Source organism: Dermochelys coriacea, chromosome 10 (assembly GCF_009764565.3).
Source record: "Dermochelys coriacea isolate rDerCor1 chromosome 10, rDerCor1.pri.v4, whole genome shotgun sequence".
NCBI classification, from domain to species: Eukaryota; Metazoa; Chordata; order Testudines; family Dermochelyidae; genus Dermochelys; species Dermochelys coriacea.
The window spans coordinates 48708411-49285126 of record NC_050077.1 but is presented as its reverse complement, the minus strand read 5'-3'; the positions used below and the strand labels follow the sequence as shown (position 1 = coordinate 49285126).

At 47.6% G+C, this 576716-nt stretch overlaps 1 protein-coding gene across 3 annotated transcripts; it reads right to left on the bottom strand.

Moving 5' to 3' along the window:
• Positions 1–103326: 103326 nt before the first annotated feature.
• On the bottom strand, positions 103327–573662 carry LINGO1 (leucine rich repeat and Ig domain containing 1). 3 transcript variants are annotated; one of them, XM_043493665.1, is made up of 6 exons: positions 573192–573662; positions 517367–517566; positions 390268–390310; positions 284353–284546; positions 261468–261553; positions 103327–105540 (listed from the first exon to the last, which is right to left on the bottom strand). In XM_043493665.1, exon 6 carries the CDS (start codon positions 105526–105528, stop codon positions 103687–103689), a length of 1842 nt encoding a protein of 613 aa, XP_043349600.1. In that variant the 5' UTR covers positions 105529–105540; positions 261468–261553; positions 284353–284546; positions 390268–390310; positions 517367–517566; positions 573192–573662; the 3' UTR covers positions 103327–103686. The 3 variants fall into 3 exon arrangements, with proteins under 3 accessions (XP_043349600.1, XP_038276438.1, XP_038276442.1); XM_038420510.2 differs by lacking the exons at positions 261468–261553; positions 284353–284546; positions 390268–390310; positions 517367–517566; positions 573192–573662 and adding an exon at positions 153163–153827; XM_038420514.2 differs by lacking the exons at positions 261468–261553; positions 284353–284546; positions 390268–390310; positions 517367–517566; positions 573192–573662 and adding an exon at positions 122844–122866.
• Positions 573663–576716: the final 3054 nt, after the last annotated feature.

Sequence of the window (576716 nt, the reverse complement as noted above, 5' to 3'; positions counted from 1 at the left end):
TTCATTGGATGACACCTGGTTCTTGTGTGATGTGTTGGAGGGAAATAACACTTCCCTATTTACTTTCGCTCATCAGTCATGATTCTATCCCCCACTCCCCTTGTTGTCTCTTTTTCTAGGCTGAAGAGTCCCAGTTTTTTTAATCTCTCCTCACATTGAAGTTGTTCCATACCCCTCATCATTTTGGTTGCCCTTCTGTGTACCTCTTCCAATACTAAGATATCTTTTCTGCGATGGGTTGACCAGAACTGTGCACGGTATTCAAGGCATCCATAGCATGGATTTATATAGTGACATTATAATATTTTGTGTCTTATCATCTATCCCTTTCTTAATGGGTCCTAACAGTCTGTTAGCTTTTTATCTGAGGATCTCAAAGAACGTTTGGTTGCTACTGCACATTGAGTGGATGTTTTCAGAGAACTATCCATAGTGACTCCAAGATCTCTTTCTGGAGTGGTAACAGCTAATTTTGACCCCATCATTTTGGATGTATAATTGGGATTATGTTTTCCAGTGTGCATCACTTTGCATTTACCAATATTGAATTTAATCTGTCATTTTGTCACCCTGTCACCCACTTTAGTGAGATCCCTTTGTAACTCTTCACAGTCAGCTTTGGACTTAACTATCTTGAGTAATTTCGTATCCGCTGCAAATTGCCACCTCACTGTTTACCCCTTTTTCCAGTTCATTTATGAATATGTTGAACAGCATTGGTCCCATTACAGGGGCCCCACTATTTCCCACTTTCCATTGTGAACACTGACCATTTATTCCTGTCCTTTGTTTCCTATCCTTTAACCAGTTACTGAGCCATAAGAAGGCTTTCCCTCTTATCCCATAACTGCTTACTTTGCTTAAAAGTCTTTGGTGAGGAACCTTGTTAAAGACTTTCAGAAAGTTCAAGTACACAGTATCATCTGGATGAGCCTTGTCCACATGTTTGTTGACACCTTCAAACAACTCAAATAGATTGGTAAGGCATGATTTCCCATGACAAAAGCTGCATTGACTCTTCCCCAACAAATTGTGTTCCTCTATGTGTCTGATAATTCTGTTTTTTATTATAGTTTCAACCAGTTTTCCTGGTGCTGAAGTTGGGCATTGACCTGTAATTGCTGGGATTGCTTCTGGAGCCTTTTAAAAAATGGGCATTATATTAGTTAGCCACCAGTCATCTGACACAGAGGCTGATTTCAGCGATAGGTTCCATACCACAGTTAGTAGTTCTGGAATTTCATATTTGAGTTCCTTCAGAATTCTTGGTGGTACCATTTGGTTCTGGTGACTTATTACTGTTTAATTATCAATTTGTTCCAAAACCTCCTCTACTGACACCTCAATCTGAGACAGTTCCTCAGATATGTCACCTTAAAGGAATGTCTCAGGTGTGGGTAGTCACCTAGTCATCCTCCTCCTCCTTGTTGCTTGTCAGGCAAGCAATGGAACAAGAATTTCTGCTGATTTTGGGTTTCAACATGAGTTTTGGGAGCCTGTTTCAGCACCACTTCTACCTCCAAAATAAGGAGCTACAAGATACACCACTATCAGATCATATCTCCTTGTAAAGCCAAGGTTGTCTCTACCCCAGAAAGGATTAGTCACTGAAACACCCCTAGTGGCAATTCAGCCTGTGCCAAGTTCATGCAGGTTGGCTGAAGATTCCCAGCATATGAACAGTGTTGGGTGACGGTGTGTGTAAGTGGTGTCTTCCTTTGCTTTTAGTCAGCATGGGAAGCACATAACTCTTGCAGCAAGTGGATGACCACAATGGGGTCACCTTAAAGAAGAGGCAGTGCTGGTTATGCATCTCCAGAAGCTGCAGTTGGAAGCTTCTTGGAAGTAGACCGGAGCCCCTTGAGAACTTCCTTTGCTGTGGTTTTCCTGCAATAGTCCAGTTTCTGGACAGCATCAAGTCTCCTTTCCAGTACATTTGGTTTATCAATATAACGGGTGTTGCGTCCATCTGTTTCTGTCCCTCTGTCTCTCTTTTTCCTAAATTTAAGTATTAATGTTTGCTTTTGGGCCTTTCATGTGAACATGTTATGTTCCCGCAATGGACCAATTCCTCAATTAAACAACACATGCATTCTATTATTTATACCATTATTTTCTCTGGAGGTTTTCCAAAGGAGGCGCAGTCCGTCTGCTGATGTACATCTTGGCCATAGCTTGTAGCTTTGGGCTGGAGAAGGCAGACTCTCCCAATGGCCATTTTCAATCCGTCCACTGTAAACAGTGATTACTTCTTATTTATTACAGTTAAATGTTCCTGCTCACAGCCGCCACGGTATTAAAATAAAATGTTCTATGCTTAACATGCTGAATGCAGAGACATGAGGCTAAATGCAACACATAAAATCTTTATGGGGCCATAAACAGCCTCTCAGAATATTTTCAGCAGTTTTTTGTGCCGTCAATCCTAGGTCCCTCCTACTCCCCCTTGGAGCCCTTGAGAATCAGTCAAGACTGTGATGACACTGCCAAGGGGTTGGTTAGTGAAGGGAAAGGAGAACTAAACTGAAACAGGACCTAGTTACCCACAGCCATTACTTATAGGCCTTGCTTACTCCAGGATTTGCCCCAGTACAGCTATTGGCAGCCAGTGACTGGTGTAGCTGTGCCAATGCCATCCCCTAGTGTAGACAGGCAGAGTCTCTGTAAGCTGCAATTTGCTTTAGTGCACTTACCCCAGTTTCACTCATGGCTAGGCTGCATTGGAACAAATTGCAGTTTATAGTAAGTTTTTGCCTGTCTGCAAAAGGGAGTTGCACCCGTGCAGCTATGCCAGTCCCTGAAATCCCCAGCCCAGAAAAGACCTCAAGGAGTGAAAAAGACACTGTTCCTGTAACTCAGTATTTAAAGTGAAAATCTACTCTGGATAGTCCCACTTTCTTACTCCAAAGACCTGCTCCTTGTGTCTGTGCTGAGTTCTCTGCTCCCGGTGTATATCCATATCTGCTTAATCTACTGACCAAAAAATAAGCTTGACTCCTTTTCCCTCCTGTTTGCACTGCAGTCAATGCAGCTATGGGAGAGTGAGCTGGGTTCTTATTATAGCTTGCTGATTATGCACAGACTTGTTAACCAAGTTCCAACTAAAGGGCCAAATTTTGGCCTCAGTTAGACCAGTGAATCCACTCCAGAAACAATGGGGTTGCACTGGTGAAACTGAAGAAAGAGCTTGTCCTGCAGAATCTCTATTACTGATGATGATGTGGAAGCAGGACAGGACCTGTTTGACTCTCAGATCCCAGGTTGAGTTTATAGGGCTGGCTGTTCAAACAAACATTTCTTTATTTTTAAACCAAGCATGTTTGACCTAGCATCACTGAGACATTATAAACATGACATCCTATGATGCCATTTTTACAATAATTGTATATTGGGTGATGACACTTCAGCACTGCCTTGCTCTATGTGTGAGACATTTTGGCATATGGAAAAAAAGTGAAGCTGTTATGTCCCCAGTGACTGGTGTGTTGATATGTTTACATTCAGCCACTAGATGTTGTGTAACGTTCCAAGTGGGGTGTGGCCATTGGTAAAGAATGGAGACAAAGTTGGGACTCAAGTTATGTGTGTTTCTGGTTTGTAGTTTTCTTTAATAAAAGCCTTCTCTTTAAGACCATGATTCCAGCCATGATCCACAAAATACTCACTAACTTTCCAAAGTCTTCCTCTGGAAAGTACTAGGCTCAATGTCAAACCTAGGATGGTTTCTCAGGGGCTGGTCTGATTTGTGGTTGTTACTGGTCTGTAATCTGCAGGGGGTTAGCATTTACAAATCTTTTCATATACCACATAACGTTCCCATGCATATTGGGAATGCCCCCTCCTGCCTGCAGAATGATGATGGCGACAGCTTTAAATTCCTGCACACCCTTGATTACTCGGGATGTTTCAATGCCACAGAAGTTTCCGTACCCCTGCATCTCCTCCTCCTCCATTCACTAATTGTCTCTTGCTTCTAACATATGGCCAGAGCATCTTCTATCTAATGCAGACACTTCTGCTTCCTCACTTCAGCAACCATAATAACTGTGGAGTGGGAAATCTGTCGTTTCACTCAGCCGTTTGCAACCACCAAAATGAGGTAATTACAATGGCCCTAATTGGCCGACTGCAGTACCACTGCCCATATAATAATAAATAGTGCACACTTAGGAGTTAGATTAGATGTAACAGTGTTGGGTTCATCCTCCTCCGCCTAGGCATGGATCCAGCCTATTGAGGAGACTAGCAATGGTGTCCTGCTGGAGCACTGAGCAATCCTGCCTCTAGGAAAAAGGACCCTGTTCAGATATTACACCCTTCTCCCGCTGCAGCTATAGACAGACTTCGTAACCCAGCCTGAAACCCTGCCAAGAGGAACCCTGCTAGAGCAAGCTGCTGGCAGCTTCACCTATGGTGCCCACTTGCCCTTTTTGCCTGAGTTCTCACCCCTCATCACTGCCCTTTCAGGCTGTTGGGCTTTTTTTTTTTGTCATTAGCAATTACACAGGCTATGCCGTCCCAATTACTCACTGCTTTATGCTTGCTGTTGGAAACCCACCCAGGATTGGTAATCGCTATTAAGTGAGGGTGCAACCTTAACTACGTGCCATTACCTTATGTTTCAAGTTGATATATGGCTGGAGCAAATTGAATTCTTGCTGCTATCCTGTCTGACATTTGTTACATTACAACACGTGCTCTTTTGTTTTGAGTCAATAGCTGCTGCTTTTGAGAAATATGGATTATTAGAATTTATAGTTCGTCCTACGCGTCTTTTCAAACACTCATATCCTTTTATCATTTCTTTTTGTTGTTGTTCTGCCCAGCGTGGTTTGTATTTCTCCAGGTTTTAGCACCTGGGACTCTTGCTACTTGTGCTAAATCAATACTCCTTGTCTTCATTGCTTTAATATACACAACCATTTGCGTGATGCATGAATTGCAGTGGGTTTTCTGCTGTGATTGCCATTTACTCCTCCTGTTAGAGCATTGTGTCCCCACTCTGCCTGTGCATCACTCTTTGAAGTAAATACAAAACATATGCATTTAAATGCAGATTTCCATCTGAAATTCTGTACCTTGGGTGGTGGGTTTGACGGCTCCTATGTAGGAATGTATTGCAACTGACATTATTTAAATACTTCCCAAAAAGCTATGCAACATAGGCTTTATATGATCCTGTAGCAGGGTAGATACCCGCTTCTGCCCTGAGGGGCTTAGAACAGCCCCGGAGAGGGCTGTGGCAGGGGACAAGAAGCCTGTGCTGATTGGGGAAGGCAGCAACAGCGGGGGAATCAGTTCCCCAATCAAGCTCCCCAATCAAGCCCAGCTGGCCCCTATAAGAGGCTGCAAGCCAGGAGTCTCAACAGACTCTCTCTCTGCTTGTAGAGAGAGAAGGGCCTGGCTGTTGGGGAGCCTATCCAAGTGTTTGGAATGGAGCTGGGGGAAGGCCAAGGCAGCTGGGGAGCTTTGGCCTGGAAACCCCCCAGGCTGAGGCCTAGTTGAAGGCCAGTTAGGTACTGGGGTTCCAGGGGGCAGCCTGTGGGTAGGCAGAGGCAGCAGGTCCAAACCCTCCTTGCCTGTGATGAGTGGCTTATATACTGCAGTCAGCCCCAGTGAATGGGGGCTAGATAGTGACTGGGTAGTAGCCAAAGACTGAGATGGGGTGGGGTCTCCCTGGGTGGGGACACCCTGCAAGTGAGGAGTTACTGCCAGGGGGCAGTGCCCCAGTGTACAAGGAGCACTGGGTCTGGGAGGGACATGAGGCCTGGTGTAAGTGGGACACCAGCCTGCAGAGGGTGCTCCAAGGCTGGAAGTAGAGCTAATTCCCAGGACACCAGCAGGAGGTGCTGTGGGATGAGTCCCATATGCTTACAGATCTGTTTTTTGCACTTCTGGCAACACAGGTGAGTTCCTGTGTGCAACTCTGACAAAGGATCTGGACAGCAGTCAGTTCAGAATAAGGGTGGGAATGGCCCAGGCAAGTGGTAATGGGATAAAACATTGTTTGCTTCTAGCTCAATGTATCCCAGGCTAGCAGCAATTGAGAGTTGTCAGTATCTAGTGGTAACTTTGGAAGCCTGTGGGAAATTGAACCTCCTAATGACATGGTGTCCACCTCACAAACCCGCTGTTGCAGACAACATGAGCAGAGAGGCTGAGGGCTGGATGGGTCATGGGTGCTGAACTATCTTCTCAGGTGATCTTTCCAGACCCAAGCTGATGTACAGTGATAGCACAGTATGGGGAAGTTTGTACTATTGCTACATATGTTATGTGGGTGTATAGAGGTCTCCAAGGATGTTAATTTAGCACCTGTTGACAGGTTGAGGCAGCAATATGCAAAGCATGCTACACTGTACAAGTTTACAAGTGTAGGGATGTGTAATCTTCCTGAGGCATTTCATTCACATACTTGCATTCTTGGGCCTTTTCCAGTGGTGTAACGGGGACATAAACCAGCTGGGAATACTGCTAGTGTAAGGGGTCTCCCCAGGCATCATAGGGCTGCCAAAATGGTGCTTCACCATCTGCACTGCAGCCCCCATGTAGGGAATATGCAGGGGGCATGACTGGAATGGTTCTGTGCTCTGGCTATTCTCGGTTGCAAGAATTGTCCCCAGGGGCATGTTGCACCCATGTGCAAGCTAGAGCAGCCCTGAGATTGCTCTAACATATTCCAGGGACTGGCCCCAGAATATGAGGGAAATCTTTGCCCTTCTTCCTCCATTCCTGCTGGGTGTAGAAGCACAGCAATGGCGGCTCAGACCCATATCTCTAACTGCACACAGTAGGTAGGAAGAGAAACACATACATGGGGAATTCCATAGCCCTTTGCAAGGTCAAGGAATGCATGGATCATGAGCAGCAAGTAAGGGTCAAGAGGTGACCCTTGGCCAGGACACGTGATCAGGAAAGGGAGGGCTTAACATGACCAATTCAAGGGCTTGTTTACCCAAGTCCTTAGTTCATGGCAAGCTGGGGTGTAAATCTACCCTGTGGTAGCCTGCCATGTGCATGTGTGTGGACTCTGCTGTCACAAACTAAGTGTTCCCTTTTGCGCTTTGATCTGCTTTGAAATGGATGTAGCTCAAAATGCTTTAGGGAACTTTGAGTGCATGGCAGCAGGGACCACACAGACACTTAGTCATGGCAAGCTACTGCGGGATAGTCACACCCCAGCTCACCATAAGCTAAGCAAAGAGATTCAAAGGGCTTGGCTTGTTTAGCCAAACCAAAAGGAGGCCGAGGGGAGATATGATTGCTCTCTATAAATATCTGAGATAAATACCAGGGAGTTATTTAAGTTAAGTGACAATGTGGACATAAGAACAAATGGATTTAAACTGGCCATCAACAAGTTTAGGTTTGAAAGTAGACAAAGTGGGTTTCTAACCATTAGAGGAGTGAAGTTCTGGAACTGCCTCCCAAGGGGAACAGTGGGGACAAAAAAACCTACTTGGCTTCAAGACTGAGCTTGATACCTTCCCCTCTGTAAATGTATAATGAGACTGGCTGTATGCCCTTGTAGGCAATCTGTGCCTGCTAGCTGCAGTTCTTTCCAATGGCCACTGATGGGATGCTAGATGGGGAGGGCTCTGAGTTACTCCAGAGAATTCTTTCTCAAGTGTCTGGATGAAAGGTCTTGCCCACATGATCAGAGTCTAACTGATTGCCATATTTGGGGTTGGGAAGGAAGAAAGTTGCATGTTACTTCTGTATGTTGCGCATACATTCTACATGCAATGCTTCTGCACATGCATGCTACTGTCAGCCCATGCTACACATAAGTTATACATATAATTCTATACATGCATGTTAAAGCCAAATCATGCTGCACATATGTTTTATATACAATATTTCTACATATACAGTATGTACTACTGTCAGACCATGCTTCATATACATTCTACATTTACGTGTACATCCTATTGTCACTCCAGATCTGTATAACCTATACATATAAACCATATTTCCGATTGTGTGCATGTTACATATACATGTCTCTACTGCTCTGTGTATACATCCATCCTTGGTACTGTCATTGTATTTACCTGCTTCTGCCCCACATCTCCAGAGCCTAGTCCCCACCATGTCAAGTCAGACTTTTTTCCCTGCAGTGATGGATACTCTCACCTGTGAGGTACTGCTCTGTATTGAGAGAACACTGATTGTTTGCTGTTTGCTTTGTTTTAATTCTCCCCTTCTTTGTACCAGCCCTACTGCTCTGAGTTGTTCCCCCTCTAGGTATCTCCTCTCTGCTGCCACCACCACAAAAGGGGAATGGGGGGGGTGAGGATGTCACAGTGGCTGCAGCCTCCAGCAGAGGTACTGGCCTTCTCATGCTGACTCCATTACCCGCCATTGAAGGGGTGAAAGAGGGAGGTCCTCCCCTTCACAGGGTGGGGTGGGGGGGAACTGTTTGCTGTTGGGGCTGTCAGCAGAAGTACTTGTCCTATGGCAATGTCCGCTGAACTAGTGGAGGGGCCCTCCTTAATCCAGGGCCGTGTGTGTGTAAGCCTGTCTCGCTCACCTGTTCCCCTGTCCATTAGTGGCAGGTGTCCAAGTAAGTGGTGTGGCCTCAGGTGCCATAGACTTCAACCTGTCCCCACCTCCTCCTTTTTTGCTAGCCTGGCCTGGTGTTCAAGGGGAAACCCCGGGGCCCCATGGGGTTGTACCCTGGGGACAGACTTGGTGCGGGTGAGGGAGGGTAGGGAGAAGTGGGAAGAAAAAGGCTCCCTCTCCTTGACAGCAAAGGGCAGGGTGAGAAAAGAACATTTGTTCCCTGTCACTGCTTCACTCTTTCCTTCAGTCATGGACTCCTCTCTCTCTCTCTCTCCCCCATTCCAGTCTCCCCACACCCAGATCTCCAGTCACATGTACCACCAGTTCATTCCCACCCTTCCCCCCATCTCCAGCCCCCTTTTGCCCACGCTCACTCTACCTTTCCTCTCCCCAATCAGAGAAAGGCTTCAGTCTCCAAATCTCCCACTTCCAAACCCCACCTGGCATAACCCCCCCCATCAGACAGAGAACCCCTTCTTCCTACCCAAACTCCCCCAGCTCAGAACTGCTCCATCCCTCCCTGAAACCCCTCCCGCTCCTAGCCCGCACCCCCAGGGCCTAGCTGAGTCACTGGGCTCCAACGAGGCAAGTAGCTCCCGTTCTGTTCTTGGCACTGGAGCGGTGGCAATTAAACTAAGTGAGATTTCCAAGAACGATGAGTGTGACTTTGCGTGTCTCATTGAAAGCCAGGGCGAAATCCCTCCTCTCAAGAGAGGCTTTAAAAACTGCCTCAGAAATTAATGCAAGAAGAGCCAATGCCCTGCTCCTCACCAGTGAGGGGCATTGACCTTCCTCTTTCCTCTTCACCTCTGCCTTCACAGACATCTTGCTTTTTTTTCCTCTATGCTACTGCTGCCAGTCTCGTCTCCTTAGCCTTCCTCCACCTTTGAAAAGTAAGGTGGCAGCTCTCTTGAAAGTGGGCTGTTTCAGGTACTCCAAGTAAAACATATTCCACAAACAGATGGGGGAGAGACACAGTTTTACTGACCAGCTGGATTAACTAAAGCAGAGATGGGCAGCAGAAAGAAAAGAGTTGGCCAGATCCTTAGTTGCTGTAAATCACTGTAGCAGCAGTGGTCACTTTACACCAACTGAGGATGCAGCCCATTGAGCTAAATTCTGTATGTACTCTGTGTAATCTCATTGGACCAAATTCTGCTCTCTCAGACAGCAGGGTAAATAGTGACTTGGCTGGACTTCAGTGGAGTTATTCCCAGTTTGCTCCAGTGTAACAGAGCAGAATTTGGCTCACTGACTTCAGTGGGGTGTAAATCAGCCAGAATCTGGCCTCTATTGCAGGGTTTCTCATTAGTATCAAATTTGCCACCCACGCTTTTTCAACTCCTGGTGAGGCCTGTCCAGTCTAACACAGTTTGAAGCCCATGTCCCAGACCCCGATGGCAGAACCCTGCAGCGATTTCAGAAGGGCCTTCAAAAATCTGTCATTGTGGGCGGCATGCATTCCTGCTCACTCCATGAAACACAAATGCTCTGGAATATAAAGATTATTTACATTCCTGAGCAAAGCTGCCAACCACTTTTAAAACGCGAGTTAACAGCTCCTCTCTCTTTCTGTCCCCTTCGCTTGCTGATAAAGAGCCATAAACAAGCTTGACACATTCATAATAACCTTCCCCCCACTTTTATTTTTTTCTTCCTCTCCTGTCTCACTCATATGCTGTGTCGGGTAATTTTTTATTATTCTGCCATTATTCGGGAATCTATTGTTTGATGGGGGAATAAAATGTTGAATCTCTTTTTTTTTATTTTATTTTATTTTCCTGTTGCAGCGGATGGCAGCTGTTTCAAATGCCCCCAGCAGATTTTTGGTTTGAAAACTTTTTTGTTTCTTTTTCCTTCTTCCCCTTTTTCCATTTCTTCCTTCCAAAAGGTCATCTTAAATGATGCAAGGATAAATTTTTTTGCAGGTTGTTTTTATTGCTTCTCAGCTGATCCCCAAAGGTCATTCAGCCTGCTCAGCAAAGGTTGTGGGTTTGCAGTCCCTCCTCCTTTCCTTTTTAGAGGAAAATTGATAGTGTAAACAAAACAGAACAACCCCACAAAAAATCCAACCCACGTAAAATAAGATCCAAGTAACTTTTTTTGCTCAAAGCCAGCATCTCTCAGATCCACCTTTTCAATGTTGCCTGATCCTCTTTAGAGATATTGGCACAAGTACCATGTCTGATAATTCCTTCTCGGTTCTGTATTGATGGAGGCTTGGAGGAAGGGGAAAGAGAGATCCCACCCCAACCCTGCTGCAGATGAATGGGGCAGTGACTCCAGTAACCAGTGGTTCCTTTGGAGCAGCTCTTGTGGATTGCTTTGGTCCGTGAGTTGTGGGAGTGATAGTGAGGGTTTGGGGATGGGGGGGGGGAAGAAAGAAATATGTCTATGGCCAACTAGCTCCCAAGGGAGCACCAATCCCATATCCTCAGCCAGCTCCTGGAACTAGTTGTCCCTAGATGTATTTCCTTTGTTAGCAGCCTCCCTAATTGCATTTGGAGGGGCTTTTTGAAACATGTTTGTGCGTGGCTGGGGGCCATGCCACTCCCTCCTCCTCATATTTCCATGGTGATTCACGGAGGAGAAATCTGCATTGTTTCCTTCCCACCCAACAGGTGTGTCTCTGCTGCAAAAAAACCCAAACCAATGCCAGTGAGTCTCAGAGCCTGGGTCTACAGCCTACAGTGCTAAAAAGCTATGTAGATGCTCTAAATCGGGCTGGAGTTCAGACTCCGAGACCCCTCCAGCCTTCTCAGGTTTCAGAGCCTGAGAAGGAACATTTACGCTGCTATTTTTAGTGTCATAGCATGAGCCCAAGTCTGTTGACCTGAGCTCTGAGACTCGTTGCTGCCACGGGGTGTTCCAGCATAGATTGTACCCAACTATGGTCACCAAGGTTGCAGTGCTTGCGGTAAGACACAATTGGGCAAGACTGAACTGGTTGGGGTGAGCTAACCCTTTCCCCACCCCTACACACAGCACAACATAAAAATCAAGAGAAATTGTGGATTCGTTTTGCCTTCCTGTAAAGCATCAGCCACAGGCCACTGCAGGAGGGAAGGGAATGGATTTGGTGGACCTTTGTTCTGATTTGGAATTGCTCATTCTCTGGGGCCAAAGGAAGCCCTGGTGTCATGCTCTAGGGTGGAACTTTATGTTGCTAATCACCTCCTCTCAAGAAGGGCAAAGTGATCCTGGGGACAGGGCACTGAACTAGGAGACTTGGGTGCTATTCCTCACTCTGCCATTGATCAGCTGTGTGACCACTTCCCCTCCCCACTTTGTCTTGTCTCCTCAGCCTGTAAGCTCTTCAGGACAAGGACGGTCTCTTATGATGTATTTGTACAATGGGGTGCTAGCATAATAATTATGCTATAGGATTCTTAGATGATATAAATTGTAACCTCTGTGTAGAACCTTTGGTGATGGAAAGGGATTTTTAAAGTAGATAAAATTAGATCCACTAGTTTTTCTGCACATGATATAGGTCAGGGTGTATGCCCTATAAATTTACAGAGATGAAGTTTTGGTTATGGGGCTCATACAGTTCTTTAATTAAATGGCTTAATTATAAAGTATATTATATCGTACATAATGATCAGCAGCTATTCTTTTGTACCACACGTAAAGCGCTGTAATTAAGAAGAGCTGACAGAAACCTTTGCCCAACACTTGAACCCAACCAAATCCAAATTTGATTAGCTGTTTCTATAATTAATTAAATTCTCACGGTGGCCTCTGCTTTCATCAAGAACTGAAGACAGAAGTGGAGGGAATAACACACGAAAGGCCAATCTCATGGTGTTTCCAGCACAGATGAAACCACTGAGTCTGGGAAATCTGGCAAACAGCTCTGATTTTGCAAGAAGGCCAGGCTGATTTGTAGAATTTAGGGGGACAGATCTCCAGTTGATATAAATTGGCATAGTCAATGGAGCTACACTGATTACACCAATGGAGGATCTGCCCCTAGAAGTTCAAATTAAGCAAAGAAAGCTTCAGCATTTGTATTTGATTCACATACTGTCCTGGCCCTTTAAAATACCTTCCACTGAATGACATGGAGATCCTGTGAAAGAAGCTAATGCTTTTTTTAAAAGAGGTTGAACTTTGAATGGACAGCTGGCCTGTAAGCATCTAAAAATGTGAAGCTTCAATTTGATGAACAAATTAGTCATGCTAAAGTCCTCACCTTGTGTGGACCTCTTGGCTCTGCAAAGAACCAGGCTGGAGAATATGTTCTCCCATAAAATGTTGCTGGTACTAGAATCTTCTTAAGACCAGAAATGAACATTTCAGAATCTTGGCCACCAAGTTTGATTCTAACGCTGGGTAAAGGTTGAGGTTGAAGTGGGAATGGGGATGGGAAGGGCAGAGCTGGGAAGGGACCAGGGGTTCTCATCCAGTTCTTCTATCTGGACAATCACCTAAAATTTGAAATGATAACGCAACCAAACCAGGCCCTCATCAAATGCTGAAGAATTTACGGTGCTTCTTCCTAAGATTAATGCCCAACCCATATTTGTTTCCAGAATGTGTTTACATTCCAACAACATTTACAGCAGTTGGCCCTGATCCTGAATCAGGATCTACTAAGACAGATCCTTTGCCCTGGTGCAGAGCCCTGTTCAAATGGGTTTGTGTTAGTGGTCCTGAACCAGAATTGGGGCCCTGATCTGTTCTAAGAATGAAGTGTCCTCTCTAATACAATGTGAAACCCTCATCGTATGAGCTATATTCCAGTGTATTAATATTCATTTTGCACTAATACTGGATGAATACATTTAAATGTTTGGCCAGAGCACATTAGTTATTTTTATATCATACTCACAGAATGTATCAATGTGATATATTGTGTATTTTAACATAATATTAGACAATACTGTCCAGTATTTCATGTGGACACACACCAAGCTGTGAGACAAGGAGACAGTTATGGCTGGACAAGGGGTGAGCTCAGGAAAACAGAAATAAATTAAAATAGATTATTCTGCAGTGAATATCATTTCTCAAATAAATTATAGGCCTCAGCTTTAACCTCTTGCTGGGTTTGTCTTTCCCTGTGTTAATCTAATTTTTGGGAAGCCTGGTTTAAAGACCATCTTGAACATAGTCACAAGTGTGATGAGTTTGGGAATCTCAGTTTTGCATGTAGCAAATCCATTGCAAAATTTAACACCATTGTCTGACTGTGCTCAGGAGAGATGCAGGGCTGGGACAGCAGAGAAGCTGCAGGGCAGACTTAACACACACTGACAAATGCGTGGGAGGGGAACTTGCATGGTGCCTATTTACGGGCTGTGTCTAGCTCTGGCCAGTGTTGTTAGCACTGGCTCAAGAAAGGACCAGGATTGGAATTGCCTGCGGCATTGTCGGTCTGCAATGAGGTGTATTAGTAAAGCTGTACGGACTCCTATAAACAAATAAGTAGAGAGTGTTTCAAGTCTAGACAGAGGAGGCCTAGCAAAGCTCTATGGCATGCCGGAACTGGAGTAGCAGGGGATGCTACCTTGGGGGAGCATTGACAAAGAGGGTAATAGCTAGGAGCAGAATGGTGGGAGTGCTGTAGGTCAGGATTGAAGTGCATTGGGAGAGAGCAAAGGGATCCCAACAGCTCAGGAGGACGAAGGTGCACTGGCAGAGCTGGTGGTATCCCAGAGATGCTGCAGGTCAGGATTACGGTGCATTGGTGAAGGTGGGGGAATTGCAAATGCCTTGCATGTGGGGAAGGGGAGAAGCAGGTAACCTATAAGAAAGGAAGCTGTAAGAGGCTAGTAGAAGAGAGACTGGTAGGTGCTGGTACCTGTGTGCATGTTGAAGCGGGAGGGGGGGGGAAGGTGGGAGGACCAAAAGAGGCTGGGAAGTTGCACAGTTACTTAACAGGCTTTTCTGTTTTGCTTTATTTATTCCAGTATTTTGTTCGGGAGGCTGGTGTTTAGTAATTTAGACCAAATGGATCCGAAGAGTGGCTGTAAAGGGTAGTTCAAAAATCAATGGATGTTAGAAAGGACCAAGCAATGCCATAAAGAGTTTAACAGCAGCAAGGAGAGATAATAGTCCCCTGATTGTGGATGTGGCCAGGGAGCTTTATGAGAGGGAAAGAGAAGAGATGAGCAGCAGCCTGAGTAACATCCCCTTCCCCACTGGCCCTTCCCTGGTAAGGCTTAGGGCCGGTGGAAACAGGAGGGGAGCTAATAAAGGTTGGAGTGTATTTGAGAGGAGGCAGCAGCCTGGGGCCGATGAAGTCTTAGTATAACCTAGGCTGAGTGCTGCTTCGTCGGCACAGGCCCTGCTAAATCACTGGGGAGGAAATTACTTACTCAGCAGCCAGCCACAGGTTTACAGCGTGGAAGTCAGACTTTATGAGGGTCCCCTGCAAGCATGCGGCATGGCACCGCAGTGATGCGTGCCACCCTTTAGGTAGCAGCTCAGCCACAGGGAAGGCAGGGAAGCAGCCTGGCATGTGACAGATAACTGCAGACAGGGGAGGAGCCCCCCCTCCCTTCCTCCTGCCTCTTGCCCCTTTGCATGGGGACTAGCATAAGGGACTAATGGGGCCAAATCACTCACTGGTATTTATAATTTATCCAGCACCATCAGTACACTGGGGCATGTACAGAATGCACAGAGGGAGGCACAGGCCTGACCCCAGCCTTGCATCCTTTGGCTCTAAGGCTGGCCTTTTCAAATGAAAAATGAGGGGCCCAAATCCCTCACTAGGCACTAGGTTGGAAAATCCCAGCCTGAGCCTCCATGAGGCTCACCAGCAGGAGTTAGCTGAAGTGACTGGTTGGGGGGCTTCCATGCGTGGCTGCTGGATTGGGCCCCAAGAGGGCCAGGCACACTGCTGAGGAGGACATAGAGGTCTTTCTCTCTAGTGGTTGGTTTCTGGGTCGGTGCTGCTGCTGTTCTGAATGCTGCTGGAGTGATAATTTAAATGACATAGATTTGAAAAAGGTTTTTTTTAAAAAAAAAAAAAAAAGAGAGAGAGATTTGGAATGTCTCTGAGAATCCCACTACCCATCTTCACACCCTGGGAGGCTACAAAGCCCCTTCAAATGAATTGGTAATGAGTGAGGCATGGCAGGCTAGCAGAGAGTCTCCTACAGCTCCAGTGCATCAGTGTCTGCCTTCGGAAAGGGGGAACTTCTTGGTGAAGTCTCTGGAGCAATGCAATTCTTTGCATGAATGGCGGCTAGTAGCACTGGTTGTGGCTGACCGAACACAATGGGTAGCAGCGTTTCAGGTGCCCTGAGTAGCCATAGTTTCAACATAGATTGCACTGTACTGCCTCTGAGGGTGCTGCTCCTGGTTTGCATGTGCACACCCTGCCTTGGGCCGGCACATCCCTCAGCTGTTTCAAGGCTTGGACTAGTGAGCCAGGTGACCATCACATGACAGGAGCTGGAGGCAGTACTTCATATAAGGGGGGCCTGCTCGCTTCAGGGTGGAGAGGTCTGTAATGGGCAAGAGAGTTGGAGTCAGAGAAGACCTGGGAAGGGGAGATCCACACCAGTCAGATGGAAAGGCCTTACTGGAGCTACCAGCTGAGAGAGGAAGGGGCTTCAGGAAGCAGCAAGACTTGGGATTTGGAAAGGAAATCTGGAGTCCAGCAAGCAGGTGGAGTCTGGGAAAGGTGGGGTTGTCTTTGACATTGAATAGTGGTTCTCAGGCATCAGAACCCGCAGAAGGGGATGTGTTGTGCTGCTGTTCGGGAGCCCAAGAAGGGGAAAGTGAGGCAGTGGCCCTTTATGAGGCTGAACTGGGACAGCAGAGACATTAAAATTCAGAAAAGGAGTAAATGCATCCGATGAAGTGAGCTGTAGCTCACGAAAGCTTATGCACTAATAAATTTGTTAGTCTCTAAGGTGCCACAAGTACTCCTTTTCTTTTTGCGAATACAGACTAACACGGCTGCTACTCTGAAACTTGTCATTAAAATTCAGAAGTGTCATGTAAAAGGCATCTGCCTCTCTGAAGATGCAGCTGCCATTTTGCAAAGGAGTGCTGATGCAGAATGTTACAGAGGAGTTTCACACACTGCTCTTTCATGGATCCTGTACTTTAGTCCTTTCATGTCTGATTGTTTCCCTCAATCTAAAGTAAAAGCCATTCAGACGGGAAGTATACAGCTGGCTCTCCGTGTGTGTGTGTGTGTGTGTGTGTGTGTGTGTGTGTGGGAAGGATGTACCATGAAATGGTTACTTGGGCCCAAAGGAGCAGCCTTTTTCCTGTCTCCACCCATCATGCTCTCTGCCATCTCTCAGAGCTGCTAGTCACACACAGGAGTGGCTATACATGTGTCACTGGACTTGAGTCACTGTATCCTGTGGGACAAAGGGAATTGTTAACTCCAGCACCTACACTGATATCTTTGTAGGTTGGCTGTGCTACCAGCAGGCCTGGCTTGGAGAAGTGGCCAGTTGCCGGTGGGATGGGGTTCTATAGGCCAGCGATGAATCTTCACCTTAGGAAATACAGTTCTCCATTCATCTTACCCTTTTTTGCCAAGGAATTGACATTTGATTAAGTGACCTTAAATCTTTGTTCCTGTGAGTGCCTGTTTTTGCCATGTCTCTTTCCCTTGATCTGTCCATCTCTCACTTTCATGCCTTCTTTTATCTCTGTGACATTTTATTTTTCTGCCTTTACCTTATTTCTCTCTATCTTCTCCTGACTTTCCCACTCCCCCCATCTCTCCTCTCCCCTCCAGCCTCCCTTGCTGGCTGTGGCACTGAGACCAGAACTGACCCACCTCAGTGCAAGGGCTAGCTGTATGGCTTGACCCACTTTAAGCCTTTCTGTCCCACCCAAGTGATCACTGAACTTGGACTGGAGGCAACCCTAGACTCTGCCCAGTTTCCTTTCTAACTGCGATCAGTTGCTCCTGCAGAGCCCAGCTGATCAGTATCCCTGTGTAGGGCTGGAGGACATGAAGTGATAAAAGGATTAATCCAGACATATTTTATTTTATTTATTGCTGTTCTCTTCCCCCCCCCCCCAATGCTGAAACAAGTTGCAGAGCATACTGATGCTGCAGCTGCCACTGCTGTTCCAGGGGAAGTGTGATGACACTGGGTGGGTAGAGAGTTGCAGAGGAGGATCGGAGCAGGCAGCAAGTGCAAGGCTGTGCCTGGTGGCCCTGTGGATGAGGAGCTCTTGGAGGAGCAGGAGCTGTGGCATGGAGAGCAGGGGGCGACTTGCAATCCGGTGGGAATCCTGACACCTCAGCATAAGGGCCTCTGCTGCAGCCAGCTCTGCTTCCTCCTTTCCCCTCTCTGGCGGTGTCTCCATGAGAATCCGTCTGTTCTGCCGTGGGGTTGACAGACCAGTCAGATAGGGTCTGGCCAACTCAGGACCTGCTCAGCCCTCAGACTGGTGGGGACCTGACCCCACTAACATTTCAGAGGGCTCCAAGGCAGAGGGAAAGGAGCAGTCAGCTCCTTGGAGGCTGAAGAGGAGTTCAGGGAGGAAAGAATGACTGCAAAGCAAACTCCTGTGCTTTTCCTCATTGGCTGGGTCACAGGCTGGGACACTGCTACAAGCACAGGCTGCAGGGGGATGTGGTTATTCCCTAATCCAGACCCCTGCAGCGCCCCAGTCAACCACTTCCCAGTGCTGGTTCCCTACTGGCCTCTTCACTTATCTACCAAATATTCCCAAACAAGCAGAACAGACCATTTCCTAGGGTCTGTCTACACCTGACTGAAGCTCCCGACAGTCCTGCACAGCCAGTTACCGTAACAAATGGTTACACCGGGAAAAGATTCCCAACCCTGCAGTTTCACAGCAGGGAAACATCTAAGCTTGGGCAGGAAGAATGTCTGGTGCCAAGGCTCTGAGGAGTAGTATGAGCTAGCTGAGTTCAAACCAAACCACGAGTTTGTAATGGAAAAGGTGATCCAAAGGCTCAATCGTTCCTGAGCATAAATGCTGAGCATCTTCAATCCCTCCTGAAGTCAATGGGAATTGAGGGCACTCATCACCTTGCAGCATCGAGCCCTGGAAGAGCAAGGCTATAGACTACATAGGCCCAGTGCTGTGATTTGCATTTCAAAAAAGAGCCGCAGGAAGTTATAGACTCACCCGTGGCAGGGATGGGACAATATGTCTTAGTTCTCCAACTTTGTGCCAAAGGCTGTGACGGTTTCTTAGAATGCTTGCAGTGCTGGTAATGCTGCCTAGCTCTGCCCATGATGCTGAACAGGGAAGGAGATTTTTGGGTGTTTTTTTTTTCTCTGAGTGCAACGTGGCAACAAAATGTTGTTTGACTAAAGAGGCCTGGTATTGCTAATGGAGGGGGGTGACACAAAATAAAGGGCCGGTCTCTAGCAGATGCATCCACCAGCTCTAGGAATAGCGGAGACCTTGGAGCTATGGCATGTAAATGAGCTGCATTGTTTTCCATTGAAACTTTATAACCTTGACAAAATTCCCAACAGCTTCAATGGGACCAGGCTTTGGCCCTAAGGAATAAGAAATAGACAATTATATTAAGTTAGGAAATGCCATCCTTGGGATCTTATACCCTGAGCTTTGCCTAGTTAGGTGTACAATCTCAGTGGAACCATTCAGTGTTCTCCAGGGGCCAGTCCTGCTACAATAATAATACCAAATCTAACATAGCACTTTTCACCAGTACATCTCAAAGCATTTTAGGTTGCTGAGCTAGTTGAGCTGGCGTTTCTGTCCTCTTCTGTCCACCTCTCTTAGAGCCTGCCCTTGTGCCCTTTATAGCGGACCCTTTGTGGCCAAGCTGTGTACTGCACAGTTGGCGGGCTGCCCCTGGAATCCTGCCCCACACCAGACCCACCTGATACCAGGGGAGCCACCTCAGCTTGCAGAGACAGGCTGTGTTCTCTAGAGAGAGGATAGGGATGGAAAATGGGACCAAGCAAGAAGGATTCAGTCATAGGCAAAGTGAGAGGGGGGAGAAAGTGGGACCTCTTTAGAGAGAACATATACATTTCCTCTTGGCACTGTTCAGCTACATCTAGCATCAGAGAGGAGCTGCTATCCAGGTAACCAGGCTGGCTGCTTTTCCCCACAGGCACCCTGTGCAGTACATCTCCACGGGTGTTTGCTTTTCCCCAGCCTTCTCTTTACTTCTGCTTTTGAGCTTTCATTCTGCCTGTGTCCACAATGGACAGAAGAATCTGCCATGGCTCAGTTTATCAGCCTGGGAGGACTTGTGGAATATTAATGAAAATGAAAGAGAGGGGGAAGGAGGGGAGATGTATAAAACCTCGAGACCGCTTTCAGAGCAGCAGCGATAACAATAAGCGAGAATAATAGTCTAACAAGTCGGAAATGTCACATGCGATCTGGCGCTATTAACCCAACATGGATCTGAAATATCACGTAATTAGTTTTGTGCCTGTTGTTCTGATTTGGAGAGAAAAAAATATGAAAGGAAAGAGAGGTGGTAGTGGGGGGGCATGGATGAAGCAAGTCATAAAAGGGTGAAGCTTACAACCTCTAATGTTTTTGGGATAATATAATAAAGCTCTGTCTCCTTACCTGTGTCTGAGGCAGAGATTTTTATCTGGCGGTATGGGATAAAAAGAAATGAGACCTTGAAAAGGCTAGATAAAATTGTGATTGATCTCTTTAAGACCTCCTTGCCTACTCTCAGAGATGGCTTGTGGGCTTCATAGATTGCTCCACTGCTGCAAACCATGACACCCTCCCCCACACCCGCCACTCCATCCCTAAAAGAAGAAAAATCAGTGCTTACAAGACTTCTTTTAGCCTTGGGCACAAAACATCTGTTTAATGGCTGCAGGAGGCCATGTGAGCTGTTAATTCTGGGAGAGCACCCCTGACATGTCTGTGTTTGAGAAATAAAAACAGCCAATTGCCCCCTCCCCAATAAAAGTCCATGTAAATGCAAATACAGTGTGCTGCTCCATGTTCAGTTCTTCTAGGCTTATATGTACCAGTGATTGCTGAGTGCACAAAGGCTGCTGCGTTTGCCTACACAGTCAATGTGCTGCTGGTGTTATTTTGTGACTCACTCTGGGATATGTGGCCTATAGGCAGCTGTAAATAAACCCAAATTCCTATTCCACCCCTGCATGGTAAATTTTCCATGATGACAGTGATTTATTAATGACATGGATTGTTCCTGCCTGCATTAACAGAAGGGAATGTTGCAAGTATAATTGTGATCGACACTTGCAAAACTGGAGCTCTTGAGGCGTGATCCCAAACCTCTTACCTGCATACTTCTATGACCTCCATGGGACTCCATGTATGGGCAAGGTTTCCTCGCTGGAGTGAGGATTGTAGGATCCTGTTCTTCGCTGATCTCTTTGACATGATATCAGGTCCATGTTTTGCTCAAGAGAACCTATAATTACTTGGGACCAAATTTTCAAGAAACTCTGGTGTTTAAAGCCAGATTCTGCAATCTGTGCTTATGGATTTAGGGCTAGAGCCTGGAACCTGCTCCAGCCACTTTGCATTACTTGAGTAACACAAAGCAGCTATAAAGCTTCCAGATTCCCTCTCCATGCGTCTCCTATGTCCCCCTGCCCTGCCTGGCCTCTGGATGCCTGGGAGACAGGAAGCACAGTTCAGGTGTACTTGATCTTCTGAGATGTCTGGTTTCTAAAACAACCACTGGGGGCTGCCCAGTCTTTGCTGGAGCACCACCTGTAAGCAGGAATCAGGGCTGAGATGCTAACGATGTCAGTATTCGTCGGGAATATACATGCAGGACTGACCCTGCCAGACACAGGTAGGAAACATCAGCTGGCTAGGGTAGCCTGCCCACCTTTCAGAGTCCAACCAGCTAGTCTCCTCTCCTGGCAGGAGCAGCCTCTTGTGGTCAAACATATCCTCTATACCACATGGAAAATGTCTGGTAGCAGCTTTGAATGAACTGAAGTTCATTTCAGTAGATAGCTATTTCCCTGTGACTTTATGTGCTAAGAATCATGGCCTTTCTCTCTCTTTCCCAAGGCAGTTCCTGGTTAGCTAGGCTGGCCTTTGCTCTATCATTTGGGAGGCCAATTTCCATGAATGCTTCATTTTCACTCGTTCCTCTGACCTGACTTCTGAGTAGAAACCTTGGCGATCAGTGGGATTCTGGAGTTGGGGGCTCTTCACCCCAATATCTGGCAATTCTAGATGAAACTACTTTGTAAATAGTCATGTATGGATTTTGCTGTCTGTTATTGCATCAAAGAAATCCCCTTCTCCATCTCCATCCATGCCTGTCTGCTGGTCTATGTGAAATCGGTTGAGGGTCTCAGCCCAGCTTCCATGCCTACATCACAGAAAACACCACTATCATTGTCACTAATAATTCACTGACACCCTTCCTGGCAGTGTCAGTAGAGAGGCCAAAGCACTGAGTGATCCACAGAGAGTAGGCTATTCACTGGCCAGGTCCTTCCAGATCAGGATTAAGACATATTGGTGGGATAGATCAGCGAAGTTCGCCCTACTGCCCCTGTGCTGTACCTGCTCTGTGACTGTAGACAGGACTTTGCTCTTGCACTCTGTCAATCTGGCATCTTTCCTTGGCACTGACCTCTTACAGCAAATGAAACGGCTTCCTGTGCCAGGCATACTCACAGGGTGGGGGAACCAAGAAACGAAGTGGATCAGATCAGCTGCTCTTGGGACCTAAAAGGTTTCATTCTTGATTTAGAAGAAGCGCATCCATTAATATATTATCAGCCTTTCTGCAGGGGCGTAGAGAGTTATACATCAGCATATTTCAAACATTTATCTTAATTTTAATTAATTTTGTCTACTTCTAATTATTTTCAAATGTTTTCTGGGCAAGAGATACTCTTAACCAAAAGCTGCATACCTGTCCCAAACACTGATTACTCTGTCCAGGGGTGATGGATGACTGATGTCACTATATATAATATTCTTCATCCAACAATCCTAAAACTGGAATTTTGTTTGTTCTTTTACTAAGTACTGTAATAGGGGATGGCTGAAATGCAGCCATCTCTGGGCTGGAACGCAGCAGCTGTTAACAGCAAAACTGCACAACAGATTAGCCCAGGAAATGAAAGAAGACTACTGGACTAGTTAAAACTGCAGGTAGGATATATGTTGCACAGCTGGTTAGAACTGGATTTTCCATTTCATGGGAAATTCTGCAGTAGCATTTTTCTTTCCATTCTGAAATGGAATGAAAACCAACTCACTGAAAATTTCCTGAGAAATAATATTCTGAAAGTCCTCCCGCATTTTGGGTTGATTTAAACTTTGTTTCGATGAAAAAGAAACCCTTTATTCTGATGTTGACCTCGTTAAACTCCTAAAATGTTTTCTTTATACCAAACATGTTTTGTTTCAAAAAGTTGTTTGGAAATGAAAAATTGAAACAGTCCATTAAAAAAATGTCAAAATGGGACATTTCAATAATGCTTGGTTTCGTTTGTTTTCTAAACCAAACTTTGTCCAAATCCACATTTTTTGAAATGTTTACAGTTAACAAAAATGGCATTTTTCATTGGAAAAAACACCTTGATGAAAAAATTCCAACTAGCTGTATTTGGTACGTAGGATGTCGTTACACTGGCCTTTGGGCAGCACAATGGGATAGCACTATGCTGCTGTGAGAAGTGGTGCATGGGATCTTTAATGAGCACGCACCGTTAAAAGAACCTTAGCTCTATGGCTCATCTGTGTCATGTGACAATGGTAAAGAATCACTTTCTTCCAACAGTCAACAAAGAACTTTAAGGAAAACAGGAGCCAGTTTCCTCCAACTACGTATAAAAGGGAAAAGTACACACATGGTGAGAATTGAATTTATACCAAAGAAAATGCAACTTGTGGGTCCTGCATCTATTCTGGAGGGTTCTGGGTCTCCAGCAGTGGCTGAAATGGGCTGTAAGACGAGCCCTTGGCAGCTTCAGTTTTGATTTTGGCATCACCTGAGCTTTGCTTTGAATTTAAGCTTCATTTGAACCCTCAAACTCACTGCAAATTTCTGCCAAAACCACGCTGACTCTGAAAACTAGGCAAATACGAGTTCTGCAGGGTTTTGTTGCAGAAGTGTAAACCAAACCCAGCTTTGGTTTCAGCCAATTCCAGTGTCGCTCTAAAGACTTGTGAGTCACAGCAACCCAATTAGATCAGATTTTCCCTTGCTCTGTGCTTTCTGTCATCAGTTACACCAGTGCAAAATGGGCATAAGATGCAACCAAATCAGATGGAGAATGATTTAGATCCAGTTCTCACTGGTGTAAATGATGGTACAACAACATGCTAGGCAGTGGAAAATCCGGCCCCCAGCATTTGGAAATGAAAGACAATGCCAGGTGAGATTTTCAGGGTTTGGGATTTGGTCATGAAAGTTATTTCTAACCTCCGGCAGAGTGGGAGATGACTGTGGGGAACATGCCTTAAGCCAATGTACAAAACTTCTTTGCCCCACAGCTACTACAGCATTGCCAATCCCAAGTATTCAAAAATCATGAGTCAGCCCAACCCCACCCTCCCCAATCATGAGATTGGCTTAACAATAATGGTACAATACATTTTAGATTCTTTCCAATTTCCTTCTGGTTTGTGAGCCTCTAGGCTTCCCATCTGCTAGCTATTCACTACAATCACAAGGACTTGACTTTAAAAAAAAGCGAAAACCAAGATTCCTGTGATTTCAGGAGCTGGGAATTTAAAAAAACAAACCACCAACTCACTTGATATTCATGATAAAATCATGAGAGCTGGTGGCACTGCAGTTGCTGCAGATAAACTTGCCCACTGCTGGACTGTGAAGAGTTAACCAATTTCTCACTGGTTTTTTTAAAAAAAACCCTGAATTTACTGTTAAATTAATTAGGCTGAGTTTCTAGTGAGGGCAGTAATAGCTGGGCACCCACTTGTGAACCAGTAATATGGGTGGCTGAAATAGAGGAGAGGGCCTCTAATGAGGGAACAGCAGCTTACTAGTGGTGCATAGCTAATGACCCCTGTCTCCAGCGGCCCACAGCCAGGCGGAACAAAAAATCTATTTCTACCAAGTGCTTCATTATAACACAGCTATACTTGGCTGAACTGCTCCATTCAGCAGAGAGAGAAGAGGAGAGGAGAATGTAGCAGAGCAGCAGTGGTGTGGAGCCAGGGCATGGGGTGACCTCTGGGAAATGACAGCTGTCCCAACAACCTGCACACCAATCACTTCCCCATCCTGCCGGAGGAGTGTTCTGTGCCCCTCTTTGGTCCTGCGATGCTGTACTATGGATGTGAGTCAATGGGCCATGGGGAGGAGACACCAGGTGTGAAGTGAACCAAATGTCTTCAATGTCATTAAGATAAAAGTTGGGATCCCAAATCATTAACAGAGTACCTGATGTAGAAAGTTACAGTGTGAGGGCCTGGCCCTGCTCCCTTGGAAGTCAATGGGAGTTTTGCAATTGATATCTATGGAAGCAGGACGAGGATTTGGAATCAGGAGCTCCAGGTTCAATTCCTGGCTCTTACATCACATGCATGTTTAAATTGGGGTTGCACGTGTACACAGGTGTGTGTGTGCACATGCACAAATGGCTGACCTTTGTACACATCTAGGGCCAGATCTTTAGCCAGGGTAACTTGGTAAACCTCCATCCACATCATCAAAATTCCTGGGCAGCTTTGCATACCCCCTTTGTCTCAAATGGGGCTGCTGCTGCTTAGCTGTGTCTGACTGTTTGCTGAAATATGGAGATCACAACAGTTTAAACAAGGATTAACCCAATGCATGCAATATTTTACCCACCACATAGTGGTGTTGTGAAGCTAAATTAACTGAGACCTGTGAAGTGAATGGAGCTACTCAGATAGGAGATGCCGGAGAAGAACAAATAATTGCTATTATTATGACCATTATTTATTAAGATCACATTTGCAGTTGAATAGGACAATGGCAAATTAAAAATCGTAAGCAAATTTGCTTGCCTATTATTTAGTAACATCTGAGGCCTAGATCCTGCCAACACTTGAGTACATGCATAACTTTATTCATGCAAGCAGCGTGATTGAAGTCTTAAGTCTCTGTAGGAATGGAAACAGGCCAGGTCTACACTGAAAAGTTAGGCCAACCCAGTTACATTGCTGAAGTGTGTGAAAAATCCACAGCCTTGAGTGACATAGATAAGCCAACCTAACCCCCAGTACAAACAGTGCCAGGTCGACAAAACAATTCTTCCGTTGACCTAGCTACCACTTCTTGGCGAGGTGGATTAACTGAAACAAAGTGACAACCGTTTCCGTGGCTGCAGTGAGTGTCTGCACTAAAGCACTGCAGCTGTGCTGCTGTTGTAAATTAAGTGGAGCCATAACCTTAGATATTAAAAATGAAAAAAAATTTAAAATCAAAGGTATATTTTGCTATTTCCACAATAGGCTTCCTTTTCTCTTTTTTCTATCTATTTATCTATCGGAAATATATTTGAGTCTAAATTTTTTCTTGTGTGGTTTACAAAATCCAACTTTCAGTCAAATTTGAGTTGTGTCCCTTTCAAACAAACTATTTGCAAGCCTTTTTCTCCTCTACTTACCTTCCCGGAGCTGGGGGTTTTGATTCTTTGTCTGATCTACAGTAGCTGACAATATCACACAGAAATCTATGCTAGCATGTGATGCACTGATTCTCTGTGTTCCTGAATCCAATATGCTGGACTTTGTCTCCTAAACCCATGTGATCTAACTGTGTGATGTAGTATGGTGCACCTTACAGTTTATGCTGTTTGAACTTTAAGGGGCAAAGATTCCTAAACATAAGCAAGAGATCCCCAGAACTAACCGGGTTAGCCCTAATGGACATATAGAGCTGGCATATTTCAGCTGTTCTGTCACCATCTGAAACCTAAGACTGCAAATCTTTTTTGTTTTAACCTTGTAAATAAGTCTCTCTTCTTTTTCCTAGTTAATAAACCTTTAGTTAGTTTATTACTGGATTGGATACAAGTGTTGTCTTTGGTGTGAGAACTAAGGTGCAAATTGTTCTGGGATAAGTGGCTGGTCCTTTGGGACTGGGAGTAACCTGAATATTTTGTGATTGTTCGTGTAAAGTGACCATCTAGAACAGTCTCAAGATTGCCTGGTTGTCAAGAGAGACTGGAGCGCCCACAGGAACTGTCTGGCACTCCATGTTAAGGTTGTGTAGTGCCTGAGGAGTTTATACTTGTTACTTGGTTGGTATAATCTAGTTATAGAGCTCAGTTTGGGGTTCGTGCCCTGTTTCCTAACGTCTATCCTGAGGTTGGTATTCTTGCTCATGAGCCACTCCAGAGAGCAGGGCAATTTTTTTTTTCAGAGTACTGACCTCAGTCATTAAAATCTAACCCAAATGGAGCACTACTGCTAAGAAGTTATTTATCCAGTGACAGCCCAAAGCAAGATTTCCTGCCAATAGGTTGATCTCTAGATTTGCTTTTTTGTTGTTGCTACTGAGTGCTCTAGTTGGATGGAGACCATTACCCTTCTTTGGGGAGTGTGTCTTATCCTGCTCTTCATATCTACACAACAGCTCCAGCTTCATCTCTCTTCCGCTCCACACAGCACCTACCTTCCAGGGGCTGCACCTGAGTTAATTTCCAACATCCAGTTCAGGTTCCTTGCCCCTTGTACTTAGCTTCCATAGTAAATCAAGGCACTGATTCTGGAAAGATGTATCCAGTCTTTGCAGGATCAGGGTCTAGCATACTGCTCGTGTCTAGGATGTACCTGTAGCTGAGCCTGGGGAAAAGATCTAGCTTATAGAAGGCAGTGGTCTCCCTCTATTACCATTGTTTTATTTGTAGCACCTTGACTTGTGCCTGGCACTGGACAAACATAACAAAAAGATGGCCCTGGCTCCAACGAATGTATAATAATCCAGGCAGTGTCCTGCAATGGGGCCAAGCACCAGAAATGGAGTTCTGTGCCTGCCTGGAAGGACCAGTCTGTTTTGCAAATAATGCCTGTATACAGAGAGCAGGTCAAGTCCTCATTAAAGCCCCAATTCAGCAAAGCACATGAACATGTGCTTAGGTCACACTGGAGTCAATGGAACTTCAGTACATGGTTTAAGTAAAGCACAGGCTTAAGTGTTTTGAATAGGGATGGAATGCTAAAAGTTAGGCATGTGCTTAAGTGTCTTGCTGAGTTGGGGCCATATTGCAAGTCGGGTTCGAGTTAAAATTCCATAGTCCGCAGTACTTAAAAAGATCTAAAGAGCTGTGGCAACTCCCCCCCAGTCTGTGTTGGTTCTTAACTGCTCCTCCCTTGAGTATTTAATATGCTGCCCTCAATTCCCCCATTGCAAACCTAGCAGCTGCCCTTGTTATTTGCATCCCTTGGAGAGCAGAGGGGCAGTGGCCCTACTGAAATTGTTAGACAAATAAACTTTTGCCCAAGCAAAGCAATGTGTTTAACAGAGAGCAGGTTCTAATCACGCCCCTCCCCCATTTCAGTTTCCTCCAGACAAGCCTCACAGTTTGCAAGCCTCTGAGCCCTTTGGAGGCAGCTTGCCTGAGTCCCTGCTCCCTCCACCACCCCTTCCTACCCATCACTTTAGTTTAACTACAGTAAAAATTTTGGCTGCCCTCTCAGCAGGAGGGGGACTCTCCCTTAAGACTGGTCATTACCAGCTTTTCGTTAGTGGTGGGCTTGTCGTGAATGGCCTGAAGGGAAGCCAGAGGCGATGCTTGCTCAAGCCACCCAGCCGGCAGTGACCATATTTTAAATTTGAGGCCTCAGTAAATTTTTGAGCATGTTAAAGAAAAACAGACCAATATAACACCCAGCGCTGACTGGATGCGACAGTTAGATGTGTGAATATTTTCCCCAGTAAAAACAATAAGTGGAATGCTTATTTGTCTGAAAAGTCACCCCACAACTTCCTCATTTGTTATTCCTCCGCCTTAAAATGTTTTAGTTATCCAATTGGGTAGCAGAAGTAAGATCGCATGACCAATGACGGAGTACAGATGAGGACGAGTGAAAGAGAACAGTTTGCAAACAGCCCCGCAGGCTGCAGATGATTCACTGTGTCTGGGTAATGAACGCACCTGAAGGAAATGCAGATCAGCTTATGGTAGCTAAGGACGGCTTTGTAATGAATCATAAAAAAATAATGTAACCAGCTCTATTAACTTCCTTTGTCAGTGTTTTGTCTGTCTCCTATCCCTTTTCTGTGTTGTGTCCTTCTAGCATGGTATCCCCATCTTTTGTGTCCACCAGAGAATGAGATATAGAAATTTTGGTGCGTTTGAAAATGAGTATTGTAAGCTACTGGGAGCCCCTTCCTTCTGGGAACAGGACCTGCTTTCTTGCTTTGCATTTTCTATGAAATCATAGAATATCAGGGTTGGAAGGGACCTAAGGAGGTCATCTAGTCCAACCCCCTGCTCAAAAGCAGGACCAATCTCCAATTTTTGCTCCAAATCCCTAAATGGCCCCCTCAAGGATTGAACTCACAACTCTGGATTTAGCAGGCTAATGCTCAAACCACTGAGCTACCCCTCCCCATCATTGTGACATTTCTAGGTTCTAAGAGAATCCATTTCCTATGGTGGACAGGCCTAGCTACCAGGGATCACAAAGGCACTTGGCACTACGGAGATGGGTGGCCATATGAAAAATAACTAGGGCTAGTTGAAAAGTTTCCTTTGACACTCTTTTTTGAAGAAAAACTGGGTTTTTGACTAAACAACTTGTTTCACAAAGAGCATCTGCTTTCTGTAGAAAATTTGAGTTTTCATCAACAAATGGAATGCCCACAAACCAAACATTTTTCAGCGGAAAAATGAAAATTGGATTTGGATATGACATCACAATGCCTACGGGAGCTGGAGTGTGGTTGTCTCATAGCTCTATTCTCCTGCGTGGGCCAGATGCCCTAGCTGGATTATGTCGTCCATGAAAACAGCACCTCCCTTTAAGAAGGGAAACTGTGGTACGTCAGGGGTGATGTAGCCAAAGAGGAGAACGAAGTATAAAGCACAAGGAGCGCTATTTCCACAAGGCATTGTGGTGGCATTTCCCAATCAAAATATTTCACACTTTGATGTTTGGCCAAAACATCAAATTTTCCATGGAAACAAACCCCCAGGTTTCCTGGCAGCTCCACAAATAACCAAACCTAGATGAACTGGAAATACAACAATTGGGAGGGTTTGAATCTGGAGCTTTGTTTCAAACCCATCTCTAGTTTCTACTGTATGTCGAACCTGCTCAGCTCTGTTCATTTGGTTAACTCATTCATCCCTATGCTATTTATTTTTGGTCTTCCTGTTGAGTCTTTTTCTGGTGTCTCGCTTGTGAGCTCTCGGGGCCAAGGCCTGGCTTCATTGGTACATGTTTGTACAGCACCCTCTACAATGGGATCTTGAGCCCTGATTGGGATTCCCAGGAGCAGTCTTAATATGTATACTAAGAGACCATCCCACCAATATGACAATAGAGTAGCATGGTGCTCAAGTCCCTGATCCCTTTGTTTTTTTACATCCATTTTACCTGGCTGGTGCCACCACTATAGAGAGAAGCAGGGAACTGGGCACATGAGAATATTTCATTAAGGATTGACTTATACTAAGGAAGGGAAAGAAGAAAAGCCTAAAGCTTAACAAGTAGTATTGTTGAAGTTAGCTTAGTTTTACAGGAAAGACCATTACCCTGTTTGCCCAATAACACTGCACGTAACAAGGCTACTCGATGAAATCTGAAAATGGCTTTGGGTATGTCTATATCGGGATAAAATCAGCAGTTAACCCATGTCAGCTGCCCCAGCCTAGCTACGGCTGTGCTGCTGGTCTTTTATCCTGTGTAGATGTACCTTTTGTGGTTAAAGAACCAAACTGGGATTCCAGCCACTTGGATTCTAATCCCAGCTGTGAAACACTCTGACCAGGGGAATTTGGGCAAGTCACTTACCCTTTTCTGCACTGTGTTCTTCCCATTTGTGCCTACCTCACCAGGAGGCTGTGGAGCTTCACGACATTTGGAAAATGCTTGGAGACCCCTGGATGGAAGATGTTGTAGATACGCAAGGATTGTTATTGATAAAAGATCAGTGGGTTGCAATATGCAGTTCAGACAGCAGTTAGCAACTCAGCATCACTTCCTTGCTTGCCTGGCCAGGCCTTTTAAAGTTGAAAAGACAAGACATTCCCATTCGCCCATCAAGATGTTGGTTGCAGCCTCAAACGACCGCTTCCATTTCAAGGACATGAAGAATGACCCCCCGGACAACATGATTTGTAAAACACACCATTGCTACAATATTTTATTCCTGCTATGTTTACATTGCAGTGTCAATTACACCCATTCTCAGTTACACCCATTCAAGACTGCTGGAATCAAGGTCTTGCACTGGTGTCATTTATGGGAGAATTTGGCCCATGCATTTGTGAAGCACATTGGGATCCACCTGCATAAAAGCACTAAATGGATGTGAGTCATAAGTCGCCCTTCCCATCCTCTCTTGTTTTCGATGCTTTGTTTTCTCATCTTACTGAGCACAGGATGTGGCTGGTTTTACTTAGAACATTACAAGCAATCCTATCTGAGTTAATTGACCAAGACAAATTTTGTTAAAAAACCCCCTGACATTAGTAATGAGAAACAAGAGCTGGGAGACAAAACACACGCTCTGTATACAGAAGTTACTGGGCACCCCTCCTTTCCCGGCTCCTCTTTAAGCAGCTTGACAGAGTGTTAAGGTCAATTAGTTTAAAATTAACTTCTGGCTTCTAAGTCAGCCTCCAACCAGGGTATCTGAGTGTGGCCTATAACTAGTTTATTTAGCCTCTCTGATTCAAGGATGGACAGAATGGTTTAGTGATATGGGATACCCTACCAAATCCATCACAGCAAACAGACATCATTATAATGTGAACTACCTCCCTTGGGGAGCTGGGGCTAGAAAGTTGTCCCTTCAGCTCCAAAACTGCATGCCTTGATGACTTGAGCTGGAGGAGAGTGTCCCTAGCTAGCCGCAGTAGCAGGGCTCTTGTCCTTTCTGAGGGTCAGCTACAAAGTACCTCAGAGACAATATAGGCTGTTAGGCTCCATCTTTGCAGTGATAATCCCATCCCTTTACCTGCTTTTCTGGAAGCTTTTTGAATTCTACAGAGCCTTGAGAGTTTCCCTGATGAGCTGGAAGCAGAAATCATTAATGTTCCTTCCCCTTGCCCATGGGTAACCAAGATAACCGATCTTTACATGTGCAAGGCTCAATTTTGGGGTTGGGGAGAGGCAGCAGTACTAGTTGTATTCTCTCACTCTGCCCAAACTCAATGACCTTAGAGTTATCATCCCTGGGCATCTAAATTAACATCTCACTGAACGAGGCACTTCCCATCGCTGAGAGCAACTGTTGCAGACAGACAGATATCATGGCATTGGGTACACTCAGTTCATGTTTCCTTGCGGCCATGAGGGCTAGAGACTTACTTAAAAAAAAAAAAGGCTGAGATTTTGGAGAGAAAGATGGCAGTCTCCCCAAAAGGCTAACATGGTGTCACCTGACCCAGTCTGAGCCCTGTTTATGTGTGACATAAAACCTTCGCCCTCATGATGCTGAGGCACGATCTTGCCAGTTTTCTTCCTTTCTACATCATGGTTAGTGACAGGTGACCCTCAAAACCATACAAGTTGCTGGTGTTCAGCTCAGATGTTCCCACAGAGGATTCTGGGAAGCTGGTGAAACAGCCTCTGCCATAGCATTTCGATCCCTCAGATGACAGTTCCAGATAGACTGGAAATGAAAAGATGTTCCTGAAATACCTCAGAACCTCCAGAAAGGTTGGATCCAAATTTGCTTCTAGTAGTGGGTGGAAGCTTGGGTCCTGGGGCTGGTTCTCATCCCGCTTTGTCACCCTGCAGAATTGTGCTGCTTTGGCCTGTCTCGGGAGACTCTGCTGCCATGGCTTTCTAAGGTGATGTGTTCCTCACTGGCAGTCAGTCAGTTCGGTGTGGTCCTTTTCCAGTGGCAGAACTGCACCCATACATAACTGATGAATACTGCCCAACCGTGACGTGGAATCAGTCACTCGGAGCTTGCTCGTAATGCTGGCTAACTGTTTGCCTGCCTCATCCCCCATTAATATCCTTTCCTCACTGCTGCAGAGTCAGAATGGGATTCTGTAATAGTCTTATTTACATACATAAAGCATTTCTTCAGTCTCTTCTTCCCCTCAGTCAGTTTCCCATCTGTATCATACCTCTGTCCTCTAACATCCCCAAGGATGGAGGTATTGGGAGCTCGGGATAGTAGCTTCAGGTCTCTATCGCTGCCTCTGTGGCTATGGAATACCCTTCCCGTGGCTAATTATGAGGACCATGGAACTGGCACCCTGTAAATGCAGTGTTTAAAAATCTCTGAATTTCAGGAGCCCTTTGGCATGGTGCCTTGCTTTTATTATGCTTTTATGCTGATTTTTAATTGCAGTCATTTTAATCCTCTATGTATTTTAGTCTTCTAATCTGTTTGTATTTACATTCTTTTAAAAATGCTTAGGATGCTCTTCCCAGAGATCTGCTCTAGGAAGACAATGTATTATTTATCACATATATAATCTGGGCATTTTGAATGTATTAACACAGGCAAGAGAGTTCCTCCTAGTTGGTTAGGAGCTGCAGGTTGAGCCCCATATCCCTGCAAAGGCAATTCCCCTAGATTGACAATAAAGTCTCGGATTTGACTTATGACCTCTATGTCATGAGCTACTAATGATCTCCAGACAGATCACTGACAAATGTGCATTGGGGGATGGTTTTGTAATCTGTTAGCACTTCATTGGTTGACATGAACAGTCTCAAAATGTAGAACTCATTTCATTGTTAAAGCTGGCCTCATTGACACAGAGGCCTGGCTGGTGATTTTGTGGGATGAACCGATTGCACGCGTGGGAATGGGTGTGCAGATATCTGGTGCCTGCCAGGAGTTATTTTGACAGCGTGGTGCGCTCTCACCTATCCAAATGGGGAGCACAGCCAAGGAAATAAAAGTGGGCCCCATAGAAAATGCCTGACTGAAAACAAGAGTGGGGCCAATACAACCCCCTAAAATACTCCCATCCACAATTTTTGTAAGTTTAAAAATGCATATTAAAACCAGGCAGCCTTGGGGAGGAAAATGCACCTGGGCCAAACCAGTGCTTCAGAGCTTCCTCTCCTGAATCCTGCCCTACTTCCAGCTTGTCACAGTGCAGTGGAGTGCATGGAGGCCTTCCAAATTGGAGAGACAGCCATGCACAGACTCAGTGGGAGAGTCCCCACTTCCAAGTGTGGCACTGGGGGATGTATGTAGCCCTGCATCTTGTTCCCCTTCTACCCATGGGTGCGCAGGGGAGAACAGCCTCAGAGGGGAGACATTGCCAGCCCATGGAGGACCAAGCAGCAGCAAGAGAGGAAGATTGGCCTCGGCAGGGTGAGGTGCTGGGCCTTGCTGCTTTAGCTGGCAGCGGCATGGCTCAGATGAGAGCAGTGGTTTGTCACTGGGTGGCTACTCTGGTTGCGGAGGGCTGGGAGCAGGTCCCGGAAGGAGCCCAGTTTCATGGGTATTGGCAGAGGATCAGCAAGTCCTGCGAGAATAAACTGGCTGAGCAGCCAGATGGCTTTCACCATGACCTTCTGGTTGGAGAATACCAAGGGCTGGTCCTGACGTTGCTGCGGAGGCAACTCCCCGCCCCACCTTATGTAGATCCTATTGAGAGAGCACCACTGGCCTGCATGCTACACTGTCATTTGGACCATAGAGCTTACTGAAAAGCCAGGCAGAGCTAAAGCGCAGGGCCCCGGTAGGGGGCTGATTAGTTTTTGTGTGCTTATTATAATTATTATTTGTATTTTGGCAGCACCTAAGGGTCCCAGTCACAGAACCCATTATGCCAGGCACTGTACAAACACAGAACAAAAAGACTGTCCATATCCAAAGAGCTTAAAGGGTGTGTATGTGTGTGTGTAAAGTTAATATAATAATGTAAAATAATTTTTTAAGTTAAAAAAGTTATTTTTTTTAAAAAGAAGACCAAACATTGTCAGATTGTTATTGTGGAGTTAAAATAGTTCATTAAAATACCCCAAATGAGCATAATTAATGTTTCTCCTTGGGGTCAGGGAAATTTTTATAATTTAGCCAAATACGTAAAGAGCCAAAGTTTATTCAGCACAATACTGGTGTAAATCTGGAGCAATGCCACTTAGGGTGATGGTTTTATGCTATAAATGCCCCAGTGTAAATGACAGCAGGATTTGGTCCAATGAATTTATGGACAAGGAATGTTTTTCTCTCTTTAAATCTAGGATCGTTTTGCTGGTGAGGGCCCCTGGTTTATTTTCAGTGGTTAGAAGGGAGCCACTTATATGAATTCCCTCCTTATTTCACAGTGCAGGCAGCACTTGGAGCATTAGCATAAGCACTGCAGTTTGCTGTGTGTCATATTCACATCTGTGTGGGGGGTCTTTTCCTCTCAGGTCAGCTTTGCAGGATATTGTATTAAAAAGTCAGGGAAGGCTGAGTGCTGGAGTTGTTCTGCTTGTTAGGTGGGTCTCTGAGAGAATGTGCAGGCTTGGCCTCAGAGTTCTCTAATGCAGAACGTCCAAGGAGATGGGTGGGAGGAAGTTCCATTGCTGTGCCCAAAAGACCTTTTCCATTTCACTCTTTTAATGGTGAGGACTGGTTCCCCTATTAGGGTGCCTGCTCTATGTTGGCACGTGGACACACGTGCACCAAACCAAAGTGGAGTTGATTGTTGCTGCACACAGGTGTGAAAAGGTTGCATATAACCAATATTTTATGTGCAGTAAAGCAGCCCTGCATGACTGCAGAAGGTGGGACTCTAAGGGCATATCTGCACCACAAACTACCCATACTAAATTACACCTTAGACATACTTGCACTAGCTTCAAGCTAGCTAGCCTGGGTAACAATAGTAGTGAAGACATGGTGGCATGGACTAGCCACCCGAGTACACACGCATCTTCACCTGGCTTGTACTGGGGTGGCTAGCCCATGCTGAAGCCTGGGTCACCACATCATCATTACTATTGTTACCATGTTACCTAGATTAACACTAGTCCAGGAGTACCTACTTGAGCTACAGTTACACATTAATTTTCAGTGTAGACAAACCCTTACTTTTCAGTGACCAACTACATTAACAGCATAGTAGATGCAATGTGTTGCCAACTTCTGCAATGTTATTGCGAGGCTTGAGATATTTGGTGTTTTTTCTAAAGCCCTAGCTCCTAGAGTCATGGGAACATGTGAGAAGCTTGTCGCATGTGCTCTCTCTCTCTCTCTCTCTCCTTATATTTTTTTTTAAAGTACAATTTTAGCTATTATAGTTGAGGAGAAATTCCCATGGAAATAGAGGTTTGTTCCTCCTAATGGAAGTCAGTCCCTCCGCATTCCACATTGGAGAAGTGTAATGGGAGTATACTGGCCCTTTAAGAATAGAGTCGTCTTCTCTCCTCATATTGGTGGCCACTGCAACACTTTCCCTCTAAGTGTAGACACAGCCTGGGAGGATGCTGCCAATAGTACTACAAAAGCAGCAGCAAATCCTTTTCCAAAAGACCAGGAAACAAACCCTTTCCAGCCTCCATGCAACATGTTCACTTTTACTGAGCCAGCAAGCAAGAGTCCTGAGGTGCTTTTGTCAAACTTAGGCAGACATGAGAGAGACCCATAACCCATCAGTCCATCTTTCCTCATTATTACAGCTTCAGGGAAACAAGCAGTCCCTGCTATGGTTAAGTGCTGAAGGCTGGAATGTTGTTGCCTCAGTAATGCTGTTCAAGGCTGCTCAGGGGCGTCTGTCCTTGGAGCTCCAATGTTACCAGTACTAACAGCAGAGAATGTAGCCTGCTCATTCAGTAGGCTTTAATGTTACTCATAAAGAAAGACCACAGGCATGGTTTGATAACAAAGGCACTTGGCCAGGTTTATTGCCCTCAAAGCACAGTCCTACTGCCCTGACTCTGTGGTTACAGGTACACTAACACATGAGTGCCCAGTGGCAAGGAACAGCTCAGTCAGCAGTAGGAGTTTCTGCTGTCTCCTAGGCCACAAAAAAAGATCAAGGGGAGGTACCCCCACATTTATAGACTGAGACAAACAACTGGGATACACAACTTACACACAATCTTATGTGTTTCATGACATCTGTTTATTACCTCCCCTTGTTCCTGATATCTTGGACACAACATCCCTATTCATTGTTCTGTTAAACCATCTTATCTTGTACTAGATTGGGATGTATCTGTACTAGACTTGAAATATATTTACATATATAGCTAATGCCTAATATGCAAGCAACAACTCTGCCAAGTTCATGTACTGGCAGTGAACTTGTAAGCATCTGCTTTAATACCTGGCCTAACTTTAGTTCACAGCCTCTGCTTCATGCCTCAGATCTTGCACCAGACCCAGTGCTCCAAGCTTGCTATCTCTCTCTCTACTACATTCCCCTGCTTTTTGTCTTTTTATGTGGAGGATGTTTACCCATCATCCTGGAGAAGCAAAATGCATGACCTGAAAATGACCAAGGAGCTAAACGCTGTTTTATGGCCCAGAGCTCCAGGCTTTCTCTCTTTACTATACTTGCACCATAGGTGACTGGAAGGGAATTTGGGCTGGAGCAATCCAGTCTGAATTGGAGCTCAAGAAGATTGTAGATAGAAGCTCTGAAGCCAAAATCCAGGTCAAATGCACACAAATTCCAGTCCAGGTACTCTCTGTGAGATAAATGTTATAAGTGGAAACTTACCTAGCAAAATCCTGACTGGTGGCAGACTGGGAGGAATTTCCCTCTTGTAATGGAAAGAGCCTAAACATATCTGTGGCCTTGTCCAGATAGCGAGATGATGTGCGGCAAATTGAGTTCCCTAGTTCCCTAGTGCACTTTGCTCTATTCCTGTTTCAAAGTGGAGTAGATCAAAGCGCACTAGGCAACTTTTAGTGCGCTCCACATGGCCAGGTAGTGCGCAGCAGACTAGTGCTCTGTAGATTTAGATCCTGACTTGTCAAGCTTTAGCTCTCCATCTAGACAAGCCCCATGTGTGGCTGGAGGCTCTGGGTACAGCTTCTGAGTGGAGGAAAACTTGAACTGGGCCACAGTGCCCTCCAGAATGGAATCAATAGCCTGTAGTTTTAAACCTAGCTCGCCTTGACTTTTCCCCAAGTCCAGTGGAGTCCATCTTAGTTGGGTCTCTGCTGAAGCTTATGTTCTGTAGAACGCAGAAATGCCTGAGCTTCCCATTGTCCTGGTGGGTCTCTGTGGTCATGTCAGTTGCAGAGAGAGAGAGACTCTTGTTTCCCTGCCTTATCTCTTGGCCCTAATTTTTTCCCCTCTTGATTTCAAGAGATGAGTTTATAGTTTCACAACCCTGCTGGGATTTGTTCTCAAGCGGTCAATGTGGAGAACCTGACAGTCTTGGGCTTAAAATAACCAGGACTAGAAGCGGCAGTAATAGCAAGTGAACTGAAGTTAGCAGAAGTAGAGCCTGCACTTGGATCATCTCTTCCCACCTGTCCAGGTGGAGCTTCAGAGAACAGAAGGGGAAGGGCAGAGTGGAACTCTGGCCAGGATAACATTGCCTTCTCATGAATACCCTTCCGATCAGACTTAATGAACTAGCTCATACTAAATGATGACTATCCAGAATTGAACCTGAGCTTAGAGCTGGACAGACAATGGATTTTCCTTCTTGTGAAAAATGTTGAGTCTGAAAATTATTAATTTTTTTGCCCCAAATCAGGATGAAAAGTAAAAAATGTAACATTTTCTGTGGTAGGGAGAATTGGAATAGAAGTTTTTGGCTTGCTGGCTGCCTGGCTAGCTTGCTGGGGAGCCCAGGAGCCAGCTGTTCAGGGAACCCGCCAGCTGGCTTAGATTCATAGATTCATAGATACTAAGGTCAGAAGGGACCATTCTGATCATCTAGTCCGACCTCCTGCACAGCGCAGGCCACAGAATCTCACCCACCCACTCCTATGAAAAACCTCACCCATGTCTGAGCTATTGAAGTCCTTAAATCATGGTTCAAAGACTTCAAGGAGCAGAGAAGCCTCCCTCAAGTCAACTATGCCCCATGCTACAGAGGAAGGCGAAAAACCTCCAGGGCCTCTCCAATCTGCCCTGGAGGAAAATTCCTTCCCGACCCCAAATATGGCAATCAGCTAAACCCTGAGCATATGGGCAAGATTCACCAGCCAGATACCCAGGAAAGAATTTTCTATAGTAACTCAGATCCCATCCATCTAATATCCCATCTCAGGAGATTTGGCCTATTTACCCTGAATATTTAAAGATCAATTACTTACCAAAATCCCATTATCCCATCATACCATCTCCTCCATAAACTTATCGAGTAGAATCTTAAAGCCAGATAGATCTTTTGCCCCCACTGCTTCCCTTGGAAGGCTATTCCAAAACTTCACTCCTCTGATGGTTAAAAACCTTCGTCTGATTTCAAGTCTAAACTTCCTGGTGGCCAGTTTATACCCATTTGTTCTTGTGTCCACATTGGTGCTGAGCTTAAATAATTCCTCTCCCTCTCCTGTATTTATCCCTCTGATATATTTATAGAGAGCAATCATATCTCCCCTCAACCTTCTTTTAGTTAGGCTAAACAAGCCAAGCTCCTTAAGTCTCCTTTCATAAGACAAGTTTTCCATTCCTCGGATCATCCTAGTAGCCCTTCTCTGTACCTGCTCCAGTTTGAATTCATCCTTTTTAAACATGGGAGACCAGAACTGCACACAGTATTCTAGGTGAGGTCTCACCAGTGCCTTGTATAACGGTACTAAAACCTCCTTATGCCTACTGGAAATGCCTCTCCTGATGCATCCCAAAACCGCATTAGCTTTTTTCACAGCCATATCACATTGGCAGCTCATAGTCATCCTATGATCAACCAATACTCCAAGGTCCTTCTCCTCTTCCGTTACTTCTAATTGATGCGTCCCCAACTTATAGCTAAAATTCTTGTTATTAATCCCTAAATGCATAACCTTACACTTCTCACTATTAAATTTCATCCTATTACTATTACTCCAGTTTACAAGGTAATCCAGATCCTCCTGTATAATATCCCGATCCTTCTCCGAATTGGCAATACCTCCCAGCTTTGTATCATCTGCAAACTTTATTAGCACACTCCCACTTTTTGTGCCAAGGTCAGTAATAAAAAGATTAAATAAGATTGGTCCCAAAACCGATCCCTGAGGAACTCCACTGGTAACCTCCCTCCAACCTGACAGTTCGCCTTTCAGTAGGACCCGTTGCAGTCTCCCCTTTAACCAATTCCTTATCCACTTTTTGATGTTCATATTGATCCCCATCTTCTCCAATTTAACTAATAATTCCCCATGTGGCACGGTATCAAATGCCTTACTGAAATCTAGGTAAATTAGATCCACTGCATTTCCTTTATCTAAAAAATCTGTTACTTTTTCAAAAAAGGAGATTAGGTTGGTTTGGCACGATCTACCTTTTGTAAAACCATGTTGTATTTTGTCCCATTCACCATTGACTTCAATGTCCTTAACTAATTTCTCCTTCAAAATTTTTTCCAGGACCTTGCATACTACAGATGTCAAACTAACTGGCCTGTAGTTACCCGGATCACTTTTTTTTCCTTTCTTAAAAATAGGAACTATATTAGCAATTCTCCAATTATTCGGTACTATTCCTGAGTTTACAGATTCATTAAAAATTCTTGCTAATGGGCTTGCAATTTCAGGTGCCAATTCCTTTAATATTCTTGGATGAAGATTATCTGGGCCCCCTGATTTAGTCCCATTAAGCTGTTTCAGTTTCGCTTCTACGTCTGATATGGTAATATCTATCTTAATATCCTCCTTCCCATTTGTCATGCTACCATTATCCCCAAGATCCTCTTTAGCCTTATTAAAGACTGAGGAAAAGTATTTGTTTAGATATTGGGCCATGCGTAGATTATCTTTAACCTCCACTCCATCCTCAGTGTTAAGCGGCCCCACTTCTTCCTTTTTAGTTTTCTTCTTATTTATATGGCTATAGAACCTTTTACTATTGGTTTTAATTCCCTTTGCAAGGTCCAACTCTACTCGACTTTTAGCCTGTCTCACTTGATCCCTATATGTTCTGACCTCAATTAGGTAGCTTTCCTTGCTGATCCCTCCCATCTTCCACTCCCTGTATGCTTTCTGCTTCTTCTTAATCACCTCTCTAAGATGCTTGCTCATCCAGCTTGGTCTACAACTCCTTCCTATGAATTTTTTCCCCTTTCTTGGGATACAGGCTTCCGATAGCTTCTGCAGTTTTGATTTAAAGTAATCCCAGGCCTCCTCTACCTTTAGATCCATAAGTTCTTCAGTCCAATCCACTTCCCTAACTAATTTCCTTAATTTTTGAAAGTCAGCCCTTTTGAAATCAAAAACCCTAGTTGCAGATTTATTTTTGTTAATCCTTCCATTTAGTTTGAACTGAATTAGCTCATGATCACTTGAGCCAAGATTGTCCCCTACAACCATTTCTTCTATGAGGTCCTTGACTATGACCAGGCAAAAAGGATCATTTGGCAACAGGGGCTCCCAGCCTGGCCATGCACAACCACAACTAGAGCCAGTTGAGAATCTTACAGGGGAGCTATTTTCTGTTAGAAAATGCTGAATCATTCAAATAAAAATGTTCTGCTGGAATGTGTCAATTTCAGTGAAGTTTAGTTTAACCCCACCCAGCCCTGCCTTCCTTCCGATTTATTGTTTCAAAATGACTGTTTGTTTCAAACTTCATTTTATTTTGCATTATAACAGAAGGAAGGGACGAAAACAAACCCAAGCAGCTTGTGACGTTGCACTCCATATGTTTTATGGAAATATGTTTGTAAGTGTGAACATGATGTAACTGGAATATGCTTCATGCAAAAGGTCTCTTGTAAGGTCTCTTTCATTACGAAGCCTATAATCTACTGAGTGTGTTCATCTTATTTGTATGAATGTATCATTCTTGTATCTAAAACTAGAAATATGAAGTATAACTCTGAGGTCCTACTGTAATTATGCAAAGTGTGGGCCATTAATGGTAGCTTAGGATCTTGATGTCTCCCTTAACTAGAACAATTGGTTGTAAAGGGCTCTGTTTACCTGTAAGCCTTTCTGTGTTCATGTGAGTCAGGCCAGGAAGCATGGAGGCTGGGGTCTCACAGGACATATGAACATGTTTCCTGGTACTGGAATCCATCTTAAACCTGGTGCTTTTCCATTTAGAAGGAGGGGTGGGGACCCAGAGAGACAAAAGATTCCCTCCTTGTGCCAAAACCATAAAAACAGAACACAGGTGGCTGCAGTCATGAGAAAACCCCTAGTTATCACCTGAGCTGAAACTAACAAGAACTATACGAGGGAAAGGATTGGGTCCAGACTAAGAAGGAGTCTAGTCTGTGAAAGAAGCTTTTTGGAACATCTCTGAGAGTGAGATTTATCTGTATTCAGTTTCTTAATGTATTAGGCTTAGACTTGCCTGTTTTGTTTTATTTTGCTTGGTAACTTACTTTGTTCTGTCTGTTATTTCTTGAAACCACTTAAATCCTACTTTTTATACTTAATAAAATCACTTTTGTTTATTAGTAAACCCAGAGTGAGTGATTAATACCTGGGGGAGCAAACAGCTGTGCATATCTCTCTATCAGTGTTACAGAGGGCGGACAATTTATGAGTTTACCCTGTATATGCTTTATACAGAGTAAAATGGATTTATTTGGGGTTTGGATCCCATTGGGAACTGGGTGCTGGAGATAGGTGACTTGCTGAACAGTTTTTGGTTAAAGCCTGCAGCTTTGGGGGCATGGACCAAACCTGGGTCTGTGTTGCAGCAGACTAGCGTGTCTGGCTCAACAAGGCAGGGTTTTGGAGTCCCAAGCCATCAGGGAAAATTGGCTCAGAGGTAATTTCAGCACATCAGGTGATAGCCCCAAGGGGATTTCTGTGACCGAACCCATCACACAGCTGACTTCAGTTAACCAATCCTCTCTGAGACTGCTAGGAGTGGGAGGGGCCTGAGGTCTATATAAGCCAGACCCAGCTCATTCCGGAGGGAGGAGAGGCAATACCAAGAAGATTGGGAAGCTGAAGGAGTGCCGGGGGAAAAACAGCTCCAGAAAGGGGGAGGAGGAAAGGCAATCACCTGGGGGAAGACGATCCTAAGTTTGGGAAGAGTTGGTCACAGGCTGGGTCCTAGGACATTTTGGACTTGCCCTAGAGGTAAAAGGATTTATGGAGAAATGGGACTAAAGACTTTGGGTAGATGATGATAAATTAAATACTGATGCCCCCTTTGATAAGCACTACAGCATTCTTTCTGGGTCCTTGCTCGCCTCAGCCTTTCTGGGGCAGTCAGCTCATCCTGACCCATCAGGTAATGGCTTGGTGACATTTACGGCTGTGGGATTTGGGGCCAGTGGTGAGAATCCATTGTGTCACAAATACAATGTAAAATAACATTTAAAAATAATATCAAATAAAAACGCTCAAACAAAATGTTAGATGTTATCAAAGCAAAACACTTCAATTGCCCTAAAACAACTTTTAAAAATTCACTTTATGGGAAATCTTGAAATTTCAGCTTTTAGTTCTAATTCAGAACTAATTTTTTTTTAAGTCACAATGTTCCATGGAATGGAAATTCTGCTTCCTGACCAGCTCTGACCACAACTAAACCCACATGTTATCAGACATCAGTGCTGTCATTTTATAGCTCTAGGCAAAGGTTTTACTATTCAGGCAGAATCATGCAAGGATGGTCCTGGAGCTTGCTTAATTCAAGGAGGAGAGCCTTACCATGTGCAATTGGAGTAGCATGCTGAGACCGTCTCTTTTATTACATTCAGCATGGAAGTCTAGCAGAGTGACTGAAGCTCATGCCAAGCTAGGACAAAAACTGTACAGTTGCCAAAAGTGCCAACCCATTATTTGTATGTTATCAAGGAGATCTAGTGCTAGCAATATGGCAGAGTCGCAGTCACGTGCCCATATCTTGGCACGCTATTACTTCATGCAGTGTAGTGGTAGCTGTGCCAGTCCCAGGATATTAGACAAGGTGGGTGCAGTAGTATATTTTATTGCACCAAGTTCTGTTGGTGAGAGAGACACACTATTGAGTCACATAGAGCTGACCTGAAGAAGAGCTCCATGTGACTCAAAAGCTTGGTCTCTCTCCAACAGAAGTTGGTCCAATAAAAGATATTACCTCTCCCACCTTGTCACGCTACTGCTGTTATTTATTATTTGCTTCTGGTGGCACCTGTAATATGCTAGGTGCTGTACAAATACAACGACATGATCTCTGCCTAGAGGAACTTACCCCTTAAAACGGCAAAAGAAACAAGCAGAGAGTAGGAGGAAAGGGGACAACATACAAGTAAAGAGATCAGGCAGAAATCAGTAGTGCTGGGGGCATCAGAAAAAACTTAGGACTTAACCTTACCATGCCTGTGAGGGATACACAGCAGCCAAATCTACCCGAGGCAACTGCTTGACAAGTAGGCAGTACTATTACTAGGACATATTGCTAGCTGAATATGAATCTCTGGCCTTCCACATCCAGCCCCCATTAGGCCCGTGACATGTATCACTCTCCAGCAGGAGACAGTGTGACCAGGGGATAGTGCACTTGACTGGGACTGAGTGACGTGGGTTGTATTTCTGCCACTGACTCCCCATGTGACCTTAGGCAAGTCACTTTACCATGTCTATTTAGTTTACAAATTCTTTAGGGCAGGAACTGTCTCTCTCTATGTGAATGTGCAGCATCTAACCCAACCAATCTTGATTAGGGCCTCTAGTTAGTTAGTTCTTATGCTGTTGCTTGGCCAGAGTAGAGGCCACTGAATTGAAAGCCTCCCATTGCTTTCAATGAACTCTGGATCAGGCCCTCAGGCACTGGACAGAACCTGATGCTTAGATAAAAAGAACACCCCATCCCCAATGTGCAATGCTGAATTGGAGGGGGAAATACTTGTTACTGCCCTATCCAGGTGATCAGCTAATGGTCTCAGATTGGGTTCCCCCAAGCTTAGCCTGTACAGCTACAAGTATTATCATTAAATATCTGCCCCTTTGAAAAATCCAGTTGCTGTATATGTGTGGATGACCTCCTGATGCCCTGCTTTCCACAGGCTGACTCCATGCTTCAGAAAGACATGCTTCCTTTTATCTTCTTAGTTTTCTAAGTGTGCTGGCCGATACTTTCATGTCTGATTTATGTACAGAGCACAGTGTGCCCCTGCCTTCCTCATTTTCTCCAGATAAGCAGGAGGAATGAGAATGGAAGAGATGAAGGCAGGGAGAGAAATGGGAGTGTTCTGTCATCCTCAGTGGAGGCTTTCCCCCTGTTGTCCATGCAGAGTGTGGCCCTGTTGTTCTATGGCTTAATGATGCCAGAATTGCTGAACAATTAATCCATGTGCACTCAGATGGCATCTGACACTGCCAAGGCATTCCAACTCCAGAACTTTAGAGTCTCACACAGGGCGTGCTGTGAATGCTTGGTGGGTTCAGACTCAACCTCAAAGGCTCACTCCATTGAGAATCTCCGCAGCTCCCATGAAAGCAAATTCACTAAACTCCCTCCACCTCAGTTTCCATGTAGGGCCCTATGAGCTCTAAATGCCTGTACCTGCTCGGCTGACACATTCATGGTTTTCTCTCTCTCTTTAGCCACCTGAGGGCAGGCAGGAGTGCCATAATTACCAACCACCCGGGAAGAAAAACTTTAGAATAATTAAAAAGCAATTAGTATTTGCACTGCTAGCTGTGCCATAGCATTGCTGTTTCCAGTCACATCCTCTGCCTCCTGGTCTCCCCACCACTTACCTCGCTTTGTAGATTTTCTTTATCAGTTGCTTTTCATTTTTATTCAAGCTGGCTGTGAAAGCTGCACTTGGAGCTCAGATTAAATTGCATTGGAAATCTGCTTTGCTGGGGGGATTATAGAGTTTGCTGTGATGTGTTAGCTATCAGGTGGGGAGAGCAAGCCACGGCTTTTAGCAGACTGAGATCAGAGGGAAGCCTTTACTTTACAGGACTGCAAATGCAGGTGTTGGCCAGAGTGGCTAGTCAAAGTCTGGGGCCCTGTGTGTGTGTTCCTCCAATTTCTACTTCCAACTGGTAGTCGGGTGTTTCTCTGGTGTGGTTTTGTTTATTTACCAAGAGTGTACAAAGTCCTGTGTCTCTGAATGCAGAAGAGTAGCAGCTGTGTTAGTCTGTATTCGCAAAGAGAAAAGGAGTACTTGTGGCACCTTAGAGACTAACAAATTTATTAGAGCATAAGCTTTCGTGAGCTACAGCTCACTTCATCGGATGCATTTGGTGGAAAAAAAAACCGCATCCGATGAAGTGAGCTGTAGCTCACGAAAGCTTATGCTCTAATAAATTTGTTAGTCTCTAAGGTGCCACAAGTACTCCTTTTCTTTTTGTGAATGCAGAAGGACTCAAAGAGCAGGAAACAGTTTCTTTTGCTCATAGCACCAACAGCAGTCTTTTCAGCCTGATGCCCTGACCCAAAAATCTCTCCCCAGGTTTCTTCCAGGGTCAGCAACCATGCTTTCAGCTGCTCCTTCTCTCTCTCTCTCTCTGTCTTTCTTGTCTCTACCCAGTTTCTTTTTTTTCTACCCCTGCACCCAGTGATGAGCTGCCAGAAGCTGAAGAATCAGTTCCTTCAGTCTCTCCGGTTCTTCGGCGGCACTTTGGTGGCATGTCCCTCAGTCGCTCCCGGTCTTCGGCGGCACTGAAGGACCTGCCGCCAAAGTGCTGCCAAAGGCCCGGAGCAAGTGAAGGACCACTACCGCTGAAGGCCCGGAGTGACACCGGGTGAGTAAAAATTGTCAGGGGAGCTTCCCCAGCCAAGAGCTCAGGCGGGATGGATAGGACGGACATGTGGCCTGCGGGCCAGAGTTTGCCCACCCCTTTAACAACCGGTTCTAAACCAGCTTCAAAATTTAACAACCGGTTCGCGCAAACCGGTGCAAACCGGCTCCAACTCACCACTGCCTGCACCCCTACTGAAAACAATTCTCAGCAAAAGCTGAGCTCACACATTCCTTTTGTTTTAAGTGGGGCTTCTGCTTACAGTTATGTTAATTGAAGGATGAGTTCATGCCCATCCATCTCAATCCCATAACAAGATTTCACCCAACTCATAACACAGGTATGGAGTCAAATGTTCCTTTAATTGGAATTGCACTGGTGTAACCAACACCCCTTGTATTATACAGCAGCTTAGACCTGAAACAGGAGACAAAGCTCTCATGTATGCAGCAGAGCTACACTGGATTCTGTTGCAAACTGGGAATTTTGCAATAGCCTATTCTTAAGTAGCCTACATTTATATAATCACTTTCATCACCCCACCGTACTTTACAAACTATACATGTCAAGGGATCACCTCAGCTGCAACTGAAATGCTGCCATCTCTGAGATGAGTGGGAGGGGCTGGCTCACTGGTCAAAGTATGCATAGGAAAAATTTATAACAAAATGAGGAATTTCCAAAATCGGAGCATTTTTGAGCTTGGCAACTGTGACGCATGACCAGAAAGGGTTAAGTATCCTGTAGGATAAATGACTCAAATTCAACCCTTAAAGACATAAAGATAGTGTTTGTGTTTTTGTGTGTTTACATATATATTGGTAGAGATCAACAATGTTATCAAACAGTCCCTGTCTATGCTGTATTCTGTTAATTCAGAGATCAAAAGGACATAACATTTAAATGAACTGTAAACATAGGATATTGCTATATTCATCTCTCTTTGAAATGTATAGCAAATCATCTGAAAATGGTGGAAAAACAGGCAATTGCCTTATGTTAATCTGTGTAGATAATTACCTGTGATGCTTAGGAAATGGGTCCACTTCTAAGTCCCCATGAATGCCTATTGTTCGCCTAAGGACTCCGAGCTGTCACAAGAGGGCCTGAAACTTTGTCAGAGATCCTTGGATCCTGATCCTGTCATCTCAAATCTGCTTGAGGCTTCATGCAGGGGAAGTTTAAGCCATAAGGACTGAGATCCCAGCCCTGATTGGACCACCCTGAATATAAACATTGGACTATAACCTATGAACAAGTTCTGAAAAAACTCTTTGCAACCACAAAGCTCACCAGCTCTGCTATGAATCTGATCTCAAGAATTGTACTCATGTCTGTATGTATACTGATTTTTTAACCAATACTCTCTATTTCCTTTTTAATAAATTTTAGTTTAGTTAATAAGAATTGGCGGTAAGCGTGTATTTGGGTAAGATCTGAAATAGTCATTGACCTGGGAGGTAATGTGTCCGATCCTTAGGGAGCGGTAGAACTTCTTTATATGACAAATAAGATTTTCAGTAATCCTCGTCATATTTGACTTGGGTGTCTGGGTGGAGGCCTAAGGCTGGGTTGCTTTAGGGGAACTGTGTTGTTGGCTTCTGGGTAAACAGTGAGGTATTATAGAAGCTGTTTTGTGCTGGCTTGGTAAATCTAAGTATTGGAATATCCACTGGCTTTGGGGATTGCTTGCCCCATTCTTTGCAGTTCACCCTAACTGAGTGACCTCAGTTGGCTCCCCTGGGACTCTGGTCACAGCAACATTTTCACACTGAAAACAGGACCATTCCGAATGAAATTATTTTATGCTCCAGAAAACCTGCCCAGTTTCACAATTGCACATGTTCTTGCAACTGAGTGGCTACTTTCTCAAAATGTTCCAGTATCCAAAATTTCAAGTGAAAATGGGCAAAAGAAAATTGCAAAAATTCCTTATGGCCCTATGCAGGAGAATGGAGGGAGAGGGCGGAAGGGTAACTCTCCCAGCCAACTCTTTTGAGGAGCCCCCTGGAATCTAACACCCACACTACACCAGCCAGGGCAGGGCTAAGGACACTCACACTGTAAACTGCCTTGAGCTCAATTTATCTACCTCAGATGGGGCAATGGCTGAGCTGCCCTTGCTGCGATTTAAACTGGTAGCTCTGGGGAGTCTAAAGGCCTGAGTCTATAAGTGTCTCAGTGAGCAGACCCCTGTGCCTGTGAGGAACTCTACTGGGCCCAAAGTTCTGTCCTGCAGTTATCTTTCCCTGACACAGCCTCCCTTGTCTCGGCAAAGCAATATTTGATGAGATGGTAGCCCAGCTCAGAGGAATTCATCACCCAGTGCTTTTGTCCTTCCCAGAGCAAGGAGGGTTGGGATTTTCTGTCTCAACTTGTTGGGAGTTAGCGCCGCTGTGCTTTGAGCAGACTGAGCTCAGCAGTGGAGGGCCAGAGGCATACATCCTCTCTGCCCAGAGGCAGACCGTGCCAGAGGGATCTAGCGAACAGAGCAGGTACAGATGGGGCCAGGAGAGGGGGATGCATGTGGCAATGCAATTCCACAGGAAGAGAGGCACATGGACAGTGCTAGACTGCCAGAGCATGAACAGGATCCTGGCTCCAAGGACATGTACTCTCCGACTGCTAGCACCAAATATTCCTAACAGCCAGTGATAGGACAGTAGATGGGGAGGGCTCTGAGTTACTACGGAGAATTCTTTCCCAGGTGTATGGCTGCTGGGTCTTGCCCACATGGTCAGGGTCCAATGGATCACCATATTTGGGGTCGGGAAGGAATTTTCCCCCTGTTCAGATTGGCAGAGTTTTTCAGCTTTCCCTGTAGCGTGGGGCACGGGTCACTTGCAGCTTTAAACTAGTGTAAATAGTGGAGTCTCTGTAACCTGAAGTCTTTAAATGACGATTTGAGGATTTCAGTAACTCCGCCAGAAGTTAGGGGCTTATTACAGGAGTGGGTGGGTGAGGTTCTGTGGCCTGTGATGTGGAGGGGGTCAGACTATGTTAGCAAGCAGCCTTAAAACTGCAGTGTCTGAGCACAGGAAATAGGGAGTGGGTCAGATTGTCTCCTGAATACCCACAGAGGCTACATCCTCTGGCATCTGCTTCACCAGCCAGGGCACAGACTATCCAGAGCGCCAGTCTGAATTTGCCTCCCAGAGCTGGGAGCTCCTTTCTCTGTGTTCCTTCCCTCTTCTTCCTCCTAAGGTGCCCAGATCTTCCACCCCATCCCACCTAGCCCTTACCCATCTTTCCCGGATCTGACAATAATCATCCCTTTATCTATTTCATTTCTAAAGCATCCCTCCCTGCCACTGCCACCAAGGTGCTGAGATGGCTCCTGGTCATGTGACAAAAATGCAGTAAGGTGATGATTAGCAATGATGCTAATAATAATGATACTAATTTAACGTGCTCTCCCCTTCTTTGTGACTACACTCAGTTCCTGGCTGTCCATCTCCCCTACTGCTCCTGGAGTCAGGGATTCCTGTTTCCCTTCCGCATCCGCATGCTTCTCTTTCCTCCCCTGCCCTCCTTTTGCTAAGCATTGCTGGAGAATCTCAGCAGGTCTGACAGCCTTTGCTGGAACGGCTGCCGTTTGCATGGCTGGAATTGTCCCATCTCACCCACTCAGAGTTCCCCTTGTCACAGGTGCCCTGCCTTGCCCTCTGCGCCTCTGATTCCAGGAAGCCCAAGAGCGTATGAGGTGTGGAGATCTAGCTTAGCGGGGATGGTGACTCACAACATGGCTTTTGTAAGGCACAAGCTAAGACAGCGGAGGCCTATTGTATTTGCCTGTGGAAGTACGAGTGAGACGTATTAATCAGTTTGGGTTTAGTGTCTGGTCTCCTGGAAATGGCACTTATTGAACTGGTTAGTTTACTCCCCGTTTGAATAGGGACCAGGACTTGGGATAGATTCCTGGGACATCCACAGAGAATCCACACTGAGGAGCAACCTAAGCAGTGCCTGAAAGTAACTCCTTTCAGGCGGCAGGCAGGATAGCAGGGCTCCCACTGCACACAGGGATCTGCTGATGAGCTCTGAGACTAACTAACGATACCTGCGTTAATACTGGTAGGGGAGATGGCTCTGGTACTCTATTGTTCCACACATGCTATCTGTCTATCCCATGCATGGAGCATGACCCTGCTTTGAGAGAAGAGCAGTATTTCCCCTAGCCCATCACTTGCAGCCAGATGGAACTGAACAAGTGCTCATTCCCCATTACACATGTTCATTTGTGGGTCCCTCTCTCCCTTCCTCTGTTTTTGGGAAACTTTTTCTCAGGGTTGCATTCACTATTTAGTGTCTGCTGGGACTGTCTGGAATTTCTGGAAGCAAGGCTGAAGCATGGCTATTTATAACTTGCCTTGCCTGAGAGTGAAGTCATGTTTGTCCTTGCTACTCTCAGCAAGAAGCTCACAGCATGGCTAACTGTGATTGGCACATCCAGCAGTGAGATCATAGCATCTGCTGATTCTGGATGGTTGGCCTGCTATTGAGGTCATGGTGAGGAATGGGTGATTCTGCTCAGGTTAAATGAGAACCAAAGCTCAGCATGAACCTGAGCAGAACCCTTGCGTGGTAGCTCTGCCCTTGCTGGTTCTGCCTGGGCTCAGAAGACATGTCAAACCCACCATAGCAGCTGTTTCCTTGAAATTCCCAACCTCAGTTTTAGAGACATAGGAAGGTCAGTCAGGATTGACTAAGCAGCCCAACTCTAAAGTAAACCTCCAAACAGTAAGGGATTCACCCACCATTGCATGGTCTAGTGAGTTGCTAGAGAAAGTGAATGGGACTCAGGAATCATGGGTTCAAATTCCCAGCACTGACTCTCTGTGTCATGCCAGGGAAGATTTTCAGAAGTGCCTGACTTCAGTGGGACTTGTGCTCCTAAATCCCCTTGAGGCTTTTGAAAATCTCAACTTTCACCTCTCTATGCCTTAGCAATATAGGGCTAATAAAGCTAAAGCTTAACCCTCCCCCCCGCCCCCCGTTTCCTGGTGGCCTGAGCTGTGCAGAGGAAAGGTGCGGGAGTGGTAAGTGCTGAGCACCCTTCAACTCTCATGAGAGTCGGTGGATGTTTTGAGGTCACTCATCCCCTTCTGGAAGCAAGCCCAATGTCAGTCAGTCCTGACCAGTCCCTCTGTCGGTGACCCAAAGTCATTGTAAACCTCATCCCCCATACTCACTATTCTTGTGGATTCACTGTTCCTCTCTTCATCCCTATAGACTCTACATATCTCTAAGGCAATCAGTTCCTTCGTTATAAGGAACTGGAAAGCTGTAAAGGCAAATGTTTCGTGTAAGCACTCATGTCAACAGTGTGTTTATTGCATGCTGGAAATTGTACAATCCCCTTTCCTCCTCGGCTTGTCTCCTGCTGGGTCTGGGGACAAGGGGTCAGGGATGCCATGAAAGAATAACAATCCTGGTACTTCATGTCCAGGCTTAAATTCCTAAAACAACAGACAGTGTGTTTAAAATTCCCTTACACTTCTAATCTCCATTGATGCGGGCTAGATAACAACATTTTTGCAGGGTTACTCAGCAACGCAACAATATTTGGGTCAAGTTGAGCTGTTTACATTCAGTGTGGTTTATCCATCTCACTGGAAATTAGGCAACTTTCCTATTGAGGTTTTTTTTTTCATTTATTTTTGTCTCTGCACTTTGTTTAAAAAAAAAAATTCCAAGCGAATCATGGACATTATAATCATAATCATGATGAGTATCTCCATGGGGGCTCTTCACTGTGATGGTTTATATGGCGGGGCAAACTGGGCATAAATAAGAGCTGACGTGCATTCCATCCCAGACTTTAACTGAATACATGGGCCTTTTGGTTTAGAACGTAATGTCCCGTTCTCATGAGTCATTGGCAGGACATAAAGCTGGGACCTTCAGCACTGTCCACTTAAGACAAAGGAGCACTCCCATTTCTGGAAGTAGTAGTAAGCTGTTATCTCCTAATGGACCACCCGCTAGATTAGGATTCGGCAGAGATTTTCCCAGCATGCTCATGGAAAAGAGAAAATGTAGCTATTTAAAAAAAATCAGTTTACATTTTCACTTCCTGGTTCCAAGTGGAAGTGCAAATACCAAAATGTCATTAAAAAGGCTGTTTTTGTTGGCATTTTGGGCCAGACCAAGTGTCATGAGAGAGAAAGTTCTTGACAGATTTTCAGCCCAGTTTTACAGACATAGGTTTTGCAGATAACTTGGATGGGCATCTAAGCTCTTGGGGTTTATCACCCAAACTGAACCTCAGAACTTTTTGACGTTTTCCCATTACTAATCTGAATGTGATGACAATAACTAGGAATTAAAGGAGTGAAAATGAAAACAGATTTTAGGTTGAATAGCAAAGGAAGCTATTAGAGGGTAGAACAGTCTCTTGTATGGGTAGTGCTAGAAGTCCTGTTACAATAGGAAATGGTCCTGCATTGGCTCCCAGGAAGTGGGAGGTGGTGTCTAGATGACCTGCTAGGTAACTTCCATCTCTAACATTTACAATCCTGTGAATGGTATTGATAGACATTCCACTGATGACCAAGGTCACGGGTCACGTACTGAGCATTGGGCACTGCTGAAGACCCCCTTTGAGACCAGGATTCATGTTTCTGATATCTGGGCACTGTCATGGGAGATTGAAAATGTGCCATGGGCACAATGAATGAAAACGAGGTCAGTAGTGGGGTCTGTGTCTCTGTGGGTGTTAACGGATTTGTGTGCACTGGGAAATGTGAGGCGGTGTCTCTCCTCTCCCTCATAACATGCCCCATGGAGGCGAGAGCAGATCATCAAGGATAGTGTGTTAGCAAATTGCTGTAGTTCCTTTAATTTAATTAGCACATCACCGATTTACATCAGTCAAGGATGAGGCCCCTAGTGTTTGGTAAATTTGTAAATAATTGAAGCCATGCGAGAAAGAGGATGGTGTAAGGAAAGAAGGGGATAAAGCAGAGATTCTGAAATGTTTTGGGTTCTTATAGGAAGGATGTTATGTGGAAACATGTCGGCACTGAGGTTGTAAGGGAGCTATGGTAGGAGGGTGGACAGGGCAAAGGAACTACTGAGCAGCTCAAGGTTATGAGAGTGTGTTCATGAGGGGGGATGGGCAGAACTAGAGATGAATAGCTAATGAAATAGCTGAAAATGGTTGGCATGGTACCCAGTCCATGTCAGAATGGAAGACAGCCAATCAGAGTTGGTTGTGCTAGCCTCTTCTGGCCTCTTGGGAATTTTTGATAAATTTATTTGTACATACTCTAAGTGAGAAATAGCCAATGCTCTGCACCCTCAGTCAGCTGCACAATCTGGCATCCCTAGCAGTTTTCATTCAGGGAAGACCCAAAACTGGGGCGGCTCTAGGTTTTTTGCCACCCCAAGCAAAAAATTTGCCACCCCCAGGTTCAAGAGCACAACTGCCCAAGCCAAAAAAAAAAAAAAAAAAAAAAAGGATGGCCAGAATGCCGCTCTTGGAATTGTGGTTGCCTGCTGGTGCCTGGAGCCAGTCCTGGACCCAGAATTCTTTTTCAACCATTGTTGACAGTTAATGATTCAGTGTGTGTGTGTGTGTGCTGGAGGGACTTTGCACAGCACCTGTATGAACTATGTTTAGCTCTTCACTGCTCTGACTTTCTGCTCAGGACTAGAACAACAGCTGAGACTGAAGCTCACAATTAAGCTGCATTGGTAGAAGTATATGAAAGACCTGGGTGAGAATTGCAAGGACATCATGGTGGTTAGGACTGAGATGGATTGACAGATCTGTAGGAGGTCCAGGAATGGAATGATAGGGGGACTGGAGATCAGACTCAAGATGCATTCATTCATATTCGAAGTTACAGGAATGGAATTGCAGGTCAGGACTGAAATGCACTGGTACAACCCTGGGAGGCTCAGGGCTGAAATATGAGGAGTTGCTGCATGTCAGGACTGAGGTGCATTAGCAAAGCTGTGTGTGGGAAGCTTGCACAGCTGCTCTTTTCCATCCTGAAACCCAGACATCAGGCACAGCCTTGCAACTGTTACAGGGGAATAAAAAAGAGATAAAGGAAAATACCAAGCATAAAACCAATCTATTTCCAGCCTGGGGAATGTGGCAGGAACTTGTAACTTGGGAAGCTGATGGCCTGGCCATGACAACCTTCTAGATTAAATGATAGCAGAGGTAAAGATTTGGTTAACTTGGAGTTAGGTTAAAAGATCTGAACACTCATTTCAGGGGAATATCAAACATGGAAATTCTAAAATAAGGGTCTGCTTCAACTCAATGACGACAAAACCATTCTGACATGGACATCCAAATAATCTTACCTCTGCCCTACCCACCTCCAGCAACACCCCCTTGAAAATGGCCTCAGACACCACGAAACTCAAGAGAAAGATGAGGTGCAGACAATGCACCGATATGTGTTGTTAGACACCTAACATTCAGAACATACTAATCTCAGTTTGAATGTGCATTATCTTCCGGAAATGTGCACATTTTCATCACAAGCTTGGATGACAGCTGGGGTTTCTAGGGCCATATAGAGCCCACAGAAATATTTGTTTCTAAAGCATCTATCAGGGAATCCACAGCTGGGTGGGGAGATGGGAGTCAAAAATCAGGTTGTGCCCCTATCATTCCTTTTCCTCCTCCCTCTGTCTCTCTCCTCTCCTTTTGTTTGTTACAGCTGCTTGTGGTGTCTTGTCTTAAATTAGAATGCAAGCTCTTCGAGAATGGGGCCACCCTTGTACCATGCCTAGCACAATGGGGCGCTAATCCTGCGTGAGGCTTTCTGGTGTTACCACAATAGACATAAAAAGAAAAGGAGTACTTGTGGCACCTTAGAGACTAACAAATTTATTAGAGCATAAGCTTTCGTGAGCTACAGCTCACTGATGAAGTGAGCTGTAGCTCACGAAAGCTTATGCTCTAATAAATTTGTTAGTCTCTAAGGTGCCACATGTACTCCTTTTCTTTTTGCGAATACAGACTAACACGGCTGCTACTCTGAAACATGTCACAATAGACATGTAACCCCCAAGGAGATTACCTAGTTCCTCGGGCTGTGTCTGCTGGCAGCCCAGGGAGAGAGGCACACTGTCCCTGGTAGGGAGGGGGAGCCAAGGCAGACTCAGAATTTGCCTGGCAACCAATAGGGAGTGACATGCCCTTCCCAGGGAGCTAAGGAAAGGGGAGAAGCCATTTTTGAGTCAGTCTGGAGCCAGCCAGGGTAAGGGCAGGACTGGCTGGGTGCAAAGATAGTAAGTCCCAGGCCTGCATGCTGGGTTCCCCCTGAGAACTGGCCTCTAGGGACCTGAAAGCAAGATCCCTCAGCTGGGCTTTTCCCTCTCCACTGATGATTCCCAGTTTGTAGAGTTTTGCTGGGAAACTTCCCCAGCCGGGCTGAGTTAGCCCTCCAGCTCCCTAGGTGAGACCAATCACCACATGGTCAGCTCTGCTCTGGCTGCTAGTTCAGGGCTGCTGCCTGCTGGGAGTGTATCTGGATGCTGGGCTAGGAGACTAGTTTGGATTTTAGTACAGTTGTAAAAAGAAAAGGAGTACTTGTGGCACCTTAGAGACTAACAAATTTATTAGAGCATAAGCTTTCGTGAGCTACAGCTCACTTCATCGGATGCATTTGGTGGAAAAAACAGAGGAGAGATTTATATACACACACACACAGAGAACATGAAACAATGGGTTTATCATACACACTGTAAGGAGAGTGATCACTTAAGATAAGCCATCACCAGCAGCAGGGGGGGGAAAGGAGGAAAAGCTTTCATGGTGACAAGCAGGTAGGCTAATTCCAGCAGTTAACAAGAATATCAGAGGAACAGTGGGGGGTGGGAGGGAGAAATACCATGGGGAAATAGTTTTACTTTGTGTAATGACTCATCCATTCCCAGTCTCTATTCAAGCCTAAGTTAATTGTATCCAGTTTGCAAATTAATTCCAATTCAGCAGTCTCTCATTGGAGTCTGTTTTTGAAGCTTTTTTGTTGAAGTATAGCCACTCTTAGGTCTGTGATCGAGTGACCAGAGAGATTGAAGTGTTCTCCAACTGGTTTTTGAATGTTATAATTCTTGACGTCTGATTTGTGTCCATTCATTCTTTTGCGTAGAGACTGTCCAGTTTGGCCAATGTACATGGCAGAGGGGCATTGCTGGCACATGATGGCATATATCACATTGGTAGATGCGCAGGTGAACGAGCCTCTGATTGTGTGGCTGATGTGATTAGGCCCTATGATGGTATCCCCTGAATAGATATGTGGACAGAGTTGGCAGTGGGCTTTGTTGCAAGGATAGGTTCCTGGGTTAGTGGTTCTGTTGTGTGGTGTGTGGTTGCTGGTGAGTATTTGCTTCAGATTGGGGGGCTGTCTGTAAGCAAGGACTGGTCTGTCTCCCAAGATCTGTGAGAGTGATGGCTCTTCCTTCAGGATAGGTTGTAGATCCTTGATGATGCGTTGGAGAGGTTTTAGTTGGGGGCTGAAGGTGATGGCTAGTGGCGTTCTCTTGTTGTCTTTGTTGGGCCTGTCCTGTAGTAGGTGACTTCTGGGTACTCTTCTGGCTCTGTCAATCTGTTTCTTCACTTCAGCAGGTGGGTATTGTAGTTGTAGGAATGCATGATAGAGATCTTGTAGGTGTTTGTCTCTGTCTGAGGGGTTGGAGCAAATCTACACCTTGAGCCCTGAACCCCTTTGTGATGAGGGGAAATCCTGGGATTGAAGCAGCCTGACTCCTGCCTGAAGAGGATCCCTGCCAGCAGAGATCAGCCCCTCTGCAGTGACTGAGAGTCCAGAGTCATCTCTGAACCTGAGGATCATTCATAGAGTTTGTGAGTGCACTATCTTTTAGTTAGTCAGGAAATTTGTTTTAGGGACCCCCTACTCCCTGAACTGTGTCCTCAAGCCAGGGAGTAAGAGTTTGGGGATTTGATAACCTGCTGCATATTAAACCTGTGGAGGGACTTACCACCTTCTCCCACTTGTGAGTCCTTTGGGCTGTCCTGGATCCAGTCAGCTACACTGTTAAATCACTGCAGAGAAGATATCATGGTCATAGGCAATGTTTGACAGGCCGTGTGTGCAAAAAAATTCTTCTGTGCAAATAGTTGTGCATCTGTGCAAATTTTTGTGCGTGCGGTGTTTTGCTGTGTGCACTGGGTTTAGGATCTGTGTGCGCACGCACACGCGCACAACTTAGAGGGAACAGTGGTCATAGGTCATCAAGTATGTGTACCAATGGGACACTAATCTTGCATTTGCTACATCAGGTCACGTGACTGGGGAAAGTCACCGATATTACCAGTGTGGGCACTGGTGACCCTAAAAATAGTGTTTTACCCTGTTATGTTATATTTGTCTCCTGTGTAATATAATTATTGTGTTGAATATATTGTATATGTTTGTGTTATTTCTTGGAAGTCTCCAACTATCTGGTAAGTAAGTGGGGATTACCCTGTGGTTAGAATTTTCCTCCCACTTTGCCCTGGTGGTCCTGCCAGGAAAAGCGAGGGGGGGGCAGAGGCACTGCCAAATAAATTCATAGGAAAAAATAAAGAAGATACACCCTGCTGAGTGGGTGGCGGGATCCAGAAGAACCCAGACATGTCCATCAAAACCTGTAAGCAGATTGGCATTAAAAAAGGTAACCTGGTGGAGAGGGGGTGCTACAGACATAATAAATAAATGTCTCTTGACTATGTTATTGGAAGATGCTAGCTGTTCTTCTGAGTCCAAAGAGAGCTGGAGGCTGGGCCTCCTTTCCTGTTTGACATTGTGTGTCAAATTCATCATGGCTCTGCACCTCTTCAACTTTCGTTGGTGTGGATGAGACCAACAACTGCTTCGCTCTGCACGTATAGGGAACCAAACCACATTGAACAATCATTTATATGTATGAGTGAAGGGTGGGAGATGTGGAGCTGTATTTGATACCTCGTGTCGAATACTATGGGATTTTTAGCATCAGCAGGGCCTCTGATTGCAGTTTTGTGATGATGTGAGGTACCATGGACTCTATTGATCTTTGAAGTTAACAGCTCATGGGGATGGTGGTTTAAGACGAGACTTTCACGGAGGACAGATTACCGAACCTCCACCTATTGTGGGTTTCTTGTCCATTCCTCTAAAGCATCTTGTGCTGGCCGTTGTCAGAGAGACAGGATGACGGGCTAGCTGGATGACGGGTCTGATCCAGTCTGACAATTCCTATGTTCCAAGATGTGGCGAATGAGGGAGATATCTGTATTATTTTTATGACCATCATATGCATCTCATTTTATCTGCATGCAATTATATTGCTTGCAAAGAGTGAAAGCAAAGGTGGACGTTGGAGGGTGGTGGTGGGGAACAAATAACAAATGAAGCAATGATAGCCAGAGAGAATACCAAGGGTCCTTCGGGAAACAATGGGGAAGCTATTAATTGGGGAATGCCCCTGCCTGGCTCCAGCTAGGCTAGCAAGGTTTATTCTTCCCAGGCCGGAACCCAAGATCTAAGGGGATCCTGGTCTAGGGAAGTAGAATGGGCAGTAGCAGCTGGAAAGAAATCTCTGACAGAGAGACACTGACGATGCTGCAGGGGTCTGTTGCTCCCTGCCCAGGAGTAGGGAGGTCTGGCATGACTGGAACTTACCCAGCACTGGCAAGGAAAGAATCAAGTGTAGGTAAGATGCAGGCAGATGGGCCTTTTGTTGTTTTATCCCTTCTCTCTGTATGCTGTGCACCTTTGGTGAATAAATAATGCCTCGTTTTGCAGAAGCTGTATTTGAACCACTTTAACCAGCTTGCTGATCACAGGGCCCTAGAGGAAAAGGGGTGACAGGTGCCAAACACAGTGTGGCCTGTCATGTTAGCATGGTTGGGGAGCAGGGGTGCTGCCACCCAGAGATCTAGTCAAAGAGTGGCTGGCTTAAGGGATGCCATCCTTTGAGAAGTGCGGGAAGAGAAGCCTATGCCTGGAGGGATACGCTTGAGCGGGATTTAAAAATTTCTAAAGCACAGCTTGCCCTGTGACTATGGCACCATAGCTAAACCCTGAGATGCTGCGTTTGTTTGACTGAGGACTCTGGCCAGTGTTGCTGCTTAGCTGCCTGTCCATGTCATGCCACAGCAAGGTACCATGGTAATGGCATCTGCCCAGTTCCTGGCTTACTGTACATAGGGAAGACATCTAGATAGTTCAGCAAAGAAAAGGCTCAGAAACTATTGCAGAAAAAGAAAAGCTATTTCTGAAATAGTCCCAAATACTCAAGTGATGCCTTTTTTCATGCTTGCACTGTTTCAAGAGCCCTTGTAAGAGAGCTATTTTAAAAAAAGCAAGAGTTCTAATATATTATTCATCCAGCAAAATCATTTCAGAGTAAAATAAAATATTTTCCTTCTCCACCTTATTCTTAATATACTCTCCTCTCCCGCCTTCCACCTCCTCCCTGCAGGCCTCCAGGGAATGGTATATATGAAATTATTTTGTAAAATCCAATAAAAATTTTAATCAGGTCAACATCATTACAGGGAAGGAAAATGATGGATCTTCCTTGATGCAGAAAAATGTAAAGGAGGAGAGCAACACAAACACATAGCCACAGCCCCACACATACATGCTAAACTGTACACACGCACCGTTCACGCCCCATCACCACTGGGCTAGAAACACTGAGACTCCCCTCCTGCCAGCCTCAATAGAAACATTCACAGCCTCATACCAAACACACGGTCATGCCCTTGCACAACACACCGCATACCCACATTCACCCACCAAATACATAGCCATGCACAACATATGCCACCAGGCACACATTCTCAGCCTCAGCAGTATGCAGCTGGACTCCCATAAACACACTACCATACATTCACGCAGCCGTGCATCTACTTGGGGGGGGGCTCCCAAAATTGCTACACATACATTCATACCATCAGCCATACACCCATTTACACACACTTTTGATGCACATTTCAGCCATACACAATGACGCAGTAAAATCTCCAGAAATCTGTAATGGGGAGAAAGAATTGGGGGGGCAGGGGGTAGAGGCAGGGAATAACATTCCCATCAGATGTAACCAACAAAACGTAAAGCTTTGGGCATACCCATTAATAAAAATTACAGGTAATGTGAAATTGATCCTGTTGATTTATAGTTCCTAGGGCAACTGATATTAGTCTGTATGATTGTTGCCACTCACAGGAGAATTAAGAGAATAAACTACAGGCTGGATGTGTGGGGATCTCTCAGCTACTTCCAGCACTGTGAAACAGAGTGATACAAGAAGGCTGGCTGTAGAGCGTACTCTATAGCTGGCTTCTGCCATGAGGAGGCGCTGAAGGGGTATCTGTGCTGGGAGAACTCACAGCTACTTCAGGGCAGCATCTGGTGGAGAATTGTGTAGGAAGGTTGGCCCCACAGTGTTAATTTTCCCCAGCAGGAGGCAGTGTAACAAAGAATGGGTGTAGGAAGACTGGTGCTGGGGTGATCACAGCTACTCCACTACTGCCGTCTCCCAGTGGGAGGTGATGTGACGTAGAATGGGGTATTGGAAATTTGGTGCCATGGGGCTAACTTGTCCCAGCAGGATGCCCTGTATCAAAACAGGTGTTGGAAGGCTGGCTGTAGAAGAGTTTTCAGGAACATAGGAATTGCCAGAGTAGATTAGATTAGTGGTCCATCTAGTTCAGTATGCTGCCTCTGACAGTGGCCAGTATCTGATGCTTCAGAGTAAGGTGTAGGAACCCTGCAGTAGACAGTGCTGGGATAATCTGTGCCCCATTAATCTCTCTTCCTGATGGCTACTAGAGATTGCCATAAATCCTGAAGCATGAGGGTTTAATCCCTTCCACAACTCTGTTTGCTCAGCCTTTCCAGTAACATGGTTTCTAAACATGGAAGACAGCAAAGCAGAAGAGAAGGGAGACTCTGAGTCCTTTGATGGCAGCCCCAGTTTTAATCCTGGTCTCCGTGATTACCATGGCGGAATAAAAGCCCTGGAACCACATGGTGCTGCTCTGTGGATTTGCATAGTTAAATAGAACTCACTAAGATTTCATTCCCATCTTGACATTTACAAAACACGTGGCGGTGAGCTCCTTTCCAGCTCTCCTCTTCCAGATTAAATGCGAACATCTAAATTTGCCAAGACGAGCCAGGGGAGGGATGGGAAATGTATCCGTCTCACAGATCTCATCCTGTTACCATCATCAGAAAGGAGAAGCTGGGCCAAACGCTAGGAGTAATGGATCTGTCCATGGAGGTCAAAACCTCCGTGGGAAAGGAGCAGCCATGTCAAGCCCTAAATGTAATCTATGGCCAGCCCCAAGGAGCTCACAGATGCTATAGGAGTGAGGCAACCAAATGCTAGGACTAACATATTGTAGTGAATCAGACAATGCGGGAGAGTTCAGGTGAGGTCATACACCCCCTCACATACCTGTCCAGGTAGGTCATGGCCATGACTATATCTCCAGAGCGTGGCACAGCTTCCTAATGTATGTAGTGTCTGGAGGGGTCCATCGCACCTCTGAGGAAAAGAGCATCCATGGCTAACTCGGGGAGCAATATACCTACAGCTGGAATTCCTAATCTCTATAGAGATGTGACTACATCAGGGCAGGGGAGTATGTACCTCATCCATAGAACTCAGAGTCCCGCAAGGAAAGTGGGGGCTTGGCTCAGTGCTGGATATTATGTCCCTGCCCCCAAGGAATTCAGTGTGATCCCATCAAAGGCTAGGAGCAACTACAATACAATCACCGTTCTCTAAATGGAAGAATCAAGAGAGGTTTCATTGCAATTAAGAGACAGCAGGGGTCACAACCTCATATTGGAGAGCAAGGTGTCTCAGATCATTGAGGTCTGGATAATTGAGGTTGAACTGTGTCTGATTCACAAGGTTGGTGACCTCTGCAGGGATGGAGCAGAGACTGCAAGTGCTGGGAGCAGTGAATCTGACCCTCAGAGGATGAAGGGACTGTGCCACAGGCCAGGAAGCAATCTGTATGAGTGGGAGTAGTGTAAATTGTTGTAGCTGAGTTGATTTCAGTGGAGCTGCAGAGATTTACCCCAGCTGAAGATCTGAGATCATGCAGGTCAGGTGCAGCTGTTCAGAGTGGAAAGAGTCATTTTTCACTGCAGGTCAGAATCAGTAGACATGCCTAAAATGGATTTCCACCCCTACCTTGCTCTGTTTTTATTGTTGCTAAATATCCCTGGGCTAGCTGGGAATGAAACATGCGGGACGTTTCGATTAATAACAAAGGGAACTTTTGAGTTCTCTCAGCTTTGGTTTCATTCCATGCAGCAGCTCCCCACGCAGCCCACTGTAACCGTATTAACGCAGCGTGAAGCACGCCTTCAAAGATGGAGAGAGAAGAGACGTGGTGTCTGGGAGCTGCGGATGCTCGTTTCTCCTGGGAAGGATGGGCTAAGTTAAGAATTGCAACATTCCAGGCTTCAGCAAAAAGTCATGCAAAACCAAACTCCACATCACCAGCTCAATCCAGCAATAACATGTGGGTGAGAGTAGCTTTACGTGTGTGAGTAACTCCTACTGAGGTGAATGGGGACAGCCCGGGGACCTGGTCTGCTCACGCATGGAAGTGTTTGGAGGACCAATATCTGCAGCTCCAGCCTTTCCCAATCTGCCCCATGCACAAAGATGCACAAGTACTCCCCCATCCATGCACACCACATGAATACACCAAATGCGTGCACTCATTCCCATGCACACTACACACCCACAGAGCACACATGCGCATACAAACTCACACCTATCCATGTACATGCCCACCATGCGCACCCCCCCACTACACACCCATTGGCTTAACATTACTTTCCTTAGGCCCTGGAGCTTCTGCGAAGGATTCAGAAATATCCATTTTAGGATTTTTATTTTTTGGAAGCTGAATTGAAAAATCTCCTCCTGGCCAGTGACAAGGCAGCTCAGAGGAAACAGATGAACAATGTGCCCAGGAATTTTGCTCTTTGCTGCCTGTGTTTAAAGTCTAAAGTTGGAAAGAGAGGAGGGAAAAAAATAAATTCCAAGGGGGGTTGTTGGGATATGCTTTCCACAGCTCTCTGCCTAGCCTCTCTGGAGTGGATTATAGCCAGCATCCTTCTCCCCGTTCAGCCCCAGGAGGCCTCTCACTTAAACATGAGGCAGTCATGCCTGGGGTTGGGAGGGAAAAAGCAGGTGCACCGAAATGGTCCTTAATTCCTGCTGCATGAACCTGCCAGGGCATGTTCTAGCCTCCCCACTTAGTGGGAGAGGTGCTGAACTACTGCAGCCCCAGAAGAGACCATGTTCTTGGAGCCCAATCCATGCTATGCTTCCCACACAGCTGGCTCAGCAGAGCCCCTGCTCCTGGTAGCTGCCCTTCCTCACCAGTGAGTGAAGGGGGGCAGAGAACTTCTCCACAGCTGAGCCTTCTTTTATGGGTGTCATTCCACACTGGCTGGGAAGGAAAGGACTGGTCGTTGCTCCACAGCTGCCCAGAGGACCCTGTGCTCTCTTCCGGGGACAGGGGGAGAAGAAGAAAGCTGGCTGGAGACACAGCCTTCCAAGGAGAGCCCTGGATGCTGAGAACCCCTCCCAGGAGGATGGGGCAAAGGAGAGGAATGGGTAATCCTCCCAGCAGAGCCTAGGATGCAGGTGAAGGAGAACTGTGGCTCTTCCTCTACTGTTACCTGTGCTCTAACCACACAGCCAGGGCTTGACCAGATGCGCTTACAACTTTGTGATCTTGCATGGTGCTATGAGAGCTGGTGCCTTGGTCTCACGGTCCTATCTGGTTGGAACCTGAGCCCCAGTCTTTGAGTCCCATCCCTGTTTCTTTTTAAGTCCCCTCTTATCCTGTCTGCCTGCCTGGCTTTGTCCGGTCGGGAAATGCACAAGCTGCCTATGCTGCAGCTCCTCATAATGGATGCCAAGTGGGACTGATTGCCCAAGCGGTAAATAAATCTTGTGGGCTGGGTGATATAATGAAGCACTTGACCTTTGCCCGGCTGGTTTATTTTGTAATCAGTGTCCCACGACTGATTTATGGGATAGTCAATCTCACTGTCTCTCCTTCCCCCTGGGCTTGGCGCTCTCTGCACCACGATCTTGAGTGATGACTCTGGGCTGGCATACAGCACCCAGGGACTGGGCTGGCTCCCCCTGGAGCGGGGTGAGGACAGGAAGTGCTATTTACAGCCCTGTCTGCCCAATAAATGTTTAATAGCTAGCCCGCATTTCTCTCACCTGGCTGTCCTTCCCGCATTGCCAATCCACAGTGCGTTGGGCCAGACAGTGGGTTTTCCGGAACCTCTCTTGATGAGTTACACAGCAAATTGTCCCGAGTGAAAGGTTTTGATGTGGCATGATAGATTTCCCTCAAATAAATACAGCCCGCAAACGGCCTTGCTTTTCACGGAGACATCCTGCAAAGGCAGCCTGCTGTCTGGGAAATGAAGTTTAGCTACCAATGTAAACTAGTGGCCATGCAATGTGGTTCTCTAATACACACACGCGGCTCGGATGTGTAAGCTTTTCCAAACCCCACAGTTTGAGGCTACGGGAACTTTACGCAACAATGTAAATCACTGTTTCCTCAGAGAGTTGGGTCAGCTCTTCATCTTCATCTCTGTGCTTTTCTTCCTGGTGGGTTTGTGGGTGTGTCTCTCAGAGAAGCCATGTAAACTGGTAGGAACAGCGAGTTGATGTGAATGATATTTTTCATGGTTGCAATTTTTAGCTACAAGGTCATGCATTAGCCTCCTGTGCCATTGGGACATATCACGATTGGGGTAGTAAGGTGTAGAGAGGGGAAGTAACTTGGCCAAGGGCACCCAATGTCAGAGGCAGGAAAGGAGTCCAGACGCCTAGTCCCCTGCACTAACCACTAGACCATGCTCTCTCCTTTGAAAAATCATCACTGCTGAGCTTGTTGCTGTGTTACCAAGTCTGCCTGAACAATCAATAGAGACCTGGGCAGGATCTCAGAACTACGTTACTGTAAGAAATAAAAAGGGAACAAACGAGGGCGTTTAACATTTAGTGGCGCTCTAAGGGAGAGCAGGTCCTGCCAGTCAATGACAGCCCCAGGGGGACAGCCCCAGCCGCATTACAGCACTAATTACTGACTGCTGATTGTTGGAGGTCAGCGTGGCCGGGAAGGAGGCGGAGAGCTTGGAATCCAGCCAGCATTCCGAATGGGCTTTAGTGGAGAGAGGCAGACACCAGGGGCTTGAGGATGAGGGACTGCTGTCTCAGGGTCTGATCCAATGCCCACTGAAGGCAATGGAAAGAACCCACCTGACTTCAGTGGGCTTAGGATCAGGCTGTCCATCCCTACCTTAGCCCGCCCAGGGCACTAATACCTACCCCTCCCTCGTCAGCTCTTGGGTGTGACGCCATGTAGCATGGCCCGGGTGGAACTATGGCTCCAAAACAGGTGCCTTCTATGGACACAGGACCAAGGGACTGGCAACGATCTGGTTTAACATGATCAGAAAGGAAATAATTTGTACCAAGTGGGGCAAATAGCTTTTCCTCCCTGCTTCCCCCTACGCTGGGAGAATGACCCATCCACATCATGGGCAGGGGGGCATCTGGCTGGAGGAATTTTACTTTCCAGGCATATTCTGAGTATCCGGTGAGATGGTCTGAACCGAAACCCAAGATGTGAACACCTCAAAAGTTTGGGTGTGGATCTGTATTTGGCAGCTCAGGCCCCTCTTGGTTCTGCTTCCATTGAAGGCCTGCAGCTCCCTCCCTCCAGGAGCTATTTTAGCATCTCCTGTTCTTACCTGCCATAAGGGTTTCCTTGTATCTAGTCTAAACTCGCCCTTCTCTTGTTTAAGGCCATTTCTCCTTGTAATACATCATCCTTGGTCAGCCTTAAAGGTTGGCAAGCCCTGAGGGAAGAAAGGAAAGAGCTATAATGTCTCTGGGAATAAAGGTTTGATTTGGACGTAGCTACATTTGTTCAGTGGCAAATTGCTTCTTTAATCAAATCAGTGCAGTTCTCGTCCCTATCATAGCCCCCTTTGCTTGGTGCTGGTGAGCACAGCGGGGCTCAGAACTGCTCCTCTTTCCCTAGTGCATGTGGGCACACACACCCAGACTCCAGTCATGGGCAGCAGCAACGAAAGCTGAGCGGGAAATGGTTTTCCCAGTCCGTGAACATTTTCAGGGTTTCAAAAATGTTCCCATTGTGCATCTGGTTGAAATTGAGACCTTTTGAAATGTTCATGAAAATCAAGCTAGAATAGGTGGCGGGCTGGTGGTTTGAGACCTCACCTAGGTTATAGAAGACCTATATTCAAGTCCCTCCCCTGCCTCCTACATCCCAGGTGAATGCTTCGACCACCTGGCCGTTCTAGGGGCAATGTCTCCTTCTTTCCTGTTTTTTTGTTAAATCTGGTAAGTTCCTGCGAAAAGTTTTGGTTTCCACAAACTGACATTTTTTCAGTGGAAAAATTCTCGGCCAGCTTTTACAGCCATTATCTCCCCAGGTATTATGCTGTTGGGATTGAAGATGGGGCTTTAGTGTATATGATCCATGGGTTCAATTCTAAATTTACGCCTGATATCTCCCTTGGGAAGTCGCCAGGAAATAAACATTATTTACCCCAACTGATAGTATGCAAAGCAGTAAACTCCACTCTGAGGCACAGTCTGCTTCTGCAACACCATAACTACATGTGGCCCCTTTCTTGGGGCAAGCCCTTAGACTGTAAATCATTCCTCTGCACCTTATGTTATAATGAGAGGAAAGATAGTATAGCCGATTGGTCCCTGATGCAACTGCATCAAAGAGTCACAGCTGGAGTGAATGGGGCCCAGTGCTTTATCTCATACCTGCTGTGGGCGCCAGACCAAGGTCCATTTCACCCAGTCTCTCCACCTCACTCCCCTAGAACTGGTGCTCTATGGAAGCATAGTCTGCTCTCCACAGATACTGCCTCTATCCAGGTGAGGACTAGCGGGACAGGAATTTGTGGAGTTCTGTTGCTATCTGAGCCCATCTAGCTGCCCCTCATTAGAACGGGCTGGGCAAGTATGTATCCTGTGTATCCTTGCGTATCCTGGCTGTGCTCCCAGCTTGGGAGGGGAGGGTATTGTGTGTCCCAGAGGGAGAACACTGATGCCCAGAGACTGGTGTCTAGTTGACACTTTACAGATATGTATTGAATCTACTTGGAAATTCCATTTTTTGAATGCAAGGTGCCAGTGTGTTTAGAAATGTGACCAAACATGAAGGCAGCTGTCTGATATTCCCCCAGGAGAGGGAGGGTCCTTCCCTTGGAATCACACTGCGTGATGTTTTGTTTTTGGAATAGCCATGATAGCGTTTGCCGAAAAATGAGCTTGGGTGTTTTTTTGTTTGATCTGCTTGACAGTGGTTAAACAGCTGCTCTGCTGTGACCTCTGATTATTACACTAATTGCCATTATCTTTCAGTTGCCCTGTGCTTCCCCATATCTGTTGACTCTGTCCACCCTGTTGTTTCTCACCATATAGTGAGGCCTCGATCCTGCAGAGATTTATAGATGTACTTAAATTCATGCCCTGTGAGGAGTTCCACTTAAGTCAATTTCAATAAGACAACACAGCACACAAAGCTACGGATCTCTCTGTAGGATCAAGGCCTTAGGTTTTAATCTCTTTGGGGGCAAAGGCTGTTTTTTTATTGCATGTGTCTACAGCCCATGCAAGGGACTGGAGATTGGTAGGTTCATACACAGAGCTGTGAAGGCTTCCCCTGTTGTCACAGCGACAGCTGCTGGTGTAGTCAGAGCTGCAGCTTGCCCTACTGCTATTTCGATTCTTGATCTTGAATCCAGAGCTGACCAGTTGCTGGCTTCTCCATCATCACAGTGTCATCTGCTGGCAAAAGCAGCACTGACTTTCTGTGGTCTCCTTGCTCACAGCTGAGGCAGAGCCTGGTGTTAAAGTCAAAGCTCATCTGCTCCCAGACTGGCCTGCGTCTGCTGCAAAGAGAAGAGCGGGTGGGTTACCAGTTTGTTCCAGTGCTGTCATAACAGCACCTGCCAGTCAGATGCAAGCCTCCCCCATTGCCACAACAGTAGCTGCTATTGTGGGCGAAGCCCAGACCTCTGGACCATATCTTGGTACATGGGACTGCCCTCATTTTAGGCCAGAATTTATTTCTGTCCCAGGCAGCCCTGAAATTATTTCACTTTTATTATTGTAAATTATCTGCCCCATAAATATTGACTCATAAAGCTGAGGTTATAGACAATGTTATTTATGCAAAGCAAATTGATTCCACATTGTTTAAAGCTCCTCGCCTTGTTATTGCCCTTGTTATTTTCTGAAGGCCTGTCCCATTGCTACAGGGCTGTGGTTTCTGAGCCGGCTCGTTTAGGACTTTGCCTGAGATTACTTCCCACTCTTGGACCTCAGCAGGGTGGCGGATGGGTAGAGCTTGCCAGCTGCAGGCTTCCCCATGGTGCCAGTGGCAACTATGGGTCATGGCAGACTGAATCAGCTGGAGTCAATGAATGCTCAGATACCATGATGACGGGCACAGCGCAAAAACCTGAGTAGAAGAGATTAGAACAGCTGCAGGTTCCTTCCAATCAAGTGACAACCGACTCACCCAGGAACCCTACGCTGAATGAAACACATCCCAGCAGTGGCTTGCCCCTCATTTCTACCCCTGTGTCTAAAGGCAATCTCTGGGCTCTGCGGGCTGGCCCATGCCCCAATGAGCACAGTCACAAGGGTCTAGCACAGGTGCCATCCTTAACGTCCCAGGCGGCCCCCTTGAACAGACTGTTCGTTTTGACACTGGAAGTTCTTAAGCAGGGATTTAAATTTAATTACATATTGATTAACTAGAACAAAGGTGCAAAGGAGCTGGGTCTGTTAGAGCCTGATGGAATTTCAATTCTCCGCTCCCCCCTTCCAGCCCCTGACGTTGTTCTACATTATAGATAAAGTTCTGTGTCTAAATAAGCACAGCCTTAGTGCAGCTTATTTAACAGCACAAGGGAAGCTGACGTGCAATAGGCATCCCTTGTGCCATTGCTGGGGAGGGCAGAATGTCTGGGTTCTCCACACCTACTGGTGAGAACAGGCCCGATTATTTGTGAGCTTCCCTTGCACGCAGAGTGACACATGCTCACCCCATGCCACCTGCTGGTGAGGGCAAAACTGACCAGCAGCAGTCTCCTCGCCACTCTCACAGTGACAGCTGCTGCTCAGAACATGGCTGATAGTTTCCCCTTTGTTCCCCAGGAGGCTTACTGAGGGTCTGATCCACAGATTCTCTGTGCCCTGGTTCCAAATGTGGCTGTGCTGATTGTCCTTAACCCTGCATCTTGCTGGCGACTGAGGAATTTGTGAGGATCCCAGGCCATTGCTGATGGCAAGCCGCAGCGAATGCCAGTGCAAGGTGGGGGTTGTGGTGTTCTCAGGACACGGAGCATCTGTCTGTAATGTAAGCATAGGGAGAGATTAAAATACATCGGTGCCTTCACCTGCCATTATGGATTTGTCCCCCATGTTCATTTTTATTTATGAGGCTAAAGTCAGTCCAATTTGGAAATCAACTTGTCTAAGGAGCTCCCCTCAGATCCCATTAGCCTCATGTAGCTTTTCTATTCATTTTTGCTAATACTATTCATAAAGCAGACTACAATAGCGTCTCTCCAAGCGGTTAACCCATTCTTCGCTGAGTGCTGGCATTGGACGCTGATGGTTGCTTGTAGCTAAGTGATGCAAGTCAGAGCCCAGGTGAGGGAGAGGGGGATTCACAGCCATTTAACCCTTCCCAGCCAATCCACAAATGGTGTTGGAAGTCCTTGCATCCTGGCCTTCTCAGCTGGGAACAATGGGGGTGCACAGCATCGAAGGGGCTGCATGTGGGGTGGGGAGCTGCTGCATGTCCTAGGTCTGGTCAGCTATGGGAGCGCTAAAGCAGTGTGAGCGAGGCTGTCAAGGGAAAGCGCCTCCATCCGCAGCACGTAGGCCTGTTTCCATCACATTGTGGGGTTGGATAAAGGTGGCATAGACACAGGGAAGCTGGGGGTGAGGAGGGACTAAATTAGAAGGGAATGTTGGAGGAGGATGGGGAATTGTGGGAAGAACAGGAAGTAAAGTTGAGCAGACTGAAGTTAGATTTATTGGAAGTAACCAAAGGAGGACTCCCTAATCCCCACGCTTTTACTAATGCAGAGCCCTCTCTGGCTGCTTCAGGGACTGTGCCTAGTTAAGACCCAATGGCACAACCCTTATTTGAATAAGCACTTACTCATGCACGTAGTCCCACTGACTTCCCATGGCCTCTCACATGAATGAGTTCTTACCAACAGGATTGAGAATATCACAAATGGAGGAAAGTGAGTTTCCAAATGGGGGGCTCTAGGCGCACACCCTGTCATGGCCTGCGTCTGTGCCCAGCGGCACTGCCACCCCCGACAGGATCTCTGGGCAGTCAGGGTGTCTCTCCAATGCCAGGTGGCTTTAATCTCATCATGGGAGAAAACCTTCCAGCTTTGAAAATCGGCCGCTGAGCTGGACAAGGAGCAACGAGGAGCTGACTTCTGTTTGCGAGACATTATTTAAATAACATCCCCGCTGACCCAGTCCAAGCCCTGAAAGGTCCAATTAAAGTGGGAAAAAAAGATAAGGCACAGTGCAGAAATAATCACGGCGCAGAAGCGAGAGCAATTGCTAACAATAAAAACATGCTTCTCCTTGCCATTGTATTGGAACAAAATGCTTCCCCTAAATACGCGAGGAACAGATTTGCAGCTGCCACATCTCCTTTATTTTTATTATTTATTCAAATTGGCTGATACTGGGTGACTGTAATTAAAAGAAGAAAAATACACACAATAAAAAGATGTTTTAAATGGCAAGGCGCTGGATGCAATGAAGCAAGAACATGTTAAATATTTATTATTGCCAGTCTGCAGGGGGAAAAAATTAAAATTATTTAGCCTGGGGAAAACACTTTAATTATTTAATCCAAGGGGAAAAATAAGCAAAAAAACTAAAGCAAGATCCGCACCCCTCGCCCACAAACAAACGATACAATAATGTAATGTTTGGTTAATATTTGAATGGGATAGAAGCCTGGAAATTCAGAATTAAGGGCACGGTCAGTTTTCCACTGAAATCAGTAGGAATCTTTTCATTGATTTCAGTGGAATGTGGCTCAGGCCACATGATATCGACAGCAGTCTTAACTTTGCCCCTTTGTATTACAATAGTCTTTTATTATATGAGCTCACAGCGTATAGGGTTAGATTCTCCTCCCTTGTGCACTCATTTTACATAGTGTAATTCCGGTCCGTGCAGGTAATCCTGATTTACAATGATGGAAGTGAAAGGATATTCAGGCTCACAGTGCAAGTGAGAATCCTGTGTTATTCCATGAGGTTTGTGCCTCTTGTTGAAACAGCCGTAGGATCTGCAGAAGACCTGGGCAATCAAAGCTTATAGAAGGTAAGGTAAAGAGATGACTTGATTGTGCTCTGTAAGTACCTATACAGGGAGAAGATTTGGGGCGGGGGGGGGGAAGGGGAGGGCTCTTTGATCTAGCAGACAAGGGCATAACAAGATTCAATGGCTGGAGGTTGAAGCTAGACAGATTCGGAGTGGAAATAAGGTGCAAAATGTTAACAGTGAGAGTAGTTACCCATTGTAACAAGTTACCAGGGAACTTGCTGCATTCTCCCTCACTTGAAATATTTAAGGCGTGGCTGGGTGTCTTTCTAAAACATACACTGTAGCTCAATCACAAGTTATTGGGCTAGGTGGAATTCCGTGGCCTGTGCTATGCAGCAAGTCAGACTAGATGATCACAATGGCCCTTCTCATCTTAAAATCTGTGAACCACACCGAAGCTTTTTGCCTTTGGAGCATCTTTGGCGACAGTACTACAACTATAGTCCCTGCCCCCAGCAGGACAGTTCCATTGTACCTACTCTGTTAGAGACCTTTCCTTCAACCAGGGATTTATTCATTGTTATTTGTATTATAGTAGTGCCTAGGGACCCCAACCAAGTTTGGGACCCCATTGTGCTAGGTACTGTACACAGAATAAGAGACAGCTCCGGCTTCATGTACTGCATGCTAGGGGATAACAGGAGAGGACTCCAGGTTTCTAAAACTAAACTGACTCTTTATTTTGAGACCTACTTAGGGAGATGCAGCAACTGCACCTAGCATTCCATCCATGTGCACACAGACTGGCTTCCTAGTGCCTCCTGCAAACTTTTGCCTCCTGCAACCTGTGTTCCTCCCTCCAAGTTCCATGCTGATCGCTACGTCTTTCCTTTTAACAATTTTTGTTGTGGTTGTGTCTTTTGTGCAAGCATTTGCTGACTTGCTGGGGCCCAGGGTTACAAGTACCTGGTCCACTGTAGGGACATGCCCTTTGCCGCCAGCCCATTGTGGCCTGTTAGGACTCAGAGTCCTTCAAGTATGCTGATCTTCAAACCAGTCTCCCACTTCTTGTGTGTGTTGTCACTGTTTCTTCCACCCTGTTTCTGCCTTCATTCTGTTAGATTGCAGCCTGTTGGTCCTCCATATTGCTTGTTTCTTCTGAATCTCCCATATCAAACCCGCTTATGGCTGAAGCTATGTCCTCCTGACTCTGTCCAGGTGTACCACCAGCTGTGACCATGTAGCTGCTGTTATTAAAAGTGAGTAGGTCTGTTCTGACCTTTTCCCGGGGTCAAGATTTCATGAGTCTGTATAGTCTCCTCCTTTGTCTGTGATTGCACTCTCAGCACATGTTCCATGTATGTTCTCAGTTGGCATTCTTGCCTGGCTAGATATGCTCCCTGGCTCATCTCAGGCATGCCTGTAACCCCAGGTGCGAAGCATATATTGTCTCATGGTGTCAGCTCCGAAATCTGCTGGGATTACTGCTCCATGGCTTTTCAACAAATCCTGTCTTGTGCACACAGCTTATCCCTGACCCTGGCGTATGAATCAGTTCACTTCCTGTAGCCCCACATCCTGTTTGGTGCTTTGTTGGCGCATCCATCAGAGATGCAAAAGTATAGTAACATGTTGCTGGGCTCTCTCATGTTCCACAGAGCTGTCTGTGTTGGAATCTGCATGGCACGCTTGGCTCAGTATAGCTGCCACCAGTGGTGACTGTCCTGGACAACCTTGCATCATACTGCTGGAATCTCAATAACAGTTGTTGTTACTTGGCTGCATTCAGCAGTGGCTTCTTCAGGATGCTTCCTAAAGGCTTGTGATGTGACTGCACGTCCACCTTGTGCCCAAAGGTGAACTGATGGAACCATTCCATTCCAAAGAGCACATCCAAGGGCTCCTTCTATCCGGGTGTATCCCTTTTCTGTGCCTGTCGGGGCTCTCTTCTGCAGTGCCTGTACATTGAGAGCCTTCGGATCAGTTAGTCATGCTGCAGATACTTGCCTCTTCACTAGCAGTCTCTGCACCCTCAAGCCCTGCAGGGAGTGCTGCTTTTTTTCTTTTCTTCCTGGGGTAGCTGTGACAGAGAGGCACAAAGAGTGGTTTCTCTTTCCCACATCCCTTGCGCTATTGTTTGGGTGTTATTCTTTCTGCTTTTCTTGCTGCTTTCCACAGTACATATGCTGGAACATAAATTCCTGACCGGTCTGTGTCCTGCTTCCTGGGTTTCTTTAGCTTGAGTCTGTGTACTCGTTCCGCCATAGTGGCTGTCGTTATTTTGACCCTGTCCCTGGAAGTTCAGTTGTCCTGGCTATTGGAGGCATTTCCTAGGTGCAGATCTGGTTCTCTAAGCCATCTCTGCTGTAGGCTGGAATCACGTGTCCCACAAACGACCCTGTCTCTAATTAAGGAATCTTTTATGTCTCCAGAGTTAATATGTGGATTCCAGTGTTCTCAGCTCTGTAATGCAAATATCTATACCCTTTTCTGCTTCTTGCTTTTGGGTAAAAAGACAGTGCCCCTCTACAGTCTCAATCTATCTGGGGTCACAGTAGACATCAAACTCCTTCATCAGCTATTTCAGGCATTATTTCTGGCAACAGTATCTCACTCACTTCTCCTCATTTTCCCCCAATGAGTTAGTAAAAAAGTTTTACCTTCGTTTTCTCATCTTTATCCTCCATAATCAGCTCTGTATATAGACTCAGTTCTTGCTTCCAGTGCTTTTGTGCTTGTGCAAGGTTTTCCATCTGGAAATCCAGCATTCCTTTTGGTCTAAGTCCCTCCATGCTGCCTGTTTGCTCTGTTTCAAGGTTCTGTTTTTCTTGCCTGTTAATCATACTCTTCCTTGCTGTGGGTCTGGTAGATTGGCCGCTGCCATCATGGTTCATGCACCATAAACCGGGTAATAACAAGAAACAGTTCCATGTTTCTAGAACGAAACTCTTTTTTTTATGAAGAGAACTGTGTAGAGGTGTTCCAGCTACAGGTGACATTCCAGTCATGTGTACACAGATTCGTTCCTGGTGCCTTCTCCAAACTCTTCCCTCCTGCAACCTGTGGTACTACCTTCAAGTTTTCATGCAGGTCCCTACTCCAAAGAGTTTTTCCCTGAGAACCTCTGAGGGTGCTATGCAGATAAAGGGCTGGATAGATGCTATTTTTGCACTTCTAGTTCAAACTGGAGATGGGAAATAAGTAACTTCCAGCTGATACAAACCTGTTAGAACCTCTAAAGTAGGTTGGGATCTAGAAAAAGCATTCATTTTCTGGGGGGAGGAGGGGCTGTTATTTTCTTCTGTATCCCACTTTAACAATCCCTCCTTAGCTACTGAAAACTGGAGCTTACACTGAAAATGCCATCCCAGCCCTAACTATAACCATCAAAGCGGCTGAGGAATAAGTGTGTCTTGGCAAGACAAATTGCAAGGCTCAATGTCAATGGCGGTATCCCAGGGAGTAAGCGTTAAATGAAGGATTATTCTTATTTGTGAGGAGCCTATTCTAGCAAGAAATTGAATGAGGGCCATCTGCAAACAAAAGCAGGATGGCTACCTATGGAGTAATGCTTGAGAACCTGCCTTTGCCATCATTATTTATTCTATTTGGAACTTGAATTCAGCAGTCTGGCACACACAGTGCTACAGGATCTCTGGCTATTTTATCCTCCTAGGGGTCTTGCATGTCAAGCCAAGCCCTGCTTGATGCTGAAGTTAGATGACATCAGGCATTTTCAGATTGGCGCAGCCCTGCTTTATCAGGCGGCCGTATACTGGGCTGGATCCTGAGCTGTGGCTGAGGAATGGCTGACATTGCTCAGGAAGGGTGTACAAAACTGACTCTATATCATCTTTGTGCTTCCATGAATTTCTAGCTGCCCAGGAATTGGTTGAGGCTTTGGAGTAAATTAGAGCAACCTCAGGGCTGCTCCAATTTATGACTGCTATTAGGGGGCTGTTTCAGCAGCCAGGGATCATGTGGGCATAAAGGGCCCCTGGCCATGTTCCTTGCTGTGGCCACGCTCCCTATACCAGAGGAATAAGAGCTCCTGGAGAGGCTCTATGCTACCCAAGGAGCCTTCAGCACTTGTTGGATCTTCTGGTGGCTAGGTAAGATGGCTTGAGGGCAGCGCTGGGCTGCTGAAGGGGGAGAATCAGGGCAAGTGCCTTGTCAGTTGTGACTAGTTATGATTCTCTTAAAGTATTCATCACCTAGAGGCATTATCCAGGAGCAATTTCCATGAGCATTCTTTCCATTTGGTATATCATTAGCTTTACAGTTTGGGAACCTTCGATGCAGGTGACAAGTTGAGAAGTTAAGGAAATTTGCCCTAGCAGTGCAAGGATGTTGAGCTTTGCTCCCACGGGGTAAAACCCTGGATCCTTTGAAATCAATGTGAAATTTTTTGCCATTGACTTTAATGAGGCCAGGAGCTCACTCCCAAAGTCTAAGGTCTAAGCAGTCCATATCAATCCGAATGTTAACAAGAGAGATGTTCCACTCTGAAATATGGCCAAGGCCAGTCAAGCCTCAGCCCGCAGCTCTCTGATCTGAAAGTTGACTCGAATATCTGGTGGTATGAGGAGGTCTCCTCTTCCAGCCTCCAATCCCTGTCTGCTTACTCCACCTGCCACCTCTTGTCATGACCATGAGGTGTGTAACTGGGAGTCTCTGTGGAAGGGAATTTCTCATGCATTTGTCTGTGCAGCACACAGCACAATGGGGCCCAGATTGTTGGTCATGGTCTCTGGACACCACTGTAGCACAAATAAAACCCAAGAACAAGAACAGGTGAATATCTTCATGCTTAGGTGCTTAATTCAATCACCGAGGAAAGTTCAGTACTGAACAAGCTGAGTGCATGGTTTTTAAACGTTCACATAACAAACATTCACAGCCAGTTTTCTCCATATGAAGTCCAGGCTGCATGTCCATCATTGCAGATTGCCTCCAAGTTGAGTTTGACCTTTGCTGTTGGGTTAAATCCAGACCAGGTTGGTAGTGAGTGACCAAAATTCATTACTAGGTGGCAGCTGCTTTGATGATCAATGTGAAGGGAGTTGGTGGTCTTAGGCCAGTTCTTAGTGGACAGTTGTCTAAATCACCACAACCACTGCACAACTGGTGTGAATTGGTACCCTACTCAGCAGCCTCAGAAGACAAGCGAAAGACTGTAGGAAAGCCACAGTCCATGACTGTTATCCTGCTCTGGGAATAAATAGAGGGTCTTGATTCAAGACAGCACCTTTCCACAATAACTAGTCTCTCTCTGCACAGTCAGTCGATCACATCAGTCCCTAGCCTTTTTTCTGAATGACCTTCAGCTGGCAGACAAAGGGGGACAGTCAGTGGAAAGAATTCCTGTGGCTGACAGACAAGAGATGAGTGCAGGAAGATCCCAGTGACAGAGGGATGGAGTTCTTGTGGGCTGATGTTGGACAGGGACTGGGGACAGGTCCTACTGGGAGAATGGAATTCCTGGGTGGTCTGGTTGAAGATCACTTGGGATCACTTGGGCAACTATTAACAAAATCAGCTCCTTGTACCCATGCCCAAACAAGCTCTGCCCAAACTAACTCAGCTCCACCCCCCCCCCCCCCGAATCCTCACCAACCAAGAAAACCCTTACGACATAAATCAAATTTGGAGGCACGGAGGTTCCATAAACAAGCTTATTTTCTGAAGCCAGGGCCCATTATGTTATCTGTCACTTTATTGGGGTTTCTGAGCCATTTATTTTTATGTATATACATCGGAGCTGGTGAGCTGGTGTTGGCCTGAGAGTATAAAACTGACAAGACATGGTAGCGGAGTGTGAAAACTGTCAGCAAAGCGGCAGCCTGTGAAATTAACATGATATGGAAAGCGTCAATGTTTATTTACTGGAAATATCTGGCTGGAATGCACAGGCAGCAGAGGGCAGCCGTTTCGTCGTGTCACGGCATGGGGAGGGGCCTGCTGGAGAATGACAACAATTACATCAAAACATAGGAATTGCCAGCCTGGATCAGACCCCCTCACCCAGTGTTCTGTCTCTCTGGCAGTGGCTTTGGGGACAGGGGAAAGAACCCAATGGTAGATAGGTAATGCATGGGAACGCTGAATAGTTTGGCGGGGTAGTGGAACCCACAAGACATGCAATACCAAGGGGGCCTCCTACAGCTCTCTATGTTGTTATCATTGTGATATTATGAGGCACAGGGCCTGATTCTCCCCTTTAAACCAATGGATGTTTGGTGCCCAGGTATTTGTGAATTCCACCCTTAAATGGCTGCTGTGTTCCACCTGCATGGAGGCTGCATTTCAGCAGTGGGAGATCAGCTATGCAGCTTGTACTCAGTTGGATGGTTTGTGATCTCAGCTGAAAGGCCCTGCACAAATGCCAGTTCAACTCCACTACCAACAAACACAACTGGCTATTGCCATGGTGTCACTGGTGCTGGCCTGGCCATGCAGACCCATATAGCATGTATGATTGGAACAATTTTTACATACCAGCTGGCCTGGCCTGACAGTCTCACTTTGAAACTGGAGGTTGCCTTTTCCTAGGTGGTCTGCCTGCCAAGATGGGCAAGCCCCACCTTCCCAACCAAGAGGACAAGGGACTTGCCTAGGGTCATCCACCAGGCTGGTGGCAGAGCTAGGAATAGTAACCAAGTCTCCTGAGTTCCAGGCCAGTGCACTATCTGCTGTTTCAAACCACCTCCCTAACCTGCCATCTTTGATACAAGTATAATTTCTGCCTTATGAGATGGAAACAGATACTAGGCCTGTGTCCCCACTTCCTTGCCCCTCTTTGCCAAGATGCCATTGGCAGTTGGGCAATGTGCAGAACGCTGTTGTTCTCATTCAGAAGGGTTTTGTGCTCACTTTGTCCTCGGGCTACTCTGAGGCACACCAAGGGCTCTTTCACACCCAGGCTGGCCCAGGATTGCAGGTGCAAAAAGGTGGCGTCAAGTCACCATTCCCTCCCCACCCCATGCACCGGCCCAGCTGAGGAGTGAGCCCTTGGCATGCAAGTGGAGTGTTTGTGTGCATGAAGAGAAAGGCGTGTTGGTCTGAGGGGAAAGGGTTGGGTGAGTAGGGTGTGTATGAATCCGGGTGTGCGGAGGGTGGGTGTGCCCGGGCATCCAAAGGCCATGTTTGTATTGGTACATCAGCAGCCCTGGGTAGCCCCACCAGCCAGCAACATCTGTAACATCAACAGCTACCCCCTGTGCTGAGGGTAGGGAGGGAGAGCAGATGTGGAGCAGTAGCAGTGAATAGTCCCCTTTGTCCAGCGACTGCTGGAGATAAATAGCACATCCATGATCAACATTAGAGGCCGGTGAGTCTCAAGTGGGATGAACATGCAGTTCAGTTCCACTAAGACCTGGCAAAGCCCAGATGCTTATCCAAAAATCCCAGCCCCCTTCGCCTCAGAAATTGGCCGGAGCTCTGGAGAGAACTGCCTCTCGGCTGGGATTCCCAGGACAGACCGGGTCTGGTTTGGTCCCAAATAATCTGGCACTGTTCTACTTTACTTCCACATCTACCCCAGCTGGAATCAGGAAGTGCAGTGGATCATGGGAAGGGAGCAGGGAGGGAGGAATCAAGCAAATGAAAACTATCCAAACCTCATGAAAAAAAAAGAAAAAAAGCTTTGGGCTTGGCTCACATTGTGCCTTCACCAACAGCAGTGGCGGGCCACTCCCCACCCAGCCAGCCAGTGGCCCAGAAGAGCCTGTTTCGTGGCAGTCGCTGCAGCACACCAGCTGAGGGCTGTGAGACGATGGCTGAAAGGACAATATTTTTACTGCCAGTCCTGACCCGTCAGCAGGAAATTTCCTAGAGATGCTTTGCTGTCTGCTTGAAAGTGAAATGCATGGCTTTAATCCTCTCGCTCATAGAGGAACAAATTCCCTTCCTGTGTTTGAGTCACAGTCTCTCTTCTCAGCAGGCTGAGAACTCATGTGTGGCAGCATCCCTGGTGCAGGAGGGCCTTTGGCCCTTCTCCTTTTCAGGAAGTAAAAATAGGCGACTCCTGCCTGATTGATCTGCTGCCTTCCAGCTTTTCAAGGAGCGGATCTTCTTCTGTGACAGTCTCCCACCTGGTTGGGTGCCTGGTGAATCTGCTGTTAAAGGGCAAGGAGTGGTTGTTAATCACTTAAAAATAGGCTATCCTGATTCTTAGTTTCACCAAGGGCTCTTTGCATTGCTCTGGCTGGCCCCTTACCACCTACCTGGCAGCCGGTGTGATGTACCCGAGAATTAGGCTCATGAATCTTTCCTGGAAGGGTTGCAGCTCAGTCTCATCCCACTGCCTTCCGAAAGACCCCATGGTGAGCAGTCCCACGTTTCCACTCTACCCCGGCCTGGAAATGAGCCAGCACTGACAGGATTTAAACACCTCACAATTGACCCACTGTGGGCTATGGCTCTGGTCCAGGCACTGCATCCACATGCTCTGCTGTTTCTCTGCACTGAGCTGCTTACTGATGAGAAATCTAATCTCACTGCATTATATGTAATTGGTTTGCCCCGTCTCTCTATCTGTCTTCCCTCCCTGCGTGCTGCCCCTCCCGTTTTCATGCCATAAACACATTTAGCTAGAAGCCTTGATAACGGCACAGGGCTATGAGCATGATTGCTGTAGAAAAGCACCCAACTGTCCTCTTTCGTCTCCTAAATCCAAATGACAAGAAACAGAGGAAAACAATTTTCCAAGCCCATGGCTGAGTGCCAGCTCTGATAAAAGGCCATAATTAATCTCCCCAGCTTTATTAGAATATCATTACAACTAACTTAGTAATCTTCTGTTGATCAAAGCCATTGTTCCCCACAGAGGAGAGGAGACTGGTGCTGCTGGAATTTGCATGTGCTGCATTGAGCATGGATTGTGCACTTGTTAATATCATCTATGATTTATGATCTAGATCCAGGTTAGTGCAGCATGTCTACCAGTGACCCTTCCAAGAGTCACAATGCGAGTTTTAGGGAGTGGAGCTGGGTGACATATTTTGGATGAAACTTTTTTTCACCAGAAAATACATGTGTGGGTCAACTGAACCATAGCATGAATTCATGGGCAATTCACCAAATTGTTTCGGCTACAAAGAAAATACCCCAAATGCCAAAAATATTTTGTTTTTTGTTCAAAATTACTTTTCGTTTTGAATTTGACTTCCAGTTTATTTTCTTCAGAAAAAGAAGTTTAAAAAGCCTCCAAAACCATGAAAGCAAAATGTTTCATTTCATTTCCAGTCAACATTTAATTTGATGCCAAATAATTTTGGGGGTTGTTTTTTCATTTCTCTGAAATTTTTTTAATTTTGGGTCATTGTGAAACAATTTTTTTCATTCAGCCACTGAGCTGAAAAAAATGGTTATTCTTGCACAACTCTGCATGGGCAAGTGTATTGAGAGGCCGTGTGGCCTAGTGGATAAGGCCCGGAGACCCTAGCTTCACAGCGTTTAAGGACAGAAGGGACCATTGCCCCAGAAGCATCTCAGGAATGGACTTGTGAATTGAGGAGGCACAGACCCTCACTCCAGGAGGATGGTAATTTGAGGCTGGACTCTATCAACTGTAATCCCATTCTCTGGACAATCCTAAACCTCTGACTTCCAGAAACCAGGAGGGGAAGACAGGGTGGATTGCTCCAAAATTACCTTAATTGTACATTCCTCCTGCAGCTCTGGTACTGGCCTCCATCAGAGACAGGATACTGGGCTAGATGGACCATTAGTCTGACTCAGTGTGGCTGTTCTTAACAGCAAATCACTACCCTGCCTCCTGCTAGTTGGAAGGTTGGTTGGGGATGAGCCAAGACTCCACCATCCTCCAACCAGCCCTTCCCATCTGCTCTAGGAGGCAGTAAATGGTGGTGTCACACCGTTTATTCTGCAGGCCAGGACTCAAGGTTTGGGGAGCATAGAATGATAGAAATGGAGGACTGGACGGGATCTCGATAGGTCATCTAGTCCAGTCCCCTGCACTGAGGCTGGACTAAGTATTATTTAGACCATCCCTGACCAGTGTTTGTCTAACCTGCTTTTAAAAATCTCCAATGATGGAGATTCCACAACCTCCCCATGCAATTTGTTCCAGTGCTTAACCACCCTGACAGTTAGGAAGTTTTTCCTAATGTCCAACCTAAGCTCCCTTGCTGCAATTTAAGCCAGTTACTTCTTATCCTGTCCTCAGTGGATAAGGAGAACAATTTATCACCAACACCTTTTTTTAAACAATATTTACATACTTGAAGCCTGTTACCACGTCCCCTCTCCTCAGTCTTCTCTTCTCCAGACTAAACAAACCCATTTTTTTTAACCTTTCCACATAGGTCAGGTTTCTAGACTTTTAATCTTTTTTGTTGCTTTCCTCTGGACTTTCTCCACCTTGTCCACATCTTTCCTGAAGTGTGGTGCCCAAAACTGGACACAGGACTCCTGGTGGCCTTATCAGTGCTGAAATTACATCTTGTGTTTTGCTTACAACACTCCAGCTAAAACATCTCAGAATGATGTTCAGTTTTTTTGCAACAGTATCGCATTGTTGACTCATATTTAGTTTGTGATCCACTATAACCCCCAGATCCTTTTCTGTAGTCCTAGACAGTCCTTTTGTATGTGTGAAACTGATTGTCCCTGCCTTCCTAAGTGGAGTACTTTGCATTTGTCCTTATTGAATTTCAGCCTCTTTATTTCAGATCATTTTGCCAGTTTATCAAGATCATTTTGAATTCTAATCCTGCCTTCCAAAGCATTTGGAACCCGCTCATCTTGATATTGTCCGCAAACATTATAAGTCTACTCTCTTGCATGTTCAAGAGCACAATGGTGTGTGCGGGGGAGCGCGGTGGGCATTATTTCCCGTTATGTCCCTGAATAGACATATAGTCCAAGCTACAATCTAGCCCTCAATGACCTAAATTGTATCTGCAGATATTGTGGGTGCAAAATTGTGCCACCAAGTTGCACAAAAAGGGCGGCTGAGGGTTAAAAGTCTGGGCGCTTATCCTCAGCTCTTTCTTTCCTCTTGGTGTTATCTGGGGCTGTTTCTAGCAAGCAGACATCTACGCTGTATTCAAAAATGTGATGCTAAGCAGCAGAGAACACACCTGGGAGGCTGCATTGCATAAGTCCCCGTCACATACACGTCTTCAGCGGCTGCTTCTGCGAGCCAGCGAAATTGATTTTTTTTTCCTCTTTAAGCGAAAAGAGCATCAAAGCATTTGTTTTGAAAGCAAAACACCCCAATTTCCTGTAGTTGGCAAGAAGGTAGAAACCAGACCTAATGGGGCTCACTCCTGTGGAGTGCAAGGACCTGATTGGGCTCTCATTTGCATCTGTGTAGATCAGGAGCAACACATCAAGGTTAATAGAGCTACCCCTGTGTAAAAGTGATGTGTGAGCAGAACCAGTTCTCAAGCATCAATTGCTTAGCAATCACTTTAAGCCATTTTTAAAGCCACTCTCTCTTGCAATGAAGGGTGAGGCATTTGAACATCTCACTCTTTTTTTTTTTTATTAAATCTCATTCATTTAGATTGTCACCACTTTAGAGCCCTGGAATAAAAAAAAGGAAGGTCCAATTTTGGGGCTAATCAACCTTGCCAGTGTCCCTTTACCTGCCACCAAGGAAAAAGGAACAGCTGTTCCAATCCATTAGCTCAGTCCAGATATCACTGATAACCACACAGCTAGTCTGCAACCCTTATTCTGCTACCTTTACCACAAATTGTTAACCCTTGAGAGGTGGGAAAATGCAAATGGCTTATTTTTGAGCTGTGAATTGGATACACACAGTGATGGGTGCCATAGTGTAGCAGAGTGTTGGTGTAGAAGCACCTAATTAGCCCCTGGCCCGTCAGCTCCAATCAAGGAAAGCAGATTGGGGCTGATGGTAAAGGCCTGATGCCTGCCTGAGGATTGGCAATACCTGCTGACCTGACAAGCCAAGGGCTATAAAGGCTGGGAGGGGGTGGGGTGGGTTGTGTTGTGTTGTAAGGGAGAAACCAGCTAGTGGGTGACCGACCCAGTAGAAAGCTGACTCGGCCTGTAAAGGAGGTAACCAAACTTGTAAAGCTTGTATATAAGGGGACACAGGTGGTGGGACAACATTAAGTAAATAAAGACATGGGTGTTGCACAACCCTGAGGCCTCTCTGAGCCTTATTGGGGAGGGCAAGTGGGCCCTAGGAAGAGGGGTGGTTTGTGAACCCTGTTACACATAGGTATTTGTAGATGTTAAAATAAGCAAGCCACCATTGATAGAGAAGGGCTGGGAGTTGTAGTATAGGTAACGTGGTGAAGCTATACTAATACTGTGCCTTTAAGACCTAGCTTTTTAGTTGAATTGCTAATCACAAGTGTAAGTGGATTGTCCATCATGTGCTATCTTTTAGTCAGGGCTGGATGGCTTTCTAAGAGAGAGGTTCTCACTCAGCCAGAAGTTATAGTCTTGATGCAGGAATTACTAGATCAGGTTCTCTAGCTTGTGCTAGGCAAGAGGTCAGCCAATGGGCCCTTCTGGCCTTATGAATCTATGAATGTTCTGTTGACCAGAAAATTCTGTTGTTGCTCATTGGTTGATATGTTGAACTGGAAAAGAAGGGTGTTGTGTTTTTTTTTTTATTTGTTTGTTTTTTATGGCTGTGGTGCAGTTCTCTGTGTGTTTGTCTAGGCTGGGTTGCTTGCTATGAAGTTGGATCAAAAGGGGCTGTTAAAAGAATCCAGCAGGAAAGGTAAGATAATGACACGGACAAGTCATGGAGGAAGCAATGGAGAAGCTGCTTGTCTGGCTTCACCCAGGCTAGAATAGTTTACTTTCCCCTGGCCAGATCAGAGGGGAGAGGTAACAGCTTCTAGATGCTAGCTTTCAAAAAGGGAGGGGGTGAGTGCATTGTCAGAGGATTGGCGCTGATGCCCAGACACACACTGTCAGAGGGAGCTTGCTGCAAGCATGCAGTCTGCCTTCCAGGCCAGAGCCAAGAGGGATCCGCCTAGCTGAGCAAGGACAAGCTGGCAGGTTAGGGGAGAATTAAATGTCTAAGCTTTGCTTTGCCTTTTGAACCTAATGTACCCAAGTACTGTCTGCCAGTTGGCTAATAAATAACATCATGTTTGGGGAAGGGTGTCCTCTGTCACTGCAGACAGTTGCTGGTTACACAGCTCCCAAGATTCTCCAGCAGTGGTCCAAGTTCTTTCGGCCAGGGTGAGAAACGGAGGTGCAGAAGTCAGGGACCCAGTGTGGGAGTCATGGGGCTCTCCTTTGAGAAAAGGAGGCCTAGGATCTAGTGCTAAGAGGGATACGCTCCTAGAAAGGCTCCCCAAAAGCTGTGGAGGCAGAGCCTGCCCTGTGACATGACAGCCACTGAACAGAGCAGACTTGTTTGCATTGTAACAAGTATTATATATTGTCTTTCATAATAGACAGTAAGAAATTGTGGTCAAGTCTCATTAGTGCCATGTTAAAGCACAACCTTACAATGAGAACCCCTCTAAAACCCCCTTCAAAACCAAAGGGAGAATTACATTTCAGGTGGATCCATTGAAATGAATCAAAATAATACTTAAGAGTACTGCGCATTCCCCACGCTCCAAACAAAAAATCATACATAAAACCAACTGCAACACCCTTTGAAACGAATCCCTGAGGAAGGCATATCTTTGTTAAAAGGATGCCTGTTGGGAGAACAAGAAGGTATAAATGCAACCAAAATCTGACGTGATAGTCTTACAAGCTGGTATACAAACCAAGGGGAGTTACACCAGTATAGCTGAGGGTGGAAATGCTCCACATTTTTCAAAAGTACACACTAATTCTGGGTGCGTCTATTGTTGGAGAGCCAGTGTAGACACCCCAGGTCCGATTTTCATTCCTAGCCACTGCAACTGCAGTTATGGTTGATGGGGAGCTGCTCAGACCTACATGGTGCCTCAAAATCATTAATGAATTTATCCTCCCAACACCCATGAAATGGGGAAGTTCCATTACCTCCTTTTTGCCAGTGAGGAAACGGGCACAGAGAGATTACGTGACTTGTCCAAGGTCACACAAGTACCTTCTTTTGTGGAGACACTGAAATCTTGAGTCTCAGAGGCTGCCCAGCTGGCACCATTTGCCAGCATTGAAGTTTGCTTCAAAACCCAATGATAGGCATTTGCAGAGGGTGGTGAGAGAAGCTACAGGTTTATGGCCTCCCAGAGAAGCTCCTTGTCCTTAGGGGAGGACAAGGAAAGATGGAGTCAGGGAAATGAATGATCTTGTTTCCATGGAATGCGGGAGTGGCTCCCTATTGGACAGCCAGCACTCTCTGTACTCCTCTCTGCAGGAAACATTCTCAATGGGCCAGGCTGGTGGCATACAGAGGTTCCCTGTGGGGAACCTAAGTTTTGGGTCTGAGCTACCATGGTTGTCGGTGGCTTAGAGTACGCGTTTCAGCCCCTTGCAGGAGAGAGCGCCTCGTGTGACTCTCAAATCCCCTTCCTGAAACACAAAATGCCACTGATACTCTATGGAGGGTGGTTTGTCCACTCCTCTGCCAGGCAGGGTGCCACAGCTAAAGGATTTAATGCCAGGCCTTCCTATGCTCCCAATGAAGGCAATGGACAAACTCCCATTTGGCTTCAACAGGCATAGGAGACCCCAGATCCTGCATGCTTGGATGGGGGATATTGATCAGAGTTCCAGGCAAGCTCTTGCTAAGCAGTCTCTGAATGAGACTCCGAGGCTGAATTTCAGACTGTTAGGTATCAGTAATTCATTAAGTATCACCCACGGTGTGCAGAGCTCTTTAACACAGACAGCAGCTGGAGAAAGGCTCATTCACAGGGAAAGCAGGAGTTGAATGAGTGGTGACAGTCAGTGGCTTGTTGTTATCTTCATGATTTTTCTCTTCCCTCCCTTCAGCATCACTTCAGGGAGGGAGGGAACTGGGATTAACAGACCTGGCAGAAGACATGAGTTTTAAGGAGATAATTTCCCCCCTCTTCCAGAAAAAGTCTTCAGGTTTTCAACAGCCCAAAGCAATGGAGGCAGGTGACCCACTCACCTGTGATAAACATGTCTTTAAATGGAGAGGCTAGGGGAGGAGAGATTCATGTAATCATCTGTGAGGGCCAATAGAAGGTCATTGGCAGTGTGTAGAGTTCTTCTTTGCCTTTATTTAAGGCGAGCTGCCCTAGTTTCCTGCTTTCAATGGACTCCCTAATTATCCTGCAGTCTTTGTACTGAGCTAATTAGTTTAGCAGCAGTCAAGCCTGGGGAACATTATAGGCTTGGGAACTAAGGCTAGGTGATAAAGCTGGGGGGGGGGGGAGTGTGTGGAAGATGGTGAACTGATGGATGGTAATTGGCTTGTAATGGGGAGGGTTATGGACTAGGGCAGATGTTGGAACATTGATGGATGATGGCACTGGGGGAAAGGTGACTGACTAGGGACAGGTGATATTTCAGGGTAAGAGTGATCCTCTGGCTGAGTGTAATGACATGGGGAAGGGGGATGAAGTGGCAGGAGGTAATGTGGTGGGGAATGGAGATGACCTGGGGAATGGAGGTAAGTTGGTTAAGGGTGATGGGCCTGCTTGAGAGAAGTGACACAACACAGCACCGGGAATCAGGCCTGGCTGCTATGTTGCAGAGGTCATGGGCAGATGGGACTCCCCTTCCAACATGTTTACAGAGTTAACTGGCTCTCCCAGCGAGAACCAGAACACCTTGAAAGGGAAGGGCAGAGAATCAGTAATCCAGCACCCTGGAGAGAAAGCCAGCAGCATGTGGAGCTTCTGGAGAAGACTCCCCAGGCTCCAGTCAAACTGCATTTGAAAGGGACCTTCCTTTGTATCCACCAGAGACCACTCAGCCCTGAACAGCTGGCTCTCTGGACTGGTGGAAACGCAATGCCAGCCAACTTCCGAATCGTTCTCGTAGGGTGATGTACCCTTTGGGAGGTTACTGAGCAATGCTGAAGGAAGTCATTCTGAGCACAGGCATGCAGAAAGGCTGGTATACTGAGCTTGGGGCTGGTCAGTACATTGCTGTAAATCAACATTTAATATTGGAACCAATCTTGTACCTGTGAGTAAAATAACCTGTACTGAACTAATAACAGTATTCCACCATGTTCCTGTGTATGCAACATATTGTAACGAACTGGCTGGGGTGTGTGCGCATACATGTATGCCGCTACTCCCTATTAGATGCATCAGAACTGCTTACGTGTGTATCATAAGCCCTATACCTCACAGGTACGGGTCTGAGCTCTGAAAGCAGGAGCACATCCCATTTCTATTAGCTGTCCCTGCGACATTCCCAGTGGTCATGGAATGTGGTGTATTAACAACCGTGAAGTGCCTGGATGGCTACAGATTTATTACAGTATTACCCTACTGGTATCTCAAATGGTGCCATCTGTCTTCTAAACTTTGCACTTTATTTCTAGCAGAGAATTTAGTATATGTAGGTGATGGGCTGTAGTTTTAGCATATGATAAAGCCCTGATGGGAAGTGTAGTTTTATTGATTTAGTTATTAAAGTGCTGCTGGAATAAATCTGGTAACTTGAGTGAAATGTCTTATTACTTGGCTCATATCTGGCAAAATCACAGAAGACTGTGGATTTGCCCGAGCCGGGGTTAAAGGAGGAGGTGTTGTGGCAACAGCTGCTGTGACACACAGCTTTCACAGACCATTTCAAAACCCAGCACCTGCTCCTTCCCATTTAGTTCCACAGGATTCAATTCAGGGTTGAAGTCCAACCCCCCATTGACTTCATTGACTTTACACTGCTGTTGCTGAAATTTACCCCAAGTGTTTCTGTAAAGCACAAGACTTTAAGGGAGCTAGAGGTCCATATTTTAATCATGGTTTTATTGCTTTGTGCTCAGATAATGCTGGTTTTAAAAGGAATGCAGGACAAATATCTTTGCTGCATATCTACCCCTTTCCAGTCAAAACTGGGCTGCCTTGAATCCTGAGGATTATGGAAAATAAGAAAAAGGCAGAGTAAAATGCATTGGGTTTAATCATAGAATTTCAGTAAATCTATAGTTTTATCATGCTCACTAGCTACAGCCATACAACAATAGACTCCCCCTTTTTTCTGTTAACAATGTTTATAATAAATGACTAGAGGATGTTGAGGCTGGGCATAAAGAACATCACAAAGTTCATGACCTGGAAAAGATTCTAGTCCCAAGCGGGTCCCTGGTCACCTCTTTCAGTCATCCACCTGCCCACACTCACGCTTGATGGCACAGTTGTGTTTGCAGGGCTCTTTCTCTCTCGCACTAGCCCAGGTTGTCTCCTAAGCTCAGCAGGCTAAATCATCTCCCTTGTGCAACTCCTCTGAAGACAATGGACTGATCTTGGCCCATTTAAACATGGCACCCATGGCCAAAATGGCCCTTCCCACCATTTTTGTGCAGCATGATGGAAGCTGGTTGGATTGTCAGGCTTCCAAAGTGGGTAGGTGGGAAGAGCAAGAGCAAGGCTCCAAGCTGTTGGAAGGAGTCAGGCTATGTTTTTCCTCCCGTTGGCAGGGCTGAGTGGGGTGGGTTTTGAGCAAGGAGGCATTCCATGCCCCTCTGCTCTTGCTGAGGGAGTCGGGTGCAGGGTTGACTGGTGAATTGCAGAGTTGGCATGAGATGCAAAGTCCCTGCAATAGAGTCCTGATTGGTCACTGGCTTTGCCTGTGCTTAAGAGCAGCTCTTGCGCTCCAGACCCAAGCAATGTTAGTGCTGTGTATTTTGCACAACTTGCATAGGGCCAAATTCCGGTCCTATTGTAGTCAGTGCCCACACTCTTGAGTGATTGCTGCAGGTCGGGATTTGTAGCGGAGAAGATGGTGATTCCCTGGCTACCTCCATTCCGGAGTGAAGCAGGGACCTGGATGGAAATTAGCTGGGTCAGGCTCAGTACAGTTTGATGGCATGATGGTGCCTGGCAGGGCAAAGCATGTGAAGATATGACAGGTGCTGTGATGTCATCACTACTCTCTCACTTCACTCCTGGCCTGTGGCTGGGAAGGTGCTGCATTAGCTGGAGGACTGGCTGAGCTTGTCCTTGTCTGTGGATTTGCTCTCCATTGAAGGTGGCTCTGGACAAAATGGGTGGCAGTGCAGGTTCATGCTCTGATCCACAGCCCCACCGGGCTCCACCTAGACTTAAGCACAGTATTGCTCTGGGGTCAGGCTCCTTTCTCTGTCACTTCCCAGTGGGCTGGTAGCACAGATTGGCTTTCAAAGAACACAAATGTTGGCAGCCCAAAAGCTCTCATGATACAGGACCAAGTGCCAAGACTCATTGGTACCAGCGGGCAAAATGTGAGTTGGGAGAGGCCTCTGGGTGAGAAGGGAAAACAGCTCTGGGCGTGGTGGAGGGGGGAGGAAAGAAAAATAATAAAACTGAGAAAGAAAGCAAATGCCGTGGGCCCAATCCTGCTTCCATCCAAGAAGCTCAGTGGGAAATTTTTGCCATTAACTTTGAGAACAGGCTCCGGCCCCAAAGACAGCCATGCCCCTGCCTCATCTCCTAAGAACTAGAGGTGTGGGGAGGGAGCTCAAGGGACCAGGGGGAGAGAGACATAGATGGAAAATGAAATCTGACAGAGAGAAATGGCAGAAGAGAAAAACATAGAGGGGAGGAAAAACAGGGAAGAGGAAAAAATTGACCTCGAAGCAGAGATAAGAGCAGGAGGCTAGTTAGAGAGAGAAGTGCTGATAGAAAAGGAAAACAAGGAACAAACCAGAATGAATGCAGCCAGAGAAGTGAAAAGCAGGAGGGGCAAAGCTGGGGCCTGGTTCCAGCAGAGCCATGGGTTTGTGGGCATTTCCTGTAGCCCCACTGGTGCTGTGCCGGGAATGCTCTGCACCTGACTCCGTTACACTAACGCTCTATCCATGCCATGCCCCAGCTCCTGTCATGGGGGGCAGATGGAAGGTCTGAACTGCATTATGGGTATTTTCTGCTGGACAAACTGAGGAAGCTGTGAGCTGCGCAGGGGCCAGGCAGCCCCTGGAATGGGGACACAATATGGGGCCTGCAAAGGGGGACTAGAGCTGCCTTCCCTCCCTTCCCCAACCTCAGGAGCTGAGTGTCTGAGCATCAGGCTGTCAGGGTACAGGCTGCTGGGCTGTGTGGCCTGTGGAAAGCCTCCCTGTGGGGTAGTGTAGATGGGAATTAGCCAAGGCCAGGCAGCAGTGCCTGTCGGGGATGCCCAGAACAATTAGCCAACTCTCCTTCCTGAACTATGCCTAGTATGGGCGCACCAATGCCTCCCGGCCCTGGCTCCTGCTCTGTGTCCTCAGTGCTCTGTACGCCATTGTCTCTGCCTGCTCCTTCCCACCCTCGCTCGGCGAGGTGCCGGGCCTGAAACACTGCCAAGCGTGTGCCACTTTCAATGTGCAGCCCACATAGCATATAAATGGTGGGGTTCTGGGGGCTGAGGGGAGGAGCAGGGAAATCCTGGTTCATAAACAGAAGTCCTCTGTCACCCTGGCTCTGTTCAGGGGCACTTAGCTGTGAGGGACATTAAGCTCCGTGCTGGTGGTTAAGGCCATTGGCTCTAAACCTGGCCTTGCTGCTTTCCAGGCCCTAAGTCATTTTCACAGCCAGGCTGGGAAGTGGGGGACACTCGGGGGGGCTTGCCTTTCCATGACAGGAGGTTAAGCGCTCCAAGCCAGCTGCAGAGACGCTGAGAGCCCTCCAGGCCTTATCTGCAGTTATCATAAAGGAGTCTCAGCAGCCATGAGGATTTATGGGTGGGTCAAGAAGCCCACAGTCATAAACATCTTTCCTGCATGGCGCTCATAACTCTTCAGTTTGCTCTTGAGGATGGAAGGGGCAAGCTCATAACCTCCTTCAGGGCCTCCCGCCATGGACCAGGGGGGATTGGGGCCATGCAAAACCAGGTGGGAGAAATTGGAGTGGGGGGAGAGAAGGATGTGTATTGGGGGAAGTGTGGTACAGTGGGGAAAGGAGGAGAGTGAGCAGGAAGTGAATGGAGAGGGCCAGTGTGCAGTGGCAGGCCAGTGGTAGAGGGCTGATCTGGCTCCCATTGCACAGGCACAGATCTTGTGATCAGATGCTAGAAGAGTGTCGTGGAGAGAAATGAGAACAAAAGAGCGAACTAGGAGCACAGGAGAGTGCAGAGATGGATGTGAGGGGCCATTGGTGTGGCAGGAAAGCCTGACTGGGGAGGGAGGAGAATGGTGCTCTGCAGAGGCAGTGCCTGGACTCTACACTGCAGTGCAGCTGTACCCACAGCCAGAGGGATCCGGGCAGTTCTCACCCCCCCATCCCCCGCTAAGTCCTAACATGCTCCTTGCCCTGGCTCGCAGGCCTGGTGTCTGCTGCTACCCTAAGCGCTGGGCATGTGAGAGCAGGATTTATCAGCTGGTCTCTGGGGGTGGTGATTGGTCCAGGAAGTGTTTCCATTGCTCCCACGGGGGCACGCAAGCTCTCCGTGTGGTGGAAGGAGGCAGGTGAGCAGCTTGGGGCAGGATTGCTGCAGAGGGTGCTTGAGGCAGAGGATTGCCTTGGGGGATTAGGGCCAGGAAGGAGCCGGAGCCCCTCACACCAACAATGCAGGAGGGGCATGTGCTCAGGCCTCATGCTCAGTGGGGAAGCCGACAAGCACAAACACTTTAGCTGGGCACCAGCTCAGCCCTGCCACATGGGCAGGATTGGCAAGCTAGCCCCCGCCCCATTTTCTGCGTGCCCCACTGCATAGCTTCTGGAGCACTTAGGCAAGGCTCCAGGATGTGTGTGTGTGTGTGGGATGCCTGGGACCCTCCTTGTAGGACTGAGCAAGACCTTGCCCCATTGGCCCCCAGTGCCTGATTCTCAGCTGTGCACGTCCATAACCTTGCGGAGAGCTGCTGCCGGGCTCATGCGCGCTACGTGCTAATGCGGCTGGAGGCAGCTGCATTATGGCCTGAAATTTACAGTCTTTTCTCTCTTTTTTTTTTTTTCACAAGGCACATAAATGTCTCCAAAGCAGGGGAAATCATGAGCTACTTGAGACAATGGGGCTGCCTTGGCTGGCTTAGGCTGAGCCTTTGCTTTGAAAGACGTCTGCCCTCAAACAGCCCCATGACCCCTTGGCTCACGCTGCCATAAACAATCCCCGTGGGGCAGCCCTAGCTTTCTGCCTTTCAGTGAACCAAAGCTCCAGCCTTTGCCGTGTTGCTGTCTCCGTTTTCCCTGGCTTCATGCCCACTAGCACATGGGTTAGAGGAGCCCTGCACACCTATTGGTGGCTGCGTACTGCTTTCTGGCCCTGTTGATCAACTCAGTAGATACTGCTGTTGATTGCAGAGCATGGCAGGCTGGCTGCTAACCGGTGCTGGGACAAATTGTATGGGGGGGGTGGGGATGGGTGCGGAGAGCCATTGAACCAGACTGTAAACCCTGTATAGGCTGGAAACCATTTGAAATCAGAGGGGTGTGGTACAGGGGTGTGTGTATAGGCTGGAACCAGGGGTGCTAAATGTAGCTGGGGATGCAGAAGCTGATTGCCCAGTAGAGTCAGTGAGAGAAATGGTTATGCACAGCCTTGCCACTCTCAGTGGCTGCTGCTGTTTTGGGTACAATACAAAAGTAGCAGCAGCATCGCACCATTGGCCATATTCTGGGGCTGGTGTAGTGAGGGATGGTAAGAGAATTTAGTCAACGCCCCCCCAGTTCCCCTCAGGAATTCCCCACTCATCCCCCAGTCAGATTTGGCACTGAGCTTGGAGTTGGGTTTTTTTGCGGGCCTCTGCAGCATGGCCCCTGGAATGCCTGCTAAGATCTGCTGGGCATATCTCACATAATCAATTCCCTGTGATCAGAGTCCTCGGGCACTGGTGGCCCTCTCTTGGTCTCTTACACCCTGCTATTGCACACAACAGTGCTGCCCCCTGAGCTCACTGGGCTCAGTGTAAAGGCATGTTTAACATGGGTAACATTCAATGGCCTGTGCCATACAGGCAGACACCCTGGGTAATCTAATGGTCCAGTCTGGCCTTAAACTTCATGAGCATGTGCCCAGCCTGCGTGGTAGGACAGCACGCTGCCTAAGGGGAGAGATGTGAGCTGGGAACTGGGTTGTAAAGGGCTGATTTCGCTGCCAGCCCCTGGCTCCTCCCTCCCCCAGTCCAAGGCCAAATGAAGTCCATGGACAGCATGGCTGTGAGGCAGACACAGAGTAGGTGTGTTTGCCCTGTCTGCTGTTGGCCCCTTTGTCTGGCTTTTGGTTCCCTTCTGCCTGGGGTAGCCTGCAGGCTGGCCAGGGCCAGAGTGATGGGGGACAGGGAGGACCCCATGGGCCCAACATAGCCCAGTATAATTAAGCGGCCCAGCACTACACACGCCCTTGTCATGTCATTCCAAGGGGTTCAGATGACCAGTCCCGGTTTTTGCTACAAAGAAGTTTTTCTGGTATCAACCTTGATGCTCAGCAAGGTGAGGCAGCCTCCTGGCAGGAAGCAAAGGCAAGGCGCACAGCGGGTGTGCACCTCCGTAATGGACGTGCCTCTCAATTCCTTGTTTCCACCAAGCTCCCAGTTTATTTCACTACCTGCATCACATTTTGTCTTGGTTCGCTAACCAGGCAAATAACTCCCTCAACAAACAAGTTTTACTGCCTGTGAAAGGCTGGGCTCCAGCCCCCTGCTCACTCTGTGCCCTGATGAACTGTCAGGAAAAATAAATTGTAGATTTCAGCAATAGTGCGAGTTTTATTCTTCACATCACAGCCAAGAAAATTGCCCAAGCGAAGGAGCCCTGCCCACCTCGACCTGCTTTTCTTCTGCTCCCTCTGTCTGCTTTGCTCACGCAGCAGCTGCAAAAAAGAAATCCAGGTCACAAAGCCTGGAAGGTTAAAAAGGCAGTGTGGCTAATAAACTGCTTGGCGGGGCGGGGGAAGAGCCAGCGAGCACTGGCCAAACTTGGTAGTGAGCCATCGTTAACAGCAGCTGCACAGTTTGGAGTTGGGCATGGCTCAGGTGCTGTGACTGAAGAAGCAGTTTCCGGTCCACAGTGCTGGTTTGGTGTCTCAGAGGGTGGAGGTGGGTTGGCTGGGCATGGGGCTGACTGCAGTTAACCCAGCCTGCCTCACCCTCCAGCTTGTGTGAGGGAGGGGCGAGCATGGCAAATGCTTTGTTCGTTTTTGTTTAATGTGAATTTTATTTCTGTGCAAAACACTTGGTGCTGGGGGGGCGGGGTTTGTTGAACTGCTGGCTCAAGCTGCAGGCGACTCCCACTGACCTCCTAAATGGTGACTTGTTTTAATGAGAGCAGGCTTGGGCCTGGATCGCAAGCTGACCCCAGCCCTGTGTTGCTGTTAGCGCTGTGCCAAGATCCAGCACTGACCCTATGATGCCTGTGAATTTTGGGGGAGCTCCAGTCCAGAGCTGGCAACAACTCCAATCTTCCCAGCTGCTCCCCTCATCGGGCCGCTGCATTTCTGCTTGCGGGGGCGATGTCAATGGGAAGGCAGGAGCCCAGCTTCAGGGGCCCAGAACCGGCTATAGGCAAGCGTACAGCCATCTGAGGGTACAACCAGCCAATATGTAGGGTGACCAGATGTCCCAATTTTATAGGGCCTGTCCGATTTTTCACATTTGCTGTCTGGTCACCCTACCAATGTGACACATGCGCGTAAGTGGCGTGCCACATTCATCCTTCGCCGGCCAGTCCCTCTCTGGCTAGCTAGCTAAGCGGCTCTTCCTTTCCCCATTGGCAGACCCGCCAGCCTCTCCACTGAGCTCAAAGAAGCTGGCATCTTTCCCCATGGCTCTGCAGTGAGAACAGAAGAATTGCTTTTCATCCTTCCCCTTTAATCCCTTTCCGGGAGCTGGCCTGAGTCCCAAAAAGCATCAATAATTAAGTCAGTCTCTGGTAGGGATCAGGGATGGGGATGATTCGCTCTGGCATTTCTTGTATCTTGCTGAGGCAGCACACAGGCCCCCATGCTCCCATCTGTGTCCAACTAGGTATTGTGCTGTAGCAAAGAATTGCAATCATGGCCCAAAGGGCGCACCCTCGGGGCAGCGGTGCCACCGACCCGGCCCACGGCACTTCCTCTGATATTGCTGGAGGCGCTGGCGCTGCAGGCATCGCGCTGTGGCCAGCTCCGTGTGAGTCCGTTTATCTCCACTCGGGACAATAAATCAGAGCCTGGCTCAACAGCACCAAGATTTTATTAAGATTGTGTAAACAAATTATTGGGTATGAGAGCGACTCAGTCTAGCTCTAGGAGAAGGGTGAGCGGCGGCGCTGTCACACAACCCTAGCAGACAAGGAGTCATTCTGGTGTGACCCATGGAGCCCTCACCCTGGCTGCTACTAGCCCAGCTCAGTGACGACCCCCTCCACCCCCACCTCCATGGCATGCTCTTTCCCAGCCTTTACAGGGAAGGGCCTTTACGTTCCCAGCCACTGAATGGCATTTCCCCTGGGACCCCCAGCCAGCCACCGCACTGTGCTTACCTTGGGACCCGCCCCACCCCACTCATCCATGGCACTGCACTTAGCGTGGGAAGCTGCTGACAAATATCTGTGCCGTTCTTATGCCCCTGGATTTGTCTTACCCACGTGCCGCAGGCATTGGTTATGCAAAGTCAGACAGTCTTTGGATTGTGAGTGTTAAGGGTGGCTAGACTAGGACCGTATAAAATCTGCCAGTAGCTGGAGAACACTTCCTGAATGCTTCGTTGGGTCAGGTTTTGGCTCCCTGGTGTGACCAGGAAAGGCCTGTGCCATTAGCCAAGTGCTGGTATTCGCTCTGTGAGAGGAGTGCCTGAAAGGTTGTTGGCTAAATCTTTCTGGCAGGATCTTGGAGCACATTACCACGCAAAGGCAGTGTTCTTAGTTCCGTGTTTCAGAGGAGGAACGGGGCGGCCCAGGGTGATTAAGGTAACCTACCTCAGTTACCTGGCAAGTCTGGCAGACGGGTCTCCTGACTCACAGGCTGCTGCTTTACTACACTGCACTGGCAGGCCCCAGAGAAGGACAGGTGCAGTTGCTTGAACATGTGAGGAAAGGCAAGAGTCAGCTGCAGTTAGTCAGTGCCCCCCCTCCCCCTCAAAGAAACGGTTATTTGTTTTCAAGCTTTTTTTAGAAGAGCAAAAGACTTTTGAGGCTATCTGATTGTCGGGACACTGCCATCTGCAGCAAATGCCTCGCTGGGCTTTGGTGGTGGTTTAATTTGTGTGTGTTGAATTAGGCCTTTTTTAATTACAGTATTACAAAGGCTAACTGGAAATCAATTATACAGCCCTTTCAAACTGCCAATGTTAATAGCCAACCAGGAACATGGAGTCTATGGCATCTGCTTGGGAATGTCTGATTCCGCTGCTCTGATGGGCTGATGCTTTAATTGTCCACAGCCTGAAGGAAGGGGCAACTCCAGGCATACTAGAGGTTTGGGTTTATCTTTCATCTCTCATGGGGGCACAAGGACTTTTTGGCTACCTAGTACACACTCCCAGAAAGGAGTGGGAGCTCTGCCCCCTGCTCCACTTGGGCACTCAGGCAAAAGCCAGTCATGATCTGGCTTTGAGTAATTTAGCATCACAACACCCTCAGTTAGTATTATCAGCCCCCCCCGACAGAAAAATGGGGAAAGTGGGGTGCTGAGGCAACCTATTTTGACTGAGGTCATTCACCATGTCAGTGGCAGCATAGCCCATACAGCTTAAGTGTCCTGGCTTGCCATCCTATGATCTACCCACCAAACGCTGCCTTTCAGTCTTAGTGTCTCTTACCTCTATACCGGTAGCACCTTTCTTCCCCAAAGGAGCCTAAGCGCTTTACTAATCGCGCAGCCAATCAGCTAATTTGCCACTGAAATGCAACTATGGCTGGGGTGGGACATGGAAGCAGCTTAGCAGTGCACTGCAACACTATCCAACGGCTGAGAATAGGAAATGAAGCACTGACTGAAACTGCAGCAGGGAGACACAGCAGACTGGCCGCAAATCTGTGCATAGGTGTGATGAAACCCTCCCATTCAGTAATGGCAAGAAACATCTTTAGCACAGCATAGCTCACGGATGGCAGTTACATTTTTGTTTCTAAGTAAAGCGCTGAGCTGCTGATAGCACAGGGAGCGGGCCTACATTGTGTGGGAATGTTTTCTGCTCAGATGTCCTGAGGGACAATTAAACGAGTGCCATTTCTGCCGACATGAACCATCTGGCATTACAAGGAGAGCAAGATGTGGCCCTGGCCCTGCCCCTGCTTCCGAGCACCCCTTAACCTTGCGGACCATTAGATCTGGCCTCCAGCTCTGTAACGGGCTCAGCCAACCCGTTCATAGCGCTGCTGAATGCTAGGGCCTTGGCGGAACGTCTGGATCCAGAGTTCAGTGGGGGCCAGAGAATGGAGTATGGACAGTAACAATGGTAGCGTGATTCCAGGAGGGATTAAGATTAAATGAGGTCTGAGTATGCCCAGGGTGGGAGAAGCACTCGTGCCCCACAGCCCTGTCAGGCCTCTGTGCAGACGCTGGGCCTGCCAGGGTCGGTATGCCCACATTGCAAGGATGTAATATTGCTGCTGACCTGTCAGTTGGCCTTGGAGCTGAAGTTGCCAGGAGTTTCTCTGCCACTGAGGCAAAGCTGCCCAATGAAACCCTATGAAAGGGGTGTCCCTTTGCCATTGGCCACAGTGCTGCTGCTACTGACCTGCCTATGTCTGCTGTCTTGCAGGAGGAACAGTTCATTGAGCAACCACTCTGGGGCAGACCTGCCCCAGTGTGCAGCCTTGCCCACAGAGCAGGGATGAGGAATCCTTGCAGCCCCATGTCCCAAGCACTGTGGGGGCATTTAAATTGGGGTTAGGTCCTGATATCCCAAGGCTCCTGCCCCTGGATTTAGTTTGTATAGATGCTAGCTATCCAGTGTGTTAGCCTGTGACTAGCCCAACTGCTGAATGGCTGGAGTGCACTGTCCAGGCATTGGATATGGAATGACGGTTCCATTCACTTGCTACATGCTCATTGGAAGTGCTGCTGGGAATATATAGGTGACACTGGATCATCTGGCAGGAAACAGCAAACATGGGACTAGGAAAGGTTTCAAAGACAAGCTGCAGTCTGTAAAGATTCATTTACCAGATCTGAGCTGTCAGGGCTTGTTTCATAGCTATAACAATAATAATAACAATGAATTAATACATCACACGTTAGCACCTTTCAGCCCTAGACCTCAAGGCAGTTTACAAAGGCAGGCAGGTCTGATTAGTTCCATTTCCCACCTAGGGGACACCAAGGTATGGACGAAAGATGTGACCTGCCGACTCAGCGGCAGGGCTGGCAATAGAAGCTAATCCCCTGTCTTGTGTTGCAATCCGGGATCAAATACCTTTAGTTATTCCTGGCAATGCACCAATCCAAAGTGGCACGGGGAATGTAGGGAGGTAGAATGTAATACTCCAAGCTGCAAGTAGATTGGGACACCAGGTTTAATGTCCCAGTTGTGAAAAGGGTCATTAATGACCGTGAGTGTTTTGGCTTGCCATCTTCTGTGGAAGATGTGCTAGGTCTGGGCTTCCTCGGGCCTCTTTGGATTTTGCCTCGTTTCTCTGGGGTGAGGTGATGGCCCAACATTTGTCAGAGGCAAAAATGGCAGGAGAATCTATGTTGTGGTAGAAGCATAGTGAGATCACCCCAAAGCCTGGCTGTGAAGGATACCCAGAATATGCTCATTCACAGCAGAGCTGAAATGCATGAGGGACTCATCTGTCACAGGAGGCTGCAGAGCCCTAGCAAGGCTGGGAATAATATAATGAACTTCCCCACCCTGGGCAGCATCATGCCAAGTACAACAGGAACAAAGGGAGGGGGAAATGACTGAGGCTTTGAGACTAAGGTCCTGAGAGAGAGAGAGAGAGGCAGCACTGATCTCACTTCTGGGTTCCCATCAGTTTAGGTCACAGCCGGAGTGAGACTGGAAATCTCATGGCACATCATTAAACCAGCTGCTAATTCAGCCTGGTTGGCACTGTCTGCGTCAGGCAGGCTGAAGACTGCCAGAGCAGGGTCACTACATGGCAGGGTTGAGGTGCATTGGCAGAGCTCTGTGGAAGCCAGCACTGGATGGTAGGGTAGGAGCGTAAGCGTGCTAAGGCCTACCACCAGCGCAGCAGGGATAGTGCAGGGTAGGGCTGAGGTGCATTGGGAGAGTCAAGCGAGGCGTCTCCAATAGCAGCGTACTGCAGGCAAAGCATTTGGCGCATTGGCAGAGCGGTGTGGTGTCTGGCTGGCAGAACTGCAAATCAGATGCAGATATTGAGCGAGACCCACTGCAAACTTACAGCGTGCTGCCAGCCATCACTCTATACCCAACGGAGGGGCCCCACGGACACTGTAAAAGCTCTGCTTATGTTCAAACCTTTGGTTGGTGCTGACGCTCCCTATTTCTCCCTTGCATTCACCTCTCTACCGGCGGCTACTGCATTCAAGGATTAAGTTGGAAATTTCATACCTCCCCACCTAGCCCTTGTCATGATCAAATGCAGGGCACAGCCCCTGCGGTCACTCTGGTCAATGAATGCTATGCTGCTGGTTTCTCCATCTCTTTCCTTTGCGTCCTCTAGATTTGCACTGTTTGGTTTCCCACCTGTCTCTGCTCCTCCATCCACACCTGCCAGTTCTCATCTGGGACATTTCTTTGGCAGACTGTACCACAAAGTGGACAAGTTATCTATTGACAGGTTGTGTATGAATTTTCAATGGTTGGTCTGTTTCATGCTCTGATTGTGGAGTGCCATCATGAACTGAGATTCTCTCTCCATTCCCAAAATGGGTACCACACAGCAATGCGAGCTGCCACCTATTGTAAAGCTGAAGCCTCAAAGCTTTAAAGCTTCAAACATTTTTTTGCAAGGAATCATTCTTCAAAAGGGCAAATGTTACCTCACTCCATGGCTCCCATGCTGACCTAGGGCCTAGCTCCGATGGGATACTCATTTAAAGTGACATTTATGCTATTAATAATCTCTCCCTCTCCTTGGGAGCTGAGCAATGCAGCCAGTTTCTTGCGAAATGTACAAATGAGAATCATAAATTCCTCCAAAGTCCTAGATATTGGGATAAACTGAATGGGGGAAGGTCTGAAGCAGCTTTGTTTTCAAAGCTTATCTTAAAACATATCTTTTCTCCTTGTCTCTGGGCCTCTTAATTTCTCTCTCCCTCTGCTTTTGCCCTTCTAACTCGGTGCTTTAATTTATGCATCAGACAATGTCTTTACACTCCTTCTTGCTGTAATTCACACCATATTCTCTACACAGTATTCCATTCTGCTGAGCATTCTGGGACTTTGCTTGTATGAGAAGCACCCAAGTAAAGTTGCAGAAATCTCAGACCTGTTCCCCAGGGGGCACTCTGAATTAATAGAACCTCAGCACGCAGAGAAAAGGGGGCAAGATTTGGCTATACAGGTCAAGGGACACAGCTACAAAAGCCTTCTGGCTCCTGTGTATGGTGCACACCGCTATTGGAATGCTTATAGGGACCATGACTTGAGGAAGAACACACCTTCTGTAGCACAGACTGGCTCTTAAACACCCCTTCTTCTTTAAACTAACCCAGTTCTATTCAATGAAAACAGAGACTCTTTCAGACCCCCATGGGGCTAATGCTAGCACCAGGGAACGATGCTATTGTATATATAGGCTTGGAAACATTCAATTTTTTTTATCTGTAAATGTCAGTAAACGTTAATTTCACTGGACCCATATAAAACGAGGAAACAAAGATTTCCATTCATGATGCTCTAAATTTACAGATAGGCAAAGTAAGAAAAAAGCAGCTTGAGAACCTAGAGTGAAACTCCAGTGACTTAGGCTTTTGAACTAGACTTGTTACAAATGGACTAGCGAATGGACAGTTAAAAAGAGGTGGGATTTGTTGATTTAAGGTATATAAACCGTTAGGTGCCCAGCTATTTGTGGTGCTAGGCACATCAGAGATAAATAAATAGGTTAAATAGCTAGAAAACAGCTTGCATCACTCCTACCCCACTGCTGCCACTCTGCACTTCCCAGACTACCCTGCTCACATGCCCCCCTCCTGTCACCAGCATTTGGATCTTCCAGCCAAGATCTCCTGCCTATTTGGAAGCTAAAGTCCCAAGGAAATGCCTGAGGGCTTGAGAGAGAGAATTAAAAAGAGAGCCATCACCAGCATGGGGCTCCAAACGTCAAGGAGTTCCCTGCTGTGGTGGGCATAGATGGATGCGTTGGCTAACACTTTCCTTCTCATGAACAGAGGTGGCTAGGAGTACGGGTACCAGAGTATGGGTTAGGTGGCACAGCCTTTCCATCCCAGGTCCAGTGCCGACTTCTACCCTCCTTGCACCATTGAAGTCAACGAGAGGTTGTGCGGCTGTAACAGTGCAGAGTTTGGCTCAGGGAACCTCCCCCTCCTCAGTCTGATTTGCACCAGTCCCAGCTGGAGGAAATCAATTCTCTGTCTGACAGCAGCAGAGATGCCATTAGTCACAGCCCTGGGAACCTGCTCTCTGTGCCTGACTCTGATTCCACTTACAGCCGTGCAAATCAGGAGTCATTCTGTTGAGGGCAGGGGAGTTATGGGAGGATGAGGCCAGAGTGAGAGCAGCATCCGACCAACTCCATTATTCACAGCTGCAGAGAAAGAGCCCTCTCCGTGCCTAACACCTGTGGAGTAATTAAATCTCAGGCCCACTTCTACCTGTTGGTCACAGGAAAACCCCAGGCTAGCATTCCCTGAAATGCCTCCAGGGAAAGGCCCAGCTGGGATACATTTCAGAGCAGGTTTCAGAGTAGCAGCCATGTTAGGCTGTATTCGTAAAAAGAAAAGGAGTACTTGTGGCACCTTAGAGACTAACAAATTTATTAGAGCATAAGCTTTCGTGAGCTACAGCTCGAAGTGAGCTGTAACTCACGAAAGCTTATGCTCTAATAAATTTGTTAGTCTCTAAGGTGCCACAAGTCCTCCTTTTCTTATTTCAGAGCAGTGGCACCTAACTCTGAGAGATTCTCCAGTCTTTGTTTTAACTGAGTCTTGCCTTTGTCAATTAGCAGAGGGGAGAAGCCCAGAAAGACTGTTCTGCTGGCCAGGGAATGGGCTGAGTCAGACTTTTTACTGGTATATAGACACAGCAGAGCTGAAATCCAGATACTGACTAGCTTCTCTAGGACTAATGGAAAAAGGGTGTAGAGCACTTTGAACCTTGAGCTACCCACAGGGAAAGGCCTTAGCCTAACTGGTGATTTTTTCTTTTTATCTAAAAGGGAACACCAACACTTTGGGCTGAATTCTGGCTGGACTTATCCCCTGGCAACCCCCTTCAGAGGTGTAACTGAGGGCATAAGTCACAGCAGAATTTGTTCTTTGCTCTCTGCTGAGCCAACAGGCTTTTCCCCAGTGCAACTGGGCTCTGGCTCGCACTAGGAGCTGTGTGAATGGAAGCACCAGATTTTTCTTTCTGGACCACTAGAAACCGCCTCCATGGGAGAGTCAGAGAAGAGGAGAGGAAGAAAAATAAAACTCAGATACAGAACTGAACAGATCAAGAAGTCAAGATTTTGCATTCCAACTATCTATAGCAAATAGGGAGGTTGTTTTTTTTTATTTCAACTTTTTCATAAAAATCCATAATTATTTAAATCAAAGTTACAGAGGAAAGTTTGTAACTTTTTGATTTATTTTATTTTTTTGTTTGTTTTTCCCCTCTCATTAGATTTGACACTGGCGTCCATCAGACTACTTCTTTACAAACATGGAAGTCCTGGAGACAACCGCAGAATGTTCTCCTGGTATAAAGAGGTGGAGGTGCGGGGAGGTGGGGTTAGAACGAGAGGGGAGTGGGGGGGCTCAGAGGAGGAGAGAGGTCGGTATGTTTGTAGCAACGTTCTTTTTTTGTTTTTAAAAAAACTTTATTTGCAAATTGCTTCAGGTTAGATCATTTTCATGTTGAACTTGCGTGGCGCGTCGGCGGAGCTGATGCCGGCGTCAGACTTGCGCGGCACGTACTCGATCTCGATGTTGTGCTTCGTATTGCCTTTCCCCCGGCTCCACAGGAAGAGAAGCACCAGACAGAAGAGCACCACACCCAGGAAGGAGATGAATCCCATGGTGGTGGCGATGATGAGAGTCTTGATGTCGAAGGGGAAAGGCACGGTGGCACGCGTGCTGTTGGCGTCGCTCTCGTTGGGTTGGTTGGAGATGAAAGCAAAGGTCTTGTTGGGCTGGTGGGGCCAATCTGGGGAGTAGCTCCGCACGTGAAGGTGCGCCAGCATGGTGTCATTGCCACCTGCATTGCTGGCGATGCATAGGTAGGTGCCATTGTCCTGGATCTGGGCGTAGCGCACCTCCAGAGTGCCATCGGGAAAAACAGTGAGCCGCCCATTGGTTTTGGTAGAGATGAGGTGCTTCCTGGGAGAGAGCCACATGATCGTGGGAGGTGGATCCCCATCTGCCCGGCAGACAAAATGTACCGTATGGCCCTCATCCACAAAGATCTGCTGCGGCTTGCGGTCTCGTATGCGTGCCCGGCGGCAGGTGAAATAGTTGGGCAGGAGCACGTCGGGGAAGTCCTTGAACTCCTTCCCCTGGACGAACTCGGGGGTGGAGCAGGTGGGCTGCTGCTTGTTGAAGTTCAACCTCCAGCGGCGTCGGAAAACCCAAAGCAGCCGGCAGTCGCAGGCCAAAGGGTTGTTATCCAAAATGAGCGTCTCCAGGTTCCCCACCGAGTGGAAGGCTGACTCCTCCAGTGTGGTCAGCAGGTTCCCAGAGACATTCAGGATGCGCAAGTAGTTGAGGCCTCTGAAGGCGTAGGGCTCCACAGTGGTGAGCTGCCCACCCACCAGCTGGATCTCCTGCAGCCGGAGCAGGTCATGCAGCATGGAGCCCTCAATGGTGAGTATGGGGTTGTAGGATAGGTTCAAGAACCTGAGATAAACTAAGTGCCTGACAGAGATGTAAGGGATGGAAGTCAGATTGCAGTGGGTGATGGACAAGGACGTCAGGTTCAGTCCATAGAGGCAGTTGGACGTCATGGTATCCAGATAGGGCCAGTGAGAGATCTCAAGGACCTTAAGCCTGTAGAGCCTCCTAAATGAGTAATCCCTGATGGCATTGATGTTCAGGTGGCGCAGCCTCAGCACAATCAAGCCGTGCAAGTGAGACAGCGCTTCTGTGGGGATGGAGGTCAAATTGCATTTCTCCAGGGTCAGCTGCTCCAAGCTGTTGAGGCCGCTAAAGGCCCTGTGGGAGATATAGACCAGATCATTGTCCCCAACCTCCAAAGACTTCAGGTTGTACAAGTCCTGGAACATGTAGTCTAGAAGGATCACAATTTTGTTCTCACTGATGTCTAGCTTGGTAAGATTGCTCAGTCCGGTAAACACCCCCAAGGGGATGAGCTTGAGTCGGTTACTCCTGAGACCCAGAGTCCTGAGGTTGAAGAGGTTGTTGAAAGCCCCAGGCTCAATGGCACTGATAATGTTCTCGTTTAACTCTAGCTCCTCCAAGTGAGGGTAGTTAGCAAATTCATCCTGGTTGAGAGTCTTGATTCGGTTCTTACCCAAGTCCAGGAGCCGAGTCTCAGTAGGGATCCCCTCGGGTACAGCGAGGAATCGCTTTCGATGGCACAGCACAGAGCGCTCCTGGGCAGAGCACTCACAGCGGGGTGGGCAGCCCGTGGCAGAGCCGGAGAGGACGGATCCCAGCATCAGGAGGAGGATAGGCTGCCAGCAGGCCAGAATTGGGCTATGCATGCTCACCTCCCCAGCTATCATCCTATCTCTCACCTGCAAGCAACACAAAGAGGGGGAGGACAGAACAACACCAGAGGTTAGCAAACAAAGGTCAGTGGCAAAAGTCACTTCTGTTCAAGTCAGCGTCAAAGTTCACTGAGCCGCCAGTGCTGATATTAACTAAAGGGGAAATACTGGCTCAATATTAGACATGTCTGCTCGATACATCCCTGCTATTTCAATATACGCTGTAGCCACGGTAACGCTATCATTGGCAGTGTCACACATGCAGCCAGAAGCACCTGTGCTGCAGAGATGGTAGAAAAGCACATTTTAAGAGAGCAGAGCATGCACACTTGAAGGGCTGCAGGTAGAGCTGGCATGGGCGCAGCATTTATCTGGCTGGGGTAGTGTCAGTCCCCATACTAGCCAGCCAGCGGTCCATCCAGTTATTAGTCATCTTTGGAGTTCCTCTCCCCGCCCATCATTTTTCCTCCCTTCCTTGCTTGGTCTTAATACTTGCCCTAGCAGCTGTGTCCAATTTCACACCTTGGAAGGGTGGGACAGTGGCCATAAGGGGATCTATTAGTAACAGAGCTGGTATGTTCTGCTTCTAGGCCTACAGCCTCACCATGCATTTATCACTAGTGATGGGGCAAAGATCCCTAAGCACCTGCCAGGTCCTGTATTTCCCCACAGACCGACTCCTGCCCCCCTAACCTAGATTCTTCCTTATATTTTCTCAGCATCCCCCGGGAGGCTGTCCCTGGGACTCGCTTCCCTGTAGACAGATTACCAAATTGCGGTCTCAATCGTTACCAGCTAGGCAGTTGCGAATGTGGTTCAGCCACTACAGTGGGTTTGAATAGCGTGCTCAATGCATCTGAATTCACAGGGTCTCTGGGCAGGGAATTCCCTTTCACGCTGATCTTTAGGTATCCACATAGACTGGCAAAGGAAGTCAATGTTTCTGCCCCCAGGGCTGGCAATAGAGACTAACAAACAATAATTAGTCCAGCTTCCTGTCACTAAGATGGCCTGCTGAGGGCAGGGGGCTGCCCATTATTATGATGGCAGTGTCTATTCTGCTGGGTGCTGCATGGACACACAGTAAAAGCCAATGACTGTCCAAAAGAACTTACAATCTAAAGCAGACAGACAAAGTGCTGGAGAGGAGAGAGGGTAAGTGACTTGACCAAGGTCATGCTGCAAGTCAGTGGCTTAGTGAAGAACAGAACCCAGGTCTCCTGCTCAGTGCCTTCATCAGTGGACCACGCTGCTGCTCAGACTGGGGCTCTTGTAGATGGGTATGGTGGGGCTGGGGGGAATTTCTCAGTAAAGTGGTTATGCTGTACAACTGACAAAGCCTGAAAGCTCATAATATAATTTTTCATGGCAAAGCGATCTGACACGTTGAAAAAGCATCTATTATTTAGGTATTAACTGGCTGAAACCTATGTCTGTCCCATCCCCCAATCCAACTAGCTCCCTGAGAGACCTGGCCTGAGCTGCTTCTATGTTAACGGCTTGCTTTGCAGTCTGCTCAGAGCCAGCCAGGCGAACAGTCTCCACTAATGAAGTCAGAGTTCGGAGGTGAGGTGCATAAAAAAAGGAGGGAGCCTGCACTTTGGCCAGCAGCACCCTAATGAGGTGCAGAGGAACCAGGAAGCGTGATCCCGCCCGCTGGCACAGCCTTCTGGCAGGAGTGTAGCAACCCCCACCAATCCCACTGTCTGCTGGGAAGAATGGGAGAGGCGAGGGCTTGATGCAGATGGTGCCTGAGGAAGAAGTGAAGCCATGGTGCTGATGCCTTCATTTACTTGTCCAAAGCCACTCCTGGGCAAAATCATCCCCAACTTCTGATGATTGAATGGGGAATGTTTTACACACACACACACACACACACACACACACTTTAAGCTCTTGAAACGAGTCAGTTCCCTTTAGATGGAACTTGAATACAAAAATCGCCTTTTGAAGGCAGAAGGGCTGGAATGAAGAATTCAGCCCAGACTAGAGACACAGGGAAAACCCAGACAGTGGAGCAGCCCACATTGTGTGGAGGTCCAGAGAATGGCAGCTCAGAAAGGAATAGGTTCCACTTAGAGCAGAAAGCAATAGATGCTTCTGGGCTGGATTCTCCTCTACCCCATGGACTCCAGTGGAGTTACTCCTGTCTCTGCCACTGACTCTCTCTGCGTCCTGGGGCAAGTCACTTAACCCTTCCTGTGCCTTAGTTCCCCATTGGTCAAAAGGCAATAACAATATTTACCCGGCTTTGCAGCGTGTTCTGTGATAATGGGTAAAAGGAACATTGTACTTACAAACTACTAAGCTTTCAAAAACGAAGGCTGGGCTTTTGGGGACCTGGACACCTAGATCCATTATGCTGCCTTGAAGAGTCCTGTCTGCGAGCATGCCCCAATACCCTTTTTCTTTATCACCCTGCCTGGACCCGGGGGGAGGTAAACACAATATGGCTCTCAGCATCCATTGTTGCCTCTGGAATCCAAAGTGAAAACACTTAAGTCTCTTTTTTCCCTGTTGCTTTTAATTGTATCGGATTACAGAGGTCCTGGGTGGGGGAAACCACTGACCACTGAATGGAGTATTTACATGCAAAAGCAAGTCCTTGGGTAGAAGACTGAAGGTGCAAAAGAGGGGCTCAGAATTTCCATCCCCAAACTGGCGGCAGAATTGGTTTTACTGCACCAGCAAATGAAACACCAGGGAAGTGTAAACAGAATCTACTCTATGGGCATGGGATCCGGGAATGTCCTGTGAGCCCACTGCTGGGGCCTTCTTGCTAACAAAAACTGCCTTAATCTTAGACCTGTTCCCTTCTTTCACGAGGGAAAGGATGAAAAAAACGAACCAGATTTCCTCACTAAAGCAAAAAACGTCCACGAGAGAGGAATTTCAGATAGATTTCCTGGCCAATGTGGGATGGGCCCTGGGAAAAGACTTTGATCAGAGACAGAAGTGGTACTGATTTCTGGGCCTGCCAGGAACGCAATGGGACAAGGATATAGGAAGTGATTTTTTTGTGTCATTCTGAAGTCGTTTCAGCTACAATCCTGGATTTCCTCCTGGAACCAGCCCTTACTTAGCTTTGGCTGAAACACCATCAACATGACAACACAACCACCAAGGATCCTGTAACAGGGCAGGTCAGAGCTTTCCAAGGATGGGCTTTGCTGGTGTTAACTACTTTGTCCTTAGGACAGGGGAGGGCAAACTACGGCCCATCAGGGCTTTCAATCCAGCCTGTGGGATTGCCAGCCCCGTGGTGCAGTGGGTCTAAGGCAGGCTCCCTGCCTGCCCTGGCCCTGTGCCGCTCCTGGAAGCAGCCGGCACCACGTCCCTGTGGCCCCTGGGGAGCGGGCTCCAAGCGCTGCCCTCACCTGCAGGCACCGCCCCCCACAGCTCCCATTGGCCGGGAATGGGGAACTGTGGCCAATGGGAGCTTCGGGAGTGGTACCTGCAAGCGAGGGCAGTGTGCGGAGCCTGCCTGCCCCACTTCACCCCCAGGAACCACTGCCGGACAGGTTGGCCACCTCCGGGAGTGGCACAGGGCCAAGGCAGGTGGGAGCCTGCCTTAGCCCCACTGCATGCTGCTGCTACCCTAGAGCTGCTTGAGGTTAAGTGGCGCGGGGCTTCAGCCCACACCCCAAACCCCTCCTGTACCCCAATCCCCTGCTGCATCCAAACCCCTTGCCCTGAGCCCCTTCCTGCACACCGCACCCCCTCCCCCACCCTGCATTGCCCCCTGCTGCAGCCCTACATTCATGGCCCTGCATACAATTTCCCCACCCAAATGTTGCCCTCAGGCCAAAAAGTTTGCCCATCCCTGCCATAGGATCTGAGCTCAAGTAATTTCAGATGGAAGTGATATAAATGTCCCTATCCCAAACACACACACCTCCTCTCCCCGTTATTTCCCCTAAGCTATCCCCAGCTTCCTCATTAATCATTCAAATGGCACTATTCTTTTGTCCTAATGTAGGTGAGTTGATCACTTCTCTAGTAGCCATCTCAACCATTTGCACTCCAGAAAGTTGTTCCTTGTTTGTACCCCCAAGTCAACACTGTCTTTAAGTGGGGGCCAGACCAGGCTGGGATTTGGGGGATACTGAACCCTAATTTTTGTCTGAAAAGAAGAATGCAGTAACTCTTTCCATGACAGGTTAGCAGGAGACACCCCCCCAAATCCACCATCACCTGCCAGGACTCTGTCTAGTCTAGTGGCTCTTCCCTCCTCATCCCCAGCCCTCCCTGCTCTGGAAGAGGCAATTTGAAAGTTAAATGAATGAAGGGAGCTGCGCTACAGACAAACTTGGAATGGGGAGACACTGAGAACTATATAAAGTTATTCTGGGGGAGTTATGGCTTTGCAAAGGCAGCTTATACCTTCAAACCATAAACAATCCCATCCCCTTGTCAGTGGGATGCTAAAGCTGCATGTCACATTGCTTCTGGTGTACTTATTTTTTATGTTGCTCAAGCTGTTATGAAGGATCAAATCACATTAATATTATACATTATATATACAACTACTCCTGGCTCTGTTTATATCCATTGTTACATATACACTCTGCATTGCCTTCACTAATGCTATTTATGGCTATCGCTGAATATACTCCACCCATTACTTTCACCGGTTCAGTTTATATCCATCATTATATATATCCTGTGCATTACTTTGCCTCGAACTATTTATGGCTCTTGGATATATTCTGTGCATTAGTTTCATTGCTTCTGTTTATATCCATCATTTTATATAGATAGATGTCCCATGCATAACTTACTTTCCTTCCAAAAAAAGATTATTTGAACATTTTTTGCAAAATGCAAGGATGAAAAGTGATGTGCAATCCATAAATGTATCAGTTTTCGCTATCTCATAAACCAGACCAATAATGTCCTAGCCCAATTCAAACTGGGGTATTAATTACAGTCTGCTGCACAGAATTCCTCCCACAGTTTCAATTTGATACAGCATTCTTCACCTCTTGCCCTAGATTGCTGTGCAGTGTTGCTGGCTGCTGGTGAACAGCTGATGCGTTCCACCCCAGAGGTGACTGCATTTCAGGGGTGTGCAAAGTGATTCCTGTGTGTACATAATTTGTAAACAGCTTTGCAATCATTCCTAACGGCTTGCTCTAATGCTCACTGAGATCAGTGGAAAGATTTCCATTGGCTTCACTAACTGGATCAGGCCACAAAGTGCTAAATGAATGTAGGATATTTATTATTAATCATCCTTCATGGCATAACATCAGTATTGCCAACTATGCTGATCACTGTCATAAAGCCCTGGCTGGGATGATATAGTTGGCAATTGGTCCTGCTTTGAGCAGGGGGTTGGACTAGGTGACCTCCTGAGGTCCTTTCCAACCCTGATATTCTATGTGTGTTTGCCCGGCATATTCCTGTAATTAAGATAAACTTGGACCCTTGTTGAGCGAGTGGGCAGCAACGGTATCCAGGGAGCCAAAAGGAGCAATGTTCAGGTGGTGAGTTGCTATCTAAATACCTCCGCAGGGCTCTTCCCACATGGGGGGGAGCCAGAGCAGGCCTTCCACCCAGAGCCCATTCCAAGGAGGCTAAACAAGCCCTTTTCATGCTTGTGCAATATCCATCAGACAAAAAGTGCTATTTATTTTGCAACTGCCGGAGTAAACTTTGCACCTCTGAAACCATGTCTTCCAGGAAGATGTAGAAATCCCAGCTAATGTGCTGCGACTCTCCTGGAAATGGGGCAGCAGGTACCACTCTAAACTCTTTTGTTGCATCACATTACATGCAGCGAAAGGAACGTTTTGCAGTGCAGGCGCACAGCGCATGCTTTCAAAACGCATGCGCTTTCTCTTTAATCGTCATCTCTGTTAATCTCTCTTGGAATCCAATTCCCTGTACTCACAATCTTGCTGAGAAAGACATAAAAAAGCAAAACAAAACACAGTCGAAAGGGTCTAATTGCACTGAGATTGGAAAGCCTTCACTTTATTATGCTGAAAAACAGCCTGCCTTATTTGGATGTGTTCCGTGCTCGATACCTTTATGGGCAACTCCTAATATTGGCTTCAGACAGGTGCAGGAATAGGTGGGGTTGTTGTGGAATCTCTCCTAGCTCTCTTGATATTACAATCTGAGCTTCCCCAAGAATTCCTCTAATAGGTGCCAAGTTCTTCCCTGGTGTACCTCCCCCACTGTCAATGGAATCACGCCTGGGGTGAATTTGGCCCTGTATATTCATCATAATTTGCAACAGCTCTGATATGGCAAACAGCTTTAGCAACAATCTTTGTTTTGGCATGCAACACCGCCTATTGTTCCACTCCTAGACCCAACGGAGCTTTGCCAATTCACTTAGTTCAGACTTCCAACCTAGCCACTATTCTCTAACCTGAGCCCAGTGCAAAGGCACACATCCTGCAGGGCACCTCAGTACTGACCTTCCACAAACTCCACCATTCAACCATCCCAAGGCTCCTCCCGAACAGAGATCCATTGGAGTTGATTTACACCAGCTGAGGATCTGACCCTATGCCACACATGGTGACAAAAGGATAATTTGCCTGGTTAGGCTGAAATACACCTGGTATTGTGGAATTATTAGATGTTCTTTGTCTGAGCCTTCTAGTAACTGCACAGAGTACAACGTGGCCATGAAAAACAGCAGCCAAATAAGCCTTCAGTGGTAGAATTTAAGGCTTTGGAGTCCAAGAGTTAAAAAGATGAGCAAACATGATAAATGAACAAAGCAAAATCTGCATATTATTACAGACTAGACAAACCTACTTGCATATAATTAAAGTCTAGACACACCTCACGTTGTATTAGTTCTGGGCTAAATTTAAATCCATGATAAATACAAGCCCTGACAAAAACATCCGTAATGCTAATAGCTGAAGCCACATAAAAGGCCCAGGATAAAGACAACGAATACACTGAAAAATACAGCGTGAAGATGCGCTTTAAATCACTTCTGTTTCTCATTTACCTTTGGACATTTCAGAGTAAAACATGTCTCTTCCAAGGCTGAGCTGGCGATAGAAACCCCCTTCTAAAAATCAAGATTTTTGCATGATCTGATGTTGACTACCTAGCTCAGATCACACAGCAATCACTGAAGGGTAAAGGTCTGGCAGAGTTTGGAGCATTCTTGAATTTGCTCAGTGAGGGAAAATGAGATCTAACAAATGTACCCTCTGATCTGGAACACCCCTGCTTCCCTGCACCTAGTGAGTCACTTACACCAATGCCCAAAAGGTGTAAAATGCCCCCATGGTAAAGATCCTCACAGGGGTCGATGAATGCAGAGCAACGGAGAATCAGGATCCAACCACTTTGACCTCACACTTGTGCAAATCTGGGGTCCCATTGAAATCATTGGGACCCACAGGAGTAAAACCAGTATGAGGGCTGGAGGATTGCCCCCAAGAAGATAACTTCCCAATACATGGCTCTGCCCTGATGGACGGCATGTGACTCTGTCCATAACTTGGCCCTGAAAATAAGATCCATTCCTCCTAAGTGATGCTTCCCGGATTAGCAGGGTTGAGCAGCTGGGTTTGCTTGGCAGGTGGCAGTTAATCTAGCAGGAGGTGTATAACATGTTGCCCTTTCTTGGGAAGGGGTCAGAGCACCTCCAAGGAAGGAGTCTGGTCCAGGTATCTAGATGGGGATTTCTCCATGGTTTGGACTGGTTTCTTTTTTTCCCCTTTCCCTCATTGCAGGCCTAGAGAGAGGCCTTTGCTGTTTCTTGTGTAATTGCTTTGTTAGGGTAGGTCTACACAGCCCCGGCAGCAAGTCTCAGAGCCTGAGTTGAAGGATTTGGGCTTGCACGATGGTGCTAAAAACAGCTGTGTAGATGTTGTGATTCAGGCTGGAGTTCAGGCTTTGAAACCCACCCCCGAGTTCCTGAGTTCAGAGCCTGAGCCCAGTCATCTACACGGTTGGTGTACCACAATGTCTGAGAGCCCCAATCTGATACTCGCTGCTGCGATTGCCACCTGTTGTGTAGACGTACCTTGAAAAGCTGAATAAATATGCTGCTTCAGGGAGAGGGAAAGTGGCACCACGCACCGTCACCTACACGTGTGCAAAGTGGGAATAAAGTACCACCCTGCTTCTGATCTGGTTGTGTCTGGTACAGTTTCCTCAGGTGTAACTGACAATGAGGCAGCAGGTGGCAGTGAAGCAGGCTCACAGCTGCCAGCATACGACTGTACGGGAGGAAAAAACCCTGGCCCGTTATGCTGTGACGTTGTGCATGTTTTTATGTAAGCATGACATCACTTTCTGCACCCATAACGCCTCCTCCACCATTGTCTGTGTCAATGTTATAATCAGGGCTGATTTCAAACCCATTTGGCCATCCTGGGTTCACAGGTCAAGCTTGAATGGTATTGGGTTTATGTTAAGCATAGGAGAAAGGGAGCCGAGAGAAAATTCCCACTTCTATCTCTCTATATCGAAGATGAAGGGGGTGCTACTTAGCTGAGTGTAAATCAGTGTGGTAGACAGATGCCAATGCAGCTACACTGATTTACACAAGCTGAGGAGCTGGGCCAAAGGGGAAAATGGGAGAAGATGGTGGAAAAATAAGAGAAAAACACGGTAAAAGTAGATTGGAAAGGGAAGCGATTTGGAAAAAGCTGCAGAGAGGGAGAAAAATGAAAATGAAAAATTAAGAACAATGGGCCTGCTCCTCAGATGGCATAAATCTGCATAGCTCTACTTGGACCATACCTGTAGTATCAATAATTCCCCACTGGGGCCAGCCTAGAGGTATTTTTTGGGCTGGGTGGGGTGAGGAAGCGGTGACTCTAATTCTGAGCTGGCATTTACACTGAGTAACAGCACTTAAGTCAGCGGGATGGTCTCCATAATGAAAGCAAGGACTACCCTGTAGCTAAAGAAGTAAACATGATATAGCAAAAATAAACCAACTGAAATCGCCCTTACGGAAAACGAAAACAAGGGTTTAAACCCCCAGGGAAACACAGTTTGTGCACTTAGAAGGTTCATAACTCCCCAGGCTCCCTGGAGTTTTGCCCATCCCTGTTTATGTGACTTAGTCTTTTTTTTTTTTTTGCAGAAGACATCACCAAGTTATTCTATGTACCGTCCCAGCCATGGAACCCCATATTGTTACTGCTCATTGTGATCAGAATCCTGGAGCCAGGAGCTTGACCTTCTCTAGGCAGGGAGGAATCTGGAGTGGGGTTTCAGATAAGCTGACGGAGCAAGATTATTGAAAAAAAAAAAAGAAAACAGAAATTTCTGAGTCAGCTCATAAAAACATCTGGTAATCATAAATTATAGAGTGCGCGATGTTCACCCTTGAGCCAGATGCCCATGAGAGACTCTCCAAGCATCTCCAGTGACTTTGGGAAACATTTTCTGAGCAAGAAAATAATGCATCAAAGTCACTGGAATTTGCTGGGGCACAGCTGGGCGAGTCCTACAGCTCACAGGGGTAGGTTGGTCGATCCCACTGCATCGAGGGGCTGGACATCTGAAACCTAATACATTGGTGAGCAGATCCCACTGTGCCGGGAGTGTGAATCTTGACACTAGTGCACAGAGTCCTGACCTGGACCCAGGCCTGTGGGTAGGATGACCAGATGTCCTGATTTTATAGGGACAGTCCCGATATTCAGGGCTTTGTCTTATATAGGCTCCTGTTACCCCCCTCCCCTGGCCCCCATCCCGATTTTTCACACTGGCTTTCTGATCACCCTAGCTGTGGGACTAACCCTAGTTACTCTGGATTTTGGGTTTATAAACAAACCCACACACAAGGGTCTCGGCTTCAGCCCTCTCGCCTCCTCCCAGCTGCACCAACTAAATCAAATTTTATTGCATTTGACTATGTTTTAGAGCTAAAGACTCCAGGTTTACAAATAAATATTTAACAACATTTCCTGCTGGTCAGAGAGTTGCTTCTCTAGACCCCGGGCTCGGTGCTAAGTGTTCCTGTAGCTAACTGCAAAGCAGCAAAACAAAGGGAAAAGCTTTAATTTGCCAAACACATCTCAATCTGTTTCCTTATCTCTCAATCATTCGCTTCACTTCCATCATTCGTTTGCTCACTCTCACTCTCTCGCCTCCTTTTCCATCCCATATCTATATCTATATCTATATATATCTATCCGGCTGCCATCTGAAAACAAGCAGCTAGCCCAAAAGGTGTGTTTGGAGTCACTTAATAGATGCAGGTAAAGACCACACTGCACCCGACTCCAGACAGGGTAGGCTAAATGTTCCATTTAGGCTGCAGAAAGCCAGTGCTCTATAGGATTAAACTGGAGCCTTTCAGCAAATTCCCAGCTCCCACCAGCCTGCTTTTCCTCTGCTGACCGCTTCTACTCTGACACCCACGCCCTGGTGTTCCAAAGTCCATACTGCATTCACCCTCTGCTGCTCTCCTAGCCAGCAGTCCACAGAATACAGCCCGCCCAGGAGAGCCTCCACTGTTCACCCATCTCGCCTTTATATCATCCCGTCTTTCCTCCCCCTAGTCTCCCAATGCCCAAAGGGTGTAAAATGCCCCCATGGTAAAGATCCTCATTGGAGTGGATGAATGCAGAGCAACGGAGAATCAGGATCCTTCGCTTTCACCACATCCCTCCATTATCACCTTGTATCTAACAATCTCTCATTTAAAAAGGAGAATGTAAATAAATTGTAACCAAAAACCCAGAACTCCTCAGCACTGTCTCAGTATTGGCAGAGAGACAGGCCCATACCATAGAAAGGGAAAGATCTGGTGACAAGAGGTGAGAAGAAGGGTCGTCTTGTGGCTAAGGCACTTGACTGGGGCTCAGTAGATAGGGTTTCTATTTCCAGCTCTGCCAGTGATCTTGGGTAGGTCATTTCCCTTCCCTGTGCCTCAGTTTCCCCTCCCATCTTTTGGCTGTCTTTTTTACTAGACTGTGAGCCTCTCTGGGGCAGAGATGGTCTCTGACTTTGTGTTTGTACAGTGCCTACCACAAGGGCCCTGGTCTCAGTTAAAGTTTGTAGGTGCTACTATAATTCAAACAATAGTAAGTGTCAGTAGCTCAATGTGTAGCAGCAGTTAAAACCCAAACAAAATGTTTAACGAATGGGATGGCAAATAGAATACACTATAGAAATCAATGGGAACCCAATCAGAATGCTGAGTTCTGATTAGCTCGAATTAAAAAAAAAGATACAGAAGAGGTTTAGAAAACAGCAATACAAAAAGATTCAGAGGCATGAAATGGTTCTGCACAAAAAGCTCAGGAGTTTTTACTTTAGAAAGGAGATAAATAAGAGGGAACACAACAAAGATACACAAAATAATGAACAGTGCAAAGGAAGTTAATGATAAGAAGAGATAGTAACACTCATGGTTCGGTTGTAAGCCAACCACTAACTGGGGTAGGAAGACACTTCCCCCAGAGGCACGCTCTTGCATAATTGTCCATTATGGAATTTTTGCACAATCTTCCGATGTATCTGGTTTTGCCCACTGTAAGAAACAGGATACTGAGCTAGATGGACCAGTGATCTGATCTGGTACGGTAATGGCTATTGTGAGGCTGCCATCTCAAGGATTGAACCAGGGACCTCCAGAGCTAAAAGCATGAGCTGCTACAGCTTCTGCTACCCCTCTACTGATAAGTAGACACATGCACAGAGTAGGCACGTTGCCATAAAATATCAAGGGGATATATTTAAGATGCCAATCCCCTTCTGGCATATGCGGTAAGAAGCTGTATCTGCTAAATGGCATGGGTTCCCCAACACTGTCAGCACAGCTCTAGCTAGCTTCTCGCGACTGCCAAACTACTACTACCCTACCTGTTGCAAGACTGCTATGGAAACACAGCACGATTCTAGTTTGCCAGGCTCCTTCCGTACAGACGTTCTCCCCAAAACACTTGGCTGAATTAAACAACACGGTCACAGGGATGAAAAATCAATAAGAGCAGAAGGAGGGAGGAATGACGAAGCATCGGCAAGACAAGGAGAACAACCGGAGATGGAATAGGAAGTCAATGAAGTTGAGAGATGCCAAATGGGTGAGAGCTACAGAGGGGAAGCTCTGGGCCAGGTCTGTAGCTGGTGCAAATCAAGATTGTTCCATGAAAGTCAATGGAGCTTTGTTGCTTTATATCTGCTGAGGATCTGCAGGCTGAGGCCCAGTGTGTGAAGAGATGGGCAGGGGGCCAGTGCTAGATGAGTGCTGCAGGCAGGGAAGGTAGCACAAAGGGTCAACTGCTTTGTAATGGGCTGGAGTCAGCCCAAAGAGAGGTTTTAAAACAAGGAAGGCAAAGAGCCAATCATCTGTCAAGTGGGGCATCAGGATCATGGCTCCATGAAGGAGCCTGCTCCGCAGAAAACTCTCTCTCACAAGCATGACATTGAAGCTGCTTAACCTCAGTGTGGTTTTTTGTCCCCGCTCTGTGAAGAGCCTGGGTCTGTGTGTTTTTAAATTAACATTCCGGTGCAAGAGGCACACTCTCTTCTTAGATCTCTTCTCCCTCCCTCAGTGAGATCATCTCTTTTGCTGCTTATGCTTCAGTGACCCACCAGCAAAGAAAACATCCTGACAAGCGATCAATAAGTAATTGTGAAGGCAGCTGTGCCCACCTCTGGGGTGAGAGAGAAATGAGACTTCTATGGCATGTGAAAAGGGTACACTGGGCACTGAGCCGCCCACCCCATCATCCCAAAATCCAGGAGAGCAAAAGCTCAGTTCAGCATCAGGTATCCCTAGTTCCCACAGAAGTTAGCATCATTTGTTGGGTCAGTATTTTCTGCATCGGGCAATGGTTTGGAGAACAGGATTTTTCTGTTTGCAAAGGCAAAGAATAGGAGAGCTCCACTCAGTTGCGGAATAATCTCCCAAGGGAAACTCCATCACTTGAGACATTCAAAATTAGGTTAGACAAAGCACTGGAGAATGATATACTGTAGGGGAAAATCCTCCATTGGCCAGGCACATGTTCCAATAGCCGACTAGGTCTTTTCCTTCTTCAACTCCTCAGACTTCACCGACTCCTCTGAGTCAATTAGGTTCTTGACTCTCTGGAAGTAAGGGCTGGGCCAGCGGAAATCTTAGTAGATTGCTTGAAGGGACCTTTGCTCAATGGGCAGATGAGGACTGGGAGAGCTATGAACGAGATTTGAGAGCCCCAAGAATAGACTCTAATGTAGCATGGGGATGTTTCCCTCCCCATTCCACTTCCAGCTGCCAAAGGAGGCAGGGAAACTCCTTTTTGTGCTCATGAAGCATCCACAGTAAGGCAGTGAGAGAGAGGCTTATCAAAGGAGACGCTTCTGGTCTATGTGATAGGGCAGATGCAACCCCAGAATAGTGTCAGATAAATGCCCAGAGCCAGCCAGTGACAAATCTTTGGATGAAGCCTTCTCTGATGCAACTAATGCAAACAGGCCTTCTTGGAAGAGAAGAGAATCCCCAGCCACGAGAACTGAGTTTATTGTCACCTTCATGCTACTATGAAAGATAACCATCTTCTGTTCATGGCACAATGTGCCTGCCATGGAAAACTGGCCCCCTGCTCTACCTGCTCTGCGCATCTCCCGTACACTGCAGGGAGGACTAACTGTCTAAACGAGTATTTGTTGGGTGCAACAAAATCTCTCTCTTGCTCTAGGTTCTGTGGAAGTGGCTGGTACAATGAACACTTGCTGTGCTGTGCTCTGAGTGTGACCCAGGTTGGAGAACCAAATCACAGCCTTGATCTTTCCACCAATGTAGATTCACAGGGGTAAAGGAATACTGTTCTTCAGGGGTAGAAAGTGGGGCTGTGGATTCCTCATGAAGGACGGGGTTGTGCATTCTTCTCTTCCCCTCCTAGACGGCAGGCAGCCACTGTGCACATAAACTGCCAGAAGGAGCGAGCTAGAGGGAGAAACTGGGGCACAAACTGGACCAAAATGAGGAGATGGGCAAAAAACTCAAACCCTGATACCCCCACAAATAGCTTTCCATGCAAAAGTCTTTAGGGTAGAGCAGATTCCAGGATCTGTCTAGAAAATAGAAGGTCTCAAAAGACCATCCCTAGCCACAAAGAAGGAATTCTGCCATGGATTCGTAGGTCCAGCTGATTTTCAAAGCACATCCTTAAAGGCTTCCTACCACCAATCTCAGAAATGGCATGTGGCCAGCAGCACCAGCACAGAGAGGATAAAACAGTGAGGGCCAAATTTAATGGCGGGTCTAAGTTGGTGTCACATCTGCTAGTTCCCACAGTGTGCATGTTCCATTAGCTCAGCTTACCACCCACTTGCCAAACTGTAACGTACACCCGCACCCCTTACACACTTCCTAGTCACTGGAATTGGGGCGGATTCATCCCGGTGAAACTGAGAACAGAAGTTGGCCCCCTGAACCTTCAGTTGGGCATTGGAGTCAGTGAAACCTCCTCAGTTTACACCAGCTGAGGATCTGACCCACATACTCCCTTACATATCCTGGCTGGGGAAGCAGTAGGTCAGATGGCGTCAACGTCAGTGCAAGGCGTAACTTACGGTACACCCTGAATTAACTCTGCTATTCTAAACCTTGCCCTGCCTTCTCTCTTTGCTCTCTCTCATCCTCCTTAGCCCACCCGCTCTCCATCTTGCTTTGTTCCTGGCTTATTTTCCCTGCTGTTAATTCTGGTTGATCAGAGGAATAATTTAACCCATATGCAGACACAGCCCAAACTGCCACTCCCCCCACCCCCACCATGTGTGCCTTCCATTTCCCCTCAGCCTGGAAGACCCCATTGGCTGTCTCCAAAGGAGGAGAAGAGCAAGAGGCGTGGAGAGTTCTCTGGTGTCTATGCTGCCCAGCTCCCTGTTTGGATCCTGACTTATTACCCATCATGCCGCTTGATGCTCAGGCTTTCCGAGCATTCTGGCACTGGAGAGTATCGCAATTTTAAATAAAGCACAAGTCCATTACTCTGGTCTGAATGAGAGATGGCCTCAAACCCAATGGATCTGCTCACTCTGAGCTGGTCTATGTGCCTGACAGTTAACCTGAGTGCTAAAGGCAGAAAAGTGCTGAGTGCATCAGCCAATGGGAGCCAGGCAGGTGTCAGCTCCGTAGCACCTGGAGGATAGGTGCAGCAACAGCATAAGCGATGAAAATGACCCCCACTCTGCCCCATCAATGTGCCCAAACTCTGACATGCCAGGGCCACTGCCACATGTGAGGTGGCATTCCACATGCCATGCTACCGAGCCCTTTGCCTGTCGGCTGAGACATATCGATATCTGCTACTTACATGGCCCCAACACTGTGATATCTGACTACCTCACAAGCACTGATGAACTAAACCTCCCAACACCCCGGGAGGTACAATTATCCCCATGTTACGCATGGGCGACTCAGGCATGGGAAGGTCTAAAGTGTAAGCAAGTGTGTGGCCTCAGGACTTCAATGGAACCACACACATGGGCAGTGTTAAGCACGCACTGATGTGCTTTGCTGAAGTGAGGTCTACGGACTCACCAAAGTTACGCAGAGAGTCCGCAGCAGAGCCAGGAACTGAACCTCCATCTCCAGAGTCCCAGTCCAGTGTGTTGACTAATATATGCTGGCTAACATATATATCATATTAACAATATATATATTATCTGCACCATATAGATATTGGCATGCATTAAGCAATGGTAACATTAAGCACAAATACTGTAACAGTAATATGGCCTCAATTGACCTACACCACAACCCTGTTCACTTATGCTAAGTATCGCATAACTCCTTGCATTTGCTGAAGTAATCGTTTGGCATAAGCAGGGAGAAAATGTGTCAAAATCAAGATACAGTTGTTCTGTGTCTTACTACAAGCTAGGAAGTACCTTCACAGACAAGCACCTGCAATGCTAGTATCCAAACCAGAACAAGTTAGAGGGGTTGGATTTTAGTGATGTGTAAAAGAGACTGACGTGTAACTTGTAAAATCATCATATAAATAATACCAGCAGAAATGTGTAACTTGGGAAGCTCCCTGTCTGCATAAGGTGAATCATCGCTCATCGCTGCATGAGATGGGAGCTTGGAGACTGGTATCGTAAAAAACCCTTTTCCTTGTACTATATTAATAAACCTGACTGATGCTTATTATTTAGTTTCTTGAGTATATTTCATAACGCACCAAAGTGTGGTCAAGCAATTGACTATTCAATTAACCAACAAGTGTATTCACCACAAAGACCATCCTTCCCTCCTCAGTGTATGGAAGGCTACCATACCTGGTGGTGGGTTTTTGAGGTGGATGCCTTCCCCTAGGCACGGCACTAAGACTCTATTCACACCAGTTGTGAGACGGTAATGAGTTTCCAGCCCTATCACGCTGGTCTGGATATTTCCAGCTGTCTCAAGCTGAGACACCATACCCCACCACTGCTCTACTGCGCATCTCTGACAGTCATGCGACAGAGCACAGAGCCTGAGTCTCCAGCAATCCAAGCTGATGTCTCTTGCAGTGACATTGGTTCACATGTCCTATGTTTAATTTAAGGTTAGAATGTTCCTACTGGCAATGTTTTTGTTCCCACTGCACATTCCCTAAAATAACCTGACAATGAATGTGATGTTATTCTAGTTACATAAAGGTATGTGCTCCTATCTGTAGGAAGGCAACTACATCATTAAACAGGAATGGGCACAATGGACCAGATGCTCAGCTAGAGTCAATCAGCACAGCTCCATTCACTTCAGAGAAGCTACACTGATCTACAACAGCTAAGGATCCGGCCTGGCATCGTTAAATACGCAGTTTACTAAGACTTTCTAGAATGTCAGTGCTGTGACTGCAATGTATCACCATGAAGACAGGATGACGTTAAGATAATCCATCAGCAGTCGACACTGCAATGTCAACGCGATAGCAATGCATGCTAGGACAGACAGTAATACTACATCAAACAGTTGGACTATTATCCCTGTGATGATGTCATAAAGCCACAGGATGTCACATGGACAGTATTATGTATATCACCACACAGAGCACGGCATGGCCTAGATGCTTAGATCCTAAGGTGATGGGTAACTTGGCTAACTAGCTAGCTAGAACCCACACACAGCATTGTGACCGTGTTGCCAGTGTGGTTTACTGACAGTGGCAAGTACATTGTGCCTGCAGTGAGGGTACAGCAGCTACGTGGTGTTATGTTGTTCTCATGGTGGCTGTGCTTTGACCTCACAGTGGCAAGGGTACTATGATGGTGCATTGCTCTAGAGGCAGATCATGCAGCAGTCTCCTAGTGGCAAAGGCTGGTGCCAGGGTGGCTCTCTCATGGTGGGGAGGACAGCGTGGGGATCTAACGGCCCAAAGAGCGTAAGTGTGAAGCAGTCTTACCGCGGTGAGGGTCCTATGACTGCGGCGACCTGCTGCTCTCCCACCAGCTGCGACACTGTGACGTTTTGCTGTGTCCCACGCTTTCCCTATCTGGGCCCTTGTCCTGGTCACTGGGACGTTTCCTCTCTCACTCTGTGTCTGCAGCCATTCAGGGCACTGGCCGGCCAGCCCTGCCATCATTTCTAGTTGGGATTCAACGGACCGGAGAGCAGGCAGCGATTTGGAACTTCGGTTCTGAAGGTGACACTGGTGTATTTCAAGAGACAAAAGCCTGAGCCCTATCTACCTATCTCATTGCAGGGCTCCTTGCCACCAGCCTGATCTCTATCTCTCTCCAGGTTATCATCAAGTTTATTTCACATAACAAAAATATTGCCCCAGGAATTTCCAGAGAAAGGGGAGATAAAAATGAATGAAAGAACGAAAAAGGACAATGGAGAGAAAGAGCCTCCTTGAAGCCTTGCCATCTTCGGGCTGTTTTTACATGTATAATTCTTCTTTCCTCCATCTCTCGCTTGTTTGATTTTGCATTATTTATGGCTTGTCTTCAGGGCGAGTGTTTGTTGTTATTGTTTCATTCAACAATAAAACTGATTAGATAAAAACAAACTGTGCTGAGCTGGTGCTGGATCGGCTTGTCCTCCAGTCCGTGATGCAATGGACTGAAGGGCTATGCAGGAATCAGCTGCTTTGTGGAGCTGTCAGGCTTTTCAAACGCACGTTGGGTTCTGCACAGACGCCCCATTGTCCTTGCTGACGTAGGAAAAGGGAGCCGCATTTCTCCCTAATGATCACCCCAACCCAGTTGCTGAAGTTGCTCTCTTCTCCTCCCCCCAAAACCCTCCATTGTTGTGTAACCCACACACCTTCTGGGTGTGGTGTTCTGTCCCATCTAGTGGCACCCAGACCACCTAGAGAGAGAGAGAGAGAGAGAGAGAGAGATAAAATGAATCTACTCTACAGCCTTAGCTAACAGCCAGTTGGCTTTTGGGTCATGCACTAAGCTCCAGAGGTCCCAGGTGTGATCCCGCCCGCCGACGACCGGGGTCTATCGACATTACAGTTGCACAACGTGGGGAAAAATCAGTGGGCTTCAATCCAATGGCAATCTTTCCACTGGGCTTAATAGACGTTGGCTCAGACCCTATCAGCCAGATGTTCCAAAGAACTCAGCTCTCATTAGGCACCTAAATAAGTGACCAGGTTTTCAACTGCTCAGCACATAGGGTGCACGTTGCAGCATTGCCAGCTTTCACAATATTTGGTGTTTTGCTCGAAACATGAGCTCCTGGAGTCACGGGGATACACCCAACCTCCACTTCACTGAAGTAAATTTCTAGCTATCCTGGTCGCAGAGAGAAGCTGGAAATGCTAAACGTTAAAAAGCCAGGAGTGAACCAAAACTCCAAAAGTGGGTGTGGTTTGTTCATTTTAAAACTCCCATGATTTTTAAGCCAATCTCCTGAATTTTGGGCGTGGCTCATGATTCTCAAATGCTCGGCATTGATGACGCTGATGCTGGGTGCTGAATGCTTCTGAAAATCTGTGCCCAGAGCTCTTGAAAATGCAGTCCCATGCATCCAGCCAGTATAACCTGTTTGCACTCTGCTGCACAAGGAGTGAGGGACAAGACTCAATTCCCTGGAGCAGCACTTTAGCATGGTCAGGAAGCTGGAGGATTACAGATGAAATACAAGATCATTTTAATGTCTTCAATAATGGCTTAAAACATGTTTGCAGCTTCACTCAGCAGCAGATCCACCACGGGTGCCCCTTTCTTCATTCTCCATCCCTTCCTCCCATGTTTCAGCAGCCACTCATGCAGGAAGCCTGCAGATGCAGGGAAGCAGGAGCCCAGGAGAAGGAGCTCACTTCTGGCCAGCCCTAGATTTTTTTCTGTAGGCTGAAAGAGGATGATTTCTCCACACCCCAAACAATGATTATAATGATAACAAAGAGAATGAACCTTAGGCTGCGTGAGAATACATGTAATCACCGGGAAATATTGTGTGTTTAAATTAAAATGGAAATGGAAGGCCAGGGTTTCCATTTCAGTTCAGCTTCTGTATTATTTCATCTTGAAAAGGATAAACAGACTGAGTACAACAGCTTATTGCCAACAAATAACGGCAGCTAAATCCAATGGTTTCTCAGAGCAAGTCATAACACAAAGCCAAAGGGACAGTGGGAGATCCAAGCCGTAGCAGCAGTGCTGGGAAAGAGGAGCTAGGGAAGCGTACAAACAGGTATGGGGCTTGCCCTGCGCAGGACAGACGGGGCTCAGGTCTGAGCATCTCAATGGTGTTGGGTCGCTATTCCGCTGTGGCACAGCCAGTTGCTCAGGGAGTCCATCTCTGAAGCACAAGGAGGCGGTTGACTACTTTCCCATTTGGTGGGTCATTCTCCTGCAACCCAAGCTCTGTCTCTGGAGCAATACCCTTAAGGGGCAACGTGAAGAAGCTGGCATGCTCATGTGAACATGAGAATGACACCCCAGCTGAAATTCACCCAGCCCTGCTTGGAACAGTGGAGAGGTTCACCAGTGAGCGGCCTCCTCTCTGAGTGTGGCTGGTCACAAAGAATTAGGTCCGATTCATTCAGGGAGGGAGGACTCAGGCAAGTGTCATCAGTAGAGTTTGGCAGAGCATGGAAATTCTATTGTGAGAAGGAGTTTGAAATTTGGCTTCCTTTCAAATTGGAACAAACCCTGAAAATTTCAAAATCCTCCTCCAAAGGAAAATTGCAGGAAAAAATTGTTTCAGATAGCTCAAAATGTTTCATTTTGATTTGGACTTTTTAAAAAAATGTATCTAACAGTAGAATACATACTATAAAACAAAATGGAAACACGAAAATGAAAAGTTTTCAAAACATTTCCTTCTAACAACAAGACGTTTCAACATTCTTGGAACTATTTTCCCAAAAGAAATGCAAGCAAAATCGTCAGATTTCACAAAGTGTTTCAGTTTGGACAGAACTGCATTTTCCAGTAGAAAATAGTTCCACTGAAATTTTTCTAACCAGCTGTAATCATTGACCACATCTCCCTACAGCTCACCTATCATGGAGGACAGGTCTATCAATAGCTATTAGACAATGTGGTCAGAGATGCACCCCCATGGTCTGGGTGTCCCTAAATGTCTGGCTACTAGAAGCTGGGACTGGATGACAGGGGACGGATCACTCTATAAATTGCCCTGTTCTGTTCTTTCCCTCTGGGGCACATGGCATTGGCCACTGTCAGAAGACAGGCTACTGGGCTAGATGGATCATTGGCTTGACCCAGTATGGCTGTTCTTGTGTTCTTATCTAAGCTCATCCACTCACCAAGCTAGAATCTGTGGCTTACTTGGATTCAAAGTTACTTTACATTACTTGGCCTCTCTTCTTATTGAATATACTCGTGGCTGAAACTGGTCAAGTCTCTTCCACACACCTATTACAGGGATTCTCAAACTTCGTTGAACCACAATCCCCTTCTGACAGCAAAAATTACTACACAACCTTAGGAGCAGGGACTGAAGCCTTAGCCTGCCCAAACCTTACCACCCCCGGCTGGGGGGCCAAAGCCGAAGCCCAAGGGCTTCAGCCCAGGCAAAGGGCCTGTAACCCTGAGCTCTGCCACCAAGGGTTGAAGTCCTCAGGCTTCAGCTTCAACACTGGGCAGTGGGGCTCTGACTTCAGCTTCGACACAGGGCTATAGGGCTCAGGCTTTGGCCCCAGGGCCCCAGCAAGTCTAACGCTTGCTCTGGCGACCCCATTAAAATGGGGTTGAGACTGACTTTGGGGTCCTGACCCACAGTTTGAGAACCCCTGCCCTATTACATGAGGAAATTTCTACCCTCTGCTAATACCAGCTCCTTTCTTACTCTCCGTTTCCCACAAATTACTGTTCTCAGTGATTATTTCTTTGGCATGCTCAGCACTACATGACATATACAAATAAAGACAACTCCTGTCCCAAAGGGCTCAGGGCCAGATTCTCAGCTGATGTAGCTCCGCTGAAGTAAATTTATCAATTTACCCCAGCTGAGGATCTGCACTGCAGTTCTTCCCCTATCTGACACTCTCCTCCATGCACAGTGCTCGAGTAGGAGTGTCTTGCATGGGATGAGGACAAGGCAAGACATTGCTGGAACATAAGCAAGGAGCTGCAAAACTGAGATTAGGACGCTGGCACTAATTCTTCACTGCCCTGCCCCTTGTGTAAAGGGAGCACAATATGCAAACAAATCAGAATGGGAACACTTTACACCAGTGCCCATGGTGACATGAGGCAGAAGCTCCCAAAGGAAGAAAGAACCAGGCACTTACAGGCTGGATTCTTGGAGCAGCTCCACTGATTGCAATGCTGATTTATACCGAGGATCTGGCCCCAAAAGTTGACAGTGCATGTTCTAACTCATACTAAGGTGGTGCAAAGGGAACAGAAAACTGCTCTGCATGGGCACCTGGGACTGACCCTGGAGAAAGGGACTCTCTGGCTGGTGTAGAACACTACCTCCCCATCAACATAGTGGGTGGGATCAGGAGAGAAGGTGGCCAAAGCTCAGTATGCTCTGGCAGTTCCCAGCCTTCACACCAGTCCTTTGGGAACTATTACAAGCCAGTTTAGTTAGAGCAGCCCGGGGGCTACTCCAAGTTACTTGAGGGGCTAGGCTGGCACCAGGCACCGAGGATCAAGGAAGTGCAAAGGTGGCCCTTTTCTGCAGCTTTGCCCAGCTGTGAGGATCTAGCTCTACGTTTCCACCCCTTCCATTTCCAGAAAAGGCATAGAGATCTTGTCCTCTGTAGGAAAACTGCAGCTCCCCAAATGCAGGAGAAAAATTAAAACATCCAACAGGTCAAAGTGATAGCGGTGTGGGCTCCCTCTTTTGACACTGACACTAATTATAACAAAAAAGAAAAGGAGTACTTGTGGCACCTTAGAGACTAAGCTCAAAAGCTTATGCTCAAATAAATTTGTTAGTCTCTAAGGTGCCACAAGTACTCCTTTTCTTTTTTGCGAATACAGACTAACACGGCTGCTACTCTGAAAACTAATTATTTGGGTTGGGGGCTGCTGCTTTGGGCATCCCAGGGCTAAGACCCTCCCTCATAATTTATCCAATTGTTTGTGCCAATCCTCCAACCTCTTTCCCAGTCCAGAAAATAATGTCTCAGTCTATTCCAACAGCCCTCCAGGTAGACCCCAGCCCTCCTGTGCTCCTCAATCACACCCCCTTGATCATCTCTTATCGTCTAATGACTTCAAAGCTAATTTTCTTAACTGGGCCTTGTGACTCTAACCTTAAGATCCTTCATCCTCCTGTATCTTCCCCAAGCCTTCAATACGCTTCCTCTTGTACACTGCCCACAGTGCGGTAGGTGTCTTCTTGACGGCCTTGTACAAAGAGCTGGAATGAGTCTCTGATTTGTTCTGCTCCTCTATTGATACACCCAGGATTCTGTTTGCTTTGTTAAGTGCTGCCAGGCACTGAGCTGATGGTGTTTTAAGTTGCTCTCATCCATAGCCCCGGTTCCTTTTCTTCATCGGCCTCTAGCAGCATGTATTCATTTAAGGCATAGTGCTGCCTGACATTTTTTGATCTAATCCTCATTAGTTCTTATTTCTCCATGTTCAACTACATGGGCCTCTTGTCAGCTGATACTAGGGAAAGAAACAAACTGCTGGCCACATAGACAGCACCACTCGGTTTCACAACAATAACACTGTACGTAATAATTTTAGCGTTTTCCTGAAATATTTAGTGAACCACAGGCCAAGTCCGAAGGGCCTTATTTGGGTACGTTTCCATTAGACACCATAAAAGGCTCAGGAGATATGGAGTATGGAGCTCAGATTCTGGCCCTAAATGGATAGAACGTTCATTGATTCCCGCTTGTAATGCAGACTCCTGAAATAGAGCAGCTGTTTAAAAGCACACGACAACACTAAACAACAGTTTAGGACAGGAAGCGAAGAAAACTATACAAATGAAATGCGCAATAGGCAGAATGGAATTGCCCGAGCTGGCATCTGGCCAGGGTACAGTTCAAGGATTAAGACCCCCTATTCTTGCAGAAACAATGTCATGAGGGCAGGACCTCAGTTGTGCATCTCATCTGGAAGACGGCATCTCCAGAGATACAGTGCCTCCTAACGCCATGCCATGCAGGGGTGTCAGCTCGGGGTGACTCACAGGGAAGAGTGCCAGCTGCTGAGCCATGTGTGCCATCCACTGCCTGTGGCACCCTGGGGGGACAATTCTCCATAACCCTGTACCTTGTGCAGTCATCCACACTTGTGCAAAATGGGTGTAAAATCCTACCACTAGGGGGAGGAAGTGGGGGTTTCTCATGGGGTGCCAGAGTTGGCAATGGTGACGCAAGGCAGAGAAGAACTGAGCCCTGGGTTTTGCTTGTACACCCAAGGACTGGACAGCCTGGACTCTACTTGGTGAGACCTGATTGTATCCCAGCCCGCAATGGCATAGCTGCTGGGGATCCCAGTGGATGCTCCCCCAGCAATAGTGGGGGTGGCAGCATCTAGGAAGGAAGGCAGCCCTTAGGCAGTTGTCAGTGAATCAAGGGGTGCTAGCTACTAGCAGATAAACACAGGGTGCTCAAGTCACACTGCCCTTAAAGGGAGATGCCATTGGAGAAGGGCATTCTGGTTTGGAACAGCAGGGGAAACCAGTGCGATTCCTAGTGCTAATAAACCATCACCTGCACTGACAAAGGGCCTTGGGTTGGGGCTACTTGTCCAGGGGGAACCCCTTGCAACATTTGTTTCACATGAGATCCCATCTCTTTGGCTCTCCCGCACTGCAGGAAATGGACAGTCCAACTCTTAGCTGCATGTTCCTCTCTCATTGACAAGGGGGAGAAAGGAAGACAGGTTCCGAGTGTCAGTGAAGAGGAGGGTTTATTGAAGCATTGTAGAGAGTCATTGCCCTTGGGAAGCAGCCTCCCTGTAAGGTACTCAGCCTTTCCCAGTCACCTCCAGCTTGTCTCTGAGGTCTGAATTATTAGTTGCTTCCCATTTCACGCAAGAAATCTTGAATCTAAACTATGAGCTGAATGAACAGATCACACCACAATCTTTCTGCCTTGCCTTCCTGTGAGAATTCCCCATCAGAGTCCAATCCAATTAAGGTGCTGGTTATGAAATTAACCATAATTACAAGAGAGAGAGATGTAATGTTTTGCATTCTGATGAAGAAACAGAATGGCAATAATAATAATAAAAAAGATTTGGCCCTTTTGAGGTAAAACTGAGCAACACAGGAGAGGGAGAGAGAGGGAGGTGGAGAGCAAAAGCCTTAATAGACAGGATCAAGGGGAAGAGAGAGAAGCAAAGGGTTTGAGGCATAGAGAGAAATGGAGAAGGAAAACAACAGCAGTGGAATGGCAGAGAAAGAAGGGGAGAGGTGAAGAGATAGAGATTAAGCGAATGGGAGATGGGGGGAATCAGAAAGACGTGGGAGGGGAGACGCATACAAATCTCTGTAGCAAAGGTGCCGAGCTTCTTGTTCATTAAAGGAGAAGATTAACAGTGCCCTGCATTTCAAGGGGATATTTATAACGATTAAGTCCCCTTTAGACCCCTTCAGGCTAGGAAACCTCAGCACGGTGGGAAATTGCTGGCTAAAGGGCTGGGCGGAGGATCCTGAGAGTAATGGAGAGACGGGAGAGCAGTTAAAGGAGCTGAAGATGGAACACCAGGGTGTTGGGGTAGTTAAGGGCACTAAGGACTGAGCATATAGGAACCAAGCTGTCATCTAACTAGCCTGGTCTGCTGTCCCTGACAACCACCGGCCTTACATACTTCAGAGGTAGAGGTTTTAGCCAGGCATTTTTCTGGCCTCCCAAGCTGTTGGATGGGAGTGCCACACACACAATGAACTCACCCTCTGCACTGCTGTGCAGTAGGGGAGCATCACCCTCCATATTTTACAGATGGGGAGCTGAGGCAGAGAGATTAAGGCACTTGCCCTAGCTCAAACAGGCAGCGGCAGAGAAAGAAACTGAACCAAGATTTCTTGACTTGCAGGCCAGACCCCAAGATCATCATTCTTCGCTGCAAGCCCTACCCCACATGGGGCCAACCAGGCAACAGGCTGTCTGTCCTGATACCCTGAAGCATGAGACTTGAGAGCCTAGCTAGTGTGACAGCAGGTACTCTTCTTTGTTCGGAGGAAGGCAGGCACCTTTGTAGCTACAGTTTGCTACTGTTAAGGTTACATGATAAATTCAATGAGAAGCCCCTGATGTTAATATGCGCATAACTTTCAAAAACATTCCCATTTGGGGCTGAAATTCACTAATTCTGCCTCAAGCGAATACTTTCCCGAGAGCTTGCAAAAATCCTATCAGTTGGGGTTGAGTCCAGCAAAGGAGGGAAACACGCACTTTCCCCTTTTTTTAAAGGACTCTTATACTTTCTCCTACATAACTACAGTTGAGATGTGCACCTTGTTCAGGACACAGCCCTCACTGAGGACTAGCACCTTTGCAAGAATTGACTTGGATATCACAAGACCATGTAGAAACTACACACAGAGCATCCTATTCTAGTACTGCCCTCATCACCACAGTACTGGAGTGCCTGCCCGCAGTGCATTAAGTGATGTGGCCAACATCTGTCACGTGTGGTTCATTTTCTGTCTCATTCTTTCCCATGCAAGGGTTGCACATCAGCCATAATTCTCATGCACAATATCTCTTGGACTTCCAGCTGGGAATGCACCACTCAACCACCCCTTACCAAGGAGCTGTGGGTTCCTGCTACTAGCAACCCCTCTATTGTCTGTACTATTCTCTGTCCCCTAGTGAATCTTATTCATTTTTAAACCACTGCTGTGCACTGATCAGACATCTTCCTTAAGCCCCACCCCCAACTCCTCCTCCCACCCCAAAAGACTCATACAGGTCCTTAAATGGGTCCCTCCAATGTGTACTACCTGGCACTTGTGTGCATTTAGCTTGATCGGCCATTGCATGGCCCACTCTCCCACTCTTACTAATCCTGTCTATTACAGCCTAGGGACCAATCAAGATTGCAGCCCCCTCACGCCAGGTGCTGTACAAACATGGAGTAGTAGATAGTCTCTGTCCCAGAGAGTTTACAATCTAAATAGACAGAACAGACACAGGGTAGGGGAAAGGGATAGAAACATGCATGCAGAGTGATCTATGTGATGGCAGCAAATGACATGGTCATTCCCTGACTCCCCACACCCCCAATTTTGATAGGTCATGACTCTCCCTGTAGTCTAGTCTAACTCCAGTAATTCAGCTGGATTAGGCAATTTTGTCACCTCACTTCCAATAGGACTGTGTTAATTAGCATATTTAGCAACTTGAGTCCTAGCACGGATGTCAGGATTCCCAAATTACTCATTCACTCTTGACCTTTGCTTCCTCTCTTTTCTGATCCTTTTCTTATGGCAGGACTTTCTCTTTCACTCTTGGATTGCCAAGTTTCCTCAACACCTTCTCTTTAATAATTAAACCATCTGAAAGTCTAAAGACATGACAGTTACCTGCTTTACTTTTGCTAAGAGTTTAACTCCCTCAGCGCATTCTAATAGGTAAGAGAGGCGTGCTTGGCCCTTACCATAACTGTGCTAGTTTGCCCCCAGGATGGCTCAGATTTTCAAAGCAGACCAGAGAATTTAGACACACATCTGCTATTGAAATGAATGAAAGGCATGCATCTCAATCCCCTAGGTTGCTTTGAAAATCACAACCCATGTGTGTATGTATTTCCAATGACATTTCTATCTTTTTTTTTTTTGCAGCCAGTTTTCCTAGTAATATCAGGCAGTTTTGCTGAGCACCTTTATCAGGGCAGCAGTTTTAGCTTTGCAGCCCCCTTCTCCCTTTCACCCAGCCCTTACTCCAGTGCAGGCAGCCACTTTACAGTTCAGTAGACCCCTGTCTTAGCTGTGAGTTACCTTTATAGATGCACTCTTCCAGGCTCCTAGAGACATCTCCTTTCAGCCAGCCTCCTTCACCCCTCTCTACCCCAGTGCAGGCAGCCCCTTTATAGATCCTCTCTTGCAGCTGCAGTTTACCCCCTTTTCTGTATCCCTATTTGGCAGCATTATAGAGTGACTGGGCCAAGTTTTCTCCCAGCGCAGTTCGATTTCATTGGAGTATTGTCCATTAGCACCAGCAAAGAATTTGGTGCACTGGCTCTATGAATGGTCTGTGTGGTCACCTTGAAAATCCATCCTTGATCAATAGCAAACAAAAGCAGTGGCTCCCAGATGGCTATCCAGCACAGCCTCTCAGCCCGTACAGGAACACAGGTCTCTATATCAGTATGGGCGCTAAATGGCAGCTTTGGTGGCAAATTCAGGGACGAGGCCAGGACTGAACAGGCCCCGGAGATGTGAATGAGCCCTGCAGATGCTCTCAAGTTGGTCCCTTTAGGATTAAGGCTCATTGGGGTGGGCAGCATGGGGGAAGCTTGCACTGTTGCTCTCCTGTCTATGGGTAAACATAGGGTTGTGGTGTCCAGGTCTGTCAGTCCCTCCTGCCCCTTCCACCGGCACTGGAGATGTCTGTGAGCAGACACATGGCTGGACAGTCTCAGGGAAACCGCTCTGTGTTGTTGCTGTAAGAAGGCGTTCTCAGGGCCACATCCTCCCTCCACCAGGCAGGCCATTAGTAGATGGTTCCTTGATGCTGGACGATATCTCTCAGTCTGGGGCATTTCCCTAGCTCCCATCATGGCCAATTACCTCCCAGCAGAACCCACAACAGCTGGGCCTGTGTTGGAGCACAGAGAGGGGAAAGATCTGGGCCCTTTTCCTGCTCCCTGTATCCCCCGTCTGAGCTCTGACTCCTTTTTGGGCCTGCTGGCCTGACCCACACTTCATCCTGCTGTTGTCAGTGATGAATGATTCTTGGCACTGCCTTCCCATGCTAAAGAGGAGACGGGGCCTTTCATGGCGTTTATTAGCATTTATTCGATTACTGGGGTCAAGCAGACAATTAATGGCACCTGCCCGGGTACATCCACTGCCGTGCAATCCATCTAACTAGAGCCATTCCCTGCTTGCAACGCCTCCTGAGCACAGGGGCGATGGTCACGCTGCTCCAACACGAGGCCAATCCATCACCATGGGCAAGCTGAGCTCTACCCCTCCCCACTAGCACCGGTCAGGAATGGGGGCAAAGCTCTTGTAACAGGTTAAAGGCCCCCCTTCCCAGGCGTGTTGTTTCTCTCTGATGATCCATAAGCAGTATGATGGGTTAATAGTGACTGCGATTAACTGAGATAATAACTAGAGGGTCAGGCGCTTTCATTGTCTCTACTTCCCTCTCCTGAGCCTCTAATGGCAACTCCCCTGTCTCACCCCTGAGATCTGCTCTCCAGGAGGGATGCTGGTCCCTCCAGTCTGCACTATTCACTAGCGCTATCTCCTCCGCTGCAGCCAGCAACTAGCCAGGGGCTCCCTGCTCTGCCCTGTTTACCCTCTATCAATAGAATGCCCCAGACCTGTCTGAAAAGCATACGGACCTTCTGCTGCTGGAAAGCAACTGCTCTGTGGGAGCCAGAGCAAAAGCGCAAGGCTTGCTCCTCGCAGCCTCCTTGACAGGTGATAGATGCAGGACAAATGGAGAGGGAGAAGAGAGAGAAATAACCAGGAGAGTGGGAGGACCCAGAGAGAGAGTGCCGCGGGGGCTGGGTGAGGAGAGAAAATGAGAGAGGACCCAGTCCTCAGCTGATGTAAACCAACATAGATGTTCCATTGACTTCAGCAGAGCCATGTCGATTTACACCAGCTGAGAAGCTGGCCAAGCAGATGGGGAGCAGAAAGAGTGGAAGAGATAGCATGAGGGGAAGGGAGAAATTGAGGGGGGCAGAGAAGATGATAGAGTGAGAGAGAGAGATTGATGGGAGTGAAAAGACCGACAGTTGGAGAGAAAGAAAAAGCATCCCTGAGAAGCACATATGCTTCACAGTCACCTCTCTGGCACTGGGAGCTCTTGGCTCATATTCAGGAGTTTGGAGGGGTTCTGTTTCCCCCGCCCCAACTGGCATTAATGGCATTCACACATTTAGCCAGCGTTCTTAACCTGCCATAAACCCACTACAGTCCAAGGGCCCTCAGCCCATCTGTTATGCACATGCAACTTGGGGAGTTGTGTGTGCTTGACTGAGGAGATAAACTGCCACGGGGAGGCTTGCTTGTTTGAGGCTGATCATGTGTTATTTTTGTTCATGTGCATTCTTGAAGAGTGCCCAAACATGTCCAGTCCAGTGCAGGGCATGTCCATGCAGACCCTCACCCCACATATACATGTCCCCCTTTTACACCTCTACCATCACCTCACACACAGCAAGGCCCCAAATGTGGGTATCGGGCCACCATCTCTCCTGCTACCTCCTTGTATGCTCAACAGTGATGCAAACCACCAAGGCCTCTCTCTCCAGTGCTCGTCTTCAGTGGTGTTACTGGTTGACCGAGCCAGCACAAGGCTGTGAACCTGATCCCTATCTCCCTAGTCTGTGGGCACCACCTGCCCTTCCCAGCCCCCACCCCACTCAGAGAAACCTGTCCCAGATATTGTACCATCAAAGGTATTATGGCCCAAGAAAAGACATGCAATCTCTGACTCCAGGCCTGAAGGAGATGGCGTGAGAATTAGGGCAACTTGATTCAGACAGAATAAGAACAGAACCAGATCTTTGTTCAGGACTCAAACCAAACCTTTAGGGGTTCCTTTAATTCTCCATCTTCTCCCACTGGCTATGTTTCCTTCGAGAGGGTGACTCAGACCACTTCCTGGATCAGTTTTGACTGTAAGCACCCAAATACCAAGAGAAAGACACTCTGAGATGAGCCTATCTCCTTTCCTGAACCAAGGGGTACTGAAAATCTAGAGATCCTGTTTGCATAGATCTGTATCTCCGTCTCCATCACACTCCTGACTGTGGTGTCAGAGCACCTAACACATGTTCATAACAGCATACACAGCAGAGGGTTGGGAGGGATACATGGAATGTGGGGCAGGGATATGCTGAGGGGTGTTTGGGAATACACAATGAATGGAGGGATAGAGGAGAATAACCTAGGGGATGGATATATATCACATACATACATTACAGGAGCATTAAGATTGCAAAGGCATCTTTGAAAAGTTGGGAAATCCCCTAGTTATGGTTGCCTGTGCATCCCTAATTCAGCCCCCTTGTGCGAATGAATTCCAAGAGCGTCTTTAATTACATCATCACATATTATTGTAGCCACATTCAGTGCACAGGATGGTGCCAGTCAATATGTTGTTTTCACAGTTAAGTGGGTGTGCCTTGTCCTCTCCCCCACAAGGCTGTATTTACCGCACACTATTCAAACCCTGCCCTAAAGACAGAATGATTCATTTCCTCATGGGTTTTTCTATGGCGCTCACCACTGTAGTGGTCAAGTGCTTCGCAAACATTACTTTATTTTGACAACACCCTTATAAGGTAAGGGGGCATTAACCCCATTTTACAGAAGGAGAACTTAGGCACAGAGAGATTAAGCTCAAAAGTGCCTACTAATTTTGGGTGTCCAATTTGAGATTTCTAGGCCCTGATTTCTCAGAGTACTTAGCACTACAGAGTGCGTGATAGGTTTGAAGCATGGCTCCCGTCGACTTCAGTGGCAGCTCTGAATGCTCAGCAGTTCTGCAAATCAGACCCCAGGGTCTAAAATTAGGCACCCTGGATATGAAGAAATCACAGCTGAAAGTACCATCCTGGCTTCTCATCTCAGTTCTAGTCTCCCGAGCCAGGCTCCCTATCCAAGTTCCAGTCTTCACCCCATTCTCTCTTTCCAGTCCCCCTTCCCAATCCCCACCCCCCCAAGCTCCACCTATCCCTTCTGGAGTGCTCATCCAACCTCAGATTCTCCCAGCCCAAATGGCTCCCAGTTTTCTCCCTGTCCTTTCCCCCTCTTCTACTCCCCCCGTCTTCATTCCAATCCCTCCCCCGCACCATGTTCTTTACCCCAATCTATTCTCTTATAGTCCAATAGGAGGAAGTGTTGGATGACTTAACAATAGGCAGGCTCAACCTATAATACAGGGGGATGTCCTCTGGGTGGCTGTATGGGAAGGCTACATGGGTAGGGGGATGCATTGGCAGTATGTGCAATAACCAGTGAAGGGGATAGACAGTGTGTGGGGGAGATGCAGACTCAGGTGACTTACAGAGGTTTGACATGGTTCTGAACAAAGACCCAAAGCAGAATTCCAGGGCGGGCTGAGCTGAAGGCACTGGCACCCAGCCTGCTGCTGCGGTTTTGGTTCTGATCCAGGATGGGGCCAGGCCTATTTTCTATTGTGGGTGTGGATGACTCTTCAAAGGAGAATGACTTGTGAGATGTTGTGGCTCTCTCTCCCCCTTATTCTAGCCCTGTAATGAGACCTGCACACCGCTTCCTTGCCCTGCCTCCTCTCCAAACTTCTGGGTGTGTTCTGGAACTGACCAGACCCTTTTTGGGCTGGTCCAGCACTAGGGAAGCTGTGCTAACTCCATGTGAGCTCCATTTCTCCCTTATCATTGCACCAGGATCAACTCCAGCAGGAAGAGGAGACAGAGCCTCTCCCCTGCTAAGCGGTACTTCAATGATTCTCCTAAGAGAGGCTAAAGAAGCTCTTTGGCACCAAAACACATGAGCCAGTGAGGGCCACTGTGCCCAGAGACAAGAGGTCCCTATTTACCGAAGGCAGGGAAATTGCTCTCACTTTTGCTCTCCCTGCATGCTGCCCTCCCCTTGCTCCAATTTTCTTTTACCCGGATGGAGAGGAAAAAAAAAAAATCAGCTTGAAAGAAAATTGAGGCCGTGGCCTTTTGTTGTATTTCTTTCTTTATTTTTCTTGCACTGCTTGGTTTGAGTTAAGCATTTAAAGCCCATCTCTCTCCTCTCCCCCATCCCCAGTCAGCTTTGCTGGCATCTTTCCACTAGAGCTGCCTCTTCTTGCACGGGGGGGGGGGGGGAGGAGGGAAAACAAAAAAACACTCTCTTTGGTTCCCAGGTTTATCAGATCAGGAGCAGGAGCTGCTGAATTGGAACTTTCAAGATCCAGATAAACGCACTTTATTCCCCCCCTTTGGTACATGCAGAGTTCCTTGTCCCCCTCCCCCGCTGTGAGCTAAGGCTGAAAGACCGAGACTTTTAAACATTAACATCTATTCAGGTGGGGGCAGCTAAGTGCTGGGGGGCAAGTCAGAGGGCTTGGTGAGGATGTGTAGCTTGTTTGGGGTTGAGGCACCAGGTGGAAGTCAGACTGTTGGGGACGGGTCAGTGTGGTGCTCTGATGCATAAGGAATGAGACAGAAAATAATTCTGACAGTATTATAATTGCACTATATAAAGCAATGGGAAGTCCTCAACCAGAATATTGTGTTCCATTGGGATCACCCCATCTCAAAAAGGCTACAGCAGGGGATCAGAGACAGGAGAGGGATAAGCTCTCCTATGAATGGCGGTTAACAAGACAAGACTGTTAACTCTACAGGGAGGGCAAATAAGAGGGGACAGGATAGCATATACAAAATAAATATACTCATTCACCCCCTCTCTCTTACTAGAAGGAAGAGAGGATATTCAATGAAGCTCTGTGGTGGGACTTTAAAACCGATAAAAGGAAATACATTTAGACACAATGCACAATTACCCTGTGGAACTCTCTGCCACCGATTCAAAGACGAGACTTAAAAAGCAAGATTAAAAAAAAAAGAAAAAAGAATTGGACATTTATAGGGATAACAAGACTATACAGCGTTATAACAGAGTTCACTTAAAGAGTTTTGGAAGGATAAATCCTCATGCATCAGGGCATGAAACCAGCCTCTTACAAATGGGGGTCAGGAAGAAATGTTGCCTGTGGCCAGGTTATTCCATAACTGTCTATTGGTGATAGTTGGGGATGTTAATTGCACCTTTCTCTGAAGCAGCAGGTGCTGGTCACTGTCAGAGACAGGATACTGGACTAGACGGGCCATAGCTCTGAGCCAGTTTGGCCATCTATATTCCTAACTGGGCTGGTAGACAGAGATTGGTGTACTGGGTATGGCACCATTGGCTTGACCCTAGGTAGGGGTTAGCATGCTAGTGAGCAAAGAAGGGGAAGGCTAGGACATTAGGATGCTAGTCAGGGTGCAGACAGAGGCTGGAGTACTAGGTATGGGTCAGTCTGATGCTTTGCATTAGGAGTACAGGGTCAGGTGAAGATCTGAGAGTAACACTACAGATACTGTGCATGCTGTTCCGCAAGGATAGCAAGGGCCCAGTCTCTCTGCCCTTGTTGCTGGGAGTTGGGCCTGCGAAGGGCTGTGTGCTGCAGCACCATTTTGGCCCTTGATAGAACACTTCCCCCTTTGCCCCAGTTCCAGTCTCCCCTGTGCCGATAAACCAAGCAGTTTAACAGGTTAACATTGCCATTTTGAAACAACGTTCTAACTATAGAAACCCTGCAAGGGAGAGTGGAGAAGGTTCATTTTTAGAGCCCACCTCTTTCTATAATCACTGCTAGTCTCTCATGGGGACCTGTCCTCCTAAACTCTGGTGTTTTTAGGATGTTCTTCCCCCCACCCCACACCTGCCACCTCATTTCTCCTGGATCCCTAGTCCTTTCTCTGCATTCTTGCTCTTTCCATACACATTCCCTGTCCTGGGGTCTTGTCACCCATGTTATATCTTCCTCTAACCTGTCCCCTCCTCCCATGGTCTGTGTCTTCCTCCTTTGACTTATCTGCATTTCCTCTCTATTCTCTGCTCCATATCTGTGCTGCACCCTTCCCTTACACCTCTCTCCTAACCACTGCCTTCCTGCCCCAACACCCGTGTCCATTTCTCCTCCTTGGGTCTGGTATCCCCAGAGATTTGTAGGTTTATTTTCAGGTGGACACTTGAGAGTCTCATAGGTCTCATATCTGTGGATTTTGTCCTATGGTTACCAATGGGGCACCAGTGACATACACATACCCACCCCACACCCTCTTCCTGCTCCTTGGAAGTGCTATGGCCTCACAGTAGAGGAGACAACCCTGGGTTGCATTCTTCCCACAGCAGTCTCTGCTGTATGGAGCACATGTCCACTCACTGTGCATGATACTCATACAGCCTATCTATGGCAAGAACAGGGTAGACCTGTCCTGCAGTGACCACGGAGTGCTGGGCACAGACAGTATGATACACACTAATACATCGTCTTGCTCATCTGGACTATTGATAAGGCTTCATAATAGGATAGAGGTGGGGAATCTCCTATCTCAGGAGAGGAAGCTGCTGTAGTATGCATCTCACTTGCCTTTTGCTTCCCTGCTCTTCCTCCTGAGGAACATCTGTTTTGTTTTTGTTTGGTCTGATTCATAAAATGGTTCCATATTATGAAAGCACCAGGCAGAACCGATGGACATAGCTCCTCCTTTCCTCTGCTGCTGAATAGGTTCAATAGCTCCACCCTCTTGGCCTACCATTGGCTTCACAGGAGCCCCTTCAGCACGAACAGCGCGTGGAAGTCAGGAGGGACCCACCAGAGAGTTAAAATTCCTAGGGCGCCAAATGCTAATCTCAGTTACGTATGGAGAATGGAATCTGGTCTCTGGGCTTAAGACTTCATCTGGTTCCATCATTAGTCCTAACAATTCGCTTCAATGACTGCAGAATAAAGGAGACAACTCTTCCCATCCGCAGACCCTGTACTTTCCTCTGGCTGGAGAAAATGTGGTTACAAATCCACGGGGTTAGAGAACACAGCCAGCCTCCCCCGGGCTCCGGCCGAGAGTAGAAAATGGAAGCAAGGAATCCCCGGGCACTGACTAGATGGATCAGGACCAGGGGGATGGGGTTGGACAGAGCCCTCCCCACTACTCCTGTAAAAGCCAAAGCCTGCAGAAGGGCTGTGACAGAGCTAATATAAGACGTACTAATTGCCCTTCCATAGCACCCTCCATCTTTGGATCTCAAAGCTCTTCAGTACATGCATACCCTCTCCCCTCAGCAGGAAGGTACGATTAGCCCCATTTCAGAGAGGGAAAATGAGGCAGAGAGTAGTGAAGTGACTTCTCCTAGGTCACCCAGTGAAACAGTGGAAGAACCCAGGAGTCCAGACACTCAGTCCCATGCTTTAACCATCAGACCACACTGCCTGTCAGTAAATGCAACAACTGCAACAGCTTGGGGAGCAGGTAAAAAGGGAAATAAACCACTCTGAGCAGAGATTATTCCCCCTCCCTCCATTTGTGGGGTGTCTGAAATATGACGCACATGCTCATGGAGGGACAGGCCTGGCTCCTTGCTCTCCCAAATGGGGTTCAGCAGGGCCCATGGGTTGGCCTCCCTCTATTGCCCATCCTGGCTGACACAGATAGAGCTGTTGTGCTCTTCGCAGGCTTCTGCTATCCCCACCTCTCTGCTGCTAAGCCCGAGGGCTGCTCGGGCTGCTCCTTCCCACACTGCCTGTGACATCTAAATTCAGGGGAGATGGGGCGCTGATCAGTGGGAACCGCATGACAGGCGGTAGGGGGAAGCGGCAGAGAACAGGAAGGGACAGGGGACAAACAAGGAAGGAAGAGAGAATAAGAGGAGGTGGTTGCATCAGAATAATATAAACCAGAACTCTCCCTGTGAACCAGTCTCAACCTGTCATTGAGACAAGCCTCATGAACCTGCCATCTTCTCTGCTCTGTTCACTTAATGGCTCTCTACCACCTTCTCCTGAGCTTCATTCCCAGAAAAAGTCAGCCAGACATCTGATAAGCAAAAGGCTGAATTCTGCCCTTATCTCAGGGGTGGGCAAACTTTTTGGCCCGAGAGCCACATCAGGCTTGCAAAACTGTATGGAGGGCTGGGTAGTGAAGGCTGTGCCTCCCCAAACAGCCTGGCCCCCTCCCCCATCCACCCCCTCCCACTTCCTGCTCCCTGACTGCCCCCCCTCAGAACGCCCAACCCATCCAAGCCCCCCAGCCCACTCCTTGTCCCGACCGCCCCCTCCCGGGACCTCCCGCCCCTAACTGCCCCCCTGGGACCCCACTCCCTATCCAATCCCCCACCTGCTCCCTGACCCCTGACTGCCCCGATCCCTATCCACGCCCCCACCCCCTGACAGGCCCCCCGAGGACTCCCATACCCATCCAACCGCTCCCTGTCCCCTGACTACCCCCCAGGACTCCCTGCCCCTTATCCAGCCCCCCTGCTCCCGCCCCCTTACCATGCTGCTCAGAGCGGCAGGAGCTTGCAGCCACGCAGCCCGAACGGAGCCAGCCACACTGCCCAGAGTGCTGGTGACACGGTGAGCTGAGGCTGCGGGGGACAGGGGACAGCAGGGGAGGGACTAGCCTAGTTTGCCCACCTCTGCCTTATCCACAATGAGTAATCCCTTGCTCCACAGGTGCTTCCATTGACTGCAAGGGGACTAGGTCTAAAGGAAGGTAATATTCTATGCAAGGATATCAGATTCTACAGAATGGGCAGCCCACATGAACTGACCCTCTAGACCTCATGTAAGTATCTAAAAGTTTAGGGATGGGGTATTTTGAAGCACCTATGGGGGAGGGATAGTTTGGTGATTTGAGCATTGGCCTGCTAAACCCAGGGTTGTGAGTTCAATTCTTGAGGGACTATTTAGGGATCTGGGGCAAAAACTGGGGATTGGTCCTGCTTTGAGCGGGAGGGTTGGACTAGATGACCTCCTTCCAACCCTGATATTCTATGATATGACTTTGGAGGAGAGCTGAGGGGAATTTTCAATATCTGTCCTGTGGGAAATTCTGATATTTTAACATTTGTTTTCACCTTAAATTAGGACACAATGTTGAAATTTTGAAATGTCACAGAATCGAAATTCCATTCCAAAAGAACTTTGATTGAAAGATGTCAAAAAGGTTCCAAAATTGAAAGGTTTAGTTTGGGTTTATTGAACTGTCCCAAAACTTTTAATTTCAAGTCAGTGCCATATTAAACTGCATTTTCCCCACAGCCTTATGGGAGCTGTAGCTCATGAGACTGACATTCCCATTCTCCCCTATAGGGCAGGCTCCTGGGCTGGACTACAGCTCTGATAAGGCACCCCAAGTTATGTGACTTCCATGACACACCACACAGCTTGGACCTGCATTTCATTATGGGAGGTGTAGTCTTCCAGGGAGCCCAGCCCAAAGGAGAAAATGGGGGCCTGAACGATAACTCCCATAAGGCATTACACCACAAGAGAAATGCAGTTTAATGTTTTCTTGAATTCAAAACCAAACGTGTTGGGGAAATTTTGATTTTGTGCAAACTGCATTTGCCTTCGGAAAATCATTCTGATAGAAATTCCCAACCAGCTCTACTTAAGAGCAAAAGTCTCACTGAAAATCAATGGGATTTGTGCTCTTAAGTAACTTAGGCACTTTTGGAAAAAATCACAGCCTAGAAAGATCCTCATCAGAATTTCATGGGTCAGCAAAACTGGGCGAGACTCTTGTGAGATTGCTGGTACTTCCCAGCCAGGGCAATCTCAGCACATTCTGGCAGCACCAGACCCATTTCCAGAACTAGGGAATGTAGTTAACCCATAAGAGAAGAATAATGAGGAGGGAAAATTAACCATGTGGAACTTTTGAAAAAAATATGGCTGGCATTCAGAGATCAGTTTGAGTTCTGGGCAAAGGGTCAGGCTGGCTCTTGGTCACAGCAGAAACCAAAGCCCACAAACCATCACACTCAAAGCAGTCTCAGGTTTCAGAGTAGCAGCCGTGTTAGTCTGAATTTGCAAAAAGAAAAGGAGTACTTGTGGCACCTTAGAGACTAACAAATTTATTTGAGCATAAGCTTTCGTGAGCTACAGCTGAAGCTCAGAAGAGCTGTAGCTCACGAAAGCTTATGCTCAAATAAATTTGTTAGTCTCTAAGGTGCCACAAGTACTCCTTTTCTTAAAGCAGTCTCAGTGACACCAAAATGGGAGCTGAGTAGTGCCGGCTCATTCTGGAAGGACACACTGCTGGCCAAAGGGCCAGGAGGAAAAAACCCCAAACCTCACCCCACCAATATCCATCATCATTGACCTCAAGACTGGCATTTAGTCTTTGAATACTGAGCCTCACCATAGTGGCCACGTTGCCAAAAGAGTGCCAGCCCAAAGGGCTTTCGGACATGTCCTCTTCCTGCTACTAGGAATTCTCCTGGAAAGGTACACCTAGAAAACTCCTGGGGTTGGAGTAGACATAGCACAGAGTGTCACACTCTGGTGGCCTACTCCCCACAACCCCTTCTCTGTCTGCAAGAGAAGCCAGCACCATGCCAGTCCTAGGAGTTGAGGGGGACAATTTTCCAAGGACACAGCTCTAGCTGAGAATAACTGTATGTTGCAGTAGGGTCTCCTCTGTTGAGAGCATCCCATTAGTCCAGAGTCATGGGACAAAGACCTGCAGGTAGTGAGTTGAGACTCTTACTGACAACTCTCTTGCCTGACACCTCCCCTAGCTTTATACAGTATGTATGTGGGCGTGTGGGGGGGAGCAAATAGTAGGGGATGGGGATGGATGCCCTCTCTTGAGCTTCCCTGCACCCCCTTCATTCTTCCCCTTCCACAATGCCGCTCCATGAAGTGGAACAGGATGGAAATGGAAGGGTACCCCCAGGGACTCTGCCACAGGAGTGCCTGCTTTCAAAATTGAGGGCTAACCCTCCAGGAAGGGTAATAGGGATTGGGTTGCTTTGTTCACTTACTCAGCTGAAACCCCCAGAGATCTGTTTGCACCTTCTGTTAGAGACTTGAATTGGATTCCAAGAGGGCTGGGCCCACTCAGCTTCAGCAGCTCATGGGATTCCAACCTCTCCCATCCCTGAAGGATGGGCCAATAATGGCAATGCCCAGGAGCACTGATAGACCCTCACATCACGGCACATCAGCTCCTAGAGGTTTCACCATCTGCTGAAACGTAACATGGACAAAGCTCAAGCCTCAGTCTTTCTTCCCAACCCCAGATCCCATCCCCTGTCATTGCTAACAGCCCCCATCACCTTCGCGTTACCCAGCAGTAACCTGAGTGGCATGTTTGAGCCCTTCCTTGACCCACATGTCCGGTAACTTTAATGAGAGCAGAGTCAGGCCCAGAGCTCCAACTCCTTGGCCCTGCCCCCAAGGCCTTTCCCAACCCTGCCCCTTCCTGCTCATCCGCTCTCCTCTCAAGCCGTCTCACCCTCTCTGCTGCAGCTGCTATGGAGCGCTGTGCTGTCCCAGAAAGCAGCAGAATCACAATGTGGACGCTGCTTCCCCTTGCTCCAGGAGAAAAGTAACCGGTAATGCAGCTTACTCCCCACTCCGCTCCTCTGTGGGAGGGGGAATAGCAGCCCAGGCAAGGCAGCTCTTTCCCGTGCTGGGATCTGCGATACAGAGAGCCCACATGGGCAGGAGGGATATGGAGGGTCAGCTCTTTAGGGAAGGGGTTCTGTCTTCTTGCACTGTGTGGGTGCTCCCCACATAACAGCAGAATGCTGGTCTACATGTTTTGCTTTTCGACCCCAAACTAAAACCAGAGGCCAACATTTCCAAACTTGGTGCCTAATTCCCTATTTAGGCATCTAAATCCATGCCCTGATTTTCAGGCATGCTGGGCACTCACAACTGCCACTGAAGGTCAGGGACACCATGGGAGCTATGGGTGCTCAGGACCATTGAATATGAAGCCAGTTCTTTAGATGCTCAACCTTAAATGAGCCTGAGCGCCATAGGTCCAGGTACATCCTGAGAGCTGTTATCACAGAGGGAGGTGGGATGAAAGGGAGGAAGAAAATTGCAATGATTATGTTAGGGGTGTGAGACCACAGCCTCATTGTTTACAGACAAGCCCAGGATAATCTAGAGGCAGCATTTTAAACAGCTGAGTAGCAGGCAATGAGCTGACTCACAGATCAAGAGTCCAATTCTTCAGTTGTTCCACACACAGAATTCCCATTGACTACAATGGGAGCTCTATGATGGATCTGTTGCAAAACCAGGATTTACAATAAATCATGTGCCAGCAAAGCATGTTCCACCTGGACCATCTTATGTCCTGGATGACCTACCTCCCTTCTTTGTCATATTGGCTCCTCCTCTAATGTGTGGGAGCTAGGATAAGCTCCAGGAATATCAGCAGCTCATATGAATGATCTAAATCCTGAATTTGCAAAACTAGACCAGAAAATCCAAGAGACAAGGCTTTCTTGGCATATTTCCAGTGATTCTTGCTTCTGGTTGGGTCAGGAATAGTTTCTGCTCTGGTAGGTTGGTACATCCACTCCTGGATGGGAGCTGTACACAGAGACACAGGAGAATGAAAACACAACACAATAAAAGGGTGCTGAACCCAAAGAAAGGCCCTGCCATACACCCATGTGGCTTGAAGAAAAGGAGTACTTGTGGCACCTTAGAGACTGAAATTTATTAGAGCATAAGCTTTCGTGAGCTACAGCTCACTTCATCGGATGCATGTGGCTTGTGCACTCTGTGTGACTTGGAAAGGTTTTTATTCATTACTAATACACTAGAACCTGCTGGCTCTGATGGATGGCAGTGGCAGAAACCTTTTGTGCACATACGCTGTAGGATCAAATGGTGTCCCAGCAATAGCGTTGCCAGGTGTCCAGTTTTCCACCAGAACACCCGGTTGCAAAGGGACCCTGGCGGCTCTGGTCAGCAGTGCTGACTGGGCTGTTAAATGTCCAGTCACTGGTGCAGCGAGGCTAAGGCAAGATCCCTGCCTGCCGTGCCTCCGAGTGGCTCCTGGAAGCAGCAGCATGTCCCTGCTCTGGCTCCTAGGCATAGGGGCAGCCAGGGGGCTCCGTCTCAAGCGTCAGGTTTGCAGATCCCATTGGTCAGGAACCGCAGCCAATGGGAGCTGTGGGGGCGGTGCCTGTGGACAGGGCAGCTCACAAAGCCACCTGGCTGTGCCTCCACGTAGGAGCCAGAGGGGGCACATGCTGCTGCGTCCAGGAGCTGCCTGAGGTAAACGCTGCCTGGAGTCTGCACCCCTGATCCCCTCCTGTGCCCCAACCCCTTGCCCCAGCCCTGTTCCCACTCATGGCCTCCTAACCCCTCAATCCCAGCCTGAAGCACCCTCCTGCACCCCAAACCCCTCATCCCCAGCTCCACCCCAGAACCTGCTCCCCCAGTTGGAGTCCTCACCCCCCCTGCACCTCAATCCCCTGCCCCAGCTCTGAACCCCTCATCCCAGAGCCCCCTCCTGCACCCCAAATCCCTCATCTCTGGTCCCACACTAGAGCCCACACCCCCAGCCAGAGCCCTCCATTGCCCCTGTATCCCAACCTCCTGCCCCAGTCTGGAAACCCCTCATTTCTGACCCCAACCTGAGCGAGCCCAGTGAAAATGAGTGAGCGAGCGGGGGCGGGACCTCGGAGAAGGGGGCAGGCCAAGGGTGTTTGGGTTTGTGTGAATAGAAAGTTGGCAACCCTTCCCAGCAAGCAGAGGCACACGTGGGAGCAAATGAGAGCATGGAAGGAGGGAAGAATGAAGGAGAACTGGAAGAGAACCTAACCTGAGCTGTAGGGGTGGACATGTTTTGACAACCCCACAAGCAATATATAGCATATAACTGTGCACAGACCCTGGCTTTCTCTGGGCCCCCGGTGTGCTGAACTCCCAACATTGCCCCCACTCGACCCCTTCCCCCAAGTCCTCACCCCTGCCCCACCTCTTTCTGCTCAGTTCTGCCCCCTCCCTGCAACTGCACCCAGCCCTCTCTCCTCTCCCTCCCTCCCAGCACCTCCTGCATGTCACAGAACAGCTGATTGTGGAGGGCGGGAGGTGCTTGGAGGGAAGGAAGGAGGTGATCGGCAAGGCCACTGACAGGTGGGAGGCGCTGGGGGGAAAAAGGGGAGCTGGGTGCCAATGCTAAAGACCCACTAATTTCCTGGAGCACCCACAGAGTCGGCACCTATGTAACGGTGGCTAACATGAGCCATCTGCACATATATCACAAAACCATCAAGAGCGAGTCATGATATTAAAAAACCCCAGGCCACTCCCTGGTAAATGAAAAGAGCAACTCGACCCGTTCAGCCAGGCACAGGATCACTGCTGTCTCACTCTAACAGTGGGAAGCCCCACTCATAGTGGTGAAAGCAAAGGAACTGGGACTTACGCCTCAACAAACCCAGGCCTCTAAAGAGAGGGAGGGATTAGAACGGCCATAGGACAATGGGTTGATCGTATTGTAGTAGAAAGCAATAATACACAGACCAGTACAGCACAGGGTCGCCACATATGGACCAAATCCAAATTGGCCCCGTCCACGCTTTCCAAACCCAACATGGGCGTCTGCGCGGCACATGAGCCACGCCATGGCAGACAAAGGGTGCGTGGTGTCAAGGAGCAGTTGCTGTCCCACTGAGATTGCAAGGGGCCTAACAAATGGTGCCTAAAGGAGCTGTGCTTAGATGGTGTGGCAGGGTTTCTGCCTGAGTTTCTGGCACTGAAGGAGTAGGATTCTACCCCAGTTCCCCAGGTGTAGATATAACAACAACTGTGTCTGATGTACACAGCATATGGATTATTACAGTAGTCCTACAAGCCTAGCAAGTAGTGGGAATCATTATACATGAGCAGCTCCACAAGAGAGCCGGGACAGGCATACACACAAGGCAATACCTGATGAAATGTATTAATCCTAATCTAACCCTCATCAGTTCAGTTGCACTTTATAATACAATGACTGTAATTATGATATTAGAACACTGCAATTATAGCCTAATTATAAAATAATTGATCAAGTTATAGGATTTTATACTAGTTACATGTACCAAACAGTGCGACTTCAGCAGTACTACAGTGGAATGGATTAACTATGAAACTAAAGGAGTAATAAGTAATTCAGTCATGCAGTTAACCTTCCAGTCATATAAAACACTGGTAATTAGAGGTACTACAAAGTAATTACATTATAGTTGCAGTATAACTACAGTGTAATTACAGTAACTGTATTAAAAAAGTCTAATGATTAGTTCTGTAATTAATTCCTCTTCTTGAGCACAAAAGGCTTGGAAACCCCCACTCCTCCTCAAGTCCTCTAAATAACTCCAGCTATGTCCGCTCTGACTGCATCAAGTCTAATATCCTCCAATTCAGGCATGTGTCCTCCAAGCCTACAACTAAACTAAGGCCAGCTTCCAACCAGACATCTTCCAACACTTCTACAGTACTAGTGAAGGACCTTCCAATCTCTGCTTCCACATTTTCCTGCAATTCAGAGCTGCTTAGGCCTAATTAGAACCACAGCAAGGAGAAAAGGAACCAGCTTCATGCAGAATATTTGCTACCTAAGTAATGGGGAAGTCCAAAACGGGGACAGAACTGCTGAAACTTTATATTTTAATGAGTTTACACCTAACTCACAGTTTGTCCAGCACTGTAACAGCAGCTGCAGGAAATAAAAAGGGCTGTTTGTAGAACTGGGCTTGGAAAATGAAGGAGAAACTTGTGGGTGACAGTTCTGGTGTGTGTTTATATAGCAGGATTTCTGCAGCTCTTAACCCAGTGGGCAAGGACCAGTGATGGAAGGATATCAAAAGTATAGTCTTCATTTAAAAGTTAGATTGACATAGATCAGGGGTGTGAAATCCCCCAACATAGAAGTGGTTAGGTTGACAGAAGAGTTCTTCCATTGACCTAACTCCCACCGCTTGAGGATGTGGATTACCTACATTGACAGAAAAACCTTTCTGTTGCTGTAGGAACCATCTACACTATGGCTATAGCACCTGCAGCGTAGACATGGCCAAAGAGAGCAAAGCCTGAGAGAAGTTTCAAAGCTTCAGAACAAGATCAATTCCACACAATTGTAGACAACCAGTGAAGTCCCAGCATCATACATTCCAGAAAGGAGCCAGGAGAAGAATGTGAGAAGGAGGAAGGGTTAGTGCTAATCTTGAGTGAAAAGCCTTCTGGCATGCCAGTCCCACCAGGCCTGCTCTTTTCTTCCTCCAGTGCTGTCCCCAGCCCAAATGACCTAAAAGAAAGACAATCCCACTTCACATGTACACATGTGCAGACTTGTGACATTCTAAATGGAGTCAGGCTCCCTGGGTAGCAGGAGGAAGACCATGAATCATGGGGAAGAGGACAGGAATCCATCAAACCCTTCACCCTCAAGTGATGGGTGAAACTTGTTCCTATAGCCCAAGAAGTAAAGCATCATGGGATGTTCAAGCAACATTGTACTTATAGGTACGAGCTGCGGTGGGAGGGAGGGAGAACAGAACGTGTTCCTATGGGCCACTGGTCTCATCGCTGGAGCTCAGATGATACCTGCCTTGATTATCGGAATGCCAGGAGCGTGTGGATAGGGACACTGAATATATTTGGATCACTGGAGTTTCAGATATTTGAGGAATGCAATTAACAGATGTTGGGGGGACCTGATCTTACAGGGGTTTGAATCTTTCAGGAGGTGTTGTAATCCCATTCTTTCAACAGTGGAGCATGGGGGTGCCTGAGTCAGGACCTTGAAGTCCACGGGTGTATCATTCCAGCCCCCCATCTTTGCCCAGTTATTTAGTTATTGACAGTGATTTGGATGGTGATCCTTACTGTAGTTTCTGCTATATGTAGATGTCAGAGCTGTAAAGAGCTCAGAGCTGCTGCTCCTGTGACAGGCTGGATAGCGAGGACAGGGTTAATCCTCACTGAAGGTGTTTGGCAGGGAGATGTATAAAAAGCTGTGGAAATTCCAGTCTAAGGGCTGGCTTTGAGGTTTGCATAGAAAGAAGGGGAAAGAGGCAGCTGGAGATGGGGGGATTAAAACTGAGAAGGGGGGGACAGGAGATGAGGCCAATCTTGGGTAGAGCTACAGAGCTCCTGCATTTCACGCTGCTTCCTGACCCACCCAGTGTTTCACCATAACTTTGCTGATCAAATGCAAGAGCTCCTCTCCTTGATCAGGCTCTGGGCAAGTGCATGAATTCCCGAAAGCGAGAGTAGCATCTGCCATGACTATAGCACAGTGACTATAGCCGGTGGCTCCCACACTGTTCCATGCCCAGTGCTGCTGCCTAAACACGTCCTGCAGAACTGTAATACAAAGCCATTTGCTTCTGGAATGAAGGGGATGTTACTTTTGAAGGATGTCTAGCTTCTATGGTGATATGGGCACTAAAAATGCTTAGACGGCTGACTCAGATAGACACACACACAGAGAGGCAAGAGAACAAGGTCTTTGTGATCCAACACGCATGTACCGTGAAAGGACTCTGAGCGGTTTCTCTCACCCCACCCATGCACAAACCCACCCCGCCCACGAGTGAGTTGCCTTCCCCAAAATAGCACCTCCTGTTTGTTCTCTGAGCCCACAAGCTCCTGCATCCTGAGCAAGCGGTGGCCAACACCTTTGGTTCTGGAATATTTTTACTTCCCCGAGATGGAAAGGTGAAAAATCTGATCAGCACCACAAATGTAAAAAGGCAACAACAAAGGAAAATTCTATTCGGGGGCAGCGAGGCTGGGTTCCTCCCTCAGGGTTACTGTCTTTTCCCCTTGGTATCACCAGTCTGGACCCCCTGTCCACGCATGGCAGATCCCAGCTACGCTCCTATGTTAGAGACAGCCCCATCCAGGATGGACTGAATTCCCTGCAAGCAACCCTCCCTGCCCTGATGCTGGGCTGTCCGAATGGAGGGCTGAGCCCCTCTAATATTAACCCTTTCTCTCCCATGACACTATCATCAGATCATGATTGAGGGCTGGCTATTTTTCCTAACATAAAACAATTCCAACCCCTTCCCCAACACTGGCACCTCTCGAATTGAAGGGCAACCCTCCTGAAATTAACCCTTTCCACCCTGCTGGGCTAGCCTTCAGTTCTAGAGTTCCTGAAATTAACCCTTTCTGTCCCCCAACAATCCTGCCCCAGTATTAAGCTCTCAGTGGTTAATTTCAGCCTGGATTAGCCCTCAGTCACGAACACCCCTGACTGCCCTGCCCCAGGGCTGAAGTAGCTGGGACTGAAGGCTAATCCCACCTGACATTAACTCTTCATGCCCCAGACTGCACTGCCTGTCTCTAACTGCAGGCTAATCTCCCTGGTATCAGCCTCTGCTGATCCCTGGTTGGTAGTGCTGTCCCAATGACACCCCACCTGAATGTGTAATCTGTTCCAGGCCAGTTAACTCATCTGCTTAGCTGGACCAGACAAGCTCCCCATATTACCATGCAACCCAGTACCTCATTACCCCCACCCCCCAGCACAGCCAAGCACCAGTTTATTAGCTAGGCTAGGATGAAAACAGTGGCAAGCAGCTGAGCCCCATTGACCCATCCATCCATTTGTCTGTCTATCCAGGTTTTTATAAGGTTGCCTGTCACAATCTTGCCTGGTATCTTGGGACCTGGCTCAGGGTGGCTGCTGGCATCAGTCTCCTTAGTCAGTGAGGGTGCATTGATAGTGGTGGTTGGGGAGTTGGGCACAACCAGTGCTGCACCCCCAAAGATTGACAGTGGGGACGGGGGGGGAAGGGAACAATATGGGAAATTAAATGCCCAGCAATGCAGGACAATGGAGAAACAGGCGAGAGGATGAAAGGGAAGGGGCGGGGGGGGGGGGGGGAAGGGAGGGAAGAGAAGGAAAAATGAGGGCAGAGACAACAGAAAAAGCCAGAGCGCTTCTGCTGCCAGGTAGCCAGCACAAGGGGCAGAGGCAGCTGGCAGGGCTCTGGGAACCCATACCCTTGTAGCCCCAAAACCCAGCACACACTATACAACCCAACGTGCATACACGCAACTCACACACATAAAGGACCAACACACAAAACTCACACCTTTGGGAGAGAGAACCCCCTCTCTCCGGCCCCAGTTGACACCCTTCCTAGAACACTGACACAAAACTCACAGCCCTCCCGTGAAAATGCGCTCCCGCTCACACAGCCCTATAATGAAAAGGCCAGGACACACAATTGCACACCCATTCGCTAAACGATCCAGCCCCGCACATACCCGCATTCCACACAAAGACCCACCACACAAACTTCTAGCCCTCCATAACACACATACACCCCGAGTAAAAAAGCAGCACACACCCAACCAAAACCCCAGCACGCTCGCAACTCACACCCATTCAACGGGCATCCTCCCCCACATATTGACACACACAGCTCACCCCATCCATCCAAACCCAGCACACACGTACAAACTTCCCAGCGGAAGGCTGCAGTCCAAGTCACGCACCCCAGGCTGGCAGCTCCCCTCTTTTGCTGCCGGGCAAGGGAAATAGACCAACTCCCCCTTCCCAGAGCCTGGGCACGACCAGCCCAGCCTCGCCTTCCCGTCAGGCTCGGGCCACCCCAGCCCCAGCTCTTACCTGCATCTCATTCTCGCCGCTTGTCTCTCTCGGTTAGAAATGGCATCTCCCCCGGCCCCCAAATCCACCTGCAGCAAGGCAGCAGCACGCCCAGGCTGCGGGCTCCGTCCAGAGCCGGGCCCCCCTCCCAGGCCGAGAGCCGGGTCCAGGGTGGGGGGCGCTGGGGTCGCGGGCAGCCCGCTGGGCTCTAAGGGCGAGCTGCTGCCCGCACCCCCAGCGCGGCTCCCGCAGGTGGGCAGGTGGGCTTGAGGCTCCAGGGGGAAGGGGGAGGCATCTCCTCCCTTAAACCCAGACAAAAGGGGGGGGGGGTCGGGAGAAGCGGCCCCCCCCACTGCTCCTCCTCCGCCACTCGCGGTCCGGCCCCAGCTCCTGCGGGGCGGGGACGAGCCGGCGACTGAGCGCAGCGCGGCGGCGAAGCGAGCCTGCTCGCGGGCGGGCGGGCGGGCCCCCGGGACCAGCAGGGGCGGGGCCCCAGAGCACTGGGCGTGGCCAGCTGGGAGGCCGGCGAGCGCCCGAGGCCGCCGGCCGAAGTGGCGGAGCCACGCGGAGCGCCTGCAATCAATAGCAGCCCCCCTCCCACTCCAAAGTGGCGGGAAAGGCAGGGCGCGGGCGGAGGCAGGCACAGGCCAACCCGGGGGGGGGGGGGGCTGCTTGGGGGCGATGCCATGAGACTCTTCTGCCTGGGCCACCCCTGGCCTGGAGCTTCGCAGCGCACGTGCCCAGATCCAGGCTCTGGCACGGGCAGCTCCTGCCGGCTTGGCCGGGGGAGGGGTGCCCTGCAGGGGCACGCTCACTCTGCCAACAGAAGATAGCAGAGGTGGGGGGTTAAAGGGGACATAACCTTTGGGAGTGGGACACTTCTACTCACCCCTCACCTGGAAAGGGTGCTGGGCTCTAGGGTTCTCCCACCCTCACCTCACCAGGAGGTGCCAGCTTGTCTTGGGCACGGAGGCCAACCGCAAAGCCCATGTTCGCGAGGCTTTCTCCCTGGACTCCGGCTCCGAGACCAGCGACCCAGGAGTCCCGGCCCGTGCTGGGCAAGATACGGCTATGCCGGCCACACCGCTGGGAGCTAAGAAGTTTCATACGCTCCCTGTCCTCCTTGACAGTGGACGGGCACTGTCTTATTATAGGTTTCAGAGGAGCAGCCGTGTTGGTCTGTATTCGCAAATAGAAAAGCAGGACTTGTGGCACCTTAGAGACTAACACATTTATTAGAGCATAAGCTTTCGTGAGCTACAGCTCACTTCATCGGATGCATTTTATAGCTTCACAAGTGATCGGCCTCCTCTCTGCTTTCCAACAGAGGGTGCTAATGTGGTGTATGCAGAGTTCAGCGAGGCTGTGGGGAGGGGGAGCAGAGATCAGGGAAGAATAATCAGAGGAATGAAAATGTAGGAACTGACATCTTTCAAACACCCCCATAGGATCACATGTAGGAGAAACTGCCCAGCAGATCCCAGACCCTGACAAGTTCCTAAGGTGCCAGAAGTACTCCTTTTCTTTTTGTGAATACAGATTGACAAGGCTGCTACTCTGAAACCTGGACTAGAGAGAGCTCTGCTGACAGCAATGAGCAGGGCTTTGTATCTGATACGGTACCTTTCATTTATAATGGACAAATGGGTTATAACACAGAGTAGGAAAAATAATACCTAGCTCTTATATGGCACTTTTTAGCCATAGATCTCAAAATGCTTTAGAAAGGAGGTCAATATATCATTAGCTCTATATTACAGATGGGGAAACTGAGGCACAGAGACTTGCCCAAGGTCAGCCAAGCAGGAAATAGATCCCAGGACTCCTGAGCCCTAGTGCAGTAGTTCTCAATTTTTTTTTTCTGTGGTCTACTTGAAAATTGCTGAGGGTCTTGGCTGACCACTTAATGATCTTTCCAAATGTTGTTTATACCATTAGCTAACTATTGTAAAGCACTTTGGATAAAAGCACTATATAAAAAAAACCTTAATAATTAACATTCTTTTGTTCTACAAATAAAAGCACACAACTCATATTTTAATATCAGTAGTCTTATCTTTCTAATGCGATGGATGTGCCCTCTCTCCCCAGCCGTGGCAGCCCCCGAGCTGGGGCTGGGAAGGAGAGGGGTATCTTCCCCACCGCAGCAGCCATAGAGCTGAGGCTGGGAAGGAGGGCCATCTCTCCCCGGCAGCCACAGCCCTGGAGCTGGGGAAAGTCGCCTCTTTCTTTGGCCGCCATAGCCCTGCACATCCCAAATTCCCCCCACTCCCTTTTTCTAACCCCACTGCCCTCTCCCACCTACCCCCTATTCCCCCCAAGGCCACCCCCTCACCTTACATGTGCGTCTTCTCCTGTGTCCAGGCACCTAATTAGTGGAGTCACGCCTGCGCGGCTCCACTAATTAGGTGGGTGGCCCTTCACTCTCTTGTGTGTGGCCGCCAAGGCGCACAGCTTAGAGGGAACTATCTGTGGACCACCTGAATGGAGCTCGTGGACCACTTGTGGTCTGCGGACCACAGTTTGAGAACCTCTGCCCTAGAGCAGTGCTCTACTAACTGGGCCATCCTTAGCAATTATGTTCCAGATATCTCAAAGCACTTTGCAAAGGGGAGGAATATTACCTCCATTTTACAGGTGAGGAAACTGAGGCACAGAGAGGCTAAGTACCTGCTCCAATACCACACAGTAAGTTAGTGTCCAGGTCAGGAACAGAATCAACATCTCCTGACTCCTGACACATGTAATGGAGAATGGATTGAAGCCAGTACAACACCCTCTGCTTACAGTGGCTGTGGAAAGAAAAGGAGTACTTGTGGCACCTTAGAGACTAACAAATTTATTTGAGCATAAGCTTTCGTGAGCTACAGCTCACTTCATCGGATGCATTTGCATGTGGATGTGGGTGTTACAAAGAATGCAGCATGTAAGTTTGTCATTGCGAGAAATGGGGAGGCAGCCATGACAAACTAAAATGTGGGGTGGCTTTGCCTCTGCATCAAGCCCAACCCGCACTGAACCTTTCATGCTAAACTCCCTACAGCCACGCAGCAAATTCAGACCAGCGTGAGGTTGCCTGTGGGGGCATCTCCCTTCTTCCTGCTGCGAGAGGAGAGCAGCCCGCTGAAGACACATGAACAACTGATCACCAGCAGTGGGCCTATTAAAGGCAGAATCATGTCAGAGGGAGGGATCTGGGCACTGTTGTGAACTCCAAAGCTTCAGAGGTTTCAGTAAGCTTCCAGGTTTTGGCTTCTTAACTGGAACCAAATGTCCAAACTTTCTGAGGTTTGTCCATTGCTATATTTAAAAAGAATGGGTTTCAGTGGACATAGCAATGCTCTCAGCTTATACAGCAGATACAGCTCCCGCAGCCTAGAATGTCTTATTATAACAACATTCATGGATTTGTCTAATGATGTCTCTTCCGTCCAAGGCAGTTTTCTCCGGCGATAATGGATACAAACTTTGTTTCTAATGTGCACTTTCACTTCCTGTTCCCCTCCAGAAGAGCTCTTTGGGGATCTTTACCATTCTGCCTTCCCTCTGCCCTGTAACAATCCCCAGTCACAGCAACCTTCCTTCCAGCCAAAGAGGGGCAGAAGCAGGGCAGCTGCATTCAGAATCCATTTCCACAGCCCGTTGCACTGGCCAACCAAGTTGCTTGCCAGGCTACCCAACTCCCACTTGAGCCTCTAGATGGGGCCTGGATGGCTATTTCTGGCTGCAGAAGCTTTCAATAATAATCATCTGGCCTTAATCCACAAGCCATGTAAGTGAGCCACTGATGGATATGGGAAAAGGGCTAAGATTCCCAGACAGTGAGGTGCTCCCACAGGCTTCCCTCAAGCAAACGCAAACAAAGTGACTCTTTGGGGCCCTGCCCTTATGAGGGCTCTGCCATTGTGCAACAACTTGCGATCTCACCTGCTGACCCAGACTCCTCCTTTGGCATCGGGACCAGAGTGGAAATGAATCCCGGCACAACTCCCATCTCCAGTGTGACAGGCGGGGAGGCTGAGCACCCCTTCCAGCAGCCAAGTCAGAGGTTACCACCTCTGTCCTCCCTCAGCTAACTTAAGTCCCTGCAAATTGTAAGGCGTTTCCTGACTGGCTCCCAGGAAGAATGGGCTGAGCCTTATTGCCCACGAGACACCCTCAGACCCAGAATAGATACAGATTGTTATCCTCCTGTATGTTCCCAAAGGATCCCTGCAAACTGAAATGAAATAAACAAAGGGAAGAAGACAAGACTTGCCAGACTAGGTTTAAATCACCTATAATAACTTCAGTTATTTCTGCTCAGAGCTCTGTGCCCTTACACACACACACACACACACTCTCTCTCTCTATCCTCTTACATATGATCTATTCTCTTTGGATATTACAGATGATAAATATAAGAATACAGATCAAATGAAGCACAGATGTGCTCACTATACCAAAGATCACCATTGCAGTATATACAGTATGTGCGTGCACACAAAACCCTTTCACTTTTGAGGTCAAGGGAACTTCAATGCAGTCTTTTTCAGTGGGTCTCAGATCTTTACACAAGATCAACATCTATTACTATTATTATTATCGTGCATATTTAAACAGCACCACAAATGTAAATGGCCCTTTACAAACATAGACAAAGCATGCTTCCGGTTCCAAAGAGCTGACAATCTGAATTATGCAAGCCAAGCAAACCCATGGCAAACAACAGTTTAGATTGCCAGCTCTTCAGGGTGGGAAAAGAGTCTGATATCTGTTTTACAAGCCCCATTGAAATGGATGGAGCGGTATAGTATTTTCTACAGAGCAGGGTAAGACCTATGTAGAGAAGACACCACCTAATTCATCTTGATCCACCAAAAGATGTAATATGCGCATCCTGTATATATATATTACCAAGATGATACTGTTGCTAGCAGATGACTAAGACAATACTGTATTACCACCATCATTTGCTCCTATGGTGCTTCCAAGTTGGGGATGGGGTGACTTGTCTTGCACAGCTCAGAACATGCTGTTGACACCTAACACCTTTAATAGTAATGACAACACTTCTGAGAGAGGGAGCCTGGGGCTTCGTAATGAGAAGAGGCGGGTTTTAGGGGGTAAGATACTTTGGAGCATAAACAGAAATAGGATATGTGCGTATTTGTAATTTAGAAATGTGTTGGAGAGAGAGGGATAGAAAGAGAGTTGGGGTGGGGGGGAGAGTATCAGGGAAATGAGATCAATGGGGATGCATGGAGCATCCTGCATCAATGCTTTTGATCTGCCAAACTTGAGACAAAATGCTCCCCCACCCCGACCTCACAATATTAGCACCAGAAGCTGAAAATGATGTGGGATCAATTGCCTTCGCATAAATCATCTTTTTTTACAACTTCAGTTTAGGTATTTTCCTAATGACTCTGGTGTTGATAAAATAACACAGCGGGAAAAGCAAGAAAACATTAAGTACATGAGGGATGGAGGTAAATTTGAATCTAAAAACAATCTATCCTCTATCCTGCTTTTGCTCAGATGGGTGGGGATTTTACTGCTGACATGAGTGGTAGCAGGATCAGGCCCCTAATGAGGAAGCGTAGGCCGGAAGCTGAGAGGGTGTAGTCCGAAACTCACTGAGATACATACCAAGGCAGCCTCACTCCACGCCTCAACACTGCCCACTAGGTGGCAGTGTTAAAGAGTAGAATGAATCCTTGTGGAGGCTGAGTGAAGGGACCGGCTTTGTTGTTAATCCATGATCAGCACAGAGCGGTTGATGGAGGTCCCTTTATTTAGCAGCTCCCCTTTCTCAGGGAACACTCGGGAGTCCCACAGGCAAGGCCTGTAGGGGGCTACTTAGGCTAACCTGTCCTTATTGCAAAAGTCCACCAGGGGAGTTCACCAGACCTGCAGCAGGTGAGTTGTTGCTGGGAGTTGTGGCCAAAACTGCAACACCTCATTTCTCCATGGGATTGGCATGGGGGTGCACATGACATCTGTCCAGCCAAGGAAATGCAAATAATCCACACCACAGTGAATAGCCTGGTTTTGCTGCAGTTAGACCCATCCTGTATCATAGAAGCCAAATCAGCTGATCTGGCCTTTATTTTCCCACACATATGTAAATAGCATCCCAAGTCCTCCCCTTCAAAGCCACCCCATTACTGCTAAAGTTCCAGAGCTTGGGAAATTGGGTTCAGCTCAGAGGTGCAATGGTGAGTTCAGAAGCCAGTTATCCAAACTATCTGAAACAACTGAGCTCTGCAGAGCTGGCCTGGAAATTTCTGCTGAGGTTCCCTCTGCTTCCAGACAGGCTGGAAATACCTTGAAAATAGCTAATTTCTCATGGCATTTCAGCACTTCTGGTCCAGATCCAGAGCTGGTCGTAGGTCCCCATACTTTGAGGGCTCTATAGTCCCATGCAGGCTCTGCAGCTCAGGGGTCAGACCTACTTCTCCCTCCAGATGTGTTATGAAAAACCATTTTCCCCTTTAGTACCAGGACATGTCATGGCCTGAGTCTCTCCTTGGGCAGCCTGGGCCTCACACATCACAGGGCCATCCTTGTCCATGACATGGCTAGGGATAGCTGGGAGAAAAGGAGGTAGTGAAAAGGGAAAACACTTTTGTAACTCTTCTGCCAGGTGGTTAACTACAGCAAGAAGGGCTGAGTTGAATATGTCTATGGTCCTGCTTGATGAGCAACAAAACTGGCTCAAGCTCCCACCTGGATCTTTGGAAAAATAAGTAAATCCTCCTCCAATTTGCCCTTAGCAGGCAGAAACCCCGTACCCGCCCAGCTGTACGCATTCTGAGTCTATATACAAAACAAGGGGATATTAGGGAATCTAGGAAAATTCAGCAACACTATAACATTCAGATAAGGATTAAAGGCCCCTGTAAATCTGCAGGAGTCCATTTTTCTCCCTCCCCAGCAGTCTCTCTGAATGGCCATCAGGCAGGCGTTCCCTGGCCACGTCAATCCACCCAGTGCAAATGCCACTCAGAGTTCAGATTGCTGAATGGCAGTAGTCCAGCTGCTAAGGGCAATTCTCTCTGCAGATCCAGATCCAGCACTGCTGAAGCTGTTTGCCTAGTCCCACCCTGAGGCACTACCAACTGACCCAGCTTTGTGATTCAGCTTAATTTAAGTGCTGGATAGGGAGGGACCTCACTGAAACTGCCCCAGCTCTGTTACTGCCCCATGGGTCTCTGCTGGGGAACCCACCCTGCAATGTCTCCTCTGAGAAGTCCTCTCTGTGTCACAGGATCCTCAGGAGGGGGAAGCCAAGAGGATCTAGGACCTTGGGGCAGAGTCCTTGCTACCTGGAGATGTACTTCCTACCACAAGAAGAGAACGCCTTCCTTCTCTCTGCCTCGGAGTTCAGACTTCATGTCCCTACCTACATCTAAGGCCATGTCTGCACTAGCAAGCTTACAGTGGCACAGCTTTACCGATGCCGCTGTAAGATTGCTCATGTAGACACTCCATGCCAATGGGAGAGAGCTCTCCCATCGACATCATAAAACTGCTCCATGAGTGGTGGTAGCTATATCAGCGAGAGAAGCTCTCCTGCCGACATAGCGCTGTGCACACTACCACTTAGGCCGGAGAAACTTATGTCATTCAGGGGGGTAAGTGACAGAAGTTTTGTCAAAATAAGTGGTAGCATAGACATGGCCTTGGACTAGATCAGTTAGGGTGATTTCCAAGTGTGACTGGTGGCATTGTGGATATGTAACATATGTCAATGAGGCACTCTTTGACATTCTTTTTTCTTTCCAGCAACTCAGGGTGTAGAGTGCTCCTTCCATTCTGAAGCTTTCGACTATAGGCTTACAGGTTAACAAGGTAGTTACCCACATTTTCCAGCTCTCGGAGGCTGGAGGGTTCAGATCTATTCAGGTCTAATGGAGCTATTCATGATGAGGTCAGATGACTTGCCCACCCCTAAAGCTGGGGATGATGTTCAGACCTAAGGTTTGGTTTGTCATGTTGAATCCTATGTACCAGGGCCAGACCTGAAGTTCAATCCCTCCTCCCCGCTTCCACCTCACAGCCTGGTGTCATTTGGATACAGGGTTTTAGTTCAGGCCCATCTCTGAATGCTAATCCTCACACTGGCTTGTCCCCACAGAGTGCATCGGTCCTGGTAGGAGCCAACCCTCTCCAGTAAGGAGGTGCGGATGCTGGGGGAGGGAGGTAAATACTGTCTGTATCACAGCAGGCTATTATTAGCATCACCTCCAGCCAGGCTTCCTCTTTTAGATTACGCTGATATTGTGGGTATGGTTGCTTTGATTACTGAACTGTCAGAGCCAGACGTCAGGGGTGACGTGGGGGGAATCTGACCGGAGAGAGCTGGAACAGGCTGAGCTGGAGAGATGCAAACTCAGGCTAGCCCATGCCCAGGAGCAGGATGCGCTTGGAGTGCCACTCGCCTGCTGGGTGCCAGGCTGGGATGAGCAGAGAGGCTGTTCCCATGATGGATGGCTGGAGCAGTCGGGGAAACAGAGCTGGGAGCAGCTTATGAGGGGAGCAGCCCAGGGAAAGGTCAGGCCCCTCTTATGCCAACTGGTGACAAGAGTACAGTGAACTAGCTCCCCAGGTGAGTGTGTCTCCTGACAGCCCCTGATGTGATACAGAGCACAAAGAGCCTGGCCCACAACATGCGGTGGGACCAGCAATTACACTGCGCCCTGCTTGCAACCTGCCCCAATGCCCAGAGCCTGGGCTCCCCCACAGCTCACAGTGAGCCTGCTCACAGTCTGTGGCAATGCCCAACATTCACGCCAAGCTTTACCAATAGCTAATGTGCTGGCTGAACACCAGGAAATAAGGAAAAAAGAAACGGGGGTTATACATGGCAGCACACAACTAGCGGTGTCCAAGTATCCTACCCATAATCTATGGCAGCACCTGATGCCCTCGCTGAGCCCTGCCAGTAACCTATGTTAACATCCAACTCCTCCAACAATCCCTGCCGATATCCCACAGTAACACCCGATTTCTCCAACAAGCCTTGCTGGTAACCCACTGTAACCCCCAACGAGCCCTGCCGGTAACCCCTGGTAACACCCGACGAGCCCCGACGGTAACCCATGGTAACACCCGACTCCTCCAATAATCCCTGCTAGTAACCCACAGTAACCCCCGATGAGCCCCATTGGTAACCCACGGTAACCTCCAACACCCCCAATGAGCCATGCTGGTAAACCATGGTAACCCCCGACACCTCCAACAAGTCCTGCTGGTAACCCACGGTAACCCCCAACAAGCTCTGCTGGTAACCCATTATAACTCGTGATGCTTCCAACAAGCCCTGCTGGTTACCCACAGTAACACCCAACATCCTCAAGAAGCCTCACATGTATCCAGTGGCAGTGCCCTATGGGCCCCTGTCTGTCATCCATGGCAGCACTTGATGCCTGTGCTGAGCCCTGCGCAATATCCATGATATTAACAAGCCACCTGTAACCCATGCCTTAGCCTGACACTGACAACAAGCCCTGTGTAACCATGACAGCACCCAATAAGCCTCACCCAGAATCTTCAACAGTGCCTGACGAGCCCCACTTGTCCCCCAGAGCAGCACGTCTCACACACCTTACCACGGTAGGACGATGGCTCGTCACATTGGTACTGAGGGAGGACGAGAACAGATCTCACGCCGGGAGAAAGTGCTTGCCAGTTTCAATGACTCCCAGGTGACTGTGCTGCTGCTCTTTGGAAGTGACATCCAGATGGGGCTAGAAAACCCTCAGCAATATCAGGCTGAGGTCTGTAGGCTGAGAGGAAGCTCACAACATCAATGTCGTAAAAGCAGGGAGTTATTAAAGGGTTAATCCTTAGTGACACCTCCCAATGTCCCCCTTTTGGTAGGTATTCCACACTTGGTGGCATACAGAGCCCCCAGGGTTAACACACCTGGCAGGCCCCATGCAGATCATGACTCGATCCCATGGGAGTGCCACATGCAGATAGTGCTGGATCTAGTTCCCGGCAGGAAGAAGCAGTGCCATAGCTCTCCAGAAAAAAGGGGGCTCTTATGTTTCTGAAGAAAATATACATAATATATAAAGGTCTGTGTTAGACTTAATGAGGTGCAATTACCCACAATCCCCACACATCTGCTCATGCCACAAACAGCAGCCCAGTATTTCAAGAACAGGGTTTTCTTTCTCCAAATGCAGTTGATTCTGAAGAGGGCTGCTTGGAAAAGTGCTGTGGGCCAGACTCGGATCCCGTTACTCCTGCTGCATGTGTTGCCTTTCTTCAGGAGCAGTCCCAGAAGAGTGAGGTGCCGCTAAACCAGAGTGAGGATATCAGAACCTGGCCCTCAGCAAATAAACATGAGAGATCAGTGGGTTCCCACTGGCGGGGCAATACTTGTGAGTGTTGCAGGGGGAGGGTGGGAAAGTGCATGAATCCCAAAAGCTTCATGAGCTTTAGAACTTATTCATCTTTAACTCTGTCCTGGGAACTTGTTATTCATTATTCTCCTCTCTCAAAATGTTTCTGTTGTCCAATCCAGGAGGAGAAACAATACCATGTGGTTCACCTGGCCAACAGCACATCACCAAAGACAGACGCGAATGAGCAGGTCAAATTATTCCATGAATCCTTCATGGATACACTGGAAGAGATTGATAATCCATTCAACCCAGCTAAAAAGGGCTAGTTTTGTAATGCCTGATACTGGAAACAAATAGTTCATCCAGCTTGATAGTTATGACCCCGGGTATAGCATTATGAGGCAGGGGAGCTGGGTACACCCATGACACCTTATCCAGAGCATACCCAACTCCCCCACTGTGGTTGGCCAATATTGTGCATGCATCACTAGGAAGTGATACATTTAGCATGAGCAAGGCTAATCTAGTAGCACTCTCACCTCCAAGCCAAGCCTGGATTCAGGCCTGGGCCTAAAGATGACCCTGTGAGCCTGGGACAGGGGCGGCAGCACTGATTTGGCGGAGACATTAAATGGTGGTCTGCATTTGCCTTATGTCACAGCACCGTCCATGCAAGGAACTCCAAAGGGTCTTTCCAAGTCATAGTTGACCCCAAAACACCCCTATGAGGTAGGTATTAGCTTCTCCTCTGCACAGAAAGGAGATTCACTCACCCTTTCCTCTTGACATACTAGCATTTGTTGTGGGAAAGAGGAACTAGCATCTGCAACTCTTACCTGCCCGCTGTATTCCTCCTTCAGGGTTATCAGATTAAAGGGCCATCCCTTCTATGAGCCTCAGACACATTGGGAAGTGCAGTTCCTGAGGTTGGAGGAGGGTAGAGAGGCTGTTGGTGCTTCTCCAGCCCAACCAATCTGGCTCACTCCCCTCTCTACTGCTAGAAATCACTGGAGTGACAGCTGGCCATTATAGCTGTTCTTCCAAACTCTGGCTTCGTGTCCCAATCTTGGTCTAGCCCAGAGGTGGGCAAACTACAGTCCGTGGGCCACATCCGGCCCGCGGGACCCTTCTGCCCGGCCCCTGAACTCCTGGCCCAGGAGGCTAGCCCCTGGCCCCTCCCCTGCTGTTCCCCCTGCCCCGCAGCCTCAGCTCACTGCACTGCCAGCGCAATGCTCTGGGTGGTGGGGCTGCGAGCTCTTGCTGGGCAGTACAGCTGCAGAGCCGTGGCCTGACCCAGTGCTCTGTGCTGTGTGGTGGCGTGGCTGGCTCCAGCCGGGTCGCACAGCTGCCTGTCCTGGTTCTCTGGGCGGCAAGGCTGTAGCGCCGCCAGCCACCAGTGCTCCAGGCATCGTGGTAAGGGGGCAGGGAGCAGGGGGGTTGGATAGAGGGCAGGGGAGTTTGGGGTGGTGGTCAGGGGTGGGGGTGTGGATAGGGGTCAGGGCGGTCAGAGGGCAGAGAACAGGGGGGTTGAACGGGGAAAGGGGTCCCGGAGGGGGTAGTCAGGAAGGGGTTGGATGGGTTGGTGGGGGGCAGTCAGGGGCAGGGAGTCTGGGGGCGGTCAGAGAACGGGGGGGGTTGGATGGGGCAGGAGTCCTGGGGGGCTGTCAGGGGGCAAGAAGCAGGCGGAGGGTCAGATAGGGGTCAGGGGCGAGGCCACACCTGGCTGTTTGGGGAGGCACAGCCTCCCGTAACCAGCCCTCCATACAATTTTGGAAACCTGATGTGGCCCTAAGGCCAAAAGGTTTGCCCACCCCTGGTCTAGCCCCATGGTGCACAGGAGGCCACAGAGCTTAACCCTGGGCAAGTTTTAAGGTAGGTACTCAAGTTTTTAAGCTCTCACTGTTTGCCTCCTCTTTGGAAGCTGATCTTGGAGTTGAGGGGCTTCTCCCCAAGACAGGGACTCTACCTCTTTGTCACTGAGGGTTACAGGAATTCAGGTGAGACTTGACTGTGCCAGGCGCAGGCAGTATCCTCATTTTGGTAGGAAGCGGGAGAAAGGAATTTCCTCACCCAGATTAAATCCAAACTCTGAAGGACGGCGGGAGCTGCTGAGACTTCCACATTCATGTGCCATCCCCCTTTGAGCAGTGGCTGTCCTGGCTTTGGATGGCTGTTTCCCAGTGAGTCTCTCTCTCTCTCTCTCACACACACACACACACAGAGGAATCCCATGGTGGTTTGGAAAGGGCTGAGTTGGCAGGAGCTGGATGGATTTTAATTATTCCCATTATTATTATAATCCCTTTTCTTTTAATTTTTCCCACATTTCTTGTAACAAATTGGGCTGAGGAAACATCTACAAATACCAGTCTCAGATAGCATGTGCTGTGCCTTGCAGCTATGCAAGCTCCCACCCTCAGAACTTGGAAATCGGAGGAGAACGGTTGCCTCTGCAGCCTGCCTCCTTCTCCTCTTCTCCTTTGTCACTGGGGGTGGGGGCCTGAGCGTCAGCTCTGCTGGCTGGGACTCAGCAATGGAGGCGGCACTGCATTAACCATGGGCTGAGATTACAAGTCTGAGCCAGCAGGCCACTGAGTCCTGACTCGTGTATGGCATTAACTAGAAGAGCAAGCTGTCCACCAAAGAGTGCTGTAAACCACTGGCTGCCGGGCTGCTCTGCCCCGGCTAGCAAGTAGGCCGGGGTGTTGTGATACTGGATATGGAGGTGGCAGGGATAGCAAACGTTGCCTCATGTACTCGCACATCAGTAGCATCTGGTCTAAAATGAGGTGTTTGCTGGAGGTCTTTGCAAGGATGAATGTTTCAGATTAAGGACTCCCTGCTTGTGCATTTGTGTGTTTGATTCTGAATCCTTTCTATGAAAACAAAACGACCCAACCTTTTTTTGGCTTTGCTATAGTGAACGCTGTCTCCTAGAATCATAGAACCACAGGGTCAGAAGGGACCACGAGGGTCATCTAGTCTAACCCCCTGCTAAGATGCAGGCTTTGTTGTGTCTAAAAGGCGCAAAACCAGCTCCAGTAGGGTATCCCTCCCTGTCCATCATACGGTCTCCTGCTCACTGGCGCTCTCGAAGGAGGAGGCTGGGAGAGTAGGAAAAGGAAAGGACAACCTGTAAATTTGGGTGTCCAAAATCATAGAGGAGCGAATCCAAAATCGTGGTAGGCATTAAGCCAGATTGAGATCTCTAATGAAGGTATCCACCCCTCACACTCTGAATGATATAGTGCCACCCTAACAGACAGAGGCTGCACAGGCAGAGAGATTCACCTGCACCTTTTCCTCGCTACCCTTCGGTCAGGAATTGTTGATGACGTGACTTCCACGTTGCTCGCAGATTTTGGTATGGCGTTTTTTTCCATCCCATCCCAGTTCAGAAGCCTGTTTAGATGTGGCCACATCCTCTCCTCACTTCATCTATTATTACTAGTGCCTCCTTGCATCATAGGAACCAGGTGCTCCTGCCACATTACAAAAGGTATTCCAGGGCTCATCACAGCCAGATGGTCCAGTGAAGATACCACTTCACGGCAGCCTAGTCAAAGACCAATGCTGTTGTATCTGATTTCACTAGGAGGGTGGTGAATCACTGGAATGCGTTACCTAGGGAGGTGGAATCTCCATCCTTAGAGGTTTAAAGGCCCAGCTTGACAAAGCCCTGGCTGGGATGATTTAGATGGTGTGGTCCTGCTTTGAGCAGGGGATTGGACTAGATGACCTCCTGAGGTCTCTTCCAGCCCTAATATTCTATGATTCTGTCTCAACCCTGGTAATTCTGCCCACCTAAATTCAGTAGAGTGTCAATCACAGGCAGTATTCTCCTTCACTCCTGCCCAAAGCTGGTAGGCAGCGAAGAAATGCATTGTTAAGCAGCTGTTGTTTTTCATCTCCGAGGGGGGTGGCAGGCGGAGTGGGATGAAAATTGTAGTGGAAGATAATCTGATTGTTATCACCTCCCCATGTCCATCTGGACAAATACCAACGCCCCATAGGAGCCCAATAAGTCAGTCCAATGGCTTCCCATTGCCAACTGGAGTGAATCCAACTACTATATTGTATGGCTTCTCCTCTTGCTTATTTAAATCAAGGGTCATTATCAAATATTAGAATAAAGCAAATAAAACTTGGTACCCATGCCCCCTTTAATGGGTCCCTGTCTTGGTGATCTGTGTAATCTGGAAAATCATGGGATAATGTAGGAAGATCCTTTGGCTAACCACTAGGGACTCTAGGATATCACCCCTGGGAGGGATATTTGCTTTCATTGCTCGGATAATTGTATTTTGTTATGCCAGTGGTGATATGACTCGAATAGGAAATTAGACAAGAGGTGAAAACAAAAGAGGAACACCCACCACAAAGCTCTCTCTTCTCCTTCCCACTCTTCTCCAAAATGACGCAAGGGTGTCAATCAGAGCATCTTTTGGGATGTGTGTTAGAGGCTGGAGTGTGACCGGGACTCAGTGCATCCAGATTACCCAGTGGCTGGCCTGAATGCCCAATGTCAGGTGCACAAAATCTGACATACTTCAAAGGTGAATTCAGCAGATGCCCAAGTGTCTGGGACCAAGGCCTTAATTATCAAAGAATCAGCAGCGGAAGGAAACGGCATATGCTAATGCAAGCCTCTCTCTGCTGCTCAATAGATCGACTGACTGTATGTTTTGTCTAACTGGCCAACAACATGCTGCATGAGGATCTGAGGAGAAAAGCTCCATTAAATTCTTAAGCTCACTGACACATATACAGAAGGTATGAATAACATCTCAGTAAGATCTCAGTGTCTATTGTAGCCCACATGCAGTAGATGAAAGATAATTTCTGGTACAAGAAAGTTATGAGAGTGACAGCTTTTTAACTGCACAGCGTAAGAACAGGAACCGTGCAATGGGACAAAGGAGCAATGATTAAAGTTCTGAGCACAAAGAGAAGAGGGCTGGGGTTTAGAACAAATGTGTTGAGAACATCAAAATCATGTCAAATGCTAATGCCCTAAATGAAAGGACAGTGCTGGATGGAGAAGGATTAGAAGCTGGTAAAAGAAATGTCTCACTGGGCCAGCTCACAAGTGCCCAGTGGCTGAGGGAAAAAGCAAAGAGTTGATGGGGGCTAGAGAGTTAACACTGGAATTAAAGAGCCTCCTCACCTGTCTGTTTATAAGAGGTGTGGATTCCACCGGCCACAGCTGGGCAGAGATGTGGGCACAAAGCCCAGCTGATGGAGCAAGAGCTGGCTGTGGGTGGCCATCCTGATTATCACTACAAAAGTTTTTTTTCTCCTGCTGATAATAGCCCACCTTAATCTATTGGTCTCGTTAAGAGTTGGTACGGCAACCCCCATTTTTTCATGTTCTCTGTGTATATCTATATCTATCTAATCTATCTATCTCTTCCTACTGTATTTTCCATTGCATGCATCTGATGAAGTGGGCGTTAGCCCATGAAAGTGTATGCTCAAATAAATTTGTTAGTCGCTAAGGTGCCACAAGTTCTCCTCATTCTTTCTGCTCAGAGGAGGAGAATGGGTGGGAACAAAGCAAGGTCGGAAGGCTGAGAAGAGGCAGAAGTGAAAATGTGACCGTGACGAGGGGAAGGACTGGGAGGCAGGCTCCTGTTGTAGGGCTTGTCTAGAAATTAGCTTTCTCTTTAAGGGCCAACACTACCCCCATTGCCCAGCCACAGCAGCTGAGCTGGCGTGTAGAAAAATCCTTTTCCCTAGCTACTGGAGCTGCTCCACAGCCGCTTTGTGGAGGCTTCTGGCTGGAGTAACCTAGGAGGCCGCAGGACAACCCCTCTGCAGTGGGAGGTCTGGACAACCCACCCCATGGCTTAGCCTCAGATCCCACTATCTCCACACTATCTGCCACCATACAGGCAATCTCCCGGGAGCTGGCTCCATCCCAGAGAGGGGTGCAAACCTTCTGAGGACCCCCTCCTTGATCCAATCTGTCTTATGCTTCTGGGGGAGCTATGGCCTGCGCCAGAAGGGGCTGGATTTGCCCATGAGTGAAGAAACCAGAGGAGCAGTGGCCCTCGAGCTGGCACAGGCCACTCCCTAGACCTTTGCTGTTGTGACCAGAGACTGCGCCTGTCCACTTTCCGCATCCTGCTTCCTGCTAAAATCCACAGGCTTTGCTGGGGCAAAAAGACAGCAGCTGTGGCCTCAACCATCATGGACTCCCGCAGGGCCCAGGATGGAGGATTTTGCTGTGTCCCGGAGGAGCAAGGAGATCCTGCCAAACACACGGAGAGGCTGGCCTGGAGCCCCTCTGAAAGGGGATGTTCATAGAATTTGCTGGGAAGTTCCTGTGGCTGCCATCTTGGGAGCAGAGCCAAGGTGGGGCTTTGTGCTGCTCAGAGTCCAGGACTAAGGGTGTCAGCTGCTTGTTAATATCAGATCCTGCTCTGAGCAGGTGTGAACCTGTGAATCCAGCTGAGCAGCTGGCTCTCCTCCTAGTGGACTCATCAAAGGCACTGAACAGAGATGGGGGGATGGGAAGGTTGGGTCGCTGTTATGGCTAAAAGATGGGATTTGGCACCAGAAAATTTGGGGTCAGATCTGGCTGTGCCACTGACTTGCTAAGTCACAGACCCTTTCCATGCCTCAGTTTCCTATCTGTAGAATGGGGATATTCCCATGTCTCACCTTCCAGGGCATGTTGTGAGGCTACACCCATGAATAGTTGCAAGGCACTTTCAGATCCTTACAATAAATCTTAGTAATAACCATAGTTATTGTTACTTCACACACATACATGCTCACTTAATACACACTGCACATGTAAACAGCTGCTTAGTGACATTTCCATGCCCAATTACACCTGTAGATCATTGATTCACATGCACAATGGGAGAGCAATTTAAAAAAAAACAAAAACGGAGTCTGCTTTGTACTTTCTTTCTTGCAGCCACCTTGGTGAAATCCACAGGGGCAATACGAAGAGCAGCAGCCCCTTCCTGTAGAGCCAGCCCTTCCCCAGGCAGCCCCCAAAGCATGCTGCTAAGTGTCCATGCCTGAACAGCAGCAGACAGGGAATTAGTACCTCGCTTAACTTCCCTGCAGGGGTAGGGCAGGATTGGTAGCTGAAGGCCCTAGCAGCAACTCACTGGGAATTCTGGGAGAAACCTCACCTCCTGGGAGCCAGAAAGGGGAGAATCTCTGGGTAGCCAGAGCCCTGCTTTGGGGCTTGGGGGGGGGCGCGTGGGCTGCTGTAGCCTGTATTGGACCTTTGTTTTTTGATTTCTGTTTATGTAAAAACATGTTATTACCTTTTTCTGCTACAGCTGGGGAAGCCTAAAACCTGAATAATGCTCTGGGAGAAACCCCACCGGGGGAAAGATTTATTGCTATGGTTGGGCTAGATTAGTTCACACAGCCAGCACTCAGCATCTGCCAGTGCACCTCAATCCCAGCCCAAGGTATACCCTACTATCCCCAATGTGCCATCCCCACAACTCTGCCAGTATATTTCAATCCCAACCCAACGTATCCCAGGGCAACAATACCCTATTCCCTAGATCTGCCCATGTACCTCAATCCTAACGTGTCAACTCTCCTCCCTGCAGCTCTGCCAATGCATCTCATGCTCTGACTTGCAGCATTTCTTCTTTCACTCCTGGGGCCTCAGACAGGTCTACCAAGGCACTACACTCCTAACCTGTAGCATCCCTTGCTACAGTTAACAAAGGCAAGGTGCTTTGGATTGTGTATGGGCATGGTTTCCACTTATAGTGCTGAGCTCCCAGAGTTCAAAGCGCAGCAGGTAGAAACAAAACTCAGCAAGTGGCTTGTTGGTGTAGGGGTAAGATTAGGGTGAAAACTATGCTGGGTTCTAATCCCTGCTCATGACTTGGTGATGGATGGGATGGTAACAGGGGTGCAGTGGATTCCCCATCATTTGAAGACTTTATTTACATCAAGACTGGATCTCTTTCAAAAAGATCTGCTCTAGCCCAGCTGGAAATTATGGGCTTAATACGGGGGAATTCAGTGCACTGTGTTATCCAGGAGGTAAGACTAGCTGATCCAAATGGTCCATCTGGCCTTAAAATCTATTGCAATCCTTGGGCATGCCCACAGCATCACCCTTTATTCTTCCAAGTCTGGGACTCAAAACAGAGCGCTGCCTATCGCACCTTGGTCTAGAGGTGCAGCGTTCTCTGTTATTACACACCCAGGGACCTCACCCGGCTCAGCTATTAAACCACAACCCTGGCTGTTCCAGATTTCCCTCTTTGGCACAAAGACTGTTTTTTTTGGTTTTGGGGTTTTTTTGCTCTATAGGCTCAAGAGCCCATTTGCTGCTGACATTCTCCAAAGGCAGCAGGGGCGGCACAAACACACCCTCTTCCCCCTTCAGGAGCAGACCACAGCATAAGCGGTTGCTGACCTGCTCCATTGTCCTGCACATTGTGCCCTGCATAGGCGAGGCAGGTTCAACCAAGGCCGGCACTCTCCCCTGTAACTATCACCTTCTTTAACGACCCTAAAACCCAGCTGTAACACTCGCTGTTTGTTCAGCCCCTGTCATAAGTGACTGGCGCCTTTCCAAAAAGGATTAAAAGCAGGAGTGAGAAACATAAAAGCTCGTGTAATTATGTGCAAAAATCCCCTTAATAATTTATAGAGGGAGAGAGTAAATATCTTTGTGTGTTATTCAAGTGTAACTCATTGTCCCGTTTGGCTAATACCCAGAGCGCACGCATCACGGACTTTATCCAGGAGGCTGTTTTGTCTTTAATACCTTTCATAAATTACTGAATTTATAAAGAGGAAACCAGGTGTCATGTCACTCCTATAAAGAGCTCGTTAGCTAAAACTAACGAAGGTAGAGACCAACGGCCTCCTCCCCCAGTCTTGTTTTTCTCCCCTCTGGCTGTTACTGCCAGCATCCATGGCATGGGGGGGTCCCAGGGTGAGGAAGGCAAAGAGGTTGCCAAAAATTAAGTCCCAGAGAGTGTGTCTGGCCCACGACAGCTGGCTCGGGCCAAGGGGCTGTTTAACTAAGTGGAGACATTCGGGCTTGGGCTGCAACTCACTTCATAGGGTCCCAGAGCCTGGGTCCCAGCTCAAGCCTGAAAATACACTGTATTTAAAGAGCCCCTTAGCCTGAGCCAGGTGAGCCCGGGCCAGCTGCCAGTTTTTAATGGCAGTGCAGATGTACCCAGAAAGTCTATGGTGGTGGGCTGTACCACAAACCCCTGAGACAAGGTCCCAGTTGAACATAGGGTTCCTGAGAGCCCTCTGGAGCTGTCTACAGAGCCTGCATGCAGGAGCTAGCTGAACGAGGGCAATGCTGTGTTAAGGCACCCATCCATACTAAGGTCAATGTCTGCTGACACAGACTTCTTGTGTGACCTTGACCAAGTCACGTACATTCCTCTGTACCTCCGTTCTCCATGGATATGATACTTCCTGACTTTATAGCTATGTTGGAAGGAGCGATTCTGAGATGCTCTGGTACCACTGAGCACTTGGCGGCTGCTGCAGAATAAAGCCATCACCAGGTGCTGTTTACATTTCTGTTGAGTGATTTAAGAAAACAAGAGAGGACAAACTGAATCATTGGCATTTTGGCCCATCTGGCTAAACCTCAGTAAAAGGCCCCGGCTGGGCCAGAATCTCTTTGTGTCATTTGTCCTCTTCTGTTTGCTTAAATAATTCAACAGCAAAGTAAATATTCCTTGTTGAGCTCTTATTTCTGAGGCTCTATTGGTATATTCAGAGTTGAATATATAGCGCATGGAGCCGTGTGGGTGCTAAGTGACTTGTTTGTACAGTTACCAGCACAGCAAGGCTTCGGAGGGTGGAACTGGTCCCCACACTGCAGTGGGTGTGAGAACGTGTTCACTCTGATACTATGACAATGGGGAGTGTCACAAACCTGGAGGTTTCAAAACACATGGCTAGCTGGAGAAAGTAGAACTCAAGGGAAGCAGCATTAGAAAGCACATGGCTGGGGGTTAATAGTGGCCGGTGAATTGATTTGGATATAGAAAGTACCAGCCTGAACCTTCTGTGAGATTCAAAAAAGCTCCACTAACCTTTTCCTCCCCCTCTATTGTTTTTCCTCTTTAAGGTAACTCTGGGCGAGAACTGATCAAGAATTTTGTTGAAAAATGCCAATTTGTCGAAGCTGAAAGTGTTCACAAAACAGGGTTGGGTTTGATTAATTTCCTGACCCCAAAAAGCATTTTGTAAAAAAGAGTTTCAAAATCATCAAAATATTTTGTTTCAACATTCCCAAAATGAAAACGTCCAGCTTTTTGGTTCCAAACAACTTTTCGTTTAGAAATGTAAGCGGATTAGACTGGGGAAAAAAATACAAAAAGAGACAGAGGTTTTGAATGTTTTGAAACATTCTTATTGACCCAAATGATTTCATTTAGTTGTTGTTTGCTAATACTTTCGAGTTTTGACTCTTCGTCCCAATACAAGATGGGAAAAATGTCAAACTCTTGAAAATATTAGTGGGCTGGGAAAGCTGTTTTTTGCCCAGCTTTACTCTGAACTTCCTGGCTAGGGGCTGGATCAAACACGCTGAGACAGAAGCTCAATGAAAGAACAAAGGGCATATTGCATTGACCACAGCATCTCCAAAAAACCCACACTTTGGGAAGAAAGCCCCTTCTCAAGCCATATTTGCCAAATCCAAGAAGTGCAGGTAGTTTGGATAAAGTCCAGATACTCAGCGCAAACCAAGGTGTCCTGAATTTTCAAACCATTGGAGATTCTCACATTCCTTGGTTATGAGTAGACGCAACAAAACCCCATCTGAGTTCCATCACTTCCAAGCAGGATTCTTCTCCAGCATTAATGAAGGAGGTTAGAAACTTGTTGCTGATACTGATAGAGACTTATACATAGTGGGTCAAATCCACCTTTCATCTCAACCCCATGGAATCTCAGTGCAGGCTGAAAGTCAGTGGGGATGCACATGGGCCGAAGGCAGGACAGGATTTAGCCCAGGGTCTTTCATCAGAAGGATTCCAAAGCAAGTCAGAAATGTTACGAACGACATCACAATTAACATTAGTGTGTTTGCAATGCTCCCACAAGCCCCACGAAGATGGCAGACCACCGGTTAGAATACAATCCTCCTAATACGTCACAATTAAACCTAGCAGAATATTAGAAAGCCAAACACAGCAGCACAATCGCCTCCCTCACCACTGAAATGCAACCACCTCTGCGTGGAGTGCAGCAGCTGCTGAGCAGAGCACAACATGACACCACACTATGGGACAATAGGAAATGAAGAATTCAATAACTAGTTGAAACTGCCTGGAGAAGGAAGCAGGAGGCAGAATATAGTTCTCTGTCTCTAGCTGGTTTACACGGCTGCCAAGCACCTCCTACCTGAGGTGGAATATGGCCAGGACACAAGGTTTAATGACCCTATTCTTACAAATCTGCCACCAGATCTTTAGTGAGCACAAGTGGTCAGGACTTAATTTGAGGGATGGCACCTTCAACAACACAGCACCCTCAACACTCACCCTGGGGGAAAGGCTGATGTTAGGAACCACATCCACTGACCTTGCGCCAGGGGGACACATATCTTGTTGAGGGGCCTTAGGAGTAGATTATGGACTCCTGCATTGCTTGCAACCCCCAAACTCTCGAGAATAGATTTCCCAGGGTGCTTCCAGTCCCAGAAGAGTTTGGCATCATGAATGTCCGTGATGCATTATTAAAGGGAGACAGAGCATCACAACAAAGGGTCTAACAACAGGTGAGCTTCAGCAGAGGTGTGAATGTGAGTCAGTGTGTGGATGTTTGTGTGAGATGCCAAGAGCATTCCTCTGCACACTCACACACATAGGCTAGGCCTTCCACATGTAGGCACCTGAGGCAGGGTTTATGGGGGGAAGGGCCATAGCCCCCCACTTTTGAGAACTTGAACTCAGCAGGGATGCAACAAAGGGAGGGAGGCTCAGAAGGCCCAGCCCCCATCTTGTCCCCTGACCAGAGCTGGATGGCATAATGGCAGAGCCCCTTCCCTGCTGGCAAGACGGGGGGAAGGCTGGGCCAAATGTGAGTGGTGTTGTGACCCCGTGCACTAAGTCACAATACTGCTCATGCAAATTTGGCCTGGCAGCCCCTCCATCATGATGGAGAAGCACCTGGATTAAATGGGAGGGAGTGGCGTTGCACCTGGCACGCGGGGTTGCAACATCACTCCGATTTGGGCCCTTGTGCTTGTTTGGTGCCCTCCACTTTTTGCAGCCCGTCTGGCACCTATGCTTCCAGAGGAAGAAATCAACATATGAGCACGCACCCTGCACTGACACACGAACACACTCACATACATTTTCATCTGTCCCCAGGTGTGCACCCCTCGCCCCCTCCTCCCCATTTACAGGCGCATGTGCCCAAGGACAGGCACTCGCAGGCAGGGGGATATACCGAAATCCTTGATTACATTGGGACTAATGAAGCATCTTGTTCTGAGCCTTGAATTTCACAACCCATTAAAGAATCAGTCAAGAATATTAGCAAAAACACAAAAGAAAAACACCAATAAAAAGCGCACACAAAAAAGCGACAGATGAGGAAACCAGAGACAACCAAAGTTCCCTAGTGCTTTAGGAAAATAAAACAACTCAGGGCACGACCAGCTCACTGCAGGATAACAAGAACTGCCTTTGATGCTTAAAACGCCCCAAAGCTAGAGCTGACAGGGCACTGCTGCGGGGAAGCTCATGCTGCTAGAGTCCAGCTGGCAATGCCAGGGCACTGCTGTAATGGCACTCATAGAAATACCACCAGTTTTTTTCTGAATACAAAGCATTCACAGGGCTGCCTTGTATCTAGTGTCCCTGTCATCTGACAGGTGAGCTTGAGTCACTTGATCACTGACTGTCCCCTAGGAGGGCCCACTGGGCCTTGCAGGTGGGGGAAGAGGGAACTGAAGCTATTGATAATCAATTAACTCCTTCAGTTACACAGGCTCAATGAGGCAGCACAAAGTCGGTTTAATGAACATCGGTTCCTCCAAGCGGTGTTTTTGACTCAATCTTTACAGGTTAGGATCAACTGAGAAAGTTGATCATCCAATTAGCACCACAGGATGGTCACCCCCCCCCCATTTTCTCGTTTCCTCCATGCAGACCCATGTGGCCAAGCTGATCCTTCCCACAGCACTGCAGCATTCTGGACAATTCCCTCCCACGCTGTTCCAAGTGGTAGTACCAGCAGCAGCAATCCTACTTAGCACTCCACACCTGGCACCTCCCTGCCACAGGTCGCAAAGCATTGAGTATCCCTCTCCATGTTTTATAGCTGGGGAAACTGAGGCACAAATTGGCAAGGGTCAGGCCAGCCTTTTCCAACTGGAGAGGGTAAGGCCTTCATTTCCCAAGTAGGGTTGTATCAGCAACCAAAATGAATGGCCTCTTAGGAAAAGTCAGGCCTAGGTGATTAGCCCCAGGTCATGTACTGAGGGAGTGGAAGAATTGGGACTAGAACCGCTGCCTTGTGACTCTATCGTATTTGACAGGTTCCTGGTTAAGCTTGGGGATAGGTGGCTGGAGATGAGGCACGCTGGAAGGGAGCTATGCTGCAGCTGATTCATTAGCTGTGTGGAGTTAATTTGTTCCCATCGAGTGTTTGTTTATTAACGCTGCTGGGCGTATCACGCTGGCATAAGACTAAGTGTCAGGACGTGTAGAGCTCTTGTGCAGGCATTTGTTTGTTAACTATGACTTAAATCTAAAGAAACAAAATAAATAAAAATACCCTCCGGACCACACCCCTCCCCAGGAATCCCTTACATCTCCTCCTCATTCCGAGGCTGAGGATCCTGTGTGGCTGGGGTATGAGTACTCATCCCTGGGAGCAAAGGATGGGATCTGGTGGGACTATGCCATTGCCTCACAACACCACGCTCACTGCGCTGGCACGACAGCACAGAGGTGGAAACCAGTGTCAGATTGATTCCCAGTTTGTACAGCTTGTTCCTCTTATGATGTCACAGCAGCCTGGAAAGATATTTCCCTAATTTCCCTCACTGGCTTGGAAAGTTACACTTCAGCATCCCCTCCTGACTTCTGGATTTAGGAGGCTGTGGATCCTCACAGCTAGGCTCTAGCTGGGGCCCTGCACGTTTTAGATCATACAGGGCCCCAAAAGCCCTAGGCCTGGCCCTTCGTGAGCCTTCTGTTAGTTTCGTTCCCTCCCCTTTCTTGACAGGATCATCACATTCCATTCCCTTCTTTATTGTTACCTTGACAAGAGCAGTTCCTTGAAGGAACAAGCAGTTCCTTGTGCCTTGCTGTGGATCGTACCAGGGAGTTTTATCTCCTCTTTCCAGAGGGCAGCAGGATCAGCTGCTCTTTAGAGAAGGAGCCGTGATGAACACAATCGTCAAGCAGGGAGCCTGGAAGCAGGGGGAAGCAGCCAACTGGGATCTATGGTTTCTCCCACTGCTGGCATGTGGCATGTCCCCGTTACAGGGGCACTTGATCATAGCCAGCAGGAGAGGGGGAGAAATACAGGAGAAGAGGGAGAGGGAAGTGAAATGAGCTGGAGATGGAAGCTCAGCTCTTGCTGATGATTTCCACCAGGAAGGTGGGCTCTCCTGTCCCACACTGCCAAAGCACATGTTCTGCATGTGCCAGCACACAGGGGTCAGCGCTGGGGGAGCGAGGTGCTGAGCCCCATGGGGATCTGTGAGGAAGACAGCTCCATTGCAGCAAGGCAGGTGTAATCAGCCCTGCCAGTGTTAATCGGGGTTCTTGCTGCTACGCTCCTGTAACTCATGCCTCAGCCCTGCCTGCTCAGACTCCCCTCAGTGGGGAAAGGCCATGTTTCACTGAGCATCAGTGGAGCTGGGTGTATAATTCGCTGCTCTAGGGGAGGCAGTTTCAAACACCCACCCAGCACGGCATGTGGGGATGGAGTAAGTGGCACAGGCTGGGTGAGTGTCCCATCTTCCCTCCTTTGTCTCTGCCAGATCCAGGGGCAGCCTTTTCCCTCCCCACCTTCTGGAAGGAAACACAGGCCTGATATCCAAGGTGGAGCTCTTCCCAGGATGCTTGGGCCAGCGAAGTAGCCATCCCTTGCCAAGGAATTCCCTCACTTGCCTGGCCCACCTCCCATGGGCACCCTCCTCCGCTGTAAGGACTTTAGCCAGCATGCTTGGTGCTTTTTGGGGAAACAGGTCCCCAAAAGCCGGCTGGCCTAGTTATCAGGCATCATCAGCAAGGGGAGGAGGTGTGGGAGCAGAGCATAGCAGGCAAGGGAGGGAATGGGGATTTCAGCTCAGATGTTGTGGCTTCCCCCTCCCCACAGGCACAGTGGGAGCTGGGGGTTTCTACACTGTGTGGCCTGGGATGCAGCGGTTTAGTGTGTGTATGGGGGGTGGGTTTGAGGGAGAGGTGTAGATTCCCCATTACCACCCCAGGGCTCGTGGTTTCAGAAGATTCCCCCCATTCTCTCTGCTTTACACGCACTGCCGCCTGGGGAACCCAGTGTGGGAGCTGCTCTCTTCCAGATGAGCTGGCTGGGGCTCAATTCCAGGTATGTCAATGCAGCTCCTTAATCAGCCAGAAGGGGGCACTAGTGAGCAAGGCAAGGCATTCCCCAACCCCCCCCCCAACCCCCACTGAGGAGCTGAGCGCTTCCTCTGCAGGGCTACCCACAACCAGCTTCCCTCACTGTGCCATTCGCCCCAGTGCGGCGGCCCCACAGAGCTCAGTGACACTTGGAGAGACATGCGGTTGCCCCAGGATGGCGGTGGAGTCACACAATGCAGCTGAGTGTGGAGTCTGGCCCAGTGCCTGCTGCACATCTTCTTACATTATCACAGGCAATATTTCCTCCCTGCATCCTCCTAGCGAACCAAGCCCTAATGCGTAGCACTTCGTGTCCTGCCCGCCTCATCCTGGGTCACGGGTGACATGATACCAGCATTAACAGTGATGGCAGCTTGCAAGCCTGCTACTTTCTTCTGCAGTCACACACTGATCTCATTCCTTTCCAAACACCTAGTGCCCGCCCGCCCAGCGTCAGCAACCTCTTCAGCTAGCCCCCAGCATTCCCTGAGCGCATCCCTGCTCTGGAGAGAGGCATCCCACACACTGCTCTCCTACCTCCCCATGTGGCAGCACATCACCACTTTCCTCTGAGTCACCCCACCAGTGTCCTGTGGGGAATTTAGTGCCACACATCTCTGCTCACCCAGCACCAGCCTTCTCCCCTGCCCCACATTCAGTGTGCTCCAGGCAACAGCCCCCCCCATGGTGGGTAAAGACCCTCACTGGTATGAAGCCCTGAATCTTGGATGCTCACAGCATCTTCTCCCCTCACCACCACGAGGGCAGGAATGGCATAGCCCAGCACTGTTCCATCATCCATAAGCTGCTGCCCCCGAGATGAGAGTCGCTACTTTCACAAATCCTTCGAGGCAGTCAGGTTCTGAAGGAAGGAGAGAGAGGAAGAGGGTGGTGTAAGGAAGGAATGTCAGGTACTGAGAGGAAGAGGACGGTGTGAGGAAGGTGAGTTGGGTACTGACTAAAGGAGAGAGAAGACAAAGCCAGATACATGGAAGGAAACTCAATGTGAGGAAGAAAACTTGGGTGGAGTGGTTAGAGAGGAAAAGGAAGGAGATCTCATTGTGAGGGAACGGAGAAAACCAAAGAGGAAGAGGAAGGTGTGAGGAAGGAGACCATCCACCCTTCCCTATGAAGAACGAAGTGCAAGTACTGAGGAAGTTATGAAGGAGGAGAGTCAGGTGCATAGGTGGTCAGCGAGGAAGAGGACAGTGTGAGAAAGGTGACCTGCTTTATGAGCAGGGAACCTAGAAATCTGTTTGCCGTGAAAAAAAATGTGGAATTTGCATTTTTTACAGAGAATCCTATTTATCCAAGACTCCATTATCCAGCTCTCTGTATGAACCGAACTGGGGCTGAGAGCCCAAGTCCCGCCATCCAGGGCTCTCAGCCAGAGCTGCCCAGGGCTGTCAGCCCAATCCCCGCCACCCAGAGCTGTCAGCCCTGGTTTGATTAATACAGTTAATACGGAGGCTCAGATAAACAGGGATCTACTGTATATCAGTAAAACACTGTGTTCAGCTGATACCTGTGTATATCATGACTAGAGAATCTTAAGTTCAGAGTTTCATTTTAATCATGGAAAAACACAGATTCTTATGTTTTTTTATTGGAGAATTTTGGTTTTTTATCACAGAAAACTAGGCTCCCTGTTTATGAGTAAGGAAGTGCAGAGAGGAGTCACCAGAGAGGAAGAAGGAAGTCCAGGATAGAGGATTTCTGTGATGAGGAAGACAATGCAGATGCTGAGGCCAGGTACCAAGACGGGCCAGGATTGCCCCTAAAATGCTTACCCCCCCCAGGAAAAGTAGTTCCTCTAAGACTCTCTGATGCTGCACTGGATTTGATTCAGAGGGGATTTACATACTAAAAAGCTGCCAGCAGAGCAAAGAAACCCCACATCTATTTTGGGTCTTGAAGCGGAAGACTATATTTTAAATCCGCTAATCAGGCAAGAGTACAGCAAACTCATTAAGAGACAAGGTGTGGGAGAGACGGGAGAATCTTCCTGAATGGAAGAAGAGGTGATCGATCAGTGGGTGAACAATTAAGTGGAAAGGCAATACATCCACATGTAAAAATCCTGTGGGGCTTTGAGTAAGTAATTATAAAGCATTTTGTGTTGCAAAAATTTAGGATTCATGCAAATGAGAGACTGAGAGCATTTCTTAGTGCTAGAAATAGCCTGAACAGAGCCTGGTGCAAACCTACCTAGCTAACTCAGAAAATACATCTTGATCCTGACCTGCAGCATTTCTGGCTCTGCCAATCTCGTTGCATCCCTTTTGGCCCAACATCTCTGCCAGTGTACCTGAATACTGCCCAGAGCCATCCCTGTTCATTGAGTGCCAGACCCAAATGCACCTCCATCCTGAGCTGCAGTTCTCTCTGCCTTTGCTGAGCAGAGAATGACAATTCAGCCTGATGGAAAATTTGGGACAGGAGCTGTTGGTCCCGGAATTTTGAGGCTGACTTCTGATACTGACTTAAATCAAAAGGATTTGGAAGAGAAGGAATTTCTAAGGCATCATTTCCGTGATGGAGTTGTCCCGATTCCAGACATTGGTCTAGCTGAACTGGGGCAAGTCCCCTAATGAAGACAGTGTAAAGTTGCTACTTGCACTAACGGAGTTATCTGAAATCAGGGGAACCTGCCTGGAGCAAATGGCAGCTTCTCCTGTTTACTTTAGGGGTGTGAACTGCTGCAGCTACACCAGTTGTTGTCTGACTGATGGCTGAACTAGGGGCAAATCCCCAAGACAAGGCCTAAAACACCGGCTAGTGTCTTTGCCATGGCTTCATATTCTACCAGCAGTCTAGCTTCTCAAGGCACTGCAGCCTTCCCTAGCCCCCATACTGGGAGAAGGCAGAGTTTCCCCATTTGACTAGAAGGGCAGGCAGGAACTCTGACAGCGACATGTGTTGCTAATGGAAAGGAATGTTAAAAATCCAGTGATCCAAATAAAAGTTTGCTCGGAGCTATAAGCCAGATTTATCAAAGAGCTCAGCAGATTGGTTGCGTGTTGGGTGCTGAGCAAAAGCTGGCCCTTATTTAGGGTTCTAAATGGAAGCTGAGCTCTTTGGAAAATCTGGCCCCAGTGGCAGGTGCTGAGCACTTGATGTTCTAGCCACGGAAGGGTCTGATCCTGTGGCACTCTGAGCACCCAGACTTCACACCAACTTTTCACTGAGATTGGCAGGTGTTCAGCACCACTCAGAATCAGGTCTCACATGAAGATACTGGCCATTTGGGGGTCCATCCTTAACCCAAATCCTGGGATGGTGTGTGGGTTCCAAACTGCTTAGGGGACTCAGTTATCCTTCCTGTCTACACCTGTTCAGCTGCCTCCCCGTCTCTGTCCCCAGGGTATTTCTACTATTTAAAAACATACTGAAGGGGGTGAACGGTGGCTGTGTTTTCCCCAGGGATGTTCAGAGTTAAAAGAGAGCACAGCTGCCTTCATGAGAGCAGAGAAAGGGAGGAGCCCCCCCACACCTTGTTATGACTATTAAGATGAAAAAATATGACAGCTGCAGCATCCAGTCATTTTTTAAAAGTGATGTCTCCGCCTGAAAGAGCACTTTAAACACAGAGAAATTTCCGAGGAAATTGCATGATCCGTCAAAACCCCCATGCATTCCCCGACCGCTGGAACAGAAACATAGTCTAAACAGCCTGGTTCCAGCAGCTACAGCCCTCAATCAGGGGAGTAGGTAAAGCGGTAGGCTGGGAGACAAGGCCAAGAGCTCAAGAGTTGGGAGAGAGAGGGACAGGAGAGAGGGGCAGGAGAGCAGGGGAACGGAGCTAGAAAGAAATTTCACGGAAGAACTCAAAGCCAAGGCTTGGACCAACCCCTGGCTTGGGTGAGAAGAGGCATCATGTGCCTTCCTGCTGGCTGCTATAGAGAGCAGCAAGTGGAGGGCATCTGGCAGTGTGTGATGGCTGCCGTGAGGGTAGGTCATGCAGGTGTTCTGTGACAGTCTCTCTGGCCTGCTGGATTTTGTGTAGTGCATGTAGAAGCAGCCTGAGAGCACAGAGGATGATTTGGGCAATACATTCTCTCAGACAGGCAGAGGGGCGTTTACCCATGTCTTTGGGTCTAACAATCAGAACTTCCCCATCTGAACCCTGCGAGGGGCCCTAACAACCAATGAATCATACGCTGATGCAGTGATCTTTGAATGGTCACACACAGGGAACACATTCACTCAGGGCTCAGCCATGACTTAGCCACCAGCCCAGGCCCAGGGGCAGACGGGGAAGCAAAGCATGACTTGGAGAGTTACAATCTGCCTCCTGGCCTCCATCCTGTTCAGCACAGGGCCTATACCTATCACAGCATTGCCTTGCCTACCTGTGTGCTGAGGGGGTGGAGCCAGCCCTGCCCCCTTCTGCACCCCTGTGCAGAGCTTGCAGGGAGGGATCCAAGTGAATCTGTGGAATTTGCTTCCCTACTCACAGCACAGCCTGAGCTGGGCAAAAAGGAGTAAAGAGGCACCATGTGCCTCCTCGCTGCCCTGTGAGAGCTTGGCCCTAGGCCAGCCAACAGCATCAAACACTCCTATGCTGGTAACAGACGGCCAGTAAGCCAGAGCAGCGAGCAAACATGGATGGACACGCCGTCAGGTAAGATGGCAGCCCTACATATTCTGTGACAGGCCTGAATTCTTTCAGAAATCCACCTCCTCGAGACCCCATAAGCAACATACCAGCATGTCTGAGGTCAGCCTCACCTGCTGCTGTGAATGGCTTCTCCAGAGAAGCGAGCCTGGGTACTCTATGGGGAACTCGATAGTATCTCTGGCATTGGATCATACCCAGTCATTGCCTGCCCTGTAGAGACGAGCTAGGCTCTGGGGTACAGCCGATGTCATATCTGGCCTCTGCATAGAAATACCCTGCTTCCAACCTGATGATTTGCACCCCGTTTAATAGGACAAAGGGATGGTCATAGCAACCATAATGAATCCAGTGAAGGTTTGCCCCCCCTCTAACATCTTTCACCTAAAGTGCTTTGCAACCATTTAGTTAACATCCTTTTGAAGTAAATAAAGTATTATTATCCCCACTTTAGAGATGGACAAACTGAGGCACAGTGAGTCTGTGACATCCTCCAGGTCACTTAGTGAGTCAGTACTAGAGCTAGGAATTGAACCGGTTCGTGTTTAAACCACTAGACCACACTGCCTCCTAGAAACAAATAGTAACTTCTCCCTCTGGAAATGCTTCCTACTGTTCCTGCTGCAAGCCAGCATGGGCAGAGCTGTAAGTGGTCTGGAGACTCAGCAGAGGGGGTTTCAGTTTGAGATCCAGGGGCTGAGTGAGCTGGGGAGGTTTCCTGGATCTTTTCTTGCTGTCTCTGCTTTTCTTTATCTGCCTAATAATGCCGGGCAATTTTGAGACCTCTTCTCATTAAATCATCCCAACCAACCAATGCAGCTTCCAGCTGAGGTCTGAAAAAAACTTCTGTTACTAGTCCTCCCAGCCTGGCTGCCAGCCAGTTGGCTTCCAGGTGGGAAGGGCATGGAGCTGTGCGGCTGGTTCTTTTAGCTTCTGTTTTCCTTTACGGTGGAGAGGCAAAAGGGGGTTGCACTTCTGGTCTCCAAAAACCATCTAGTTCTGCCCCAAGAGGGCCAGGAAAAGTACCAGAAGTGGGTGACTTGAGTGCAAAGCTTTCAGAAAGGGTGGGGATGGAGGCTGTACTGTATGGAAGAGGGAGCTGGTTTCATTTACAACCAGGCAGGTTGAAGCATCTGAGATTATTCCAAGCTCTTTTCTTGTTTGGCAGATTTACTTTAAGACTACTAGTGGATTAACTGAAGTTCTTATAGTGCCAGAACACCATCTTTATGGGGGTTTTAGCTATGCACAAGGGGAGCTTTCCTGTTACCCGGGAGCAAGTCTGCAGCTGAGAGAATTTGTCAGATGAGTAACAAGAGACATGCATTTGTGCCAATGCCCACTATCTCCGAAGAGGTCAGGGTGCCAGAGAAAACAGGATGCTGATCAGTCAATTCATTCTTGCTCTCCATCTCCCTCCAAGAAAGTAACCCTTGGAGGGGTTCTCCTCACTGAATATGCTTCCCCGTCCCCAGAGGCCACATCTGCTGCCCCTCCTAAGACCAAACCCAGCAGATCCAGTAGATCTGTGAGCTCACAGCACCCTGTTCTTGGACATAGGAAGTGAGTATCAGTGCCAACTGGCGCACGGGGTGGAATTTTCCCAACGCTGCTGGCAAGGCCTGGGTGCTTTCCCCAAGAGACACACAGCATAAAATAACTGAAGATAATTAAAGGATGAAATAGGATATTGGGGAGGAGCAGGGAGTTTGCAGCATCCATGAATAGCTGGCTTTGGAAAGCTGCTTAACTCCTTGCTCATTCTCTCCTGAAGTGCGGAACCCAAAGGGACAGGTGCTCATCTTTGCCCTGGGGTGTGTGCCAGTATTTTTGAACCAATCAGGATGCATTTGGGCCAGGTAATTCTTTTCTTTGTTTCACCTGGAATTTTTTTTTAATGCAAAAGCACAATCGGTCTCTCTCAACTCCCGCCCCCTCTGCTGCTAGCCAAATAGTGCCAGGTGAGATCGGGCTGGGAGGAGGGAAGGGATGTTCCATGCGGTAACAGAGGGGAAGGTTACAGCTGCATGAAAAGCTTTTCACTAATGAGAGCACTCAGGCACCCCCAGTTGCAGGGTTTGAAGGCAGTGCAGTTGGGATGCAGAGCATGTGTGCAATGCACAGGTGGGGAAAGGCCAGTGTGGTTCTGACAAGGCCAGAGGAAGGGGAGAAACAGTGGGGGAGAAACAGGGCCTGGGCTAGAGATACAGGATTACTTTTGGAAAGAGATAGCGAGGAGCTAGCTCTTACTGCAAGTGGCAAATCATGCAGAAACTCAACCCTCCCAGGAAACAAGAAATGGGGGTGGGGCTAAGAGAATCACCATACTCTCCTTTGGGTTGTCTGAGCGAGAGCACATGTGTGGCTAAGCCAGAGGGTATATCAGACAGTGCTTAGGGAAGCCTCTCTAGAGAGGGGACTGGTGTTCCCATGGTTTCTTGGGAATGGACCTGTGTGTATATGTGTCTTCCACTAGAGGCATGTGGAGTGCTGTCCCTTGTGTTTTGTGTGAATAGGGAGGTCAATATTTATGCCAGATCTAGGGTTTCTGGGACCTCTGGTGTTTCTGGTGTTCCTACACCAGTGGTACAACCAGAGGCCAGATCTTCAGCTGGTAGAGATGGCCATAGCTCCTTTCAAGTCAAAACACTAATTTGCAGCAGCTGAGGAACTGGCCCCAGATTTCCTCCACTGCAGGGCGCCCTGGTGCAATGAAAAATAAGTTGGGTACCATCGCTGGTCAAGGGAAGAAAATGGCCCAGATTCCATTCAGGTACAACTCCATTAAAGCCAATAGGCCTCATGACACTCTCATTTATACTGTTTTTTGGATGGGGCAATTCCTTTGGCTTCAATAGAGATACTCATGATTTGTGTCAGTGTTAAGTGTTAAGTGTAAGCTGAATTAAGCCTGACCAATCTGAGTGAGTGACTCTGAGAAGGGATCCCCCTCTCTCTGGGGGAGTTCAGCCTCTGTTATGTGGGACTGGCTTCCATGGTTACTAGCTTTGTAGTTTGAGGCAGGGTTGCTAACAAGTTTAACAAAGAGCCTGAGTCAAGGTGAGAAGTAGAGTGGAGCCGAGGAAAACAAACTAGATACCATCTGGGAAAGAATTCCTCCCATGAATAGTGCTGGTATAATTAACTGGGATGGGTGTCATGAGCGATACCATCTCTGCTTTCAAACACATCATTAGCTTTCCAATATAAGGTAGGTTTTTTAAAAATTTCCCTCTTTCAATTTCTGATAAGGAAGCTGTCCTGTCTGAGATGTGGAATACATCACTGATCACATCCAATTTCACTCAGCAGCGGGGAAGATGTTCCGTGTGCTGATCTCTCCCCACTCCACCCCATGCCCCTCTTCCTCTCCCCCTGATTAATGTTTTTTCCTCCTTGGAGCTTTAATACCCAGCAGCAGCAGGCTGGAACCATTCAGCAAGGGACAAACACAAAAATGACACCAGTTTACCCCTGTTCTTCTCCTGCAAGAGCCTGGGGGACAGCAGCTGCCCCTGTGTCCCCACAGTCTTTGATAGCAAAGGAGTTTTAAGGATGATTGTTGCTGAAACCTATCCACCAGAGCATTAAAAAAAAGTAGACAAATGGGGGACTAGCAAAGCCCACTGAAATAATAGGTGTGCTTCTATTGACTTCTCTGGGCTATGGATCAGGTGCTAGGAAATCCAGACAGCATGAAAAGCTGCAGGGAGATTCTAAGATTTGCGCCATTGGCCCTGCCATCTATAGAGATGGTCTAATGGTCAGGCTAGTCTCCTCAGAGGAGAGAGATATAGGTTCAATTCCCTCCTCCACCATAAACTTCCTAGGTGACCTTCAGCAAGTCACTTAGGGCTTGTTTATATAAATGCTTAGTTTGGGGGCAAACTGGGGTGTAAATTCAGCCTGCTGTGTGGACCCTGCGGCTGTGGACTAAAAGCTCCGTGGTGCACTTTTAATCTCCGCATGTAGAGCACTGTGAAGCTTTCAGCACACAGCAAGCTAGACTGATTCCCCAGCCTGCCACAAACTAAGTGTTCATGCAGACAAGCCCTTTGTGCCTCAGTCCCCCATCTGTAAAACGGGGATAGCAGCTCTGCCTGACCTCACAGGGTTGTTATGAGGATAACTATGTGACTAGCTGTGCGGTGCTCAAGTATTACGGTAACAGGGCCTATGTAAGTCCCTTAAATAGACAACTGGCCAGTCCTTGCTCCCCACAGGGTGATGGATGCTGTGGGAAGAGGGCTCGACACACTCATACAAGATTCCACCTTGGGTGTGTCTGCTCACCACAGAGTCCGTTCTGGGTATTTCTGCTATGGGCAGTATCTATATCTACCCCTCCCATCACTGGATCACATGGGCACAGCACAAACATTAACAAACATGTCCTATGAGGCCAGGGAGTATGCTTAGCTTCACTTTCAGATGGGAAACCCGGGAGATTAAGTGATGGTGCACAAAGTACGCAGGGAGTCTGTGGCAGAGCAGGGAATTGAGCCCACATCTCCTGAGCCCAATCCAATGCTTTACTCACCAGGCCAGCTTCCACGCAACATAATGGATTGTGCCCCTCAAATGTTATCATGATCTGGGCACCTGTGGTGTCAGCCTGCCCTTGTGGTGCTTCTTCCTTCATGGTAGGAAGGAGCTTCTGGTGCTTGGCACAAAGGATTAGACACAACTGCTCAAGATCTAAGAGCTTTTGTCCTAGAATTTGAACTTGATGGAGTGTTTCACCGGAAAATGACAGCATCCTGTGGTACCTTAAGAGCCAATTATTTTCCCCCTCATTGGAAGTGACTGAATTTCTCCATCAGCAACACTAGTAACGTCACAGACACCAATAGCTGCCTTACGGAAAGGAAAAGACTCCTCCTTATCTACAGGAATTAAATCTCTCTGTATCTGCCCCCTAACCAAGCCCCCTTTTTCCTCTATGCTTTCCTGTCCCTCTCCTGCTCTTTTACATGATGCGCTTATCAGAAGAGCTGAACAAATAATGCACAGAGGTCAATTTATCCTAAGAGTTTATCCCCTTTTTCCAGTCATAGAATATCTCTGAGCAGATTGTGATTTCCTCCCATGTAAGTCTTTATCAAATCAGATTTATTCCCTGAATAAGACTGCGTTTTCTATGGGTGGATAGTCTAAACTTGAGCCAAGTGACTTCATGAAGCTACTGCCAACATAATCATTGTATGACGGTAGTGCTTAGAGCCCCTGTTCAAATCAGGGCCCCATTGTGCTAGGCACTGGCCATACAAAGACAGACAGAGGGTGAAAGGATGGAAGGATTATCCCCATTTTATAGTTTGGGAACTGAGGCACTGAAAATTAAGGCCCCAGTTCTTCAAGCTGCTAAATGCTCAGACCCCAGTCTAGCAAACCACTTAAGCGCATGACTAATCTGACATACACTGAGTGGTCCCAGTGACACTATTCACATGTTCAGGTGCTCTGATGCACTGGGGTCAGAGTGCTCGCTACTTACAGGATCTATTCCTAGGTCATTTGTCTGACCATGGAGCCTGCAGATGAACCAGGAACTGACCCAAGGTCTCCAGACTACTAATGCAAGACCTTAACCACAAGGCCATCCTTGCTCTCTCAGGAGACGTCACATGGTAGTGTTTCCATTTCCTCATCAGGTGAGCACAAACTCTGAAATTCACTTCCCCATGTACCCTCCATGAGCGTTTTCACCGGTGAATCAGAGAGGACACCAATACGGTTGCACTGGTGCTCTCTGAAGGAGAGAACCAAGACAGATTCCTTTGGGGATGGGATAATGGCTTAGATGTGTCTCCCTTTTCAAAAGGTTAATTTAGTCCCCAGGAAAAAAAAAAGGTCCTAATATATGTAATTACATAGTGCTTTACATTTTCAGAGCACTGTACAAACATTAACTAATCAACGATCACAAGGCCCCACGAGGTAGGGAAGCACCATTATCCTCATTTGACAGAGAAGTAACTGAAGCCCAAATAGGTTACTGTAGTCATACAGCCAGTCAGAGGTGCAGCCAGAATTAGGACCTGGGAGCAACTATTTCTAGGTTTAGGCTCAGCCCACTAGACCACAGTGTTTCTTGAGTGATACCTGTAGGCATCAAGGAATTCAGATCTGTCTAGCTGCTGGGGTGGGGGGAGAATCTACCACCAACTCCATACCAGCGACCACTCTTCATGCCCTGCCCTCCGGGGCTGCCCTTAGACAGCAAGCTGAGAGGAAAGGACACTTATTCATAGACTCACCACTAAGGTCAGAGGGATATGCTGGGCAACACAGAAAACTCTTAGGGTCATGGATAGTCCTACTTGGTCCTGGAGACTGGATCAGGGATGCACTGGGATCATATTAACCTATCTTGCCTTTTAGAGGCAGGCCAGTGACTGGGAGATTCTCAGACCTACAACTCAGTGGGATCACGCTGCTTCCCAACAGCCTATTCACAGTAAATTCAGAAAAGCTTAGGCTGAAATTATTGATTTTGGGTGCCTATATTTCTTGGTGCCCAACCTGGCCACCTTGAGCCTGATTTTCAGAGGTCTTGGCTCCTCCAAATCCTATTGTCATTTCACAAGAGGGGCACTTAAAAATCCAAACATCCAAAACTAACAGCCACTTTTTAGAATGTCAGCCCTCCTGTCTGTTAATTAGCTATGTATTATTCCTGGAACCCATCTTTACTGAGGATCCAGTTAACACCAAAGAAGCCATGATGCTACAAAGCTAATTCCATCATGAGTTTGAGATGTATGCTGCACCAATTATGGGTTAGGCAGTCGTTCCCAGACAAGCCACAACACGAACCTTATACCGGTAGCAGCACCTCCCCATCCCAACAAGAATGACCTTTGTCCCACTTCCTCTGTTGTTTTTCTCATTTGGTTTGCTCCCTATACTTTTTCTCAGTGGAACCACATTACTGTCATGAGCAGGGAAAAATGATGGGAGGAGAAAGTGATGTTGACACGTGCAAGTAGTGTCAACTTAGATTGTACGATAGTTTCCCATGGTTTGTGAAATACAGATGTTTATCTGCATGATTTGCAGAACTACATAGGTGATGTGGTGTGCTGTGTGTGTATACTATGCACAGAGATAAATAAATATGTTGATTATAGATACACATCTTTATATCTAGTCAATATAAAAAACTAGCATTAGTGCATCTTTAAGAAATCATTCAAAGATCAGGAAATACACAATTAAGGTGAAGTTTAGCTGTACTCCTGGAGCCTATATCTGTTTAAATTAGGATAGCTACATATCTTGGTACTAATAGTAGAGTACCTCACAATCTTTAGTGTATTTATCCTCACACACCCTTGGGAGGCAGGGTAGTGCTGTTATCCCCATTGTACAGAGATGGAGACAAAGAGAAACTAGGTGATTTGCCCAGTGTCGCACAGGAAACATTGTGGCAGAGCAGAGAATTGAAGCAAGGTCACCAAAGACCCAAGCTAGTGGCCTAATCATTAGACCATCCTTCCTCTCTTTACACTTATAGCATTATAAATAGTTAATCACTGTATAATGGCAACTAGATTATTTTACCCAATTTTACCTCACCTATGGTAAAATACAGTACATACAGTCTCCAGACATGGCTTAATTTCTTTAAATTTGAGATCTAAAAGCAAGCCAAGTTTGAAGGGCTCTAGTTTAGTAGTTATAAAGTTATGAATAGTTGAGCTCACTAAGGTGCAACTTTTTCATGTATTGTTTGAGAGAAACTCAAAACTCTGGCAGTAGTGAAGCATTTTAGATTTGACTCAGTCTCAGTTGTCAGTGCTGGATGCCTCAGAGTTCAGACTGCCTCACAAAGGTCATGTAAACCATTACATAAACTCCTAGGTGAGTTATTAAGAAGAGCTGCATAACTTAGGAGAGGATGAGTGATTATCTATAGCAGTATTATGGAATGGGGGAAGCAACTTCCAAGTTAAGGCTATAACTAGTTTTCCTTTATAAGTCCAATTTTGTTTCTCCAACCCCAACTGCATATATATATAAAAAAATAAATCTGTCTGCCTGAAGTTTTCTTATGTCAGAAGAGTCTGATTCTGGAAAGTCTCAGATTAATCAGCTATGGCATTTGGGAGAGAGCAGTGTTTGAAAAATGGAAGATTTTTCACTATTGCAAGAGAGAGTCTTCTCTTTTTTTTTCTTTTTGGAAAGACATATCTCAAAAACAGCTTGGTCTATTAACTCCAAATTTATTTTATTCATCTGTACTAGTGCCTTTGAGTATTTGGGGAAAGACTGCATGGTTAATTTTGAAGTTATTTGCTACAGACTTTTGAACCTCTCAGAAGTCCACGAGCTCCCCATGGAGTTTAGAAAGTCTTCAATGCTTGTCTTCAAGGACATTAAGACATCTGCAGGGGGCTTGCAAAAGCCTGATGATTCTTTTAAAATCTGGAACTGACCCAGCCAGGTTGAAGGACATTAAGAAATCTACAGAGGCAGCGAGTATATTTTATAAAGTCCAGAGCTCATCTGTCTGTGTTAAATTACTCTAAGAAGTCTGCAGGGGCAGCATGAACACTTCTGAAAGTGTGGACCTGAAACAGCCAGGTTGAAGATCTTTCAGAAGCCAGGAGACATAGATTTGAAGAATCTTTGGTGCTGTTTTAGAAAGCAGGAGACCAAGATATGCTAATTAGCGAAAAAACATCCCCTGGGAAGTCATCAACTTTACATGTCTGATGGAGAAAAAAATAGTTCCACATAGCAGGGGTGCCAGCATTTTTCCAGAGAGTTTTCTGGAAATAACTAAGGAAATTCCTAGGCAAAAGCTTAAAGTTAAGATTGTAAATACATATCAGTTACATAAGAAGATGTTCTAAATAAGAATGTTTTAAACCCAAGATATTATTACTAAGTTATGGTTAAAACTTTGAAGAGCAAACATTTGAAAATCTGGGAAGTCATGGTTCCACAAATAACCTTAATTCTGACTTCATCCAAATACTTAGGATCTGCCTATCTACCAACAATCCCTTTATGGCCAGCCACCATACTGTCATACTCCACTAAGATCTTCTGCATTTCCAGTGGGGATTGCAAAGTCTTACCTACTATACTGTAACCACAGCTCTTCATACTGCCTTTCATGCAAATATAGATTACTGCTACCTTATGAGCCGGCCAGAGAGATACCTAATCTTCCCTGCAAGGCAATGTAGTATCATATTCTACCTTCCACATTCACTGCAGTGTAAGCCACTTACATATTATACCTGTGTCTCCTCCTGAAAAAAGCCACAGCGACTGCACTGTAAATAGAGTTATTATATGGAATTCAAACTCACAGGTATATATACATTGAAACAGCCTATGCACCTTCAGGTAAACTATTGGAGTATTTATTTCAGCATTATTTTATTTATGTATGACATGGTGGAATAGGGTATGGGGTGAGGGTTAAGGCTGATCTTTTTGAGGTGTGTTAATAATCCTGACTCCATATTAATGAATGTTGTTGTCTGGGCGTGTATACAGCTACAATATAACATAAAGGCACCCCATGTATACCTATATCTCTAGATATATATTGATATTACATATATACACATGCACAAGTTCATGTAAACACACACTGTATAATGTATTCACTGTAAATTTGTGGAAGAGCCTGGCTCCTAAATACTGTAATTGAATAGATTGCACACACAAACAGATTGTGCACACTCTCCCTTTTTCTGTGTCATATACCTCCCGCCCCTTTCTGTCAACACCCCTCAGCCCAGCATACAATGGAAAGTAAAAACATCACTAAGGAACTCTAATTATTTCCTGAACAGTTCGAACAGCATGAGAAGCTAGAGGTATATAATAAAAGGTTTAGCTCTATTGTTGCTTTGCTGTCACACCCTCTGGTGGGTTATAAATGTAATACATGTCCCGGGCATCTTAACACACTCTTTTCAGTTGGCAAAGCTTTGCTTGTGAAGAGCTGGTGTGTAATCACTCTGGTGTCTGAGAAGGGCGCAGTGGTGGCTGTATAGGAACTGGCAGACAACAGTTACTATTTGGTATGAGATGCACATTACTTGCAATTCTTCTACCTCCAACATCAGTGACTCTCTACCAATAGCCCAGTTTTACTCCCTGAATCACAAAGAAGTAAGATTAGTTAGCAAAACAAATCTCTCTTCCATAAAGCCAGGGCCTGGGGGACAGGATGAATGAGGTGGAAAGTAAATGGATACCGAGTCATTCACCTTTAAGCCACTCTTGGTTCACATCCGGCTCGATTTGGCTGTGACAGAATGAGTCCCAGGATGTCTGGTGCCCAGTGTGCCCAGTTTGCTGGTGGGTCTCAGTATAGTTGCAATTGACACAGGAACACATGGAGAGGACCGCATCACAACTCATTAGCCCAAACTTTGCAAAGAGGCCAAGGGGACAGCTACCCCAGTGCTTCCCAGAAGTTACTCCCTGTGGGTCGTGGGGGGATGTATATTAGCAGAGTGGTATGGCAGAAAGCTCCTGTGATGCACCTGTTCTGTGCATAAACAGAACTCCGGTCTCCAGGGCTGTCCCTCGGCACTTTACCCCACCACTAACACTCACTTAAGAAAACTTCCCAACACACGATAATGAGATAATGACATTATTTTGGCCTGATGCGCCATATAATTAAACAACTAATAAACGGCAAGAGTCCTGTGCTGGCGAGGCCGCTGAGTCAATACCACGCTATTACCATGAAGTAATTGAGTTTACAGAGAACCTAACACAAAGGTCCCAAAGCCCCGCGCAAGTGATAGTATTAAAGCAATCAGCGGGGACCTACCTGATGGCTAAAGACAGATCTTTCCATCCAGTTTACAGCCCGGAGTTCCATCTGGAGGAGATGAGCTGACGAGTCACGTTGCTTTAAATAATTCTGCCAAACTCTGCACGTAAAGCAGCAGATTCTACACCGAGCAGAGGCCGTTTATTAATCAGCGCTGAAGGGGTTAAGGGAGATATGACTGCAGGAATTTTCTCGGATAAAAGATGGGTTTGGACAAAGTGGAAGATTGTGAGGATAGCCCATTTTCATCTAGAATTTTCAAGGTTTCCTTGGAGAAACAAATGGGCCGGAGGAAGGGCTGAAAATCAGCTAGTTCCCCGTTAACCACAGAGCAGCTATTGATGCTCCGTTATTCCTTGCTGTGTCGGGCAGGGAGTTCCCTCGGAGTTGGTTTGTGTTATCTAGTTACATTATAAGTCAAATCTCATCAATCAATAAATGCCCACTGCTGCATGTACACACATGCATGTGCGCAGGCACACACAGAGTCCATGGCAAACCAAGCACATGTTTGTGTGTGTACACATACTCCACACTCAGTCCTATGGACACAGCCACAAGGTCAACCTTCACTATAAATGCAAACATGTCAGGGAACCCAGCTAGACAACCCTGTGGACAGTCCAAAGCTTTCACATGCTTCAGGACCATGGCTCAGGACCCATCTCCATGAGTTCTTCAGGGCAAGGACTATTTACTCTGTGACTGTGCAGTGCCTGGCTCAGTGAGGCCCTGATCTTGGTTGGTTCCTAGGCACTACCCTAATCAACATAATAATTACAAAATGGAACAGTGCCTCATTGTTGTTGGGGGACAATTCTGTAGTAACCAGCTCCCCTGAGATAGGAATCACAGAATCCATACTCAATCAAGAATACAAACACACTGGTGACGCATGCAGCCACGCGCACACAGGCTGGGCTCACCCCACATCATACACAATGATGTGTTCCAGCCTCCATCCATGAGCTCTTGGGCCCACGCATTTCCCTTCATGCTCTTACACTCCAGCATGTATGCATGTCCCTGCTTTCCTCTCCTCCCTGGCTCTGCCATACAATAGCTTCTGATGCTCATCTCTGTATCCTGGCAGGACAAGTCTGAAAGCTTAGCAGCAGCATGAAAACATCTATCATCCCAAGGCAGGGTTACAAACCTCTTCCTCAGTGCTGCTGTCAGGTCCCTGCATGGCAGCAGAGTCAGTGAGCGAAGCCTGGGAACTCAAGACAGGCAGATGTGTCTGCTTCCCGACAGCAGGTTCCCAGCATAGAATGCAACAGGACAAAGGGGATAAGGTGGGGCAATGGATTTACAATATGTTCCATGTAGAGATGATCCAAAACTGGAACCTTAAGACTGAATCCTTCAGACTTCAGGGTGGAGAAGCAGGAGGATATTTGAATTCCTAGATCCAAATTTGTCTCCAATGTTTTGGTTCCAGATCAGATGCAGACCTACCAGGGCCCAATTTTCTGACTTGAATGCAATCAGAATCCTGCAAGAAAATCCATTCTGATGGAATTTTGGCCCAAGGTGTTGGAAATCTTGGAAGAGGAGCTTTTCTAAAGAGACTTCTGCCCTTTGAGATGGGCAGAAAACTTGCAAAGTCAGCAGACCTTATGGGGTCTCTACTTCTGAGGCTGACATCTGATTAGGACGGCTTGCGGGAGTTCAGTGCCATGGAATCTTTCCTTGAACCACAGAACACATACTTGATCTCAAACCTAGATCCAAGTAGGTGGATCTGAGCACTGCACCTGTGGCTCATCCCCAGTTCCATAGGGTTCTACTCCATCCCCAGTTGTGTGGTATAGAGGGAAGCCATGTTCAGAAACTTCTGATCAAAATTGGCTTGTATTCATGAAGAGATTATACATTAATAGATTTGAAGGCCAGAAGGATCCATTGTGGTCATCAAGTCTGATCTACTGCATAGCACAGGCCAGAGAGCCTCACCCAAGAATCTCTGCAACAAGCCCATAACATCTGGTTGAGCTGGAGCATTTCTTTTAGAAAGGCTCCCAGTCTAGACTTAAAGACTACAAGTGATTATTTCTAGCACCACCTCTGGCAGAATCCAGAAGGACATCAGTTACTCTCCTGTCCCTGACTGACACCACCACACATATCCAAGATGCCTGTCTCTCATGCCAGGAGACCCAGTCTTGTTCCTCTCTCCCAGTGTCAGTGAATTGGCTGATAAGCAAGAAAAGAGTGAGCTCTGAGTAAAGCCTGTAAAGAATATGGCAGTTAGGAGCTTTTCCCTACAGATGTGGTTGATGCGTTCTGGTCACTGAGCTGGCAGAGGGGTGCAGTTTTGCCTTTGCATGCCAGATTCAGAACTGCCTACTGCTGATGGGTGCTGGTGACTTGGTAGAGAGAGAAACAAACATGAAGTAGCAGCAATGAACAGGTGCATGATTCCTGTATGTTCCCAGCTGGTGATAGCAGGTTGCATAGTTAGCAGGCCCCAAGGTTAGATTGAGAGCAATGCAGCAAGGGCTGTGAAATGAAGCTTGAGAGAAAGAGGGGTCAGAGATGGCAGGAGCCCTGGAAATAGAAGTGTTTTGTCCCAAATCTGTGTGTCAGGTCTTGTGTGTCACCATCAGTGCAGTGAGCAGAGGGCCAGTACGAAGTATCTGCTTGCTACCAGCAGAGGATGCTCTCACCAACTTGGAGCTGTGGCGCCCTGATAGCCTAGGGCCAGGCTCTCAACCCCGCTAGGTTGCAAAGAGGTGTCAGAGGATCGTGACCACCCTGCCCTTCCTATATTGGCCAAGAACAGGAGGATCTGAGCTAGATCCTGGCTGGATGAGAGGGGAGTGCATGGTGATGCTGGTGTGGAAAATGGGGTTGCAGTAGGGAAAAGATTGAGAACCACGGGCCTAGGGGCAGAGAGTCCCCATTACTGAGTGTGGAGAATAGAAATGTGTCTTGGTGCCAGCAGGAGGCACTGCTACCAGGCTGCAGGGGCCTGGTTAGGAGGATTTGAGGAAGGAGAGGAGCTGCTGACAGCCACAGGCAGATCCTGTCATTTAGTATGAGCCAAGCTTTGTGAACCCCAAAATTGAAATTTCTGAAAACAAGATGTGTGATTGTGCTTCTTGCTATCAATCAGCAGCATACCTAGAGTGCATCAGTATCGCTTCATCTCCATCTCCGATCCATCACAACATCCCCCAGCTGCTTCGCAAAGGAGACTGCCTGACAGATTAACAAAGCAGCGGGTGAGGGGAGAACAATGCTGCAGCCAGCTTAGATGCAGGGTAAGCAGTCCCTGTGCCGGGCCTGAGCAGAACTCCACTGAGACCCCAGCCAAGGGCAGAGAGTTTTCGGAGGCCCTGGCATTTAATGAGTACCAAGGAGACTGACATCCTCTCTCATCCCCAGGAGAGGCTGGCAGCTTATGTCAACCTAACTCTGTGAGCGTCCACACTAAAATGTCACTCCCACTGACGTAACTCGCCTGCCACACTGACTTAATAACATCAACTCTGTGAGAGGCGTCATGCTTAGGTTGATATGGTTAGGTTGATACAGTGTCAGTGTAGACACCACGTTGCTTACATCTACTATTGCTGCCTTTCAGAAACCATCCCACAATACCCCATACAGGCAGTTAAATTGGTGCAAGCGCTCCTCGTGAGGATGCAAAGAGCGTAGTGTGGAAGTATAAAATGGATCTAATTACTGCAGTGGCTGTTAGTCGATGTAACTTAGGTCGACTTAATTTTGTAGTGTAGGCTTTTCCCTTCAGCTCAGTGTTATGGGGCTAAGTGAGGGTGGAGCAAAGGCTGATCTTTACATTGCAATGGGACAGATCTCTAACATAAATTCTTCCCTCTGGGGATTCATCCAAAATTGACCTGTGGGTGACCATGCTGCAAGGCAAGTTTGGCCAAGGCATCAGCTGGAGGGCTAAGAGAGGAGGAGGGCCAGCAGCCAAACGAAAACAATCAATATGTTTGGAGACCATGGGTGGCCTGAGATAGTGCTATGGTTTTAGGAAGCACGGTTGCCTAGTGGATAGAGCACTGGGTTCTATTTCCCAGCTCTGCCACTAGCTTGCTGGGTAACCTTGAGCAAGTCACATCACTGCCCTGTGCCTCAGTTTCCCCATTCTGACCTCCTTTATGCAGTGTTTTGAGATCTATAGAAGAAAATTGCTAGTTATTATTATTACTATGTGATCCTATGCGTGTATTGTAATCCCTGCACTTCTGGTTGCTTCCCAAACAAATCACACTGCACTTAAGAGCTATGTCTGACTCTGGGGATAGTAATGGGCTAAGACCCTTCACCTCTAGGTCACTGGTTTAAATTCAGCTCAGGTCAAATTCAGGCAAGTGACTGAAAGCTGCTGACATCTGAAGGCTCTTCAGTGGCACATGTTGATGGTTGCGGTCTTGTTCTTAGCGAACCAGTGTCTGCTTCACCAAAAAGCAGCACTGTAGTTTGCATTAACTGGCCCCCTGGCTGGCAATCTGCAGCAGACAGGTCAAAGACTGACTGAGCTATGGGGCATGAATGACCCTCTCACCTCCATGAGTGGTGTCTAAATAGGAGACATCAGGCAACTTTCTTCTGCACTGGTGCATCTCTGAGACAACAAAGTTACATGACACTGCAGTACCCTGTGAGCACAGCACACCACCTACACTACAGCAGCCGGAACTTGTAGCACTGGTGTAGAGAAACTCAGAAATTATCCCTGCGTAGATGGGGCTTAAAGACTTTACCTCCAGCAATTAAGGATGCAGACACTGTAATGGGGCAGCACAGTTACGACTGTGCTGAATGTGTGAATGACGCTACCAGGACAGTTAGGTGCTGGTCCAAAGTCCAGTGAAGTCAATGCAAGTCTGTCCATTGACTTTGATGGGCTTGGGATCAGGCCTTTAATACAGCATCGCTCACCAGCTCTAAATTCATTCACTTAAAATACAAGCAGAAAAGAACTGTGCCTGAAACCTGTATCATCATCCCCCTGCCCCAGAACATCTCCTAGGTTTTTTCCTCCTAGCTATCAAAGGCACTATCCAGCCCGCAATGCTATGATATCTGAGTGCTGCACAAACTTTAATGTATTTAACCTCACAACCTCCGTGTGAGGCAGGGCAGTGCTGTTATCCCCTTGTACAGATGGGGAACGCAGGCACAGAGCAGATCTAGTCAGACAGGCAGAGCAGGGAATTGAACTCCACAGGAATTAATCTAGGGAACTCCTCTGAGAGAGCTGTGTTATGCTTAGTGTCGGCTTAGCATCCTGAGCACTGCACTATCTTCTTTCTCCCAATGAGCATCAAGGGACCATGTTACCTCATCACTTAGACCCTATGAGCAGTTTGGTGAGAGAAGCAACAGTTTCCCTCCTGATTGGAGGAGCAACAGTTTCCTTCTTTTGGGCGGGTGGGGGGGTGTCACTTGATGAAGTGACTTCTTAGGGCTCCTATGGAAGACCAAATGGCTCATCATGATCTTACTTGACCCTGTTGTACTACATGAGAAGTGGGGTGAACATGCTTTACGAGGCGGATTTTCAAAAGCACTGAGCATAGGACTAACTCTTCATTGACTTCCCTGGGAGCAAAGTTAGGGCAAAACCGAGTGCTTTTGAAAATCATACCCTTAATTTACTCTTTGTTCCTAGGATATGATGGGTCCTCAAGGGCGGGCACTCTGGCAGGACAGTGCTGGTGAGATGATTTCCAACTCTGCATGACCTGCAGCTGCCATTAAAGTCCTCCAAAGAAATTGCAATTCACTTGCAGTAAGAATGAGCTCCATTCCCTAACGTGTATTAATACATCTGCTGGTCACCAGTGTCTCTTTGAGGCAGCTGGCCCTGTTCTGTTTTGAATTCAAAGCCTAAGCCACAGCTATGTCTTCTCTTTATCTCTCCTTTTCTACATCGACATTTTAAAGGAAATTTACTCTCCCCCTGGAAGCACGAAAATCCATGTCCGAAAAATACACAGCCCATAAAAGCTGAGAAGATAAACATATTTGGACGTGTGATTTCACAATTGCTACGTTGATAGCTTTCAGAAGCTGGGTCCTGTCCATCAATTATGCCCAATGTGCATTCTAACATGATACGAGAGAACAAAAACTGACTTATTAAAAGGGAAAAGAGGTGAGTAAACGTCAAGACAAGTTAAAGAAAACAGCTCACATTTCAAGGAACACAGAAGGTCTTTTTGCCCCTCCTCTTCCACCTCTCTTCTCCCTATACAAGATTGCAACATCCAGTAACTAAATCTAATCCACAGCCACTGTTTTAGAAAAATGACAACTGTTGGTCAAGAATAAATCTGAGATGGGGCAAAATTATTAAAAGTGCTAAAGCATCTTAGGTGCAAAAGACACTTAGATGCTTTTGAAAAATTCTACTCGCAAAGAATTTAATATATCATGTGTCAGAATGTGAAATGGCACCACTGGGGTAAGATCCAGGTACTAGGAAATAACTAAAAATAGATTTTAAGCCATCTCAAGAGGGAACGGAACATGCAAAGTATATAGTGAAAGGATCAGCAATGTTCCTACATTTCTGCTTAATATTTGCCTTTCCCTCAAATGAATTTTTTCTGTAACCCTGTGAAAGGGTATTGTTATTTATATGTACTATGGTAGTACCTACAGCAGCCAGCTGAGATCAGGGTCCCACTGTGTTAGGTGCTGTACAGACACAGTAAGAGACAGTCCCTGTCCCACGGAGTTTATAATCTAGATAGAAAAGATAGACAGGCTTGGGGAGAGAAGTGTTATATTAGGGCTGTCAAGCAATTAAAAAAATTAATTGTGTTTAATTGTGCTGTTAAACAATAATAGAATATCATTTATTTAAATATTTTGGATGTTTTCCACATTTTCAAATATATGTATTCTGTGTTGTAATTGAAATCAAAAGTGGACAGTGCTCACTTTATATTTATTTTTGATTACAAATATTTGCACTGTAAAAAACAAAAGAAATAGTATCTTTCAATTCACCTAATACAAGTACTGTAGTGTAATCTCTTTATCATGAAAATTGAACTTAAAAATGTAGAATTATGTACAAAAAATAACTGCATTCAAAAATAAAAAAATATAAAACTTTAGAGCCTACAAGTCCACTCAGTCTTACTTTAGCTAATCACTCAGACAAACAAGTTTGGTTACAATTTGCAGCATATAATGCTGCCTGCTTCTTGTTTACAATGTCGCCTGAAAGTGAGAACAGGCATTCATGTGGCACTGTTGTAGTCAGCATCAGAAGATATTTACATGCCTGATGCACTAAAGATTCATATGTCCCTTCATGCTTCAACCACCATTCCAGAGGACATGCATCCATACCGATGATGGATTCTGCTTGATAACGATCCACAGCAATGTGGACCGATGCATATTCATTTTCATCATCTGAGTCAGATACCACCAGCAGAAGGTTGATTTTCTTTTTTGGAGGTTCAGGTTCTGTAGTTTCCGCAACTGGGTGTTGCTTTTTTAAGACTTCTGAAAGCATGAGCCACACTCGTCCCTCTCAGATTTTGAACTGCACTTCAGATTCTTAAACCTTGGGTCAAGTGCTGCAGCTAATTTTAGAAATCTCACATTGGTATCTTCTTTGTGTTTTGTCAAATCTGCTGTGAAAGTGTTCTTAAAATGAACATGTTCTGGGTCATCAGCTGAGACTGCTAGAACATGAAAAATATATGGCAGAATGTGAGTAAAACAGAGCAGGAGACATACAATTCTCCCCCAAGGAGTTCAGTCACAAATGTAATTAACACTTTTTTTTTTTTTTTAAACAAGCATCATCAGCATGGAAGTCCTCTGGAATGGTGGCCGAAGCATGAAGGGGCATTCAAATGTTTAGCATATCTAGCACGTAAATACCTTGCAACGCTGGCTACAAAAGTGCCATGCAAATGCCTGTTCTCACTTTCAAGTGACGTTGTAAACAAGAAGTAGGCAGCAGTATTTCCCATAAATGTAAATAAACTTTTGTGTCTTAGCGATTGGCTGAACAAGAAGTAGGACTAAGTGGACTTGTAGGTTCTAAAGTTTTACGTTGTTTTGTTTTTGAGTGCGGTTATGTAACAAAAAAACTACATATTTTTTTAATCACAATTAATTTTGTTGAGTTAATTGCGTGAGTTAACTGCCCTAGTTATTATCTGCATTTTACAGATGGGGGACTACGGCACAGAGAGATGAAGACCCCAATTCAGCAAAGTACTTAAGCCCTGTTGACTTCAAAAGAACTTAGGCACTTGCTTAAGGGCTGCCTAAATCCTGCTGCCAGTCAATGGGACTCCTAAATCACTTCAGCCTAAATTCTTACCTGAATCAGAGCCTAAGGATAAAATTCTCAGACATGACTTGGCTAAGGTCTCACTGGGAGTCTGAGGCAGAGCTAGGAAATGAACCCAGGGTGCTGCCCAACGAGCCCTTCCTTCCTCTCCTTCTACCATCCTACCTGCAAGAGGTCTAAGAACGCTGGTCTGACATTCTTTGATCCAGAAATTCAGGAGGAACCACATAGGAATAGGCTTTCTTGAGTTCTTTCAAGCCCTTTCTGGTTTTGTCTACCTTAGAGATATCATAAGACAAGCTTTTCTTAAGGGGTTTACGTTTTCAGGTGAAACCAAAGGGGCCAGTTCATGGTCTCTCTGGGGCACCTTTCCACACAATGTGCTACTGCATAGAAGCCATAAAGTCAGCAACTTCAGCTGGGGAATTCCCTTGACACAGGGGGAAACCCTCTACTATCATCTGAAACTGGCATAACAGCTTGATACCATCCCCATGCAGTCTTTGACCGAGGGGGAGTGGCCATGGAAAAGGGAGTGTGGCAAAAGTACCACTGACATCCAATTACTGTTAGCTGCTGCAAAAGCCCCAGGGGGCATAAGCATTCAGACACAAATTAGGGAAGTCCCGAGGCTGCTCTAACATATTCCAGAGGCCAAAACAACATGCAGTCAGCTCCCAGAACAGAATAGTATGTAGGTCAGGATCATTATCCCCATTTTACAGATGGGAAAATGAGACACCAAATGAGGACTTGTCTTGCCCCAGGTCGTATGGTGAGTCAGCAGCACAGCTGGGAATGGAACCCAGGAGATCATAGAATCATAGACTATCAGGGTTGGAAGGGACCTCAGGAGGTCATCTAGTCCAACCCTCTGCTCAAAGCAGGACCAATCCCCAACTAAATCATCCCAGCCAGGGCTTTGTCAAGCCTGACCTTAAAAACTTCTAAGGAAGGAGATTCCACCACCTCCTTAGGTAACGCATTCCAGTGTTTCACCACCCTTCTAGTTAAAAAGTTTTTCCTAATATCCAACCTAAACCTCTCCCACTGCAACTTGAGACCATTACTCCTTGTTCTGTCATCTGCTACCACTGAGAACAGTCTAGATCCATCCTCTTTGGAACCCCTTTTCAGGTAGTCAGGTAGTTTCAGCCAGTAGATCCTGGCTGTTAGTCCTACACTCAGATCTCCAGACCAGTCTTCTCTTGCAAGTTGACATGTAAACTGTAACAGACAGGAAGGTTCAAAATCAGGGATCCTAGCTGCCTGAACTGGGGAGGGGACAAGCATTGCTGTCTGGAGGCATCAGCCTTTGAAGGGAGGTAAGGAGGAAGCACAATGCTTCAAAGCATGCTTGGAGAGCAAGCTTAGGAATGGCCCTCGTGAAATGGTGTAGCATGTGTTCTCCATAGCATGGCCCTCAGACACTGTCCAGTGCACATGGGAGTGGGGAAGAACATAGGAACTGCCAGACTGGACCAGACCCAAGGCCCATCTAGCCCAGTCTCCTGTATGACAGTGGCAGACATCTTAGAGGAAGGCGTAAGAAACCTACACTGGGCAGATTTAGGATTTGCCCCACATATCTCATCCTAATCTCTAATAATGAGAAACTGGCTTAAGCCCTGATGCCTGAGGTTTAAAATCCCTTCCAAAACTCTTTGTTAGCATTTGCTATTACAACTTTGGAAACTCTTGTTATTCACAGAAATGCCACGGCCTCGATGACTTCCTGTGGCAGTGAGTTTTAATCTATTTACATGTTGAGTATAAGAGTATTTCCTTTCATCAGTCTCCAGTCTGTGCAAAACACATTGTGGCCATTGGGGCCCTGACACACCCCATCTGGGTCATCTGGCACCACTAACATTGCGAGGGTTCCTCCTCCTAAGCAAAAAGAACAGGAGGACTTGTGGCACCTTAGAGACTAACAACTTTATTTGAGCATAAGCATCCGATGAAGTGAGCTGTAGCTCACGAAAGCTTATGCTCAAATAAATTTGTTAGTCTCTAAGGTGCCACAAGTACTCCTTTTCTTTTTGCGAATACAGACTAACACGGCTGCTACTCAAACTCCTCCTAAGCACTCAGAGAGCAGCCAGGAAATAGCTATCTCCTTCAAGGAGCCTTGGGGGTGGTGCGAAAAGAGTCCTTTCAAGCCAGGGGCTTGCACAGGGCCAAATCGTTAAGACTATTCTATGGTTTCAAAATGTTACAGCTGATTTTCTAAGACTGGGGTCAATACCTTTCATTACAGCTCCCTCTTCCTTGTCTCCCTCCTGTTCCCATCTCTTCTCCCCTCTGCTCCCTCCCCGCCCCATGCCTCTGTCACACACAGTTTTTAAGCTTTTTATCTCATTTTCAGCTCTTTAACAGCTCTCCTGAAAGCCAACAGCTGCAATGTTCACAGACACAGGGGAAAGATTTCCTTTCTGACTACTTTGCAGATCTTCCTCTATAGGGAAACTGACACTATAATTAATATTATTTTTTTCATCCTCACTCAGCTAAAAGACACACAACTCCTGCTATCACCTGTGGGCCTTTGCTATGGCACAAATGAAAAGAGAGGACCTGGTACAAACTAGCTAGGTCTCCTGCAGTGAATATCCCTTTCATTCTACCCCAAGGACTCTCTTTCTTTCAACTTGAATTCCATGTTGGTGAAGGTGCCTGACTTGCCTAAAAGAATGCAGTTCTCTGTTCATCTATAGAGGAGTAACAGCATAGACAGTAGCAGAGCAAGATCCCCCTTGTGCATCTCTGACCTGGAGGGATCACTGGGGGGGAGGAGAGAAGAGGGCCATTCAGTCTCCATGGCCATGCGGTCCTTGACCTCTCTGATGAGCCTGCCAATACTGATGATGCTATTTTGGGGGAACTGAATATCTGTCTCCTAGCAGATAGACTGGGAACCATGATTCATTTCACAATTATTAATTGAATGGTAGAGATGCTCACTCAATAGTGACTTGGCTTGGATTTGAACTAGGGATCTAGGGATGAAAGGTTCTGGTGTCTAGAGCCACCTTGTCCAGCTGAGGAGTGACTCTTCCTACCAGTGAGAGTTCTGTTGGTTAATTCTAAGGGAATTGTCCAGGATGAGATCCCACCAGAATGGCAGGGAATGTCTCATTTCCAGGGACAGCATTCTTAAGATCCCAGGGGTGAAGCAGAAACACTCATACAATAGCGATATGGAGACTCTTAGGGGCCATTTGCTGAACTGCACAATTGATTTTTGATCATTTCAGTTCTGCAAATGGCATCCGGCCCGTGACAAAGAAGCCCTGTCATAGGGTAAAAGAGAAGGTCGATTTCAATAGGAATGTGTGAAGAATCATGGTGCTGCACCTCGAGATCAATGGAAAGATTGCATTCAGCCCCGAAGTAGCCTGCACGTCCCTCCTCCTCGCTAGGGAAATGGATCGCCTTTCATTTCCAAAGGACAGCTCATAAATACCTCACAAGAGGGGAGGAATGGGAAAACGAAGGGAAGAGCAACAGGATGATGGAGGAAAAGGTAGAATAAAAAAGTGAAGCCAACAGCACCCCAGATTTATGGGCATGTGTGATGGTATCTGCATGACGCCCCAGGTTCATTCAGAGCATGGATATTAAGGTTGGACATTGGGTGACAGAGACTTGAGGGGTCAGAAACACTCGGAGAGTTTCCATTCCAAACAGAAGTCATGGCTGTTCAGCCTGTAAAATGCTGTCTCGCAAGTTACGCTCCTGCTGGACTACAGGTTCCAGGTAATAAACCACACCATGCAGATTCACCAGCTCTGGGGTTGAGTTCACCCAGGCTAAACAACTGCAGCTGTGGGTCACCCAGATTAAACTAAACCAGGAGCAAACAGATTAAGCAATTAAGGAGTAACCTGAATTAAACAAGCAATTAAGCAGCACTGGGTTTAGTGCTGGATTAGCCAGATCTATCCACTTGGATTAAACCCAACTAGGAGTTTGTATTCATTTATTGACTGGATTTTGTTATATCATGTGCAACTGGATTAAATTATTTTGCAGGACATCAAAGTAGCTTGCCCTGCAGGTATCAAAATACTTTACAGATGAGAGTTTAAATAACTCTACAGGTGGCTGGTTTCAAGTACTGAACTCTGTAGATTGAAGATTAAATTACTCTGGAAATGGAAGATCAAATTACTCCCCAGGGAGAGGGTTAAATTACCCTTGAAATGGAGGATTAAATTACTCACCGGGGAGAGGTTTACATTACTCTGTAGATTGTGGGATTAAACTGCTCCCCAAGTGGCTGGCTCAAAATAAACCCTCAAACAGAAAGCAGGATTAAATTTTTCCATGGCTGGCCAGGAAAACAAACACCCTACGCTCCATGGGCATGTCAGATCCCAGTGCTCTGGAGCAGGACTATCTGATGGTGATCTATCCATGGTCTTTCTCTGGGCCCCATTACGGAGTATCTAAGTATCTTTATCTTCACGACACACTGTGAGACAGAGCAGTGCTATTATCCCCATTGTACAGATGGGGAACAGAGCCTCAGAAAGACTAAGTGACTTGCCCATGGTCACACAGGAGCCTGTGGCAGAGCCTGGAAATCTAAACTGGCTCTCGATCTCAGCTCCATAGGAATCAGTTACACAGAAGCCTCTAACACAGTGGGTCCCGTTCTGCCACCCCTGGCTCCGGAGGCCACTGGGGTTTGGCAGCGTGTTCCGCCTGTGCCACGAGCGGTCACTCCAGACAGGTTTCATTGCGTCCCTTTCTAGTTTCCTAAATGTCTGCCACTGCATGTGCCCACAGATGGTGGCAAATTGTTATTTGAAACATGTATCATCATTTTTTATGCTTATTTCTCTTTAGGCTCCACTGCTGAGATTTAGAGAGAGAGAAAGGGAACGCGCATTTTAGGATAATCTTAAAAGCAGAAAAATTATTACATGTCAAACACCGAGTGGGGAGTTTGAAAGGCTCCCAGGTGGGCTGAAGAATTAGATGTTTAGAGGCTTTTTTTTTCCCCCTGTGAGGTAAGACGTGGTAGTGTCACCATAGCAACCAAAGGGCAAGCATAGAGACAGCTACACAACACCCAGCTGGGGCTGAACCACGATTGGGGAAGGGGTACCGCTTTGGCCCACCGCGCCGGGCCACTGAACACAAGAGGGGGCTGCTGGGCCTGTGCTGTGAGGGGTGGGGCCTGCATCCCTGGGCTGGGGGCAGCTCCCTCAGAGGAGAGTGACAGGGCCTCCAGATTAGAGCTTAGTGAAGGTTTTCAAAGGGCTGGAAGCGTTTCTATGCTCATGCAATCAGGAAAGACAAGCCATAGGATGTGCTTGTGGGCTCAATCACTGCTAACCAGCACAGCTCAACAGCACTTGGGTATGGTGTGATGGGCTCTCTGCAACTAGAGAGAGCGTGCCGGATAGATCAGATCAATTGAGACACATTAGGCCGACAGCTTGACTAGCAAACAGTGACTACAGCAGACAACTGTCCATGATCACTTTCTAGAGTACCAAGAGGTTGAAAGAAGAAATCAGTGAATCACGAATAAATTTCACGTGGTTGCAACCTGCCTGGGAATGGTCTGAAAGCAGGGGCTCCATTTGTCAGACCAAGTACGCACAGCAAAATATTTTCTCTGCTCTGTTTGATGGAGCGGTAATTCCACTAAATGAGGGCTGCACAGATGTAGCTCTGTGGATGGCAAGAAGGGACAGATGTACCTGTCTTCTGGGGGGGAGCAAAGAGCTAGTTTTCCAAAGTAGCCTCTCCACAAAGTAGCCAATTGATGCAAACAAATGCAGTTACTCCATAAGCCAGTGCGTGAGGCAGCGTGGCCCATGTGCATAGTGGCCCACTGCGCACTGGGAGATGTTTCTTCCTGGCTCTGCTACTGCGCTGCTGTGCGCCCAGGGGCAAGTCGTTTCCTCTGTCTCTTCTCCTATCCTATGTCTGTCTTGTCTATTTAGACGGTAAGCTTTTTGATACAGGGATGTCTCTTTCCAAGTGTCTGCACAGGACTGGGGGGGCCCTGATCTTAGCCATTCCTTCTAGGAACTGCCATACCATAAATAATAATAAGCAAATTGAGAAGAAAACCCAGCCCAGAACGAGGGAAGCTCCTGGCTCCACAGAGTGGTGGGTAGGATGAATATGCCCTTGCTAGCCAAAACAAACTAGTTGAACGCAATCCTTACGACAGGGGGCTGGGAGCACTGCACACGGCGGGATCAGACTTGGGGGAGTGCCAGAGAGCTTGACACTCCTGTACTACCTTAAATAAGGATCCTGCAGACTCAACCCAGTTGCATACAAGAGCAGTCTGCTATTACCATGCTTTGCTAGCATACGGGAGCGAGCTGCCATGCAGAGGAGGCTGGTGTTAGGCTGCCAACACACCCGGCTGAACAGAGATTTATCTGCTTTCTTCCTGCCGATGTTTACATGTTGATGGTTCGGACAGCAGCTGGAAAGGGGGAAATCAGCACGAGCCCTCAGGGGTTAATTGACCATGAGTTAGCTGCTGGTGCTCCAGTCAAAGCAGCGTGGGTTAGGGTAATTAGCACTACCTGAGCTAGTTCATTAAAGGACTTGGAGCTGGAAGCCACAGGTAACTGGGGGAGTTAAATTGGTTTTGTTACTTCTCTTCTGTATTAGCGCAGCGGCTGCTGACAAAGGATACAGGAGGAGGAAATGGTCTTCTGTCTGATGTCCAGGAACCATGTGCGCTTGACAGGGAGGTGGGGTGTTCAAGGGGAGGTTTCCATTAATCCCTTGCTGAGATGTGTGTGTGGTTATGGAGGGGAAGGGGCAGAGCTGGGGAGCTGGCCTACTCTGTGGAGGGATTGAGGAAGGAAAGGAGAAGGCTGCAGCAGGCTATCCAACCTCCCAAGCCCTGGGGATATCAAATGACCGTCTGAGCAAGCGACTTGCCTTCCCCATCAGCACTGCTGGCAGCAGGGAGAATGGAGAGGAACAACTCATCAGCCGATGCCCTGACTTAACGACCCCTGGTAGGAACTGCAGCCTCAGGATCCCCTTCTACCTCTTCAAATCACTGGGTATAGATTGAGCCACCTGACTCCAGTGAAGCTACACAACTGTGTAGCCAGTTGGAAACACAAGGGGATCTCTGCTGCCTCCCCTAGAGGCAAGGACCAATTTAGCTCCCCTGTCCTCCCTTTTCCTTTGTTTTGCTGTCAAATGTACCACCCTGGGCTAAAGAGCCCTGGTGTAAGGCAGGTCTGAAGTCAATGGCAGATGTGCCTGTTCACTCCAGGGCTAAATGCTGCCTGGTCCAGAAACAATTTCATTATTTAGTTACATATTATTCACTAGAAGAATATTTTGCATTTATATGGGACTGTCATTCTGCAGGGCCCCAAAATGATTTGCAAACTACACGTAGCTCCTACTGTAACAAATCTACAGGCTGTAGATAACAGACACAATTACTAAATAATGATGTATACAATTAATTGAGGAAGGGTGCTCCAGTAGTTAGACTATTAGCCTAGGACTTGAGAGTGGTAGGTTCAAGTCCTTGCCCTGCCTCACACTCCCTGGGTGAGTTGGCAAAGTCATTTACTTTCTCTGTGCCTCGGTTTCCCATCTGGAAATGGGGATTATAGTACAGCCCTGCCTCACGGGGGTGGCGGTAGAATAGACAACGGTTTCGCTATACATCTCTCTCTCACACACATATGTGTATATATATATATTCTTAGGGAGGTGGGACTAGAACTGGGGCTCTTCAACTCCCAAAGCGTAAGTCCCAGCCCCATTCTTAGCTAGCACTGGACTCTATAGCCTCTCTGTGGTCCCAGCCACCCGAGGGTGCCATCCCTCATTCATACACGGAGCAGGTGCATTATAAGACACAATCAATGAAAGCAGGTATCAGCATTACAATTAGGACCCAGCTGGCATGGAATCCTCAGCACCATTTCACTCCCAGGCAGTCACACTGCTGTGGCACAGCCTGGGAGGAAGCTGGGAACCCCTGCCCTGTGGAGAGAGGATGGCCAGCTCCAGGGCTGTTGCCCCAGCCCGTTGCTGAATTCATTTGCACTGTTATTTAAAGGAGGAGGGTGAGACTGCATCACCGCTGAGTCTGAGACCTCTCTGCCCCACACCCAGGGTTGTGGGCTCTAAGCCCTGCAGACAGCTGGTTGTGCACATGGCTGTTGGTGTACTCACATGGTGCCTTACGCAAGGGGCAGCCGGCCCCGTGAGAGAGTGATTCCGGCTGCCTGTAAATAAGGCCGCCCGCCTGCGCATCCGCTGCGCTATGTGGGTCATTTGTTCTTCGCGTCGACTCTTCACAGAGCCTAGAAAATCAAACTCTAGAAGTGTGGGGTGGGGGAGGGGAGCCCAACAGCTCTGTGATCCTTAATTCCTGACCCCGCCAAGCTGAAGAATCAAATTAACAGCTCTCCTCACCTTGCTTGCCTGATCCCACAGGAACGCACTCCCTCCTCACTACCAGCCTCCCAGAGCGCCCACTTCCCTACACGCCACCTCTGCTGCCACCTGGCCTTTGCCACCTGCCAGCCTCTCCTGCAACTCAGCTCTCCCTCTCTCTGCATCTGAGCAGGCAAGGGGCTGGTCCTCCTGGCCCCCCACTGGGTTCAACAGCGGCTGGGGGTGCTCAGAGGGGAGGGAAGGGACCATGTGTGTGTGTGGGGAGGGGAAGTGGGGAGCGATAGAACCCATACAAACTGAAAAGTGAGACATTTCAAGGCTGCCCGCCCCCTTCCATGCTCCAAAGCACCAGAACACGACAAAATGTGTCAAATTAACAAGAAAAAACAAATTCCCGCCTGCTGTCCCCCTCACGCGAGGGAATCCCAGCTGCTCTGCAGCATTTCGGAGGAGTAGGCAGGAAGTTCTGTCATCCTCTACCCCTCACTCCCCCAGCTGTAACAAACTGGAGCTTCGGAAGGGGCACGGGTTCTGCCCTGTGGCTCTGCCGGGGCAGAGCACACAAAGAATTCAGTCCCTGAGGGTGATGAGATGTGAAGATGTCAGCTTTTCTAGTGGGCTGTGACCTGCACGCACACAGCTATTTCGGATGCAGGCTATCCACGGAGTTAGACACTAATGGCTTGCACATCCACGGAGCCATTCTCAGCAGCTCAAGACATCTAACCCTCTGGCACCTAGTCCTGTGCTCTAGCTATGTGGCACCTCCCTCCCCGCCCAAGCGAAGCCATGGAGACCCTGGCTCATGTGCGCAGGGCTCAATGAGTCACCCCATTTGGGGTGAGAGAGGTATTCTCCCCAGGGCAGGATGGGATTTTGTCAGTTTCCTTCATAGCACTGAGCAGAGACCATCCATTGTGGTTAGGTAGGCGTGTCCCACATTAGCCTTGCCCTCCGATTTCAGAGATGGAGGTTGCAGTCCTTCACAGAGTCCCTTGTTTCCATGGCCAAGTGAATGGTGGGTTTAACATGGTTCTGTTCTACTGTGGCCCTACAGCCACACATCACAGACAGCTCCTAAACCAAGGGAACACACCTCCCTGACGGAGCCATCCTCTTCTGTTACCCTCGGGAGAAAGACAAAGCAGCCAGGCTGGCACACTCATTTGGGCTTACTTTGTCTATTAGGAGTGGTCTGTGAATCTAGTCTGAGATGGCATTGCCAGTCTATTGGACAGGGTTAGAAAGCCCTGAGTCCTGTTTCTGGCTCTTCCGTTGCCTTATTGGCCAGTCACTTGTTCTCTCCGTACCTCAGTGTCCCCATGTTTACAATGAGGCTAACAATACTCCCCTACATAATCACAGGTTTCAGAGTAGCAGCCGTGTTAGTCTGTATTCGCAAAAAGAAAAGGAGTACTTGTGGCACCTTAGAGACTAACAAATTTATTAGAGCATAAGCTTTCGTGAGCTACAGCTCACTTCATCGGATGAAGTGAGCTGTAGCTCACGAAAGCTTATGCTCTAATAAATTTGTTAGTCTCTAAGGTGCCACAAGTACTCCTTTTCTTTTTGCGAATACTCCCCTACTATCTCGCGGGGGGCTTAATTCATTAGCGTTGGTAAAGCATCTTTAGATTCTTGGATGGAAGACATCTAAGAAGGGCAAAGCATTGTCCCCTAGATGTCAGGGACCGATTCTCTGCCCCTCACAAACCTCGGCGGAGGTGCCACCGAGAGAGGGGAAGAAGCAGTGGCATGGACCTGGAAGACAGCCAGACAGCACTAGCCTGGGTGACGGGTGAGCCAGTGGGGATAAATAAGAGCTATCTGGAAAAGGAATCTTTGGGAGAGGCTGGTGTGATCTCTCGCTTTTCATCGTTCATGCTGCCTCTGCACTCGCCAGATCCAGGCAGCTGATGACAGGCAGCTAACACAGCCACAGAACAGTGCCGAGTGTTATAGGATGTGGGAAGAGGGAAAGATGCAAGAAAACGAGGCTTGTCACATACCCAAATACAGTCTAGCAGAGGCAGGGAATAATTAAAGTTTCCCCCGCCTTTTTCCCTTCTCTCATCTCAGGCTGTCTCAGAGCCAAGTTGGATGGATATTGCTGTCTAAAGCCAGCAGGGGATGCTCTCATTGGTTAGAAGATTTATAATGGAAGCTGTGGATCAATTACCAACAGCCCCTGACCTTGAAAGCAGACAGCCTGGAGAGGAAGGGAGGGATGGAGAGGATTTTACTCCTTTTTCCAGCAGGCGGTGCTCTCGCCAGGAGGTTTATTGATAAAACTGCAGGGAGTGACTGTAAACAAGATTGTTATGTGATCTCTGGAATGCGCGTGCGCGCGCGCGCACACACACACACACACACACACACACACCCTTGCCTCTGAGCAAGAGACAGACATGCAGAACTTGAGCGGCAGAGCATGTTGTAAATTGGCTAACAAAACAAAAACGCTTGGAATTTTGGAACCAGGGAGGAACAGAAAGTACCTAAGGGGCTTAAATAACCTCTAACTTCCCTGGGACTCCTGGTAAGCTCTGTTGGATCAGCGCCTATATCCCCACTTTTGGAATGGGACAAGTTTCCCAAATACCACTGGCATGCCCCACGGAAGGGACTCTTGCCAAACACGAAGCACAGAAAGGCCCCAACTGAGATCAGAACTCCTTTGTGCTAAGTGCTGTACAAACACCTAGTAAAAGACAGCTCCTGCCCCCGAAAAGCCTACAATCTAAATAGGCAAAGGGCAGGAGGGAAACTGAGGCTCAGAGTAAGAAAGTATCTCACCCAAGGTCACCCAGCAGGTCAGGGGTCAAGTCAGGAATAGAGCCCCCTTTCCTGAGGCCCAGCCCAGTGCTCTATCCACTAGACCACAATGCATCATGGCTTCAGGATGGTTCACATGCAAAACATGACTTGGTTTTGATCAGCATGGAAATTAACCCATTTGAAATTCCACCCTGATCAAAAACGTGGGCACCAAAGCCCAGATCCAGGGTAGAATAGCATCATTTCCTGGCCTCCTTCCGCACACTGTACCTCCCAGACAAACAACAACTGGCCTTTATGTCCAATCCTGCTACCAATAAAGGCAGATTGCTTTAACTCCCTCCATCCCTCCCCCCATCACCCTGCACCTTTCCTTTTCAAGTGCCTGGTGGCAGTGTGCTGAGACTAGGAATATCAGTGCATTGATGGCTGGACCACGCTGACCTTCTCCCAGCAGATGGCCTGACGATGGCTAAGCTCCCAAGCCAACCTCAGTCTCTTCCCTCTCAGCTTGGAGGAGGGCCCCAGCTTGGAGGAATTTTTTTTTCTTTTCTTATTGTGGGCAAACAAAGTGGAAAATGAATTCCTTTAGATAGCAAATGAGTTTAATAGAAATGGTGATGGAGTGACATTGTGATGGGAATGCTAATCCCCCACACGATGTGGACAGACTCTCAAGCAGGGCAGCACCCGAGGAAAGGTCGGGCAGCCAGGCCTACGCTTGCTGAGAACTTCTCCATCCACAGGCAGGACAGCCAAGGTTCTCTGCTCCACGGAGTTAAAGCTGGAGGCTGAGCAGCCCCCAGCACTGTGTTATGGGGTACTGGCCCTCTCTCTGCTGGCACTATGCTGGAAAGGGGATTTAACCGCTGGAGGCGCCGTCCTTCATAACCAGCCACCAGCGCCTTAGCGCAGCATTGAGTGGGTACTGTGCTGCCCTTTGCAACCAGCGCGGCGCCAGGAGCTGCTCAGAGAAGAGCTAAAGAAACAGCCCTGCTGGGGCACGGCAAAAGGAAACTGAAGTCCACTCCCCTGAACAAGCACCCATCATCAGCTCCACTTCCCTTTGTACCTCTTCTGCTGGCCCTTTTCCCACCCCTGACTTGGTTCTGTATTGCCAGTACCTGACTCTGGTCCCAGCTCAGCAAAGCACTTGGGACACATGCTTAAAGTTAAGCCAGCATAGGCCCATCCCCCCTATTCAGCAAAGCACTTAAGCCACCAACAGGACTTAAGCGCGGGCTTGAAGTGAAGCATGTGCCTAAGTGCATTGCTGAATCGGGGCCTGTAACTCCCTGCCAGGTGTCACTGGATCCCATGGGCCCTAAACAGTTTTCCATTAGAGAGGGGGCCAAATTCCCAAGTCCAACTCTGTGTCTGAACTTACCCAAAGGTTTAGTCCCAGGGTTTCACTTGGGGACCTCTCTGCTCCCAGCACCCCCTCTCCAGCCCTCATTTAACCAACTTCAACAAAGTGGGCTCCTGCAGCAGCACTGTGAGTGAGCGAGAGAGAACTCTCCAATTTGCTATCTGGGAAGCGATTACACTATCACTTGAAGGATCAAGCAGGGAGGGCAGCAGGCTGATTATCCAGAGACAAGGTTCTGTTTACACACACGTACCTAGATAAGGAGAACTAGAGAAAGACAGTACAGAACTGGCAGTATATGAGAGCTGGAACCTCAGTCACAGCTAGCCTGAGAGTCATAGATTCAGGTCTCTTTTCCATGAGCACCAGTGGGTTCTGGGTGTACGGCGGGGTGAATGGATCTCTCTATGGGTTTGGTACAGGACAGAGGTGAAAGTAAGCCGGTACGCCCTGGTACAGCGTACTGGCAAGAGCCCATGCGCCGTACCGGGGCGGATTGGCTTCCCTAGGCGGCAATTTAAAGCAGCGCCCCGGGTCCTTTAAATTGCTACCAGAGCTCTGGGGAAGTGGCGGCGGGGCTCAGGCGGTGATTTAAAGGTCCTGGGGCTGCTGCCGCAGCTACCGACTTGGGCCCTTTAAATAGTCGCTGGAGCGGCAGCAGGGCTCCAGGGACGATTTAAAGGGCCTGGGGCTCCGACTACCGTTATCGCCCCGGCCCTTTAAATAGCCGTCTGAGCCCAGCCACTGCTAACCCAGGGTTCTGGCAGGCTCCAAGGAAGATTTAAAGGACCCGGGGCAATAGCGGCAACCAGAGCGCTGGACTCTTTAAATCGCCACCCGAGCCCTGCTGCTGGAGCACCAGGGGTTGTGGCGGCAATTTAAAGGGCCCGGGGCTCCGTTGCGGTAGTGGCGGCTGGGAGCCCCTGGCCCTTTAAATCGCCACCGGAGCCCCCAGCTGCCACTGCTACCCTCCAGAGCCCTTTAAATCACCACCCAAGCCCTGCTGCTGGAGCCCTGGGGTAGTGGCAGCGGGGCTCCGGCGGTGATTTATAGAGCCAGGGCTCCCAGCTGCTGCTACTTCAGTGGAGCCCTGGGCCCTTTAAAGTTCTGCCAGAGCCTGGGGCAGCAGAGGCAGCCGGGAGCCCCCGGGGCTCTGATGGTTATTTAAAGGGCCTGGGGCTCTGCTGTGGTAGCGGCAGTTGGAGCCCCAGACCCTTTAAATCACCCCCTAGCCCTGCGGCTCCCAGCCGCCTCTGCAGCTGGTAGCTCCAGGGTGATTTAAAGGGCCCGGGGCTCCCAGCTGCTGCTACCACAATCCCAGCCTGGGGCCCTGTAAATCTTGATTTAAAGGGCCCAGGGATGTAAAAGTCCCACCTCTTCCAGTAGAGGCCACGCCTCTTCTGGTTGAGGTCCCGCCCCCTCCTAAGGACTCCACAATACCGGGAAGTCCTTTAAGTTACTTTTACCCCTGTTACAGGGCCCCTCACTGTGCAGTCAAAGTGCCTTAGCTGGTGCATCATGGGGGTCTAGGCTATTGGCTTTGACGGGCCGATGTCTTGCTCCCATAAGGCAACTGCACCATTTGGAATGGCTGCGGCCCTGGTTCAACAAAGCAGGTGCGTCAATGCTGCCTTGAATCAGGGCCTAGAGGAGTACATACACTGCTCCTAGTTCATCAGAGTGGGGCCCAAGGCACAAAGTAGAGCTTGATGTTCAAGGGAGTGGGATAGTCAGGTTCAGGGGGCTGGCTGGTTGGTTCAGTCCATTGCAATGATCGGGGGGCCATGTGTGAAATCTGGATTTGGCTGCCCATTCTCCACATCCCCAAGCTTTGGATCAGACCTTCTCTAACAAAAAAAATGGGAAAATAAAGGATATTGGGGGTAATTTAAAGAGCCCGTAACAACTTTTGTTGTCAGATTTCCATGGTCATTAGCCCAGGTTTCCATGGAGAGGCTTCTCCAGCGCTGCTTAACACTTGTGGTGAAAACCCTGACCCCTAAGTCCCAGGGGGGAATTGCACCCATGGACTAAAGCTACACTATCAGCTCCCCAAATACATGGGCAGGGCATTTCCAATACCCTAAGCCCAAAGCAGGGCTGCAGAAGCACGGAGGGGATTCCTGGGAGGAAATGGATGTGTCTGGGTGTCAAGTGGGCTGCAGTCCTTCTCCGGCTCCCAGTGCCTGGAGGAAGGCCATGTGCTTTAAGAACAACCCTTTGGAAAGTATTTTTTCCCAATCCATCCTTCTCATCTGGCTGAGGGGGTTTTCGTCCCTTTGCCTCGCTGGTGTAACTGAGTTCACCCTTTCCCCGCCAAATCCCAGCAGTGGGGTTGGGAACAGGCATCATCGCCCTTCCTCGGCTGGGAGCTCCCTCACTCCAATAGCTGCCGACGTCCCATTGTGTGTGCACTTGCCCGGATCCTTTCCAATGCGCCTCCCCCCCGGCCAGGGCTGCGCTGTACAGAGGGGAGGGCCGCGAGTGTTAGGACACCGTGGGAAAGCTTTGCTCACACAAGCAGCCTGAGGGAGCTGTGCCCAAAGCAAGCCAGATCAGTTGGCAGAAAGCCTCATGCGAGCCCAGGTTCATCCCCAGGACTCCTGTGGTGCCGCTTGGGATCCAGCCAAAAACAATTATAACACAAGCCTCCATTAGCACCGTACTTCCAACGCGACGACTCCTGCCAGGCGACGCCTGGACTGGAATAACCACAGCCCACAACTAGGCAATTCTTGCGCCTTGTGGATGCAGCAGCAGAGGAGCTGGCTTTGCTGCTCCAGGTGCCCTTGCCCTCTGACAGACATGGAGACATCCTGGGAGAACTCAGTGCTGCCCTGCATGGGCCACGGCTTCTCTCAAATCATGAGGACAGCTCCGCCAAGAGGGAGAACAGCATTGTGGGTAACGCACGGACTCCAGAGTTCTGAGTTCAATCCTCAGCTTGGCCAGTCTCCCTCTGGGAAGTTCCTACTCCCCCATCAGGCCTGCATCTATCAAATGGGGTCATCACACTTCCTTCATCTATTTAGACTGTACGCTCTTCGGTGCAGGGACTGTCTCTTATGGCATATTTGGACAGCAGCCAGCACACTGGGGCCCTCATCTCAGCTGGCTACTCTAATACTACTAACAATTTGTCATGTGTTCATCGGCTGGTCAGCATCACCACATTGCTCCACCCAAAAGCCCAAGCAAGCCCATCCTCCCCTGCGGCGGGAGACCCATCCAGCTCGTGTTTTCCTTCACTGCTCCACCAGTGAACCCCAAAACCTGCTCCCACAGGAGCATCCTGGGGTGAGAGGAGATGCGTTTGTTCAGCCCACGCTGGCCTGCATGGCAGTCTGGGGCTGCAACACTGCCTCCTTGTGGGACGGGAAGGCAATGCAATCTGGCTGAAATTCACCCCTACGCACAAGGCCTACGTCTCACTTGTGCTGGCTCCTCTGCGCAGGGGCGAACACCAGCCTCTGCACTCATGCAGCGCTGGGATCCCCTTATATCGCTGCACTGATGGACTCATCCCAACCGCTTCAAGCCTCCCTCAATCCTTTATCGCACATTTCTGGGGAAAGCTCAGTGGTTTGAGCACTGGCCTGCTAAACCCAGGGTTGTGAGTTCAATCCTTGAGGGGGCCATTTAGGGATCTGGGGCAAAAACTGGAGATTGGTCCTGCTTTGAGCAGGGGGTTGGACTAGATGACCTCCTGAGGTCCCTTCCAACCCTGATATTCTATGAGCGCAGCCTCGCCGGCCTCATGCAGAAGGACAAGTGGACGTTTGGAGGCGGACGCAGCCCCTGCCTTAAGAGAGAAGGCTGAGCGGCTCCTGGATGGCAGCAGAGTAGGGACTGCACCGCTCCAGGGTTTGACATCTCCCCTGCCGCTTCCATTTAAAGTTATGAGACAAGCCCACGCGCCCACTGCCACAGCTGATCGATTCTCTTGCTAACCTGGTCTTATTTTAGTTCATTATAAGCCCTCAGGACATTGCAACTGTAACTTCAAAAACAAACCTTTTCTTTGATCAATAGCACAGGCAACTGAAAAAGGGCTCCTTCAGCGGGCGGGTATTAGTTCCTGTGACAGAACGCCCCATCTCCGAGCCCAGCGCGCTTGCCAGCCACTGCCCTGACACGAGGGCTCGAGGCTTGGGATCAACCTGGCTACAGGAGGGGAAGGGGCAGGGGGCATTGTAGGCAGGCACAGCAGGGCCTGAAAGCAACAAAAGGGACTAATGGGATCAGTTGGAGGTTAGAGAGGGGGCAGGGAATGGCAAGAGCACAGCCGTTCCACCCCCACTGAAAACAGAGAGAACCCCTCCTTCCTTTCTTTCCCTGGTTTGGCGGCACAGTGCTCCCCCTCCTTGGCTGCTGCTGCTTCCGTCTCTTTCCCCTCCTGCTTCCGTCTTCTCCAGCCACTTGCCTTGGTGGAGCAAACATGGTGCATTTGGTCTGCAGCATCTTCTCCCCCACCACTTGGAGCCGGACATAATCTTTCCAGGGTAATGAGTTTGTGGGGGGGTTGGGGAGTGGGGAGAGACCAGCTCTGCATGGCTGACTCAGCTGCTAAATCCCTCCAGAATACAATGTCGCCCGCTCAAAAAGGGTCCCCAGTTCAGGATGTGGTAAAGCTTCCCAGATCAGAGAGCATGCCTAATTCCTCACCTCCTCTCACCCCTTTGCTCCTCCTCAGGCTGACAGCAAGGAAATGCCTCTGTTCTGGCTCTTCTAGCAGGGAAGCAAAATGCCGCCCAGGCAGCTCAATTGCCCATATGGACATGGAAATAGATAGCTTCAATATAGTTGCAAAAGAATAGGGCTTGGGCCATTTTTCTACCATTAGCTACAAATTAACTCAGCGGAATGTACTGGGAAGATGAGCCAATTTCTGGGGGGATGTTTGCCTGCGCTACTGAATTGGCCCATATATAATGTATATGGGAAGGAGTGCAATCCAAAGAGGCAGGAGAAGTCCAAATAGCCCGCAGGCTGGCCCCTGATTTGCCATTGAGATGGCTTGCGGTGAGAGCGAAACTGGCAGAAAGGAAGCACACTGGGGCATGCACAGCCTCCAAGAAAATCAATTACCATACCAAATGAGCATCTAAGAGGCTTTGGGGAGCCTTATCATATGCCTTCGATTCCACTCCATCCGCAGCCTAGCCTGAAATTACATACCTGATGTTCCTGTGGTACAATGAAAATGGGGGGAGTGAAGGAGGGTGGGCAGCAGAGAATGGAAAGCTGCTTCTATACACTCTAATCCTGGCTCAGAACCTCTCTGTCTCCTTGTATGAAAGTTCTTTGTTCGATCTCCATCCCATGGCATATAAAATCTGCTGGACCTCTTAAGCATTCTGCTTCCCATGTCCCTGCCAGCCTCGAGAGTCCTCCACCGGCTTGGGAGCAGGAGAGATGCAAGGGTGTTTCTGGAACACATTTGGAAGTGACTTATTCCTCCCTGCAACCTCTTCCCGTCTTCTTCCTTTTCGGGGCGGACCTTGGGATTCCCAGCCGCTTAGGCAGAAGCTATTATTTCTTCTTTGCTGGATGTTGACAGGAGGATCACATGCACAGTGGAAGCAATACCTCTAATGATAATTACAGAGCATTTGTATTTATAGAAAATCAGCGCACACCCCCATATACCCGGCCAATACCACAGTGATCTATAAATACAGGAGAGGATGGTGGGGGATGCTCAGAAAGGTCTTAGTGCCATGAAACTCAATATGCATGAGTGGCACGACTACAAGGAGAGTTGTTATAGCTCTTGTCATGCATATAATGCCGCAAATGGAGAGCAAGTGATACACAGACCCTGTTCTGAATGGCTAGGAGAGAAACCAAGAAGGACAAGACCAGGCACAGGATAAGAGCATTGACAAAGGAGGGCATGGATGTCGGAGCGATTCCTGGAAGAAGCAGGTTTCAAGGAAGGATTTGGAGGAGGGGAGAGCTTCAAAGCTTCAGGGCAACTTCACCTGTATTCGTCTTCCGTGCTGCACCAGGGGCACCCACTTAAAGGTTTCTGGCTCCCAGCTGTCATCTTGCTTGGGCAGACAACTGCACCTCACTCCCTTTTCATCAGGTTTTTCCAGGCTGCACCATTCCTTGCCTTCAGTGTGATATCTCAGCAAGTCGGACTGCCTGAAAGGCCAACCTCTCCACTTTGCTTTCTCTCCAGAAGCTGTGCCCAGCATATTGCCCACCGTTATAAAAGTTATCACACAGCTCTTTCTAAGAGAGCACATTTATTCTTAGGGTAAAAGCACTACAGAGGAATCCTATTAAAACAATAAAAATCTACCTGCATGTTAAAATTCTTACTAGAGGTCACCCCCAATCCCAACCTCAGGCTCTGGTAGTTGTCAGTCCTTCCAACCCAACAACTGGAGTTTCCCTGTGATTACAAGTTCATAACTGCCTTAGATTCACAGCCAGAACAACCAGCTGGGCAGTTCATCCACTTCTTCATACAGCTCAGGCCTATGATTTCCTGTAATTGGCAGATAAAGACCCTCTCCTCAGCTTCAAAAGAAGGGATTTTGCATAGTCAGAGGTGGGAATTTGCATTAACCTTCCCCTGAGGAATTCCCCAGGAAATTCACTTCACACAAAGTCCATGCTTATCTGGCATAATTTCAGTATAGTCCTTTGAACTCCTAGGCCTCACATCAAACATAAGAATGGCCATACTGGGCCAGAACAACAGTCCAGCTAGCCCAATATCCTGCCTTCCAACAGTGGCAAATGCCAGATGCTTCAGAGGGAATGACATCCCATCTCCCCCGTGGCGAGGTTACACACTATCCTGGCCCACAATAATCCATATACTTTGTATTTAATATAATGGACCCTGAAGATCCTTAAACGTAATTCAATAAAGTTTTTCAAGGACATTGCAGGAAATTGCCACATCTGTCCCAGGAGCATTTAATGGAAGTAGGAGATTTCTCATGAACAAAGGAATGAAACAGGAATGGGAGGAGGAGATGGAGGGAGGGAGGGAGGGAAGGAGGGTTGGACGGCATGTAGGTGGCAGGGAAGGCATTAGCTCTTCCTCTACTGAGGACAGTAAAAGTTTTACAGTATGGCTAACTCTCACAATTTCATCATCAGGAGTCTCACAATAGTTGTTTTTTCTCTTAAAGTCCCAGGCCCCGGAGTCAAGTTATTATGTGAGAATCTCAGCTTTCATTACAAAAGGGTAAATGTCTAGCCCTCCTGGTTGCAGAGAAAACCTTGGCCCAAATGCCAGGAGGCAAATAATAGGAACCGAACCTTTGTTTTAATATCTCATTGTTTTTAAGATAATCTTATGATGTTCTCGGGCCTGCTCATCATTTGTGAATGTTTGGAGTTGGAGATACTAGCTTTATAACGCATGCTTGCACATGCACACGCATGTATGTTTTGTTTGGCTTGGCCTTTTTCCACCCCTACTTCCTCACTCCCTTCCTCCGAAGTACATTGGCCATGCTGGACATACTGTCACTGGTACAGGCAGAAGGCACAGCTGGCCACATGTGAGGTATAAAGTCATTTCACAGAGTGGCTTGAACTTTGCCATGTGGCTTCTGAAATGCCTGAGTTTATGTGATACTCTTTATGATCACATGGCACATGTACATAACACTCATGCACGCACACGCGTATAATGAATATTTGCATTGCACTAGCACCTAGAGGCCCCACCCCAGATCAGGGCCCCATTGTGCTAGGTGCTGTACACAGTGAAACAAGTTAGGAGTGGCTTGTTTATGATGGTTTATAACAAACACAGCCTAAGGGCACCTGCTCCAGCATTGACCTCAGACTTAGCCACTCAGAGATGGCAACGCTGCATGCACGCTCATTCCTTCCAAAGCCTCCTCACACTGCTTTAGTTCTAGGTCTGCAGACACCAAGTTCTGCTGGAGCAAGAGTCTCAGACACCAGTATCCGTGTTTCTTCAATTTAAGACATTATAGCTGATGTTTCCTATTCCTAATGTAGAAGCAAATATTTGGCCATCTGGCAGCCCCATCAGCTGGGCAGCAAAGCAAACCATCTGGCTTCTCTCCGCTGAAAGGGTGAAGCCAAAGTTAAAACTCCTCTCCCGGATTGCCGGGCACCCCCTTCCAACGCAGCACGGCAGCCACCATTTGGCAGGCTGCTCCTGCGCCATCTGCTTGGAGAACTCTCCACAGAGCATGGAGGCATCTAAAAATAGCTGGGAAGCTCATCAAACATTTATGGCCAGGCTGAGAAGACCTCTCAATCTCACACCTTCCCTTGGCGTTCCTGCCTCGCCTGCGAATTCCCTGGGACCTTTAATCACCTCAGTGTCTTTCACTCCCTCCTCTTCTTCAGATTCTTTCCATTCCACTCTCCCCCTCCTCCCTCCACCCCCATTTCCCCTTTATATTTTGCCTGAGATTTACAGTGAACAGTTCGGGATCATGAGTGAGACCCTGTATCATCCCACTGCTCTGTGAGTGCTCCAAGGGACCAAGGCTGTGAACATCACTGGGAAAGTCCCCACAGGCTGTGCTGCTCCATTCCTTGCTTTCCTGCCACCCCCAGGTCCTCCTCTCTTTGTCAGCATGTCTGGCCGGTGCTAGGCTTCAGCATGGCCACCCTTCCTCAGTGGGCATCTGTGCTGCCCAATGTATCTGCACTGGTGGGGGAGGTGTGTTGTGCCCTAATGGACTCATTCCCCCTTGCTCCTCTTTCCTCCTAAGTGTTGGTGCCAATTCCCTTGTGCCGGTGGGTGGCATTAATCATGGCCAACCCAGACAGGATGGTGTGGGAGTCTGCATGGAGGGAACTTGTATTTGGGCATGGGGGGAAGAGACCATTGCCACTGCAAGGCTCTCTCTGCCTCATGAGGCCTCACCTATGCCAGCATCAGTCTGCCATGCCCTAGTGTAACATGCTCACTCCTCCTGTCCCTATCCCTCGCCCAGCCCGCTAGCTGTTCTCTCAGAGACTTCCACCCTAACCATCAGAACAGGCTCACACGCCATTGCCAGGTGTTTCCAATGGGTGGCAGCCAGCCACCTTCCTCCTGCTGGAGCAGTTCATCCACAAAACCCTCCTCCCGGCCTTGTCTCCATGGGGTTAGCCTTCAACATCTCCCACAGGTTCACTTGGTTACCCCCGTCCCACCCACACTGACCCCATCCCACATAGACTTCCCAGTGACCCCCACCGTGCCATAGCAGGCTGATAACTAAACACATACATAATGGGCAAATCCTGCACCCCATCTCTCCAGCTCAGAACTGACTTGTGCACTACATTCCCCCTGCAGCTCCTGCCTGCAGGGGGCTACCAGACAGCCCCACCTCCAGTTCACAATGGATGTGTCTAGGAGACTGGGTTTCAACCTTTTGCATACTGGCCCCCCTGTTTCAATGTCTTTTCTGTCCCAGCCCCCCCCCCCTCCCATCTAGCTGGGATCTAGCCAGATAGCAATAAAGGAAGGATGGGGTGAGAACTCAGGATCTAGGAGATCTACCTTCTGTCTGCATTTCCTCTTTGACTGCATCACAATGGTCTAGCCTTCACCGCACCCATCTTCATCCACACTTCTTCCAGCCTGGGAGAAACCCAGACCCCTTCTCCACATCCACTGAACATAGTGAGCTAGTCCCCGCCGCTTCTTCTCATCTCTCATAGCGATTCCCTGCTCCCGTCATCTTACCTCCAGCCAAAGCTGAGAATGGGGAGAATTCGTTTCGGGTTTGTCCTAAGCAAGAGGGTGGTTTTTCTGGACAGTTTATCCCATCATTTTCTGTTCCCGGTGGAAACGAGCTGCCATCTGGAAGTGTTTTACCACAGCAAATAAACAAAGCAACTGGGAGAAAAACAAGCACCCAACAACCTGGACACGGACAAGCCCGGCATTAAAACAGCCCTCCCTGCTATACAGATTTGAATTGTTAATAATTCAACTACTATAGTTACTTGTCAGGAGAAGAGAAAGGAAGGAAGGAAAAACAAACCCCTTAACAATGAACTCTCATGTTCAGCGGAACATAAAGTGAGGATGGGGGAGAGGAAGAGAGAAGGGAAACAACAGAAAACAGATGACCGTTTCCTTTTCAAATATTCATTTTCAAGTCCACCTCAGCATGCTGCTCATTGATATAGAGATTTCCTCTCTGACAGCTCACAAGCTCCTGCTGCAAGTACACATGCTACTGGCTTGTCTTGGTAGGGCTGGAGTCTGCTGGGACTCTCTGATTTCCTAGCAGCAGGAGTCAAGAAGCTAGGAAGGTTTTTTGTTCTTCAATTTGCACACACCACCCCTCTTCACTTGCCCCCAGTATCTTCCTCCAACACTTGAGCCAAGAACATTTTCCTGTCTTTCAATGGATATCCTGCCCTTTATCTCCTTGTCCAGTCAACCAGCTAGGAGTTTATTACAGTGTCCATCACTATGGTATCTGAGGCTTAAGTTCTTCCCCACACAGCGAGCACCCATCTGGGAAGGCAGGATGCACTGCCATGTTAACCCATGAAACAGACGGAAACTCAGACCCTGGAACTGAGCTCAGTGTCTCTAAGTCACCGGGCTTGTTGCTGTAACCTCTCAGGATGGGATGTCTTCAGCTCTGATGCGGATAAGGAGAGCTGGACTTGGTCATTCCTTGTCCAGTCTGGACAGCACTAGCCAAAGCTCCAGTAGGCAGTGGTGCATTTGTCTGAGTCAGTACTGAAGCAGTACCCTGGCACACTATTAGAGGGCGTTGTGCTGCTGGAAGTGGTTTATAAGCGGTGCAGCTGAGATCCTGAGCACTGACAGCTGGGTGTCAGATGGTCAGACCCAGTTCTTAATCCAGCAACTGCATTCTGCCTCCCTGAGCTGCCCCTGCCCTTCCACCTGCAGCGGGTAATCTCCCTTACGTCCTGACCTAAAGCAGCATGCACACCTGCCTCTTCCTCCCAACCAGTCATGATTCAAGAAGAAAGGCTGCAGAAATGCAGCACATGTGGAACTCAGAGACAACATGAGGGCTGGGGGGGAATTGCCATTGGTGTCTCAATGCTGTAAAGGCAGTTCCTTTCCCACCCTGGCTGCAGCCCGCTCCATTCTATTGGCCTCAAGGAACGTCTTCTGCTAGCAGGGCTGTGAGCTGCTTGTAGTCTGTATCTGGCTGCACAGCCTGTCTCAGCAGCTGGGAAGGAAGGAAGGTCATTGCTGCAGCCCACGGGCCTGGCGCTGGGAGCAGGTGGAGGAAGAAATATCACAGCCACGTTCCAAACGGGAGCTTAAAACACAGCAGCAACAACAAAAAAACCTCCTGCAGCATTCATGCCAGCCAGTAAATTTCTTTGCAAAACTGTATACAGTGTAGAAACTCCTGGGGCCTGATTAACCTGAGCTGTAGCTCACGAAAGCTTATGCTCAAATAAATTTGTTAGTCTCTAAGGTGCCACAAGTACTCCTTTTCTTCGTCCAGAAATTATGTCTGTACGCAGCTCCAGCAAAACGATCATGGCACCGAGGCCTGCAGGGCCTATATAAACCCTCTCCAAGGTGGGCTTAGTCCCTGAGGGACAAAAGGCTCTTAAAGATGCTAAAGGTTGACAGTGTCCAGTAATCAATGACTCCCTATCTCTCTTTTTTGCAGGGAGAAGAAAAAACCTGAGTGAATCCAACTGAGCAGCAGTAGACCATTCCCTCCTCAGCCTTGTAAGATTCAACCCCCAGCAGACCACATCTGGATGCTAAAGAGCTGTATTAACAGGCCTATCCCAGGCCTGGGGTTGGGCAGGTGGAGCCACCCTGAGGTGAGTGGAGAGAGAGAGCAAGCCCTATCGCATTTAAAACACTCGAACTTGGACAGCTCTGCCTTAGCTAGGCAGTGTCCACCTGGGGATACATTACACACTCACACTCAGTACCAGATCCACTGTCACTCCCAAAGCACAGTCCTTATGCCTATTCATTGCAGATTATCAGAAACTTTGATTATCCCCGATTATCCAATGGCCCCAATTATATTCAGATAATCAAGATGGCATTGTATGTACACACACACACACACATTTACAAATTCTGTACTGACATAACCATGCACAACACACATGCCTATGCTTAACAATGCAGTGTTGTTGTAGCCGTGTGGGTCCTAGGATATCAAAGAGACAAGGCGGGGAAGGTATTATCTGTTATTGGACCAACTGCTGTTGGTAAGAGAGACAAGCTTTCACACTGGCTTTTCTTCAGTTAATGGGCCACTTCACCTTGAATTGTCCCTTAGAATTAGATTATGTGCTAACTACTTATGGTCAACTATCTGTTCAATCTTCTATTTAGCTGTAAGAAAAGGAGTACTTGTGGCACCTTAGAGACTAACGAATTTATTAGGACACAAATCAGACGTCAAGAATCACAACATTCAAAAACCAGGTCTGTGATCGAGTGACCAGAGAGATTGAGGTGTTCTCCAGCTGGTTTTTGAATGTTGTGATTCTTGACGTCTGATTTGTGTCCTAATAAATTTGTTAGTCTCTAAGGTGCCACAAGTACTCCTTTTCTTTTTGCGAATACAGACTAACACGGCTGCTACTCTGAAACCTATTTAGCTGTGACTCTCTCAGTACCTTTCCCAGACCTGAGGAATGTTTGTCTCTGTCGCCAACAGAAGTTGGTCCAATAAAAGATATTGGCTATGGCTACACTTGAGACCTAAAAGCGGTGCAGCTGTGCTGCTGTAAACTCTCCGATGTAGCCTCTCTAAGCCGATGGGAGAGAGCTCTCCTGCTGGTTTAACTACTCCAGCTCTCCTGCCGTCTGCCGACATAGCACTTACATTGTGTAATTTATGTCGCTCAGGGGGGTTATTCACACCCCTGAGCAACCTAAATTATGCCAACATAAGCTGTAGTGTAGACATAGCCTCATTTCACACACCTTGTCTCTGTAATACGCTTAACACCTCAGATACACACCCACATTCCCACACATCTATCCTGCATGCATATACACTCACTTGACTCACTAAAATCCCCCGCCTGCCATACAACCCCTTACTATCACGCATAGACTCATATGGCCAGGCTAGGAAAAATCCTGTTATCCAGAAACCCAGAACAGCTGAAAGCCTGGTCTAGACAAATGAGATAATTTCTGCTGGCTGCCCATACTGACCTGCATTAACAAGCCTGCATTCATTGACAGACCAGCTCACTCATCTGGAACTGACCTCCCATCTCCTTTGTCTTGTAAATGTCCTCCAAACAGAAGAAATTACCTGCCCAATACATCCTCCTGCCCAGCTCAGTCAGTTCCACCCTTTCTGTTCTTTGGACAAAAGCAGGAATGTCAGACTTTTCCCCAAATGGGGCCCGGGGCATGGCTACCACGAGGTGGCAGCAAAGCATGGCCAAGGCAAAGGGGTAATTTTCACATTCAGCTCAGGTCGGTCTCCCAGGAGAGTTGACGTCCCCAGGTATTTCATGCCCGGGTCAGATCAGCAGTAGTGAGCAATCAAGCGAACACCCCAGTAATACACGGTCATTAGATACAAACTCCAAACTGAAGGTTGGCTCCAAAACTACAGCTAATGAAACAGCAAAAGGAGTATTTCATTGTGAGACAACTACATCTGAGATCCATCCAGGTCATCTCCCTTAGCCCCACTCAGAGACATGCAGCCCCACAACCCCTCTCTCCTGCCCCCATTCACACACCACACTGAAGTGCATCAGAATTATACATTCATTCATTAAGAATTCCTCTCTTGGCTCATCCTCCCTCCCTCACCTCTCATCCCCACCCCCAGTCTCACTCCCACACGCTTGCACACAGTCATTCATAAAGAACCTCACACACGCCCATTCTCCCCCAGTTGCACCCCCACCATCCTCACCAGCACATGCCTGCAGACACACAGCTTCCTCTCCTCTGCTCAGCCTGAGAAATATCGATTGCTTTCCCCCCTGTAATATTTCGCTTGACTGAGCAGATTTAGAATCAAGGAGTCAGACTCTGCCTAGGGACCAAACACATATTTAATTCCACAGTTTAAGGAGCCCTGGAGCCGGTTATTCTTATTTTAAAATGCCAGTGCAGTGAAAGTAAGCTGACATTTGGGGGGGTGGGAGAGAAGGGAGATGGCAAGGGCTGAGGACTGTGCTCATCAGCTTGGTGGTGTTAGCACCAGCCTGTGGTGAGATGAGTTTGCCAGCCTCATGCCAGCTGTGCATTGGCAGCCTATAGTCTGACACGCTAGTCAGCTGCACAGCATTAGTCGAGCAAACAACTGGGCCTGATGCTGAGCCTGAACTGAAGACAAGTGATTTGTCTTCATGCTTTTCCTTATGGGGGAAAAAAGAAGGGGGAAAGGGGGAGGAGAGGTGTGAAATTATCTAATGAGACCTGTCAGCTATACTGAGGACTTATTAAATATTGTGCAGAAGTGCCTAGGAGCCCCAGCTGTGGAGCAGGACCCCATCATGCTAGGCGCGTACAAACTGCATACAATCCAATTAATATTCTCTAAGTAGTTTGCAGTGGTGTTGTAGCCGGGCTGGTCCCAGGATATGAGTGAGACCACGTAGATGAGGGAACATCTTTTGTTGGCCCAACTTCTGGTGGTGGAAGGGACAAGAACTCTCCTTCAGGTCTGGAGAAGGTAATCAGAGGCTCTGAGCGAAATACCAGCTGGGACAGATTGTTAAGCAGGAGGGGTGCATACATGTTGTAGGAGACCACTTAAAATTAAGTAGGCAATTAACACCTCTAAATTTGCTCTGCAAAAGAGGGTTAGTAGGGTGTGCTACACATTGTTGTAATGAGCCATAAAACCATAATCTCCGTTAAATCCATGTTTTTTAGTGACCAGCAGAGTTATGAATTTAAGTTCCAGGCTCACATGGACACTAAAAACCATAGACTTAACAGAGACACTGGTTTTATGGCCCATTACAACAATTGTGCTAGTCTGTATTCGCAAAAAGAAACTTGCTAAACTTGTTAAAATTCTTTTAACAATTGTGCTGTCTGCTAACCCTTAATTGCCCTCTTCATTTTAAGAGGCGTCCTAGAGCACATGTGAACTCCTCATGCTTAACAATCTGCCCCACCTTGTATTTAGCTCTAACACTCTGGCTACCTTCCCCAGACTCGAAGAAGAGCTCCAAGAAGCTCAAAAGCTTGTCCCTTCCACCAACAGAAGTTGGGCCAATAAAAGGTATTATCTCCCCCATGCCTACTGTGTCTCTCTCTCATCTTAGCAGCACAAACACATAGGCAGATCCAGCCAGCCCAACCGGAAAATATGTAACCAAACAACATCCTCCAGCTCCATAGCCTATGTCCTTAAACTGCAAGTCACAGTTATGTGGAGATTTTTATAGCCAGGCTGTTATGACCCCAAACGAGAGAGGGTCAGAGTGGGAAAGCTAGCACGGTGTCCAATGCCTAGCAAAACCGGCCCTTGATCTAGGTCAGTCCCTAGGCATTGCTGTCATAAACCCGATTTATACCAGCCTGAAACATAGCACTGCAAATCGCCCCCAGTGCTATACTTTCACTTATATTGGCATTGCAACCTGGGAAGATCCCATCCATATTCCTCACCAGGTCTTCGGAAGAATTCAAGAAGAGGAAGCCACCCCCTAGTAACCAATCCCAGGTGTTGCACTGAGTCCAGTGGATGCTGGGGTGGCTTGAATTTGAATAAATATGACATTGTTCTACCACAAGGGCTCAGAACCCTGCGGTATCACCTCTGGAGGCGGATGTGTTTGGGACCATTATTGGAGATTCTGCAGCGCTTTATTCATAAGGGTGACACGGAGTTTAGCCCATGCTGTGCAAACGTCTTTTGGCAAAGAGCCTCCTATCAAGTCCCAGATGTTTGATTCGATGAGATCCCAGCAACGTGGGATCCAACAGACATGATGTCAACTTTAAAGAGGAAGGAAAAACAAGCAGCGGGCCTCCAGCTTGTCTTCGAAGGTGGCTAAAGCAGCTGCGCTCGGATCAAACGCCCAGCCTACTTTGCCTCTCTGAGGCGACTCCTTCACACAGAGAGCAAGGAGCATGCTGAGCCTGCTAACTGGAGCAGGCAGCACCTGGCGCTTGGGAGCCGGCAGCCACATGGAGAAAGGCACTGGCAGGTGAAAACAGATGCCACTGGGCCAGCTGCCTGGGGCTGGCAGGAAATTAAAGAAGGGAAGGAAAGGCTACTTGTTTCCTAGCAGTGGGAGCTCTGGTAATACATGTGATTCAACACTTACATGTCCCTTCTCACAGGCAGCACATGGAAAAGCCATTCTATCACCCACCCACAATCCTGCCCCTCAGCCATGCTAGCTGCGGGACACTTAGCTCTACCGAGGGTGGGGTGCTGGGAAAGGAGCGGGTGTTTACAGGATGGAGATTTCCTCCTAAAGAGAAGGAAGCCAAACCTGGGATGTACTTCAGCCCGTGTCAAGGTAAAGGATGAGGGGGAGGGGTAAGATGTGATTCCCTGGGGGCTCCCACATCTCCACAGAGCTCTCAGCACACAACAGCCCGGGCTCTGCTCTAGAGTCAAGAGTACGCTTGGTAAACCTCATCCCCATCCCGTCTCTGGTGGGATAACACCCCCTTTAACTTGCAGCCCCCTGCAGCTGGCTGAACTAGCATGACCCTTCTTACAGGGTGGTAATTGGGGGTCCCTGCCCAGATTGTTTCCAGTCACACAGCCGTCCACAGCAGCTCCATTTCATGTCCTCAGAAGAACAGGCAAGCAGAGCCACTCTTTATAGCCTCTAAATAATAAAGATGAAGATATCAGACACCAGGCACTTCAAGGGCACTGGTGCTCCTTGCTCCTCAGAGAGGGGGTGGGTGTGGGTGTGTGTCCACTAAAGCAGAAAGAGCACAGTAGCGATATAATCTTATGAGGCAACGAAGATGATAATTATAGTGTCCTTAGAAAAACAGCAGAGTAACAGCAGAGGGATGCATAGTGCACAGGATGGAGTGAGCAATGCGTCAGGGCCCAGGCTGGGCTGTAGGCTCTGGGGAAGTGCCATGGAGCAGAAGCTGGCTTAGGAGGATGTAGCTGGATGTGAGCCAGGTAATGAGATGCAGCAAGCTGGGGGCTATGGTATCTTACAGGTGGCAGCAAACTGTGGGCTGTGACGTTGTTCAAGGTCTCAGCGGCATGGCAAACAGGCATCCCATGCCATTAGAGGCCACAGTAAGCTGTCAGTGTGGTGGTCAGCGTGGGGGTCATAGTGCATTGGCACAGGTAAGATGCAGGGGACCAGGATGCAGATGGGGGTGATAGGGCTACAGTTGGGGTGTTACGAGGCATAGTCAGTCAATGGGCCTGGTTCAAAGCTCACTGAAGCCAATAGAAAGACTCCCACTAACTTCAGTAGGCTTTGGTCAGGCCCAGAAAACACAAAGCGGCGATTCTTTAGAAACAGGCCCAAACCAGAACCTGAGATCCAAACATCCTCAGAGCCAATTTCAGCCTGTCTCTGACACCTCCTCATGGATGTCCAGCAGTCATCTCAACATGGCTGAAACAGAGCTCTTCTCTTCTCTCCCAAGCCTTCTCCCTCCTCCCACCTATCACTCAGGCCTGTCACTTGGGCATCATCTTCAACCTGGGCCTCTCTCTGGGCCCCACATCCAGACTGTGTCTAAATCTTGCTGATGCTTTCTGCATCGCATCTCTAAGATACGGCCTTCCCTACCCAGCTCAAACACTCCTCCAGGCTCTCATCCTCTCATGTCTTGATTCCTGCCACATCCTTCTCTCTGGCCCCGACCAATGCTGTCTTGCCCCGCTCATCTCACTCAGAACACTGTTGCAAAGGCCATTCTCCTAGCTTGTCGCTTTGACTAAGTCACCTCTCTCTTTGCATCCTTCCTTGGGCTGCCTCTTCTCTACTGTATCCAACACTTCACTTTCGAGGTCCTTCAGTCAACCCCCACCTCACCTATCATCTCTTATTCACTAGGGAGATGTCAACACTCACCTCGGATCGGCCCGCGATGCTGGCCTCTACCCAGCCCTGTTGTGCTTTCTCCCATACTGCCCCTGACATGGGGGGAGGGGGAGCACTCCTTGTAAACATCTGCAGAACTAACACATTCCCCTTCTCAAACCCCTCCTTAAAACTCTCCTTTCTGGGATGCCTACAAAACACTTGACAATCATTATGCCACTGACGTGCAGAAACCATGCCTTGGTATGCTGTCCGATACTGCCTCATTGTTTCCTTGTACTCCCCCGTACAGTTGTCTGTCTCCAGGCCTCTTATCTTACACTTAGATTGGGGCAAGGTCAGTTTTTTTATTCGGTGTTTGTACAGCACCTAGCACACTGGGGTTCTGGTCCATTACTAGGCTGTATGGTAATATGCAATAATAATACTAAAACTGATCCAAATGTCCTCTGTTATTGCTGTGGGTTAGGCTGGGCTGAAGTGAGAGTTAAAAAGTTCAGTTACTGCCTGACCTAAGCATTTCAGGACAGTGCTAATTTTGGAGCATTTGTCCAGTGACCTACACTCAACCTCTGCAGAACAGAGGGGGGATGAAGAGGGGGAATTAAGGAGGCTAGAGAGCAGCGAGTGGTATTTAGTGATGTACCTACTCTGCTTTCACGAGCACAGATGGGAGCTCAGTTCTGGGCTAACTATCCACGCACTCTTTGTGTTCTGCGGCAGAAGAGGATGCCTGTAGGGAAGATTTTCAAAGGCACTAATGGGATCTGAATGCTTAACTGCCCTTTGTGTCTTCGGAAACGTCCCCGTTTGAATATGTTGCCACCATAACATTCACCAGGAGAGGAAAAGGTCAAGGAAACGTGTGTCTGAGAAAATCCAAATCCCAGAGGTTTATGAAATGTTGATTCAGACCACATATAGCCATGCCTCTGGCTTATAACTGGAGTGTTGAGTTTTCCAAGTGGACACATAGACGCTGGAACTAGGGGTGCTGCTGCACCCTCTGGCATAGATGCTGACTCTGTGGGTACTCCGGGGCTGCAGCACCCACGGAGAAAAATTGGTGGGTGCTCTGCACCCACCGGCAGCTTCCCGCCCTGCCCCCCACGCCAGCTCATCTCTGCTCCACCTCCTCCGGGAGCATACCGCGTGCCTGCTTTTTCCCCCTAGCTCCCAGCACTTGCGCCACAAAACAGCTGTTTCGCATGGCGGGGAGGAGGGGGAATGCGGCACGCTCAGGAAAGAGGCGGGGCCCGGGTGGGGATTTGGGGAGGGTTCCAAAAGGGACAGGGAGGGGGTGGAGCTGGGGCGGGGACTTTGAGAGGAAGGGGTTGAAATGGGGGCGGGGCAGGGAAAGGGTGGAGTCAGGGCAGGGGCAGAGGGGGTGCGAGCACCCACCGGCACCTGGGAAAGTTGGCACCTATACCCTCCAGCTTGAAGTGGCTTCCATCAGATACAGGGTTTACAGTTTGGTTCAATGTCTCTCAGCACCCCCACTATACAAATTGTTCCCACAGCCCTGAGTGGAGGCATCCCTACAAGGGTACGGTCACATGCTGTAGAGGACAAGGCTTGCTGTAGATTAGACTGAGAGAAGGGTGGAGGTCATGATGAAGTGGAAGGAGCAGACAGCTGGGGTAGAGAGCATGGTAAGATCTGGATAGAATGCAATTAGACATGTTCTGGGGCATGCCAAAGGGCAAGCTAGGTGTGATGAAGACAGTGTGGTACGTTGCGGTTTAGGCTCCAGTTAGATGTGGCCCAGGCCTTGCTAAGTTGTGGTTTAAAGCACAGATGTTGTGCAGTCCATGAGAAGACGCGTGTTAGGGGGAAGGCATGAATCATATTGAAGCAAGTTGTGGGTTTGGGGGCCAGCTCCAGTAAGATGTGGTCCTGGCTTAGGACAGCTGTGGTGCAGAGAGATGCAGCACATACCGCAGCAACCTGGGCATTAGCTGGATGTGGTCAGACATGACATGAGCCATTCCGAGTTGTGGTGTTGTATTTTCACTGAAGCAGGCAGGCAGGAGAATTAAAATGGATCCCTCATTTAAGCTCACTTGCAAATTTTAACAGCTTTTGACATCTTTCCTCACCTCAACTCCCCCTAGTTTTGGCAAATGTGTACTGCACAAGACACAACACTGGGATGGCAGGTTAACATGAGTCCATAGCAAAATGTGGAGGAGAACAAAGGTAGCCACAATATCAGCAATAGGTTCAGAGCTTAATTTGTAATGACAGAGGTGCTGGGGTCAAGCAATTTTTTTACATTCATAACCGATGCAGCCAGCCCAGAGGTACTGGAGCTATGGACTGCCAAGCCTACAGGTGCCGGGGCTCAGCGCTGGCACAAATTAAGCACTGAGTAGGACGCTGTGGGCCCTGGTGCAGTTAGATGTGGCACCAACCAGCAATTCAAAGCGGAGTCAGAGAACGTACAGAACTTGCCATGCTAGGCTGTGAAATGTGATTCACAGTGACTGTGGGCTAAGATGCAGTCAGAGGGGAAGGGCCTTTAGTAAGGGGTGAATCCACAGATACCTGTATGGGGGAGTTAGTGATATGGCAGCAGCGATGGGAAAGTATGGCTTGAGTCAGGTTCTGAATGAGGCCATCCTTGGGAATACGTGCGTAAGAATTCTGCAGGATATAAGCTCTGCTATTATATGTCTTTATTGCCCATCAGACCAATTCACTCTTTCTCCCTTGTCACCCCGCATGATTGGGAGAAGCACCCTGTAAAAATCCACCAAGCATTACATTAGCCTCTGGAATCTCACCTCTGCCATGACACCTGCAAGCTACAACAGTGGCTCAGCAGTTGGTGAAGTGACTGCTGCTTTTAGATTAAATCATAATCCCCTCACCATTATCCTGCGGCTCCCTTGCCTGTTGGTTATTTCTCATCACATACTTGGGCTGCAAGCCCTCTGGGGCAGGGACCGTCTTTTAATTCTTGTGTGTGTGCAGCACCTAGCGCAATGGGATCCTTGATTAGGGTTTCTGGAATTGCAGCTAGCAACGATATAGAACCACATGGAGGTTCGCCTTTAGTTCAGCATGGAAGAGACCATGCTGCACTGTGCAGTTAGAACCCAGGATGTCAGAAATTGTGTGGCAGGCTGGTGTTTGTGTGTTAGAAGCAGTAGTGAGATGCAGGCCTGGATGCAGTTAGGCAATGGCTGTGCTACACTGCAGGTTAGCTATGCTTCAAAACATGCCAGTGTACAGGGCAAAGTCGCAATCAGAGACAGCTGAGGCAAGGCATGAATGAAGATGATACTGGGTTTGGTCACTGCTTTGCTACCGTATGGGTTAGGATGCTGTTCAGTTCAGTACCGACACAGTAAGGTGCTGGCCCGAGAGTATTTTAGCGTGGTAGCAGCCAGGGAAAGATATGACCTGTTGAGAGAGGATGGATTGGTACAGCACAGGGAAAACTACAGAGTGCAGTCAGAGGTGTAAAGTCTGCACGCCCAGACAGGGCTCTCCGTGCAGCAGTGGAAGAGAGGTTTCATGCAGCATGGGCTTGGGGCATAGCAGGCAGCTGGATATGGTAGATGGATGCTGTGAGAAGCTGTGGATTCAGGGGGATGCATTGTAGAATGGCGTTAACTCTTTGCTTGCTGGGAAAGAGTCTTCCTTGGCTCCCAGAAATTAATAAAATGACAAAGGGTCGTCTAGCTCAGTGTCAGTAGCACAACTGTTCATGGTGCCACAGCCTAAGGGGAGCTGCCGGGCCTCCTGAAGCCAGTGGGAGAGGCCCCCTTAATCTTGATGGTGGCGGCACTGGCTCCTAAGCGAAGAAATGCAGCAGTTACCCACACTGTTGGAGACAACCAAGATCTCTCCTGATCTCACACACAACTGAATCCAAGGAAGCTTTATTGGCACAACAAGCTCTGCAAGTGCTGGCAAAGTATAAGAAAGAGATAGAGCCCTAAGGTATGACTCACTGCAGACAATGTTACGCAACGTGTCTGTGGTGTGATCCCCTGCATCCGTTCCTGCCACTGTTGTCCATTCACACACACACACACACACACACACACACACACACACACACACACCCCACATGCGCACCCATCTACATTGTTAGCGGAGTTGGAGGGGTTTCATTGCCTGGCAGCAGGCAGGAGAAATGGCTCCGGCTGAAATCTCAGCCAAGATCCAGCGCTAATCCTCATTCTATTATCTCCTTGCATCTCGAATAACTAAAACATGCTCCTACAACAAGCAGATCAGGCCTGACCTTGGCAGGTGCCACTGCTGGAAGAGAGGGGATGGGCCCAGCACAGACAATCCCAAGGGAAGAAGAGCTGCTTTCCTCTGTGTGATGCAGGGAGTCTAAGCAAAGAACAAAGGCCCCTATCTTGCTATGAAGCCCTCCACCCTGATTTATCAATCCCATGAAGGGAGGGAGAAGAGGAGGATGCAGCAGAGAATCTACAGCCCTCTGAGATGAGAGAGGGGGACGACAGTTGTGGTATCAAACCCCAACAAATCCTGCTGCTATGCAACAGCTGCCAGCTCCCTTGATTAGCCCAGACCAGAGGTGGGGACCGACAAGGCCCTACAGGAATAATTCAGCATTGGGAGTTCGTAACCAGAGCTGTCTGTCGGTGTCTGACTGACAACAAATATATTTAAGGATGGTAAAACATTCAAACCAAAATGACGGCATTTCCACACATCAGGAAACTGCAGACGAGCCAGTTATTACAAGAGCACTATGCACAGGGTTGTGGTTACAGTTACACACACCCCTTGGTGCAACACCACAGCAGAGGGTGTGCAGTTACAGTCTCTAATACACATGTGGACATGTGTGCGCACCCCTCCCCCCCCCACCGGGAGAACAGTTACAGCCTCTCACACATCCCTCAGTATAACAACACACCACAGGGTATGTAGGTATAGTCACACACACACACACACACACACACACACACACACACACAGAGGGTATGTAGGTACAGTCACACACATGCACATGCACACGCACACACACACGGTATTAGGTACAGTCAGACACATACACACGGTGTGCAGTTACAGTCTCTCACACACCCCTCAGTATAACAACACATCACAGGGTATGTACGTGTAGGTATAGTCACACACACACACACACACACACACACATAAACACACAGGGTGTGCAGTTACAGTTTTAGACTCAGATTTTATGCCAGAAGGGACCATCATGATCATCTAGTCCAGGGATTCTCAAACTTCATTGCACTGCAACCCCCTTCTGACAACAAAAATTACTATACGATCCCAGGAGGGGGGACCGAAGCCTGATCCCGCCCAAGCCCTGCCACCCTGGGGGACGGGCCAAAGCCAAAGCCAGAGCCCCACTGCCCTTGTCAGGGCGGCCAAAGCCCAAGCCCAAGGGCTTCGGCCGGTAACCTGAGACCTTCTACCCCAGGCTGAAGCCTTTGGCCTGAGCGGTGGGACTCGAGCTTCAGCTTTGGCCCTGGGCACCAGCAAGTCTAACACCAGCCCTGGCGACCTCATTAAAATGGGATGGTGACACCCTTTGGGGTCCCGACCCACAGTTTGAGAACCGCTGATCTAGTCTGACCTCCAGCACATTGCAGTTCACAGAACCTCACCCAGGTCCTCCTCTAATAGACCCCTAACCTCTGGCTGAGTTACTGAAATCCTCAAATCACAATTTGCAGACTTCAAGTTATAGAGAATCCACCATATACACTTGTTTAAACCTGCAAATGACCCATGCCCCACGCTGCAGAGGAAGGTGAAACCCCCCAGGGGGCCTCTGCCAATCTGACCTGTGGGAAAATTCATTCCCAACCCCAAATATGGTGATCAGTTAGACCCTGAGCCACTGTTCCCTCTAAGGTGTGCACGTGTGCGCGCACACACAGACCCTAAACACCGCGCGCACAAAAAATGAAATACTACATCGGAGCCAGGCCAAAATATCCTTTATGGGCGACTTTTGACATTGTTCGCCCGCCATCTATCAACACAGCCAGATTCTACTAGCTGGCAAAGGGGGGGAAGGGAAAGCAGGGTAATGAATCGTACCCCTCCTTGCCAGCATTTCAAACATGGAACGTTGATCATGTCGGAGCGGTTGGGACCCACACATCTTCATTTTCCCGCGTTTTTTTGCCGCAGATGCATGGACGTGATCAGAGCTATGCACAAACTTCCGGTATCCTGATCTGAACGATCTCCCATTTGCCTTTTTGTTGAGTCATGCTGTTAAGTGCATTGAAATAGTAGCCATATAATAAAAGTATTAATTTTAAATAAACCAATCTGGTAAAAAATCAATCCCAAAATGTCACTGTCTAGAAGTCTAAAGCATAAAAGAACAGCGACTTCATTTAAATCTGGATGAGACTATAGAGCTGGTTACGCTGAAGTCACATAATGTAATGCTTGTTAAACTTTGTGAAATATTCATGAATGATGAGGACAACAGAGTGGTTTATGTATATTGTCGAGATGCCAGAGCTTCGGGAGAGTTTTCAACAGGAAGAATGTGGAACGATGTATGGAGTTGGATTTCTTAAAGTGTCATCTGTCAGATCCCTATGTTCAAAATACAACGACTTTCTTGCTGAAGAGATTGTTATAGTCAGACAGTACAATGACTTCAAGTTGCTGTAGCCGAAAGAATCAAAAGCCAATTGGTTTTAAGTTTGCCAGATATGGTGACATTTACTCACCAGAACGAACAGTTTCAGGATCTTGCAAAGTTGATGGATATTGGAGGAACATTCCTAGCATCTAGTGCAGACTGTGAGTGTGTCTTTAGCTTAATGAACTCACTAAAAAACAAACTATGGAATCGTTTACAAGTAGATCATTTGGACATACTGGTGTGTATTAAGAGTTACCAGCTGGATGGAGGACTGATAGATCTGGACAGAGTTCATATTGAATGGGCAAATGAAAAAGATCACAGGGAAAAACAGTAAGGTTAGTTTAGCAGTCTTTGACATTTTGACCAATAAGGAAATTAAAATGCATTTGTAATTACACTACATATCTTATTCTTGGCTGATAATCATTGATTGATATTTTTAAGGAAAATTTTAAATTTAAAAACACAAGCTCTTGTTTTTCTTTTTTTACGTATGATGTCTCTAGCTGAAAACCCATATAAATTGACACAATGGCATATTTATTAAATTGTCTTTATTATATGTTTATCAAAATCTTTTCGGATATGTGTATAGAATGAAAGGTGAACGTGGACACCAATGGGCAGAAGCCTATGGACTGATAATGATCATGATTAATATGTGCTTGATATATGCTCGTGATTGTCTATAAAAAAGATCATAAAGTGTATTCCTTAAAACTAACTTCTGCTCCATGAAGAATGGTTAAATGTCCTTTTTCTAAGTATTTAAAAATGACATTTATAAAATAACATGGTGTAAAACTATTATTATCACCAATTGCAAATTAAAACTTTTTAAATGTATAAGCATTTTACTCACTTGGGCGGATTTGCCTCATGGCGCACAAATTTTAACTCTGCTTCAGAAATTCGCACAGAAGAAATTTTTTGCGCACACGGCCTGTCAAAAATTAGAGGGAACATTGCCCTGAGCATGTTGACAAAACCCACCAGTCAGACACCTGGGAAAGAATTCTCTGTAATAACTCAGAGCCCTTCCCATCTAGCATCCCATCACTGGTCATTGGGGTTATTTGCTACTACCAGTCGCAGATCAGCTGTACACCGCTATAGGTAGTTTTATCATACCATCACCTCCCTAACATATCAAGCTCAGTCTGGAAGCCAGTTAGGTTTTTTGCCCCCACTGCTCCCCTTGGGAGGCTGTTTCAGAACTTCACTCCTCTGATGGTTAGAAACCTTTCTCTAATTTCAAGACTAAACTTGTTGATAGCCAGTTTATATCCATTTGTTCTTGTGTCCACATTGGCACTCAACTTAAATAACTCCTCTCCCTTCCTGGTGTTTATCCCTCTGATGTATTTATAGACAGATTTATATTCATATCTCCCCTCAGCCTTCTTGTGGCTAGGCTAAACAAGCCAAGCTCCATTTCCTCCTGCTCCCAGATCCACTTCCCCATGTCTCCCCCTTCTCCTGATTTGTCTCTACATGCCCCCTGCTATTTCCCCTGGTCTCCCCCTTCTCCCACCCCATTTCTCAGGGTCCCCACCTCTCCCACTGCTACTCATTTTCCCAGGCCCTCCATCTCCCTTGTGTTCTGTGCCTTGACAGTAAATTTCCCAGCTCAACACCTCACCCCATTGGGTGTGGTACCCCCAGCACACAGGAGGTGGCAAGCACGCTGCTGCATTACATGCCAGAGCCACAAGATTCACAGGGGCATTCAATTTCCTTCTCATTCACAGGCTCAGCAGCTGGGTGAGCGAGTCCTACAAGCCACCCCCCCCCCCCGCCCCACGCAGCAGTCCCAAGCAGCTGCAATCTGAAGGGCGCGCCAGATGGGAGAGGAGGCAGCCAGCCTGGTGATGAGAGCTGGAGATTTCACTATCAAGGGGCCTTTCCCAATGGCTTGAGCACTGCCGACAGAGGAGATGGCTGGACAGGAGGTAGATACAGGAGGCTAAGGCTGCTTACGACTGGCTCAGGCACAGGGTTCATACCCCGGAGACCCTCACGTGCAGTACCCTGAAGGCACCCTCCACAACAGACAACTCCTGCACGCCCAGCTCTGGGGAAACCATGGTTTGGGACTTCCCCTGAGCAAGCAGAACTATCCCTTTCTGCTGGCCACATGAGCAGAGCCCAAAGTCTTAGGGAAAAGCCCAGGCTGGTGCATTGTTCCCAGTTTCATGGGTAAAGAAGCAGGTTACAGATTCAGAGCCAATCAGCGAGGCTGGACCAGGATTCTGCCCACACAAAGATACTCTAGGGGGCAGATCCTCAATTGTCCTCAATAGAGTAATATCAGTTTACACCAGCTGAGAATTTGTCCCAATATGTGGGCTCCTGGGTTCCCCTCCCATCATTCCAACTATACTGCAGAGCTCAAATGGGTCTTTGGAGACAAAAGTCCTAATGAGGGGACCTGTGACTTTCTAAGTCCATAGAACCAACTTACCTTTCTTGGCCTTACAGCGCTTCATGGATGAGGCTAACGCCACCAAAGAAGCAAGACATCCAACACATACTCTACACGTGTGTGTGTTCAAAGACCCATATGCAGGCACACGTGCAAATGGGATACGCAGAGTCATACACCTATGCTAATATGCACATGCATCACACTCAGGTGCTGCACATACATACACAGGTATGGACATGTATACAACCCCACATACTTGTGTCCACATGCACCCACCCATTTCCACAAACATGCACACACGCTCACAGCTGTACGTTCACTGGGGCTCCACCCTGTCCCCAAATCCTCCCAGAGAGACAGAAGGGAAAATAAATAACCCTAATGAAATCGTTTTAAAAGAACAAAGCGCAAAGACAGAGTTTGGGTGCATAAAAATGGTATTTAGAAAATGCAGCAATTCGCCAAATTATTAAATGAATATAAAGGTGTTAAATAAAGTTTCCTGAATGTCAGATTGACACATTTGGTTATGAAAGGGCTGATCCTGAAAGAAAATTATTCCCTTGTGCACATTTCCCTGCTCCAAGGCTCGGTTTGCTGGATGTTGCCCCTTGGGGTCCCTTTGATCCAGGTGACTTGTGTATGTGATGTAAATCTCCTCTCTGCCCCGCTGTTCTGCCTGTCCCCGGAGTCTTATATATGGGTTCCCTTTGGCAAAGGTGAGAGCTATTACTTCAATTGTTGTTTAAAGGGGGGAGTTCATCAGGCTGGCATTTGGATGCACAGTGAATGGGAGTTGTGCTTCCAACCGCCCTAAATGCTTAGCCAGTGTGTCCAACCCCTACCCTGGGACTGCACCGAAAGCCACAGTAACATACAGTGCCTTAGGGCCTGAGGATTGCAGGACATAGAACATGGCATCAAGGTAACATCAAGGACTGAACTAAGCCTCTCACCCTGGTACAGTGGGAAGACTGTTTATCTCATAGAGCTGGACAAGGAATTTCTCATCAGCACTCTCCTCCGGTCTATCTACTTTCATTATTTATATGGCCCGCATTATCCCAGTATCAGAATACCTTAAACATTAATGAGCACCCCGGGAGGCAGGGGAGCACCATTATCCCTATTTTACAGACAGGAACTGAGTCAGAGATTAAGTGACTCACCCAAGGTCACACAGGAAGATTGAGGCAGAACTGGGAAATGAACTCGGACTCCAGGTATAGTGCCTTTTCTACAAGATCAAACTTCCTTTAGCTTCCCGGGGATCTTTCCAGTGATGAGAGGTAGCTTTGTTCTAAGCACAGAACCGTTCCAATTCAGTGACAATCTTCTCATGACATTTCACACAAACATCTGGGTGATTTTGTGCCCCTTAAATTCAATCTCATCTGTGAAATTAAATCAAATGGCTGTTTTGTATCAGAAACATGCCAGAAGATGAATTCCCACCTTCACCTCTGGCTGGGCAGGGGCCTCCTCTTCCACTAGGAAAGGGGCCTCATGGGGAAGCACATAACTTGTGAAATGTGCCTTATTAGTGAGCTCCTAATGACATGCGAAAACCTCCCATTTCAGGTGACTTTGCCTCTTGCTGCAAACCTTCCATGTGTCTGTGGCTGGGTCGGTCCGGTTCTTTGGGGAAGTTCCCAACACATGAGAAAGGGCCAGCTTAACTCAAACTCAACAGGCAGGAAGCAGCAACCCAGCTACAGAAGCAAAGCATATTTCCCAGGCCCGATGTAGGCAGAGGACGTTATCTCACGCCTGCAAGGTCACAGAGAAATCACACTTTTTTTTTTTTTTTTTGCTATAAAATTCAGGCCAAACCCAGAAAGTTAACCAATGGGATCCCAGCAAGAACAAGAACTAAGGTACCATGTGTCAGATGATTGGCTGAGTTGCCTCTAATGTCGCCATCTCACCACTGACAAGATGTTCATAACAGTCCTGAAATTCCGTTGTAAGCTTCAAAGCCATCTCACTCCCATCCTCCCATGTTTCTCTCCTCTGTTTCTTCCAACGAAGCAGCTTCGTACACATATAAACATGCAGGGGAGCATAAAGGAGTTTTTCTTTAGGATTTCAATACAACCACATTGTCCTCATTCACATATTCAGCTATATCATTCAGAGATCAAAAATCTAACACAGTAGTAGCATGACTGAGACCATGCAAAAACACCACAATGAGCTAGTGGCTAAAACTTCCCTTTCCTTCTTGTACTCGCTAATTGAATGGATCCAGGCATTTTTAATTTCCCCATCACCATTGTATCTAGGCATCATGAACTCTTTAGCAATGTGTACAGCCCAGTTATGCCTGTAGTATTTGCTCTCTCTTTCACCCCTACCTCCATACATATAAGCCCCGTTTATTATACAAAGGTTTTTATTAAATAGCATCAATGAGATGACAAACCTATTCCCAGGGGCTGTGCTCTCATCTGACCACCTTAGCCAAGCAGAGTTGGGCCTAGTCAGTACTTGGATGGGAAGCCACCAAAATCTTAGCAGCTGCCAGATGTGGTGTGGGAGTTTTAGCAGGTGATACCTTTCCTTCCAAATCAATGGTGCTGGAAACCTGATTCTTCTCTCAGGGGTGTAAATCAGCAGTGACTCCAGTAGAGATCAGTGTAACATTATGAGAAGACAACTAGGGCTACTTAGTTTGGGGCAAGGAGTAAAATCAAGATGGGTATTAAAGATTCCCATCTTTCTGAAAGATGCAAAGATATTTTGCAAGGGTGTCAGACCCAGCATCCCAATGCCCTCCTGGTTTGGGTTTGAGTTGCGCCAGTCTGCCTATGCAGACTCAATAAATGCTCAGATAAATTTGTTAGTCTCTAAGGTGCCACAAGTACTCCTTTTCTTTTTTGCGAATACAGACTAACACGGCTGCTACTCTGAAATCTGCCTATGCAAGTTTCTTCCGCACTTTCAGTGGGATACAGTAGCCTTCTGCACTGTGGTGTACTGGACTGTTGACAGTGAAATAGCAGCTGCTGACATGTTCCACCCCAGAGGTGGCTGCATTTCAGTGGCCGGTAACGCAATTTGGGCATGGAAACATGAGGCTATGGTGGTAGAAAGCGCTCACTCCATAGGCTGGAAGTGCAGCGTTGGGCATTGCTGACTGGAGGACACGTTCCAAACCCAAACGGCAACAGTTGATACTCATCCAAACTGAAGGTGAGAGAATCCCAGCTCCTTAGCTCAACTCATGTCCTCCCCGCCCTCCCACCCCCCCGCTCTCCTCTAACTACAGCCTGTTGAGGGGCCTTTCTTCAGCCTACCTCTCACCTGGTGGAGACTTCCCACTGCTGAGCTGCAGCAATCAGTCTCCCTGGGGCTCTGATGCACCCCAGGTCCCTGTCTTCAAAGGAGACAATGTAGCAGCTCACAGGAAGGACCCTGGGGTGCAGCAAAGCCCACCCCCACCATGGCATCGACATTTTGCACATCTAAAACCTTCCCCTTCCTTTCTAAAACCTGTGTGTGTGTGTGTGTGTGAGTGAGAGAGAGACAGAGAGGGTATGAAGATAGCACTTGATGCAAAGCTCTCTGGAATCACTGGGAGCCTTTGGGTTCCCAACCCTCCAGGATTGTCCTGGAGTCTATGTCATGTGATGAAACCCCCAGGAATACATCCAACCCAAATCAGCAACCCTACTTTCCACGGCTTTGGAGAAAGCTTTTCGTGCTCACATAAGCGAGGGAAGAATTGCTCGGCTTGGGACAGGCATAATACAAGCAGGTATTGTGCAATCTGCCAACCCCGCTGCAGCATGGCCATTGTGCCTTCATCCCAGCCTGGAGTGCCCCTTGCTATTCTCCTTCCAGGGTTCTGTGAAGCACAGACCATATGTTCTGCTGAATTGCATGGTGGTTATTATTTTTATGTTTGCACAAAATGGAGGCCCATTCTATATGTGCTCCATGCTTGGAACCATCACTGCCTTCAGCAGGCAGAGCGGCTGGGCTACTAAGCACTGCCCTCACCCAGCACAAGCCTCTTCCTTGGCCCCAAGAGAGAAGGGCCAAATCCCTGAGTCCAGAAGATCTGGTAGAATTCTGGCAGAGGCAAGTTTGTTTCCCCGGCTTGCTACAGAAATGCACTCGGGCTGGAGTCACGGGGTTTAGCACATTTTTTTTATAATATATGAACTTGTACCAGTTTTATAAGCCCCTCCTGACTCAAATCGCATTGTAATTCTAAACAGCCCTAAACTCATTTAAATCCTAATAAAAACACTGCCCTGCATTTGCATTCACTGCTTGCTGGTCCCTGTGGCTGCCGTGACAGCGGTTCCTGTGGAATTGATAATGCTTGGGACTTTGTGTACTGGAAACCATCTTTCAAACTCGAGGTAGGGATCTGAATTTAATGGAGTGACACAAAAATAGATGCAGGAAACGGACCCCCAGACCAATTTGGGATAATGCACAGAGCAGTCAGGAGCAAATAGAGCAACAACCAGGAGAGCCAACTTCTTCCAAGCCCTCCCCCCATTCTCTAATGGAGTACTTTTCTCCCCTCTATGGCTCCTGCAGCCTGGGTGCTCTGTACTGTTCACTCCAAGTGCAAAGTGAGTTTATTTTAGGAAGCAGAGAAAGGATTTTTTGTGAAGAGGACAGAAATCGAGGAAGGGAGAAGCACAGCAAACATTTTTCACCACAGGCTGGTTAGAAGCTGAAATTGAGTGGAAGCTGTGGGAAACCCTGATTCCTCAGTATCAGCTATTCCCTCAGAGTCACCCCACACCATCTCCTCAAACTCCCAGCTCCCCCCATAAACCTGACAATGGTTGGGCTCACGCCTGGGCTGCTATCACCTATGTACATTTCTTCTCTGAGCCAAACTAGTAGTGACATCATAACACTGTCATTTGCATCACATTGTTGCAAGACTCTTGCTGCACTGTGGCAGGCAATCACATAGTTTCACAAGCTTATGCTGATGCAGGTCCCTGCAGAGATCTGCTGATGCTTTCACAGCCATGAAAATTTTGCTTGCAGCGTATGATACAACCCTCTCAAAATCAGGAGACGGGTAAGCTGGAGAGGCAGGCTGGAATAGGGTTCTCATCACAGGATTCTCTGCTCATTGCTGGGGCACCCCTCATGGCTGTATTTGGGGAAGCAACTCTTGTCTGATCTAGACCCGCTTCCATCATTCGTTCACACGGTGGCCTGTGTCTCTCTGCAACTTGGGATGCTCCCTCTCTTCGCAACTCAGCCCTCACCATATACTTCCCCCTTCCTGGGGTACCAAAGTCCCTCCAGACCAGCTATCCTTTTGGCATGTCCTACAATCCTGTGCCACTTCCCAGGGACTGGTAGGAGAACCCAACACACCTGGTACTGCAGGTTCCAGCCCAGGAACCCTACAATCAGCAGCCCAGGTCTACATAATCTCTAACCTCACCACTCATTCCCTGGGCTGCTTTCTATTCCATTCCCACAGGCTTTTTCTCTATGCTTCTGGGTAAACCCTTCTGTCAGGGCCTAAGAGCAACTGTTGACTTCCCTACTGCAGCCCCTCTCTGCTGCAAACTTCCTGGCTTTATCCCTTAGCCAGCATCTCCCCCAGCTGAGCTTTATCAGCCACTAGTCACTTTCAAACAGGCCCACTCTCCACCAGGTTCAGTCTCTGAGGTTAATTGGCTCTAGCTGTCTCACGTTAACCCTTTCAGGGCTGGTGTGGGGCAAACACCCCATCACAAGAAGTAAGGGCAGGACTGGGAGCTGGAGATGATGTCTATTCCTGGCTCTGGTACAGATGCCCTATGTAGCCCTGGGCAAATCACTTAACCTCTCTGTGCCTCTGTTCCCCCTCTTTAAAATGGGGGTCCGATGAAGTGAGCTGTAGCTCACGAAAGCTTATGCGCTAATAAATTTGTTAGTCTCTAATACTCGTGTTCTTTTTGCGGATATAGACTAACACGGCTGCTACTCGGAAACCTGAAAAATAATCATTGTACTCATCTCAGACAAGGGCTGGGAGGGTATTGTTAATGCCTGTACAGCTTCTTATTTGGTACATGTTAAATGCCGTAATGATGGGACAGAATCAAAACAACCCTTGACAGCTGGAGAAAGTTGGCACAAACTCTTATCTCTACACTGGAACAACCCAAAACCCTGAATCCAAACACCCTTGAATTTAGGGAAAATTTGCATCCGGCTGTGAACTTTGAGGCTGGGGCCCCTCTCTGTCATCACAGCTGGGCAGAGCTTCCAGATTTGCCTGCTTGGAGGTTTCATTACAAACTCCAAAATCACCCAGCTTGGTGCTTTGGGCTGAGGTTTGGGGGTGGTTCAAAATTAAATCTCAGAAGCAAAACTCTAGGGATAGAATGAGCTAAAATCACAGCTCTCGTGGCCATCCTACAGCACCTGGACTCGGGAGAAGCAATCCCCTGACAAGAGCAGCTCACAGCACCCTGATGCTAAATGCAGCATCAGGACAATAGAACGGAGCTATGACATGAACAGCCAGGTAGCAACACCATGAAACACTTGGGCACTCAGGGCTTGACTTCTGAAAGTACTCAGTACCCAGCAGCTCCCGCTGAGAACAGCGGAGACTTCTTCCTCTTGGACCCCTGAGAACAATGAGAGCCCTTCTCCCCCAGGAGAACAAATGAAGTTTCTGAGTTCTGAGCCCCTTTGAAATCAGGTCCCTTCACTGAGGAGTCCAAATGGGAGCAGAGCTCTTTGGAAACCATGGCTCTGACTGCAGGTGCTGAGCCCTCCTGGATTTCTGGTCTTCAGCCCCTCTGTGCCCGGGTTCCCATAACAGCCTTGTGTCCACCGGCTATAGGAGCTGCAATCCCAGCTACAGCCCACAGCAATGCAGCACCCACTGGGCCAAATCTCCGCCCCCGCCACGATGCCACCCCCTTAGTAGCCCAAGGCTGCACTTGGCCTGTGGCTTCGCCCCTCACACCATAGCACTGTGTTCTATGCCCCTTAAAGTCGGCCTGCACTGTGCCTCGAGATTTGGGGGTTCTCACTCCAAAGGCTCCTGCTGGCCAAGGGAGATGACAGCCGCAGCCAGCGCTAATAGAATGAAGTGGCTGTGGTCTCTTTCTCCAGGTCTCTTTTGTACCCATGTGTTTACTGCAGACAGCAGCCCAAGGAAGGAGCAGTGGCCATGGGCCTTCCTCTCCCAACCCGTTCCTGGGCACTGTCAGCATACATGGCTCCCCATGAGCCCCTCTGTCTTCAGCTTCTCTTAACAAGTAGCTGTCAGCTCGGATTTAGTTGTTCAGGGGAAGCAGAGAGCAAGAGAAGTCTCCACAGACTTCTCCAGCCTCTCCACATTCCCCCAGCTACAACTTCTTACCAAGCCAGCGCTCGCTCCCTCCTTGGCTCTCCCGTCCCCGCCTTGCTGGCTTCTTTGCCCCCTCTCCTGAGTCTATTTCTCTTTCCCTCAGCCATTGTTTCTCTGCTGGGTGCACAGTCTTTCCCCCGGCATGGATTTTGCAGTCAAGACTCATGCATCTCATCTCCCATCCCTGTCTCCTTTCCATCCTCCCCTCCCTCCCTCCCTCTAGTCTCCCTCTCCCGCTTTGTCTGCCCGCATCCTTCTCTCCCCCCCACACCAAAGCTGTGTGTGTCTTTATTGTCTGAGATGACACTAAAAAGCTCCCATGAAACAATGAGATTATGAGCTATGCCTTCATGGTGATAGAATTACTAATTATTACTGAGATAAATGGGAATATCAATGATAAAAGTCAATATTATTGTCTTCTTTGTTCCTGTTTGTTTTATTTGTAGATAAAAAGAACACTCTGCCTGTCTCCCCAGGATGTGGCTGTGAGCTGGAACAATTTCTATTGGCAGAAGCACGCAGAGCCAGACTGGGATAAGAAATCATATTACACACATGCTTGCAAAGGGCTCTTTAAATCAACTGCTCTACCAAACACCATTGTCTTTGATTAATTCATAAAATGCCAGCCACCTCCTTTCCCCCACTCCAGCACACAGAGGGGGGCAGGCTGAATCATGGAATGTGCTGTGGTACTGAAAAGGCTCCCTGATTTGGGTGTTTAACTCTCCCTGCCTTCCTCAGAAAGGCAATGCTGTGGCTAGATCCAGAGACTGTGAGTCAGGGGACTGGGGGTCTATTCCAATGACTCACTGTGTGACCCTAGGACAGTCCATTAAAGCAGGGTTGTGGTCAGTAAAGTGACTGTAAAGACAGCACTTTCTCATTCAGCATTCTGCTCCCTTCATGTCACAGTTGCTGAATTTAGTGACAAAAGTAGTTGTTTCTATTCCAATTCGCCCTGCGGCACCAACACAGCTAAGAAAGAGTGAACTCAATTCTAATTCTGGCTCCCTTAGCACCAAGGGAATAGCTCCAACAGAAGACTATTTCCCCTGGGGTGTACACAGTGGCTCATCTCAGTGGTGTCCTACCTACCCCACCTCTGGTGGCAGGGGTGCTGATGCTTGAGGCAGACAACTCCGAACCTGGAGTGAGTATGCAGTGTTGCAGCCCGAAACCCAGCCTTGTACCTGTAGAGTGAGTAATGAATGGGAACCCCCCAGATACCATTTCTAGCAGCATGTTTCAGTGGAGACAGGACCCTCAGCTTTCCGGGCCCATCTACGCTAACTTAGCATGGCTCCTTCCCACGCTTTGGGGTATTGGTGTTATGATGGGACTGCTCTCTATCATGGTGACAGAACCACTGCAATCAAACCCCACACTCCTACCCATGGCAGAGAATCATGCTAACACTTCCTTGTTACTCTTCTAGATCTGGCCTCCTCTGACTCAGCTTCCCCTCACCTATCACACGTGGATAATGACACCTACCCACTTCTGCCAAGTGCTTTGAGAGCCTCGGCTGAAAAGTGCTCTAGAAATACATGGCACTGACTGAGGTGACATCTGGAGGCATGTCCTGCCATTTCAGGGGCTGCCGTTCCGTTTGAGGGGTGGGAAGGCACGGAGCACACCATCACAGCCGTGGCCCAAAAGCTATAAACAGGGCACCCAGGAACACAGGGGATCTGCAAGCAGTTGGTCTCCAATTAAATGTCAAGTGTTTCCTCATAGTAAAACAGCCCTTGGCTCTCAGTAATGTAAGCTCTGTGTCCTGCACATCTCCCCTCTGTGCATCCCCATCATACACACTGTGCTACACAACTGGACAATGCCAGTGCAGACCCTAGTGCACTTGTGGGATGGGATCCCCATCACCGGTGTACTGCCAGTGCAGATCCTAGTGCACTCACGGGATGGGATCCCCATCACCAGTGTACTGCCAGCGCAGATCCTACTGCACTCAGATGGTAAAATATCCTTTGCACAGCTAAACTCCCTCCCCCTCCAGCCACACCACAATCCAGATTGCCAGACACCGTGGAGTGTGTTGGTACCAACTCCTCCCCTCCCCTCCCCATTTACATTATTTTAATATGGTAACTTCTCTTCTAATGGGTACAACTCTTCCCCCACCATCCCCACAGCTCCTCTCTGTGTTAACAAGGACAAATGTTTCTGCTGCCTTTCTCCAAATGCAATGAAATCCAGAGAACTGGAAAAAGCCTTGCAGGAGTAATTATGCCAGTTTTTTAAAAAAGGAGCAGCATGTCCTGAATATTTCATGGAAGGTAATTTTTTAAAAGCTTTTTTAAAATCCTTTTTTCCCCTTTGTGCATGTCAGGGTGTAATTAACCATAAAGTATCAGAGCGTAAACCAAAAGGACTAAACTGCAGCGCAGCCCTGTCTCGCTCACTCCCTTTTCCACTCTGGTTTCTCCCCTCGTTTAACATGAATGTGACGTTCTGAGCTGCGTATACGAGATACCATCTCCCGTTCAGAGTCGGAAAGTCGCTGTCCGATGGTTGGAAAAACCTCCAGCAGCTTCTAGCCTATTTTTAACCCAAATTCCCCTTAGTCATGGATGCCTGAGATTTAATGTCCCCCACCACACCAACCCGTTGGGAAAGAGCAGTGCAGGTGCTGCATGGCTTGGGGCACTGGTGGCGGGCACTGGGAGCCTGCTAGTCCGTTAGCTGTCTTGACTGGGAGAGGGAATAAGAGGGGTTAAGGTGGGTTTTTGCAAAATCTTCTCCTCCTTTCTCCTGTCCCTCTCTCCCCCAACCTTCTCCCCTCTGCAGCCGTTGCCCGCTGCATGCCCCCCTCCACCAGTGCAGGGAGCAGCGGATGGACAGGCAGCACAGACCCTGTCCCTCGGGGTGTCGGGGGAGCAGTAGAAGGAGAAGGGAGAAGCTGCTCCCCTTTGAGACCTGCCTGCAGCAGCTCTGTGGGCAGCTGTCCATGTGCAGAGCAGTCTGTGGCATGGCAGGATGGCTGGCTATGCCCCCCAAAACTAGCTCCAAAGCAAGATGCCTGGCAAAACAGAGAAAGGGGGTCCTGAGAGCTTTGCCCCTCCTTTTACTTTTCAGCAATTGCACTGTTCTCTGGCAGTCTCTCTGCTGGATCCTGACCTCGAGTGCTCTGGGATTCTCCATGCAGAGCAGGGAACTGAGCCCCAGGTATAGGGGGTCCAGTTGAGAGCGTGTAGAAGATGCAGGGCTCCAATTTCCAACTCCACCTCTGGAGGGGGCAAGTGATCATGTCCTTTAGATAGAGGAGCTGTTGCTCAGGGCCAAAGAGAGGTGCAGGCTGCTCAATGAGCAAGGGGAGAAGTGTGGTGTGGAAGGGTGACAGGCTGGGGGAGAGGCTTGTGAGTGGAGGGAGAGCACCGGGGGAACAGCTAGGAGTCAGGAAACTTCAAGGATATTCCCTAATTAAGAGCAGTGCAAGGGGCCCCCCCCGAACAACCATTCCTGTGCCCGGGGACCGGACCCAAAGTCCATAGTCGCTGGAAACCCTGCCCCCCAATTTCACCAAGCTTTCGATCAGGCCCCCTGTGCTCTCAGGAGTACAGGAGGCTCAGGGAGGAGGCCCAGCTGTTGCCTGCCTTCCATCCCTGGCCCCCACAGTGGGGCCAGTGCACTAGAGAGCGGAACCTGCTCCATCTGGCACAGGAGACAGCTCAAGTGGAGAGCATGACAGCCCTGCACGGGGTGCTCTTCACACACATGACGACAGTCTCTGCCCCAAAGCTCACAGACTAACCTCCCCTTGCCCTTCCCATGTGGGGCAGCTCAGCGGTGCACCTATAAGCCACAACCTACCCCTCAAATAACAGCATGTTGTTCTGCAGTCACGGCCCTGTGCATTGCAGCTGATGGTGGTGCCTAGTGCTAGGGGATTTTAGAATAATGTTTATTAGCATGCATCGTTTGGGCTTCCAAAGTGTCATACATGCAAAGCTCTCAAGCTGTTTACCAGAAGCTCCACAACATCCCACTCTGGGCAGGTCGTATTATGATCCTCATGGCACACTGGGGAAACCGAGGAACGGAGCGGTTCAGTGCCAATGAGCCAAGTCCTCAGCTGGTGTAAATCAGCCAAGCTCCAAGGATCTGACCCACCATTTTCAAACTTGGGTGCCCACATATGGGTGTTTACACCCCTCTGTAGGCACAAGATAGAAACATCCCAATTCTCAGAGCCCTGGATATGAACTGGTACCTTAGGCACCTCCCTTTAAGCACCCATTTTAGCCTAAACGGTTCTGTCACAGAGTGAGTTCCTGGGAAGAGAAGCTTCTGACACTCACTTGGCCAGGCCAGAGCTCAGACCTGGAGCTCCAGACTGAGCCGTCCGTCCGCACTTCGTGCCTGGGGGCCGGGGGGGGGGAAGGGGGCCCTCAGGAGCTGGCATTCCTGTTCAGCAGCATTAACACAGCTGCATTTTTTCAGAGCAGCACATTTCTCAGTTGTCCTGAAACTCCAACACCAGGCAAGGTCACCCAAGGCATCTGGCTCAAAACATCCCATGGCAGCGGATGCCAACCCCTCTGGATCCAGTCCCCATTCATGGCGGCGGGGGGTGTCTCTGAACAGTGCTACAAATCCTGTTAGCTCCCAGACACCTGAGCAGTACTGGGCCTTTTGTTAGCAGTCACCTTCATGCTGAGGGACAGCCGTTGCATACGCAATGTGACTATCAGATTGTGCGACCTGTCTCTCTCACCTGCCTATTAGCATTTTGCACTATTAATATTTATTTTTGCTAATGTGATACGGAAAAAGGTCTCCTCATGTTCATGCCTGGTGCTGATTTGACCTAGAAAGTGGCATGGGACAGAGAAAAGGAACAGGCAAGAAATTCAAGCTAGGTTTCTTTCTGGGATATTGGGGAGAGGGTGGGGAGATATGTCTCATAGTGGGGAAGGATGAAAGGAGAGAGGGGAAAGGGAGGCAGTACGGCCTAGTGCATTGGGTACTAGACTGGGGCTCCGACTGAGTGACCTCAACTGAGGGCTTGTAGTCACTCACTGCAGAGCTAACTCCTCCCAAGTTAGCCTAGCTCCAGGGAGAGTGGCCACCCCATGAGATCACCCTCAAGTACACAGAGCTGGTGGGTTGTGCTTACCAGAACTTTACCTCTGTCCTCTCTCAGGCCAGCCAGCTGGAGTGACAGCAGCGCCTGCCCCGAGTTCAGGGCTTTGTGTGCCGGTAGGAGTCAGGCAAGGCCAGAGTCACTGCCCCCCCCATCCTTTGTCCATCTTGTCTCATGGAACGGAAGCCCTGGAGGGAAGGGACTGCCTCTCGCTACAGGGCATAACAGAGAGTCCCTCAGCTTGGTTGGCACCATTGTGATATGAACAATAATAAACGGAGGAGGAGAGTATAACAGCTAAGGAAACGGCCTTTTCTCCTCAAACCACCCCCTCCCCCATGAAGCTGGGCTGAGTCTATTGCTGCCTCTCCCTCGCTGCTTTCTTGTCTCCACTTTCCTTCCTTCCTGCCCCCTCCCACCCATGTGCTCCATAACGTTTGGGCCATTTCCTCACAGCCCTCAGCGCTTCTATTAACAGAAACGCTGGGAAGGGAGGTTACAGCAGCTCTCTCCTCTGTCACATTCTCTCCTTCCCTCCTCTCTTTCACCTGGCTCTCGCCTCATTTCTCTTCCCCCCGCCTCTCCAACCGTATCATTTCTTAAAATCCCGAAGGCAGAAACTCCCTAGTCCCACACTTTGCCCCCTCTCCGGGGGAACTCTCCCCCACCTCTGTCCTCTGGGCCAGTTTCCCCCCCCCCCCGACTTGGATAGGGGTGGCTGGCACTCTGAGGGGACTGCTGGGCTCAAGCTGGTGTCTCCTGCCAGGCATGGAGATTGGGTTTGCTCTCATTGATTTTCCTCTCGGAGCGAGCAGCAAAATGAAGTTATCGGTGGATGGAATGTTTTCTCCGCCTGACAACTTATATTGTTCTCTCTCAAACAAAGTGCTGACCTGCACAATGGTGTGCGATCCCTGGATAGACATGTTTCTGTAAAGGAGCTGGCGCTTCCCCTCCCTCGCCTTTGATCCTGGTGCTGTATCATGCTAAGATCTCTAACTCATCCCTTTCTCTCTCGCTTCTATTCCTCGTCCACATCCCTTTCTCTTCCCCCCGGCCCTCTCCCCCTCCCTCCGTGGACTGGTTCTTCCATTGCTGACATTTCCAGAGCCCCTTTGGGAGCTGCTGGTACCCTGCTGTAGTCAGAATGGGGCCCTGAGAGGGTGGGGGGAGGGCTTAGCTGGAGCAGAAGGGGATGGAAGTGGACGGGGAGCTGATGGGCAGGGATACATGGCAGCTGCACCTCCATGTGGAAAGCAGAGGGGATTCCTAGTGCCGGCTAGAGACAGGCAGCAGGGTACTGCAGCCTCATCTCTGATCAAGGTCCACCCTCTGTTCTGGCCATCTGCTGACACTGGCGGCAGAAGTCTGGCAAGGCGCTATGCCCTCTGCCCCACCAGTTATGAAATATGGCTCTTCAGGAATCTCCTGCTGGGCAGCAAGTGGAGGGTGGGGAAGCCAGTGCCAGCTTCCACCTGTCACTACAGCAAAGCGGAAGTGGAAAGACTGTGTTCCACTGAATCTCAGGAGAGAGGAGACTGAAGAACAGGGATGAAGGGGCACCAGGATGGGAGCAAGGGGACTATTCCTGGCTCTGCTCCTGACTCGTTGGGCAAGTCACTGCCCCATCTCTCCAATGGAGACATCACTCATCTCACTGGGCACTGTGAAGAGCTTACTACATTGATGCTTGTAAAGCCCTTTGAAACCCTCGTTCTCATTTGACATTTGAGGGCCAAATACTCATCTGGTGTGAACCAGTGTAGTCCCACTAAGTTAGCACAGCTGACCTAATTCACACCAGCCAAGGATCTGGCTCCGAGATCCCATGCCCAGACACCTCTCCTCCCATTGGAGGAGGAAAAGATGTTCAAAAAGCTGCCGCGTTAGGATAGGGAGGGAACACTGCATGGCGCCACTGCTGTGTCCCATCTGTAGGCAGCTCTGACAGAGGTGTGAGGAGTGAATTTAATATGAGCCTTGGGGATGGAGAGGGGGGCATGCACCCCTTAATCGCTCAGCTGAGCTGTAGCAGTAAGAGGCTGGGGCGCGGTTTGTGATCAAACATATGCCTCTGAGCAAAGAGGATGAATGTTTGTGCATGTCAGTCCATGTGCGTGTGAGAGGAGCATGAAGGGCAGCAGCCTGTATACCTCTGTGGTCTCTGGGGATGATTTCCAGAAGTGTTTGGTTACAGATTAGGAGTGTGGCTGTGGTATCACCTGCCACATTAACTGCATGAAACTTGATTGCTGATAGAGCTGTTCAAATAACATGGAAGAGACCAACTCACCCCCAGGCAGAGCTTGAACGGATGGGAACCATTAGGTTGCCAACTGTCAGCATTCAAAAAGTATGAGCAAGGTCCCCTAAATCATGAGGTTTAAAGAAAGCAGACACTTTGCCTTCTGGGTCCGGAGCCTTTTGGGTGAGCTCAGTTCATGTTTACAGACTTTAAATATCCACCACACCACAAGGGCTGGAAACTTACTTTTCTTAAATAACAAAAGCTGCGATTCTCTTGTAACCCCATGAATCCAGGAGCTGGGGCTTTATGAAAAACACCAAATATCAGGTGGCTTGTGCTAACACTGCAGGACCTGGCAACACTGCGGGGAGGAATACAAGGTGACATGTATGTGCAGAGAGGACAGAGGGCAGGGGCTGTCTTTTTGTTCTGTTTGTGTACAGTGCCTAGCCCAATGGGGTGCTGGGCTAGGACTGTGGCTTTTATGGGCCCCTACAATAAAAATTAATAATAATAATAATAAAAAGAAAGGTCCCTGTAAATCATGCCCTGTTTCAAAGAAGTGATATATGTATTTTCTAGCATTTATTAAAAAAAAAAAACACTACTGAACTAATAATCACCCGGCCTGTTTCCTGTTGCCGCTGCCCACCCCCTGCCTCCTCCCTCCCCATGCTGGCTTGGGTAGAGGAGGGAGAAAGAGCAAGTGTAAATGCCCAGCACCCAAATTCAGACCCCCCACTACAGGGCAGCACCTTGCACTGCCTCTCTAAACCACAGGCCTAGCCCAGAAGGGCCCTGCCTTCAATGCTGCTGCTGCCATTTTGGAATTTGAGAGCTGCCTTTGAGAACAGTCCTTCCTTCAGTGAACAGTCATGAACTTAAATATGCCTTAGAGAAGTGCTGCCACTCCCCCTGAGGTCAATGAATTTCCACATAGGGCCTAATTGTATGACTCGGACTAAAGATATGAAAGTTGCCTAGTGCTAGGCAACCAGGGGCAATAGCCAGTGTATCTCCTCTTCAGGAGCAGTTAAGAGGAATCTAGTAATACTATATGTGGTATATTAATTTGCTTCATACTGCAGAGTTGAAAACTGCCAAATATTTTTCTTGAAATTTCTCTTGACAAATAATTGTTTTGTTCCCTCCCCTCAATAAAAAACTGAAACCAAAAAACTTGTTTTTGAAAACCATTTTTGGTAAAATTTTCAGTGTTTAGTAAAAAAGTGTTCTGTATTAGACAAACAAACAAACAAAAAAATATAAAACCCCAAAACATAGAACCAACACATTGTTGGTGTTCATTTTTTTCATAGAACAATTGGAAAATTTTGGCCAAAATGGAAATTTTCCATTTTAGTAAAACAAACCAATATTTCTTTGTTTGAAAAAGTGCTTTGACCAAAAAAAAAAAAAAAAAAAAAATCTGGACCAGTTCTACTAGGCTCCATGAAGAACTGTCAGCCCACATTCACCCCAACCCAGACAGGGAGGGAGCCGTTCTCTATTGGATTGAGAAGAAAATTCCATCCATATGTTCATTCGCTCCTTGGTATTCCAAAAAACCCAGCCTGCAGGATTCCCTCTCTTTTAGGGTTAAAGTATAATGTAGTGCCTGTGTGAATTCTGTGGGCTTCTCTGCAGTGTGCATCTCCATCCTTAATCTGAATAGACAGTGCATCTCGATACAGTAGATTACAACCTAGAGCAGCCAAAGGGCTCTACCAGAGCAGGGCTCTGTTGGTGCTCCAAATCCTAAATCACCAGTATGATAAAATATGACGACTGCCATATGCCAACCCAAGTCCTCTACATGCTGGTTCATCCGCATGTTTTGCTCGTTCAGTACTGCTGGATGGATAGTCACCCTCTCCCCCAACCCCTCCCATTGTGGAGCTCCCCTTAAACATTGGGCATGACACCAAGGTGGTGGCACATTTTGTTGCGATCCGGGATTGGTAGACACATGTACCTGCTGACAAATGATCCCAGTAATCAGCCTTCTGTTAACGTTATCATAATGATGAAGTGTGAGGGTAACGACTGATCATTTCTCTTCATCCCAGCATGTTGATGCTGAATATAGTTTGCAGCTCCAAGCCACAGGACAGGTTTAATGTAGAAAAGAGCACCCCAGGGACCAGAAACTGAGCAAGACCACATTGGTCAGTCCCTGCCCTGTGCCACAAAGATGGTCACCAACACGTCCAAGGGACTTTTGTTTCCCCTGTCCAGACAGGTAACCATCTCTCTGCATGCCCAGGCTTCCCCACCCAGTGCTCTGAAGAAGCCACACACAGATATATATCTGCCAGCTCTCCCACACACACAGAGTTGGACCCCCTGCTTTAGGTCAGTCCAGGCCATGTGTCGCATCTTAGTCCATTTAGAGAGGAAGCATGGCCTTGTGGGTAAGGCTCTCGCTGGGACATGAGCATTTGTGTTCATTTCCCAACTCTACCACAAACCTTGGGTAAATCACTTAATCCATATGACTGAGGTTTTCCAAGATGTTAGCTCCCCAGCTCCCACTGAAAACCCCAGACACTTGTCCTTCATTTTCCTCCTCTGTAGAATATGGTTGATAATATTCCCTTTATCTCCTCTCTTTAGACTCTTTCTTGGCAGGGACTGTCCCTTTCTATGTGTTTATACAGCACCTGGACTCTAGATGCTACCATGGTATAGATGATGATGATAAAGGAAACCTCAAAGACAGTGTGGAGCCATCAACATGAGTGCACAGTGGGGCACGAGGAGTCCTTGGATGTGTCCCCATTTTGCCTGCAGTGGGTGGATTCATGAAGCCTGCCCTTTGCTCTGAGCAAAGAACATGGGGGAAGAAGGAAAAAAACCCAAACGTGTGGCAAACCTGACAGCCAGCGCCAGTTCATTGTTCATGTTCCCTCCTTTCTAAAACAGACCCAGAGGAAGGACACTGCCTGCCAGCCAGCACCAGGTTAGCAACACAGTTCCCCTTCTGAAGCAGCCCTGAGCAGATGGTTCCTCACTGGCTAACCCACGGTACAGATACAGCTCTGCCTTCAAAAGCAGCCACAGATCAGAGCGCTTCCCACCAGCTCACACCAGATTAGTGCAGATCCAACCTGAATTATGTTTTCCCCCAGCTCTATGTAAAGAGATGCCTGAATCATCCTGATTTTTTTTTCCATTAGGAAACTAAATTCCATTCTGCATTGAAAGATCTCTTTGTTCTCTCCAGAGGACTGTCGTGCTGGGAAATTGCCTAAACCCAGTCAGCTCTGATGTTTGCTGTCTCACGCGTTGCCTATATCAAACTGACAGTTCACAGATTTTAGTCTAGGATTTTGTATGTATAGTACAAGACAAAACCTGCTCCTGTCTCTTTTGACTGTCCTAAAGAGAGAGCTGGGAAGCAGGCTGAGTCGTCACGATGTCTTGTGACTGTAATAGAGACATCTCACAAAGCACAGTCATTTGAGGGCACTGTTGCTTGCCCTCAGACAGAATTAAGAGTTTGTCTGGCCAACATCCCCTGCATTACAGTGGAGGGGGGAATCTACACTTAGCTCAGTCAGCGGGCAGCCGTTTCTGTGATCGGCATAATATAGACCTTATGGGGAATCAATCTTGTTTAATGATGGAGGAATATCCTACAGGTGATAGCACAGAATCATAAAAACGTAGGGCTGGAAAGAACCTCAAGAGATCATCTAGTCCAGCTCTCTGAGGCAGGATTAAGTACACCTAGATCATTCCTGACAGATGTTTGTCTAACCTGTTGTTAAAAACCTCCAGTGATGGGGATTCCACAACCTCCCTACGTAACCTGTTCCGGTGCTTAAATATCCTTATCATTAGAAAGTTTCCCCCAATACGAAATCTAACCAGATTGTAATGATGGTATTTTTCAAGGAATTGTCCAAATATCAGACACATTGGAGATCCATCCCAACTAAGCATGATGGCAACTTCCCAGGAACCCCCACTTATGGTGAAATATATGAGGAGTAGCTTCCCACCCTCAGCCAAAAGGATGGAATTTTCCACATTCCTCCTGAAGAACTCTACATTTCTATAGCAGGAAGAAAAGGAGTACTTGTGGAACCTTAGAGACTAACAAATTTATTAGAGCATAAGCTTTCGTGAGCTGGTGAGCTGTAGCTCACGAAAGCTTATGCTCTAATAAATTTGTTAGTCTCTAAGGTGCCACAAGTACTCCTTTTCTTTTTGCAAATACAGACTAACACGGCTGCTACTCTGAAATATAGCAGGAAGGAATTTCTTCCCATTTGACAGCAACACAGACAAGCCCATGTTTGTGTCTAGCAATAGATCATTGAGCATTATACATTCTGCAACACAATAGCATCACACCCCGGTGTCAGGGGGCAAAACCCCCACGTACCCAAGTCAGATGGTGTCAGGATGCAGGCCAATTGGCTGCCAGAAGCTCAATGGGCGTCGTCCTCTCCTTTGCTTTCCAGTCATGCACTAAGAAGGAAATTATATCACAATCAGAGCTTGCCTTGCATTTAACAGTAGAGAGAGAGGGACACTTGGCTTCTGCTGTTAAAGGGAAATTAGACAGTGAAGTTAAGCACCCAGGCTGATATTTGAATGCTGTAAATAGGGCTGTATGGGAAGAAAAACAGGGACACAGAAAGACAGGATCAGGGAGCTGAGTGAGAAGAAAAATGGCAAATATATTACAGCTGAGGCTGTCTTAAGTGACCACTCCAAAGACCAACCAGAAGCAGTTACTTAATAGAAGTAATTTCCTAATCCAGGTGGAGCAGAATAGTACTTAGTGGGGCAAAGTCACCTTCACTGTGGAGTTACACCTAGGGCAGGTTTGGCCCAGCATACTTTGGGGTGGTCTCTTAAAATATGCAGTTGTGCAATAAGGGTGATTTCTTGCCCAAGTTTCACTGTATTTAAACACGAAGAACAGTCCTTCCTGTAAGGACCTTGAGCATATGTGAATCCTCTTGGAAACAACATTTCCCATAGAAAACCAGAAAAGGAGGACTTGTGGCACCTTAGAGACTGACAAATTTATTTGAGCATAAGCTTTCGTGAACTACAGCTCACTTCATCGGATGCATTCAGAGCTCAGATAGTCATGGCATAAGGGGAGTCCCCCTCTCTTGCAAACAGTGCTAGGGAGCTTTGTAAAATCCCAAACCACGTGAAACTTGCCTGCCTATAAGTTTCAGAGTAGCAGCTGTGTTAGTCTGTAGTTGCAAAAAGAAAAGGAGTACTTGTGGCACCTTAGAGACTAACAAATTTATTTGAGCATAAGCTTTCATGAGCTACAGCTCACTCCATCGGATGCATTCAGTGGAAAATACAATGGGGAGATTTATATACATAGAGAATATGAAACAATGGGTGTTACCATACACACTGTAAGGAGAGTAATCGCTTAAGGTGAGCTATTACCAGCAGGAGAGCGGGGGGGGGGGCAGTTGACAAGAACATCTGAGGAACAGTGGGGGGTGGAGGGGTCATTACACAAAGTAAAACTATTTCCCCATGTTTATTCCCCCCCTCCACCGTTCCTCAGATGTTCTTGTCAACCACTGAAAATGGCCCACCTTCATTATCACTACAAAAGGTTCCCCCCCCACTGCTCCCGCTCTCCAGCTGGTAATAGCTCACCTTAAGTGATCATTCTTGTTACAGTGTGTATGGTAACACCCATTGTTTCATGTTCTCTATGTATACAAGTCTCCCCACTGTATTTTCTACTCCTTTTCTTTCTGCCTATAAGTATCATTACAGACATAAGGCAGCTCAGTTCACCCAGTGCTCTCCGTGCTCTCTCAAACCATCCCGGAGAACAAGGGCCAATTTGTGAGTTAGCACCTAAACCAGGTTAGCCTCAGGGGTTTCCACTGAGTGTGGCTTTGTGATTTTGAGTTTGCTTGAGCCCTAAGTTCCAGGGGAGGGGCATGAATCCAGGTGAGAGCACCAGGTAAAAGGCTGGCATAAAACCCAGGAACTGGAACACTGGAGATCCCCAGACACAAAGCTGGATACTTTGCTACAGACATAGCACACAGGGTTCAGGGTTGGGTGGGGTGTAAAGCACTGGTTGTGAGCCAAGAACCCAGGAAACTCTAGCTAAGGGAGGGAGTTATCCTGCCCTTTGGGCTCTGCTCTCCTACATGCTTTAGAGTCAGAGCTGAGCAAACTGCTTTGGAGCCAGTATGATCCAACCTGAAATTCTGTCCCAAATTCACTCCTAACCAAACTAGTCTTGATACTTTTGTATAAACATTCAGATGCATATTTCTAAAGATTTCTTGTTGTACCCTGGCAGCCACCACCAGAGTGCTGCCTCCCGGCATGGGATGGCTCTGCAGCAACACTACCTCAGTTTCCCTTTCTCAGGCTCCTCAATAAACTCTTTGCCTCAGTCTCTCTGCCTGCCACACAAGCAGACAACAAAGCCTTTTAAGCACAGAACTCAAGGATGTCTCTCCCCTAGGAGCCCCAAACAAACAGAACTAAGAGTCTTCTCCCCCTGTCTCTGGCTGGTCCAGGCCCCTCCTCTCTGAGGGTCTGTCTCCCTGCTCTATATCCTACCACCTCCCTTAGTACTTCTTACCCAAACTTCCCCCAAGCACTGCTACAGAACCTCTGCTCTTATCTCTTCCCCAGAAGGCCTGTTTGGGTCACATGACCTTCATTTGCCCCACCTGGGGAGGTGAGCTAATTATGCCACAGGTGGGACTGGCTCCTTTAAGGGCAGATGGGCCCAGCCTATCTGTGATGCTTCTATGCACTTGCTCCTGTCCTTTCTTCTTCCAATCCAGCTCTAGACAGGCTAAAGCTCCTGAGAAAAGCGCATGTGAAGCCTGACCAGAGTCTGCCGTTATCTGTGGTCTTCCAAGGAAGTTTGTTGGTGCAAGACTCCAAGCTCAGGTCTGCAGCCCTGAGAGGTGTAGCTAAAAATCTTACTTTGGGGGCTTCCCTAATAAACAACTGAAACATCCAAACATTTGGGGTTCACTTGGCACTGGTATGAATGCTTTCCAAGCTGTGCTCCAGTGCACATACTGCTCTAGGAGTCTCCAAGGCTATGCCCAGACCGCACTTCTTGTGTGAGCTTTGTAAAGCACTGAATGAAACAGGGCTGATGGGGCCACCAAGGAAAGGGCTTGGGGAGCAGAGAGGGTACTCTCAGGGGACTTGGGAAAAGCCTACTCATAACTTCAGTGCTTCTTCTCAACCCCGACCATCACCCCAATGCAAATGTCCTTCAGTATGTATCTTCCCCCAAATCCGTTCTTAAAGCAAAATACACCCCATAGACCAGGACCTACATTTGGAGTTAAACAACTACTATGTCTTATTTAATTCATTCTCCCTGGCATGATGAAATTCCAACACTTGAGTTACTAAATCAATATTATCTGTGGCCTTAAAAATAGAGAGAGACAGAGATATAAATTGAAACACAGCTTGTGCGAACCTACATGAGTCGCAGGGAGCATACAAAATCGAATTCAAAATCGCACACAGGTGGCACATCAAGGCCTCAGTGCAGATACTTCAATCACAGATGATAAATTTTCAACCCCAGCAGTGCTAAATTGGGCTGGTTCAGTTCCTGTCTGGGTTTTTTCCTTCTGAAAGGCAGGCTAGGGGAAATGAAAGAGAGAGAGGTGGGAAGAAAAGAAGAAGGAGAGAGTGATGGAAAGAGAAAGATTCAGGAAGGAAGGTGCAAAACAGGGGAGTGGAAGAGTCCTAAAGAAGGGAGGTGAGAATGGGGGATAGGGAAAAATGAGAGGAAGGAAGAAAAAAGTGCTGATGGGAGAAGTTGCCAAGAAAAGGGAATCCAAAGGAAAGTATGAGACAGGGAGGCAGTGGAGGATGAAAGGGAGGAGTGGGGGAGCTGCATAGCCAGTCCAGCACAGAGCCCCTTCTTTCACTCTGACCAGGATGTCATTTTGCACAACCTGCCTGCTCCACCCCAGGGGCAGCTCGCCCAAAGCCTGCAATGCCCAGCATTGCCTCTCCCCTGTGGATTTCTCTGTGCAGTTTCCCCTTCATCCTGAAGTGGAGCCATTAAGCTCCCAGATACACAAATGGGCACCCAGGCCTCATCTCTGCTGCCTAATGGCTGCTGTTAAACCGAACCCAAGAGGAAGAACTTTGCAGTTAAGGAATGTAATGTACCATGGGCCTGATCCTGTTACTCTGTGCCTGTGCTCGGTGCTGCAATGCAAGGCAGGCAGAGGTGGGGACACAGAGGTTTCAAGCCACCTTCATGATACAGGCCTGCCCAGCTGCTGGTGTAATTCAGGGAAGCTTCATGACTACCCTAACTTATGCCCCACTTCCCTGATCCCCTATGGCACAGAGAATGGTTAGGGTAGAGCAGCACTGGTGACCACCACTCCCATCTCTTCCCTACTCCCAACATACCCCATACTCTGTATTCCCCCATTCCTCCAATTCTGTGTCAGCAAGAGAGCTGCCTTACTCTGCGGGTGTTCTGTGGGGCTGTTCCTGCCCTTCTGTCCCAAAGGAGCAATGTCAAGGGGCTGGGGGAAGGAGCAAATGATGGATGGATGGACAGACAGAATCTGGAAAGTGAGCAGCCAGTAGGCTCAGCGCACTGACAAAGCCAGGAGCAGTGTAACAATGACCCTTCAGTGAACTCAGCCTGGAACTCCTTGGTCTGGGTCCAACTAAGAGCAAAGATTATGGCCTGCGTGACATCGGCAGTTCCAGTCCAGTAAATGATTGTGCACAAAGATGTTGTTTCCCTCCTGTTTTCACCCCAGTTATAGCTTGTATTTTAATTGCTCAGTGTCATGGGTGCAGTCAGGGAGGACATGGCCCTTCCAGCTCATTAAAAAGCATCTTTGCAGCAGGCTTGTGAGCTTAGCAGAGTTTGTAGAATTGAGATTAAAAGCATTCAGCGGTGGCTCTCTGGCGCCAGGACGCAACTGGATAACTCTTGGGAAGGCTCTTAGTGCAAAGGAGCTGAGGGGAGAACCTCCTCTGGAAGCTTGTGTTGATATGTTCTCCGGCACCAGTAGGAGTTGGGGCTGTGCTGTGCCGTCCAGGCTAGGGTCCTGAGACTGTACATGGTCATTGATAGCAGTGGTGAGCCGGGAAGGAGTCTTTCCCTTTAAACTGGTCAGTGACAGACGGAGGCGTTTGGAAAAACCCACAGAGGTTGGACATGGGACCATATGGCTCAGAACACTGATGAGATGCAGCCAAAGTCACTCACCACTGGGGAATGGGCTCAGATCCAGCCCGGGTCGGTAGAGACCAAATGTCAGGAGCATCTGATGCTGGCCGTGTGGGCTGTTAGCGCACAGAGCTGTCAGCACAGTTCCTAGAGGGCACGTGTCCACAACACTGCTTGCCAGCCTCAGCAGAGTGAGACCAAGAAGTACAGTAGATGGGCCTGGACACTAAACTCCCCTCTCAGTTCAAAGGCAAGACTGCAGTGTCACTGCCTGTGCTGTACCATGGCACTTCCCAGGACTGTCATAAAAACGGCCATACAGGTCAGACCAAAGATCCATCTAGCCCAGTATACTGTCTTCCAGGCATGCAGGAGTGAAATCAGGAAGGCCAAATCGCACCTGGAGTTGCAGCTAGCAAGAGATGTTAAGAGTAACAAGAAGGGTTTCTTCAGGTATGTTAGCAACAAGAAGAAAGTCAAGGAAAGTGTGGGCCCCTTACTGAATGAGGGAGGTAACCTAGTGACAGAGGATGTGGAAAAAGCTAATGTACTCAATGCTTTTTTTGCCTCTGTCGTCACGAACAAGGTCAGCTCCTAGACTACTGCACGGGGCAGCACAGCATGGGGAGGAGGTAACCAGCCCTCTGTGGAGAAAGAAGTGGTTCAGGACTACTTAGAAAAGCTGGACGAGCACAAGTCCATGGGGCCGGATGCGCTGCGCCCGAGAGTGCTAAAGGAGTTGGCGGATGTGATTGCAGAGCCATTGGCCATTATCTTTGAAAACTCATGGTGATCAGGGGAAGTCCCAGATGACTGGAAAAAGGCTAATGTAGTGCCCATCTTTAAAAAAAGGAAGAAGGAGGATCCTGGGAACTACAGGCTAGTCAGCCTCACCTCAGTCCCTGGAAAAATCATGGAGCAGATCCTCAAGGAATCAATTCTGAAGCACTTAGAGGAGAGGAAAGTGATCAGGAACAGTCAGCATGGATTCACCAAGGGCAAGTCATGCCTGACTAATCTAATTGCCTTCTTCGATGAGATAACTGGCTCTGTGGATGAGGGGAAAGCAGTGGACATGTTGTTCCTTGACTTTAGCAAAGCTTTTGACATGGTCTCCCACAGTATTCTTGCCAGCAAGTTAAAGAAGTGTGGGCTGGATGAATGGACTATAAGGTGGATAGAAAGTTGGCTAGATTGTCGGGCTCAACGGGTAGTGATCAATGGCTCCCTGTCTAGTTGGCAGCTGGTATCAAGTGTAGTGCCCCAAGGGTTGGTCCTCGAGCCGGTTTTGTTCAATATCTTCATAAATGATCTGGAGGATGGTATGGATTGCACCCTCAGCAAGTTGGCAGATGACATTAAACTGGGAGGAGAGGTAGATATGCTGGAGGATAGGGATAGGATACAGAGGGCCCTAGACAAATTAGAGGATTGGGCCAAAAGAAATCTGACGAAATTCAACAAGGACAAGTGCAGAGTCCAGCACTTAGGACAGAAGAATCCCATGCACCGCTACAGACTAGGGACCGAATGGCTCGGCAGCAGTTCTGCAGAAAAGGACCTAGGGGTTACAGTGGACGAGAAGCTGGATATGAGTCAACAGTGTGCCCTTGTTGCCAAGAAGGCCAATGACATTTGGGGATGTATAAGTAGGAGCATTGCCAGCAGATCGAAGGACATGATCATTCCCCTCTATTCGACATTGGTGAGGCCTCATCTGGAATACTGTGTCCAGTTTTGGGCCCCACACTACAAGAAGGATGTGGAAAAATTGGAAAGAGTCCAGCGGAGGGCAAGAAGAATGATTAGGGGACTGGAACACATGATTTATGAGGAGAGGCTGGGGGAACTGGGATTGTTTAGTCTGCGGAAGAGAAGAATGAGGGGGGATTTGATAGCTGCTTTCAACTACCTGAAAGGGGGTTCCAAAGAGGATGGATCTAGACTGTTCTCAGTAGTAGCAGATGACAGAACAAGGAGTAATGGTCTCAAGTTGCAGTGGGGGAGGTTTAGGTGGGATATTAGGAAAAACTTTTTCACTAGGAGGGTGGTGAAACACTGGAATGCGTTACCTAGGGAGGTGTTGGAATCTCCTTCCTTAGAAGTTTTTAAGGTCAGACAAAGCCCTGGCTGGGATGATTTAGTTGGGGATTGGTCCTGCTTTGAGCAGGGGGTAGGATTAGATGACCTCCTGAGGTCCCTTCCAACCCTAATAGTCTATGATTCTATGATATAATGCCAGGTGCCCCAGAGAGAATGAACAGAATGGGTAATTACCAAGTGATCCATCCCCTATCGCCCATTCCCAGCTTCTGGCAAACAGAGGCTAGGGATACCATTTTTGTCCATCCTGGCTAATAGTTGTTGATGGTTCTGTCCTCCATTAACTTATCTAGTTCTTTTTTTGAACCCTGTTATAGTCTTGGCCTTCACAACATCCTCTAGCAAGGAGTTCCACAGGCTGACTGTGCATTGTGTGAAAAAATACTTCTTTTTGTTTGTTTTAAACCTGCTATCTATTAATTTCATTTGGTGACCCCTAGTTCTTGTGTTATGAGGAGTAAATAACAGTTCCTTATTTACTTTCTCCACACCAGTAATGATTTTATAGCCCTCAATAATATCCCCCCTTAGTTGTCTCTTTTCCAAGCTGAAAAGGCCCAGTCTCATTAATATCTCCTTATATGGCAACCATTCTATATCCCTAATCATTTTTGTTGCCCTTTTCTGAACCTTTTCCAATTCCAAGATATCTTTTTTGAGATGTGGCGACCACATCTGCACACAGTATTCAAGATGTGGGCATACCATGGATTTATATAGAGGCAACAGGATATTTTCTGTCTTATTATTCATCCTTTTCTTAATGTTTCCCAACATTCTGTTCGCTTTTTTGACTGCCGCTGCACATTTAGTGGATGTTTTCAGAGAGCTATCCACAATGACTCCAAGATCTTTTTCTTGAGTGGTAACAGCTAATTTAGACCCCATCATTTTATATGTATAATTGGGATTATGTTTTCCAATGTGTATTACTTTGTATTTATCAATATTGAATTTCATCTGCCATTTTGTTGCCCAGTCACCCAGTTTTGAGAGATCCTTTTGTAGCTCTTCACAGTCTGCCTGGCACTTAACTATCTTGAGCAATTTTGTACCATCTGTAAATTTTGCCATCTCACTGTTTACCCTTTTCCCAGATCATTTATGAATATGTTGAATAGGACTGGGCCCAGTACAGACCCCTGGGGACACCACTATTTACCTCTCTCCATTTTGAAAACTGACTATTTATTCCTACCCTTTGTTTTCTATCTTTTAACCAGTTATAAATCCATGAGAGGACCTTCCTCTTATCCCATGACAGCTTACTTTGCTTAAGAACCTTTGATGAGGGACCTTATCAAAAGCTTTTTGAAAATCTCAGTACACTGTATCCACTGGATCCCCTTTGTCCACATGCTTGTTGACCCCTTCAAAGAATTCTAGTAGATTTGTGAGGCATGATTTCCCTTTACATAAACCATGTTGACTCTTCTCCAACAAATTATGTTCATCTATGTGTCTGACAATTTTGTTTTTACTATAGTTTCAACCAGTTTTCCTGGTACTGAAGTCAGGCTCACAAGGGTTCACCTCTGGAGCCCTTTTTAAAAATTGGCATCACATTAGCTATCCTCCAGTCATTTAGTACAGAAGCTGATTTAAATGATAGGTTACAGACTACAGTTAGTAATTCTGCAATTTCATATTTGAATTCCTTCAGAACTCTTGGGTGAATACCATCTGGTCCTGGTGACTTATTACTGTTTAGTTTATCAATTTGTTCCAAAACCTCCTCTAATGACACCTCAATCTGGGGCAGTTCCTCAGATTTGCCACCTAAAAAGAAGGCCCAGGGTTGGGAATCTCTCTCATGTCCTCAGCCATGAAGACCAATGCAAAGAATTTATTTAGTTTCTCCGTAATGACATCCATTCTGCTCAGCACTTTGCTCCTTTAGCATCTTGATCGTCCAGTGGCCCCACTGGTTGTTTAGCAAGCTTCCTGCTTCTGATGTATTTAAAAAGAAATTATTACTTTTTGAGTCTTTGGCTAGCTGTTCTTCAAATTCTTTTTTGGCCTTCCTAATTATATTTTTATATTTCATTTGCCAGAGTTTATGCTCCTTTCTATTTTCCTCACTAGGATTTAACTTCCTTACATCAGTGCTGAATCCAAGGACAAGGTATGGAAAGGACAGAAAGAGAGACTTCCCCATCAATCTTGCAGCACTTTATGCCCTGCATGTGTAAGGGGACTATTGTCCCCTTACTAAAACTTAGTGGGGGCTTTTGATTGGCTTGCTCCCAGTACTAAAAGAAAGGGGAAGGGTCAATGTGAAATCAGGACCCTGAGACTAACAGTCCCCAGGACCAATGGGGAGAGGCCAATGCTCCAAGTCAGCCTGACTGACAGGGCGGTCAGGCTAATCAGGGAGGCAGCAGTCCAGAGGAGGTCCCGTCCTTGGTGTGACCTGGAATTGCCTGGGCCAGACAGAGTGGGGCCGAGCTAAGGAGAAAGCAGGGCCTGAGCTGAGCTGCGGGGCAGAGCTGTGCCAGATCCAGAGAGAACCAGAGAAGCAGCCCAGGGGGAGCAGATCCGTGCTGGGAGCAGTGTCACAGAAGCAGCCCAGGGAGCAGACCTGCGCTGAGAGGAGAGCTGCAGCAGCCTGAACCAGAGGGGCCAGAGAAGCAGCCCAGGGAGTTGGAAGCAGAGCAGCAGCAGTGCTGAGGCAGAATGGAGCTGGAGCTGAAGCAGTCCGGAGTCGGGTGTGATTAGCAGCTGGGGAGAGCGAGGGCGACCCTGGGCAGCGGCCCAGCGCAGGGAGATTCCCCCAGCCAAGAGGCCTTGTAGGCTGGACTTGGGGGGAAGCATAACCCTGATGGCGAGTGGGTGGTGACACTGAGGGGAAGGGTCCTGCCACCTAGAGCCTGAAGGTGTGTGGCCCCTGCCAGAGCAAGTGTCCGACCCGCGGAATCCCTGCAGCACAGCCAGGGCCTGGGCAGGAGGCCTGGGACTTGTGAGGAACAAGCTGTGAACTGCCTGACATTCCAGAGATGCTGGTTGTGATGTCCCCATGCCGCAGAGCAGGGTGATGTGTTTTCCTTTAACCGTTCCCATTTTCCCTTATTTTTTAAAATTGATTGCTGTTTAATATATTGTATTTGCTTTGAACTGTATGTAATGATCAGTGAGTCAGGAAAGTGTCCATTGCATAGAGAGTACCCCGGAGTGGGGACACCCTAACCCCTGCCCTAAGCGACCATAACAAGGTTGGGGGTTGAGCCCCCAGGACTCCTGGGCCCAGTCTTGTTGGCGTTACGAGGACTCTGCCACACAGGAGCGTGGAAGGGGAGCCCTCAAGGTCAGGCAGGCCTCTGGGTAAAGGGAGTGGGAGCAAGGACTCAGATCCTTTCGCTAGCTCATTTCACCAGGGTAGTGTATAAGCCAAGAAAGCTCCCCACTATAGCGGGACCATTCCCCCGCTTACACATGGAGATTTCCTAGTAGCTAGCCAAACACTGACCATTCCTGAGCATGCTTAGCTTGGGAATTCTAGCAAGACCCAGCAGACTGAACTGACAGCCTTCTGAACCTTAGCAGAGAGGCGGCAATCTTCTTACCAGAGGCGCTGGCCCTTTATCAATCCTATATTAGCTGAGGCATGTCTGTGAGTGAGGAGAGGGGTAGCTGTCTCTTTAGAGCTCTCCAAACAGGAAGCAGCTTTCAATAACACATACAGAACCCACTCTCACACTTTACTCAATACCAAGTGCTCCCCAGATTTAAATAAATGCCAGGATGCAACAACACAAAATTAGCAACCAAAACTGAAGCTGAGAAGCTCTCCACAGTCTCCAGGATGGCAAGTAATAAATGCAAAATGTTGCACAACGTACATTATTAGTATGTTTGCATAACAAAAATGGCAAAAGCCATTGTATCTTCTTACCCACAAGAGAGACATACAACTTCACTCTCTCCTCTGCATAATGGGATTGAATCTCCATTCAAACGCACATCCTAAGTGACGTTCAAATCACGTTCTGAGTCTGGATGAAGCATAGCAGGTCCAAGGTTCTAGCTCTCTCCACTCAGTCCATTGGTGCCTAGAGTCGTACAGCGCAAACAGGATGGGGGTGAAGGTCAAGGACTCCCTGACAAAAGCCTGGAGAAGCTGTAATGCCTGACTATGCAGGATCGGGAGACATTGCAGCACTAAAAGGAAGTGACACCCATTCTGCTCAGCACAGGGTACTTAAAGTTCACAGCGGGAGAAGAAACCCATTGGCAGAGGATGAGCCCAATGTCAATTTCTATTTCCTGGGTTTCCACAGCCCATAAATGTTTGTATAAGGTAGTTTGTATGAGTGTGAGTGGGTTTGCTTTGCCTTTTTTGTCTTCATTTACTATTAAGAAAGAAAGGAAGAAAGAGAAACCTTCCTGTGCTCTCTATCTAACAACAGTGCTTTCCTCTTCTTTAGCACTGTCTACCCCAGTATCTAAAAATGAAACACAAACATTGATGAGTGAAATCTCGCAAGATGACAGAGCACCAGATCCTGAACTGGTGTGATTGATGCAGCACCACTGAACTCAACATGATGATTTGAGTCCCAGCGTCAGTAAGGCCTTCATTTTCAAGAGTGGCATATCATCTTGGATATCTCAGATTAGAGGTCACAAGTTGAACCAAGATGGGCCTGATTCTCAAAGGGGCTGAGCACCTGCAGCCAGGGTGTTGTAACAATTTGTATAGTGAGGGTGCTGAGAGCCATTGAACCCTGTATATGATGGAAACCACTCCAAGCCAGAGGTGCTCCAGCACCTATTCCTGCAGCTCCTGTTGACTTCAAATGGGGTTGTGGGGGTTCATTACATTGTGTCATTTGACTTGCGTCTCAAAATCAGACATCCCAAAATTGAGGCATCCAAAATGGGTGGATGATTTTGAAGATACCTTGGGCAGATGGTACTTTTCCGTAAGAGAAAGGATACCCCCATTTTACAGATGGGGAAACTGAGGCACGAAGAGGGGAAGTAACTTGTTCAGTGTCACATAGGACATTTGTGATAGAGCTAAATGAATATTTCTCCAAGCTGACAGAATCTATTGTGCATATATACACTGAATGAGTTTCTTTACAGGCATATTATTGACTTGGCTTCTTTATGAACTCATATATATTTAGCAAAGTTTTAAAATATGGATCCAGGGGAAATTTTACAGCTCAAATCATTCACTCAGCAGGCCTCTTTAGTGCTTTATTGTACAAATGGGCATGGAAACTTATGTGGTCTCATTCCAGTATAGAGTACAGAGATGCTTTCGGGTGCATCTCATAATGACTCCAGAAATACCATAATAACCCTACAAAGTAAAATCCAGCATAAACCAAAGGGCCCGCTTGATAGCTACACCGCCTGCAAAACTGTATTTAAAAAGCAAAGCAAGGTTGTCTTCCATCTGGAGGAGCCTGGGGAAAGTACTCAAACCTAGGAAACAACTTCTTTATCTGCTTTATTACGTTTTTCATTTCTACAATTCTATGACTTTAAAGGGCTAAAAAGTTGTATTTATTTACTTATTTAATCCAGCTCTAGACGAAGTGGGGAAACTGACTATGAACAGGGACCTGCATTTCAATCTTCCACACCAAATATTTATGCCCAAATTTCAAATCCCTTTTCTGCTGAAAGGCCACTTCCTACAACCGCACAGACTATGTGTGGGAGTACAATAAGAATGCATGAATGTTCTTATCTGGGAGCTCCCAGACAGCACTCCTACACCGTTCTCCACAATGACACCTGCTGGGAGAGATTGGGATTGGAGCAGCTCGGAACCTCCTCACTCAATGCGCCTACAATTATCCCTAGTTGACTCTTTCTGGGGGCAGGTGGAACTGAAAAGTTGGCAGCTCCCATACAGCTGCATGCTATACTCCTTCCTACCGTGCTTCCTGCTGGCAGAGACTGGGACTGCTCTAGCTGGCAGCTCTCTAATGCCAAGAGTTTACACCATTCCCTACTATGACGCTTCCCTCATAGCACAGGGACTCCCCTTTCATCCAAGTGAACCCAAGTGGCAGAAACATCTTACAGAAGAAATAAGTTCCAAGAGGGAGGAGAAGCCCTGATATAAGTTCTGTCCTCCAAAAGGTCCATTTGTTATCCCTGGCTGGAGGTTGGGGGGTCCTTTCCAAACAACCAGCAAAGGAGGAGATAAAAGCCAAATTGCTCAGCAGTTTACAAGTAAAAATAAGGGCTCTTACTTTTAGATCCGCTGTTTGGCATTTGGATCTGATCAAATTTCCAAGCTGTCACCCAAACTGATGGCTTGTGCCACCCACAGCACAGCTGCCTTGGAATTCGGAGGCTGTAGCTCCCTTACGCTCCCCTGGCCAGTACCCACTAGCAACCCTTAAGGGGCACCATCAAGAGGTCTAAATAAATAACCCAACGGAACAAAGACCAATTAGTAAGCCCCTCACAGAATTGCAGCTGAAGCACCGCATATGTTTATTCATAGCTGCTCAAAGCCTCAGTCCTTTTCCCAGCCCTTGGTTATCTATCCCAGGGAGCTCAGAAATGCTGATATGTTTAAAGTAACACTTGTTGCACAGGTGTAATTCTGCAAGCGCATCCACAATTCTGCCTCCCCTCTTTCTCGCCCTCAGCCCCACAGGCCTCGCCAACCAGATGCACTGCTTTAAACTCCCTTCATTAATCCCCTCGCTCTCTGCCTCTCCACCTGCCTTGTCGCTTCAGGGGCAGCACAGTGCATTTCTGCTATCCGCAAGCCCTGTTAGCAGAGGGCTCGGCAGGGAACAGCAGATCAGGTAGAAGGTGATTGCTGCTCACTCAGATGAATGTGCATGCAGATATTCATTGATTTTGGAGGGAGTTGTTTGTTTTCAGAAAAGCCCTGAACAGGATAAAATAATTATTACCAAGGGGGAACAACCCAACAACTTATTTTCCAATCAAATTCCAAGCCAAGCAACCAAATAATACAAGTAAAATCCCTCTAACTGTTATTCCACATTGAAATCCATCACTCCGATTCTCAGCTACTCATGATCTTGGAGCAGCATAAAGGGGGCTTTAAGAGACCTCTGCGCTCTGTTTTCAGGGGGCTTGTTTAGCTCAGGGTAAGTTAGAACAGCCATAGAGCGACTCTATCTCATGCTCTGCCTTTTGTAACTCCCTGCAGACCCACCACAGAGACGAGCTGTAGTGAAGCGTGCTCTGGCCATCCTTACTCGTGGCTCATCATCTCCTCCCTCCCTACCCTTGGCCCTGGCCCCATCTCCTTCTCCCTCCCCACTCTGGCCTGATAGAGAGCCATTAAGCCACTTCTATACCAGCAGGTGAAGGCCCCTGCACAGAGGCTATTCTTAGCAGCTATTCTCATACTCCCTCCTTATCTCAAAACCATCTCCTGCCCCTTCAAGGCCCATTCATATTTCCAGAGCAGCATTAATGTAATTGAGTTAGGCCCTGAATTTTTAAATGGGAGCCAGAGAGTTCAAGAGAGGGGAATGAGATGGCGAAGACCAGGAAAGAAAAGGATTGAGGCTAGGGAGAGAAGAAAAAGAAAATGGAGGAATATGGAGAAACTAAGGCCGAGGTGGAGAAAAAAAAGGAAAGAGAGAGGAGGGAGGGCTAAGGAGAGGAGAAACTGTGAAACACAGAGAGCAGAGCACCTGCCCGCCCAGCTCCAGCATTGCTTGCAGCTCTACTAATTTGTTTGCAAAGGAGAAAATGAAAGAGGCTGATGGGCTGAGCTGAGTTCCTCCCCTAGGGTTCAGGAACAAGTGGACTCTCAGGTTTAGCAGCATATACACATGCACTCATGCAGAAAGGCACTCAGCCTGGCAGGCCTGCCCTATGCCAAGACGTGCGCGCAGGCCTTGAGTCTCATCAGATGAGCCCTTTGGAAAACAATTTTCCACAGCTTTTCAATGCCTCGAACCTGAACCGCCGAGCGCCTTCATGCCTCACCTTGCCGCAGCCTCCTTGCTAACCCTTCCTTGCAGAAGCTGTCTGTTGGGCAGAGGCCCACAGCCTTAGCCCAGCCCCAGCCTTAGCCCAGCCATTCTAGAGGGGTGGCTGGTGATGATGTGTGTACCAGAGGAAGGCAGCAGCCGGGATTACAGACTTTGGCAAGGTTTGTTCCAAACTGAATCTGGTCCATGTCAATGGGCTTGGCTGACAGAGGCACCTGACACCCACCTGTGACCCAGAGGGAGCATCTCTAGGGAGGGGAGGGGAACTTGGCTTCCAGGCCTTTTTGGTCCTTGGCCTTTCTGTTCATCCTGGCAACAAAGGGGCCAGTTGTACTGGGGTTATTTAATCTGCCCTCTGGGATGATTTCCACATGTCTAGATGCCTTCTGCTAGCCAAGATGCCCTCCATCGTCCCAGAGACCACCCTACTACGCTGCAGCCCCAATATTTGCTATCTTGCACCACTTCAATGTCCCACACAGCTCCAAGCACCAGGCCTCAGTCCCAGCTACAGTTCACCATGATCTCTTTAAGCAGATCCCACTGGTTGAGAGAGCTCTCCTCCCTTCCAGTGCTCCCTAAAGCTGGAGTGCTCTGCACCAGCCCCAGTCACGAGCTGTTCCTTGCACTCCTCTAACTGCCTCTGTCTGTCACTGAGTCACCTCCAGCCAGGTCATGCAGCACTGCATAACACTGGCCTCGGATCAGCCATGCACTTGGACACACACTCACCCTGGTCTATCACAGTCTTTGGAGAGGGGCCCAGATAGGTGCAGGACTGTGAGGAGCCAAACAGATTTGTTTTAAGGGAGGAGAAAAGAACAAACTTCCCCTCTCCCATCAGCATTTCTCAAAGAGAAGAATCAGTTCAGCCCAGTGTAATTGCAGCATTGTTCCATTTTTAATTAATGAAAGAAAAAACTAATCATTGAATTAAACTTCTCATTACTCCAGCTGAATACCCACTAAGTAAATTTAATTACTGTATGGATTGGGTCTCTCCTGGCCTATTTCATTAGCTGCTGATAAAGACGGGAAAAGGAGAATGGGAGAAAGGAAGCCAGAGGTAAATGACTCAGCAGAAGTCAGAAGGCTCCCAGTACCAGCTAGGACTCAGCAAGCTGGTTTGGGAAAGAACCTCCCACTGCTGCCAAAATAGCCTGGGATGGTTCCTCGAAGGATAAATATTCCTCCTTTCCCCAATCTGCCTCCTTCGCAGAGGAAAACTCAACCATTTCCTGGCTTTGCACCATCGTTAACCAAAGTGGGAGATCCACTGGGGTTAGAATCCCAGCCACCCTCTGCTCCTGTTGAACGTCTCTGAAATACGGGAGAGTTCTCTGAAGGAAGGGGGCTGGCTAGCAGATTGTTCAGGATTCATCTGGCGGGCTGGTGCCTTGGGAGATAACCCCTGTCTTTCTGCAGCCGGATACACTCTGCAGTGATCTCACTTTTTGAACACATGCACATAGTCCCTGCACCTGTGCCGCACCCTCTGGACAGGAGTGAGGTGAGGTCCCTTGTTTAGCGTCACTTCTCCACCCTGGTTAGCAGGGACCACTCTTGCAGCTGTAAAATTAACTGCTCTCCAACCCCGGCTCCCCCTCCCCTATCCATCCCTCATGGGATTTTAAGGGTGTAGATCAGAGGTTCTCAAACTTCATTGCACCACAACCCCCTTGTGACAACAAAAATTACTACATGACTCCAGGAGCGGGGACCAAAGCTTGAGCCCGCTCGAGTGCAGGTGGGGGAATCAAAGTCGAAGCTCAGAGGCTTCAGACCCAGGCAGGGTATCTGTAACCTGAGCCCCGCCATCCAGGGGTGAAGCCCCCAGGCTTCGGCTTTGGCCCCGGTAAATCTAACACCAGCCCTAATGATCTCATTAAAACAGGGTCGCGACCCACTTTGGGGTCCTGACCCACAGTTTGAGAACTGCTGGTCTGGATGGACTGAGATGCAGCCAATTCCTACCAGCTCAGTGGACAAGGAGCTAATTGGGGTTCCGGCTCACACTCCCCCATGTGGTCCTCCTGCTGGGCAATAGATAGGGGCAGCTTCTTACATTCGGTCTACATGTGCCCCTCGCTTTGGCCAGCCTTTGCTCCTCAAACCCAGGCTCAAGGCTGGGACATTTGATCCCTCCAGACTTGACCAGCTCTGAAAGCGGAGCTGAGGTTTAACAGGTCATCACGCACAGGGGCTGAGAGTCAGCACGTTCCGCCTCGAGAAGGAGTTTGTGGTAATGAAAGGGAGGGATGTATATTAAAGCAGATGTAAAATGCTTATGGTGTCCTATCACGTTGTTGGATAACAAGACAACCGGTCAGCTTCATCACATTTTCAGCCTGTGCCAGGGTGGGAGTGTTGTCAGCTTTTTAATACTGTGCATTTGGGGCAAGTGGCACAGCTAGGAATGAGTTATGGGTGGCTCCTCCCAAACAAGTGGCAATGAAATCTTGACAACACATTCCAGCACATATTTTATTTATGCCACATTTCCAATCCTTTATCTCTGTCACGTTCCCTCTGATTTTCCCCCTTTCCCCCTCACTTTTGAAATACATTACTTAATGTGGAAACAATATTGTCACCAAAAGCAGAGGAGTTTAGTGACATCTGCCAAGAATTTCATGTTAATGTATAAGATGGTTTGGGAAGCACAGGAGTTTGCGTGTCAGTTTCCATGACCACTTAGGTGGCAAAAATGTTGACATGGTTACATTTCAGATTGCAGGAGGCTGGGATGGAATGGGGGAGGAGGTTAGTGGATAAATAATTTGTGTTCTTTCTTCTCTTATTAAGCAATCCTGGATAGTCAACCAAGCAGACAGAGTGGTCAAAGATTCCAGCAGCTAAAAGGGATGTTACTTAATGGGCAACCCTGGATCATGCCACTGTCATTGCTGCAGGAGGAGGAGAGAGTGATGTATTTGCATGCCCTCAACGAGGTATCTTTTGGTATTAGGATACCAGTTCGTTCTCAGTCCACATGAGGCTGTCTGGGTGGAGAATGAGAGGGTTCTCTAATGACAACAGTCTAAAAGCAAAAGACATTTTGGGGTGAAGGAATTTCTCATTCCCATGACCTTACTATACCCTCTGACTCAGGCCCAACCTTAGATGTGTCTGTGCCTTGGGTTATGAATTGTTTGGCCTCCCTTCCATGCATCAGCAAAGCAGACCCCACATCTATTTCCCTTGCCTATTTCCTGAGGCATCCTTGTCTCTTTTTGCCCCTGATCTCCACAGCTCTCTGGGATGGGCTGTGGAACTTGTCTTCTGGATTCTGGTCTCCTCAGATGGCCCATGCTTCTGAGGGTGGTGCCCTGGTGCACAGAACCTTCGGGCCAGGCACAGGTGCTTCATGCAGTGGAACTCCCCCAGCATTACTGTGCCCTCTTGACATGGGGCACAATGAGTGGCTGCCCATCCAGCCTGTGCCTTGCCCGTCCCTCCTTTGATGCGGGTGTTGGGTCATCCACCAACGCTGGTTGCAGGGTGGGCAATGTTGGCTCTAATCCTCCTTCAGCAGACCACAAACCCAAACTCGGAGGATCATGGGAGTTAAACAGGCCAAATCATTTTGCCATGGCTTCTTAGAGGACAAGACTGTTTTGTCTCTGCCTGCAGTGATCTTACCGGCCCTAATCCCATAAATGCCTTGTAGCAGAGTCACTGCAATAAGACAGTAAGCTGAGCCTGAGCCAGCAGTTTCTCTCACAGCTTTATCCCAGCTCTTTATCCAGTGAGTGCTGGCCTGCCATCAGAGCAGAGCAAGATCCTGAGGAGGAGATTAGCCTCCCCTACTGACTCCTCTGGCAGAGAGGGGAGGGTCACAGCGGCGCGGGGAGCGTAAAGGTCAGGCTGAAGGCCAGGCTTCAGTTAACACGATTTAGAAGCATTAGGCCTGCTGAAAACATGGAGATAAGCCAGCAATGGACTTGGTGGTTATGATGTGACTTTCATAAAAGCTCCATGGCAAAGAATTAAATAGGCACGTGGGTGCCCTGTTATCTGCACTCCTCAGGGAGCGAACAAGGCTAGCCAATTCCTTCCAAGTCTGAAGCCCCAGCATAAGCGGGTGTAATTTTGACTGGGACAGGACCGGCAGCCACTTAAGTCAGAGCTGACTGTGATCCCTGGAAACAGAAAACTTCCAGCAGCAAGTGCTTGTGGGAAGCCTCGAGAGCTAGAGTCTAGGCGGGGGCAGGGTGCTTTGGGGAAAAGGTGGCTGCATCTGGCAGTGCATTCAGAGGCCGTCACCTGGTGAGCCCAGCATCACTGCATTGTCCTGAGTGAGTGCTAGGGAACAGACTCACGTTCATGCAGTGTTTTGTTTTTTCCTTCCCGCAGCACAAATGTATCCTCTGGGCTGGGGGAAAGTCTTCTCTATAGCTGAAGGCATCCCCTTTGACATGCACAAGGCAAAGGCCAGATTAAATACCGCTTGATTTGAACGTACCACCTGGTATAACCAACCTTCAGGTGTGGTCAGACCACCTGACATATGGCTACATCTGCTCATTACAGCTTACTCCCACAGGGTGCTGCCAGACCCCCACCTCTCACCCCGATCTCCCCAGTCTCTGGGAACTCTGTCCTGCCACACACAGGCATGTGGTAACACCCTGTCAGTTCCTTTGCTATCTCCAGGCCCTGGAGCTCCTCCCCACGCACGTGCCTAAACTAGACTTAAGCTTTTTGCCTTGTCTAAATTTAGCTTCCAGGAGCTCTTGCTTGCAATCCCCTATGTCACTGGTACAGCACGTATTGCAACCACAGGCTCTTTCTGAAATCTCTCTAAAAACAATCCATAGTATATGGCTCATAAGATCTGACACCCCCACACCCACTAGGCAAATACCCTCACAGTTTTCACTGTCATTACATTCCCAGCCATCTACACAGTATTTCTAATGACAAAACTCCCTGCTACCACTACAACCTGTTCACTGAGCATGCCTGGCTCTCCTGCTCCTAGAAGGGATGCCTTTTAAGGAATCTGTCCTTCTTTCCATTCCTGCTTGGTCTCCTAACATAAGAATATGAGAATGGCCATACTGGGTCAGACCAATGGTCCATCTGGTCAATATCCTGTCTTCTGATAGTGGCCTGTGCCACATGCTTCAGAGGGAATGAACAGAACAGGGCAATTATCGAGAGATCTATTCCTTGTTATCCAGTCCCAGGTTCTGGCAATCAGTGGTTTAGGGACACCCAGTGCATGAGATTGCATCCCTCAACATCTTGACAAATAGCCATTGATGGACCTATCCTCCATGAATTTATCTAATTCTTTTGTGAAACCATTTATATTTTTGGTCTTCACAACATCCCCTGGCAATGAGTTCCACAGTTTGACTGTGCATTGTGCAAAGAAGTAAATCCTTAAGTTTGTTTTATACCTGCTGCCTGTTAATTTCATTGGGTGACCTCTGGTTCTTGTGTTATGTGAAGGGGTAAATAATACTTCCTTATTTACTTTCTCCACACCATTCATAATTTTATAGATCTCTATCAACTCCCCCCAACTCCCAAGTTCTCTCTTTTCTAAAATGAACAGTCCCAGTCTTTTTAATCTCTCCTCATACGGAAGCTGTTCCATACCCCTCATCATTTTTGTTGCCCTTCTTTGTACCTTTTCCAATTCTACTATATCTTTTTTGAGATGGAGTAACCAGAACTACACACAGTATTCAAGGTATGGGCAGATTCTGGATTTATATAGCGGCATTATGATATTTTCTGTTTTATTATCTATCCCTTCCCTGACAGTCCCTAACATTGTTAGCTTTTTTGACTGCCAATGCACATTGAGTGGATGTTTTCAGAGAACAGCTGATTTAGACTCCATCATTTTGTATGTATAGCTGGGATTATATTTTCCAATGGGCATTACTTTGGACTTATTGACATTGAATTTCATCTGCCATTTTGTCACACAGTCACTCTGTTTAGGGAGATCCCTTTGCCACGCTTCACCGTCAGCTGTGGACTTAATTATCTTGAGTAATTTTGTATCATCTGCAAATTTTGTCACCTCACTGCTCACCTCCTTTTCCAGATTATTTATGAATATATTGAACAGCACAGGCCCCAGATAGATCCTTGGGGGACCCTGCTATTTACCTTTTCCCATTGTGAATAAAGGATTGAGGAAATGAGCTGAGAGGTGGGTCCCACCTCTGCTACATCCCTGTATGCTGTAGCTATTCAATCTTTCTCTGTCCTTGATCCACCAGTTCCGTAACCATTCCTTAGGCTCTCAAGGCATCTAGCTAGCTAGACCTGCTTGTACTGCAGTCACAATGCATGTCTCACTTGGCAGGGAGCATGCTGAGAAATAAAACTGGGTAACCCCTTCGCCATCCTGACTAAATTGCTTGCTGGCCAGCTACCTCCACTGGCCCCTAAGTCTGTGTTCGCTTAGGTCCCCTGTACCTCCCCATAGTGACACCATTTAATGTGTGTCCCTGCATGTTCTAACCCCCAGCTGTGCTAGCCACTTCCCTCTGTTTGTCCCCTCCGCGCTTGCTCAGATCCCTAGCACCCTCTGGCCCCATCTCCATTTTGATAAAGACTCACATAATTGGCCAGGACCCTCAGCTGATGTAACTGGCCTCACCTCATTGAAGTCAATGGAACAACACCTAGTTACTGTGAGGATCCGGCCCTCTGCTCCTGTCCCACTCCATTGCTGGCTTCAGCTCAAGAAGGAGGTGGCCCTGGTGTACCCTGCTTGCTGGCTGGAGTTTGTGCCAGACAGAAGAATGACAAAACGTGGGGCAGAGAGCCCAGCGTGTCTGTGCCTTGGGGAGTGACGTCTTCAAGCCTCTATGGCAGTAGGAACAAATCTTGGTGCTTTTGGACCTCATCCATGCTCTTTGTGCCGCCTCCTTCTATGGCCACTCCCATCCCTCCCCATCTTTAGTACCCCTGGTGACAAATAGCTCTGTCCACTCCTAGCTTCCTCATTTTAAATGAGGCCCTCAGACTTTTGAACCCTGCCCACGGTTGGGGAAATCCCAGCTCCACTCTGCTCAAGGATGGGAAACTCCTTGAAGCTGGCACCAGCAGTTTCTCCTGTTCCCCCAGGGCCATGTCTGAATAGCCTTGCTCAGCAAGAGCAGTCCCATCAATTTCAACGGGATTACTCCTGGAGTTAAGATGCTACTCAGTGGGTCAACTCCTCAGCTGGTGTAGATCACTGTTGCTGCAGTGAAGTCAATGGAGCTATACCAATTTACACCAGGTGAGGATCCAGCCAAGAGTGAGTCAGGGTATCACAATCTGGCCCTCAGTTCAGCTGGTCCAGATAGTTCCAGTTCATTGACAGACCAGCGTTGCACAACAGCACCTCTGGCCCTCTGAAGGACAGCCTCTCCTCCCAGAGCAGTGGCCTGGGATGTGGGAGACCCTGGTTCATGTCCCTGCTCTGAATATTTGACTCTATTGGGCCCAGATAAACTTGCCCTCCTACTCTCCCCACCAGCCGCCAGCCCTCTCTTCAGTAGCTGGCTGGTGTGCCGGGCAAGCTGCCTAACTCAGAGCCACATGACACCCGGCCTCTCTCTCCAGAAGCTCCCATTCACCAGTCACATTGTGACACAGCCTGAGGCATTCACCATGGATTCAGCTGAGCCTCACCCAGGCCACCTCCTTCACTCACAGCTGCCTTGGGGTTCCCTTTGTCCACTGAGCTGGGACCTCAAGGATCCTGCCTTAATCCTCCTCAATCCACCTTCCTCTCCCCAAACCATTCGTGGACTAATCCCTGAAGTACTCAGGACACCACAGCCTCTGGCTCAATCTCAGGAGGTAGAACTGGACTCCTGTGATCAGACCTGGACTTGGCAGTCCTGCCTGTGAGAGGCATTATGGGGTCTGGCTCTCAGAAGAGCTTTCATTTCTAGTGAGGAAAGTACAGGGCTGCCCAGAGGTCTGGCTACTCCCTCCCATTGCAGCACATGAAACTCTACATGAAAAGGAGGCGAAAATGAGAAAAACAGGGGACCTACCGTCTTGACTGACCTTCACAGCCTTGCCATGCAACCTCAGGCAATCTCCCAGGCGGAGGAAGAAGATAATGGCTCTGGCCCAGAAGTTTCACGCTGGAATGATGGGACTGGCTTGGCCAAGCTAGGGTGTCATGAAATCCTATTCACAGTGCTGCAGCATCTGGGGCGACTTGTCCAATTCTGGACATGCTTTCCTGCAAAGCAGGACAATGCCAAAAGAGTGAACACGAGCTGAAGGGAGAACTAAAGTCACGCAAAAGAAGAGGAAGAGAATTAAAAAGAGGAAGATGGTGGTTCTGCTGGAAAGTCAATCCTGTTACACTTCTTGGTTCAAAGGCCCAGATGCTGACTAGAATTAGAGAATTCTGGGATTTTAATCTATTCACACACATGGGGGAAAGCATTAGTTCGAAAACGATTCAGAAATGGGCCCTAAAATCCACCTGCAATCCATTTCCCTTGCGGAGCTGTAGAGAGCTTGTTTTTCCAGTGCATTTCAGCTAATCTGCTTGACCTCTAGCAGTTCCCCACTGACACTGGGATAAACCTGGGAGTCCCCTAATGGCTTGGCTCTGGTATGAAATCCACACCTCTGGAGTTGCAGGAGGAAGTCTAAAAGGCAGGACTTAATAAACACCTCTCTCTTGGCTGTGTTTGCAACATCACACTCAGCAGGGTGCTAAAACAGGAGCTGTGGCAGCTGGGGTCGCGTAGGGCCCTGCAGCTCCTGCTGGGAACACCTTCATTTCAATAATTAAAAACAATTGTGTGCTGCTTCATTGACTCTTGCCATCCAAGTATTCACCTTAAATACATGACCTGTGGCCACGGGGAACCATTGCCACTGGCTGTTTCAAATCTAGCCTGGTCCAGTCTGCGACAGATCTTTTTATGGTGGGAAGCATGGAGCCTAGCCCTGTGTGTGTCTCACCCAGGGACCAGGCCCAACCCCTGCATGCAGGGGAATGCTCTCTCCTAGCATCCCAAGCAGATGACCCCAAAAGGGATGAGGACATGACCCATCTCTGTGCAGAGAGGGGAGTGCACGGCACTGCACAGAAGGATCATGCAGCTTGCACATCCACCCTAGGCTCCGTGGGAGGAATTGGTACAATCCCTCTTAGAGTTCCAAGTGGGGCAAGGCAGCTCTACTCCACATCACCACCACCCAGAACTGCATCTTAATGGAACAGTCAAGCCCAGGGTTTACAACAGGGTGAACAGAATCCCATGGGCCATGGTACCAAAGACCACTGAGAGATCTAGCTGAATCAGCAATCATGACTGGACTGTGCCATCCTCTGTGAAAGCCCTGCATCCAAGGACCATGGGAGGGTTTCCCTGGATAGCTGTAGTGGTTGGAAATATGAGTCCAATGGCTGCAAGCCAAAGCAGACATGCAGACAGGGTCAAGGTCTTTACAAGTTCTTCTTTACTTTCCCAGCAAAAGGCTCCCTGGCTGTTGCCCTCCCCTGCTTAGAGGATATTTAAGCACATGTTTATATGCAGCACAAGTAGAATAGGCTTCCTACATGTCAAAGATGTGATCAGAGAGATCTAGTAGTCTGGGGAAGAGCCTCTCATGGGAAGAAGCGGAAGCCCCACTGCTTGCATCTTTTATAACTCCATTGGACAAAGCTTGACAGGTTACGGTAGGGAATAGTCTTGAAGGGAACGGACAAGATGATCCGATATGAGGAGGCTGTTTCCATCTTCAGTGTTTCTAGCGTGTATTTAAATGAAGTATCAGAAGGAAGGGCAGTGGGGGGGAAGCTCCCATTGGAAAGTACATTTACATAATAGAAATGAACCCGGGTGACTCCCGTGCTCCAAGCACCCATAGGTAACCGCATGGTGCAGTAGCTGCAGAGTTAGAAGACCTGGTTCTGATCCTATCTCTGGGGTCTACCAGTTGCTCTCTCACCTTAGGTAAAACATGTCACTGCTGTGCCTTGGTGCAAACTTGGGGTAATGAGACTCAACCACTTCTAGACCTGGACTGAAAGGGCAATGTCTAACTACAGTGACAGGAGGCCTCCGGGAGCAAGGTACATTCATGAGCGGGTGACAGTATGTTTGGGAGGGAGGATGTAATAAAATAATAATCAGCGCTAATATGTCTCTTTCCCTCTTCAAAGTACTATCCGCACATTGACTGAGTAACCCTCCCGACAACCCTGTGAGTGGCTAAGGGTTATAATCTCCTCTGCATATGAAGGGAAACTGAAGCAGAGAGGAAGTTATGTGATTTGCACAAGGTCACAGAGGGAACCGGTGTTAGAGCCAGGACTAGCATTCGTGAGTACCTGGCGCTCAGCCACCTGCTCAGTCTATTAGATAACTCCTCTGTCTCTGCAGTGACGGTTTTACTATCGTCTCACCCTCTTCTCAAGGTGCACTGCTCCATCTGGTCTATAGTCAGGGCTTGTTTGCCAATGGTGATGGTGAACATCTACATACCAAGTACTGCACATGTGCTACAAATAGCAAAGGGCTCTTGCCAATAGGTGGCACTCTTCAGTACTGAACCAGCACCCCAGCATGGATACAAGATTCGTCACAGAGAGCTGCATGTACCTTTCCTGGAGTAACCCCTGGACCACGCGAAACTCACCTGGTTTCATGTTCCATCAAAAACCTGACCCTGAGCCCAAGGAGATAGCGTGGTCTAGTGGATAGGGTCATTGGCATGAGAGTACTCTGGAGATCTGGGTTTCATTCCTGGCTCTGCCACTGCCCTGCTCTGGGACCGTGGACAAGTCACTTGGTCTCCACACTGCCTGGAATGATGGGTTAGTGGAATATATGGGCTAAAGATGTTAATATTAGATAGTCGCTGTCCAACAGTAAACATTGCTAACAAGGTTCAGGGTTTGGTCTACTCAGCCTGCTTAGTGTCATGGCAAACACACCATAAAAAATCCTTTTAACTTTTTATTAAAGATACAGAAAAGAAGGAAGAAATAGTCAAAGCATTTGAAATATAAAGGATTATGTGAGGCTTTCATTTTAACAGGACCCTTTGTTCCCTTTAGCTGGAGAGAATCTTTAGAGGAAAAAAACCCTCAATTGAAGGTCTCTTGGGTGGTACCAAAGATGGTAATGACTGTCTTTTGGGGAAAAGAGACAAAGTTAGTTGAGACGGGCTGCAGCTGTTGTTGTTAAAGTCTGATTCCATTTCACCCAGGCGGTGTGTGGGATTCAGCTGGAGCCGGTAGAGGTGGCGATGTTATCTGGGTCCCTCTCTTTGGCCTGGTCAGGTCAAGACTTCTTTCAGGATCAGGAGGATCAGGAGATTGTGGGGATGGCAGCCATGATGGTGAAGCTTGCTCCGGTAGCCAATTTTCCCCCCAAAGTCCCTTTCTTTAAGGACCCACAAAGGGAGTGGGGGTGGAATAGCCCAGCCGCTCATTATTTTATCCACTAACTAGGCCTAGTTTCCAACACCCCAATTTTGGTTCACTGATCTGGTTCAACACTTCTCTTGTTTTCTAAGCATGAACTTAACACAGTCCTTAAGTTATATCAGTAAACCTTTTTGTTTGGACTAATTCAGTCTTCCTTTCATACCTTTTCCCACCAACATTTGTTCTTATAGGATATTGTGACAACTTATGAACTTACACTTTACAGAGTAGCAGCCGTGTTAGTCTGTATTCGCAAAAAGAAAAGGAGTACTTGTGGCACCTTAGAGACTAACAAGTTTATTTGAGCATAAGCTTTCATGAGCTACAGCTCACTTCATCGGATTTATTCAGTGGAAAATACAGTGGGGAGATTTATATACATAGAGAACACGAAACAATGGGTGTTACCATACACATTGTAACCAGAGTGATCACTTAAGGTGAGCTATTACCAGCAAGAGAGCGGGGGAGGGGACCCTTTGTAGTGATAATTAAGGTGGGCCATTTACAGCAGTTGACAAGAACCTCTGAGGAACAGTGGGGGGGGGGGGATAAAAATGGGGAAATAGTTTTACTTTGTGTAATGACCCAATCACTCCCAGTCTCTATTGAAGCCTAAGTTAATTGTATCCAGTTTGCAAATTAATTCCAATTCAGCAGTCTCTTGTTGGAGTCTGTTTTTGAAGTTTTTTCGTTTAAGTATTGCCACTTTTAGGTCTGTAATTGAGTGACCAGAGAGACAGAAATGTTCTCCAACTGGTTTTTGAATGTTATAATTCTTGATGTCTGATTTGTGTCCATTTATTCTTTTACGTAGAGACTGTCCAGTTTGACCAATGTACATGGCAAAGGGGCATTGCTGGCACATGATGGCATATATCACATTGGTAGATGTGCAGGTGAACGAGTCTCTGATAGTGTGGCTGATGTGATTAGGCCCTATGATGGTGTCCCAGGAATAGATATGTGGACAGAGTTGGCAACGGGCTTTGTTGCAAGGATAGGTTCCTGGGTTAGTGGTTCTGTTGTGTGGTGTGTGGTTGCTGGTGAGTATTTGCTTCAGGTTGGGGGGCTGTCTGTAAGCAAGGACTGGTCTGTCTCCCAAGATCTGTGAGAGTGATGGGTCATCCTTCAGGATAGGTTGTAGATCCTTGATGGTGCGTTGGAGAGACTTTAGTTGGGGGCTGAAGGTGACGGCTAGTGGCGTTCTGTTATATTCTTTGTTGGGCCTGTCCTGTAGTAGGTGACTTCTGGGTACTCTTCTGGCTCTGTCAATCTGTTTCTTCACTTCAGCAGGTGGGTACTGTAGTTGTAAGAATGCTTGATGGAGATCTTGTAGGTGTTTGTCTCTGTCTGAGGGTTTGGAGCAAATGCAGTTGTATCGTAGAGCTTGGCTGTAGAAAATGGATCGTATGGTGTGGTCTGGATGAAAGCTGGAGGCATGTAGGTAGGAATAGTGGTCAGTAGGTTTCCGTATAGGGTGGTGTTTATGTGACCATCGCTTATTAGCACCGTAGTGTCCAGGAAGTGGATCTCTTGCGTGGACTGGTCCAGGCTGAGGTTAATGGTGGGATGGAAATTGTTAAAATCATGGTGGAATTCCTCAATGGCTTCTTTTCCATGGGCCAGATGATGATGTCATCAATGTAGTGCAAGTAGAGTAGGGGCATTAGGGGACGAGAGCTGAGGAAGCGTTGTTCTAAGTCAGCCATAAAAATGTTGGCATAGTGTGGGGCCATGCGGATACCCATAGCAGTACCACTGATTTGAAGGTATACATTGTCCCCAAATGTGAAATAGTTATGGGTGAGGACAAAGTCACAAAGTTCAGCCACCAGGTTAGCCGTGACATTATCGGGGATACTGTTTCTGACGGCTTGTAGTCCATCTTTGTGTGGAATATTGGTGTAGAGGGCTTCTACATCCATAGTGGCCAGGATGGTGTTTTCAGGAAGATCTCTGATGGATTGTAGTTTCCTCAGGAAGTCAGTGGTGTCTCGAAGATAGCTGGGATTGCTGGTAGCATAGGGCTTGAGGAGGGAGTCTACATAACCAGGCAATCCTGCTGTCAGGGTGCCAATGCCTGAGATGATGGGGCGTCCAGGATTTCCAGGTTTATGGATCTTGGGTAGCAGATAGAATACCCCAGGTCGGGGTTCCAGGGGTGTGTCTGTGCAGATTTGTTCTTGTGCTTTTTCAGGGAGTTTCTTGAGCAAATGCTGTAGTTTCTTTTGGTAACCCTCAGTGGGATTAGAGGGTAATGGCTTGTAGAAAGTGGTGTTGGAGAACTGCCTAGTAGCCTCTCGTTCATATTCTGACCTATTCATGATGATGACATCACCTCCTTTGTCAGCCTTTTTGATTATGATGTCAGAGTTGTTTCTGAGGCTGTGGACTTGCACTTGTTTATTACAGTTGAACTCACAATTAGGGCAAATTTTTAGGCCCATTTATCACAACAGGCCCTTGTGGGCCTCTAGGTGTTACTGCAATACACACAACAATAAGCGTGTTGAGAGGTTTGCACAAATCTGGGACCAGTTTTGAGCAAACGGGACAACTTATGGTTCAAAACGATAGAAACTAGCAGCTTTGCATGGTTTCAGCATTAACCTAGGTGAAGCTTGGCAGCTGACGGTGTTCTCTGAATTTGGGGTTTGTTCAAACCTCAGATTCGAAGGGTAACTTGGGAGGATGAATGAAAAGCCTTCCATTCTACTTAGTTCTAATTCCTGTCCCAGATTGTCATGCAGTGTTGTAACTGTGTACTCCCACCTTCCACTTGTGAGGGTCCAATACACCATTTCCAGGGTGGGAGCTGCCATTCCTATACTCAAACAACACTGGGATCCTTTGGGATGTAAAGTGCTATGGGAATGCAAGATGTTATTGTTAGACATCTTTTAACAGGGTGAGCATGGTGGAAGTTCTATTCATGAGTCAAAAGCTTTCAGACAATTTAGGCACAGCAGAAGGTCACTTTGCTAGTTAGGTGGAACATGGGTGCTATAGTTAGAGATGAGGAAACCAATTCATGGAAAATTGGATGTTCTTTCTATGAAAATAGGAACCGAGACCTGAACCTTTGACCCGAAACTTTTATGAAACCCAGAAAATGTGTGCATAGTTTCTTGTATGTTTTATTTTCACTCAGCTCCCCGCTCCCTGATTCCATCCAGTCACAGACGGTATTACACAAACGGTAATACTTCTAACCCAGCCAGAAACCAGGAAGTACCAGAAATGGTGTGACAAATCGTGTTCTTGTTAGATCCCCAGCCTGATTTCATGACCAAAGAGGATTAGATAAAACTAAGGATAAACATCCCAACTGAATCAAGCTATCCGATGTTCAGCCACAGCTACTGTATGGGTAACGCAAAGATAGATTCATGTGTGTGGAGAGGTGTACATGGTTTGAGAAAACTCTCCTTGGCACTGGGTCCTGCAAAGATGCAGGATTTGTTCAGGATGTTGGTGAAACACAGCACTTCCATAGGAGCAGGAGAGACACTGGCTGTCTGCAGTGGGGAGTCTATCAAATTAAACCACATACAGTCAGAGGCAGGCCTTGAGCCAAACTCAAACCTCCCCAAAAGTTCTTAGGTGTTGGGATCAGATGTTACGCCTATCTTTTCCTCAAGCATTGTGCTGGCATCCATCGGAGTGAAGAAGGAGACAGAAAATCTAAGCAGTAAGGAAATAAAAAGCACCAGTGTGGCAAAGCAAACTGGCTGCCCATCCCGGAAGACATACCATAGGTTCAAATATGGCTCAGCTCACAAATGGAAGAGCTTGGAGATCTCAGTATCATCCTAATGGACATCATATATTAAAAAGAAAATACTATTATTTGTATTATGGTAGCCCCAACTGAAATAGGGGCTCTAGTGTCTGAAGCACACTACAATGAGACACAGTCGCTGCTCCCAAAACTTTACAATATAAACAGACAATGGGTGGGAGGGGAAACTGAGGCACAGAGCAGTCTTGTCTAGGATCACACAGCCAGTCAGTAGCAGAGCTGGGAATAGAACCCAGGTCCCCATCCACTGGACCATGCTGGGTCAGCCAAAGGGCAGTATAGTGGGGATGCTAAAAGTCAGGAGACAAGTGTACTAGCAAGACCAGGCAGAAGTTCATGCTAGTCATGGAGGTTGGTGGTAGAGGTCAGGAGGGGCTTTGGCAGAATGGACAGCAACACAGTACAGAGCAGCTTTGTTGTGTATGGCATTGTTGCTTTTTACACACACTTTATCCCAAAATGTTTGAGCGAGTTACAATTGCAGGGATAAATCCAGGAGCAGCAGCAGAAGGGCAGCAATCAGTAGCATATACACTGTACTATAGCAATAGGCACCTCCATACAATGCAAGACAGAAGCATGAGATGTAGGAGAACTATGCAGGCCTGGGAAAAGAGACCTATGTGTAAGGACTTAGGGTTGAAAGAACAGGATTGCTGGACATCAGCTGAGCTGTGAGGGGTCATTATAGGCATACGGAACAGTGGGAAGGCCATGAGTGGGGTGCATTGGCAAAGCTGTATGGGGAGCTCAGGACTGGTACTCTAGGAGTGAGTGAGCTGCTTAGCAGAGCGGCAGGAGGGCTCAGGACTGGAATCACAGGAGTGCTGCAGGGCATACTGGAAGAGCTGAATCAAGTCCCATGGCTGCCTAGGGGCCTAGCAGTGGAGTGGCAGGCAGTGGTGTCAGGGGAAGCTGTGTGGGACACTCCTGACACCTGCCTGTGCCATAGCTGGCTCTAGCCAGGGAGATTGGTCCCTCATGTTTGTGAGCAGATTTAATGTGCAGGATTTAACGTTTCTGAAAAAACGCCCTGGGGACTAACAGGGCTTTCTTGTGGCTGGCAGCTGAATGGAATAAATCTATCCACAGGGCATAAATTGTTTAAGCAAAAATCCCTCTCACTTGAATATTTTGGAAGAAAAACAGTAAAAAACCCTCCTCTTTCCTTCCTTCAAGGTCAAAGCTGTTATTCTCGTCCATGGAGGAGAAAAAGACCTTTTACAGGCAAGTTTAGCCAAAGAAAACTAAACATTTGGGAACTGGAGTACATTACTGCCTTCACTGATCTGTCTACTTATATTAGGCTAAATATCTCTGTTTAATGGGGAATTATCATTTTAAAAGGCAAATTATACAAGGATCCCAGCACCATGGTAGATAGGAAATGTCCGCACTGTTAGGAATAGCACATTGCTCCTGTGACAGGCTACGGGGTAAGGAAATGAAGCATGTCCAGATTAGCAGCCACCGCTGCATGGCACCCACTAACGCCATGCAGGGCTGCCTGGAGAAAGATGGAGCAGGCTAGGTTAGGCAGGACAGCACACTCAGCGTCACTTATCCTCACTCTGGGCCACAGGGGTGGAGTCAGCATGCTAGGTCGGGCAGGACAGCATGCTTACTCTGGGCTGTAGGGTGGGTGGAACCAGCTGGGCTAGGTTACAAAGGAAATGGCTCCCCGCATCCCCTGGCCTCATTTGGGGCTGTAGAGAGAGGGAGCATGCTCATTTCTCCCAGGTTTCCAGTTGGACTCTTGGGAGCTGGAGCATCTTTAGGTTATGAAGGACCCTATCCTCAGCACTACCTGGGCTTGTGCTGTGCTGTAGGGAGATAGAACCTGCTCATAAGGGAAACGTATGGACTAATCACTAGGGGTGCTTTGCTCTTGGAGATCTGTCCCACACAACCTGGAGAGGCTTTGTCCACATGCATCTAGCACAGGGGCAGGCAAACTTTTTGGCCTGAGGCCGCGTCGGGTTTCTGAAATTGTATGGAGGGCCGGTTGACATGGCCTAGCCCCTGCCCCCTATCCGACCCCCCCTGCTTCTCGCCCCGATGGCCTCCAAGTGACCCCTGCCCCATCCACCCCACTCTGCTCTCTGTTCCCTGACTGTCCCCGGGACCCCTGCCCCATCCAATCACTCCTTCTCCCTGACTGCCCCCAGACCTACCACTCCTAACTTCCCCCCGCTGCCCCATCCAACCTCTCCTCTCCTTCCGGACTGCCCCCCTGGGACTCCTGCTCCCATTCAACCCCCCCTGTTCCCCACCCTCTGACCGCCCCGACCACTATCCACACCCCCAGCCCCTGACCACCCCCGGAACTTCCCTGCCCTCTATCCAATGCCCCTGATCCCTGCCCCCTTACCGCACTGCCTGGAGCACCGGTGGCGGGCGACGTGGCTGTACCATGACAGGCAGCTGCGCCATGCAGCACAGAGCACAGGGTCAGGCCGCGGCTCTGCAGCTGCGCTACCCCAGGATCTTGCAGCCCAGAGCATTGCGCCGGTGGTGCAGTGAGCTGAGGCTGTGGGGGAAGGGGAAACAGCGGGGGCTAGCCTCCCAGGCCAGGAGCTCAGGGGCCGGGCAGGACAGTCCCGCGGGCTGGATGTGGCCTGCAGGCCATAGTTTGCCCACCTCTGATGTAGCACAACATAAGGAAATGACATGTTACTACAGTCATTAGCCCATAAACGGTGCAGGTGGATAGTACCAGGAGAGAGACAGTGCTCAATGGAGAACCTGTTTGACTTTAAACCTTGATCCAGATCCAAGTAAGATGTTTCCCTTAATTTATTTTGCCTTTAGAGAAATCCATTACAGCTTTACAGACCATCAGGAGAGGGCCAGCCTCAGTCACAATGAGGTCCTATTCAATACAGACGTGAGAGCATTAAGGTAGAGACAGACCCGCCAGCTCCCGCTCCACCCTAGCATGGGAATCATACAGAGAAAGCCCCGCTCTCTCCAGCACCACTACCTGAGAATGCTTTTCCTTGTTTAAACTTCAGTGACTTACAGCAATGTTCAGTAGAATTTCTATACAGTAATGGCAGACACAGTCCAAACGCACCACTGACAATAGCACCATCACCACAAAAATATCCCTATGCTAAGAACTAGCTGGTGACTAGCTCTGAGCACTGGAAAAAAGGCACAAGAAGCCTCCTGCTCACTTTGGCATGAGTCCCAAAGGAGGAGGTCTGGGGCCATGTGTCCAGCCCTTCCCACAGAGCTGAGCATAAGTTGTACTGTCACAAGGTGCTGTAGACGCTGCTCTGTTGCACACTCCCATAAGGGGTAATGCCTTTAGTCACCCTTGATGTGGAACTGGGTCTAGCTGATCACTGAATGTGGGATCAGGAAGGAATTTCCCCTCAGGTTGGATTGGCCTTGGAGGGCGGGCGCGGAGGGGGGAGGGGAAGGGAGGAATTCGCCTTCCTCTGCAGCATGGGGTAGGGTCACTTGCTGGAATTATCTGGGTATATCTCACTTGAACAATTTTCTGCCATTGCAGGGGCCTTGGTGCATCTTGCTCCCTCCTGCTCTTTGCCCATGGCATATAACAGATTAGTCTCCTGTGGGCTGTAATATCTTGGTCTAATTTCAGCTGTTGGTTTGGCGGGTGCTAGCTGGGTTCCTGGCCTGGGAGACAGGCAGTCAGACCCAATGAGCCAGTGGGCCCTTATGGCCTTAAATTCTACATTCTATTATCTTATTAGGCAATGGTTTACATGCCACCATCCCACTCTGAGCCTTACACCATGGACCTGCTTCACGCCCACAACTACAGCCCTCCAGCCTGCTTCTGACCCTCGGTTTTGTTCACTCATGTAGAATTACTCTCTTTTTATTCCTTCTTAGCAGAAATCAGTCACCCCAGGGGATGCCATGCACTGTCGCTGGGCATAGAGGGGGCAACACTGCACAGGGGCAATATGGGGCCAGGAGAAAGGCCGGTCTCCTGGCAGAGCTGGTGACCAAGTGATGTTTGCTGTCAGGCATGACTCAGCCATGACTTGGGTAAGGATGACTTGCGCAGGGGTTAATGCATTGTCTGTCATCCTCACTTCGGAGCTGTGTGTGTGGGCCTGCACTTGGGAATGGGCCTTGGGAACACACACTGTCCCAGCGCTGTGGTTCTCTGTGCCTGCCTCTGATGTATTCTCCCACCCTCGCTCTCAGCACTCAGCAAATAGGCAGCCCTGTGGAGGAACCAACAAGATGCCTGCCGCAGAACAGAGCGGAGCAAAAGATAGCAGCAAGGAGCAGACAGGAGCTAGCATCGAGCAGGACGCAATCAGAGGCAGAGGAAGCCTGAGCAGAGAAGCAGATGGAGGGCGTGGCTGGCTGTGAGACCAAAGGGAAGAGCATCTCCATTATGGGACAGCTTGATTAATTGTAGGGCTGCTGCAGCTGCTCTGGGACACTTGTGAGCCACACTCTGCTGAGACAGCTGAAGAGAGGGCTAATTAGTGCTGATTGTGATGTTGATAGCTGCCTTCTAGGAACGGACTGAGAGCACCCGCTCCCCATTCACATCTGGGAGAAACCCCTATACAGCAGGATGCAGGAGCAGGGCAGGAGTTGGGGTGAGGCCAGGGGGCAACAAGAGGCACTGAAGGGTTTAAAATGAGATGTTAAGAGCCTAAGACATGCACCCAGGTTCTCATAGTTTAGTGAGACTTGCCACGTGAGTGACATAAGAGTGGGAGGCCGAGACTCCTTTGTGTCGAAGCAGAGCCTCTGATAGGGCTGTTGCTTTAGTGCACTGCAGGCACTAAATTACCTGGACGTTTATGAGCAACGGTGCAAAGAAGCAGCTGCTAGAGACAGACACATTCAGCAGCTTCAGCTCAGGGTGAAAGGTTCCATGGATTCCCTGATAGGAGCAGGGGATCAATGGCAGAACGAGCAGCTGACGAGGAGGGGAGGGGGAGACACAAAGAGCTCTCTAAGAATGGGGCAAGCAAGAGAAAATCAGGGCCCAGCTCAGCACCCGGAGAGGTCTCAGTGACTTGGCCCAGCACTCCAAGGGGGTGAGTTCCCCTGCAGTACTCTGAGGCCTGGTTCACACTTGCTCTTTTGTATCCATAGCACTATCACCCAGGCCACTCCACCCCTCGCAACGCTGAGGGAGCACTTGTTTAAAGCAGACACGAGATTTTCTCTCTGCAACCACTGTCCCCTGAGTCAGAATCCAGTCTTGTCCCAGTGCTCTCCTTTCCCTCTTCTTCCTTTACTTTCCCCATCTCTTTCGTTCTTCCTTTCCTCTCCCTCACCCTCACCCCACTTTGCAGTGGTTCCTAATGATTATTATTTGCTTTTCATTTCTCTTGGAATTTTACAATGATACCTGAGAGAGAGACACATGTAACCGGAATTCACTCCAGGAGGCAGAACATGGCAGATCCTGAGATCCAGGCTGACAAGCCGAACATCAGGCAGAAAGAGGTTTCCCTAGGCTGCTCGCTCCTTGGCAACCACGTAAGAGAAGAACTTGCCAACCATGGCTAGGGCACTGAACTGGCAGCCAGGAGCCCTGGCCTCTATTCCTGGCCTGATGTGTGAGACATTGAGCGTGTCACTTCACTGCTCAGTGGCTCAGTTTCCTCTCCCACCCCTTGTCTATTTATATTGGAACCTCTCTGAGTCAGCAACCCTTCCTGACTGGACACAATCGAGCACAATGGGGCCTCTTGGTGTTACTGTCATTGAAATAATCAAGTAAGTGCTACTCCAGTGGAAGGCTGGTGTAAGTGAGAGCAGAACTAGGCTCCTGGGGCATATTGTAATTGCCAGTAAGTTCTCGTTTGTTTCCCCACGCCCCTGCCATTGATTGGGGTCCTCTTCCCTCACAGCACTAATTCCCCAGAAGCCAATCGCTGAGCTGAAGGGACAGTGGGAAGAAGATATGGAGAGGGAGAGAGCGAGTAAGCACGAACAGATTATCTTGGCCCCAACACATAAAAAAGGAGCAGCAAGCTGAAAGCCACACTGAAACAGAATATCAAGGTCACAGTGAGCCGTGCCAATCTATGCGCACATTACCTCTCGTCAATAATTCAGCAGGCTGGGTCACCGAGCAGAGGTTTAAAGGAGGTCTCCGCTGAGGGAGGGCGGCTTCATTCAGAGGAGGCAAGTGGCCGGAGGCCAGTTTGAATCCAGCCTGCCTTTCTCCCACCATTGTACCACAGGAATGAAGAGGCATTAGTGTTGAGGCTCCAGCCTGGCAAGGCTTCCTCCAAACCCTCAGCCCAGGGATGCTGGATGGGGGAAGGAACGTTTCTGGCAAAGGATGGAATGATGGACTATAGACCCCAAGCAGAATTTTCTGAGCAGTTAAGAGGATGAGCTGGAAGCTAGCAGGGTTGAAAGGGGAACTGTTTCCATCTCCAAATACTCTACATAGTGATCACTCTCCTGGTTCCACATGACACAGAGAAGGAACTGAGGACCATTTGTGGAGGAAGGGAACCTCAGGCCTGCTGCACCCCACCCCACCCCACCCCCCTCCTGAGCTATGCTGGCTGCACCTTGTCTCTTAGTAGGGACTGGAGCTCGGTGCTTCTCAGCTTTTTCCATACTGTAACACCATGTTACAATGGAAGAATAATTTTGGGACCCCTTCCCATCTAGCCACAAAGAGAGGTGGTTGCCATCCTCTGAATCCTATTTGCATCCCCTGGGTTCAGACTGGTGTAGCCAAATCTTTATCTTTTGCAGCCTTGCATAGCTTTTATTCTAGTCCCTGCTCCACCTTTCTCATATGGCAGCCCATTCGTACCGGAACATGATCCTTAGCAGCACCACGGCCCTTCATCCCCTATCTGACTTCAGAGACAATAGCTGCCTCCCAAGTCAGACCCACACAGCAAAAAAATGCCTCCTCTGCTAGGGTCCCCTAGGCTTGGCTATACTAGGAAAAATGGTGTGTGGCTAACATGTGTGGGGTAGCCAGTTAAGAGCTGAGAAATGAGGAATACTGAAGAGGTTTCATGGTATTTGTAGTCATTGGGTAGGATTCTCCATTGCCTGGCGCCCTGTGCACTTATCCACCACCCTCCTTGTGCCTCAGTTTCCCCATATGTAAAATGGGGATAAAGAGATTGACCTCCTTTGTAAAGTGCTTTGAGATCTACTGATGAGACAAACACTGTATGAGCTAGGTAGTATTATTAAAGAACGTGCAAAGTGGGCACAAGTCGGACGGGACATGTTACAACCCTATTGTGTTGGTATGAATGACAACAGTCAGTGTAGGGCAATGTGGAATCAGATCCATCCTCTGGTTTATGTACATAGATGGCATCATAGATGGGATGGTATTCATGTGTGTAAATCAATTTAGCTGAGTTAACTTTACAAAAGATGACTGTCACTGCTTTTTCCTGGTAGGAATCTAGATTCACTGTGTGTAAGTATGTTTCCTGCTGGGCTAAATATTTGTTTAGAAGATACATTTGTTAGTTGGAACTTAGAGGTATTTCAAATCTAAATAATTGAGATCAGGCTTGTGTGACTTTTGTGTTTTTCAATATTCAAATGGATTGTTTCTAACATCTACAACCTATTCAGCTAGGAAGCAGAGCACACTGGCAGGAAGTGTGCCAGCTTGTATGTTTCGTAGGCTGCTGCAGAAGCAATGCCTGACCAATTGCTCTGAATGTCCCATGTTTGCACCAATGAACCCTGTAGTAATTGAACTGCTGCTGCTTTGCAACTTTGGAAAGATTAATTTAGAAGCACGTGGGCCTGATTGCCAGCCCCTGCAGCTCCCACTGATTTCGTGTGAATGTCTTTGGAAAATATATGCAGTTATTGGGTTCAGTGAAGGAATCACTGGGTGAAATTCTATGGCCTGTGTTGTGCAGGAGGTCAGACTAAATTATCATAGTGGTCTCATCTGACCTTAAAATCTATATGTCTGTGAACCATAGAGGTTCTGCAAGGTTAGCCCCTCAGTGTGGGGCAGCCCATAGCAGAGGATCCTGCTTTCTCACTCCTAGTCTGGCTGTGTGACTTAGCTTCTGATGATCAATGTAGCTGGGTGTGATTCTGATGAGTCATGTGACACCTTAAGTCAAGGTCTTAAGATTGTTATAAGAACAGAATTGGTTCGGCACAATCAAGTGAAACTTCCCATCACCTTGCAACCCACTGTCCATTCTCCCAGACAGATGGCTGCCATGTCAGTGTTGCACACCATCCATTTCAAGTTTACTGATCAAACTGAAGGTTTATAAGACTAGCTTGAGAAGTCAGGGAAGAGCTATTACCCAATTGCAGATGGCTGGACCTGGCCCAAACTTTAGGTGAATGATTAAAATGAACGGCACTTTTTTGGAAATGGAATTGATGTTCTGTACCTGCCGTTCATTTTCCATAAACCTACTAATGGCATGATTGCAAAACAGGACAAATCAGCAAACCCACTCTACTCTACATAAGTTCATGTAAAATCTATGTAAACTGGTCTTTCATTATATATCCAAGTCTGAGCTCTTCTGCAGCAAGCCATTGTTTCAATGGCTCGTTTTTCCCCAAAGGCTGCGTGAAAGAGGCACTTTTCAAATCCACTCACCAAGGACATAATGCTACTATATTCCGTGATGCTGCCTGAGTTCTTATTAAAGGTACAGGCAAGAAAATCACATGAACCGTGCATCCATGGTTAGATGCTATGAAATTAGGTTCATGTTATTTTTTTGTCTATCGGTTACATCAGTAGCACATTCTGGATGGGAACAGAAATCCAGTTTAGATTCTTGTCTTAGGAGCTATATCCAAGTCTCTTTCTAGGTGCATACAGAATCTGCTCCTAGAGACTGTAGGACCTGCTAGTCATGCCATATGGGGTTGTATTTAGTCCATTTCTAGTGGGCACCAGAATTCTGGTTCTTCTCTTTCTTTCAAGTGAATGATCAGTCTTAGGGCAGCAGCCTACTCTAAGGGATAGAGTACTGCACTCAGAGTCAGGAGACCTTGATTCCATTCCTGGTTCGGCCACTGACCTGCCGTGTTACCTTGAGCAAGTAACATTTAATATGCGCCTCTATTTCCTCTTCCACCCTCTGTCTGCCATGTACAACTGAAAGCTCTTTGGGGCAGGGACTGTCTCTTACTATGTGCATGTGCAATGGGGGCCCAGTCTCTAGCGGGGGCTGCTAGATGTTACTGTATTACAAATAACCAGTATTCCTAAGGGTCAATGACAGCGGAATCAGGTTTTCTCTGTCCGACAGATATAGTCACTTCCTAGGATGGTCTCTTGGAAATAGCTTAGTGTGACCTGAGTATGGCCCTGGTGTACTTCTTGAGCTCTTCATGATTTACAGACTCACAGTGTTTCTCAAATGTGGCCACCATGGCCACATGCAGCCACCAGGGTCTTTTCTTGCTGCCACAGCCTCCAGTGCTGTGATGGGGGAGACATGGCAAAGTAGTGACCCCTCCCTGTTGCTCTTGAATGCACCGCCTTGATGTTGGTTGCTCGGGCTGCCAGCAGGGGTTGGACCCTGCCCCCCTCCAGAGACACCTGGGTACAGTGCTGGAGGAGCAGGCAGCTGGTGAGTTCCCCACCTTCCCAGGGGTGGTGGGACTTAGGCTTTGGGCTTCAGCCCTGGGGAGACAGGGTGGCAGGCTCTGGCTGTGGGGCTTTGGGTTCCAGCCCTGGGCTCCGGCTAGGGTGACCAGATGTCCCGGTTTTATAGGGACAGTCCCGATTTTTGGGTCTTTTTCTTATATAGGCTCCTATTACTCCTCACCACTCATCCCGATTTTTCACACTTGCTGTCTGGTCACCCTAGCTCTGGCTGTGCGGCAAGAGGTTCCAGCCGAACGGCTTCAGGCTCCATCCCCAGGCCCCGTCCCACATCCATGGGGCTTTGGGATCTGGCCACAGGGCTTCAGGCTCCAGCCCCCAGCTGCCTCTCCTAGCCACCCACCACCCACTCCAGCACCACTAACCCCGCTGCCTCCCCTGACTCCCCCATCCAGGGCTTAATTTGTCCCCAGGCTTGTCAGGGATGAGTAAGTCTGCTGTGAAAAGTGATACTTGTATGTTTGTTAATATCACTTTTTACAACAAACTTACAAGCTAGCAATAAATAAATTACACTGATTTGGACCTGTATATGTGCATATTTATTTGTTTTTCCTAAAGCTAATCAAGTATTTTAGGAAAAATTGTAAGAATGGCCACCAGCAAGAGTTGGTGGCTGCACTCTAAGGCCACCACAAATTTTGTCCTGAGAATGGCATGATGGATGCTTTTGATATCCAGACCCTGGAGAGACTAGCATCCTTGCATCTAAGGGGAACAGAAAGGTAATTTAGGCATTATGACATGTCCCCTAAGAAACCAACTTGTGTCAAACTCTGTGCCTAAGCATTAGAACATCAGCTGAGCAGAGGCTGCCAAACTTGTTGCCCTGGGAAATTGAGCTATGCTTAGTCTGCCATCCCATACAGGGTAAAGTCTGCATTTAATACCTATTATCCTAACATCTCCCCATCTGTCCACTCTCCTCATATGTCTGTAACTACTGTGTGCCAGGGCCCAGTGATATCAATGGCACTTTAATTTCATCATTCCCAACTTATTTAGATCAATTAGGCAGCAATGAATGCACTCCATGGGGCCATGATGCAGTTGTAATCTCATCCAAGGGTTACCACTGCATCACAGGAGATATCATGATGGAATTATCGACCTGCTTAAAAAAAAAAAAAAGAAGAAAAATAAACAAGAAGAAAATCCCCAAAGAGGGCATAGGGTTCACTTTGGTTTTATCCCATAGGTTCCCTTTTAATTTGGAATTGGTGGATGGGAATGTAAAGGGATAATGTTCCTCATTTAATTAGGAGGAGACCATGTCTCTGCAGGATAGACAATGATAGCTGCTTTGTCCAGGTGATTGGCTACGGGGGGGGAGGGAGGATTTCCATTTCCAGAGGGATTTTGATAAAAATCAGTGGACACAAAACACTAAATGGGAAACTAGGATCAATTCAAGTGCACACAAGTGCCTTCCATTTGAGTCAGGCCAAGCATGGCTCCTGCTGTCTCCAGGGTCTGGAGGTAGATTTATCTCTTTGGCACACCCCACTGTTGCTGAATTACCCTCACTCCACACGTCCCAGCCGATGTTACAGAAGTTGATGTCATTTGTGGGAGCTGGACAAGCCCCCAAGGGCCAAACCTCTGATCTGGGCAGTTCCTCTAGAGCAGTGTTTCTCAACGACAAGTCCATGGACTGGCGCCGGTCCTTGAGATCTCCCTGATACAGTGTAGGAAGGCCGCAAGCCAGGCCCTGGTATCCAAAAGGTTGAGAATCACTGCTCTAAAGCACCTGCTTCCCCAGTACAGAAAGTGGACCCGACCGCTAGTCTAGTATGGTCTGCTGGACATGAGCTCCGGAGAAGATTAGATTCCCCATAACAAGGAACAAGCAGAGTGAGAGAGAGAGAGAGAGTGTGTGTGTATGTGTGTGTGTCTAGCTTCTGTTTGAAGGCCCCACACAGGAGGAGGACTGGAGAGAGTCAGCAGGAGACACCTCCTCCTTCTCAGCACCTTGCCTCCATTTCTTTGCATAAAGGAAAAGGTCAGGTTTGCTGCCGACAAGGGTCTGTCCCCAATCAGACCATCTTCCTGCCTTTGCTGCAGACAAGGATCATTTAGAGGCTCAGAAATACACTCCATGGCCAACAAGAGTCTTGTACCTTCGTTTTTCTTGGTGTTTAAAGGGAATGTCATGCTGGCGAAAGGTGCTGGATTATGGCCCTGGAGCAGAAAGCCTCCACTTAGCCACACAGCATAGCGGCAGCGTAAGCCTCCCCCACATTGCCCTTCCAATGTGCCTCTATCCTTACATAGAGGTGAGTGGAGACTTCAGGCCCCACACCTGTTCAGTTCCTGGCCTTTCTGCTCAGACTGACCACTTAGCAGTGATGTGAATTTTGTGATTCGGACAGGAACTGGACTGAAACTACCAAGGGTAGGTCTGCATTGCAGATGGAGGGGTGACAGAGGCTGAAACAGAACAGGCTCAGAGGAACAGGTGGCCATAACACAGGACCAGATTTTGCTAGCCTGAGCAGGACCTCACTCCACAAGTAGTCCTACTGATTTCAAAGGAATTATATGCAGAGCAAATACTATCAGTGTAAGAAGAAAAGGAGGACTTGTGGCACCTTAGAGACTAACAAATTTATTTGAGCATAAGCTTTCGTGAGCTACAGCTCACTTCATCGGATGCATCGGATGCTGTAGCTCATGAAAGCTTATGCTCAAATAAATTCGTTAGTCACTAAGGTGCCACAAGTACTCCTTTTCTTTTTGCGAATACAGACTAACACGGCTGCTACTCTGAAACCTATCAGTGTAAGGGAGACAGAATCTTGTCCTTAATAATTATTAACTAAAATACTTTAAATAAACCAACTATCCAGGTAAAAATGACTTGTGGCCAAAGCAATCTGAGCTATGTACTATAGTTCCCAATATTATTTTCTTCGCATCTCTTGGGCGGTGTATTTATTTTCTATCATATCAGACTAACAAACCAGCACTAAAGTGCAAGTCACTTAATTGCGAAGAAATTTCTAATGCCCTCAGCAATGGCGCAAGCAGAAATTCCGCAGGATGGGATTTTGTTAGAATATGTGGAAGTGCCCAAGTCAGAACTGCTAAGAAGACATATTTTGAAATGTCAACAAGTTATAATCCACTGATCGAGCACCAGAACCATGACTTTTTCTGTGTAACTTTTGTACATGTCAGTCGCAGCACATTTGGGCACTGCAGTTTGAATGACTTCCATTAAACTAAAATGAGGGATTTTAATGATTATGTGTGAAGGGCTGGATCCTCTGAAGTTCTGAGCACTCCGGTCCCATTCCAGCAAAGCATCGATGCACTAGTAATACCATGGACATCCATGGAGACACTTGAATGCTTTAAGATAAGCAGCAAAATGCTTTGCTGGATCAGACCAGAGTGCTCAGCACCTTGCAGGATCGAATTCTAAGTCCCTGCTTCCCAATCCAGGAAACTTTAAGCACATGCTTAAGTGCGACTGAAGTCAATTTGATTGCCTTGAATCGGGGGCCCTTGGATGACAATGTGTTCAGCCCTGTTCAAGACACAAACAAGTTGATGGCCCATGACCCAAAAAGCTTATGATATGGCTCCCAACTGTGCAAACACCGGTGCATGTGTGTAAATACATGCAAGTCAGTAGTTGCCCGGAGTTCAAAAAGGGGCTCACACATATAAATGTTTGCATGGCTGGCACCTAAAAGGGCAGCAAAGCAGTCTGGAAAACAGCTTGTCTCAACTCTAACACGTTTTTGCCAAATACGGAAGATTCTTAGAAAACATGGTTTTAAAAAGGAAGCTCTTCTGAATGCAAAGGGCACAGTCACCTGCCTTCCCTTCTTCATTCCTGCTGCCAGGTGCCAACTTTCCAGGAAGGTTTTCAGGGCTAGAGGATGAGTTGCCTCCTAAGGCCGCTATATCTTTGCTGAAGTCATCAGGAGGGAAAGAGGATAGTCTAAATGTGGAATAACACCCTGCCTTTGCTCCACTTTACTCACTTAATGGGCTAGCTATTAAGGAGTGCTGATGTGCTGTGAACAGCATTACATTAGTGCTGCATAAATACATGAAAGCCAGAAACAATCATGTATACAGTATTTGCCAGCTTGGTTAGATATTTACTGAACCAGGGGTCACCCTGAAGACAGTCACTGTGACATCACACAAAATCCTGAAATAGGGCTTTAGAATAACCCGCAACTATAAAAAACACAGACTTAGCAACCATCTAGACTGCCCTGAGCAGACAGTGCTAAGCGCTCCCACAAATTCAGAGTATCCTGAGAAGTTAGAAACCAGTACCCGAGCAGGTGTACATCTACCAATGTGATATATGCCATCATGTGCCAGCAATGCCCCTCTGCCATGTACATTGGCCAAACCGGACAGTCTCTACGTAAAAGAATAAATGGACAAATCAGACGTCAAGAATTATAACATTCAAAAACCAGTCAGAGAACACTTCAATCTCTCTGGTCACTCGATTACAGACCTAAAAGTCGCAATTCTTGAACAAAAAAACTTCAGAAACAGACTCCAATGAGAGACTGCTGAATTGTAATTAATTTGCAAACTGGACACCATTAAATTAGGCTTGAATAGAGACTGGGAGTGGATGTATCATTACACAAAGTAAAACTATTTTCCCAAGTTTATTTCCCCTCCCCCCCACTGTTCCTCAGACGTTCTTGTGAACTGATGGAAATGGCCCACCTTGATTATCACTACAAAAGGATTTTTTTCTCTCCTGCTAGTAATAGCTCACCTTACCTGATCACTTTCATTATAGTGTGTATGGTAACACCCATTGTTACATGTTCTCTGTGTATATAAAATCTCCCCACTGTATTTTCCACTGCATGCATCTGATGAAGCTGTAGCTCACGAAAGCTTATGCTCAAATAAATTTGTTAGTCTCTAAGGTGCCACAAGTCCTCCTGTTCTTTTAACCATAGTATGTAAGTCGGAAATGTGCAGAGGAATTAGCACCCAGCTTTAGAATCCAGCCACCAGAGCGGGTAACTGTTTGCTATGCTAGTTAACAGCATTCTAGGTGATTAATGGCTGTTTCCCTATTTGGTGTCTGCTGGCCATCTGGCACCAATCCCTACTCCTTTCTGTGCCTTTGTTTTCCCTTCATTCACTTAAGGTTACATTGTTGGGAAACTTTCACTTCTATGCTAAATAAATTGCACTTTCAAACTTCTTCTTGCCCACAGGGTGTAAAATGAAGTGAAGTATCATTTGTTTTGGGGTTTTTTCATTAATTATCATCATAGTAAAAGTTTGATTTGTAGCCTAGATGGTAAATTTTCATGACAATTTTGCCAGGTTGAAATAAACCATTTTAAAGCTCTTTCCTCTCTGCTCCACCTGTTTGTCCTGATTTCTTGCCCTCTGCCCTGTATGTCCTGCAGACCTTAAAGCCCAATTCCAACCCCAGGTCCATAGTAAGATGCCTGTGCACTCCTCTGGCACTGCAAAGAGTCATTAAAGATATTTTAAATGGGCCAGTGAGAGGTGGCAATCCCCAGCTGGCATAGAACTGGCAGACTTGTCAGTGGGGAAGGGGCAGAGGTAGGCTGGCAGGGAGGGTTTGTAGCTGGAGTGTTGGGAATGTCCATGGATTTGCAAAACAGAGGAATTTCCAGAGGAAAAGGATTATTTAGGGTGGCACACGGGGCTTCAATTCCAATAATCTATGTCCATCAGGAAGCACTTCCTGACACAGCTAGCTCTAGTAAACTGTGGAATTATCTGGGAAGTGGTGGGATATTTAAAGCTTGTCTGGGGAAAACCCTGGAGAATGTACTATCGGTAACAGTCCAGCAGGGAGATAACTGGCTGGCTTACCAGGTCTTTCTAGTTCTAGGTGTCTATAACCCAAGTGGTTGAGGTTAGTATGTAGGCAATTATTCAGGCCAGCCCTCAAAGCCTGTGACTCTCATCCACTGTCACGAGGGTAAATGCTGAGGGACTTTATCCTCTGAAAGCTGCTATCACTGTCCTGAAAAACGTTGCATGACCCCGCTGTGAACCACATATTCTGAGAGCACTTCATTCAACCCACACTGTAAACGTCTCAGCTCACTGTAAACCTTCATGTCTTATGTGATATCATAGTTTGTCAAGGTTCCTTCCTCACTCTGAACTCTAGGGTACAAGAAAACCCCCCTAAACTTATTTTTACCAGCTTAGGTTAAAACTTCCCCAAGGTACAAACTATTTTATCTTTTGCCCTTGGACTTTCTTGCTGCCACCACCAAGCGTCTAACAAATATATAACAGGGAAAGAGCCCACCTGGAAACGTCTTTTCCCCCCAAATCCTCCCCAAACCCTACACCCCCTTTCCTGGGGAAAGCTTGATAAAAATCCTCACCAATTTGCATAAGTGAACATAGACCCAAAACCCTTGGATCTTAAGAACACTGAAAAAGCATTCAGGTTCTTAAAAGAAGAATTTTAATTGAAGAAAAAGTAAAAGTATCACCTCTGTAAAAACAGGATGGTAAATACCTTACAGCGTAATCAGATTCAAAACACAGAGAATCCCTCTAGGCAAAACCTTAAGTTACAAAAAGACACAAAAACAGGAATATCCATTTCATTCAGCGCAGCTTATTTTCTCAGCCATTTAAAGAAATCATAATCTAACGCATATCTAGCTAGATTACTTACTAAGTTCTAAGACTCCATTCCTGTTCTGTCCCCGGCAAAAGCATCACACAGACAGAGAGAACCTTTGTTTCTCCCCGCACTCCAGCTTTGAAAGTATCTTGTCTCCTCATTGGTCATTTTGGTCAGGTGCCAGCGAGGTTATCCTAACTTCTTAACCCTTTACAGGTGAAAGGGTTTTTCCTCTGGCCAGGAGGAATTTTAAAGGTGTTTACCCTTCCCTTTATATTTATGACCGCTTGTCTGCTCATCCTCCCCAGCAAACCTGGCAGGCTGGTCGGTTGTGGTGCAGACTTGGGAAACAAAGATACCAATGGTGTGTGTGTGTGTAATCAAGCTAACAGGGGCTTTTAACAAACTCACAAAGATCTTTCTATCCACACTGAATTTGTGCGAGGCATTTTTCCCCCCTTCCAGGACAAGAGAATAACAGTGCTCAGAAATGTAATGCTTCAGAAGTTTTGTGAATTATGGTGCCACGCTGCACAGATCTGACCTTTTCAATATTCTGTATTATGATTGGCTGCCCATTTTCCCTCAATCCCCACAGGCTAATTAGATTGCAAGAGGAGCTGAAGGCAGCCCGGGTGGCCAATCCCATTGTAGAACACTGAAAAGGTCAAAGACATACAAGCTTAATGAAGTTGCTCTCGGGAGGACGGCTGTAACAAGATGGGGAAAGAGCCTTTAGCCTATCCCGTCTGTAGGAAGAGAGAAGAAGTCTCCTGGTACTAATTCAACATTGCACTATATCACAGGGCTCTTGCAATGGGATTCCACCCGGCAATTGAGATGTCTCTGAAGCATCTGCATTCCCCAAACTATACAGAAGGCTCATTGCTTTCGTTGGGGGAAGCTTGTGAAAACCTTACTTCAATTGACTTAAATGGGACCACCCTCTAGAGCCTGTGCTTCCCAATGTAGGTGTTTCATAATTCTGTCCTTCATCTGTGACCTTCCTGGTGCAAGAGCTGCCTTCCCCTGTGAATGGACAGAGCATGACACATGGTGGGTGCCACTGGAATAGGAATAATACTACTAATGATGAGGTTGAGGCAGCAAGTCATAAAGCAACTAACCAGAGTTTCAATGGGGAGAGGAGACAGCATTGTCCCCTAGCACCACGCATGACAAAGCACATTAAACAAATATTAATTGGGCCAGAGAGATTACTATTTGTCTTCTAAGAGGCAACTGTTTAGGGTTTAGTCTCCCCTTGATGTGTTTGGGAGTAGCAGCCGTGTTAGTCTGTATTCACAAAAAAGAAAAGGAGTACTTGTGGCACCTTAGAAACTAACAAATTTATTTGAGCATAAGCTTTTGTGAGCTATAGCTCACTTCATCAAATGCATCCGATGAAGTGAGCTGTAGCTCACGAAAGCTTATACTCAAATAAATTTGTTAGTCTCTAGGTGCCACAAGTACCCCTTTTCCCTTGATGTGTGTGTGCACAAATGCATCTAGGAGAGAATTCGACTCTTGGATACCAAGTCACATAAATGGACAGATAGAAAGGAAGGAAAGACAGAGAGAACAAACCCCTGAGAAGGTTGGATTCTGAATGTAATTAGAATTCATCAGAGAAACTTTGACGGAACCATATTTCATCAGATTATACAGTTTGTTGAAATCATAACACTTCAGCCATTTGAAATCATGACACTTCCAAAATTTCAGTTAGGAAGAAAACAGAAAAAAGGTCTAACAATGTCAAAATGACCCATTCGGGTTTTTTTGTTTTGAATGACTTTTCATTTCAGTTTTTTCATTTTGTATTACATTATATATTATAATATGACATTTTTAAAAAGTCAAAAACAAAACAAACCATTTCAATCCATTCAAAACATTTTTGGAAATTTCTTTTGCGGAGGATTTTGAAATGTTTGGTTTTCAGTCTGATTTGGAACAAAATCAAAATTTGAAATCTTGAAATTCTTTGCAAAATGGAACGTGTTAGTCATCCAGCTGCCCTTGATGTAGTCAAAAAGGTTTGGTCAACCTGAATCCAACCCACACATTCTTGCGATGCAATAGCATTGGTGCTGGCAATACTTGGATTTGAGTCTGGCAGGCTCAAATGCAGCAGGTTTGGTTCTCTGCTCAGGCCATTCTCCTGGCTCTGAGCTAGACTCTTCAAAAGTCATATGTACAGAGAACAGTAAATAATAATCCAATTATAAATATACAGCTTGAAAAGCTTCGAATGATTAACCATCAACTGGCACATGCCCGGAGTCCTCACTTTCCAGACCATTGCCTATTAGCTCCTCAGGGGAGTAGAAACTCTTAACTATGGCTCCACAACACCTAAGTATCTTCACAAGTTTGTGGTGTGACACAACCAACAAGTCAAGAGTCCCAGAAGCTGGTCTCCTGAAATCTATAGGACAGATCCTCATTTACTTCAATTAAGCTGAGGTGTGTGACCCTGGGTGCTTGTGGACTAAATTTTACTACCTCCAGCATGTGATCACATCATGGCTGCTTGGGCTGCTGAAGGGCAGCTCTGTGTATGCCTTGGAGGTCAGAACCTCAGGTCTAGCAAGCCAAAACTCTGCAGAACCACAGCCGCAAACCCTGGTGGGTGACTCAGCCCTCCATGCATTCCAATGAGGTCAGCTGGGTTCCATGTCATTTTTTCAAAAAACCTGTGGTCCTGTCTGCCTGTGTTCCACTTAAGTTCTGTTTTAAGGACTTATGTGGTGAATAAGTGTTGACCTTCTGAACACAGTTGACTTTCACCTATACTTCCCACTGTCCCTTTCACATCTGCAGTCTCGGTCACCAGAGGCTTGGTCCTCAGCTGGAGTAAATCAGTGAAGCTCCATTCACCTCTGTTGAATGACACTGATTTACTCCAGCTGACGATGTAGCCCTGCATAAATAAATATGGCCCTGGTTGCAATCTCTGGGGAAACACGTCATGCCACTTTATGGTATCCCGCTGATGTCCCCTGTTCCAGCACAGCTCCAAGACCAGTTCATTCTTATACCTAATCCCCTCAAACTCTCCTCATGTGGTTGTACCTACAGGTGAGGTTGTGTGTTTCCACATACAATAGAATCTCAGAGTTATGAACACCAGAGTTACGAACTGACCAGTCAACCACACGCCTCATTTGAAACTGGAAGTATGCAATCAGGCAGCAGCAGAGACCAAAAAAAAAAAAAAAAAAAAGCCAATACAGTACAGTACACTGTGTTAAATGTAAACTGCTAAAAAAAAAATACAAGGAAAGTTAAAAAAAAAGATTTGACAAGGTAAGGAAATGATTTCTGTGCTTGTTTCATTTAAATTAAGATGGTTAAAAACAGCATTTTTCTTCTGCATAGTAAAGTTTCAAAGCTGCATTACGTCAACGCTCAGGTGTAAACTTTTGAAAGAACCACCATAAAGTTTTGTTCAGAGTTACGAAAAACTGCCATACCCGAGGGGTTCGGAACTCTGAGGCTGTACTGTAGAGTTGTTTTATTTGTAAAAATGTTTGTCCATTTTCCTAAACATACAACAACAGGCAAAATATTATCCATGCATAGAAACTTCACTCAGTGTATGACAAGGGCAAACAATGGGTGGGAAACTGAAGAGGAACAGGTAGGGCCAGATTCTCATTTATGCTGAAACCTTTTATAGTGCTCTGTGTAAAGGGGTCTTCAGGTGAGTGCAATGTACAGTGGTGGAAAGGGGACTTAGGGCAAATTCGCATCAGGCTCCTAAAGTTTCCATTTGGTGCAAAGTGCTTGTTGTTATTTAGGGAAAGAAAATTAAGGAAATAATTTAAAAACCCGAGTATCATGCGGGAGAGCAGGGTAACAATATGCAATTAGCTCCTCGTTGATCAGTGTGAAATGAAAAGAGGAGGAATGAGAGAGAAAAGAAGACAGTGAGATGCAGAAAAGAAAGGATGCAAGATATTATATAGATAGCTAGATATAATAGTCTGTAGGTGGTGAAGTCCTGTGGGATCTTTCGGGATGAAAAGCAAGGGTTAAAAGTTATTACTGCTGCTTTCTGAGAGATGGAATATCACAGCTCTGGCAAAAATATTAAGATTTTTCTAAAATAATGTTTAGTTTTCAGGTTTTTTAAAAAGTGAATCTGGGCAAAGGAGCAAGTTGACATTAATGACAGATGGGATGGAAAAATTTTGTTTGGGAAAAGAACTATCTGCTTTTGAGTCACATGCATGCAGAAATAAAAAGCAACTTAACCTCTTCAGATCTACCCCATCTCCCAGGTTCACTTTTCAAAGTGCAGCTGACATTCCAATGCATGCCCCTTACTCCGGCACAGGCGAAACTGGGCACTAGTAGAGAAAGGGTTAAAATGTTGAGGCTAAAATGATCTTATGTTTTGTCTGGTGAATAGGCTGTGAGCCAGCCAAGCAATTTGCCTTTGTGCTCGCCAAAGAAGCTTGAGCTCCTAGTCTGAATCCTTTTTACAGGATGGCAAATTGTACACTGAGAGAGCCCTTCAGAGCTTCTCTAACAACCCCCCAAACAAGGCAGTTCTCAGAGTCGTCAGCTGGGCTCCCCTCTGAGCTTTCTAGGGTCCACTCTGAGTAAAACTCAAGCAATCCTACCCACAGCCAGGCCATGCCACACATGTGTCCCTGGGAATGCAGCCTGCTGAGATATGCACAGCTCTAAGTTTAATGATAGGCATAAGCCCCAGTATTATGATCCAGATTTTCAATGCACCCTTAAGCCAGGAATTCAGGAGTGCTGGCTTGGGCTGCTCTCTAGCTGGAACTGAAGGTTGAGCTAAACACCCCAGAAAGGAGGAAAATGACAATATTTATATACATAATAATAATTCTCCTTTGGATTATCAATCATGAAATAATAATAGGTCGGTGAGAGGAGATGATTGATTGAAACTGCCCCATGTGACCATTCATATTCTGCAATATCAGAACATAATTCACAATAGGGACCCTTTGGTCTAGTGATGGTCATTACAGATGGCACTGGGCTTGGATCCACAACACCTTGCTGCAGAACCCTTGCTGCAAATGAGAGCTCAGGGGGCAGGGGATTTGGCTCTTTGGCTATCATCAATGTGACCGAACGCACCCCTCTATCCACACCCTCCATGCTATTGTGATAATCCTTGTACCATATATGCTTTGTGAGGTATCATTTGAAAACGAATAGCTCACCGGTCAATAATATCACAGTGAAATGCATGTAGCAGCATTGTGTGTAAAGTATGAACATAAGCTGAAATGGTGACTGAAATGTGTTTATCCGCCAAGTCTCAGTAGGAGTAAACCCACTTCTCAAAGACAAAGGACAAGCTGACGCCTCTAGCCAGGTGACATCAGAGTTAATGGGCAATTGCCTATCTAGTGGCCATGCTTTGGCAACAAACAAGGGCAGGAACTGATTGATCTGCATTTTTGCAAACAACCATATGGAACTTCTTTCACCACAAGACTCCATGTCTCCGTCTGCACAGCGGGAAGGAACTCTACCTAGGGGTAACCCTCAGGAAGATGCATTTCAAAGGGGTACTGGACTATAAAAGAGTGGCAAACCACCCCAGAAAGAAAAGGAGTACTGTGGCACCTTAGAGACTAACAAATTTATTAGAGCATAAGCTTTCGTGAGCTACAGCTCACTTCATCGGATGCATTTGCTGGAAAAAACAGAGGGGAGATTTATATACACACACAGAGAACATGAAACAATGGGTTTATCATACACACTGTAAGGAGAAAGAAAAGGAGTACTTGTGGCACCTTAGAGACTAACAAATTTATTAGAGCATCTCTAATAAATTAGTCTCTAAGGTGCCACAAGTACTCCTTTTCTTTTTGCGAATACAGACTAACAGGGCTGCTACTCTGAAAACTGTAAGGAGAGTGATCACTTAAGATAAGCCATCACCAGCAGCAGGGGGGGAAAGGAGGAAAACCTTTCATGGTGACAAGCAAGGTAGGCTAATTCCAGCAGTTAACAAGAATATCTGAGGAACAGTGGGGGGTGAGGTGGGGGGGAGAAATACCATGGGGAAATAGTTTTACTTTGTGTAATGACTCATCCATTCCCAGTCTCTATTCAAGCCTAAGTTAATTATATCCAGTTTGCAAATTAATTCCAATTCAGCAGTCTCTCTTTGGAGTCTGTTTTTGAAGCTTTTTTGTTGAAGGATAGCCACTCTTAGGTCTGTAATCGAGTGACCAGAGAGATTGAAGTGTTCTCCAACTGGTTTTTGAATGTTATAATTCTTGACGTCTGATTTGTGTCCATTTATTCTTTTACGTAGAGACTGTCCAGTTTGGCCAATGTACATGGCAGAGGGGCATTGCGGCACATGATGGCATATATCACATTGGTAGATGCGCAGGTGAACGAGCCTCTGATAGTGTGGCTGATGTGATTAGGCCCTATGATGGTATCCCCTGAATAGATATGTGGACAGAGTTGGCAACGGGCTTTGTTGCAAGGATAGGTTCCTGGGTTAGTGGTTCTGTTGTGTGGTTTGTGGTTGCTGGTGAGTATTTGTTTCAAATTGGGGGGCTGTCTGTAAGCAAGGACTGGCCTGTCTCCCAAGATCTGTGAGAGTGATGGGTCGTCCTTCAGGATAGGTTGTAGATCCTTGACGATGCGTTGGAGAGGTTTTAGTTGGGGGCTGAAGGTGATGGCTAGTGGCCTTCTGTTATTTTCTTTGCTGGGCCTGTCGTGTAGTAGGTGACTTCTGGGTACTCTTCTGGCTCTGTCAATCTGTTTCTTCACTTCAGCAGGAGGGTATTGTAGTTGTAGGAATGCATGATAGAGATCTTGTAGGTGTTTGTCTCTGTCTGAGGGGTTGGAGCAAATGCGGTTATATCGCAGAGCTTGGCTGTAGACAATGGATCGAGTGGTATGATCTGGATGAAAGCTAGAGGCATGTAGGTAGGAATAGTGGTCAGACCTCAGCCATGCAGAACACAGTGCCATCCACAGCCTCAGAAACAACTCTGACATCATAATCAAAAAGGCTGACAAAGGAGGTGCTGTCCTCATCATGAATAGGTCGGAGTATGAACAAGAGACTACTAGGCAGCTCTCCAACATCACTTTCTACAAGCCATTACCCTCTGTTCCCACTGAGAGTTACCAAAAAAACCTACAGCATTTGCTCAAGAAACTCCCTGAAAAAGCACAAGAACAAATCCGCACAGACACACCCCTAGAACCCCGACCTGGGGTATTCTATCTGCTACCCAAGATCCATAAACCTGGAAATCCTGGACGCCCCATCATCTCAGGCATTGGCACCCTAACAGCAGGATTGTCTGGCTATGTAGACTCCCTCCTTAGGCCCTTCGTTACCAGCACTCCCAGCTATCTTCGAGACACCACTGACTTCCTGAGGAAACTACAGTCCATTGGTGATCTTCCTAAAAACACCATCCTGGCCACTATGGATGTAGAAGCCCTCTACAACAACATTCCACACAAAGATGGACTACAAGCCGTCAGGAACAGTATCCCTGATACTGTCGCTGCTAACCTGGTGGTTGAACTTTGTGACTTTGTCCTCACCCATAACTATTTCACATTTGGGGACAATGTATACCTTCAAATCAGCGGCACTGCGATGGGTACCCGCATGGCCCCACAGTATGCCAACATTTTTATGGCTGACTTAGAACAATGCTTCCTCAGCTCTCGTCCCCTAATGCCCCTACTCTACTTGCGCTACATTGATGACATCTTCATCATCTGGACCCATGGAAAAGAAGCCCTTGAGGAATTCCACCATGATTTCAACAATTGCCATCCCACCATCAACCTCAGCCTGGACCAGTCCACACAAGAGATCCACTTCCTGGACACTACGGTGCTAATAAGCGATGATCACATAAACACCACCCTATATCGGAAACCTACTGACCGCTATTCCTACCTACATGCCTCTAGCTTTCATCCAGATCATACCACTCGATCCATTGTCTACAGCCAAGCTCTGCGATATAACCGCATTTGCTCCAACCCCTCAGACAGAGACAAATACCTACAAGATCTCTATCATGCATTCCTACAACTACAATACCCACCTGCTAAAGTGAAGAAACAGACTGACAGAGCCAGAAGAGTACCCAGAAGTCACCTACTACACGACAGGCCCAACAAAGAAAATAACAGAACACCACTAACCATCACCTTCAGCCCCCAACTAAAACCTCTCCAACACATCATCAAGGATCTACAACCTATCCTGAAGGACGACCCATCACTCTCACAGATCTTGGGAGACAGGCCAGTCCTTGCTTACAGACAGCCCCCCAATTTGAAACAAATACTCACCAGCAACCACAAACCACACAACAGAACCACTAACCCAGGAACCTATCCTTGCAACAAAGCCCGTTGCCAACTCTGTCCACATATCTATTCAGGGGATACCATCATAGGGCCTAATCACATCAGCCACACTATCAGAGGCTCGTTCACCTGCGCATCTACCAATGTGATATATGCCATCATGTGCCAGCAATGCCCCTCTGCCATGTACATTGGCCAAACTGGACAGTCACTACGTAAAAGAATGAATGGACACAAATCAGACGTCAAGAATTATAACATTCAAAAACCAGTTGGAGAACACTTCAATCTCTCTGGTCACTCGATTACAGACCTAAGAGTGGCTATCCTTCAACAAAAAAGCTTCAAAAACAAACTCCAACGAGAGACTGCTGAATTGGAATTAATTTGCAAACTGGATACAATTAACTTAGGCTTGAATAGAGACTGGGAATGGATGAGTCATTACACAAAGTAAAACTATTTCCCCTGTTATTTCTCCCCTCCACCCCACCCCCCACTGTTCCTCAGATATTCTTGTTAACTGCTGGAATTAGCCTACCTTGCTTGTCACCATGAAAGGTTTTCCTCCTTTCCCCCCCTGCTGCTGGTGATGACTTATCTTAAGTGATCACTCTCCTTACAGTGTGTATGATAAACCCATTGTTTCATGTTCTCTGTGTGTGTATATAAATCTCCCCTCTGTTTTTTCCACCAAATGCATCAGATGAAGTGAGCTGTAGCTCACGAAAGCTTATGCTCTAATAAATTTGTTAATCTCTTAAGGTGCCACAAGTACTCCTTTTCTTTTTGCGAATACAGACTAACACGGCTGCTACTCTGAAACCACCCAAGGTTATCTATTCCCTATCCCTCTCTCTCTCTTGCTCTCCTTCACTTAAGAAGACAAAGGAACCAGCCTTTGGACTTTGGGAGGGGTTCTGACTTGAGGATTTGGTCAGCCCTGTTGCTGGGAACACGTGGTAAGGATTTTATCTTGATCCAAGTCCAGTTTGTTATTTTAGCTACTAGAAAGTGTTTTATCTATGTGTCGCTTGTAACCATTTCTGACTTAATTGCCTTATAGATTCATAGATTCATAGATACTAAGGTCAGAAGGGACCATTCTGATCATCTAGTCTGACCTCCTTCACAGCGCAGGCCACAGAATCTCACCCACCCTCTCCTACGAAAAACCTCACCTATGTCTGAGCTATTGAAGTCCTCAAATCATGGTTTAAAGACTTCAAGGAGCAGAGAAGCCTCCCTCAAGTCACCCATGCCCCATGCTACAGAGGAAGGTGAAAAACCTCCAGGGTCTCTCCAATCTGCCCTGGAGGAAAATTCCTTCCCGACCCCAAATATGGCAATCAGCTAAACCCTGGGCATATGGGCAAGATTCACCAGCCAGATACTACAGAAAATTCTTTCCTGGGTAACTCAGATCCCATCCATCTAATATCCCATCTCAGGGGATTAGTCCTATTTACCCTGAATATTTAAAGATCAATTACTTACCAAAATCACATTATCCATCATACCATCTCCTCCATAAACTTATCGAGTAGAATCTTAAAACCAGATAGATCTTTTGCCCCCACTGCTTCCCTTGGAAGGCTATTCCAAAACTTCACTCCTCTGATGGTTAGAAACCTTCGTCTAATTTCAAGTCTAAACTTCCTGGTGCCCAGTTTATACCCATTTGTTCTTGTGTCCACATTGGTGCTGAGATTAAATAATTCCTCTCCCTCTCCTGTATTTATCCCTCTGATATATTTATAGAGAGCAATCATATCTCCCCTCAACCTTCTTTTAGTTAGGCTAAACAAGCCAAGCTCCTTAAGTCTCCTTTCATAAGACAAGTTTTCCATTCCTTGGATCATCCTAGTAGCCCTTCTCTGTACCTGCTCCAGTTTTAATTCATCCGTTTTAAACATGGGAGACCACAACTGCACACAGTATTCTAGGTGAGGTCTCACCAGTGCCTTGTACAATGGTACTAAAACCTCCTTATACCTGAACTCACTTAAAATCTCACTTTGTAGTAAAATAAACTTGTTTTATTTTTTAATTAAAACTAATCCAGTCTTGTGGTTAAACCCATCTGTTTGGCAGCTCCAGTTAAAGTACCAAATTGTAGCATATTGACCCCTTACCAGCACAATGGACCTTTAATAAATGAACTACCTAGGAGAGGACCAGACAGTGCAGAACACACATTTTGGGGACAATTTGAGACTGGGAGTGTTGGGGTCACCCTGTGAGTAGTCCCAAGGTTAGTGGGAGCCAGAGTGTGGTTGGTGCTGCTAACAGGATGCTGAGGTCAGAGCTGCTGGACTAAGGCTGCAGTCCTACACAGACTCTCAGGGTGTGACCTGCAGGCTGGCAGGCTGTTTGTGAAGGGCCCAGGTTGGGAGCTCCGATAGCAAAGCATTGTGAGGCACCTATAATTTGAAGGGAGTGTGGTGACACAGCCCCTCCACAGTCTGGATTGTACCCCAGAATGTGATAATCACCCAGCATTTAATTTACCGAGTCATGAATGCCCTGCCTCTGGGGCCCACAGACAGGGATGGCCCTTTCCCTCATGCCATCCATCATTGGGTTCTCTACTGCCGCCTGTCAGTGTCATACCCAGGCACCTTCCACATCAAGCAGTTTCTTGTGGCCTTCATGGAGTTGCTTGCTCTCTTTTTCTGGATGACAGACAGCTCATCTGGGAGCCCAGTGCTTCCAAGTCAGAATCATCCTCTCATTGGCCTTACTTTCCTGGGGTCTTTGCACTGGAGATCCTCTATATCTGGCCAGCAACTGGAGGAAGCACAAGGGGAGTACTAGATGGTTATACGACAAGGCAGTCTGGCATCTCAACCCCCAAACCAGGAGTCTCTCACCAGTGGAAAGTGGGTTCATTAGGTTTTAGTGCCCCCATCCAGGAAGCCATTCTGGCGAGAGCCAGCTGCAAAAACTCGGTCACTGCATCATTCCCCCAAAGGGTGCTTTTCTCTACAATCACATGGCCAAGCATCACCACTACATTCCAATAACAATGGAGACCCAGGGCACACCACTTAGCGAGTAGGGGTTACAAGCCATTTCACAGAGTGGAGACTTAGGAGGGGCCCATCTCAGACAGCAGGGGTCTGGGGCATGGGCTCGCATTGTATTTGAGAGCAGAGAGCAGGGGAGAGGAGGTTACATCCTGGACAGCAGAAGCCTGGGGAAAAGAGGGTTTTTCCCATTCTAGAAAGCAGAGACATGGAGGCAGCAGTGGGTGGATCCCTAAAATGAAACCCTGGATCCAAACACTGAGGAAGTTTGGGGGTGGATCCAGAGGTTGTGGCTCTGGCCCATCTCCCATTCTTTGGTGATTATGAGCACATACCCACTAGACACTGAACTGAGACACACACACCCCTCCACAGCAACTCGTTTCACATTTCAGGATTCCTAGCTGGGCTCCCATGTGAGCAGAGTGTCCCACAGAATTCTCCCCTTCCTCGCACTAGGATAAGATCGTGGCAGAGGCTTGGTATCCTTTACGGGTGGGCAAAAGAACACTGGGCACGGTGGCCACATGGCACCCATGCCACCCCACTGATGCAACCTAGGGCTCAACATTGTTCCGCCTGCAGATCTGACGTTAGCACAGCCAGCCACTGGACCTCAGTAGCTACTTTACTAGCTCAGCTCTGCATTCCCCACTCATTCCTCTCCCGGAGCTACTGAGGCCTATTTGGGGCACGCATAAGAAACTATCATCAATTCCTCCCTCTAGCCAGTCTAGATCTTAATGACTCCTGCACAGCTCAGTCACATGCTATTAAGTAATTATAGTTTTTTCTCCCCTCACACGCATCTTTAAACCAATAGGGCACCGACGCTAGCAAAATACCTGCAGAAGAAAAAACAACAGCCAAGCCCAGAGCAGATACATTCACAAGGGGGCAGGAAGGAAGTCTGAGGGCAAGAGACGAAGAGGGGAGAGAATGTACCCTGGTGGTAAAACCTGCTCCAGATGAACTCCCCTTGCTGCTGTTTTGACAGCCCAAACACACTCACTCTCGCAATATCTCTGTCTTGTTAAAGGTAATTACAGCTCTTCCCATGTAATGAGATGGTTTTTAAAGGCCATTCAAAAGAAATTTTCTATAATGAGGTTAAGGGTTTTATGGTGTTATACATCAAGGGAGCTGGTAATTGTTCGGATCCAGGCCGCGTCCTGAAGCAGGGAGATAGGAAGCTTAATGAATAATAGGCCAGTGCAGAGTCTCCAAAATGTTTTGCCTCTTGAAAAGGAGGGAGGGAGGGAAGAAGAGGGGGAGAGAGAAGTTTTGAAAGTTGCCAGCATCTGCTGAAGTAATGAGCAGTTTGCAGGGTGTTGTAGGTAGCTCTCAAAGGAAGAGGATGGGCAGGAGAAGATGTATGTGTGTGTGGACAGGTCCTCTGGTTGAGCACCAGCCTACTTTGAAAAGTGGAGCTGTACACCGTGGCCAATGCCTCTTCCTGCACCATTCCGTCACTGTGGCGGCAGTTATTGACAACACAGCTCTTCACTTGGTCAGCAGGCGGTGGATAGAGGCAAAGCCTGGACTTCCCTGTTCAGATCAGACTTAGAACCAGAGATGGATCAAAACCGGAGCTTCATGCCTGAGCTATCCCCTCTGCACTGGCCTGAGCTTTGGGTAAAACGGAAACAAAATATCTGACAGAGCAGGGCTGGCAAACCCACCTTGGTCCGTCATTATAGAGACAGGGCAAGACCAGAAAGTTACATCTGAATATCTACCCCCTCTGAAAGATTTCTGAACTATGCTGATCTGGATCAAATGGAATCCAAATCTAGACTCGTCCTGCTTTTATGTAGCTGCACCAAATCCTGATCCCTCCTCAGTCCATCTCTAATAAAACCCAAACTGGACTTGAACTGAACCTTCCACAACGCTCAAAACATTTGAATAATGGGGGTTTTTTTCCTTCAAAAAAGTTACTCTCCATTTATCAAGTTGCCTTTATTCATCCAAGATCTGACCAGGTTTGGAAGCAGACATGATTGTTATTCAAAAGCATTTACTAACAGTTATCCTACAGTGCTGTCTGAGGTTTTGCAGCACCTCCCCATATTTGGAATAAGAAATAATTAGCTCAGGCACCACTATGTGGGAACTATGGGTAAATGAGCAGCCAATGCATTCCAAGAAGGCACAAAAATAGGCAATCTCCAACCTGAAAATAAGTAATACCAGAAATTTCATAATAAAACCTGGTCTCTCCAGATCTCCAGCCCACTTGTACAAACTGAAGAGATGGCAACACAGGTTAATAGATAAGTACCTGAACATTTGGGTGCTAAGTGCTTATTTGATTGAAGTTGAACCTCTAGACATGTTGATGTTCACCCAACACTAATGCTGGCATCACTGAAGGATCAGACAAGAGGATATTGGCTGATTATAGAGGATGATGCCCTGCTGATGCATTCCCAGCCAAAGCAGTTGAGGCGATGACATGAGCCTCAGCTGCTCTATTAAAAGCTGAATGGAACTTTCACTTAAAATGTGAAGTTCCAAAAAGTATGGGTAGTTTTTTCTTTCTTTTTCAATCTATCGATGCCTCTGCCCACATAGCTGTTTTATTCTCCACAATTTTCTCGTTGTAACTATAAGTAGGTACAATCTTTGGGCTAGATTGTTATCTCTTGCTAGTTTCACAATCACACTGGTGTAATATAACTCACTTTCGAAGAGATGGATCTGCGCCAGGAAGTTTGGGGCTAGAGCTGAACTCTTTAGTTATTTAGGCGTATTGCTGGGCAACATTTTCCCAACTAATTTTTTTTTTGCCAAAAAATGCAGATTTGGGTTGATTAAAACATTTCACAAATTTGTATCGATTTCAGCAAATCGTTTCAGTCAAAAAAAAATGACACAAAATGTCTAAATGGCTCGTGCTGACATTTCTTAAATGAAACATTTCACTTTGGCAGGTTAGAGTCACAAGGGGACTTAAGGACCATTCACAAAACAGAGGAGGTGTGGGACGCAAGACAACACAGGCTTGAATCCCTGATCTAGAGCAGGGACATGAACCCAGGTCTTCCCTCCAGCAGCACCAGCTGCAGAGTACAGATTCAGCCCCGAGTCTCCCATGTTCCCAAGTGAATGTCCTGGCCACTGGGCTATAAGGGAGACACCACCTTGTTTTGTTTAATAGCACCTGACTCACCTTCTGAACCTACCCTTCATTTCCAAATTTCCTTTGCTTTTATTAAACAAATAGTTAAAATTGCCTTAAAATTACCCAAACTATTTGTTCAACCCAAAAGGAACAATTTCCTGATTTTTAAATTCAAAAATTTCAGAAATTTTGGTTTCAGGTTGACCCAAAACAGTGGTGGCAGATGACAGAACAAGGAGCAATGGTCTCAAGTTGCCGTGAGAGAGGTCTAGGTTGGATATTGGGAAACACTGTTTCATTAGGAGGGTGGTGAAGCACTAGAATGGGTTGACAAAGCCTTGGATGGGATGATTTAGTTGGGGTTTATCCTGCTTTGAGCAGGGGGTTGGACTAGATGACTTCCTGAGGTCTGTTCCAACCCTAATCTTCTATGATTCTATGAATTTTTCCCACAGATTTTTTGGAATGGTCGAAGAACTGGGAGAAAAAAAAACAGTTATTCACGCAGCTCTCCTGGTGTGTTTGGATCTAGGATTTCCTGTTATATACATTGGGTCAAATCCTCAACTGGTGCAAATTAGCACTGTTGCACTGACATCAGTGGAGCTACACTGATTTACTCCCACTGAGAATCTGGCCCAGAAGCACTAGCTTTTACGTTTGGATCTGGAGCTGGATTTACATCTGAATTTTCTGGAGTGTTTTGATCCAGGATTTCGGTCTCCTGCTTACTGGATGTGGAGTTTGTCAAGCCAATATGTGGGGCAGCCTCATCATTGAAGTGCAGAGCCCTCAGACCACCATCAAATCTGGTCAGAGGGCAGTCGTCAGTCATGCGTCTTTGGCTACAGTCACATGTCAGACCCATGTCTCATCTCTATCTGTGCCTGGGAGGTTCAGGTAAATTACATAATGATTATTTAAAAACCCCTGTTTCCTAAGGATTAACAGCCAGATGGTCAGTCAAGGCATCACAAGGCTAAGTGCTTTAACCTTTCACATTGGCACAAGTGAGTGTGGGGATCTCATTTGCAGGCATCAGAGTTTCAGAAGTAGTAGTGGAGGATGCATGGATTATGTCCAGATTTTATTTATGGAGACAGCATGATGCCCACTTTTTGGCAGCTGTGAAGACAGGCATGGGGGGGGGGAAGCAGGGAGTTTAATTGATAGAGATTCCAATCCTCAAAGTGAGTTTAAGTCAATTACTTCTATAACTGAATCATTAAAGCCTCTATCCTAACAACAGCAAATTTGCACCAGCTCTCCAATGAGAATGCCAGGGTTTAAGAACACCTCAGCATACATCTTCCAGAAATCTTCCATTCCCAGCCCCTCTTCTTGCAAATACAATAGCCCACCTGCTACCACCCTCATGCTCCTGGAGGGCAGAGGACATCAGACTTCTTGCCATAGGAATGCTATCAGTCTGTTCAATCAACGTGGCCCCTTTTTCTGTCCAGGAATTATCCACAAACTCACCCAAGTTTTCACAAACTCATGCATGATTTGCAACAGTTCCAAACACTATCTATGAAGAGATCAGCCTAGAGGTTGTTTGTGATTTGCTCCAACTATTAGCTATCTCATGTGGCATTGGACCAGAGCTTTTGTGAACAGAAAGGAAGGAAATCAAAGAAAGGTCAAGACAGCTGCACGAACACTTCCAGCAAGATACAAGTTCCAGGGAGGAGTCTCCTGGGCGAGGCTTTCCGCAAACAACATCACTGCTCGTTGGAGTGTTTGTGGAACACAAGTAAAAAGGGTCATGCACACCACTGAGGCAAATTCAAAGCACAGACATCTTGGGGAGGCAGTGTAGCCCAACAAAGCAGGCCCTGGACAGAACTCAGGATCCCTAGGATCAATCCCAGGTCTTGGGCAAGTCACTTCACCTCCCTGTGCCTTTGTTCCCCATTATGATTTGTACTGTGTTAGTGCCACAGAGCCCCAGCCATGGACCAGGACCCCATTGTGCTAGGCATTGTACAGACAAAGAACAAAAAGATAGCTTCTGCCCCAAAGAGCTGCCAGTCTAGTCTTGGATAAGCCAAGAGACGACAGGTGGCTGCACACAGATGTGGGAGCACAAGGAAAAATGACAACAGTAATTATCAGCATGATAGGCAGCAATCTCTAGTGATCCCCTCTCATCCTTTGGTCTATAGCAAGGCCCCTCCAGACTTGACATCACACCCTGACTCAGTTTCCATTTAGTTTCAGCTGTTTCCTATCTCCCAGCAATCCTGGCTCCCAGCACTGTCCTGTGTCTGAAGCGAACTAGCCTCCTGGTTAATATCCAAAAGGGCCAGGCTCTAAACCAGAGTCCAAACACACAACCTTTTGCCCAGTCTCACACTGGGCACAACACTTTCCCCCTGAGGGTCTGTCTGATTCCTCTGGCCTTCAAGCCCACCTGGGTTCTTATCAGTTCCTTACCCCTCCTCTTGTTCGCAGGGGTCACTACACCCCTTCCCCTGCTAGATGGCAGCACGAACAGTCTCTTGGTCCTCTTCTTAATAGGAGTGGGTGTTGCACCCCCTCACAGGGTGGCAGCACCCCTTTCCCCAATCTCCACTATGTGTCCCAGGACCTGGGAACCCTGAATGACTGGGCTCTCTGCCGTCATAATGCAAAACTGCCCTGCTTCTTCCCAGGGCCTTTTCCTAGGCACTTCCAACCTTCTCTTGGCAGAGCTCTGCCTCCCCAAGATCTGCTCTCCTGGAAGTTTTCGATTGTCTCTCTAGTCACAGGCTGCTCTTAGTCATCTGACCCATTGTCATGCATCTCTTCTGCCTGGGGAGGTGAGCTGAGGCTGGCACAGGTGCTGCTGAGCCCCAATCCCTTTAAAGGTCAGCTCACCCTATGCTCACCTGGTTTATTTAGATTATATGCTCTTTGGGGGACTTTCTCTTACTAGGTGTATGTACAGCGCCTAGCACAGCAGGGACCCAATTTCTGTTAGGCTTTTGAGGCACTACTTTAACATTCACAATAACAATACTGCATTCGTATTTTACATTCAAATGAATAGTTACAAATGCTTTGTTTTGCTATATCTGCCTACCCGGCGAGACTTGCAATCCACTAGCCGAGATGGAGGGAAAGAGTCCAGTGGCCCCAGAACTTCAAGGAATTTTAACTAGGAAGCAGAAGGAGTGTCCCATGCCAAGAGAGCTCCCAGGGTACATCTACACTGCAGAGAAAAACCCATGGCAGCGAGTCGCAGGGCCTGGGTCAATTGACTCAGGCTCATGGGGCCTCTCCCCGTTCTGGCTTTCAGAGCCCAAATATCTACACTGCTATTTTTAGCCCTGGAACCTGAGTCATTGCCTGGACTCCAGGGGGTTTCAATTTCTGTGTTAACACCCTAAGGGTGGCACCAAAGCGCCCAGGACCTTAGTACTCCCACTTCTAAAATTGTAGCCACACTGCCACGCAATCTGGCACAACTGTCAGCCGCTGCTCCAGCCAGGCCCAGCATGGGGTGCCACAGTTCAGGATGCAGGGGATGGCTGTGATAGCACTGGGGTGCCTCAGTCCGGGATGGGGAGGGGATGGCTGTGATAGCGTTGGGGTGCCGCAGTCCAGGATGGGGGGGACATAGCTGTGACAGAGCTGGGGTGCCGCAGTCTGGGATGGGGGGGGACGGCTGTGACAGCGCTGGGGTGCCACAGTGCAGGAAGGGGGGACGGCTGTGACAGCACTGGGGAGCCACAGTCCGGGATGGGGGACGCCTGTGACAGCACTGGGGTGCTGCAGTCCGGGATGGGGGGATGGCTGTGACAGCGCTGGGGTGCTGCAGTCCGGGATGGGGGGACAGCTGTGACAGTGCTGGGGTGCCACAGTCCAGGATGGGGGAATGGCTGTGACAGCACTGGGGAATCGCAGTCCGGGATGGGGGATGGCTGTGACAGCGCTGGGGTGCCGCAGTACGGGATGGGGGGACGGCTGTGACAGCACTGGGTTGCCACAGTCCGGGATGGGGGGACAGCTGTAATAGCACTGGGGTGCTGCAGTTTGGGATGGGGGGACGGCTGTAATAGCACTGGAGTGCTGCAGGTCAAGAGCTAGGGGTTGGGGGGAGCTTTGGCAGGGGCAGGTCAGGGGTATCAGTTCCCCACTTTCTTGAGTGTAAACAACAAAATAAAAATCCCCTCCCAGATCCTAGCTTTCAAGCCACACTACCTGTATTTGCAAGATCGCCGTTGGTGGTTAGCTAACATACATTATCTGCCTCACTCAGTTGGAGGAGCTGCATTTAATATCACAGCTATTTATGTTTTTTAAAGACCAATTAAATATTAAAGCCAGTTATCAAGGTTTAATGCTGCAGCAAGCAGAGCAGCTCGGATGTCAGTGACGCAAATGTGTGCGGTTTCGGAAGGGAAGGCAGTGCCCAGAATGCAGTCTCCCGGAGGGAGCCGTGCGCTTGTGGGTTGCCCTGTGTTGCTTTATTACGCAAACCTTCACCACCACCTCATTACACAGAACAAGATGGGGCACAGGATGGCTCAGAAGATTGGGAAATGAGATACAAAACTCTAGGTCACTGCTTCAGATCTGGCCCAGGCAGACAGCGACTGAAAGTATTTATCCTCTGATGGCTCCTCTCTGGCCCTGTATTATCGGTGCCAGGGTCTCAGCCCCATTTCCAGTGGACGGGGATCAGCATCACTAAGAGCCACTGTTGTTGGCCGTCTCACCAGGAGGCCCATGGCTGCCGTGGAGACTGAATTAGCCTGTCTTCTCCAGAGGTTGTCTCTCTGGGTTGCTGACTGAGGATGGAGGATTGCTGAGCGAGCACAGAAGGAAGCTGGGTTTGCCACTACCTGTGCTGTGCCTGTTTGGTGTGTGAAGAGAGGCCTTTGCCATCCTTCAGTATCAACCTGGCACCTTCCGGTGACCCTAAAACCAGTTCAAACAAACAAGAGAAGACCCGTTAACTTGCAGGGAGAAGCCAGGAGTGGGAAACAGAATTTGGACCCCCGGCATTTGCAGGTGAGACCCCTGGCACTAAAGGAGCACCTGTAACCAACGCCAGCAGAGCCACAGTATCCACAATGGCTCAGCACCATGGCACAAAAACGATGTTTATGAAAAACAACCCAAAGAAGCCAAAAAGATGAGTGAGCAAACAGAGAGATCATCTCCGTCAGGCAAGCCACCTAAATACACACACATTTAAACCATCCCCACAGGGACAGATGGATCACTGCGCTGGACTCTATCCCGGTGTGCTGCCACTGAGGACATGGTCTCACCTTGCATTGGAAACTTCAGCGCCAGGCTGGGACACTGGGTCAGTGATTTCTCACTGGGGAGCGCGCCACCTACTGAATCACTAACACTTGTTACACACTCCTCAATTCCCATCCAAGTACCAACCCTGGATCTGCTTAACTCTGACCATCTGAGATCACGCAGAGATCCAATGTCCTTGCCTCACACCAAGAACCTATAGGCTCCAGCTGACATCAAGGCTCCATTGTGCTAGGAGGTTCGATGGTAAGATACATTACCTACCCCAAAGAGACAAGACAAAGAGCAGGAGAGAAGACAAAGGTATAGAGAGGTACAGTGGTTCACTCAAGGTCATACAGTAGGTCAGTAGGACAGAACAGAATCCAGATCCTCTGACTGCCAGTCCAGCCCCCATCCAGAAGATCACACTGCCTCTCAATGGCAATATCCCCAGAGTAAGTTACTGCCCAACATGAGTAAAGGTATTGGAACGTGGCCCAGAATGAGGTGGTATGGCTGGCCATTTCAATGCCACATTCCTCATTCCCCATGCACTGCCCGGAGTGCTCCCTGATTGGCCTGATCAGGAATATGACATCACAACACCACACAGAGGGAATTCAGAAATATCAGTGCACGGCACCATCTCAGTCCAGTGTCAGTCATATCCTCAGTTGCTCCCCTCTCCTTGTGCCTTCACAAACCTCCGCCTTTGTAGAACTTAGTCAGGGCAAGATGACCAACAGCGATCCATCTGCCTCACCCAAAACATTTTAAGAACAAGAAGAACCAGGCCCAACCATCCCCCATCCCAGTTCAAATTAGATTGATTTCCACTCACATTCTCTCAACACACCTCTTCATAAGCCCTACAATCTAAGGCTTTTTAATACGTTTGTCCGCTAGGCCGGCAATTTGCCTCCTCCATGTTTTTCCGTCAGAATACCATCAGTCGTTACCCCTATTCCTTCAGTATTACTTCCAAACTCTCTGGCACCAGAGCTTTGCAGGACAATCAGGATGATCTCCAACTCATTTTTACAGACACCCAGTGTATTTTTACTAAATAAGTCCAATGCCCTTCGATGAAGCAGATCCATAACACCAATCCTGATGGGCATGACATGATGCCAAAAAAAAGGCAGAGTTGGCTTGTGGACATTTCAATCCATGGTGAGACTTCTACTTTTTAAAAACAGACATGGCGTAAGGTACCAGATTGATTCCCTTGATGTGTGAAGCTGTTTATTCATAGGCCCCTCATTCAGCACACCATAGCAGATGGACAGATAGCAAGGACAGTGAATGGGTCTGAATGCTGTTTGAGTCTCTGAGAAGAGGTAACAAATGAGGTTTCCTTGAATTCCCTTTTCCTGACCAATTGGAAAGATGGAGGTAGGAAGAGTCAGGAAGAAACAGGACCTGGCTGGTAGCTGTGGGATGTACCTTCCCATTCATTTCCTGCCAGATAGGTGCTCCCCCATGTATGCTCTTGGACCATCACTGAGAGGGAAACCTATAGTCCCTGTTCTGATGCCCCATGTGTTGGTGTGGCCAATAACTTTCTGTCCATAGGGGAAAGAGGGAATCCTATTTATCCAGATAGCCCCAAATCCAGAGATCAGATTGGGAATGCTTCCAATCCACGGTCTTTGGGGGAGAGGGAAAACTCCTGGTCTAAGAGCTGGCATAAGCTGTCCCTCCCACCATCAAGAGGACAGAAATCCTGTGGGGAGGACATTTTATATGACCTCCAGGAGGAGAAACCATCCATATGTTTCCTTACTGGGCTGATCAGGGAAGAGCAGTGCAATGTTGTCTCTTTAACACCTGGGATGGGTTTGTAGCCTTCATGGCACTCAGAGCAAGTAGCTCCATGGGGCACTCCTGGGCACAGGGGAGCTGTGGGCTCGTTTGACTCCTAACGAGCAGTCACCTCTCCCTCCTGTGCCTGCATGTCACAGCCAGTGCCCACGGCATAACTCCCCACCTCCTGGTCCCTGCATATACAGAATAATGACATACCCTCCACTGAGTGCCCACGGGGACAGATGTGCGTCTGCAGGCATTACAGGTACTCTGGAGCAGGGCCCTCCTCCAGCATCACTTCACTGGTGCTCCTCATCAATACCCCCTCTCCCTGGGGCCCATGGCAGTACCCCTTCTCCTGGCCGAGGAGGGCTGGACGTAGCTTCCCTCAAAGCCCACCTGCACCGGTCCAAGTATCGGTTTCACCAAGACATGAAATGCTCCTTCCATTCTGGTGCTTCTGCACGAAGTCACCCACATGCCCCTGGCCCCCCACATGCCAGCCCCTCGCTGTTAGCCTTCCACTGGTGTCTTTGCTACATGCTGAAATCTTACAGAGGGCACATTTCACTGGCCCAAACCTCTCTCCTGCCCCCAAACAGCTCTGGCATGGGAGGCACTAACCCAGACCTTCTTGGGACAGCCTCGGCAGTGGCCTAGACTCCATGCTGCCAGGCTGGTGGCCTGCCTCACTGCTGGCTGCGCCAAGATCCAGGCAGGCAGACACTTGTTGAGGGAGATCCATGTAGTTATAAAGGCACCAGACAGAGGAAATATGCCAATGGAAATAAACGAGGCTGAGATAACGAACTGGCAGCTACCTTGCAGAGATGAGGAACAGGCAGACAGCTGGAATAGGCACCCTTCGAGGGGTAGGCGGCAAGAGAGCCGCTGCCCCACCCTATCCCCCATGTGCATGTTTCAGGCATAAATCTTTCATCCAGGCCAAGGGCTGTCTTCATCAGGAGAGAGAGAGAGAAATCAGTATTTCACAAGACTGCAGTCAATCCAGCAGCCCCTTCCGCTGACCTTTCCGACAGGTATGAGACATTGCTCTCCCATTCCCTCTCGGTGGAGTGCAGAGCTCCACAGACAGCACATTACCCTGGGAGGGGGCAGCTTGGGCTGCAAGCTCAGCCATTGCCATGAGAAACAAAACAAAACAAAACAGAGATTGGGGAAAGCCCCCTCCCTTTTACCTTTCCCCCCTCCCCTTACCTTCTTCTGCCCCTTCCCACCTTACCCTTCTCCTTCCTCCCACCCTCTTCAACCCTTACCCCTCCTCCCTTTCCTCTCTCCCTCCTTCCTTCCTCCTCTTCTTTATCCTTCTGGTTTCTCTCCCTGTCCTGTCTCCTCCCACCCCCACCTGCCAGCAGGCTCCTGGCCCATCCCATCTCTCCTGGGTCTCAGTCAATAACTGTGCCACTTTCCATCTGGTCTGCCAGCCAAGGTTTCTTTGTGCCCTTGGGGTGCCCAGGCAGGACTGTCCAGTCCCCAGCTGGATACTTGAGCAACACCATGGCGGGCTACACTTTGGCTGGGGGGGGTGCTCGGGCGCTGCATGGCCTATTCCCATCCCCTCAGTCTCTGGCTTTGAAACAGAAGTTTCCTTTGCTTCTCTTCCCCACACCATGTGGCCCCTCATGGGGATTCCCATCAGCTGCTCCAACACAAGTTTACCCCAAACTGAAATGTGGTGACGCTGCACTGGCGCCAGTCATGCTGCACTGGTGTAAATCAGGTTTACACCAGAGAAGTCCCTCCCCACAAAGCAGACAGGCTAGAGTCATGTCTAAAGGGAATGATGGCGCAAAGAACTGGCAGGATCTCCCCGGGGCTGTCCCCTAAGAACATGACATAATCTAGCCTGGGTCAGAATCAGGCTAGAGATTGAGCATTGCCTCCCCCAGCCCCAGTGTGACTGGCTGCTGCAGTGCACACGAGCGCGCTCTGCTCTCCGGCACAAGGGAGTCTCGCCATTACGGCCTGACTCCAAGCGTACTCGCTGAGGGAATGGCACAAGAGCAGGAAATAACGGGCCTAACAGAGTGAGGAGGAGACATCCCCACCAAGCGAGGCATGTGTGAGCAGGGCTGGTTACAAACCCCACTCACGAATGGGGGCGGAGGGAGGAGGGCAAAGGGAAGCTGCAGCATGCCAAGTCCTGGCTGTTCTGTGCCACTGCAGAGCACTGTTAGCTGGGGCCGCAGAGCTGTCACCAGCTGGACGGTGCTCTGCTCTCTCATCCTTGGTGCTTCAGGTGGGTTGCCGCCTCAGGGGTACAAAAACCCAGGACATCCTGAATGATCCTGAGCCCATAAAACAGGCCAGTTGGCAGTGTGCACTGAGCACCCTTCTAGATCTCCCAGGCCAGCTACCTCAGAAAAGGCACAACTCTGGGAAAACGCACCCCACTCACCTCCTTCCTGAGCAGACAGGTGATGTAGGGCACACCAGCTCCCTTTCTCTCTCCTCCTCCCTCTGTTGCACTGAACTGGGCTGCTTTCCCTCCTCTGTGCAAGGGCTGGCTACTTGCCTGCCCTCCACCGTGCCCCACAACCACTCACCTCTCTTCTTCGCCAGTCTCCCATAGCAGCTGCTCCTCCTTCACCAAGGGGCTGATCTCCATTTCTCTCACACCAGCTGCAGCTCCCCCTCACCCTGGTCTGCTCCCACTCATTCCAGCTGCTTCCCAGCAGGAACCAGCAGCTCTCCTTCCCCTCACACAGTCTGTTTGCTTGGGGTGGGGAGGGGTCTGTGCATGTGGAATGCCCATAGTGCTGACTCTGCCCACTGAAGGGGAAACACCCATTTCATGAGGGCAGCCAGCCCCAATCCAGAGCAATGGAGTGGATTTAGATTCCTAGAGGGGGCCTGTATAAGCAGTGTCACAGATGCAGACACACGTCTCTTCCCTTTAGACCCCCATCCAGCCTGCAGAGTGGACATCCCTGCAGGAGGAGCTGAAGAGGCCCGGAGGATCTGGGAAGCAGCTCTACCCTGGGCACTCATCTTCCATACCAGCTCCTGACGCAGCTGCCAATTAACATGAACGGCAATAGCATGAAATGTTCAGGGATGCCCTGACTGGAGATAGGGAAGACTGAGCATCGTCTAACAGCAGGATGGAGAGAAGGGCACAATGTGACAAGGCAGAATAGTAGCTAGAATAGCAGAGCAGGGCACATCCCACCAGCAGATCTGAGGGTGTAACTACACCGCCAAAAAAAGCCGCGTTGCTGTGTCTTCACTATTTTAACCTGCGTTAAACCCGCATCTTGAGTTTTGTTTTGTTTTTGGCAGCATAGACATAACTTGAGACGCATCTCGCCCTGCACCGGTGCACAAAAAATCCTTGAACGGCCGCACAAATAATACACAGTAACGACTGCCCATGGGAACGAACGAATGAACGAACGAACGAACGAACCTGCGTTTCGTTGTCCAGTCCAGACCCAGAATGGTTCAAGTCAAAGTCTCTCTGCTGAGGTCGGAGATGCTATTCATGGGAAGAATGAGGGGAGGAAAGGCAAGATGCATTTCCTCCCCGGCACAAAAGCTGCAGCAGTCTCCTAAACAGCAAAGCCATGTCCAATATCTTCCTGGGTAATAGAAACCCCAGCTGTTCTTCAGGAGGTTGCCAAAACCTCCAGCTTCCCCCGACTACTCCCAGGAGGCAGTTATACAAAAATCTCCAGCATACGGACCATTTGGGGCTCGCATAGAACAAACTGAATGAATATCTAAATAACCAACAAAACGGGGTGTGTGTCCTGATTGTAGTGCACTGGGGCAGGAGACAAGGCTGAGGTTGAAAATTGTGGCAGGGCCTCCCCATAAGGGTCTGCAGCACATGAATATAGGATCCCTGCTGCCTAATTTGGGTCTAATGTGCTGCACTGAACACGGGGCCTTGAGTGTAACCAGACTGAACGTGTTCCTGTAATCTGACTCCAGTTAATGTGGAGTAACGGAGCTGCAAAATGTATGTGTGTGTCAAGGGGGGAGAGCCCTATTTAGCATGTTTCTCCTTGTCTCCCTTGGGTCTGATCTTGCCAACTCTCGGCTGTACCGTTGCAACTGATCAGAAGAGCCAGGAAGAAATAGCAACACACCGAAACTGTCCAAATCTGCTGTGCCTAACATGCTATTTAACAGTATGACAGCCTATGATTCCAGCATCTCAGTGACATATTTAGCCTCCCTGGTGGACCATACTTTTAAGATTCAGCATTCTCAGGCAAAGAAGGCTCTTAAAGTGAGCATTATGCTTGACCTTCTCCATAAAGCCTGATGGCTTTGGCGTTTTCTGATGGGTGGCAGGGGGAAGAAAGGTAGGGGGTGAAGGTTTGGGACTGCGTGAGCCGGTCTCCTGCAACCTGGCTCTGATGTGAAATGACAAGGTGCATTAGCCTGGCACTTGGAAGCGGGGATCAAACTTCTTTTCTGAATGCACATGATAAGCCAGAGGGTCTGACAGGGCACACAGGTGGTGCAAAAGTAGAGGTGGATTCGGGGGAGAGTGAAAACTAATAATGGACCATCCTTCCCAGAACAACAGCATTAGAGGGTGGAAAGGGCAGATTTCAGGCCCAATATAGCCTCCCTGTCACACAAACAGTTACAGCAAGACAGGAGAGGAATTTCAGAAAGACAGGTGGGTACATTTCAGAGAGTTTAGCCCTCAGTCATAAAGCATCCATCACTCGGAGACCTCTGGGGAAGACCAGGCAGATTGGAAGATTAGCTCTCGCTCACACACAGCCAACCTGCGTTTCGTTGTCCAGTCCAGACCCAGAATGGTTCAAGTCAAAGTCTCTCTGCTGAGGTCGGAGATGCTATTCAGGGTTACAGGCTCCTGGCATCTCATTCCATTGTTGTTGTGTTTATTACAGTGGGGTTATCTCCCAGATAATGCTGTGGCTGGCATGATTCATGACTCCTTAAAGACTATGCTGCCTAGTGTCTCCAACACACTTTTACCCCCAAGCTAGTCCCTGTGCACAGTGTGGTCCCAAGCAGATCTACTCCTAGACTCTTCTCTTCCCCATCTCCCCTTTAGCCCCACGACTGTAGCATCATCATTCTTCTCGCCTTCCTCTTCCCCAGCCTCACGCTCTAGATATGGGAGAACGGAATAACTCGCATTCTTTCAGTATGTCTCCAAAGAGATGATGAAAGAGCAAGAAGCATTGGAGATATGTAGCAGTCACCACTCCAGCAACATTGATAGGGCAGGGAGGTCTGACAAGAAGAATACCTCTTCTCTCCCATCCCCATTGTAATCCCCACCCGCTAGCTAATAAATCTCTTTTCCTCCTCCGCCCATCTAATGTTATTGGGTTACCAAAGGCTGCCCTAGCAGCAGCTCAGTCACTAGGTGGGACATTTAACTAGCTTGATCCTGAGATAGGTTCAGTTACAAATGAAGGGGCTCAATTCTGCAAACCTTTACTACTGTCTATAGTGCCTCTTCCTATGTGTAGGCTCCCTGAAGTTGATGGGACAACTCCTGGCATCATGATCTGGTAACCTTTGAAGGATTGGGTCCAATGTCACTAATCTAGGACAGAAAAGGTTGTAATTGGAGGTGGTTTTTTAACAGCTGCAAGAGAAAATATCTTCCAATTATAACCTAAAGAAGAAAGTTCAAATTCATTAGTACAGAAGGATGGATGAATTCATGGAACCACTTTTTTTAAACATTGAGGTTTTACAAATTGCTTCCAAGGTACTATAATTTCACCAGTGTGTAGACTGAACAGATCCCTCTCTTTTTAAATTCTGTATTTACAGGTATTTAATCCTATCATTAAAACATTTCAAGATTCATCACAAAATTTCAGTATCAGTATTTCTAGCTAGTCCACTGACTTGAATTATTTTCAGAACCTTTGAGTCTTCCTTAGATCAGTAGAGATTGATGCTGAGACATCAAAAGGAAAGATTTATTATAAGGGTCTTTTACCCAGAAATATCCAAACCCACATGGCCTGATCCAGATCCAATGGCTAGAAATTGAAGCTAGACAAATTCAAATGAAGTAAGATGCCAATTAACAGCAAGGGTAATTAAGCAATGGAAGGATGTGGTAGATTCTCCGTTACTTGAAATCTTTACAACAAGATTGGGTGTCTTTCTAAAAGATATGCTCTAGCTCTACCACAAGTTAACGGGCTTGATGAAAAAAATGGGTTTGATGCAGGATGTCAGATTAGATTATCACAAAGGTCCCTTCTGGCTTTAAAATATATTATTTTATGATGGAAAAAAAATCTTACATTGCAAGAAAATAATTCTCTACTCAGAGTTCTATGTCAGTTCTTTTCCCTGATAAATTTTGCTTCGTCAAGGATACTAAAAAGTATTTCTCACGACTGACAAAGCAGTGATATTTCTAAATACACAAATTAAGGAAAAAGAAAGGAAGAAATAAGTCTGTTGATGAAAAAATGAATAATTCAGTTGAGGATCAGTTACTTTAATCGATTCATCTAGAATTTGAATGAAATCACTTTTACTTATGGTAAGTTTGTTTTATGGTTTGAAACTCTGTGACCTGGAAAGCAACAGATTTGCATTTTACATTCTAATACATAAAGCAAGGCTTCCTTCTGTAGGCTTTACTTGTTGAATAATCTGCTATAATTTAATTGGAATTTGAATCCTATAAAAAGCAGTTTCTACTTAGTCTTCTACTGATCTTTTGTACTGAGACTTTGTGATTTGAAAAGCAGTATATTTATGTTTATTTATTATCATACCAAGAGAGGCCTAATTGTCTTTGTCTTTTTAGGGAATAATCTGTTGAATCTAAAAAGCTGTTTTAGTTTAGCTCTTTATTGAGTTTGGGGGTATTAAAATGTTATGATCTGAAGACCAATCTGTATTTCCTTACTGTCAGTTTTTCATACTGAATAACTAAGGGCTTGATCCTGCAAACACTTACAGAAGTAACTTTGAAGTCCATGGGATCACACACACAAGTAATGTTACTCCTGTGTCTCTTGGAGGGTTTGGACTCTGAAAGCCAGATATTTAAAGGTATTTAAATGCTTAAAGATGCAGATAGGTGGTTAGTGAAATTTTCAAAAATGCCCAGATGCTGAACTCCCATGGCCCCTTTAGGCACCTAAATACCTTTAAAAATCTGTCCCTAAATCTCTAATTGAACTGGAAATAAGATTGATTAAAAATGTATTTTTGACTTAGTTCTATAGCATGTGTAAAATTTGTATGTGTTGGCATAAAAGTTAGTCATATTTCTAGTTTCTCTCAATGACCACTCCAGCTCAACCACAAGTTGTTGGGCTCAGTGCAGGATGAAATGCTATGGGCTGTTATGCAGGAGCTCAGTCTAGATGATCATAGGCTAAAATCTATATAATCTGTGAACTCTATTATTAACCTGTCTAATGGGTACATATTTTTTAACGTGTTTAGAGGAGCTGGCTGTGAACATATGTTTATTTTATTGCACTGGCAATTTGTGGAATACACTCGTTCAGGATCTAAACTCTGGAAATTATTATATAATTTTTTATTTTAAATCTAAAATAAACGGAGATCAGGCATTTTTCCCTATTGCCCTTTCTCAGGACTCTTCTTATAGGTTCAGCTGGAATCTCTGAAAATGCCTTTGAGAGATGCCTACCAATACACCCTGCAATCTGCAAAGTCACAATGTCTGACCAAAAGTGACTAGTGATTTGGGGAGATTCACAGTTTGGTGAGACACGTTAAGGGGTTTGATTTTCAAAAAGATTCTATTTGTGCACCATTAAAATCCATGGGAGCTTTGCCATGGACATCAACTTGTGCAGGACCAGAGTGCTGAGCAACCACTTCCTGAAAATCAGGAGCATTTTAAAGGTATCAAAACCGAGGCACCCAGAATCACTGATCAGCTTTGAAAATCATGGCTGTCCATTGTACATGACCATCCTGAATAGCCACGACCCATCTAGTGTTTACTGCACTCAACCAGCCTGAATAAGCACAATCCATCATTAGGTGACCTCTCTGAAATGTGATGCCCTGGCATCTCTGCCCAAACAGGGCTAGCATCTGGAATTTTACAAATGTGGTCAAAAAGGAACAGAGAGGAAGAGATAGGAGGAGAGAGCATGCAGGATGGGTGCAGACAAGCAGAGAGAGTGAGCGAGAACTACGCACTGTGATTCAAAGACAAAGTCAGACAGAGAGGTCTCAGAGAACTAAGTCAGACATTTTGTTCTACGTGACAGTTCACAGACAGATACTACCTTGCTCTCTGACTCCCTTCCTTCACACACACACATCTTCAGAAAGCAAACACACACACACACATATCTTCAGAAACCAAACAGCAGCCTCCAACTGCTGCAATAACCAGCCTTAGTCTTTGCTTGACTTATAATGAATAAACAACCACACCCGAGGACACTGTGTTCCAGTCACATCCTGACAGCTCCACACAACTTCATGAGGTGGTCAGACTTGATGTTTCCCTTTTAGTGAGCAAAAACGATGCAGCTTTTCTGAAGACAAGTGAGACGAGCCAAAGTCCTGTGCGTGTGTGTGTTTGTGTGGTATTGCTCATATATGTACACACACCGCATATCGTATATGACAGACACATGCGCGCACAGGGGGATGAGACTGGCAGCCACGGCCTCTCTGTTATCTGGAGTTGGTCCCAAGTTCCATCCTTCTGATATGGATCCAGAGCGTGAGCATTTTTGAGGCAAAGATGGTCTCTTACTATAGGTTTATGCAGGGCCTAGCACAATGGGACCCCGATCTCAGCCGGGACTTCAAGGTGCTAATAATAATAATGACAAGAATAAGCCAGAGCTGAACTTCATAGTAATCATAATATTAAATTCAAATTCTATTTATATACAGAATAATAATTTCCCTTTGGATTATCAATCACAAAATAATAATAGGTCGGTGAGAGCGGATGATTGAGTGAAACTGCCCCATGTGACCGTTCATATTCTGCAATATCAGGCTATAATTCACAGCAGCAGGCAAACAGATTGCTGCCCATGATCAGAGGAGGCGTGCTGCTTGGAAACTAAATGGACAGCACCAGTGCTAGGGGGAATATAGCATTTTACGCAATGCATCAATAGAAATGGGTAAATTCAAGACAGTGATGCTTTTAGCACCGCCTGGGTAAATATCACCAAGAGGACCGAAAAGCTACCTTGACTATGAAACAATTCCAAAGGGCACTATCACAATTTTGGTATCGTTTATAACTCCTGGGTGATATTTTACCACTCCTGTCATCAAAACAAAAGCTGTCCTATGGACAACATTCGCTGCAATGGAAATGCACAAATTGATTTCTACGGAGCTGCACTTTCAACACTGATGTATATGTACATAGGTGTGATTCACTGTTCTTCTTACTCCTGTTCAACACCATTAATTTCAATGGAGGTACAGCAATATGAAACAGGAGTGCCGTGATGAATAAGACTCACAACTAGAGAGAGATGTATGAGTATCTATGAATAGGTATCCTGACACCAGTTAGATTATTTTAATATTGAGATTATTGGTTAAATCCAAGATTTTACTGAAACGCTACTAGGGAATACTACCAATGACCTTCAGCAAGAGGAGAACAGGCAGATTCAGCAGCCACAAATCCCACTGACCTCAATAAGACTCATGCCCACATATTCCAGGGCAGAATCTGATCTGAAGAGTTTAGGAGTTCAGTGCCAACCATTCTTACATTCATAATCCCCAAATTAAATACAGGAGTATGCACTCTGATGTGTTCTAGAGGTTTCATCTGAAGGCGTTTGGGATGGTTGCACAAGTAGCAAACCCATGAATGGGTTATGCAGATCATCTGAGTGTCACATTGGTAATATCTTTATACCTCACTATACCAGTAAGACTTCAGCTCATGCTGCACATGTTACTGAAAATCTATATAAAGAATGGTTTAGGATATTTATGTTTTATTGGGTCCATTTCCTGTAAAACCAGCAGCACTTGTACCTGCTACGACTCTGAGGCAGAGGAAAAAATGCAACTGTTTGACCTCAGCTACTTCCCATCCATAGCCCACATACCTCCAACCAAGGTGCCCCCTTAACTCCAGTCATTAGACACAAAACAGCAATGCACAAACATGCAGATATCAGTTGTGCTGAATTTAGAATGATCGCTAACAGCATAGATTACCCATCTGGACATGTTTTCCTAAACATTACAGAAAAACATCTCTCATCAGCATATGCAATCTCACACTGCCTCCTGGTCACTTACATGCAGCCCATAGGCCAAAGCCCTGCACAGAATTACACACAATATAATTTACAAGAGCTATAACATTCCTCTATTAATAATCAAAAGACAGAAATAAACAACAAACCTGGGCAGAGCTCAAGGGTTTGAGTTAATTAGTCCGGGTGAGAGTGGAAATATGCAGGACTGAGAAACAGCTGAGATTGGGAAGGAGAATTGATGAGTGGAGCATAGAAGAGTGATGAATGAGTTAACAGCTTACTCCATTTGCTTTCTAGCATTTGCATTGGTGAGTTCTGCAGTCTAGCAGCCTAACCTCTAGGAGGCAGATTCTGCAACCCTACTCTCCCTGAGAAGTAGTTACGCACATGAGTGATCCTGATGTTGTCAGTAGGACTACCTGTGTAAGTGCTCACCAACAAGAGTAAGGATTGCACACACTAGACCTACGTTAATAAAGAGTCGGATTGTGAACTGTGTACTCACAATGGTGAAAAGCTACTCACAAGAAAAGTCCAATGGAGACATCATCTAGCCCAAAGTTTTGTGTGTGGCAGTGGGCCAGATTTTATCGTCCTTATGTTGAGTAGCACCTTACTCCACAAGCAGTCCCATTGGAGGCACTGCTCAGTGTGTGTAAGATTGTCAATCTGGTTTTACGTGAACGCTCCCATCCCCCAAAATGCAGTATATATTACAGACACAAATACATGTATTACAGACATGTACATACATTCTACCATAGCGTACACACACATTCCTCCAGCCATTAGCCAATAAACAGACTATTCCTCTCTATTTTAGTATTATCATTTTTCTACATTACACTTTCTGCCTTGCACACATAGTAAACATTTTCTGGTTTACTGCCTGATGAAAGGTGGATGCTATGGCCTTGCAAAATTATAAATCTCTGACATTATCTGTTTATTGGATACTTTGTGGGGCGGGGGTGTGTGTATTCAATTTTTTATGACTGATCTGCATCCTGTGGAATCCAGATTATCCCCTGGAACACAGTGTGCTTTGCTTGTTTGCCTGTTTCCAGCTTGCTATAGCTGTGTAGTTCTTCACAGAGAACCAGGGAGACAGAAGGCTGTTATGCAGACATCAAGGGGTTGTGATTGCGTGCTGCTAGACATGAGAGCAAGATGGATTTTTGACGGTATTAGAAACCCAAGATAGCCACAGATATAAGTGTTCTTGGAGGTAGTGTGTCTAGTGGGTAAAATAGCAATTAGACCTGGCTTCTATTCCCAACTCTGCCACCACCTTTCTGGGTAATGTTAAGCAAGTTATTGATATAGAGAGGCTCAGCACCTATAGTTGTCAATGCAGTCAATGTGAGATCTGGGTGCTTGGCATCTGCTGTAAAAATCAAGCCATTAAACCTCTCTGGACTTCAGTTTCCCCACTGTATAAATGGGAATGGCTTTATGACGTCCCAACCCTCGCCCTTCTCCTGACACCGAATGATACCTGGCATGATCCATTTGTCACTTGAGATAGTTCCGTACAAGCTCCAGAAAGGGAAGGAGATGATTTGACCGACATGGCACAGTGCTTTGCTTTACATGCACTGCAATTACTGTACTGGCATTTTTTCCTGTGTTCTGAAGAAAAATGTCAATAAAGAACAAGTTAGTAAAAAAAAGAGAGAGAGAAAGTACAAATACCAAGTGCTAACAACAAAGGGCTTGGCTTGCAGAGGGGCTGAGTACCTCGAACTCCCACTGAAGTCCATGGGAACGGTGGGTGCTTATTCATGCTGAATTGTGAAAGGGGAGGTAGTTTATTCCTCCCTCTAGAAGGTACCTCTCAGCAGGACTACATGGGCAGAATCTGGGCTAATGGGTTGGCCAGCCTGTCCCCCTGCCACACACCAGAGTACTGCCTTACACTTTGAAAAGTTCCAGTGCACATGAGTGAAGTACCAGAATCTGTCTCTTTGTCTGCTGGAGGCAGAGAGTCCCCAGCACCTCTGCTTGCTGCCCAGCCTCCACGTCGGTGGCCATGTTGGATTCCCTCCCCAGAAGCGTTGTGAATTTTAAGCCCAGAAGAGACTGTAGTCTGACCTCCTGCATCCTCACCAAGAGATTTACTCCTGTAAGTTATACCTGGGCTAGAGAAGGTCTTACAGAAAGATATCTGGTCGTGGTTTCAAGATTTTAAGCGATGGAGGCCTCACCATGCCTCTCGACAATTTGTTCCAAATGGATCCAATTCAAATTTTAACTTTTGCTTTCCAGAGTTTCTTTGATCAACTTGAAATCCATGAGTGCCATCCTGAAGATGCACATGGGACATAGCAGACCCTTCCTAGTGCACGGTAGCCCTACCACTCTTTGGGGGGCCTGCTTTATCTTGTGACTTTATCTTGTGACTATCTTTATGACTGAAACCACACATACAACATCTGTGCAGGGAGACAGAGGGAAGGGGTGTAAATGGGGGTCACCTTCCACCACTTTCAGGTACACCATGGCTCAGTAACACTGTAGCATTGCTCCTTCTCATCTTCGCCCGTACCCAGAGTCCATGCATCAGGGATTAAATGGCTGCTGTCTGTCTTCCCAGGGGGTGTCTGAGCAGTTCACCATTTCCTCATGGCTGGCACCATCCTCCCCTGCCCCCTGTGTACACATGCACACACGCTGGGTGTTGAGCTGAGCAGCCTGCTAAAACCTACTGCTCTTGGCTGTGCTGACAAGTGGTTCCTAGATAAACAATATCCAGAGCTAAGAGACAGGGCATAGAGAGAATGGCTGGAGCTGGAGGCAGTGCAAAGGGTTGATCTGGAGGGATGCTCTTGCCTGCCACCTTGAGTCTGTTTGTGCAGGTCAGAGCAGTGATGCCCACTTTGCTCCAGTGTAAACGACTGCATGAGGCACAGGGCATTGGCAAGTCTGGCTAGTACAGACTCAGGAGAAGTGCTAAGCAGTAGCAGTGTTCTTAATACAATCCCCTTATTAAAAGGCTACCAGAGCAGTTGCCCCAGGAGCAATATTGGAAGCTCTGTGCTTTTAAACCAGAGGATACTGCAGCCCTTTTTTGTAAAGGTCCTACTGTTAACCCTTCACATGCTGCCTGCATTCAACTACAAGACTGGGATCTGGATTAAAGACCCACACCTCCAATCCACAACTTCTGCTCTGATGAAGGAGCGTAGCTCAGTTAGCAAAGAGACTTTCTGTGCTCATGTTGGATTGCCTTCCTCCTGCAGAGGGTGCAGCGACACAGGAGAAGTGGCCAACTTCTCTCCCAAGATGCTTTTGGGGTTCCTAGTAGAGACCCACCAGTGCCACACACAATTCCATTTGGTGATACTGGGCTCCTTCACAAAGTACTGCTTCATAGGACCGGTACAACTGGCAGATACTGTGGGGCCATGCCCTAGTGTGCCTCCGCTCTGCTCCTCACAGGCTGCTATGGAGTCTTCCCAGCTGTGTTCATTATGTTCATTAATTCACCTTGATTGGGGCTCTAGTTGGACTAACATGGCATATGCTATTTAAATAAGTCATAACTTCATTAACATGCATACGCTGATCCTGCCAGCCCCTTGCCTCTATGTTTTTCGAACTCAAGGGAGCAGACAGAGAGATGTGCGTGCATGCACACGAACACACATACACTGAAGACAGAGATGCAGCACTGTTACCTACAGCTAGAAGGTGTCGTGGGACAAATCCTTCAGCTAGTGCAAAGTCAATGGAGTTTTACTAATTTACACTACTGAGGATCTGTCCATCCAAGCTCAGACTGATTGTGAAGGAAAGCAAACCTTAGAAGTCATCTGATCACTCTCAGAGATAGAATGGCACCTCTCTCCACCCCTCTAATAAGCACTCACAACTGGCCCACTGCAAAATCCTGGGGCAGGGGCTGCGATTGTCTCTGCTCTGACATCTCCAGAAAGGTCACAGACAGAGACAAGAGTATTGCGAACCCCAGCACTCCATAGAATCCTGAAATTGGCTTAAAAGTCATGAGATTCTTTAAATATTATACATTTGGGGTTCTTTTTATTAGCCATCTAGATTCTGCACCTATATAGTGCACCCGCGTAGCATTGTCAAGCTTTTCCCTGCAACCACGAAGCTAGAAAGTTTATTTATGTTGAAACGGAAGTGGAGAGTCTCATGGAATCACTTGACTCCAGGAGTCAGGACTTTTAAAACAGCACCAAACAGAGCCAGAGGCAATGTTGAGGATACCTGAGGAGATGGACCATTGGCATAGTGCAACCTATGTAGCTAGGAACACAAAAGAGGGCTGGGAGCGTTGAGAGAGCATCTAAATGATGAGAGAAAAGTTTGATGGGAATGCAGTGTGGGTGCGGGGCCCTAAGGGGAGCACCTGAGAGTTGCATTCCATTGTTCAGCAGAACCAGAGCCACTTCAGTGAAGCTCCAGTGGTTTAGGAGCTGCCCTGTGTTACACAGTTCCTAGAGGTGAAGTGAGACTTTTAGCAGAGCATGTGTCATCCGCAGCTGTGATGTGCTGGGTAGGAACTGCCTGGCTAGCAACACCTGGTTAAGGGGTTATTAATGTTATGGATTATAAGCTCTTTGAGGCAGGGACTGTCGTTTTTTTATATGTGGATGTACAGCACCTAGCACAAAGTGAGGCTTTGCCCCCAATGGCGGCCTCTTGCTGCTAGATGGAGGCAGTGTGGCCTAGTGGATACGCACTGGAATGGGACATAGGAGAAATAGAGTCTGCCAACTGATCTGCTGGGTGACCTTGGACAAGTCGTGTCCCCACTCTGTGCCTCAGTTTCCCCATCTGTACAATGGGGATAATGATACTGCCCTCCTTTGTAAAGCGCATTGAGATTGACAGATGAAAACTGCTATAAAACAGCTAGGTCACATTATTAATACGGCGACGCTCCCTGGGAAGAGTAAAACCCAGAGCTGGATTTCCATGCTCACCTGGAAGAAACTCTGGCTACCATCCTCTCAGCAGCACATGATGTCTCATGACACCTATGCACAGGAACACCACGGCAGTCCCAGAGTCATTACACACTCTATTCTCTGCGCTGCCAGCATGTGGAAAGCACGCTGCCCACCGCACCTTCCTCACTCTTCCTCTCCCCACCACCCACTCCCCATTAAAAAAATATAATCAGGAAATAATTAAAGATTCATGTCTGAGTTGGGACAAATAGCTCCTCTGGAAAGTTCAAAGCTGTAACAACGGGAGTTTGGCGTGGAGAATGCAAATGATCCGCTCAGTGGAATATGACATGCTGCGGTGACAGCCTCACTCACAATTAATGGCCTGACATTAACGAGGGAAGCTTGCCAGCCTGACATTGCCGTGCCAGGGTGACAGGCAGGTGGAGAGCACTGGGAGAAAGGCTCTTGCCCAGCCCAGCACACAGCCTGCTTTTCATACCGCTACCCGGGGGATTTTAAATACATATTAGCTACGTGTGCAGCTGCATTGGTAATTGATGTGGTTCACTTTGCTGCTGGGAGGGGAAGGAAGGGCTTTGCTTGTATCCCTCCTCTCCACCCCCCATCTTCCCTGCCTACACAAAGTGCGCTGTGCATGCTTGCTAATGCTGATCAGCTGGAAGAGGGGCGGAGAGGTCTCTGACAAAGACAGTTTGCCACAGATAACTCCAGAAGTGTTGGTGCCACACAGACAGCTGTGCCCGGGTGCGACTGGCTCGCTTTGCTGCGGAAAGGGTCAGACTGTGTCCCCTGCTGGTGCCTTCCAGCCAAGTTCTCAAAGCGCTTTGCGGAGATCGGGTGAACCGAGCATCAGGATGCCCCTTGCGGGATAAAGAATGCTACCGTGCTGCCGTTATGAGGATGGGGAGGATACAGAGATGGTGAAGCGTCCTGTCCCAGTGGTCACACAGCTATTCAGTGACAGTCAACAATAGAACCCAGGAGTACTGACTGCTAGTGCGGCCTCTGGAAAAGGGACAGAGAAATATACAGTTGCCCCTGTAGGGCACAGCACCTGCCATTTTGCATTTGGAGGCCAGAGAGCCTGTCCTTAGAAGCAGAGGGCTACTTCCAGGAAGGATGTAAACCAGAGTTCACTGCCTCAGACAGGAATGCCAGCTCCGCCAGCAAGCTCGGCAAGTCCCCCTGCTTCCCAGGCCCATATGGACCAGAATCTCTGAGCATGTACCAGGTCTCTCACTATTTAGCCAGGAAGAGGACACTGCCCCAGCAAGGACCTGACCTTGCTCCATTAAAGCCAATGGAAGTTTTGCCACTAGCTTCACTGGGAGCAGAATCAGACTGTGAGGGACAGCAAGGGAGCCACCCCCACAGGACCCTTTTGACGGGTATGCAGGCCCTTTGGGAAGGCATTAGAGATACCCTGCCCTTGTCACTGGCTGTGCTAGCAAAGGTGTGGGGAAAGGAAGCTGCCAGAAGGGGTTACCCAGGCCCAGCAGCCTCCACTGCTGGGCTGTGATCACAGGGTGAGGACCCAGGCAGAGAGCAGCTGGGTCACACTGTGTTCAGGAGGAAGCTGTGGGAAGAGACTTGCCTGGCTGAGCGAGTGCAGAATGGGCTAATTTCTGGTTATTCAGTGCTGCCCTGTTCTGAATGAACTGGGCCTTGGGAAAAGACCTGGGAAAGGCTCAGGAATTAAAGGAAAGGAGAGGGAGGAGCATAGCAAAACACAGAGGCAGAGCTCCCCTCTTCCTGTCCCTGCAGGCCTCCCCCACCCCCACAGCTACCCCTCCTCCTTGGCTGCTTCAGTAAGAGCTCCCTACCCTACTGCAATCTGCTGGAACCACCAAGCCCCAGAGTCCTCTAGCACAGAGCCTGCTGTAAATCAGCCCTGGAGAGCAACATGCTGAAATCCACCACACTCTGCTTGTTTCCAAACCTCCAGCCTCCTGAAACCCCTTCTCCCCTGGCTCTTCATATTAATCTGCAGTGGGGCCACTGAAAGTGTGTATCCATGGTATGAGGACAGTAGGACCCCGATTACTCCCATGTCTGGGGAATACACTGAGGCCTACTCTAGAAAATGGGCAGGCATATCAACTAGTTTGAGCACAAGACTCTGCTGCTGGACTTTAGGGTTACCATATCTCAAGCTCCCAAACAGTGGATACTGCCAGGGAGATGAGGAGATGGGGGGAGGGGTACAGCTCTCCAGCCACCCAGCTCTGAAGGCAGCGCTGTTGCCAGCAGCAGCACACAAGTGAGGGTGGCAATACCATTCCATGCCACCCTTACTCCTGCACTGCTGCTGGCAGCGGTGCTGCCTTCAGAGATGGGCGCTTGGCTAGCAGCTACTACTCTCTGGACGCCCAGCTCAAAATCATGGAATCTGTTCTTATTTCAAAAATCTGCCCAGACAGAGATTCGAGGACCAAAAAAGAGGTCATGTCTGGGAAAACCTGGACCTATGGTAACCCTACTTTGGTGCTACAGGCCCTGGGTTCAGGCCCCACTGACAACCTGTAGGGAGGGATGGCTGCATGCACACACACTTCTGTAAATCTGGGACTGACCCATATCCTATCCTGGAGGTTTGGGATAATGAGAGAATCTTTAATGTGATTAATAGATCTCATGGGACATGGTCTTGGGAATCTAGTCTAAATAAGGCTTGGATAATTGGGGCTGAAACATACATTCATACAGTAAGATGCCTCTTTCCCCACCTGTAAGAGGAAGCTGGAAAACACAGTGGCTTTATCCTGTTAGCAATGTATTTTTTAGGTTTTTCACTCTCTGCATCCTCCATACCCCAAGCAGAATTTCTACTCCTGTCAGGTTTCGTTGAGGTCTTGGAGTTAGGAATTTGGTGTGTTGTTTCCCCCACCCCACACGACTGATAACGGGGTCTTCTAACAGAAAGCATCAGGCAACCTTAACTAAAGGTGGCACTACCAGTTCTGCCTGTAATTTCACGTTAGTATTATTCAAAAGCATTTCAGAGCTTTTGCTGAAACTCTATCAAAGTAATCACCTTTTCACTGACGGAAAATTTCAGTCCCAAATTTGATTGATAAGTCAATCTCTGACTGTGTGAAAAGATAATGCAATTTAAACTACATTTGAATCTTTAGCTACAGTGGCTGCTCCAAGAAGCTGCTTATAACACTGAAGAGGAGCCAAATCCCTGGCTCTGAACTCCTGTGTACACTCTGCAGCACACAACAGCTACTAGGACATAGCTACATTATCTATTGGTGCTATGTCTGCCATGGAAAGACCGGGCTAACTGCTCCTCCAAGCACCTCCCAGAAATACTGGGGGAGAGTCATCTCTGTGCTATTCCCAATCCCAACGGAAGAACAAACACCATCGGTATTGGAGTCAACGGAGCGATGCCAACTCATACCAGCTAAGGATCTGGGGCTGTACATTTAACAATGCAGATTCTTGTGCTATTCCCAGCTCAGCTGAGCAGACTCAGGTGGTTCAGATGCAGCATGGGGCTCACAGTGATCTCATCCGTGTAAATCAGGAATAGCTTCCTAGAGTCAAAGGCATGCCAGCAGTGACAATGGTGTGAGGGAAGAATCAGGCCCAGCGCTCAGCCTTCAGGCCTTTGGAGCTGCCCATCCCGGTTCAGAGCTTGCCCCTGGAAGTATGATAGTTCTGCTCCACACTGGAGGTTTGGAATGAAAGGTACCAAAGCTGGAATTCCCCCTTCCTTGGCCAGAGGACTCACCACACACACACACACTCTCCTTGCTGCTCTGGTTTGCACAGGTCTGGTCTGTGGCAGCCCCCTGGTGGTACTTTTATTGCTACTACTCTCACATATTTTTACTGGTTTCAGAGTAGCAGCCCTGTTAGTCTGTATTAGCAAAAAGAACAGGAGGACTTGTGGCACCTTAGAGACTAACAAATTTATTTGGGCATAAGCTTTCGTGAGCTTCAGCTCACTTCATCGGATGCATAAATTTGTTAGTCTCTAAGGTGCCACAAGTACTCCTTATATTTTTACTGGGTTTCAAGGTTGCTATGGCTCTTGTTTTTATAGGAGGAATTTGATGGCCTATAATTCTCCAAGCTCAGATACTGAACTGAGTGGCTGTGGGAGGAAGGGTCACTCCTTTGAACTGTGTCCCTCCAGGAATAATGGCCCCGCTGTTTGGGTTTATATCACTTCCTTTTATTTGGCTTGAGTGGCGCTATCGGACTGTGCATGGAGGATTTGGGGACTTGGTGTAATGAGTCTGAGAACACACTCGACAACCAGCAATGACTGCAGTGTGTGGGACAGTGTAGCTACACACTGTGAAGTCCAGCGGCCTTGCATTGTGAGAAGACCAGTGCCATGAACCCCCCATTACTGCATCGGGGGGGTCCATTCATTATCATCCTGTTGTGTATTGATGCACCTAGGGCCTGATCCAATGAGCACTGATGCCCAATGGAAAGACTCCCATTGACTTCAGTGGGCATTGGATTGACCCCTCTGATGCTGGCCTAGAGGAGGAAGGTTTTGTAACCCATTTGCAATTCTCAGAGCTAGCCTTGATGCACATTGGCTAAGATTATGTCTGAGGACTGGAGATATATGGCAACTAGCTACATAGCTGGCATAATCGAGGAGCAAGATCCTCAGAAGAGCTGCTTAGAAACTGGAATTCCTGTTCCAGGATAAATTCCAGCATTCTGAAATGTGTTTTCATTGTGAATCAGAACAAATAATAGACATTTAGAAATTTGTTTGGAGAAAAGAAATTCTAAACAAATTTCAGTTAGGAAACATTGCAACATTCCCAGTGATATGGTCAAAATATACATTTATATAGAAAAATATATTCAAATTAATATAACATAAGTCTAAACAAAATGAACCAAAACAAAAAAAAACAAACATTTTGACATCATCAAAACAAATACTGGGAAAGCTGAAATGATTTGTTCTGACACTTTTCCATCAAAACTTTCACCAACATTGCCACGTTCCTGTGCAACATTCTGATTGTGACAAAGCTGCATTTTTCAGTGGAAAACTGTTCCACTGACACTTTTTAAATCAGCTCCTTTTTGATCCAATACCAAGCTCCTCTAGCCCAGATTCCCAGGGAAGAAAGGAGTGTGTGGAGCAGCAGTTGTTGCCAAGATGTAGCTGGAGACACCAAAAGTTATCCTCTATCTTGGAAGGCGAGATGGCCGGGATAGATTGGGGAATGGCAGACTGCAGATGGCTCTGGTTGGTGTTATGCCACTTTTGAATAGCTAAACAATTGTTAAATATGTTGTTTGAATGTTGGGGCCACTCCCTTGCCTTTAACAGGGGCTGCTGGGTGTTCTCTGTGGAAAGAGATGGTGGCCCTGGAGGTCAGAGGTGTGAGCGGTAGCTCATTCCCCAGTGAAATTTAAGATGCCAACAGAGAGACTCAGATGAGCACCGTGTGGCGCTAGCTGTGCTGCTAGTTGGTTTGTCAAGGGGAAGATGGAGGCAGGGAAGCTCCCATCAGTGTCACTTAATGAGCAGGAAACTCTTACTGTGGGTTATTAAGCATTTGTGTACAGGCTCAGCAAGCATAACCAAGTTGCCCCATTATAATTATGGAAAAACATAATGCGGACCATTGGGAGCACACTGAAGCGGGAGGAAGATGGCTGTGAAGAAGAGTGGACCCAGCTCACCCTTCCTCTCCCAGCTCTTAGCGAAATGGTGGAGACATTTCACCCAGCAGGCTTCACCCTGTGAGGTGCTGAGCACTCCGGTCCTGATCCAGCAAAGCACCTGAGCACTTGCTTAGCTTTTAAGCCCAAGAGCAGCACTTAAGACAAAAGGACTATGTGAATGCTCAAAATTCTGCATGCATCGCAGGGTCAGGGCCCGAATGCTCAGCACCTAGTGGGCTGGAGCCCAGAGAAGGAGAGCAAAGTGTAATTCTTTCTGACAGCCAAGGTGTGAAACAAACACTGATTGAACTAAGTCACACGATGGGGAAAAGTACCTGAAGCAATGCACTACCTGCCTCATTAGTCTCTATCAATCCAGAAGTATTTATAAGTGGAGTGCCCCAGGGGTCGGTCCTGGGGCCCGTTTTGTTCAATATCTTCATAAATGATCTGGAGGATGGTGTGGATTGCACTCTCAGCAAATTTGCGGATGATACTAAACTGGGAGGAGTGGTAGATACGCTGGAGGGGAGGGATAGGATACAGAAGGACCTAGACAAATTGGAGGATTGGGCCAAAAGAAATCTAATGAGGTTCAATAAGGATAAGTGCAGGGTCCTGCACTTAGGATGGAAGAATCCAATGCACCGCTACAGACTAGGGACCGAATGGCTCGGCAGCAGTTCTGCGGAAAAGGACCTAGGGGTGACAGTGGACGAGAAGCTGGATATGAGTCAGCAGTGTGCCCTTGTTGCCAAGAAGGCCAATGGCATTTTGGGATGTATAAGTAGGGGCATAGCGAGCAGATCGAGGGACGTGATCGTTCCCCTCTATTCGACACTGGTGAGGCCTCATCTGGAGTACTGTGTCCAGTTTTGGGCCCCACACTACAGGAAGGATGTGGATAAATTGGAAAGAGTACAACGAAGGGCAACGAAAATGATTAGGGGTCTAGAGCACATGACTTATGAGGAGAGGCTGAGGGAGCTGGGATTGTTTAGTCTGCAGAAGAGAAGAATGAGGGGGGATTTGATAGCTGCTTTCAACTACCTGAAAGGGGGTTTCAAAGAGGATGGCTCTAGACTGTTCTCAATGGTAGCAGATGACAGAACGAGGAGTAATGGTCTCAAGTTGCAATGGGGGAGGTTTAGATTGGATATTAGGAAAAACTTTTTCACTAAGAGGGTGGTGAAACACTGGAATGCGTTACCTAGGGAGGTGGTAGAATCTCCTTCCTTAGAGGTTTTTAAGGTCAGGCTTGACAAAGCCCTGGCTGGGATGATTTAACTGGGACTTGGTCCTGCTTTGAGCAGGGGGTTGGACTAGATGACCTTCTGGGGTCCCTTCCAACCCTGATATTCTATGATTCTATGATTCTATGATAAGGTTCCAATATTGCATCCACGTACAAAATACAGCCTTCAGATGAGCATAAAAAAATAATATTGCAGTGGACTCCTATTATTATTATTATGAGGCCTGGTATTTTCATAGCAGCGAAATGGTGTCAGGGGAGCGTGGGCCTGCCTCAGCGACCATTTAATGATGCCTCAGCACAGCATTCAATAGTCTCTGAGATTCACAAACATACTTTCTCTCCCCAGTGTGGTGGTAGTGCTAAAAAATAAGGCATCATCATCATCATTCCTTGCAGATCCCAAAGTACTTTGCAAAGGCCGGTGTGAATTGCTATCCTGAGGTGGGGGAAAACAGAGGCACAAAGGGTTAAATTCACTTCATGCAGGGGTCCTGCAAAAAGCTCATGCACCACATAAACCCCCAACAGTCCCAGTGAACAGACTTTTGCTGGCCTTCTGCAGAGGGGTGAGTAGCATTGAAGGCCCCGTGTCAAAGAATGGAACATGTGATCTATGCTCAGTCCACAGCTACATACATGTACATGCATTGCCCTTTTGCACACACCACTTGCATGCCACACCTCCTCCAACTGCTCTCTCTACAGTTCTAGCTGCCCAATGGACATCTACACAGCAAAATGGTCTTTTATTCTCTTCTAGTTGCCCCCAAGAGGGTGTGCACACTGGATAGTGTCAGGAGTCTGACGGGCCACTAGGTGGCTGTGTGTGAGAATATGAGCACAGGCCGATGTCTGTGTGGTTTTGGCCATCTGTTGTGTTCGTGTCATGAGTATGAATATCATCATCATACATCTACATAGCATCTTTCATCACAAAGGGCCTTTTATACACAAATTGCTTAATTCACCATCAAAGTGCAACCACCGCTGGCTTGGAATGCTGCAGCTGTTTCACAGCACACAGCACCACTATGTAAGGCAGGGAGTAGAGGACAACCTAGGTAACTGAAACTGCAATCACTAACATCCTTTTCTACAGCATATGGATTTCCTTGGAGGCCTCCCAAAAACAACCACACCTAACCCTGCTTAGCTTTCTAGACCTGTTCGGAGACAAGATCATGGCCCAAGGTGGCATGGTTTTATATTCTTTGTTTAATGGAGTGGAGGCTAACGGAGGAAAATCATTGCCACCTGCTAGTTGGAAAGCAACTGTGATGTAGACTGTGGGCATTATTGGAAGCTAATATAAGGGTCACTTTTACAATTTAAGGGGCAATGGATTTCCACTGTAACTTAAAACCAGCAGCCTACCTACTGTGCACCTTGGATAACCCTTAAGAAAGGAACATAGCAGCAGGAGTGGTGTCCCCATGCTTAAATGAGCTGTGCATAGACACTTGATAAAACTAAAAGGCAATGAAAGGAAACACTCATGCAACATGTTTGGTCTGTGGAACTCCCTGCCACAAAATGTATTTGAGGCAGGTATTTTTTATTAAAGGATTAGACACATCTGATAAGAATGGCACACGCGGTCACACAAAATAGAAGGTCAGCACTGAGGGTTCTTGTCCTCGTATTTCACAACAAAAGCAGAGGGCCAACTGGTGGGCAGAAAGAAATAATCCCAATGCCTGGCACCTCCATCATAGTATACGATCCCGCAATGAAGGCACAGGGTATAAAATCCCCCCCGGGCCAGCTCTTAATCTTTAAATCAAGGCTAGAGGCATTTCTAAAAGATTGGCTCTAGTTCAACCCCAAGTTATGGGACTCAATAGCATTCATTTACACAGCAGGAAGTGGAGTGAAGTTCTGTGGCCTGTGTTCTGCAGGTGAGACTACATGGTCACTGTGGTCCCTTTGTGTATTAAAATCTAGGACTGGCCACTGACAAAGACCGGGTGGCCCAGCAGTCTGCTGTAAGATGGCAAATCCTGTGCTTTCTTTCAGTGTCAGTCAAAGGGAAATGCCCCAGAGGAAGAACTCCTGCTTTGTCAGCAAAAGCTCCATGTGGCAAGTGAGTATTTGAGAGAGAGTTTCTCAAAGTACGCTATGTTTGCAGTGCTGCCATATTGGGACATTTGAGTGCTGCCTGATGCGATGTTACTGCTTTTACTAACAGCAGGAGGGCCACAGGGAGCCAGACATGGCACACGCAGCCAAAGCTTTCCATGCTCCTCGCAAAGCCAGGAGACCATGTCTCAGCCAGGTGACAACCAGCCAACAAACTACTGCCTGTTCAAGCAGGGCAGTACTGCAGAACCAGGCTATGTGATCCTGCCTCACCAGGAGTCTCAATCTTGTCCATGGACAACTTGCTGGTGGCCTAGAAAGATCTAGCTGGTCACATGCTGCTGGTTCCTCCTTCTTGTTCCCAGCTGTTACTACTCTCCTAGTATTATTTCTCCATGTCAGCAATTGGTGTAGTTGGCACAGGGCCGTTAGTCTGGGAAGGAAGGTGGATAGTGGCAGTATGGAGGGCAGGTGTGTCTTGTGATTGTGCCAAGAGGGGAGATGGCTCAGGAGATCATCTCTCTATTAAGATGCAGATCCCTGCCCCCGCCCCCAGGAAAAAGTTTGGTGTACCCTGCCATGTGCTGTATCCACATAGATTAGAAATGGATCCAGATCTAAGACAATCGACCCCCAAACCCACCTCTGGAGCTGCTCAAAACCAGGAGGAGAAGTTGGCAAATGTCCCCTGTTTTTACAGCAGGTTGAATACAAATCCTGGGACGCTGACTGCTAGATTTCCATCCCACAGAGATTATAATCAAAGCTTCCCACCTGGCAATTCCAGCTACAGTCAGTGCTTTCCCCAACATTAACTGGGACCCACTCCTGCTTGTGGATGTTGGCTGAGCACGTGGGAGAAGCCAGGCAGCACGGGGAGGGTTAACTCTCAACTATGGAAGCAGAAAACAAGGTTCCAGTTATTAGTTGATTTATTGCTCTGTACTCAATCGGCGCTCAGGACTTGGTGTTCCACTCCAAAGCACTCAGAGTCTTCAAAGAGCAGAAGCATTAAAAATTGAAATAATAAAATAGACATGTAAATATAGTGAAGGCAAGTGGGGTAGCGAGGAGAGAAGAGGGATCTGGCCAATCGCACCCGGGCCTGCAGGGCATGGAGACGGCAGTGCATTACAGGGCTGGAACCTCGCTACAGGGCCGGATGGGTGGCAGCTCCAGGCAGCAGGAGACTGGTGATGAGGACCTCACGTCTCACTAGGGGGCCAAGGAGAAGATGTAAGTAGCTTTTCAGAGCAACTGGAGCCTCCTGACTAAGCCAGGGATGGGGAGCAGCTCATTCCTTTGGGTTTACAACTGAAGTGCCAGAGAGGCATCAAAGGGAAGAAGAGAGATGTTGACTGAGCAAGGAGAAAGAGGACTGAAAGAGGACGGAGGAAATCAGAGAAAGAGAGAAACTGATGCACAAGTTTTCTAAGTGGACATGAACAGCTGGAGGATCCTCCAGCAGCTGTACCTGCAAGTGGTAGGTCAAATCCAGAGCGGGGAGAAGTCCACACACTCCCACCAGATCTGAACTGGACCCACTGTGTGACCTGTATGCATCAATGAGCCCTATCACCACCAGAGCTGGCTCTAGGGTTTTTGCCACCCCAAGCAAAAAATTTGCTGCTCCAAGCGTGCAACTGCCCAAGCAAAAAAAAAAAAGGGGTGGCTGGAATGCCACCCCTGGAATTGTGCCACCCCAAGCACGTGCTTGCTTTGCTGGTGCCTAGAGCTGGTCCTGAACATCACAGTCACTAGTTCCCTTCCATTACATATGCACAGCGCCTGTGGTTTGTGGGAGAGCTCCAGAGATGCCACCTTCTCCTCCACTGAGCCAGCAGGTGCTGTGCAGAGCTTCGTTCAGCCACAAGTGATCCTAAGCACACGTCACAGAACAGGCAGAGTAGACAGAAAGGGCAGCAGGAATCAAAGGATGGAGGAAGAAACACACAGAGGCAACAAGGAACGCAGCAGGAAATAAGAGACAGCAACTGGAGAGCGGAAAGCAGAGGGGGCTCCAGCTTCTTCAGAACAACTCAGAGTTCAGGGGTGTTTGGAGCCCAAGTTTGACGTCGCCCGTCATAAAGTAGGGGGCAATTCGCAAAAACTGGGATCCAGATCTGGAGTTTAAACAACCCCAAAGCCAGTCTGAGCCTAACTGAGCATGTGGGGTCAAGTCCAGCTCCACTGGAAAGTCATTTCCAGAAGAGGCTCAGTTTAAGCACCTGGAAGTTGCGTTGCCTGGTAGCTCTCTCAGTTCCCTGGCAGGGATTCTGGAAACTTTCCTCTGATTAAAATCAGAAATTAAAACTGGTCAAAAATTTTTCAAGCAACAAATTAGAAAAACCCAGAATTTTTCCCAAAATCAAACATCTCAGAATTTTTAAGGTTCTGTTTGACAAGATTTAGAAACAAAGATTAGTCCATTTACAGTTGATTGTTTTTCCTTTTCCCCCTCCCTTTTTCCAGTGGCCAAGGAGGAAGAAAAGCCCCTAGGCGCTTTCAGTAGAAGTGTGTGAAATATTCTGAATCCATGAAAACTGTCCTTTCCAAATGCTGCAGGACACAAAGGACCTGTGTGTTTCACAATAGCGTGTTTCACCCAGCTCTGCTAGAAATGGGCCTGAGGGACAGCACTCCAAGTCTGAGTCTCAGCCCATGTACAGTCAGGGATCTGCTTTGGCCCTTTACACCGAAGGGGGCAGCTGCCAAGTCTGGATCTGGATCCAAAGTTTGAGAGATGCCAGACTGGGGTAGGGGGTGAGTTCTGGCTCAGCTCTGATGAAAACAAGTGGAGGGAAAACCACATCAACTTCCCCCAAACCTTCCAAGATTCCAGCCCTTGGGGACTGGGGACTTCCACTCTGCCACCTGAGATCTTTCACCTTCAATGAGCACGTTCATTTCTTCAGCCAAGTGGCTTCTTCTACAGGCTGCTGTCCATACGCACGGGAACAGGACTGCTATCTGAGAGAGGCACGCAGCACGGGCCAGACGGTCTCTATGCTGGAACTCCAGGTTAAGGGTGGCATGTGGGAATCGAGCCAATAGAAAAATCCCAGTGCTTTGGTCCCCCAGGGAATGGGTACTTTTCACCCCAAGGAGCTAGGCGAAGGTAGGTTCTACTCTGCTCTAACTCACGCCTCTGTCTGGCTCAGACCTCAGCCCCCCCATGGGGAGGTGGGTGTGAGTAGGTGCTGTCTAAGTAGCACAAGGGAGTCTGACACTTCACTGATTGTCTGTGCCCACTGCATACAGCCATCCCATGGCTTGCCGGACCATGCTGCTTGACAAGTCATGTCAGGGAGGGAGGCTGGAGAACATGCCATGGGCATCTGACTGCAGCCGCCTTTGGGGTCATCTGTCTTCGCCCAGGGAGGTCTGTTCACTAGGTTGACATGGATAAAGAATCCCAGGGGAGGGGAGAGACTGGGAGGAGCCGCAGCATGTTTGCTAAAGTATGACTGAAAGCTGGCTGGAGGCCCACAGCTGCTTCCCTGGATTAGGTGGGCAGAGGGGACCGGCAGTATCGAGAGCAGCATTTCCAAGTGTCTTTTCATTACAGCAGGCTGTGGAGTGGTGTCTGGGGACAAATCTATGGTGCTCGTATCTTTATTAGAAGCAACCAGCATTGCACAGTGCTCCTGCCTTCGGGCACGGATACTGGTGCTCAGTTTCACTAAGGGAAGATAAATTACTGGCGTCTTCCACCGTTTGAGTTATGTCCACATTGCAGGGAGGCTGGTGGACAGAAATACAGTGCAGGGATCAGGGATACAGGACAAGAAAGATGGGATGGAGGGAGAGGGGAAGCAGCAGGAAGAGAAAGAAAGAGAAGGGGGCAATAACTGGCTGAACTCACTGCCAGAGGCAGCCAGAGTCAGACTAGTGTGCCCTCCATGCCGCTTTCAAAGCATGCCGCTTTCCTGGGCAACCTCACTGTTACAGGCTTTCTGCATCCTGAGTTGCAGTGCTACTGCGCGAATCTGCAATCCATGCGCATGGCACCAAGCATCATGCCCAGCATGGAACCTAATCTGCAGCCAGGGCAGGGAACCAGGAGAAACCTGACAGTGAGGGGAGACTGACTTACCTCTCCTGCCTTGCAGTGGCTTGCACTGGCACCGCTGCCCTGTAGTGCCACAGACAGACCTGCTGACATAAGTGTTCTCAGCCAAGGTAGCTGGGCTTTGGCCTGTACCATCTAGGTACACTGACAGCCCCAACACGCAATCCAAGCAAGAGCCCCCCAGATACCGAGAAATGTGATCTCACAACATCCCTGTGGGGCATTGCCAGGATAATCCCCACTTCACAGGCGGAGACCTGAGGCATAGAGAGATTAAGGGACTAGACCAAGGTCACACAGGGAGTCAGTAGCAGCGCTGGGAGGTAAGCCCAGATCTCCTGTGTCTCAGGTGAGTTCCTTACCCTCACGGCCATCCTTCCTTCCTCTCTCCCTATAATTGATTTGCCCTGTAGGTGAACAATAGAGCTGGGGGAGATGTTTTCACACAAAATCTTTTTCAGTGAACACTACAGGTACCACAACACTGCAATGTTTTGAATTCATCGTGATATTGCCCAACTGTTAGAGTTGAAAAAACCCTAAAAAAATTCAGAGGGGGAAAAAATTAAAGAGTTTCACTTTCACATTTTCAAACCAAAATGTTTTGATTTTTCAGGGCAAAGCGACTTTTCATAGAAAGCTGGTTTTTTAACACAAAAAATTTAAAAACATTAAACAAATGCTTGAGATCAAACCAAACTTTTTGATTGTGTCCAAGCAAAATGGTTGGTTTGACCAGAAACTGATGTTTTCCCCTCACTCTTTGATGTTGCCAGAGAGCGAAGAATCTATTATTTGCCCAGCCCTAGCACGGAACGACCGCTTCAGTTCCCTGCACTAGCTAGATTCCTACCATGAAGCATCTGACGCAGCAGCTTGGAAGTGGAGAGAGACAGAAGAAGACAGGCAGGAGAGAGCAAGCGAGTGCAAAATATGAACCGATAATTGCAAACGCAGAGATAGTGGAGGGAGACTGACAGATCGGTTAAACAGCAAACCAGATGGAGAGAGAGCGATAAGGGCAGGCGGACAGGCAGTTAACTGCAGCAAAGGGATGAAAGTCCACTGAGGCAGGGAAGAGAGGCCCAAGGTCTGTCTTGCAGGCTGTGCCCAGAGGAGTGGGCACCAAGCACTGCTTCACCAGAGGAGCAGAGGCCGGCAGGGGCACTACCTGAAATGACAGAGTGGGCTTTGCTGTGATAGGAAAGGGGCTACTGGGGTAGAGGCCCCAAGCTTCTACAGGCTGCATCTGGGTGGGCCTTCTAAACAGAGGCCTCTTGGGCAGTTTTGGGTGAGGACCCTCTCCCAATTCCCCAAGTTTGGCACACACGCCTCTCCTTTCCACCCTGCCATGGGCAAACACATCATAACACTGCCGAACCGCGAATCAGATCCATCTGCTCGCACTCCTGGGCCAGTCACTACGCCTCAGGTCCCCTAAACATGGAGGGTGGGGAGGAGTCATCCCTGCCCCATCCAGATCTGCAGGTGGTGCCTGGCCAGTTTCCCTGCACAGAGAGGGGCTGGGTTCTGGACACAGTAGGGCAGGAAATGATGGTCCTGTCCCACGAGAATTCGTTAATTTTCCAGTCCTGAGTCACGACAAAAAGACAAAAGTCACAAATTTTCCACTAACCCATCAAACAACCAACCAAACAAAAAATTCAGTTCGGGTCAGTCAAAAAATATTTTTTTTCTTCATTTTTGATCTTTTTCATTCTTTTTTAAAATTTAAAAAAAGTTAAATTTCAAAATGAAAAGTCATTTCAAACAGAAATTTCTCATTAAAAATGTCAGAATAAGAATATTTTGAGAATTTTCAAACTTAATTTTTTTTAAATGAGAAATTCATAAAAACAGACCATTTCCCACAAACCTGTTTGGTTTTGATGAAGCAGCATTTTTTGGCCTATATATAGATAGAGAGATCAAAAAACTCCCCAACCAGGTCTAGGGTCCAGTGCAGCAAGATGGAGACTGATGTTACAGCTCCGGCTATATTGTGATCCCTTTACTACCTACTGGCTCCGCTCATGGTACCAGGTGTTCCTCCTCCCATAAATAGCGTTGTACAGTTCACATCCCATGGTACTTCCGTAACAATTGCTGTGGCGTAGATGCCTCCATGTCGGTGTTGCATTAACTTGCATAGATGTTGCAGGACCCAATGCCATTAGGGTGATAGGGCCATTAATACAGTCATGATTCTTATTTGCCCTGCCAAAGAGTGACTTGGGGGAGAGCATAGGTCAGTGAGGGTTAGGACTGCCCTGTGAATGTAGGGTGACAAGCAGCAAACTAGGGTGAGGTGAACAAATCAGACTGATTCCTTACTTATCCAGCCACAGTGGTTAACTTGTTCGTATGCACTCAGGTGTTCAATGGGAATGCTGGACTCTCAGCAGGAACCTCATGACCAGGAGAGTCCCAGACTAACTGAAGAGGTTTCAGTAACTGGAAAATAGGTCAAGAACTCCTTACTCTCCCCAAGGGAGGCTGCACTGTCGAGTGGTTAGAGCCAGGGACTAGGGCTTGGGATTCCCCATTCTGCCACTGAATCACTGTGTAGACAAAGTGGGAAGGGGCAAGTTTTCCCAAGAACAGCCATCAATTCTGGGTGCCTTGGATTCTGCATGCCCATCCTGAGCCTGATTCAAAGAGATGCCAAGTGCTCATACTTCCTAGACTTGGGTGCTCAGCCCCTCTGAAAGCCAGGCCCCAGGCCTCCAAGGTTGGGCAATCAAGAGGTGAGGCCCTCAAAATTCATGGCTACTGCTGAAAATGCTGCTATTAAAAGTGATGCCTCAATTTCCCAATCTCTAGACCAGAGATAACAAAGTTTATCCACCTTCGTAGACTCCTCTGAGCTGTTGAGATAACCCTTGAAGGGTATAGTTATATTCTGGGGACTCTAGAAGTTGAGGAGCTGTGGAGATCTACAGGTACTAACCCCATCCAACTCACCGCAGCTTTGGTTCTCCATTCAGCCCTAACCAAGTGAGCGTTAGAGAAGCTGCCTCCTTCCACTATCCCTACTCCACCACGGGGAGAACAGGCTCGCTTGGCACAGATACCTGTTTTTCCCCCCATATGTAATTTTTCTTAATTGGGAGCTTGTTACTTATCCCAATACTTTGCAGAGGAAATAAACAGCAATTAGAGAAATAAGTGGTATTTTTATTCCCTGGCAATCTCACAGCAGAGCAGCAATGCCTGACTCCCCGACACCTCCCCTCCGTACAGCCCACATGCACACATGCTCCCACCCGCTCCCGCTCTGATAGCTGAGTTGTTTCCCCTCCCCTCCCCCAGTTTTCTACGGAGAAGGGCTGTGCTTTCTGTGGCGTAGGAAGCGTTGCCTCGTGAAAGCAGCAGGCTGTCCCACTGTAATCTGTTCTAAAAGTCATAAATTGCTGAGAAAAGCCACTTTTCTTGCACAGCAGAAGGTTAGAGTGTTTAAAGAGAGCGCTGGAACTGTTTTTATTAATCAGAACCGCTATAAAGAAAGCATTTTAATTAACATAATTATCCCAATCGAGAGTAGCTGCCCTCACCTCATAGATACTTCTCAGACTAAAGATGCAAGCTGTCACAATCAGTCATAATTAAGTAAAGCGAGCCATTTTCCTCCCCCCCCTCCCCTGCCATGCCTTTTCCCTTTTTTCTCCCAAACTAATGCAGGGAACCGAACAAAGTCAGATGCCATAAATTGCAAGGAGGCTTTCCACGTGATGGATCGTTAGCGGGCAGGCATTAGCGTTGAGCAGTGGGCTTGGGCCTTGGCAATGCTACAGCACAGCAGGGTACATTTCCCATGCACGTGGCTGCCATGTCCTCCCCTCCCTTCCCTCACACCCACTTCCTCCTTCTTTTTGTGGGGCACAGAGCCAGACCCTCTCCAAGTCTATCTGTTTGGCTCCTCTGCCTGTGAGATGCCATACCCTGGCCTTACGTCCGCTCCTCCAGGGCCTCCTCTTCTCCTTCTCAAACAAAGTTCCTGTCTGCTGCACCAGGACGCCCCCTTCTGCTGCAGAGCTTCTATATTGTTCGGGGGCTGGAGGGTGGCTCTTCCAGCCCTCCCCCTAGACTTGGGGGATGGCTATGGGGAGCGGCTATGGGGAGCGTGTGAAAAACACAAGCAACTCCAAGAAGACACAAGAACTCAAGTGTGACGGCATCATATGAACTAACAACCACAATGCAACAATGCACACCACTGTCCTCTACTGCATGGCCTCAGAACCGCTCAGATGGGTGGGTATCTCGTGAACCCACCCGCCAGACTACAGGCAGTGATTAGCAGGGTCCCTGACTGAAACAGAGATCTGCTCTCACCCACAACACTCCCTGCAGAGCTGGCACAAGCTGGGACCTTCATGGTCCAAGACATCTCCTCACATGGGACCCTGGGCAAGCACCTCCACCATGCCCATTACAGCATCCCTGCCCTGCACGATTCTGTCAACTGTTCCAGTATCCCCAGTATTCTGTCAGCCGCTTCCAGCTCCTGCCATGCCCCCACTCTCCAGCCTCTTACATTGCTGCCTTTTACCCATTTGAGTACCACAGCTCAGTGCTGACTGCTCTCCACTCAGCACCCACTAACTAGTCTCAACACCAGCTTTATGAAAAGCTTCAAGAGCAATACAGCTTCCACGATTCTTTCCGATTCCCCAGCACTAAGGGCAAATCCATCGGTGCTTCCTTCTCCCAGACACCTGGGGCTGTTAACACTAGTCTCTCTGCAGTGCGTCTAGGTCCACATTCCCCTTTGGGGGTTAAACTCCTGCCTGGCCGGCTGAGCTGGGTCCATGTGGGGCAGAGGCAGGCTACAGCAAGCCAGCAGGGAGACTGGAGTGCCCCCGAAAAAGCACACGATTTATAGGCCGTTGCTGCCAATGTGATATTGTAGTCAACAGATAAAAGATTTATTTCCTCTGAAAAAGACCAAAAAAATCCTTGCTCTGGGCCACCAGCCAGAGAGAGGGGAAAAAATAAGTGGCAACAAGCGTGAGAGAGAGGAGGCAGCTGTGTTTGTGTCTGGGTTTCTTTGAGTGTCACAGGCCTGAGCCAGTTTCCGTAAGGTCAGAGAGCCCGCTGGGGATACTGCAGTCTGCTGCGGATGGACTCCTACTTCCGATTTGCCTTCACTACCTGCCTTCTGCTATTTGCAGCGGGAGGCATTACATAAGTGCTAAGCGGGAAGGCAACAGAAGGTGCCTTGCTTTGGCTGTTACTGCTGGGATTAAACCAACCTGTTGCCATCCCCTCCCCTATTCAACATGGCCCGAGGATGCAGATTTGTAGGGGAGAGCACTTGATTTTAAAATGGCGAATATTGGAGCCTCTCTGTACCTTGGAAGCCTGCAGGATGGTCAGTTTTAAGTGGAGTGGATAGGTTTATACTCTCAGAGCCAGATGCAAGTCTGTGCAGCTGCACCGATTACACTGATTTACACCAGCTGAGGATATGACCAGCAGGGTCTGCTTAATAGAGGCCAGAAGAAAATCAACAAGAAGAATGAATTCCCCTCTCACCCAGGGGAAAACAATAAAAAAACCCCACCCATTCAAGGCATTGGTGCAATGACAAGAAATCCAGAACAAAGAACATTGAGCCTTATCCCCCTTCAATTTTAGGGGAGGGTAATCTCTCCAGACAGGATACGGATGGGATCTATCCAGGATTGAATCAACATAACAGCCACATTCCCTTCTCATCCAGGAAAGACTGGTCCTTTCAGGATAGGGTTTATGTCCACCGGTGTAGCAGTTTGATTGGAAAGCCCAAAAGTGAACAAACATATAGGGGTTTCCTTTCCCACACTTACTCTGTTAAGAGAGGGCAGACCCTCTACATCCTGATTAGATTTCATTGCTGGAGAGTAACGGGAAGCCGAAGCCTGAATTAACATGAAGGCTAAATTCTCCCAGGAGAGCCTGGTCTGAGTCCAACTGAATTAAGACCAAGTTCTATAGAAATTAGTCTAGAACCTTTTCTGAATGCCCATCACACAGGGAATTCTATAGCAGGGACAGAGTTCTCTGCTAAGTTCTATAGGGATTTTCCATAAAGGTGCAGGTCATGGCTGGAATTTGTCTGACCACCAGTCAGCCATACAGGGCAGAGTGGAACATTGCCACCTGGAAGATTCAGATTTGCTAGAATGCTCAGGACCCCTTTGGGATGGAGCCGCGGCTGGGGATGGAGCTCAAAGCACCGAGCTTCAGCCCAAGACAGCAAGCATCCAGCTCACAGCAGTCAGCCCTAGCTGCTGCCTGGACCAGTGCTGCTGTTGGCAACTGCAGAACATGTTGCTCTCCTTGCTGGAGATAAGGCACCAGTCCATTCTTGCCGCCCATGCCCAATGCACTTTCCATCTTGGTCTGACTCTCTGGAATGCTCAATGCTGTGACCTGGGAAAAGATCATAGAATCATAGAATATCAGGGTTGGAAGGGACCTCAGGAGGTCATCTAGTCCAACCCCCTGCTCAAATTAGGACCAATCCCCAATTTTTTTGCCCCAGATCCCTAAATGGCCCCCTCAAGGATTGAACTCACAACACTGGGCTTAGCAGGCCAATGCTCAAACCACTGAGCTATCCCTCCCCCCCCAAATCTCATGTCCAGACACACCCTGCCTCTTTCCGTGTCCTGGAAGGCCTAAGCTATTTCCCTGGCTAAGGCCTGGAAGTAATTTAAACAGGGGCATCCCAGGTTTTACATAAACGCAGGGCCAAACCAACGCCCAGGTGTGTTTACATCCACTCCAGGCCAGCAATGGGGGAGAAGAAATTTACAATTCAAACCCAGATTTAGCTGCAAATGTCACAGCCAGCACCTATCTCCATACAGGGCTGAAACAAAACCCTGGACCCATGCTTTGCAGAGCTTCAGTAGTTTGATCTGGATCCAAACTGAAACCCATCTCTCATTTTAGGTCCACCTCTCTCCCTCCTTCTCTGGCTCCCATCACTATAGTATCTGATGACCTCACAACCATTAATTAATTATTCCTAATAAGCCCCCTGAGAGGTTGGGAAGTATCACCCCTATTTTACATATGGAGAATGGAGGCACAGAGACTAAGAGATTTGTCCAAGGTCTTACCTCCCAGCAGAGTTAGGAAATGAACCCTGATCTCCGAAGTCCTACTCTGGTGCTTTATCCACAAGACTATCCTTCCCCCACTGCATGTTGGGACAGGATGCTGGGAATTTAAGTTAGTCTAAGGTCTGCAAGTATCCAGTTTTAGTATTTTAATGCAAAATTTGAATGAGTATTATGTTACACTATTAATATCACAACTTAATGTGCAATATAATAGACTGCTAATTGATAATGCTTGTCATTAAAAACTCCTTTGTTTTTAAAGGATGGTTCTGATTTGATGGGTCCATCCTACATTGTGAAGGGCCATTAAAATGTTCATGAAATTTCATTAATGCTGATGCAATGTCACAACACAAGTGTCACAAAGTCATGATGCAATGCATTGTGGCATGTTCTACCACACAGACTGCTGGGAAGACAGAGGACAAAGGGACTTGCTTAGGGAATCCTGGCCACAGAGCAGAACAGTGCTATGCCTGGGAGAGAGAGGCAGGCAACCAGGTGGCAGACTGGGCTGCTTGCAGGGTACAATATGGTTAGCTTTCATGGTGATTAACAGTATTGTGCATGGATACAAACCATGATACTAGCCTGGCAGATGTCAGAGATCGTGGCCTTACAGAAGTGAGCTGGGATTCACGCTCTACTCCCACCGGCCTTCTCCACAAATAAAATGTCAAGGAAAGCACGACTCCAAGTCTCTGTAGGTAGAGCTAGTTGGGAATTTTCCAAAGAAATGATTTTTAAATGGAAAATGCAGTTTCTAGGGGAAATTAATATTGCTGAATTTATTTGGTTTTTCAGTGGGAAAAATCTAAACAAAATATTTTGTTTTGGGCAGAGTCAACCCAAAACACTTTGCTGTATTTGGCCAGATTACAACAACATTTGTTTTTGGGTCAGCTGGACACTGAACTGTCCCCATTCCCCGAGCTGCTGTGTTGCTTCATGTTTGCATTCCCCAGTAAGGTCTGGATTCCTTAGGAGGATTGTCTCCCATGATGCACCACAGTCTCCTCTCGGGTTGAACCATGGCACTGCATCATGGGAATCCTCTTACTAAGGTGCAGCATAGGAGATGTAGTCTGGCCATAGAGCCCAGACCATAAAGGACAATGGGGGTCTGAGTCATCATGGCAGCTCAGTTGGACACAGTCAAACTAAAATGAAACTTTGACATTTCTCATCAAAATTTTTCAAAATTTTCCATTCCTTGAAAAATGTCGCTATTTTGACTTTTCATCCCAAAATCTGGCCAAAAAAAAGTTAGAATTTCCCATGAGATGGAAATTCCAATTTTCAACCAGCTCTGTTTGAGAGGGCCTGGAGGGGAATCTCTGGAGATATCAAATAACGTCCTCTGCAGATGGTCTCCATCTCTCATGCACACTCTTACAAGACTGTCTGATACGGACTTGTCCAAGGGAGCGAGAGACTGCTGGGAAGAGGCTGCGATGCAGTGGGGATGTCAGAGAGAAGTTCTTACTGGTGAAAGAGAAAACAAAGGCACTGCAAATTAATTGCTACGAACACCCCAGTGTCTGGATCCAGCCCAAGATGGTGGAAATACCCTAAGATCAGTTAGCAAGATTTTGATACCACTGAACATAAATGCTAGCCTTTGGTCTCATTCAACCTTGTATCCAAACTCTCAACCCACACCGAAACCTAATTCAGACCCACATCTGAACATGGACGTCCCTGGCCCATCTCTAGTTAATACACCTTATTATTTATAGCTTCAGCTGCCCTCACACAGACCCCATCCCACTGAGGGAAAGATACCCTTACTGCTCTTCAGCTTCAGGACCAAACTCGTGAGTGACAGAGATGAGGGGTGGATAATGGAGAGTGTCTGGTGCGCTGGATTTGAGTGTGCGTGTGAGAAGGGGCTGTGTGCAGGGGCGGGGTGGGGTGTGTGTGTATGTAAGTGAAGTGAAGGTTATGTAGTCTGTTGGCAATGGAACAGAGTACAGTACTCTGGAGCTGAGAACATGTGTAAGTAGTGCACAGCCTCTCTGTCAGCAGAGGGAAGCGGGCTGCGTAGTGTGTGAGGGGATCTTACCAGCTGGTGTGGGATGATAGGGGGTCTTTTTAATTAAATGGGACCAAATAGCAAGACTTGTCAGGACCAGGATTTGGCCTTGGTGAGGAGATTCCCGAGGCCTGTTTTACCCATTTCTATCTTGCCCAGAACAGGGGCAAGACACTGTGGGGGAACAGCTACATAGAAACTGGGCCTGGTTTCTGTTCCCCTGGTGCTTTCCCCACTCAGGGCAGAGATGTGGGATGGGCTATGCAGTTTCCTTCATGTCTGTTCTATATATAAATCTGTCTCTCATATTTCATCCAGGGCATTGCAATTCCACTAGCTCTTTAATCCCCATCATAAACCCATCTCTTTCCTGGAAGGAGACATCCAGGTTGATAACATTACATACCAGACAATGGCTATTCCTCCAGCCTCTCTTCCTCCCACCACTGTTAAATCTAGCAGCAGTATTGGGCAGAGTTTAGGGGCTCCCCAGTCTCCTTCAGAGAAACCATTTCCCCATACAGACAGTCCAGGTGCTCTCACCTCAGCAAGGCAGAAATGACAGCACTGCTTAAGAGGGGAATGGGCGAGTGGAAGGTGAGAAAAGCCCTTAATCGCATTATCTACACTGCGAGAGCTGGCAAACGCCCCCAAGCCACATATCACAGTCCAATCGAGTGGCTACCATGCCTGGAAGTTGCTGCTGGACCCTCTGCTAAGCTCTTTCCCTGTCTTCCCTTCATCCCTATAGTGAGACGTTGCAAGGGGTGTGGGGAGGTTACAGTGACAGCAGAGGATAATGGCACAGCTCTTGTAGGATCTTTCCCTGGCTCGAGAGAGATACCAAATTCCTTCTCTCAGGCTCCATAAGGGACCAGCTGTCCTTCCCTCAGAGCTAAGTGTCATCACCTGAGGTCCTCCCAGCCTGGCCCCCAGAGGACAGGAGGACTGGGGAAGCAGTTCTCTAAACCCATCACTGTAAAACACCACAGCTGGGTCCCGTAGGATAGTCAGATAATAACCTAGTTCCCCTGCCTCGGCCCAGAGCAATCTCATCTGCCTGTACAATAGCCACAGACATCCTAGGAAGATAGCACTGGAGACTGGAAATCTGAGGACTAAAGGACATCTGCGAGGGTGATGCAAGTCTCCAGCTATTTGAAGAGCAGAAGTCTTAAGGACGGCAGGGAGTTATTTTGGGCGGTCTGTGCAAGGGAGGGTGTAATGGATAGAGCCCTGCAAATCCACAGATGCAGCTATCCATGGACCATTTCTGTGGATAGCAGGTGGATGCGGATACAAATTTTGTATCTGCGCAGGGCTCTGATGGTAGGAACTGGGTGGGCGGCTGTGAGGAACCACGGCACGGGTCCTCCACCTGCCCTGGGCAGTGCCCTTGGGGGGGCAGGGGCACTGGGAGGAGGGCAGGGGCACTGGGCAGGGAGGCTGGGACATTTGGTGGTGGGGCTGGGAGGCAGGGACAGTGGGCAGGGGAGCAGGGACAAAAGTTGGGGGCTGCTCAGGTGCATCAGGGACGGGGGAGGCTTGAAGCCACAGACCAGCCACAGTAAGAGCCAGGCAGTCAGTTGTGGGCAGCCCCACAGGTCTCCCCCTCCCCCGGCCAGGTCAGTGTGGAGCCTAGCCGGGAAGCCGTGGGGAGCTGCGGCGGACCTTCCTCCTGCCCATGGTGCAGGGGGTGGGGGCAAGCAAGAGCAGCCCTCAGCCGTGTCCCCACTCCCCCCCAGGCCCGCTCATGGCCGAGGACAGGTGGAGGGTCTGCGAGTCCGCGCATGCTCCCCACAGCTGCCAGCAGCTCTCCTGATCAGGCTCTTGCGGGGGGAGGGAAGGGGAAGTGCCTTGGAGCCTCAGCCCAGCCTCCATTGTAGAGCCCTGAAAATCCGTGGATATCTGCAGATAATTTTTGCGGATCTGATGCGGATACACATTTGTGTATCCATGCAGGGCTATAGTAACAGGAAGACTTAAGAAAAGGGAAGTTTAGGCTGAATACCAGGAAGCAGCTTCCCAACAATGGGATTCATTAGGCTCCAGGGCAGCTGCCAAAAGAAAGAGCTAGATACCCTATGGCTTAGGACAGGGGTTCTCAACCTTTTTCTTTATGAGGCCCCCCCAATATGCTATAAAATCTCCACAGCTCACCTGTACCAGAACCACTATATTTCTGCATATAAAAGCCAGGGCCAGAGTTAGGGGATAGCAAGCAGGGCAGTTGCCTGGGGCCCCACACCCACGGGGCCCTACAAAGCTAAGCTGCTCAGGCTTTGGCATCAGCCCCGAGTGGAGGGGTTTGACTTTCTGCCCTGGGCCCCAGTGAGTCTAATGCTGGCCCTGCTTGGCAGACCCCCCGAAACCTGCTCATGGCCCCCCAAGGGGCCCTGGACCCCTGGTCGCAAACTGCTGGCTTAGGACATTTAATGCTAGTTTGGACAAGACTATGCAGGGAACAGTCCTGCGGTGGCCCCTGGTGATGGGAGCATGATTTAATAGTTCTGATGCATCTCTAGCTTACATGATAGCTGGGATTCAGGGAAGGGAGGGGGAGGGAAAGGATCCAGCTCTGGATAAAGTCAGAAACAACCTGAACCTGTGCTCCAGACTCCAGAGGAAACTGAACACTTCTTTAGGGCCACAGGCTCCTAAAATGACTGGTTCTGCCAAGAACTGGAAGGTCTCTTGATCTATCTGGCCAGACTAGAAGCAGGACGTACCGTGAAAAAGTCTTTCCTTGGGAGGTTTCCTGGCCCATTTTGCAGAGCCAAGGGGTTTGTATGATCAGCCACACATTAGGCATCCAATGAAGTGAGCTGTAGCTCACGAAAGCTTATGCTCAAATAAATTTGTTAGTCTCTAAGGTGCCACAAGTACTCCTTTTTTTTTTTTTTTTTTGCGAATACAGACTAACACAGCTGCTACTCTGAAACCTGACATTAGGTTTGTAACTAAACTGAACCAAAGCTTCAAGGGCGGGGGAGATGCGAGTGTTCTCTCACAAGTACACAACTACCTATGTTTGGATGCTCATCTGATGCTGAACCTTCAGAACACGCTGAGCTTCTCCCCACTCGTCTGGTGGGAGTAATCCAGACCAAAGCTTTTGGAATGGGGCAATGTGGAGAAGCAGGCTCCTAACAACATGAAAGAACAGGAAGGTTGGATCATGCAGGCAAGATGAGAAGCTGGTCTAGAGAGACCTCCGTTAGGAAGCCAGGCTGCCTGCAGCAGACGGAAAGCCCTCTCCCAAATGTCGTGCTTCATAATCATAATTACACTTCAAAATGGCTGGGGACGGGGGAAGAGGGGAACAGTTTATTCGCTGCAGCTTAAATAAGTCATGCACCAGGTTTCTAGGTTGATACCAGGACGTCTGTTCTCAGCCTGGGTAACCATCTGACTTTTATGCAACTGGGAAATTATGACAAATAAAATGTAGAAATAAAGACTTCCCTCTAATCAACAGCTACATGAGCGGTGCCTTTGTGGTGGCGTGAGGTTTCAATCCCAGTGCTTTTTATATATGTGGGTGTTTGATACACAGGGACATTTTTTACTATGACAGTCTGCAGTTTCCCCTTGGGGGGAAAAAGGAGTTTAAATTTTAGTATAACCTTAAAAGGAGACTAGTAAGGCAGCTTCCCCATAAATTTTTTAAGTGACAGTTTAACTCACTGTATATTACAGCTAGTGATGGACAAGCCTCAGAGATTTAGAGTTTGGTTCAGAGAAGCAGCCACCTTAAAAGCAGCTGCTATACAATCTTCTGAGTCAACCTCTCAGCCCCCCATGCACTGACCAGGAGACCTCCAGTGGGTGACAATATTTTGATTTCAAAAATGTCAAAACCATTCATTTAGATTGCAAATGACAAATGAAACTTGGATATTTCCAAAAAAAAAAAAAATCGAGATTTTGGGGAGGAATTCCTGTTCTGCAAAACCTTTCAATTGTTCATCCTCTCTGGGATGAAACAAACGTTGAAATTTTCTATGGGACAGAAATTCTAAATTTCCCTCAACTCTATATTTACACAAAGGGCCTCTGGTTTTATCGACCCAGATAATTACAGGTGTTATTGGGGTCATTTAGACCCCAAACTCTGATGTGTGTGTGCAAATTGGCAGTTATACATCAAAAATCACATTATTTGTGGCCACAATTCCTTGCACCTAGAATAACACAAGTGGCAGATTAAGAAGTGGTTTCTAGCTGTCAGGCCTGCAATCTCTGTTCTATTAGCAGGATGCCATGTTGCTATGTACCCCAGTGTATGCATGTCTACATGCAGCTGCAAAGAGATGATTTAAACAAATGAATTCCTAGAGTGCATATCCTTATGGAAACTTAATTTTGAATCCTAAAAGGCCCAAGAGCCGCAGTAGCAATCACTGGAGATTGCAGCAAAGTGGCTGAAAATAGCTACAATTAGCTGGCTTTTCCCAAGCTGGAGAGACTCTGACAGACATTTGAAAACACTCTCTTTGTGGAGTAAGCAGGCTGCTGAGCCCTCTGAAGAGATCAATCAGTGCTCTCACAGTATGCTGCACCCGTGCACGCACTGCCATCTCCCTTAGCCCTTAACGCTGGAGGGCACTTACAAGGCAAGGGTGAACATCTTGGGACAGATCCCAGTCACTTGACAACCTGCTAGAAACTGGCATCGTCAATGTCCTCTCCTTTCAGGGGACATAATCCATGCTCAGCTACACAGAACGGGAAGTGACGGCAGGCTGAAACCTGGGCTGAGGCCTTACTGTCAGGAAAGACAGCAGGAGTTCATGCTCTGTTACAGGTAGGAAGAAATTGCACCCTGCCACGCTGCATCTGTGGCCCCAGATTCTCCTCTCAATTGCATTGGTGTAAGCGCATTGCTTTCAATGGAGTTTACTCTTGACTTACATCAGAGTGGATGGAGAATCAGGCCCATGGTGCCCAGGTATCAGGACTGTCAATGAAACCTCATGCCTCACTTACTTCACTGTTATGAATAGTGGAAACTTGAACTAAGGGACCTTTGGCTCCTGTTTAAGAAACATCAACCACCACAGCTAAAGGGGGATTTGTTTGCACTCTTCCATTTTCAAGCTTATATCATCTGTGGGCCTCTAGCTGTGAAAAGTGACATAGTGGCATAACATGTACAGGTCTGGTGTTCCTTGCAGTGGGGAGCAATAGTGATATGCACATGCACATGCACATCTATTACAGTACAGAGCATGAGAATGGAAGGGAGAACCTGCTTTTCATTTGGATGCCAGAATGGCAAATCCAGCTTGTGAACTTTTTTAATAGTGGAAGGAAGAAAGCATTACTGGGGAACTTTAAAGACAGTTGAGGAATGGGACTACAAGATAGTTGATGAGTGGGATTTATTTTTATGTACTGTTTTTTATTTGAAAGCTTGATAGAACTGAGATCTGGTTCCGCCTGTATTTGCGGGGAATTTCCATGCTGTATCAGTGCTCACAGGAGCTAAGCATGGACACAAACTCTCCTGCCCTCGTGTGTGCCTTGAAAAGATGGCACCCAAATAGAGTTTTTGCAGTCAGGCTCCTGTCTTGAGTTCAAGTCTCAGAACTGCTCCCCTGCTAGGACTGGAAAAACTACTTTGGAAGGAATAAGGATTGATCTAAACTTCCATCTAAAGTGAAATGAAGTTTCAAACACACCTCAGAGAGTCGGGAGGGAAGCACAACTTTCTGTGCCTACAATGACGCAAAGTAGCACCACTCATTATTCTCTCTGTGTGCATTGTAGCAATTTGTGTGGTTACTCAGACGCAGTTACCTAATCATTTCCCATACAGGCAGTATCACATGATTCAAACTCACTACTTTAAGCTTCACCACATAGCTTGGTCCTACTCAGTTGTAGTAGAAGGAGCACTTCTCCTAAATTTTCAGGAAGAACGAATCCATTATATTTCAACAGAAGCATGTACATAAAGACACTTGCCAGCAAATATAAGTCTTGCAACTGGAGCCAGCCATTTTCCAGCTAAACAGTTTTGACAGAAAGCTATGTGTTCACCTGAACAACATTTTTCATGGTATGTGTCCCCGGATCGATGTCATATCCCATGATGCACTGCAGCCATGCAACTGTCATGTTCCCCTAATGAAGAGATGAGACTGTGATACATCTTGGGAGATGTAGTCCAGCCAAGAAGCCCCAGACCATAGAGGAGAATGGGAATATGAGGCACCCAAATGACAACTCCTATGAGGAACCGCAGTGACCGCTCAGAATCAAAATGCTTCAGGTTTTGATTTTTTACCTATTTTTTCTTTCATTTGCACTGAAGTTTTCTGCAGAAAAAAAATAAAGAACTTTTCAATCAACTCTGATCCTGACATACTATTAAAAAAATTATAGTACAGAGGCCATACATGAGACTTACCCTAGGAGGCTGTACACCAGTAGACACTAGCACCCATTAATATTCTACCCTTGTGTTGCAGCTCTGACAATGACACTATTGGAAGTAGTGCTCTCTGCAACAGAGACCTGGATCTTAGAATGAGGCTTGGTCTACAATGGAGTATTTGCACTATTCTGCATTATTGTAGGCCACATCATAGCTTGCGGCATAGAAAGGTTAATGAGGGGCTCTGAAGAACCTCCACCCAGTGTGGAAAGCACATGGGAATGCAAGGAGCTATTAGCTAGCTCTCCTGAAGTCCCAGGAGAGACGTTAATGAAAATTAATTTGTTGGTCCAGCGTCTCCCTCAAGTAGTCAACTTCAGTTCCCAGGACTCCGCAGAATACAGAAACTTCCTCTCCCCCCACCAATCGCTTTCTTTTGGGTGTTGTGAAATATAACTAATCCACTATTTAAACAGACATGTTGCAGGGTCCAAGGGAAGATGGTGGTGCAGTGCATGGATTAAAAGCAATTTATGAAGGTTGCTTCTGACCCCCACACACGCCTCCATGGTCTTTAACATTTCATTCGTTTCCTCTCTGTTGGAAAAGATTTCCAAGCCAGGGCACCATTTGGATTAATAAACCCTTGAGAAATGCCCCGAGCAGGAAGATTATCGGTGGGGGCATTTAATGGGTCTAGTTTGAAGAATGTTGTGTCTTGGGCTCCCATTTATATTAACATAGATCGAGCTAGTCCTGTTCTTCTGAGTGGTAAATTTAGTCAAGAGCCTTTTATCCCAAAGGACTTTAAAAATGACACTTTATCGATTAGAATCACTTTACCTATCACAGAGATGAAGCCACAGAATAGCACATAGTGGCTGTTGCATAGCATGCAGCAGCACTACACAGCACTAGGGTTAGGACGTGAAGAGGACACTATATTCAGCTGAGACTGCATAGGGAAAATGCATACTCCTAGGTAGAATACAATCATCTAGATTAGAATAGGACTAGAGCCCTGGAAGTCAGACCTTTACTTCTCCCTTCCTCAGTTATTACTAGAGCCTATCAAAAATGAAAGCCTCTTCTCACAGAGATTCCAAATTGTTTTAGCTTCCAAATGTTCAGAATAGACCCTTTGTGGTGTTTCTAGAATTTTGAGCTTTCCCCCAAAACATGTTAATGTTTTTTGGTTTACCAAAGTCAGTTTGCTGTACTGCTTGAGAGTAAACAAGATTTTGGTAACCATATGTAATTAAAGTTCAATATTAAAAAAAAAAAAAGAAGGAGGTTTGGGTTTGTTTTGGGGTTTTGTTTTTTTAAAAAACAATTTTTATTTTGAAAAATAAAAGAATTGACTGTTTTGTATGAAATGCTTCATTTTGTAAAAAGCCCATTTTTTGATGAAAAATCCCTGCCCTCTGAAAGTTTTTGACTCGCCATAGGTATTACAGATTTCACAGTAGCAGTCGTGTTAGTCTGTATTCGCAAAAAGAACAGGAGGACTTGTGGCACCTTAGAGACTAACAAATTTATTTAAGCATAAGCTTTCGTGAGCTACAGCTCACTTCATCGGATGCATTAATACCCATTCCGTCGTACCAGACATTAGGTTGCAAACTCCCAAGTCAGTCTGCTCTAACTTGGTTGTGCAGAGCACCTAGCACAAGTCTGGGTACTGACAAAACACATCAAGTACAAATAAATCTTGAAAAAGTGCCATAGGTTCTTTGGTGACTCAGACTCTTAGATTTTAAGGCCAGATGGAACCATCGTGATCATCTAGTCCAGGAGTGGGCAAACTTTTTGGCCTGAGGGCCACATTGGGATTGCAAAACTATATGGAGGGCCAGGTAGGGAAGGCTGTGCCTCCCCAAACAGCCTGGCCCCACTCCCTCTCCACCCCCATCCTACTACTCACCCCCTCACTGCCTCCCTCAGAACCCCCCACCCATCCAACCCCCTGCTCCCTGTCCCCCGACTGTCCCAACCCTTATCCACACCCCCGCCCCCTGACAGGCCCCCCGGGACTCCCATGCCTTTCCAACCCCCCCGTTCCCCATCCTCTGACCAGCCCCCCCAGAACCTCTGCCCCATCCAACCACCCCAACAGGACCCCAGGACTCCCACACCTATCCAACCGCCCCCTGCTTCCTGTCCCCTGATTGCCCCCGGGACCCACCAGCCCCAGCCCCCTTACCACGCTGCTCAGAGCGGCATGTCTAGCAGCCCTGCCGCCCGGCTGGAGCCAGACACGCTGTCACGCTGCCCTGCAGGAGTGCGCAGCCCCGCCGCACAGAGAGCTGCCCATATGGCGGCATGGCTGAGGGGAAGGGAGGACAGTGGGGACAGCAAGGGTAGGGGCTGGGGGCTAGCCTCCCCGGCGGGGAGCTCAAGGGCCTGGCAGGATGGTCCCGCGGGTCACATCCGGCCTGCGGGCCGCAGTTTGCCCACCTCTGAGTCTGATCTATCTGACTCCCTGCACATTGCAGGCCAAAGACACTCACCCATCCTCTCTTGTAATAGGCCCATAGCCTCTGGTTGAGTAACTAAAGTCCTCAAGTCTTAATTTAAAGACTTCCAGTCACAGTGAATCCACCATTTATTCTAGTTCACACCAGCAAGTGACCCATACCCTACTCTGCAGAGGATAGCAGACACTGTGGCGGCTTTTTGCTTATCTGACCTGGGGAAAAATTCCTACTCAATCCCAAATATGGTGATCAGTTAGACCCTGAGCATATGGGCAAGACCCACCAACTAGACACCTGGGAAAGAATTCTCTGTAGTAACTCAGAGCCCTCCCCATCTAATGTCCCACCTCCGGGTGTTGGAGATATTTACTAAAAGCAGTCACAGATGTGCCGTATGCCATTGTAGGCAACCTCATTATGCCATCCCCTCCATAAATTCATTGAGCTCAGTCTTGAAGCCAGTTAGGTTTTTGGCTCCTATTGCTCCCATAGGAAGGCTGTTCAAGAATTTCACTCCTGATGGTTAAAAACCTCCCTCTAATTTCAAGCCTAAACTTATTGATGGCCAGTGACAAACTGCCAGTACCTCAGTTTTCCATCTCATCCAGGAGATGATGCCTCCAGTGGCACACTTCCTCTTAGCACCATGCTGAGACAATGGCTCAGAGAAATGCTACATACTGAACCACCCACCATAGCACTTTGGGTTTTCCATTACTTTGCATCCCACAGCAAATGCCTTCTTGCAGCCCTAACAGTTTGGAAAAGCTCTCACCAGAAATCATGCTAGCTCTTGCATGACACAGAGAGAGTTAAACCATCTCCCCACTGTAGGCTGTATTTTTGCAAGCTCCCAAGTATATGGTTTTAGCTCCTTCCAGATTTAGTCGGCACAAGACTCTGGATAGGAAGTGACAGAGTGGGAAGAAGCTTCCATTAGATCAATTGGTCCAAAGCTGCAGTTTGTGAACCAGCAGTGGTCCAGAGGACAAGGGGTGTGTGTAAGCAACCTACACTTCTTTGCATGTTAAGACTGCTAGACAGCAGTTTCCACTCGTCACAGCTTGCATCATCGATCATGTGTGCACATACATGCATGGTCCTGATGGTAAAGGTTATGGCCAGATCCTTGACTGGCTCATTTAATTGTCTCCGCCAGGGCTCTGCCCAAAGGAGTATTTCACCTATTACATGCAACACAATACTGTTTTATGTATATTGTCCAGTTAGGGTGACCAGATGTCCCGATTTTATAGGGACAGTGTTGATATTTGGGGCTTTGTGTTATATAGGTGCCTGTTACTTCCCAGCCCCGTCCCAATTTTTCACACTTGCTATCTGGTCACCCTTAACACATAGAATCATAGAATATCAGGGTTGGAAGGGACCCCAGAAGGTCATCTAGTCCAACCCCCTGCTCAAAGCAGGACCAAGTCCCAGTTAAATCATCCTAGCCAGGGCTTTGTCAAGCCTGACCTTAAAAACCTCTAAGGAAGGAGATTCTACCACCTCCCTAGGTCTGTGTTCACCTATGCAAATTGGTGAGGATTTTTATCAAGCCTTCCCCAGGAAAGGGGGTGTAGGGCTTGGGGGATTTTGGGGGGGAAAACATTTCCAAGGGGGCTCTTTCCCGGGTATATTTGTTAGTCGCTTGGTGGTGGCAGCAATAAAGTCCAGAGACAAAAGGTAAAATAGTTTGTATCTTGGGGAAGTTTTAACCTAAGCTGGTAAAAATAAGCTTAGGGTTTTTCATGCAGGTCCCCACATCTGTACCCTAGAGTTCAGAGTGCGGAAGGAACCTTGACAAAGCCTAACACAGCAAGATGGATTGAGTTGTTTCTCTCTGCCTTTGTGAGCAGACTGTTTTCTCTCGTTGTTTTTGGTACTTTTGTGCTAAGGTTCTGGATTTCAAGAAATAATGTTATGCTGAAACCTTCCAGATAGAGTAAGTTTATGTTTTATCTAACTTCTGTTTGTAGGGTATGAACAGAACGAAAGGGACTAAATTAGTCAAACAAATTGTTTGTAGAGTCCTGCAAATCTTCAGATACCCACTTTATCTCCACAGGCCATGTTTGCAGATTGGATGCAGATATAAATCTTGTATCCACGCAGGGCTCTAATTATTTGCTGTTTGCCCAGCTCTATTTAACATCTTGAGACTCGAGCCCTTTCACTGGAAAGAGACTGGACAACAGAGCTCTCTCAAACCACTTTTTAAAACATTTACATTTATGTATTTATTTTAGGGGACTGCAGGGCCCAGATTCACATAGGTATTTAGGCACCTAACTCCCATTGAAATCAATGGGACTTAAGCACCTAAATCTCTTTCAGGATGTGGGCCTAAGTGTATGACTGACATTTCCCCTGACCATGTTCCAAGGCAGCCAGTGCTAAGGATGGGCTGCCAGCCCTCAGAAGAATCCAGATCTTTGGGAGGATCTGTTTAATATCAGTTATAATCTTGTTAGCTAGTGACTCAGACCTTTAGGAGACAGATCTTAGATCTTTGGAAATTCACACACATCAAACACTGGCTGGCCAGTGAGTACGCTGGGCTGAATTGCTTCATCAGCAGATTCAGCACAAATCCTTTTGATCAGACAGAGAAGCTTCTTGATAACAATCCTAGATCCTCTTGTCACAGGGAGACATCAGCAAGAAATAAGCTGGTCCTGCTTTGAGCAGAGCAGGGGGTTGGACTAGATGATCTCCTGAGGTCCCTTCCAACCCTGATATTCTATGATTCTATGATTCTAAAGCAATTGTCCCTGTGAGCACGAACTCTCAAGAGGAGAATCTGGCATGAGGAATTTAAATCACATGGGAAACATAAGGAGACCCATCCAACTAGTTCTGTGTTAAAAAGGAGAGAAACGGTTGGCATTGAACAAGCTAGATTTTTAGAACCGACAACTTGGACCTATAAGCTAAGCACAAGCCTTGATGCACCTCCAGGAGCAACCAAAGGAACTGTGACTTCAAATCTTCAGCTGGTGTAAATTGGTAACGTTCCCAGGAGTCAATGGAGCTGCAGCCTAACTACACCAGTTGAGGATCTGGTCATAAGGCCCGCCAGGGGCTTACCCTGTACAAGCCCGGAACCAAGTTTGGGAACCCCTGGTCTATCTAGTGTCTCAGAGCCATACAAGTATGCTGAAGACTATATTGGATAATAAGCACATCTTCAGCTAAATGGCATTCCAGCTAAGGGGCACAGGTTACGATATATGTAAGGGGACTGTTGCCCCCTTACTAACATTCAGTGGGGGTGTTTTGGTTTTCTAGCTCCCAGTACTAAAAAGGGGGAAGGGTTGATGGAGAATCAGGACCCTGAGACTGACAGCCCCCAGGAACAATGGAGAGAGGCCAATGCTCCAGGTCAGCCTGAATGACAGGGCGAGCAGGCTAATCAGGGAGTCAGGAGGCCAGGGAAGTCCTGTCCTCCGTGTGAGCTGGATTTGCCTGGGTCAGACAGAGTGGGGCCGAGCTAAGGAGAAAGCAGGGGCCCAATCTAAGCTGGGGGGCAGAGCTATGCCAGATCCAGAGGGACCAGAAAAGCAGCCCAGAGAGAGCAGACCCTGTCCTGGGAGCAGAGCTGCAGCCCCAAAGCCAGAGGCACAGCCCAGAGAGAGCAGACTTGCCCTGGGAGGAGAGCTGCAGCAACCAGAACCGGAGGGGCCAGAAAAGCAACCCAGGAAGCAGGTCAGTGCTGGGAGCAGAGTCACAGAAGCAGCCTGCAGAGCAGACCTGTCCTGGGAGCAGAGCTGCAGCAACCAGAGCTAGAGGGGCCAAAGAAGCAGCCCAGGGAGCTGGAGGCAGAGAAGCAACAGTGCAGAGACAGAGTGGTGCAGCTGGGGCTGGAGCAGTCTGGAGCAGGGTGCAGTGAGCAGCTGGGGACACTGAGGGGGACCCTGGGCAGCAGGCTCAGCACAGAGAGACGCCTCAGCCAGGGGGCTCTGCAGGCCAGGCTTGGATCATAACCCCAACAGGGCGGAGGCGATACTGGGAAGAAGGGTCCTACCACTTAGAGCCTGAGAGCATGTGGCCACCACCAGAGCAAGTGTCCAACCCACAGCATCCCTGCAGCACAGCCAGGGCCTGAGAAGAAGGCCTGGGACTTACAAGGAACAGCCTGTGAACTGCCCTGACATTCCAGAGACACTGTTTGTGATGTTCCCTGCCACAGAGCGGGCTGATGTATTTCCTTTAACCTTCCCATTTTTCCTTATTCTTTTTAAAATTAATTGTTGATTAAATAACTTGCATTTGCTTTAACTTGTATGTAATGGTCAGTGGGTCAGAGAATTCCCCAGTGCAGAGAGAGTACCCCGGAGTGGGGACACCCTAGCCCCTGTCCTAGGTGACCACAGCAGGGTTGGGGGTCAAGCCCCCCAGGAATCCTGGGCCCAGTCTTGTTGAGGTTACGAAGACTCTGGCAGACAGGAGAGTGGAAGGGGAATCCTCAAGGGCAGGGAGGCCACTGGGTAAAGGAAGTGGGAGCGAGGACTCAAATCCTTTCACTGGCCCACTTCACCGGGGTAGTGCAGAAGCCAGGAAAGTTCCCCACAAGAGCGGACAATTCTCCCGCTTACATACATCAGTCTAGCTCAGGGGTTCCCAAACTTGATTCGCGGCTTGTTCAGGGTAAGCCCCTGGCAGGCCGCAAGATGTTTTGTTCCCGGCCAACCAGGAGCTGCAGGAAGTGGTGGCCCGGCTCGCACTGCTTCCCACAGCTCCCATTGGCCCGGAATGGTGAACCGCGGCCACTGGGAGCTGCGAGCGGCCGTACCCGCGGCTGTTCAGGTAAACAAAGTGTCTCATGGCCCGCCAGGGGCTTACCCCGAACAAGCCCCGAACCAAGTTTGGGAACTCCTGGTCTAGCTAGACAGTGCCAGGTTACACCATTGGCAGATAGCCACATTTTTCGAAGTCTTAGAATCCTTGTCACTACAGCTATTTTTCTGATTTGCCCATTACACACCCCACAGCAGTTAATTCAGCAAGTACCATAGATAGCTCTGCCTGCATGATATTCCTTGCAGAGAAAATACTTTTCAGACCCACAACTTTAGGGAGCAGTTTGCTGCAGAGCGGTGAAGTGCAGGACTCAGCAGGATTGATTTCATGGTAAGCATAACTAGAGCTGCATGCAAACATCTCAGCTAACTGTGAAAGCCTTGCCTTTTGGCCCAGGCTTTTCTGGGCAATGGGATGAGTAGCAGAAGCAGCCCAGTTGGTGTTGGACCTTATGCTGGAAGCAGCAGTGAAAACCGTATTAACAGCTGGGAAGGTTTTATTGTCAGAAGCATCTATCTGTATTTTTAAATGCCTGGGATGTGATAATCCTCTAGATGGGCACAACCCGATGTGCCCATCTGCCACGTCAGGAGACCACAATCATGGTTTGCAGGCATAATATTTCATTGATACACCAGGGCCCATGAATTCCAATCCTCAGATTTAAGCAAGAAGTTCCCAGCATGCCTAGTTGCTCCCTGTTGCAAAGCATGGCAAGACACAAAAGGTCCTTCCAGGCCACTTGCAAGAGGGAACTCCCGTTCCAAGGTGTTTAACTCTCAAGACCTAGCCCTGAGTTAGTTTTTCAGTGTCTTTGGCTGCGGCTTGCTCTACTGAGCATGCCCAGACCCAGAGGCTGGCTGAAGAAGTGTTAAACCTTGGAGTGGTTCTGCATTTGGCCTTGTGATAAATTAGCCAGAGATTCAGGCATTTCATGGAGCTGCCTCTCCCTCTGCCAGCATGACAATGTGATTAATTTGCAGTGCAGATTAAGCTCATTTATCATAGCCATGTGACTGCCATGTAGCCTGCAGGAAAGAGAGAGAGAGTGAGGGAAAGGGGCTGAGAGGAAGCAAGAGAAGAAAAAAAGGCAGGAGCCACCTAGGGAGAGAAGAAAGCCAAATTCAAGGCATCTCCCTATAAGACTGTTTGCCACAGTAGACTGTGGTTAACTATGCTGAGGGAAAGAGACCAGTGTGGGAGGGGAGCTTTATCTCTGCTAACACACATGGTGGGACCTGTAAGAGCTGTGAAATGGGAGGAGTGTAAGAGGATTTGGGAGATAGAAGTAGTGAGCTGATTACAGTACTTGGGGAAAGGGAGGAACATGAAGAGATGATGGAGGAACCTGTGACTCTCCCAATCACTTCCTTCTTCATTGTCTTTTCTACCCTCTCCCTTCCTTGCCTCTCTTCCCATCCTCTTTCTTGGAGAATGTTCTATCATTTTCTCCAGGCCCCCTTCAGTACACGCATGCGCACACACATGCGTTCTTCTCACCCTGACTGGAGGCAGCTCCCGAGCACTTCCAAGTTTTCAAGCATCCTGATTCCACAGTTAACTCCTCACTGCTGCTGTGCATGAGGTTTCCCTTGAACCAGTTTCAGTACCCGAAGGACTTCCAACTGCTTCCAATTCATTTATGCAGCAGCTTGCCACCAGGCAAACACCTGCTCAAGAGGAGGAGCCGGATTTTACTCTTATACCATATGCTACTCTGCTGAAGTCAATGAAGTGGCAGAAGGTGGGCAAATTAGGGCAGGATTTGGGCCTAAGCGTTTGGGCCTAAGCGGAGATTATGGACTCAGTGAATCTGAGATTTAAGCCCTCTGAAGGGTCACATGCCAGCTACTGCAGGCACAATATGAAACTTCTATAATGACAGGTTTCAGAGTAGCAGTCGTGTTAGTCTGTATTCACAAAAAGAAAAGGAGTACTTGTGGCACCTTAGAGACTAACAAATTTATCCGATGAAGTGAGCTGTAGCTCACGAAAGCTTATGCTCACATAAATTTGTTAGTCTCTAAGGTGCCAAAAGTACTCATTTTCTTTTTATGAAACTTCTGTTATACCACTGTGTCTGCCCTGGAGGAATCTCTACGAAGGGTGGATATACCTGCTCAATGTTCATTCAAAACTGGGTTTCCTAGTGCACCTCAGTCCTGAGGTGGAGACCATCCACTCGCAGACTGTGTGTTCCCTCACAAATTGGTGTATCTCCACGTGGCTTCACTGGCGTGGATCTCAACCTAATGGAGCTGTTAGGACTGCAGCGTTGAGCTCTTTGGAATCTTGAAGCAAGCCAGCTTGCTGATTGGGAGCAGGATCTGCACTCTTCCACAGCTGCAGCCTCAGCCCTTTGTAGAGTTGGGATTCAGACCCAGATCCCCGGTTCTCCAGAGTTTGGTGATCTTGGGATCTGGTTTTGTTCGGGTCCCATTTCTATTTCCAAGTTGCTACTTGTGTCCCCGTTACACCAGACACCAAAGGTTAGACTCAATTGTCACTGAGGTCTGCAGCTATTGGGAGCCTTCTGCTGCCTTCTAAGCCGTGCCCAAGTACCAATGGAAAAAGTTTCCAGTTTCACTGGGGACCCTCACTTATGCTGAACGTCAGCAACACACTGAAAACCTCTGAGTCCTGATCCAACATGCTGTGGGTCTCGTGTATTGCCTGGAATGGATTTTTCAGGACCTGTCTTTATTTTGGTTGTTTTCAAGTCTGTGGCAAGGCACCAAAGGGAAGCAGGAGGGGAATGTCCCTTTATTGGAGATTATGGGCTCATTGTTGCTGAGTCAACAGGTCTAGCAACCAGTTTTGGATTGACACTAAGGAGAACAAAAAGTCCCCACCAGGTTCACCTGTGGTAGTATGATTAGTGGAAAGGCACACTGAGCTACGGTAGCAGTCTCTTGATGCTGGATTCCTAATTTCTTTCCAAAGTCTAGAATGAGAGAAGCTCTGGAGAGGCCTTTGTCCAGTTAGTAGATGTGGAAGATCGAAATAGGCAGAAGGATGGCAGGAGATGTTGAACCATGGCTCTTTTATTCAGTAACTTTACTGCAAGACATCACATGAGATGCCATTTCTGAGGCACCCATCTGTGTGGTTTCCTTTCCTATCATAGTCCTGAGCTAGTCTCACTCTTGTCTTCTTAACATCTCTCTTCCCTCTTTCTTCATAGCAGCTTCTCTCTCCAGTGTTCCCATTCATAGGTTCCAAGGCCAGAAGAGGCCATTGTGATCATCTAGTCTGACCTCCTGTATAGCACAGGCTAGAGAACGTCTCCAAAATAATTCCTAGAGCAGATCTCTCAGAAAAACATCCCATCTTGATTTAAAAATTGTCAGTGTTGGAGAATCCACCACCACCTTTGGTAAGTTGTTCTAGTGGTTAATTACGCTCATTGTTAAAAATTTATGGTTTATTTCCAGCCGTTGTGTTGTGTTATACCTTTCTCTGCTAGATTGAGAAATCCACTATTAAATATTATATACTTACAGACTGTAATCAAGTTACCTCTTAACCTTCTCTTTGTTAAGCTAAGTAGATTGAGCTCCTTGAGTCTATCACTATAAGGCAGGTTTTCCAATCCTTTAATCATTCTCAGGGCTCTTCTCTGAACCCTCTCCAATTTATCAACATCTCTCTTGAATGGGCAAGACACTAGAACTGGACATGGTATTCCAGCAGCTGTCGCACCAGTGCCAAGTACAGATGTAAAATATCCTCTCTACTCCTACTTGAGATTCCCTGATTTATGCACCCATGGATTGCATTAGCCATTTCGACAGTAGTCTTATACTGGGAGCTCACATTCATCTGAGTATCCACCATGATCCCCAAATCTTTATCAGAGTTCCCTCTTCCTGCAAGTATGGCCTGCATTCTTTGTTTCTAGACATACAGATTTACATTTAGCCATATTAGAATGCATATTGTTTGCTTGTGCCCACTTTACCAAGCAATCCAGATTGCTCTGTGTTAGTGACCTGCCCTCTTCATTATTAGCTACCCTCCCTCCCCCGTTTTTTTTGGTCATCTGCAGACGTTACCGGTGAAGATGATATGTTTTCTTCCAGATCATTAATGAAAATGTTAAATAGGGTACAGTCAAGAACCAATCCATGCAGGGCCCTACAGACACACACCCGTTTGATCCTGATTCCTCATTTACAATGACATTTGGAGACCTATCGGTTAGCCAGATTTTAATCCATTTAATGTGTGCCAGCATCCCCAACTAACAGGAGGATGGAAAATAAAGTAGCCCCAGCCCTTCATTTTATCTGCCTCCATCTTTGCATTTGGTGTTTAACTTCCACTCATCCATTTCTGAATTTGGTCCTCCGTGTTGTGTGGTCTGTAGGACATACATCCATGCTTTGCCCTGAGGTGTAAATAAGGGTGGGGCCTTCCCTCCTCAATCTCATCATGAGTATGCCACCGTCTCTGCTGAACAGGAATCAGCTAGTACCCGCAAGGCAGCCAGCCTCCTAAATGAATTCGATCAGAGGGAGGTGAGAAAGTTCCACTGAAATACCAAGTCATGTCGGGGACAGTAAATTGGATTGAAAGCAGCGATGTGCCGTGGCTGCCAATGTTGGGAGCAAGCTGTAAATATGTTTTGAGCCTCTTGATTGTTTCACTGTGATGAAAGAACATCATTTTCTGGGTCTGTTCATACTCATTCTGAAAGAGGTACGACTGTTATGCATGAAAGCGAATGGGTGTGGGGAAGACTCTTCAAACTGACCTTGCTAGAGCCTTCAGAACCCTACGGTCAACTCTCAGAGGAGGAGGAGACATCATTGCATTGTCAGTGTCTCATTCAGACACGCTCTGGGATCATGGCTATCTTCAAATCTGGATACCAGTCAGAACTAAAATAGACATTACGTCACCATGTGGGATCAGAAACAGCTATGCACCCAGGTATCATAGACTTCTGCAGATATAGAGGGCCCAATTCAGACCTCAGTTACGCACGAGTAGATCTAGGGTAACTAGTGAAGTCAGTGGGTTTTCTCCAGATTTACCTAGAGATCTGAATCTGGCCCATGGCCTTATTTTGAGGGTTACAATGTCAATGGGAATTTGTTAACAAAGGTAATGTTCTCGCGACATGACCTTCTTTTCGATACTCTTGCCTCGCCCCTTTCCAAACCTTTTAGGCCGTGCACTAGGTTTAAAGATGATGTATTCAGCTCCACAGCAGGAACGACCTGATCACAAAGAAAAATGCCTCCCTTGAAACAGACAGAGATATTAGGTAGCATACCCTGCTAAAACCCATCATTAGGTGCCTTTTTGTCACCAGCAAATGGCATCTTATTTAGTAGTTTGCTGGTCTGATATTACTATATAAACATTATTTTCCTGAAAAGAGTGCTAATAATGTCCCATAGGGAAAGACACAGGTATCTGTCTGTACCAAGTTCCTCTTCTATTTAGGGGGAAGCTAAGAAAACAGAGCTAACCTACTGAAGGTGTTTTAGCCAGTAGCTTATCAGCCACAGGATTTACCCCAGTCAAGAACTCCTCGATTGAGGTCAAAGGGACCAGGAGTTGCTGGTGCTCAGCAACTTTGGAAGAGACAGGACATTTATTTAGATACCTTGATTTGGGGACACACCTGCTGAAAATGGGTCTTTAGGGAGTTAGACAAGGACACATAGTGAGTCAGGTTTCAGAGTAGCAGCCGTGTTAGTCTGTATTCGCAAAAAGAAAAGGAGTACTTGTGGCACCTTAGAGACTAACAAATTTATTAGAGCATAAGCTTTCGTGAGCTACAGCTCACTTCATCGAATGCATCCGATGAAGTGAGCTGTAGCTCACGAAAGCTTATGCTCTAATAAATTTGTTAGTCTCTAAGGTGCCACAAGTACTCCTTTTCTTTATAGTGAGTCAGTGGCAAGACCAGAAAGAGAACCTAGGAGTCCTGATTCCCAGTCCCCTGCCTTACCCACTCTTTCATTAGGCAGTACTTTGCAATATATATTTTTAAGGGACGACAATCAAAGCGCAACAAGCCAGGCTCTTTAGCTAACAAACCTATCATTTGCCTCTAACAGGCTTTCTGCATAAAGCAGACTCAGTGGCAGATTAAAACTGGATCCTCTTAAACACAGAGATCCAAGGCCCCACCGCAGCAGGGGGCTCTCGCATGCAGAGGATGTTGTCAACAGCCTCTAGCCGAGCCAGTTCCAGCTGCTGGCTGCAGAATCCCCCCCACCCACAGCCTGGACCCCTCCTCTCTCACTGTGGAGGGATACCTCCATCTTCAGCCCTGCCAGACGGGCCCTGCCACTCTTCAACACACTCCCCCCACCTGCCTGTCTGCAACACAGCACAGCTTCTTCACCGGCTATCAGCGTTTATGACGCGCTGATAGCCAGGGCTGGATTAACCCAGCACTGGGCCCTAGGGAAACACACACTTCTAGGGAGGCGGGGCTCTTCTCCCCTCAGCTCTGTTGGGAAAGACAGAGAATCTCAGGTGTGTGAGGACCAACTTCGCTCCCTCATCCATGGGGGCAGATTTGTGCACCGACGGAAAGAGCTTCGGTCACCAGAGTGGGTAGCATTGTGATCTGGCATGCCCGGGGTTGCAATGCCGCTCAAATCTTGCCCAGCTGCCCCTCCATCATGATTGGACAGAGACTGAGTCATGACACAGGGGCAGCTGGACCAGATCTGAGTGGCACTGCAGCCACGTCGCAACGCTACTCACGCAGGGGAGTGAAGTTCTTTCTGTTTGCGCATCAGTTGAAAATGCAAAATTTGGGGCTCTCCCATGAATTTGGGCCCCAGTCACATGCCTCCTTTGCCTGTGTTAATCTAGCCCCGCTGAGAGGCGGTTTGCTGCTGCAGAAGACAGTGCTTATCCTGACATATTTACAGGCCAGCTAAACTGGAAGATGGGGGAGTGTTGCACTCTTTGCTGCTTCTGTCTGCTGAGTTCACAACACATGCTAGGGACTCCTTGCATCCTTCCATCCCCCCACAAGCTCCCTGTGTGCCACCCCCATCCGCGTCTATTGCAGGAACTTCTTGCAACCCCCCATATCCTTCATGCCAGGGTCTCTGTATTTCTTCCATTCCCTCCCCTTGCCAGAGTCTCCCCATTCCCCCACATGCTATGGGGCTCTGCGTACCCCCCTTTCCCATTCTAGGGTCCCTCCACAAGGAACTCTGTGTGTCCAATTTTCTCCTCCTCCTATACCAATGTCTTCCATTTCCCTCTATGCTAGGGGCTGTGCACACTATCCATGCCCCCCTCCCCCAATTTTTTTTTTTTGTCTGGGAGATGAATCATTCAAGGTGTTAACGTGTTAACCTTTACTAGGAGGATGGGCAGAGATGAACTAGGGATTTGGTTAGGCTGGAAAGCATTCATGAGTGCCATCAAACAGTTGTTTGATCTATAGACAATTGCACAGGTGCTTGAAGCTGAGGTGGTGCTAAGCAGCTGAAAGGGACTCCATGTATCTCCTGTTTTCCCCTTTTCAGTTTTCTGATTTCCCCTCAAATCTGTATGATTCTGGCCACTGATGCCTAGAAAATTCTCTGACTATTTGGAATGGATCTGAGGTACTGTTCAAAAGTTATTGCATTAGAGACACAGCAATGCCATCTAGTTGAGTGCAAGGCCCTCACTAGCTTGGCCAGTCACGGATGGGCGACGGTAGTTTTACTGGAGTGGGTCAGCCTTTGCGGGCTTCACGCCAAAATACTGATGGGGAGCACCAGCAGGTAAGCCAGCGTGCCAGCAGAGTAGGGCAGAGACAACAAGAGGACCTTCAAGGAGGCCACTAAATCCAGGCAAAGCAGTAGACCAGAAAAGCCCTGCCACTCCTTCCCATGTTGAGCAATAGGACACAGAATGGAGTGAGACTGGAAGGGAGGAGTTAGCTTGAAGTTAGGGGTGTGAGATGTTGTGGGGGCTGTAATGTTTTGTTTGATGTGGGCCCCACTTCGTCTTATTTCAGCCCAGCAGAGATTACTTTTAGTCAGTGATTACATATACACACTGCTGCAGGACCATCATGTAAGATACAGTGTGAATACGCACTCAGTCTTCTAGGATTCCTTTCAGTCTTGAACAGAGGTTTGGGAAATTTTACATATGGACAGGCCAGTGGCCCATCTACTCTAGTTGTCAACTAGGTGATCACCGGCAAGAAATTTCCCGACAAATATTCCTCTGAATTTCCTAAATGTATTCACTTTGCTCACATGCAGACCATAACATTTAGGACAGGGGGTGACTGACATGCACCCTCTCACATACGAGCCCCACATCAGAAGTGCACATCTTTCCTGTTGCTAGTTTTCAAAGCACAGAAATGTGCTTTAATAGAGCCTTCCCTCGTCTTTTCATTTCTCTACAGGGAGGTCATTCCCATATGTAAACATCCTCTTTTTGCTCTGCACTGTCATTAGGTTTAGTTACTTTGCAAAGTAAATAACCCTCCATGTTAGCCAGATCTCCTCATTACAGTCTATGCTATTAATAAAACAATGTTGATACTTAAAAATATATTATAAGAACTTCTGTGGATTAAAAATGTACCTAGATTTCATTTGCCTGCATTCCAGTAGTTTCTAAATATCATCTAACTTCGGACATCTGGTATTAGAAACTCTTCCATTCATAGAAGTTGCAGCATTTCCCACAACATTTCTGTGTTTTTAAGAAACTCAGATGCTTTCCCTTTTTTTAATAAAGTGATTTTTCATTCTGAAAGTTGAGCCAAGTCCCTCTCTGGCTGAAATCGACAAGTCCTAGAATTAATAGGAAAGTGGCCAGGTTTAATACACTTCTTGTGTGATTTGCTACTGCACTTTGTATAACAAATGGAAACAAATACAGGGACTAGGTAGCTACGGAACAGCATCTGTAAGGGAAGGTTTGAAATAAGCCCATCTCTGAAAAGGTTACAGATGACAACATCAACTCATCCAACACGGCTAAAGCCGGAGCTCCTGCTTTGACTTTTCACATATTCTTACCGACCCAAAATACTCTGTTTGTGTTTTATCTAAACCTTGCTCCTTTGCAAGGTCCTGAGGGGAACTGCTGCTCTACGCCTACAGAACACTTTGCCTTCTGATCTTTGAAAAGGTCCTCTCAAGCCTAGCCCTTAGGGACAGCCTCACTACTATGATGATTTAGAGGCATCCTGGCTTTTATTTAAATCATCATGTCAATTACTGAATTGAAGTTTCCAGTTTCCATCCATCAAAATGTAGCTAGGCAGAACAGAAGATGCCCGCACAGTTTCCCTTTGAGGATTACACAGACACGCAATAATAGTGGTAACAGCCCAGTATTCCATGGCACATAAATTGTTACACCTACATGGGTGCACACTTCTGTGCTCATTTTAAATGCCACGGGGGAGGAATCTTTGGCACAGGTATGAGTCAAGAGCAGCCCTAACAAAGTCAATGGTCTTAACAGCACAGAATTCCTGCACATAAGGGGAAGATCAGACCCTCAATATTTTTCTATATTGCTTTAAAAAACCCTAGAACTAACAGATGTCAATTTCTGGACCCCACCGGTGAGATACAATGAACCAGAGTGAATGTCCCATCAATAACCAATAATCACTGGGCTGCGTTGTGCCAAACAGTACACTTATTGGGCCTCATCCTGTACTCAGCACACTGGTGTGAATTTGTTCATTTCACTAGTGTTACTCCAGTGTAGGAAAGTGAACAATCAGGGCCATCATGCATACAAACACACAGAGCAATGCTGAATAACTAACAGATGCTTCAACCCTAGTTAGTAATTGGACTAAAGGAAACCACACAGCACTTACCAGTGAAGAAATCCTGCAAGGACTTTCTTCTGCAACTAAAGACCTGCAAAAGAACAGAGATTTGCAGTTCAGCAGGCAGATCATTTGCAGCATGAAGCATTGGAGGGCTGGGGGTTTATAGTGGATCACAAATTGAGTAACAGTCAACACAATGATGCAGTTGCAAAAATGGCTAATATGATTCTGGGGTGTATTAACAGGAGTGTCCTATATAAGATACAGGTAACTGTCCCACTCAACTCGGCACCTTTGGGGCCTCAGCTGCAATAGGGTGTCCAATTTTGGGCACCACACTTTAAGAAAGATGGACAATTTGGAGAAAGTCCAGAGGAGAGCAACTAAAATGATAAAAAAAAAAGGTTTAGAAAACCTGACCTGTGAGGAAAGGTTGAAAAACTGGGCATATTTAGTCTTGAGAAAAGATAACTGACGGGTAACACTAAAGGCTGTTATAAAGTGAACTGTGATTGTTTGTGCTCCATGTCCACTGAATGTAGGACAAGTAATGGGCTTAATCTGCAGCAAGGGAGATTTAGGGTAGATATTAGGAAAAACTTTCTAACTATCAGGGTAGCTAAGCTCTGGAATAGGCTTCCAAGGGAGTTGTGGAATCCCCTCATTGGAGATTTTTAAGAACAGGTCAGACAAACACCTGTCAGGGATGGTCTAGGGCAGGGGTCGGCAACCTTCAGGGCAATGCGCTGGCAGGCTATGAGACATTTTGTTTACATTGACCATCCGTGGGCACGGCCCCTCGCAGCTCCTGATGGGCCGTGGTTCGCCTTTCCCGGACAATGGGAACTGCGGGAAGTGGCGGCCAGCATGTCCTTGCAGCCCACACCACTTCCCGCAGCTCCCATTGGCCGGGAACAGCGAACCGCGGCCACTGGGAGCTGTGGATGGTCAACGTCAGCAAAATGTCTCACAGCCCACCAGCGGATTATCCTGATGAGCCGTGTGCCGAAGGTTGCCGACCCCTGGTCTAGCGTTACTTGGTCCTGCCTCAGCACAGTGGAGTAGACGTGATGACCTCTCGAGGGCCCTTCCAGCCTGACATTTCTATCTTTCTATGATTCAGAAATGGGTAGCACAGGATTATTGTTTCAATGATATTCCACCCTGACAGGTGGGGTGCATTCGCCTCCCAACACATCTGAACATGCCATAGTACACAGTCACTGGTGGTGGGGTGACCCCACTTTGGCAGTGTACTTCCAAACTAGATCCTGGAGCTGGACGGTGTCATTGCCAGCTCGACTAGAAGTATCCGCATGACCTCTGACCAAGGTAGCATGCAAAAAGGAGAAGTGTAGCCATGGCAGTGCAATGGGCTAGCCATCCCAAGTACAACTGTGTCTGAAACTGTAGGTATGCCCCCAGGTGGCTAGCCCATCCCACTGCTTGGGCCACTGAGGCTATACTGCTATTTTTAGCACACTAGCTCAAGCAGAGCGAGCGCTGATGTGTCTGCCCCAACTGGAAATGACACCGCCATACTCTGAGTAACCATGAATTAGATACACACATGCACTCTTAGCGCCTCGGGCTAATTCTACTCCAAAAGGCAAGTACAGTCATTCAAGATGGCTGGAGAGAAGGAGCATTGTCATTTAATTGCTAAGGACATACTCTGCAAAGACACTGGATCTCTTATGATAAGCAATAGATTTTAGAGAGTTTTACAGAATTTCTATGCATGTCTTAAATAATTAAAGCTGGTTAAGATCCCAGACATAGCCAAACGTGCTTAGGTTTAAATACCAATGGCTGTCTTTTCAGCCATGACTTCCCATTTTGCACATATTTGTGAACCTAAGCAAGGATTCTCAGAAATGGACAGGTCCCCATTTTGCATCCATTGTGGGTTCTCAGCCTAGGGGTTATAATCTTCACGGGGCGGAGAGAGAATACAAGCAGGTCCCATGGGGCTGCGACTACTTTCCTTTTATTTATGGTTAGACAAAAGCAGATCCTGATATCTCTTTCAATTTTACATGTGGTTATAGGGTGGGAGGGCCATTGGCATACACCAGTCAGACAGCTTGGAGCCCTGTTGTAGGATATATGCACTCCAATACCAGGATTTGCCTGCCTGTTTTTGTAGCCCAGAGGTGAGCAGAGTCAGAACCCAGCTAGACATTCAGCCGCAAAAAAAACAGTTTCACCCGTTACTCACGCAAGGAGTCCCATTGACTTCAACTGGGCTTCCTGTGTTTGTGTGGCCTGCAGTAGTGGTCCTATGTTTGGAAGCAAGAATGTTGCTGAAAATAATTTCCTCCTTTGGTTACCTACCAAGGCACATGTCTCAGGATTCCGAGATGCCAGCCCCAGCCCACAATGAGTGAAGGGCAGCGGGTGGCATTCGCTCATTGTTTCTCCTGTGACAGCTGATGAGTTGGCTAACATCTAGTGCAGTATTGGAAAGGTAACTCAGCCCACTCCCATGCAATGCTTTAGGCAGTAGCAAGGTCTTTGGCTATTGTAGAAGAAATTCTGAACCCTGAACTCCAGCCACTGCAGGTAAAAAGCCTTCTAGGAGCGTGACAATGATTTAGAACATAAATAAATAAAGAGAGTGTGTTTGTGTGTAACAGCAGCACTGTGGCCTCCAAAACATTTCCCCTATATATCCACTGTTTTTTTAATTTATAAGAAGAGCATCTCAGTTCTCTGAATAAAGGAAACAGTGTATTTGTCATTTGCAATCTGGCATTACTTTGAAATGCTTCTGTTTTCTGCCGTTAGCAAAAAAAAAAAAAAAATCCATCTCTCCAGCATGGAGTTTAGTTTGTTCTGAAGCTCAGAATACCAAAAAAAAAAAAAAAAAAAAAAAGTGTCACTGCAAGAAAAATCAAAACAGAGGCCCACAGGCTGAGCTATCATTTAAAGAACAGCTTTTGCTCCCTGCGTGCAAGACCTGCTTCCTAAACAGCCACCTGGTTATGCCATTAACCCCATGGTAAGAAATGGTGCCGGATACCCCAGGAGGTTCTGGAGATCAGGCCCAGCAGCCCCCAACATTCCTCGGCAGAGGATTGCGTCATTAAGGGATGTCCCGGCAGTTCCATATGGAAAAGCATCTCAGGGATGCTGATCAGAGAGCAAACCGGTCCTGCCTTTGAACACCGCGTGAAGATACGTGTTGTTTTGGCCATGTGTGATGCCAGTTAGCTGTGCTGTGAGAAAGAGCCACCCCCTCAGCTGGATATTGGCATTCATGGAGCTGTGTAACTGATGATTGCCTTTCTTTTGAGTACTGCACTTTTCCAAATTCTGGGAATCTGCTGCCATTGTGTGAGACACCCACGGTAGCAAATTCTTACAGAGACACACTAAGTTCCCTCATGGACACTGCTTTTCTCCTCTCTTGTTCTGTTGCTTTCTCCACATTTCACTACTGTTCTAGCACTATGGCTAGCTTGGGCAAGTGTGACAGAGTAGGCCAGCCACTGGCCTTTTTACCACTAATTTATTCGAACTGAGTCGCCACTGCAGAGGTCCCCCTTGTGACATAGGGGTCCCTGCCTCAGTTTCCCCTCAGAGTTTTTCTGACTCTCCCAGGGATTCACCCTCTGAGTTCAATCCCCTTTCAGGGTACTCCACGTCCAAAAGACACACCACCTTCAACAACAGTCCCAAATTAACATAAACCAATGGTCTGCCACCCTCCTGGGCTCAACTCGCAGTTCTTCTCCCTCTTATCAGAGTGCTGACTCTCCAGGCTATTCCCCACTCTGAGCCAAAGTACAACACAAACCAAAACAGTCTCTGTCCTCCACACTCTACTGAAAGTCTGTCTCACTCTTTAGCAGGGTTCGGACTCCCAGGGCTTTTCCTGGAGTCTGGCCTCTCTTCTGCCTTGGCAGGTCACCCCAGCCCTACCTCACTGCAGTTCTTTTCTCCCATGCTATCTCGGGGGATCCAAATGAGCCTTCTCTATCTCTGCAGCCATCTGCTGCTGCCACAGCCCCTTTCTCCCTGGGCCTCTGGACTAAGTAAGATAGTAGTCTGATTGAAACACATGACCTTCATTCTCCCCACCTGGGGAGGTGAGCCAATTGTACCAGAGGTGGGGCTGGGTCCATCTCCTCTTACAGGGACCAGACCTGCTGGGTAAGTCATCTTCATCAGTCCTGAGCATAGCAGAGGCAGGCTCCAAAGAATCTATGCCATGTATGCTAGACTTTTGGGAATCTCAGAGCACGTCAAGACAGGACATTCTGGGAGGATTTACCCAGTTCCACGTAGATCTTCAGCCCAGACAGCTCTTTCCAATAAAGATAATCCCCTGGGACACAGCAGCACTAGGTTGAGATGATGCAGGTAGTGAAGGGAGAGAGGCAGAGGGAGTCCAGGGCAGAGCTCTTCAGAAGCCAACTATTTAAAAGTCAGACCCTGCACAGAGATGGTACAGGCACCTCCCTCAAAGCTCCAGAGAAGTTTCAGATAGTGCTGTAATGAGTCTTACTCACAAAGGAGAACCTGGCTACTCTGATCCATACTTTCACCATCGATTTTCCCTCCATGGGGTTGATCTCCACCCATACACAGTAGCTGCAGCTGGTGCAGCATGAAGCACCCTGCCTCAGAAGCACTCCAAGATGATGTGAGCTCATCACCACCCTGCTTCTTTACCCCCCAACAGCTCCCCCTTCTGCTACCATCCTGAACTGAATATGCTGGTCCTATTCTACAAAGTCCCCAATGGGATGTGGAACCAGCCTACCTCGCAGACCGCTGCCTCATCCACAACCCAACTGCACTCCATGGACTGCTGCCCTATGGAACCTTCTGCCCCAGGGCCAGCTTATCTGCCTGCTGTACCAAGAAGTCCCTTCTCACTTCCTTCTCCAAGCAGATCCCTTCAGGTTTAGGCTCCCAAATGCCGGGGAGAGAATTCTCTACTTGCAAGGAGCTCTTCTGCTGGGCTACAGAGAGATCAACCTGAGCCTGCCCTGGCAGGGTTCCATGTGTAAACCCCACCTGTGGTGAACCTTCCCAATGGCACAGTGTCCCCTCAGCACAGGTAACCGGAGGAGACAGAACACCATTCAGACTTAACTCTGCTGGGGCCAGGGACCTTAGTGCAGTGGGTTGTTGCTTCCGGAGGCAGGCTATGTATAGTCTCAGCCCGGCGCCGGGTGGATAAGGTGACATTCAACTGATGTCCCCAGTTGGAGGAAGTTCCCCAAACATGGCCGTGAAAATCTCATAGCATGAGTTTATGTCTTGAGAAGAACATCAGAGTTTTATGTGGTACTGTCAGAATCAGATCCAGAATAATATCCTGCACCCAGGCCTCTTATGAGCCTTTTGCCAGAGTGCTGAAGAACCAGCCTGAATATAGAGGGACATCCAACTCTCCTGAAATTCATCTCCCAAGTGTACCTTTCAAACCTCTCATTCCTTAATCCTCACACGCTCCTGGGATACCTGTTCTACTTCTTCCCATCCCAGTTTCCTGCAGAGGGTGGGCTCATAGTGCAGCGCATGCATGTGGTGGCAACCACTGGCTTTGCAACCAGAGGTGTGGCTGGGAATCATCAGCTCAATACAATAAATCAACCTGTCAGGAAGGGATCTGAAAGCACTCTACACATACAGATTAATTTAGCCACGTCATCTCCTACGAGATGGAAACAGAGAACCTTCCCTGTTTCACAGAAAAGGTAACCGAGGTGGAAATGGGGAGTCACTTCCCCAAGATCACTCAGCGAGTAGGAAACAAGACTCCCTAGAGCACTCATATAGCACTGACTCACAGCCACAGCTCAGAAGCCACAAATCTGACAGCCATGTACCCAGACAAGACAGCCTTAACAAGCCCTGAGAAAGTAAAAACTGCCACTGCTTTTGACACCCCTTCCTTCTCCCTTCCCCTACCACTTTTGCCTGCATTAGTTAACACTGCTGGGAATTAAGCAGCGTCTAAAAGGAGACCGGGCAGAAGTGCGGCCTCTCTGGGATCCTGCAAACCTGCCAGGCGTTCCCAAAAGTCCTGCCCCAGCCTGCTCGGCATGCTGCCAGACAGAGCGAGCAGCAGAGGGAAAGCGCCCAGTGCCAGTTTTCCTGCCAGGTGGCAGTGTGATCACATTAGCAAAAGGAAATTGGGCCTTTTCTCACCCGCTGCCTCCCCCTGCCTTTTGCAAACACTGGATGCTGTAAGATTTGTTAAGATTGATCTCAGACCAGAACAGAGGAGATAAACTCAATATAATTAACTCAGCTTTCCCTCTCACCAGGCGAGGAGCTTTTAAAAAATTAAAAGAGGAAAAAATAGCTCTTCATAGCATTTCTAATTCTTTCCTCCCTAACTATAAAGGGAAACTGTTCACACACCGCATGCAGAGCTCTTTCTCCCTTCCTCTCGGGCTACCTTGATTAAACAAAAAGAAAAGGAGTATTTGTGGCACCTTAGAGACTAACAAATTTATTTGAGCATAAGCTTTCGTGAGCTACAACTCACCTTGATTAAACAGACATTAAACTTATTGGCTTCCAATGCAATTTTCAAAATGAGACTCCGAGAGGCAGGGGATGCAGCCACAAATCCCCTCCCTGACCCTGCTGCCAATCCCCTCCCATATGCTCTCCCAATTTTGAAGAGTTGTCCAGCTGATCCAGATGTGTTTCCAGAGAGAGCATTTAAGGAAGCGACTGCCAACGCTGCTTTTGTTAGCTGGTTATAAGCCCTACAGCATGAGACTGAGAAACTGATTAATAGATTTGATATTATGGATAGAGGGAGGTTTTTGCAGAGGTATTGCACTAGGGACAATCTACAAATACTCAAGGTGCAAGCCCAAGCCCAAGGTGCGGCCGCATGTTGAAGGTACAGCATGAAGATGCCAAGGTAGCTGATTACCTAGGGTGCTGGCCACCCACCCCTTCCTCAGGATCACATGGCACTGCCTAGTTTGGCATGGAAACCCATGATGTAGGTAAAATACAGGGTTAGAAGACCCTGCACAATCCATGTCTATACGTATGCTGATATCTACCAAGTGAGTGTGCAGCATGGGGACAGAACAGGCTGCCTTCCCTCCAAAAACGGGCCACCCAGTGGGCCACCATGCAAGTGCTTGCTCAGCCACAAAGAGAACAAACATTCCGGGAGATGGCACAAGCACACGAGGGCTTAGGGAGTGATGATTGAAAACATGGCCTCAGATAGCTAGGTGCCTGGTCTGACTCTGGACCCGGCTGGTAGAGGCCAAACACAGTCACCTGCTGAAGTTCTGCGACTGCTGGAGACGAGGTGCCACAATCACAACTGGTTTCCTTTCCTTGCTGGCAATCTCACTAGAGAACTAAGAGGGAGCAATGGAAGCTGGATTTCCCCTCACTGCTAGAGATACTGTACTCTGGGAAAGGGTTGAAACACACCAGTAGGGGGCAGCGTGGAAGACATTTCCACTGCTGGTATCTGTTATATGGATAGAGAGAGGCCTTGGGGCTGTCAAGCTGATACCTTGCACTGGCATCAAATTCGCTTAATTTTTCGGAGGAAAACATTTTTTTTTTAAAAAAAACAGTACTTCATAAATACTGGCGGGAGCTATTATCGTCCTATCAACACTGAAATTCTTTAATTTGATCTCCTTTGGAATGTCAGTAGATAGCCAGGCCCTTAATTTAAGGTTCAAAACATTGGAAGATATTCAGCCCTTCTCCCTTTGATGAATCCAGACCAGCGAGAGAAATCAGTCACCTGCTAAATCCAGCTCCAAGTGAGCGATCGGCCAGATCCCGCCACAGAACAATAGAACTCTATAACCCTACCACATGCTGTAGGCAACAGGCACACAAATACAGGTGGGGCCAGGACCCTACTCCTTGAGCTTCAAGAACATAGGCCTCTGCCACTTGAGCTAAAGAAGATCTCCCTCAGCAAGCTCAAGTAATAGATCCCTCATTTTATCTATGGGCTAGCCACTAGAGAGGAACAGTCAGTCAATCAGAACTGAGGTATTGCAGCCTTCCCCCAAATCCAGCACACATCATCCTGTATGGCTGCCCAAATCCGGCACACATCCCAGTGACACTCGGTACCTCCACATTCACCACTGGGATATGATTTTGATATGTTTTGTACAAAGTATGCCTTGTGAGGTATCATCTGAGAAGTCATGATCTGTTGAACATTACTATCCTGTTGAATTATATGTGTTACCATTGTATCTGAAGTTAGGAAGTTTTGCTGTGTGTGTGTGTGTGTGTTACTGAAATATATTGTGAGCCTGGGAGACACCCACAGCTGGCCTTTCGGTGGCAATAAAGGAGCAACTAACACCCCCAAGACGGATTTACATTAGGACTAGCCAGTCATAGGTTGATAGCCCATTAAGGAGAATCCATTCTCCCAGTGGGTCCCTCCTGAAGCACACAGACAATGGAGGGCCAGTCCCTCAGCAGGGCACATAGAACATGTGACCCCTGACTCCATGTCTGAGGCAGTATCTTTCCATGCCCATGGATTTGGAGGTATAAATTGTGGACTCTGACATCAGCCCCTGGCCTCTTTCTTCCCCTACCTACTTTGGAGGCAACAAGAATGTTTGGATGGAAAAGACTTTGAACTGGGGAGATTGGTCCTAGACTGGGCAGGGAATTCAGCCAGTGTATTAAGAACTGTGAACTACTTACAACACCTAGCGGGGTGAGAAAAACTGCTTGATTCAAATATTTCTTAGTCTGATAAGGTTTAGAATTTAGACTGCAATTTTATTTTTATTTCTTTGGTAACTATCTCTGACCTTCATGCTTGCCACTTATAATCACTTCAGACCTGTCTTTCCATAGTTAATAAACTTATATTAATGTTTTATCCTTACCAATGAGTTTGTCTAAAGTGCTTGGGAAATCTTCTCAGATTACAGAGGGGGGTGCATATCCACTATCCTTTGATGAAGTGGCGAACTAATTAATGAGCTTGCGTTGTTCAAGAGAAGTTCTTGAGCAGTATAAGACAGTGCACTTAGATTCATAGTTACTAAGGTCAGAAGGGACCATTCTGATCATGTAGTCCGACATCCTGCACAGCGCTGGCCACAGAATCTCACCCACCCACTCCTATGAAAAACCTCTTCTGGGGTGCAAGGTGAGTCTGGGGAGAATGTGCAGGTGTCTCTTATGTGCAGTTCACGAGTGGCTTAGAGAGCATTCATGCGACATAGCTGGGTGTGTCTCTGCATGTTGGTGGCTGAGTGATAATAGCACCTGGAGAGGTTGGCTGCTTGTCACTAGCACAGCATTGGGAGAGACAGCCCGGTTTGGAGAGTGAAGGGTGCACAGCAGTTCCACAGATCCAGGTTGTACCTCAGGGGTCCATCACAACCCCTCACTGCCACCTACCAATTCCATCCAAGCGTGCTCCATAACACTGATTGCAAAATCCAGTGCCCCTGTGGGCAGCCACCAATCCTACCCAGGGCGCCCCATCAAATCCAGCAATCAAATGATGTTTTTTCAGTGTCCAACCTTCTTTGCTCTGATAACCGAGCAATCACTATGCTTCCCTTTGTTAGCTATTGTTCTGTGGCTGGATTTAGCAGGTGACTGATTTCTCAACTGGTCTGGATTCATCAAAGGGAGAAGGGCTGAATATCTTCCAGTGTTTTGAACCTTAAATTAAGGTTCCCATCTAGAGGCTTGGGCAAGCCTGTGTGCCGAGCAGGAAGTTGGGAGTTTGTTGGAGAACAGGATAAGAGATTTGTCATGGGAACCTGTTCTGCAAGAAACACAGGGCTGCCCATTAACACCTCCTCCTCCAACACCCTCCTTAACTCATATAACACTCTATGCAAATCTATGCAAAAGAGCCACAACAACGTGTCAGGGAAACTATAAATATAAGTGAAAAATTTTCCCATAAATACAGGGGAAGGAGGAATTTACAGCACTTTCTTTGGAGATTTCTCCAGGTGTTCCCTATTAAGCTATTGTGTTAGTTTGCATAAGTATTCCTCAGACAATAAAGTACTCTGTGACCCGGTATTGGCTCTGTAATAGGAGCAGGAATGGGCATTGTGTATTCAAACAACTGACTGTAAAGATGATAGACTGGGTCATTACATCACCGGCTCTTTGGGGTTGTTACTTTAAATCAGTCATGGTGAGCAACAAGTTCTGTTTGTTTGGTCCCATCACAGCTTGGAAAGCAATTCCATGCAGCAGTGGAGGAGGATGGCTTCCCCAACCAACAGCAGGAGGGGAGCGAAGGGCTGGGATACCGGGGGCTGGGATACCTGGACTCAAACACACACAGGTTTTTTGGGGGTTTTTTTGTTTTTTTTCCTCCACCAAATGCATCCGATGAACTGAGCTCAAAAGCTTATGCTCAAATAAATTTGTTAGTCTCTAAGGTGCCACAAGTACTCCTTTTCTTTTTACAGGTTTAAAGAACAGTCCAACTTTCAGCTCAAAGGGGACCAAAAAAAAAAAAGTCATACTGTAACACAATTGCAGTCCACGACATTTTTTTAGGAGGAGATGCAACATTAATTCAGTTCTGGGTTTTGCAGAGTTATTTCCATCTGACTCCAGGGGACTGAATTCTGGGCTCCAGGCTGATGGTCCAGCAACAGCAATCCTGAATCTTTATTTAGAGGGATTACACAGCCACTCCAAGAACTGGCCACACACCAGGGAAAGCTCATTTTGGTGTTATCCGAGAACCCACTGCAAAGCTGGGTCTTTACCAAAACCCCAGCACGACTGGCTCCTGCAAGGCTTCCACAGGGTTGTCAGACTGCTACTGAAAACCAGGCATCTGAGCCCAGGGCCAGGAAACCTGCTACCACTCCCCAGGGATTTCTAAGTCTCAGGGAAATGTGGAGGTGACAGCCAAGGAGTTCTTAGCTCACAAGAGACCAGACTAGACATGAGAATGAATTTCATCCACACCTCCTTATTCCATTATTTTGCAGTGCCCAAATAATCTGAGCTGAATACCAGGGTTTAATTCTCTGACCACAGAACATACAACGCTGGTATATTAGAAGATGTTTACTGCTGGCTCTCTCTACAGAGGAGGCTTGACAGGGAGGACAGTAAATCGGTGTATCATCTGCATAACAAGGAGAATGATAGAGGGCTGAGATTATTAACCAATAAAATCACCAGGCCAGGGAACACCACGAGGACAAGAATTGAGCATCAGACGTAAAAGACAGAACATTGGCTCCTTGAAGCAAAGTCCAGCAGCGCCTACTCCCAGACTCAGCTCTGTGCCATGGGGATGCAATAAGAAACCCCACAGCCTGGCCTGCAGCATCTGCTCCCAGACCCAACCCAGATCCAGCTCTACAACAGGGGGATGGGATCAAGAACCCCTCAGTATAGCCGGCAGCTCCTGTGACAAAAGGACAGTTGCAGTATGCTTAGGCCTTGCTCACTGTCAGTGGTTTCAAGTGGAAAGCTGATATGCTGATACACTGGAAACGGGAAACGACTTAAGCTGTCAGGGTATTGCTGCAGAGTGTGCTCTCAAGGCAATAGGATAAGAGATTTCATCTCCAAGCTGGAGAGTTAATGACAATACTAGAAAACTTCCCCTTTGGTTCAGGCAATAGACTATACATGAAAGCCCATTTCATCCTTGCTAGAGAGAGCCCCATATGGAAATAATGAATCTAGACGCAGGTTTGAATCAGAGTTCCCACCTAAACCCCTCTAATGGGCCAAATCTGCGCACCCCAACAAGAATGTTTGCACATGGTTTACAACCACCCAGGGCTGGGACTGCGGGGTTTGGACCCTGTCACAGGGCCATTGTCTCCGCCCCAAGGCTTGGGGTCACAGATCCTTTCTGTTAGAAACCCCCTGGCTCCCGCAATAGAGTTCCAGACTCAGGCAGAGAAAAACCAAACATCCTTTGTCCACAGCAACAAATTAAACAGCACACAGGCAGGGGGCTGCCTTCCATCAAATCCCAGTGCCCACAGACTACACAGGGCTCCTTCCTTCAGCCCAGGGTCCAGATGGAGACAGCAACCAAAGGCAGCTCTTACGAGGGATACAGACTCTGGGCATAGCAGAGCCTTCGCTGGAACAAGGCAGGCAAACAGTCACTAGTTCCTTTTTTGCCCTGGTTCAGGAGGCTCCTGACTTTGGAGAAGACCAGAGAACAGCTCCTATTCCTTCTCAGCAATGCTTTTCCTCCCAGAAGCCTCTGCTTCCTTTTTATGGCCTTTTCCCATTTATGCGGTGCAGCTGTAAGCTCTGCTTCCAGCAGCCAAATAACAAGCCAGAGCTCCTCTCTCCAGGTATGGTAGCTGAGGCAGTATTTAGGGGCTAGCTTCCTCCTTTTGCCCAGGTAAGGGGTTTAAACCCTTCCTCATTCACAGAGGGACAGGACACAGGCACCCCATCAGGCTCTCATCTTTAATTCATAACTACCCGTCCTCTTTGAGAGCTCCCACGTCACCACCAGCTTCCAGCTGGGAACTTGAGCCTCTCAGAAACAGCACAGTCCCCCAGGAAAAGCCAAGGAGATCATCTTCCATCTCCTCCACATCAATATAATTTGAAATAAGCAAAACACAAGGTGGTTTTGCAAGGTGAAATGAGTGAAGGGTGGGATTTCACATTAAACGTTTTTTTAAGAAAAACAATTCAGACATTTTATGAGCTCAGACACAAAACTACATGCCCCACAGTAGCAAACAAAACCCTCTCTGTTTTAATTATATTTTTATTAAAAATGTCTCCAATGGAACATACCCCTGTATTCAATACCTGCATCATTCACTGTAACAGCTACAAGCTAACCCCAGCCTCCCCTGTAGAACATGTGCTCAGAGCCTGTTACTTCCACTACAATCAGCATTGTAGAGGTCCCAGCACAATGCACCATAGCTGCATGCAGAGGCACACACGACAGTCACCAGTGAGGATCAAATTCATGACTTTCACCTCCTCTTCTTAGAGGTTTATTAGTGAGTTTACGAGTTTACAGGGAATGGCCACTAGTGGGAGACTTGGCCACCCAAACCAACACATTACTCCAGGCTGCTCCCTTATGTTGTAGCTGCACTTGGTTGCACCAGATAGCCAAGGAAGGAGCTACATGGGAGCTTGCTGCCAAGACACCATGCTCCGCACTCTGCATTGCTGCTGTTCTCAGTGGGCCTAGTTGGGGCCTGCGCACCTTCAGCAGGACCCATCTGCAATACTCCACCACTGCTGGCGACACTTCCACATGCAGCGCTGGAAGCGGAGCGATGGGCAGTCATGTTGGGATGGGGAGGACTCAGCCGAGGCCACAGTGTTTAGGCAGAAGATGAAAAGTAGTCATGAGGGGAAAGGGGTCAACAGGCCTCCACGGCGATGGATTGTAACTGCCAGCAGAAAAATTCCCACTGCCATGGAAGTCAGGCAGTGTAGTAACCATGGCAACCTGCCCCCAGTCAGGTGGAGAACCTCATGCCTCAACACTGCCAGTTTGCAGAGTCCTGGCAGGCGGTACCCTCGGAAAGCTTTGTGTTCTGGCGCTCAACTGAACAGAACCCATCCAGGCAGGCTGGGCCTGCCAGTCAAGAAAGAGAAGTTGGTATTGGCACCACAAGGCAATTCCCCCAGTTGGTGGGAAAGGAACTGAGTTTAGGGCCAGATTCAAACAGGATGCAAGCTGAACCTCAGGGAGCCAGCACAGCGTAACTTATAGTGCACTGATGGGGTTACAACAGCAACTAGTTGCTGTAAGATGGTGTTGGATAAACTAGCCCTCCTGCTTTGCTTATTACATCCCCCTGCTGGCTGCTTTCCCTACTGCAGCCCTTCCACCCCCTCAGCACGTACTTCACAGCAGCTGCCTCTCACTGCCACCTACACACCAAGGCGTAGCTTCCTTTTCTTCCAGCCCTGCATTGGGTCCTTTGGCACTCACAGCTCGAACTGGCACGTGCTGTGGCATTTGCTGGGGCCTCCGCAGCATGTGTGCATGTGGGTGGGCGAGAAGATTTCAGATGCTCTCATGTACCACGTGGTGATCAGATCCATATGTCGCTCCTTGCTCTCCTTCACCAGGGCTTTCTAGATCTTTAGTGTTTCAACTGGTGCTCAATTAGCCCTGAACTTCCCCCTCCCCCTTTCCCTCCCAATTTGATTTCTGTCCAGGAGTCTGCACACAGACACCTTCCTTGGTGCTGTAGATTCTGCGGCAGCAAGAACCAGCTACTTTAACTTTCTGAGGCCAAACTTACTCTGTCCATCTCTGCCTTCTAACACTCCCTGCTATTCCATGTCCCTCTCCAGTCAGCTCTTTCAATGCACCTCCGCTCTGACCCACACTCTACCGCTCCACTTCTGCAGCCTTGATCCTGACCTGCAAGACTCCACTATTCCAGACCATCCAGGATCCATCTGGCTCAGCTGTAGTTAAGACTATGATTCGTTTGCTATGTTAGAACTTTGGATAGTGGCTAGGAGGCATCGAGTGCCCCCAAGGTATTGCAAGCATCTAGATCTGACCTTCAATTAATCTCCAATGAACCTAAATTTTCTGGGCCCTGGCCTTAGCCTGCTCCTGTCACTTACTCCCTCGCCTCCTGGATTAATGAAGACTATGAACATTCTGAGAAAGCTGAATTTATGACTCACACCTCTATATTGCAATGGGCATTGACTGAGTTTGGTATCCCTAAACAACCATGCTTGGAAAGCACAGCTCTAGCATTTGAAGAGTTAACTAGCAGTTATGCTGGGGTGGATAAAGGTGCAGTACCAGTTTAGGAATAAGTCTTTGTCCTCCTAATGTTAGATTTAGAAAATTCCAATGAATTAAAGCCAGGGGTGGGTGGGTGGGTGTGTGAGTGTGTAACGGACAAGCTTTGCCTGAAGATAGAGGAACAAAGGAAGGGAAGGAAGAAGAATACAGAGTCTTTTATATTTTCTTTGAACATAGAAAAGAAAACGTTGCAATCCCCTCCCCCCGCCCCCCAACATCTCCCAGCCCTCAGGCCCCTGTGCTTCAGAGAGAGGCAGACTTTACAGACTGACCTCCGAAAATGGAACAGTTGCTCCTTGATGTTTCAATGGCTATTGGAGCAGATCCCTGCCATCACATAAGGGCTGTAATGGGTGTTGGCTTTTCCCTGTGGGAGCACAGAGGGTTGCTAGGGTTATGTTTTCCTGTCCTGTTGAATTGGCTGCACTTTAAGGACCCACCAAAAGCAAGTACTCTGCACCCTTTCACAGAGGTCAAAGGGAGTTTTGTGGGTTCTACGAACGGGCTGTGGTCATCAGCAAGCCACCACTTCCACATCAGCCACACTCCACGAATGAGCCAGGGAAAGGGACTGCCCTGATACCAGACTCTAGGACCAAATCCAGCCCTGGTGGCAAGCTGGTGTAACTCTGATGAAGTCAGTTGTGCAACCCGTCCTAATACTTTAGCTGAATTTGGCTTCTGAAGAACTCTGAATTTCCTTCATTGCCCTCTTTAGGCTATCGCTACGCTGCAAGCTAAGGATCTGAATCCCCTGCTTGTGTACATGTACTTGTGTTAGGTCTCTCCTGAGTATTAAATAGCAGTGTAGCCACTGGTAGCGGCAGTGGAGGCACAGCTGTGCCAAGTAGAAACTCACCTGAAACAATGCCCCTAACTTGTAGTGTAGACAAAGCTTGTCTCTAAAACCAACCAGATCCAAAGCTCCAGGCAACTGGACAGCTCAGGAGATTGGCAATGGCACATATGGCACAGTGGGGTCCATTCTAGGTCACTGACTCAAATCTGGCCCATTCGGGTGGTGACTAGCAGTCACTGCCATCTGACAGCTCTTCAGTGGCCTACGTGAAAGGCGTTGGTGGGCTTGGGCCAGATCCCTCTTGACATGACATTGGCCACCATCAGGGTTAGCTGCGGCTGGCACATTTAGGAGGGGATGTGGGGGAGAAAGCAAGGCCCCTTCCCAGCCCAGGGCCCAGTCACAACAGCAGTCCTGGTGTGCTGTCAAGTGCGGGGGCTGTTCTCTCATAGCACCCCGAGGCACAAACGTCTCCAGACGGGGAGGAAAGGAGGCAAGGTCCTAGTCCTGCCCCCTCCCTCCCCCCACTCCTGAAGGGTGGTTCAGCAAGCCTGGTACCCCCGGTTGCCTTTTACGAGGTATTTTGCCTCCCTGGGGTTCAAAGCCATCCTGTGCTCTCCATGCCTCAGCTCTGCCTCCACCATGGGGAGTGCCCACAAGGAACAGTAAATCCTTTAACATATTAACCAGTCAAGCACATCCACTCACTGAGAAGGGAGAGAGAATGGTATTTATTCACCCCAAAGGCCTGTCAAGGCACAGGAGGGTCAGGCAGGTGGGCCTCAGGAGAAATCTCTGCGGGGTCATCTGGCACCACCAGTGAAATCTAACTTCCCCTTCTCCCTGGGTTCCCAAGTGCCCCTGAGGTGTCTGCTCCGGGGGTGCCATTCACAATGCCAAACACTGCAGCTGTCTGAGGCTGTGTCTACACTACAAGCCCTACAGCAACCCAACTAGGGCACTGCAGCTACACCACTGTAGCACTGATGGCTCCCCATCTAGAGGCTTGGGCAAGCCTGACGCTTCTTGCCTCAATGGAAGGGGGTTTTCCATCAATGCAGCTGATCCACCTCTCTGTGAGTTGACAGAATTCTTCTGTCTACCTAGCCATGTCTACACTAGGGGTTAGGGTTGACCTTATTAATAGACAGGTAGCTAAATTTTCCACTGGTTACAGCCAGAAGGAGCATAGGCAGCACTGCAGGTTTCACCAACGATGCTCTGCCCAAGCACCTTATGCCCAACCTGCAGCCCCTGCTGCTGTTCCAGGCCGGGGCACAGCATAGCCCTGCCCAGTACTCCAATATTCCAATGAAACCATAAGGCAGGGGTGGCCAACCTGAGCCTGAGAAGGAGCCAGAATTTACCAATGTTCATTGTTGAAGTGCCACGGTAATACGTCAGCAGCCCCCCATCAGGTCCTCCTCCCCCGCTTCAAGTGCCTCCCACCTACCCGCAGTTCTGCCAATCAGCGCCTCCCACTCCCTCCCTCCACACACCTCCCAATTATGCCATCTGTTTCGTGGCATGCAGGAGGCTCTGGGAGGGAAGGGGAAGGAGCGAGGGCACGGCCGGCTCAGGAGAGGGGTGGGAAGGGGTGGAGTGGGGGCAGGGCCTGTGGCAGAGCCAGGGTTTGAGTAGTGAGCACCTCCTGGCCCATTAGAAAGTTGGCACCTGTAGCCCAGCCCCGGAGTCGATGCCTACACAAAGAGCTGCATATTAGCTTCTGAAGAGCAGCATGTGGCTCCGAGGCCACAGGTTGGCTACCCCTGACATAATGCATTACCCTCATACAGTGCCTTGCATTTGAAGACCACAGAGTGCATCACTGGTTAAGCCTCACACTACCCCTGTGCAGAGACAGAAAGGCAGAGAGACTGAAACCCATGTCTGCAGAAGGGTTCTCTAATTCTGGGTGCCTTGGTGCTCTGTCTGGGACACTTGGGCCTGGATTTTCAGCACTGCTTAGCACCCCCAACTCCTCCAGGAGCCAGTGGCAAGTGAGTTCACATCTAAACCTGGACTTGGACCCAGGCTTTCCCAGCACCCAGGCTATCATTCCAGCCAGAAATAATGGTTAAGCTGCCTTCCACTGTAAGGGCTCTTCCCCCATCTCCGCAAGTACACCTCCCTGCAGCCACCACCATTATTCCAGTCTCCCACAGAATACTGCCGTTTGCATCAGCAACCTGATCTTAGTCCAGGGCCTCACTGAGGCAGACACAAGCAGGCCTAGCTCGAGCATATTTAAACCACATTATTGCTCTGCCTTAAATTCCCCAAAGCGAGGGCATTCAGAACAAAGGCCGATGGTACTTTGTACTGTGCCACTCTCCCAAACACACTGTCTGTGCTTTAGTCCCTGACACACAATGCTAGGAGCTGAGGACCCAGCTCTGAAGAATTTTTCACTCTTGTGAATTTAAAGTCAGATTCTGCACATTAACTTTTTATGGTGTAATATATGCAGCACAAAAAAACAACATTATCAGGAAATACCCCAAAGCCATTAACACATCTGGATGCAAATGACTCTTAGAACACCTGGCACGATCCTCTGCATACATGATAGATTTACTGTCACATCTTGTACAATGAAGAGGGAGAAAATAAAATACATACATCAAAAAACAAAGCCAAACAATGTTTGATGGGAAAAAAAGGGCGACTCAAGAGGTTTGGTTAAAAAGGGAGGCCCAGAATAAATATTGGAGTAGCTGAATTTGTACTGTCTTTGCTTATACCTCCCAAGCGGATAGCACATTTGAACTCAGAACCCTTCTGACCCAAATGAACCCTGCAAAACAGCAGCAGCATCCTGAGTCAGCAGTTCCTGCAATTAACCAGAGATAGAGAACATTTCTCTTCTTCGCCAGAGCGAAGGCCAAGCAAACTAGAAGATGTGGCACTTTTGATGAATAACCAGATCCTCTCCAGATGTTAAATCAATGTAGCTTTATTAAAGTAAACAGAGATTCATGGATTTCTACCAGATAGGGATTAGGCCCACAGAATTTTGATAAAGGTCTTTTAATTAATGATGGGTGAGGACCATAAATAGTTAAGATTCTAATGGGCTAGAACTCTTACCAGAACTCTTTTTTTGTACAGAACAAAAAGATTTCAGCCTAATTCAGTCTGAAATTGGAGCCACTTCTTATCAGTGGTGGGGGATCTTTGGAAGGCTTTTTGGTTCACTTTGGGTCTGATAAGCACCTTAGCGTATAGATGCTTCTCCAGGAAATTTGCCCATACTTCTTGACTTTCCATAGTAGTTTCCATATTGCCTCTTTTGTAATATTTCAGCTATTCTCCTTGTACGCCTGACCAGAGACAAGAAGTGTAGACGCAGCAGCATAAGTGAAAATTATGCAGGAATATAAAGTTAACCAAAATTTTGAACCTAGATTAGGAAGCAGATCTTTGTTTGGGGGAAAACATGGGTTAGTTTTCACCTTGCCCATCACAAAGTTCTTATTCATAATATTCATAAGATCCAAATGCAAAAGTAGGAACCTCAGAGTGACAAAAAGCTCAGTATCTTGATCCTAGTTTATTAACATTTCTAGTAGCGATGGGTATGAACCCCCAAAATTCAGGACAAAAAAAAAATCAATGCAGCCCATATTAAATGAATTAAAAACTAGTTACATGATGGATCTCAAAAAGTAATTGTAAATGGGGACTCCCTGGCTGGATTATGTCTCTCTTGTTACATCAGTCACAGTCTCTGCTCTTTCTGGGCCCTCGCAGTGCATCAAGGGAGTCTCATGGTTGCAGTGTATTATGGGAGGTGTAGTCCAGATGGGGAACATGGTCCACTGAAAAGAATGAGGGAATGAAGAACATGAACTATAATTCCCATGAAGCACCATGACACCATTTCCAAATCAAAATGCTTGGTTTTCAGCCAAAACTTTTTGGTTTGTTTTCTTGATGGAAAGTCAAAAGGTTCCACGGAAAGCAGACACTCATGTGAAAAGCTTTGTTTAGTTAAAAACCCATTTTTCTGTCAAAAAAACATTTCTATCAAAAAATTCAATGAGTCTTATTTATCAGGGGCTATAAGTACCTACATAAGGAAACGATTTCAAATCGCAGAGGGCTTTTCAATCTAGCAAAGGTGTACCAAGATCCAGCAGTTGGAAGCTGAAGCTAAACAAATTCCGATTCAAAATAAGGTACAAATTTTTAACAGGGAGAGTAGAAATCATTGGAACAACTTACATAAGGATGCGACAGTCTGTACATCAAGACTGAGTGTTTTTCTGAGAGTGTTTCAAACTGAAGTTATGTGCTTGATGCAGAGATCACTGGGTGAGGTTCTCTGGCTGTGGTATGCAAGACTAGATGATCACAATATCCTTTATGGCCTTAAAATCTGTGACCTCAGTCACCCCAAAGATCCGGGTGTCAATTTGACCAGTGCCACATCTTTCTAATGCAGATGAGCCAACAGCCTGGATTCACAAAAAGAAAAGGAGTACTTGTGGCACCTTAGAGACTAACAAATTTATTAGAGCATAAGCTTTCGTGAGCTACAGCTCACTTCATTTTTTTCCACCAAATGCATCCGATGAAGTGAGCTGTAGCTCACGAAAGCTTATGCTCTAATAAATTTGTTAGTCTCTAAGGTGCCACAAGTACTCCTTTTCTTTTTGCGAATACAGACTAACACGGCTGCTACTCTGAAGCCTGGATTCAGATTCCCTCAAAGCTTGTGACAGTTCAGGGTGAGATCTCACCCCTGCCTGGCCCCTTTACATGGGATAAAAGGGCCAGAAGGGCATAAAGGATCCCTAAAAGCCCAGGATCTGCGGGAGGAGTTCTCCAATGTAGAAATTGAGGAAGACAGCCATAAGACTGCTTTCTGAGGACCCCTTTGCAAATCCTGGCATAGAAGACATGCCAGGGCAGGGATGGGGAAGGGAAGCGTTAGGGGCGGGGTCGCAGCAAGCAAAGTCTTAGCAGCATCTGGCCTCTTAGAAGAGCAGCACAGAATCTCACCTAAGGTTTACATCCAAATGTGGCAGGTTGGGCCCATCTCTAATTTTTAGGGGAGCGGGGAGTGTGCACATGCACATGTGGTAGAAGAGAAATGCTCCTGAGATCCTTCTAGCTTTGGGTAGGTGCTTTCACTGCCCATGCACCAGCAACATCCATTAACCTAGTAACTATCACTTGTATGGTAGCAAGTCATTGTCATCTCCGGAATTCATCTTAATTACAGGTCCTGGTTTTCTCTTTGCAGCGCAAACCCAACAGCTGGGGCAAAAAGAACCAACAAACGAAGGAAAAGGATAAAAAGAAACTGCCCTTTAAACATCATCTTATGCTTGAAAGGAAGGAAGGGGAGGAAAAAAAAATTATTCCAACCCAGGCAAAGCGTCATTACCATTGAAAATCCTCTCCTTCTCTGCTCTCACCTCACTGTTCATTTCAATATCACAAGTGGCACACTCCCTTTCTTCTCACTGAAATTTCCCATCTTAAAGAGACAGGTGTTCCCTACACTTCAACACAGACAGGGACACAGGATTATCAGCTGGCAAGGAATGCTGAACAAAAGCCAGGGGTTCAGGCATGGTATTCCACCTTTGAAGGCAGGATTTATGCTGTAATGCTTAAAACCCTTATCATCTTGTCAGAAATACGTTCTTTATTATTCTTATTCTTCCCCCTTGCTTTTCTCTTTTGGGCTGAAGATCCTTTAGACAGTCAAATTATATCAAGACACAGCAGAGAAAACAGAAAATAAAGCATTAAAAAAGGTTAGGAACATTATTTTCATTTTAAGAAATGCGTAAAAAGGGTTGACAAGTCCTGATTTTACTCTTACAGGATAATCTATAGGTACCAAGCCGATATGGGATAAAAAAAAAAGAGAAGGAAAAAATCATAAGAAGAAATGAAAGAAGAAAAACCCAGGTCTCTGCATAAATATAAATAATTTCCAAGTTGTCTGACTGCAGAATTTATCAGAAGCTGAAAAGGACACAATATGTAGAAGCCACATAGGTGTAAGGACAGGCATCCCATGGCAATATGAGACTGAAACTTGACATGTGGGTGAATGATTCATGTGTAGGAGAAGTTTGGTGTCCATGGAAGGAGATCCCGATTACAACTGGGAGACATGATAGAAGTCTATAAAATCATGACTGGTGTGGAGAAAATAAATGAGGAAGTGTTATTTACTCCTTCTCATAACACAAGAACTAGGAGTCACCATATGAAATAAATAGGCAGCAGGTGTAAAACAAACAAAAGGAAGTTTTCTTCACACAACGCACAGTCAACCTGTGGAACTCTTACCAGAGGATGTTGTGAAGGCCAACACTATAACAGGGTGCAGCAGGGTGGTCACCCCGCTCCGGCCCTGAAGGGGTTAAAACAGTCCTGGGAGAGGGCTGCCCTGGGGAGAACAGCTGGGGGAAGCTGAGTGAGTAGCTGACCACAGTTGTGGCCAGCTCAATCAGGGCCCAGCTGGTCCTTATAAGAGGGCTGTGGGCCAAAAGCTGGAGGAGTCTCACTCTAGCCCTGGAGTAGGAAGGGCTAACTGCCTAGAAGCAAGGTACCGAAGCAGAGCAGTGCTAGGGAATAGGGCAAGGGAGCTGGGGAGCTCCAGCCTGGTAAACTCCCAGACCGTAGGCCTTGTTTAAGGCCCGAAAGGTACTGGGGCTGCAGAGGGGCAGCCCAGAGATAGGCAGAGGCAACTGGTCCAACCTCCTTGCCTGTGATGAATGACCATTATAGACTGCAGTCTGCCCCAGTGAGCAGGGGCTAGATGATGACTGGCAGTAGCCATTGAGGCAAGGTGGGTTTAGACAGTTGGGGTTTCCCTGGGTGGGGAAACCCAGAATGTGGGTTACTGCTGGGGGCAGAACCCTGAGGTAGAGGGGCACCTGGGTCTGGGAGGGACACAGGGCCAGCGGCAGGTGAGACACCGGCCTGCAGAGGGCACTCCTTAGGCTGGAGAGCTAATTCCCAGGATGACCATCAAGAGGCACCGCAGCGGTGAGTCTCGCTTTGCTACACAGGGTTTAAAAAAAAAATTACTAGATAAATTCATGAAGGATAGGTCCCATCGATGATTATTAACCAGGATAGGCAAGGATGGTGTCCCTAGTCTCTGTTTGCCAGAAGCTGGAAATGGGCAACAGGGGATGGATCACTTGATAACCTGTTCTGTTCATTCCCTCTGGGGCACCTGGCATTGCCACTGTCAGAAGACAGGATACTGGGCTAGATGTTGATTAATCAAAACTGAAACTGCTTGCAAAACAAGAATGGGTTCAATGAGTTTCTCAACTCAAAACACTGCCAAGGAATCCTCTTTTGAAATTGTCAAAACCTTTTATTTTGACATTTTTAAATGAAAATTTCTAGTTTTCCGGTTCTGAACAACTTTGTATTTAGAAATGCAAGATAAATTAGACCGAAAAAAGGTCAAAATCAAAATGAAACATTTCCAAATTCTCTCAATGAAATGTTTTGATTGATCCAAAATGAAAAAAAAAAATCAGGTTTTTGGTTCATGAATATTTTTGAGATTTTGACTTTTTGTCCCAAATCAAGATGTGAAAACATTTTAATCTCTCAAATATTTGCAGGATGGGAAAACTATTCCCTGACCAGCTCCAGATGCAGTGCCCAAGTCAATACTTCAATCCTGGCACTGTCATTTCTGAGCTCAGAATTCAGCACCCTTTCCCCCCTCCTCCTCCCAAGGTGCCCTACACAGTGGTAATCCCAGTGTTACTAGTTCCACATCCAACTCCAGTTGTTGAACAAAAGCAGAGTCCCTTTGGCAAAGGGCAGAAAAGGGAAAGCCAATTGCCAATGTGAAAGATAGGTCCATTTATTAGCACCTTTACAAACACGATGAAAAGCTCTGGTTTACGGGCACAGAGCAAACACTGAAGTATGGAACTATTACCAACAGCCGGTGTAACCATCCATGTCTCTCCTCCTCATAGTTTAACAGGCTGCCTCTTGCTGTTATCTCAGTCTGCTAGTGTGCAGCTTGGATCACAGAAGGAGGGTGGTGTCTGTTACAGTAAATCCCTCTTATTACAATCACCTTTGTTTTGAGGTGTACATGAGGGGTTGTCCCTAGCACAACACACAGCTCTGGAGAGATTTTTTTTTCCACTAATTGGTGCATATGCGCTGAGTTTTAATTTTCCCTGAGGGTGCTCCACCCATGCTCTGCCCTGAGGCCCTGCCCCACTCCACCCCTCCCCCTGCCCCCACTTTGCCTCGTCCCACCCCCACGCTGTCCACTCTCCCAAGGCCCTGCCCTTGCTCTGCCTCTTCCTGCCCCCACCCCCTCCCCAAGGCCTCTACCGCCTTGGTGATCTCCGCCCTCCCCTAGCTGCCAAACCACTGTTTGTTGGTGCCCTAATCAGCTGACTGGGGGTGCCACCAAACAACTGACTGGGGGTGCCACTAAACAGCTGTGGCTGGTGGGTGCTGAGCATCCACTATTTTTTTTTCTTTCCCCATGAATGCTCCAGCCCCGGAGTCAGCGCCTATGAATTGGTCCACAGTAACAAAATGCATTTCCATATCCCCATGCAGGTGTTCCAGACATATTAGGGTAGGCCTAGATTCTTGCTTCTCTTCCTGTTTCAGTGTTTATAGGAATCCTGAGGTGCACATAATAAAACGTTGAACTTCCTGCCAATGCCACAGCCTACAGGCGATGAGTGGCATGTAGATGATCCTCATAAAGCCTCATTAACATGTTGATTGCCTTTTGGAGGTGGTGGTTTCACTTCTATACACATAGAGAAAATCCCTTTCACTGGCCGACGCTACCTAACTCATAGAATACTGAATATTTGACCCAATAGAGCAGAAAGAGTTTGTATCTTGCCAAACGGTCCATCACCCTGGACCTATTGGCAAAAATATCCAGAAGATTTCTCCAAACAGGTCTGAATGTCTGGCTCTGCCTCTGGATGGGTTGGAAATGCCACAATCCATTAATGTCATGCTGCTTCTTCTATTTAGATCCAGAGACACATGAAGTGGGGGGGAGGAGGGGGAATTACCTCAACGTTTCTGAACCTCAGGAGTGTTTGTTTTGAGTTTGATTCAGGTTTGAGGTGCATGTTCAGGTCAGTTATTTTCAACATCAATAGATTAATAGGTTTTAAAGGCAGAAGAGACCATCAGCTCCTCTAGTTTGGCCTCCTGTATAACACATATGAGAAGCACAACCAGGACTTCGGAGACAGGCCAATTGTGGAGCAAGTGAGCAGGACAGGGCAATTTTGTCTGTGATTGGAGGCTTCCAGTTCAGTGTTTCACCGATTGACCTTAATCCTGCCCTGGGAGAGGAACCTTACCTTTCTCCTGGGGCATGAGTAACTCACTCTCCCCTTAAATTCTCTTCTTCCTACAATCCCCAACTGGAACCCAACCAAAGCATCTGTTTCTATAATTAGAACAACCTTGACGCTAATAGGGGAAGAGGCTAAACAGCTCGGTAATAGCTGCCATCATGTAATTAAATTTAACATCCTTGTAGAGGGAAAAATACCAAAAAACCCACCATGGTAGCATTTAACTTCAAAAAGGGGAACTACACAAAAATGAGGAGGATAGTTAAACTGAAATTAAAAAGAACAGTCCCAACAGTGAAATGACTGCAAACTGCATGGAGAGTATTTAAAAACACCATAATAAAGGTTTAAACTAAATGTATACCCCAAATAAAAAAAAAATGCTACCATGGCTAAACAGCATGTAAAAAAAGAAGTTACTGGCAAAAAGGCATCCTCTAAAAACTGGAAGTCAAATCCTAGTGAGAAAAGCATAAATTCTGGCAACTCTTGTATAAAAATATTATACACGCCAAGAAAGAATTTGGAGAGCAACTAAATTAATACACAAAAACTAACAGCAATAGTTTATATAGGATATGTATAGATATAGATATAGATTCAGTACATCAGAAGCAGAAAGCCTGCTAATCAGTGGAGCCACTGGATGATCAAGATGCTAAAGGGAAGACCAGGCCGCTAAGGATAATCTAAATGAATTCTCTGCATCTGTCTTCACTGCAGGTGATGTGGGGGGGGGGGAAGATCCCCACATCTGAGATATTTTTTAAGTGACAAATCTGAGGAACTCTCCCAGCAAAGGAGGTTCTGGAACAAATTGATTAATGAAACAATAATAAATCACTCGAACCAGATGGTATTCACCCAAGAGTTCTGAAGGAACTCAGATATGAAATTGTAGAACTGTGGTACATAACCTATCTCTGAAATCAGCCTCTGTGTCAGACGACGGGAGGGTAGCTAATGTGACACCCATTTTTAAAAAAAGGCTCCAGAGGCAATCCTGGCAATTACAGGCTGGGAAGCCTAACTTCAGTACCACGCAAATTGGTTGAAACTATAGTAAAGAACAGAATTGTCAGACACCTAGATGAACACGATATGATGGGGAAGAGGCAACGTGGCTTTTGTAAAGGGACGTTTACCTCTCCAATCTATTAGAATTCTATGAGGGTGTGAACAAGCATGTGGACAAGAGGGATTCAGTCGATACAGCGTATTTGGACTTTCAGAAAGTCTTTGACAAGGTCCCTCACCAAAGACTCTTATCCCATGACTACTTGGTTTGGTTAAGAGGGAAGGCCTTCTAATGAATCAGTAACTGGTTTAAAGATAAGAAACAAAGTGTAGGAATAAACGGTTAGTTTTCACAGTGGAGAGCGGTAAACAGTGCGGGGACCCCAAGGATCTGTACTGGGTCCTATGCTATTCACAACATGTTCATAAATGATCTGGAAAGGGAGCTGGCAAAATCTGTAGATGATACAAAATTACTCAAGATAGTTAAATCCAAAGTTGTCTGCAAAGAGTTACAAAGGGATCTCGCTTAACTGGGCAACAAAACGGCAGATGAAATTTCATGTTAAGTACAAAGTAATGCACACTGGAAAGCATAATCCGAACTGTACATACAAAATGATGGGGTCTAAATTAGCTGTTACCACTCAAGAAAGAGATCTTGCAGTCATTGTGGATAGTACTCTGAAAACATCTGCTCAATGTGCAGAGGCAATCAAAAAAGCTAACACAAGTTAGGCACCATTAGGAAAGGGACAGATAAGAAGACAGAAAATACCATAATGCCACTATATAAATCTATAGTACGCCCACACCTTCAGTACTGCATGCAGTTCTCATCTCTGCATCTCAAAAAAAGATATCTTAGAACAGGAAAAAGTACAGAAAAGGGCAATGAAAATGATGAGGGGTATGGAACAAGCTTACGTATGAGAAGAGATTAAAAAGACTGGGACTTTTCAGCTCAGAAAAGAGACGACTAAGGAGGGATCTGATATAGGTCTATAAAATTGTGACTAGTGTGCAAAAAGTGAATAAGGAAGTGTTACTTACCCCTTCACATAACACAAGAACTAGAGGGCCCCCAACAAAATTAATAGGCAGCAGGTTTTAAACAAACGAAAGAAAGCACTTCTTCACACAATGCACAGTCAACCTGTGGAACTGGTTGCCAGGGGATGTTGTAAAGACAAAAATTATAATTGGGTTCAAAGATAAATTAAATAGGTTTCAAGGAGGATAGATCCATCAATGGCTATTAACCAAGATGGTCCAGGTACACAACACCATGCTCTGGGTGTCCCTAAACCTCTGACTGCCAGAAGCTGGGACTGGACAACAGGGGATGGATCACTCAAAATTGCCCTGTTTTGTTCATACCTCAGAATACAGGCTCCTGGGCTAGATGGACCATTGGGCTGACCTATATGGCAGTTCTTATGGAAGAAAAGCAAAACAACTCAGGCTTTGGGTACGTCCAGGCTGTAGTCAGAGGTGTGACACCAGCAGGTCAAGACATACCCAAGCTAGCTTTGATCTAGCTAGCACCAATAACAATAGCAGTGAAACTGTGACAGCATGGGCTGTACGAACCCACGCTGGGTGATTCAGTTAGCTCTGGTCAATCTGATATATCATCAGGAACCTAAAATCAGACAGGGCAGACATTTCTGGGCAGAATTCATGAGAGGGGACTGTGCCTCACCAATTCATAGAGCTCAGGGGACACTGACTCACTTATCTTCCAGCCCTGCTACCCGAGTCAATCACTGGCAGAAAACAGTCTCTTCCTGGTTTCCCCCCAGCATAGCTCAAGCGGGTTAACATTAAGTAGAAAGGGAAAATATTGAATAGCTATTCTGGGGTAATACTCAGGAAACTGGACCTTGGCTTTCAATCAATGAACAGTAAACACACCCAGCTTCCATCTTCACCCCCTTGTTTCCCCTTCCCTGAACTGCTCAAGGTGAATCCTTATTCCTCCACAATTAGCCAGCTCCACAGCAGCTGAGATTGATTAGCGATAGATCAGAGACAAACTGGATTACTGTTGTCATGCAGACATGTATTCACTTAGGTACCTTTGCTCCAAAAGGATATTCTACCAGATAAGCACTAGCTCCAGGCAAGGGGACAATCCCAACCCAGGGTGGGGCAGAGGGAGTTCTAGGGGACATGGAGACCACCCCCTTGTCAATATGGGGCAGCGGGCCCTCTGGGCATTTGAGGTATGAAGAGTGCCTCCTCTCCCAAGCATGCAATAGCCAGGGCACCTGAGATCAGAGGAATGGAGGCAACCTCTTCCCAAGAAGGGCGTCTGGGGCCTAGAAGAGCTGAATTAGTCCCCACTCAACAGAGACCACTCTGCACTTTGAAGGCACAAAGCCAGCCCCACTCCGCATGGGACAGAGGGAACCATGGAGGTCTGAACGGCGCTCCCACCTGGCGGAGAGCTGCGAGCACCCTGGGGACAGGGGCCCTCTGAGCCAGGCTCACTGCCTATTCCATTTGATGGGGGAGTAATTAAACTCCCCAGCCGGTCCCACGTCTCTCTGGCTACGTGCCTGCCGATCGGGCCTCTGGCTGCACGCAGCTGCGGCTGGGTTGTCGGGCTGTGATTGATGGTGCAGTTCAGCAGGAAATAAATTCCGAGGCTCTCGCATGAGGTGAATTGGGGGGTGTATCCATCTTAAAGATACTTAATAAATGTGCCACGGCGTGCAGACTGGCAGCAGATAGATCTCTACAGCCAGCGCGCCCTTCATTGTGACTCGCAAAGTTCAGGCACAATTGAACGGCTTCTGGCGGTTTTTATTTACGCTTGCTATGCCCTGGCAGTGTCTGTTATTGCCCCCTCTCCCCCAAAGGAGCCTCTTTCACTTTGCCTCAAGGGCTCATCTTTGCTTTTCCCTTCCTGCTCCTCACTCCCTCAGAAGTGACGTGCCTGTAAGGGGAGGCAATGTGACCTAGTGGATAGTGCACTAGACAGACTCAGGACAGTTCTTCCTACCACTGCCACTGGCCTGCTGGGTGAACTTGGCAAGTCACATCACTGACCTGTGACTCAGTTTCCCCATCTGTACAATGGGGATAATGATACTGCCCTTCTTTGTACAGCGCTTTGAGAGCTGCTGATGAAAAACATTACAGAACAGCTAAGTTGCTACTTAGCACCGCTCCATTATTCCAGATGCATTGATCCAACGGGTTCAGAGATAATCATACTCCATAATCACCTGTGGGGAGTTCAAAGCATTTTACAAACATTAAACTTCACCTCCCTTGTGTGAGCTGGGTTATCTGTTATCCACATTTTCCAAAGAGGGAAATTGAGGCACAGAGGTTCCCGTCTCAAAAATCACACAGCAACTTGATGACAGAATGGGGACTAGAACTCACATCTCCTTATGCTTCCATTTATGTTTTAACCATTGCCTGAGGCTCTCTCATTACCTAATACAGCCAGAAGTTCAAATGCTGATCCCAGAACACTTGGATCTGTAAACTGGGCTGGAGCATTTCTCTCTATCCAGAGACTTCTGCTTCCATCCCTGCCAGGAATAACATGGGAACCACCTTGCTTGTGTTATTTTAGCATTTCTATTTCATATTCTGCCTGGGCCAGGAAAGCAGCAATGTGCACAAAAGAAATGATAATCTTTTCTGAAGCCCCAAAACAATTCTGTTCATGTTTTGGGCCAAGGTTCACATTTCGGCCAGTTTATCCACACCTTAGCTTTGGCATCAGATCAGTTCCAGACACAGGCAGAGCCAGGCTATAGGGCCAGAGGATCATAATTATTATTATTTCTATTGTGGTAGCACCGAGGCCCTCCAAATCATGCACCAGGACCCCATTGTGCTAGGGACCAAAACACAGGACCAAAAGACAGCGCCTGCCCCAAGGAGGTTACAATCTGAGCATATATAGTGAACTCATGTTGTGTTCTTCATTGTGCCAAAGCATTTCTGCTTCTCCCTGCAACCCATGCCCTGCCCTGCAATGGACTGCACAAGGAGCAGATTGTTATATTATTAACAACCACTACCAGCGCTGCTGTTCCACTAACATTTTGGCCAAAAGCCACAATATAAAATGGTTTGGCTGAGAGTTCTCAGAGGAAAAGAAAATCACGCAGTATGTTACCAGCCATAAGAGGATCCAGGGCCTGTTAATTCTCTAATTTCACCAACAGACGTCGGTCCAATAAAAGATAGTACCTCACGCACCTTGTCTTTCCTAATTTCCTGATCACAGATGGGTAGGCTTGGAAGGGTTCGATTTTGATTGGTAAACATCAGTTTCACTGAACGCGCACAAACGGGTGAAAAAATATTTCCATCCATAATAATCAAAAGTTACAGATAGACAAAGTAAGACAAATGCTGCTTGAAAACTTATTAGAGTTTGATTTAAGGATATTTATGGTGTGCATTTTGACATGTGATGTTGACAAATTGTGTTTTAAATACAGCTTTAACTTTCTGAATCTCAACATCTACCGTAATTAAATGATTACTGTCTGACCCCCCTTGTTTGCTCCCCACCCCGTTTTCCACAACTGTGAAAATTTAAGTCAATAAAAATAACATAAAAATGCTTAAATCCCTTAATTTTGCACAACTGTGGATAAAAATAAAAAAGTGCTTAAAAATAATCAATATTATCCACTGAAATTATGAAAAAATAAAAATCGAATTCTGCCAAGCCTACAGATGAGGAATAGGGGGTTGGGTGCCAAGAAGTCTTCCCATTGGGTTTATACAGCAAGCACAATGCTCTGGACAGGAGCAGAGAAAGGGATACAGTGTTTCTGGGCCTGTCTACATGTACAGTGCTGCAGCGGTGCACCTGCATCGCGTCTGGTGAAGATGCTCTATGCTGACCGGAGAGCTCTCCTGTGCAAAATAAATTATACTGTCATAGTCTGTAGCGTAGCCATAGCCTTAAACAAAATCAAACGCTGTGGGCGGGTCCCTTCGCCTCATCACCATGCTCCAATGCCGCTACTGTGTGGAGTTTACAGAAGTCGGATGGAAGAGGAGGAAAAATCCATGCCAGCAAGATCTCAGTGGTGCTTACAGGAGAGCCACGTGACAAGACGACCTGGGCATAGAATCACCAGCTGTGACTCCAGAGCAGATGGTTTTTTAAGGGCAGAGCATTCTGGACTCTGAATGGCTCCCCTGCTAGGAAAACTACTGGGGCACATTGTGGGGTGACAGGGATCCACCAAGTTCCCTTCCCTGTCAAAGCAGCAAACTCATCTCTGGCTGGACACAGAATGGGCAGGGAAATCCTTGCCCACTCTTATCCACACCCACATAGCTTTATGAAGTTATGGTATCTAAAGCATTCAGTCTTGGTCTTGTAAGATCTCCCAAACAAGGCCAGTCATTCTATGAACAGGAGATCTCCAGGGAATACCCACCTACGGCAGGAGGTCTTGGTGATGGTTGAGTAGGTGGAGTATCTAATTCTGTGCCAGAGAGCCAGTGCCCAGGGGTGCTGGAACAATTTGTATAGTGAGGGTGCTGAGAGCCATAGAACCAAATTGTAAACCCTGTATGTGATGGAAACCTCTTCAAGTCAGGTGGTGTGGCAGCACCCCCATCACCCCCAGTTCTAGCACCTATGCCAGTGCCCCAGCACAGGTGCTGAGCTGCTGATGTCACCATCAATGCTGAGGTCCCGATTGCTTGTGGTCAACAGACAACTCCCACTGCAGATGTGAACGCTTTTCAGTGGTAGGCAAAGTATTTCTTGTAGATTGTCAACTGTTTTGATTGCTTCTGGGATGGAAGAGGCAACTGAACTATACAGTATTATTGAAAGAAGGGAGGGGACATTAGAGATTCAAAGCAAAGAATAAGTAACCTAAAAATTAGCTAATAGCAAGAAGGGATGATGGGGTTTAGCTTGTCACATAGCAATAAATACATTAATTTGCAGTGCAATAAAAATCAGAAATTATTTTGGTGCTTGTTTTTGTTTGTTTGTTTATCCCCTATTTCCCCTATAAAAAAAAAAGTCCATCATATCTTTCGGGCTGAACGACCTTGTCTAAATTGCTGGATGGTAACTACGCATGAAATGCCAGTGCCCTAGCTCGTAAATACCAGCATCCTCTAGGTGTGAAATGCCAGCTTTCTAATATGTAAATGCCACGCATGAAATGTCACCCTCCCACAAGTGCAAAGTGCCAGTCTCCGGTAAGTGGCTGGGCTTGGACACAGGCAAAATGCCAGCGATAGGACATGAAAAGGCTAATGTTTAATGCCAGGGTCCTTCTTAAAGGTCTATAATAAAAGGAGTGTGGGTGTGAGGGTGGGACATATGGGCCCAAATCTCCTTTCTCTGGTGCAAGTCCATTACAGACAGGCTGAAGAATCCAGGTCAGAAACTTTTATTCGTAAGTGACTATGTACATGGCACCAACTCAGTCCATGGATGTGCTCCCTGTGTTGATTCGTACTCAGATCTGCTGACATTAGCACCAAGAATCCATTTTTACTGCTTTTTACTCTTGGCAGCCCTGCAGAGCCAACACAGCTAAGAGGAGACGCGTCTCCAACGGAATTGTTTACTAGCTTCCAATAAATTGCACCTTTCAAAAGTCACTGAAAACAGCAGGGCTGTACCAGAATAACAACCTTTATCACTGGTGGTCAGAGAGGATAAAAAAATGATAAAACAACTTGGTGAAACAAAAGTTGCTTTTACGTTGCAGAGTTCAGAATGGACTAGTTTTTCTTTTTCCAAATTTTTTCATAAGATAATTTTTCCAAAATTATTAATTTATGGATTTTTCCCCTTCTTTTCTCAGAAAAAAATTATGCTTGAAAATGTGTGGGGAGAAGGGAGGAAAATGGGGAGGGGGGAAGGGAAGGGGAGGGCAAGAAGCAAAAAGTGAAGGAAAGGAAAAAAGAAAAAAACCAAAATGGAATAACGTATTTAAAAATTAAATTTAAAAAGGAGTTTTTCCACAAAAAAGTTCCTTTTGAAGAAAAGGCCATTTCTCAATGAAAAATGTGGAGCAGCTCTCCCTGTGATGATATGACAGATGAAAAAAGCCCATCTTGACTCTCAATTCCCAGACTGAATTTTGCGGGGCTGGTAGTTAGAAATATTACATGTAAACTGAGCCAGTTTTGATCTTGAATCACTGAAAGACCATGAACACAGAACCCCACAGTGCTGTTTTTAAGTCACTTCCAAGAAAAAGAGGAACTTTAGTGTTTTCATTTTGGTTCCTAGTTTAACACCAGTTCAGTCAGGGTGTTTTTCAAGATTAGGTTTGGGTGAGTTTTTTCAAGAGACTTGGGAGCACAAGTCCTTTTAGCTTCAAAGGCTTACAGCTGCTATCTTAGCTGATGCCAGCGATTGAACTGGGGAGCTCCAAAGCTAAAAGCATAAGTCGCTAATGCTTGAACTAAAGACCTATTACCAACCCATATCTTCTCTGAATCAGAACACAGGCTGACCAGCAGGTTATATGCAAATAGCATTTATATATTAAACAGTGTGTGTATATGTGTATATTACACACAGATGCACACAAGCACATAGAAATATGCACCCTCTACATGAGTGGAGGAGCTATACATATGATAAGTTGCAGAGTCACGTAATCAATTTCCCTTGCATCTCTGACTGCCTCGACTGCCTGCTAATCCAGCTCCCATCAGCCTTCTTCCCACATTCCAACCCCTGAGCAGCTTCCAGCAGAAATCTTTTCTTTTGAACAACCTGCCAGAGAAATGTTTCCTTCTCCTCACCCCCACTATATAAATCATACCGGCCAAAGGCCCAGGATGGGCAATACCAAGTCCTAGGCCAGTGGGAGCATTTCTACACACAGCCCTACAGGTCTGCAAATGGGAGATTTATCTCCTTGGTCAGAGGAGATTCTTAGCTTCCCAAGGGGACAAGCAGCATGCACTTCTAAACCCTGCAAGGTCCAGTGATCAGAATTTACAATCATGGCATTTTTAGGCATGGAAAAGCTATTTTAAGGCTTTGATGGCACCCTCTGAATCCTGTACAGCTGGACTCATGGCAACTAAAGCCCTTGGCTGACAAGAAGAAGGATACAAAAAAAAAATCCTCAAAAACATTTTCAGCCTCTATAAAACATTCCTAAAGAAGGCTTCTTTTGTCCTCTTCCCCTGTAATGTATGTGGTATACATAGGATACATGATAGTGCTGGATAAAAGGCTTTATCACCACGCATGTGAGATGACCCGGATAATTCACTAGCAAGATGGCAGATGAAGTTCATTGTTGATAATGCACCACAGAGCAGGTTGGCAGGAATAATGTGAGTGGCTCATACACATTGCTGGGTTCTAAATTAACTCTAATAACTCAGGGGGAAGAGGGCATGGGTGTCACTGTGGACAGCTTAGCGAAAACCTCCGCTTAATGTGTAGCAGCAGTCAAATAAAGCAAACATAATGACGGGCGACAAAAATGATAAGAAGCATGGAAATCCTTCCACACAAGGAGAGAGGGAGGAGATTAGGACTGTTTAATCGAGGGAAGAGATGAATAAGAAGGGATGTGATAAAGGCATATAAAATAATGAATAGCATAAAAAGGGTAAATAAGGGTCTCGTTTACCTTCTGTCATAATACAAGCACAAGCGGACAGTCAATGAAATAGAAAGGCAATGCTTTTAGAATTGATACAAGGAACATCTCCCCCCTACCTCCAGTGCTAGAGATTGTGCAACCTTTACTTATGCCGGAGAACACGTACACACCTGAGTAATAAATAATAATACCACCACCTCGCTCTTATAAAGAGATTTTCATCAATAGAAAAGGTGGGGCAGTATCATTATCTCCATTTTACAGATGGGGAAACTGAGGCACAGAGCAGGGAAGTGACTTGCCTGTGGGCACCCAGCAGACCAGTGGCCGAGCCAGGATTAGAACCCAGGTCTCCTACAGTCTAGTGCTCTCACCACACTGCCTCCCATTCTACTGATTTAAAGGGGACTACACAGGTAAGTAACGCCTCACTAAGGTGAGTAAGGGGTTTTCAGTCTGTCCCATGGGGCATTATTGATTTGTTTGGATTTTTACTACTCTTCGAAAAGACAGTGCCCATAACTAAAATGCTAGCAAGATCCAATGAAATTGTCCAGTGACAATTACGTTAACTAACCTCTCCATCAGATCCCCACATCACCACTTTCCAATACCTATCTCCTTACTAGCCAGGTAGGGAAGGTGGGTCCTTACAGCATACCCTGAAGGTTAACAAACACAGGGTTGTATGGATCATGGAGGAAAGCAAGTTCCAAACGCCCACGGAAATTAGTCTGTAAATTCCTAAGTAGCCTGTGGAACTCACCGTAACAAGGTATAATTGAAGGCAAGATTTTAGAAGGATTACAAAAAGGATCAGATATTTATACAGATAATGAGGACATCCCAGTTCCATTAGATAGAATAAATGATTCATAAGTGATTTAAACCCTCACAGAATCATAGACATATAGGTCTGGAAGGGACCTAAATACTTCATCTAGTCCAGCCTCCTGCACTCAAGGCAGGACTATGTAATAACTAGACCATCTCTTTAAAACCTCCAGTAATGGAGATTCCACAACCTCCCTAGGAAACTTGTTCCAGTGCTTAATTACCCTGACACGAAGTTTTTCCTAATGTCTAACCTAAACCTCCCTGGCTGCAATTTAAGCCCATTTTTGTCCTATTCTCAGAGGTTAAGGAGAACAATTTTTCCTCCTCCTCATTGTAACAAATTTTTATGTACTTGAAAACTGTTATGTCCTCTCTCGGTCTTCTCTTTTCCAGACTTCTCAAATTTTTTCAGTCTTCCCTCATAGGTCATGTGTTCTAGACCTTTATTCATTTTTGCTGCTCTCCTCCGGACTTTCTCCAATTTCTCCACATCTTTCCTGAAATGCAGTGCCCAGAAATGGACACAATACTCCAGTTGAGGCCTTATCAGCGCAGAATAGAACAGAAGAATTACTTCTCGTGTCTTGCTTACAACACTCCTGCTAATACATCCCAGAATTATGATTGCTTTTTTTGCAACAGTGTTACACCATTGCCTCATATTTAGTTTGTGATGCACTGTGATCCCTTTCTGCAGTGCTGCTTCCTCATGCTTCAAGACATCAAACTACTATAGACTGAAGGAAGCTTGTACGAACTTCCCCTATGGGCATCTTATTATATAAGTATTGTGACAAAGTTCCTCCACCACCTTGGTGGGTCTTGCGCTTATTGGTGGATTTGCTCGCCTCAGAGCTTCATGGCAGCCCTCACCTTGGCTGTTTTCGTGAACCCACAGTCCAGGTCAACTCCTCCTGTGTCTGACCAGGAGTTGGGAGGTTTGAGGGGAACCCGGGCCCACCCTCTACTCCAGGTTCCAGCCCAGGGCCCTGTGGAATGCAGCTGTCTAGAGTGCCTCCTGGAACAGCTGTGCAACAGCTACAACTCCCTGGGCTACTTCCCCATGGCCTCCTCCCAACACCTTCTTTATTCTCACCATAGGACCTTCCTCCTGGTGTCTGATAATGCTTGTACTCCTCAGTCCTCCAACAGTACACGTTCTCACTTTCAGCTCCTAGCACCTCTTACTCCCAGTTCCTCACACACACACACCACAAACTGAAGTGAGCTCCTTTTTAAACCCAGGTGCCCTGATTAGCCTGCCTTAATTGATTCTAGCAGCTTCTTGATTGGCTGCAGGTGTTCGAATCAGCCTGTCTTAATTGTTTCCAGAAGGTTCCTAAAAAGAAAAAGGAGTACTTGTGGCACCTTAGAGACTAACAAATTTATTAGAGCATAAGCTTTCGTGAGCTACAGCTCACTTCATCGGATGCATTTGGTGGAAAAAACAGAGGAGAGATTTATATACACACACACAGAGAACATGAAACAATGGGTTTATCATACACACTGTAAGGAGAGTGATCACTTAAGATAAGCCATCACCAACAGCAGGGGGGGGAAAGGAGGAAAACCTTTCATGGTGACAAGCAGGTAGGCTAATTCCAGCAGTTAACAAGAATATCAGAGGAACAGTGGGGGGTGGGGTGGGAGGGAGAAATACCATGGGGAAATAGTTTTACTTTGTGTAATGACTCATCCATTCCCAGTCTCTATTCAAGCCTAAGTTAATTGTATCCAGTTTGCAAATTAATTCCAATTCAGCAGTCTCTCCCTGGAGTCTGTTTTTGAAGCTTTTTTGTTGAAGTATAGCCACTCTTAGGTCTGTAATCGAGTGACCAGAGAGATTGAAGTTTTTCTCCAACTGGTTTTTGAATGTTATAATTCTTGACGTCTGATTTGTGTCCATTCATTCTTTTACGTAGAGACTGTCCAGTTTGGCCAATGTACATGGCAGAGGGGCATTGCTGGCACATGATGGCATATATCACATTGGTAGATGCGCAGGTGAATGAGCCTCTGATAGTGTGGCTGATGTGATTAGGCCCTATGATGGTATCCCCTGAATAGATATGTGGACAGAGTTGGCAACGGGCTTTGTTGCAAGGATAGGTTCCTGGGTTAGTGGTTCTGTTGTGTGGTGTGTGGTTGCTGGTGAGTATTTGCTTCAGATTGGGGGGCTGTCTGTAAGCAAGGACTGGTCTGTCTCCCAAGATCTGAGAGAGCGATGGCTCGTCCTTCAGGATAGGTTGTAGATCCTTGATGATGCGTTGGAGAGGTTTTAGTTGGGGGCTGAAGGTGATGGCTAGTGGCGTTCTGTTGTTTTCTTTGTTGGGCCTGTCCTGTAGTAGGTGACTTCTGGGTACTCTTCTGGCTCTGTCAATCTGTTTCTTCACTTCAGCAGGTGGGTATTGTAGTTGTAGGAATGCATGATAGAGATCTTGTAGGTGTTTGTCTCTGTCTGAGGGGTTGGAGCAAATGCGGTTATATCGTAGCGCTTGGCTGTAGACAATGGATCGAGTGGTATGATCTGGATGAAAGCTAGAGGCATGTAGGTAGGAATAGCGGTCAGTAGGTTTCCGATATAGGGTGGTGTTTATGTGACCATCGCTTATTAGCACCGTAGTGTCCAGGAAGTGGATCTCTTGTGTGGACTGGTCCAGACTGAGGTTGATGGTGGGATGGAAATTGTTGAAATCATGGTGGAATTCCTCAAGAGCTTCTTTTCCATGGGTCCAGATGATGAAGATGTCATCAATGTAGCGCAAGTAGAGTAGGGGCATTAGGGGACGAGAGCTGAGGAAGCGTTGTTCTAAGTCAGCCATAAAAATGTTGGCATACTGTGGGGCCATGCGGGTACCCATCGCAGTGCCGCTGATTTGAAGGTATACATTGTCACCAAATGTGAAATAGTTATGGGTCAGGAAAAAGTCACAAAGTTCTGCCACCAGGTTAGCCGTGACAGTATCGGGGATACTGTTCCTGACGGCTTGTAGTCCATCTTTGTGTGGAATGTTGGTGTAGAGGGCTTCTACATCCATAGTGGCTAGGATGGTGTTTTTAGGAAGATCACCATAGAGACTGGGAATGGATGAGTCATTACACAAAGTAAAACTATTTCCCCATGGTATTTCTCCCTCCCACCCCACCCCCCACTGTTCCTCTGATATTCTTGTTAACTGCTGGAATTAGCCTACCTGCTTGTCACCATGAAAGGTTTTCCTCCTTTCCCCCCCGCTGTTGGTGATGGCTTATCTTAAGTGATCACTCTCCTTACAGTGTGTATGATAAACCCATTGTTTCATGTTCTCTCTGTGTGTGTATATAAATCTCTCCTCTGTTTTTTCCACCAAATGCATCCGATGAAGTGAGCTGTAGCTCACGAAAGCTTATGCTCTAATAAATTTGTTAGTCTCTAAGGTGCCACAAGTACTCCTTTTCTTTTTGTGAATACAGACTAACACGGCTGCTACTCTGAAACAGAAGGTTCCTGATTGTTCTGGAACCTTCCCTGTTACCTTACCCAGGGAAAAGGGATCTACTTAACCTGGGGCTAATATATCTGCCTTCTATTACTCTCTTGTAGCCATCTGACCTGACCCTGTCACAGTATACACTACTGGGTTCTTGCATACTCCTCAGAAGCAGCTGATACTGGACACTGATGAAGGCAGGACTCAGAGACTGGTGTAGAAAGACCACTAGCCTAATATGGAATAGCAATTTCTGTCTTGTTATGCTATATATACATACATATTAACATGAATATAGATACTAAAGGTGGAGCTGGTAGCGACCCCTATATATAGGTCGCCAAACACTTTCCATTATAAAAGATTGTTATTATTCCTTTTTTTTTACTTCTTCATTTAAAAAAATCATTCAAAAATCCCTTTTTAATTTTTTTTAAAGAAAATAACCTATGCAACCTTAAGTCAGCCCTTTTGTGCAGATGCCTTATGATCCAATCTTTAATTACATGAGCATATCCTATTTTTTCTACAGGACCTGCCTCATTCAGTGCACAGGGTGGATGCAGAGGAGGGAGGAGTTAAGATTGTACGAGCAACCATAAATCTGGCATTTGCTAAATTTTGAGTGCTTGATTATGCAAATTAAAAAGTGGTCTTTTCATGTAATAAATACACACACACACAGCAGGTTTCTCATTTAGCCCCCTTTGTACCAACCTGGCTGTGTAAAGGAACCTTAAAGTGAATATAAATATAATTTACACCCACTTTTAAGTCCTCTATATACTGCCAGAGTAGTGACAAAGGGCATTAGTATAAATGAGAATCTAGTGAACAATGTTTATAGATATACACCATACATAGAGAGAGAGAGAGAGAGATACATACACATGCGCATATATAGTATAAAAACACAAACTATATATCATCTCCACCCACTCCAAGTCTTTTCTTCTTCTTTACTTTTAAAAATGTCAAGGGGCGGGAGGAGGGGTGGTCAAAAAAGGGCAACTTCAGCCATAAACTGTGAGCCACTTTTCACCCAGTCCCAGGGGATGTGCAAAGATGGATGAGCCTGTACCCAAAGACTTCCTGAGCTGTACGCCACTCCCAGCCACCTCAGCTGCTTCTTCACCTCGCACCCCACCCCACCCAGTCCCTCAGAGGATGCTCTTACTGAGCTTATTAACCAGGTTGTTTCCAGCTCTTTGGCAAATGCAAGTCATTAGCATTAGAGGCAGCTTGGGGTTGTAGTTTTCACGCATGACCCCTCTCTCCCTCGCTATGAGGGGGAGAACTCAGCAGGAAGTGGTTTTAATGCATTTTAATTCAGTCTCCACATTCGTTTAGTTCTGGGCTTTCCCCAGGACAGACACACCACTCTGAGTAAATGCATTTAACCCGGGACCTGGAGTGACTGCTCTCTCCTGGGGGCTGGCGAGGAAATTAGGCTCTTTGTTCAGTCCGTCCTAAGCTTTCTCACACTCTTCCATCCCATAGGAAGTGCTGTCCTGGAACAGACCAATGGTCCCCCGTAGACAGACATCCTGTCTCCTTTAAAGATGCTTTAGAGGAAGGTATAAGAGCCCCATAATTACCATGCCAATTACAGAAATTTCTTCCTGCCTTTACTGGTTGGTGATCAGATTCCTGATGCATGAGCATTGATAGCCCTTGCTAGTGTAATCGTTACCCCAAATGCCTTGGGACACCATCCTGATACACTAATTACTATCATGCCATGACTCACAGGCAAGATTTAAGGCACTTCAGCTGCTCGGCCCTATAAGCCCAGTAGATCTGAATAAACCTCTGTCAACTTCTTTCAGAATACCACACTCCTAGCCCTCCTGCCTCAATCCAACCAACCTTCCAATGATCATGGGACCTTCGTCCTCTGCTGAACTGCAACGTCTCATCCCACTAGTATAACTGCAGGTGATGATTCATGACCTGAGCGCAGGAGAATTGAGTCTCAAACTTGATTTTCTGTGATGACCCTATCAAAAGTCTCAATAAGAACAGCCATACTGGGTCAGACCAATAGTCCAGCTAGCCCAGTATCCTTATCATGTGCCAGGTGCTTCAGACGGAATGAACAGAACAGGCAATCATCGAGTGATCGATCCCATCATCCAGTACCAGCTTCCAGAAGTCAGAGGCTAAGGGACATCGAGAGCATGGCATTGCATACCTAACCATCTTGAACAACCATTGATGGACCTATCCTCCCTAGTCTTAATTATTTTTTTGAACCCACTGAAACTTCTGACCTTCACAACAGCCCCTGGCGACAAGTTCCACAGGTTGACTGTGCGTTGTGTGAAGAAGTACTTCCTTTTGTTTGTTTTAAACCTGCTGCCTATTAATTTCACTGGTGACCCCTGGCTCTTGTGTTATGTGAAGAGGTAAATAACACTTCCTTATTCACTTTCTCCTCACCATGCATGCTTTTATAGACCTCTGTCATCTATTTTCTAAGATGAAAAGTCCCAGTCTCTTTAATCTCTCTTCATATGGAAGCTGTTCCGTACCCCAAACATTTTTCTTACTGCTCTCTGTATTTTTTCCAATTCTAATATCTTTTTTGAGATGGGGCAACAAGAACTATACACAGTATTCAAGATGTGGGCACACCATGGATTTATATAGTGGCATTATGTTTTTTTCTGTCTTCTTATCTGCCCCTTTCCTAATGGTGTCTAATTTGTGTTAGCTTTTTTGATTGTCGCTGCACATTGAGCAGATGTTTTCAGAGAACTATCCACAATGACCGCAAGATCTCTTTCTTGAGTGATAACAGTTAATTTAGATCTCATCATTTTGTATGTATAGTTGGGATTATTTTTTCCAGTGTGGATTACTTTGCATTTATCAACAGTGAAAGTCATTTGACATTTTGTTGCCCAATCACCCACTTTTGTGAGATCCCTTTGTAACTCTTCACAATCAGCTGTGGACTTAACTATCTTGAGCAAGTTTGCAGTGTGTGCAAACTTTGCCACCTCACTGTTTACCCCTTTTTCTAGATCATTTATGAATATATTGAACAAAACAGGTCCAAATACAGATCCTTGGGGGACTCCACTATTTACCTCTCTCCACTTGAAAACTATTTATTCCTATCCTTTGTTTCTTATGTTTTAACCATGTGAGAGGACTTTCCCTCTTACCCCATGACTACTTATTTTGCTTAAGAGTTTTGTGTGTGGGACCTTGTCAAAGGCTTTCCGAAAGTCCAAATACACTATATCAACTGGCTCACTCTTGTCCACAGGCTTGTTGACACCCTCATTGAATTCTAATGGATTGGTGCTGTATGATCTCCCTTTACAAAAGCTGTGTTGACTGTTCCCCAATATATCGTGTTCATCTATGTGTCTCAGAAGTTTGTTCTTTACTAAAGTTTCAACCAATTTTCTTATCACCATCCTGTCATTGCCAGGATTGCCTCTGGAGCCTTTTTAAAAAAATCAGCATTACATTAGCTATCCTCCAGTCATCAGACAGAGAGGCTGATTTCAGCAGTAGGTTACATATCTCAGTTAATAGTCCTGCAATTTCATATTTGAGTTCCTTCAGAACTCTTGGTGATACTATCTGGTCCTGGTGATTTATTACTGTTATTTGTTCCAAAACCTCTTTCTACTGACACCTCAGTCTGGGACAGTTCCTCAGATTTGTCACCTAAAATGAATAGCTCAGGTGTGGGGATCTCCTCACATCCTCTGCAGTGAGTGAAGACAGATGCACAGAATTTATTTATCTTTTCCACAATGGCCTTGTCTTCCTTAAGTGCTCCTTTAGCACCTTGATGGTCCAATGGCCCTATTGATTGCTTGACAAGCTTCCTGCTTGGCTGTGTCTACACCGCCACGTTCAGCACTAAAACTTTAGTCATTCAGGGGTGTGAAAAAACCCAGCCATGAGTGACAAAAGTTTTAGCCCTGAAAAGTGCCAGTATGGACAGCGCTTTAACTCCGGGAGCCGTGTTCCCGCAGATAAAGCTACCACCTCTCATTTGGGGCTGGTTGGTTTTTTTTATTGCCAGGAGAGCTCTGCCCTTGCGGTAAAGCATGACTCTCACTGCCCACATCACAGCGCTGCCGCGGCCATGCTGTAACGTGGGCAGTGTAGACATACCCTGATGTACTTAAAAAAAAGTTTTGCTGTTAATTGTTAGCTGTTCTTCAAATACTTTTTTGGCCTGCATAATTATACTTTTACACTTGACTTGCCGGAGTTTATGCTCCTTTCTATTTTCCTCACTAGGATTTGATTTCCAATTTTTAAAGGATGCCCTTTTGCCAGTAACTTCCTCTTTTACTCTGCTGTTTAGCCGTGGTGGCATTTTTTTTTGGTCCTCTTGCTGTTTTTTTAAATTATTATTTGGGGGTAGACATTTAGTTTGAGCCCCTAATATGTTGTTTTTAAATAGGCTGCAGGCAGTTTCAGGCTTTTCACTGTTGGGACCATTCCTTCTGATTTCCTTTTAACTAGCCTCTTCACTTTTGTGTAGTTCCCCTTTCTGAAGTGAAATGTTACTGTGGTGGGTTTCTTTGGTATTTCCCCCTAACCTTAATAAGCTGCCAAAGATCAGAAGACTTTAGCCATCATTTTAATTCACTCATGGATTGCCCCAAGGCCCTGCTTAAAGCAAAGGCAGTGCAGCCCCATTCCTAGGGCTTCAGATCCTGAAACCATGAGATTACAGCAGAAGTTCCAGTAAAAAATAAGGTTTTGACCCTTATGATTGCAAACAACACATGGAACTGAGCATCTGCCTGAGTTTGCAGAGAGCCTGAAACAATAGCTCTGAGAGGTGTGAACTATCCATTCATCTCCTGTGACATGAACTCCAGATTCACTGCTCTGGGGGACCCCACATTGATGCCCCGATTCCATGGTGAGGGGCCATTGCCACTTCAGGCCAAGGTGCAAGGGCAGAGGATGGGGGGGGGGGTCACATGTTGTGTGCCATGGGTTCCAGAATGCCTTAATCCGGCCGCGATTGCTCCCTGCAGTTCTATTCCATGAGTGCCTCCTTACATACATGCAGCATTTATGGACAAGTACTCTGACAGAGAGGGAACACTACATGGATGAAGAGGGTCCATGTCTCAATGTCCATATCTCAAAGCACATGTGGTCCTTGGCATAAATCCTGTACACACAGGGTAAAATTCACCTCTCCAAGGGGGCTTAGCAAAAGCCCTAGCCTTTACCAAACCCTGGTGCTGGCCATCAGAACAGAACAGGATCTCACCTCCAGAGAGGAAAGGTCGGGGGGAGTGGGGAAGGGAGAAGAGGAAGAACTGAAGAACAGAGGAATGAGAAAGGAGCAGAGAGAGGGAGAGAATCAGGAAATTGCCTAATTGTCTATTATCCTTTGCCTGGGGTTTTTTTTTTTCCTCTGCAGAAGCACTCATCCCCTCCCTGGGGAATAAACATGCTTTCATGACACCAGTAAATGCTGAAATTATTTCTACTCCCCCATCCCCCGCCATGCAGTAAGCAACAATATCAGAACGAGAATGAGGAGACGAGAGACAAACACACTGCTCATTTCAAATCCATAATTGTTCAAGGTGCTGCCTGCGGGAGGGCAGAGGGCGCCCCGCAGAGAGTGAAGGAACCAGCACAGGGTTGGGGGAATGGCTTGGCCTGCAACGATATTCCTGGGACAGGTGTAATAAGACACAGCAGCTGTTAGGAAGGGTAGATCCTAAGTTCACAGGAGAGACAGGCCTCCAGGAAGAAGCAGATCTGAACAGAGGAGGAAAAATGGAGAGAGACTGTTTGTACAGGAGGGCTATCCATGAGGAATGAGGGGCACCAGCTGGCATGAGCCAGTCTTGTCTCCAAGGGATACGATACGGGAAGAGGGCATTTTCTTCCTGGATTCAGGCTTTCCTTCCTGGGGCAAAGCTTAGAGGATCACAGGTGTTTCTCTGTTTTATTCTGTTTATTTCCCACTGCACGCCAGCCCCACAGCCCTGCTCGCATCCCCAGAGCTCCTGATCTGAGCCTGTTTATTTTCCATCTCCTGTCCCCCAGAAGCAGTGCTGTACCGCACCTCGAGTACAAAGGGAACATTCTCTGGGGGGGAAACCATATTGTCGCAATCAAGCAGGGAGAGGCGAGTGGAACAGGCTCCAGAACTCTGGGGCACAGGGAGAAGAATAGGACCCAGAGGGACTAGGGATGGGCAGGTAGCTATTTAGGAGGAAGAGAAGATGTTCATGTGAGTCAGACAGGGCAGGAGCTATGCTAGGGGAGAAAAGGGGCAATTCTATCTGGAGCAGGGACAATGTTAAGGAGAGATTCAAAGGCCAGAAGGGATCATTACGATCATCATCTAGTCCAGGGGTCAGCAACCTTTCAGAGGTGATGTGCTGAGTCTTCATTTATTCACTCTAATTTAAGGATTTGCATGCCAGTAATACATTTTAATGTTTTTAGAAGGTCTCTTTCTATAAGTCTTTATCTACAACAATAGTTTAGTTATATATTAAAGTAAATAAGGTTATTAAAATGTTTATGAAGCTTCATTTAAAATTAAATTAAAATGCAGAGCCCCCCAGACCGGTGGCCAGGACCCGGGCAGTGTGAGTGCCACTGAAAATCAGCTTGCATGCCACCTTTGGCACGCGTGCCATAGGTTGCCTACCCCTGATCTAGTCTGACCCACTGCATAGCATAGGCCAGAGCGCCTCACCCAAAGATCTCTGCCCATAGCTTCTGGTTGAGCTAGAGCACCTCTTTAAGGAGGACACCCAGTCTTGACTGACAGACTCCATGTGATGGGGACTTTACCACATCCTAGGTAAGCTGTTCCAATGGTCAGTTATCTCACTTAAACAGTTGTGTCTTATTCTGTCTGAGTGTGCGTCTGGCTTCGGTTTCCAGGCACTGGATCTCTGCTGGATTAAAGGGAGAGGTAGCTAGTCTCCAAGCACCATTGCCCAGATGAAAAGGGTGTCACCACATCTCTGACAGTTGGTGGAGTTACTAGAGGGGATCTGGTGGGTTACATATTGGGTGTAACTCTGGGTGTAACAGAGAGGTGGATATTTTCAAAGACACTAATGGCAATTAGGTGTCCAATTCCTATTGTTCTCCTAAAGCAGTTGGGCACTTTGGTGCCATTTGTGCCTTTGAAAGTCTCCTCATGTGTATATTAGCTTCACTGAGTTCTTCCCTAGGATATCACCCCCCCCCCGATATCCTCACCTGGGTTGAGAATTTCCATCCACAATGCCATTGCCTCCTCCTCCATCCCACCACCAAATGTCGTGCTGGGGGAGGAAGGCTGCTTAGTTGGCCATGCCTCTCTGGACCCTCCTTTAACGTGTTTGCGCAGATGGAGGACGTGCAAGGCTCTAAGGGAAAAGAGAGCCCCAGCTGCAGCGCTGTAGGAGCAGCGCATACTCAAGAGGAGGAGGGCAAGCTTTGAATTGGCTGCACTGCTGCGCTCTAACCTCCTCACCCTTTGCCGAGGTCTCTTCCCTTCACTTATCATTTCTAGTTCTGTTAGCAAACGCCAAGCTATCATCCGGGTCATCTCTCTGTCTCACCACATGGAATCTTTCTCCTCCCCAGCCTCCTTTAGCTCTTTATCCTTGGCATAGTGGTCCAGGAAATGGCCGATGGATTTTAATGCAAACCACCATTAAAAGTGGCTTTCCATTGCTGGCTAAAGAACTGGACTGGACCAGCATGGAAAGGATTTGGGATTTCTGTTAACAGCAACACTGAGATGAGAATCCGAGGCTTAGCTGCAGCAAGGAAATCTAGCAGGACCTTAGTCTGCATCAGACAGGGGACAACAATCATTGCTACTGCACTAGACACGGGGGAGAGCCCACCTGTCCTGAGTCCAGTTATGGGGAGCCTATCTCCATGGGGAGGTGCATATTCAGCACCAGGCCCAGAGGAGGCTTACTGCATTGATAAAAGGTTTTGCTACAGAGGCTCTCTGAGCCATGAAAACAACGTGGAGAATGAAAGAGGAAACAATGCGATGGGAGGAAGGATCTCCTTGTGCTGCAAAAGTACCTAAAAGTGTATTGATCATGGTGACTGAGGTATGGATCTACTTGAACTAAACAACAGGAGGACAGATGGACACACTCCTGGCCAGTGTCAAATAAAATACAAAGTCTGGGTTAAATTCAGTCGGGGTGACCCTCCTTCACCAAAATGTAACTGATGCTGGGAATAGTCGGCCACCAAGCATAAACACCCTGGCTGGGATTACAAAGGAAGGCAACTACAGGGATATAAATGGGATGCTGCACGCATACAGAGGGCAACACATGCTAACTGGCTGTATTGGCTTCTATATCAGGGTCCAGTTCAACTCCCAGTGTAGTCACACTTTCCATTGACTCAGGTAACGGAGTTATTCTTGCTCACAGTCTAACTAATCCCCATATACGGGGCTGGGAAGGAATTTTTCCCAGGTCAGATTGACAGTGACCTTGGGGTTTCTTCACCTTGCTCTGCAGCATGTGGGAGTAATTCACTTATTGGGATTATCTGGGTATATCTCACTTAAACAATGTTCTGCCATTGCAGGGGCCTGTGACATATAACAGGTTAGTCTCCTATAGGCTACAATACCTTGGTCTAAATTCAGTTGTTGGGTTTGGTGTGTGGTGCTGGAGGTCTGTAATAATCAGGTCAGACTAGATGGTTTGGTAGTCTCTTCTGGCCTTAGGGGTCTATGACTCCAAAGGGAGCCAAATTAGACCTTTGGTCCTGACCCGGCTGTTAAGAGTTAGTTATGTAATTGAAAATGAAAACCCCACTCATGGTTTGGTTTTCTTTCTTTCATATGGGTATAATGGCACCCAGAACTCTGACCAAATAGGATCAGTTACTGAAAGGGCTATTTGAGTATGGACCCAATCCTGAGTGTTGAGTATTACCACTCTCATTGGAGCCAGAGTCACGTACCACTGAAATCAACAAGAATGTTGCTGTTGACTACAATGGAAGCACAACCAGGCCCATTGATTTCAGCAGGAAGAGAGTGCTCAGCATGTCTTTGGATGTGACCCAAGATTAGCCGTGCAGTTTCCATCATCTCTCAGATTAAATGCCTGTGATCCATGGATTCATTCATTGCTTTTGCATGATCCCTCTCTCTTAGGGCATATCGACACTGCTATCGAGAAGTATGACTGCAGCACGTGTAGACGTAATAGCACTGAAGCTGTGGCAGCATGGGATAGCCCCCCCCCACGACCCTGCATTCCCACTCGAGCAGCCCCAACCCACACTGCCACAACTTCACTACCGTTGTTATTGGAGCTAGATCAAAGCTAGCTCGTGTATATCTACTACATGCTACAAATACCCCTCCCAATAGACCCTCACACCACCACTTAGACCCTCCCTCTTTCCCATTCGCTCCTCTAATAAGAGAAATAACATGACCCCGGCATATGCAGCTTCATCTAGACACACCTGCTATTCTGGTGATGGAGACAGTTTGTGTTTGGCCTCATATTTCACCGCACAGAGAGCTGACTCAGCAAAGTCATACCTGCAATCAGCTGATATTCCGTACAGTCACCCCTTCCAAAACAGCAATACATGCCTTAGAGATCACTTTGTCTGCAGAGATATCGAAGGGCACAGCGTAAGCATCAGCACAGCCCCCTCCCCCACATACCCCAGGACACCCTTTGTAAATGGTTAACCCATTTTTAGTATGTCTTGCTATCCTCTGAGCCCTCTGTTTCTTATTTCCTGTATCTCCACCAGAACTCAAGATATCAGGCCAAATTCTGCTCTTTACATCAGTGCAAATCCAGAGTAACCCAAGAGAAGAAAATGGAGTTACCCCAGAGTGATGCTGTGTAACAGAGAGCAGAATCTGGCCCCACGGTTTTGATCAATCCAGTGTAATTATAACACACTGGAAGCGGGGTGTCCCCCTCTGTGCCTGGCCCACAGAGGAAGTGGTTCTGTTACAGCTCCCTACTATAGACCATGGCTAAGATCAAGCTGTAATAACTCATGCTTACAGCTGTCGAGATCGCCAGTTCAATCCCCTTTGTCAGCACAGATGGTGGCCATCACAATCATATTAGGCCTTGGGACTACAAAGAGATGGAGTAACAGGACACTGCATCTTGCTTCATCCCCTGCCTCTGGATCAAGCACCAAGAGGCAAACCTGTTCTGAAACGCACGGGAAATCTCGTAAACGGAAAACCATTATTCTCCCAGCCTGGGTGTTATTTCTAGCATAGAAAAAGCAGAGCCAGGGACCATCCAGAAAGCCATTCCCCAGGCACGTGTAAATAATATACAACTCGGTACCCAGCAAATCCTCCACTCCTCAAGACAGCTCCGGTTTCACTGGAAACGCTGACCATGGTAGAAGCCCTGAGGTATGCAGTTATACCAGAGCCTCGTGTGCTCCCCTGACCTCCCCACTCCAGGGCATTCCTGATTCCAGCCACCATTCGTCTCCAGGCCCTGGGACCACCCCCAAGCCTTACCTCTAGGTGTCTGCTAAGGGACCCTCTAGTCTGACCTCTTTCCCAGCTGAGACTGGCTGCCCTGCCTTACGGTTGCAGAAGGACTGGTCTCTCCATCAGGCTCTGGGGAAGGGACCCCAGGCATTGGGACCCCCGAGGAGTTCAGGAAGAAGCCCCGCACCGGAGAGAGGGAATCTCCCGTACAGGAGAGAGGGAACCTGTCTTCTACTGCAGTGCAAGACAGGGAGCAAGCAAAACCAGCGCTCCTTACCCCTGAGGCTAGAAGCTGGCGCTGCACCCTCTGGGAAGGGCAATGCCCTGTGTGCCTGTCCATATGCCATGTATCGGTGCCAGGGCTCGTTTTAAACAGGTGATTTGGATATTTGGTGTGCAGCTCTATTTAAAAATGTCATTTGTCAATCTGCTTATTCCTGTCAGCTCTCAGACCCACTGAGAATTGGATAGACAGCCTGCGAAGCCCTGGTGCAGACAGGTCCTGCATCCGCTCCCTAGTGCGGCCAGTAACTGCCCCGTCCACATAAGATAGATATCCACTCATGGCAGAGGAGCAGCCAGAATGTGTCTAGGACATAGATCTGTGGGCCCATCGGCCACCACAAGCCCAGGGAAGAAGTATTGTTTAAAATGTCCTGTCCCAAGCCAAATTCTTCGGGGAGATAGACTTTGCCCTTGAATCCCTGACTGACTGTCTATATCTCCACCCCAGGCAAGAACTATCCAGGTAACCATTGAGAAATGGTTGCACATGGATATTTCCCAAGCCTGGCCCAGCATCCAGTTTGAAGGTGCAGTGTTCCAGGGCTGGATTGCAAGGACTAAGGCCACAGTCCTCGTGGATGTGTGCAAATCCAGTTCCTACACAACATCTATTTCCCCTGGTGTGCCTGTGCTGGTACAGAAAGAGAGTTGTGCCCCAGAGGCTCCAGAACAGAGACTTCCAGGGCCAGATGCTGGCTGAAGGCTCTCCCATGTTCAGCCCACTGCAGTTTATCCTTTATAAAGATGTGTGAAAGTGAGGTTTCAGTTTGCAGATGGTCACTCTTAAAGCTTTGAGCAAAATACTCCAAACCCAACCCAGACTACCGAGTTTAGCTTAGCTCCCTTCCAAGTTTGTGCACCAGCCCATGCTCACGTCCACCAATAGCAGGTTTGTGAACCTTGGTGATCCTGGTCTACATTCACAATGGCACACACAGACCAGGCTAGAGTTTCCTCTTGCTTCTTCAGGTAATTTATGCACAGCTCTGCTTAGGGGCAGAGCAGATGGTGTGTGGGTCCCAATTCAGCATGAGGTTAATGCCTGGAGTTCTTGATGGAGGCTGGATTGGGGTGAGGGTTCAGGTTTAGCCTACTGAATAGTGCTGAATGCTCACAAAAAGCCAGCCAGCCATTCTCAAAAGATTTCAGACTCCAATTAGAGCAACCTGGTCTCATTAGGTCCCAGCCATCCTGCATCCACCGTAGTTCTCAAGGGCCCATGGTCTTACGTCTGAACAAGACGACAAAGCTTCCTGGTAATTCTGGATTTATTGCAAAACTGAAGCCCTAGAGAATAGTTCAGCTCCAGGCATTCAAACCCAGACCTCTCCACCAGACTATGAAAACACCCAGGTTTGATGTCCCAGCTTCAACCCTGCCCTATTTCTGTTTTAGCCACAAAACCCCTCACTGAAGAGCACTGTGCAGATACTTTTCACGCCTTCTCTGGGGGCTTAGTCCCTCCATATTCCTTTAAGAACAAAGACACCTACACCTTATACACTGACTCTTGGTTAAATAGGAATCCAGACACAACCCACAATATGTTGTGTTCTTCCTAATTAGCCTGGAACCTGCTCCCACTAAAGGAGGTCCGGTCCCCGCATGCAGGCATCAAAGGGCACCAGACAGAGCTCAAAATGTATTAAAAAAACCTCAACCTGAGCTGAACCAAGGTAGCTTTGGATCCGAGAGCCTAAAAATCTCTGGCATCCTTAGGTCATGTCTACACTACCACTTATGTTGGCAAAATTTATGTTGCGCAGGAGTGTGAAACATCCCCCTGAGCGACAAGTTTCACTGGCATAAGTGGTAGTGTGCACAGCGCTGTCTCCCACTGACATAGCTACCACCGCTCGTTGAAGCTATGTCAACGGGGCATAGAATGGCTACACAGGTGATCTTACAGCGGCACAGCTGCATCGGTACATTGCTTGTGTAGACATGGCCTTAGCCTGTCATGGAGGAAAAGGCAACCAACTCTTTGGCTGGTGGCTTCAGGTTTTCTCCTCCTCCCCTGTATGGGAGAATCTCTGGATCCTATCCTCCTTTAATAGATGCTCAAATGCAGCTGGGTCTCTGGACAGAGCCAGGAGTGCTCCGAGCAGCAGCCCACCAGTTGTGCCTGGCAGATGAAGTGCTGTGGCAGAGGTAGCAGAGTACTGCTCATGATGTCCTAGCATGGCCCACCAGCTGTTGTCTGCCTGGAAGAGGCCCTAGTAGCATGTTCACGTGGGTGTGTTACGAATTATAAACAGTTAAAGAGACTCATGGGAGCAGGGCCCCAAACATCAGCCATGTTATTTTAAACCCCAGTGAACGAATTGGTGACATGTAGGATTGGGTCTTCACACATCCCCTCAGCCCAACCACACATGCTGTATTATCGAAGGGATTGGAAGGAATCTGCCTGGGAAAGGGAAACAGATTGTCTCACAACTACATCCTCGTGACGATCGGAGAAGGACTAGGGCCCCATCCCAATGGAAGCCAGTCAGTTTGCATCTAGGGCTGACTAGGGAGAAAACTCTGCAGCTGCTGGCTGCACATACAGTGTGTTGGCAATATACAGGCTTTCCAGCCTGCATTATACATGAAAGGAAACTGCAGCTGAACTTGTGCTCCAAAACGCATCTCTCTCCAACAAACATGAGGAGCAATACATGGTTAGGAAAGTGCTCCAAGATGAAAGGAGCTAGATTACTAAGATATTATTATTTTAACACCACACTTCACATCACCTTTCTTTCTTTAATTTTCTTTCTTTAGGCCAATGGGCCTGCCAGCCATCATCCTACATCACTGCAGATTGCTTCCAGCTTTGCAGTCAGTCAGGATCTGTGGCAGGAAGGGCTGCACTGCAATATCAAAGGTATTTATCATCGGGGCAGCAGGTACCATAGGGGTTGGGAGCTGCTCTCATCTGCCGTTTCCTTGTATACCTTGCATGAGTAACCTGGTTAAGATTAAGTTCAGAATACAGGTACAGGTCAGGGGGTGAAGTGCATGTTACTTCACCTTTGAGGAAGCAGTGTGGTTAAAAAACAGCATGCTCTACGTGCTCTACCATGTAGGGCACAGGATGGCAATCAAGCTACCTGGATTCTGCTCCCAGCTGTACCCTGATTTACAGTGTGACCTTGCTCAAGTCATTTCTACTCCCCTTGCCTCTATTTAAGTGGGATAATGGCACTGACCTCCTTTGTAAACCACTTGGAGAGCAATGGATTGAAAGCACTCTGTAGGAGCTGACTACTGGGACCCTGATCATGGAATGAGCTACTGTAACAAAATAATTAGCAATCTAAGGGGTCGTAATTCAGGAACTTCTTCCCCAATTCTCTTCACAGTTTGTAGAAAAATCCTGCTTTGGCCCTAGATTTGAGCTACCAAATTTAACACCCCAGGACTACTTTTGTGGATTTTAGAGGTGAGGCCAAATGAGAAAGACGATGCAAACTCAGATGCAACCTCAACTATGGAGCAGCTGCCATTCCTCCACAATAACCCACAGCATTTATCAACAGCAAAACCTCACTGCCTGTAAGCAAGCAAGGCCGCCCCCGTGACCGCAACCCACGTCCCCTGTGAGCCAGCCTGCAGGGGAGCAGCAGAAGGCATTTCGTTGAAAAGAGAAGCTCAGATCAGCAGCAGAAGGCCTGTGTGAAGAATCTAGTGCAAAACTGAGGCCTGAGTCAGAATCGTCATGAGCTTGCTTGAGATTTAACAGACCAATAGGGTAATACTGGCTAACTTTTTCTATTGTTTATGCATACGTCAACTGCAGCTGGGCTGAAGTCTCCATCCTAAGACTCAGGTGATCCTATCTGCAGCATGCCTGGAAGGATTAACACCACCCCCCCCCCCACTAACATAGCACCTTTTCATCCAAGGATGACTCACCAAAGGCCACATAGCGAGTCGGTGGCAGAGTAAAGAATACCACCCAGGTCTCTGGACTCCTTGTTCCCTTCTCTAATTCTTAGCCATGCTGTCTGCAGAGAGCTCCCCTAAGGTTAGCCCCAGAGCAGGGTATTTTTGTTTAGGAGGAAGGAATTAAAATGGATATAGATATAGACACATTCCGGTTTTGTTTCAAGGGGTTAATAAGTTCCAAAGCAATGACTGCTGAGTGAAAAGTATGTCCATGTATTGGTCCACAGGATATCCGAACAGGAACTGTTTGTTTGTTTGTTTTTAAATTAGAAGACTCCTTTAATATTGTAGGTTCCTACTTTGGAGCTGTTCTCCTCGGCTTGACTGCTTTCAGGAGAGCAGTCTCATCATTGCTATTTCTTCATTCCCCCACCACTGCATGCGGCACAGAGGTGCTGGCTCGAAAATGGCTAATGTTTATTCATCTCCGTTCTGTGGGTACGTGTGCACTTCTCCTTGCATTCTGCTCTCGCTGTTCTCATCTCCCAGATAATGACCTGCAAGGGGCGTTCTCCTGCCAGATCAATTAGCTGGGTGCAGCCCAACCTTGCTGGTACAGCCCCTAATCAGGCAGAGGACAAAACACTGTTACGAAACCCACTCGAGTTACTTGTTTCTAAGTGTTTAGGACCCAATCCATCTCAATGCGAGCTTTTCCATTGACTTCAATAGAATCAGACCCAGGACCAGAACAGAATCTGTTATGCAAGACCAGTCCTTTGCCACCTCCCAAAAAGTAGTGATCCTAAACACCATATTTGCCACAGGATTTACTGCAGTATGTGGGGTACTTACTACAGAATACCGTAGAGCTTATATCAATACAATGTCCCATTTTTTCTCTCCTCCTGCATTACTCTCAAGTGGTATATTTCCTTGTCTAGTGGAATAAATTATTCCATATGTGAGATTTAATTAGCAAATAGCTAAGCAAACAGTTTTGTTTAGAATGAGCGCCATATTGACATGCAAGGGGAAAGCTGGGACATAAGGAAGAATTTCTCATGGATGAGCGCTTGGCAGTGGCATGGCGCTTGACTGCCATGCTTGGCTGCTGTTGTATTTACTGCTCACCAAATCACAGATTTTTCGGTTTGCTGGCCATTCCAAACCCTAGAAAAACGCAGTCAAAGGCTTTGAGAGTTTTCAGCAAATTGAAAAAGTTTCATTTCCGACTCAACAAAACATTTTTTATTTTAAACCATTTTCAAACACTTCTTTTAAATAAAACATTTTGAAACCAAAAGGTCATTGTGAGTGGAAAAAAAAATCAAAATATTTTGTTTTAAAAAGTTGAAACTAAATATTTTAACTCTTGGAGAATTTGGGTTTTATTTTTCCCTACACAAACAATTTGGCAAACCCAACATGAATTCACAAAACGTTTTGGATTTGCTGAATCTATAACTGCCGGCTCTAGTCTTATTACAGTAATGGCCATCTCCAAGCATAGCACATTCGGCTCCAGCCACTCCACTCTACCAAGCGCCTGACTCACAGAGATTCCTGGATCCTTCCCATGCTGTTGGACCTCATTTAGGTCATGACCAAGACTCCAGCATCCCTGTCAATCCTGAGCTGCTCTTGGCGTGTCCTCTGCGTTAAGTCCCATAAAGTTTTCCTGCAGAGTAGCATTGATAGAAAGATTCTTTCACTTCTTCCCTTTTATGTCTCTCTCCAGCTGCCCCAGGGAAACCTGCCCTGGCAGACACACTGACTTCACTCTTAACACATGGCCCAGATATTTCCATCTTCTTTTCTAGGTAACTTTGAAGATAAGGGGCTGTTGAACTTTCTGATGAATCTCAGCATTTGTTACAAACTCTTTCTATTTAATACCTAGTTATTTTCCTGAGGCAGGTGCATTGGAAGGCATTTAGACCTCTCTCTGTACCTTTGGTGGATTTCCAGCTCTCACACCTATATGGTAAGATGGGACTAAATAACATTTGAGTTGAAGATTCACAGTTTGATCTTTATGCTGTAGATTTCCAGTGACCAAATCTTGTTTAAGCTGGTAAATGCAACTGCGACCTTGTCAAGTCATGACATTACTTCCTTCTGGACATCCCCATTGGCTGGAATGTTACTGCCAAGATACATTAATTGTCTCACCTCTTTTACTCCTTTGCCTTCTAAAACAATGCTTGAGTTGGGAGTTGCTGGGATTTTCATTAGATTTGTTTTCCATAACTGATAATTAACCCTATCTCTTCTGTGGGGCTGGATAGGTTTTCTGTCTTTACTTGCCTGCCGGTTGCACTGCCACTTAGAGCTACGTCCTCAGCAAAATCCACATCTTCTAGTGTCCTGTTGTTGAGTTACATGATGTCTGTGTTGTAGCCATCTGCAATTTTGCTCATAATTAATTTAATGGCAATGCTAAACAATAGAGAAGATTTCAGATGTACCCAAACCCCTGCTGTGATGAATTAAAGAACCACAAAGCCCTACTTGGATTTACTTAGCCAGCTGCACCAAATGAAGAGGCAACATGCCCTAGTAAATAGGGCACTGGACTGGAACTCAGCATATTCAGGTTTTATTTCACTGACCTACCGTGTGATCTTGTCCAAGTCATTTCTCTTTCCCCTCCCACACCTTTTGTCTGACTTACCTCATCAGACCAGTAAGCTCTTTGCAGCAGGGAGTCTCTCTCACTACATGTCTGGATAACATCTAGCACAACAGGGCCTCAACCTCTGTAAAAGCCTCTAAGTGCTACTCCAATATAAATGAAAATACTGTACGTTCCCAAACGGTGGGGGAAGTGAATTGGTGAGAGCTGTGTGAAAGGAAGGACAATTTTCCACCACATTATATGGGGAAATATTTCTCCTCTCTGTCCGAGGCAGTTGGGTGCCCCTGATAGATTGCTCTTTCATGATATTTTGGGGCAGCAGCTGTTTATTTAGAATCACACAAATGCATGGCTTTCATGCAGGGCTCAAATTCAGGAGAAAGAGGTTACAGCGCTCACCAAAATGCCTCCTGTCATCTTAACACCCCCAATGCTTTTGTAGGCCAGAGCCTCAGCTGGTGTGAATCCCAGAGCTGCACTGAATTCAGTGGATAATCCGGCCCACAGACTTCTCAGCTCCTCTTTCAATTCTAATGGCCCCAGCGCTGCAATAAATTATGCCCAACCAAGGGACCCTGACTAGGGACTACCAGAATGAAGTCAGTCTGTGGCCATACCCCTTCCTTGGGGGCAGGAAAGAGAATGGCACAGAGCTGCTCTGCTGACCCTATACCACCCAGAGATTCCCACTATGTACAGGGATCCCCAGATAGCTGGAGCAGTGCACACAGGAGGATCTGCTCCTATGATGAGCTGTCGCTCCCTCAGCACACATTCAAGACATTAAAAAAAAAGTCAGACAAGGCCACTTACAAATTGAATTCAGCGCTGGTGATGGACACAGGTCTCACCACACCACAGACTGTCATCCCCAGCTCATCTCCACAGGCTCGCAGGCAGAAGATGCTAACCGCTTCCAGCTGCGACCTACCGGGCCCAGACAGAAAGCCCCAAACAGAGGCAAGAGGCTGCATGACCCATTACAGGTGCTGGAGCACAGCGGAACATTTCAACAGGCAACTATTAAGGTACACAGTAAGATGAGAATTGCGAAGCTGCTGCCTGGACAACACTGAGACACAACGCAGTAGACTCTCTCATGGCAGGCTCCAAAGTGAGTGAGTGATAACACCCAGTCACCATGATGAGTAGCAGGATGAGGAGGTAAATAAGAAATAAATTATCTGGCATTTAAAAAAAAAAAAAAAAAAAAAAAAAAGAGAAAGCATGTTCAACTTTACAGGCCCAACAGCTGGTGGTAAAGGTAACTAATTTTCCTGTAATGAGAGACGACTACACTTCGTTAACTCAAACTTTCTCATTAATCACCTTTGCATCGCCTCTGTCTGCCTCAGCGTTGTCAGGTCATAATAATATATGAAGAACATTCATTTATTCTCCAACTTCCCACTCAGTAAAGATATACGGCACTGTAGAAATGGATTTATCCTGACACCCAACTCTTAGCACAATGAGGCTAATTTAAACACACGTTTGAGTCAAATCTCCTCTCTTCTCCTTTTATTTTATTTTAAAGACTGCAGGTGCCGAGCTGGGCAATTAGAAATGACAGGTAACTGTGGCGAGAACACCATTGCTGTTGTTTTTAGCGTGGATTCAGATTAAGGCTGTTCCTTTTCTCTCCAAACAATGCAGCAGCCTGAGCTGCTTTGCTGGGGTCAAAGTGAAACCCAGAGAAATATCCCAATGCAAACCAGTGCATTGAGATGGAGTCAGTAAAGGATGGTAGGCATTTCGAATAGGCCTTCTGCTCTGGCTACATAAGGGCTGCTCATTTTTTTTCTTTGTCATGATGCCAGCAAAAATGTGGACAATCATTCGACAGCTGGTGTGCCTAGACCCCTGCCGATCAGGCAGACCAGCACTGGATCATCATTTCCTTGGACTCCCCAATCTGTCTGTCTGTCTGCATCCACCTGCTGTCTCTCGTCTTAGTTTGAAAGCTCTTTGGGGCAGAGACTATCATTTTCTTAAGCGTTGGTACAGCACCTACCCAATGGAATCCTTTGCCAGGCCTGGGGCTCCCAGGCTCTGCCATAATACAAGTAATAAATAACAAAGACAGCAACACACGCCTTTGTCGCTAAGCAGCTGGTCTACAGCATGCCATGTATCTGGGCATGAAACCCTCAGGAAACTGCAATGGTAGAGAATGCAGCAGGGCAGCCCTCAATTACACAGGCTACTGCAAGCACATCAGACCACTCCTCTGCTCTCTACGCTGCTTTCCTCCAGAACATCACAGCAAGTTCAAAATCTCAATCCTTATCTTCCGGGCCTGGGATACCTCGGAGATCACCTGGAACACCAAGATAAGGAACTCAATTGAAAACTCCTCTCCATAGGCATCATGGAAGTGTCCGCCACAAGGAGAAACCTCATCTGTGCAGAAGCCAGAGCTTCCTTAGGGGGCTGATCCAAGAGGTTGGAACAAACTCTCCCAGGGTCCAAGAGCCACCACAAAGCTTCCCACCTTTTGTTCTGGGTGCATGGAGCATTACTTTGAGCTTCCCTTTGGTGATTAACACAGACCATGTCATGCATAGAATTCCAGTGTTAAGAAGTCCATATGCATGTTTCTTTCTGGGGAGGGCAAGAAAGGGAGAACCATATATGACAGATGATAGTTACATCACTGAAAGGCAGCCAGGTACCATGGCAATGGGCATGATCTAAGGATGAGAACAGACAGTTTTCACCCACAATTTGATCCAAACCTTTCGAGATTGGTATTTTTTTTTAAAAAGGTATTTTTAAATTCCATACACGATGGCTTGCACATCCCAACGTCCTGAACATTCACTCCTGTGTGGTTCTGCATGTACATACACACACATATCCCTGACATCTAGGGCAACTGGGCATAGCTCAAAACCTTGCAGTAGTTCTCTGCACCTGGCGAGATTGAATCCCAAGTTCAGCTCCAGTTGCAACCTTCTGCAAAGAATGAAAGCACTCGGATCTGGGGGGCTTTTCTACATGCACGTCTCCACTGGGGGGCGGGGAGAATATATTCTCAGTTTGTGGTATTTTCAGATTTGATGAAAGCAGTGAGGGTCAGGAATCTCACAAGGTAGCCTGTTTGCATGAATTTTGCAGCCCAGTTTGTGGACTCAAGCAAGAGCTTCGGAAAAAAGTGATAAGTTGAGATGATGTGCAAAGCAGCCAAGCTTCACTGGCACTTAATCAAACTGAACCTTTCAATGTGTTGATATTTACCAGACTGAATTTAAAGCATGGGCTTAAGACCCATTGACTTCAATAAATTATGTGCTTTGTTGAATACGGAAGAATTTGTGCACATGCTTAAAGTTACGCATGTGCTTAATTGTTTTGCTGAACTGGAATCCTGTTTCTTTGGGGGGTGAGGGCAGAACTGGGGCCATCATATTCTCCTGGCTAATATCAGGTGCTCTCTGAATAATCATAACGTAGCAGAATTGTGATAAAACTCTTCACCTATCTTGGGACTTGAGGACACATAAATGAATAATGCTTCAGTCTCAGGGTATCATCAGAAGCCCTTAATATGGAGTGTAACCCTCACTGGTCACAGTTACCTGAGCAGTCCCCTATCTGTGTTATTTGAGGGAGATAGAGGGGCAACAGCATACGTACACTGCTCATGAGGCTCTGATGGTATCTTGCCAAGATAATCTTGGTAACTCCTGCAAGAGACCAAAGCATGAATCATTTACAGTTGCTTCGCACACCCTTGAGATGTGTGATATAGCCTTTCCCACCGCTTCCCTATTGTGTTTGATATATCTGATGTTTCACAAAAACATTGTGTTTTATTGAAATTGCATGCAAAATGCTTCTCTTGCCTCCCACACACCTGTTCATTTTCCAGTATGACTGTTTTGTTAAAGATTTGATCTTACCAGGAGAGAGACCATTTTCCATTGGGTTTTACACTTCCTTTTCAAGGAAGCTGTGGAACAGCTGAATGTTTGATGCAGAAGCCACAACCCGACACGTAACAGAGCCAATCAGCACAGAGATGACTTGAGCTCATTTGCGTTCTGCAGTTCTCATGGATGAAACGACCTCAGAGTCAAGTGAAGGGCCCATTCTTATGAGATGCTAAGTGCCTTCCAAGTCCCACTGACATTTCATGAGAGACAAAGGTGCCCTGCAGCTCATATAGTAACGTTACACCACTAGGACACTGAATGCAAAGAGTTGAAAAGTGAGGTGCTCCCATGAGCACAGCCCACTCCCAGACTCTTGTCTTGATCTCCTCCAAAAAAGCAGGTAGATAGACAAATAAATGAAAACAATTACAGCTAGTTGAACATATTTTTTTAAAAATCATAAAAATTTTCTAAATTTCAAGTTTTAAAAAAATCATAAAAAGAATCAATTTCATTTTGCAAGATTCATAGAGTCCAAAGCTGGAAGAGACTCCTGTATAACACGGGCTAAAAAACTCTCCCAAAATAATTCCTAGAGCAGATTTTTTAGAAAAATAGCCAGTCTTGATTTAAAAATTGCCAATGATGGAGACTCCACCATGACCTGTAGTAAATTGTTCCAATGGTTAATTACCCTCACTGTTAAAAATGTACACTTTATTTCCAGTCTGAATTTTGAAAAATTATGATAAAAATTAAAGTGTACATTTAAAAAATGTTGTGAAATACAGAGCACAAAATAAAGAAAAAAAATGACAAAAGCCATAGTTTTTTAGCAAAATCTTTCATTTTCAAAAAAGGCCTTTTTTGGCTAAAAATGTTCAAAATACTCTAATATCTTAAATAAGCAGCTTTGACCTCCTGTACCATCTTCCTTTAGAGCACCACAAAGCATTACACACAAATTAGTTAAACCTTATAGGGAAACTGAGTCACAGACAGGGAAACCTGCCCGTGGTCACACAGCCAAGTCAGTCACAGAACGGGGAATGGAACTCCCAACCTATGTTCTAACCACTAGATGACTTGAAGGGGCAAGTTCATCTGCCCTTCAAGGGCCAGATATTCAACTGGTGAAAACTGGCAGAGCTCCACTGAAGTCAGTTTACAGCAGCTGAGGATCTGGCCCTAATAACAACGTATTTCAAAATGTAATGGTCAAAAAAGTGAGTGCACAGGTTCAAACCCTGGGAAAGAGCAAATCCGAAATGGAGCCATGCCCTTCACAGCACCATAAACTACAGCCATGGCCTCCTAGAGCTGTATGAATCACAGGCTTTTACAGCCTCACACTTCACGCTATGTTGTCTGTCAGCTAGCAGAACAATACAGTATGTCACCGCAGAATGTCACACTTAGAACTCTAAACTTTCAAAAGGAACCAGGGCGATTCCACTGTAGTGAGATGTCTTCAGAAATCCCCAGGGTTTGCTAGTTTGCTGAAGGAACAAAGTTTCAAAACTGTCTGGAAATCAAACAGCCTAGTGTAAAAAAGAAAAATAATGTAAGAAGCTTAGCCAACATCCTCTATAACTGAGTCTCCAATAAGGAGAATCTCATCCCAAACCAACAGTAAATAAACCAGCAGGAGGGCAAATGGACATTTCAAAAATGGGATTTAATTTTTTTTTTTTTTAAAAAAGCAGGTTTTTCCTCTTATTAAAATCTTGGGTGAGCCAGGGCTGCTGACGCAGGTGCAGATCCTAAAACACAACCCTGAAAACTAACCTCTGCAGACTTATTGACATCAATAAGGCTCTGTATAGGTGCTGGACATGCACCTATGGGTTCTAGTTACTCAGATTCATGCTTCTGGTTACGATGATAGCCTCTGACCCTCTTGATGGGTCTGTGTGCATTCCCCTTAGTTCAGTTCCCTATGCGGTATCTATACGCCATATACAGTCTATATACATTACACATTCCCATTTATGGTTAAAGAAGCACTAATCTGTTGAAAGATGACTCGGGGACATGTAATGATTAATTGACAAGATTTCTCTCTGCATATGGAGATGAGCCAGTGAGTCATTCTCCTTTTACTAGTAAATGTATTCCTTAAGTGCTTCATGCCACAAGCCAGCGGCTTGAAGTGTATTTCAGGAACTAACCTCCTTGCCCTCAGGTCTTTTCTGATCTAACAGGGAAAGAAAGTGGGGGAAGGGAGGAGGCAGCTGGCTGTCAAGAGGGGGGAATATATCAACAAATTCAGTATTTCAGCTCAGATCCCCTTAATTCCTGTCCTGCATTCTTCCCTAGCAATCTGTAGAGTTCTCCTCCAGTAGCCAACCTCTAAATAAAGATTTGCAAGGCTGATCTCAGTAGCATGAGAGCATTTGCCCGTCACCAGCTCGCCTGAACCAGTGGGTGTCTCGTGAAGTGAGCACACCTAGTTTTTGATAGTCCGACCAACAGGTTGGCCTGCAAGGGTCTTACACTCGCACAAATCAAAGACTCTCAGTGACCTAAACCAAAGTGTAGTCAGCAATGGGCCTTGATCTAGCCTGGTTTCTTGGGTTATGGTAGAGGGAAGAGCTTTTCCTGACCCCTCCTTCCTTGGCTTCACCCATGAACTGCAGTTTGATAAAAGCTGTCAGCCCATATTATTTGGCCTGTTGGGCCTTGATTGGCAGCTTCCTGCCCCCAGCAGTTCTAGGCACTGGAGGACTAAGTCTCACTGGTTCCATCAGCAGCTGACTCTGCGAGACCTTTCTAGGCAACTCCAGAGGTCCAAAACTCGCTGTACTTCTCCTCTTAAAGGGCTGTTTCTTGGGGTGGGGTGCACCAATGCAAGGGGGTCCCTGGCAGGGGGCAGCAAATGCGTAGTACATCTTGTCACAGTCCTCCACCACCATATTCCTACCTTAGGCTGATGGGATTATCACAAGGCAATCCATAAATTCAGATGGAAAAAACACAGCCATGCTTCTCTGACTGGACGCTAGGGAAAAGCCATCTGCAGAACAGACAGACAAGCAGCCACTGCTGGGACCTGAACAAGTATGCCTGAGACAGCACCTGAACGAGGCATAGCTGAGGAGGTATGTGGCACTAAGCTCTAATGCAGTAGAGGTCCTTGGGCAGAGACCACCAGCTCTTCCAATAGCAGGACCAATGGTATGGATTGATTCCTCTCTAGAGACTACAGTCCTGGGGGAAGCCTGCTAGGTCCTCTTCCCCTCCAGCCTCTGAAGTTAGTGGAGCTGTTTAGGGGTAGTTGAGGGAAGACTACACCCTTTCCTCACTGCTACAGGCTACAGAATAGTGTTGCAGAGACCACTAATTAATGGCCCACTCCCACCACTGGGGGAGGAGCATAATCTCTCTTCCTGAGAGGTCTTTGGGTCCCTGTACAACAAGCACACTTCCTTTCACAGCTGTAGACTGCTCTTTCTGCTCTCCAGGTGAATGCAAAGCAGCACCATATGGGAGTGGTCAATGTGGGAACTTCTGTCCCATTTCTTTCTGCCACACTCAGGGTTTGAACAGAGAAGTTCTACATCTTATTTATTTTTTGGTAGGGGGGCCACCGCTCACTGCTGAAGCAGCCATTAGGAACGTCTCAGTGTCAGTGCAGAAATAGCTCTTAGAGTATTAGCAAGGTTGAACCACAGCCTTGCTGAGGTGGTCTTTCATCAGCTCTCACAAGATCAACCCTGGTCAGCAGCTGGATGGGAGACCACTGATTCACTAAAGGATGAGTTCTTTCCAAGTCCATACTGAGCTAATTCCCAAGCACTGCTGCCCTTTAGATGAGAAGTAAAATCAAGAACCAAACTGACCACTTGTGGCCATTAAAGCTCCCCTGGAGCTTTGTTAAAGAGAAGGGTTGTTAACCCCTAGCCAGACTCCAGTGTGCATAACTGCATCCTGGGTAGTGAAATTCCCACCCACCCGGGCTGCAAAGCTGCTGGCCAGGTCAGTCCTCGGGCTCTCTGCCGAGACTGCCAACATGGCACTTCTGATGAGGGGGCCGGAGGACTTAGGAACTAGAATGAGGCTACTAACTTCTTCCGTACATGCCACCTTACAGTCCAGTTTTGTTCTTTACCATTTTCCATGTGCCAGAAAGACAGTTTCCCTGCCCTCCTTTGTCAAGGCTCTTCAGGGGAGGCCCTGGCTCTGATGACGGGTATGTTTACACAGCCCTCAGAAGCAAGCCTCCCAGCCGAGGTCAACAGACTCGAGCCAGTGGGGCTCACACTAGCTATGTAGACAGGGCTTTGAAGTTGGAACTCTGGCTCTGAAGCTCACCCCTTTCTCTCCCCTTCAACAGCTGTGTAGACAATGTGTTTTTAGAGCACTAGCACAAGGCCCAGCTAGCACAAGTCTGCTGACCTGGGTTGGGAGGCTGACTTCCACGGGCTATGTAGACATATTCTACATGCCTGTACAATGCCTAGCACAATCGGGCCCTGATCTCTGGGAGGACCTCTAGAGCCTACTGCAATGCAAACAACAATAGTTTAATTGCCTTCTCCCTGTGTAGAGTAGGGGGGCAAGTTATGGAGTTCACGCCCACATCTCCTTTCAAAGAGCGCTGTCTCCTACAGTTCCTTGAATTCACAGTACACTCTGTTGCCTCGCTCACTGGAATCAGACAAGTCCCAGAAAAGTCACACTGTTAAATAGGAAAACCCACTCTCTGCAGACAGATCCCAAAAAAGAAAAACAACCCTGATGATGCAGATTTCATGGCCCACTAATATCTCATTTGAAAACCTTCTTGTACGTAACACTATCCTGAACATTAACAAAAGCCACACTCCCCCCCCAAATAATAGGTTTATTCAAGAGACAAAAAATCCAATTCCATTTTCCTGCTCATCTTGCTGATCTACAAGAGAAACCCACATTTAACCCCCCACCCCTGACTCCCACCTGTACGTAGCTCAGACACTGAAAAACACAGAGTGCTATGGAAGCAGAATGGCACGGAACACATTTCACACCCTTTCATCAGTTAAAAATACAGACAGAAGGGAATAGAAAGTGTGGGTTGCAGAAGAGATTTTCAGCTTGGCTGAAGTACCCGGTGCTTCATCCTTGGAGCCCATTCCAGATAGGCCCAAAAACTAATAATGGGCAAATTCTCAAAGACCCAGGGCACTGTGAACAGACTAATATCCACACATGTGGCTGCTCATCCAAACGACCTGAACTTTAGGGGCCTGAACAAGGGGGCTGGAAGTCTCCTAAGAAAGGGATCATTTATGAAAGACTCAGGACCTTGTGCTCACAGTCCTGCTAGATCCAGGACATGCAGGGAGCAAGCAACAATGAAAAGCATCAGGAAGAATTATCCAGACTTTGATTTGGCATTTAAGCAAATTCAAGCTGGTTCATAGCGTATCTGAATTGGTTCAGCTGAGACCCAGTTCAGGTTCATTCTCTGAGTCTATTCCAAGTGCAAACCAGTACAGATCCTTTTACAGGGTCCATCCCTAGGGGGCACCAAGACCCAAAGTCAACAGCAACAGTCCCATTAACATCAATGGGTGCAGATCCAGACCCAACTCTTCAAGAGAGCCCTCTCCCTGTCTGACCTGCTTGGCCCTCACCTGCTCTCACTTACAAGGAAATAAACCTGGACACTAATTCATGACACTTCCATGTGAATGAACAGAAGCATCCCTGTCTATCTACGGTATTTAACTCCCATGCAGATTCCATCGATAAATCGTTTCACCCAGGAAGATTACAAGGAAATCCTTAGTGAGGAGCCTGTATTCTCTCTCAGTTATTTGTGTGGATTTTCCACCTTTGACATGTTTGCTATTTAGCGTTCACAAGAAATCCCTTTAGTGTCACAGGCTCACCAGGCCATGTTAGGCCTTCTCAGCTGATCAGAAGAGGACATGCTCCTAGGAGTGGTCTATTGCCTGGAGAGATGAATGTGCCCACACAGAATTGTATACAATCACAGAAACGTCAGGCTGGAAGGGCAGGACCAAGAAAACTCTCCATCATCTTGGGACTAGAGGAAGTGCATTGACTAGAACCCCCCTGCACACACTAATTGTGCCTGGTGCACACACCCATCCTGGGCTTGGAATATGCAGGCCTGGGCTGCTCCCCACCTGCATGCTCTCTTCTGGCAAAGCTCAGATCCAGCTTTCCCAAACCACACCTGCTACCTGGAACTCCAGCCCTTGGGGAAAGAAGCAACTTGCACCTTACCCAACTTGGTGTGGGGGAAGTGATGGGGGAGCTCCCTGAGGCTCCAGGCATGGCAGGCAGGGACGGGGTGGACCTACCTAGTAGCTGCAGCTCTACAAGACATAGGGAGCCCCACCCTGAACAGAGCACAGGAAAGGAGCAAAACAATGTAGCTGATGCCTTGCGATGTCAGCAGCTGCACTGGGCCAGAGTGAAGTCTCCTAACTAAACAGGAAGCAGTGGGGATTCTGAAGCTGTATTAAAGCAGTTTCCTGCCACAGTCCTAGGGATGGATCTGCAAACTTATTCATTGGTGCCTGCTCAACCTGCCTGCATGGTGTCATGCGGAGCCGTTGATGGAAAGGGCTCCTGCGATGTTCGCAGACGAGGGCCCTCGGAAGCCTCCTGTGGGCCCAGCCTACCCAATCACATCCCGGGCAAGGAAGCAGAAGTAAGTGCAAGTTATAATTACGACTGGATGTTTGAAGAGAAACATAATCTCCGTTCCGTGGGATTCGTCGGCACAACAGTAATTAACGTCTCATTAACATTTGCCTAATTAAGCAGTTTATGAAAGTGGGTGGATTTGCATACTGCTCCACTTCAGCTTCAGTGAATTCAGCTATACAAGCACTAAAATTAACCCTTTTGTGCAGGTAGCATATCCTAGTACCATCCAGCAGGCTGTCTAGGGACTACATACCAACCTCCTTCCAGTGGACTGTACAATAACACAGCTGCAAGCAACCCCACAACAGATCCATTCTCGCCTCCACCTGCGGGGATTCGAACACGCAACTCTGTGGGAACACAATCTTGTCTCCTCTGGGAAGCAACAGCCATCCATTTGCCATCCACAACTAGGGGTGAAATTCTTGAGACGGGCAGAAAGATAGAAAATTGGCTGCTGGGAAAGGAATTTTTTACCCCTGAAAACTCCCTACCCATCCTACTGCCCCATTACTGTCCTACAGTGTGGACTCGATTCTCACTGGAGCCATAGTGAGGAGTCTAGCTGTTCACAGTAAGCTTCCTGGCCTTTCACCGCTGCAGATCTGGGTTCCAAGCCACTTATGTTCATGAGTGAAGGGAGTTCACTGGTCTCTGCCTGCTCCCTAGAAGATGGCCATGGACCCAAACTGCTTCATTCCTGCCCACCATGTGCTCAGAACAGGCCTAGTATTGAAATAGCAGGGGTGGGTCCTCACAGTGAGGACTGAGGTGCATGGATAGAATGGGGCTAGCAGAGGCTGTTCCTATTCAATTATTCAAATGTGTCCATTGAAGAAGCTGGTTACTATCTTCTCTGGCTAGCTCAGAGTTTTCTACACCTGCACATCACCATAGTATCTGGCGCCTTACACATAAAATCAATAGCAGCAGTTGAGTTCATGGAGTCTCTGGCACTTCTCTTGTTATGGGGTCAGAACTCTGCTTGGGGCAGGGTTTGTGATTTTATTAAATTTAGGAATTATTTGGGGGTTGCTCGGGGTTATGGGGTAGAAAGGGGCTTCAATGTTGTGAGCATTACTCTGTCTGTGGAAACAAGACAGTTTTGAAACATATCCTAAAGCTGGTCAGACTCTGGATTAGCCTGATCTCCTCTGGAAGTTTGTTCCATAGCTAGATCCCCTTAACCCAGAATGCATCATCCCCAGCTCTCACATACGTCTCCCTGGGCTTTGAGATCTGCATTGTGCTTCATAGATCAACATCTGGTTTTCCATGTAGCTGGGGCTTGATCCACTAATTGCTCTAAAAGTTAGGGCCAGGGCATTATGCTGGCATCTGAAGCCGATCGGGAGCTGGTGGAGACACTTGAGTTCCTACAGAGATGGCTCAGCCATGAATATTTCCAAGCTTTCTGCAGCACCTACCTGAGCTCTTCGTTTCCACTAGTGCCAGGTACAAGGATGGAGAACAGGAAAGTCTGGGAATGGCTCTGTCAGGCAGCCGCACAGCCGCCACACCCTCACTGGAGTGAGGAAGAGGAAGGAATGATGTGAGACAACAGGCTGAAAACGGAGACCTAGGCTCAGCCAGAGGAGAGAAGGGAAAGCACATCAGGTCCTCTCTCTTCCATTCCTACCAGCATTCTCATCCTTGAACTCGCTTCGCCAAGCTGTTCCCAGCCACAGCCCAGGGGATAGGACACCGGTGTCCCCACCTCACTGCGATCGGCAAACTCAGAAAAAGTGCCAGCACAGGAGCAGGGGCCATGGCCGTGGAGCTCCAGAAGTGGTCCCTCCAGGATCACGGCAAATGGATGGGGCAGCATAGGGGAAGCTCACACTGTAGTGACCCTGTGCTGGTGCTGTTCTATGGATAAAACAGAGCATCGGCCTCCAGGGCCATCAACCCGTCACCAGCCCTAAATTCCTGCCCCCAGTCTGATCACTGTGTAATTCTTGCTCACATTAGATCAACCTTGAGGCGTCTCCAACAAGTCACTTTTTACAGCAAGGCAATTCGGCTGTTGTAGTTGCTAGAGGAAGAGGGTCCTTTATCTAACAACTAGACATCCAGCTTTCCTACAAGTACGTGTCCCATTACACAGGACCCTGCCTAGGAGCTGGGAGAGCACCCAAAGGAAACCGCCCCCTCCCACCCTACACAAAGCAGCAAGTCAGTGATGTTTGACCCTCTCTAGTGCTCTTGAGTGCGCCCTGCATTTACTCATTCCTCTCTTCAGCTACCAATAGATACGAGTTACAGCTGAACTTTGAGAAAGTTCCGATCCTAACTTCTTGCCTGCTCCCCTTTTGCTACAATGAACCAAAACAATGCACCCAGATCTGGATGCTCCCAAAGTTAAGGGGAAGTTGGATCAGGAGCCAAATTTTGCAGCTTGGGTCCATTGCTAATTAGTTTGTACATCTTAACAGCAGCCTAGAGTGTCTGACAGGCCTTTCTGAATGGTGGAAGGAACAAAGGTAACTTCCTAGCACCTTTCTCTCATCACACACGCTATCATAGTCTCTTACAGCTGATGTGATGTCCTCTCCAAAGGTCAGCATCTATGGAAGAGCAAGAGCCTCTTTTCCATGCACTGGCTGGAGTAAGGGTAGCACAGACCATCAAATAGGGAGCATTCCCTATGCAGCCCATTAGCGATAAGTCACTTGAAATTCTGGGTATAATGTTTTCTGCTGTTAATACCAGCTTTCTGTTCTGGTGCTGGATTAGCAAAACCACTGCATCCATCATGCTCCTAAAACTAACGTACAGAAAACTTGCCTTCTTTTTTTTTCTCTTTTCTTTTTTAAGTTGGGGTGAAAAAATGAACTCTCTAGTTAGTGGCTAATGTGTGGAGCCAAGATGCAACTTTGCAGCAAATACAGTGGAAGAGAAAAATTCATGACACAGCCTTTCATTGAAAATCTATAAAACCCAGACATGTCTCTGATATACACACTTAATTTATTCCCTGCCTAGCTCGTTGGATCTTCACCACCAGGCCCAGGCTTCCAGATAAGGCACTAGCAGGGAATAAAGCATTTTTTGGCCTGAAGGCACAATAAGCTTTTACTTCCCACGTTGTTCTCCCTTTCCCCTTCGGTCCCTCTGGAGTAGGGGGAAGGGTCTGCAAAAGCCCTACGGGGACACAAGGGTCATATGACACTTGGCATTGTATAAAGGTCATGCAAATCTCACTGAATACCTGGATGCATTATACCAGGGGTGCGCTGGGAAGCCAAGGACATTTATGTGCACTGGTCCATTGTCAAGCGAGTGCATGCATGTATCAAGCACATGGGTCTTCATGTGTACTGCATGTCTCTGTGCCCATGTGTTTAGCATGTATACACACATATGTACATGAGGTCAAAGTCTTTACACAGATGCACCTGTGCAAACCTAGTAACTCTAATGGGCTGGCCCAAGTGTGATAGAGAATTCAGCCCGTGGTGTCTTTGTGTCTGTCTTGAAGCATGGCTGTGTGGTTGTTTACATGCTGGGCTGAACAAAGCCTTCCTAATGGCCTCTCTTGTGAATACCATGGCTCAGAAGAAATCACTGTGGGGCTAGGATTCTAAATAAGTGGGTTTAAAAAAAATTCCCCTACCTAGAATTATTGTACCCAAAGATAAAGTAAAATAAAATGAATAAATCCTGCCTGTCCCAGCCCCATCTTTGCTGAGCCCAGTCATTCAGCCCTGGGCACTTTCACTCACCCTCTCTCAGACCGCAGCACTCTTCCCGATATTCAGGAGCCATCACACCACATGATCCGTTCTGCTCCTTATAGTCTTACTCATTCCAGGCAGATCACATATGCATACCGGAGAGCATCTAATCCTGGAACATGAGCATCCAACAGAAGGCTAAGCCAGGGGGAAGGGCGTAGCTGGCTGGGGAAGTTACTCAAGGTGCCACCAGGCACTACCCGAAACCCACTGGCAGAAAGAAACCCCTGTACTCTGGGTTTGAGAAAGGCGGCTCTGTTTGGTACATGTCCCTCCCCTTAAAACAAGAGTACTACAGTATTCGGTTGCACGTCCGATTAAGGTTCCATCTATAAATGGTTTATAAGGGATTAATCCACCATTAATAGATGTGATAAGCATGTTACAGACATAAGTAGAGTATGTTATGGACAGTCATAAGCACAGTACTGGAAGGTGCTATAGAGGGTTATAAGCAACCCATTTGACTAGAGCTGGTCAGGGATTTTCCAGCTAAATGGTTTCTGGGGCAGAAGAAGCAGCTTCCACAAAATCCAAAATAAGTTGCTGGGTGAAATGAAATCAAGCTATTTCTGTTTGTCCAAGTGAATCAAAACGTTGCCTTTCAATGCCAGCAGGACATTCATCTGTGTTCTCCTGAGTGGCTGCAGTGGAGGGGCAGCTTCAGCAGGGCTTCCAGCTTCAACTGCACCTGCAGAAATCATGAACCCAAAGATGCACAAACAAGCATCTTCTCCTGGCCTGGTGCAGATGGGGAGAGCAGGTGGGAAAGCGACCCTGCTCCACATACACCCCACAGCAACGGTTCCTGTCCCACAGGGCTGGGCCCAGCTTCCCCACTCCAGGCATCTCAACCTGGCACACAGGGCCATAGTACCCCTCAAATTTGGCTCAGCCACCTCTGTCATGACGGGAGCTGCCAGGCCAAACCTGAGGGGTGCTCTGACCCTGCACATGCCAGGTTGCCATGCCCAGAGCCGGGAACTGGCCCAGCTGCTACTGCAGGGTTAGTGTGGGAATGACTTGCTCTCCAACCCTCCCCTGCCTCCTCCACAGCTCTTCCCCTCCCCCCGAGTCAGGATTAGGGTTGCAGTGTGGGAGTAGAGGGGATTTCTGCAGGTAGCCAGTTCCCCCTAGGCAGTGTAGTGCACCCACTGAATTGGGAGGCCTCATTGGAGCTGTAATTCAGGCGCCTTCTGCCCCTGTTCTCCACTATGGGCCAGACTCTCTGGCTGAACTAGATCTCTCACGATCTCTCCCCTTTGTTTGAGGTGATACAGTGCATGATGGGTGTAGTATGATCATGGTGCATCAAGGGAGATGTAGTGTGGCCAGCAAGCCTGGTCTATAAGAGGAAATGGGTGAAATGAGGCACCTGAATCACAGTTCCCATGAGGCCCGGCAGCAGCTCGGGGGGCACAGACTAATATTGAACTGACTTGAAATGAAACATTATAACTCAGGAATTTTGAACTGAAATTGTTTTGGAACCTTTCATATTTCAACTTTCCCTCCCAAACTGGGAAGAAAACCAAATTTCAAAATATTTCAGATTCCTACAGGATGGAAATTCCAATTTTCAAGCAGCCCTCCCCTTGACCTGTTGAACTCTGTACCACTCTGTAACAATTAGCCATTTCTGAAAACATCTATTTACATTCATTAATCTGTTATAAATTGTTTCTGAAGTATGAACCAGTATTCCACAGTTAGGCACCAAAGTACAGCACTGACATAAAAATCATCGTTCAAGGTATGTATGCTATTATTCTGGAATACTGCAGTATTTAGGGACTATTACTGTAAAATACTGTAGGATTTTTTTTACTTTTTAAATACAGGACAATCTCCCCCACACTTGTTTTCATGAGGAATAACTCTGGGAGAATGCACTGTTAGCTTGTGGCACTCACTGCTACAAAACTAGGGAATCCCGAGGAGAGCATCCAATATAAGAGGTTTAGTAAACATGACTTATGAGGAAAAGTTGAAAGAATTGGGCACGTTTAGTCTACAGAAAGGAAGGCTGAGGGGGGACAGGATAACAGTCTTCAAATATGTAAAAGGTTGTTATAAAGAGGCTGGTGGTTAAAACTCTTCTCCAGGTCCACCGAGGGTAAGAAAGGAAGTAGTTGACTTAGTTTGTCTAGTTCTCTGGCAATCTCAAAAGATCCAAACAAGTTCCATTGAAAACAACAACATTTTCCAAAATATTTGGATACTTCATACTCCTAGGGGAATTTTGAGCCACTGCGCGTGCACAGAATTCATGTCCCATGCCGATTTCTTTGCTTCCCCCAGAAAAATGACTGACAGGGAAGCAAAGGGAAGCTGCAAGAGCAGTCATGCACCACTCTCTAGTAGTGCAGGTAAATTGTTTCAGGTACCCAGAGCAGCCAGCAGAGAGGTAAATCACTGCAGGACTAGGGACACCCCAGCCAGGGTGACCCTGAGCCGGGATCAGCTGCAAGTCCCATCTGGGCTGGGATTTTCTCTTCCCCTGCAAGAAGTGACTGGGGCTGTGTCAGACCCAACCCCAGCATCCTCCCCTGCTTTCTTCCCCCATCACTGTGGGGGGACAGGTCACTGTACAGGGAACTGCTCCCCCATCCCCCCAACCCCCGTGCATCTGGACTTCCCCTAGCCCTCCAGACGCAAACCCCACCCCACTGAACCTCAACTCCTGCATCTGGAGCCCCTCTGCAACCAGACCCCCACCCCTGTACCAAGACCACCACCCACTGAGCTCCCTGCACTCAAACCCCCACCCTGATGCCCCACCCCCTGCATCACCCTGAGCCTCCACATCCAGACCCCCACCCCACCAAGCCCCACTCCCCCAGCACCTATATCCCCCATGCTGAGACCCCCACACTCAGATACCTCTGCTGAGCCCCAACCACCTTCACCTGGAAGCCCCTGTAGGGTCCCATTGCCCCTGCACCTGGAACCACCCCAACAAACCTCTGTGCATCCAGATCCCCCCCACACCTAGACCCCCCCCACTGAGCTAGCTGCACCCAGATTGTCCCCACAGAACCCTCTCACCCGACACTGAGCCCCTCCACACTTGGATCCTGCCTGGTTGAGCCTGCCTGCCTCATACCTGGTATGCCTAGCACAGAGAGGCAGGGCACCAGGGTGTTTCTGCGGCAGGCCCAGGTCTTGGGTCAGGGTCGGGTGCAGCCTCACCGCTGAATATCTCAGGGGTGAGGGGGCTGCAGGGTGATCTCTCACCTTTGTGCAGCCAGTGGCCTGTGCTCCCCACTGCCATACTGGAGCCTCTGCGTTTATTTATTGACAAATAAAATGCGCAGAATTTTAAAATATTGTGCGCAGAATTTTTAATTTTTTGGCAGAGAATGCCCTCAGGAGTAAAATCAAAAAGTTGAAATAAAATGTTGTGTCTTGATCTGAAAAGCTTCATTCAGGCTGTCAGGCATTTTGACAAAAGCAAAAGTAGGGAAGACGAGCTCACCAAAACGGTAGGAAGAGGAGGCAGCAGCTCCCTTATAAGCTTTAGTCTAGGGCTTTGGATGCTCACTTGGAATGTAGCAGACCTTGGTTCAGTTCCCCCCACCCTCCAGCCTGATATGGAGAAGGGTCTCCCACACTAGGAGAGAGCCCTAGTGCCTGGGCTATGGGATACTCTGGAATGGGGCTTTCTTAGCCCCTTCTGTTGAAGCTGCTCCACTGTGTGTAAATAATTATACAGACACTGGAGCAGGGACTTGAACGTGGGTCTCCCACCTCCAATGCAAGTATCCCAACCATCAGGCTGCAGAGTCATTCTCACACTCCTTTTCCTAATTAACGGGGGTTGGGAGGAAACTAATGCTGGCGACCGATTCTCTCCCAGCTGCCTATTGCAGGTTTCTTGCACTTTCCTCTGAAGCATCTGGTGGTGGCCCCTGACAACCAATGGACAGCTGCTCTGATGCAATATGGCACAGCCCCTGTTCCAAAAACACATCCATCTAGAAGTCATAACCCCATGCTCCAGGATCTGCCTCAGAAACATGACAGCCAGCCCGATGGGGTGAAATATCTCCTGTCCTGCTGGGATCTTCCCAGCTCACAAGCAGGTGGCACATCTTGGAATTCCATAGTCGATTGTTCACAATGGAGTTCATACCGACTACCATGTGCTCCTTGCCATCGTTCTAGAGTTTGTATTCTACCTGCACCCCCCGTAATCTCCTGCCATGGGCATGGCACTCACCCTCTGTCTGATTTGTCACTAACACCAGGTTCTGCCCTGGCATTGTGTGTCTGGAGATTTTCAGAACAGATGAGGACAGAGGGCAAAGGAAGGGAGATCACAAACATGCCCTGAAAAGAATGGAGCCAATTTCCAAGTTCCTGTCCCTTTCGCAACAGGTGCCCAAAGCTATAACGAAATGCTGCTCTCTGACTCCACCATGGAAACACTCCTGCTCTGCACTTAAAACACCTCTCTTTCTTGAGAGCACATCTTCACTCCCCCTCTCTGAGCAGCAGCACGGCTTTTGTGGGGGATGCTGCTTGGCTGACACTCTTCTCTACAGCAAGGAATGCTCTGCCCTGTCCCCTTGCAATGGGCAATCAGATTTCACTCCTCCACTGCCTGTAAGAGGCAGTGTGGATTTTCAGGGCTAGTGCAAGGTACTGGGTTGAGAGTGTCGGTAGAGCGAAGTCCTCAAAGGCACAGGTTAGGTAGTGGCCTGCCCAGTTTCCATCATGCCACCTCTATGGCCTGCTTCAATCCCAAACTGGAAGCAGTTTAGCTCATGCTCAGTCGCTGCCTAGATTCTCATCCAACCAACCATGCTCATTAATCATTACCATCACCTATGGCCATGGGCTTTGTGGTGTGGAGACCACCAGCATGGAGCCACTGACTCACAGAGCCCTCCAGGACTGTCCAATAATAACTGTTTCTTGACACTGCTAATCTAGAACCAGCAGCTCAGAGAGCGGCAGCGAACCAGCGGAGCAGCGGGGACAGCAGAGCAGCTCACAGCAGGAGTTTGCCTGGGACTGGTAAGTATCCGAGTGTGTGTGTTTGCTTGCTGAGGAAGTATCCGAGCGTGTGTTTGCTGGGAGGGCAGGGAGAGAGCCTGAGTGAGTGTCTGATTGGCTGCTAGCCTGCAGGGGGCGGGCATTAGGGTGTCTGTGTGTTTGCGTCAGGGAAGCCTGGCTGTTTAAAAATAGCCAGAGCCTCGCGAACCAGCTGAGCAGCGGGGACAGCAGAGCAGCTCACAGCAGGAGTTTGCCTGGGAGTTCGCCTGGAGTGAGCCCAGTGAGGCTTACATCTTGCCAACGTCTCTGAGGAAGCTCATAGTAGGTAGGTGATATGGAAGGGGGGGGTTCAGCTGTTGTGACCTGCACTGGATGTGCCATGTTTGTCTTTCTTCCACAGGACAGAAGCGACTTTGTCTGTACAAAGTGCAAGCTGGTCTCCATATTGGAAGAAAAGATTGAAGGTCTGGAGCAACAGGTAACGACCCTGCGTTGTATACGAGAGACTGAGGATTTTCTGGACCAAACTCAGGATAGCCTTCTAGGGGCACAAAGCTCTAAAGATATAGAGCAGGTTGCACAGAGGAGCCAAGAGGCCAGTGAAGAAGCTTGGCAACATGTGACCTCCAGAAGAGGTAAGCGGAATGTCCGGGTTCCAGTAACACAGACACAGGTAACTAACCGCTTTCATGTTCTCTCCACAGGTACCAATGCGGAGAGTGGACCAGATGATATGTCTGGGGGGAGAAAGCAGAAGGAGACTCCGCTGGTTGGGAGGCATGAGATGCGATGTCCTGAGGTTGGGGGTTCCACGACCACCACTCCCAAGAGGAGAAGGCGGGTGGTGGTGGTCGGGGACTCTCTCCTCCGGGGGACTGAGTCATCTATCTGCCGCCCTGACCGGGAAAACCGAGAAGTCTGCTGCTTGCCAGGGGCTAAGATTCGTGATGTGACGGAGAGACTGCCGAGACTCATCAAGCCCTCGGATCGCTACCCCTTCCTGCTTCTCCACGTGGGCACCAATGATACTGCCAAGAATGACCTTGAGCGGATCACTGCGGACTACGTGGCTCTGGGAAGAAGGATAAAGGAGTTGGAGGCGCAAGTGGTGTTCTCGTCCATCCTCCCCGTGGAAGGAAAAGGCCTGGGTAGGGACCGTCGAATCGTGGAGGTCAACGAATGGCTACGCAGGTGGTGTCGGAGAGAAGGCTTTGGATTCTTTGACCATGGGATGGTGTTCCATGAAGGAGGAGTGCTGGGCAGAGACGGGCTCCATCTTACGAAGAGAGGGAAGAACATCTTTGCCAGCAGGCTGGCTAACCTAGTGAGGAGGGCTTTAAACTAGGTTCACCGGGGGAAGGAGACCAAAGCCCTGAGGTAAGTGGGAAAGCGGGATACCGGGAGGAAGCACAGGCAGGAATGTCTGAGAGGGGAGGGCTCCTGCCTCATACTGGGAATGAGGGGCGATCAACAGGTTATCTCAAGTGCTTATATACAAATGCACAAAGCCTTGGAAACAAGCAGGGAGAACTGGAGGTCCTGGTGATGTCAAGGAATTATGACGTGATTGGAATAACAGAGACTTGGTGGGATAACTCACATGACTGGAGTACAGTCATGGATGGTTATAAACTGTTCAGGAAGGACAGGCAGGGCAGAAAAGGTGGGGGAGTAGCACTGTATGTAAGGGAGCAGTATGACTGCTCAGAGCTCCGGTACGAAACTGTGGAAAAACCTGAGTGTCTCTGGATTAAGTTTAGAAGTGTGTGCAACAAGAGTGATGTCATGGTGGGAGTCTGCTATAGACCACCGGACCGGGGGATGAGATGGATGAGGCTTTCTTCCGGCAACTCACGGAAGCTACTAGATCGCATGCCCTGATTCTCATGGGTGACTTTAATTTTCCTGATATCTGCTGGGAGAGCAATACAGCGGTGCATAGACAATCCAGGAAGTTTTTGGAAAGCGTAGGGGACAATTTCCTGGTGCAAGTGCTAGGGGAGCCAACTAGGGGGAGCGCTTTTCTTGACCTGCTGCTCACAAACCGGGTAGAATTAGTGGGGGAAGCAAAAGTGGATGGGAATCTGGGAGGCAGTGACCATGAGTTGGTTGAGTTCAGGATCCTGACGCAGGGAAGAAAGGTAAGCAGCAGGATACGGACCCTGGACTTCAGGAAAGCAGACTTTGACTCCCTCAGGGAACAGATGGCCAGGATCCCCTGGGGGACTAACATGAAAGGGAAGGGAGTCCAGGAGAGCTGGCTGTATTTCAAGGAATCCCTGTTGAGGTTACAGGGACAAACCATCCCGATGAGTCGAAAGAATAGTAAATATGGCAGGCGACCAGCTTGGCTTAATGGTGAAATCCTAGCGGATCTTAAACATAAAAAAGAAGCTTACAAGAAGTGGAAGGTTGGACATATGACCAGGGAAGAGTATAAAAATATTGCTCGGGCATGTAGGAAAGATATCAGGAGGGCCAAATCGCACCTGGAGCTGCAGCTAGCAAGAGATGTCAAGAGTAACAAGAAGGGTTTCTTCAGGTATGTTGGCAACAAGAAGAAAGCCAAGGAAAGTGTGGGCCCCTTACTGAATGAGGGAGGCAAGCTAGTGACAGAGGATGTGGAAAAAGCTAATGTACTCAATGCTTTTTTTGCCTCTGTTTTCACTAACAAGGTCAGCTCCCAGACTGCTGTGCTGGGCATCACAAAATGGGGAAGAGATGGCCAGCCCTCTGTAGAGATAGAGGTGGTTAGGGACTATTTAGAAAAGCTGGACATGCACAAGTCCAGGGGGCCGGACGAATTGCATCTGAGAGTGCTGAGGGAATTGGCGGCTGTGATTGCAGAGCCCTTGGCCATTATCTTTGAAAACTCGTGGCGAACGGGGGAAGTCCCGGATGACTGGAAAAAGGCTAATGTAGTGCCCATCTTTAAAAAAGGGAAGAAGGAGGATCCTGGGAACTACAGGCCGGTCAGCCTCACCTCAGTCCCTGGAAAAATCATGGAGCAGGTCCTCAAAGAATCAATCCTGAAGCACTTAGAGGAGAGGAAAGTGATCAGGAACAGTCAGCATGGATTCACCAAGGGAAGGTCATGCCTGACTAATCTAATCGCCTTTTATGATGAGATTACTGGTTCTGTGGATGAAGGGAAAGCAGTGGATGTATTGTTCCTTGACTTTAGCAAAGCTTTTGACACGGTCTCCCACAGCATTCTTGTCAGCAAGTTAAGGAAGTATGGGCTGGATGAATGCACTATAAGGTGGGTAGAAAGCTGGCTAGATTGTCGGGCTCAACGGGTAGTGATCAATGGCTCCATGTCTAGTTGGCAGCCGGTGTCAAGTGGAGTGCCCCAGGGGTCGGTCCTGGGGCCCGTTTTGTTCAATATCTTCATAAATGATCTGGAGGATGGTGTGGATTGCACTCTCAGCAAATTTGCGGATGATACTAAACTGGGAGGAGTGGTAGATACGCTGGAGGGGAGGGATAGGATACAGAAGGACCTAGACAAATTGGAAGATTGGGCCAAAAGAAATCTAATGAGGTTCAATAAGGATAAGTGCAGGGTCCTGCACTTAGGATGGAAGAATCCAATGCACCGCTACAGACTAGGGACCGAATGGCTCGGCAGCAGTTCTGCGGAAAAGGACCTAGGGGTGACAGTGGACGAGAAGCTGGATATGAGTCAGCAGTGTGCCCTTGTTGCCAAGAAGGCCAATGGCATTTTGGGATGTATAAGTAGGGGCATAGCGAGCAGATCGAGGGACGTGATCGTTCCCCTCTATTCGACACTGGTGAGGCCTCATCTGGAGTACTGTGTCCAGTTTTGGGCCCCACACTACAAGAAGGATGTGGATAAATTGGAAAGAGTACAGCGAAGGGCAACAAAAATGATTAGGGGTCTAGAGCACATGACTTACGAGGAGAGGCTGAGGGAGCTGGGATTGTTTAGTCTGCAGAAGAGAAGAATGAGGGGGGATTTGATAGCTGCTTTCAACTACCTGAAAGGGGGTTTCAAAGAGGATGGCTCTAGACTGTTCTCAATGGTAGCAGATGACAGAACGAGGAGTAATGGTCTCAAGTTGCAATGGGGGAGGTTTAGATTGGATATTAGGAAAAACTTTTTCACTAAGAGGGTGGTGAAACACTGGAATGCGTTACCTAGGGAGGTGGTAGAATCTCCTTCCTTAGAGGTTTTTAAGGTCAGGCTTGACAAAGCCCTGGCTAGGATGATTTAACTGGGACTTGGTCCTGCTTTGAGCAGGGGGTTGGACTAGATGACCTTCTGGGGTCCCTTCCAACCCTGATATTCTATGATTCTATGAAAGCTCCAGTTGGCCATCTCAAGCCCCAGAGCCATCCAGTCTCCCCATAGCAGGCACTTGGATCGCAGCAGAACTTTTCAGAAGTACATTATTACAAAGGCTGCTGACAAGCATATGGAGCTAGAGGCTGACGGAGGTTTTAAGGGATGCTGCATTCTTTCAAGGAGTTATTTTTCAAAGCGTGATGTTCCTCCTTTACAAGTAGCACCTGTCTGTTTTCCCAGGAAACGAGTGACGTGCTTTTATCCAGATTTGGTTCTTGAGCTGTTTGTTTTGACAAATCAGTCCTTGCTGATGCAGAAAGTGGGATATGAAGGGGTGGGAAATCTACAGACCATAGGACCAGCAAGGAGGAGGCACTGAAGGGCATGGGACATAAAGGGGTATAATGGTCTTTTTCTCAGCAATTAGGGCATGGACAGGATACAGAGCTTTGGTGCTGGCCAGCAGGGGGCACTGGAGGGCAACATATAGAATTTTAACCGGAGTCTCTGTTCTGATCAGCCAAGCCCATTGCAAGGGGCAAAGGGGAAGGAGACCCAGGTCTATGAGATGTTTAGACTTGGTGTAATTCCTCTGAGAAACTTCCCCAAAGGTTCTTCAGGTCGTCTGCCTGCTGAGCCATAGAATCTCGCACATGCACCTTCATCCATGCCATGCCTCCTTACACCTAAATTTGTGAGCACTAAACTGCTTCCTGGACAGTCAACCAGGGAGCCCTTCCCCCACTCCAGCACCTCTTCCCACCAGCCCCATCCCTTCCATGATGTCTCCTCCCCCACCTCTCTTTATTAAACCCCCTGCTGGCTCTGTGTGTGCCTGGGTTTTGCTCCTTCTCTTGCACCAGGCTGACACTCTACTGACATCAATAGAGTAACTGGTGGGACACAGCGGAGCACAGCCCATTGCAAGAGGAGCTCAGATCCCAAGGAACGAAAGCATTGAGACACCAGAGCATTCTATCTAATAGATTTGGAACTTATTCCCTTCCATCTCCCAGCTGCCCTGCAGGATATGTCCCTCTCCCATGGGGTAAAGGGCCTGGGGGAGGTCCGGCGGGGCAGGAGTTGGAACCGAGGAGGATACAGTTGGCTCCGAGGTCTGGAGGGGGAAAGTCCATGAGGAGCATTGATTTTGCATTCTCACTCGGCTCTGCAGAACAGAGTGACCTACTTTCCCCCCATGGAAGAGCCATTATCAGACACAGCAGTGCAGGCAGCAGCAGCGCGGGGTTTCTTGTCTTTTCTAACACGTACAGATGTTTTGTTATAAACCAGCCGCTTGATTTCAAGTTTGCCAGCCAGAGCCCCCTCCCAGCTGGCAATCTCTGTCTGCGAGCGTTGGCTGTTTGGAGGGGAAGAAAAAGGAAGTGTATGTATGGGGTGGGGTGGGGAGGGGAGGGGAGCACACGCACACATGGGATGGACACACACAGTTTCCATGGACTCCACAGGCTTCACACACACACACTTCCTTGAAAAATTCATAGCACCTCTCAGCCAAGAGGAGGATTTATCTATCATCTTAACTGTGTCTAATCTCAGCTGGAGTCCTACAATAAACGAAGCCAGCTAAATAAAATGCCTTCCTGCAAGGTCTCTCTGTCGAGAGCAGTCAGCTACTTCCAGGAAATAAACCTGGACACTCTCCAAAATGCCTCCCCTGCTTTCCCTCAGACTAAACACACATGAGAGAGACCATCCCATTATGGAGAATGTATTTATTGGGGTTTAACACATCACACCATGGCCACCCATCTAAAAGCCTCGGAAAAACATACACTTTGCTTAATCAATTGTAAGCAGTTTAAACATTACTCCCTGGCAGTTCAGGAAGCCCTAATTCGAGAAATGACCTGAATCTCTTTAAAGGGCAGCGGAGGGACAGCGGGGAAGGGAGAAGAACCAGAAATTTGCTGCACATTAATTTATTCCAGTCACATCCCTGCAGAACAGCATCTGGGAGCAAACACACCCGTGTACTGAAATTAATGCCCACCGAGCAGAGACCCTAATAGTCCACGCTCCTGAGAAATCTTAATGGTTTTAAGTCCATCCTCGATAATAATACAGTGCACGAATGCATACAGCTCCCTTTGCAGCGGAACTGGCTGTGTATTGAACACAAACATGAGTAACAAGAAACCTTTCCACTGTGGATGTAAACACTAAACCATATCCAGCCATTCTGGATGCAAAGAAGGAGCTTTCTTCATACCTGGGGGTGGAAACAGAAGCTGAGCCCCAAATGTCTCTGTTGTATCTAGGTCAACCCACAAACCTTGAAACAAAAAGATGCAGCTCAGTAAAAAGCAAGTTGGAAAGATACCGAGAGCTCCCTGTTATTAGGAACGGTGTGAGGAAGCCATGCTAATGAAGGAGACCTCCTGTCACTGGAAGAAAGAAGCCACTTGGGTTCACTGCTATTCTAGAGAGGGTTTAAAGGCAGGACATGTCATTTACTGATGGAAGATTTACTTGATCCCTTGTGAGGATTTTTAATCCACCAAGAAAAGAGAGGAGTAATGGATCTATAAAGAAGGATGAGCTTTTGCAGGGAATCTTTCATCATTGCATGGCCATTAGCAATGGGGAGCACTAGTGTCCATAGAGCTAAAGCAACTGCTAGCTTTCCTACCCTTGTTTCATCTAGGATTAGGCAACTCAGTGATTAAAGATCCTGATGCCATGCAGACATCGGCCCCCGCACTGGCAGCACTTGTGTGGCAGCAGCTTGGGTCATCTGTTCCGACTCGCCTTGGGTCAACCATGAATGCAAGTCTCTGACAACTGGTGGCTCCTCACTGAGCTGTGTGAAGTAGACTCAGCCCAGGCGTTTATAAACGAGCATTCAGCTCATGCACAGCCCTGTGGCATCCTTGTCGACAAGCTCAGCAGAGGGGCCAAGAATGGAACGGAGCATGGAGTCCCCTGTAATCCTTAGAGGTGGTCCCTCAGGATCAGGATGGTGGTGGGCAGCTTGCAGGGGTGGAACCTGGGCTGCACCTGCTCAGTGGGGAAGCAAAGGCCTTCAGGCTCCAAAACTGTTGAGCCAGCAGGCCGGGTGGAATCTCTGTGTATCCAGTGGGCAGGAACAGGGGGGCTCTCCCCACAACCTTTACCTCTACCGGGGCAGGTTTCCCATTTGCACCTTCTCACATGAGGCATTGGGGGGGGGGCAGGGGTGCATCTGGGAGTCACGGCAGATTTCTCTTTCTGTCCTTCCTGCCAGGGCACATCTGGTGGAGGGGTAATAATTGTACCAAACCACATTTGCTGGGCACCCAAGCCCTCTCTGGGCTCAGACAAAGGAGCAGACCATGGGGCTATGCTTTGGCCCAGTCTCTCATCTGACCGGAGCCCCAACCAAAAGGCCTCGTCATTCCACGGGCAGCTAAATCAAGAGGCAGAGGCCCCCGAGGCTCACGAAATGCAACCCTTCTACACAATGCACAGCAGCTTCATCTCATTTTTATTGTTCAAACCATGTTAAGTGCTTGGAGTGCTGCCTGATTGCCGGCAGTCCGGAACCCCGCACAAGGGTCTTCTCACCGTGCTACTTCCATTGGCTCGAGAGGAAGAATATCTCCAGGGTAAATGGGAAAATAACCCTCTCTCAACCTGCAAATCTCTCCTAATTGCACCTGATCCTTCACCAAGATGCTGTAACAGCAGCCTGCACATCAGCACTCCAGCTCTGGCCCTAGCCCAGTGTCTGTATTCTGCCGGCTGCTCCTCGCACACCAATGCTACATCCTAGCCACACTCTCAGCAGCAGCTCCCTGTGCCCAGTGTTCCTTCAAAGCCCTAACCTCAGAGCTCCCTCAGTCCCCCTTTCAGTGCGGGCCAGAGGGCTCTCCGGTGCTAAGGCATGTGGCAATGGTCCCCTTTTTGGGTGGGGCAAACTCCAAATGCCTGACCCCAGAGCTCTCTCTGCCCTACACCAAGGGTTGGTCTATATACCTATATTGTCACTCATGACAGTGGGTAGTCAGTCATTGAACCAGGGAAAGAGGATGAGAATGACTGTGTAGTCTGGTGGTCAGGGGACTGACCTAGGACAGAGGCTCTCAACCTTTCCAGACTACTGTACCCCTTTCAGGAGTCTGATTTGTCTTGTGTACCCCCAAGTCAAACCTCACTTCACTGTTTGCCAGAAACTGGGCATGGGCGACAGGGGTTAGATCACTTGAGGATTACCTGTTCTGTTCATTCCCTCTGAAGCACCTGGCATTGGTCACTATCAGAAGACAGGATATTGGGCTAGATGGACCATTAGTTTGACCAAGTATGGCCGTTCTTATGTTCTTAAAAACAATATGCTTTCAAAAATCAGACATAAACTTACAAAAGTCTCACAGCACATTATTACTGCAAATGTTCTTCCTTTCTCATTTTTACCCATCCAATTATAAAATAAATCAATTGGAATATAAATATGGTACTTACATTTCAGTGTACAGTAGATAGAGCGGTATAAACAAGTCATTGTCTGTATGAAATTTTAGTTTGTATTGACTTTTTATGTAGCCTGTTGTAAAAATAGGCAAATATCTAGAGGAGTTGATGTACTCCGTGGAAGACCTCTGCATACCTCCAGGGGTATGCATACCTCTAGTTCAGAGCCACTGCCCTAGGACATAGGAGACCCAACTTTAGTCCCTGCTCCAGTAACTATCGATTTATACATACACAGTGGAACAGATTCAACAGGAGAGACCGAGGGAGCTCCACAATAGAATATCTCACAGCTAGGGCCCTACCAATTCACAGCCATGAAAAACACATCATGGGCCATGAAATCTGGTCTCCCATCGTAAAATCTGGTCTTATGTGCTTTTACCCTACGCTATACAGATTTCACGGGGGAAATCAGCATTTCTCAAATTGGGGATCCTGACCCAAAATGGAGTTGCAGGGGGGTCACAAGGTTATTGGGGGTGGGGGGTGTCATAGTATTGCCACCCTTACTTCTGCACTGATTTCAGAGCTGGGCGGCCAGAAAGCAGCAGCTCTTGGCCGGGCATCCAGCTCTGAAGGCAGCGCCTCACCAGCAGCAGCAGAGAACTAAGGGTGGCAATACCTTACCATGCCACCCTTACTTCTGTGCTGCTGCCTTCAGAGCTGGGCAGCCAGAGAGTGGCAGCTATTAGCTGAGGGCCTAGCTCTGCAGGGAGCAGTGCAGAAGTAAGCGTGGCAATACTATAACATGCCATCCGTACTTCTGCGCTGCTGCTGATTGTGGCTGTGCGTTCAGACCTGGGCTCCTGGCCAGTAGCCACCACTCTCCAGCTGCCCAGCTCTGAAGGCAGCACTGCCACCAGCAACAGTGCAGAAATAAGGGTAGCAGTACTACAGCGCCTCTCCCCCCTCCCCCCAACAACTCCTTTTTGGGTCAGGATCCCTACAATTACAACACCGTGAAATTTCAGATTTAAATAGCTGAAATCATGAAATGTATTATTTTTAAAATCCTATGACTGTGAAATTGACCAAAATGGACCACAAATTTGGCAGGGACTCATAGCTCAATGGTTAGGCCACTCACCTGAGCAGTAGGAAACCCATGTTCAAATCCCTCCTCTTCAGGCAGAAGGGACAATTGACCCCTGGGATTCCAGATCCCAGGTGAATACCCTAACCATGAGGCAAAGATTTATAAAAGGGAGGCCTCCAACTCTTTCCCAGGTATTTTATGAATCTAGTCCTCCATTGCTTTGGTCAAAATGCCTGAAATGGAAACAAAAAATTTTGAGCTCAGTCAAAACACAACATTTCCTTTTGACCGTTCTGAACATTTGGATTTCTTGGTTTGGACAAAACTATTTGGCGAACTCGACAGGAATTTGCCAGTCATTTCGGGTTGACTGAAAGAGCGGGTTTTTTTGGGACAATTAAACTATTGATGGGAAAACTTTCCCACAGCTCTAGTTTAAACCCCAGCTACAGAAATAAGAGAAGTGAGATGGCACCATACAAGAACACATGGCGTGGAAGGGAAAGCGAAGAATGAGGTAATACTAGACCCGGGGTAATGCAAGCAGGGCATTTATAAATACAGTCTGGAAAATCAAAGCACGGAAGATAAAGTAGGTCTACGAGTGAGAGGAGAAGTGGGGTGAAATTAAAGATGATACAAGCAATAGCTGAGATGCTTGGCCCCTTTTTTTATATCTGCCTTTACAGCAGAAAATACAGGAAAGTCTGAGCAATTAGGGGGCATGGAAGAACCCGTAAAAACAGCTATTGTTAAAGGGCAGAGATGAAAACATGGGCAATGCGAATATAAACAAATCAGCTAGGCTGGGTGAAATCACACTGCCAGCAGCTTCTGGCTGACATGCAGCACTAACATTGAGAGCAGACCCATGCCATACTCTTGCTGATGGGGCGTGGCTCCCAACATCGGTCCCTTGGCATGGGTGGAGTGCCAAATGGCATAAGGCATACACACTGGCCCCTCCTGTCCCAGGCTGAGGGGCAGGGAGAGGGTGTGTGAGATGCCAGTGGTATGGGAGCCGGGCCCAGCTCTTCTCCCTCCCTCCAATTGCAGGTGGGGCTCCAGGGGAGGGAATGTTGGTAGAGCAGTGGGGGGTCTGTCTCCTCTGCTTAGAGATGTGATGGGTATTCTCATTCTTGTTCTGTCTTTCCCCCTTCAAAGCATCAAGGGGAGAAAATGGATAGTGACCGGGGTAGGAAAGAGGGGTGGACACTAAAGGAGGAATGGATCTGCGGGGAGAATGGTGAGTAGATTTCAGAGCATGTGGTATAGAGAGTGAGAAGAGAAGGGCTGTGGAAGGCAGAAGAGATCCTGCCCAGATACCATGGAGATGGCCACTATATCAAGACCTGAGTTGATTAGACTACCTCCATCGCTGCATCCCCCTCCCCCGTCTCCGTACTGCACAGATCAGGAAAACCTGCTCGCCAAGACAGGCACTTCCCCTCACTGGCCCCATGCAGAGAGTGGAGACCCTAGACAGCTCCCCATGCCAAACCAGCGACCTCAGCAAGCCTGGGATTCTGAGAGCCTGGCAGTTAAGGGCACCTAGCACTGGGGGATGGGGTCTATAAAGGGGATTAACAGGGTGACATTAGGAAAGGGAAGATGCTGGCTGAACACCAAGGCAAGCTCCCCAGTGCTGAGATGGACTAGGCCCTATGGCAGTGTATCCAGAGAAGGAGCGGAAGCCCCGTTTGTAAGGAATGGTCTTGCTCTGGGCTGGATGATCCGGTAGGTCCTTTCCGCCAACGTCTCTGATTCCCCAGCACAAACCCCAGGGAGAGGGTGACATTTCCCTCCTGTTTTGGGTTCCTCCATTGGCCTCAATGAGCTTTGAATCAGACCCTTTCTGTCCAGCTCTACTTATAATTCATTACTGCTGGGGGTCTCTCTGGTAGCCTCACCCCATTGAAACCCTGATGCCCCCCGCCCCTACACACACACACAAAAAACTCCTGACAGGAATTTGGGTGCCAACCACACCAGACAGGGGTGAACTTTGCTAAACTCCCCATCACATTTGCCTTGTGCAGAACGATGCTGGGGAAAGGGATAAAAGGGAGGGGGCTGCTGGTCCCCTCTCCAAAGGGACCCCAGTGTGGTGTGACTGAGCTCCTCTCCCACCTCTCTGATCTGATCCGAGCAGGCAGTCAGCTTCGAGAGCTCCCGCAGGCTCCCTGGCCCGGGCATGCTCTGGCACAGGAAGCTGTCAGGTCCCTTCACGACTCGTGCAGCCATCTCCCTTCCAGTGAAAAAAATCAGATGAGCCATTTAGAAATTTGAGATAAACAGGGAGAGAGGATGGAGGTGGCTGAGATCCCAGCCGCTGTGTGAGGAGAGCACAGATGCTACACTGGCCTAAAGCAATTGTGCCTGAAGGGCATAGTCAGAGAGAGGGAGAGTGTGTCAGGGACCATGCAGCACTAATGAGGCTAGGGCAGCAGCAGAGGGCTTGTAGGGTCAGGGAACAAAGGGCAACAAGTTTAAAGGAGTCTGCTAAGAATGGGCCAGGGAGGGGAGAGTCTAGTGTTTAGAGCAGGGACCTAAGAGTCAGGATTCCTGGGTTGTACTGGCCACTCTGCCAATGACTCACCAGCCTCTGGCAAGTCACATTGCCACGCTTACTTCTGCACTGCTCCCTGCAGGGCTGGGCCTTCAGCCAGTAGTTGCCACTCTTTGGCTCAGTTTCCCCATCAGTAAAATGGGGGTATCCGGAGTCACCCCCAAGGCAGTCAGCTGTGGGCCCATTGAGGGTGGTGTGGGGCTTTGCAACCTGTCTGGGGTAATCCTCAGACAGCTGTGTAGCATGTAGCATTCCAGGAATTTAAGGAGCTGGCGCACAGCCTCTTTGCTACGGGCATGTCTCTCTGGGCCTATGTGATCTCTTGGAGCTATGGGCTCTAATGGCACTAGACGCTGTCACACAGTTCCCACGGCTATCGGTGGGGTTTGCACACTGGGCTCAAAGGCCTTCTTTCCTCCAAGCTCCTTCTCCGACAATTGAATGCAGGAGAATTCTGACTCAAGAGACCAAGCAGGTCTGTTCTTGTTACACTGCAGTTAAAAACTCCTCCTTGCTAATTGCAAATGGATGCTCAGCCTCCCCGAAGGCATCTTGGTAGGAACAGCATATACAGTGATGGGTTGCAGGGTTAGGACCATGAGTGGGAGATATACTCAGCATATTAAAAACACTACACATTGCACAAAATATTCTGTTTCCTGGCTGCTGGGGAAAATTCACACCTGTAGGGTACAAGTATCTTGTGCACAGGGACAAAGGCTACAAGCCCAGTTTTAGTCCCAGCTCTGCTATCGACCGGCCTTAGTGATACTTTGCACACATACACCACCTTGCATACACTGTGTAGGAGGAAAATGTGATTACCCCCATTTCCAGGCAAGGAAATGGAGGCTCAGAGAAGTTAAGCAACATGGCCAATGCCACACAAAAGTCAGTGTTAGAACCAGGGTTAGCTCCTTGGTTTGGACCACCAGTGTCATCCCTAAACCATAGTGGCCCCAAACCCTGTGCAACCCCCACATACATTTCCTTATCTGCCCTGCAGTAGCTCCTGGAAGCTGCAATGTACTTGCTACCATGCAAACACAGAACAAAGAGACAGTCCCTGCCCGAAGAACGTACATTCCAAGATCCACATGGGTCTGGGGAAACCTGCAGAACTCAGGGCCATGCCCCCGGAGGGCCGTCTTCCTCTGCACTGCATCCTGTCCCTCCCCAATGAGCTCCTACAGGAGCAGTGTCCCCATAATGGGTTCAGCAGCTGCCACCCTGACACTCCCACAGCTGCTGAACCCATTTACCTCTCGTTAAAATGAAATTTGTCACTTGGGTACCAAACTGACCTGCTCTGTGGCAGAAATAGCTCCATTAGCACATTTTTCCCTTCCTTAAACCAGTCGAGAATGGGTAGGTTTTGAAAATCCTGATGGACAGTTCAACTCTCTCCCCAGCCCCTTCCCAAATGAACCGAGGTAATTATCCACCAGGAACCCTGGTCAGAGAGAGGCCTCTCCTCTGGCTAGTTACAGAGCTAATTAGAAGAAAACGCCAGCGCTGGAGGGGCAGTCTGGGCTGTCACAATCCCACCCTGCCATGCCTTACTCCCACTCCTCCTCTCCCGCCCCCTTTTCATTCATTTCCCACATCTCACATTGTTTGCTTAGCTTTTATCTGGAAAGCAATTAGCGACTGGGATCTGAGGCAGGTCTGTGAACTCCCACAACCTTTCAAACAGGCCAGCCAATTCAACCCCAAAACTCCCCCGCACTCCCAAGTTCTGGCCCAATAGAAAGCATTGCTGCGAGAGAGAATTAGATGGTACCAGACTCAGCCACCTTCAAGTGGGAAACAGAGGAGGTTTGGCCTCCTCCTCCAGATCCGGGACAAAGCAGGGCTCTCTGCAGAGATGTTGTGAGGACAGAATGGAAGCAAGCACACCACGTGTTTCCATCCACCCTCCCACCGAATCCACCAAATCAGCCCATCCAATTAGCTTAGTCTGGGTGCCACACCCCAAACTAGGCTGATACCAGTCCTGAAAATCAGCTCTGGGGACAGCTTCCTTCCAGTGTGGACCAGAGGGAGCCCTCTGGGCTAGCACAGTGATTCTCAGGCTTTTCTACACAGGGACCGCTTCCTTTTAGTGCGACAGGAAGGATAAGTGTTTGTGACCACCTGACACCTCTGCAAAACCCCTCCAACTCGAGACCCCTTGGGCTGGAGACTTTGGAGACGAGCCTCTGGAGGGGGATAGAAGAAGGGTTAGTGACATGAAAAGCATGGGAGAGAGAGAGAGAGCGCGCGCACGCGCGCACACGAGCTCTGGTGGACAGGGGCCTGGGAAAAGGATATAAAGACCTCAAGGGGTTAGGACTACACAAACAGCCTCCTCCCGCCTGGGACTGAGAGGCTGGTGTGGCTGAGGGTGTGGAGACTGACTCAAGTCCCATGTGTAGAGCCCTACCAAATTTACAGCCATGAAAAATGTATCACAGAGGATGAAATCTCGTCTCCCCCCCATGAAACCTAGTCTTTTGTGTGCTTTTACCCTATACTATACAGATTTCACTGAGGAAACCAGAGTTTCTCAAATTGGGGGTCTCGACCCAAAAGGGAGTTGCAAGGGGGTCACAAGGTTATTGGGGGGGGTCACAATATTGCCACCCTTACTTCTGTGCTGCTGCTGGTGGGGTGCTGCCTTCAGAGGTGGGTGGCTGGAGAGGCGTGGCTGTTGGTTGGGTGCCCAGCTCTGAAGGAAGCACCCTGCCAGCAGCAGCCCAGAAGTAAGCATCCTCACCAGCATTTCTTTCCCCCCCTCTTGGACAGTGGCTGCTGCTTCTCTTGCTGCATTGAGTTAATTAGAAAAGAAAAGAAGAAGAAGAAGGGGCTTGGAATGCACAAATTAAATGTTCTGTGCAAGGTCACGTCAAGGGCCTCTTTTCTTGACCTCAGCAGAGGAAGTACAAGATGTGTCCTGTATAGCCTGGAGCCCTAGCACCAGCTAATTTCACAGCATCTCTTTCTTTAGCATGAATCCAGCCGTTCTAGGCCCTTGTGTCAACAATAGGGGATGAATGTGTTGGTTTCCAGGTCAGTGCCCATCTGTAGCCTAAAATGATTATAATGCAAAGAGAGAGGATAGGGTGGGAGGAGTAGGGCAGAGGCTTTTTCCATCACCCGCTTCACCCTCAAAGACACCCTCCCAATCCTGATCAGCCCAGCCACAGTGGCAGTCAGTACAACCAGAGTGTGTCCACGCACCCCCTCTGCCAGCGAAGTACAAATGTTAGCATCTGTCTGCTGAACTGCTGACTTCTCAGCTCTGAACCAAAGGACTCCAGAGCATTTTGGATGCCTGCCAGTTTTGTGGGCTATTAAAGAAAATAAAACAATAAAGCAATAAGCCAGCAGCTTTGTTTGTAAAAGGGCATGATGTGTATCACACTATTGCCAGAATGGCATTCAGAGGAACAGGGAGACAGAATGCCCAGCATGCACTGCTAAGTTTTAGAAGTAGTGTTTATCGATATCTGGTCCAGAGGAGATATTAATTTTATGGGATGCTTGGGGGCTTTGATCTGACTCTGCATCCCCCCTCTAATTGTCCACAATATAGCCTATAATTATTGCTGACATTTATATAATGTTCTACAACAATGCTTTCTTCAAAGGTAACATGAATAGTCATACCTTGGATGATTAGACAGACAGACAAAAGCACTTTGCATCCTTCGGTCTCAAGGTGCTGTACCCAGTGTAGGAAGCATCATTATGGCCATTGATAGTTGGGGAACCCGAGGCATGAAGAGGTAAGGCCCAAATTTTCCAGATGTGCTCTCTGATTTTGGGCGCTTCGTTTTCTGATGGTCCAGCCTAGGAAATCTAGGGCCTGATTTTCACAAGTGTTGAGCACCAACAGCTCTCAATGGAGGCAAAAGGAACTGGGGGTGTTCAGCTCCTATAAGCATCCGGCCAGGTTGTCCTAAATTGGGCACCCAAAATTAGAGGCCTCTGCCCTTAAAAAACCATGGCCCTGAGTGACCCATCCAAGGCCACTTAGTGACTCACCAGCAGAGCATGGAAGAGAAAACAGGTCTCTTAGCTCCAGTGTTGTATCCACTTGACCATACTGACTCCCTGGTATACAAAGACAAGAATGAGCACACAGACACAAGCACCACATGTACACATTCCCACACAAATCTGGCATCTCTGGATCTCCCTCAGGTTCTCCTTTCTGCCCAGTCAGCTTGCAGCCTTCCCAGGGAGCTGTCCCTCCCCTAAGGTGCTGAAATGTATTCCCCGTCCAACTTAGGTGCATTTGTCTTTCAGGTTCACAGTGACAGCTCCCACCCCTGACTCTGCCTCCTGGGATTAGCTCCTTCAAGCAAATACAGAAGGTGAGTGATGGTAATAGCTTGGGTGGCAGGGGCCAAGCAGGATCCCTCCAGCTTTCAAACACAGACAATCAGACTGCTGGGTTGCCTATTTTCAAAGAGGAAAATGCCAGGACACCTCCAGAAGCAGCAACAGAGATGGGCTTAGGGCTGATTTCCTACTTGAGCTACAGAGCAGATGGAAGGGTTTGGCCCACCCAGGCCCTCACAGCTCCTTCACAGCTGTTAGAACCTGCCCACAATACAGTAGAGGCATTGCATGTGGACAACGACCTTACCTACTGCAGGATAGGAACACACCTGTGCTTTCTGCACACCATAGGTCCTGTCCCTGTTTTCCCCTCTCAGCCATAATCAAGACCAACCTAGTGTAAGAGGAAGAGGGAGGGAAGCTGAAGATCATTGCTTCACATGCCCACTCATTCTTCTGTCCCTCCTCCCCCAGTCAGTGCAGCACATACACAGTCCACGGTGTTTTTCAAACAGTTCTGCAAGTCATGGTCTCTGAAACAAACTCCCCTTCAAAAAAACAAGTCCCCAGTCGCTGCTTGCCCCTTCCGAGCACTGACAACCTGGGTGCTCTGCTTGCCTTTGTTTTTTAAACATGTAGAATGTGCAGATGCCCCAATCATCTTAAAATTCAAGCTCAGGGCATGGGCTGTGTTTTGGAACATGCCCAAACCATCTGCTCTTCACGTGTGCACGCTGCAAAGAGTGATCTACCTGAAGCCCCCATCTCCAGCGCTGCTTGTCATGGTGCTGTGCATTTCCAAAGATAAGCCACCTCACACATTCAACCCAGCAGCACAGCTAGCAACGTACCGGTGTCAAACTGTTCTGAATGGGGAATCCTTCTAGAGAGAAACTTCTTGCTAAGGGAGGGCTCAGCAAACTTTTCACAAAACACACTGCCAGTAGGGATTACTTCACCTGCGATATGCAGCCACCTCTGGGTGAAAGGTGTCAGACATTGCAACAGTTTAGAACAGCAAGTAAATACAAATATCAGGCCAGATCCCAGCTGTTATAAGACAGCGTCATTCTGCCGCAGCCAATGAAGCAACACCAATTTATGCCAGCTAAGGATGTGGCCCCCTATATGCAAATGAATGGGCATGGAGAAGGACACTTCCAGGAGGGCAATGGTCTACAGTAAAAATTTTGCAGAACTAGTGACAGTTTTTCTATGCAATATGGCCTTAAAATGGTTCATTGATTCATTCTGGGCAATTTGCACCCCGCCCCTCACTATTCTACAAAATTGAATGTTTCCTATCAAAAACATGAAATTCCAAACAGAAAAAATGTTGAATTTCAAAGCCAGCTTTTGTTTGGAAGGTGCTTATGTTTTCGCTCACAAAAGGGCTCATTTTTCCTGGAAAAGGGCCCAGATTTTGAATGAAAAAAAAATTATAAAATGAGGCAAACTGGGTTCATTTTTAAAGTTAACACACAACACAAAAATCTGACTTACATTTTGAGTAGCTGCTTCTTTTGTCAACACTAAACCCCATGCTGAGCTTTGGTTTAGTACAGAGTTAGTGCTGAAGTACAAGCTACTGATCAACCCTACAATACTCTCTGTAGCACCCTGGGTTTTCCTTGGAGGTCTCCCAAGCACAAGCTGATCCAGCCCAACCATGCTTAGCTTGAGATATCTGATAGAATTGCAGAGTAAAGCAGTATGGTTCTACAGAAACCAAATCTGCTCTACTCCACTAATGTGCCTTGGATGGATGAGAGAGAGTAGTTCAGCTTCCAAACCCACTCAGCTCTTGGCTTTTCCAGATATAGGGTTTTCCCTGTAGTCCGAGCCCTGCAAGCCCAAGTCAGTTGACCTGGGCCAGCTGCAGGCATGTCACAGGTCTCTTATCAGAGCGTAAAAGTACCTTGAGAGGTAAAAAGACGACCTTCCATTTGTGCCAACAACAGTAGTAGTTTTGGGAACTTGAGTCAATCACACTTATTTCAACCACTGCTTGTGAAAAAAAGAAGGAACAGCATTTAAAATCCCATGCAACAGCCATAGCATGAGGCATCTACTCAGATCCATACGGGGCGCAAAAATTTTTACACGTTTGTAAATTATGAAGTGTGAAAGTGACTATATTCCTGAAAGTATCTCCAGTTGAACAGCCTACCTGGCATATTTTGTTAGTCATGATCCATACACTATCTTTTGCAACTTCCCATCTGCTTTAATATTGTTAAGAAATTTAAATCACAAGAGCCCGACAGCAATAAAATACTGCAGAATCATTCCCCTTGAAACTTGTAAAATCAGGGTGTTGCTCTTAGAAACAAACCACATGAGAGGAAATTACCCCCAAAGTCTAATGTGTTATGAGGTGAACAGAAAGTATACAATGCATTTACTTCACCTGAGAAGTGGAACAGCTTGAACTCTGACATGCATTTCAATGATATAAAGAAACAGAAGAGAAAACTGAATATCTCAGAAGGACTGGTAATGGAATATGGAGACATTCACTTCTGAGTCACTAATACAAATGCATCTCAGATATCTGTAGTGGCCATAAATCATTCTCTTCTATTCACTGGTCTTTGTGAATTGAGGTAGGGAATTCAGTCAGTTTCTTAGTGGAATAGGAGTTCTATTGGGCCATAATAATCATCCAACCTAGCAGCCATCTGGACCTTCAGAATCTCAGCTTTCACATTTAATAAAAGTCTGTGGCCCTTGTAACCTTCAAAGCATGAGACAGGTGTAAAACAATGAATTGTGGCCTGCTTGAGTCTGCAGAGAGCCTGAAATAATAACTCAGAGAGATGCTCATTCACAGCAATTGGATGTTACTGGTGAAGCCTAGTTATAAACAGTGTAAATGTTCGCAAAAAGAAAAGGAGTAAGAAAAGGATGCATCCGATGAAGTGAGCTGTAGCTCACGAAAGCTTATGCTCAAATAAATTTGTTAGTCTCTAAGGGGCCACAAGTACTCCTTTTCTTTTTGCAAATACAGACTAACACGGCTGCTACTCTGAAAAGTGTAAATGTTGATATTGGGAATTATTTCACTGCTGAACGAAGCACACAAGAGAGAAAAATCTACTGCAAGAGGCATCATATATTGATGTCCCAAGTGAGTGGAGCTTGGGATGTTGCTAGGGCTTTGCTTGGGGCAGGGCACCAATTACAAAAATGGGTATTAAATTAGTACCTGTCAATGATATTGTGCTGCACCAGCCCTGCAGCCACCCAGCAAAGAAATTGTGGCCAATTTATTACTGGTTTCCAGTAGCAAATCTCTACTCCCCTGTGCTGACTCAGCTATACCTCCAGGAAGTGATGGGGAGGGGCCAAGGCTCCACCCAACCATGGCTTTCCCTGGCCCCCTGCTCTAGGAAGGAAATACTTGTGCACACAACTCCACTCACTCCTGTATACCCACACACAGAACAAGCAGGAGGACAGTTCTTAATTTCTAGAAACACACAGGTCACAATCTAGTCCTTCACTGGTGTCTCACTGAAGAGCCCAGACTGAACCAGCTGCAGAAATCAAGCTCCCCTTTCCTCCCTCTAATATTTTTTTATTACAGCACTGGCAGAAGGCCCCAGTTAAGATCATGGCCCTCAGAAAACCTCTGCTCTGAAAAAATTGTAATCTTAATAGACAAGGCCCCCTATTTTATAGATGGGAAAACTGAGGCACACAGATTAAGTGTTTTGCCCAACATGACACAGGAAGTCTGGGGTAATGACAGAAATTGAACCCAAGTCCCAGAGTCTCAGAGCTAGTATCTTAACCACAGGACCATCCTTCCACTCTGAAGCCACTGCTAGCCTAGATGGTTACAGACGGTGTGCCAGTCAGGGACATTTCATCCCTCCTTTCCCCTCTTCTATCAGGGAAAAAGCCTAAACACCCTGGAGCCCTCTGCCTTTGAGGCTGTCTCTTCCCCTTTGGCTTTCTACTCCCTGTTGGCTAAAGATGCTCTTACTGTCTCCTTGGTTTCCAAGCCAGGACAAGGCCCATAGATGGGATGAGTACAAAGGGATTTTTACGTTGTCTGTTGTGTGGTTAAATGGAGGCCTTCATTCTTCCAGCCACAAATAAAAGTTCTCTAAAGAAAACAACATTAAACAACATAGCATTGGGCTTTGTCGAGTGGTGTAATTAATGTTAATTTGTAAAGTGCTTTGTGAGGCAGGGATGAAAGGTGCTCTCAGAATGCCAAGCATTTTTATTTGAATTCTAAACGCCACCCAGCAAGTTCAAATCACAACTGAGCTAAATGACTTAAAATACAGTAAATGCAAAAACACCTGTTCTTTCATAATCCCACACCGCGGCTGGTTCATTTTACCCCCACTTTTCAACTATCACACAGCAGTCACCCACACAGCCAATGCTAGCAGCAGCAGCACACCCTATATGGCTCTCAGAGATAAACATAGAGGCTACATGGCCCCTCACGTGCTTCCCCCTCCTGCCTTGCAAGGTGCCGAGAGAGGGATGTGAAGAATTCAGCACAATGCCAAGATACAGCGTATTTCTCCAGTATGTGGATTCATAGATCTGGCACTGTAGCAGTATCCGATGCATAGGTAGCGCTGCCAAATCCCAGAGGTGGGATAATGCGGAGACATATGTGGGTGCATCTACAAACCCTTCACCAATAACCATGGCCAACAGTCAGTCACAGATGGCTCTCAGTAAATACCCTCCTGTTTCTTTAAAAAAAAGAAATCCAGATTAAGCCATCCTGCACAGCATCCTAAAAATGGCCAAACTCTGGCTCTGGGAAACAACAAGAGGAGCAGATTCCAGCTCTGCTGAGAGTGCTCTGCCTCAGTGACATGCCGGCAGAGATCCAGGAGAGTCCTTGTATCATTCTATCAACAATTTGAAGGGAAGGTCGGGGAGATTTCTCATCTTGGATGAAGTCACCAATTCTCCAGACACTGCTAAGCCAGAGAGTCCCAACCTAGTGGTACCCCCACCCACACCCCTGCCCAATCGGCTGGGAACTATCAAGGACCCATCTAGCCATATAGAAAGAGCAGAATGATCACAACCCCCTAACCAGATCCCACCCTTTCCAACTAGCTGGGATTTCACCAAGACCCGCTTTCTTCCATCCCATTTCATCTGGGAGGTGTTCCCTTGGTGCAGTCGCTGCCCTGCGACATGCCCCACATTGCACTACAGGCAACAGGTATTTCCATGAATATTTACAGAGGAAGATGCTTCGAACCCCTCCCTGCCCCTGTACAGTCTCACCTGCCCACTGTGCCACCAGTTACAAGTATTGGACCCCGCACTCTTCCAGCAACAACACAGTAGATGTTTTTTTCCAGGAACAAAGAAACATTTCCCACAAAGATCTGCTTAATACGTTTGCTTGCCAAGTGGTGCTCCCTCCCTCCCTTTGTTTGTAAGAAAGATTCTGTTTAAACAGACAAATAGATTTCCCAGCCCCTCACCCGCATACCCCTGGGACACAACATAGGCTGAGGAGGAACGGCTGGATAAGAGCACTGTTAACACAGGCGACACGCCACTACCTTGCCATCCCCACCTGCTGAGAGCTGCTCAAGGAAGGAAGATGGTCAGAGCAGGCCAGTTAATAGAGGGTAGAAGGCCAAAGGGAAAGAGGCAGTGTCAAAAGTAGATGGCTCCCACGATTACAGGGCTAGCCACACATAACCCCTCTCTGAGAGCACCCCCACTCCTCCCAATGGAATCTCTCAATTCTCCCACTCCCAGACCAGCCCAGGACTGTAGTACACTGAATACTGACCCGCTGGCTATTGCTGACTGAGGGCCCGTGGTGACCATAGTGAGCAGTACCCCTGCTTAAACCAAAGCCTTGTTTAGTCTTAACAGTAGGCACAAAGCAGAACACAAGAGAAAAGGGGGTTTAGAACAGCAAACAGTCTGTATGCATGTCTGTCTTACCTCAGGTCTTGCCCCCTGCAATGGGGATCCCGGCAGGCTTCGTTATTTCAGACATTCCCAGCCCATGGCTGTCTCAGCAAAGATTGCCTCCCCTCAAGGGGAAAGACTCACTTCCAGCCAGCCAGAGTTCTTTTTTCCTTCAGTGCCAGGGCTTTTGGGCCCAGCTAATCCCAAACCAGTTTGGAGGGCTCTGTGGGCAGTTGTGCCCACCTTCCCTGGGGCAACTGCTCTCCTATTGCCCTGTAATAACCCCCCAGGGTCCTATCATGAGTCATGGATTTGCCTCTCTGTTTGTTTCCCAAACAGCTCTGTTGATTTAACCCAGCGTAGCCTATGCAGCCGTCATCCCAATAACCAGGTCACATACAGCGTTCATAATTTATGACAGAGCAGCCCCACATCCTTCATGGGCTCCAGGGGGGTTACGGCTTTTCCCTGACAGAAGATTGGAATCAAGGGCTGAAGCATCCTCATCTGACATCTTCCCCCCAACCACCCATCCCCAAAGGAAAACTTAGAATAAAAGCAACCTGCCGAGCTGGCAGAGTGGAAGATGGTCCAGTGTTTAAGGTACTGAGACTCGGAAGATCTATATTCAGTTCTTGGCTTTAATCTCTTGGTGCCTCAGTTTCTCCTCCGTAAAAGAGGGACTTTGTCCCTTTACATACGTAGGCTAAGCTCTTCAGGGCAGGGACTGTCTCTCACTATGTGCATATACAGCACCCAGCTCAACAGAGACCCCATCTCAATGGAAGCATCTAGGCATTTCTGGAAAATGAACAATCCAGAGGATGGCTAGAAAACATGACTTTCATAGGATGGCCCCAGGCTGACAGGCGCTGCCCAGAGCCCATGTGCAAACACAATGGCCTGGCCTGAAGCTCAGAGATCTTGCTCACCTCTTGTGAGGTGACAAAGCTGCAAGGCCTGGAGTTTTTCCAGCAGACCAAGGCCCCGGAGCAGCTTGGAGCTGGTCTGTCAATTAATATGTGCTCCTCAGACAGGGATCAGCGCTCACTCTGGCTCTGACATTTCCTCCTGGAGCCTGTGTGTTGACAGGTTGCCTCTTCGTTCAAACTTGGGTTAAACACGAGTGCTCCCGCTGAGGCAGCGTTTACAGCCTTTGTCAAGCAGCCTCTCTCTCGCCTTGCTACTGCTGCCCCCGTCCTCATGGAGCCAGACAGGTCTCTTCTCCACGGAAAGACACTTGCCCTCCTCTGCTATTTAAGAGAGTCTCTATTTTAGATTTCCTGGTATAATAGCTCTAACCTCTGCAGCAGAGACATGGATGCTTGCCGGTGCGTGTGCATGCACAACAGAGCACCCACATGTGCTCCCGGAAGCAGAAAGATTAGTGCCCAAAGCCGACTGCAGACACAAACACATGCATGCAGAAATTGTGTGATGGCTTCTCTCCCTCCTAAACGGGGAGTCCATAGGGCCATCCTGGGAGCAAAGAGTTTAATAAAGATTAAATGCCAGAGGCTGGGCAATACTGCTGCATCCAGGCAGGGAAATACAGACATTGCCCTGCCTCCAGTATCTTCACCTGGATAAGATGGCTGCACTAGGTTTTGTGGGGTAGTTCCCCTGTCACCTGGAACAGGGATGCTGGAGAGTCATGTGTGTGTGTCCTAGCTAAGCAGAGTCATAAAGAACTTTTTTTTTTTTACCGGTGACCCCTTTCACATAGCAAGCCTCTGAGTGTGACCCTCCCCCCATATATTAAAAAAAAGTGTTTTTAATTTATTTAACACTATTATAAATGCTGGAGGCAAAGCAGGGTTTGGGGTGGAGGCTGACAGCTCGCGACCCCCCATGTAATAACCTCGCGACCCCAGAGACGTCCTGACCCCCAATTTGAGAACCCCTGGCGTAGGCCTAAGGCTACCACAGCACAAAGCACATCAGGAGCTGTCCCTTTTCCCGTGCTGAATTGTGGCCCATACCATCCTCAGCTTTCCCTCCCTGTAGGCAGCCCCATCTTTGTCCAGCTCCCCTGGGAGCCCATGGGAAGATGTTCCAAAACAAAAAAAACCCATTCACCTTCTTTTTAAGTTAATTTGTTTCCTTTTTGCCACCCAAATGAGTGTCCATTTACCTTCTTTTCCACCCTAGCATGGGAGGAGACAAGAGCTTGGTCCCTGAAGCTAGAGAGCTCCCAGGTCAAACATAGGAATACACATGCACTGTTACATGCCAGACATGTCATGGTTTCTCTGGGGATTGAAAGCAAACTGCTCAGTAAATGCTGGGACACCTGTAGTGCAGGTACAACAAGCTGCTCAAAAGGAAAGTGTGTGTGTGTGTGCGCGTGTGTTTGTTTGTATTACTCACTATTTGTACTGTTGTAGTGCCAGGTCAATGGCCTGGGGCCTCATTCTGCTAGGCGGTTTACAGACATGTGACAAGGTGTAGAGGCATTACGCCTGCTCCTCAGTTAATGAGGGGTTAAATTCCTCCTAACAAAGGCTGCATGTGTGGCTGGTTGGGATAAAGAGGGGGGTAGATGCTTTTGGGAAGCTAAGCTCCATGCCTAAAGGAGCAGCCAGTGCAAGGACTGCTACAGTGGGGAATCAAGTGTAAAATGGGGCCCAGCCAGACCCACTCCTCCCCCCCGACTGAGAACAGTGCAGGGGAGATCCCACACACACTCTGGCAATGCCTCTACTCTGCAACGTGGTCTGGGACAGGGGGTGGGGGGCAATAGGTGCCTATATAAGAAAAAGTCCCACAAAACAGGACTGTCCCTATAAAAATGAGACATCTGGTCACCCTAGCCAGGCAGAAACAGCAGACAGTAGAGGCAGAAGCAGCAAAAGCAGGGACCTCCAGCTAGTCCAGTCCGAAGCATAGAATACTCCTCCACACCAATTGGTTGTTTGCTCCAACCCTCCCAACAGACTCTTCACCTCAGCTTCACTCCACTCCAGCCCCCCTTTTCTTCTTCCCTCCTAACTAAACCCAACCCCAGAAATCATTAACATGCTATTTGCTGCCATCACACTGGTCACTCTGCTTGTGTGTTAGAGCCTTTCACCTACCCTGCATCACTCTGTTGTATTGAGATTGTAAACCCTTTGGGATAGGGAGCGTCCACTACCCTGTGTCTGTACAGCACCTAGCACAATGGGGCGCCGTAGCCCTTAGGCAGTGCCATAACAAATGTGACTAACAGCAGCATGCCCAGAACTAGGCTAAGCCCCATACAGCGGAGTTTTCACTATTTACGTTCACTCATTTTGCTCTTCTTGCACTAACCACTGGATCAGGCCCTCAGCTCGTAAATCAGAGCCACTCCACCGAGGAAAACAGAGCTGTGCCTATTACACCAGCTGAGGATCTAGCCTGTTATCCCTTGAGGAAGTGACCTGTGTAGCTGCAGCCTCCGTGTTTTTTTCTGCAGAGCCATTCCAGGACTCTACAAAGGCATAAGGGAGATGGGGCACCGCAGAGGTACACATAAAGCCCAACTTCAGATGGAGCAATTGGCAGAGCCAGGCTGGGACATTTTCACATAATATTTCAAGGTGCACACTCACACTCGTAAGGGAAATGGTTGCTCAGGTATTGCCAAAAGAAAACAGGCTGAGGCCTCCAGCTGCCAGCCTGAGGAGTGTGAGCCTGGTGATACAATAGCCACATAACACCCCAAGGAGGTGGTGTTTTAAGAGTTAAGCTAAGGAAGCATCAGCCTTACACCAAATCTGAAGAAACCTGGGAGGAATGTTGTGTCTGAAGTTTGCCCTCAGCAACTGCAGTTGCTATAGCAAACCATGGGTCAGTGGCTATTCTTCAGCCCGGGTAACTTATGAAAAAAAGACGTGTGCTTCATCCCACTGGGGTCCTGGGCTTTCTAATGGCCTAAAGCATTAGTCTCTAGACCCTGTAACTCCCAAGATATTGGGCCTTATCACAGCACCACAGCGGAGAGGAAATCTAGTTTAGATAATTTTTAATAGAAAAAAAATACATTTTTAAACCTACTACTCCAAATCTTGCACCTGGTAGCTAAGGAAACCTGGCTTCTATAGGCAGAGGGCTAGGAAACATAATATAAATAAAACAAAATTTCGAAGTGGTGAAAACTCCTCAAAATAGCATCTCTCTAAAAGTACCATAAAGAAAATACATGGATGGTTCATAACAGAAACAAGGTTACAACAGCACTCGTTTGGGGTGACTTGAGTAACTACTAGTACAGAAAACATCCTCAATTCAGGGCAATAGGACCTTATGACACCCTACTCCAAGCTGTCATTCTCGGTCTTGTATGCAATCTCAGCAGCTTGGCAAGACAGAGCTGACATGAAACTTAGCAGCCCAAGCAACATACTTGTTGCCCACCTTTTCTCAGGATAATGGATAAAATGATCAAACTTTAAAGGCTAACTACATAGCAAAAGACACAGTGTAATTACAAACTGCATTGAGAAAAGTCACAGTGTTAGTACATTGTATTTTCCATACTTGGCTTCCAATACAATATGTATTAAGAACACCAGTGGGATGGTACGAAGTAAATCAAGCATGTAGTCAGCTTCTGATCATATGAACCAGTGGTAATGGCATACTGAAAAGCAAAACCCTATTGTAATTGCTATGTAACGGCATTGTAATACTTAGCCTTATTATAAAGTTTGACAAAAAATAACTAAGGATAGAGGACCTCCTGAGGTCTCTTCCAACCCTAATATTCTAGGATATATCTGACATTAAAAAAACCTGACTTGTCCTGGAAGAGTAGAATTCTGCAAAGCAGCTGTACATACTGTGACAAAGTTCCTCTTCTGCCTCGGTGGGGCCTGCGCTTATTGGCGGATTTGCTCGCCTCAGAGATTCATGGAAGCCCTCAGTTTGGCCGCTCTTTCTAGTGGCTCAAACCTGCCGTTTACTCAGCTAACCATATCACTGGCCAGCATGGGGGAAACATAAAACAATCCCCACAGTTTCTGTGTCCAACCTAGTGGGTTGGGGACAGGGCAGATCCCTTTCCAATTTAGGCCTTCCATTCTGGTGTTTCTCACAGACCAGGTTCAACTCCTCCTGTGTCCGATCAGGAGTTGGGGGGGGGATGCGGGGGAACCCAGGCCCACCCTCTACAACAGTTTCCAGCCCAGGGCCCTGTGGCTAGCAGCTGTCCACAATGTTCCCTGTATCAGCTGCGTGACAGCTACAACTCCCAGGGTTACTTCCCCATTTCCTTCCCCCCAGCACCTTCTTTATCCTCATTGCAGGATCTTCCTCCTGAAGCCTGATCACACTTGAACTCTTCACTCCTCCAGCAGCACACCTTCTCACTTCCTGCTCCTGGCACATCCCCCTACTAACTGATGGGAGGTCCTTTTTAAAGCAGGTGTCCTGATTAGCCCACCTGCCATAATTAAATCTAGAAAGTTCTTAATTGGTTCCAGGTGTCTTGATTAGCTTGCCTGTCTTAATTGGTTCTGGCAGGTTCCTGATTGTTCTAGGGCAGCCCCTGCTCTGGTCACTCAGGGAACAGAAAACTGTTCAGAACAGAAAAAATGGCCAATATATTTGCCTTCTACCAGGACCTCCTCCGGACCTGGAAATTCTTTTCAACGACCAGGTCCCTGGCGGCCACCGAGGGGGCAGATCTCCTCGCGGAGCCCCTGCTACACAACCCCCAGCTTCGTGTGCAGGTGGTGGAGTCCCGCTCGGTGCGCCAGAGGTTGGTCCTGGCGGAGGTCACAAGAGTCGGAGACCTTCTGGACTATGACCGGGGAGACTGGCTGGATCCCCTGATGCTCGCTCAGCGCATGGGGCTCTCCAGACCTTGTACTCCCCGGCGCATACTTCAGGAGGTGAAGGCCGCTTTGCCGCCCGCTGCTCAGGTTTATCTTGACTGGGTCCTGCATGAGGGCATGCCCCGCCCACCCCCTACCCCAGGCCCGCCGGACCTTTTAATTGGACCCCTGCCCCGTGCACCCAACCGACCCCTTCACTGGAAGCCGGCTGCACAAGATGCAGCCGGTCTGCTTTCAAACTGTGCCAAGAAAACATCTATACACACTCGTGCTCCACACCCTTCACGCCTTCACCCTCGTGTCCCGCCCCGATACAAAATGGCGGGACCTCCTGCCACCTTTGGAGGGTGAGGAGCCCCGGTAGGCCAGCCTATATTCCACCTTAGTTCCAAGGCCTGCCGGGGATGTCAGTTGGCGGCTCCTTCACGGAGCCGTGAGCACAGGCATGTACTTGGCGCGGTTCACCTCAATCCCAGACACCTGCCCCTTTTGTGGCATGAGGGATACCCTGGCACATATATACTTGGAGTGTGCCAGGCTGCAGCCCCTATTCCGGCTCCTCACCAATATTTTATTAAGTTTTTGGTTGCACTTCTCCCCTCACCTTCTTATTTATGCACTACCTATCCGTGGCCCCACAAAGTCGTGAGATCTCCTGGTCAACCTCCTCCTGGCCCTAGCTAAAATGGCCATCTATAAAACCAGAGTGAGGAGGTTGGCCGATGGAGTCTCCTGTGACTGTGGGGCCTATTTCCGATGCTCGGTCCGTTCACGTATCCGGGCAGAGTTCCTCTGGGCGGCGTCCTCTGACTCCCTTGACGCCTTTGAGGAGCAGTGGGCGCTGTCTGGGGTTCTCTGCTCGGTGTCCCCATCCGGTTCCCTTCGTTTGACCCTTTGACCACACTCCTGTCCCTGTTATTTCATTAGTTGTCCCCTGGAATTTTTTGGGTATCTAGGTCCTGTGGATCCCCCTTTTAGGCTGGGGGAGATCCTTTAGCGGTGGATAGGCTTCGCCCGCCCACTCCCCGGATCCCAATAAGACCAGACTCCTGTATCCACTGGTCTGGGTCTGTCACAATACAAACACCTATCCATTTGGAAAAAAGAGCGGCGGGTAGTAGGAAATGAAAAATAGTTTCTTAAATGGCACCGCAAAACTGAGTGTTGAGTGATTTATGATAGGTTCTCTCTAAGTAAAACTCTCTGCTACCATACTGTTGGTTTATACAACTCAGTTGCTTTGCATTTTATGAACTCATTTGTGCTGACTTCTCCTTCAAGATGGTGCCTGGTGTTGTGTTTTGTTGTTGTTTTTCTTTCTTTCTTTGGGAAACATTCCTTCTTCTCTGTTCGCTAGGCCTAATTCCAATTCTCCAGCTGGTGTGACTACATTGGAGTGATTCCTAATTTACATTTCAGAGTAGCAGCTGTGTTAGTCTGTATTCGCAAAAAGAAAAGGAGTACTTGTGGCACCTTAGAGACTAACAAATTTATTTGAGCATAAGCTTTCGTGAGCTACAGCTCACTTCATCGGATGCATTTGGTGGAAAACCACGGTTCCTCAGATGTTCTTGTTAACTGCTGGAAATAGCCTACCTTGCTTGTCACCATGAAAGGTTTTCCTCCTTTCCCCCCCACCCCCCCGCGCTGCTGGTGATGGCTCATCTTAAGTGATCACTCTCCTTACAGTGTGTATGATAAAACCCATTGTTTCATGTTCTCTGTGTGTGTATATAAATCTCCCCTCTGTATTTTCCACCAAATGCATCCGATGAAGTGAGCTGTAGCTCACGAAAGCTTATGCTCAAATAAATTTGTTAGTCTCTAAGATGCCACAAGTACTCCTTTTCTTTTTGCTAATTTACTTTGTCATAAATCAGGTCAGGATCTTTTGTTCAGGGCATAACACCTGTTGAAGGAGTTACTCATGTTGATGAGATAGTCTGTTAGAAAAATAATCCTGCTAGAAGTAATCCAGTTGAAAGAGGTTTTATTGCATACTTTTAAAATGCAATTTCTTGCTGACAACTGATGAATATCTATGGGGATCCATTAAGGGTTTTATTTTATTTCTTGTTTAAGAAAAAGTAAAATAAAGGCAGAACTCAGGACGAGTAAAACAAGTAACTGAGAAAGGGGAGTGACAGTAGCTGCCTGACAGAAAGTGAGTGAAAAGGCTCTGAAGGACTGAAATGTTTTTTCTTTCATGAAAATCACTCCCTTTCAGAATGACTAATATATATCTAGCACACTATGTATATTTCCAGAGTAGTGAGATGTTTTTAAAATATCTCACTGTGCCTCAAAATATCTCACAGTGGCTCCATAAATCAGCCAAAGCACCGCCCACAGAAGCCATAAGTAAATAGACATGACATTGACATAAAAAAATGTACCCATCAAGGGCCAGATCAGCAGACCCATCAGGCATCCAAATACATCCATCTGGCCACGGGGATGTATGGCTATTGCTCATGCACTCAGGTTGGCTGAGAGTTTCAGGAAAGCCCTAAAGGAGTTAGGCACCTAATCCCATTGAAATGCAGAAAGCATTGGGCTTCTAACTCTCTTCTGCTCCTGTGAAAATCCAAGTCAGTGTCTGCACATGCAGATTTGGGACCTGATGCTGCAAATCCTTACTAAAGTGAGTACCCTTTTCTGAAAGCACCACCGACTTCAGCCAACTGTACTCCTAAGTAAGGCCAGGGCTACACTAGCAACGTTTGCTGGTATAACAATGTCAGTTAGACAGCTGTTTCTTATGACATTTTTATAAAGCCCTCATGTAAACAGTTATACCATCAAAAAAGCCCTTTCCTTGGCATAGCTTATTTTGTTTGCAGGAACTGGCATAAACTATACCAACAAAAAAACTCCTTTGCCTGTGTAAACTGCATCTCCATGAGGCAGGTTTGCGGGTATAGCCAGATTGATATAGCCATGCCAGCACACCTTTGCAAGCATAGGCTAGGCCCAAGTATTAAGTCCTAGATATGCTCTTTCCACCTGCACCCCTAGATTGTCTAAATATCCAGCCTCAAAATGAGAAAGTGTGAAAAGTGACCATCCGTTCATTGCTAATTTGCTAGAGAGTGACTCCCTGATAGGTACCCCATGCATCTAAAAAAAGCTCCGTGTTCTTTGCAAAAGCCTTCACAACACAAAATTGGAGCATCAAGGCCTTGCCCTTCAAGAGCAGTCGCAAAAGCATGAGGATAAATTAACAAAACTGGGCAACATCTAGATCTGTTATTGAACTTCTAGTGTCTGCACTGGCTAAACTAGGGGTTTCAAAGTCCCAGCCCACAGGCCATCTGCGGCCTGAGAACCTCCCCAATGTGGCCCGCAGGGCTCCAGCAATTTTGGGACTGGGTCTCTCCCTTTGCCCCGCCTGCCACCCCCAGGCGCTCCCTCCTCCCCCCCCGGGTGATTTAAAATGGCAGGGGTCCCTCCCACCACCAGCAGCTCAGCAGAACTGAGCGGCTTCCTGCATTCTAGCTCCACGTGGCTGCTGGCCCCTCCCTGTGGCCCTGGGGTCGGGTTGTGCCTCCACACGTTGCCCCCGCCCTGAGCACCCCTGCAGACAATGGGAAGCTGCGGGGGCAGTGCCTGGAGGCAGCAGCATGCAGAGGCCCCCGACCCACCACACCTTGGAGCCCCAGGTATGTGCTGCACTCCCCGACCCACTCCCATAGTCTGCAAGCCTTCCCACCCCCCAAACTCCCTCCTAGAGCATGCACCCAGTCCCCCTTCCCACACACCCCCTTCTACCCCCAAACTCCCTCCCAGAGCCTGCAACCCCACCCTCTCCTCCTGCATCCCCACACCTTGCCCCAGCCCAGAGCTTGGACCCAGACCCCTTCCCCACCCAAACTCCCTCCCAGAGCCTTAGGCAGGTGGGGGGTGGAGTTTGGGGGGGTAGAGTTATGGGGGGCGGGTTCTGGGTGGCATGAGTGACATTATTGGCCCCCTGGGAGGATCTGAGGACAGGCACTGGCCTTAAGGTAAATTGAGTTTAAGACCCCTGGACTAAACCATTTCAAGCCAACTTTGGTTGTATGATCTCACCTGCCAATTTGGACAAAAAAATAATTTCCTGAAGGGGAGTGTGGTCCAAAACCCCAAGTCGTTATGGGTAAGTGCTAATGATGCCATAATTAAGGCTGAGTGGAGGTTTTTGTTGCGTCAACCTTTACTACTGAGAGTAGAAAAGGATCATTCTATCTAATGAAGAATCAAGTGTAGGCTGATACATCACAGTAACAATGAGGAAAAAAAGCTTGACTGATCCTTCTTTATATCACTGGAACCCGGAGAGGTAGGTGGTATCTGGATAGTCACTGATCTCCTGGGTTGGAATTTATATGTTTAAAGGCTATTATAATTCTTGAAACCAGAAGAGCCATTCAGCTGTGAAGAATCACTATTACCCACTGGGCAATCCTTATAATCCCCGAGTGTTTCTTCTTGTACTGATCATGCCCTTCATGTTAAGGGGTTATCTAACTTCTGTTTAAACTGTGATTTTACAATAAAATGTAAATTATACAGAAAATTTACAATTTTTTTAGAAATTAAAATTGTACATGAAATGTACATTCCTGTCATATGGGTTACTTTTGAGAATGGCTCCCACAAGAGACAAGCTCTGTATGGCTGATTTTCATGTATGCTGTTCAATTTCAAGACAGGCACAAACTCATTGAGTGACAAGGTTGCAGCATAGAAGATGATTGAGCAGATCAGATTACCTTCATTTGCAAACCACAATTCTATTGGTTAAAATAGGATTTTCCTCATCCTTTAAAAACAGTTGAATCAACACCCTCGCTTCTCAACAACTGCAATCTCTGGGGCGTTTAAAATCCAAATCCATAGCCTCAGCTGAAATTCACAGGTAGTCTCTATCTAGTGAGCAACACCAAATCCCTTCACGCAACAACTAAACTACAGGGTGTTTGAAAGCTAGATCTGAATTTTGAAACCTGAGCCCATTTCTAGTCATATCTCACAGCTAGGATAGCACAGCTCTGACATACACAGCTACTGTATCCCTGTTCCTTCTTCCAGGGCCTTTAAGAGTCGGATGTACCTTTCCTCCCCTCTCGGTATGTCTTCAGGGCAAGTGAAGGTGTGATTGTAGGACGGGTAGGCAAACACATGTCAGGATATGTCTACACCACTGTAGTAAGTCAACCTACCCTACACAACTCCAGCTACATGAATAACACACATCGAGCTACAGCGCGGTCTACACCGCCGGGGCGGATCGACGGAAGAAACTCTCCCATCGATTTACCTTACTCTTCTCGTTGGGGGTAGAGCACAGGTGTCGACTGGAGAGCAATCTGCTGTTGATTTGGCAGGTCTTCACTAGACACGCTAAATTGACCGCCGGTGGATTGATCTCAGAGCGTTGATCCCGGCTGTAGCGTAGACATGGCCCTAGTTTTACTCTAGCTAGCACAGGTGACAATGGTAGTGAAAATGTGGTGGTTTGGGCAGCAACACAGACTGGCAACCAGAGCACAAGCCTGTTAGGGACCCTGGGTACGTACTCTGGTTGCTAGCCCATGCCACTAAGTCTTTACTATTATTGTTACCTGGGCTAGCTAGATTAAAGCTAGCCTGCCTACGCTTTCTACAGTAATGCCTCCACTTGCGGTGTGAAGCTACCCTGTGCGGCTTGCACCTCTGCTAACAAATCTATCCTGCCAAACGGAGCTATGTCAGTCAGTTCAATATTAACTTTCCTGGGGATTAGGATTAGCCATGCACTCTTCGTTGCTGAATTGGGGGATCTAAATGAACATGAATCGGCAAGGATCATGCAGTGCTCTGGACCAGAAGAGGGATTCTTTGATGAAGACCAAGTCACAGGACCTTTTTTTAAGATGAGGCTCACACATTCCTTCATGAGTTGAGCAACTCATGTAACGTCCCCTGCATGGTTTTGTTGTTTAGATTGTCAATTCCCTCCTCCCCAACAGAAACGGTCATCACTTTACAGACAGAGACACGTACACATGAAGGGGGGAATGGAGCAGGAAAAAGACAAATAAATGTGTAGCGTTTCCTACGGAGAGAGAGCTCCAACAACATCTGTTGTCGGATAAGAATGTATGCGCGCACACAGACATGATCGCAAGATGAGGTTCTAAAATATTTACAGCCCAAATATCAATCCTCATAAAAAGAGGCAGTGGCTCGGACTCGGGGGGATGGGGTGGGGGAGAGAAAAGTCGGAGTTATTGGTAATGTCATAAACGCACAGGCAATTTTATGTATCCCTGGAAACAGCCGAGGAATATGCAGCCTGACAGATGTGCACATGGGTAATATGGGCCTCATGGTTATGAGTATGAGGACATTGGGAGAAATAGATGAGCAGTAATTCAACACACATTGGGCTTGGAGGAGCCTCTGGGAATTGTAATGAATACACAGTAGAGACAGCAATGGACAGAAGGGTGGATAAAAAAAATCTAGGCACGACGTCAAATAAGGGGACACATTCCACATAAGAACAGCACTGACTTGACAGGGATGAATCCACAGAGACAGACAGTCCTGAATGTCGGTCTGGGCAAGCAGAGCAATGGGATAGTATGTACAATCTTAGTTTAGACAGGAAGGTTTCAGCCATGTTTCTATTTTGCTGGGCAGGAACTAATTGGATCAGCATTTGCCAGGGAGGAAATCTAACATACACGGCAGGATTTGCATTAGAGCAGATGGCAGGCATGGGCTAGCACCATGCTGCTGACAACATAGGACGTAAAAGGGCAGGTGTCATTTACAAGTGCAAGAGACACATGCAGGAAAAACGCAACAAGAGAAGGATATTGCAGTTGCTTGGCAGAGCAGCAGTTAGCGATGGTTTAAAAAAGACAGACAAAACATGGTACTAAAAAGGTATGTCACAACCATCACCCTTATCCCTTCTCTTATATAGGGATCCCTCTCCCACACTTCAGGACAGGAATGATCTCATCGTAGGTCTCTACTAACACATTTAGGGTGCTATAGCATTAATAAATTCCAACCCAGGAAAGAGATGGACAACCAGCCACAACTGGCTCATCCCCTTCGGAGGCTGGCCTCAAGCTACTAGTCTCACTGTTGGCCAACCCCCTTCCCACCCATCCAAGAATCGCTCCAGGGTGACATAGGCTCCTCCTGCCTCGGAAGGGGAGGGGTGATGATGCCAAGGGTGAGATGTTAGCTGTTGTGCCTTCCCAAGGGGCAGCACAGAGCTCTCAGCCCAAAGGAAAGTGGGAGAGTCTAAGGTGGCTTTGCTGCTTCTCCATGCTGGGCTGCTCGGCAGGCCCCAGCGTAGCTTAGATAACCCTATTCCTGTCTAGCTTCCAATGTCCCCAGCCTGCCCTATGGGCAACAACATACAGCACTGCCACCCGGTCTGGCTCATCCCCAGCACACCTCTATGCCATGGCTTGTGAAGGGATCCTCAGAAGGCAGCCTCACAGGTATCTCCCACAGGGCCTTCTCTGGGTGGTACTGGGGCTTTTAGAACTTCTTTACACTGCGCCTGTGGCTGGGGTGGGGGTGAGGCTCTCACCCCAAATGTTGGAAGCAGCCTGACCTCCAGTCTGTGACCCACAGGTTTACTTTTGCACAAAGACATTTCTGATCCCATCAGTTTCCATGACTGAGTTTTGAAAATTCAGATTTGATGGGTAGGTGGGATAACTACCAGGCATGTGTCTACATTAAACAATGGGCAAGGAAAACTGTAGGCTAAGAAATTTTGTGCTTAAAAAGGTGCCCACAGTTTGATCCTAGCAGATTATTTTTAGATGCTTTTCTTTGGACCAAATTACTCTGGGTTTTTTTTTGGTTTACAGCACAAGTGGTGGCCTCCAAAGCTAAATGAAATGTAGATCCTCCTCTGGTGTAAATCAATAAGCTCCATCAATTTTAAGGATCTCACTCATTTGGGTGCAAACCCAGATCCAAGCCCCACAGAACACTGCAGAGCTCAAGAGATGGATCCAAATTCTGCTGCTCAGCTCAATTCCTACTCCAAAGGGTGGGAGATTCCTCTCACAGGGGAGCCTAAAGAGGAGTGACTAGATCTCTTTAGGGAGAGGCCAAGAGGAGAGGGGCCTGAAAGGGATAAAAAGAGAGGACATGGCAGACACCGCCTTAGGAGAGGGAATTATAGGATACTGGACTGCGCACTCTTCACAATTTAACTCCATGGGACTCAACAACTGATCCCCCTTTTAAACACTGTGGCCTTCCCACAGAGCACACTCAAACCACGGTCTCATCACAACTTAGAAGCTACACAGGGCTGGGCCTGGCAGACTTCAAAGGAAAACCGAGGGGCCTGCAAACAATAAACAGTGCTGGGGGACCCTATTCTCTCTTGGGTGTTCACTATTCTAAACTAATCCTGAAGCATGGCCAGGCAGCACTGTTCCACTGGAGACGCATGGCCCAAACCCTGTTTGGCGTACTTTGACACAGTTCCACTGAAGTCAGAGCTAAGCTGATTTGTAGCAGCTGTGGGTCTTACCTACCGTCTTTAAACTCGGCTTTCCTTAGCACTGGGTGATCATGAGATACCCCCGGCAGCTTTTTGTAAGACAATGGTTGTCCGCTCTGGTGTCACAGCGGAATCCATCCCATCTCTTTCAAGCTATCCCTGCAGTTTCCTGGGGAGTAGTCCTTCACTTCTAAACCCTGATGCATCTTCCTGGTGGAAACCGATTGATCCCGTATGTACCCGCGTACACAGCCTCTAACCTTTCTCAACCTTTCCTGACTACTGTACCTCTTTCAGGAGACTGATTTGTCTTGCATATCCCCAAATTTTACCTCACTTAAGAACTACTTGCTTACCAAATCAGACATAAAAATACAAAAATCTCACAGCACACTATGACTGAAAAATTGCTTACTTTCTCATTTTTACCATATAATTATAAAATAAATCAATTGGAATATAAATAGTGTCCTTATATTTCAGTGTACAGTATATAGAGTAGTATAAACAAGCCATTGTCTCTATAAAATTTTAGTTTGTGCTGCCTTCATTAGTGCTTTTTATGTAGCCTGTTGTAAAACTAGGCAAATATCTAAATGAGTTGATGTACCCCCTGGAAGACTTCCGCATAACCTGAGGGGTACATGTACCTTTGGTGGAGAACCACTGCTCTAAAGCACTTTGGGACTTTCTGGATGAAGTGAGTACGCATATAAGGTTTTGTATTACTAGAGAAGGGGATAATGGCAATATTAGAAGCATAAATCTGACCCAGGGCACCTGCCATACACGTGTCTGGTTGGAAACCATTCATTACTTTAGATGATCCTGGGAGCTCTCACACACTGTTCAGAATGGCTCTGTATCCCTAAACCCATTTTCCTTGGATAAACCTCTTTGCTGCCTCTCAGAAGAATCAAGATGAAAATGTGTGTGTGTGTGTGTGTGTGTATATATGTATATATATAGATAGATAGATAGATTCCTACTGTTCTGTTAATTGGTAAGAAAGAAAATGCATCTGATTGGAAAGAGGATAATTCCTCCCATTATCCAGGCTCAAGAGGGGAAAAATGATATTAACAGGTATGATTATTCTCAGGAAAAATCCATTTATTGTCAGAAAGGTAAATCTAACTTGAATTAAGATACATGGGGCTCCACTATCTATTAGCTTATTAAACAAACAAAGTGATGTTTCTTTTCTGTTGTTCTTATGGGTTATGAATTATTGTCCCTATTAACTAACAATTTATCATGACACCCAACTGCAGCTTTTCCCTGCTCATGTTCTGGGAGCTTTCCTCATTTATCATGGATTATTACAGGACTTCATTAGGTTAAATTAATATAGAGCTTAGTAGGCTCTTGTTTATTAGTTAAACATTCCATGTTTCTTATAAATTAATCTCAGTGTCTTCAGGTTCTCACTCCGAGGAGACATAGATTTAATTAACTGGCATTTATTCTTAGCAACAGATTGCAATTCCACTGCTCACAGTGAGTTGCAGCCTCCTCTATGAGTAATTCCATTGAAATCAATGGGATTAATTGCAGGCTAAGGTGGTATTCAGTATCTGACCCTTAATGATCAAGCTGGAGTGATCAGAATAAAGTGAGTTGCCGTGGAGTCACAGGAGGGTTTGACAGTGAAATCAAAAATTTTGGAGATTTTTGCCTCTAGGAATAAAAATGGAAGCATAGTCAGAGCACACACCAAAGATAATTTAACTTGCATTTCCACTGCTTTGAAGCACTGAGGAGGTGGGTAGATACGGGAGCTAAATTGGAAAGGAGAAGGATACTGGAGAACGTGAAGGAAGAGAGAAGGAGAGACAGGAAAGCAATTGAAACAGGGCGGGAGATGGAGCAGTACTAGTGATACAGAGGGAGAGGAACCCATTTCAGGGAAAGAGATCCCATTACTATATCTCTTGCAAATGGGGTCATGTTACTCACGGCTCCTCCTTTTGGAATCTCAGTTCCAGACCATGGGAGTGGGTGGTTGAAGGATATAGCATGCTACCACGGCTGGAATTTAGCCAGAACACTAACAATCCTATTTCTTCTGGAAAGTGCCATGGAAACTATAATGCCCATAAGTGGTCAGGACAGACCTCGTGGAGGAAGATGGACTAGCTGGGACTCATGAGACATGGGTTCCATTCCCTACCCTGCCACAAATTTCCTGAGTGCCTCTGGGCAAGTCTCTAGTCAGCTCCTCATCTGTCAGAAGAGCCCATGGCACACGGTACCAGCGAGGAGACATTAACCTCTTCAGATCAGACTAGCTACCCAAGAAGGACGACCCAGCCCATCAAGACAAAGGACGGAGATGGGATGCTTGCAGGAGCAGCTGAACACCAGCCTTCTGAAAGAGTACAAAGAGACCACTGCCTCCTTTAGACAAGTCCTATGGGGGCATATTCACAGTCATCATCGGCATTTGCTTGATGCCTACTGGAAGGATTTCATTGTGCCATCAATACAATGGTCACAAAACCATTGTGCTCATTACAAAATCTGGGTATTAACGGCAATGCCCACACATTCATCAGGGATGGTGTGAATGATTATTCCTTTAAGGATGGCCAGAAAGCCTTTATTATAGTGGATGGAGGAAGGGGCACCATCCTTGAGGAATTGAAACAGTCAGACATGCACTCAGTTACCTATCTCCCCCTTTCTTTCGGTTGAAGGAAAGACAGTGCAAGGATAAAATTACCACCACTAGGACTGGATTACCTAGAGCAGAAGAAATAGACAGACTATTCTATTCAAGGAGGACAGCCTATTGTACAGAGAACACTACAAAGGCTTATTGCCACATTTATAAAAATCCCTGATGCTCCAAGATAACAAAGCAGAAAACCTGATAATGAGGTGCCTCTTTCCAAAAATGCTGAGTTTCCAGTAGAAGTCTTAAATTACACTCCGTATGTTACATGTAAAAACCCTAGAATAATGCCACGTAATGGCGACAAATTCAAATGCCCAAAAGTCACAATAATGAGTTCCTTCTCACAGCAACTTCAACTTACCCATATTTCCAAGAGAGAGCTTTTCTCACTATTTAGACTCTTAGTGGTAACCTACATACAAAACAGTGGGCCCATTTCTGAGCCTGCTCGTGCCGAGTTGAAACTGGTGTAAAAACTGTTGGCTTGCAGTGCTGAGAGAGCACAATTAGGCCCCGCGCATACAATTTGCGAGTTACCACATGAACCTTAATTCATCCCTTCCCTTCCTGACTCATTTGTGGTCAGTTCTGCAGCATTAGTGTTATATCAACGTAGTTTTTTTGCATTTAATTTCCATTAGAAAAGAAGGGAGAATCTTCCTATTTAAATCATCTCAGAATCTTCCCTTTCTTGGCCCTATCCCTGCTAACCCCAAGGTATTCCCCAACTGAATTATACCTAGCATTAGACCTCACTCCCTAGCTGTTTGCAGTGATGCATAAAATAACCCACCCATTTACAAGATACCCCACAAGTCCAGCTGTCATGCACCTCTCCCCACTCCCAAACTCCAAACCTCTGCACCTCTAAAGGAGAGCAGATATGCAGGAGGGAAAAAAGCACAAGCATCTCTATGTGTAGTTTTGTGTCTCCAGCTGTGGAAGTCTGATGGGGGTTAGCAGCCGGTGAGAGGGGCATTTATTGCATGTTCCAGCTTCACCTGGAAGGGTGAGAGTGACCTCTCTATTTCACAGGAGTTTTGTGAAACTCCAGCAGCACAGAGTAGGAGGAAAGCCAATGTTCACCAGCCACACAGGAATTTCCCCTCCAGAGGGGAAATCCTCAAGGGGCGTAGACCCGTTGCCATCACATGTCACAATCTCCCCTGGTATAGAGGATGTAGCTGAAACACCTCTGTGCTCTGGCTGTTCTCTGCTGCTAAAACGGCCCCTTGAGGTCATAAGTGGCTGAGCAAAGGTTGGAGCAGCCCTGAGGCATCTCTAATTTCCATCAGGGATGAGACCAGTCCCCAGAAGCCAAGTGCTGCAGAAGTGGCACAGAGCCACCTTGTGTCCCTCCCTTCCTGAGCTCTGTGGCCCTGAGGTTCATGTCCACGCCAAATCACTGCCAAGGCTCTTTACCACTTTGTCCAAGTCTTCTCACTCCATCTCTCATCCGCCATCCCAAATGCACACACCATGCAACTCATCCTAATTAGTGTTCCAAACACACATGCCCCACGCTCAAGGAGAGTTGCTCATGAAGTCAGTTGACCTTTAGAAGAGGCCAGTCTCTCAGAATTCAATTTATTTACTGGAGCACTAGCAGCAGTCTGATTTGAAAAGTAGGACAAGAAAATAAAAGGAAAGGAGAGAGAGGGGGAGAAAAAGACACACAGGTGCAGTCTATATAAAACACACACAAAGCACACAAGCAGAAGACAGCAAACCCATTAATCGCTCCAGTCACCTTGAATGACCTTGGGATTCTAGGGCACGTTGCGGTAATATTAAAAGAAAGGAAGGAGGGCAGAAAAAACAACAACAAAGAAATAAACGAAAGAGTGAGGGAGAATGTATGGCAGCTTATTGCATGCAACAGACTCTGGCACTGCAGAACCAGGCTGGACAGGTCACACCAGAGCAGTGGCAGGGCAGGTGTGTCATCATTTGGGGAACAGGGGATGTGGGAATACAGCCAGCTAAGTTCAGGCAGCGTGGCCCATTCGATAGAGCAATAGCCCAGGTTCTATTCCTGGTTCTGCCACTGGCCGGCTGGGTAACCTTGAGCACTGGGTTCAATTCTCTGGCCTGTGTTCTGCAGGAGGTCAGATTAGATGATCATAAGGATCCCCTGTAGCCTTAAAGTCAACAAGTAGGGCCCTACCACATTCACGGTCCATTTTGATCAATTTCATGGTCATAGGATTTTTTAAATGGTACATTTCAAGATTTCAGCTCTTTAAATCTGAAATTTCATGGTGTTGTAATTGTAGGGATCCTGACCCAAAAAGGAGTTGTGTGGGGGGTTGCTAGGTTATTGTAAGGGGGGGGATTGTGGTATTGCTACTCTTACTTCTGTGTTGCTGCTGGCAGCGATGCTGTGTTCAGAGCTGAGCAGCAGGAGAGTGGCGGCTGCTGGCTGGAAGCCCAGCTCTGAAGGCAGGGCCGTTACCAGCAGCAGCAGCAGCGCAGAAGTAAGGGTAGTATGGGATGGTGGGCCGCTCAGCTCTGAAGTCAGCACAGAAGTAAGGGTGGCAATACCATGATCCCCTAACATAACCTTGTCACCCCCTGCAACTCCTTTTTGGGTCAGGACCCCCAGTTTGAGAAACTCTAGGCTCCACCCATGAAATCTGGTCTTTTGTGTGCTTTTACCCTATACTATACAAATTTCATGGGGGGAGGCCAGATTTCATGGTCTGTGACGTGTTTTTCATGGCCGTGAATTTGGTAGGGCCCTTTCAATGAATCTACCTACACACCATAACTAGTTGATGTCATATGGGCTCCCTCAGCCATACCGCTCTCCCGTCCAAATGCTCTGTTGGCCTACATGGGCACAGCTCCTTTGATTCCAGGGCAGTTTCGTCTTTTTATACCATCAAGTGTCTGTCCCACCTCTCTCTTGCCTCTCCCACATGGCTTTTGTATGAGGTTTTGCTTCCTCTCCTCACTTTTCATGCCATCCCCTGGGATCAACACGCACTGCTTACTCTGGCTAGGGCATCACACTGACCTGCTCTATGTCCCCGAATTCAGTGCAGGCTGAGAGGCAGGCTGTAGCCTACAATTCTGAACAGGAAACTCCTCAGCTGGAAGCTTGCGTGTGTCCATAGCTCTTGCAGGAGGGCTCAGCACAGCACAGTCAGCTGGGAGGCCTCTCTCCCAGTGGCACAGACCAAAGCCCTATAGCTGCAGGGTGCAGACTGAGCAGTCGTCACAGCAGTGTCTTCAGGGACAACTTGCATGGTTTGGAGTTTACAAAACCTCCAAGACAGAGACATTTTTGGGAGGAAGTGGAACTTCCTGTCAGACAAAATGCTTTTCCAGTTGCAGGGGTGTGTGAAAAGCCACTAGCCACCTGTGCTGGTGTATCAAGCATAGGGCTGAGCACTAGGTGGTCAAACCAGATTTTACACATGGTTTGAATTCCTGCTACCAGGGTGGGTCAACAGAAGGGCCCTACCTCCCCTCTTTCCCCATTGGTAAAAAGGGGGTAACTGAGCTCAGAGAGGACAAGTACACTGTCCACATTCCCAAAAGAGAGACCAGCATTAAAACACAGATCTTATTTCCTACACCTCATCTTAGCCCCTTAGACAAGTTACGTAAGCATCTCAGTGCCTCGTTTACCCATCGGTAAAGTGGTCTTGTATAGAAAGTAAGCAAGTGTAAAAAATTGGGACAGAGGGTAGAGGGTAACAGCTGCCTATATAAGAAAAAGCCCCCCAAATTGGGACTGTCCCTATAAAATCAGGACATCTGGTCACCCTAGCAACAGGCATCTTCCAAAACAGGCTGTATTCTCCTTGGAACTCTGAAGTCTGTCCTGAATGCCCTGTATGATGCCATGGGCCACATGGGAACTGAAGTGACTGCAGCTCTTGGGACCAAGCCTGTGATACAGGGAGTGTTCAGAGGCTGAGCAAAACAATGCAAGAGGCACTCAGAACTTCACAGGTTCAAGCCTCTAGTGAGTCTACTAGCTTCATGTGAATGAGGCTGAACACTACTGCCAGATGCATGCTACAGGAAACCCTGCTTTCAAAACCCGTTCTTCCTTCTGTCGAGTATCACCATCAGGGAACCACTGGCCTTTGACTGCATGTATCTCCATTTGCTTTAGCCTGACAATATACAGCATTGCTAGGATCTTGGTCATCAGAGCACTTCGTCAGCCAAGCCATGCATTTCAGCAAGCCCCTGTAATGGTGAGAGTCCTGATGGTGGGGGGGAAAGGCTTTGTCCACTATAATCTACCTGCCAAGATCCACTTTGATCTGGAGGGAGATATTCCAGGAGTCACCTCAGACAGCTGGCAGGAGCTAAAATGTCAGCTGAGCCATCAGCCCAGCTCCACGCCCCCTCTCCCCAGGATCAGCATTTACCAGTTTCATTTGCTAGATGTAAAACATCTCCACAGTGAATGCAACCCTGGCAATGAAATCCCGCCCCAGACACGCACACTGCACCAGCCAGGAGAACAAAGACAGGATGAGGCTGTCAAATGAGAAATTTCTAAAAGCAGGGAAGAGAAGCGCTCCGACGAATAGAATATCACACTCTCCCCTCCATCACAACAGCCGAGCACTCCTCCTCCTCCTCCTCTCTTTCCAAGCTCCTCTGCCACCTGTTGCCTGAGTCCCTCCATTCCCCTGAATATAAAACTTTTATTATTCAAAAGAATCTCTTGATTTAGAAAGGCCTCCCAGGGTATGTTACAAATAAAAATCCTTTAATTGGGAAGTTGTTTTCTTTTTAACCCCAACATAAAAACGTCTGGGGAGAATTGAGTAAAATATTCTGCTGGCATTTTTTCAGGTTTTTTTTTTTAAATTTACCCCCCATACACACACAGCTTCCCCCCTCAATACTTTGAACTCCTGACGAAAAAAGCTGTCACATTATTCACAGTTTAACAGCTCTTTGGCACTAGCTATAAAACATCCAAGCTCAACACAGCCCCAGTATACACCCAGGGTCAGCTGGGACTTCCTTCCTGATGTATCACTCTCCCCTACAGCACCTTTTGCTTGGAGAGGCTGAGGATGCAGCTCCAGTCCAGTGCTCTATCCACTTGGCTAGACTGCCTCCCTCTACAACAAGAAGCTGGGGGCTGCCAAAGCTCGGAATCCCCTCATACCTTGCATTGCTCTACCATTCCCTGCTGGGAAAAGCTGCGGCTGTTGTCAGCTGGAGGCTCCTTTACAGCCAATAAGTGCGTCACCATTCCCTATAGTTTAAGGGGTGTCTAGTTTCACCATATTGTACCATTTCATACTGGCCAGATCACTACATTGTGTTTGGTAAGCGATGCTCCAGCTGAGGTCTGTGTGTGCTAGCTGGCTTTCTAGCTGCAATCCTGTGCATGCTAGTGTTTGCATACAGATTATCATCAACCTCTGAAACATAAAAAAAACCCTTTGCAAGCAAATTTCTAGTCTTTGCTTTGGGATTTGAGCGAGAGAGACAGACGGGGAAGTGATAAAGGAGACACGGATCTCAGCAAATCACGGGTACATCAGAACCAACGGCTTTAAGATGCTGGCTTTGCTGCTAGATAAATTTAGTTGTGTGTATGACAATAGCGACAGCCACAGTTTAATCCGAGGGCTGTAGTCCCTATGGACGCTGCAGGGGTCTAATACGTCCAGGCTGGATTGCCGATTTAAAGCCTCATCCCCACTGGGGAATCCAAAAGCGGTTGTGACATCAACTGTATTATCAAGATCACTTCCAAAGGCCGGGGCAGCAAATTCACTCTACCCCCTGAGGAACTGGAGAAGTATGGATTTCAGATCCACCAGGACTCTGCCTAGACAACGGGGAGGACCCCCAAATCCAGTTAGCTCAGTACAACTGGAAACCTCTTAACACTCACCTAAGTAACAATGTAATTAGCTGACACCATTGTAAATATGCCAAACTATGTGTATATGGGTGTGGAGGGGCGTTTCCAAATGTGTTTAAATTAGCTCACTTGAGCTAACCTAATGGACAGGATCCCACACCAATCATAGGAGAGCAAGGAGCATTTGCTGCCCTCTACTGATGGTTCATACCAGAGGTTTGAGAGTTTGCTACAGTAGTCCAACTAGTCTTTTAGCTCCACTATCAAAAGTCCCAGGTTTAAGTCCCAATGATGGCCCAGTTACAGCTCCAAGATGGTTCACAGAGGGACAGTGAGTCACTTTAAATCAGAGCTTTGTCTGAGGTTTAAGATCATAGCACGATTCAGACACAGTCTGGAACAAGCTTTGCAAAACCCCGGCGTGAGGTATGAGCGTGGCTGCCTGATTTTAAGCGAGTTAGAATCATTAAGCCAATTTCAAAGAGGCAGCATGGATAGGCCTCGAAAATGGCCCAGTTGCTGGATCCCCGGCTCTACATCAAGGAGTTGGAATATTTCAGCCTTTGTTTGACAATGCATTTCTAATCAATGCCCCTTGAACTCCACACTCCACATGGCCCACCTCCAATCAGACACTCATCCCAGCCAGGATAGGATAGGGATGTGTGGGATACCAGATATAACACAAGGCAGGGGAATAACCTGTATCTTTCTCCCATGCAGAGAACCCATGGCCAAACTGAACCCAAACACCACCTGAGCACACTCCACAATACTAATAGAAATAACAAAGTCCTCTAGCCGCTAGGATGAAACACTGCTTTGATTTGCAGCCACCAACATGGGGCTGTACTTGGGCCCCACCACAAGTGAAACATAGGCATCTATTACATCCCAGCAGGTGAATCATCGGGGGCTACACCATTCCGGATAGAGTTTGTGTCAGATTCATGATGGCAGCTCCTTCTGCTTGCCCCAGAATACTTCAGAGCAGGATTCTGATCTCAACCTCCTGAACTGGTGAGTTCAGGGGAGACGGAGATCACTGACGAGGCAGCTTCAGCACTAGGGAACTGTTTATTTTTCACTGTAAGGCTGTGCTTAAGATGCAATTTATTTCCTGGGAGTGCTCATTAGCCCTGATTGTGCAGCAAAAACCACAGCCGAGTCCTATCGAATGAAAGCACCAAGTGCACACAAAAACCAGAAATAAATCAAAGCTGCTCCTATTGCTGGGGTCTCACATACCAGCTTTTTACCTCTAATTAGGATTTCTCTCCGACCCCTCAGCAGTCTGAAGTCTTTTCTACTTGCCCAAACTACCGTCCATTTATCAAAGGTATTTTTCTGGTCCCCATTATCGCAGCCTCAGAGTGGCTCATAATCTCTAGTGTATTTATCCTCTCGCACCCCTGGAAGGTAAAGCAGCGCTAGTCTCCCCACTGTACGGATAGGGCGGGGCTCAAGGTCACAGAGAGTCTGATAGAGTTGAACTCTGCTTTGCTCTCAGGCTCTGGAAATAGTCTCATCCTGACTCCTGTACTTATGGAGATGGGTTCACACCAAAATCCCCCAAATGAAGACATCCCTTTGGAGGACATTTTGATCCAGCCCCAAACTCTGGGGCTCTGACCCTCACTTCTAGTGCCTTATGAAGGCACAATTCCTTACCTGCATTACAGGGCATAAGATCCTAGAAGAATGCATTGAAGGTGTGTGATAAGCCACCTCCCCAGGTGTTATTTAGGGTCCCCTTTCCTTGCTGTTTCTCTCCAATCCCTTTGTCAGATCTTCCCTCATTAAATCTTTTCATTTTTCCATTCTCCATCTTTTATCTGAAGCCTTCCCCTCCTTTCTTCCACTCCCCCAACCGCTTTCCACCTTCCCCCCTTTTCAGTCCATTTTTGAGCAACATGCGACTGACTGAGTGCAGCTGGACCGATACCTACCAAGGAAGGACCTACCTCAGCCTTCCCCAGACTCAAGGAGAAGGCCGGCATCCAGCTGCCACTCAAGGCAGCTAATGGGAAGGATTCCAATTGACCAGCCACAGTGATTTAGCAGTTAATAAATGTTAAAAGCAGGTCTATAAGTCACACACACAGGAAGTGACCTGGACAGGGGCTTAATGAGTTAGCAGAATGTTTAATTTAAAAGCCATTTGGCTGGAAGGTGCAATGCAGAAGAGGCAAATAACTCTTAAAAAAACAGCCTCAAACGAGGAAAAGGGGAAAGAGGTAGAAGTGGACCGCTGGGGAAGGCCAGACCTGGAGAAGCTGTGATCCCCTGCAGTCTGCAGACAGTCTATCCTGGGAAACGCCAGCCTCAGGTGGGCAGTCCAATCACCCCCACTCACCCCAGCAGCCAATCCCCCTCAGACAGGTCAGGCCTGGCAGAGCCCTGATCTCCCCACTCTCAACCAGGGTTTTGGGGCATGTTCAGAGATGAGGCAAGCTCCCAGACTTTGCACTGAACTGCCCTCACCGTCCATCTGACAGCCAGGAGGGGCTGGGGCTGGGGCTGGAGGAACTGAGAGTCTTTCCTCCTGTACCAGCCCAGGCCAGAACAGCTGATGGCGATTCTTACTGGGACAATCTAGCAGTGGCAAAGCCGAGACATCTTCCTTCCCAAAACTCTCACACCTGGTGGCTCTGCCTCTGATCTATTGAGTGACCTTGGGCAAGTCATTCCATCTCTCCCTGCCTCTGCTTCCCATCTTGTCTATTCTGAGGCAAGGACTGTCTCTCACTGTGCTGGTACAACACCTACCACAATGCCCTCAGGTGGAGCCTAGCCAGCACTGCAATCCATACAATAAATAATAATCCTTATCCTGCACTGCCTCCTAAGACGATCCTTCTTACACCCATCCTGTTTACATGTAAAAAGGCACCATGTGCCTCATCTGAAACTAGATTTAACCCATGAGCTTTCTCCCTTGTTTTCCTGGTTCCGTGGTGCACCCCTTATCTCTTTGCTCTGAACACATGCATTCCATGGACTAAGGGGCACAAAGGCACCTCCTAGCTTTGTACCAGGGTAGAACAATCCTATGTCTTGTCCTTCTCCTTTAGGACATTCCAGTACCAGCCTGCAAGAGAACCTCCCTCCCTGTTGCTATGGTAAAACACCCATATGTCCTGATCCTGGCAGTTTTCCTATCTAATTAAGACGAAGTTTACTTCAGCTAATCGGAGGGGTCATGGGATATTGGACCTGGGTGAACAGCATTGTGGGGAGAGTATAATACTACATTCAGTTAATTTTGCTTCCCAACATTTCCAGTAATACTATGCGTAGCAGGTATGTATTGGCTAGCACCCGGGGATAAGCTGTAAACTTTGCGGGGATTTTATCCCATGTTTATTCCATGGCCCTCACTGTCCCACGGCACAAGCTCATGAAGCACTTTCCCCAAATCCTCTCTCTATGCATGGCAGATCTGGAGCTGTAAGTCAGTCATTATTTGCTTTAACATGGAAACCAGAGGTGATTTTTTGCAGCTTCCACACACAGATGTATTCAGATACTCTCTCTGTAGGATGTGCATGGACATTAATAATCCCTCAGAGAGGGACTGGACATGGAAATGGATAACGAGACTATCCAGATTTAGGATTGTTAAAGCAACCAGAGTTTTTGGAAGGAATATAATGCATCCTGCTTCACAGCTTAATCCAGTCCCTAACTACAAGGCGAGACCTTCCTGGGGGTAGACCATCCCACATCTGTCAACAGAGGAAGGTGCACAAAACCCTGCTGAAACATATGCTGCTGGCCATTGCTGGAGACAGGACTCTGGACAAGATGGACCGAGGGTGTGATCCAGTCTAGTAATCTCTATGTTCCTAACCACCCACAGGACATACATGCACACATACACCGCTGTTGAAATCTTTCCTCTCAGTCAGCCTCTTGGGGCCTGTTTGTCCACTGCCTTGCAGCTGGGGTGTCATCACTTCCTCCTGGGCACAGCTTCTGCACAGCCTGTCTGGGGGACTCTCTGCTGCTTTGTACTGTTGCAAGCGATGACACAAGGTGCTCAGTCGTAGAGAATCACACCCTCAGTTTGAAGGCAGCAGCTTCAGGCTCCCCACGACACCGGACCCAGAGAAGCTCCCCTTCAGGCGCCCCCCTGCAGTGCACCCTGCATGAGCACACACTGCCCGCATCAAACCAAGGCAGCTCAGCAGCATACAGTAACTACTGGCCTGCCCAGGGGTTGGCTGGGTGCATCTGCTCCGCCATCCCTCAGAGCAAGCAGGCGGGCTGGGCTATAAATGCACTGGGCACCCTGGCTGAACTGCAACGGATGGGTACTAGGGAGAAAAAAAAAGGGGGGGTGCTCTTAACTCTTGGTAAAATCCCAGTGAAGATGGCAGTTTGCTCACAAGTTACCAAGTTAGAAGACTAGGTTGCCCTATAGGCTAACAATCCTCTAGGGCAAGAAAACAATCTTTAACTCAACCTGCTAAGTAGTGTTAACTGCCCGGATTTTGCCTCGAGTTAAGAACACCCCTTTTTCCTCATGAAGACAAGACATTAGCACCCCAAAAGTGCATCCATTCACCCCCTCTAAAATCTACTCAGTGCAGAGGGCAGACGGGAGGGATTGGAAGCATGTGAGAGAGAAGAAAAATGGTTAGAGAGAGAAGGAGCATGTGGGAGCACCCTGTGCTTTAATGATAGGGCATGTGTCCCTTTGCTAGGAGAAGAACACCGCTAATCTCCAGACAATGCCAGCGTAATGCTTTCCATCTATTCGAGCTGCACCGCACCCCTAGCCCGCCTCCAGCTGAAAGCCTCTTTCTATACTCTCCAGGCCTCTGCTGGGGGAGAGAAGGCTGGGCCCATTCTAGGAACTCTCAAGGGCTTTATTGAGACAAATTGCAGAAAATTATGTCAAAAGCACATCCGTAGAGCTGAACCAATCACAACAATTCAGCTCCCCCAGCCCTAGCCCAGCCTCATTAGGGTCTAATGAGGAGGGAGATTGCTGTGGTGGAAGCACCACTCCATGCACAAAGAGGGGTGCAGGAACATTTGAATCCAAGTGGCCTATGCTTCATTCTGTCCTAACGCAGCTGCGCTTATTGTTAACCCTTTCTGTACCAGCATGGCCACCTGCAGGAAGCTGGGGCAAGGGACCTGTATTGTCGAGTTGCTCACGGGGGCTGGACTGAGTGCACTAGGTCATCACCATAAGGCTGTTCAACCCCATTTCTTATTGGGAGGCAGTGTAGGCTAGCAGACAGGGCACTAGCGCAGGACTTGGAAGACCTGCGTTGCATTCCTGCCTTTGCCACTCCTCCGTTGCGTGATCACATGCAAGTTACTTCACCTTCCCGTGCGGATTTGAAAGGTGTCACTAATTTTAGGGAAGGGCTAATCCTGTGGTTTTAATTTGTATCTGTTCTCTGAAGTTGTGTTGTTTTTCACCTTTTATTTATTTATTGTATTATGTGCAATGGCCCATGGCGACGGCGCTATATTAACAAACTTCAGACTTGAGCACTTCACTTTTCCCTGTGCCCATTTCCCCACCCACCTTTAGTCTGTCTTGTCTAGAAGGCAGGGGCTCTCTCTTACTAGGTGTATGTACAGCACCTGCACAGAGACAGGCCAATCTGGGTTGAGCCTCTCAGTGCTCCTAGAATAGAAAACCATCCTCCCTCGGGTTGCTTACAGGACCTTACCTGAACCTTCTGGTTTGTTACTGAAGGACTGTACATGAGGGTTGGGCTTACTACACTGGTCGGTTACTGCGGGCTTGCTCAGAGTCAGGCTGTTCTCTGCCCACTCACCATGATTTTGCATCATTTTATGACCACCAAAGGATACTCTAAAAGGCACAAATATAAGCACTGGCTTGGACTTTGCAGACAGAGAAGATGGGTTAAAATGGGGGTCTTTCTGCTCCGATTCTACCCCTTTGAAAAGCAAAGCAGAGAGAGAATTCCTGCATTGCTCGCAGAAGATTTCACCTATCTACACATGTCCTACTCCCCTCTACAATCCCCTGTAAGTCCTGGATGGCACAGTCACAGGCCAACACATCACAGAGCAGCAGACGCGCATGCCAAACCTTGCCCACATCTGTCACTGAAGTGCAAGGATTGGATGAGGTGATGCGGGATGTGACATGACACAAGGCAACCAAGAAGCAAATGGCCTCAGCTGGGGAACAACAGGGAGGCCTGCTTGCCAAGGAAAGAGAATGAATATGGGTCTTACCTTCAGAGAGCCCCAAGAGACCCTGGGTGGGACTACAGGAGGCTGCAGCCTTTGGCCTTTTCCTGGTGGTGGGCTCCTTTCAGCAAGGCTCTTCTTGGCACAGCGGAGTCCTCTATAAGTGCTGAGATCCCAAGGATGAGGGGCTGCTCCTTTGGGTCTCCAGATGTTGAGAACAGCTCATGGCCCTCAGGCACGGCAGGCTGAAGTGAGAAAGGAAACACAAAATTTAGCAGCACAATCTGAGCAACGTGGCCTAATGGTCATGGGGCCTTCCTTGTCACTCACGCTGGACAAATGTGATCATCTCCCTAGTTCAGTTAAGGCAGAGGAAGGTCAAAACCACCACACGTTCTCTCTTACACACACACACACCCCCACCCACGCACGGCCAGCTCCAGCATGACTGCTTTCTTAGGCAAACAGTCAGGCATCTCAGCTCCTCCCCGCCTGCAAGCTGCCACAGGCCGACATACAGCATTTAGCTGTCCCTAGTATTATTGGTGCCCTGGGTGATCACCCCCTTCCTGGCACAGGACAGCCAGCATCCTGTGTAGATGCACTACAAACACACATTCACATACCAACACTTGTACATGCACAGAAGTCCGCCCAGCACCCACATACAAACCGGCCTGTTAAGTTAGGAGCCCAGTTTTTGTGTACTTCACCTCCCAGTATACAAAGTCTGCCTGGGAAGGGGCAAGGCTGTGAGGAGATTCATCCCGTAGGAGCCTCCATCTTGAGACTGTCACTTAACCTGAGCTAGGTTCTCTGTAGACATTGCTGTTTAATGGCCGAGGGGGGAAAAAAGCCTCCAAAATAGTCAGCCAATCAGAGCAGAGCAACTATATATATCTCCAAGCAGCTCAGCAGTGCAACACACCCAGGAAGTTGGCACCCAGGGTGACTGTCCTGCTCACCCGCCCCTAGAACTGGCTCTGGGAGCAGCCAGGATGGATTTGTGAGGGACACAAATGTTGTAACCCATTAACACTGACAGCCAAGCTCTAGGAAAGGCAGCCTGGGGTACCTCTTCAGGTTTAACGGTCCAGGCATATAAAACAAACACATTCCAACTCCTGGGTAGGGAGATTAACTACCTCCTTCTTCAGAGATACTATTGATAGGGTCTGACAGGCAGGGAACATAAGGATATTGCACAATGGCTGTTTGATGGCCTATCTGCAATACACTGGAGGGCACAGCCCGGTTCCTTGTGCAGTGTAGCCGGGAGCTCCTTCCACAACTGTTTCATCCATGTCATTGTTTACAGAGAATGAGGCTGGTGACATTAGGCAGCCCAAGTTTTGTTTAGTTGGTCTGGCAGCTGCAGAGTCACTGGGTCTGCCCACATCCAGTACCCTCAAGAAGGAATCCTCAGTGTTGACCCCTTTCATTGTATTTGTTTTTCTTAAAGTCCAAGATCCAGGAATCATGCGACTACAAGAAAATCTCATCTTTCATTTAAAAATACAAGTTTCTAGCCCTTATGGTGGAGCAGAAAAGCCTGAGAACATGAACCAAGTGCACCCTAAAGGCTCAGAAACCAAAAGAAAAAGAACCCAGATTTTTTCATGATTTTTAAGCCAATCTTATAATTTTGGAGGGGTTCAATTCATGATTTTTGAATGCTTGGAGATAGCAATACTGAATCCTCTTTAGATTCATTAAAACCAAGTCCCATCTCCTCCCCCACCAGGGGCTCAGAGAAATCATCACAAATAGAGCCCTTGCCAGCCTAGAAAGAGGCCAAGACCAAGAGCTTGTCTAGGCAGTGGGGTAATGCGCATTCCTGGGTGTGGTGGGAGCAGGGGCAGCGAGTTGTGTAGGCCCTTGGTGCCCGGGCTCCAGCAAATTCAGGACCCGGGGGCCTGGCTCTAACAATGTTCTGGGCCGGGTCTCTCCCCCGGCCCCACCTGCCACCCCTGCACACCTCCTCCTGAGCATCCCCCGACCCCGCCTGCCACCCCCGCGCACCTTCCCCAAGTGTCCCTGCCTGCCCTGGGTAGCGGGCCGCTGCCCCCTGCCACTCTGCACTGCACTCCCTCGCTGGCCACTGCTGGCTACAAGGGAGCTACTCCAGGGGCAGGCTGAGGCAGCTGCTTCGCCTGCAGAGGGAGGGGAAGAGGCGCATGACAGCCCCCCCCCACCCCAGCAGGCATCTCCGAGGTGGGGGCTTATCCTGGCTTGACCTCCTGAGCAACAGCCTGGGGAGGCTTTGGTGAGTGTCTTGCCGGTGGAACTTGGGGGGTGGGGGAATGGGACCAGGGACCCTCTCCACTGGAGCTCGCTGCTGCCGGAGAGGAGAGGGCTTGGGGGAGTCCTCTTCTCTGGCCCCCAGCCCTAGCCCTGGGGCAGCCTGCCTGCTGCACCCCAAACTCCTCATGCCCAGCCCAGCCCCATGCCTCACACCTCCTCCCACACCCCAATCCTCTGTCCCAGCCCAGAGCCCGCACCCAAACCCCCTCCCACATACCCTTTTGCACCCCAACCCCGTCCCAGCCCAGAGCCTGCACCCAGCACCCAAACTCCATCCCAGAGCCCACCCTCTCCCACACCCAAACTCCCTCCCAGAGCCTGTACCCCAAACCCCCTCCCACACCCAAACTCCCTCCCAGAGCCTTAGGCAGGTGGGGGGGGGGTGGGGCTTGGACTCATTCTGGGCACCACCAAAACTTATACAAACCTGTGGCCCCTGGGTGGGAGAGGATTATTTCTTAAGCTCGCTAACATGGTATGCACTAAAGGTTCTCTAGTGGGTTTTAACATAATACTGTTTGAAACAGCACTACATTAAAGCACACCAGCAGGGTCTACACAGACCAATTAATGTGCAAAATATTAGTGTGCTTTATAAATCACATCCAGTAGAGCACACTACCCCACTGTGTGGACAAGACCCAAGTGGACATGAATACTAAACAGCTCCCTCACCTCCCAACAGAACCAGAGAAAGATGGTTTGAGGAACATTAAACTGCCCCTGCCTTGGTGGTACAGTCAGAAGATTATCATGCTGTCATCCCAGTGCCTTTCATCATCACAAACAGTATTCACTTCATTTAAAAAAAATTATCAATGCAGGCGGCATTAAATAGATATAAAGATTAGCAGCCTAAGGGCTAAAGAGCCATGACTAAGACAGTGCATTAGCCAGGAGCTGGCTAACCCCAACAAGCAGCAAGGAGATGAAAATGGACGTCTCTAGCTCAGTTACCAAGGGGTCAGTATGGGGCTCTTGCTCATTTATAACATCAGAGATCTCACATTCCACCAGTAAAGCTCAGCACTAGAAGTTCAACAAATAACAACGCCCAACCTAACAAATTCAGATGGCCTCGGACCTCAAGTGACCCGATTTGCAAATGAAGAACATGGTTTAATAGAGACAAAGTGTAAAATTATTAGGGCAACAAAGCAAAACAGAGGGGTCATAATTAAAAGAAGAGTCAGAGGGTTATTGCCTGCCTGGAAGGGTAATGTCCATCCAATAATATGCCCCAATTTCTTTGAAGCCATCTGAATTGACTGCAGAGGCAGTCAGGGCTGGGAAGATATTGAGAAGGGGAAAAATCTCAGTTCCAAAGTAATATAGTCATCATAGGGGGTTGCTTGCTTGTGGACCTTTAGCTAACACACCAAGGACTGAGGGCCAGGAGATCCAGAAGATAACAGCCTGCAATCATCTGTCTTGTAAAAGCAAGAGAAGGACAGAGCCAATCGGCTGCAGGTTTCTAAGTAGGGGCAAACTCAAGCAGCCAGCCATCTCCATCCTTCTATTCAGGAAGATGCAGAACCCACATGAGAGGGTGTGTTGTCTAGGGTAAAGTTTTTCCAGTTATGTGCTGCCTCCAGCTGCAGTGTTTGTCCACTGTCCCTTAGTTAGGCCAAGTCACCAAACTGGTCTGGCTGGAAGCTGATGAAGCTCCCATCCAATGAGGGGCTTTGAAGAGGCGCGCCGTGTGCATGTATATATCTCTCACACACATGGAAATGAGAGCAGAGGACTTTGGGGACCTGCAGCCCAGCTATGTAGAACAGAGCTTCTCTCTGCCAATGAGAGGAATTCTGCCTAGAGGAACAAAGCAGTCTTCTATTGCCTACTCAAGACTAAACTTCCAGGGGAGTTTAAAAAGAGCTACTAAAGAACACCACAGATCTCACAATCTCCCTCCAGCTCCTCCCTCCTGGTGTAAAAGGAGATGCAGGCTGGGAAGACTGCCTTTTGTATTCAAGAGGTGGGACCAGCTGACCCTCCAGCCCTTGAGAGTTACTTACCCCTTTTGGAAGATAGCCATAGCTTCTCACAGAAAAGGCAGTTTGACTGTTTTGTAGCCCACAGTGAAGTATGCAAACTCCTCTTTTAGTCACTTTTGCTCTAGCATATAAGACTACCTCAAAACCGTTTAGCTGCAGGTTCATGTAATAGATCTATGGTCACCTTTTAATGGGAAGGATATGATCCAAGAATGGAGTCAGTCAAGTGTATCATAGTTTAACATCCCCACCAGGTTGCATGCTTTGTGGGGAGAGGGGAGAGATTGATCCAAGCCTGTGTAAGTGAGGTCTTTTTATGTAGGTATTTTGTAGCAGGTGTGCACAACCTCTTGCAATTTATGTCCTGGGTCTGGCATCCTAGCTCAAATTGCCAATTACTTTCAGCCTTAGGTTTCACAACATAGTCACAAGGTTCAGTGCAGAGACTTGCAAATATTTGCAAAGGATTCTCCCAAATCTCTAGACCTGTGATCCAGTTGCTGCAATTATATTTGCTGATCATGATCCTTGCACAGAGTGGCAAATGAAGAGCAAAGAATAAGAATCCATTCCACGCAAGAACGTGGATATGCAGCCAGCAGGGTTATGTTCCAAGAAGAAGAGAATCCAGCTGACTTGAGTGAGGGTTGAGTAATTAACTCTTGAATTACTGGGATGCAAGGTGCTCTTGATCTGTTTCTAAGCTGTTTTAATGTTTGCCATGTTTGGGGTTGGGAGGGAGTTTTCCTCCAGGGCAGATTGGAGAGGCCCTGGAGGTTTTTTTTTGCCTTCCTCTGTAGCATGGGGCATGGTTGACTGGAGGGAGGCTTCTCTACTCCTTGAAGTTTTGAACCATGATTTGAGGACTTCAATAGCTCAGACATGGGTGAGGTTTTTCATAGGAGTGGGTGGGTGACATTCTGTGGCCTGCGCTGTGCGGGAGGTGGGACTAGATGATCAGAGTGGTCCCTTCTGACCTTAGTATCTATGAATCTATAATGGCTGGCTGTTAATTTCACTAGATAATGGAGGGGCACTTCCTAAATGCAGGCAGGGCAAAGGGTGGAAGAGAAGATCCAGTTTAGGATATTGATAACTGCATGCAATCAGCACCTGTGTTTAACCAGTTATGGGCCTCTGCAGTCTCTCTCCGCCTCCTCAACCCCACCCAAAGATAAAATCTTCCTTTTGTCACCTTACAACTGGTTGCTATGAAAACAATTATGATGTCACAGGGAGAAGAGAATGATGATTTCAAGTAGGGAACAGATATGGATTTCATCAAATACTCTTAAAAACCAAAGAGCCAGGGGAGCCTGGAATGTAATGAGGCTGTAGACAGAAAATCTCTCTTTGTATCTTTTGTTGTAGAACATGTCCTTGCAATATGGGCCTTATTTAGACTGTAAACTATCCAGGACAAGATATTTGGGCCATATGCAGAGGTGATTCTAAGAGCTTGTCTACACTGGCACTTTACAGGACGGCAAGTTTCTCGCTCAGGGGTGTGAAAAAACACCCCTTGACCGCTGCAAGTTTCAGCGCTGAAAAGTGCCAGAATAGACAGCGAACCAGACTGGTAGCTATTCCCCTCGTGGGGGTAGGTTTTTTACCCTGTAGTCGCTGGTGCCGTGACTACACAGCCATGTTAAAGAGCTGATGCAGCAGCGCTTTAATGTTGCTGGTGAAGACATATCCTAAGTCTCATAACTACTGACCAACACATAACCTACATCTCCTCTGCTACAGACACCAGTTCTGCATTTGGCCCCTGGATCTGACAGTCTAAGGTGGCATCATGGACACACTGGGAGGCTGGAAGAGAAGGCGGAAAGGAAAAGCAGCTCAGGAAAAGTGCACTATGTAAGTTTATGGAGGGACCACAAGATTTCCCAGCTCATCTGGGCCATGGCACGTAAATTACACCCAATTTAATTCCCTTAGTCTGTCCTCTAAACATAGCTCCTTATCTCCATCCCTGCCTGTACCTAGCCTGCTGTTAAAGCTAATTAATGATTGCTTCCATTGTTTTTACAAGCACCAATTGCAATAAGCCCTGGGTGTGCATGTACTCCAATAAAAGCCATACAAGAGTCGGTGAGTCAGCGTCAACTCTACACACATCAACTCAACTCCAAAATCAAGCTGTTAAATAGAACAAATGGTCCTGAAAAAGCTAGTTCTCCACCAGGCAGAAGTTGCAGTACTCTGAGCCAAGTCACTGTCTTCTGCGGGGGGAATAAGGGGCTCATGTGGACGGGGTTCACGTTATTACACACACGCTGCAGAGAATTATTCACTGCAACAGAGCAAAGCTGTCTGAATGGCTCAGGCCTAGGCAATCATGAGCCTCTGGGATTAGTTCTTTATTGCCATACAGCCCCTTTGTGGGCACCAAGGGGTAACAATGCCACTAGACACCCCCCTTGCCAGGGGAATTCCCTTAGTGCAGGGAGCCACTGCACCTACCCCGCTCTCCCGCAAGAGCCCCCAGGACGGGCATTCCAGGACTGGCAGGATGGCATGACAGGGGTTGTTGGCTGTTCCTATAGGAGCCAGGGCCACCTGGGTACAAATTAAAGCTACCCTCACCTATGCTGTGGATCGACTGCCAGTGGTCACTACCTCCCAGCAGCTGGGTAATCAACTGGTGTGTCCTAAGGCACAGTTCCACATAAGAGCAACTGGCCACCTGGTCAGAGACTGAACCATGCAGACTAAAAGCCCCTCTCACCCTGGGGGAGGGGGGGAACTTGCACTGCCACTGCCCTCAATGTGCCAGCTAAAGGACAAAGGAGCTCAGCCTCCAGCTGAAACCTAGGTCACTATAAACAACAGATCCCTCTGGCTGAGTGGAAAGGCCTAGCTTGTTTGGTCATATGATTTTTAAGCCAAAGCAGCTGCCACCCCAGGGAGAGATTTAAAGCATAATTGCCTCCGGCAAAAGCAAAATTAGCCATCTCTCCTGCTGGATGCATTGTCCGGACGCTGCCAGACTCTTTGCAGCATATTTCGGCAGGCAGCAGCGAGCTCAGCCTGAATTCATTCCCCCAGCTGGCAGGCCTCAATATTTATTTAAACACCTGACTCTGGCTCTCTAGGAGCAATTAACAGCATCCTGCAGTATTTTGGGCCCCCCACCCATGACAATGGCTGCTGCCTTTTCACCTCCCTAATTATTTCTGCTTGACTCCCACATAAAGAGCTGCAGCGACTCCAATACTCATCCACCCTGGAGAAGCTTCCCCGTCCACGGGGGAGTCCGCCTTAGGCAACAAAATAGCCAGACAGCAAATGCCCAGCATGCAGAGCAGGCAGCTCTTCAGAACACAACATCAAACCCTCCGTTGCTGATTTCCTTTGTTACTCAACAGCTAATCCCCACGCACGCGGAAAGCCAGCCGTTCCGCTATCTGAAGCCACTGTCCAAGTCGTAGACACTGAAGGATTGAGGGCTAATCTCCCAGAAAGCCACACGTTCAGCCTCCTGGGGGCTGCATGAGATCAAGGACTCAGCTCCCTGAAATCTACCCTGGGCGTGCCCTGACACGGCTGTGCTAATGCTGGGACCTAGGGTTAATCCATCTGAAAATTATACCAGCCCCTGACACTGCCGCCCCAGTACATGGGATTCCAAAGGCTGGTCTCCCAGCCGCAGCTATGACAACTCTGCAACAGGTTCCTTTACATCTCTCTAGTTTCTCACTGTCTCATGTTAGTTTCTAGGTAGCTTTCTTCCTTTTCCCAACTCTAAAGGCTCTGGGGATTCTGATTATTGCAATCCAGTCTCAGGATCAGGCAAACCTCTTTGATCACTTCTTTCTCCCTTGAGGATAAAGGAGCTCGCCTTTGGACAAGAGGGGGTTTGCTCGATTTGGTCTGTCTTTGCAACAGTTGTGAGGCTGGGGTTATATTAGTGGATCTGATCAGCCTGGCCCAAACCCCCAACCCTCCTCCAGACGCAATAAAACCAGAAACTCTCCGCTCCTCTGACACAGGAATTAGGCCATTTATATTAATTTTGCAAGCTGCTACCTCTTGCCCTCTCCTTTCCTTCGCCTGTCTGCTGCCCTGGAGGTTTGCGGAGTGGATTGGGTAGTTTTGCCCCTTTCTAAAGCCTTCCCTGCTCTTCCACCTCACATGGGGAAAGCAAATCTCACATCCCCACCCAGTACTCCCTAATCAAGCCAAGTCCTGGAAGACCGTGCAGAGCTAAAGAAATCCACCAACAAGAGCTGGTGAAAAAAACAGTCAGGAAGATTTTTGCCAATATTTTTTTCCCCTCCCTCAAAGAGTTTTTGGATAGAAATTTATCAGCCAGCAAATCCCAAACCCAGCTTATTAGAGCTATGTTTTAGGGCAGTTTCCAGTGAATAGTTGAATACTTAGGAATAAACTACAGGTTTTGGGCTGTGTTACATCCGCTGAGGATTTGGCCCATTGTTTCTGTAACACCTTTCAGGCCAAAGAGCACAGGCAGAACCACTGAAATACAGCCACCTTGAGGGGGGAGCGGAAGAAGGGGAAATCGGGGACAGGGAGCCTGGGACCCAAGTCCTGCTCTTATGGAAATGATCATATGGTCCTCGATGTCTCCACAGCACTAATATGAAGTCACCTCCTAAAGACACTCTGGCCCTATGATATTCCCTTCACCTACCGCAGAAGGATGAAAATCTGTGTCAGCTCTGCTGGCATTTGAGCCTGTGGCCGCAGGGAGTTTATGGTGTTTTACTTGATGTTTGGAGCACTAGACAAGCACCTTGCCTATTGTGGCCTCTGTCCTCAGTCAGTGAGGTTTAAGTCAGAGGAAGCCTGGCATTGTCGCTAAGGCACAAGAGTGAATCTTAAGAGACCTGGGTTCAACCATACACACCCTGTGTGACTTGGGCAAGTCTCTGTAAAATGGAGATAGCAATGCTTCCTTTGTCTATTTCAGTTATAAGCTCTTTGGGGGCAGAGGTGTGTGTGTGTGTGTGTGTGTGTGTGCACAAATATATGGACAGAGCCCCAATCTTGTCTACTAAAGAATAAGGCCAGAAATTCTAACAGTGATAGTTTTCAGTCCACCTTCGGGTGAATGTCACAAACACATACCAAATTCTGTTTGCTCCCCTTTAGTGGGACTTTTGCAGGTCTTCCTGCAAAGATTAAGAGGAGAAAAGGTTAGCCAGAGTGACTATGTCACTAAACACGAGGACGTTCAAGTCTATGCTTGGGCAGAGACCAGAGTTTCCAGGCTTTGACAGAGCTGACAAGCTGAGGCATGATGATGAAATACCCCATAAAAATAACCAGGTCAGATAAAGGACTTATTGTAGCTACTTCTCCCACACTAGAAAATAAAGGCTTAAAATTCCACCTCAGGACCGTAGAAAGCCAGCTGAGTAGGAAGAATATCAGAATAGTGGAATTAGTGGAAGGTGATAAAATGGCAAATTCTGCTTCCTCTGTTGAGGCCTGGCTTTCCAAAGTACTCAGCCAGGATGCTGATGACCCTGTCTGGACAAAAAAAGGGCCCACGCTCTCCAGAAAAGCAAGCGATCCAAACAAGGAGGTAGAAGCTTCAGACATCAAGACTCAATTAGAGCTGAGCGAGCAATTCACCACGAGTAATTTATCTGACAAACTTCACCTCTTTGTCCGCCCCTCCATCCCATTTAATGACAGCATCATGAGCGGTGTATAGACCAGGGCTGGCTGTTCCGCAAGAGAGACTCACCATTCAAATGACGCTGCTTAACTTGTCATTACATGGCCAAAAGAGAACTTTCCGCCAACACCTGCTCCGCTCCCCCAGGCTCTATCACGGCTGACAGTGTCCCCATCTTCCTAGAAGCCACCTTCAGTTCCTTGCCCTGCGTATCCAGGCTGTGTCCAAATCCTGCCATTTCTTTCTCCATCCCCTTCCTAGGATTCATAGGTTTCCTTCTGTCCAGACAGCCCGAAACTCTCAGTCCCGGTCCTCATAGTTACCTGTCTTGGTCATTACAGATTCCTCCTTATCCTGGCTGGCCTCTGCCTCCTGCCATCCATCTGTCCCTTCTACAGTCTGCTCAAAACACAGCTGCTATGGTCATCTTTTCTGCTCAGACTCCGACTCCATCACCTCCTGGGACACTCCCCGGAGGCACCTCCCCACCATCTGTCTTTAGCATGAAGAAGCCAGGTCTGTACCTGCTATGGGTCAGCTGCCCGACTCCACCAGCCTCTGGCAACACTCTGTCCATTGCTAACCTGTACGCACACCAATCCCTGAGCCCTCCAAGATTTCCCTGTAGAGTCCAGCCTCTGTTCCACTGGACATGGACACAATTACCCAGACTGCTGTTCCCAAACGAACAGTGTACACTAGCTTGCAAGATTCAGCTCAGGGCCATGACTTTGCTCAACACCACTGCACTTCTCTATATTTATAGTGAAAACAAGGATAAATGTATTAACAAAGAACAGAGATTTAAGTAATAGTGAGTGAGGGAACTGGTTACAGGTGAAAGAAAATCATAACACACTTTCTAGAGACTAAACTTAACAGGTTACCTTGTGTCTAAAGAAGCTCATCTTGCCCAGAGTTTTCTCTAGCATTTTCAACCAAACCTGGGTCAAGACAGACCCCTTTTTCATGAAGCAAACTTGAAGTAAACAGACAGCTTCAGTGAAGGAGGCCAGGATCTTTTTAGTTAAATATACCACAGAAAACCCTGGCATGCGACTCAAGACAGAGTTCCCCACACACCCCTAGTGCTTCATTTTTCCCTGTTACTTTTCTCTCTCTGAAGTTTTCACAATCCTTCATTAGCATTCTGCTCAGAGTGGTGAGAGGAGACTATTGTGAACTCGACAATACTGAATTGACATGTAAACAGCCAGCTAGATAAACATTTCTCATCTGACAGAAAACCTGTTTTTCACCTTTGCTGGTCACCAGTCCCTAGACACAGACCTTAGGAACCCAATCTTCCATTTGCACACATCACTCTGTACACATCATCCATGCGTGCATTTTACAATGATATCGATGACCAATGTGACACCAGCTTTTATCTGAGACCTCACATAACACTCTTTGGTGAGCTAGAATATACATACCAGACTCCAGAGATCTCTGTGACTCCTATGCAGCTCCCTCTGAGCTCTTTGCCAGTTGGCAGTAAGAGGTTTATAGTCATCTTCCCTGCTCATGCTCCAACTCCATCACCCCCTTTTGAATTACTTAAACGGATTCCCCTCTTTCATAGCCTCTGTCTGTGGGGTTTGTGCTGCTGCCCAATCACTAGAATACCTGAGCACCTTTCCTGTAAAATGTCCTTATTGCCATTTACATCAATGCAAAAGGAGTGCAAAATGCTGTTGTTGGGGACGTTGTGAAGGCCAAAATTGTAACGGAGTTAAAAAAAAGAATTAGATCAGTTCATGGAGGATAGGTCTATCAATGGCTATTAGCCAAGATGGTCAGGGATGCAACCCTAAGCTCTGGGTGTCCCTAAACCTCTGTCTACCAGAAGCTGGGAGTGGATGACTGGGGATGGATCACTTGATGTTTTCCTGTTTTGTTCATTCCCTCTGAAGCACCTGGCATTGGCCACTGTCTGTAGAGAGGACACTGGGCTAAATGGACCATTGGTCTGACCCACTATGGCCGTTCTTATGTTCTTAAAACAGATTGGCAATAGTGAAGCCCCAAGTAGATTTAATGGAGACTCTAGCTCTAACCCCTTAAAAATCAAACTCCAGCTTCTTGTTCGCACCTTCCAGACCATTCACAACTCTGCCCATCCCTCCTCATTCTCTTCAGTCTCATTGCACCACATCTTCAGGCCAGCCTCATCTGTCCATTTGTCAACTCTCCATTCAAACACCTCCATGTTTTACTCCATGCCTGGATAACGGTCCCATGATGGCTCAGTCAAGCAATTACCCTCTCCTTTTCCAAACCTCTCCGAATCCAGCGCTGCTGAGACTCCTATAAGAAATCAGCCATTAACTCTGACTGGGTTGAGGGGCAGCTGGCAGAAAAATGGCACTTACTTTATTTATAACACCTTCTATAAAAAGCAAACGTATATCAGATTGTAAAACGGCATATATTTAACTATCTTCTTCGGGGGCAGGGGGTTACACCCTTTCCAGTAGTACAGCTGGGTGGGAAATGGTTTTCCCATCCCATGAAAATTTGAGATTTTGGAATTTTTCTCATCCCAAATCAGGACAAGAAGTCAAAGTTTTGAAAATTTTCCACAAACCAAAAATCCAAAAGAAATTGCAATTCAGGTCATTCAAAGTGTTTTGTTTTGATTTTGACCATTTTTAAGATGAAAAACGTGTACTATAATTAGGTTACATTTTTAAACACACACAAAAAATCAGTTCAAACAAAAAACCCAATATTTTGGGGATCTTTCAACAATTTCTAACCCCTCCCTCCCCCACTGCCCTCCCCACAAAATGTTTCAAGGCAAGAAATGTCAAAACTGACCCATTCCTGTAAAATGTTTCTGTTTCAACAAAAAAAGTTTCATCAAAAAATTCCTGAGCAGGGCTGTCGAGCAGCTGTGCTCCCAGAAACATTGTTCTTCCAGAAGTTGCTGTAACTCCACACCGGTGACTCTCAACCTTTCCAGACTACTGTGCCCCTTTCAGGAGTCTGATTTGTCTTGTATACCCATAAGTTTCACCGCAAGCAGGCTGGCTAACCTAGTGAGGAGGGCTATAAACTAGGTTCACCGGGGGAAGGAGACTAAAGCCCTGAGATAAGTGGGGAAGTGGGATACTGGGAGGAAGCATGAGCAGGAGCACGCGAAAGGGGAGGGCTCCTGCCTCATATTGAGAAAGAGGGACGATCAGCAAGTTATCTCAAGTGCCTATACACAAATGCAAGAAGCCTGGGAAACAAACAGGGAGAATTGGAAGTCCTGGCACAGTCAAGGAATTATGATGTGATTGGAATAATGGAGACTTGGTGGGATAACTCACATGACTGGAGTACTGTCATGGTTGGATATAAACTGTTCAGGAAGGACAGGCAGGGCAGAAAAGGTGGGGGAGTTGCAATGTATGTAAGAGAGCAGTATGACTGCTCAGAGCTCAAGTATGAAACTGCAGAAAAACCTGAGAGTCTCTGGATTAAGTTTAGAAGTGTGAGCAACATGGGTGATGTCGTGGTGGGAGTCTGCTATAGACCACCCGACCAGGGGGATGAGGTGGACGAGGCTTTCTTCCGGCAACTCATGGAAGTTACTAGATCGCAGGCCCTGGTTCTCATGGGAGACTTCAATCATCCTGATATCTGCTGGGAGAGCAATATAGCGGCACACACACAATCCAGGAAGTTTTTGGAAAGTGTAGGGGACAATTTCCTGGTGCAAGTGCTGGAGGAACCAACTAGGGGCAGAGCTCTTCTTGACCTGCTGCTCACAAACCGGGAAGAATTAGTAGGGGAAGCAAAAGTGGATGGGAACCTGGGAGGCAGTGACCATGAGATGGTCGAGTTCAGGATCCTGACACAGGAAAGAAAGGAGAGCAGCCAGAATACGGACCCTGAACTTCAGAAAAGCAGACTTTGATTCCCTCAGGGAACTGATGGGCAGGATCCCCTGGGAGAATAACATGAGGGGGAATGGAGTCCCAGGAAAGCTGGCTGTATTTTAAAGAATCCTTATTGAGGTTACAGGGACAAACCATCCCGACGTGTAGAAAGAATAATAAATATGGCAGGCGACCAGCTTGGCTTAACAGTGAAATCCTTGCTGATGTTAAACACAAAAAAGAAGATTACAAGAAGTGGAAGATTGGACAAATGACCAGGGAAGAGTATAAAAATATTGCTCGGGCATGCAGGAGTGAAATCAGGAAGGCCAAATCACACCTGGAGTTGCAGCTAGCAAGAGATGTTAAGAGTAACAAGAAGGGTTTCTTCAGGTATGTTAGCAACAAGAAGAAAGTCAAGGAAAGTGTGGGCCCCTTACTGAATGAGGGAGGTAACCTAGTGACAGAGGATGTGGAAAAAGCTAATGTACTCAATGCTTTTTTTGCCTCTGTCTTCACAAACAAGGTCAGCTCCCAGACTACTGCACTGGGCAGCACAGCATGGGGAGGAGGTGACCAGCCCTCTGTGGAGAAAGAAGTGGTTCAGAACTATTTAGAAAAGCTGGACGAGCACAAGTCCATGGGGCCGGATGCGCTGCGCCCGAGAGTGCTAAAGGAGTCGGCGGATGTGATTGCAGAGCCATTGGCCATTATCTTTGAAAACTCATGGCAATTGGGGGAAGTCCCGGACGACTGGAAAAAGGCTAATGTAGTGCCCATCTTTAAAAAAGGGAAGAAGGAGGATCCTGGGAACTACAGGCCAGTCAGCCTCACCTCAGTCCCTGGAAAAATCATGGAGCAGATCCTCAAGGAATCAATTCTGAAGCAATTAGAGGACAGGAAAGTGATCAGGAACAGTCAGCATGGATTCACCAAGGGCAAGTCATGCCTGACTAATCTAATTGCCTTCTACGACGAGATAACTGGCTCTGTGGATGAGAGGAAAGCAGTGGACGTGTTGTTCCTTGACTTTAGCAAAGCTTTTGACATGGTCTCCCACAGTATTCTTGCCAGCAAGTTAAAGAAGTATGGGCTGGATGAATGGACTATAAGGTGGATAGAAAGTTGGCTAGATTGTCAGGCTCAACGGATAGTGATCAATGGCTCCATGTCTAGTTGGCAGCCGGTATCAAGTGGAGTGCCCCAAGGATCGGTCCTTGGGCCGATTTTCTTCAATATCTTCGTAAATGATCTGGAGGATGGTGTGGATTGCACCCTCAGCAAGTTTGCAGATGACACTAAACTGGGAGGAGAGGTAGATACGCTGGAGGGTAGGGATAAGATACAGAGGGCCCTAGACAAATTAGAGGATTGGGCCAAAAGAAATCTGATGAGGTTCAACAAGGACAAGTGCAGAGTCCTGCACTTAGGATGGAAGAATCCCATGCACTGCTACAGACTAGGGACCGAATGGCTAGGCAGAAGTTCTGCAGAAAAGGACCTAGGGGTTACAGAGGACGAGAAGCTGGATATAAGTCAACAGTGTGCCGTTGTTGCCAAGAAGGCCAATGGCAATTTGGGATGTATAAGTAGGGGCATTGCCAGCAGATCGAGGGACGTGATCATTCCCCTCTATTCGACATTGGTGAGGCCTCATCTGGAGTACTGTGTCCAGTTTTGGGCCCCACACTACAAGAAGGAAAAATTGGAAAACATCCAGTAGAGGGCAACAAAAATGATTAGGGATCTGGACACATGACTTATGAGGAGAGGCTGAAGGAACTGGGATTGTTTAGTCTGCGGAAGAGAAGAATGAGGGGGTATTTGATAGCTGCTTTCAACTACCTGAAAGGGGGTTCCAATGAGGATGGATCTAGACTGTTCTCAGTGGTAGCAGATGACAGAACAAGGAGCAATGGTCTCAAGTTGCAGTGGGGGAGGCTTAGGTGGGATATTAGGAAAAACTTTTTCACTAGGAGGGTGGTGAAACACTGGAATGCGTTACCTAGGGAGGTGTTGGAATCTCCCTCCTTAGAAGTTTTTAAGGTCCGGCTTGACAAAGCCCTGGCTGGGATGATTTAGTTGGGGATTGGTCCTGCTTTGAGCAGGGGGTTGGACTAGATGACCTCCTGAGGTCCCTTCCAACCCTGATATTCTATGATTTAAAAACAATTTGCTTACCAAATCAGACATAAAAATACAAAAAAGTGTCACAGTACTGAAAAATTGCTTACTTTGTCATTTTTACCATATAATTATAAAATAAATCAATTGGAATATACATCTAGTACTTACATTTCAGCGTATCATATATGGAGCAGTATAAACATGTCATTGTATGAAATTTTAGTTTGTACTGACTTCACTAGTGCTTTTTATGTAGTCTGTTGTAAAACTAGGCAAATATCTAGATTAGTTGATGTACCCCCTGGAAGACCTCTGCATACCCCCACAGGTACATGTACTCCTGGTTGAGAACCACTGCTCCACACCACCCATAGCACAGGGCTTGGTCTAAAAGCCACACTCCGGCTGATTGCATCTGAGGAACCCACCAGCTCTTTGGGGTAATGAGAAAGCAAGTTTCTCTCCCAAATTTAAAGGGCCTGGTTCTTCATTACTCCATCACTTTGTGGAGTCATCTCCACTGGCACAAAGAGTGTGTAAAATGGTTCTATGTCAGGTGGGTGCACCATTTGACACTTATTTTGCATTGATGTAAAGAGCTGCAAGGCAAAGGAGAATAGGCGCTTGGAGCTGGTCAGAAAATTAGAGGGGGCAAGAAGAGTGGGGGGGGGGCTTCTGCAGAAAATGAAATGAAAACAAAACAAAATAAAAATCACAAGGAAATTTTCATCAGAAGATTTTTGACATTTCGTTGGATAGCTGGAAGTTTTGGGACAAAACATGTCAGCTGAATATTTTCAGTTTTCTGGAAAATTCAGAAGACACTTTGTCTTTTTGCCACAAACCCAATTTTTTGAGGAAATTTTTTTCTGTCCGTCTGTAGCAGGGTGCCACCCCAGAGCACTCCTTTGTGGCACAGCCAGACCCTGCAGGTTCACTCAGCTCCCCATTTTGGGGTTTAGAAATAAGCCACTCATACCCAGAGCCTAAACAATATTCCCCTTCCCCGGGGTCTAAATTATTTTGTTTAATCAGCTTTCCCCCAAAAGGTCCAGCGGTTCCCAGCCCATCTTCTGGGGGCCGACCATGGGGGATTTCCTGCCTCCGTAGCACAGGAGGCCCCAGCCCTCCCTGTTGGGGTGTGCTCGTTAATTCACAGCAACTGTGGCCTCCAACCAGCTCCTCCCCAGCTAGCCCCCTTTTACCTTAGATCTCGTCTCCCTGGGTTGGGAGAGCACAGCAGGCAACAGCTGTGTCTCTGGCCAGAAGCTCTCCTTCGGAGCACCTGCTCTCTGGGAGCACTCCTATCCAATTGAGCTTGGGAAGCCTTTTCAGGCCCAGGTGCTCGTTAGTCAGTTAACTGCCCAGGTGGCTAGTTGGCAGCTATTTGCTTACAGGTGGACCAAGATGGGTTTGTTCTCAAAGAAGCATCTTGTGATTAGACTAGGCCCAGACTCCCCTTTAAGTGGCCAGTCACCCCATGACACAATCCTTCTGGGAACTAAAAAACATAACCAGCCAGGTAGAGGTGTTTAAATTTTCCAAATCAAATCTTTCAACAGATTGAGATTTAAGAGCTAAAATAAAACCCATCATGCAAAGCTCCGGCACTCCTCTGCAGAGACAGGGCTGAGGGCTGAGACACTGTTCCTTCCAGAGCCTCTCATTGTTTCTTGCATCAGCCAGAGAGAGTCTGCTACCAAGCCTGCTTCCTCCCCAGCCTGGACTCCCTTACGTGAGGATGGCCTGAAGTGTATTTGTGGAATAATTTAGGGTAGATGGAACATCCTACTGGATCATTAAATCCATTTCCTCCTTGGATCTCAGCAGCTGAAATTTCATTGTGCCTAAAGCATCCCTGATGGATAATTGTCAAGTCTAGCCTTCAATAAAATCCCACGATGTTGACTTCTTGGCAGCTTGTGCCACTGTTTAATAATACTGATAGAAACTACCGTGCATAACTCTTTGTAAAGAGCTGCTGACTTCCCACTGGAAACAAATAACCAGGAAACCATTCTCTCTGGCATGATCCTTCTATTATTCAGCCCCTTCCCACTTCATTAGGTACATTTGATATGAAAACAAGATCATGGCTTCATTCAAAGGGATCTCAAAATACTATATAAAAAGTGTGTGGCATTTAGTGTTTATAAAGCACGCTGTTAAATGACTCGTTCGGTCGCAGACAAGTGCTAAGGTACGTTACAGCCAGGTGATTAGGCTGTGGATACTCTGGGGGGCTGTTCCTGAGAGATGCTGAGTGCCTCTTGTTGATGAGGGGCACCCTCAGCTCTCACTGACAACACTGGGAGTTTAACATGCTCAGCATTATTCGGCACCTTGCAGAATTGGGCCCCTGATCGAGAGGGCAAAGGGATGTTTCAACACACCTCTGTTATGTGCTTAGCATCTCCCTCTGCCCCCCAGGTACATGTCAGGTCTGTGAACTGCTGGTTTTCATCCACCCTGCCTGGAAAACCTGCTTTGACACAGTGGGATTTCCAGGCATTCTCCCCGCTGCCATATAACACTCAGCACTGCATCAAGGCAAATCCTGGTTTTCTCACACAAACCTGATCTAAATCCCATCATGTCAATGGGAGTCTTTCCACTAACTTTGATGGCTTTTGAACCAAGCCCAGTACGGGATGGGCAGTTGTTTTATTTTCAGTATTCTGACTAGAGAATTACAGAACCAGAGCCCATATAGGAGTTGGGGGGAAGTTCAAAGCTTAGTTTCATTTTGAATCCTCACAGTAAATCTGGATATATGTACATATAAGCACACACAGGGCCAGAACAGACAACAGCTTCCATTCTTCCTCTAAAGTCTGTGTGTAAAACTCACAAAAACTTAACAAATTCCAGTCATCAACATGATCTCGCAACCAACCATCTCTAATTTCACCCCCTTGCCACTGCAAGTGCAAGGTTCACTCCTCTAACCTGCCTTCACAAACAAAAATATGCATTACAATGATAATAACAGGAGAAACATGTGTTTCTTTCCCCTAAGCAAGAGAAAGAAGGAAAGAGGCAAGCAAATCTGAAAAGTTTGAATCAGTAGTGCTTCTCAAAAATTTTCCATCAAAATGTTTTGTTGATGGAAAATGTCTTTTTAGACTAAAAAGAAATTCTGCAAAAAAAATCCATGTTTGTCCAATATTTTCAGGTTTTTCTCAAACAACTGAAAACCAAAATATTCATTTTTTTTTATTTTAGTCTAAATTTTTCCCAGGAGGAAAAATAATTTCTTGACCAGCTCTGCCATTTTTATTGCTTAATGCATTTCGGGAAGGTGCTCAGATACCATGGTGAAGGGTGTGGCTAAGACCCTGAATAGAATAGGTAAGCACATCAAAACACATCTGCAGTGTCTGCGGCATCCTTGTTGTCTGTCCAGTCCACGCAGCAGTGGAATACAGAAACAAAGCCATTCCAAGAGCTCTGACACACTCTATATGTCTGTGTACAGCTGAATTTCATTTGGTGCCTGTTATACATAGGGTCTCTATAGAGGCCCATTCCTTGAACTGGATTTCTTTTAAGTACTCTAGGCTCCACAGCAACAGGATTTTCCAGACATTAAACTGATGCTCGGAAAACAACAGAAATAAAAAGAGATTTCATTATGAGGCTAGTCTGTATCCAAAAGGAACACAGGGTCCAGACTCAGGTATGAAACAGTGCCTTAACAGGCTCTCATCTGAGGCCTGCATGAGGTATGGCTCTCGGCGGATTCCAGAACCTCTCACAGCTACATGCTCCATTTCCAGAATAGGGGAAGAAAAAACAATCAGATTTTTCAAGCCCTGTTTTCTGTTCTGCTCACTACCCCCAGCCAAGTCCATGTGGATAGGAGCCAGGGGAGAGGCCTGAGGAGGCAATGCAGCTAAGATCCTAAATCACACTCGGTAGCCTTTCACAATCGCTAGCGTGGAGAGGTCTACCAGTCCAAGTACGGGACTGGGGACCACGGACATTCTAATGCTGACACCTACACCCTCTGTGTCCTTGGGAAAGTCATTTCACCTCACTGCCCACCTCTGAAAAATGGAGAGAACACCCACCCACTACTGGAGAGATGCGAGGACCAGTGCATGAAGTGTTTTGAGGATGAAAAGGCTACATAGCATTATGATGACAGTACCGGCAGCTGAGATCAGGGCCCGATTGGGCTAGATGCTGTGCAAACACATAGTGAGAGAGAGAGTCCTGCTTGCAGTCTAAATAGATAAGACAGACCCAGGTTGGGAATGGAAAGAGAGGCATGGGGGAAAGGGACAGAGCTGGGAACAGAACCCAATTCCCAATCCACTGTCTATCCACTAGACCACACAGCCTCCCAACAGCAAAAACTTTGATCTCGCCAAAGCTGCTCGTCTGACCTCAGTTCTGCTTTCAGCCTAGGTTTTAAAATAAGGTGACCATATAGTTATTTTAAGGGCTGGGGCTAGAACTGTGTGTGAGATCCTGAAAGTTAGCCTGACTAAGAAGGAAGTGAAAACGACCAGTATGGCTTCCCCACGCCAGCCTCGGAAATGCAAAATGTAAACAACACAGCCGCAGTGATGAGTCACTAGTTTGTTTTTTTAAATTGTTCCCATTTGAATAACCTGCAGTATTATTAATAATTCAGTTAAGAAACGTTACAAACACATGCACACACATGGCCTTCGACGAGATTTCACTTGACAATCTCCCTTTAATGCAACTCTGGATGTTTTCTGTTGTTCTTCATACAAATGCTTCTCAGGGCCAGAATCTGCTCATGTTTAGGCCACTGGCATCAACAGTTATTTTGGACTGAGGTGAAACCAACAGCTGAATCTGGCCCTTTACAAACCCACACTGAGTTTGCAAGACTGTCCTTGGCCTTTCTGATTAGCTGGCTTTTTCAGAGGCATCTTTCTTACCTGCTATCAGATGAACTGATGAACCCCTTCACAAATGATATAGCCTGACAACCCCTGTTTCCAGAATATCTACATTTTAAACTGTGGATCTTCTTTCTACTCAGATGACAGCAAAGGGAGCCCATGATATCCCAGCACACTCTCTTCAAGGCACAGCTCCCCATTTCTCTGAAAGCATTGAAGTCTTTGTGGATCAGTTTCTGGTTCCATCTGATAGCACTGCCATTAACAAAGGGGACTGGTGTATCAGAGGCCAGGAGCTGTTATCAGGGGACACATGTGGTATAAACAGAACAAAACACAACCAGCTCTGCTTCTACCACCTTCTCGTAAACACAAAGGGGAAAACAAAGAGATAAGAGGCATATCTCTGAATGAATACCTTCTCTCCCCCAGAGAAGGTGGGGTCTCCTGTCAAGGCAAGTTGCAAATCACTGACAAAGATGAGCAAGTCAGGACTGAACAGACCTGACAGCCAAATTCTCTTCCCACTCAGCCTGATCCAAAGCCTACTGCAGTCAGTGGAAGGACTCCCAAAAGAGGGGCCAAGATCTTCCAAAAAGTCACTCATGATTAGGGGAGCCTAACTAGGGACATCTTAAAGGGACCTAATTTTCAGAGGGTGGAGGCCCAGCCCCTTGTGAAAATCACACCCTGTAAGGTGTCTCAAATTGGGGGGAGGAGAGGTTGGGGGGGAGAGAAATTAAAGTGCCCAAAGTCATAAGTCATTTTGGAAAATCCTGGCCAAGGGGGTGATCCTTAAGACTGCACAAGGGAAGACTCAATGGCCATGGACAGCGAGTTCCTCTTTCACCATGACATAGGATGAACAGTACTAGTAGGTCAGCAATGGAAGACAAAAGTAGAGCCATGTAGTAGCTCTAAAGTAGAGCAGCAAACCTTCAAGAGAAAGGATGGTCCAGTGGTTAAAGCCCTGGCCTAGGAGACAAGAGGCCTGGTGGGTTCAATCCCCTACTCTCCCACAGACTGCCTAACCTTAGGCAAGTCACTAAGGCCCAGAGTTTTAGAAGTAATCCAACACCTAGTATGATTTTCAAAAGTACATTAGAACCTAACTGCCATTGAAATCAATGAATTTTAGGCACCAGGCCCTTAACTTTAAAAATCTGGCCCTTACTTTCCCTGTGCCTCAGTTACCCAGGAGTTTTTAAGTGGCTGAGGAGCCCAATTCAAGCCCTGCAGATTTTCCCACAGAAGTGACAGGTGTGATCTTGGAGGAGACACAGTTGTTGGCTGGACTGTTGTGTCCTTTCTTCCCTCCTTTGTCACTTCTCTGTCTCATGAGCATGTCTGTTCTCCTCAAAGTGGGCTGTGGCTTGGTATATGGTGTGGCGCCACTGGGTTCTGTTCCTTGCCAAGTCCTCCCAGTTTGTTGGGCTGAGGCCTCCCTTTTTAAGGTGTACTTCTAGTATGTCTTTGAAGCGCTTCTGCTGCCTCCATGAGCCCTTCTTCCCTGATTTAACTGAGAGAAGAGTACTTGCTTCGGGAGGCAAGTGTCAGGCATACGTATACAGTGGCCAGCCCAGCAGAGTTGCTGTTTTATGACCCGCGCTTCTACACTGCTGATGTTGGCTGCAGAGAGAACCCATGCAGAGCCAATGCCTCTGTCACCCCAGATGGAGGATGGACCCACAATACGCAACACTTAATGGGACTGGTCAGTGGTTCTCAGCCTTTTCCATACCACAACACCCCACCCCCCATATTTAGCAATATGGGGAGGGCAGGATGGTCATGACCCATAATACCTGTCCATGCCCCTCAGATTAAGAATCCCTGGAATAAATCAATCAGGAAACCTTGTGCTCTCTGTGCCTTGCTGTCTTTCCTGCCTCTCGTATACTCCGACTCCATCCCAAACTCATTTTTTATGTTTTATTACTCCCAGTTATTGAAGCTGTCTCATCTGAAAGAGTTTTTCCTTTGGTGAGAGATATCCGGCAAGAGGAAGGCATCACTGTAGATTAAGAGGGATGCAGGGTTCATTCTCATTTGTATTCCAGGCCAGCTGCAGCCTTCAATATGGCTGAGAAGAGCGAGGAAAGGAAAGGCCCACAGAGAATGCCTAAAGATTATTTCCCTCAGATTCCAATTTATTTCCTATCATTAATGCTTTTTAAAACCCTACACGTCCCACGAATGGAAAGAGCATTTTAACACATTGATCAGATGGCTAAACTGCAAAGCAAAGGTGCTGGGGTTGCATTTGACCCTAATCAAATTAGCCAGAAAGACAGGTAGGTTTGGAACTTTAAACTTGGACAGTTTAGCTAGAAAGGATACAGCCATGGGTAGGAGAATGGACATAAGGAGGAAGGGTAGTATAGATACTGGCGGTAGAATGTCTGTGCCTAATTGGGTAAAGAATGTGAGCGAAGCCAAACAGCAAAAATTAAGATGTTTATACACTAATGCGAGGAGCCTAGGTAACAAAATGGAGGAACTAGAGCTACTGGTGCAGTAAGTCAAACCAGATATTATAGGGATAACAGAAACATGGTGGAATAGTAGTCATGACTGGAGTACAGGTATTGAAGGGTATGTGTTGTTTAGAAAAAACAGAAATAAAGGCAAAGGTGGTGGAGTAGCATTGTATATCAGTGATGACGTAGACTGTAAAGAAATAAGAAGTGATGGAATGGATAAGACAGAGTCTATCTGGGCAAAAATCACACTGGGGAAGAAAGCTACTAGAGCCTCCCCTGGGATAGTGCTTGGGGTGTGCTATAGATCGCCAGGATACGATTTGGATATGGAGAGAGACTGCTTTAATGTTTTTAATAAAATAAATACTAATGGGAATTGTGTGATCATGGGAGACTTTAACTTCCCATATATAGACTGGAGGACAAGTGCTACTAATATAATAGGGCTCAGATTTTCCTGGATGCGATAGCTGATGGATTCCTTCATCAAGTAGTTGCTGAACCAACAAGAGGGGATGCCATTTTAGATTTGGTTTTGGTGAGTAGTGAGGACCTTATAGAAGAAATGGTTGTAGGGAACAACCTTGGTTCAAGCGATCATGAACTAATTCAGTTCAAACTAAATGGAAGGATAAACAAAAATAGATCTGTGACTAGGGTTTTTGATTTCAAAAGGGCTAACTTTAAAAAAATAAGGAAATTAGTTAGGGAAGTGGATTGGACTGAAGAACTTGTGGATCTAAAGGTGGACGAGGCCTGGAATTACTTCAGGTCAAGGTTGCAGAAACTATCAGAAGCCTGCATCCCAAGAAAGGGGAAAAAACTCATAGGCAGGAGTTGTAGACCAAGCTGGATGAGCAAGCATCTCAGAGAGGTGATTAAGAAAAAAGGAGAAAGCCTACAAGGAGTGGAAGATGGGAGGGATCAGCAAGGAAACCTACCTGATTGAGTCAGAACATGTAGGGATAAAGTGAGAAAGGCCAAAAGCCATGTAGAGTTGGACCTTGCAAAGGGAATTAAAACCAATAGTAAAAGGTTCTATAGCCATATAAATAAGAAGAAAACAAAGAAAGAAGAAGTGGGACCGCTAAACACTGAGGATAGAGTGGAGGTTAAGGATAATTTAGGCATGGTCCAATATCTAAACAAATATTTTCCCTCAGTCTTTAATGAGGCTAATGAGAAGCTTAGGGATAATGGTAGGATGACAAATGGGAGTGAGGATATGGAGGTAGCTATTACCACATCCAAGGTAGAAGCCAAACTTGAATAGCTTAATGGGTCTAAATCAGGGAGCCCAGATAATCTTCATCCAACAATATTAAGGGAACTGGCACATGAAATTGCAAGCCCATTAGCAAGAATTTTTAATGAATCTGTAAACTCAGGGGTTGTACTGTATGACTGGAGAATTGCTAACATAGTTCCTATTTTTAAGAAAGGGAAAAAAGGTGATTCGGGTAACTACAGACCTGTTAGTTTGACATTTGTAGTATGCAAGATCTTGGAAAAAATTTTGAAGAAGAAAGTAGTAAGGACATTGAGGTCAATGGTAATTGGGACAAAATACAACATGGTTTTACAAAAGGTAGATTGTGCCAAACCAACCTGATCTCCTTCTTTGAAAAGGTAACAGATTTTTTAGATAAAGGAAACACAGTGGATCAAATTTACCTCGATTTCAGTAAGGCATTTGATACGGTTCCACATGGGGAATTATTAGCTACATTGGAAAAGATGGGGCTCAATATGAAAATTGAAAGGTGGATAAGGAACTGGTTAAAGGGGAGACTACAACAGGTCCTACTGAAAGGTGAACTCTCAGGCTGGAAGGAGGTAACTAGTGGAGTTCCTCAGGGATTGGTTTTGGGACCAATCTTATTTAATCTTTTTATTACTGACCTTGGCACAAATGTGCTAATAAAGTTTGCAGATGACACAAAGCTGGGAGGTATTGCCAATATAGAAAAGGACCGGGATATCATACAGGAAGATCTGGATGACCTTGTAAACTCGAGTAATAGTAATAGGATGAAATTTAATAGTGAAAAGTGAAAGGTCATGCATTTAGGGATTAATAACAAGAATTTTTATTATAAACTGGGGACACATCACTTGGAAGTAACAGAGGAGGAGAAGGACCTCGGAGTATTGTTTGATCACAGGATGACTATGAGCCGCCAATGTGATATAGCCGTGAAAAAAGCTAATGTGGTCTTGGGATGCATCAGGAGAGGTATTTCCAGTAGAGATAAGGAGGTGTTAGTACTGTTATACAAGGCACTGGTGAGACCTTGTCTGGAATATTGTGTGAAGTTCTGGTCTCCCATGTTTAAGAAGGATGAATTCAAACTGGAACAGGTACAGAGAAGGGCTACTAGGATGATCCGAGGAATCAGGGCCGGCTCTAGGCACCAGCAAAACAAGCAGGTGCTTGGGGTGGGACATTTCTAGGGGTGGCATTCCGGCACTGGCCATGCCGCCCCTAGAAATGTGTCCCTGCCACCCCAGCTCACCTCTGCTCCGCCTCCGCCTGTTCCCCTGAACATGCCGCTGCCACTCCACTTTCGTGCGTGGCAAGCCTGGGAGGGAGGGAGGAGAAGCCAAGCGGCGGCGCGCTCAGGGGAGGCAGCGGTGGTGGAACGGAGGTGAGCTGGGGTGGGGAGCAGTTCCTCTACCCCCCCATTACTTCCTGAGCTCCCCCACATCCTCGCTCACCTCCGCTCTGCCTGCTCCCCTGAATGCGCTGCCTCTCCCTTGCCTGAGAGGGAGGGGGGAGAAGCAGAGCGGCGGTGTGTCAGTGGAGCAGGCAGAGCAGAGGTGAGCTAGGGCGGGGGGTTGCGGGGGGGGAGCCGCAGGAAGCAATGGGGGGGGGAATGCGGAGGAGGAGGCGAGGCCAGGGATTTGGGGAAGGGGTTGGGAAGGGGTGAAGTTGGGGCAGAACCGGGGGCGGGGGGGGGGCACGAAAAAAAAGCAGGGGCAGCCAAACATTTTTTTGCTTAGGGTGGCAAAACTCCTAGAGCCGGCCCTGTGAGGAATGGAAAACCTGTCTTATGAAAGGAGACACAAAGAGCGTGGCTTGTTTAGCCTAACCAAAAGAAGGCTGAGGGGAGATATGATTGCCCTCTATAAATATATCAGAGGGATAAATACCAGGGAGGGAGAGGAATTATTTAAGCTCAGTACCAATGTAGACACAAGAACAAATGGATATAAACTGGCCATCAGGAAGTTTAGACTTGAAATTAGACAAAGGTTTCTAACCATTAGAGGAGTGAAGCTCTGGAACAGATTCCAAGGGGAGCAGTTGCGGCAAAAGACTTATCTGGCTTCAAGACTAAGCTTGATAAATTTATGGAGGGGATGGTATGATAGGATAGCCTAATTTTGGCAATTAATTGATCTTTGACTATTAGCAGTAAATATGCCCCATGGCCTGTGATGGGACACTAGATAGGGTGGGACCTGAGTTACTACAGAGATTTCTTTCCTGGGTGCCTGGCTGGTGAGTCTTGCCCACATGCTCAGGGTTAAGCTGATCGCGATATTTGGGGTCGGGAAGGAATTTTCCTCCAGGGCAGATTGGCAGAGGCCCTGGGGGGTTTTCGCCTTCTTCTGCAGCATGGGGCACGGGTCACTTGCTGGAGGATTCTCTGCACCTTGAAATCTTTAAACCACGGTTTGAGGACTTCAGTAGCTCAGACATAGGTCAGGGGTTTGTTACAGGAGTGGTTGGGTGAGATTCTGTGGCCTGCGTTGTGCAGGAGGTGAGATTAGATGGTCATAATGGTCCCTTCTGACCTTAAAGTCTATGATTCTATGATTCTATAGTGAAGAGAAAAGACTTGAGTTCGCAGCTGCAGTACCATCCTCTCGCCCAGAAGTTACAACAGAGAACAGTACAGGAGCAGTGGCAAAGGGACAGGGGCCAGCTACTGTATTTCCGTTCCCAGGGGAAGTGCTGAAGGAGGACTAGCAGTGGGAAAGGTCACAGGTTCTTCCGTCCCATCCTCCCACCACAGGAGTCCCTGTAGGAACTACTATGTAGGAGCACTGGCTAAGAGGATGGGTGACCGTTGCTACTCTGGTCCCAGGCGCTCCAATAGTTGCACGGTAGTAAAAAGAGGAGGCGAGGAAAAGCACAACTAAAGGTCAGAGTGAAGAAGAAGACTTGATAGGGTTTTCCATAATGGGAAGAAAATTGCTTTTATCAACCATCTGCAGTTTTTAAGTAATTCAAATTGAGGAAAGCTGAGAGAGAAGTGAGAACGTCTGCATGCTGTGCCTGGTGGGGTGTTCTTTGTTTTGTTTTGTTTTGTTTTGTAATGTAGGAACCAAGTAAAAGCAAAGCAGGGCTTGCAAGGCAGCAATTTAAGGCAATATATACTGTGGACGTAAAATATTTCCATCTCGCAGGCAGGATGGAGCTTGCAGCCAACCAGGCAATTTGGGCAAATGTAGGAAGACAGAGAGGGTAGCAGGGTGAGTCTTCAAAGGAAGCTGTAGACATCCCAGTGCCATTCAAAGCATGCCCATGGGTTAGTAAGTAGGGGTAAATGTGCTGTTAAACCCCATCCAACCTCTGTGTCCCTCCAGCCCTCACCCCTATTTAAGCAGCTAAGACCCACGGATTAGCAGGATGAGTCCCTTCTGCCTTAAGGCAGATAACACAGACTGGGTCCGAAGGTGTGAACAAGGAGCATGCAGTGTTGGGTACAGCATGGTTTCACATTGTGATGTTTCACTCCATATTCTTTATGAAAATATGCTTATGATGTGAATATGACATAACTAAGATGTACTTTATGCAAGATGGATCTTGTAAGATATCATTGGAAAGGTTATAATTTACTGAATGTGATTATTCAATTTGTATGCCTGTATCATTTCTGTATCTGAAGTTAGGAATATTGACTATGTATCTGTATTTCAACTATGCTATTTTGGGTGACGCCCACTGCCAATGCTTCAGGTACAACAATGGAAAAGCCAGGTGGCCTATCAGCGAGGACAATGGACTATTAAAAGGCTTGGCCTTCCTGCGGACTCTCCATACTGCCACTGAATCATGGACGCTGTGATACTACTGAGTCAGGTGGTCTTGTCACCTGATACTAAACATTAGCTGGGACTTCTCGTAACTTTCCACTGGAAGGGAAGGGGGTGGGGTCAAGTTTGGGAAACAAAGAATTCCCGCCTTATGTAAATCCTATTTAAGGGTGGGGAGGAAGGCAAACAGGACTCCTCCTCTCTATGGCCTGTCTGCCCAAGAAGAGAGACCACTAAAACCACCTGAAGGGAAGGCACGCGGGGAGTCCAGACTGAGACGGGGTTCAATCTGAAAAGGAATATAACTGGAACTCTGAACCACAGAAACTTTTCAACCTGCCTAAAATAATATTTAGGGTGAGAATTTACATTTTGTAACCTTAAGTATATGGAGCTTAGCTTGCATATTTTGTTTTATTTGGTCAGTAATCTGCTTTGTTCTGTCTGTTATCTCTAATAGTTACTTAAAATTCACCTTTTGTAGTTAATAAACTTATTGCTCGTTTATAACATAACCCAGTTTATGTAATTTCTAACGGGGGAAAGGGAGGCAAGAAGTTGTGCATAAATCACCCTCCACATTGAGGGAGGGGGAGAATTTCATAAAACCTTTGAGTTTGTACCCCTTAAAGGGAGTGGGCAACAGAGTGTTGGGGCAAGGCCCTAAGGCTAAATCTTTCCAGAGCGGATCTCTGTCTCTCTGTGCAGCTGAGCATGGCCCTGCCTGTGTGCTTGGCTGGAAGGGGCTCGTGAGCCTAGCCCAGCAAGGTCAGATAAAGGGAATCCAGGCTGGCAGAATAGGCTGACTCAGGGGCCCCAGCACATCAGGTGACATCCCAAAGGGCCCAAACCCATCACACACATGCTGAAGGGGGGAGATGATGCTCAAGAAAAGCAACACTACCCCAGCCTCTTGGCTGACTACACCACTTTGCTTTTACTGCTGTTTGCCACTTCCGGCAAATAACCCCATCACCGTCGACATTCCACCACTGCCACCACTTGTCGTGGTCCATGGGTAGGCTGTATCACTGTCCCATCTTGGGGTCCCTCTGAGGGCACCCCCATCAGTGTCAGCCCTCAGGCCTTTACCTCTTCTGAAGTGCAATTCTACAGTTCACCTGCTCGCCAGCCAAGCCGTGAGTTTGGTGCCAACAGTAACTCATTCAGCAGGACCAATCAGAACTGGGGCAGGTCCCTGGAAAGATCCAGAAGATAGATGTTGCCAAACATTTTCATAGGTTGGATCACACCTCAATAAAGCAACTGTCCTCCCATTTGCAATCGCCTAGTAACCCTGTGGCAACTGAAGTAATCATGTATTTGGAAAAGTGATGTTAGGCAATTATTTAGTATACTTTCAACTTCTTTTAGTGCAATGGATCAGTTGGAAAGGAGGAGGAGGAGGGGCCAACACCATGTGGCCAGTGACCTCCTGGCCAATCACCAAAATTAGTTTGGGAACAGAGAATATTCACTTAGGCAGAAACTAGCTAAGCAGAGACTATGCCCTTTAGGAATGAGGCCTGCAATGCATCTCATGGGGCTGCCCCATCCTGGAGCCTTTTGAGTGCAAGCACCATCAGACTGTTGTCAGATAATAAGAAAACTCAGGGAGTTTGTTATCTCGTGCCTTCCAGCCTCTCTTTCCCAGAGGTCCAGAACTCCATTTGGGCACGGAGCAGTGAAAACAAAATCCTGTGCCATGTCACACGTGGTTCCCACAGCATCAACATGACTACCATAGGGAACGCAACATGGGAAGGAAGCTAATGATTTACTGTCACAGAGCTGCCTTTAAATAGTTGCTGAGGCCTGGACAATAACTTTAGGATTGCCATGGGTAGACTAGACTAGACTATGCTTACTTGACTAGAATACACTTACAAATGAATGACGGGCAAGAAATTCCCCAGGCCTGCTCCTGGGCCAGGACAACAGACATCCAGGTCTGGCTAGAATGGCAGGGCTAGCATGGCTGCCCTGAGTGCCAGAGGGGTTATAATGGTGGCATGTTTGTGGTGAAATCTATCTCCCCTCTTGAAAGCAATGGAGACAAAAATAACCAAGGAGGGCCCTTTCATTGTTCCCCTGCTAAACAAACTATAACTGCAGGCACAAGAGTTTGACATTAATCCAACAAAGATGGTCCTCAGGTGGTGTCTATACCCAACATTCATGCCAGGGGAACACTGCACAGCCATCCGGGGGTGGTTCTCCCAGTTCCATGAACGGGTCCCCTTTTTCACATGGGCACAGGAAATCCAGCTCAGAAGGCTCCGACAATACAGCAGCTCAGCTGTGCTGGGTTGTGTTTGCTTTAATTAAACACCATTCACCCAAGGTTTTCACACTCCTGCTGCTCACTTTGCAGAGACACTAACGAGCAAGAATCTCAGCAGCCAGCAAGAATCAGGGCCAGTTATTGTGCTTACACACCTTTGATCATTTTTGCTGGGGAATTAAATCTTTCAACTGGAGCTGCCTCACTGTTTCTCTTAAAAACCCTGAGCTGACCAAGGAACTTGTCAGCAGCCCTCCACCTACCAATTAGGCAGAGCTTTTTCCAGCTCTCGTTTATGTAGACAGGGAGGCAATATCTTTATTTGGTTCTGGACTAGACCTTTCCTGGAAGCCATAAGGAGCCGTTTTGCGATCTCTTTTTTTTTTTCCTCCCTGGTGACCATTTTCTTCATCCTAATCTGCTGGAATTACATCAAAAGACCAAAAAGCAGGTCTTCTCTAATTACCAAAGTGTTAGGGCCTCAAGCATCTCAGATCCCCTATTGGCATCCCCGGAGTTACTCTATTTACTGCTGCTTTGACATCCAATCTATCAGCTGGGCGCCATTCCCACCTGCACTTTCAGGACCTGTGTGCTCCATTATCTTTATCCGTTTCAGGGAAGAGCACAGGAGAGCACGGGACAAATGGCATCCAGAGCAGCCTGTGAAAGATCTCCCTTTAAAAAAATCATTGTTCTGCTATTATTACCCACTCTTACCAAGTGAAATTGAGGCATGAAGTAGATTTGTGCCCAAGATAATAGCGTTTATTAGACAAGCTATTGAGGACAAAACAAAAGGTAACAGCAGAGAGCCTGTAACGGCAATGCGAAAAAATCTATCAAGGATACAAGGAGAAATGACATTAATAGTTTGTTTCCTGTCGATGGTTAGAAACCAAGAGCCATCCCCTAACAATGCCCAGATAAATGGTATTAATGTCATTGATCAGCAGGAGCTAATCAAGTACATAAACAATGACACAAATATACCAGTATCATCCTGCTGCCTGCTCCCACCACCCCCAAGCTAGGTTTTCTTCTGGTGTAGGCAAACTGGTTCAGAGGATATAGGATCTGACAAAAGCCTTCATTCATAATTAGGGCCCTACCAAATTCATGGTCCATTTTCTCAATTTCACAGTCAGAGGATTTTTTTAAATGGTAAATTTCATGATTTCAGCAACTTAAATCTAAAATTTCACGGTGTTGTAATTGTAGGGGTCCTGACCCAAAAAGGAGTTGTGTGTGTGTGTGTGTGTTTGGGGTGGGTTTTGTAAGATCACTGTGGGGGGGGGGGCCTGCGGTATTGCTACTCTTACTTCTGTGCTGCTGCTGGCAGCAGCGCTGCCTTCAGAGCTGAGCAGCTGGAGAGTGGTGGCTACTGGCCGGGAGCCCCGCTCTGAAGATAGAGCTGCTACCAGTAGCAGCACAGAAGTAAGGGTAGCATGGTATGGCATGTCACCCAGCTCTGAAGTCACCACAGAAGTAAGAGTGGCAATACCATGACCCCCTAAAATAACCTTGTGATCCCCCTCCTCCCTGCAACTCCCTTTTGGGTCTCAAACCCCCAGTTTGAGAAACACTCGTCTCCTGCTGTGAAATCTGTATAGTATAGGGTAAAAGCACACAAAAGACCAGATTTCATGGTCCATGACGCGTTTTTCATGGGTATGAATTTGATAGGGCTCTACCCAAAACTTGAAAGAAGTCCCATATCTGCACTGTGTTGCACAAAAGATTGCACTGATTTCTCTCTTCATCCTACTTTCTAATTCCAGCCAAACCTAGCAACACTGACATGCCTTGACCAGCCTGGTCTAAAGAAATCTCAGCCCTTGTCACTAATTGCAGTTCCTGAGTGGCCCTGGGATGCAGTCCCATGAAAGGTGCATTAGATGAATCTGGCACTGGAGCTGACAAAGGCATGGATGACTGTGGCAAAAGCCATGTCCAAAAGAACCAGTTGCACTATTCTCATCAAACACAGCTAGAAAACAGCCATTACCAGTGCATACAGGACTAGCAGGTGGGTCTCTACGACCCCCTAGACTGTGCACCTACATAACACCCAGCAGAGATGGTCAGCATCACCTGCACATCCACGCTGCACCTCACAACATTCCACTAATCCTTTCTGTGTTGGCATCAAACCCTCATCCACATCCCAAGATCATGCAGATCCTGGGACATAGCATCAAGCACATGAGAGGAGACAAAGAGTAGGGCATTATCAGGCTATTCCATATGACACAACCAGGGTTTCCTCACTCCCCACTCCTAATGGCCTCAGACACAATGAATGGCCCCTTCCACTGACCTCCTGAGGTCCCTTCCAACCCTGATATTCTATGATTTTATGATTCTATGAATAGGAAGGGATGATCAGACAGAGCTTAGTGGCATCCTGTATGAGAAAGTTTTGGGGTAACTGGGACCTCTCTTCTTCAAGGAAGGATCTAGCCAGAACACCCTGCCTCTTTTAGCAGGGTGCCATGAGAATCCTTAATACCTGTTTGTTATTCCTTGGGGGTTGTGCCCCAAGCTGAGAACCCCCGATCTAATGGAATGAATCCTGAACCCAACAACAGACACACCTGCATGGGGAGTTATGCACGCAACTTAGGAGTCCAGATTAGAACTCTGGTTCTTTGTCTCCTAAATCACTTGAGCTGAAGAAGAGCTCCCTCTACTTTTAGAAACACTAGGTCTCTCACCCTCTCTGGTGGCCACCCACTAGAAGGCAGCATCTCTCATCCACACAAAACCAGTATATTACATCCTCTCCCCTTCATCCTGAGTTAGATGGAATTATTACATTAATAGGGCAAAAATCCCTACGGGACAAGCTCCTAAGCAGATAAGTCACTTTTGAAAAATTGGAGTCTGGCTCCTAAGTCACTTTGGCACTTTTGAAAGTGTTACCTATCTTCGTTACCTCTCTGCTATTCTGTAGTTAACAGGGAGTGTCCTGTTCACTGCCCCGTTGCTGCATAAACTGGGGAACACATTCAAAGTAGCTACACAGCCCGCTGGGTCCAACCTGCTTAACAAAACTCTCTAGAAAAGCAGCAGTATGATGAGGAAAGAGAAACAAGGAGGAGACTGGGTCCTCAGAAAAAGAAACGCAGTTATTAAAGAACACTCCCTTGGTTAAAACTCATATGTGGGAGTTCTGAAGGGAGATTGTCCCTAGTAAAAACACGCTAAAGGAAAAGGAAAAGTTTATTTTATCAAGTTTATAAATATACTTGATTTCAACAAAGAGGCCTTTTTTCCTAGCGGACTCTTCTCCTCCTCAGAAGATTTATTGTAAGTGTTTCGCAAAGCTGTGGTCTGGAAGATGTATTTTATTTTAAAGGGAGGAGGGGGATACCTCTTTCCTCAACTTTTGTTGTTGTAAAGAGAAGAGGAGAAAGTGTCTATTCTTCTGACAGAGGCAGGGGTTTGGTGCCCATCCTCTGTTCTTGGTTTCAAGGAGAATGAGCTGGCAGGACACTCTGGGAGACGTCTGGCAGAGGACAGAGCCCCCTTTGAAGTTGGCTGGTGAAGGCAAGAGATACGAAGAGAGTGCAAATGGCGTCTCGTTAATAAGACTCTCCCTTTTGTGACATCCAGTATCTCCCAAACCAGCATCCAATCCAGCTCAGGCAGTTGGGTCAGATCTCATGAAGATGGAGAGGTTCGCTCTCTTATCATGAATTCAGTCCTTTCAGACAGAAAGATATCTGCTCTCAAAGAGACCCGCTGCTGAGCCCATCTGTTTTCTCTAAGTAACAAATGTATCCAATTGTGGACCATCGTCACCTGTTTCATCCTCCCTTGGTGAACTCTCAGCCCTTCTCTCCTCAGCTCTTCAAAAGCTTTTTTCTTCCAATTCAATCTCTGCTCAGCAATGGCTTTCAATGGGATCTGCATTTTATCGTGTTCAAGCAGAAGAGAATCTGATGTAATTTGGAGGGATGCAACAGAGCTCAGCAATGCTTATGAGTGACCACCCGGGTGTCTCATGAACAAAGAAGGGAATTCAGACTCCCTCATTCATCCAGTCCTCCCTACCAACCAAAAAACCACCATTACTGCGCTGGAGGGACAGCCTTCCCGGGCTGATGGAGGAAATCATCATCCATTTCTGGGCTTCCTTCACATGGATCCATCAAGGAACCTGCTTCATGCCCTGGAGGGGACATCCAGTTGCTCCCCTAAGGAAAAGGGGTCCATAATGTGCTGCTGAGAGCTTAACCCAGCTTTCATTCAGGTGGAAGACAAGTAAAGGTGATTCTTGCAAAGCGCCTGTGGTCTTCTGTAGCAGTGTAGTCCATCAGATAGTGCACTGGACTGGGACTTGGGAGATTTTGGTTTCTGTACCCAGCCCTGTTGGGTGATGTTGGACAAGTCACTGTCCTGCTCTGTGCCTCAGTTTCCCCTCCCTTCTTTAGTCTGTCTATTCTATTTAGATATCAGCTCTTCATGGCAAGAACTGTCTCACTATTGACCAGATTTTCAAAATGGCACACCAACTTGCAGCTCAATGGGAACTGCTAGGTGCTGAGCTCTTTTGAAAATCTGGTTTTACGTGTGTGTGTGCGCGCGCGCGCACGCACGAACGCGCAGCACATAGCACAATGAGGCTCTGATCTCTAGGTGCGCTATCGAAACCCAAATAATAATAAGGACCCAGAGGGTGGAACATGAAGCCCACGTTGTGGAACAAAGACTATGTCTTGTTCAATTCAGCCTACACATGACTTTCCACCATCCCTTCCCCTTCAACAGAACAGCAGCATCAGCCCAATACTTAGGGTGGAGCAAATCTAGCCTGCTTTTCAGCTGCACCTTTCACCCTGCCAAAGACCAAAGGTGAGACAAAGACCCCCAATGGGAGGCACAAGAAAGAGCAGCAGGAAGCTTAGAATGCCATCGGAGGTCCCAGACTTCTCCATGCTGGGATCCTTGTGCTGACTCCCCACCCTGATACATACAGAAACGTAGCAAAGCTGGGACAGAGGAACTCGAGCCATGCACCTCCTTGATCCAGCTGTGCCCCTGGCATCAGAGGAGAGATTCATTGCTCGCTAGAGTGGCCTCAGTTCTTGCAATGATTTTTCCCCCACCCAACCCCCAACCTCTGCGCTGAGTGGTGGCTTCTCACTATTCGGCAGATGTCTCTATTCTGGAGAGGATTGGAGCTTCCCACTGTTAGCGGTGTAAATGCTACAGGCAGCCAGCATGCTGGGGGGCGGGAGCAGGGAACTGCAGGAAGGTGTCCGCAATGTCCTTTATCATAAAGGCAAACAAGCCTTGGCTGCCTTGTACCCAGAGGAGATTCTGTAAGGAGGCTGCTGGGCTACGGATGGTCAGAAATTTTTCATCAAGCCTTTTCTTCAGCAGAAAATGGGGTTTGACAACGTTTTCATTGCAATTCATGGGGAGGGGAGGGTTGATCAAAAATGCAAAAGTCCAACAATTTTCAGTTTCCGACAGCCCAAAACCATGATTTGGTTTTCAGTTCTTCCACAAAATCTGAAAAAAATCTGCAAAAATATTTCAACAAAAGCAAAATTGTTCAATATCTTTGCCATTTTTACAGGGACAATAAGACACAATTGATTTATTTAACTGGCACTGTGGTTCCCTCTAGCTCTCCAGCTTCCAGGCTGCACCACATATGGTCACCCTTAAATCCAGGCCTGAACTCAGCACTCCTGATACAGACTGCTGAGCGTGAAGCCACTGTGGTCCTCTCTTTACTTTAGAGATGATGGTTGGAAACTGGAGTGCCACCGCTCAAGAGAGCCCCTATAGCATCCTCATTGCCATGTTCCCTGCTGGCTTCAGCAGACAATCCTCCACCATCCTATCCATCTCCCTCCCACTCGCTGTATGAAGACAACACATGCTCATCTACCTTCCAGAGCCAGAAACAAAGGCAGGGGTTTATGCAGTGCCTGGTTACAGTTCTATTGTAAAAATGGCAAAATTCCCATTTTTATTGTATTTTTGCAACTCCCTAGAAAGAGCTGGGCATTATTTACTAGATCCCCATCAGAAAGTAGAATTTCTGTTGCACAGGAAATCCTGATGTTGTAAAAACCTCTTCCCTACATACATTTGATACGATATTAAAATGAGTGTATTAGAGTAAGTCTAAATGGAATTAATCGAAATGTCAAAGTCAAAATAAAACAGTTCAACTTTTTCCCATGGACACTTTCATTGAAATTGACATATCCATAAAATATTTTGACATAGCCAAAAATGCATTTCAACAACAGAAAACTGTTCCATCCAAATGCTGTCTCTTCTTTGAAGATTTTCCAACCAGCTCCACTTCTTTTGGGTTTATTGGCCTGGATCCTCAGCTGCTGTAAGCCAGTCATTTCAGTGGAGCTGATACCAATTCACACCAGCTGAGGATCCAGCCCATTGTGTCCAGAATTTTCAGCAGGACTCAGCACTCACAATTGGGATCAGGTTTGCACCTCATGTGCTGCGCTCTCCCGCATGTTGGATACGCCTTTGAAAATTTAGTCCTCATTCAAGGGCCTAAATAGGAGCTGGCCTGTTCAGAAAATGTGGCCCCAACTGCGAGTGCTGAGCACTTGAGGAACTGAGTGTTGAGGAGTGTTGTATGTAAGACACAGGAGGTAATTGGCCCGCTCTACTTAGCATTGGTGAGGCCCTAGATGGAGTAGTGTGTCCAGTTCTGACACCTCAATTTAGGGAAGATGTGGACAAACTGGAGAGAGTCCAGAGGAGAGCAACAAAAATGATAAAAAGTTTTAGAAAACCTGACTTGTGAGGAAAGGTTTAAAAAAAACAAACAAAAAAACCCCCACAACCCTGGACATGTTTAGTCCTGAGAAAAGAAGACTGAGTGGTGACCTGATAACAGTCTTCAGATATGTTAAGGGTTGTTCTAAAGAGGACATTGATTGACTGTTCTCCATGTCCAGTGAGGGTAGGATAAGAAGTAATGGGCTTAATCTGCAGCAAGGGAGATTTAGGTTAGATATTAGGAAAAACTTTCCAACTCTAAAGCTAGTTAAGCTATGGAATAGACTTCCAAGGGAGGTTGTGGAATCCCATCATGGGAAGCTTTTAAAAACAGATTGGACAAAGACCCATCAGGGACGATGTAGGTTTACTTGATCCTGCCTCAGAGCAAGAGGCTGGACTTGATGACCTCTCAAGGTACCCTTCCAGCCCAACATTTCTATGATCCTGAGTGCTCTTGAAGTTCTGGCCCATGTTTATATTCTCACCCCCACTAGCCCCTTAATCCCAAACTCAGCCCATGGTCTGGGAAAGGCAGCTTTCACCTCACGGCCTTTTTAACCCCGGGTTTGCCACCCCAGTCTCTCCCTGCTGTAAGTCACTGAAAAGGGTCAAAGCATGAGCACGACAGGTGGGCATGACACAGCCGGACAGGTTCAGCTCTGGAACTGAGGGCACTCCCAGCAGCAGGGCCGCACTTGGGAGATTTATTGCTTGTGGCACGTTGTCAGAGTGAAACTCGGCTCATTAATCAGAACTGAAATAACAAGAAAACAACATTTTAATTAATTTAAATAAAAAGAGGGGGAAATCCGGGCAACTCTCTGAAGAGCCCTCTCTGGAAACAGAGGGCAGGAACCAGGCAGGCTTGATACCACAGAGTGTCCCCATCATGAACACATTGGTGATGGCCCCTTTGTCACCCCGCCCCAGGGAAGAAGTTAATCTGAAACATCCGTTGTGCAACGCAGTCTCAGCCAGAAGAGTAAAACATCTCAGCACCTGTGGGGTTCACGATCCTGCTCTTTCCTGCCCCAGGAAAATGTAAAAACTTTAAACGCAGCTTCTCCCCGGCTGCAGTCATTTTGCATAAGTTATGCAGCAGGCCACCTTCATTAGCACATATTACTGCGGGGAAGCCTGTTGCTTCCTCACTCTAGAGGGCTTTGTTTTAAATAGAAATCAGATAGACAGGTGAGCTACGTTTGTGGTTGCACACAGCCTTTGTTTTGTATGCTGTTAGCTTGGCAATGTGGAGGCGGAAGAACAATGCCTGAGGAACACCGCCTCTTCCCTGCAATGGGATATTTAGCTTCAATTCCTACACACCTTCTGCCCTCTCCTACATCTGTCTTCCTCTCAGGCCTTGTCTTCGCTGCTCCAAAGGTGGGGTTTTTACCTCAGGGTAACTATGCATGTGAAGTATCCGTATGACGTAAAAAACACAGCAAAGATAAATCACTTTGGTTTTACTATGAGGTAAACTCAGTGAGGTCAACACTATGTTCCCACCTGAGGTTCACCTCACCAGTTTACTGCACAGTAAAATCAAAGCGCCTCGTCTTTGCTGTGTTTTCACTTCAGGAGACCTTACATGTGTAGTTAGCCTGTGGTTAAAAAAACACCCACCTTTTTTATCAGTGAAGTCAAGGCTTCAGTCTGTCTTTTGCTCTGCCCCATGTTTCCCCCTCTTCTTCCTGTGTCCTTCCTCCCCCTCTCCATAACAGTTGGTGGTGTCTGAAAGTAGGTAGGCAAACTGACACAAACATGAGCTCAAAGCCTAATTACAGCACCAGGTAAAGATGATTGCATATTCGATTCAAACAAGCAAAGCTGTACGGTGAGGATCCCAGCTGTCTTGGCCTCTGCCTTCCTCCCTTTCAGCCCTTCTCCAGCAGGGCTAGGAGAATCAGTCATCAACAGTTTACTCAGAAAAATTCACCTACTGTTCTCTCCAACAGCCAATTGCAAAGTTCTCCAGTATATTTATCAGGAAAAGTTACTCATACGTTTCATTAGTGACCAGTTCTTGGCCTGCAGCAGGCTGGCAAATACTTCATTGCTAATATTCACCATTCATGGTTGGTTGTTTAGAAACATCACTCATGTGGCATTGTTTCACTCCCAACTGGATGACTTACACCACTAACCAACTGTGGTTACCTTCTCCAGACCCAAGGAAGAGCTCCACACAGCCCAAAAGCTTGTACCTTCCATCTGCAGAAGCTGGTCTGGTAAAATATATTACTCACCCCACTTCTCTCTCACAGCTAACAAATCCCAACATAAATTGCCTACTCAAGTGGAAAGCTTGCCACCTGTGGTTTGAAACATTCACTGTTGTCAGTTTTGTGATTAGAAAAATCACTTTCTGTGACTAGTCATGCTTGGCATTTGTTTTTCCACCAACCGTTGCACTAGTGAAGCTCACTCGCATCTTTAACTGAATAGAAATTTCCATTTTGGATTGTACCTGAATCTGCCACCAAATTGCCAGTCTGCTGCAAAAGGTAAGTCAAGCTCACCGCTTTGCTTAGACAGCACTCTCAATGCTGCCATCAGCAAAGCTCTGCTATCCTGGAGCAGCAAAGGGACCGCTTGTTCTTGCCCATTTCGTTCAAAAGAGCTTGTGGAATATCAACCCAAAGGGGGGGAGATGATCAGGATCAGAGAAAATTTGTTTAAAAGGCGGAATAAGCAGTCACAGAGATTTTTTTGCGGCACCCACCAAGTGCCACTCTCCAGCAGTTCTCCTTTAGAAATCTGCCTCTTCCCTTCCCTCTTTCTCCTCCTGCCCTCTGACTTGGTCTGTTATACAGTTGTGCAAACCCTCCCTACTCTGGTTTTCACAGCATCGTGCAAATGTTCTCAATGGGCTGGTGCAGCTGCGAATCACAAGCCAGGTGGCACACTCGTAAACCTATTTGTATTTGCACGAATGCAACACTCTTGTGATCACAGTAGCACAAAGCACACCATTTCCAGGAAGTGCTGAGGATCTCACTGTTTATAATCCCCACCAAATCTGGACTGGGCACTGCATGGGCAATCACAGAACTGAAGATGTTAGTAAAATAAAAGTGTCAGGCAGGAGCATTAGGTGGCCTTGTCCACTGTAGGGAGTCAGAGATACTGCAGAGAATAAAGCAAGTTTTACGGATGGCACCAGTGTGTGATGTGGAAAGTTAGAGGAGTAGGAACCACAGAGAAAATAGGTCCTTGTCACTCACTTGAGCAATGACCAACCAAGAACAGGTGGTTGGTCAGATACATACAAACAAAAATGGGAAGATTGGGAAGGTAGAGAAGAAATGGGTCTTGTAGTACTGAAGTCTTCCTCTCATTCACAGAACAACTCTCCACACTCTGCTGGTACAAGGAAACTCGAGAATAGGGGAAGTTCCCCACGTAAAACCGGATGATACTGCCAAACCAAAGCTAATGTGAGCGTACAGAATTTCCCACCGACTGGGATATTTGGAGGAGGAGTTCACATGCAGCCCCGGCATCCTGGAACGTAGGCCTGATTTTCAGAAGTGCGAAAGCATCCCAAGTTCCAGCTGAAATCAATAGGAGACAAAGGTGCTCAGCACCTCTGAAAATCTAAGACTCGGACCTCCCACAGGAGCTCATTTTGCCCATGAAACCCGTATATTTCCCCCAGTAAGATGGGGAGAACGTTACATCAGGCCAAAGGTAAAGTGAAGACAATCCTCAAGAGAACTATAGAAGGGTTAATGGGTTGGCTGGCTGAGTGGGTGTTTCCACACCTAATCCCCTAATGGGTCCGGCTCTTCCCAGATGGGAGGAAAAGAAAGAAACCCAGAGGAAGTTTAGGGGTGGTTCTGTTCTTTGAGTTTCAGGGACAAAAGAAAACTCTGTGGTAGGTAACCATAGCCCCAGTAACAGAAGGAGAGCTGCCTCTGTACCTTTCCCACTACTACACAAGCATGGTTCTCGTGTTTACTGAGCTCATGATTACATCATTATTTCAGGGACTGTGCCTACATGTGCTAGCCCAGCCCAGCAATGAGCACACCACAAGGTCACATAACAAAACACCAGGCTACTGATGGCAGCTTAAATCACTATCAAAGTCTCAGTGCCTTGAAGTACATAGTTATGGGCTCTACTGATCATGTCTGCACTGCATAAAAATCCACACAGCTGTGGCTAAATTTCCAAAGTCCAATCCCAGCATAAAAGTCCAGAGTAAAACCTGGAATGATGGATACATTTGAAGTGATCTCTTCCAAAGCTCTGGTCAGAAATCTGGAAGGGGTGTGCCCAGGGTATCACATTTGTCAGAGTCACAGACACAGGGGCTGGGATAAGAACTCAGTTGAAATGCCCAGCAACATGGTAGTGCCCAGATCCTGAGTGACTCTACCCCTACAAATAATAAGATTAATGCTGATCAATAGAGCCTCTCTTGATCCAATTGCCAGTACAACCTTTCTTGCCGGTAAGGGACACAAAAGAGGGTTTCTCTCAACAAATCCAGCCCTATGCACACCATGTAGAGAGCAACAGCCAAATAGAGGTGTCATATACCCAGAAAGAACAAAAGCAGTTGCCAGAAGCCCCCACGGATGACACCCAGATGGATGTCGACTCCAGCCAGAGCTGATTTCAAGCCCCTTTGCAGCTCAGGTAGAAGAGTTCCCTCTCTCTGCTCCTCCTCGTGTCTCTATGGAACTAACATGTGACACCTTCAGAGAATGGCTCCCACTCAGCCTTTGATGCTGCAGCAGGGGACCAGGCCATGGAGCTAGGCGGCAGCTTCAAATGAGGTTACCCTCCTTCCCTTTCTTTAAAATTTCCAAGGCATCAGGGCATCAGCTTTCCCTCCTCTCTTGCATACTGTGAGAATTCAGAATCCCAAAGGGCTGGCAACGCTCAATTTTCTGGCCGTAATTTAGTGAGCTGCTTTTGAGCAGCTCAGGTTTGTTTTCAATCAGTGTTACACCAAGGATCCTGCATGTTCTGCAGCTACCGAATCCACCCCTTACCACTTGTCTGTGGCAAATGAAATTTCACAAGCAGTACAACCTTAATTGAACTACAATGAAAATTAAACACCCTGCTGATTATATGATTTACTCACATCTTTAACTGAATAGAAATGTCCATTTTGGATTGTACCTGAATCTGCCACCAAATTGCCAGTCTGCTGCAAAAGGTAAGTCAAGTTCACCCCGCTTTGCTTAGACAGCACTCCCAATGCTGCCATCAGCAAAGCTCTGTTGTCCTGGAGCAGCAAAGGGACTGCTTGTTCTTGCCCATTTCATTCAAAAGAGCTGGTGCCTTTGGAGACATCACAACTGAATCTGTTCTAGGTTCTTCTAGCAGGAATTACTCTAAGGAATTCCACAGGAACACCTATGGGTGGGGAGGGGGGACGACAGAACTATTCCACTGATAGCATCTTCCACTGAGAGTCTCCCATAGCACAGGACAACACAAGAGCACCAGTTGTGAGCGTGTTCCTAATTATGCCAGTCCAGCATCCTCCAGCAGGAGTCACTGTGAGGACTGGGGTAGAAGCAGTGCCTGTAGGGGGAGGTAAAAACCTCCCTACTCCTCTCCCACTGTGAGTTGTTCTAGCGATTCAGAACAAACTGCAGCACAGTGCAGGCTAACACCCACGCTTCAGTAGCATTTTCCTAAATTAAACAATAAACAAGAAGCTGTTTCAGATTTTCCTTACGCTGCAGTTCCTCATTAATCCCCACAGTAAACACAAAAGAAAAAAACAATTAACCTAAAAGAGATGCTTTCTGTTTAAAGATACAAATTGATACTAAAGCTAGAGTCAGAAGAATGGAGTCCAGGCAAATGTTTCTCAGAAGCAATAAAGATTAGACCACAGGGCCTGGCAAGGAAAGAATGGCTGCCAGGCCTGGCTAGGTCTCATGCCAAGAATATCCAGTAATCTCTAAAACTCTTGGGCTACCACCCATCTCACAAGCCAAGTGGCTAATAGAATAAAGCTGGCCCCTTCATGAACTCATTTCTTCCCAGTGCTGGGAGCTGGGGGTAGTCTCTCAAAGGAGAACAGCTTGCTAGTAAGTCCCCAGGTCTCCTGATCTAAACCTCGGATTGTAGCCAAGGAACCGGTTTTAATCCGAATGCAGTCAAAAGCTCCTTGGGGCTTTCCCTCCGCTCTCAGGAAAACAGAGATCTGAACCAGCTCATGAGCCCAGAGGCTCTCAGATACTATGGCGATTGGCACAGCATAAGACCCTGTCTAGAATAGGACAGGGTTTCCTGCTCTCCCCTGGCCTAAGCAGGGGATGGGGAAAGGAAGTGGCCACCCTCAGAAGTGCAGGAACTGAGGTAGTGGGGGCCATTGGGTAACAGGCTGGAGCACTGTTCTCCCCTTTCCCAAGGTTGGCTGGGAATACCTTGTGCTGGGGGACTGGGGAAGTCTTAAAACCCCTTAGCATATCCAGCTGTTACAAGTAATGACATAAATTTTGGAAGCGATATTAAACATTGTAATTCAGGCCTTGATCTCTGTTAGAGATCAGGGTGAGACCACTGTGGGGTGGCAGATTATCCTGCAGCTGCTAGTGTGGGGTTCTCATACCTTCCTCTGCGGCAGTAGGGTGCTGGCCCCCCCATCACAGACAGGCCCCGGAGCTAGGTGGAGCTCAGGGCTGAGCCGTTCTGGCAATGCCCCCTGTCATAAATATAAAGGGAAGGGTAAACACCTTTAATATCCCTCCTGGCCAGAGGAAAAACCCTTTCACCTGTAAAGGGTTAAGAAGCTAGGATAACCTCGCTGGTACCTGACCACAATGACCAATGAGGAGACAAGATACTTTCAAAGCTGGAGGGGGGTGGGGAGAAACAAAGGGTCTGGGTCTGTCTGTGTGATGCTTTTGCTGGGGACAGAACAGGAATGGAGTCTTAGAACTTAGTAAGTAATCTAGCTAGATATCCGTTAGATTCTGTTTTCTTTAAATGGCTGAGAAAATAAGCTGTGCTGAATGGAATGGATATTCCTGTTTTTGTGTCTTTTTTGTAACTTAAGGTTTTGCCTAGAGGGATTCTCTATGTTTAGAATCTAATTACCCTGTAAGGTATTTACCATCCTGATTTTACAGACGTGATTCTTTTTACTTTTTCTTCTATTAAAATTCTTCTTTTAAGAAACGGAATGCTTTTTCATTGTTCTTAAGATCCAAGGGTTTGGGTCTGTGGTCACCTATGCAAATTGGTGAGGATTTTTATCCAACCTTCCCCAGGAAAAGGGGGTTACGATTTGGGAGTATTTTGGGGGGGAAAGATGTTTTCAAGTGAACTCTTTCCCAGTAACCGGTGTTAGACGTTTGGTGGTGGCAGCGAAAGTCCAAGGGCAAAAGGTAAAATAGTTTGTACCTTGGGAAGTTTTAACCTAAGCTGGTAAAAGTAAGCTTAGGAGGTTTTCATGCAGTTTCCCATATCTGTACCCTAGCATTCAGAGTGAGGAAGGAACCTTGACACCCCCAGTGACTGGCTTCAGAAGGGAGGCACTGGACTGTCCTTCTCTCTGATATTGAAACAGCACTCATGGTGGGAGTGCTGTTGAAGCAGTGAGGGAACCCATGCCCCTCTCCCTCCGGCTGGCCCTTTCCTTGAAAAGCTGGGGAATAAGTATCAGCATGTGGCCCCAAATGGACACCAGGGCCCCATCATGGAAGGGCCTGTAGTACCAGAGGGAAAGAGAGCTGCTAGGCATACCCTGAGAGAGAAGCCATCTTGCTTGGTCCTGTCAGAGGCCTTGGGGACCCCAAGACACTTCCATTTGCAGGCCTGTCGCCAAGGGCTTGCTTGAAGAGCTAATGTGACTGAAGAGCATCAGGGGCAGCCAGTTGGATGGGGAGGGGCAGGGGAAATGTGTCCCTCAAACTTTTACCCTTCTTTGGATGTCCTCCACTCACCGTGGCGGCAGAACACATGTACCAACCCCCGGGCCTCACCACTTGCCTCTGACAGCATCATGCCTGGGACACTGCAGGTCACTGGAGAGGGTGAGCTACAGCAACTGAGGCTGCTGAGTTCTTTATGTCCTCAGTGTTTGAAATGGCAGCAGGACCTAGTGGGTACAGCTCTGGACTGGAATTTAGAAGACCTAGTGGGGACAGCTCTGGACTGGGATTTAGAAGACCTGCGTTCTGTTCCTACGCCTGACACTGACTTCCTGAGGGAACTTGGGTAAGTCGCTTTCACTCCATGCCTCTGTTTCCCCTCCCACTGCCCTTTGTCTGTCCTGTGTGTTTAGCTGGACCGCCCTGCAGTATGGCAACACAAATGACATGACATGGCACAACTGGAAGGCATTCCTGTAGTGATGGGCTCAAGCCTCAAACCCAAAGCAACTGCCCGCAGGAGTTTAGCTCCAACCCACCTTCAGGCATAATGCAACGCTGGCAACCTCCGAATCACTTCTGCACTACCGAAAGGGGACACCATAAACACGGACTTGCCACAGCATCTCTGAAGGAGCCGTTCCAGAGGCAGCAGCTCATTCTAAAGGAGCCAGCATTTGTTTGTACAGACACAAGCAAGCACCTTGGTAATTGGCAATGATGGAGAAGGAAACAGACAGGACAGTTTAATGGGAGGGTTGTAAAATATTATATCCATTTAGAAGTTTCTCCCAGCGTGGCAACGGCTCTCTGAGTCAGGGCAGCTCATAAAGCTAAAGAGAGGGCAACAGAGGCACTCGGCATGGTGCCCCAGCCATGAAATCAAAAAATATGTAATTTTTTATCAATAAGAGGAATCCTTCCCCTCCCCCACAAATATGGTATTTATAGATATCCCATTGCTGGAGGATGGGATCTCATACAGCCTCTCACCAGAAAGGATTCCCAAGCACTTTATAAAGGCTCATCCCTCCAAGGCCTGAATCGCAGGTGCCTCTGCAAGACAGTATCCCCCTTAGCAGCAGGGCACAGTAGCTGCTTAAATGCACGATCCGTTTCCAGTTGAAGTCAATGGGAGCATTGTCATTGACTTTACTGGGAGCAGGAGCAAACCTCCCGTGTGTACATCACTTCTAAACCACAGAAGACAGCACGAAGGAATGCAAAGGAAACAACAGGAGGTGTTTTCTGGAGGCAGAATGCAATTACTCGAGTTGGAATTTCGCCAGGAGACTGGGACCAATACCCTTGTGCTTGTGATAAGCACCAGGGGATGATGTTTTAATGAGAAATGGTCATCTGAGGGCTTTACATCTCAGCTGGCAAGTTCCCTTTCTCCTCAGCCCAACTACCTTCCATACATTGTACTGAGCTCATTAATTACAGGAGCACAGTTCAGGCAGTCACCCAGACAATCCCATTTCCATTAACTGCTAAGAGATAACCCCTTAAAACTAAAGGGGGGGGGAAATGAACCACACCTAGATCCAAACAAAAGGAAGAATTTCTTTACACAATGCACAGTCAACTTGTGGAATGCTTTGCCAGAAGATGTTGTGAATGCCAAGACTATAACAGGGTTCAAAAAAAGAACTAGATAAGGTCATGGAGGCTAGAACCATCATGGCTATTAGCCAGGATGGGTAGGGATACAAAACAGTGCTCTGAAGCATCCCTAGCCTCTGTTTGCTAGAAGCTGGGAATGGGCGACAGGGGATGGATCACTTGATGATTACCTGTTCTGTTCATTCCCTCTGGGGCACCTGGCACTGGCCACTGTTGGAAGACAGGATACTGGGCTTGATGGACCAATGGTCTGACCTAGTATGGCTGTTCTTATCCATGAATCCACAGATCCATGAATTTGGGGGCAGTTCAAAATTCAAACCCAGATCGAGTTGCTAATTTCACAAGTAGTGCCTGGACCTTTAATGGGGCCCAAACCAAAGTGCTAGAGCCAAAGACACCCTGCAGACTTTGGGGGGTTTGAGAACTAGATCCAAGTGTTGTAGCATAGGCTCCTACCTACTTTAAATGACTTTTACTCTGCTTAGATTCAAATACAACCCTGCATATGACTAGCAGCCTCCTGTGACCCTGTCAGAACAGGGCTGAGCTTAGACCAGTTGGGCCTGATTCTGATCCCATACAAACATACCTCAGGAGTGACTCTGTAGGACTATAGGCCTGGCGCCCCCAGCCCAGCAGGGCCTGATACCACTCCCTGAGCCTGGATCATTTTTCTCAGGGCTCAGTTTATTATTCAACCACAAACTCACAAAGCTATTCCCCGAGCCAAAGCAGGGTATGGGGCCTTTCCCTTTGCATATCTCCCCCTGCTCCACTTGTTTCCTGCAGATTTCTTCTAGATGAGCTTCCATCCTCAATAGGGACCACCTGATCCCTTCCCAACTGGGTCTGATAAACAGGGCTGCCTGGCCTCAGGTCCTTTGGCCCTTAAAGGAGCAGAGCACCCAGTTACAGATGCCATTGAGGTCACTGGAGTTAGGCCCAGGTCCTCAAAGGCATTCAGGTGCTTAACTCTCGTGAGAGTTAGATGCCTGAATGCCTTTGAGGATTGAGGCCTTACCCCACAATCAAGTGACACTAGTGTCCTCCTGGCATCAGAATCCAGATTCAGGATCCAGCGTCCTCCTGGTATTGGGATCCACCGTTCGACCCATTAGCAATGCCTGCTTGGAAACAGGGCGAATAGATTCAGACCACCCGCCTCCTTTCCATGTCCCGACCCAGGCTGACCCCCATTTGCTGTCTGTCCCAACTTGGCCTGGTTCCAGCTTGGCAGAAGTGGGGATGTGAACAGCAGATGCCTGCCCGTCTCCAAGAATAGGCTTACAGATTGGAGGCATCTCCACCACTCTATCCCCTCTCACAAACATATGGGTTGCATATGGTCAGCCGCAACTCAGGAAGCTGGCAATGACTTCCTGAAGGTGTCCTTTGCTACTGATGCTAATATGCCAGCTTGGTCTGCTTGCTTCCCTTCCGGCTGTCCAGTAAATCTTTTCCATTTCTCCAAAGCACTAGCTAGCACTGGCCACTGTTGGCAGCAGACTATCAGACATGGTGGAGCAGGGAAGTGATCTGGCATAACAAACCCTTGCCTTTTCTTTCCTTCATCAGCCCCGATCCTTCTCCATTCCAGCCTCCTCTTTGCCTCTCTGAGCCCCATGATTTCCTTCGCCCTCAGAACATGGCCCTACCCCACTGTTGCCTTTCCCCTCCCATTCTCCCTGCACTGCAGACAACTCACTTCCTGTTATTACTGAAGAAGGACTTGGGCTTCAGAACTGGGACCTGGATTCCAACCATCCGAGGCCATCTTGTGAAGTCAGGTCTGGATCAGCGATTGGGTTCTGAACACCCCCAATGCTCTGAGGTCCTTGGATTGGGGAGCCTGCTTCAGGTCCATCTCTAGTGAGTAACATTTTTCCTTGCTGTTCTTCAGCTAAATGGAAACTCAGCTCCCTCCTCTGTCTCCTTAGCCCTGATAGAACCAAAGGGTCAATAGCTCTTTTCTGGGGAGGGGGGGATTGGGAGGGGGGGAAAACAGAGTAATGATTCTCACTCTACCTCTAGAGCTACATGAGGCCAGCACTGATGGAAAATGATGGCGGTGTGTGTATAAGGCAAGAAGATGGCAGGAAGACCAATACTTCGTTGATTGTTACAGTGCTGGTCTCTGTCAAGAGCCAGGCAATCCTGGATCAACGCTAACAATGCTGCAGTTCTACCAAAAACGATGAAGCTCAATCGTGCATTCCTGAAGTGGGGGGGGAGTTATAAGATTGGGGGTTCTATGACAAATGTGGTGGCATGGATCAACTAATCCATTCAATTCCCCACTTCACTCTGCCACTGTGCCACAGCCATGCTAATGAATTCACTCAGCTTGTCCCCTTGGTATCTCTCACAGTGAGTCACATTCTGGTCTGATAAAAGGTGCTTGTTTAATCATTCCACTCCGTAGGTCCAATCTGGAGCAGAATCAAGCGCCTCGCTGAGACCCTTTTTGCTTCCTGAACCACGCATTGCAATATTATTAAAAGTAAGGAGGGCTTTGAAGTTCACACTTTTTAAATGTGCCTGAGTATAGGAAATGCAAAATCAAAGGGCACGCTCAGTATAGCTCTGACTAGCATTTCTGAGGATGTCACTTTTCTTGGATGTCACTTTTCTTTCCTTCTGGCCACCTGAGAGACCAATGTCAATACTGCTTTAACAGCCAGAGGAATGCTTTTACTAATATTTAAGCAAATGTTTAATGTATAGAGAATGCAGGTGGCATTTCTGATTGTCATGCCAATGTCAAAGCAGGCTGGGACTGGTTTACAGTCTTTGACATCTGCTTCCCCTCTGAACCCCCAGAGTCACAAACTCTGACAATTCACAGCAATCCTGAATTGCAAACACTGTCCAGTGCCCGCATCATAAATCAGCGTAGCAATGCTGACCTCAGCAGAGCCACACTGATTTGCACCAGCTGAAGATCTGGCCCTCAGTTCTTACTCAGTGGTGCAAATAGCTTATTTTGTGATTTATTAAGCCCATGGTTGATTAACTTCGTCCGCAAGGGATGAGGATAAGCTATTGGATTTGCAGATATTTTAAGGCCTCTAGTTGTAATTTTTGTCAAAAGCCCTTATGGCCCGATCCAAAGCCCATTGGCAGATGCTTTTTTATTTGGAATATAAATCAAATCAAAACAAATTCACATCACAAGCAATTTCAAAACCCGGCAGTGGGCAACATTAGTGTAGCTCCCGTCCTTTCTTTGTCCAGTGCAAGTCAAAACAGTGCGACATTTACATTCCATCCTCACAATCCGATGCTTGCAAGTCAGGGTGTAACATCCCCAGGGCAGGAGAGGCAGCGCCAGCGTGTTGTGACACAACGTCACACATCGCAACAAGTTATTCTGGGACCCTTTGACTTCCTGAAAGAATATGAAATCATCCCAGCTGAACTGGGACAATCCTGGAGGTGTTGGGATGGCTGGCAGTTTTTGCTGGGTTGTTGCTCTTTTATTCCCAGATATCCTCATTGGACACCCCTTAGAGATCAGCCTCTTTCCCTTTCTCCTTCCCAAATCTCACCCCTCTTCTTGTAGCATCTGTACCTAGGGTACCTGTCAATGCTGGTCTCCCAAGTCACTAGGCTTTTGTCTAAGAGCTTGATTCTTTGACCCAGTGAGGCACTTTCTCTTGGCTATGGGTACAAAACTGTCCATCATGAGGCCATTGCTCCACTATGACATGGGTAAAACCAGCAGCAAATTGCTAGTAGTTAATATTTAGAGTAGGGGAGGGATGATCTGCTCCAGGCTCCTATGCATGGGAATTTCACCCTCCTTCCTCAGCGTGCTGTTCCAAACAGCCCTGTTTGGTCCTGAAGATTGTGACCCACCAGTCTACCCTAATCCTCACTCCCAGCTGCCCCTTTTAACAACAAAAGCACATCAGGTAGTCCACTTCCATAGTTTTCCTGAAGGCACTCCCCTGTGGAGTAGAAGGAGACTCTGCTATGCCTTCTTTCTTAAGCATATTGGGCCAGATACTGAGGCCACACAAATCAGCCTCTTTCCATCAACAGCAATGGATCGCTAAATGCTAATGGGACTAGCTCAGACCACCTGAGAGGTCCCACAGACTAGGGGGTCAGGTCTTCCCAGGACAGTTGCCTTCCACTGGAACCTCGACACTCTCAGCCTCAAGCGCAGAGGTCACTTGTGCCAGAAGCATTGCTTCTTCGGTGACAGGCCTGTGCATAGACAAAAGCTAGTCCACAGAGCCTGGAGAGAGAAATAGACCTTTACATGTATGTTATAATTTTGGGATGTGCACAGATACCATGTTCATGGGATTGTCCTATTAAAACAGAGAGCTCTATTTAATGTTTTATTAGATCAGATTAAGAGAATGTCATATCAATTCAATTTCAGTTTTACTCCATCTGTATAGAAAGCTTGTTCTGAACTGAAAAATAATGGGGTCTAAATTAGCTGTTACCACTCAAGAATGTTGGGAATCATTAGGAAAGGGATAGATAAGTAGACAGAAAATATCATATTGCCTCTATATAAATCCATGGTACGCCCACATCTTGAATATTGCATGCAGATGTGGGTCTCCCCATCTCAAAAAATGTATATTGGAATTGGAAAAGGTTCAGAAAAGGGTAACTAAAATTATCAGGGGTATGGATCGGCTTCCATATAAGGAGAGATTAATAAGACTGGGGCTTTTCAGCTTGGAAAAGAGACAACTAAGGGGGGACATGACTGAGGTCTATAAAATCATGACTGGTGTGGAGTAAGTAAATAAGGAAGTGTTATTTATTTCTAATAACACAAGAACTAGGGGTCACCCAATGAAATTAATAGGCAGCAGGTTTAAAACAAACAAAAGGAAGTATTTCTTCACACAACGCACAGTCAACCTGTGGAACTCTTTGTTGTGAAGGCCAAGACTATAACAGGGTTCAAAAAAGAACTAGATAAGTGCATGGAGGATAGGTTCATCAATGGCTATTAGCCAGGATGGGCAGAGATGGTATCCTAGCCTTTGTTTGCCAGAAGCTGGGACTGGGCGACAGGGGCTGGATCACTTGGTGATTACTATTCTATTCATTCCCTCTGAAGCACCTGGCATTAGCCACGGTCAGAAGACAGGATGCTGGGCTAGATGGATCTTTGGTCTGACCCAGTATGGCCGTTTTTATGTTCTTATGTAAGAGAGTATCTGGGGCCAAAAGCAAAGAGGGAGGAATGGGGCTTGTGAGAAGCTTTTGGTAGGAGGAGCTTCAGAAAAGTTTATACAAGTTTTAGATGATAACCCAAACTTTCTGGAGGCCGCTCCAAGCAAAGAGTTTGGCCCAATGCCCATTGGAGTCCAGAGAGTTTTTCCATTGTCATCAACAGGCACTAGAACAGACCATAAACCTATAGAAATTCTCCACCACATTTCCACAGAGAGACAGGTGTTCACACATTCCAAAAAGTGATGGCACTGTTTTAGTGTGACTTGGTGATGGGAGAACCTCATCAAGTTCTGAGGGTCAGTGAGATGAATCTGGTCATTCCTCTGACCCTGGGCCTCTGCTCTGACAGAAACATGCCAGGAGATATTGTGGATGAAAGAAGTAATCCTCGCTCACAACATGTGTTTTCAGGGCTGTTTAACTCCTGTAGCTGGGCCACACAGCAGGACAGGGGGCGAGGGGGAGGGGGAAGACACGAATGGAGACAGCTCACTGCTTCCACCCAACGTGGGGTATAGTCCTCGTGGATCTATTCTCTGTGCACTTCCATTAGCTATGCTGCCAGTACAGCCATCTATCCCCTATGTACCGCTGTATACATCACCACCGAGGAAGCCTCTCCACAGCTTGTAGGGGATCCTTTGTGCAGGATCTCCATGCTCTGATCTACTAGCCAAACATGAACTCTGCCTTTTTAGTGCAAACTCATTGGACCCACTTAGAATAGGAGCCTCATGTATGTATTTTTAAATAAATATACCCATTCAGGTTTCCCATGGGAGGGACCCCCACAAGGGCCTGTTGGGTAGGTACCAGCCAGGAAAGAAACTTATTGCAGTAGAAAAGCGCCAGCCTGTTACCTTCTTCAGGTCTTTCCACCTCTCAGATCCTAAAGCAGAGATCATAACTAACCCCCCGCCCCCCGCCACACCCTGCCCCAGTTTCTATCTATTGTGACACCAGACCCAACTTGTTTGCACTCAGCTCCTAGAAGCCAGCAGGAATAGAATCAGATACTGTCTCTTTAAATCATCTATTCCCTTCGCTGCCAGGGAAGGCCTGTGAATGGAAATACAAAGCAACATAGGGCACATCTGGATGAGCAGTAAACAAAGTTTTCTCCTTTTCATTATATTGCCCCCAGACAAACTCATGATGGGCACAGGCTGCAGAGAGACCTAATTTTGCTGTAACTGGATAACCACCTTGGGATCCCACAGCTGGAGAGTAGCTCACTGGGGGATGCTTCCAATACCTGATCAGCATCAGACCCTGGAGTTCAATGAATGTGCTGCAGCTGGGACACGGAGGAGATGAGACAGATGTTGTGCATGTTCCAATCCTACATTTTTAGCTGAGATGGAGGGCCCTTTATGGACCTGGAGTCCCTCATCTGCAGCTACTGGAATGGAGAGGTCTCTCAGCAGTTGGGGTGTGAGCCTAAACTTATGCAGCTTCTACCTAGGAGCGCATTACATGCGAAATGCAGGGAAAGAGAGCTACTGAACACATACTAAGGCCCACTTGCCATAGAGTCTCTGGAAGATGTCTCCAGAACACCCTGTTCCTGCACGTAACTATCTGACCAGTGTGTCTTGCAAAATGCAGCTTCTCTAATGAGAGCATTGCCCAGACTCTCTCAGGATCCTGTTCCATTCCTCAGCAACCCAGATGATTCAGCAAAAGGGAGTGTCTAGGAAGCTATGCACCTGGAAATGCCAAGCCATCTAGAGAGAGGCCATGGGTGTAGGGTGCTGCTCTTACATCCCTACCCAGAACAGAGTTCCTGCACATAGATCCCTGTTGAAAGGTGAGCCATCAAATTCCAAAGCCCTCAGCCTAGGAATTACACCATATGAAGCCTTTAGCTCTTTAGCATGCAACTCGGTAGCAGGGACAAGGTCAATGGGGATGGAATAACCCATCTTCAGTGCCTACTTCCCTCCATAACAAAGCAAAGGACTTACACAAAATAGGCAACTCCTGCCAGCCCTTTTGTCCAACACAAGTCTACTGGTGAATTTTGGAATTTTCTGAATCATGGATTTTCTGTATTCTAGCATGAACCTTCATGCACACCATCTATGAAGACAGTTAACTGTTTTCAGCTCAGTCTCCAGTACATGAAAATTATTTGTCATTTTGCACCTTTCAAGATCTTTGTCCTAGTGGATCTATCACCCATAGCACAGCTGATAAGAGAGGAAGAGCCATTGTGTCATTGCATTGGTACCCTACTCGCATATAGACTCCGTGACTCTTGAGCAAAAGGAGGAAAGCACACAGTTTCCCAACAGTGTAACTGGGAAGCCTCCTTTGCAATTTGATGCCATGGGGCAAAGACAGGAAATGTTGTGCTGGTCAAAACAAGAGACATGTGGATGACTTCTTTTGGATGGGTTTCCATAGGAGGAAGGATCACCTGCTGCTTAAGGTGCCAGGAGTTCTGGATTTAGTTCCTACTTCCACCACAGACAGCCTTCATAACCCTGAGTAAATCACTCAGTCCCCTCAGATCCACAGCTATAAAATAGACCCACACTGTGAGCTCCCTGGGTCAGGGCCTCTCTCTTCCCCTGTGTGTATAGTGCCTGGCATGAGCAGGTCACTGATCTCAGTAGGGGCTACCATCGTAACACAGATGTTGCCTTTGCTTTCAGTCTATGTGTTCCTTTGAGAATTCAGAGCCATTGAGGTTCAAAGCCAAACTGTAGCCAAACCACTCTGTTTCACCTGTTCCTGTGGCGGTACTGTTCCAAATGGCAACCCAGCGCTGTCAGCTGGCCCAGGTCACCTTGAAACTGGACCCAAACCAAAAATGGGTTTGTGGGGCAGGGGAAAGAGTGGCTTTTGCAGGGGGTCGGGGGCCAGCTGTGAGGGAGAGGAGGGCAATTGGCCTGTTTCCCAGCTGCAAGAGATCTCTCCAAACAGCTTCACTGAGCTTTCGTGAGCAGGGACTGAGGTTAGCAAATGCATCAAGCCTCAAATGCCAGGCTCCACTGGAGTGGTTGCAAGGTTGGATGCGAGCATCCCACACCATTGTAGTCAGGGCCTCTTGCAACAGGCTGTCTGGTGGCCATGCAGCGCTGTTGGATCAGGATGCTGTGAATGCCAAGCCGTCACAGAACAAACAACTATATTCCTCAGCCCCTGCCACGGGCCTGAAGCTGTGGATTTGTTTGGCGTCTCAGCTAGTCTGATGGGACAGGCCCATGTGACAACTCTGTGTCATTCCCCACCTACAGGCCTCTACCTATCCTAGGTAATTGTTGCCTATGCAGGTGAAAGTTAAAATAATTAAGCCAGGCCTTTGATGCTCTGCAGTGTTACCAGAATCCCGGCTGTATCCAGCCAGGAGATGGTTAAGGAGGAGGATAGCAGGGCTAGGAAAGAGAGGAAACCAGTGTGGGTTTAAGGAGAGCCACCCCTCTCCATGGACTTAGCAATACTTGCTTTGCCTGCTGCCTTTGCTTGTGCTGTCACAGGAACCAGAGAGGAAGCAGCCAATTCTGCTCCTGGGCTGTGTGTTTACACGCCTCCCCCCTTCCACAAACCCACCACGGCAGCGAGCAAATTGAGACGTTGGGACTACGAGGAGCTTGCAACCTCCGTCTCTCCAAATCGCCCCGTCCTCTCCCGCGTGTGGCACGCGAACACGCACACTCGCATATCCCCCTCCGGCCAAGCAATCCCGCCAGCTAGCCCCAGGCCCGGCCTGCCAGCTCCCTGCTGCCCAGAGACTCACCCGCGGCGCCCGGCTGCCCTGCCAGGATCCCCTGCTCGCGCTGGCCCGGGGGACCGGCCCCCAGCAGCAGGTGCGCCCCGCGCGTCGGTCGCTCCTGGCTCGGGCTCCGCCTTGAGCCCCGGCTGGAAGGGGCAGCTCGCCGCAGCCCTGCTCCTGGCAGTGCCCGCTGGGCGGCCGCGGCACAGACGCGCCCGGATCCGAGCGGCCCCGGGGCTGGGGGGGGCGAGCTCGCCGCGCCGCCGTCTGGCTCGGCGCTCCCCGGGCCGGGAGACGCGCCCCTACTGCTCCTTCCCCGCGCCCCGGCTGCAGCGCTCCCGCGGCCGCCTGGGCGAGCTCATCCCCGCCCCGAGCGCCAGGTGCCCGCCGCCCTGCTGCGCCTGCCCGCTGGCTCGGGGGCCGGGGGCCGGGGGCCGCCCAGCCGCAGCCGCTGCCGCTCTCCGCAGCGCTCCTCACGCGTCCCTCGCCGGGGCTCGCTCTGGCTCCCGCCGCCCGCCGCCTCACTCTCCCCGCATGACATCAGAGGCCGCCGCCTCGGCGAGCTGCGCCCCAGCCCCCGGGGGCAGAGACGGGAACGGAGCCGCTGGCCGCGGGGCGCTCTCCGAGGCTCGGGGGCAGAGCCCGCCGCTGAGAGGCTGTGACCAGGCGCCTTGGCCAGCCCGGCTTCAGAGAGATCGCGCCCACCCACTTCCCCTCCGGCGGGGGCGGCTCCGGGGGGCAGGTGGCTCAGCGGCGCCCTCCCCGCTGCTCCTTGCCACGCCTGGCCGCGGCTGTGCACCCCAGCTGCGCCCCGGCGCCTGGGACCTTCCAGCCCTGCGGGGAGTTCTCCTGGGCTAGTCACTTACCAGGGCTGGCTGCAGCGCGGGCTGCTTCCGCATTTCCTCGCTTACTAGAAGAGCCCCGGGCTAGCCAGAGTCTATACACGCGTCCCTTCCGCTCTGGGGGCCTGGCCCCGAATCGGACTCGAGTCATCAGTGCCCCGAGATTGAATGGTCTCAGCCAAGTCCTCATGGACAGTTGCGCCCAGCACAGAACCAACACGCAATGCTGGATGCACGGCAGCAGTCTGTTCTTTGGGGAGGCTGGAAGCCCGGGTAGCGCAGGAGGGGCACATCAGAAATGAGGGGCACTGGGCAGCCAGCAGGAAGCCTGGGGAGAGATGAGATGGGGCGGGGGGGAGGGGGTGTTCCACAAATCAGGTCTGAGGGACGCTGGCAACCAGGGATGGAATGAAAGACAAAATAGAGAAGAGGGTGTGTGGGTAAAATGGGGTAGGGGGGAGCATGCACTTTGCCTGCCCATGGCATGCTTGACTTTACCCACTGCAACCTGTCCCTCACGTGCCACAACACGGATTTAAAAGACTTCCCTCCTTCCAGACTTTTTGACTTTTAGGCCAATGTTGGGGGGATGCAGCAGCATCCCTCAATGCTAACAGTCCGTCCGCAGCCCAGGGAGAGAGAGATGTGGAACACGATACAATATAGCACCGGAAATAGTGGTGCCAGCCTAATGGCTTGCTACCCTCAGGCCCTGAGCTCAGTCCTAAACTGTCCAGCGCCAGGGAGGCCGGGGGAGTAAGTTCCTCACGCCACTCACTGGTGCCCTCCTCTGACTGATGTCTGCTGACAGGCTTTGAAGTGAACTGTGCTAGCCCCAGCTCATCCGGCTTCACCGCCACGGGGAGGCCGCTTCTGTTTGTCCCACTACATGACAAACTCATGCCATGTCATGAGCACACTGGTGCAACACCATTGGTGGAACACGGTAACAGGCCCGTGCGCTGTGGCCAACAGACACAATCACTAGGTAAATTGCTGGGACTGGTACTCTAGCCTCCCTGCTCCAAAAGCCCAGGCTTCTTGCTTCAGCTAGGCAATCTCCCTTAGCGCGTCCCTTATCCTTTCTACACGCCCGACCACTAGAGGGCACCATAGTGGCTCTCTTACAAACAGATATAGGGACATACAAGTACACTCACACAAAGTACACGACAACCCAACATCATGGCTGCAATGTCACAAGATGACCAAATTTGTGCACTGTTATGTTCCAGGATCTATTATAATCCCATGAGCTGGTCTTGCCCTGTGGAAAGGAGGGGGAAAATGTGATGGGTGGCTACCCCAGGAGGTCATTTTGACACTGGCTTTTTTTAGAGGCAAGCACTAGGGTAAGCAGGCAACCTCCCCTCCCTCCCTCAAACATGCAGAATTCTTGCATGAAAATATCATAAAACACTTGTTCATCCCAAACGATACTCATGCTTATTCTAGAACGAGTCAGATGCTTGATTGTTTAGACAGAACTTGAGATCTGTTCACACATTTACGTTATCCCTCTGTGCTTTTTCAAAATGAAATTATGTATTTCTCTAGGTTTATAAGATTCTCCACCTTTTCTGATGTACAGAACTGAGAAAGACAATGGCAATATAATAGTGGCCCCAGGTAATACATTATTATTATTTGCATTACAGTAGCACCTGGAGACTTCAATTGAAACTGGAGTCTCATTGTGCTAGGCATTGTACCTATACCTTAGTAAGAGACAATCCCTGTCCCAAAGAATGTATAGTCTATGTAGCCAAGACAGCCAAAGGTGGGAGAGGAAACGGATGCCATGATTTGCCCAGTGTCACATAAGTTAGTGGCAGAGCCCCCTGAATTCCCATCTAGTCTCCCATGCACTGGATGACACTGCTTTTCTCACCTTTCCCTCCTTTCATCCCAAATATAGGGCCTCATCCAAAGCAAATTGAAATCAATGGGAGTCTTTCCATTGACTTTAATTGGTTTGGATTGGGCCCATAATTATTCACATTCAATCATCATTTGAGGTTCTGTGCCCTGAGACCACCCACCTGGTAAAATAACCCTAAAACAACTCAGACATAATATCAATAGTCATCTTTTACTTCTAACTCAACTGATTATTCCAACAAGCCCTCCCCAAGTCCATTCTGGTGGCATGCAGAAAGCAGCCACCTCCTGAATCTGATTTACTGTTTCGAGATGATTGGTGGCTGAGAAATTACCTCTGGATCAATTCCACCTGCACTAGCAGCAGATTAAAGCCCTGGTGGGTTCTTTGCCAGCACTTTTGGGATGATGCTATAAAATATGGGGGATTCAGGATGATTGAATACATGTATATGATCAATAATGAGGTATGCCAAGATGATCTACAGTGGCTGAGGGGCTTTACGCACAACTCAGGAGTAGTGAGAGCCCGACAGCTACAGTGGGGCACTATGGCGCTTCTTAGCCCCAGACGCATCCTCAGGACTGGCTGCATCACTGCAAGGGGAGGTGGTGGCCGGGTACTTCCATGCCAGCTTCATGCCACCAACGGGCCCTAGAGATCCTCCTATGGGGAATCAGCTGGCTTGAGATCTGTTTTGCACCAGCAGAGCAGCACAAACATGTCTGAATGTTTCAGAAGATACATTCCCGTATCTTATGCTTTTAGGCTTCCGCTGATGGCCAAAGCAGTCAGGGAGGAAAGCAGGCCTTTCGCACATGTATA